This window comes from Ursus arctos, unplaced genomic scaffold (assembly GCF_023065955.2).
Source record: "Ursus arctos isolate Adak ecotype North America unplaced genomic scaffold, UrsArc2.0 scaffold_6, whole genome shotgun sequence".
Lineage (NCBI taxonomy): Eukaryota > Metazoa > Chordata > Mammalia > Carnivora > Ursidae > Ursus > Ursus arctos.
Genome location: NW_026623078.1, coordinates 82332779 through 82909494, shown reverse-complemented (window position 1 = coordinate 82909494; position 576716 = coordinate 82332779). Strand labels below are relative to the sequence as shown.

General features: G+C 49.7%; 2 protein-coding genes across 6 annotated transcripts; both read left to right on the top strand.

Annotated features, from left to right (window-relative positions):
* Nucleotides 1–281638: 281638 nt before the first annotated feature.
* Nucleotides 281639–530083, top strand: COL22A1 (collagen type XXII alpha 1 chain). 5 transcript variants are annotated; one of them, XM_048212495.2, is made up of 66 exons: nucleotides 281645–282118; nucleotides 297831–298051; nucleotides 299012–299129; nucleotides 301163–301325; nucleotides 305136–305702; nucleotides 329329–329403; nucleotides 337775–337886; nucleotides 341431–341554; nucleotides 346944–347219; nucleotides 352760–352840; nucleotides 353930–354046; nucleotides 357408–357452; nucleotides 359662–359724; nucleotides 362300–362338; nucleotides 378381–378434; nucleotides 379470–379523; nucleotides 380558–380611; nucleotides 381204–381248; nucleotides 389853–389906; nucleotides 391927–391971; nucleotides 396425–396469; nucleotides 396714–396743; nucleotides 397012–397065; nucleotides 401100–401153; nucleotides 412146–412199; nucleotides 420743–420796; nucleotides 421456–421509; nucleotides 423974–424027; nucleotides 424975–425028; nucleotides 428625–428669; nucleotides 429242–429304; nucleotides 429743–429796; nucleotides 433025–433066; nucleotides 435717–435749; nucleotides 439606–439659; nucleotides 439919–439972; nucleotides 440696–440749; nucleotides 442030–442083; nucleotides 443606–443659; nucleotides 446090–446194; nucleotides 447342–447386; nucleotides 454186–454263; nucleotides 463961–463996; nucleotides 465300–465353; nucleotides 466628–466672; nucleotides 470819–470866; nucleotides 476152–476265; nucleotides 476613–476666; nucleotides 485598–485651; nucleotides 487308–487361; nucleotides 490928–490981; nucleotides 494217–494270; nucleotides 498662–498715; nucleotides 501704–501757; nucleotides 505908–505952; nucleotides 506646–506699; nucleotides 508456–508509; nucleotides 514150–514203; nucleotides 515675–515746; nucleotides 517145–517180; nucleotides 519929–519973; nucleotides 522285–522464; nucleotides 523989–524055; nucleotides 526099–526281; nucleotides 526820–526897; nucleotides 528941–530083. In XM_048212495.2, the coding sequence occupies exons 4-66, from the start codon at nucleotides 301208–301210 to the stop codon at nucleotides 529126–529128; spliced, it is 4842 nt and encodes a 1613-aa protein (XP_048068452.2). In that variant the 5' UTR covers nucleotides 281645–282118; nucleotides 297831–298051; nucleotides 299012–299129; nucleotides 301163–301207; the 3' UTR covers nucleotides 529129–530083. The 5 variants fall into 5 exon arrangements, with proteins under 5 accessions (XP_026351155.3, XP_048068452.2, XP_048068451.2 ...); XM_048212494.2 differs by lacking the exon at nucleotides 297831–298051; XM_026495370.4 differs by lacking the exons at nucleotides 297831–298051; nucleotides 299012–299129 and having other exon boundaries at nucleotides 281639–282118.
* On the top strand, nucleotides 482323–485574 carry LOC130542891 (cation channel sperm-associated protein 2-like). The gene is made up of 2 exons (XM_057307856.1): nucleotides 482323–483962; nucleotides 484199–485574. The coding sequence occupies exons 1-2, from the start codon at nucleotides 483345–483347 to the stop codon at nucleotides 484409–484411; spliced, it is 831 nt and encodes a 276-aa protein (XP_057163839.1). The 5' UTR covers nucleotides 482323–483344; the 3' UTR covers nucleotides 484412–485574.
* Nucleotides 530084–576716: the final 46633 nt, after the last annotated feature.

Here is a 576716-nt window from a genome sequence, read left to right as displayed (position 1 = left end):
AGAGCCCACTGGAGCTTGAACAAGCCACCCCAGGTCCCCACAACGCGGCACAGGCTCCCTCGCGGGTCCCGGCTGTCACCTGAGGCCCTGCCCACAACCTCCCCCTGCTCTCTCCTGTAGCGGGCAGGTGGCCTGGCCCATTGCTGGCTGCAAGTCAACAGAGAACAATTCCTTCTCCTTGGACGGGAGAGAGGTGGCCAGGCAGCTCTGCTAAAGCTCCAAGAATACCTGGGCCACCTGGCATGAGGACTTCCGCATCGCAGACGAGAGCTGGCATTCAGAGCCCTCCCAATACTATTTCTAGAAGGACTGGGCTTGGAATTTTCCAAGAGCATCAGAATTCCTTGGAAGCTTGGAATGGTGTTCTCGGAACACTGCTGGGCAGAGAGCAGGCGTTGAGTGGAATTCAGGGCTATCTGCCTCCAAAGACTTTGCTTTCATAACAAGCTGGTCATTCATTGCTTTCTACTTCTAGATGGCGAGCACTCTCAGGGTAGGGGCCGCCATCTTAGCCTCTCTATATCCTCTGGGCCCAGTCCAGTGCCAGGCACCCAGGGATGTTCAGGAAATGCTTCTCCGCCTTTCTGGCCCTCTTCCCTTCCCCTCATGGTGTCACTGGCCACACAGGCCTGGTGAGCAGCCTCCACACCATGAGGGCGAGGCATGAACTTGAATTTTAACAGTCCGCAAGCACAGACCCAATCTACGTTGCTTGGGTGGGGTCATGGAAACCGGGAGTGTAGACTTTGAAGCCAAATGGATGTGGGTTCCGTTTCTAGGGTTATTCCTCAGCCTCATACTTCGCATCTATGATACGGTAGCCACCTCGTTGAATACTTTCATAGTTACAGGTTGTGTTGACTCGGACTGTTAGGCAAATATCCCACAAGTGAGTTCCATCTTCCAAGAAGTGTGGATTTCAGTTACTTTTTTATAAACTGCAGGACTTGTCAGAGCTTCTTAGAGTCCACTGGATATTGTAAGGCTCCAAGAGGAGTCTATGTGAGCCACATACGCCAAATGCACCGGGTCGTTTTGTCAAGGAGCGTCTTAAAGGACTAGTGCTTTTGGAACCCACTTTGGGGAACACTGACAGCACCTTTGGAAGGCAACAAAATTAGTATCTACTCTCAGAATTGTTCTTGTAGTTCTTACTTTTGCTTATTACTTATTTATCAGTTGAAACAATGCAGGGGACCTGGATCTGAGCAAACCCAAGATGAGGCTTCGAAATTCACAGTTTTCTGAACAGGATTTCATGCTGGGTTCCGGCAGGCCCATCTCCTGTGAATTCCACTAGCTTTACAACCTACAGATTGAAGTAGACAAATCCCTCCTCTCCTCACTAATGGGGATGACTGATCATAGAGAAGGGACCGTCCCTTGTCACAGTACAGATGATGCCATTGCTTTTAATCAACCATACAGGGACCCGACTGAGTCATCGAAACGCGCCCGTGCTTGCTCACACGCCAAACACACCAAGTCTTCAAGAACTGACCGGTGACAAGGGGATGTCAGATGCAGACACCACTTGGCATTTTCAATTGTCTCTCTTTCCATGAGACGAGGTAAAGGAGTGCAGACAGAGAAGAGGGGGCTGATTCACACAGCTGGCCTTTCCCTGAGACTTCTTCGGGGCACGTTCTCATTTCTTAGACATTTTCAATCCCAAATCGTCACTTAAATGATGAATGATTTTCCATTACTTCCACGCATGTTCCCATAGTCGGTGAATGCTGCTGGTCTTTAAGCCTGTCCAACACCCCCAGACTGCGAGTCCACTTCTGGGTTCTTATCCAGGGTCTGCTGCTGACCTGCCGGGGGCGTCTGTGAAGCCTCTTCTGCTGTGACCCCGCCCCCACTTCTAAGATGCCAGATCCATTTGGCCATGAGAGCCTTTGGGCTTGGCTAGTCCTGACTGCTTTACCCCAATTCAACAAAAATTTGATGATCTCCTGCTAGTTTCTGGGCCCTGGTTATATGGAGGAGCCCAAACTCACTTGTGATCTCAAGGACCACGCAGTCTGGTTGGGTAGGGAAACAGAGACACACAAATACATTGCATGTGCTCTGTAAGGGACTCAGGAGGGGCTGGAGTCCTGGTGTCAACCACGGGGCTTGCTGCCAGCTACAAGAGCCACCCATGGCTGCCCACTGCCCTCCCTCCTCTCCCTCCTCCCCCCTCCTCCCTCCTCTCCTTCCCTCCCATTCCCCTTCTGTCCCTGGCCTTCCCAAGGGTCAGCCCCCTGCCCCCGTGACCCTACATTTCTGACTGTGGATGACAGGGCGTGACTATGGAGGAGAGAAGGTACCAGTCTACATTGTTGCAGGGGCTCAACTTTACTGGGACTGAAGGCCACTCCCAGACAGCCACATGGACGCTCAGAGACGTTGAAGTTTTGCCTGTTGTCAGTCAGTAATAAGCGGCAGAGATTGGATTTGCACCCTGTCGGCTCGTCTCCTCCGAGAGATGGCATTGCTGCCTCACCTGGCAGAGGCACCCAGCCTCCACAGCTGCTCCCCCGTGTCCTCTTCTCCTGACATTTGTTCTCCACAGAGAGAGCATGCCCCCTCCCTGGGGACAGCCTGCAGCCAATGACTGGCTGATAGGGGAGCACAGATGGCCAGCCCCCTGCCTGCCCGAAGAGGGGAGAGCAGCTTTGCGGAGACCCTCCCCAACTGAGATCAGGCTCTGCTGAGGCCCGTCCTCTGCTCTGCCCCCCCTTGCTCCCTTGTGGGTCACCCCTTGACAAACCAGGTGAAGCCCACTCCTGTCTCAGGTTCTGCTCTTGGGAGCCTGACATAAGATGTTCTCCAAAACCCAGACCCCTCCCCGTGCCGTGTTCAGATTACTACTCAGTCTTCCTCTGTCCTGTCCTGTGCTCTGAGATGCTGGCGGGTAACAGAGAAGTGGGTCATGAGGCGTCACTGCCTCCTGGCTTCCAGACCCTTTGGCCAGTGTCTGGCTGGAGGTGAGATGCAGAGGGGGCAGAGAGGCTGGGGATGTGCTCCTTGGCTGCTGCCCCGTCAGGGCTTGCACCCTTTTCTGCCAGGCTCTGGCTTTGGACCCAGCTCCTGACACCGAGTCCTCCCCTCCCCTCTTCTCCAGGGGTGGCCGTGTCTCCCCCACCCACTGCCACTTCCCGGGGCTTGGCATCCTTTGTTAGGGTCCCTTCTGTTAAGAGTCCCTTTGTTTCAAATCTCTGCAACATTTCCGGCCCAGGGGGACATCTGTTTCCCGCCAGGCACCCCGACTGCTTCAGCTTTCATTTGATGGGTCGACTCAGATTGATCGCCAGCGGCTGCCTGCACTGGTGTGTTTTGAAGGATTTGGGTGTTGCCCCAGAAGGGTGAGTGCTGTGATCTATTAGTGATGCCTGTCTGTGTGCAGCACGGGAGGGTGACATCAGTGCCACACGGTGGCAGCTCGGTCCCTGAACTACATGATCAGTTCCTGAGCTCCCTTCCTGCTCAGACTTCTAGACCCATTGATGGACAAAGAGATGAGCTTCCTTGAGCAGAGAAGCCTAAAGAAGACCGGGCCAACAGGCTGACAGCCCACTGTCACATAAACCATGGCGCTGTGCAAAACACCTGTTAGCGCGGCTGCGTAATCCTGATCTGGTGGTTGGTTTACGGACTCAGGTGCTGCTGTCAGTGACGGACCACCAGGGGGCGGCCTTTCACAGGCTGTTGGTGGGCAGGTGAGAAAAGACCAGGTGGTCCATGGAATGCGATCCCTTCCCTTGGCAAGTGAAGCTAGCGCGATGTCATCGCAAGGGCACCATTGGAGTCAGCAACTTTTTTTTTTTTAATTCTTTCCTCTACTCCAATTCTCTTCCATTAATTAAATATTTTCATCTAAAACACTTTTTTTTAAAGATTTTATTTATTTATTCGACAGAGATAGAGACAGCCAGCGAGAGAGGGAACACAAGCAGGGGGAGTGGGAGAGGAAGAAGCAGGCTCATAGCAGAAGAGCCTGATGTGGGGCTCGATCCCAGATCTCCAGGATCACGCCCTGAGCCGAAGGCAGACGCTTAACCGCTATGCCACCCAGGCGCCCCCATCTAAAACACTTTTTGATCAACTATTCTGGGCCAAATTTTGTGGTATGTTCTGGGGGGAAGTAAAAGTAACCCTACAGCCCTAAGCCTATGAGGGCAGGTGGGAAGCCCTCATCACATAGATCCATTACTAAATTCGGTTTAAATTATGAAGGTGGAGAGTGGGGTGGTTACTTTAGATAGAGGGACGTTTCCTCTACGGGAGACCTGAGCTACGTGGAGGAGGCAGTCAGGTTAGGAGCTGGTGGGTTGCTGGTTCAGACAGTGCGAACCAGAGCCACCAAGATCCCAGGGCAGAAAGATCAAGGGATTGGAAACCAGGCTGGAGCATTTGGACTCCACGGGCACCGAGCAGATCCATGAGGAGGAAGCGGAGAGGGAGGCTGGCGCATTGGGCCGGCTGAGGGCTGAGCCAGTGCGTCCAGCCATGCTCCCGGCAGCTGGGGGATGGCGAGCGGGAGCTGGGAGCAGATGGGATGGGGAGGCACAGCCATCAGGTCCTCCTGTGCGTGATGCAGAAACTGTGTGTGTCCCGGGCTGTGTGAGGCTCACGGGGTTCTGCGTGGGAGCGTGTTTTGTAAATTACAGCACAGAGGACGTCCTCACTGTTACTCCCACAGTTGGCAAGCCAGCGCCAGGGCTGTAAAGCTCCTGCGTGGCAACAAGTGTGCTCCCCCTGATACCCACCCAAATTCTCTCAGCCCTGAGGGGCAGAGCCCCCGCAAGCCCTACAGAAGTGTGTTTCCCCTCCCTCCCCTCCCCGCATGCATCTAGCCTTTGACATCCTATCTCGGTCTCCTTCAAGGTGTCTGCATCTTCCCTTCCTCCTCAACTCGCCCCTAGCATTGTCTTCAAAACTCCCCTTTGGGGTCCTAGAAGGACTTCTAGGTTCCTTCTGCCCTGAATGCCCAACACTTAACAACTCTGTGTGCAACTGTAGGTCATTTAGGAAGGAGAGCAGGTGCTAGAACCCATCCAGGCTCCTGGGCTCTCCCCTGGGGTGTCTTCGTCTTCTTCTTTACCCACCAAACTTCTATTTGGCCTTCAGAACTCAGTGGACTGATCTTCTCTGAATCCCCAGGATGCCCTTCCGTGCTCCCGCAGCTCCCGTCCTCGCATCCGAGGGAACATACATTTGACTGTGGGGCTGCTTCTCACCAGCGTGGTCAGCTCCCTGAGGCCTGGAGGCATCCGGCGCCCACAGGGCCTAGCACAGGGCTCACGCTTAGTGGTCCAGCAGCAAAAGCTCATCCGGATATGAAATGTGAGCCGAGGAATAAATAACGGAACACAAGTCTATGGGGACATTTTCCCCCGAAAAAGCACATTGGAAGAAGCCCCCTGACCCCTGCCAAAGTGTGGCATGCTGAGGGACAAGCCCGCCACATTCTAGGAAACTCCTATCAGGCTGCAGGGAATAATAAATAGATAAAAATATCATTTTGTCTTCAGCTCTCTGTTCCTTTATGAGACGCCCATAGAAAATAACCCCAGATTCCAATTAGCAGCCCAGGGCCCAGGAGCTGAAGGGCAGCTCTGTTCCCTCCCATTGGGAGCAAGTGAACCAGTAATAAATCCCCAATTAGCAAGAAGGAACATTGATTGAGCTTTCTCTTCTTGTTCTCCACTTTTGTTTAGTGCTCCCTGTAAACAGGCTGTGTGGCTGGTGTTCAAGAGGAAAAAAAATTGAATTTAAAGTTATTTTAAGCTCACCATGATTAATGTCATGCCAGGTAAGCCATGGAAGGGGATATTAAAAGACTATAAAATCGTTCTACTCTTAAAGCAGCAGAAGTGATCTTCCTGTATGCATTTGTACGTGTCACACGGACCCCTCTCTTAGCTCGGGCTGCCGTAACAAGGGTCCCATGGCCTGGCCACTTACCCAGCACACAGCTGTTTCTCATAGCTCTGGAGCGTGGGGAACCTGACTGAGGTCAAGGTGGCTACAGATTCAGTGTGCGGTGAGGGCCGTCTTCCTGGCTCACAGACAGCTGCCTCCCGGCTGTGCGCTCACATGGCCTTTCCTCCGTGTGTGCTCCTCGAGAGAAAGCCCTCTCTCTTCTTCATTTTCTTACAAGGGCACTAATCCCAACAGGGGGACCCCACACTCATGGCCTCATCTAAAATTAATAATCTCCCAAAGGCCCCACCTCCGAAAACCATTCAGCATATGAATTTTGGAGGGACACACACATTTAGCCAAAACAATCCTGTCACAGGAAACAGATACAGAAACGTACACGTTCCACGCGGACGGTAGCACGCCGTCCCCACACACCCCTGTGATGGGCTCATAGATAATGTTCCCATGAAGAGCCTAAGATACATATGGGTGTGTCCTCTCCTCGTGGAACGCAGACAGAGCAACAAGGATCATGGTCAAGAGTCAGGCCAACTCTGTGACCCTAGAAGCCAGGTCAGGACGTTTACCTTCCCTGAACCCACCACCCTTGTTTTTAAAATGGTGATGCCAATCCTAGAGTTGTTGGGGCTCCACGAGATGTTTCTACATGAAACATGAGCTCAGAAGTTGACCCCTACTGCATACACACACAGTGAGACATGAGTACGGTAAGGACAGATGTGTCCACCGTGCCTGAAAGGAATAAAGATAGAGTTCTCGTGTGTGTGTGTGTGTGTGTGTGTGTGTTCAGTTTAGAATACTATTTTCAACAGTTTTCCGCAAAATGTCTTTATGTTCATTACCATCTTGCTATGATTCAAAACCGAGTCTGGGATTCGGAGCTGGATCCGGATCCGCACCATGTCTTGCTGATCTGCGAGATACTTGGCGCCCCCGAACTTCAGCCTCTTCCTCCGTAAGGTGGGAAAAGTCGGGGATGAAACCAGATCGCTTATGAGTTTGTTCATTCAGTCTAAAAGCATTGCCTTAGTCCCCTTGTCCCCTGGGGGGAAGAGGATGGAAGGAAAAACGCAATGGCATTCTAGCCCCTGGGATCCCCCCCGGGCTGAGCAGAGCAGGCTCGGGACAACGCCGTTCGCTGCAGTCCCTGGTAGGTGCAGGGGTTATCATAAGAGCGGCCACTAGCTCCTGCTGAGTCAACGGACAGACGAGGGCTCCACGGGAGGAAGGCCAGCCCAGCAGATTCGATCCTACAGCCGCTCTTGCCCACCGGTTCTTAAAGCTGCCCGACTCCCTGTGTCCCTTCTCTGTAACATTAGGGAAGATGTTACGAGTGACCCCATATGTGGCAGGAGAGTCTCATCTTTTGACTACCATCTCCCCCGCACCCCTGCAATAGCACCTACTGGTCCCTGCCATGCTTGCCCCACAGCCTCCTTCAACCCAGCAGCCGGAGCAATTCTCGTAAAATTAAGTGATAACATGTAGCCCCTCTGTTCGCCCCCTCCGGTGCTTCTAACCCCTCTCACAGAGGAAGCTAGTCCTCCTTCCCTCGGGCTACCCCATTTCCCCTTCTCTCCTGCTGTCTCCTACCTTCTATCCTTGCTCAGCGCCAGCCCCGCCAGCCTCCTTCTTGTTCCCAGAACAAGCTGGACTCACTGCCTCCCCGGGGCGGCTCTGTCCCCTCTCCTGCTGTGTCCTCCATCCAAAGCACCTTTCTCCCAAGCCCACAGAGCTGGTTCCTCTCTTCCTTCAAGTCTTGCCGAGCTGGAGAATGCCTGACCTGCATCGTGTTCCCCGGGGGAAGACACAGAGAGGGAGGTGACCCTCAGGACGGTGGCCAGAGACTGCTCTCAGGAGTGGCACCTCTAAGGCGTGAGGGATGGTGTGTTGGCAGAATGTGCTCGTAGCAGAGGCCTCGTCGGCCCCGAGCTGCAGCTGGGATGGTCCTTCCAATGAGGGGCATGGGGCCAGGTCTTTGTACCCAGCATCGGCCGGTCGCTGGGTGTGGGCTGCCACTGTGGACAGTGTGTGTCTGGGGGGAGGCAGCTCTCTCTGGCTGAGGAGGAGCCAATGCTCCATGAGCCTTGTGACAGCAGTTCTGGCCGAGGGCACCACAATCCCAACCTGTGTCACTTTTAGTCGTGATGATTTATACCCCTTCTGAGAAGGAAGCGGTCCAGCGCACTTTTACTTGAGGCTCAGGGGGTGGTTGATCTCTTTGAGAAATGGTGCAATGTTCAAGGCTCAGTCTCGATCTCAGTTGTTGACAGCGTGGGCATTTGTGGCTGCAGAAGCCAGGGCACCCTTGGTGAGCAGAACCCATGCTCTAACTTCCATCCCTGCCACCCTGGTGACCATGGTGCCATCGATGGGAAATTCTGGCTACGTGGTCAGTTGATGCCCTGTGATCAGAGGTTCCTTTTCTGCCAGGAGCAAGTTTCACCCGGGCACTGTTCCCTGGCGTGGCCCTGCTGCAGACACTCGGGTCCACGTCGTGAGTCTCCTTATTAGGGCTTGCCCCAAACCTCACATGGGAACACCACCGATCTGTCTACTACCCTGGGGTCTGTCACTTCACAGGGCCCAAGTGACAGTGCATTGGCACTGCAGCCTGACCTTTGCTCTGATCCCGCTCAAAGCTGACAGCCTCTGTGTCACATGGTGAATAAGCTGGAACAGAATTCCAAAGTGCAGAATACGCACTTCCTCCAGAGCCTGGTGAGGGCGCCCGGACCTAGTGCTCCCTTCTGACCGGGTGGAGGGAGGTGCGAAGGCTGTAATTTGGCGTTTTCTTTGGTGGGAAAGCCCCAGAATACCCCAGATCACAGTATCCTTAAAATCTTTATATGTTTTTCCCCCCACCTTTTGGAGCACATGTTTCTTACAGAAACCTTATTCAGCATTCTCGCTGTGTCTTGGGCATCTTGTCCAATGAGCGAGATGTCACTGACATGTTAAAGCAACGTGATGTTCTGTCATGCAGGCAATGTAGGTCCCTTCAGATGCTAATATTTTGGGGAGGACAAAGTTAATATAGCCCTGGGCAAGACTGCAATCGGATCCAGGGGTCCTTCTGAAAGGAGAAAGAACTGCCTCGAGGTGTCCTTCCCATGAGGACTGGAAGACAATGGCATGAAACCAATGGCTGAGCCACGCACCTGGAGCCCCAACCGGAAAGGAAAAGGCCACATAGACTAGGAGAAGGTATTTGTAAAGCATTCACCTAACACAGGACTTCTATCTGGCATATTAAAGAAAAACTAAAAATCAATAGAAACAGATATGGAATCTAGTAGAAACCTGGACAAAAGCCTTGAGCAGAGACTTCCCAAATGGCCAATAAATACAAGAAAAGACGGTCAACTTTCCAGAAATAAAAATCAGAGACACGGGGCCCCTGGGTGGCTCAGTCGGTTAAGCCTCTGCCTTGGGTTCAGGTCACGATCCCAGGGGCCGGGGATCGAGTCCACGTCAGGCTCTCTGCTCAGCGGGAGCCTGCTTCTCCCTCTGCCTGCTGCTCCCCTGCTTGTGTGCTCTCCCTCTCTGTCAAATAAATAAATTTTTTCTTAAAAAAAATCAGAGACACTACGAGGCAATGCCACGCCCTCACCACGAAGGGCTACACTGCTGAACACCGGCAATGCCAGCTGCGCGTGGAGACGCAGAGCCGCGGACCTCTCCCACGCCACCGTGGGGACGAAGCGGCTCAACCAGCAAGCTCTGGGACCCGGTAAGTCCATCGTCCTGAATCTTCCTGAAGGAAACACACACGTATTCGTCAACTCACACAAACATGCGTGTTCAGAGCAGCAGTTTCACAACAGCCCCAAACTGGAAACAACCCAAATGTCCGTCTGGAGTAGAGGGTGGTACCCAGGGAGTAAATACGCCGACAATGAGAAGGAGGAACTGCAACGATAGACAACATCGTGGGTGAATTTCACAAACTATTTCAAGGGGGGAAAAAAGCCAAATATGCAAGAGGACATGCTCTATAATTCCATTTGAATGAAGTTTAAAAAAATATGCAAAACTCACAGATGGTGTTTGAAATCAGCCGTGTGATCGCTCTCAGGGAGTAGGTAGTGCCTGGAAGGGGGCGTGAGGCGTATTTGGAGTCTGCTAATGATCTATTTATTTGGTTGTTAGTAACACAAGTGTGTCTGGTTTGAAAAAGATTTTCGTGGAGCTGGACAGTGTTCACTTTTTTGTATGTATATTGTAATCTGATGAAGTTACCGTGCAAGAGTGACCTCCATCAAATTTCAGGTGCTTCCCCCACTCAGAACTTTCCAGTGACTTTGTCTTGCACGCAGGAGAATATCTGAACCCATTGGCCAATTCTCTGCAGCTCTTGGTCCATCCTGTTTCTACAGAAAGCGTTGTAATGAGGGGGGTCACGCCTGGAACACACTACCCGAGGTGGACCTTGGGGCATTCTGTGCTCTGTTCCCTCTGCTTGGAATTCTCCTGCCCCATCTCAAAATGCAAGCCTTGTGGAAAAGTAGTTCCATTTGACAAAGAGTTCCTAGAGGTTAAGTGACTCCTCTAAGATCACACGGTTCATCAGTGGGAGAGTTCAACCTTGAACGCTCATCATTGATGTTCTAGTCCAGGGCTCTTTCCACAGTCACATGTCAGTTCCTTGAAGGAAAACACAAGTCTAACTTGTTCTGTAAATTATCTTGTGGCTTAAAAGGCTTAGGAAGAATTTTGATGAATTGAATGGCTTTCTTGAACTGACATGGCTCCTGGATGAGCTTTCAGTTCGGTTTCGGGGACAATAGAGAAACATTCAAAATGAAATAACAAATGTGTGTGTTTCAATGTCAGGTGAAGAGTTTTCGCAAAGCGTGATTAATTGCCCAGTGGCCAATGTAGACAATGTTGGCGTTTGACGTTGAGAGATCTTTACGGGCTGGGCTACTCGGGGATGGTTCTGAGAAGGGCTGAGGCACTCAGCTGCATGGCTGGGGAGGAGCTAGAAAGCCACGCACGGGGAACCATTCCCACGTGGTGCAGGTGGACAGCATGATCCAAACACTCCCAGGAGCGCGTCGTCGGAACAGGGAAGAAACGAGTTTGCTGGAGGCAAGTATTTGCCAGGAATGGAGGGGAAATGTGATGGGGCAGCAGGGGGAAGGTATAGCTTTTGGAGACACTCGGATGCTGGAGAAAGAAGTTTAACTTCATTGCTGATTTATAATTTTGTTTTGTTTTGTTTTTCTTAAATGAAACTTGAGGGGCGCCTGGGTGGCATAGTGCTTAAGTGTCTGCCTTCGGCTCAGGGCGTGATCCCAGCGTTCTGGGATCGAGCCCCACATCAGGCTCCTCTGCTATGAGCCTGCTTCTTCCTCTCCCACTCCCCCTGCTTGTGTTCCCTCTCTCGCTGGCTGTCTCTATCTCTGTCAAATAAATAAATAAAATCTTTAAAAAAAAAAACAAACAAAACTTGAAATAAGCTGGCCAGACTAGATATCTCGGTTTGAGTGATGGTGGCAGAGTAGAAATTGACTGTGTCGAGTACTTTTACTTGGTATCACATCTAGACCTGCTTCTGAGCAGCGCAAAGGAAAGGCAGGAAACAGCATCAGCTGATGGTTGATAGGTCATACTATGTGCCACGGACACAGCGCTTCCTAGCTTCCTATTTTTTTCAACCCTTGTTACAGCTCTATGAGATTAGGTAGTGCAGCTATAAAGAGAATTGAATTGACTTTAGGGCCTGGTGGCTGGGGTCAAATCCTGCCTCTGGCACTTCTGCCATTGCCAGGGTCTGCATCCTGGGTCTACCTCTTTGTGCTGAGGCCACATTTCCCTTGAGCCATTCCCAGCCAACTAGTGAGTGAGTGTTGCAGGGATTCTGTTGCAGGCAGGCACTCCTGCAGGGGGCGCCATTCCTCCCCTTGGACAGTGTTGGCTGGAGAGCTCCTGCTGCCTGGACTGACCTTTCTCCTTACTGTACTGGCTTCTGGGACTCCTCCCATCCCAGAAGCAGTGGGGGGGGGAAGGGCAAGTGGACCCTTGCACTTTTAACAACAAAACACAAGAGAGAGAATACAAGAAGATCTAAATATGAAAGATACGCCGTATTCATGATCGGAAGACGCAGTGTTGTCAAGCCTCGGATGATCTAGAGATTCAGTGCAATATTAGGCAAAATCACAATTTATGTGAAAATGCAAAGGACCTACAATAACCACGACAAACTTAAAGAACACAATAGTGGAAGAACTTACTCTACGTTAATGAAAGGTTTCTTTTAAGTCCATAGCAGGGTATCAGTGGCACAAGGAAAATCAAATATACAAACAGAAAAGAAGGGAGTGTCTACAAATAGACCCACATATACATTGTCACCTGGACTTGCTATAAATTCACTCCAATAATTCAATGGGCGAAAGATTAATTCTTTCAAGAAATAGGTGCTGGAAAAACTGGATATCCATATGGAGAACAGTAACACTTGACTCTTACCTCACACCATACATGAAGATAATTTGAAATATATCAGAATAAGACAGAAGAGAATATCTTCATTACTTTGTGTTTCTTGAACAGGATGCAATAAGGCATTAACCAAAAATAAAATTATAAATAGGAATTTATAAAGCACACACACACACACACATATACAATATACATACTATATACATATATATGATGTAATTAAAAGTAAGAACTTCTGGGGCGCCTGGGTGGTTCAGTAGGTTAAGCATCTGACTCTTGGTTTCAGCTCAGGTCATGATCTTGTGGTCGTGGGATCAAGCCCTGCATTGGGCTCTGCCCTCAGTGTGGAGTTTGCTTCAGATTCTTTCTCCTTCCCCCACGCCCCTCCTTGTGCTATCTCTCTCTCTCTCTCTCAAATAAATAAATAAATTCTAAAAAAAAAAAAAAGATAAGAAGTTCTGCTCAACAAAAGACAACACTAAAGACAAGTCACAGATCAAGAGAAGACTTTCATAGTACATATATCTGGCAGGGACCTCATATTTCAAATAAATAAAGAATGAGTACAAATTAATAAGAAAGACAACAAAAAAAACTTGGCAAAGACTTGAATCAGTACTTCACAAAACAGGGTATCCAAATGACTGGGAAGATTATAAAATGTCAAACACCATTATTTTTCAGGGAAGTGTGAATTAAAATGATAGTGCCAATTAGATCAGCTCACATGTATTAGAAGAACTTCTGTTAACCCCAGTCGTTGGTGAGGATTTGGAGCAACTGGAACGTTCAGTCGTTGCTGAAGGCAGCATCAGTTGGTAAAATCACTTCAGACAATACTTTGGCATTATCTACTAAATTTAAGCACCTGCCAACCCTAGGATTTAAAAATATTACTTCCAGGCATACATCTAAGAAAAATAAGTGTATGTGCCCATATGAGAAGAAATGTGTAAGAATGTTCACAGCAGCTTTACTCATAGCAGCACAAAATTGAAACTACGGAAATGTCCATCCATAATAGAATGGAAAAATAGACTGCAGTGTGTTCATGCATTGGAAAACCACATAGGGGGCACTGAGAGCTGAAGGCTGCCTGCTGGCCCCAGGCCTGGTGCTAGGTGCTGGGGGGAAGGTCCTCCCCTAAGGCTCTGCTGGTGCGGTTCCATGCGACCACAAGACACAGTTCATTCCAGTCCCTGGAGACTAGAATATAAGGTTTGTGGAAAGGAAGGGAATACGTGTCACAAGCACTCTGGGCTTCTGGTCCTACTGCACCCCTGTCCGTGCACTGTGGAGGGAAGTAGGGAAGAGGTGAGGGCGTCAGGAGCAAGCAAAAATCTGGAGGCATGCAAGAAATCCCTTTCTTCTCTCCTTCCTCTCTTCCTCCCTTCCTCCCTTTCGCCCCCTTCCCATTCCCTTCTCCTTCTTTCCACTTTTGCTCTTTCCTCCCTCCTGTTGTCCCTTCCTTGAAAGGAACCAACACAAGGGTAGAGACCCTGGGAAGAAGGTTAGGTTTGAGCAGGGGTCACCATGAGATGGAAACATCACAGACAACAAGCCCCACTGATGGCAGGTGTTCCTGACAGCCCACTCCCAGGCCATCCAGGGTGGTGACTCTGTGGCTGCATGTCCTGGGGCCCAGGAAGATGACAAAGCTCTTTGGAGAGATGATGGATTTGAATAATGCCTCATCTAAATGCAGGTGGCAGCATGTGGGATAATCACCACCTGAGTGCTCTTCCACCCGCAGGCCTTGGAGCATGGAAGTGCCAGGCTGAGGTGAGAAGGCTTCCAGGCGTGACAGCCTGCATGTGGCCCTGGATTCCTGAGCGGCCAGTCCAGAGCTGCTATCTGGAATTCAACTTGAAAACTTTTTTGGACACATGTCAGAGTGAGGGATGGCTGGGATAGCTGCCGACTCTGCCCATCAGACTGGACACATGCCATGACCTCTGGGTGGCTCAGATGTGGTGGCAGAAGGGCTGGAGCCTTGGAGCAAAATCCTAGTAGAGATGATATAGGCAGGCATAGTCCCTGAGCACTTGGTCCATGCCAGGCTCTGGACCACACTTGTAAAGCTCTCTCCATGAGAGCCGTGATGTGAGAGTTGCAAAGATGGAAAATACCCAGTTTATTGAGTGTTTGCTACTAAGCCGCGCTGTGCTTGCACTTGAGATGGGTGTCTCAGTACTCATAGCTCAATAATGCAGGTGCCGCTATGACCCCATTTTAATAAGATGAGAAAACTGAGGCCTAAAGATAGGAAATATCTGTAATTTAAGGATTGTCTGGACCCAGGTCTCCTGAGTCTGAGCAACTGGCTGGAATAGCAGGGGTGGCAAAGATGTCACCCTAGAACCTGCCGTCCTATGGCTGAGAATGACAGGTGGAGCTTTGCTTTAAAGGGAACCTTGAGGTGACCGGTTAATTCCTTGGCCTCCCACTTCCTTGCATCTTCAGTGGGAGCAATCACGCCTGCCCTGATGTCACCGCTGTTACTACGCAGAGAAAGAATAAAAATACAGTGAGTTCCAAGAGTAACTCTAGGTATTCATGGCAGTGCCCTAAACTCCTCGAAGGAAGAGAAAACCCAAGAAATAATACCCTCCAGGAGAGCATGGATCAACAAGGAGACTGACGCTCTATGGCCTCTACTGTGGGTTAGCCCAGGTGCAAGGGGGTCTGACACATTTGTTCCCCACTTAAAGATGGGGGAACCAAGGGTCAGCTGAGTGACTGGTCTTAGGAGGAATTTCACTGTGAGGCAACCAGGACAATAAAAGCTTCATGTGCTAAATCATATGAGAAAATGTAGAGGGATCCAGGTTGTTAACATCTGTAAGAAAATGGTGATGTTGAGGATGAGGATGGTGATGAGGATGATGATGATGGTGATGATGACGATGGTGATGATGATGATGATGATGGTGATGATGGTGATAATGGTGATGATGATGGTGATGGTAATGATAATGGTGATGATGATGGTGATGATGATGGTGATAATGGTGATGATGATGGTGATGGTAATGATAATGGTGATGATGATGGTGATGATGATGTCAATGATGGTGAAGATGATGATGAAGAAGATGATGATGGTGATAATGGTGATGATGATGATGATGGTAATGATGGTGATAATGGTGATAATGGTGATGATGATGATGATGGTAATGATGGTGATAATGGTGATGATGATGATGATGGTGATGATGGTGATGATGATGATGATGATGATGATGGTGATGATGGTGATAATGGTGATGATGATGGTGATGGTGATGATGATGTTGATGGTAATGATAATGGTGATGATGATGGTGATGATGATGATGGTGATGATGGTGATAATGGTGATGATGATGGTGATGATGATGTCAATGATGGTGAAGATGATGATGAAGAAGATGATGGTGGTGGTGACATCATGAGCTACCACTCACGGAGAAGTCATTATATGCAAGGAGCTCTTATACACATTCTACTGTACATGTGTCACCTAATTAAATCATCACAAAACTGCACAGATGGGTATTATTATCATTCCAATTTTCCTGATGGAGAATTGGAGCTCAGTGAGGTTTAATGCCTTGCTTAAGGTCACGAGCTATGTTGCTCCTCAGAGAGGGGAATGGGAGTGGGCACGTCTCTTGCTATGCACAGAGGAAGGGCCATCCTGAAGAGTGTGGAGCAGACATGCCCTTCAGAGAGAAGGACTGGGTTGGAATGGGCAGAAGCAACAAGCAACAGCCTCTCTGCCATGGCCAGTGTGCAGCAAGAGAATGGTCTTCCAGGGAGAGGAGTGGGCACCCCATCCCGGGGCAGACATGCATGCAGAGGTAGGTCAACAGGCTAGGATGCTGGAAATGGGCTCCACAGGGTGGAGACCAAAGTCTCCGTGCTTCTGGCTCTGCAGTTCTGTGGTAGTATTTCAGTGTCTTCAATCCAACTTTTGTGGGTTTTGCAAGAAGCAAGATTGGGGTTAATCTGCAACCAAAGAAAGGCAACCCTTTGCAAGTTCTCTTAGGGGGAAAATGCAAGATTTGCAAAGTCAAATCTAATTAAGATACATAGACTTCCTACAGGAACAGTGATTATGCACCACAATGAAAGGATAAACAGAGCCCAGAGTGGTGAATTCAACAATAGGCCTTCACAGCTGGGAGCACCAGTCGCCTTTGATAGGGAGCTTATTGTCTGTGCATAAATTCCCCCAATTCTCCCCCAGTGGCCTGGCAGAGGAGTAAAAAAGAACCATTTTTCTAACCTTCTGAAATGAAAAGGAGTCCCAGTCTTCCTATGAATGTTGGCTTAGCAAACACTCTGTGTAACCACCACATTTGTTGCCCAGGATCTCCCTGGGGAGCCAGGTTCAGTCTAGAGGAGCTCACTGTCCTGAAAAGAGGAGGAACAGGGCTACCAGCTTGGGTGGGGAATAGCTGTCATCTCAGTTATGCCCCAAATTAGATCAACAGCATCCGAGTTCACACAGGGAGCACGTTCATCCCGGATCCCTCCCTAGGACAGCATTTCAAAACCCATTCCACAAGGAGAAGGGGCAAGGGAACAAGAAGCGACAAAAGCATCCCCTATCTTTGCTCCATTACTCATCACCATGGTGGCTTAAAGTTCAGAGGAGGAGGGGAGGGGATCTTATATGCCAGAACATTGCTGAAGAAGTCTTGTGGGCATGGAGCTGGGCCTTGAAGGAAAGGAAGAATTTGTGGAAATGGTGCTTTCCATGCTTGTGCCACACACTAGTCCTAGCTTCTAACTCCTGGCTCTTGGTTTCCTCATCTACTCAAAGCAAGGATTGTCTTTAAGTGCAGGTTACAAATTCAAATGATGAAGAGGTTGGTTGGGTTACAAACACGAGAGAAGCAGCCCTGACTACAGACGCTAAGTATCAAATACAGGCACTTGGGGTTGGGAGGGCAAAGGGTTGTGTCCAATGGGGCTCATACGCCCCTCCTCCAGGGGGCAGCGGCTCCAGCCCATGGTGGCCAAGTGGAAAAATACAGAGTGTTCCCAGATGGTCTTGCTTCTAAAGATGTGCTTGAAATCTGGATTCTTATGAAAAATATTTTCACTATTAAATTTGGCCAGTAAATTAATTTATCTTTGAACACCCAGAACAAATGGAACATAATCTGAGAGGCCAGTTTGAGCTTCAGGCTGCCGGTTTTCAACTTCTATCCTGGAGGGTAAAAATGAGGTTCTATTAAGACGGCGTTAGGATTGCATGCTTTGTCCTCCACCCACATGCGTATACTGAACCCCTAGCCCTCAATGTGATGGTATTTGGAGGTGAGGGCCCTTGGGAGGGCACGGGGGTGAAGCTCCCATGATGGGATCAGTGCTCTTACAAGAAGAGGAAGGAAACTAACCTCTCTCTCCACCATGTGAGGACACAGCAAGAAAGTGGCCATCTATAAACTGGGAAGGGGTCCACACGAAGAGCCCAAACTTGCTGGCATTCTGGTCTGCAAAACCTCCAGAACTCTGAGAAATAAATGCTTGTTGTTGAAGCCACTGTAGTGTATTTTTTATAACAGCCCCTCCTAAGACAGATGAGTCAACTTTGGGACTAGCAGATCTGTCCATGACCACCACACACCCCCTCTGCCCGGGGGCAAGGGCCCATGCGTTTCCTGCTTTTGCCCTTCCAGAATACTGTGAGCAGGTGTGTGCATGTGTACGTGTGCATGGATGCATGGCCTCCCTGGAGGTGGGGGCACAGACTCAAGTTGGAGAGACTTTGGCTCTTCCTTATGTTTGCCGAGGCTCTATGAGAAGTGTCCAAATGGCTGCTGAATTACTCTTTCGGTCAGCCCCAGAGGGTGCCTGGGGCAGGTGGCCCTCGGGGGTCGAGCGCTGATGTGTTCAATCACCTGGCCCCCTCAGGGTTCCCTGGGCCTGGGCTGCACAACTGGAGGACTGGCGTGGGGAGGGAGTGGGCTGGTAACAGAGCAGAGACCAGGGGAGGAGGGTGGAAAGTGAGTGCAGGTGGCCTGAGCGACTTGCCCCCTGCTTCCCTTTGTTGTGCCCATGATGCTAATAACACCAAAGGGAGGATCACCGTCTTACGCTTGCTGGGCACCTCTACGTGGCCGCACTTGACAAGTTATCATGACAAAACTTCACGACCACCCCAAGAACTAGGTGGGATCCATTGTTGGCTTCCAGCCACATAGGAAGCCATTGGAGCCGAGCTTGGGCACTTCCCTCCTCCAGCAGCTGGTTGGAAGGAACGGCCTGTTGTGGCTCCTGTGAGCTGAGGGAGAGTCACCGGGGACATCGTCATGGGCACCGGCAGCTGCTCCAGCTCCTGGCTCCTGCCTTAGTCCCCATCATTTTGTTTGTCATTTGGTTCAGAACAGGGGATGGCAACCTGCTCTTCTAGAGGCCAGGAGAGCTGAGTAACGTGCCACCTCATGGTGGGTACCATGACGGATACGCTTAGAGCACCCCCCCCAGCGTCGACTGAAACATACGAGGGGGACCACACAGGCCTTTCCTAGGCCCAGCAATATGCCTGGAATCGATCACCTATTGACTCCAGCGCCAGGCAAATGGGAGCCTGGACCTGGAAACAGACCTGCCCTCTGGATGGACCAGCTGGGGGGAGATACAAGCCTCCACTTGGGGCACAGAACAGGGGTCTCCTGGCTAGCAGACCACACACCTTTATTAGCTTTTGTTTGTTTGTTTCTGGCTACCTAATAGACAACCTCAAAACCTCAGGGGCTTTGAGCAATCAGGATTTCTATTTCTCAAGGCCCGACTGAGGGCTGGGTTTGGCTTCGCTTCAATGTCTCTGCTCCCAGGCCAGCAGCTTCCCAAGGCTGTGTCTGCTTCTTGAGGAGGGGGCATGAAAGGAGCAAAGCAGACAAGGAGACAGGGCACCTCCTAACACTTCATGTTGAAATGGGTGGACCTTCACGGCCCCGTAGTCCCCTGGCTAAAGTCCATATCTGGGCCAGGCTCTTCCCAGGCCATGGGTCACATGGCAGAATTGGGCGGTCATCCTGATACAGGGAAGGTGTGGAAAATCAGGTGCAATGGCCACTTGCCTGATATCCTAACATGCAAAAATACTGTGCCCACTTCTGAAAGACCTCGCGCCTGGTGTTGGCTCCCTAAACCACACCACTCACACCAATCTCTGGCCCGCTAGTCATCTGGCGGCTCTTCACGGCACAGACTGGATGGGGAATGTTTGTTCCTGTCGCCCCAGAGCCCAGCGCTGTCCCAGGAGAGGCCAGTGTTATGAGCATGGCAATCATGCCCTCAGACCAGCTGGTTGCATTTGTCTCTTTCTCTTTCTCTTTCTCTATTTCTCCCTCCAGACTGTGATTATTCCTCTTCACACGTATTCTGAATCACCTACTCGAAATGAGATTTTCATGCCCGGATCCGTGCATCCTTGGATGCTACCCAATCCCAAACAAACAAAAGAGCAAAACCCTGCAAAGTTAGAGTTGCAACGGCTTGCAACTCCTTAAAAGAAAGCCCTGAGGATGTCACTGCTGTGCTCCCCGTGCCGGCCCTGCTGCCTAGCACCCAGAGGACGTCATGAAGTCTTGATGAATGTGACCGTGTACTGAGGCAGTGACTCCCGGAGATGTCACGGCCACTTACTTACCAGCTGCTCTGAGCCTCGATCTCCCCTTCTGTAAAAAAGGGGGCAGTGCCGAAGAGAAAGCAGGGAGGGAGCAGAGTGCTGAGGGACTGGTGTTGGAATCAGACAGAGAGTATGAACCTTGGGCGGGGGTGCATTTATACCTGTTCTCTGTGCCTTGACTTCCTCATCTAAAAAATGGGCACAAGAGCTCCTAACTCATAAAGTTATCCTGAGGACACGAGCGCAAGACAGATTTGGAAGGAATTTCGTAAAGCATTAACTGTAAGGCACTCACACTTAATATGATATTGGAATAATTATCCCTATCGAAAGTGCAGAAATCGCACAAGTAAAACTAAGTAGTAATCAGTAAAAGTTTTTGTGCACACACCGAAAGACGGTTTGCCCACTGGGAGCACTCAAACCAAAACAGGGAACAAGGCTCAGGTATATAATGTCATAAAGCAGCTTCGACAGCGAGAAAGCATTGACTGTGTATTCTTCGCAGTGACTGGTTACGACATTAGAACTTTCTTACATGGTAGGGAATTGGTCAGTGGTTACTTCACACCAGCCCTGGGAAACAGTGCAAGTGTTGCTTGTGATGTCCGGAGGCATAAGTAAAAAATGACCCAGTTCAAGTTCGTCTTGCAAAATAAGCTAAATTAAGCTTTGCTTGTAGGACTAAACTGGGTTTTGTCTGCTCAGGGAATTCTCCAGGCTGGTCTCTGTTTGTTTTTGATTTTAACATCCCTATTGATTTCTTCAGACCAAACAATAAACTGTGGTTTGCTGATCTGTGGTGACTGGTGGGGTATTTGTTTTGTCTTTTGTATTGACCCAGCTGCTGGAGCCCAGGCAGGGACTGGTGGGAGGAAGTCTGCAGGCTCTCGGTTACCCAGCCCAAAGCCTGCTCTGTCATTTACTGTCTCATGATGCCAGGCTTCTGGAAGTTCACTGCCTTCCTAGTGAGCTAGCTTATAAAAATGGCTGCAAGCCCTCCCCTTCCTGCGTCCGCACCCTGGCAACGTGATGGTGCGGAGTCTATTTCCCTGGCCCTTGGATCTGGGTTGGCAGTGTGACTGGCTTGGTCGGTGGATAGTAGCGATCAGGACGTCAGCAGAACCTTCACAGTGCTTGCACACTGGGGTTTGCTCTCTTGTAGCTCCTGGAATCCCACTGCCCGGGGACAAGCCATCCCTGCTGGATGGAGGGAGACAAATGGCCCAGCGTCCCTTGTTGCCCTATCGGGCACCCAGCTAAATCTCGAGGCAGAGTCACTAGCTGACTGGTAGTCAGTCGACCACATGCGTGAGTCCAGTCGAGAGCAGAATAGCCCAGCTGAGTCCAGCCCACATTGAAACCTGTAGAATCATGACTACATAAATGTTGGGGGGTTTTTGGTGGTTGTTTTTTGTAAAAAGATTTATTTATTTCAGAGAGAGAGAGAGACAGAGACAGTGCACCAGCAGGGGGAGGGGCAGAAGGAGAGGGAGACAAGCAGACTCCCCTCTGAGCTGCGAGCCTGATGATGCAGGGCTCAATCCCAGGACCCTGAAATCATGACCTGTGCTGAAATCAAGAGGGGACACTCAACCGACTGAGCCACCTAGAAGCCCCCATAAGTAGTTGTTTGAGGCCGCTAAGTTTGGGTTTATTATATAGTTAAAGCTAACGGACACTGCCAGGACCCCCGACCCACACCATGCATTCTGTCCTGATGGGGCACCCTAACAAGCATGGCACACGTTGGTGAATGGAGTGGGGGCTGTGTCTGCATCTCCAAGACTACCACCACGCTCGGCGATTCGCTAGAAGGACTCAACACTGAGAAAAGCTGTCATGGTCGTGGTTATAGTTTATTACAGGAGAAGGATGCAGATTAAAATCAGCAAACGAAAAAGGCACAGAGAGAGGAGTCCAGGTGAAGCCAGACACACACACCCCCAGCTGTCCGTGCCCGGTGGAGCCGCGTGGACGGCGATCGGCTCCCTCACGACCACGTGTGACAACACATGCACAAATAGTCGTGCCCCATGAAGGGTAAGAGCCGCTCAGTGGTAGGAGGGTAACTCCACTTAGAAGTCTTGCGGCTCAGAAGACGTCAGCCGTGGGCTGTGGGAAGGAGCTTCACATGCTTGGAGCTCAGTTACTGTGAACATCACAGAATCCTGTCATCTAGGTGAGAGCTAGGAAACCAGCCTCTAGCCACAGATCTTTCTAAAACTTTTTTGGCTGAGTCTCTTCTCCCCTTGGCCTCAAGTGACCGAGGATGGAATGAAAGGGTTAGATGAAATCACCTGCAAGTCTTCATTTAATTCCGTGACGCTATGACCCTCCAAACTTGATAATGTCACCTGCAGGAGTCATTGACTCTCGGGGTCTGGATCCTGCCAGTGCCCTTTAAATGTCATAGATTGTATTTTCTTGTCATTATTCTAATGGTCCACTTGCCTTCTTGTTCATTCAAAATGGAGATGTAATCTATTTCCAATCCCCAAGATAATCAAGTTTTTAATGTAATTATGGAAGAATGACCCAGGTAGCATAAATGACTCCACAGCGTGGCCATCCCGTGAGAGAGGTGCGGATTGCGTTCGTTCACTTAACAACCACATGCTTAGCCCCTGCTGTGTGCCAAGTACAGAGTCGTGTGCAAGGGGCGTGTAGGCAAAGAGACCTCACTCCGTGGGGCTGACTGTCAAACACAGATGATGATAACAAGGGGCAGCCACAAGGCAGGGAGAGCAGTGCTTCGTTGCAGGAAGCATCAAGTGCAATAAAAGCCCGGATGGGCCACCCACCCAGGCTGGGCACACAGGGAAGGCCCCCTCGAGCGACAGCCTGAGTATTTAAGATGCACAAGGGCTGCTGGCGGTGTAGGTTGAGGGTGGAGGTGCTTGGCCAGGTGCACCAGGCCCAGAAGGCAGCTGTGGCAGGGATGAAGACACCAACACCCACTGAGTTGAGTGTGAATTGGGTGCTTACAGGGAGCCATGTACCGCACTGTGTTCCTTACTAATTTAATCCTCAAAAGACCCCTAGGAGACGGGTGCCCTTCTTGTCTCCTCTTCAAAGAGGCGTGAGCTGCAGTTGGGGATATGAAACAGCCCAAAGAGACCAAGTTATGTTAGCTCTGGGCAGAACCTGATGCTGAGACTGCAAACGAGAGCAAGGGGCATCTTTGGGGAAGTGCTTCCTGAGGCTGGAAAGGAAGAAGAAAAGTGGGACCCCATGGGTCTGGGAGACCAGGAGGGGCTTGTGGAAGAGGCTGAGTTTGGTTTGTAATTTCATGGAACCAATGAGCCATGGGAATGGGCCTTGAGCCTGCGGGTGGGGCACCTGCTGCAGGGACCCTAAGGTGGAGTCAGGGGTGTAGGACCACAGGGCAGGGGACGAGTGTGCCTCAGCAGGATAGCCGGGCTGTGCGAACTTGGAGTCACTCAGGCTGGGGCTTGAATACGGACTCCGCGGGTGATGGTCTAGAAGGAGTCCCGGACTGTAGTCCCAGCTCACAACGTACTGGCTGTCTGACCTTCACAAAGTTACTTGGACTTTCGGGCCTCAATTTCCTCACTGATAAACGAAGCTAAGAGGATCTGCATAGAGGTTTGGAAGTTTAAGTTCTCCAATGTAGATGAAGCAGGAAGTCTGTCGGATAGCACAGCGACAGAGGACGATGGAATGAGTTAGTAGGTTAACCAGTGAGTGAGTGAATTCGTGAATGAAAAATCTTGAAGGGAAGAGGCCTGAGGATAGAGCCTGACCCACACTGGGGGACACCTCTCTCCGGGTTGCTGGTGGTGCGTTATTCAACATTCTCCTTTTGATTCCAGCTGCCACAGTAAGAGGCTGCCAGCCTTCACTCCTGGACTCTAATACTCTGTGGCTGTGTGACCTTGGGCAAGAGACTGCCATTGCTCTAAGACTCAGAGAACAGGAAGTCCGTGGCAACCATCTCCTAGAATCGTGGGGCTGCTTCGATGACGTAATATACGTAAAGCACCCAGCACAGTGGAACTTAAAAATTCACAGCCCTTTGAAGACCTAAAAATACTTTTCCCAAATATGAGCTCATGTGATTCTTGCAGCTTCTCTTTGGTGTATGTAGGTCAGAAGTTTCCATAGGTGAGAAAACAGGGACAAATATAATGTTATTTTTTTCTGAGGTCAGGAATACCAGGATTAGATCCGTGGCTCCTTGACCTCTCCTCGTGTGCCTTCCTGGTAGGACCAGTCCACGCATCCACATGTCATCTCTGATGAACTCTCACCCATTCTCCAAGATTAAGGTCTCAGGCCGTTTTCCTTCCGTGACATTCGGAAAAGAATCATACCCTTTGTTCCAAGTACACACAGATGCAACGGGGCATCCAGGTCTGGAATTCCTATCTTCTCCCTCAATTACTGGCACTCTTTTAATTACGTGGCCAGGAAGAATCCTGAAAGACGGAAATGCACAACAAGCATGGGGGTATCCTTCGGATGGAACACCGGGCATCACCTAGCAAAACTCTTGGGGTAATCTGAGCGCTTTGGGGTCTGAGCCCTTCAGGGTTTCCACCTGGGCGAGTTTTCAACTCTGTAAGTTATAACAAACAACGATTTTTTTCCCATAAAGATGGAAATGAATTTGGAATTTTGTCTGGTGGTGATGTGATGGATTTTCCCACCCCGTCCAATCGTCCAATGGAAGAGCTTATTTCCAACATTACGTCTGGTTGGACAGTGACTGGTCTTGCCTCCATTAGCAAAATCCTTTCCGCATTCCTGAATTGTGATTATGTGTTTCTTCTTCAGGTTTTTCTCCTGAGAAATTTTAATATTTTACCAAATCCCTCATCATCTAATGAACTTAATAAAATCTTTTGACATCTGTACCTTTTACAGCTGTGTACAAGTCACGATTATTATTATTTTTTGAATTGCCTTTTAACAAGTCATGATTATTATTATTATTTTTTAAATTGCCTTTTAACATCATCATAGTGGGTTCAGGAGAGAGGAAGGAAATAGTGTATATTTGAAACAGAGAGGTATCGGTGTTTATCAAAGAGACATATACAAATATGTTTGCAGAATGAATACATACGTTTGTGCATGTCTTCAAGCATTTCTTTAGATAAATGCATACATATATTTCTAAGCCTCAACACCAGCTTTGTAAAATGTACTTAATATTTGATATTTTCTACCAAAAACAAAAACCTCTCCCATTTTACATTTAGATACCAATGGAAGAAATGTTTCCTTATGCCTTTCAACATTGATTTTTGTAACTAAATGATGTATTTGTGTGTGTGTGTGTATGTGTGTGTGTGTGTGTGTGTAGAGAGAGATACCTTTATTTCAGGAAATCTTAGCTTTATTTAATAAATGAGCCGCAAAGTCAATACCTGGTGGCTATCTACCTATTCCCCTATTGATTGTGTAGAAACAAGTGCAGATAGCCACGTCCCACCTGCCAAATTCACTTTCACTCCTTGAAGACCTTGGTGATAACTAGCCCCACATTTCAGGTCAAAAGCTGTTCTTCAGAATTTTTTTTTTTTATTCTTTGAACTTATTGAGACGTAATTGACATCTAATACTGTGTAAATTTAAGGTGTACAGCGTGCTGATTTGATATACTTTTGTATTGCAAAATGCAGGCTCCGTTCTTGATCTGGGGCTGAAGTTAACTGGATCTGACCTTCGGTCCTAGCTGCCCCTGATGAAAGCGATTAAGTGTAATTGAAACTGTGGTCCAGTTAAAACTGTGAGGAACATCATTAGGTAGGGGAAGTGGAGGGAGGGCAGGGAAATGGTTGGGTCTCCAGCACCATCTGCATAATTCACCTGCCACCGTTCCATCTCGCCCAGTAGGTTAGTATTCCATCCTCAGGTACTGAAATGGTAAGAAGGCCGTATAAACACTTGGACATGACTTTCTCAGGCAAACAATCTGACTGTGGGGCAGGTGCTATGCTGTGCAATCCTTCTCCCCGAGTAAAGACAAATGCTAATCTAAGAGTGAAGGTCATAGTCGGAAAGGAGAAAAGCAAATTAACAAGTGTAAAGGAGTATCTTTACTACATACACGTACTTAGCTTTTCTTTAGTTCAATGGATATTATCCTGGCACCTGATCTGATCCAGGCATTAAGCTTGCAACTGACAGCGTAAGAGCAAAACTCACACAGCCACCGCCTGTTGTGAGTCTCCTAATCCAGCGGCTGCATAAAGCAATAGTAAGAAAATCACAGGACACGCAGTCGTTGCTGTGACCGTAGGTGCCCGTGCTCTGGGAGCAGAGACAACACCTTAACTCACCTGCGAGTTTACACAAAAACCCCCACAGAAGCTGGCATCTAAGCCGAAACCTGGAGAGTGACAGTTCGCAGGTCAAATACGGGTGGGGAGAGAGGCTTACAGAACACCGCGGTAAGTAGCCAGACATGAGGAAGCGGGCTCTGTTTCTTAAAATAGAAACAAATCCCCATGGTCGTTAGCATCGATTGTTGTGCGGGGCGGACAGCGGGGACGAGGCTGGACATTAAGTAACTACCCAATGGGTGTTTCTGGATGTGCAGTTGAGTGTGGCTGAGAGTGAAAGCATTCAGTTCTGCAAAAGGAGATGGTGACAAAGGGGAGTAATGAGAGAAAATGCTGTAAGCCCATGAAGACAAGTGAACTGGACAGGCAGTAGGACTGAGGATCTTTTGGGAGAGGAAAATCAGACAGGTAAGTGGACACTGGAGCAGCAGGTAGGGAAGCGGGAGCTTAGAGCCCTCACGGACGGCTTGCGGTTAGGAAGGGACACAGCCCTCCTTTCGGAAAACCACGGGGGATTGTGTATTCAGGTGACAGACGCGGTGAAGGTCAAGGATGGAAGCAGATCTGAAGTCAAATATATTCATCGAAAGTGGAAATCCAGAACAGTTTATGTTCTCTTTTCATAGGAAGTAAAGGATGTCATCCAGTGAAACCGGAGGAAAAACGAGGAAAGACGTTGCCGAGGAGTCTAGGAAACCATGGGCTTGACCCAAGGAAGCAAGGGCAGTGAGTAAACAGATGGATAAACGTGGAGATAACTTGACCAGCATTCCTGGTGCTTGATAACAATAATTAAAATTCACGTGGTTTAAAAGACGTAATCAGATGCCAACGTAATTGCATATAAGTTAGCAGGGGTTTATCAGAATCAAGGTGATAATTTATTTGTATTATTTGGGAAATAAAGATACATTTTTAATTACTCTTAGAATGCAGAAAGTAACCTTAATCATAAAAGGTCAGGGACTACCTCCAAAAGATTAGAAATAAACAGGAAAAGTATGAACAAGCTCCGAATTGGGAAGTAAAACAAACAACTAAAATTCGAGAAGGAAAAAATCTCAAAAGGTTTAGCAGCCCTTTCCAGAGCCCACCCCCACCGTCTCAGCGGACCCTGGAGTGAAGCTGCAGAGCTCTCCCCAAAGGACAATGTCTTCATACTTCTCTCTGCCTCCGTCTGGCAGAGTGAACCTCCCAGAATTCATGTAGGGGTTATATGCACAGGCTGGTGATGGGTATTAAGGAGGGCACGTATTACATGGTGCACTGGGTGTTATACGCAAGTAATGAATCATGGAACGTTGCATCAAAAACTAGGGATGTACTGTATGGTGACTAACATAGTAAAAAAAATAATATTTAAAAAAAATATTCACAGTCGCATTGAAAACAGTATCGGCAAGGTGCCAGCTCTTGTGCAGGTGCTGGGTCCTCAGTGTTCCTTTACTATAATATTCTCTGAGTTGAATGTATGTGTGTATAATCCTCCTGTGTTTCATGTTGTGTATATTTAAATTGCGGCAAATAGATATATAATGTAAAATCTACCATTTTAATCACTACGTGTACAGCTCAGCGGCATTAAGCTCATTCACATCGTTGTGCTGCCATCACCACCACCCACCTCCAGAACTCTCTTCATCTTCCCCACCTGACACCCTGTCCCCAGGAAACACCAGCTCCCATTCCCCACCCCACCCCAGGCCCTGGCAGCCACAACCCTCTTTCTGTTTCTACGAATTTGGCTACTCTAGGCAGGTGCCTCATACAAGTGGCTTGATAGTCATTGTCTTGTTGTGACGGGCTACTTTGACCCAGCATCATGTCCTCCAGTGTCCTCCAAGCTGAAGCACTGTCAGCATTTTCTTCCTTCTTGAGGCTGAATGATGGTCCCCTGCACGTCTACACCACATTTTGTTTACCGTCCATCTGTCAGCGGACATTGGGGTTGCTTCCACCTCTTGGCTATTTTGCATAGTGTCGGATGTGCAGATATCTCATTGAGGCTCTACTTCTATTTATTTTAGAGAGAGCGTGCACAAGCAGGGCGAGGGGCAGAGGGAGAGGGAGACTCCTCAAGCAGACTTCCCACTGAGTGGGGAGTCAGAGGTGGGATTTGATTCCACGACCCTGGGATCATGACCTGAGCCGAAATCAAGAGTCAGACGCTGAACTGACTGAGCCACTCAGGTGCCCTGAGGCTCTGCTTTTAATTCTTTTGGATAAATACCCAGGAGTGGGATTGCTAGAGTCGATGGTAGCTCTATTTGAAATTTTTTGAGAAGGCTCCATACTATTTTCCACAAGTGCAGCTCACCATTTTCCATTCCCACCAGCAGTGCACAAGGTTCCAATTTCTCCTGCATAAAATTCTGAAAGAAGAGGAAGCCACGGTTGAATGGAGCCACTGCCCCAGACAGAGCGGAAGGAACAGTGGCGCCCACGGGGGCGTTAAGCCGACTTGCAGGCGTGGCTTGCATCTGCGGCAGGGAGGCCCCCGCCGGCTGCCCATTCACCCGCAAAAGGCAACTACCTTCTCAATCTCACTCAGAGCCAGGAAATGAGAATGTAATTAACTATGAGATATGACTTCTGACCATCCAATTGACAGAAATTAATAGGATTTGTAAAATTCATGGCTGGCAAGGGATTAAAGGAAAAAGACTTCTCATATATTGCTGATGGGATTATAAATTACTCTGGTCATTTCAGAAAGTAATCTGTTCTATTAAAATTAAAAATGCATCTAACTTTTGACCCAATAATCCACTTTGGGGAATATATGCTACAGAAATAAAATTACCAGCATGGAAGAATAGAGATACAAGGATATCTTTGTAGTATTCTTTGCGGCAGGGGAAACAACCTGGAAAAAATGCAATTATGGTATGCTTATTATACTGCAACAGACTTATTTCTCTTGATAGAAAGGAGCTACAACTTTGTAAAAGAAAAAAATGTGCTTCACAATATATTGACTATAGACAACTGTATGATTCTGTGAGTGCAGAGAAAAGTCTGGAAGATACATGAACTACTGTTGAAACTGAGCACCTAGGTAGTGACTAAATCTGGTATGCACTGTTAAGAAACAGATACTGATTCCAGGATTCTCCAGCATATGGGAGATGGGTGGGGTATATCTCATGGAAGAAGGACTTGAATCAAATCCTAAGTCAGTGACTCACGAAGATATGCTACCTTCTCTAATGGGAATGTTCATCACTGGCTTGCCAATTTGGAAATTCCTATTCATCCTTGGAATTCCAGCCTGAGCATTTCCTGCCTCATGAACACCTCCTGATTCTTGTTCCAGGTGGGAATTACTTCCTGTTCAGGTGCACCTGCTGCCTAATGCTCAGTTCATCACAGCACTTGCTGCACGGAGCTGGAAGTCTCTGAAGGGCTCTGAAATGCTTGATTGGACCATAGACTCCTCAATAGCAGAAGATGCGATATCATCATTCATTCATTCATTCATTCATTCATTCATTCATTCTACTTTGACTTTCAAGCCCTCTCCTCCTTCCCAGCCAGAACACAGGACCTGTAATTAGAGATGAGGGATTGGGAAGAGCATCCTTGATAGTTATGTAAATTGAAAAGGGGTTCATATCATGTGAGGCTGGAGAAGAGCAAATACTCTTCTCGTTATAAAGTCAAAACCATACTTGCAAAAACTATGAATCTCTTACGTCTTCGGAGTTATTTTCGCAAGAAACTCTGCCTTCCCCAGGAGCCCCAACGAGCTTCCAAGCCCTGATTACTGATTACGGGCAGGTAAGCTGCAGATTCCGGAAGCTGTCTTGACCGCCTTTCCCCAGGGCTCAGAGAGGTATGGGCTGTAGCACACAGGAGAGCACCAGCATACAGACATCGTTGCAATGTTTACTACCGCCGAACTGGATACAAGCAGTAGGTTAAGAAGCTGCAAACCGGGGGCACCTGGGTGGCACAGTGGTTAAGCGTCTGCCTTCGGCTCAGGGCGTGATCCTGGTGTTATGGGATCGAGCCCCACATCAGGCTCCTCTGCTGTGAGCCTGCTTCTTCCTCTCCCACTCCCCTGCTTGTGTTCCCTCTCTCGCTGGCTGTCTCTATCTCTGTCGAATAAATAAATAAAATCTAAAAAAAAAAAAAAAAAAAAAAAAAAAAAGAAGCTGCAAACCGGGGCGCCTGGGTGGCGCAGTCGTTAAGTGTCTGCCTTCGGATCAGGGCGTGATCCCGGCGTTCCGGGATCGAGCCCCACATCAGGCTCCTCCGCTAGGAGCCTGCTTCTTCCTCTCCCACTCCCCCTGCTTGTGTTCCCTCTCTCGCTGGCTGTCTCTGTCAAATAAATAAATAAAATCTTAAAAAAAAAAAAAAAAAAAAAAAGAAGCTGCAAACCAAACATTGATTTCACCTCCTCCCTGTTTGCAATCCCGGGTATTAACAGGTGTCACCTCACCCCTACTTTCCCAGGTGCCTAAAGAGAGGCTGACCCCCTCCCAGCTCCGGGGCAGACCCTGGTTCATCAGGATACAACCATACATTTCACTAGGGATCCACTTAAGATGAAAGGACTCAGGTGGTTGTGATTCCTCTGTTCATAGGATTTGTCATCTCTTAGGAATAATTACCTGTGAGAGGGTGTTTTCCTGGGTGCTTTTGAGAAAGAAGCATCCTGGCCTTGAAGGAGCTACCACAGGGCCCGATGGTTGCTGTTTCTTTGGATTCAAGCCCCAGGACTGCTGCAGCCACCTTCTACCCGCAAGGGGAAAGAGTCACCTGCAGGAGGACAGAGTTGGGGGGAATCTGAGGCCCCGAGCCAGAGCCCTGCCTGACCCAAGCCTGAGCACTACATGGTCTCTGGATGTGTTCTCATCTGCGGGTCAGTAATTCTCTCATGGAGTCAGAAAGGGCGAGAAGCAGGCGGCGGTGGGAACAGAGGAGAGAGGCCAGCAAAACCAGAGGTGTGTGTGCCTGAAGTGGAAGAAGGGAGGGGGCGGAAAGGCGGAAACCCAGACAGGCATTTACAGGGCAGGCACTCTGTGTTTCTTAAGGAACCGGACCTTTGGCTGGTGACTTTCTGCCTGGACATCGATCTCCTTTCCTCTACAGCTGCTTCTGCGTTGGCCAGGCATGGGGTAGATGCTCACAGAATGAGCGCTGGGTGGGGGCCGCCCACACTGGTGCAAATGGGGCCTGGCACCTTCCAACTCTGTCTTCTGGTCTTGGGCAGAAGGGCTGCCAGGCAGTTGCAAGCTAAGGCCCCTCTAGGGTCTGCACCAGTGGTCCATGTTTAATGACTGTTTAGAAAAAAAGCCCTGATTTGTAGCATTTGCCAATTTTCATGAAGTAAATACTCCCAGCGTGGCCAAACCCAAGCTTCTGATGTTGTCAGTGCCTGTGCAGTTAGGAAGAGATGCTCACCCTTGGGTCTTCCGAGCCAGCGCAGAGGCCCCCTTCACCCCTGGCTTCCACAGTCCCATCCCTATTACTCTGCATGCTCTAAAACATTTGTCAAGATCCTTTCCCTCTCCTGGCAAAGGTGGGTGAATGAGAAGCCAGGCAAGAGATACGAGCTCATGCAATTTGTCCAAATGATTGATACTCCCCAGCCAGAGGGCCAGGCCAAAGGATGCTCGCACAGCAGACCGGGAAAGAAGAGTGATACCTATAATACAGAAAGGGACATGCAATTTCGGAAGGTGGATTTATTTTTTTCTTAAACAAGAGGGATAGGTAATGCCACTCCATAGCCAAGGCTCTCTCTAGAAACCTCAGACATTATTATTCTGTGCCTGCTTTTCTAACTCTCTCTCTCTAGCCGCTCATTGTAAGAGGGCAGCACTACAAACTGTCCTTATCTAACTCCTAGCCCCGAGCTTCTCTGACCTTCCCTGCAGGTGGACGTGTTGACCTCTGGGCGGCAATCCTACCACAGTGGGCTGGGAGAGCTAAGCAATGTCTTCATTTCCTTGGCTTCGGGTTTCTCACCTACAGGATGGGGCTAGTAACACCTACCTCACATTCACTCACTTAGAAGTATTTTTTGAGTGGCCCCTGGGTGGCTCAATCGGTTAAGGATCCAGTTCTTGGTTTCAGCTCAGGGTCCTGATCTCAGGGTTGTAAGATCAAACCCTGCGTTGGGCTCCGTGCTTAGAGGGAGTCTGCTTGAGATTCTCTCTCCTTCTCCTTCTGCCCCCCCCCCCCACTGGTGCTCCCTTGTTCTTGAATAAATAAATAAATCTTCAAAAAAAAAAGGAAATATTTTTGATACCTATCTTGTTGCTTCCTGCGAATCCCAGCTGTCGAGAGGAAAACACCTGGCAATCCATGGAACATGTGAAATACAGTTTGTGCTCTCTACACAGCTGTTTCCTTCATGTCCCTCCTTGCTAAGCCCCGCTTCACCAGCCACGTCTCCGTTCCAAAGTCCCCATGAGCTTCTTTCTTTGCCCAGGAAAAAGTCCACATTCCGTTAGTGCCTGGACTCTTAACAGTTAAAGTGTTCGGGGGGAAAAGTTTATCAAGACTGAGGCTGTGCTTAGTCTCTGACCAAGTAATGTCATTTCTAGGAATTTATCTTACAGAGCAGTACACACAGGCAGGGTGTCTGTTGTGGTATTGATTGTAGCAGGAAAAACAAGACAAAAATACCCATCCATGGAGGAAGAGTAAAATCAAGAACAGAATATCAAACTGCCAAGAGAGGCTTCCTGGCGCTCAGCGCTGTACCTGGCATGTTCCAGGCGCTCAGCACTGCACCTGGCATGGAACAGGCGCTCAGCACTGCACCTGGCATGGAACAGGCACTCAGCACTGCACCTGGCATGTACCAGGCGCTCAGCGCTGCACCTGGCATGGAACAGGCGCTCTGCACTGCAGCTGGCATGGAACAGGCGCTCAGCGCTGCAGCTGGCATGGAACAGGCTCTCGGTGAATAGAGGATACAGAAACTGCAGTGTGGCCACTTCAAAGAATAAGGATCTAAAGCAACTGAGACGGGTAAGTGAAAAGGCAAGGAAGAATGGTAGGTATGGTTTGTTTCTATTTTGTATAAAAGATCCCCTCTCTCTCTCTCTTTAAATGCTTTCAGATATCCAGAAAAGATCTGTAAAGATACAGAAGAAAGACTTTGGCATTAAATTTTATTTATTTATTTTTAACTATTTTACTTATTTATTTATTTATTTGAGAGAGAGAGAGCACAAGCGGAGGAAGGACAGAGCAAGAGAGAAAAGCAGACTCCCTGCTAAGTGAGGACCCTGACATAGAGCTCGATCCCAAGACCCCAAGATCATGACCTGAGCCAAAGGCAGACGCTTAACCAACTGAGCCACCCAGGCGCTCTGGCATTAACTTTTAGAGGATGAGACTGGAAGACCTTTTCCAGAATCTGCTTTTCTCATTAACAGTATGCACTAGAGGCATTTACATGAAAATAAGCACACTGGGGTCACCCTTTCAGCTCTGCCCCATACCTCACCGCAGGGGTTCTCGTCATTTGTTTGGGCTGCCACTTATGCTATTGCCAATTCTTCCCAGGCATAAGCAGTACCAGGCTGAGCATTCTCATGCATATGTCTCTGTCCATACAGACTTTGTGCCCAGGTGCTAGAGAAAGGAGATGTTTTTCGTGTTTACATGGGACACTCTGTGCTTCTTGATTTTTTCTGAAATCACTAAATGACTCCGTCCTTACCAGCTGCAAGACTGTGGACCAGAAAATCTCCCAATCCCAGTTTCCTCATCATGAAAGTATCCGTCCTGAGGGGTTGTTTCCAGAAGAAGCTATGATTGAGGAATGCCGAGCGTTCAGCTCTCAGAACACCCACCGTAAGCACACTGGATGACCAGTAAGTGGCAGCTGGGATTATGACTTGAATCACCAGGGACAAGAAGAACAGGGTGATGAGAGCAAGCCATGCTCGAGGGAGTTGTGAACTCGGAGAAAGTAGGAGAAGGGTCAAACATGCAGCATGAAACACGTGGCGTGTGGGACTGGAGAAGGGGACTCACTCCTGGAGAAGGTGGCTCCCTTGTTCCTCGTCTTTTCTGGAGACACGCCTCTTTCTGGATTCTAAGGAGATGGCCCCCATCATTGGCGGTGAGGTTGAGTCTCCCTCTCCGTGAGCAGCTAAGCCAGGACAGCTTGGTCAGTGGAAGCCACGATATGGCCAGGCTGGTCCCTATGTGGAGTCACAGAGGTCTTATTGTCATGTCCATGTGTGTTGGGACCGGGGATGGTGGAGGCCTGGGCTGCCAGCTATGGATGTGGGTGGGGGGGTCACCTGCTGGGTGCCCAGAAATCCAAGAGGGATCCAAGGGCAAGAGCAGGCCGGGGGCTCAGAGGATTTGAGATCCTGTCACTATCTTGATGGAACTGTATCTATCCTAAGCATGAGAAGGCTGGGTGAAGAAACTGACCCTGAGTTTGCCCGGGCATCTTAGACAAGGCGTTGGCTGAGTTAGTGCCCATGTCTTTGGCTCAGCTGAATGAATGGGGAACGGGAAGACAGTGTCTTTCAGAAGGAGATTCTGAACTGCTAGGAAACTATTTATCAGCGTTCTGTCTCAACCAGCTTTTCAGAATCAATGAGTTTTCAAATAGGAAGAGGATTTTTAGGACTTTTGTCTGGTTGGTGCTAGAGGGAAGTTTCCACCGTGGATGAGGGGCTGGAATCTGCTTCTGTCCCTTTCTAGCTGAGCAACTCCAGTCAAGTTGCTGAGGAACTCAGCCTCAGTGTCTCCTTTTGTAAAATGGAGCGACGCTCTCCACCCACCGTGTTGGGAACACTGGACATGGTGCAAGTGAGGGCCCAGACTGAACCCCAGCCTGTGGGATGCGGCTGGGATTCTACCACTTTCCTCCCCCAGTGCACCTTGACGTTCTCTAGTAGACAGACAAGTGCTAGATGAACTTCATTCATTCCGCAAGTACTTGCCGAGTGCCCTGGACGTGCCGGGTACTGCTCTGGGCACTGGGGGCATGGCACCTGCTCTCAGGGGTTTCATATTCCAGTGTGAGACTTCAGATGATAAAGACATGCTATATGGAGTGGAGATGACCCTGAAGAGGGACAGCCAGGACAGGAGACAGGGTGTGATGAAGGTACTGGTGTGAAGAGGGTGGTCTGGGAAGGCTGGTGTGAGCTGGTAAGCTTGGGGCAGCAGCCTGAATGAGGCGAGGACACAGGACGTCTGAAGAGCCACCCGTGACAGCCCACAGCAGGGGAGTGGGTCGTGTTTGGGAAGGACGGGGTGGCTGGAGCACATGGAGTGTCATGCAGCTGGGAGGGGCCAGCGGACAAATCACCAGAAACTCAAAAGACATGGGAAGAACTTGAGGTTGGATTTTCTGTGTGAAGGAGAGGCTTGGAAGGGTTTCCAGTAAGAGTGGTGCAATTTGATTAACTGTTTTAAATGATCCTTTTGGAGGGAACGTGGGAAGTGTTGCCTGGGACGGGGGAGGGGAGGATGCCCACCAGAAGCTCCTCGACAGCCATTCCGAAGACTCTCCACCCCCACCTGCAGAGGACATTGAGACCCATGGGCCCTTTATTCCATTAAAGTGAAGGCAGAGAAGAATAGTTAGCTCCCTGGGGAGAAGCACTTACTCAATTTGCAGTCATGGCTGCTTTTGTGCGGACATCATGTGAAGACTGACGCATCCAGCCTCCTGGGGGCCCTTGCTGGAGACACTGGTGAGGCTCCCCCAGAGCCAGTCTGGGACAGTGTCACCACGGCCAGTCCCCATACGGTGCTGCCCAGGGCCCAGATACAAGCATGGGCCCGGGAGGGTGAGGGCTGGCATCGCAGGAGACCAATGACCCCGGACACCTGATCATTTGCTCCAAACTGGAAGAGTCCGGGTTCCAAGAGTAAAGAGGCATTGCAAACCCTACGTTATGTTTTGCTAGGCACATGGGCAGTTTCTTAAAAGAGAAGTGTGCAATTTTATGGAAAGAAAGAAATGGATTCTAGCCAAAAGAATCTCATCTTTATGTGCAATTTTCTCCACTCTCCTTGAAAGGAAAGGAAAAGTTAGCAAAGAGGAAGCTGGTATTATCCAGTCAAGGACTGAAATAGTGGGTCTTTGAAGGATTAAAAAACCCTCCGTATACCATCCATTGTTTAAAAATGTAATTACCCCTGTGGAAGTCCCCATACAAAGATCCCCAGGGAAACTGGGGGCCAAAGTGAGGCGTATGATGAGTGCCCCTCAGCATGGTCTCTGGGTGGGTGACATAGACGGCGTTGAGGCAAGGCTGAGTCTCACAGCGGTCTTGGCACAGATTGTCTAGAATTTGCAAATTGCATAAGTAGCTGATGTATGGGTTTGTCTTCGGAAGCACAACAACTATGGTTGTGGTCTTACCGTGGACGATATAAGGCTGAAGGAGGAACTGGTTTTACGGCAGTTAAGGAACTATTTTACGGCAGTTAAGGAACTATTTTACGGCAGTTAATACTTAGATGCTTTTTGTCGTAATTGATCATTGGATCCAGTTCCTCCATCTTGCTGGTTAAGGTACAGTTTTTTTGCAAATCGTGGTTTCCATTATGAAATGGGAACCCCTCATCGTATTAGGGGGGCTCGTTCTAGTCATTTCTTTGTTTTTCTCTCTGTAGAATGGGTGTGAAGGATGATTTTATCTGATATTTAAGAAACTTATGCATCCTAATATTCTATAAGTTAGCAAAACGCAATAAGCCCCAAGCTTTTGTGAAGTACCTGTTGTATATGTGAGAATTTTGTTAAGTGTTCCCAGGACTGTGTGTATTCCTTCTTCTGTATAGTTTATAAAATTACTAATGACACATGTTATCTATGTCATTTAAATATTTCATGTATGGAACTGGTCTAGGAGAGTATACTGTAAACCAAGATAATTGTTTACTTTTGGTGTTAGGGTAAAAGGTGTTTATTTCCTTTTTGCTTCTTTACCTACTACTTCTACTGTATTTATCTCTTACTCTTTTTCTGTCTTTTAAACAAAACTTATTTGCTTAGTTATTAATTTTCTAAGCTATATCTTCTGTATCCCAGTCTGGAGAGTACTTATTGGAAATCCTCTTGAAAGGTGGAGCTTGCAAATTTGGGGCAAGGGAGATACTAGCAGGTGACCCCCTGGAGGAGGCCTGCCTAGGGCTGGCAGCTTCTATAGGATACCTCCTGCCAGGTAAGATCTCTGATTCTCTTCTCCGAAGAGATGGGCCAGGCATTCAGAAGTCGCTCTGTGTCATCTGGTTGTCCCTGTCATCCCAGGCTGATCACACCCCTGAGCTGACCAGTATGGACCTCACATAAAGTTCATATGGAGTCAGTAGAAATGCACCTGTCACCTGCTGAGTACCCTAAGAAGTGCCAGAGACCCTGGCAAGGGTTGAGTGGATCATTTGACATATTGAAGTGTATTTGTACAGTTGCTACTTTAAAAACTGTGACTGAGACCAGTGATTCCTTACACAAGCATCTTGCAAAAATACATATAGAAGTGGCAGTCAGTTATACCAGCCTCTTCCAAATATTCAGTAAGTAATTTGTAGTGGCAGGCAAAAAAGATGGCCCCTTCTGGGTTTCAGAAGTATTTTCAATGTACTTTGCAAACTTTGTCTAAATTGGGAGCTCTTACCTAAGAGACCCTCCCAGCTGCATCTAAGCCAGAGAGGGTTCTTGAACTATTTCGGTATTGTCTCCACTGTGATCAGAGTCAGTGTGATCCTACGTCAAAGGCACAGAATGCTTGTCCTGCCTGCCTTCTTCCCGCTCCTGCTGACACTTGAGTGACCTGCAGGCTTTGGGTACAGCAGGTCCCCTGGGATGGTGCTGCCTTGCCTGCCTCTCCAGGGCAGAACTGAATTTGGCCGCTGGAAAAGCACTTGTGTGCACATTAACTGTATCAGCCCCAGTTATCAGACTGGTATAATCTGACCACAGTTTGTCTTTCACTGAAAATTTCTATCTCAGCAGAATTATAGAAAGCCAGTCTTCTACCTGTTAGAATCACCTGGCTTCCTGTTCTGCTGATCTATCCTACTACAGATGGAAGAGTTATTTCAGAGGAGTTTTAAATTTTAGGGCTTCTAAATGATGCTCGCAGCCCCAGTGCAGGAGGGGCAGTCAAACGGGCATGAGTTTGACTTCCAGCTGGAACATTGCCATTTGCTAGCTTGGGAACTCACCTTTGCCTCCGTGAACCTCACTTTTTTCATCTGTGAAATGGAGGTAATGATCCAGTGAGTAGGGAATTGAACATTCTAACAGAGGGCACACAGGTGTGGGGTACAATAAATGTTATTTCCTGTATGATTTAAAAACCCAGGAGTTGCCTCACTGACTATATAAAGATGGCAAATAATCATGGGACAAGATGCGCCACATCATACGTCATCTGAGAATCTCAAATTAAAACAATGAAATCCCATGACACACCTATGAGAATGGCTAGAACCCAGAGCACTGACACCATCAAATGCTGGCAAGGATGTGAAGCTACAGGAAAGCTCATTCGTGGCTCGTGAGAACGCAGAATGCTGCAGCCTCTTTGGAAGATAGTCTGGTGGTTTCTTACACAACTAAACATTCTCTTACCATGTGATCCAGCAATTGTGCTCCATGGCATTCACCCAAATGAGTTGAAAATTTATGTCCACACAAAAACTTGGATCTTTGGGGCCCCTGCCTGGCTCAGTCAGTGGAGCATGTGACTCTTGATTTTAGGGTCATGAGTTTGAGCCCCCCCATCTCAGGTATAGAGATTACTTAAAAATAAAATCTTAAAAAAACACATAGATCTTTATAGCAGCTTTATCCTTAATTGTTAAACTTGGGAGCAACCAAGATGTCCTGCAGTAAGTGACTGAACACAAGAACTGGGGTCCATCCACGCAGTGGGATCTTATTCAGCGCTAAAGAGAAATGAGCTACCATGCCATGAGAAGACACGGAGGAAACTTCGTGGCTTATTACTAAGTAAGAGAAGCCAGTCTGAAAAGGTTACATATTCTGATTCCAAGTGTATGACATTTTGGAAAAATTGAAACTATGGAGGCAGTAAAAAGACCAGTGGTTGTTAAGAGTTTGGAGAGTGAGGGGACTGAACAGATGGAACATTTTTAGGGCAGCGAGACCACTCCGCACAATACCATAATGGTGGAGACGTGTCATTATACATTCGTCCCAACCAACAGAATACACAACACTAACATGAGCCCAAGTGTGAACCGTAGATGTGGGTGATAGAGATGGGTCCATGTAGGTTCACTGATTTTGACAAAGGTTCCACTTTGGGGAGGGGGGGATATTGATGGTAGTATTGTGGTGGGGGGAAAGTATGTGAGAACTCTTTCTACTTTCCTCTCAGTTGTACTCAGAACCTAAAACTGCTCAAAAAATGTCTATTAATTTAAGAAAAAAAAATCTAACCTTCCTTGTTCAAGCCAGTGTTCAACACTAGAAAGTTTATTTTTAAAAAAGAAGGAAAGAAAAGGGGGGAAAGGCAAATGTTTTAAAAGTACCAACTTAATAAATTAAAACTTTCTACTTAAATTATAAGTGGCATTCATTTCCAGAAAGTCTACCAGTAAGGAGGCAGGTCCTACAAAGCCTAATGTCAAGAAGAAAGTTATGAGAAACAAACTGAGGGCTTCAGAAGTGAGGGGGGTGGGGGAATGGGATAGACTGGTGATGGGTAGTAAGGAGGGCACGTATTGCATGGTGCACTGGGTGTTATACGCAACTAATGAATCATCGAACTTTACATCAGAAACCAGGGATGTACTGTATGGTGACTAACATAATATAATAAAAAAAACATTAAAATAAAAAAGAAGAAAGTTATGAAGTATTTAGAATTTAGACTACAGGGGCGCCTGGGTGGCACAGCGGTTAAGCATCTGCCTTTGGCTCAGGGCGTGATCCCGGTGTTATGGGATCGAGCCCCACATCAGGCTCCTCTGCTATGAGGCTGCTTCTTCCTCTCCCACTCCCCCTGCTTGTGTTCCCTATCTGGCTGGCTGTCTCTCTGTCAAATAAATAAATAAAATCTTTAAAAAAAAAAGAATTTAGACTACAGACAAGCAATCTGAACTTTTAAACTATATCATGTTCAAATATCAAATGAAAAATTCATTCATGTAGCTGAGTAAATGGCTTTTTATGTGGGTAATTAGTGTTCCTTAAATCTTGGAACTGAATCTAAGATTCAAATGTCAGTGTTTAATGTTGGTATCATAAGCTCAGAATCAAACCAAAAGCCATCCGTGTCCTAGTGAATGTGTCCTCTTTACCACTACGGCTTTTCATAAAACCTGAGGCTGCACACGCAGCAACCTATTTACGAAAGGATGGTTATGACCGGAATTTGTGGCTAAATATAATTACCTGATGAACAGACAAACAAATTGTGGCAGTTCATACCACAGAATACAACCTGCCAATAAAAAGGAATGGAACCATTGGCATACAAGCTCCCTGCGTGAATTTCAAAACCGTTATGTTGAACAAAAGAAGACAGATATAAAAGAAGACAGACTATATGATTCCATTTACGTGACGCTCTAGGAAAAACAAATGTAACCTACAGCGACAGAAAGCGATCTTGCCATCGCTGTTGCCTGCCCTGGAAGAGGGGGAGGGGGAGGATCTTGTAACTGTATCTTGATTGAGGTGATGGTTACATGCGTGTATCCATTTGTCAAGACTCATCAGAGGACACCTGGGTGGCTCAGCGGGTTAAGGGTCTACCTTTAGCTCAGGTCATGATCTCAGGGTCCTGGGATCGAGTCCTGCATCGGGCTCCCTACTCAGCAGGGAGCCGGCTTCTCCCTCTGCCTGCCGCTCCCCCTCCTTGTGCTCTCTCTCTTTCTTTCTCTCTCTGACAAATAAATAAAGAAAATCTTTAAAAAACCTCATCAAACTGTTCACTAAAACATATCTCAATAAAGTTGATTTTAAAATAATAATTTAAAAAACCCTGATAGTGAGAAATATCACTAGTGACCTCCTCCCCCCGGCTATCCTATTGATTCAATGGTTACCATCTATCAAGGCTTTGCTCTTATTCCGAGTTTCTTATCACCTTCTCGATTGTATTCAAAGTTTGGCATAATTTTGAGAGGGATTGTTCAGAGCTTTTGTGGGAGAGTAGATGCCCTCCCCTGCACCAAAATAAATGTTGGACTAAACTCAGAAGTGGTTGATAGCTTTACATAATGTTTGTTCTTCTTTTTTATGAGGAATGTTCTGAATTTTAAATGTTGGCAACTTACTGAAAATTTTTCAATTTCTGACTTCTCTGGAAACTTCAGTTTTGTGTTGCTGTAGTTTCACAGAGGCTGCAGCCTTGTTGGAGCTGTGGAGAGCTGCCTGTGTTAGTGGAGACCGAGTGCCCTCCAATAATCCACAGCCCCCACTCTTCCCTATTGCATTGTGCCAAGACACTTTGTTTATATTATCAGCTTTGCACCTTTAGACAATTGAGTTTACCACCTCTGGGCTAGATGCCTGAGCTATCCTTTCTTTCTGGTGAAGTCGTTCCATCTCATGATAGAAGATTCTGGAAGAGAGGAGCCAGGATATCATGGGGGGTATGAAGCCATGACTTTTGAGGTGGGTGGGTGAGGCACAGGAAAGAGAAGACTCAGGGCTCCCTGGACTAGGCTATCATGGAATAAGGGCTGTCGTGTGGATATTTATCCTGAGTTCCTGTCGGAGGCAGGTTTTCCCAAATCTGGGTCTGGGGCGGAGACTCTGTGAAATCGATGATCAGTGGAGAGCCAGAGGAGGGATCTACAGGTACGTAAGAACACCAAATGGGACAGAGACAAAGCTAACCCGTTTCAGCTGAAGTGTATCTTCAGTCTGACCCCCGGGGAGGGCGTGAACCATGAGTGGCATCACGGAGCTGTCCAGTTGTGGCAAGTAGGTGTTTGAACTGCTGTATCAATGAGCCATTGGCTGTGGGCCTCCGGCTCCCCTCGGGTGGGGGCGTGACCTCCCAGCAATTTCTAAGACAGATAGCTCATATCCACCAAAGTGTCCCTTAAGGAGGGTACGGTGCTCTCAGTAGCCAGAGGGATGAGGGCACTGGCCCTGTGAAAGGGATCTGGGCAGAAAGCATCTGTCTCTACTTCGATCCCCAAGTGGAACCAGGGCCAGTGGTTGGAATTTATTGGCAACTGACTTCAGCTCAGTAAATAAGGAATTGAAAAGGAGAGGTGTGAGCGATGGAAAGGCCACCCTCACAGGTGGTGAGCCCCAATAGCTGTGTGTTCAAACACAGGCTGCATAACAACTCATCTGTCTGAGAGACAGCTCCATCTCGGTGTCCTTCCAAAGTTCCTTTGCAAGCAGAGCACTTTGATTCTGGAAAGAGCTCCCTTTCCACCCCAGTCTCTTCCTCTGCCTTTAATCCAAGTGAGGACAGTGCAAACAGCCAAACTGGCCCCGCACAACTACCGTGTGCAGGCCCACAGCTCCCTCCCACTTAAGTCCAGCGACAGTCCTGTGAGAAAGAAGTTGGAACCCACACTTTTTTCAGATGTTCTGACCAAAGTCCAGAGAGTTTGAGTGTCTTGCCCAGGATCACACTGTGAGCCAGAGGGGCCAGAGGCAGAAGCAGGTTTGAATGATGCCTGGCTTTTTGCCCAGAAAAAGCTGTTGTAAGCAAACAAACAAAAACAGCAAACAAACCAGGAAAAAGTTCATCAAAGAGAATCATGCACGACATGATAGAGAGGGCCATGGGGCTCCCAGAGGTAAAAGAAGAAAGTGAAGACCAGAAAAACCCAAGCCCCAAAACCAATGACAGCTGAGACGAACATCTTACTGGGGAAGGACATCGTGGAGGGGAGGCATGAGGGCATCGGTCAGGGCCTTCTAAGTGCTACAGGAGCAGGGGTGGTCATGGTGGTTATGCTAATTCAGCAGTGAGTCCGAGTTCTGCACAGAGCAGAGCGAGTCCATAGATCTGAGCAGGATGGCTGGAAACAAGCGCCTGTGCGCGGGTCAGGGAGGGGTTTTCTGAAAACAGTGTTCGTTTTGATGCCTCTTAGCTAAGTGCAGCGGAGGTAGATAAGTTTTCTGTTTTGGATTCCATTCCGTGTCTGAGAATCGATGGCATGGGCAAGTGTGTGGGTCACTGACTGCAACAATAAGGAACGCCATTGTTTGATGTGATGGGAAAGTCCAGTCCTGCCATCTTAGAGGAGGAAACTGAAGCCCAGAGGGGCCAGTTTTCCTGGATCGTGTCACAAACAGAGCCACCATCATCGGGCAGGTCTCCTGAGCCCCAGGCATTCCAGCTTTGCAGTGCAGGTCCCCGGAATCAGAGGTCCAACGAACAACCCTCCCATCCTGTTTGCCCAGGGCTCAGCAGTTTGTTGAATGGAGCAGAGAATGAATGAATGAATGAATGAATGAATGAATGACATGGCAGAACTATGCTCCAACCAGTAGCTGGTCCTCAGCCTGTCACAGGGCAGCAGGCTTTTCAAGTGGCTTAAGTGGAAACGTTTGAATGCCTTGATGTTGAGATTTCAAAATGTTTCCTCTCCCAGAAATCACATGGTCTTTTCAACATAGTCCCTTCTGACCAAGCTGGAATGATGTTAACTCAGAAGAAATATTTGATCTTCTATTGCATTTCCCCAACCTCAGAGCCATCTGCTTAACGGTTTTTGTTAGAATGTCTGTGTTGACGGCCTTTTGTTCATTCCTGGACTGAGGGCAGAAGGTGAGAAGTCTCCTTCAGTGATGGCCATGAGGGCTGATGCCTTCCACCCTGTCCTGCTGATGGTGCAGGAAACTTACATGCATATAGATTCGCACAGTGGTTCTGGCCGAGGTGACTGTGCCCCTCGGGGGACATTTGGCAATGCCTGGGGACATTTTTGGTTGTCACTGGTGTCTGGCGGATAGAGGCCAGGGACGCTGCTCAACCTTCTGCAAGGCATAGAATGACCGCCACTGCAAAGAACGGTCCAGCCTCTTAAGTCAGGAGTGCTGTGGTTGAGATCCCTGGGTTAGCTGGAGAGCCAGCCTAAAGGACTGAGTTTGAATTAGAGGTGGGAAAATAGCTTCTTTGTGAATATTATTCCTGTCTGTCTATATCTATTGCTGTCTTTCTTTTTTCTTTTTTTTTTAAAGATTTTTTTTAATTTATTTATTCATTCGACAGAGATAGAGACAGCCAGCGAGAGAGGGAACACAAGCAGGGGGAGTGGGAGAGGAAGAAGCAGGCCCACAGCGGAAGAGCCTGATGTGGGGCTCGATCCCAGGACTCCGGGATCACTCTCTGAGCCGAAGGCAGACGCTCAACCGCTGTGCCACCCAGGCGCCCTTCTATTGCTGTCTTTCAGTCAACAAATGCAGAAGACATTTAGTAACGTTTTTTAAAAAATCACCTCCATTCCCACCTCCTTAAGATATCTCTCCGTATGGCTTAGGTAGCACTGAGAGAGGTAAAATAGGGCTTTGGAGTCAGATAGTCCTGTGTTTAAATCCTGTGGCAACCACATGTGAACGGAGAAGCCTTGGAAAACCCACCTCGCACCTCTAGTCCCAGATTTCCCCATCTACGAACCCAGTAACTCCCACCTCTGAAGGCCATTATGTGGTTCGAACCAACTGTCTTTTTAAAGCGCCGTGCACATAATAGGTGCTCAAATATTATCTTCCAATCCCCGGCCATGGGTGTACTACGTCTTTAATAGAATTGTCTTCACCTTGTTGCAGTTTTTCAGTACTACTTTATTTGCCAATATTAATCAGGCTTTTAGGGTGAATAAGTACCATTTGCAATTGCTTTGTAATTTCCTAACAACTGGAAAATCTATACCTTACTTGATGAATGCCCTCTTTACCGTAATGAACACCTTTGTGCAGACGGATTTCTCCCCAAGCAGGGATTCTCTCCTCAGGTAGTTTCTGTATGAGGGGTGCTGATTATTGGCTTAAGGGGCATAGACATTGTCATGCATTTCGGAGTTTTAGGACACAGCATCCATAAGGAGCCAGAAGCCAGGGTAAGAAGTGCCCACAGGAGGAGGGACCAGCTGTCTGAGGACCTTGAGGAAGACAGACCAGCCTGCGCCATGTCTGTGGTGTGCTTCATCAAGTTCAGTCAGGTTAACATGGACACAATATTTTAATCTATCACGTCACCTTCATTCGGATTCTGTAAGTTGACCCAATGACGTCCTTTATAGTAATTCTCCTCCCCAAGGTCCAGTCTAGGATAAGGCATCTGCATCTGGCTGCCAGTTCTTGATTTCTCGTGACTTAATCAACTGAGCAGTAGCTTTGTTGGCTGTCCATCTGTCCTTACCCACGTTCTGGTAACTGTCTGCATAGCTCTCTGTGGGTCAAAGAGCCAGCTGCCACTCTGCTCTGCTGCTTATTGTGATAATTGCCCCCACCTTACCGATGACAGTTAAGCATTGCCACCTGGCCTCTGTCATTTAGAAGTCCTGTTATTTCTTTTGCAATGTAACAACATTCCAGCCATCATCTTGCCCTTAGGGGACAGTCACAAACTCCTCCGTGACACACACACTGCTGCTTCCCTTACAAGCCCATGTCTCACTGTTGGGTGAACTGGACTGTGCTCCAGCCCCTTCTGTAAATGTAGAGAGCTGGGGAATCTCCCATATGGACATCATATGTCAACTCTAGCCTACCCACTTCTCTGAGCCTTGGCTCCTATTTCCAATGCCACTTGTTGAATGTCATGACTTTTCCATTTCACTGTGGGCATTAATTTCTTCAAGGTTCCTGGAGCCATCCTTGCAGTGTGTGGGATCCTTGCTAGTGAGTTAAATCCCGAATCAGGAGACTATGTTCTATGTCCATCACTTCTTCTCCAGGCTTCTGTTTCACTAGCTTCGTATCCTCAGCATCCAGTTCCATAATGCTTTGCTCGTTCCCGCCAGTGCATGTGCCAGGACTGTAGCTCCGTCGGGGTATGGACCTTGTCCTCTAACTGGCCGTTTTCTGGTCATGTGATGCTGTGACCTAGCCCTAGTTACTGGTCTGGCAGCCATAGGGGAAGCAAGTGTAAATATATATTTTGCGATGCTGAGATTCCTGCATCATCTTCACAAAACAGGTGGTCTTAAGTAAGAAGGAATGGGACAAACCCAGAAGTTTTGAGCAAGTTTGAGATTGAAGATTTTCAAGGGTATCGACCAAGAGTTCCACCCCCCATGTCTCATCGCAGGCTCACACTTCTTCCCAGCCACAGTCAGGCACTGGTGTGAGGCACTGGTGACTTTCCAAGGCCGATAATGAAAGCTCCTCTGGAACTCTGCTGCTCTTGTAATTGAGATGCTCAGCTTTTACCCCCACGGCTGCAGAAGAGTCTCTGTGCTTACTATTGAAAGAGTTCTTGACCTTAGATTCTGTATGGAGAATAAAAAGGGTAATGATTGTATGGCTTCGTGTTGTGAGGGTTTAAGGCGACTGTTTGTAAACAGCTTGTGTGAGTTTATGACGTGGTAGATTCTCAACAAATGTAAAATGAATCTGTTATGATTATGAGAACCCGACTGGGGACAGGCTGGGAGTGGGGAAAGCTTCCTTTCTTCTCAGCTGTGTCACTGTGCCTCATAGTCCTGTAACTCCTGCGCCGAAGGCCTCAGCTCCGCAGCGGACAAGCAAGGCTGAGCCCCGCTCCCCAGCCTCTGTCTTCCATCACGCCCGTCAAGTTGCGCTTTTCATTCCTCCTACAAACCTTGCGCAGAGTCCGTGGCTCCCAGGCCACTTTGGGTCATTAAAAAGTCCAGTCTAATCCAGTTGAAAGCACAAACTTCTAGCCCATTCAAATCTCCTTTCTCTTCCTGTAGTGTCTAGACCTGACCCGCACCCTGGGATCCGGGGGGAGGAGCACAGGACTCCCCTATTTCTGGCCCCTCTGCTGGTTCCAGCTCCTCAGAGGGAGGACAGGGGGGATGTGGGGAGACTTCAGAGACTGAGGTGCGGCCGCTCCTGGTTGTCTCGTTTTGACCACTCAGATGCTGCCTCTTTAACAGGGCATTTGTGGGGTTCCCCAGCTCTCTCAGGAACCCCCCTCACTGAATATTCCCCTGGCCATGGCTTCCGTTCTGTCTGGGTCTCCCAAAACCCTCTCAGATCCTGTCTCCAGTGGCATGCCTCATCCTCTTATCCATGCAGAAGTGTCCTTGCTCTGCAAATAGCCATCTTAGGTGGGGACCAGCCAGATACTCGGGCCCATCTTCCCTCCATGGCCTCCACTGGTGCACTGGGCTATGGTGCGCAGACAGTCCCCCAGCAGCCCCCTCTCCACCCCGGCATCCCTTTCTGGGTCTCTGCTGCCTTGGGTCCTTGTGGACAAGGAGAAGAGGGTGGTTAGAGGAGAGGGTTGGCCAAACCCTGTTGTACGAGATTCCTGGGGCTACCATAAGAAAGTACCACCAACTGGGAGCTAGCCATCAGAAAGCTGTTCCCCCACGGTCTGGAGACTGGAAGTCCTAAACCGACGTGTCAGCCGGGTCGGTGTCTTCTGTGCTGTGAGGCCATTCTACCTTCTGGTGGTGGGCTGGCAACCTTGGGTGTTCCTGTGCTTAGAGATACATCCCTTCAGTCCTCTGTCTTCATGCAACATTTTCCCTTCTTCCCAATGTCTTCCCTCTCTGTGTGTCTGCCTGTGTGTCCACATCTCCCCTCTTTTATAAGGACGCCAGTCATACTGGATTGGGGCCTACCCTAATGACCTCATTTTCACCTGGTTACCTCCGTAAAAATCGTATCTCCAAATAAGGTCACATTCTGAGCCACTGGGGGTTATATTATTTTGGGAGGAATACAATTAAACCCGTAACTCTGGATTTTTCTGACCCCAAAGCCCGTGCTCTCCTGAGGTAGAAGCTAGGGAGTGATGACCTCTATGAAGGGAAGAAAGGCATGAGGTCAGGGAGGCCCTAATGAAGGAGGTGATCTGAACAGGTGCTTTGTGAGAGATGGATGCAGGAATCCCCTGGCAGAGAAAGGGGAAGGGCCCCACTCCTCTCTTCCAAGCAGCCAAACTTGCAAGTTCTCGTCTTTCCCTTCCTCCCCATGAGCCTCTGTATTCTAAGTGAACTGGGGACCCTACAGTTCCTTCTAAACACCCATCCCAAAGGGCAACTCTGAAAGGAGGCTGATGAACAATCAGCACAAGATTATCTGGTTACACTCCATCCCAAAGCATAATTTTTCTTAAGTGAAATGAAGTGAAAAACGCATGCTCACTGGCTTCCCTCTTGAATGTTTCCAAGTATAAATTCATTTCTGCACTTGTTAGAACGACTGAGGGGCTGTCGGGTTGTTTCTATTTCGGGGTGAGACAGAGACCTACCAGGGAACCCATGGAAACAGACGATGCTATCTTTACCCTGCTCCGATGCTGTTCATTACACACCCTCAGTGAGCGATGGCCAGGCCACAAAGATGGCTAGCCTACTCAGTTCCTGTTGCTAATTTGGTTGTATTTTTCAGAATGGTGACAGATTTTATGGCTCAAAAATTCCGTTTTTGTGTTGTGGCTGTTCATTTAAGGCCATTCATTCATTCATTCATTCATTCATTCATTCATTCATCCAACACAGCTGTAGACGGTGTGTGCTCAGCAGTGGGTGTACTGTCCTATGGACACCTGAAAGTCAAGGTGTCCAACACAGTGGGAGCTGGGTGAGCACAAAGCTTGCCCCCTGGAAACTTTCTCAGTGCTCGTTCCTCCTGGAGGCACTCCAGTCCTTCACTGAGGTGACATGTGGGAGTGCGTGGCTCACAGTGGACACCAATTTTGTTTCCCTTCCCTCTTTCCCTGTTCCTCCTTGGGGCATTCCAATCTCAGCTCTGTCACTAGATAGCTCTGTGACCTTGAGTGTTTGTTTTCTAAGCTATAAAGAAGAGGATGATGCTGGCTCTCTTTCCAGAAGCCTCCCAAAGTTATTAAATGAAGTTACCTAGGTAAATGACCTTCGGTGATGAGGACCGGGACCAGGATTTATGGAAATAAATCTCTGCCTGCTCCCACTCTGTTCTCCTCACTGTTTTATATGGGTCCCTACCTTGTGCAAACTACCACAGCAGTCAGTGGAAAATCAGGGAAAGGAAAGAAATGATGGAGAAGAAATATGACCTTTCCCTGGCTTGGTGTGAAAGTGTTGGGGAGAGAATGCAGAGATGCCACCTGGCTTCTGTGCCTCCTTTCCCCCCGTTCCTGGACTGTCAGGCACCTGTCCCTATCCTTATGGGAATCACTCCCCAGTCCATCTCCAGCCAAGATTGTTTTCCCTGAGCACCACATGCAGGAAGAACCTAAAAGTCAAGACCCCAAACCTGAGCTCATTGCTGCCCTCACCTCCAAGACCACGTTGCACACCCCAGCATCCGGCACATGATTGTTGAAGCCAGACACTTCCTAGCCATCCTCCTCAGCCTACTTCCACCACCAGATCAGCCGCCACATCTGGAGTCTTCTGCTTGAACTGGTGCCTCACCCTGCCTTTCAAGGCACTGTCTTGGGATAGACTTTCTGGACCTTTTCTGAAGCCATTGTATAAGCCCTGCCTGGTCCCACCTCTGCTCCAGCCCATCCTATGTAATGTTGAGGTGGTTCTCTTCCTGGAAGCAAATCAAAGCAAACCTCTTTGTGCTGTTTGCATGCATGCAGCCTCCCACTGCTCCCCAGGGGTCCGCCTGGTAAAGTGGGAGCTCCTTCTCTGTGTCACAAAAGAAAGTTCAGGCTGCCTTTGCAGATGTCCTCTCCTTAGATGGGAATGCCTTCTCTCTCCATGCATCTCAGCTTATTCCCCAGCCCGGCCTCTTGCCTGTCCATCACCCTCCAACTCTGAAATGGCTCCCCCAGAACACGCTTGTGCTCTTGCGTGCCCCGGGAGGCACTTAGGCAGGCGGGTTACTCCTGGTGGCAATACTTGCCCACCTGCTCACTCCCCAGCCATCTTTCTGAGCTCAGCTCAAGCTTTCCCTCTTCCAGGAAGCCTGTCCTCATCTCCCTGGCCTGGGTTAGATAACCCTCCGCTTGGGTCCCACGCACTGACTCCGCCATATTTAATGATCTCTTTGCTCATCTGCCCCTGGCCCTAGACTTCAAGGTCAATGCAGGAAGTGCCTTAGACGGTGTGCTTGGCACACGGCGAGTACCCATTTCTCACATGAATGAATGAGTGGAAAGAAAGAAAACCTGAAATCCCCAGTACTACCATCCATACCCGCAGTAGTTCAGACTGACATTCTTCCCCATGCTGTTCTAAGGAGAACGAGAGCAAACCGTCACATAATGAATTTTACTTTGTAAAATATCCCTACCTCCGTCTCCATCATGTGACCCTCACAAACCTGTGAGACAGGGGTTACTGACTGCACTGGAGAGGTGAAGAGAGAGGACTGAAGAAGAATACAAACAGAGGGCCTGGAAACTGAGGTGTGCTGGACACGGTCGGGCCTCTTGTCGTGAGATGACTCCTTTCCTCCTTCCATCAATCCTAGGAGGGATCTGTTATGATCCCCATTTTATAGGTGAAAGAGCAGAGAGTCTCAGTGACTTGCCAGGTAGAGCCGGGATTTGGTTTCATACTCAGCTTCCTAGCTTCCAAATCAGCAGGTCAAACAGCTTAGAAAGAAATCAATATGGCTAGAATATGGTTTGTAGGTGTTTAACAAATACTTATTCAATTAAGGTGACTTGCTCAAAGTCACATTGAGCCACCTGTTGAATCCAGCCTTCTTGCCCCATTCCCCAGCCCCTCCTGAGGGGAGCTGAGCCTGCCTGGGAGTGGAGCCCCCCAGCGAGGACACAGACACAGCAAGGACAGCTGTATCACGTGGCTCAGCGGGGCTGGGGCCGAGCTCACAGCTAGGGTCTGGGAGAGAAAGACCGCGCAGTGGTCTGGACCAGACACATCATGCTTTTGTCACACCAGATGCTTCCCCTGAGCGTCACCCATCACCCCAGCGGCACATCAGTGGCGCCTCATTCCATCCAGCTGCCCTGCAGCGGGAGCAGTGAGACCCTCTAAGCAGACAGCGCACGTGTGCTTCCCAGGCAGCTCTAGCGATTTCCGAATCTCGTTGTCTCTCTGAATTGCTCTCTGCTCATCACCCCTCCTGCCCTGGCTTCCGAACAGTGAATGCCGGCTACTATGGTAATGGGCTAACGTCTGAAGGAACTCTGGACATGATTTCTGGGCCTTGAGAGCTCCGCCTCCCAGGAGTCTAACATGTGGCTTACCGCCACCCCATTGCCCCTGGGGAACGGCTTGGGCCTGGCTGGAAGGGAACGGAACGTGGTGCAGCCTGAGGATGGGAAGGAGAAAGTGGGGGAGAGGGATTGCTGGTAAAGTCACATTTACTGGCTAAATGTGTGAAGCTAAACTCAGTTAGTTTGTGCTGCATGCGTCACATCCGTTATCTCCTTAACCCTCAGCTGTTCCTGAGATGGAGTTGTCTCTTGATACCCATTTCTGGAAGGAACTGAGGCGCAAAACCACATCATTCTGAGGCTAAGTAGTAGAGCCATTATTCACTCCCAGGCTCCTCTGACTCTGGTTGTGGTCAATATGAATACACTATGCACTCCTGAGTGTCATGAGTTAATGTCCCACTTCCCTCCTCCCAGTCCCTGGCAGCCACCATTCTACTGTCTGCTTCTAAGACTGACCATTTTAGTTTCCTCATATACGTGAAATCCTACTGTCTTTGTCCTTCTAGGACTCGTTATCTAACTTTCCATAATGTTCTCAAGGTCCTTCTATGTTGTTGCAAATGGCAAGATTTCCTTGTTCTTGTGGTTGAATAATATTCTGTTTCAGGTATGTGCCACATCCTTTATCCATCCATCTGTTGATGGACACTTAGATTATTTCCGCTTCTTGGTTATTGGAAATAGTGCTGCAATGAACGCGAGGGTACAGGTAGCTCTTTGAATTGTTCATCTTAATTCTTTTGGATAAATACCCAGAAGAGATTCCTGGATCATATGGAAATTCTATTTTTTTTTAATTTGTTGAGGCAACTCCACCCCACCAAAGGCATACCAAAGTTCCAATTTCTCCATATCCTCGCTAATACTTGGTATGTTTTGTTTGTTTTCTATCCTCAAAGGAATGAGATTATGGCTCGCTGTAATTTGGATTTGTATTTCCTACTAATGCTGGACATCTTCTCATATACCTGCTGGTGAGTGAATGTCTTCTTTGGAGAAATACCCACTCAAGACCTTTGCCCATTTTTAATTGGGTCGTTATTATTATTGCTATTGAGTTGAAGGAGTTCCTTATATTTTGGATATTAACCCTTATCAGATATGGTTTGCAGATATTTTCTTCCATTCTGTAGGTTGACTTTTCATTTTGCTGATTTTTTTCCTTTGCAGGGCGGAAGCGTTTTCGTTTGAGGTCATCCCGCTTGTCTACTTTTGCTCCTGTTGCCTGTGCTTTTAGTGTCATATTCAGGAAATCATTGCCAAGACCAATGTCATGAAGCTTTCCCCCTTCATTTTTTCTAAGCGTTTTATAGTTTCAGTTCTTATCTTTCTATCTTTTATCCATTTTGAGTTGATTTTTGTGCATTTGGTAACATAAGCAAGATTCTGTGTGCGTGTATCTTCGGTTTTCCCAGCACTGAAGAGATTGTCCTTCCCCCGTTGTGTATTCTTGGCATTCTTGTCCGAGATCAGTTGGCCGTATGGGGATGGTTTTATTTCTGGGCTTTCTATTATGCTCTCTGGGTCTACATATCTGTCTTTATGCCCCTATCATATTGTTCTGATTAGTATACCTTTGTAATGTATTTTGAAATCAATACATGTGATGACTTCAGCTTTGTTCTCCTTTATCAAGATTGTTTTGGTTATTTTGAGTCCTTTGGGGTTCCCTGTGAAATTTAGGATTCTTTTCCCTATTTCTGTGAAAAGTAGAATGCCACTGGGATTTTGGTATGGATTCCATTGAATCAGTAGACTGCTTTGGGTAGTATGGCTATTTTAACAATACTTAGTTTTCTAATCCACAAATGTGGGATGTATTTCTATTTACCTATGTCTTTAATGTCTTCCTTCTTATTTGGATATTATCCCCTGCAAATCTTTCCCCATACGACTCTTTTTTTAATAATAATATTTTTTATTATATTATGTTAGTCACCATACAGTACATCCCTAGTTTTTGATGTAAAGTTCCATGATTCATTACTTGCGTGTAACACCCAGTGCACCGTGCAACTCCCATACAACTCTTTTGATCTCTCCCTCCGGCTATCCAAAGTTGTCTTTCCAGTGAACCTCCCTCTGGAAACTCAGATGTGCATAATCTGACCATATTCTCCCTGATGGCTGGTGATGCTGAGCATCTTTTCATGTGCTTATTTGCCATCTGTAGATCCTGTTTGGTGAAATGTTTCTTCATGTCTTTTGCCCATTTTCTAGTTGAATTGCATGTCTATTTGTTTCTCCTGTTGAGTTTTGAGAGTTCTTTATTCTGAGTCTGTTGTCAGATATGTGCTTGGCAAATATTTTCTCCCAGTGTGTCGTTTGTCTTTTTATTCTCTCAACAGGGTCCTTTGCAGAGCAAATGTTTCTAATTTTGATAAAGTCCGATGTATCAATTTTTTCTTTTATGGATTCTGCCTTGGCTGTCCTGTCTCAACACCTTCAGTAAGGCCCTTCCCCAAAGAGGAAAGGCACCGCCTCCAAGTGTGATGGAAGAGTCCAGGTAGTAGACCTGCGATCTCCACTGACACTGTGAGTTGGGCTCCTTACTGCCAAAGTCCTGGCTTCCTGTTTGACCTTGACTACCCTGGTGGAGAGGGGGGGGAGGAGGGGAGAGGATTGGGATTCTTCCTTACAGCCTGGTAAGAGTGGCAGCCTAAGCTTTCCATTTGGCCTTTGCTGGTGGGGTGGGGATAAGGGCCACAGGTTTTTGGATTTTTTTTCTATGTTTTTTGGCCAGAAAAGAGCAGTTATTGTCTAAAAGTTTTCTGCTTTGCTAGGATGCCCTGGCCTGGTCCTTTGGCTAGAGACAGCAGGCTATGGTGGGCTTTTGGTGGCTTCTAACTGTCCTCCTTTCTGGTTAGCCAGTCTCTCCAGTGTCTAGTCTAGAATTTTTGTTGTAAGAAGAAAACCCATGGAACGCACCACCACATCACTCCCTGGGTCCTGGTGTCCCCAGCCTGTCCTCCTCCATGGTCTTATATAGAACGTTCAGGGATTTCAGCTGCCCCAGAGGGAGGAAAAGGAAAGAGCATGTCCATTCCATCTTCCCTGGAGTGGAAGTCTGTCACACAGTCTGGACATGCAAATTACTCAAGACACAATGGCTTGGAAAGAAAATATTATTGTATACAATTTTTTAATTTAAGCCTATTCACTAGGGAAAGAGACCTGTGGCGTAGCCATCTGACAAAGGGTGTGGGTTTGGATCGTGTGACACCTCCCCTACTTTCTGGGTTGCTTTGGCCTAATTATTTGACCTCACTACACCTTATTTTCCTCAGCTATCAGCTAGGGGTCAGGGTGGCATATTCCTCATGGCGTGGAATTGCAGATGAACCAAAGCAAAATACATAGTCCAGCTTCTCACAAGGCAATTAATAAATATTAACTATTTTTACTACAAGAAACCATTTAGTCGTGTAGTACGGGGCACCTGGTGGCTAGAAGCCCCAAATCCCAGGATTTGCCCAGTTCTCCCTTTCTGTGAATCATCTGATTTCCCATCCATTCCTTTCTCTCTCCTTCCCCCCCGTCCTCACATTCCCCCCTCCCTCCCTTGCCTTCTCTCCCCCAACCCCACCTCCATTACCACGCGTTAGCTGAGCACCTGCTCTGTTGGTCTCCGGAGAAAACAAGTAGAGTACTCTTTATGCCCTCAAGAACATCAGAGGCTAATAGGGGCGACAGAAGCATGAGTGGATCGTTGCAACGTGATGGTCTGAGAGCTCCAACAGACGCCTCCACCAGCGACCACATCGGTTCTTCAAGACACAAATAAATGCCATGGGGAATCAGGTCTCAAATGACTATTTGCGTTGGATTTAGTTATCCATTTGTAGGAGGACATTAAGAATAAACCCTCCCTAATGTAGCTGCAATGTTTACAGTCAAGCTCAGAAGCATATGGCACCAACCTCCCAGAAGCTACTGCGGATGTAGGGGAAGAGGGTTTTTTCATAGGCTGAATTCAGCCCTCTGACTTACAGGGCTGCCAGCCAGATGGGGTGTGGGATAATAGAGGCCATGAGCTTGGATCCGTTAGATATTTGATGTACCACCCAGACAATTGTGTCAATGTGGATTTGGGAAAGTGCTTTCAACCAAACAAAACCCACATCAAATGTGCTGTGTTAAGAGCTGTGTCACACATCAGAAGCTGGCAAACACAGCGGTGGATTCAGGCAGCAAGGCACTCACCTTGCGCCGGCAGGCTGACGCTAGGGTGGGAGGCACCTCCTGTTGGGAGGAAGGGGCGTCTCCCCACACATGGCAGCCCAGGCAGAAAGGGCTCGAAGGGCAGTAGACACGTCTGAGGCTAGACGCAGGACTGCGGGCTGATTTGGAATAATGTATCTGCTGGTACAGGGCATCTGTGGGATTTGGTAGGAGACTTAATGGGTGAGTCAAACCCCAACTTTGCCACTTCGCAGTGTGGCTTTCGGCACATCACTTTATCTGGGTGAGTTTCATTTCCTCCTCTGTGAAACTGGGGCAAAATATTGACCTCATAGGGCTACCGAACTTAGCCGCTGCAGATAGAGAAGCTGATGTGCCCTTTGTATGTGGCTCAGTCATCCCAGGAATAAAGGACAAAGCAAAGGCCCAGTGGCGATGGGAGTGTACTGGTTCGGGGAAGGCCAACTGGTTCATTGTGGCTTGGGGCTGGACTCAACAGGAGGAGGGGCTGGAGCACGGGCAGAAAAGGTCAAGAAGTCAAAGTGGCTTACTATTCTTGTGTGTGTGTGTGTGTGTGTGTGTGTGGTTTATTATTCTAAATGCATTTGGTTTTCCCATTCGACACAACCCAAAATGTCCTGGGTGAGAAGGAGAATGGGCTGGTTCTGGGTCATCTGCAACACTCATGAGCCCAGCTCTGTTGAGAGCTTCCCCAGAGCTCATCCAGGTTCCAGGAGTGTATTGTCTCTAACTCAGGAACACTTTAAAATGATTTTAAATTGTGTAAATGAAAGGTATTTATAGTGGATTGAAAAAAGTGGCCACAATTCTCCTCCCTCCTCTGTGTATCTCTTGAACCTGGGCTGGTTCCACCTTGCTTTTCCAGCAGGGTAGAAGTGATGCTGTGCCAGTCCTGAGCTCAGCTTGGACAGAACTTGCACAAGTCCTCTTATTCTTTAGAAGCCCGCCCAGCTGCAGTGTGCACAAGGCCAGGCTGGTCTCCTGGAGAATGAGATTCCATAGGACAGACACCGGCTATTCCCGCTGAGGCCATCCTAGGCCAGGTGAGCTGCGGCCAGCTGTAGAAACAGGGCTCAGCAGAGCTGAAAGCAGAACCATCCAGTGGAACCAGCCCAATTTGGGGGATAAAAGATTGGCTGTCTATATGGTGGCCATCTAAATCCAGGATGTTTTGAGGTAGTTTGCTGTGTAGCAAAAGCCTACAGACTCATGAAAAGATACTCAACAGGATTATTTATTGAGGGAATGCAAATTAAAACCTCAGGGGGATACCACTTCACACCTGCCAGAGTGGCTGTCATCAAAAAGGCACACAATCAGAAGTATTGGAAAAGATGTGGAGAAATTGGAATTCCCTCTGTCTGCGGGTGGAATGTGAAACAGAGTACCACTTTGGAAAACATTTTAACGGATCCTTAAAAAGGAAGGATAGACATACCATAGGACTCAGAGATTCTATTCCTAGGCGTCTATTCAAGAGAAATTGAGACCTATGTCGACACAGAGGTAGATGTGAATGTTTGTAGCATCATTATTCATGGAAGCCAAAAAGTAAAATCAACCCAAATGTCCACCAAGTGATGCCTGCACAAGGAAAATGTGGGACGTTCCTGCAGTGGCTGCAACTTAGCAGGAAGAAGGAGCAATGCTCTGATACACACTGCAGCACAGACAGACCTTGGAGCGTGGTGCCGGGTGAGAGGACCAAGACCGTAGGCCTGTGTGTATGAACGCCCAGAACCGGCAACTCTGCAGAGACGGAGAAGAGATTAATGTTGGCCTGACTCTGGGGATGCAGATGGGGAATGGCTACAAATGGTCATAGAGGGTCCCGATGCAGTGGTAAGAAATGATTAAAACTGGAGGATGGAGATAGTTGCACAACTCTGCAAACTGAATCAACATCATTTAATTAGGTATGTAGAACAGGTGAATTTTATGTCCTATTAATTCTACCTTAATAAAACTGTTAAATAAAAGAATACCTGCTGGTTTAGTGACATAACAATAGGATTCCAGAAGATATTACAGAAAACGCACGCACGCACACACCCCGCCCCCCCCGCCCTGCCAAAATCTCCCTGCTTTGGTTTCCATCATCATGTGGTCCCTGCAGGCCACCCCTAGGATCACGCACGCGCAGTCCTGGGTGCAATGAGCTCACTGATTGTCAGTCTGCAGTTTTCATGGAACACTGCCTACTTCTCAAGCCCCTGATCATTTTTCATGTCTGCATAATATTCTGTACTTCATAAAAACCACACCAGATACATGGAGTTTGCTCTTGGCCTCTTGCCACCCCCTTAATACTTTTTTTAGGAAAATCCTCCAAATTGATTGTATGCATATGGTAAGATATATTTTAAAGTAAAATAGTATTTAGAGATCATTTTTTATTTTCTTTCCACTGAATTACATCTCCACCCTTGGCACAATGTGGGGCTTGGGGTGCCCAAGTAATCTCACACTCCACCTTTCACGTCACTCAGGCCGATCCCTGACTGCTGAAGAGCCCTGGCTGGAGAGGCAGGTACGGAGAGAAGCAGGCTGGGACCCTGCCCTCGGGGGCCCACGTAGGCGGGCAGGATGACAAAGCCTGCCTCGTGCTAATATGAAGAAAGACCCTGGAAACTCCAGGAAAGACCCGGCTCAGGGGTCTCGTCATCTGGAAAGCCACTCCCGTGGCTGCCTCCAAGGGAGGGTCAGCTGGGCTGGCAGGTCCAAGGTGTGTCCGTCACCCGTCTAGCGGCGGGGGCTGCTGGCTCACCGTCTGGGAGGCCGGGCTGGCTTCATTACAAGGTGTGCCAGGGCCGAGTCCCAAGACAGCAGAACAAACGTGGCAACGCCTCTCCTGGCCTAGACGCCAAAAGTTGCGCAGAGTCCTGTCTGCCATGTTCCACTGGTCCAGGAAGGCAGCCCCGATTCACCGTGGGCGACCTTGCACAGGTGTGGGGACTCGGGGGCATGTTGCTGGGCCATTTTTCTAAGACTGCGTCACAACACAAATACTCTGCGACCCCCCCCCCCCATTTATCCTGGAGTATCAAGTTACATAGTAATTTACACAAAGCTACACAGCAAACTAGGTAAAGAGTCCAGGGCAATCCTTCCCCAAGTTCCAGTTTGTTCATGGGACCTCAAAATAGAATACAAAGTCCTCACATTTAAGTACCATTTATACCATTTTTCCGGCGGTGATGATGAGGCTGTAACAGTGAATCTTCCCCGAGGCTTGCAGGAGCCCAGCTGGCTAAATCCACATCTCATCACGGCTCGCTCCCTGCATTAACGGGCTTGGGCTGTCATAACGAAGTGCCATGAACTGGGTGGCTTTAAAAAGAGAAATGCAATGTCTCACAGTTCAGGAAGCTGGACGGCTGCAATCAAGGTGTCAGCCAGGCTGGTTCCTTTGGGTTGTGAGCCAGAAGCAGTTCCAGGCCTCTCCCTCAGCTTCTCCTAGTTTGCTGTTATCTGTTCCTTGGCTTATAGAAAAATCGTCCCCGTCTCTGCCTTCACCTTACGTGGTGTTGTCCCTGTGTGTCTGTCGGTGCCCAAACTGCCCCCTTTATATCAAGACACAAGTCGTACTGGATTAAGGGCCAGCCGTATTCCAGCATGACCGCATCTTGCCTTTACTAATTACATCTGCAATGACCCCATTTCTGAGTAAGATCATATTCTGAGGTACTGGGAGTTAGGGCTTCATATATAAATTGGGGGGGCAGGGTCTGTAACACCCCTTTTAACATGTGTGCAAAGTGAGTTTCCATAACTAGTTTTGCAAGCAAATTGAGAGACCCTACCTTTCTACTTTGATGCACGGGGACAGTATTACATAGTTTTAAGGACTGTAGAGACTGTCTTCTCCGAGTTGTTTCACATAGAGGAGAAAATGGTGTCCCACAGGGACGTGGTGAGTTGTCCAAAGCTACTCATCCCTGAAACTCAGCACAGGGGCCAGAGGCCAGGGCGCCCGATGGCTTCTTTCAGCAATGTCCCTGCCATATCACACTTTATTCTCACTTGCTCACAATTTAGTCCATTCCCGGGACTTAAGGAGACAATTTTCAAAAGCTCTGAAGGGCTCTTTGGCAAGGCCTCCTGACCTCATAGACCCTCTGCTGCCTTAAAACAAACGTGCTATGGGACGAAAGCCCTCACGCCTGAGCCCCGCCTGGCCCACAGCCACAATTATCCTGAAAGCACCGGAGATGCTGCTGTCCCCAAGACAAAATGACAGGCTTTTGTGTCAAGAAGAAAAGTCCTCAGGAATGACGTCTCAGTTAAAAACTGGGAAAAGACATTCAAAACGCTTCCATTTTATTAATGATCAACTCTTCCAAAACAGAGACTTGGCTCAGCTCAGCGGCCCGCAGATTTTCACCTGGATGTGCAGAAAGATGAGACTTCCACCATGACCGGGATAAAGTGGAAGGGACCAAATCTGCATCCCGCCACAAGCAACTAGAAAAGTAAACCCACATTTCACTTGGGTATATACAAGTAATATATTGCTAACAGACATACGCGTGTTGTGGATACACAGAGTAAATTTCAGACATTGGAAACACACAGCAGGGACTGAGTTTCCAAAGAACTGGAAACAAAGTGCATCCTGCAATTGTCTAATACCAGCTCATGGCACTTTCCTGGGGGCAGCCAAGGGGCAGGTGATGCAGGAAGAGCTCCGCAGTCACACCGAGCTGAGAGGACAGAAGAGCTTGGGGAGGTCACGGGGATGGAATTTGTGGAGCAAGATACCAAAGAAAAGAGCACTTGTGAGAGAGAACCCTTGAGATCTGCAGGGCGGCAGGCACTGATCTTTGACTGGGTACCGGTCTGATTTTGTGACGCTGCCGCGTTTGGTGGAGTGCTCAGAGGGTGTTGCTTTAGCAGGGGGGCTGAGTTAGCTCTGGTGGAAGGCTGCTTTGGACATGCCCTTACAAAGCTGGTAAGCAAGCCTCAGGGGCTCAAACTGATCTGAGCAACCTGACTGACCGAAGCGAACACTGCTTAAAGGAGCACCATAAACGCTCGCTCCAGGGCAGTGTCAATCGTATCAAGTAAGCCACAGAGTAGGAAAATACCATCAAGAACCTGGAGAAAAACCCATAAATAGAAACCGATGCAGGAATGACAGAGATGATGGAATGATGAGGAATGAAAGTACTGTTATGAATGTGTGCCACATATTGAAGAAGAGGATACCATCAATACCGTGAGAAAGATAGGAGCTATAGAAATATTTTATTAACATAGTGTGTATTACTGGTTTCAGAGGTAGAGCTTAGCGATTCGTCAGTTGCGTATAACACCCAGTGCTCATTCCATCACGTGTCCTCCTTCATGCCCATCACCAGTTACCGCATCCCCCCGACCTCTCTCCCCTCCAGCAACCCTCAGTTTGTTTCCTGTGATTAAGAGTCTCTTATGGTCTGCCTCCCTCTCTGTTTTTATCTTATTTTTCCTTTCCTCTCCCTATGTTCATCTGTTTTGTTTCTTAAATTCCACATATGAGTGAGATCATATAATTGTCTTTCTCTGATTTAACTTCACTTAGCATAATACCCATAATAGTTCCATCCACGTCAATGCAAATAGCAAGATTTCATCCTTTCTGATGGCTGTGTAATATTCCATTGTGCGTATGGGTATATGTATAGATACCACATCTTCTTTATCCATTCATCTGTCATGGACATCTGGGCTCTTTCCATAGTTTGGGTATTGTGGACATTGCTGCTATAAATATTGGGGTGCAGGTGCCCCTTCCAGCCACTGTGTTTGTATCACTTTGGGCAAATACCTAGTAGTGCAATTGCTGGGTGGTAGGGTAGCTCTATTTTCAATTTTCTGAGGAAACTCCATACAGTTTGGGTGGCTGGAGCCAAACTGGCTGCACCAGTTTGCATTCCCACCCGAGTGTAAGAGGGTTCCCCTTCCCCACATCCTCACCAACATCTGTTAATTGGCTTGTTAATTTTAGGCATTCTGACTGGTATGAGGTGGTATCTCATTGTGGTTGATGCCAAGTGATGTGGAGCGTTTTTTCACATGTCTGTTGGCCGTTTGTATGTCTTCTTTGGAGAAATGTCTATTCGTGTTTTTTGTCCATTTCTTTTTTTTGATAAAAATTATTTTTTATTAATCTAATCTCACTACATAAATATATTTGAGAAAATACGTATTTTGCAAAGGTTCATTTTTTAATAAATTCTTTTTTAAATTTTTTATTATGTTATGTTAGTCACCATCCTCTGTCCATTTCTTGATTGGATTGTTTTTTGAGTGTCGAGTTTGGTAAGTTCTTCATAGATCTTGGATACTAGCCCTTTATGTGAAAAAACATTTGCGAATATCTTCTCCCATTCTGTTGGTTGTCTTTTAGTTTTGTCAACTGTTTCCTTTGCTGTGCAAAAGCTTTTTATCTTGATGAAGTCCCATCTTTTAAAATGCACTTCCAGAGGTAAAAATTACAATATTGAATTGAAATATATGGGTTGTAATTAACAACAGAATAGATCCCGAGAGAAAAACAATCAGGACGCTTGAACACGGAGGAGCAGGAAACAGCAAGCAATTATTCAAAGTAAGCACAGGGAAGAAGGAAGAAGGAAAAGCCTGCATAGAGAATCAGGGGCTTTCTCATAGGATCAGTTTATTAAAATACATGCAATTGGAGTCCTTAGAAGTGAGGAGCCAGAAAAGAGTAGTGGAAGAAATAATGGCTGGAAAATTTCCAAATTGATGAAAATTGTAAATAGAAAGAAGAGAGTTCACACACCCCAAACAAGAAAAAATTAGCACCAAGTATATCATATTCAAACTGTTGGAAAAAAAACAATGATAAAGTGAAAATCTTAAAGCACCCAAAGAAAAGAGATATCCTTACCCCTCAGCATTTAGCATGTAATATAATAATAGCTTAAAAAAAAACCCTAAAATAAATAAGTAAAATATAAAAACCCAGAAACTAGGCAAACCCAAAGATAACAGAATGACATCTCGAAGCGCTGGGGTGGGGGGTGGGGGGGGGAGAAAGAAACAAAACCAGAAAATCTTGTTAACCTGGAATCCTGTAACTGGCAAAATAGATTTCAAAAATGAAAGCAAAACAAAGACTTTTTCAGACACTTATCAGCAGAAGTGCACTAACATAAATGCTGAAAGGAAACAATACTGAATGAAGTCTGGATCTACACAAAGATCCGGGTATTATCCAGATTTTTATGGCTTTTATGAAAGGACCATAAATGGTAAATAGGTCAGTGGAGATAGATTTCCTCATTTTTAATACCTCTGAACGATAATTGAATTTTTAAAGCAATAACAATTTCAGGGGTGGGATTTAAACCAAATGTAGACGTTAAATGTATAACATAGTAACAGCTTTGTTTGGCGACAGATGGTGACGGCACTTACAGTGGCGGGCACTGGGTAACGTACAGAATCGCTGGATCGCTATGTTGCACACCTGCAACTTATATAATAGTGTATGTCAATCGTTCTTCAATTAAAAATAGAAAAAAAAAAGAGCTATAGCATCAAGGCTGGGAAAAGAAGACGGAATAAGCTGCCATAAGGTTTCCAAATCATACATGATGTGCAATATATTTGAAACCCAGAGTGCCCACCTTAAAAGAAACAAAACAAAGTCATAGAGCTAAAAGATACTGGTTGAAATAAAATAAATACATAAATTGATCACAAAGCAGGCAGGACGAAGAAAAAAGAAGTAGAAACAGATGGCCCAAGCAGGGACTAGATGGTAAGCTGGGAGCTGCCCAGCACACCGTAGTGATGTGTTGTCAGTGCACAGCAGCAGCTCAGACGGAACTTTCAAGGCGATGGAAATGTTCTAGATTACAGTGTGGTGGTGGTGACATGACTGTATACGTTTGTCAAAGCCCATCATACTGTACAGTTATGATTCATGAACCTTATTTGATGCAAATCATACCACAATTGAGCTGTTAAGAAACAAGAGGTTGCAGGGAGAACGTAGAGTGGAAGGGGTCCCAGGTCGCATTGGAAAGCTCATTCAAACACAGACATGCGCTGTAGGTGAAAAGCTTTGCTGTTTTTCTTTTTTAAGGTTGTTAAATTATTTGCACTATGTATTTAGCAAATGACAGAGTGTAAAGAAATTTTTTATATAGATTCAATTAACCAACTTCTGGTACATCGTTAGTTTCAGATGTAGAGTTCAATAATTCATCAGTTGTGTATAACACCCAGTGCTCATTCCATCACGTACTCTCCTTCATGCCCATCCCCCAGTTACCCCATCCCCCCACCACCTCCCTTTCTGCAACCCTCAGTTTGTTCCCTAGAGTTAAGAGTCTCTCATGATTTGTCTCCCTCTCTGATTTCTTCCCATTCTGTTTTCTCTCCCTTCCCCTATGATCCTCTGTGCTCTTTCTCATATTCCACATATGAGTGAAATGATATGACAATCATCTTTCTCTGATCGACTTGTTTTGCTTAGCATAATACCCTCCAGTTCCATCCATGTCGATGAATACTTACTCATCCTTTCTGATGGCTAATATTCCATTGTGTATATATACCACATCTTCTTTATCCATTCATCTGTCGATAAACATCTCAGCTCTTTCCACAGTTTGGCTACTGTGGACATTGCTGCTATGAACACTGGGGTGCAGGTGCCTCTTCAGATCACTACATTTGTATCTTTGGGGTAATACCTAGTAGTGCACTTGCTGGGTCATAAGGTAGCTCTATTTTAACTTCAGGAAACTCTATGCCATTTTCCAGAGTGGCTGTAAGAATTTGCATTCCCACCAACAGTGTAAGAGGGATCCCCTTTCTCTGCACCCTTGCCAACATTTGTTGTTTTCCGTCTTGTTAATTTCAGCCATTCTGACTGGTGTGAGGTGGTATCTCATTGTGGTTTTGATTTGTATTTCCCTGATGCCGAGTGATGTGGAACATTTTTCCACGTGCCTGTTGGCTATTTGTGTGTCTTCTTTGGAGAAACATCTGTTCATGTCTTCTGCTTATTTCTTGACTGGATTATTTGTTTTTTGGGTGTTGAGCTTGATAAGTTCTTTATAGATTTCGGATACTTGTCCTTTATCTGGTATGTCATTTGCAAACATCTTCTCCCCTTCCGTAGGTGTAGGTTTCCTTTTAGTTTTGTTGACTTGTAGGTTTCCTTTGCTGTGCAAAAGCTTTTTATCTTGATGAAGGCCCAATAGTTCATTTTTGCTTTTGTTTACCTTGCCTTTGTAGACGTGTCTAGCAAGAAGTTGCTGTGGCCGAGGTCAAAGAAGTTGCTGCCTGTGCTCTCCGCTAGCATTTTTATGGATTCCTCTCTCACATTGAGGTCTTTCACCCATTTTGAGTTTATCTTTGTATATGGTGTAAGAAAGTGGTCCAGTTCCATTCTTCTGCATGGGACTGTCCAATTTTCCCAGCACCATTTATTGAAGAGACAGTCTTTGTCCATTGGAAATTCTTTCCTGCTTTGTCAAAGATCTTTACAATCTTATCTGTCTAGACATTAGCACTATCCTTTCTCCTGCATATTCTTCCAAGCATAAACACACACATGCTCAGATACACGGTACATTTTCTTAAGGTTATATTATCCACAAGGTTTCCCATCAATATTTTGGAAGCAGCTGATGTTGATAAATATAAATACATTTTTGTAGCCACCGTGTTAAGAGCTGCCTGGAATTGCACTGTGTGACATGTGTGTTTATCTACCCATTCACATCCCCGTAGGACGGCCAGCTAGGCTGTTGCATAGTTGGGTTTTTGTCCTTGGAAGTATTGCAGTGAACAGATTTATGCTTGCATTTTTTCCACTTGCTTTATTGTCTTCTTAGGCTAAATCATAGGACTTGGAACCATTCCATCAAAGGGAATACACTCCTTTCATAAAGACGTCTACAATCCCCCCAAAGATTATGCCAGCTCACACGCCTTCCTGGAAGAAGACTTGGATTCCATGGTCTCACACCCTCGTGCACCACAAATATCATCAGGCTTTTGATCTTTGCCAATTGGATACATCACCTTTGTTGTTTCAGTGTGTGCTGTGTTTGCGTGCATGTAAGAGCTTTTGCGAGGTGATTCTAGAGGCTTCTCGGCTGCTGTCACGGGGCTCATCAAGCTCAGGACCCAGGAAAACGTAAGACCGAGGCTTCGTCATAATAACCCTCTGATGCATATCTCTTTGGTGCCTTATAATGCACTTTCCAACAGGATAGAAAGTGTGAAATGAATGTGAGAAGGTCCACCTCCCGGGGTTGCCGTGTGAATGCTGACAGTGAGGACATAATGCTGTATAATGTCACACTCTTTCTAACAGAAAAATTGGAAGCCACTTTTAAATGTTCAACAGCTAGGAGTCAGCTCAATAACTTACCCACCTCTGTAACGAAACACACAGCAGTCACCATGACAGCATTGTGAAAATGAGTTCACTGAGCCAGAAAAATGATCACGATGGATTGTGAAGCGGGGAAAGAAGCAGGTGACGCATAGGTATATAGGCTATGACTTCATTTTTTATAAATAACTGTATAGCCTCAGATAGATTTCTAGGCACATGCATGTTTATATTCACACTGATTATTTCCGGATAGGTCGTTTCTTCAGATTCTTCTGTGATGGATAATGTGTTGCTTATAGCAAGAAAAAAAGGCAATTTTATAAGAACTACCAACACCAAGATTAATTAAAGTACCTAATAGGCACACAGTAAGTGCTTGTTGTCTTTGGACATTTTCGGCACCTTGGAGTGCAAGCGGCGCTTTGTCCCTGTGCCACGGGAAGGGGGGAGGCTGAAGCTCCAGCGTGGGGGTACGGAGCCTAGTTACCCAGACGACGGGGCAGGGCAGCCTTGTAACCCCCGCTCTGACCCCAAGCACATGCCTTCTGGGTCCGTTTGTCCCGCGTGTTCCTTTTCCTTTGCCTTCTGGTAGGAAAATCCACTGCAGCCCGGTACTCCACCCACCTGTGTCTTCCAGCGAGAGTGAAGAGGACTTTACGAAGCTCCCACTGGCTGGACCTCGCCAAGGGGGTCTTGACTGGGCCTGCACGGATGGGGCATTGCACCTGCGAGCTGGGCTGCTCTAGCCTCTGGGAGAAGCCAGGGTGCTGAGGCTCCAAAGAGTGCCCAGGTGTTGGAGCTGACCGTGGGCTGCCCTGACCTCCTCCCAGTGCCATCGGAAAGGTGGGTGTGGGGGGAGCACCAAAGGAGGGGCCAACGGGATCACTCAGAGCCCAAGTCCACCCCTGTCTCCCACATCTCACGCTTCAACACCATCCACGAAGGTGGGCAGGCTGAGACAATGCCTGGGTGAAAGTGAGAGTAATTTGGGGCTGACAAATCTCTCTGTAGGTCTGGATGACAAATCTCAGTGGATGCTTGAAAAGCAAGCCTCTCTGTGTAGGACAGTCATTCACCAGCCAATTCGGGTGAGGAGGAAACTAGATGAATGCTGTCACGGTACCCACTTCACACACAGGTTAAATATTCCAAAGACACCCAGCCAGCAGGCAGTCCCGGCAGGCTGGAGCCCACACTTCCCAGGGTCAAGTCACACGTGCGCCCATGAAGGAACACTTGGCACGGTCCTTACCGTCAAGAATAGTGTCTCCCCCCTCACCCCAACTTTGTCCTTTCCTTCCCTGGGAGGCACGGTCAGGGGACCCAACTAGAGGGCTTTGTCTGGAAATCCTAATCCCACCTCCATAGCAAATGCCTTAACCTCTCTGCGTATCCCTGTCAGCATTCAAGAGCACGTCCGGGAACCTTCCAGTACCACAATCCCTGCTTCCAGCTCTGCTACGAGGAAACCCAACCTGAAACCACTGGTACCAGGAGGGGTGCTGAGAAGCAGCCTTGAAGGCTGGGGCTTGGGAGCTGGAGCCCACACCGGCCCCGGGGAGCCGTGGTAAGAACTGTGGACCTAAGTAGCTGAGTGCCACCAAGCTTCTGGAGAGAGCAGACTGCAAACCGTGCATTCAGTCCCCGATTCTGAGTGATGTGTGAAAGCAGACAGCCTGCCTTGCTGCTCCTGGTGATAAATTTTTGGAAAAACCTGGAGCGTTTGGATGACGTGTCCACTATTTGGTGACTGTGAACATTCTTGAGCACCGAGAAGTGACAAGTCCTCAGGTGCTGCGTTTGGATTCAGGGTGTGTCCTGTCAAGGGAGTTTTGAATGGTTCAGAGATCTGGCAAATGCCCGCACTGCCCCTGGAGAGCAACGCGCATTCCCCTGATGGGAGTGGCCACAAGCGTGACAACCTTTGTGTCCCATGCTGTCAGGCCCCACAGAAAATCCACCATGAAAGTACTAAGCAAGCAGGTGGTCAAGACAGCTTCACCAGTCAGTGACCAGGCTGTGGTCCTTCCTGCTGGACCCATCTCACCTCCCTTGTCTCCACCTCCTGGTCCCAGGATGGAATGCCACCCCCCTCAACCCCAGGATGTCCATGGGGGTGACAGACGAGAGCACCGAAGTGGGGGTCAGCAGCACTAGGTGGGGTGGGGCTGGGGATAAGGGTGGGTAGTGAACAACTCAGGAATGGGTCAGAAAATGTGGCTGTGAGGAAAGGGTACCAAGGATGCTTTGTTTGCCGGGTCGGGGGCAGGACACGACATCTCAGAAGGGCCTGCTCAGGGACACGGGATGATCTAACGCCACAAAGGCCCAATGGACAGAACTGGGGACAGTTCAGGAAACATCACAGGAGAAAAGCCACCAAGATGGAAACACAGCCGGGCTCCCTCGGGCCTGGTGAGCTCCCCAGTGCCGGGATGTCCCAAGGGGAGGGTGAGCAGGCACTCAGAGGAGCAGTGAGTGGGTGACAACACGACTGGGGCAGAGTCCGCACCCCGACCCTGCTGTCTCAAAGAAGGTCAGGAGGGCAGGACTGGGTGGATCCGGAGGCCACAGCTGGCATAAGGGCAGGATAAGGACCAGCTGTGTGTGAGCACGTGGACCAGCTCCCAGGCTTCCCAGGCTCATCTGGGCTCCCTGCCCTGCCCACTGAGGGTTGACACCAGCGCCCGACCTGTGTCTGAGTCCCCTGAGTCTCTGCCACTCCCAGTTGTGCACCTTGGGTGGGCTGCTTAACCTCTCAGCCTCAGTTTGCCCATCCGTAAAATGAGGGTAATTATACCCATCTGGGAAGGCATTGAAAAATTAAACTAATTCCAGCAGCTGGAAAATGAACTTCAGGAGGGTGTGGGGTGGCTGTGTTTTCTGTTCCCTGCTCTCTTCCTGGCAGCTAGGAGAACAGCTGATTATGATGGATGTTCAGTGCCTGTTTTGTCAACCGAAGGAGCCAGTGAGGCCTGAACAGGGCGGAGTGGGTTCTCAGCCTCACGAAAGAATGGGCAGAAAGCAACGGAGGACCTGTACTCTAAGCTTAATGATCGTCACCTCCCAACATGAACAAACATGAACGTGGTGTCCGACAGTCCTGCTGCGGCGTTTCCCCGAAATCCTCTGGTCACTGGCCTGTGATTGCACGTGTTTACCTGCTTGGCCAAGAAATAAGAGCCCCCCTCTGACTGTAACCTCTCAGAAGGGCTGTCCCCTCCCATCCCCTCTGGCGTGGAGGGTCACGTTCAGCCTTCCTCTCACAAGGGCTCCGTGTGCAGAGAGATGGATGCTTTGGCCTCAGCTGGGGGCCAGCATGAGTTGCGGGTCCACCGGTTGTGAGCTTGGTGGCCGCTGGGTGATGCACAAAACCTCCCCGAGCCTCATTCTCACGGGGAAAGCGGCGCTCCCTCACTTTCTCAGCACATGTGTCGGAACCAACAACATCTAGAAACCCTTGGGCTAGACGAGGAATTCGGCAAGACCCTCTCCACTGGCGGCCCCCCGGTGAAACTTTGCTCAGTCTCTGGTGACTCCCTACCGGGGCCCGGTCCGTGCGGAGGAGGAACCCCTGAGACGTTTGGAGTCACAGGGTGTTGGGAGCTGGAGCTTTTCACACCCCCCGTTACAGCTAATGATCAGACTGCCCCACGGCGGCAGCAGTGCTCACCCTCCCTGGCATCGCCAGCTGCCAGGCTGCTGTCCACCCCCTCGTGCGCCCCATGAACCCCTCCTCAAAGAGCCCCCCAGCTGCTGAATCACATGAACAAAGGGGATGAGCAAGGCTGCCTGGTGAAAGCCTGCCCTCCACTTCCCTTTCTGCTTAGGGTGAATCCAAACTCAGGGCCTGGACGCCGAGGCCCCACATGGCCTGCCCCGGGCAGTGCCCCTGCTTCACACGCTCTTTCTGTTCCGAGACCAGCTGAGGCCCCTGAGGGTCCTTCTGGCTTGGCCCTTCTCCTGCCAGCTCATGGTCATCCTTCGCGTTCAGCTCACATGCAGCCCCCCCCCCCCCAGGGCTTCCATGGTGGGATGGATCCAGTGGGTGGCCTCTGCTCCAAGCCCACGTGCTGCGTCGTTGGCTTGGGCCCCAACAATACCAACACGTTCCAGAAACAGAGACTCAGGCTAGTGGCAGTTCCCGGCTCTGTCTGTCTCTCCTGCTGGAATGGGAGCCCCAGGAGGGCAGGTGGCCACGTATGTTGCTTCTGCACTGGTGCACAGGGAACTCAGACTTGCAAACCCAGGCACCACTTGGCCTCAGGGAGGGCGGGTAGACAGCAATGCAGCACGTCCGCCGGGTGCCAGGCCCAGCAGCCGCCCAAGGACGCGGTTTGGCCCCTCTCCCGTTTGTACACGCCTGGGGAGAGCACTGGGATGGGGTCACCCTGGCAGAGAGAAGCTCCTGCCTCAATTTCTCACCAATCTCTAGACATGACCGGAATGGTTTGGTCGAGGCAAGGCCTACAAGCTGACTTGCCACCTCCCAGCGGGGGTCTGTCCCCTAGGTCAGGGCACACAGCACACACCACCACGCTCACCAGAACTGCTGGGCTGGGCTGGACACTACCTCTGAGGTCATTCTCCCGAGAGGTCACGGTCAGCCTGGGCCCAAGACTTAGAATCTTGTTTCCCCGTTTGAACCTATTTCCAGAGTGAGCAACATAGCTCGTGCTCAGCGAAAACTGGGGCTGAATTCGTGAATGAAGCTTGTGGGCCCTGCAGGGCACCATTGCAGCTGATAATTTTCACAGGGACCCTGTGCAGGAAGAGACTTTTCCAGTACTCTAGGTAAGTCACTCGACAAAGAAGAGGTAAGAGGGGAGCCATGAGCCTACGACCACCTGACTCCCGGGCTCCCTCCTGACCCTCGTGGGGGGAGCTGCTCTGCTCGGTCGGCTTGTCCTAGGCGCCCACATGGTATGCACACCTGGTCCCCGGGGTGGAGGCCGACTCCCCCAGGAGCCCCTGTTCACTCAGACGCTGTAGGGATCTGTGGGAAAGATGTCCTGCTGATGTGCCCTCGCTGATGCCAGGCAGACCCAGAGCTTAGTCTCTCCCCTCGGACTCGCCACCCACGCACATCGTGCTAGACATCTGCTTGCTCATTGAAGGATGTCGTCGAGACAGGGGGATGAGCATGGCCCTTCCCTGTGGGCCGCGCGTGGATGGCAGTCAACAGACCCAGCGTCAGGGTGACTTCCTGGCTGGCAGTCCTTTCCCTCTTCCATCAGGCTGCTTCTGAAACATTTCTACAATCCCTGGTCACCTCCAAATTATACTAGGAGGACTATGGACCACATGCTCCTTTCAGCCTAAAAGACGTGAATTGATGTGGCTCAAATAGCAAGAGGGTCTGAGGTCACTGGGTGGAGGCCCAGAAGTCAAGATGTCCCACCTTCACGGTCAAGATCAAGGTACCAAGGGCTTCCCTAAATTCCAGGGGCGGCCACAGAGCAGCAGACACCAGCAGCACCCTCGACACATAATTACTGAGCACCCGCTGTGCAGAGAGGTGGGTCCTTGCCCTGCAGAGCGGTTCCTGCCACAGCAAAGGCAGTACCGCACCCCCTCGCCCCTGCCCATTGCCCCAGTGACACTCGACTTCGTCCACATGCCACCCACTTGGTGAAGCAGATGGTGGCAACCCTTTGCCCTGAAGGGAAAACTAAGCTTCTAAAAGATGGACTAAAATACATGACTTGCAGAATTGTTGCGAGGTTTAAATACCATCGTATGGCTAACATGTGTGGCCAGGGTAGCCGAGTGACAGCTGGAAGCTGAGGGTCAGCTGGAAGCTGAGGGTCAGCTGCTGTTCGCTGGCTCTCAAGTCTGCCACGGTGTGCGAAGGGACCGGAACGTGCTCCTGGAAGCCCCTTAGAGACTCTGGGGCAAGGACATGCCCCTGCCCCTTTCCTCTTCTAGATTTTAGACCTTGGAGAAAGGTTTTGTTTGAGGAAAGCCTTTCTTTCTCCTGCCATGCCCCCCCCCCACCATCAAAAAAGAAAAGAACGTTTGATTGCGCACCATCACGTGTCTAGAAAGATCCCCACGCCATGAATCAGGGCTCCTGGCTCTGATCTCAGTTCTGCCCCACACAGAGGTTGTGATCGTGGGCAAGTCTCTCTGTTTCCTGGAAATCATTCTCCCTATCCAAAAACTCAGTGGTTTCACCTCCGTGTCCGGTGGGTGAGGATTCAACTCAATGTCAACCCCACTAGACAACCATTCACTGGGCGCTCATAAGAAAGAAGCCTGCTGTTAAGCCGGGCTTGCAAGAGCCAGCTCTACAGCCAGGAGCCTGCTTCAAAAATTACCTCTGCCCCTTCTGCTGTGTGACATTGCATAAATTATTAAACCTCTCTGGGACTCAAATTGCACATGTGCAAAAATGCTAAAGTCTGAATCGCTGTGGAAATCAACGAGATGAGGGGACCTAAAACACCCGAGCCCATGGCTGGGGCATGACTCCTTGTTGCTTAGATGTGGAAGGAAAAGAGCATTGGGGAACACTTCCCTCCATGACAAGAGCTCCCTGCAACCATTCCCGTGGGGAGCCCTCAAAGAGCTCCGGGCAGTCTGGGTAGGAGCCGGGAGGAAGGCAAACGGGAAGAGAAGGCACATTTCTGACTCACACACTGGCGATGGGGAAGGGAGGTCTGCAAAAGGTTTCCCCAAAGAGTTCTGGTATCTGCTGCTGAGAAAATCCTGAGCGAGGACATGGTCTCCCCTTCTTTCTTAGGAATGAAATGCAAGGGAGTCAGAGAGCCTCTAGGACAAACCGGCCCTGTCCCGGACCACCATGCACTTACTGATCACCCCTCCCCGTGCCGTCCAGCGGATTGTTACCATTATGCCTCTTCCTGGGCACTTACCCGCTCCTGGTCAGACACCGTGCAAGTATTGTACTCGCCTAAGAGATCGCGTAGGTAATTAAGCCCATGACCAAGGATTTTTGAGCAAACTTGAGAATGCAGATAAGCAAAGAGAAAATAAAATCACCCCAAATACCAGCACCGTGAGCGTCCCCCAGTACATTCTTCCAGACTTATTTAGGGGTTCTCTGTGTGCAGAGTGGTGTGGTGACTGTGAACGAGACTTCTGGAATTACACCGAGTTTGAATTCCGTTCCAACCCCTTGCTGGCTGTCGACCCTGAGCAAACCACCAAATGTCCCAGAGCCTCATTTCCTTAGTGCGAGTTTGCCTGTCACACAGGGACGCTGTCGGGAGCAGAGCGGGTGGGTGATGCAGGTCAGGCTGGTTCTGAGAGCACAGGTGTGGGGAAAGGCATTCGTTCAGGATATTGTGGAGTAGAGTGTGCCAGACATGGTGCTGAGGACCAGCACAGGGCAAGCTGCGTGGGGACGGGGGCCTCACTTCGCAGCTCACCGTTCCCACTTTGTCCTTCTGGGAGAGAAAACTGCTGAGGGAAGGTCAGCCTGAAGAAGAGGAGACCTTAACCCCAGAGGGGGTAGAGCAGTCTTCCCATTTCCCTCTGCGGGGCTGGCTGCTCCGAGGGGGCCCGGCCCTCACCAACCACCGGGTGCTTGGCGGGCATGCAGAGAGGAGCGATTGAATGCATGCAAGATTCTGAGAGAGGTGGGAGATAGGGGGTCTGAGGGAACGGACGGCTGGCCCCAGTGCTCCTGGGTCCTGGGCCCCGGCAGAGCTGCTCGAGGGCAGAGGGGCAGGTGGGGGACAGCGGGCAGCATGTGAACACCTCGGAGCCTGTGCCTTCCCGTGCCATGCAGCCGCTGCGGGGGCATCCCTGAGCCTCGGTCCTGGTGGGCATCATGTGGCCACCGTGCTTATGATCACTGCTGACCCTCTTGCCCACCCCGGCGTTGGCTGGCTGGCCTCGGAGCTGTGCTCTGTGTGTCCGCTGGAGCCTGATTCCTCTCCTCCCACACCCCCTCCCCTGCCCCCTCGGACGCCTCCATCTCATCTGTGGCTGGCTGCCCTCCGCGGAGGCCTTGTGACGTGCTGGCTGAGCAGTGATGGCTTCCTGTCCGGTACCCAGTGGGGCCATTGTGCCTCCTTCCCTTGCTTCTACTGGGCCTGTGGATCCCCTGCCAAGTCTCCATCCAAGGTTTTGAATACAGCTGGATTTTAACATGTAACTCTCCACATGGGAGGATTTACTTAAAACACAGATCCTTCGCTATTTGACCTCCAAACGTGTTTTCCCCCATTTGTACAATGGGAAAGGATCTCACCCCCCGTTATCTGGAAAGTAGCCATCCCAGTGCTCAGAGGGCATTCTCCCAAAGCTGACACCTTCTCTCACTGCCTCCTGACTCGGAGGAATATCCAGGAAGCTGAAAAACGGGGACAGAGGAAGAGCCAGAGGCTGGACGTTGCTGTCGGCTCTGCAGAAAGACTGGCTAAGGGTGACTGAGTGTAGGAAGTCGTCAGAGACCTTCTGTGCAACTCTGTGCCTCCCCCTCCTCCCACCTACACAACACGCACCCTCCCGTTTTGCCACTGAGAATGAGTCCTGGTTAGTTAAAACGGCTAGCCACAGGTCACGCAGTCGCTGCTGGATACAGGAGCATAACCGAGTCTCATAGCTACAGAATTGTCCTCAGAGCAGCCGCTGTGAACAACCTGCATCCAACGTCTGCTTGCTTGCCTTTACGAACGGGGAGCTCACTCTTATGTGAAGGTATCTTTTTCACCTCCCAGATTCTAGGACGAAGAGCTTCCGTCACACAAGATCGGAGAGAAATCAAAGTAAACAGGTATAGAAAAATAGGGACCTAGCAAAAGCTGCTTCCCAGGGGCCAGCCTCATCGTGAGCAGACCCCTCCCTTTCAGCCCTCACATTCAGAGGAGAGACCCAGCCAACAAGTGCCATTAGATACAGTCCCGAATCCTGGTAACTCCCCCTTCTCCAGGCAAAAGAGTCATTTCCCTGATTGAGCCTAAATGACTTGCCAGGTCAACCTATGACTATTGAATAACAACAATGTTCTGGTCCATCAGTGCTCTTTTGCTAGAAAACAAGGCATCTCTATTTAGCAGACTCATTAATTGGATTCAGAAATATGGGAGGAACCCCAGTGCCCAGAGGCATTCAATTGCCTTGGAAGTAAAGGGACACAAGACTACAAATGGAGAAAGGGAGAGGGAGTTTTATTATTATAAGGTCTTCACATGATTATGGAGGCTGAGAAGCCCCACGGTCTGCCATCTGCTAGCTGAGCCCCAGGCGAGCCCGGTGGTATAGTGTCAGTCTGAGCCCGAAGGCCCGAGAGCCAAGAGCCCCGATGGTGTAAGTCCCAGGCTGAGAGTAGCAGGAGACAGATGTCCTCCTCTAGCCATCAGTCAGAGAACATTCTCCCTTCCTCTGCACTTCTATTCCATTCTGGCCCTCAGTGCATTAAGTGATGCCCACCCACGCTGGGGAGGGCAATCTGTTTTACTCCCTCTGCCAATGCAAACACTAATCTCTTCCGGAAACCCCCTCATGGACACAACCAGAAATCACGTTTAACCAGCTCTCTGGGCATCCCATGGCCCAGTCAAGTTGACATGTAAAATTAGCCACTACAGACACTATCCTTTCTTTCTGCCAAAAATCGTTCACTCAACTAGACCCCAAAAGGACACCCAGAAAACCTGGTGGAGGGTACATTTCAGGAGCCATTTGTTCTAACCTATCCTGATAACCCGAACTGTCTTTCCAGCTACACAATGCTAGAAAGTTTATCCCAGAAAAGAATGTGTAGGTTACTTCAGGATTGAGACACTACAGTTTGGGCAAAAGGTCTAGAAGCATTGGGAAGATCCCCCAACTTCTTTGCGCACATCTGAGAAGACAGCTCACTTTCAAACCCAGGTGGGGAGTGTCAGTGCACATGGCGGGGGGGCAGACCATGCCTCAGTGGGTCACCTTGGAATGGTGCCTCTCGCAAAGTCTGAGGGCTCCCCTGTGGTCAAGTTAAACTGCTTGCAATAAAGCGGTTTCGAAATGATGCCTGACCCCAAGTCATTTTCTCTGTCAGGCGGTCAGAGTTAAAGTGAAGAATTGTCACAACCAGCGTAAAAGCAAAGCTGTTGGTTTGCTAGATTCGGGTTTAGTGCTCCGTCTGTCTGACTCCTCAGGTTTGGACGAGCAGCTGTCTGCCATTCCCGGGAGGTGTTAGTTTGCTCGGGCTGCCGTAGCAGATGCCACCGGGACACGGTGCCACCGACCGCGGCTCGAAGAACACAGGCTTATAGGCGTTCTCCTCGTTTGCGTCTCTGTGACCGGATCTCCCCTTTACATCATGCCACCCTGCTCAATAGGACCGACTCTGAACTTGACTATGACATCTGCAGTGACTCTGTGTCCAAGTAAGGTCACATTTTGAGGTACTGGGAACTAGGAGTTCAATACAGGCGTTCTGGAAGGACACAGTTCAGCCCAGAACACAAATCAACCCCCGTTTCTTGGGTTTATTACACTTTGGAGTCCCTTTTAGGCTAAAGGCTGAAGACACCATTCCCCAAAACGGAACTGTCTGATTCTGGTCCCCTGTTGCCTATTTATAATCAGGTCCCAAACAGGTCTCCGACGAAACAGTAAAACCCAAAGACGCTGATTAGAAAACGAGGCCACCCCCCACCCCCAGGGACTCCACAGCCACAAAAAAACCACCGTCATGATTGAAGGAGCCCAAATTACTTCAGGTGTATTATCTTGCTTAATTCCCAAAATAATCCTGGGAAATGAGTATTTATCTTTTTAATTCTCTAAAACTGTCAATTTGGATATTAAACCAAGGGATTAAGAGACTCGTCCTGGCAGCTTCCCACGAGAAGGGCTAGTTCCCGAACCCGGCACTCCGAGTCTCGCCGCGGGCGCTCTTGGAATTCCACAGGCCTCATGAAAGGGGACTCAAGGACTTCTGCTTATTTTCCTTCCCAGGGAAGGAGTCCCAGGAAGAAGGCTTCTGTCCTTGGTAGAGTCTGTGTGCTCGGCTGTCACCGCTCGGCTGTCACGCTCTGCTGGCCTCTGTCGTTTGGAAACGTATGCCGCATTGGACACGAGGAAACGAGTTTGGGTGGATTAAAATGTCAGTTGTGGCCTCCTTGCCTACAGTGCTGGCTGTCCCTTCTCTAATGGCAGCGTGATTCACTAATAAAACATTTTATCTAATGAAAAAATCTCCATCAATTTGGGTCAATTTAGCTTACAGCACTTTTTCCCCAGGAAGACAGTTGCCATAAATAGGAGTCCATCTATGTTGAGAATAACAGCGGGCACGCAAAGCACCCAACGTATAAAGTCGCCTCAGCTCTTTCCAAGACGCTAATAGCAATCCTAATTACGCGCACGATTTAAATGACTCTTTCCTTCATCCACTCTTTCAGAGCTGTGAGCAGAGCTCCTCCTATGGCATACAAGACAGGTGTAGGGCTTGACTTTCGCTGGTCACCCCAATCTCATTAACAAACTCCAGATTAGTGGAAATGTTCTGTCTGTACCTGTTCTTGAACCATGGTCTTCCCCTTCTTTATCTTATTCTTCCTTAAACTGCAAATGCTACCTCCTCCAGGAAGACCTCCCTGTGTTCCCCAGACTGAGTCAGGGCTTCCTCTGTGTCTCTGCATGCATTCTTCTTGAAGTTTAATCAGTATATGGAACACGGGGCATTATCCTTGATTTACTTTGTTGGACTGCCACCGCTATGGGTTGAACTATGACTCCCCCCTGTAAAAAAAAAAAAAAGGTCACATTAGGATTTCAACCTATTTGGAAGGAGGGCGTTTACAGAGAGAAGTTAAAATTTGTTCACTAGGGCGGGCTCCAATTCAATAGGACAGGCGTCCTTATAGGAAGGGAAAATCTGACACAGACATGCACAGAGGGAGGACAAGGTGTAGAGGCACAGGAAGATGCCATCTACAACCCCAGGCATGCCTGAGGCCACCAGAGCTGGTAGGGAGAACCAATCCTTCCCTAGCATCTTCAGAGGGTGCACGTCTCTGCCGACGCTTTGGCTCTAGAATTCTAGTCTCCAGGACCGTGAGACAGTCTCTGTCATTCTAAGCCCCCCAGTTGGTGATGCTCCATGAGAGAGGTACCTTAGTTTCCGGGGGCTGCCATAACAGACCAGGTGCAATAGGAATGTGCAGGATGCAGACCACCTGCCAAGGTAAAGAGTGGTTTGACCTTGCCTGGCTCCTGGGAGGTAACCGCTAAGCCCCTGGGAAACTCCTGCCTGGTGAGAAGGTCTTTGTCAGCCCAGACTATCTGTGGTGTGGACCCAGGCCCCCCAGGGAAACGATGTGGCTTCTGGTGGATACCTTGGGCCACATGGTATCAGCTTGACCTCTGGAGGGGCTGGGGTCTAAGGTCAGCCACATGGGTGGTCTCTGGACCAACCCCCACTAAAAACCTGGGCACCAAGCCTTGGGTGAGCTTCCCTAGTCAGCAATGCTCTGTGTGTTGTCACATGTGGCTGCTGAGAAAATTAAGGGCTGTCCACACAACTCCACTGGGAGAGGACAAATGGAAGCTCGAGCATCGTGCGTCCTGGACTCTGCCTGTGCACCTTGGCCACTCCTGACTAAGTTTCTCTGTGCTCTAACTGTGAGAACAATGGCTTTGCTGAAGTCTGGATCCTTCTGGTGATGCATTGTGCTGAGCACGGTCTTGGGGGCCCTGAAGCACCACTAGTCTTGGAACGGGACATAGGCTGCCCAGCGGGAGCTCCCACTTTGCCCAAATTCTCCATGCTTTCATTAAACATCTGCTGTGGCACTTCCGGGGGTAGAGAACTCTTTAAGCACCCAGGTGGGGAAACCAAGGAAAGCACAGATAAGAGAAAATCGACAACTCATGTACCATTTACCTTTGCACAATGTATACGTGTTTCCTGACATTGGCTTTGTCTGGATCTCACCTCAATGACCTTTTTCTAATCCTCATCTTTGTCAGATTTATCGTAAGATTACTTTTTTTTGTGCAGGGTTTAACTTGTACTGCTTTACAGTAATTTCATGTTTTGTATCCAGAATTCTATAAAAGGCTTTGGTCTTGCTCGGATTCCCCAGGTTCTCCTACTCTACAGGGAACATTGGTAGTGCTTCAGGATGCTGGGATAGGGGTCCACTTGGAGTCTGTATCCAGGCGTGCTTGAAAGGTCTGTGTTTCTCTTCCCCAGTGTGTGGTTGCTGAGCCCATAGCCCTTGGTCCCTTTGGGAAAGGATGAACACATCATTCCCGTGATCACGTGGCAGGCCTTGCACGGTAGCACATTTCCTCGTGAAGACCCGGCCTCTCCTTCAGTGGATGGGTTTGGGATCGTGTACATGGCTCAGGTGTGGACACCAGGCAGAAGATTTTGACTTTCCTTTCAGATGGTCAGCCCCAGCCTTGTGTGCATCCGTTCTTGGTCTGCTATGATGGAACATAGTCAGCCAGAGTTATGCTGGAGGTGCAGGTCTCCTGCACCAAGATCAAATGTCCTCAAGGCCATGGATTCCTGCCAATGGGGCCATGTGGTGCCATGCCCCACCCCTTTCACTGCACTCTAAGGCAATGGTGTCCAGCTGACATCTGAAGCCCAGTCTCTCCCTGGCCTCTGCTGCCCCGGAGTCTCTCCTGTCTGTTGCCACAGAAACCTGGTTCTGTGGCAGGTCCTGCTGACCCCCCAGCCTGCAGTGGACGGTATCACCAAGGCTTTGAGCATTGCTGGTATCCCTTCACCAGCATATTCTCCTTGCCTCGGTGATGATGGGGCCCTGACCCCTCCTTGGGAAAGTGGTCAGCTTTTGGATTTCTTTATTTTTTTTTAATTTTTAAAAAGATGTATTTATTAAAAAGAGAGAGAGAGAGCACACACAAGCAGGGAGAGGGCCAAAGAAAGAGGGAGAAGCAGATTCCCCACTGAGCAGGGAGCCCGACATGGGGCTCCATCCCAGGACCCTGGGATCATGACCTGAGCCGAAGGCAGGTGCTTCACCGACTGAGCCACCCAGGCCTCCCGGCTTTTGGATTTCTGAGTCCCACGTCATCACTCCCTCCGAGTGTGCCTTTTCGGTCCTTTCCTCCTAGTCCGCAGCGGTTTTGGGTCTTCACATACTTTATCATGGGATGTCCTTTTCCCAAGCTTTCAAGCGGCATTCTGAGGCTCCGAGTTACCCACAGGGGTGTTAGATCCTGTGTAGGCAGTTCGACTATCTTCGTGATCTGTGCCTCTCTCTCCAGCACCCCAGACACATCCTTACAGGTCCTGCTGCTCTGTGCAGCCACACCCTGCAGCCCTTACAGAGTAGAATCCCCCACAGCGTAGCCCAACAGCTAGTGGAAGAGGTCTCACCCTCAATGTGGGTCCGGGGGCCAGAAGAGATGGCAGGGCCCACCTTGAGGGGAAGCACCATCCTACGGGCCGTCTCCCTTCTTCACGCCTAAAGAAATGGCTGGGACACGCAAGAGACGGAGTGTTCAGGGGACTCAAGTTTCCTAAGTGCATTTGTTCTGGTGTCCCCACTGCAGTCCCAGACCCCTCTCCTTCCCCATCAGGGCCCCAACGTCATCAGAGAAGACTTGCCAAGGCTGGTAATTATAAGCATGATGGCGAGAAGCCATAATTAATTCTTGTGCCTGATTGTTGGTTTGGCCTGCCCTCCAGCTGCGAGGGAAGGCATGTCATTGAGTGCTGCTGAGACTGCCCCCAGACTCACATGCTTCCCTTTAAGCTGGAGGTTCCACGACCCTTTACCGTTACTTCCTTTTTCTGTCCTTCTCACGACAATTTCTCCCAGCCAGTGTGCCACCTGCCCTTGGCACCCCGTCCTAGCTCGCCCCAGGCGAGAGTCGTACCGTAGTCTTCCTTACTGGAGTGAGAGGTCCTCGGTTTCACCTCAGTGGGGTGCGACCCAACTCCAGAACCCTCTCCTGGCACAACCATCTTAGTTTGGGTTCTCTAGAAGCAGTGCCTCGGGTAGGGATTTGAGGAAGCGCGCTTTAGGGAAAAACATGTGAGCAGAATATGGACAAGGACAGGGCGGAGCAAGAGTATAAGAGTGGGTGATGTATTGATCGCAAAGAAGAGCCTGGGCTTCTGGCTGAGAAAGCGAAGCCCGTCACAGTGCCCCCCACCCATGGAGACGTGCACAGGGGAGGTGAGGGGCTGTCATCTCCCCACCTCCGCGGCTGCCATGGTCTGTCCCCATGGCAGTGCTGTTCAACAGGTGCCAGGGTCTCTACTTCTGGCGTAATCCTCATCCCAACCTTCCTGCCTGCACACACGCCAACATAAACCCCACATTTTCCTAAAACCCTGACTCATCATAAAGCTCTCTTCACTTACTAGGACTCTTGGCGTCACGCTCACCGTGCTCCTGAGCTGGCAGCACGGTCCTCCCTCTGCCCGCCGATGCGGTGCCTAGAGCACTGCACGCTTCCTGCGTGACCGTTTATCTTGCTTATTACTCTCTGCTCTGTGTGCTCTCCTCCCGTTGTCTACCTAGTGACCTCGTGCCCATCCCTCAAAGTGAAGCTCAAGTGCTACCCTCTCGATAACCCTGATCTTCCCAGGTCGTGGTTAGTTGCTTTCCTGTGTCTGTATCCAGCTTGTAAGAGGTGCGAGAGCAGCAGCTCCTCGGGCACATGCATCCGTGTCTGCAGCCCGAGGGCCTCGCTTCCGCAGCGTTTGCTGAATGCATGCGTGATGCATGAATATGTGAAAACCCAGATGTAGGATAAAAATGGAGCAGACAAATCCATGCATTCTTGAATTCACTCCCACTGGTATTTATGCCTATAGCCTCCTTTCAAAGTTTCTGGCGGATCACAGATTCCCTACCGCATTTTCCTAGAATTGGAACATAGTACTAGGCATGTGAAGGGGCCATAAAGAAGTGTATTTGGTGATTGGCTGGCTGGTTGACTCAGTGGATTCTGAATAAGACACTCCCATTTCTAGCCAGATGAGCCCTGAAGCTCCCTCCCTATCTGTGAGCTCTGAGACTCCCAGGAGATCAATCACCATGCCCGTGGGCAGCCAACATGTGGAGAACAGTCCTGTCCCTGTGGCTCTGGGCACACAAAGGGCCTGTCTGAGCCACCATCTACCCTAATGATAATCCACTAGAGAAAGCTCCATCCAGGTCGGGGCTGGAGCAAAGGCTGAAAGCCTCCTCCGTCAGTTTGCATATGGTTGAATAAGAAGTACAGCCTTTATATGCTGGATGGAATTCATTCAGCCACTGGATATTTTCCACATTTAGTCATTTCCAGTAAAAATCAGAGGATATTAGAATTTAAATGCCCTGGATCATGAAGATGGGAGCCTAATGCAGGAGCAAAGAGTGGACCCAGGGACTTGGAGAAGCAGACTGTGGACGGGCCCTGCAACTTACCAGCTTCATTCAATCGCATGAGGTCAATGAGCCTCTGTTTCCCTATTACCCACTGCTGACTTCATGGACATTCAAGCTTTCCTGTGCCTGGTTTAATTCAGTTATAAAAACATAGGTTCGAGGAAAGGAATTTCCAGAAGATAACAGAGCGTTAGTCAGACAGGAGGTTTGTAAGTATGCCCATCTACGCTTCCTCACTGCCCCACTGAGACGCAGTGCTCGCACTGCCCAGGGGCACAGAATTCCGGGGACCCTCTATGGGTGAGTCCTCAGTGAGACTCAAAGCCAGGACAAGGAGAGCACGTCGCATCACGGCTGAGTAACTGGACTCCTGACCGCCCCGCGAAGTCACACTCTTCACGGGGACCAGACTTGCTTGTATGACGGAAGCTTCCTAAGAAACCATGAACAGCCAGGGGACCCCGTCATAGCCTTTCTTATGCAGGTCTCTTTCTTGTTTTAGTCCACCCCTTACACAACAGGGACGCCAGGACATGGAAGGCCCAGGGGAGACAATCCCTAGTCCGTTTCCTTCTAGCCTTCCATCCTCGTCAGTAAACCCAGACTGAAGAGTGTGTTCACTGTGTGGACATCAGGAAGTGAAATGAAAACATCCGGGTCAGTTTTCGGCAGTGTCGCCATTGTTCTGGTGAGAACACGATATGGATTCACAGAAGCTACAAAATACAAGTTGTATCCCTCCAGTGCTTCTGGATGAGTGTTGAATGCTCGGATACTTGCATTTATTTTTTTTTTTAAGATTTTATTTATTAATTTGACAGAGAGACAGCCGGCGAGAGAGGGAACACAAGCAGGGGGAGTGGGAGAGGAAGAAGCAGGCTCCCCGGAGGAGCCTGATGTGGGGCTCGATCCCAGAACGCCGGGATCACGCCCTGAGCCAAAGGCAGACGCTAACGACTGCGCCACCCAGGCGCCCCCTGATACTTGCATTTAAAACTAGCTTTGCACATTGCAAAGATGAACAGTAAGATTCATGCAAACAACTTAATTTTTCTTTACCTGGAACATTAAAAAGCCAGTAAAAAAAATACCATAACATGTGCAGGGACCCAGGAGAAAAAAGTTTCATGTTTTAGAATATTTCCTGGTAGCTCCCGGCTAGCTCAGTTGGTAGAACATGAAACTCTTAGATATTTATTGGCACTTTTTCTCCCAATATATTTTTTTAACAAGGGGCCCCATATTTTCTTCTTGTAACAGGCCTTAAAATTACATAGATCAGGTTAGAATAGTCCATTTGAATTATTCCTAATTCTATAACTTTTAGTTACTAAACATCTCTTGCAACTTGCACAGAATGCTAATCATTTTAAGTTTAAATACAAACATGACATGGGGCAAGTCTGAAATTTTGCCCCACACATCCCGGATTCCTCTACCGTCAACCCGCACCCCACACCATGGGCCCCCGCTTCTAATTTCTCTACGTTTACTATCTTCAGTCCACCTACTGGTTTGCAGCCCCTGCCCAGGATGAAGCCACCGTCATTCCATCAGGAAATATTTCAACAGTATCCAGTCGTCTCTCTGCTTCATCGTGCCCTGTTCACTCCAAACCTGGCTTGTAGAAGGACGTCTTAAAATGTTACTCTGATCATGCCTCCCGCCCCTCCCCATGCTTAAAATCTTTCCATGGCTCCCCAGTGCCTGTGGGGAGTGGGAATCAATCATGGCCAACAGCCTGAACCGATCTGGCCTGGACACCTCTTCCTCTATTTCAACCCAGGCAGTTCTGCCAGCTCCTTTTCACACCTCACTCATCAGGAGCCCCTGCCTTCCTTGAAATTCCCAGAAGGAACCAGATTCAGTCAGGCCCTCGGGACTTTGCACGCATGCTGGCAGCTCCCTGGTGTCCCACACCCCCTTAACTGATCAGCTTTTATCTATTTTTCCAAATTCAAATCAGATCAGACCTTGCCTCTTCCAGGAAGCCCCCCACCTTCGACTTCTCAGCTGGGCAAGGAAAATAACCCCTGTGCTCCTAATAGCATCTAGGACATCCTCCAGCTAAGCATTTAACCCATGATGCTGAAATCCCAGCTTTGTGCATCTGTTTCTCTCTCTAGATATTGAGCTCATGGAGAGAAGAGATTTCTGGCTTACGGATTGCTAGAATCTGAGCTAATAGGTCTTAGATGGTGGCCACTTGGATTCCTTTGTTCTGTCTCCCCTGCTTCTCTTCTCCCTTCCCTTTTAACAAGGATGTCTCAAACAAGAACAAAAATGTACGCTTTTAGAAATGAGTAAATACCCTGGACCTGCTCCCACCTCCAGAGCTCGCCAACCAGCAAGAGGGAGAGAAATAAACAGTTACGCTCCCGGGCACCTTATCCCGAGCCGCTGAACATCCAGAGCAACCGATCCTTCCAGGGAGTCAGGGAAGAGCTTTCCAGCACAGACTGTCCCAGGGAGGAGTGGAGAAGCACATAGTAGGCACCAGGCCCAGCGGAGATGGACCCAACACCAAACAGTGAAAAATCACCTGTAATGTGTCTGACTTTGTGCCCTGGGAGAGTCGCCACCTCATTGTTTTTTTGCATCAAACAATTGCTTCTTTATCTCGCGGTGGCTTGCTTCAGAGTCCCTTTACGTTGGGACCAATTTCATCTTCCTTCCCAGCCCTGATTTATTCTGAGCAATTCATCTTTCCTGCCCTTTGCTGCCACCCAGTTAACTGCTTATTCAAAGGTTTTCACGTCCATGCTTCCTCACTTACGCAGAGTGCCAGGAACGCAGGTTTCCCCCCCTTTTAATTGTGGTAACATCTATAGAGACGCAGCTCCTCTCTTCTTACCTCCTCTTCCCCTCCCCATGGAAAGGCAGTGCAGCTGTCCAGGGACCCCTGCTCTGTCATGCCCCTCCCACTGCCCACACCCAGAGCTGGATGGAAAAGAACCCAGCCTTCCTTGTTGGGGTCTCTGATAGTCCCAGAGTTACTTATCATAATGTAATGAGTTCCACTGGAAAATGGAACAATCTAGAAAAAGACTATTTGAAAGGATGCTTATAGTCATTTGCAGAGAATCTGACACTCTGCGATGGGGAGAGGCCCTAGAGCCTCCATCTACCAGCAGCTTTGGACCTCCCTCTGCTGGGAACCCCCGTCCACGGATCATGATGGCTTGACCTGCTCCTAAGGGGTTTGGGCCTCTATGCACAGGTGTCCCCCAGCAAGTTCACCCTGACCGTCCTCACCTGATCAATCTCAAAACCCTGTTTCCACTGAATGACGCCAGCACTTATCCCTGCGTGAAATTATCCACGTGTTTGTTACTGTGCTAATTTCTGGTTTCCTCTCAAAACAAGTTCTATAAATTCCAGGAAAGCAGGGAATTTGTCTTGCTGCCCACTTGCACTCCATGCTAAGGCACTCAGAAATATCTGGTGAAAGAATGAGACCTTGGGCCGAATTTCATATTAGCAAATACTTCCTTCTGCGAAAAGGACCATGATATTGATAAACATAAAGTCATCATCATTTTATAAAACTGATTTATTGGCTGTGAACTAAGGTGCAGGCACTACATTCTGGAATGTGTGCCATCTGACTTCAAATCTGGAAACTCATCGAGTTACTGCCCACAGGGGGTGATGGACGTGGGATGTACCCCGCACCTGACTCCAGGGCTGTAGCCCTTCCCAAGCTGCTGCCTGCCCGAAATTTCTCACACAAAGCATCCCCCGAGCTCTGTGCCCAGACCAGCCCCAACGAGCCCAAGATCATAGCTTCCAGAACCGTCCCTGTGTACTTCACTATGAAATAATGGGTCTCAAAGGTCTCGATCAAGGATCCTCTTGATACCAGATAATGGCAAACACAAACTACGTAAGAAGGGCGTTTTGCACAGAGGAAGCGCTCGGAGGACAAAGCCCAGGAACTTCAGCTCCTTCAAGACAGGCGGCCCCCTACTTGCCCTGGGGAGGTAAGGCCTGGTTTGGCTGGTTCTGTAGCACCTGCCCATCTGGGGAGTGGGGGGCGGGGGCAATGATTAGGGGAAAGTAAGTTACAAGAATAACAGTAATGATGGGGACAGCATTGTAGTTTTGACTTGTATAAGTTTAAGTGCTTTGTGTATCTCATCTCAGTTCATTCTCAGGCAGCCCTGGGGGGGGGGGCGGGGGGAGGCGTTCTCAGCGCCACATCAGGATGGTCCAGTGAGCTCAGAGGTGTTACATAACCAGGCTGTGCCTCCCCGCAAGCAGGAGACAGTGTTTGCATTCCGGCTCCCTGCCAGCCTCCCTAAAGCCCGTGATGCTCCAATCACTCCGTTCTCCCACTGCACGGTATGTCCTCTATGAAGAAATTTTATCTTTCATTTTATGCAGAACTGTGAGTACAGTTCTTTCTCCCATTCTTCTGTTTCATATAAAATAATGATACTTAAACTCTGCCAAACAATAAGAAAAATTCAAGAGAATTTTAAAAAATGTATATATAAAAAGCAAAGGAAAGCAGGGATAGGAAAGAAAACCACAGACGGTCATTTTGCTTGCATGGCCAACGCATGTGCAAACATCAGCACGGGACCCCCTTGCCAAGTAGCATGGTCTTGACCCTGACCCACCACCTCCACCGTTACCCAAAATTGGTTGGAAATCTCAGCTTCTGTGTTTCCTCCTCATGGCTGGAGAGAAGTGAAAGTTACAGGTCATTTATTTTTCCCATTGACTGTGCTTTTGAACACATCTATTTTCTTTATTCTTGGACAGCATTACTGAGGTCTAATGATCTACACAGACCCTCAGTTAATGTGTGCAATTTGAGGAGTTTAGACAGATGCAAACATCAGTGATACTATTACGGCAGTCAGGGTAACAGATAAAAACAAAGGGACATAAGGGAAATTCGGGGCGTGTTGGATATTTTGGTCCGGCTTGGTTTTGGTGGTAAGTGCACCTAACGGAAACCTACCCTCTTAATGTTGAGGTGCACAAAACGGTACTGTGGAGAGCAGGTGCCATGCTCTACAGCGGGCTTCCGGAGCTCGTTCCCTTAACACCACTGAAACTTTATACCCACTGAGCAGGGACCCCAGTCCCATCCCTCCAGCCCCTAAGTGGGGGTCAGCCGTGCCGTCCTGTGACTGGCTTATCTCACAGAGCGGAATGTGCTCCATGTTCATCCATCCAGCTTGTCATGGATGGCAGGATGTCCTTTTTTTAAGGAAGACTTGTTGTAATGGCCAAATTTCAGGTTTATTCTTTTTTTATCAGTCCTGCTGTCCAGTGAAATTCCCCAGCTTGTATCCTCTGAAACATCATCGTTACAGCTGCTTTAAAGACCTTGACTGAGGATTCTGATAAGGAACAAAGTCCTCTGAGCCTGCTCCTGCGGTCTCGCTGTTCCCCTTTGATGCTGTTTCTTGACATACCTGGTGAGGTTTTGAAAGAGCTGTCTGACATTGCACGTGGAACACAGACACTCAGGCGGTCACCCTCTACCAGGTAGACAGAGTGGGGTCAACACCCAGGCCACGAGGGGCTGGCCGCGATTTCTCTGTAGGCTTGGAAGGCTGTTTCAGCCTGAGATTCATCCCGACCCATGGGTTTCAGCTGATAACTTGGTGACTTTACCAGGACCCATCCTTCTTCGTGGATGGGGAGCCCCAAGTGTTGTCTTCTCAGCACCTGGAGATTATGCCCAATGTCATCCCATTTTTCAGTGGCTTTTGATGAACTTGTTAGACCCTTGCCTCGGTCCCTTTAAGAACACCTATGCTCTGAGAGAAAACTGAGTGTTGATATCCAAATCCCATGAGAAGCTGGGAACAGAGAAGTGGGCTCCACTCCTGGCTGCCTCCACAGCCTGAAACTCTGCTGGTCTCTTCTGCCCTGTGGGTGAGATTTCTCATTCTGCCGATTTCTCTGCCAGTTCCTCTATGTGGGATTCTCCTATGCTTACCCTGAGATGAGTCAGCAAATACACTGAAGGAAAAGCAGGTACTGAACGTGGGCTTTTCTCCATTCCCCTTCACTCCACAGCCTTGCTCCCCACATCCTGGGTGCCACTGTAGCTACCTGGCACCTTCAAACAGATCTTAGCATCTCATTCGGCAGTGGTCCTCATGAAGATCGAACCAGGGGGCGGCATTTCTGATAAACTCCAGAAATGGGGCCGATATGGGCAGGTCATTTGGCAGCCCCAGCAAAGGAACTACAGCTGACATGTTGTCGGCAGAATGAAAATAGAAAACAAGTGAAAGAAAATGGATAGAATGGAGTCAGGAGCAGAATCATCTGGAATGGCTGGAGAATCCCGAGAGGAGTGGGAAAGGAAGCTGGAGGAGTGGTTGGTCACCAGGATTAAAGGATCTTGAGTAACAAAGCAGGGATTGGACTCCCCCCACCCACACCCCCCTTCAGAAAATACTGAAGGAGTTCAACTGGAACTTCTGAGACGAGTCCTTTCAGCGGACAGCGCAGACCGTGAAGCCCCCAGGGGTCAGGGGTGGGGGTGGGGGTGGGGGGAGAGTCGGCAGGAGGTTAGCATGAGAGTTTAGAGAGTATGTGATGACATGTTTTCACCTCCTTCCATCTGAACCTGCTGTGACCCCACCCCACCCCCCAAGAGGCCCCAGGGTCCTTGTAGGGTTTTCCTGAGCTAAATGCCACACCTTCTCTTCTGCTCAGCACACCGTTCATGAGTCCTGGGGATCGTGGGACACACGGAGCTCCTCCTGGAGGGAAAGACCTGCCCCGATCGTCCGTGAGTTTATAAAGGGCAGAGGCACGCAAAGAATGCCCTTTCTAATTCTTGCCACGGCAAGGATCCGTCAGTGTTTGCTTTCCTTGGGGACAACGGCTCCAGCCCGACGGCCGCTGCCTGGTGAAGGAGCCTCCCCTCCAGAGAGCCGGCTCATGGGGGGCTGGCCGGCGGGAAGGCGCACCCGAGACTTGCAGGTTCACGACAGGATTTTGACAGCCCGCAGGGCCATGTGTCTGCTCAGAGGGGCGCTCACGTTAGCTAACCACCGAGGAGTGGGTCGGCGAACCAAATGCCCCTGGATGAAGCCGTAGTGAGAAGCAGCCCTGTCACTGCTGGGAGATGCAGGCTGGTGGGCCAAGCCCGTTCCTTTCCTGTGGGCAGATCCACCCACTGTTGTAAGAATTCCCAAAACCTTTGAATACACCCACAGAAGGGAAGCTACAAGTCCAGGAAGGTAGCCGGAGATCAGCACACTATTTATATGCCCAAGTGTTTCTTAGTTTAATTTGTGGGTGAAACTGGAAACATTTAAAATGCCCTGCATGGGGGGTGGGGAGGGAGAAACAAGCCTCTGTGTGACCACATAATAGAGGAGCATGCAAGGTTCAAACTTACATTCGGTAAAATAAGCAATGATACGTGGCATACAGACAACATATTCATTTTACAATGCAGGTTGAGAAAGTACGCATCGAGTGCGTGTGTGTGTGCACGTGGAAACGGGCTAGAGAAACACACATGAGTTTTTAACATTTATCCCAGGGTGATGGTGCCATTATTTGAATTTTCTGCTTACTTCACAATGAACAGGGGTTTGTACTTATAGAAAATACATTCATCTGTCTATACTTGATACTATGTATGTTTGCACATTACATATTAAAATAGGAGGTAAGGATGTAAGTTTGAGATGTCTGGGTATCTTAGAAAAACATTTATTTTTTAAAGATTTTATTTATTGATTGATTTATTGATTTATTTGACAGAGAGAGTACACGGGGGAGGAGGGCGGGGAGGGGCAGAAGGAGAGAGAATCTGAAGCAAACTCCACGCTGAGCCTGGAACCTGATGCAGGGCTTGATCTCATGACGGGGAGATCACGACCAAAGATGAAACTAAGAGTCAGACACTCAACCAACTGAGCTACCCAGGTGCCCCCTAGAAAAACTCTTTTAAAGTCAGGCAGACCTTTTTTACGTCAAGACTCCGCCAATTTCTAGCTCTTGGATCTTAGATTTAAAAAAGCAGTTTACGCTTTAGGTCACAAAAACCGTGTAAGGGAGTTCTCATTAATCCCCATTTCCAGTCCACAGAACTGAGAAGGGTCAAGCACCCAGCGCATCACCAGAGCTCAACACCCGGGAGCGTTGTGGTTGTGAAGGAATCATGGTCACATTCCAAGTCTCTTTAATGCAGGTGTGGCCATGTGGCCCGGAGCAAAGGATGCTGACGGGATGACCGGGCTGCGGGGCACGAGCTGCGCCGTCCTTGGGGTGAGAGCGCCTAGGCTCTGGGCAGCACCTGCCGGCACAAGCATTCGTCCGTGACTCTCCTCTTCACGTTCTACAAGGACCAGCCGCTCCTGCCCTGCAAGAGCTTTCCTGTGCACGCCAGTGACTAGCCAGGGCACAGACAGCCATCCCGCCTCCTTCAGGGGAGCAGAGAGCCCCTGCTCCCGCCCATGCTTCTCTTTCATTCTTGGGGACAACTCCACGAGGACCTCAGACATTGCATTACCGCCACCTCCAAAACACAGGCACTCAAGCATGGCGCTACCCTGACCCCTGCACCTGAGCCTCCATTCTGCTGCAAATCCTGCAGGAGACACTGCAGCCCAGCCCGCTCTGACCTCCAGCCCGGGCCCCACGGACACTCACTTGCAGTCCGGCATTGGTTTAAGCAATGTTTAAATTCAAGCTCTGCCTAGTCTTAGCTGTGTGATGTGGGGTGAGTCACTTCCTCCGGCTGGGCCTCTGCCAAGTCTCAGATCTCCCCACCGGGGAGGGCCTTGATGCATCATCTTGTCCAAACTCCTCATTGTGTCAGATGCACAGTCACTCCGCCCCCAGCCCAATCACCCTGTGGTCCCGGGGATCAGTCTCGGCCCACCCTCACCCCTCCTCCAGAGAAGCGGAGGCGGGGCCATTACAGGCCAGCAGAGGCGGCTGGTGACTCATGTGCGTGGATGGGGCTCCTCTGCTCAACAGTTTCTATCAGAGTCGCTGTATGCCGAGCAAATTCATCAGCATCGAGCCTGAGGCCCCAAGGAATTGTATTTCCGATTTTAGTTTTCCGTTATCGACACGTCTCTTGCTGATTTCATCTAGGACTGGTGTGTAATAGAACCCTACTCTACTAAGCAAGTGCAAGCTACGCGAATGCATTAAAGTCTCTAAATTATGAGAACCTCACCCTCGAGAGGAGGATAACATTAATGTTTGTGAAGTTAGACATCCAGAACTAGGTACAGGGATGGCTGGCTGTCAGCTCGTAAGGGGGCTGTGAAATGCAATGGAGGATGATTATTGAAATAAGAAGCAGGAAAGTTGATGAAATCCCATTTTTCCCCTTTATAAGTGAGGAGACTAAAGTTTGGGAATGGCGAGCAACAGGCCCAAGGTTTGAACTGCTGAATCTCAGGTCTTGGATTCAGACCTTCCGTCTCCCCTAGATCCAGGGGGTTGGCCCTCCCTGACATCCTCCCTCCTTTGCTTCCAGGCTACTGCTTGATGCCTGTGTCTTGGGGCCTTGGTCCCTCATTTTGGAAACTTATCCCCTCCCAAGTTCTGCGGTGTCTATAGATGAGGCTTCATCCCCTGTGTTTGGGAGTTACTCTCTGTCCCCTGGGGTCCCGAATAAAGTACTTGAAACAACCCTGGTGTGAGATTTGCCATAGTCCGGGTGAGCCTCCGTGTCAGATTATACTGTATGTCTATTTAGAGTGAACTGCATGCAGTAGGTGTTAACAAAAGCAGCACTAGGAAGAAAGTTATAGCGATAAAGGCCTATGTTAAGAAAGATCTCACACAGCCCAAGGAGCTAGAAAAAAGAATAAAGTGAGCCCAAAGCTAGCAGACGGAATAAGACTAGAGCATAAATAAATGAAATAAAGACTAGAAGAGATGGAGATAAGAGCTGTTTAAGATAAATAAAATCGACCAACTTGAAGCTCAACCAAGAAGAAATGAGATTCGAGTAAATGTAATCAGAAATGAAAGAGGAGACATCACAGCTGATGCCACAGAGATGAGAAGGATCGTCAGAGGACCCTGGGAACGGAACGGTGAGGGAGGAGAATGGGGGATGGTTTTTTGATGCGTAAGAAGTTTGTCACGCAGAATAATTTTAGAGCTCTGCTGTGCCACACAGTACCTGTCCTCAGCAATACAGTATTGTGCACTTAAAAATGCATTAGGAAGATAGATCCTACGTTAAGTGTTCTTGCCAAAACAAACATAAAAACCCACAAGAGGACTCGAGGAAATTTTTGGAGGTAACGGGTAGGTTTACTACCTTTGCTGTGATGGTGGCATCAGGGGTGTTCGCATGAGCCCAAATGCAACAAGATGTATGCTCTCTAGAGATATGCAGGCTTTTGTAGATCAGGTTACCTCAATAAAGCAAATAATTTGCTAAATAAGTGAGGGAGTGAATGTACGTCTTGACTCCCATGCAACAGACTGTAAACTCAGGCTTGTCAGAGGACCAGAAGGCAGTTTAATGACTCAGTAGGAAGACCAGACTCTGGCACCAAACAGACTTAACTTCAAATATTGGCTTTGACTCAGATTAACTATTTTGAGTCTGTTTCCTCTTCTCTAAAGGAGGGTAATAAGGGGCGCCTGGGAGGCTCTGTCGGTTAAGCATCCAACTCTTGATGTCTGCTCAGGTCATGAGCTCAGGGTTGTGGGACCAGGCCCTGCGTGGGGCTCCAAGCTCAGTGTGGACTCTGCTTGAAGATGCTCTCTCCCTGTGCCCCCCCTGCTTGTGCACATGCTCGCACACGTGTGCTCTCTAAAAATAAATCTTAAAAATGAAAGGGTAATAATAGTTCTTACTCGCATGGCTGTTGGGAGGATAAATGCTGCTCTTGTTTGTATGGTTATTCTGTTAGAATAAATGACGAGATCCGATCTGGTCAGCAGTCCTGGCTGGAGTTGCCTGGTCCGCTGGAGGGGCAGGGAAAGGGGCCACGGGCTGCGATGGCCTTCAGTAGGCCCTTTCCAGATGTTCAGTCTTTGGTCCTCAGAAATATAATCAAACAAGCACAGGAGGATGTTGGGGCGAGGCTGCCTTGTGGGGGCAGCTGAGTCATTCTGGTTTAGATGTGGAGGCTGGATTCCACTGGGATAGGCAATCTGGGAGTAGAAAAAGATGTGGGCTGGTTTTGTTGCATTTTCTAAACTGTGCTATTTCCACGGAGTTCTATTTCAGTGAGTCCTGAGAGACCCTCTGCTCTGGGGACCACAGCCACACTTGGTAGAGGAACCTGGAGAGGACCGCCAAGGCTGCCTCTTCCTGGGCATGCAGCGCCCTCTAGTGGCGCTGGGCCCAAGCGTCCACTCCAGGGTCCTTCATGTAGGTGTTTCTGATGAAGACATACTCTGGAGATTTCTGCCATCCTCTAGGCTGTCCTGCTTCCCTGGGGAACCTGGAGTTCTAGCAGCAAAGCAGGACAAGGCGAGCCTCCTGTCATGTTCAAACGTGGGTTCATGTAATAGATCTGGGCTGTACCACAAACTTGCTCGATAATCTGCACTTAATTGCCTAAGCAATTTGAGTCTGTTTCTTCAGAATTATGTCCAGAGATTCAAGAGGGCAGATAATGCAGCGTGGAAGCACCCTGAGAAAACCTAGTAGATTCTGGCACCCAGATTCACATTAAAGATTCACATTAAAAAAACGTAGCTACATTGATTTCAATGTTTCCCTTTCTCTACTAGATGAAATTGCTAAAGTCCCCCCCCCAAAAAAAAGCAAGGTAACTAACATCTCTTGAGAGAATAGATGAGTGCTAAGGAGTGGTGGGTTCACAGGTCTCTAAAACTTATGTCCTACCCTCCAGGAGCTCATAAACCCAACCAAGAGAAGGAACGATGCAAGAAAATCAGTTTTTTCAAGATGGTTGCATGGACGTTAACATCCCATACTTGCTTCACAGATAGGAAAGGAGTGATGGTTCTAATAACCAGACCCAGTCCATAGGGCACCTCAGGGAGAGCGGTGGCAGCAATAGTCATGTGAGCAAAGTAGTTTAGGGGTTAACTGGAATGCTTGTAAGCCTACTGCACCTTGAGAAGAATAGTTAGGAGGTAGAAATAAGTATGCCATACCCTCCGACCCAGTACCACACTCCCAAGAAATCATTCTAGGCAAATATTTTAGATTTGATTTTCTGAATAGGATTTTAATTAAAAAAAAAAACAACTTTAACAGGTCTTTGTGAAGAACACCAGAAGCTGGAAGTAATCTAATGGTAAGTAAAATTATATTCACCAAACAGACAATTATGCAGCCGCATAAAAGTAGAATTAGGAGGATACTAAAGGTGGAGGAATGTATGCAATTAAGTACAAATATAAGAGAATAAAAAACTGCACCTGTTACATCTAAAAAGGATAGGTATACCAGCCAAAGCTGATGTATCAGGACAACGGGATCTGGGATGTTAGTGTCAAGCTAACAAAAAAAAAAAATGAAGATCATACGTTTATATGAAGACGCATACATATTTTTATGTGAAGATCTGAATCCCAATACATGTTGAATAATTTAAAGATACAGTTTATTCTCCGCTGTGCAAGAGTGAGGACAAAATGTGATGTGACTTCAGAATGGCGAGCTCTCTTCTAGGTGGGGCGCCCTGGCTGACATCTGAGTTGGTGATACACCTGTGGGATAATCAGCTTAGGAAAGTGTGAGTGGTCACTAGGGACAGACAACCCAGGGGTTAGGAACCTGACTTGCTGTTCGACCTTGGGCGAGTTACTTAAACTTGTTGTGACTTAGTATCCTCATTGGTAGCGTTAGGTAATGATAGGACCCGTCTTTACCGTAGCCCTAGAGAGAACCATTAGTATTTGTTGATAGGCAAGATACTCCGTAGGGCACGGAGTTAGCATATTTTGATGTCTTATCATCGCTCTCACCATCATCATTGTAGCTCGAGTTGGGTGAGGGCCAGGAGGAGAGATTTTATAGACCAGAAATGGTTTGGGGATAGGACAATTTGTTTCTGAGCCTCCCAATTTTTTTTTTTTTTGAGAAGGTGACAGACAATGCCATGGGGGAAGTCCATGGAGTGGTGTAAGTGCCTGAGTAGACTCTGAAATTCATCCAGAGAGACTTATAGGGAAGATGTGGGGACAAGCAGATAACATGTGCCGCAAAGACGTGCTTAGGTCAATGATCGAGAACTCGGGTCTGGTTGGGAACAGCATTACCCAGAAGCCACCCCTGCAGCTTCTTCGCTGGAATGCATATGGCAATGAATAAAACCTCCTATGGATTTTATGCTCCAATTTCATGCTTGTGACACTGGAAAAAGTTCAGTAAGCCAATAAAAGAAATTCAGCTGAATTTTATTGAGTGAGCTGACTCAGCAGCAGACCAAATTTTGGATTGCACGCCCATAAGTTGTCTTTTATGACTTTTTTTTTTCAATTTTCACCAGGGCCATAAACCTGACGGGATGAGAAGGGTAAAACAATAGCCAGGGCTGCTCTGTGTCCCAGAGGGTGCTACTTCCCCAAATGCTCCAGTATAGAATGCTGGGTGCCCATGGTGGAAGGGGTGCTGCTTGAGTGTTCTACCATGGAACCAAAGCTCAGCACAGTGGCTCAGTACGTAGGGAAGGGGCAGCTACTTATATGATAAGGAAAGAAAACCCAAGGTTCAAATTAGGATGGCTGTGCAAGACAGTGGTTCATATCGTCCACTGAGGATGTGTGGTGCCGCTACCAGGACCTCAGACAAGCCTGGATCTAGGTCTGTTTGTTCTAAATCCAGGTCTCCTGAAGTCCCTAAAACTTCTTTGTCCAATTCTCAAGTGTTGCTTCAATGTCTTCAAGTCATCAGAGGCAAAGAAGGATCCTTCCCACTCTGAAAGATTGCCTGCCTCAAAGTCCATAGCAAAGGTCAAGTGGCCCCAGTTCAGCCATTGGCATGATAGTGACTGAAAGGTACCCACACCCTCTGGGCTTAGCCCTGACAGAAGTCCACTCCTCACAGTGGGTGAAAATCCTGCTTTGTCCGCGGCACCGGAAGACCTTTTTAGATTTTATTTTTTTAACATTAGAGATTGGTTAGCAGGAGGACGAAGGTGAGTTATACTCTCCAGATGTACCATAGATTGGGCAAAAATTGATTATCTCCTGTGTTAAACCTCTGTTGGATGCTGGGTAGACCAAAGAAGGTTATTGCTATTAGTGGATATGACGAACACTCTGCATCGAAGGTAAAAAAAAACAAAACAAAACAACCCCCCCAGGACCCAATCCTAGTTCTTTCCTGGAAGCACTTCTTGCTCTAGCAGAGAAAACAGACAGTGACCAGGTACTGTAATTTAAGGAATTTAAGGTGGTGGGTGCTCTGATAGCGCTCTGGGTTACTCTATAGGGGCCCAAAGCAAGGGCACCCGAGTCTGCTTGGAGAAGACGACGCAGGCCCAGATGCTTCTTGGAAGAGAGGACATTTGAGCTCAGAATTTAGCTCAGGATTGCTCAATTTTAGCACTGACAGTTTTGGCTGGATAAACCTTTGTTGTCGAGAGACTGTCCTGTGTATCAGGGGCTATTGACCAGCATCCCTGACCTCTACCCAATTGTGGCAACCAAAGGTACCTCCAGACATGGCCCAGTGTCCCCTACAGAAAGGGGAAAAACTTCTCCTATTGAGAGCCACTGAATGAGCTACATGAAGGTGCGACGGGGGGGGGGGGGGGATGTCTGGACACCATAAGAACTTCAGCTTTAATTGTAGGTAGTCCTCATGAGGTTTTTAAACAAAAGAATTGGGTTTTAGAAAGGTCACCATGCTGCTCTGTGGCTCATGGGGCAGAGGCAGGGGCTGGTAGTGATGTCCCACCCAACTCAGCTTCTGATTAGACAGGAGATCATGCCCCCCCACCCCGGTCTGATCCTCCTCCGGACAGCATAACCACAATGCAACCACAGGGAGGCCGTGGGTCTTTCTGCAGGTCCTGCTGAGCTAGGTGCGTACCATGATGTTAGTGTGTCTGCTCTCAAGGTGACATGGGATTCCTCTTACAGTGTGAGCAGTACAGGAGCAAAGGGACTTTGAAAAGCATCAGAGAAAGATCCAGATGCTGGTTCAAGTGAGCCTCCATTGAAGTTCTGAGAATCAAGAAAGATTTGGAGCCAGAAGTAGAAGCTGTCATCTGACCCACTGTATGTGAATGGGCTGTGAGGAGAAGAGAGGGGCTCGGGTAAGTATTATCCTCAAAAACTGTCCCCCAGCAGTGCATAGGTGTGGGTGGGTTCCATATGCTGGAAGAGGATTTCTATTTCCCTGGAGTAGCAATACAAGTAAAATAAATGGAATGGACAACCAGCACACATTCCCTTTCACTTGTTCTGAATGCATACAATGGGGGCATTAACAATAACAGGACAAAGATTTGTGAGCCAGGAGGAACTGTTTAGCTAATGCTTTGATTTTATGTTGTATAGAATAGTGACTTCTTGCTTAAAAGAAGGCAGCAGTTGGAGAGAACAACTGTTTCATTGAGCTCTTACTATGTGACATGCTAGTCTCTGAGCATTAGCAGACCGTCTCCCAAGCTCTCAGCTCTTTAGAGAAGGTGCAACTTGCCCAAGGCCACAACTAGCAGGTGGCGTGAGTGGGGACTGTCTGACTCTAGATCCCCCAACTCAACCGCCATGCTCGCCAGCGCTGTTTCCTTCCATTCTTCAGAGATGTTTTTTTCAAGGTCTGGTGAAATTACTGATATTTAAAGTCCTTTTTGAAATAAAACCACGATGCTTAGATAAAACATTAGAGTCAACTGGAGGATTTGTTCAGATTGCTGGGCTCCTCCTTCAGAATTTCATTCCAGGTGATGCTGCTGCTGCTGGTCCAGGGATTTTAAACAACCTATTTGATGTATTATATGGTATCTACATCTCAAGAGTGGGTGATGTGTGTATTTGGATAAACAGCTCTTTGAAGCCCCCCCCCCCCCCACACAACTTAACCCCTGATCCTGGTTGCTCACAACTGGTTTAATCAGCAGCCCCATCTCCTATTCTTAGCCTGTGCATTAATGTGCATTATTCATGGTTATCAAGTTGGATAACTGTGGTTGAAGGCCTTCTATTTTTACAATAATTAAAGGGTTTAGGGAAAATACCATTTAGTTGCTTATGATGCCCTCAAGTAGCCTTGTGGGGTTGGGGGCAAAACGCTGACATCAGGATAAGATGCTATGAGCCCTGTCCCTGGTGCTGAGGGGCGTGTCAGAGTTTTCAGTTCCTGGGATCTCACAGCCCCCGGCAGGGATGGAATAGGGTAATCTGCATTTTCCCTCCAGCCTCTTCCGATGCTCAGGTGCCAGCCAAGTCCAACAGGAGAGGAAGGGAAGAGGAAAAGGGATTGGGCCTATGACAGCAGGAGCAGTGGGGCTCAGCTCTTCGGCTTCAAGTGCAGGACACAGAGAGAGGGCCCAGAGACGCCCATCGCTGATGTTAGCACAAGGTCATTGGTCATCACGCTGCACGATGCAGGTCCACTGCTTCTCTCATGGTTGTCAAAGTGCCGAACCGGGGGTGGGGGTTCAGGACAACCTAAATCTGTGAACTTTGAACACGATAAGTTTAAACCTAGCTGTAGAATCTGGGAGACCATAACCTCATAAGCCTCATTTATAAGTTGGCAACTATAATAGTTCCTGCCTCAGAGAGTTAATGTGAGAACTGAGATAGTAAATATAGCTAATCTTGTGTATTTCCACATATTATAGTCCTTTGTCTACTACCCCAGAGGACTATTTATGTTTGTATGCACGTATTGGCATCACCTGCACCCTGAGAAAATGCCTCTTATTCCCAGGAGCTAGCCCACAGCTTACCATGCCATAGCTCTCAGAGTCATCCTAAAAGTACCTTCTTTAATGCCCACAGCTTAAGATACACCATACAGCTTCTCAGACTTTGATGTGCATGCAAATCATGTGGGTATCTGGTTAAAATGCTCTCACTATTCAAATACGGTCCACGGACCAGGAGCACTGGCATCACCCAGGAGCTTGTTAGAAACGTAGATTCTCAGGATCCACCTTGACCTGTTGAATCAGAACCTGTCTTTTAACTAGCTCCGCAGGTGATCTGTATGCACGTTAAAGCCCGAAAAGCCCTGGCTCGGAGTGCTGCTAGGAGGCACGCTCTGGCCGGGGCGTTTCAGAGGCACGCTATCCTGGGCTCATTGGGAACGTGATCCTCTCTTCTGTGATCATCTATTTCATATCTCATTATTTCTTAGCACTCTCAGATTATTATCTTTCCATGATTTTAATTTGTGTAGGAACTCCATGAGGTAAACACTGCATTCTACAGGTGAGCAGATGGGAGTCGGTAACTGTGAACTTAGACAGGTGGTGTTAACCTTCCAAATAGCCGGGCTGGGATCAGACCCCAGATCTTTCTTCCTAATGTGTGTTAATGCTTCTCTGCCTGGCAGTCATCACATGAAGGACCTTCACATCTGCCCAAGTCACCTCACAGACAACCTACTTTGTATCTTCTTCCAAATAGATGAAACAAATTCTAACACAGTATCATCGCGTACTAATAACAAAGTGATTTCCCTGTGAGAAAGTGGACACAAAACTGAAGGAGACCAGGGAGACTCTACATGGCTTTGTTTTTTCCTCCCCCCCCCTCAAGTCTCACCCCAGAGGTAGTTGTGGGTGCAGACAGTCCCTGGATCCCGAGGAGCTGAAAAGTGGTGCGAATGGTGAATTTCTTTCTTGATGTGAGCCTTTCACAGGGAGGATGGGGAACATTTAGATGGGCTCTCAGAACCAGAGGGTGCCTGGAAGGATCAGGGGTATGGACAGAGGAAAGAAGCGAAATTCTAAACATGCATCCTAGCTGGCCAGGCAATCCTGGTGAAGAGAATCCATGAGCTCCCCTTTCCTCTGGGATTAAGGAGAGTATTTTCCCTTATACTTTCATAGGTCTGTTTAGCTTTCAGAGAGTTTCCACATTCATGTCTGGTTCCATCCTCTTACTGACCTCATGAGTAAATCACGTTAGAAATTCGATTTTGTTTTACAGAAGAGAAAATGGGGGTTCAGACATCCTCCCCTTACTACATTGCCTGATGTCATTTACAACATCAGTATCCAGATGTTTTTTACAAGCAGAGTCTGAAAGCATTACCAATCCCTTTGTTACAAGTGTGAACCTGAGATGTGGAAGGTCAAGAGACTCTTCTACCCAGTTAATTTCTTTAAATTCAGAGCAGTTATATAGTTATATATTTTTAAAATTAACCCCTCAGTCAGCTGGACACACTGTAAGAGTGAGGTCTGTGTTCAAGGTATGTCTCGAGGTACAATCTTTGCCATTAGTTAAGGACTAACCTGGCCAGGTAGCACCCACGAGGACCTGCCCTACGCTCCCAGCTGAAGGGGTCTGTCCAGACCAGTTTTGAACAGGCAGACAGAGCCAGGACTCATTCTCTATGGAAAATAGCTCACGTGGTTTTTGCAAATGCTTTACCAGCCCCCAATAATGTCCCTATCCATGACCATGTGACAGCCATGGTAAGCTCTGAGTTTCAGACTCATTGGTAATAAGACGCAGATTGAAGTGACTTACTCAAGTCACAAAGTAGGTTAGAGCTCCCAACTGAGCAAAGCGGTTCTGAACCCATGTGTCTCTACCAGAGTTTCTCAAAGGATATCTAAGCTGATCACCTGCAGAGAATGATTTCAAGTGCTTCTAGAATTACTGATCCTTGGATTCATACAAAATGACAATCAAAATCTCAGGTGTGGCCCAGGATCTGCATTTTATTAGTTTTAGCTATTTTTAAAATTTCAATATAAATAATATAGTGTTATATTAGCTTCAGGTGTACAAAATAGCGATTCAACAATTCTCTACTTCACTCAGTGCTTATCATAAGTGTACTCCTGATCCCCTACAGCTATTTCCCCCCTCCCCCCACCCCCCTTAACCATCAGTTTGTGATCTGCAGTTAAGAGTCTGTTTTTCTTTCTTTGTTCACTTGTTTAAGTTCCACATGAGTGAAATCACTTGGTATTGGTCTTTCTCTGACTGACCGATCTCACTTAGCATTATACCCTCTAGGTCCATCCATGCTGTTGCAAATGGCAAGATTTCATTCTTCTTTATGGCTGAGTAATACTCCACTGTGTATGTATACCACATCTTCTTTATCCAGTCATCTACCAGGGGACACTCGGGCTGCTTCCACAATTTGGCTATTGTAGATAATGCTGCAATTAACGTAGGGCTGCACGTATTTTTTCAAATTAGTCTTTTTGTGCTCTTTGGGTAAACACCCAGTAGTGGAATTACTGGATCGTATGCTAGCTCTGTTTTTAACTTTTTGAGGAACCTCATACTGTTTTCCACAGCGGCTGCACCAGTTTGCATTCCCACCCACAGTGCGTGAGGGTTCCTTTTCCCCCACAACCTCACCAACGCTTGTTTCTTCTGGTTTTAATTTTAGTCATTCCGACAGGTGTGCAGTGATACTTCTGTGGTTTTGATTTGCATTTCCCTGATGATGAGTGGTGATAATCATCTTTCCATATGTCTGTTGGCATCTGTATGTCTTCTTAGGAGAGATGTCCATGTCTTCTACCCACTTTTAAATTGATTGTGTGTGTGTGTGTGTGTGTGTGTGTGTGTGTGTGTGTGTTGAGTTGTAGAAGTTCTTTATATATATTGGATATTAACCTCTTAGTGGATGTATCATTTGCCAATATCTTCTCCCATATGATGGGTTATCTCTTTGTTTGTTGATGGTTTCCCCTGCTGTGCCAAAGCAATAGTTCCAGTGCTTTAATTTTGCTTTTATTTTCCTTGCCAAAGGACATGTATCTAGAAAAATACTTTTATGACTGATGTCAAAGAGATTACTGCTTATGTTTTCTGGGAATTTAAGGTTTAAGGTCTCACATTTAGATCTGTAATCCATTTTAAGCTTATTTGTGTATGTGGCATAAGACAGTGGTCCAATTTCCCAGTACCATTTGTTGAAAAGCCCGTTTCCCATTGCATAGTCCTGTGTCCTCCTTTCTTGTAGATTAGCTGACCATATAATGGGGGGTTTCTTGGCTCCCTGTTCTAGTCTGTTGATCTGTGCCTATTTTGTGTGTCAGTACCATCTGCTTTGATTATTACAACTTGAAATCTGGGATTGTGATACCTCCACACTTTTGTTCTTTTTCAAGATCGCTTTGGTTATTCGGGGCCATTTGTGGTTCCATAAAGATTTTAGGATTATTTGTTCTAGTTCTGGGGAAAATGTTGGTATTTTGATGGGGCTCACACTAAATCTGTGGACTGCTTAAATAGTATGGACATTTCAGCAATATTTGTTCTTCCAATCCATTAAGTATGGAAGATACTTCCATTTTTTGTATCATCTTCAATTTCTTTTATCAATGTTTTATAATTTTCAGAGCACAGACCTTTCATCTCTTTGGTTAAGTTTATTCCTAGGTATTTTATTATTTCTGACACATACGTAAACGGGACTGTTTTCTTAATTTCTCTTTCTGCTACTTCATTATTGGTATATAGAAATGCAACCGATTTCTGTATATTGATTTTGTATCCAGTAACTTTACTCGATTCATTTATCAGTTCTAACTAGTTTATCAGTTTTTGGTGAAGTCTTTAGGGTTTTCTATATATACGATCATGTTATCTGCAAACAGTGAAAGCTTTACTTGTTATATATCTGAATGCCTTTTTTGACTGATTGCCGTGGCTAAGGCTTCCAGTACTATGTCGAATAAGAGCAGTGAGAGTAGACATCCTTGTCTTATTCCTGATCTTAGGAGAAAAGCTGGGATCTGTATTTTAAAAGCTCACCGGTCAGAAGGGGGAATGGAACATGAGAGACTATGGACTATGAGAAACAAACTGAGGGCCTCAGAGGGGAGTGGGTGGGGGAATGGGATAGACCGGTGATGGGTAGTAAGGAGGGCACGTATTGCATGGTGCACTGGGTGTTACACACAACTAATGAATCATCGAGCCTTATATTGGAAACCGGGGATGTACTGTATGGTGACTAACAATATAATAAAAAATCATTTAAAAAAATAATAAAAAAATAAAAGCTCACCGGTGATCTTCAGGCACAATTTTGAGAAACACCATCAGTACCATTTAACTTCCACATAAATATACCACATCATGTTGTATATTTTTTCTTGAATGTTTTTTCCTCTCAACTCCCACTACGTGCAATAACATTAAGAAAGTCTAGTGGCCTTCATTCTACTTGGTTACTTTCTAGTACTTACTATGCTATTCGTATGTGCCTGGCAAGACATCACCATACTCTCCTTTGAATACCACAGTAATTGTCAAGGAGAGGCACTGGTTTCCCAAATGAACGGATGTAATGCTAAGGCATTACATAAGGAGCTTCCACACAGGCATCACAGCTAATAAGAGATGGGCGGAGCCTGAATTTGAGTGCAGAACAATCGGATTCCAAAGTCCAAAGTTTTTGAGCAAAAATGCCCCCAAATGACCATGCATAACACAGCACTTAACCCATGGTGTTTGCTCGATAGGTATTTATTGACTGATTCAGTCACGTTGTGTTTGGGTAATTCACTTTTTCTCCACATGAGAACATGGGGAGCATAATCCTGCACAGGGGACGGTGCACAGGTGCCAAGAACTGTAGAGAATGTGTAATACAGAGTAGCTGCCCATTAAGTGCGAATGCCTCTTGACCTCCTGATCCTGCACCACATCTGGTTGTTCAAGAAGGTGTTTGAACCAAGCAGAATTGCACTCGAGAAGGATAGCAGAACTTGACACCCCAAGAGATACAGACATCCTCTCCTGGAACGATCAAGCAGGCCTGGGCAGGCCCTGCCTCCTTTAAGACCCCTCCCCAAACAGGAAGCAGAACAGTGAGGACCCCAGGGAGCTCTCGGGAGCAGGTGCTGTGCCCAGCTCCCCTGCAGTGTTGCACATGATGGAGGCCTGGCCTGCGGCACCTGCTTGGGACAAGCTGTGACTCTGAGCCACTAGCTGCTGCAGCCTTAGCTGCTTGTCAGAGCATCTCCCAGGTGTCTTCTGCATCACAGGCAAGGAGCGATGAGTGCTCATCATCTCCTGTTTTTAGGTCCAGCTCCACGTGGAGCTGCTCAAGGCTCTATTTTGGAGAATATCGGCGTACCTGAGCAGAGACAAGCAAGAAGGAGTGAAGAAGCACTGTGAGGGCCCTGAGAGTTGAGGGTCTACAGTGACTTCTGAAAACTTCAAGGATGCAGAGGATAGCATTCCCAGAGGGAGGTCTTGTATGCCCAGGATTGGGGCACAGGGGTTTTTGACATGGATTTCCCATTGGACGTGGACAAAGCTCTTACTTTGCTTTTCATCTCTCAACACCAAACAAGCAAACAGGTACAGCAGACAAGGCACAGACCAGAAGCTTCCTAAAGCTCTGGGCTTTCCTGGTTCCTGTTCATAGAACTCGTCAGGTAGCCACTGTCACTGCTACCCCATCACCGAAGCCATCACTAGGCTCTCCAGTGGGGGCAAGCAGCTCTGAGCACATGTGGGGGGGGATGTACCTAGTTCTTTATGTTAGCTGATCCAACCGTGTCTTGCATTCAAGGTTAACTGGAGACCAAATAACACTATGCCAGAAATAGAACTACAGTACCCTCCTGGTTAGCAGACAGCAAGAGTTCTACCCAGTGCTGGATACAGGGCTATTGTGTTAATTCTTAAAGCTGTCATAACAACTTACCACAAACTGGGTAAAACAAATTTGTCTTCTAATTCTGGATCCTAGAAGTTTGAAATCAAGTGAACGGTATACTTTGTTCCTTCTGGAGGCTCTAAAGACAACTCCATCTTTGACTCTCTCCCTGCGTCTGGTGGTTGCCAGCAATCCTTGGCGTCCCTTGGTTTATAGATAATCCCCTCCAATCTCTGCCTTTATCTTTTATGGCTTTCTTCCCTATGTATGCAGACCCTATGCATCTGTGTTCGAGATTCCCCTCTTCTATACAGATGCCAGTTATTGAATCAGGACCTTGAATCCTAGCTCGCTGAATGCAATAGGACCTCATCTTAGCTTAATCGCCTTTATGAAGACAGTTTGCAAATATGGTTATAGTCACAAGTACCTGAGATTAGGACTTGAACATCTTTTGAGGGACACAATTCAACCCACTGGTCCCTAGGGATCAGTTGTTCTCAAGCCTGAATCCGAGGGCAGGCAAGTAGAGCTCTGGATTCCTTTTGTTGTTGTTTGTTCACCTAGCTTATGGAAACATTTAGAGAACTTTAGTTCCACTCTATACCATGCATCCCACCCATTTCATAAGAGGGCCCATATCCCATATGAAATATGGGAATTAGAAAGACATTGAGTATGGATCAAAGATAAAGGTGACCAAGCACCCACACGTGGGGGTACGTATTCTGACTGATTTCCTTAAGGTGGTAATTGTGTCTTAGGTCATGGTTTAGTTCACTCATAATACATCTTCAAATTGACGTGACTGTGTTGGCAAGGGTAAGGATGTTACAAGGTTAACTGACAGAATGTATTTATTCTTATCCTAGCAACCAAGCGAAGTAGATGTTATCTCTGCGTAATACACAGCTTGAGGAAGAGATTAAGCGACTAGTTATGGACACACAGCTAATCAACTGTAAAGGGGGATTTAAAATACAGGCTATTCACCCAAATTACTCGCTGAACTCTGAGCCCATTCAAAGGGATGGGGAGCGCATCTCGCTGTATGGCTGAGAGCCGTGGTTGGGTCTTGGTTGGGTCACTTACGCATCCCCAACAGTGGGAAGGCTGCCATTGCTTGCTCTGAGAGGATTTTCAAGGATCATTACAGGGAGCAGTGCCCCGTGAGCTCCAAGCTGACAGACGCATACCCTGAGGGTCGAGAGGAGGAATTTCTGTCTTCCAGAGCGGTCTGTTGTAGCTATAGCTATTCGGCCAAGAACTAGAACAGCTGTGGAAGATCACTTATAAAGAAAAAAATAGCCTCTGTAGTTCAAGGAAATGAAGTGAAGTTTCTCTTTGAAGCATCTTCCAGCTGAGTCCGATCAGGAGAAGGGGAGGCAGGACTGTTTCATAGAGCCAAATTTTAGTCAGGCTGTGGGTCTTCCTATGTACTCAACCCTAAGGAGGGTGGCCATTAGAATTTCCAGAAGTTTCTTCCAAGAAGTAAAAATTTCCTCTTACCCCCTCAATCAGCCTTTCCTCAATATTTCTGAATTTGTTTTGTTATAAAATACAGCTATAGTACTTTGAAATGGTAAAAAAATACATGTTAGACCCTTGGAAACCAGAGAATAAGGTCTAAAAGCTTCCCCCAAGTACACCACAAGGCTTACGTGGATTGGTTTCAGGACATGCTCTTGGGCATTTCACTTTTTACGTAAGGTCATGGCACACATTTACTTTTGTGCCCTGTTTTTTCCTGCTTTCTCCATAAGTCTTTTTCTACACTGCTTTAGACTCATGTAGAAGTGTCAGCCCATTGCATGTGTACTATAATTAATATACCCATTTCTCTATTATTTAAGGCTCTTCCTAGTTTTTTTCCCATTAAAGATAATGCCTCAGGAAATTTATATAGATATTGCTTTTCTTTCTCAGACATAGAATTATATCCCTAGGCTCAGATCCCAGAAGTGAATTATTGGGTGAACGACTACGAATATTTCTGTGGCTCTGGAAGTACTTTGTCAAATTGCTTTCCAAAAGAGTCATTACACTAAAGAGGGGTAGGCAGGGGGTTTTACCCCTCCCTCCACCAGCAATAGTGTTGTTTTCTCCTTTAACCATTGATATTTTGACACTCAAAGAACTCTCATTGTTTAGATTGGAGTTCTTTGTTCCTTGGTGAGATTTGCTGTTGTTATCTATAGATTGCTTCATAGTTAGGATTCCCTTAAGTCCTACGTTCTTTATACGTGACACCTCTATGTGGTATTTGGCATCACGGGGGACTCAGACACAAGACAGCCGGGTGATCGCACAGGTGTGGGGTCCACATAGTGGGGCAGGGACGTGAGCCTCATTCTCTGTGGGGAGGTGGGATCTGGGGAATTGAACCGTTACAGAGAGGTAGGAGGCGAGCCAACACACAGCGTCCATGGAGTGTGCTGTGCTCAGTTGTCACTCATATCCCAAAAGGGAGATGAAAGCCTGGGAGTAAGGAGTTAGAGTGGCCACTGTCCAAAGGTGCGGGCGCGTCCCCTAACCTGCAGAGCGCGGCAGGGGCCTAGTCATTTGCTCTGTCTGGAATGTGTCTGCTGAGCATCCAGTGGCCAGTACCGGCCACGAATGCAGCCCAATAATGCTGCGGAGATGCGGGCCCTGCCATCAAGACCCAGTGGGAATGACGGACGTCCTCAGAAGAGAAGCCGCAAATGATTGTAGGGCCACATCTGAAGCTCCCAGAGCTTAGCACAGCCCTTGTCCCACGGCACACTCTTGCTAAGGCTGTGTCAGACTAGTCAGCTACCTGCTCACAGATAGTAGGAAGGTCAACACGTGGGCAGTGGGAAGTATCCTGGAATCCAGGCCATGTGCCAAGGATAAGGAGCAGGGGTGCTGGGATCGGGTGAGAGGCAAGGCAGGTGCCAGCTCAAGAAAGCCCTAAAGAGCAGAAGGCTGCTGCTGGCTGGGCTTCCAGTAGCTGAAGCCACAAGTTCATTACTGAAGGAAGAGTCAGGCGGACCTCCTGGTGTGTAGTGCACAGAAGGCATGCTTACTGGACTGTCGTTATGTCCCCTCTGGTCTCTCAGCAGGAATCCAGTTTATGCATATAGACTCGGAAAAGCCAAAATTTGATCTTGAAGTCACAAATCTGAACATGATAAGACTGATAGGGATATTAAGGGCAACCCAGTTAAAATCCCATATTTTAGATATGAAGGAACCAAGGCCCAGGATATTTTGCTGCTCGATGCCACATTGAGTTAGAAGGAAAGGCAAGCTTGTACACTTGACATCTCCCATCTCCAGCTCTGGACATGACCTTGGGGGCCAGTCCAGCATTCCATCCTCTGATGGGCCACAGAAGACACCTGTCTCCTTGTCAGACTCATTTATCTGCATTCTTCTCCCACTTGCAGTATGCACTTGGCCAGTCCAGGATACTCATTTTCTATATTTAGCCTCCGAATCCACAGTGGCCCTAAGGAGTCACAGACTCTTTCCAGAAGTAGAGAAATGTGTGCAGAAGAGCCGTATCCATTTGTGGTTTGCTCCAACTGCACCTGGGCATTCCCAGGTTAGGGGACTCCCAGCCTGCACCCTGGGACACAGGGATGCAACACAGTGAGGCAGGAGCCCTGGCTGTCCCAGACCTGGACACACCCTTAGCTCTGCAGTCAATGTGCCTTGTGATAGGAGGGGATCCATCTGTCTGCATACCTCAGTTTTCCCATCTGTCAAATGGGGAGCCTATGCAGATGCTCTCCAGGTCCCCCCGCCCCCAGGCATGATGGACTATAAACAGGTATTTTCTTGGGAAGAGTTTTGGTTGCTTAACTTCAACAAGAATGAAGATTTCATCTCCCCCTGCAAGAGACATGGCATCGGGCAAGTGTCCCCGCACCACCCTGACAGAGAGCTGGCTGCCGTCCATCCCTGGGTCTGCTTCCCAGCAGCCAAGTTGGGAAGGCACTTCTACCTCCCCCTGTCTTCGGGTTTTTTGCCTGCCCTGAGAATTAGATCCACATAAGAGATTAGCTGGAGAAAAGTGTGCATATTTAATACAAGGCTTACTTGATGTGGAAACTTCCTAAGGAAAGACCCAAAGAAATGGCAAAACTTAAAGGATTTCTATTAGGTTGAACAAAGAGGCAATTGTGGGAAAATAACCAGACTCTGAAGGGAGGCTAAAGGGAGATCAGAACTGTTTTGACAAGCTCTGTTTGTATAGAATTCTCTGGGTCTCAACTTTGCATCCTTGATCAGAATGGGATTTTCCTTTTCAGATAGGTCAGATGGCTTTTCACATGGGAATTTGGGAATTTCATCTCCTGCTTTTAAAGAGGGATTGCTGGGTATAACTCAAAATGGTCAACATACCAGAGAGAAAGATTTTGGGGTAGCGGGTTCTGAACTCCTTCAGCAGCATTCTAGGACGTTTGCTGCCAGGAAAGCAGAGACCAGCGCACATTTCAGGCTCTTTAAAAAGATGCAGGTCTGGACACAGCAAGATGGGCAGGGCTTCTCTTTCAGTCAGGGAATCCCGCTTTTGAGGGACTGTGCAGCGTGACAGCCGAGGGGACACCAGGCTTTGCTGACACACTGAACCCTCAGAAAGCTAACTTGATGAATCCCGGAGTGTAGCAGATACCACAGCAAAGAATCTACCTGCCCGTTTGGCTAAACTTTGTAGGCAATGAATCTCTACCTTTTCTAGGAAAATCTATTTTGCCTTAAACAGTTTTGCTGGTTGGTGACTAGTCCGTGTTACAAGGAGCAAGATTTTCCAAGGTGTTCAGCATCTAATTTGGTGGTAGGAAGCTCATATAATAGGAATCATGTGATAGGAAGTTCTCCTAAAATGCTGAACGCATTGGCTCTAGAGTCAAAAAACCTAGATTTGTCCTGAACTTGCTGCTTACAAGAGCATGGCTTGGACAATCTACTTAAGGTCTCTAGCTGCCCACCTCAAAATTACAGAGTACTGCTCAGCCCTGGGAGATGTGCCAAAGATTGAATCAGTACAGGAATGTGACAGATAGCACAGCTGGTACCTGGTAGATACTCCTCAACCATTCCACGACCAGCGGTCTGGGGTTTGGAAGGACCGCAATCATAATCCTACGACTGTGGACATCCTCATCTTCTGATTCCAACTCTGCCTTATTTGGAAATGACTGCCCTTCTGACCACCTACTAGAAACCTCAACCTCTACGTTTTGGCAGGGATTTCAAATAAGCACTTATTATATACTTTTTGCTGGTTTGCTGGGTGAAGGACTAAGTGGTGAGGAGACAGATTCACTTGTTCATTTGCTAACTATTTACTGACCCCCAACCCTACAATCCTAAACACTGGGTCTCTGAGAGCCCCATCTCTTCAGCTCAGGGATTCATATCTTGAGATTTCAGCCTCTGGGTTCTCAAGTTGGTAACAAATGTGGAGTTATGAAATTCTGGCTATGTTTTCAGGAAAGATTACTTTGATAACTGGCTTGTTGTAGGATTTCAACTGAAAATATCAAAGCTTTTCTTAGGACACTGCATCATTATTTGGTGCTTTGTTGGTCACAGACATGGTTTGCCTGGTGATGTTTGGAGAGCCAGGTCAACCAAGGCAACCTCAGAAAACTACTTCTTTAACAAACCCTTTAGATTAAGCCTCAGACTCCCTGGTAAGACTACAAATTTCTTGTTTTCTGTGTGTGGGATTGCAATCAGGTTTGTGTGGCCTCTGCTGATAGAGTGTTCTGGAAGTCATTATTGTAACCCCAGCATTCTATGGAACTTGAGTCATGGCTCCATGCATTTGTGGGGTGGCTATTCAGTGATTGCATTGGAATCAGCCAAAGCAATCCATTAATTTGTTCATTTCTTAAGTGTTCATGGGGCCTTTCTTGTCTGCCAAGCCCTCTGGAGGATACAAAATTCAATCAGATGAGGCTCTCAGTCTAGAAGAAAGAGCAAGACAGGCCACCTGCAGGGTACAGAGAACCGGGAAACCCAAGAGAACAGATAGAATTGGTATCCAGTATTGGGTTGGAGAGATCCTTTATGGACGAGGAGGCGTGGGAGAAGACGGCTGAACCATGATCACGGTAGCGGTTGGATTGGGTGGTGACGGCATTTACGCCATGCATCGCAGCCTGCACGTCCAGCAATTTTCTTATGGTAGCTTACAAATTCTCACATACACAGACTGTCCTGCCATTTTGCAAGCAAGTAAAAGTAGCTCAGAGATGTTAGCAATTTGTCCAGTGTCACCATGGAGCTCATACACAACAGGGCAGAATTTGAAGCAAGGTTAACCTGTCCCCAGACTCCTCCCGATTTTGGTTGGCAGATGTTAAAATGGAGCAGAGGCAGGGAGGCAGGGAGGCAGGGAGGGTGTTTGAGGCATAGTGACTGAGAAGCAGAAGGTAGCATGCCAGGCCCAAGAGGACCCTCCATGCCAGCTGGAGTTTGGGCTTTGTCCTCTCTGCACTGGGAGCCACTTGTGTTCATTCTGACCATTCTCCCACAGAGGATGTTAAGACCACTGGAGACAGGGAGGCGGGTTCAGAGGCTACAGCTGTGATTTAAGTTGGGTGGGGACAGAGGACCATAAGGCCTGGGTTAGGCCTGGGGTGAGTGTGGCCGATTCTTGGTGAAGGGGCTCTGCACCTATGCTGTGTTGACCTGTGGATTATTTTGAGCTGAAGGTAGAGAAACAGATTCAAGAAAGCCTCCCCGCTTCTGCCCCAAAGCAGGTCTTAAAAATTGTTCGGCTCTTCCTAAGGAAGAGTGGGAACCTCTCTCAAGGGAACCTTATCACCAGAGACTGGGAGACAACAGCAATCTGGACCTGTACGAACCAGCCTACTCATGTAGCCTGTCCCCTCGCCCCTTTGTTTGCCCACGTGTTTCCTGGTTGCTGTCCCACAACTTACTGCCCCCAGGCCAAGCCGCACTGGCTGGTCACATCCCCATGGTTTATCACACTGCTTGTAGAAAGGTATAAAAGCTCTGGGGACTAACAGCCTTTTCTTTCTTTTCTTTTAAAGATTCATTTTAGAGAGAGAACATGAGTGGGAGGGACAGGGAGATAATCCCAAGCAGACTCCTTGCTGTGCGTAGAGCCCGACAAGGGGCTCCATCCCAAGGCCCTGAGATCGTGACCTGAGCTGAAACCAGGAATTGGTCACTCAACCAACTAAGCCACCCAGGTGCCTTGGGATTAACAGCTTCTTTGGGTCTTCTTTTTCCTTCTGAAAACTCCAGTGTACATGTAAAAATACTGAATTCGTATGTTGTCTCCTGTTAATCTGTCTTATAACAGCTTAATTCTTAGAACCCACGAGGGTAGAAGATTCTCTCCACCCCCCACCATACTGGGGAAGAGACATCAGGCAGGTCTTCATTTCAGTATGCTAATGGTTGCTGATCTCCCAGTTTTGTTTAGAGGAAGTTGAAGAAACAAGCACACAGACCCTCCTGGGCATGACGTTTGCTCACACGCGCCATTCACACTTGTGAATGACACTCACACAGGCACAAGACATTCACTTAATGTTCATCCCGAATTCAGGAACATGGGAAAATGCAAGAATGGAGACAAAGTTGATGGGCTGTCAGTAGAGGGAAGTCACCACTCTGAGCAAAGATCCAGGCAGTAGACTCAATTGGACTTACTCTGGTAGAAGGCACTAGAACATTCATTCCCCAGTCTTGGAGTTTGAGGCTCAGAGGGGTCAAGTACTGTGTTCCAGTCCACACAACTAATCAGAGGTAGAATCTGGATTCTGTTCTAGTTCTATCACTGTTGTTCTATAAGTTAGGAACTATTTCTAAGATTGCTGTGAGCACTAAATATTGAATAGAATTTCTAGTGTAGGAGCCAGCACCTAGCAGGTGCTCAAAGCACAGGAGCATACCTTACTCTACTGTGTTAAGTACACACAACTTCCCAAACACAGAATATTAGGGTCGACGATACCATAGCCATCTTGTAGCCTGACTTCCTTGCTGTACAAGAAACAGAGGCTCAGCGATGGGGGTTGGGGGGCTGTTCTGGGGGGGGTGGTTAGGTATTGACCCAACGTGGGCTAACGCTTAGGTCTCCACACTCAGGGTCCTTTGCTATTTCTACTACATCATGCTCTCCCTCCCCCGCCCCCACCCCATGTTTTTCCCCCACTTCCTGCCACACAGGGCAGCTCTCCAGCTTTTCTGTTTCCCCCGCTATTCCCCTTCCTCTCTCCTATCTCCTACATTGACTCAGCCACAAAACATTGACTGGATAAATGTTTGCAGTGGGCAAGGCCTTATGTTGGCACCAGCAATGCAACTCCATGACAGTTTAGGTTTTTGCCGAGTTCTGGGCTTTGTGCAACATTGTAGGATTTCATACATCCGGGAACTGGAATGATTTTAGGTGTGGTGTGTTCTCGGTGTTGGCCTCAGACTTCAGCGTTCCCTCCTGGTCCCCGCTACGGATCCAAGCCCCGGAAGGCATCTCAGCTGATGACCATGGTCTTCTTCCCTCTCCCCGTCCCCCCTAGATGGTAGTCTGTCAGCATCACTTCCCACGCAGGGAATCAGGGCTCCTTGGAGAAATAGAGGATTGCTAGTCTGGACAAGGAAAAATTCAGGAGGAGCCCGGGGCAGTTTGTACCAGAATTCAAGGAAGCTATCAAAGAATAATGGGCCTTATCAAAGGGACATTAAGAACCAACACAAAGGAACTCCTGGGGCCAAAGATGGAAACTCTTTGTAAAGTGAGATTTTAAACTGCAAAGAACATCCAATAATTATGAATTCATAACGATACACTCATACATACACAGTTAAGGAGCATTTGATTCTAGAGCATAACAATTATAAGAAAAATTTGTGCATAATTCCTATCATCTCTGAACAAATTGTATTTCAGGGTAAGCCAATAGTCCTAGTTGAGGAAACTAAGATTTTGAGTCATAATTTTGGAAGGAATGGTAGAATCGGATTAAATCAGACAATCATCCATGGATGAAACCATTAGATGTACTGATAGGACATCTTATAATGGAGAAATCAGGCACACCCACCTGCATCACTGATCAGCATACTCAATGATCCTCGATATTGTTTGCCTTCTGATATGTAACCATGTGAAGCACACAGAAGCACTCAGAAAGTGTTTATGCTGAAAAGTTGGGCTTCGTTATATTGGAGTTTAGTAGAAATAAGGTTCAACAAATGATAGCCCATTGGGCAAATTCTGCCCGTGCCCTGAGTGTGTGTATATGGCCGGCACACCCAGAATGTTTTTATTTACAGCCTTTAAGTGGAAGAAACTAAGAATGTGGCAAGAGACCATATGTGGCCTCCAAAGCCTGAAACACCATCTGGCCCTTTAGAGTAAAGGGTGGTCCCCGGGGTTTCTGGGAAAATTCAGGGGTTGCTGGTCATCGGAGGATAGCACATGGATTCAAGGGGGCAAACCCAGAATGTGGAGCAAGGAGACTTCACCTATTTTCTGCCGGTAAGTAGAAAGACAGATTGGGATGGTTAGCTGCATGACTGGAGGGAACAACATTCAAAGGCTATAGCATTGTCGTAAGTGGGCGTCTGTCCTGAGTTTTAAAAATATATACATTTGACAATAGGAAAATGTAAGCATTCTTCATTTTATAGCCCATTATATGGCATATTGAAAATTTTAAAAACTAGACATTTTTCTTCGAGTTATGTAATGAAAGAGTGACCTATTTGGAATTTGCTTAAAAATACTTCAGTGAAGCAAGAAATAAAAGGGAAAGCGAAAACAAGAGAAGATGAAGCAAATGTGCAAAAATACTGATTGTTGAACCTGGGAGATTTTTTATTACAAAAGCTCTACAACTTTAAATATAGTAGGATTGTGTTTCCTTCATTTAACAAATTAGTGCTGTGATGCTTAGTTTTCTGCATCCCCTTGATTGGGCCATGGGATGCCCCACCTTTGAGTAAGTATTTCTGGGTCTGTTGAGGGTGTTTCTGGAAGAGATTAGCATTCGAATTGGGGGATTGTGTAAAGACGGTCCAGTGACATAAGCCATCCTCTGTCATTGGTCCCTGTGCTCATGTCAGCAGAGGGGTGGCCAAGTAGCCGGTGACAGGGACGGAAGTTACGCATGGGCCAAACAGCACAGGCTCCTATTTACCGAGGTTGATTGAACTCTTTTGGGCCTCCGACAGCCCAGCCTGCTGGCAACAGGGAGCAAAGCCAAGCCCTGGAGAGGCACCATTCCTCTAGGAAACCCACTTGGACATAAACAGAGTATGTGGAGCTTGGCGCACTCTAGAAGGGGCAGTGGCTTATGTCATCCTCTGTATGTTCTGGGGATGGGTTTGCCTTTCATGGGTCTTGGCCGGTGTGCCTCTCCAAGGCCTTGCTGAGTGTTTGATCCACTGGCCTGGACCTTATACCTCATTAGACCAGGGTACCCACTTTACGTGACAAACAGGAGGACAGTGATTGCAGGTGTGCCAGTTGTAGGACCTGCTGTGAGACCCAAGCCCTGCCCACCTGAGGAAGCATGAACAGCCACAAGCAGAGACAGCTTTAGGGTCATGCAGCGCCAGCCTCCAGGATGCAGTAGAGGTGCTGAAATGGACAGGACAACTATTCCCAGACCTACGTGGTTTTCCTACCGGGGACACGAAAACCAGTGGGGCCACACTTAGTATCACTCCAACTGTCTCACTTGGTACATTTGTGTTTACTGCCCCAGTAAGTCTGGGTTTTGCAGGATTAGAGGTCCTGATCCCCCACCCAATGGGGGATAATTTCACTGTGAGGGGGCACGGCAGGTAAGCTATAGCTTTTGGGGACCTCAGGCTGCTTGTGTCAAGAGACCAGCGGACAAGCCATGGTCTTGCTCAGAGTGGTTAGTCCCAATCATCAGGAGATGGGACGGCTGCTCTGTGAAAGGAGCAGGAAGGAATATGGTGGCACCCGAGTAACCCACTTGGCTACTCCTTAGAGCTCCTTTGCTTAGCTAGGATGGTTGATGGGAAGTGCAAATGGATTCAAAGCCTCAGGGATGAGAGTCAGGACCCAGCAGAGGTGCCAGGTAAGAACGACGGGGTCCGAAATGGGGAGTGGGGAAGAGTTGTAGCAGTGGTGGGTTCAAATCTGTTCTGTGGTGAGGACGCGTTTCATCCCACTAACCTTCCTTCACTGTTTCTTCCAGGAAGACAGGCCCTTGGGATCCTGGAATAGCTGCCCCCTGCCCTGATCGGTGTGAAGACCACCAGGAGCCTCCCATCCCTGTCACATGGCCCCCACCTGCTCATGCACACGGCAGGGGCAGGCGGTGTGCAAGGGCTTCCCCGGTTACCCAGCAAGCCCCGCTTGCTTCCCCCTCAGGCCAGTGGTGATCCTTGGGGCCCTTTCTTGTGAAGATTCCACATACCACACTGAGTTTGCCTCATGCGGGACGCACCCAGAAAGCACCTGCCTGTAACAATCCTGGAGTGCAGAACGCGATCGTGTGCCCACCATTAGGGTTCGTGGCCACACTTCAGGGAACAAGTGGCTTAACAGAGTTAGGTTAGAATCCTATTCCCATCTCAGAAGTTACTCGTAAGAACATCATTTCCCTCTAATCTATGAAGAAATGGTGCTCAGAGCAGAGGTAAATGAATGTTTTACGAGGAAGAGCCGCAGGAGAAAAGCAGTGCCATCTGAGTGTCAGGAGAAAGGTTTTGTTTTGTTTGTATATTGAGTGACTGGCTATTAGCGAATACATCTTTGTGTGGGATTTTACAAGTCATAAATCTTGATTCATGAGTTCCTTCCTCCGATCCATACAAGCCAGCAAGTTTTTCTTCCAATCTCAGGTCATAATGAGGAAATTGAAGCTCATTCTTCTCCCTGCTCTACTTGTTTCCTCCTCCACCTCCTGCCAGCCCACACCGTTCCTGCAAAATAACCATGACGTGAGCTCTAAAACCGGACTTGATCCTTCCTGAACCAAGGAGAGGTATGTATCACCACACCATTTGTAAATTTGGGCACTTTAAGGGGTACATTAATGAATTAGCTGAAGCCTTTCAACCTCGACTAAAATAATTGCATGTAAAATTTGCACACTACAGAGCAACAAGCAGATGAATGGACAATAGTGAATCCTAAAAATCCTAGCATTCTGAAATTCCTAAGTCTTCCTAAGTTTTCAAGGTAACAGGGAAATAAGAAGGTACCACTCCCCCCCCCCCCATGGGTGGCAAGCTGCAGCCAGGCCTCTGCCTACAAGAGAAGGATTTCCATCCAGATTCACAGATGGGCACATCAGGAAAGATTCAGCACCGTAGGCTGTAGGGTAGTTTAGAAGCTGAAAGGGAGCCAAGAACAATAGGAATCCAGCTAACCTAAGATGGGTGGGACCAGAGGACCATCACTCAAGCAGCGACCTTCACCTGAACTCCAGTGGGACCCTGACTCAGACTAGTTCCCAGCACAGGCTGAAAATAAAGGCTGCTCCCGACACTTTCTGGAAGCATACAGGGTAGATGTTATAAATAGTCTATCTGCTGAGAAGCCTCAGTTTAGGCAGGAGGACTGGAGGATGTGAGCATCCTCCGTCTCTCCCTCCCCCCCCCCAACCCAGCTCACCTCTGGGGTGTCATGATTTGCTCTCCTTCTAGGTTTTTCGGTACTGGGTTTTATATTACTATTTTAAAAATAGCCCTTAAACCTGGAGATTCATGATACACCTGCAGACTTGTCAGGATTTCAATGTACCCCACCCGCGAATGGACCAGGGAAGGTGGTGGTAAACCCAAAAGAGAGGTTTCACTTGAAACCACGTGGCAGGGACTAGGTTTCTTGTTACTGCTGCTGTGCGTGTGCGTGTGCGTGTGTGTGTGAGCACATGCACGTGAGGGGGTTAGTGATTGTATTTTGTGTTTAACACACACTTTCTCGCATTTATTGACTTTAACCTCAGTCCGGGTTAGGAAACGAATAAATGTACCATCAAGAAGGGCAGAGATGGGAATATGGGGTAGGGGACACTTTTTCTGGGATAGTCATTAAAGTAAGTATTAGAAATTACCTTGGGGCACCTGGATCGCTCAGGTCATGATCCCCGGGTCCTGAGATCAAGCCCTGTGTCCCACTCTCTGCTCAGCGGGAAGCCTGCTTCTCCCTCTCTTTCTGTCCCTCCCCCCACTCATGTACTCGTTCACATGTGCTCGTAAAATGAACAAAATCTAAAAAAATGTAAAATGACCTTGTTAACTCTGAGAGGAAAAGAAAGGCTTGAAGGTCACAATATATAAAACATAGGTTCCTTACAGCTAATCTATTCAAGTATTCTTCACTTGTACAGGTGGGAAGACTGAGGCATAGGTCATGGTGACTTACCCACGGCTACGTGGCAGGAGACTTTACAGACAAGGGCACAGGGCTTAGGTTATCTTCACATGAGTGAAATGGAGAAGCACAGATCCGAATACTGGGCTGCCCACAATTCTGTGCAGTGTTAAGACAACATCCCCAGCTAGCTGATCACTATGAAGTTTAGCCCTTGGATAATGGGAATGCAACTAGGAGGGAAAAGTTCTGACCTCAAAACTTACTCCTCATGTGTCTTTGAAGTACAGAAAAGCTAAGTGGCTGGCTCAGTTTCCTCATCTCTGAAATGGAACAATAAGGATCACACTCGCGCTCTCTTACTCTCTCGTGGGAAAGAGAAGAGGCCAATATCCAGTGATGAACTCACTCAACGTCGAGGGCAGGAAAGCTGCCATGACGGAAGGGGAGATTGCTGTGTGCAGCTGGCATGATGTGCTTTGGGGTCCTACGTGCATGGAGCTGAAAACCACACAATGGCTGAAGCAGAATTGGCCAAGAGGACGGGACAACCTCCTGAACGTAAGGAGACTTTCCACCTCCAGCCGCAGTCGGTCATTGGCTATGGTCACCTAGGGAGATGCGAACTTCCAGGCACTTCCAGCTACCCAGGATGGAGTCAGAGGAGGCCCAGCAGCAGCCCGAGGAGTTTGCTCTGAGAAAGTCCACCATCATACATAGTGATTCACCTGGCTTTTGAAGGGGTCATTCTGGGCTCCAATGGCCCCACAACTCCTCACATCTCTGAGAGGCACTCACGTCTTCCATTCTATAGGAGGCTTTATGAGGACCATCCTGGCTGAGATGGGTCCATTTTATGCATTCCATTGGGCCTTTCCTGCTATAATATCTCCTACCTCATGGGGCAAAGAGCTAGTGAGCATTTGATCAGTAGCTGTGTCCACCTTGATTATACATTCGGGAACTTGGGGCACTGGACCATGCTATTGTTGGTCGGAGCTGGGTCAGAACTCCATTTATCACCTGACCTCCGTACGTTCATACCCTTCAGGGGTCCCAACACCCTCCAGTGAATCAAGTCAGCTCACATCTATATCCCAAATCCCTACAAACAAGCAGGTGCTCTTTCCCCATCCAGTCCTTTGAGAAGGATGGAGGGGAAAAGTCACTACTAAAGGTGTTTCAGATTTCGTTTAGATCCCTAACTACAGGTGTTGTGACACTGCTAAATCCATTCCCAAGGTGAATTTTCTCTTTGGATAAATAGGTCCTCAGACTGAACTGGCTCAGATTTGAAAATTGAGCAAGTGGCCTGAGACTTCCCTTTAGCCTCCTGTTCATTCATTCTTTCTCAGTGTATGCATGTACACACATATTTCCAAACATACGTATACACACAATTCCTTTGTTAACTGCCCATCCACCTGGTCCTTACGAACCCCATGGTGTATCAGATTTCTGTGAGTAAAGGCCCTCAGTTATCACTGCGGTCTCGCCATCTACTATGACTCGGTAAGGCTGGACTTCAGTAGTTGTTGTCCTTCCACGACCTCTGCTACTCTGTCTCCCACCAACCCACTGACACCAACTCTAGAACAGCACCTCCTAACATCACCCGCCCGTCGCAAGAGGACAGCTCCCACTGAGCTCCAACAATGTCAGTGCCCTCTGTTAGTGGGTTTGATTGAGAACAGCACCTGCTGGGCCCCTCTATTTATTTATTATTATTATTATTATTATTATTATTATTTTTAATAATAATATTTTTTTATTATGTTAGTCACCATACAGTACATACCTGGTTTTTGATGTAAAGTTCCATGATTCATTAGTTGCGTATAACACCCAGTGCACCATGCAATACGTGCCCTCCTTACTACCCATCACCAGCCTATCCCATTCCCCCACCCCCTCCCCTCTGAAGCCCTCAGTTTGTTTCCCAGAGTCCATGGGACTCTCATGCTTCATTCCCCCTTCTGATTACCCCCCCTTTCTTTATCCCTTTCTTCTCCTACCGATCTTCCTAGTTCTTACGTTCCATAGATGAGAGAAACCATATGATAATTGTCTTTCTCTGCTTGACTTATTTCACTTAGAAACCAATCAGTTGATGGACATTTTAGGCTCACGCAGATCAGTTCTAGTGTGCCTTCTCGCCCGAGCCTCTGACCACTTCCTTAAGACAGAGACAGTTCCAGCACCTCCACCTCATTCTACTTAACTTCCCCCAACCCCATCGCTTTCAGAACCCCTCCCAACATGTAGTAAAGGTGTCCAGAAGGACCTTTGCCAAGGCATTAGAGCCCAAGCCATGGGAGAATGCTCTATGTCAACATTCATTCTTCCTTCATCACCTTTTTCTGGTCCAGCACCCAGATCTACTCCCAGGTGTACTTTCCCAGTTCCTAGTGATACCTTTGGGTCAGATCCTGCAGCTGTTTTGATAAATCTGTTATTCTTTGAACATTGTCAGCATTACCCCAATTGGGCCATGAGACTTGACCTTCGTTATTGGTCTTGAATCCAGGGGCAGAGATAGGGCAGATATCATGCAGGGCAGATACTGTTCTTCCAAGTTACCTGCCTCAGCTAAACTTCTGCATAGACCGTCAATAAATGGAGGGGGGCTGAAGTCCTCCAGAGCAAGGGTGAGTGGCCCAGTTTTGCACGCCCAGAGTTTAGGAGATCTAGGTTTTGAACGGTGCACATGCATCCACACAAAGATCCCCATCCTAAGAGTCATGTGGCCATTCTTCTCCTACAGAGGCCTTGGCTTGGGCGTAGCTAACTTTCCCAGGCTGAAAATCCAGCTTTCCTGAAATTGTTATTCCTACAGCTATATCCTGGGGCTCATCTGTGGTCTGGCCATAAGAAATTAAGGTCTCTTTAGATGGGGTCATGAAGCCTTTTTTAGTTTTCACATTACATCTTACATTTGTTGTTGGCTGACTTGAGTCCTTCATTTTCTCTTCTGTCTCCATTTTGCCCTACAGTCCTCATTGTTACGACTTCCCCTTGATCTTCCAAGTGCAGGAGTGATGAGTAAGCAGAGAAACCCTTCCACTTCTAGCTCACCCCAATTCCCCACGGGCGGGAGCTTTATTCAACCTGTCCCCATGGCAGGAGCTTCCAACGCTCCATTTACCACCGCTGATGAGTCTGTTGACCACCTGCTCAATGAGTGACCTGGCTTCTGAATTCCATCCTTCCAGTGTGCTTCCAGTACCTTAGATCAGGTTCCCTGTGATGAAGTTGTATGTACAAGTGGTTCATTAAGCATGCAAGGTAAACTGATAACGGAGTAGAGGACATAGAACAAGAAAGGGGAAGAATCCAAACAAGGATGAAATTCCAGATAAGGTCCTGCAGTTGGACCCAAGTTTGTCTGCCTGACATGCAGCAAAATCAATAATGGAGACATCAAGTATGCCGTGAGGAAAAGGTTTATTGGAGAGGCAGCCAAATGAGGAGACCAAGAGGGAAGGGCAAGCCTCATTTCTGCCTCCCAAAGGAGGAGAGTCAGGGAAATTTAAAGGCTACAGATAAAAGATCTGGGTAAAAAGTTACAGCTGCATTTTTAGTCCTGTTAACCCTTTGGTTACCAGTTTTAGTTCCACGGAATGTTGCTTCTGTTGGTCACGCAGAGGAACTCTAGACTATCCTCACAGCTCAGACTTGCACCTAACCTTCTGTATTCCTGTACCCATTAGTCAACCAAGTTGACTAGGGCAACTGGAGTTGGGGGCAGATATAAACTCACACTTTCAGTCCCGGGCAAAGGGGCTCCATCAGCCCAAACAAGGAAAGCTGTAATTGCACATTGGAGAACTCCAAAGCTTGGGATGGGGCAAACAGAAAGGCAACTATGTAGCAGAACCTACCAGGGGTCTGATACATTTTCTCAGTTTTATAAAGCTCAAGGAAAGAAAATGACAGACTCAGGGCAGCTATGCTCAAGCTTTAAAAGACCATTAAAAAAATAAAAAGATGCACTTTAAATATAAAACTGTTCTCAAAGAATTATTGCAAAGAGGGTACAGGGAGTTCCTATATACCCCGCATCCAGCTTCCCCTATGAACATCCTACATCAGCAGAGTATTAACCACAATTAGTAGATAGACATGTTATTAACTAAAGTTCATCCTTTAGGGAAAATGGGATATCTGAATAATGACCTTCTTCTATTCCAGAATGCCACATTACATCACACAGTCATGACTCCTTAGGCTCCTCTTGGCTATCACAATTTCTCAGAACTTCCCTGGTTTTTTATGGGAGGGGGACCTTGCCAGTTTTGAGGACTGCTGGTCAGCCACTTAGTAGAACATTCCTCAGGATTATTTATCTCTTCCTCATGATTATACTGGGGTTTTAGATTCAGGGAAGAAGAGCTTAGGAGTGAGGTACTATTCTCCTATTTTATCAAGGGTACATATTATCAATAGGACTTGTTACTAGTGAAGTAGGGGATAACAGTTCGCCTCCTTAAAAGTGGATATCTATAGCCACGCAGGATTCTCCTGCATGAGGAAGTTCGTCTATCCCTGCCAACCGCTTAATTTCATTTACTTGTATCACAGTATGGATTCAGATTATAGCACAAAGTATAAAATATCTAATGCTACTTTTTTTCCCATTAAAGTCTTCTAGTTTTGGCCATTGGCTGGGGGAGGGAGACTTAAGTTGGCTCATGTATCCCTCTAACATGCTCCTATCATTGCGATTTTTTAAAAAATATTGAGCGTTTCCCTATTTTTTAACTTATAAAATGCTCCAGGCTTATCTTGTAGATTGTCCTAGAATCAACCATTTCTCCAAGGAGCCCTGATTTCTTTTCCTAGAGAATGGTATCAGTAGCAAGCAGCACACCTAGCATCCAGATCCTTCCTTCTAAGTGTCATTGCCTCTAAGCAATTGCTTCTAGACATTTTAAGCATCTTTTAATTGGTATAGTTAGGCCATTTACATTTAAAGACATTATTTTACATATCAATTAACATGCCAGTCTTCTCACACTGTCCTAATAAGATACCATAGACTGGGTGGCTTTGACAAATTATTTTCTCACAGTTCTGGAGGCTGGGGAGTCCAAAATCAAGGAGCCCACTGATTTTGTCCTTAGTGCAAAGGTGGCTGTCTGCAGACCAGGTAGAGATCCTTCATTGTGTCCTTAGATGGTAAAGAGAGCAAGTGAGCTCTCTGGTGTCTAAGAACCCTTATCTTTTGGATCGGGGCCCCACCTTTATGAGGTCATGGACCCTTAATTACTTTCTTAGAAGCCCTATCTCTCAACACAGCCACTTTGTATCTCCAAGATTCATACGTTTAAGCCCTAATCCCAAATATTCTGCCTATAAAAAGAGCCCTTCGTATGTTCATCTTAGTTATAAATTCTTTCACAATCCTAAAAACCGGTGTCCTATCTGAGTCTAAATCTGGTTTTGTCTTTTCAGACCATTTCCTGCTTTTTGGCCTCACTTGTATTTTTGTTGTTAAAAGCCAGATGTGTTGTACCAGGTAATAGGACCGGAGATAGAATGGTTTCTAGTGTGAGAACTTATGTTAACCCAGCCAGGATTTGGGCTGTTTAATGGCTGACTTTAGCACTCCCTCTTCTTCCTAGAAAGTCATCAGGAGACAAAAATAAGGACACGAAAGGAATTTTAAGCCTCTGGCGCCTACAGCGACTTCGGTGTTGTGCAGTTCTTCTGGCTTTAATCACTCTACTGGAGCCCGGCTCACGGTGCGAAGAGATGTTCTACAATCTTCCAGTTAAATTTCAGTCAACTTGATGAGCCCGTGACCTCCACACACGTTTCTTCTTATCCTGTCTCAGGAGGGACAGGGTACTTCAGAGGAGGTACCTTTCTAGAATTCCTATGAAGATAACCATGGTCCTATATTTAACAGGGGGAAGACCTTTTGGGTTCCCAATTTTTAAGCCTGAACCTGGTTTCCAGCCTGAGATCTGAACTATGGCTATATTGTTTAGAACAGGTTTCTGGAATCTAGCATTGGTCTGGTTCTCGGACATTGACTCATTCATACAAACGTTAGTTGGAAAGGTCAGGCAGGGGTAAAGGCTAGATTAGAGATGACTACGCACATGTGAGTATGGTCGGATCTCAATTTGGAACAGCTTATAATTGAGAAAACCCATCGTGTCAAGATGATCAATAGAGACCAAGACACAACCTTCATGTCATCTCTATAGGTTGTGGTGAGGGATCCTGAATGCTTTACCCACTAGCAGCTAAAACTTTGCTTCCCATGAAAACTGCCTGTGGTTCTGAAGGAACTCTACAGGCTAGCATTTCACTAAGGACATATTCATATGCTGGATTTGAACTTCACACACAGTTAAAAGAATTCCGTTTTTCCAAGGGAAATTTATTGCCAAATGCCATTTGCCAAAATATCCTCCAGGAAACCTGATATAAAAGGTGGATCGTCTATCAGAAACTACGTAAGTATATATTGCTCTTGTCCTCAAGAACTGTAGTTCTGTTCAAACCCGTGGCACCTGTCACTGGAGAATTCAACATAGGCCTATGGTTATATAGGCTTAGATAGGAGGAGTGGGCCCACCCTGTGGAAACCAACTCTAGACAGCGTTACAGGGAAGGGAAGCCCAACTGCAGTGAGCTCAGGAAGAACAGGAGCAGTGGAAGGTACTTAGGGTTGAAGATGAGAGGCCCCATGTGCAAGGTCCAGGTGTGCCCATTAGCGATACGTCCTTGAGCACAGTACTTGACCTTCAATTTTTATCCTCCTTCTCAACTTTGCACACTGTTACAATTACAGGTCTTTGCTCCACGGCATTGTTGTGGCAATCGCCCAAGACACAAGACCACTGCCACATATGTGCTCTGAGTGCCCTGGAGCACGTCACTCAGAGTCCGTCTTTGACAAGGTAGGGAGCTCCTTAAGAATCTATATCGGATTGAATTGTGAAGCCGGCATCAGTGACTTCCAGTGAGAGCGGAGGGAAGAAAAAAGAGAGAGAGAGAGAGAGAGAGAGACACTCTGATCTTGTGTTTGGCAAACCCAGGGAAAAGAAAAATGGGAATCATCCCCTTAATGGAAAGCTCTGTGTGCATTAGGATTTTGGAGGCACGGAGGAAGGCTGCCTCTCTCGTTCTGTACCCATCCCGAAACACTCCATCATGGGCACAGGGGCTCTGGTGGCTTCATCAGGTGGTTAAGCATAATCGAGTCAGGCTGGCTGTGTGATCCGGCACCAGGTGTCTCCTGAGGCTTACAGGAAGCTTGCTCATGCAAATTCTTCCCACACTGTGTCTGGAGCTCAACAGAACTCATCCCTCCCGGGGAGGAGGAAACACAGCTTCATTTATTACTGCACAGCATTAATTCAGTTATTCTGGGTTATCTAGAAAAACCGCATCTGGTTCTAATTCCAGTCCTACTACCGGCTCGCTCTGTGAGCTCTGAAACCGTATTTAACCTTTAAAGTCATGCTGTCCTTTTTTTTTTTTTTTTTTAAGATTTTATTTATTTATTTATTTGACAGAGAGACAGCCAGTGAGAGGGGGAACACAAGCAGGGGGAGTGGGAGAGGAAGAAGCAGGCTCCCAGAGGATGAGCCTGATGTGGGTCTCGATCCCATAACGCCGGGATCACGCCCTGAGCCGAAGGCAGACGCTTAACGACTGAGCCACCCAGGCGCCCCTCCTGCTGTCCTTCTTATCAGGAGCAGGACAGGGCTGTGGGAGCGGCCAGCACACCCGAAAGGGTATTTGAACTGGAACTGACCTACTTGAACCTCGACTTTCTCACTGTAAAAATCGAAATCTCTTGGATTTAATGGCCAAGAATCAGGAGTTTGGCTTATCAAACTCCTACTTTCATGTCTTGTTTAGGGATTATAATTTGGAATATTAAGTCAGGTTATAACAGGACTGTTTTTTTTAATGATTTTTATTACATTATGTTAGTCACCATACAGTACATCCCCGGTTTCCGATACAAAGTTCGATGATTCATTACTTGCGTATAACACCCAGTGCACCATGCAATACGTGCCCTCCTCACTACCCATCACCGGTCTATCCCATTCCCCCACCTCCCTCCCCTCTGAAGCCCTCAGTTTGTTTCTCAGAGTCCATAGTCTCTCATGCTTCATTCCCCTTTCTGATTACCCCCCCTTCTTTATCCCTTTCTTCCCCACCAATCATCCTAGTTCTTACATTACATAGATGAGAGAAATCATATGATAATTGTCTTTCTCTGCTTGACTTATTTCACTTAGCGTTATCTCCTCCAGTGCCGTCCATGTTGCAGCAAATGTTGAGAACTCGTTCTTTCTGATAGCTGAGTAATATTCCATTGTATATATGGACCACAACTTCTTAATCCAGTCATCTGTTGAAGGGCATCTCGGCTCCTTCCACGATTTAGCTATTGTGGACATTGCTGCTATAAACACTGGGGTGCATATAGCCCTTCTCTTTACTACGTCTGTATCTTTGGGGTATTGAGGTACGAAGCGGGGAGCCGTGAAACCGCGCACAGGACTGTTTTTTATAGTATCCTTGAGACCATTTAGGGTGGTATTGTCCCACCCCCCACCTGAGATCTGATGCCTCAGAGAAAGTAACCTCACGGGTCCCACGGCTGTGACGTAACGGGGGTGGGTTCAGCCAGGTGTGATTCTGTTCCCCGACTTAGAGCTGGGCTTCCTTACCCTGCCCCGGGCAAACATGGCTTTCATTTAAAAATTGGTCAAAGGCAAGGAAATTCTCAAAGATCAAACTGTCAGGCAAAGACACTGGGGCTCTTCCTTGCTGTGCTGGTACACAGAGGAAGGGTATTGGGCTGAGCGTTAGAAGTATCGGCTTGATTCCAGACGCCTGTATGTGAGTGTGCGAGATACAGGATCCAAGCAGCCAGCTTCTCTGTGCCCCTTATGTAGGATGGAAATAAGGACACCTGGGTCTTGGGTCGGGAGAGTTGTGTTAGATGTGGCAGATACGGGGGTTTTAAAGTGTCCGAAGGGTCTTAGAAGTGGGGAGGAATTAAATGCCCTTCCTTCCCTCCTGCCTTCATCTTCTCCATTGAGAGAACGGGAGTGGTTTTGGTGATCCACCGTTAGTTTACTCACATAGACTATCAGGTCCGTGCTAAGACGCATTTTCTCCTCCACCTCCTCCCTTCCTTCCCTCTGACTGCCGCGATTCTATGCACCAGGCACTCTGTCCCCCCCATTCATATGTTTGGTCAATCCTCTGAACAATTCATGTAAGAGATCCCATTATCCCCCATTGCCCAGGAGGGTGAGAGAGCTGGGGGCAAGGAAGGTCCATGGGAGAGGACAGGGACTGGCCCAGCCAGAGGGTGCAGATCCAGCAGGATCTACTGAGAAGCAGAGAGGCTGGGGTGGAGAGCTCCCCCACCTGGAGGCCCCCTGCATCCTTCGCTTATGCTGGTCCAGCCTTTGGAGACTCAGCTTGAAAAGCAGCTCACAAATGAAAGGGAGTTGGAGGGATATCAGGACACCCAAGTTCTGGGTCATTCCACCATTCTTTGGGGGACACCAAGTGAGTCCATTTCCCCTCCCTTCCTTAGGCTTTGCTTCCTTCCTAGCATCACCACAACTTGTGCTTTCTTCCCTCCCTTTCCCCCTCCCAAGGTTTTCTTCAAAAGGTTGTATCCCATGTATTGAACACCAGCTGCATGCCAGGAACTCCTCTAGGTATTGGGATTCTTCAGTGAACAAGATGGGCAAAGATGGGCTCATGGAGATTGTGTGGTATGAAGGAAGATAGAAAAGTAATAAAGAAAAAGTAAAATTAAATAGAACAAGGTAAGGAGCACTAGAAGTCTTGTTGCTTCGATGTGGCTTCTCAAAGAGTAATTGGAAAGTCTTGGAGAGAGAGCTGGTCGTGCAAATAGCCAGGGAAGGGTTCAGGTGAAGGACCAACCAGCGCAAAGGCCTACAGCCAGGAGCATGCGTGGCTGGCCACAGAATGGTGAGAGGCCAGGGCAGCTGGACAGGGAGCAAAGCAGGAGAGGCCCAACATCGTGCAGGGCCCAGAGGCCGCTGCAAACACTGGCTTCTACCCTGAGTGTAACTGGGAGCCAGTGAATTGTTTGACTAGAGCAAAGACACAGCAGCCACAGAGGTCTGTTAAAAACAAGCCAGCTGGTGGCAGGAGGGCCGGTTAGGAGGTTAGCATGGCAATCCAGGGGTGGGTCAGGCCTGGCAGGTATGGCAAATTGCCAAGCACTGTGAGACTGTTCTGGGCCTGGGCCAGGCACTGGGGAAGTCCACCAGAGGTGGAAGGGTCCCTTGTCTGAAAGGCCCGGAGTGGAGCAAAGCCAGCAGGAAAGCAAGGCCAGAATAAAGAGACAGGGAGGGAGGGGCTCACAGGTAGTGCCTGGGAGCTGCTTCTCCTTGGTCCCATTTCCTCTTCCAGGAAACTGAGGAAGGTGAGTGCTTCTTTATGCTTGGGGTTCATCATAGACTGATGGGGGCTCTTTCCTGTGGGAAGGACCAGTTCAGGGGCTGTTCCCATGGGCAGGTGCAAGCCAAAGTGTCCATAGGGTTCAGAAGCCGTGTCCTCCAGGCTGAGTCAGGGAAACCTGAGCCAGAAGAGCCTTAAAAAGCAAAATTTGCCTCCTTCCTCCCAGCCGGTCACTTCCTCCCCCTCAGCTTTGGCTGAACTCGCTTGCTCATTCATTCATTCATATGGTCCCTGCATACACATGACATTTACTGGGTGGTGACAATGACCACGTGCAGGAACCTGGAGGGAGGGGCAATGATGGACACAGTGGGGCAGAGGCGGGGGCCCTGTTGATTCACAGCAGACAGACCGTATAGTTGCTCCCGAGGAAGAACGGGTCGTTTCAGTTGAAGCTGGTGTTTTGTTTTAAACTTTCTCTTAATAATCCAGGAGATTAAAACCCCCAAGAGCTGTGGGGTCGCATCCTTCTTGGCACCCCCTGCTAGGCACAGAGCACGCACAGCACCCAAGACCCACAGTTGCCTTAAAGGGCCCATGAAGGTATTCACGAAGACTTCCATTGCTTTGAAAAATCTGAAGGATGCACATAGTGAACTCAGCCTGCATCGTGTTGGTCTTTGTACCAGCGTGGCGAGAGTTACGCTCCACAGCGTTCTAGAGGAAGCGGTCCACGAAGGTCCCTGGGGCATGATTCCCAGCCTGGTGTTCCTGCTGGAGACCACGTGGTAGGAACGCCGTGGGGGTGGTCTTCCATGAAGTAACTTTCCACCTGGAGTCTGAAAAGAGGGTTTTTCCAGAGGAGAGCCAGCACTTGAAGTGGGCCAGAGTCAAGGTCACACAGGGTCTTGCAATGGGTGCGCCCGGACCTTCTGATTCTGGCCTGGAGCCCTCGGTTGATAACGGCTATGAGTTTATCAGCTATCTGAAATAGGGGCTGCGTGTTGGCTTTTCTACCTTTTTGCCGATGACGCACTCCTTCCAAAGTGTGGAGGTGGCTCTTCAACATTTGAAGGTACTTTTGAAAGCTTTGGAATTTCCCCGAAGGTGCCCTTTTTTAGGAGAACCCGCCTCTGCAGTATAGACACAGCCAATGTCAGGAACAGAGGCAGTAACGTGGATGGAGCCCGTCATACCCTGCAAGTTGGTTTTTGCAAGGTCACCTTTACACCTTCTGAGCCTGCTCTGCACTGGACAGCACCGGCCCCACCCTGCTACTGGGGAAGCACTCCCCGAGGTGGAGCAATCGCCCCGTTTCATCGGAGGGTGTAGGCGGAAGTACTGAGGTCAGAACCCGGTTCTGCTGGGACTAACACCTCTTCCAGCTAGAGGGTCCCACCTCTGTAGGGACACATTTCTTACACATCCAGCCTCTGGCTGGAAGGGATCTGTGCTTGCTTGGGAAACCCTGGAGGGATCTGGACTGCACAGCCCCTGGCAAGGCCGGTTTCCGGTGACACATTCTGTCCGGGCCGGTTTGGCCTCTAACTCACTCCCCTCTGCGACATTAACAGGGAGGGCCGATGGGCTGCTAGCTTTCAATGATGGGACCCACAACACCAGACTGGGGGCTGGGGGGAGGTGTCAAGGGAGTTGTGCCAGTGGCCGCCAATGCTGGATTTGTTTTACTTCTCAAATTTTCAAGCTCTTCTGCTCTTACCCTGTTCCACCAGATGGTAACAGCATCACCTGGGATGAACGATGCTCTGGTCACTTCATGACAGGGTACTGGGCTTTGTGTCCGGATGTTCCAGGCATCCCAGAGCATGTGGCTTCAGCTCTGACCAGTAGAACATCATGCTATTTGAGTTGGAGGCTATGAAGAACGGGGACCGAGCAAAAGGTAGGAAGCATCTTAGATACTCTTGTGCAAGCAACATTTCAGAATGCCCCTGTACTGGACCGTGTGAAAGCCCCCTGGCTTGGAAAGAATTGCCGTTTTGGATTTCTATATGATTGCATTTTCTTTGTCTGCAGACAGGCTGCCTTTGCTAGCATGCTAAGTGGAGTTGATAGTTCAATTGGTCTGGCCTGAGAAATAGAACATACCTTTGTAATAAATCAGACTTTTAACTGTTAACTTATGTTTGGTTTAACAAGAAGGGAAAAAATGGCAAGGAACATATGTCTCATCCTCAAAATAGTTTTTCTACAAAGCTTGCATGACGAACACTTGCCAGATACTACAGCCAACCACAGGACTCCAAGGAGACCAGAATAGCAGGCAGCCCACCATGACTATTATGATTTCTACACGTAGCATTACTAGTATTACCGGTAAGTGTGTACTATGTGTCCCCAGGATGCAGAGCTAAGTCCTTTGTATGCTTCCAGTCAGTTTGGGCTGCCATAAAAATACCACAGCCCTGGGGGCCTCAAGAGTTTGTTTTCCATGGCTCTGGAGGCTGGGAGTCCAAGAGCAAGATGTCGGCCTGGTTGGGTTCTGGGAGCGCGCTCTTCCTGGCTTGAAGATGGCCACCTCCGTGCCGTGTCCTCACCAAGTGGAAAGTGAGAATGCTGATGTCCTCTTCCTATAAGGATACCTCCCCAAGGCCCCACTTCCAACACCATCCCATGGTGGGGTTAGGGTTTCACCATGAATTTTAGGGGACATTCAGTTCAAATCACACACATGAACTTGAGTCTTCACCATAACTGATAAAACTCCTATCATTGTTACTTTCCTGATGGAGAAACTCCAATTTAGAGAAGCATGAGAACTGATCAAGGTTCACACCAGTAAGAGGCCGACCAGAGTTTCAAATCCAGGCGACGACATCAGATCTGTGCCATTGCACACTGTAGGACCCCAGAGGGGCCACAGTGTAGACATCGCAAAACCTTGTCCATCACTGGTATCTTTTCTTTGTTGTCCATGTGTAGGGTAATCCATTTTTCCTCACAGGATGCTTCCAAAGCGTTTTCCCTTTCACTTATGCTCTTAGGTAATTTGAATTCCTCCATCTGGAAAAGCCTAAGACTCAGCAACATTAAGTGACTTGCTCTTTTCCACCTTTCTAAAATACCTATCTTGAACTTGGAACCCTTTTGCTATGTTGCTTGTTTACCCAGGAAAAGAACAGGATATGCTGATAATTGCCTCGCTTGTAAGGAAGTTCTGTAACCATGTGAATATTCACTCAGAACTTTGAGAAAAGTTACTGCACCAAATTGAGAATGTCCTTTCACTTTCTTTTTCTGAAAAAAAAAATCTCTGAAGTACAACCATAGGAGGTCTTGGGAAAGCAGACTGGTTAAATAATTCAATTCAACATTTACTGAGCTTCCGATGTACCCAGCTGTGGGTGAAATGCTCGGGGGAAGATGGAGGTGAGGCAGGGGAAGTGCTCACTTGTCAGGAGCGAGGGCACCAGAAGAACACAGGTGCACACACACACACACACACACACACACACACACTCATAGGGCAAAGCAGAATGGGGCAGGTACTGCGAGCCTTCTGAGAGCAGCAGGCAATCTCTTGTCGCATCAGCAGTGTGAGGTTTTAGAATGAACAGATCTTGCGGTCAGGCAGCCCTGGGTTCAAGTCTCAGCCTTAACAACAGTGGGGCAGCCCTAGGCAGGTCACCTGGTCTGCGGGAGGAGGATCCCATGTACCCAGCGGCACCAGAAGCACAATGCATCCAGTACTCAGCATGGGCCAGGTTTGACAACCCTCAGATAACAAAGGAGCCCGATAATCACTATTTCCATAATCATGCCGGTTATCGGTCACCCGAAGACATAAAACTTATAGATTCATATAGTTTTGCATGCCTCATCCGTAGCAGCTCTGACTCCATGGCATCTGGGAATCAGCAGTTGGAGTTTGCTTTATCGGTGATGTATCATGGGAGAAGGGCACTCAGCTTGAGTGGGCATCACCCAGAATAGAATTCCCAGAAGCTGGAAACTCAAGGTCACCGGGGAAAAGCTAAGCAGTTAAGCAACCCATTTTTGCTGGCACAGAGGATGGAATAATGAAAAGTGAGCAGGAATGGGGATGCCTGAGGATTTCTCGGTAGGAAATTTAGACATAGGTTTGTGGACAACAGGGAGCCATTGATTAGAGATGGGGAGTGACTTGCGTGAAGCTGGCTTCTACACTTTAGGAGAAACAGCAGGCCAGCCCTCCTGTGTCTGCAGGGTCTGGAGGTAAACAGACAAGCACGAGGGCATGCGGGCGCCTGTGGCTACCCTCCCCCAACATGAGGACCCTGAGAAGCTGTGTTCACAGGCTGAGGATACATGTGGGGACGGAGGCTGTACAGGCAGCCCCTCCCACCATCCGGACAGAACACATTCCTCCACAGGAGGTTTCTTTGTGGACAGGTCGGAAGAGAATCTCTTCCCTCCTATTTGTGCTGCAAATCATCCCAGACTTCCGTCTTGCTGCCATTTTTGTTTTGTTCTTATTTTTGTCCTGGATGAAAACCCAGAGTTTGTAAGGTGTGCTCCCTGGATCTTTTTTGTACTTGTCCTATGTACATACTTCTTTCTTGTCCGCGCACGTTTCTTTTCCTACTGCATTTGTCTGGTTTGGGTAGCCCTTCCAACTCCATGCCTTTTGCACATTTAATCATCTTAGATGCTCTCTCACCAAGAACATTGATAAAAATGTTAAATCAAGGTGCCACACCAGACTCGGAAGCGGAGAGTCTGAGTCTCCACAGTATCTTCCAGAAAGCAGTCAGATCCCCTAGGAGATGAGAAGGAAGGACGCTTCTCATAACCAATCCGGTGTTTACTTCCACTCTTCCACAACACTGAGTCTTTTGATTTCTCACTTCCCAATGGATTCATCGAGTTCTAAATCCCAATTGGTCTTAATTCACAGGAAAGTTATTGGTTGGCTTCCAAATTCTGATGATCTACTAGGACTTCCTAAATACCTCAAGACCTCAAGGGAAAGCAGTTCATTTTGTTAGACACGGGATCTTCTGTGGGATGTCCCGGGAATAAGTGGAGGGGAATCTTGTGTAAGTTGAAGGAAAGGGACATGGGCTTTCCGTTTTCCTGAGCTGGTGAGCACATGGATCTTACCTCCTTTATGAGAAACTGAGTTTTTAAGCAACCAAAGCTGGTAACTACATGGATCTTCTTTCTTGCAAAGTCCTAATGCTTCTGCTGGAAGTATATCCTACCCCCCAACTGAAAAGAAGTCTACACTTTCATTTGATGTGGACCTTGCTAAGCCTTCCTCTTTCTGATGGGTCTGCAGCTCAGGGAGAACAAGGACAATAGTATTAAAGCTCACAGTGTGGGTCTGTTAGATTCCAAAATTCACACACTCCCCTGTCCAGTTCCGTTTGTTTCCAAGTCTCTATTCTCCCATCTTAATGATTCTGAGCTGGCCCCTGGGTCACCATTCCTACTACAAGGGCATAATTTCTAACCATGCCTACTTCGTGTGCAGGGACTATTCTTGGCAATAGGAGTTGTACACAAAAATAGACAAACTCCTTTCATGGAGTGCTCCACTGGAATTCATTCAGCTGTTTTCAGTCAGCATGATGGGGTAGGGTGATCTCTTGTTTCAATTCCAGTGTAGACATCTTAGCAGGTGAGCCAAAACCAGATTGCAGAAATAGATCAGTATGGGTATAGGAACAGAGTTTTCAAACAGGAACTAATGATGCCAAACAAAACACACTTTACCTTAGAATAGGAAGGAAACTAGTATGGCTGCAGCTTATTATCATCCCTCCCTTTCTCCAAGATGTCGTGGTGCTTGGGGTGAGCATTACATAGCACCTTATGGGCTGAGGTTAGAATTACTCCAGTGGAGACGTAAGTGTGGTATAGGGTTGGGATTTATTTTCAGAAATCACCGTGGATCTGTGGAAGAAGAGGTCTGCTAGTGGCCAAGATGAAGCAGGGAGACGAAGTGATCACTAAACCCAGGCAAGACATAGAAACTTGGACCAGAACAGTAAGCAAGGAAATGGCAGAGGGTGGCTTGATGGACAGCAGAAGAATGCTTGGCGGGGGGTGGCGGGGGTTAGAATAAAATCAGCCTATTAAAAACAAATCAGAACATGTTTGTTGCCTACTAAATGTCTTTTATTGGCTCAGTGGCTCCTCATGTTAGAGACACACCCAAGGTTCTCTGTGCCCATTCCCCATCATCCAGACTTTCCTGCCTTATTTCCAGGGGCTCTGGAATATATGGTATATTATGCCATATATAATATGGTATATTATATAGAATATGGTATATATGGTATATAATTCCCTATAGATGTTGTGATCTTAACATTCTGAACACTTGCACACGCTGTTCCCACTAAGTTCGATACTGATTTGAGGAGCTCTGCAAAGTCTTCAGCGATCTAAACCCTCAGAATTCAAATTCATGATTGTAATAACACGTGTTAAGGACTAGAAGTTTGTGTCCCACCCAAATTTGTAAGTTGAAACCCTGGACTTCTGGTGTGGTTGTGATTGGAGATGGGGCGTCTAAGGAAGTCCTAGGGCTATAGGGGGTCATGCTGGTAGAGCCCTGATCAGATGGGGTTAGTGTCCCTATAAGACAGCAGAGGGTTCACTCTCTCATGAGGGCAGAGGGATAAGGTGGCCATCTGCAAGCCAGCAAGTCTCACCAGAAGCCAGATTGGTCAGAACTGAACTTGGGATTTCTTGACCGTGCAGAACAGAGACATTTCTGTTATATAAACCACCCAGCGTGTTTTGTCATGGCAGCCTCAGCAAGCTAACCGCATGTAAGTCGGGGTGGGGTAGGGGGCTAATAAGTGGAATTCATGTTCTAGGACCCTTACATTATCTCATGAGTGGTTTAAAAAATGCTGATTTAGGAGCACCTGAGTGGCTTAGTCGGTTAAGCATCTGACTCTTGATTTTGGCTCAGGTCATGATCTCAGAGTCATGAAATGGAGCCCTGTGTCAGGCTCCATGTTCAGTGCAGAATCTGCTTAAGACTCCTTCTCCCGCTCTCTCCCCTTCTCCCCCCACCTCCACTCTGTAAAATAAATCTTTAAACAAAAATAGTGTGATTGGCTTATGCATATCTACTCCAGGGATCCTGCCTCCCCAGAAGGTACGGCTTACCGTATTGCTGCCCCTCGCCTAGCCCTGGGTTGTTTCGGAGACTGGAACTATGGATTGGGATGGGGTTCAGGCTGTACTCTGTCCCCTCGGGCCCACCTTTTTGACAGCCACAATGTAGGACCCTTTTGATCACCATGTACCTGGAGAGCCCCAACCTCTAAATTTAGGTCTCCCCTTGTCAAGGGTTCTTTCAGTAGCTTTCCCTAATGGTAGGCAGATAGCATGCTGTAGTGACAAAGTGTTCACCATTCATTGAGAGCCTTCCTTAGTTTTAAGCTCCTGAGCAAATTCCAATGCCCTACTCTCCAGCCTGATACCTGCAGGCTCCCAATTCTTACAGTGACAAGGCTCCTGGCTTCTGAGGGTAGGTATGGAGGGCACAGGGTCTCCGTATAAGCAGTCAAATATAAGCCAGTGAAGTGTCTGCTAACGTTCTTACTTAGAAAGCCAGACTCTAGTCATGGTTGAGGGGTTTTCTGCCTAAGAAGTATCCTGAACCCTAGGAACATTTTTCCCTCTAAGTCCTGACCATGCTAAAGTGTTCATCACTCCTGGATGTCCCTCAAATAGTGACTTGTCCTCTAACCATTCTTAAGATTTATCAAGACCCCAATCTAGCACCGCAATCTTATAACCACTTTGAACAAAGGAGGAGAGTCCTGTGTTTCCTAAGCTGCTCTTTCTCAGGATTCTTTCTTTCAGGGAAACACCTGGCCATTCTGCCACAACCTAGAAGATGTCACAGGAAGTCATCAAGTTCAGCCAGGGCAGAATGGAGCAGGGAAGAAGTGAACTTCTGGATGAAGTCCTGTGTAGAACATGGGATGTGAGAGTTCTAAGATGAAGATACTGTGCAAACTCAAACCTGAGAGATCTTTGGTACATACTAGAGCTCCATCTTCTAGAATAGGATACAGGGTTGGTTTTTTTTTTTTTTTTTTTTTGGAACAGGATTTCTGGAAGTAAGCCTAGGAGAATGACTCTGCACTTTTGGAAGAAATAAATCTTGAGTGATCAACAGTTTTTGAAAATAATTCTGCAGAGGAGAGGAGAGGCAGAAGTTGACTTGTCTAAGATTGATTCCCTGCAGTCTGGCCACCCACAAGAGGAATTGGCCCCTTGCAAAGCTTCATAGAAATCATCAACAACTCAGCTCAAGGTAATCAATCCTCAAATACAAGTGTTAGATTCTAGCGCCCACAGAATCACAAGGAAGGGGGTGTTTGTTCTCAACCATAAGCTCAGAGATGGCAGTCCCTGCTGTGAGGGTAACATGACAGCAGCAGCTAGGTTTGGATCTATCCCCTGGCCCTATATGGGGAAATCTAATATTCCCCCCAGCTCATAAATACGTCCCAGGCAGGGTAGTTCTAGAGCCAAGGTCAGTGACACAGCCCTGATCACACCAGCGGAGGGGCTAGTTTTCCCTAGTTGTACAGCTTCAGATTCCCAAATTGTAAGCAGTAGGGGATCCTCTTCCAGAGTCCTGTTGTCCTGCCACATGACTCTGTCCTACCCCCAGAATACAAGGAGTACGGTATATATTCATGATACTCTCTTAAGTCCCCCCCCCCCCCGCCCCAGCAATGAGCAGTGTTCAAATAGGTATTATTAGTTCTGCTTAGCCATGGGTCTTCGTTGGAATGGAAACTGGTGTTCTAGCCAGGGCATCTGCTCTGGCATTCATAGTGGTTTTCTTAAAGTGAATTGGAGTGTTAGGGACTGACTCTTCCAATGCCTGGCCACACCACCTGCAGACCTTTCTAATCCCAAGATGGGTTTCTGATAGTAGTCTTGGGAACTAGTCTGGCAATGCTCTGAGGAGAGAAATGGTGGGGGAAGTATGCTTGCACAGGATAAAACCTCTCGTTCAGTGATCTGGGAGATCCAGAGATCAGGGGCGAGGATGTAGCTTGAAGAATACAGAAGCAGGACAGGAACCCAAGCCTGGAGGTTTTATCTTTGCATGATAGAAGACATAATTGAAAACCAGTTTCATCAGGAAGAGAACCTGATTTTGTGGAAGCAGAACAGCATCTCTAAACATGTAGCAGGCTCACATTTAGACTGCTCAAAACAGACAAACGGAGGCAGAGGACAGTGGTTACATTGAGAGAACATCCGTGATGCAAACTCCCACTGTTTTAGAAGAGATCTACCTGGCATGGTTAGGAAGAACATAGGAGAACATGAAACCCAGACATTACAACCCGGCTAATCCCAGGCTTTAGGCAGAAGAGCGATTGCTCAGACATTCTCACTCCGGCATAAGGAGACAGGTCCCAAGGCTGACCCTGATGGAGCAGTTTCAAGACTGCTGCTATTCCTGCGAAATCAGTATGGGAGCAGAGCAAGGTGTCGGGGGGGGGGGGCAAGAACTGCTGAGTAATCAAGTCAGGCCAGGTCTTTGTGGAGGTGGGTGGAGCAAGAAAAGTAGCCAAGGAAGAGGCCATGAACATCCCCCAGAGGGCCTCTGGGAGCTCAGGTCATGAAGGAAAGGGCTTTGTAGGACCTGGACTGAGGGTCTCAATTTTTATGAACACAGCAGCCCTCTGGTCATAACCTAGGACAGGCTTATCTCAATAGAAAAGCCTTAGATCTTCCAAGGAAGCCCTCAGTGCGAAGCCGGAAGTCTCAAGGCAACTGATGGCTGATGAGTGTGGTGGAGGAAGAGGTCAAGTTCAGCAGGCTCACCCTGTAAACCTGCCCAGGTGAATGAGTAAGTTGGTCCCCCTAAGGAACAGAAGTCTCAGGACATTACACATCCACATAGGAGAGATGAATGAATACAGAGCACAAATCAAGTCAAACTGAGGGCTTCAGAGGGGAGGGGGTGGGGGATCGGGATAGGCTGGTGATGGGTAGTGAGGAGGGCACGTATTGCATGGTGCACTGGGTGTTATACGCAACTAATGAATCATGGAACTTTACATCGGAAACCGGGGATGTACTGTATGGTGACTAACATAATATAATAAAAAATATTATAAAAAAACAGATTAAGTCTTAAAAAAATAAAATGTTTTGAATGAATATTACTTGATTTAAAAAAAGTCACATTGTAACCACAATGCAGTGGGAGATCCACAGAAGCTACAGAGCCATTTGCCTGTGGGAGTAAGTGGGTGTGAAGTAGACTCTTCCTAACATGATCTCAGAGAGACTGCAACACCCTCGTCACTTCTAAGGATGTTGCTCGCTGTACGTGGTAATTATTACCCCCAGGTCGGTACCTTAGATGTCTTACACTCCTGGATGGATTCTGGCAATGAAGTTAGTCAACGTCTGGCAGATAGGAGATGGGTTTCTCCTTAATAGCCAATGAGTTACCCCTGGTATATTTCACACACCTAATAAAGCAGAGTTACTTAGAGTAAACAAGTCGAATGTAAACTTCTAACCATCTCCAGTGATTCTGGCCCCCCTACACACCTTTGTTCTTGCCAAAATTCAGAAAGTTGGTACACCTCCACACACCGTCCAGCTTTTTCTGTCCTCATTTCGAAATAGCCAGCTCTAGACTAGTAGACCTCAGATCTTATACGGAGGAAATACCTAAAGGCTCAAATCTGCACAGAGCAGTCCTGGACAATAGGAGGTCATAACTTTCCTTTGTATCTTTCATGCATTAAGACTTAGTCTAATACTGTTCATCGCAGCAAAGGTTGCCAAGTGCTTCTCTGTCCCACCCAGGGCCAATGGCAGAGCAGCTGGTGAATACTTGGGCTTCAAAAAATGTGACTCATCCCATCCCTTCCTAAAGGTTCTCTCTTCCCCAGCTGGTCTGCAGTTCTTACTTCCTGACTTCTGCGTAGTCAAGAAAGGGCCTCTTTGCCCTGACTTCCATTTTCCCATCAGGAAGAAGCAGAATGGAGGATAGAGCTGGCCCCAGAGAAGCCCTGAGCCTTTAAAGCAATCCTTGTAACCTGAACAGAGTTCTGAGAAGAGCCAGAGTCAATGATCCACTAAAGGCTGCCAGAGTAGAGAGACCTATCTGATTTGTCTGGGAAGAGGTTTTTGTGGGTGTTCTTCCTCTGCAGCTGAAGTTTCAGAGGAGGATATCATCCCTCTCAGGGGGACTTGTTCCTTGCTCCTTGCACTTGTTCCTTGTTCCAGAAAGAAACCAGGTTCAATGGACCTGCATTGGGGGCCTACCATTACATGAATCCTGATGTGTATAAACAGAAAGCACTGTGGTCATGTTGGGATTTGGCTTCCAGACTTCAATCCTGCTCCTTTTTAACCATAGTTCTGTCCTGTTTGTGTTGTCCCTGGTCTGTCTGCATAGCACGGAGATCCCAGGAAACAATGCAGCATGGAGGTCAGGCCTGGCTGCCCTCTCTGGACCACTCGGTCGCTGTGGCTAGTTGTAGCCCCCTGCCAGGGAAGGAGGAGTGCCTGCCATTAGCCAGGACTTTCATATTTATAGGGGATACCCGAGCTTCATCTTCAGCCATCCTGATGGTCACAGTCTTGAGAGATTCGAAGTGAACAAAATTCATCTGTCAGAGAAGACATCACCCAAATCCCTTTCATTTCTGGCAAAGGGAGACCCTGTTAAACCTGCCTTGATTCTGGTCTTTCCATCCCATCGCTTTTATGTGGCTTAATAGCACTTCAGGAAGAACAAGTACTTCCCTCAGTCCTGGAAAGAAACCAGGGCTCATGGGAATAACATTTCTGGTAGGTATAATAGCTTTTGAAAATGAAGCCAGGGACAGAAACTCACTGGCTTCTGCACAGGGAAAGTTCTAGAACCCTTCTCATTTCCTGTCTCTTACTTGGATGTCCTCAGTTGAGAGGAGGGCAGAGTGTCCCAGGGGCAGAGGGACCTCATCAGAGGAGGGGGACAAGATCTAAAAGCATGAAGCTTCTAGAACCCAATTCTCACATGAGTATTCCACAAGACCCAACAAAGCCTTCCCACAACTTAAGATGGGAGAATCACCTGCTGTTTCTAGGTGACCAGGAGGGATTGGACAGAAAAGGGTTTTTTTCTCCTAGAAAGGAGCAAAGCTTCTAGGACCAGAGACCACACTGCTCGACTTGAATCTTATCTGCCTTTAGTGTCCCCACCTGCATGGCTAGGGGTGTACAACTGCAGGATGGGCCCTATTCTCAGAGCCTTATGACTAGTACTGGTGTCTTTAGGAACAGAATCTGTCTCCTGTGCCTAAGCGGAGCAGGAGGAGGGGCCATCAGCCTCCCAATCTGGCTTTTGCTTCAGTAGTTTGTCAAGATGCCTCCCTTAGACCTCGCAGGAATGGTTACATATCCCAGTTCAAAAAGGAATACACAAGAGAGCAGATGTATCTGGGCATCCTCATTTGGGGTTTTTTGTTTGTTTTTTATTTTGTTTTTTCAAGGGCCAGGGAAGAAAAATTAGCTTTGGATCATGGAGTTTCTCCCCAGGAAGCCCCATCTAGTCCAGAGAACACCTCTCCAACAGCCACCTTTGCCTTATGGACGCCACTGGGCACTGGTGGAATGGTCCTCTTGGTTCCAGGTAATTACATTTCCTAGGGGCCCATGTTCTGTGGACACAGATGCTCTGGAAGTCCGTGATTGTGGGAGGGATGGCTGGGCATCCATTGTCACTTGCTGCCTTGAGCAAGACTGCTTCGTGTCACATCTGAGAAGCTGGCAACAGTTTGCAGCCCAACAGCACCCCCAAACAGGAAAGGGAGTAAAGATCAGCATCCAGGCCGAGCAGGCAACACGGAGAAGAAATGTGACCAAGCCCCGGGTATGGGTGATGGTTTCCTGGAGCAACACCCAGCTCTGAAGCTGCTCCAAGCCATGGTCCCGAGTCCCAGGCTTCAGGTGCTGCCAGCCCGAAATTCTAGTAACATGTCTCTTTACGAAGATCCTCGTTCTTGAACGTCATCACCTTCAATTTCCCTACTCTCTGGCTACACCTTCGTAAGAGTTTAAAGATTGAGTGCTGGCTCTGCATCAAGCATGGGGATTTTATCTTAGGGACATCTGTCATCGGCTGGACGCAGACCGGACAATAAACAGGTCCTTCATGGTCAGGCAGTACCATCTTTTGATCGGTGATGTAACATCTCCCCCATCCTTCATTGTGTGTGGAGAGTTAGGTTTTCTACATCTCTTTACCGCCACTGAGCAATAACAGGCCAGTGTTAGAAGGGAATTTTGCCTCTTCAGCCACAGAAAGCCACAGTGCTCCGGATTGTCACACCTGGCTTTATTATGTCTATGTCATCCCCTTAAGCTGATTGCCAATAGCCCCCTTGTGTCTGTCATCTCTGCCTTTCCAGTGAACAAGGGTATAGCAGGTGGTGTAGGAAAGCATCCTTCATTCTTCTGAGGCCTCTCAGCAAGGAGTTTTCTCCCATAGAGCCCCCAGACCTTTCCCTTGGGCAGCCCATTTTTATAGAGCATTTCCCTTCATCAAACCCATTTCCTGACTTCCGAAGGCCCCAAAACTCCTTCTATGGGTGAGAAAATGAGAAGGAACGGTCTCTTGTGCTTGACTCAGGAAGGCCAGCTCCTACTGTGCAGAACTCCCCACATCCACACTGCCCCCAGGAGGCAATGTGATAGTTAATTTTGAGTGTGTATAGGTTTCCATTAATTCTGAATTAAAGCAGATAGGCAATCCATTTTAGTCTCTGCACATACACCTATTTTCATGACTATTAATAGCACTTGCCAACCCTATGTCTACAAGAATGGCAAACCAGTTTCTAAAGTTTGCCAGGACCGTCACTGGAGAGAGATCACTACCAGAACTTAGAGTCCTGAACCCATACTCCACATACCATGGTGCTCTGGTGGGTTATTTACTGTAAAGTCCAAACTAACAAGGCTGAGAGATGGGCCAGAACCATAGACCAAGGCATTTCACTAAACACAGCACTCCAAGTGGTCAGACAAGGTCTGTGCTGGTATTTTTTTTATTAGTCTTCTGAACCAGGCTTATTCGGTTAAAAATGAGTGTCCTTTATTCATCTTAAAGCCTCTCCAACCTCTGTTCTCCTTGTTGCCCACCTTAGTTAGGCCTACTGAAGTTACAGTCAAGAACAACAAGTGGACGAACGCCCTTTCCTTATTGACAAGGGAAACTAGATACAAGTTTAAGGAGTGGCATTCCCTGTCCTTCAGGGCCTCCTACATGAACAGCAACCCAGGCTCAGGCTCCTGGGAGACCCAGTGGAGCCTGGATTCATAGGACAGGGAGGTCGTTCCATAGACTGCAGGATGTGCATGGCCCTAGACATAACCTAGAGTCTCCCATTGTTCGGAAACTGGCTAGGGTCTCTAGGAAGAAGCCCAAACCTAGAGCCCAATTCTCTAAGGATAGAGAACCCAACAGCAGAGGTCTCTTCTTACTAGTGACACTGAAATAAGACTTCACTTCAATGTTCAATAGAATCCATAGGATCACCAAGAATTTTACTTTCTTAAACTTGAAGCTGTCTTGATTCTTCATTTAACCTCACTCTTTTTTTTTAAAGATTTTATTTATTTATTCGACAGAGATAGAGAGGGCCAGCAAGAGAGGGAACACAAGCAGGGGGAGTGGGAGAGAAGGAAGCAGGCTCATAGCGGAAGAGCCTGATGTGGGGCTCGATCCCGTAACGCCGGGATCACGCCCTGAGCCGAAGGCAGACGCTTAACCGCTGTGCCACCCAGGCGCCCCCATAATGCACATTCTTAAGCAATGTGATTCCAAGATTATCCCTAAGGTTGTTTAGTCTTTTTCTCTCATTACCCTTGAGACCATCTTGGAGTGGTTACAATCTGAAGGATAAGGACAACTGCTCTTTCGTACTGACGGTGTCTGCATGAAACACACCTGCTGAGAACATCCGGAATACTGGAATGGAAGTCAGCTAGCCATCTGTTTTTCACTTACTCATCTGGATTACTAAGCTGAAGTCTTTCTTTCGCTTTTAAGACTTCTTACAGGAGGTTGGAATCCCCTTTGTCGATCATGAGTAATCCAGTCTCTTCTGAAGCAGCTTTATCAGAACTTTCCTCCTGACACTAACTCTGGGGTCCCTGACAAGTCAGGCTCTGTAGGAGCCCCTAGTTCCAAGTATCCACAAGAGATTTCTAAAGCCAAACCCCCAAATTCAGTATTTTTTTTACAGGCCCCCTCCTAAGAACTGTGACCACCAACAAGATATTGTGGGTGTACCTGTCCTCTGAACTAGGCCCTCCTAAATAGTTTCTGCCCACAACAAGCTCAGGGCCCCATTCCTCATCTGAGGAACTGTGACCATACTTCTATCATGGGCAGAGTCCAATTCCTCTCTCCCTATCTGGTGTGTGGGAAACTTCTTGACCACCAAGTAGACCTGCAGTTTCTTTCAGTGTAACTGTTTTCCTGCCTTGCCCTGAACTATCGTGTCCAGGCAAGTACCCCCTCTGAACTCCACTTCCCCTGCAGATGTGCTGCCCCATAGGGCTGTCAGTCTTGAAACTTCATGGCTTGAAATGTTTAGGCACACTTGGACTTATACCTGCTCCCGTGGCAATTACAAATTGTTGAGGCATTGTTCCTCCTGCTGTGTGTGTGTGTGTGTGTGTGTGTGTGTGTGTAGGTCTAGGTCTAGTCTAATTTCTTGGCCTCTGCAGGTGTTCAGCAGCTCTCATGCCTTATGACCTGGCACTGCCGTTGTCCTAAAGGCAGGTTACAGAATATTGTTAACTAAGATCCAAGATCTCCTTGTCATCTTACAGATTCAATGGATCGAAGAATAGGTACCCTTAGGAGATAGAATAGAGGAGGTAAGAGTAGTCAAGAGAAAATGGAAGATACAGAAGCAGCGTAGGAAAATACATGATGCAGCAGAAGAGGTCCAACATGCATGCATTGGTTAGGAAACTAGGATAGACAATACTTAATAGCAGCACGTTTTCCAAAGAGCTAATGCTTATTAACTTCTGCCTTCTGCAAGAACTATTTCGCTTTAAATGAATGCTACAAATAAGCTTCTCAGGATGGTCCAGATTCACAGCTTAGTCAATGCCAATCAGGTGCTAAAAGTACACCTGGATAGATACCAGAATCCAGGATTTGATTCACTTCATGGGAGATTGACTCCCTCTAAGCTGTTGTGATATGGCCAGGGAAGTTCTGGGTCTTCACCTTGCTTGTTCTGGCACCATCTCAGCACAAGCTACATGGCTGGAGAATGCCATCGTGGTCTATGTCCAGCATCTACCCCTTTGGACAGAATTCCTGGGCAGCCAAACATCTTGGCATTAAGTTTGCGCAAGGTTACCTAAGGAGATTTGAATTGTTCCCATCTCAGGAGTACAGGAAGTAGACATTACTTTTTAATACATAGGTAACAGACAAAGGACACAGATATTCATCACTCCAGATCTATTCCCTCATCAGAGAACGTTGAGACTCGTGAAATGGAAGATTGTCAGGTTCAGTTCTAGTTACACTACGCTCAAGAATGTTCCCAAAGGAATCTTATGATACCCCTGGGGAAAACCTAGTGGGAATTTCAGGAAGAATTCTTAGAATTTGTGAGTTCAAGAAAGTAGGAGAGGGGCTTCCAGGAAAGCTTATCCCTCTCAAAATGACACACCCTACTGTTGCCCAGGATGTGTTGTTCCCTTCTCCACCTCCCTCATCAGAAACTTGAAGCTTCTCCTAACCCAACAGAGTATGCCACCTAAGTTTTTCCAGGACCTTGAAGTCATAGCTATCTGGTAACCCCCCTCACAACCTTGTCCATCTGTCTCATCCCCATCCATGCCTGCCTCTAATACATCCTGCAATGTTAAGAAAGGGGTGTGAAAAAGGTCAAACCCCAACTTTAATTCCCATCGTTACTGGTGTTCAACGAAGATGTGAACCTTCTCTAACTTTTTATGCGACCAAAAGATTCTGAGAATGAAGATCGTTTCCAGAATTGAGATATTTCTGGGTTTTTTAAATTATTATTCTTGTGTTATGTTAGTTACCATACAGTACATCACTAGTTTTTGATGCAGTGTTCCATGATTCATTGCGTAGAACACCCAGTGGGGGGATGGGCTAGACCAGTGGTGGGTATTAAGGAGGGCACGTACTGCATGGAACACTGGGTGTTATTTCAGGTCTTTTAAGTAGATTGAAAGGCAAATCAACCTGAGGATATATGAAGTCGGCAGGTCTGCCTATTAATCTGTAATTTGATGGTCTGGCTCATGTTTTTAAGTCTGGGAAATGAGACACCACATTTCTTCCAACTGCCATTAACACAAAGATTAGAAACAGTAGGAGATGTAGAGATACTCTGAACAACTACAAGACAGTCCCACTAGCTAGCTCACTGGGACTTTGAATTCAGGCAGCTCAGACTTAAGATATGTGACCCAGATATCAGAGGGGCTCCACTAGGATGGAGGAGTCAGAGGGAAATAGGAGCATGCAAGGGACAACTGATGCCATGGCAACGGGTACCACTGAAGAAAAGCATCCTCCATGGAAGTGCCCAGGAGATGAAGGGAAGCAGAGCATGTAAAAGATTACATTGATGCAGCCACAGGTGTTCCCTGAATTTTGCTGATTTTGTTGCACAAGTCACCCCCCGAGGACAGAGGTCAGGTATTAGGCAGTCACTGGAAAATCTGGAATATTATAGTCCACTTTTATACATAATGAAGAGTAGCTGCATTAAAAAAAGATACACAGAGAGTCTGAATATCTAAACCCTCCACCTGTAGTGGTAGAAAAAGCCATATATGACCATAGATCAAAGCATAGGACAGAATGGGATAATTTGTAGGTAAGAGCATCTGATGAGTGGACATAGAGGACCATCCCCAAATTCATTCCCCAGGATTGCAGAGAATGTCAAGTGCTCGCTGACCAAAGACATACCCTAAGAATCATGGGGTAAAGGAGAGCGAGATCTTGCAGGTACATAAGTGAGAAGGACCTGGAAGGATTTTAGCACTTCAGGGAGTGCACCAGAGACTTGCTTAAAAGGTCAACCCTCAGGAAGCATATTTTCCAGTTATTTTGTAACCTGAAGGATTATAAATCCTTTCAGGAAATTCCAGGGAGAAGTTTAGCACATATTAAGGAAGAAAATCCTAAGGATAGTGGTGACTAAGAAGGGGTATCTTGGGCATAGACCTCCTAGAAAGAGTAGGAGTTCAGGAAAGCCCAAAGTATTTAGGCCACTCAGATCCAAAAGGCATAGGGTTTAATCCAGTATCAAGGGGCGCCTGGGTGGCTCAGTCGTTAAGCGTCTGCCTTCAGCTCAGGGCATGATCCCGGCGTTCTGGGATCGAGCCCCACATCAGGCTCCTCCGCTGGGAGCCTGCTTCTTCCTCTCCCACTCCCCCTACTTGTGTTCCCCTCTCTCGCTGCCTGTCTCTCTCTCTCTCTGTCAAATAAATAAAATCTTTAAAAAAAAAAATCCAGTATCAAGAAAAGCTGGACTATAGCCTCCAAGAACTATAGGACTTCACACCAGCCACTGTGGTACAATAGAGAAGGTTAGCAGGGGAAGCCCCCAAGATTGTCAAAGGTCTTTAGGTCTTTGGAAAAAAGTTTTAGTGGATTTAGCTGTTGTGACCACATACCTTGATGTTTTTGATATTAAGATAGTGAAAGTCAGCACCCAGGGGGCCACTAGGAAGAAGCCCTACCATTGGAAACACCCGGGATCCCCACTACTCATCCCTCACCAGCAAGCTATCATCGTGGTTCATTCCCTCTATTCATCACTGTACTGTCACCTCCAGTAATGTTGAAGATAGAAGCTCAGCTTTGGGCCTGTGGGTCCCACTCAGTCCTTCTCCTACCGCATGTCTCAGTAAAAGAAATCCAACTGCATTCTTGCAGACCTATTGAACTCAGACTCAGGAAGTAGGAAATGGAGACTTAGAATACATGAATTCATGGACTGACCAGCCTTTGTGGAGAGGTTGTTCTGAGGGCCCCATTCTCCCTGCAAGCAGAAAGCTGGTCTGCAAAGATAACTGGGGAAAGCAGCTGCATCAGCTCCCTGGCTGAACTCAAGCCCAGTGCATTCTGAAAATACAGGCATACCTTGATTTTCGCTTTGCAGATATTTTCCTTTGGGAAAAGGAAATTGAAGGTTTGTGGCAACCCTGCATCAAATAAGTCTATTGGCATCATTTCCCCCCTGAAGAGCATTTGCTTACTCCTGGTTGGTCTCGTTTTGGGAATGCTCACGTTTCACACTTTTTCATTATTTATTGTGGGATCTGTGACGTTATTATTGTAATGGTTTTGGGGTACCATGAATCACATTCATGTTAGAGAGCCAACTTAGTGTGTGTTCTAACTGCCCCACTGACTGGCCATTCCCCTCTATTTGCCATCTAAGCCTTCCATAGCTAGAGAGAAGTCAATCCGGAAGTTGTGAAGCCAGGCAAACAAGCCAACTCTCTTGTGAGGGGCTCGTGAAACTGGTGAGTTTAAGTTGAAGTCAATGCTCATTTACCATTCCAAAAGTCCTAAGGCCCTTAGGAATTATGCTAAGTCTACTTTCCCTGTGCTCTATCAGAACAACAAAGCGTGGGAGACAGCATATCTGTTTACGACATGGTTTACTGAAGATTTTAAACCTACTGTTAAGACCTACTGCTTGGGAGAAAAGATTCCTTTCAAAACATTACTCCTCACTGACAAGGCACCCAGTCACCCAAGAGCTCTGATGGAAACCTATAACATTTTTTTCATGCCTGCTAATATCCATCCCGTAGCTCATGAGTCAAGGGGTAATTGACTTAAGCCTTATTGAAGAGATGAAACCGAGCTGCCATGGATGGGGATTCCTCTGATGGATGTCGGCAAATTGAAAACCTCAGGCAAAGGATTTGTCCTTCTCTATTCTAAAGGCCATTAGGAACATCTGATTCACAGGAAGAGGTCAAAATAGCAAAAACAGGAGTTTGGAAGAAGTTGATTCCAGACCTTATGGAGGACTTCGAGGTGTTCAGGACGTCAGTGGAGGATGTCCCTGCAAATGGGGAACTAACTAGAGAACTAGAATCAGAAGAGGAGCCTGAAGACGGGACTGAACTGCTACATCTCATGCTAGAACCAACGGATGAGCAATTATTTCTTATGGAGGAGGAAAGAAAATGGTTTTTGAGATGTAATCTCCTGGCGACGAGGTTGTGAAAGCTGTTGAGATGACAAAGGATTGAGAATACTCCATAAACTTAATTGATAAAGCAGCAACAGGGTTTGAGAGGATTGGTCCAGTCCTGAAGGAACTTCTGGGGGTAGAATGCTATCAAACAGCATCGTGTATTAGAGAAACTGTTCGTGAAAGGAAGAATATAGCAAGCTTCACAGTCATCTTAAGAACTTCTCAGACACCCAGGCTTCAGCAACCACCATCACCACCACCAAGGCAAGACCTCTCCACCTGCAAAAAGATGGCCTCACTGAAAGCTCAATGGTTAGCAATTTTTAGCAGTTTGAGGTGTGCATTTAGACCCACTATTGCACACTTGGACTACAGCATAGACGTTACTTCTAGGCACAGGGAAGCCAAGGATCATGGGGAGGCTCGCTTTATTGCGGTGGTCTGGAGCGGCACCTGCAGTATCAGAGATATGCCGACACCTCCTGGCCTGGCCTCGTCTCAGGGACCCAGGCACTGCAAGTTTGCAGTGGAGATCACTGAGGGAACTCGAGAGACCTCCAACTATGGTACAGGCGAGTCCTTCCAGAGGAACTGAGAAGACTTGCATGCTAAGGCTTAAAAATGAAATAGTCACCATTAGCTTTCCCATCTCACTAGCTTGTCCTCTGCATCAAGGACAATGCCGGAGGGGAAAACAGAAGGACAGTCACATGTTCCGTTAGGAACAGGAGAGTTATGGCCCCATCAAAATGTAACTATAGATTCCTCACTGCTTTGTGCTCAGTTTTTCTGGTGCTGCTCATTTTTCTGAGGACATATGCTGTGGGGTGATAATGTGCATGGAGACAAACGTCTTCCCAAGGCAGTGCTCATTGGACTCCAAGAGAAGGACCCGGACTGGTGCGTCAGCCACCAGCTTGTTGCGGGAGACTCGGAAAGGGCTGGCAAGATTTGACGAGACTGTGGATTGCATACAAAGATGACCAAGAGGACCTGGATTTGAGAGAAGCACGCAGAGGACAAGCGGACGTAAAAGGAAGGCAAATAAGAGCAAAACTCTCCTCTTCCCCCACACATCCTGTCCCGGTTTAGTGTTACAATAAAATCTCTCCTCACGGGAGGGTCTAGGACAGAGGGGCCTTACACTTTTTATGGCTCTATGCTAAGGGCCTAGGGTAGGGCCTGTGACACCGAGAGTCCGCAGCTGGGAGGAAGCTCTACCATGCGATGTGTGGAAGTGGACAAGGAGAGTAGACGGGCCTGGGGGTGGCCCACAGAGGAGCTCCACATTCCCACCTCGGGCTCAACTTCTTTCAGCAAGAACAAGGTTTCCACGCACAGAACCACCTTCCCCTGTGAAACACAGGCTTTCGGGAAAGCCCAGGTTATAGGGAGGAAATACAGGACGGAAGATGCACAGGTCCGCAGTGGTGGAGGTTCGAGGGGGATCACCCTGAGCTCCTAGCTGGCAGGAATCCGTCCTCACAATCTAGTTTTTATTTCCTAAAAAGTCAACTTTATTTTTTTAAGATTTTATTTATTTGACAGAGAGACAGCCAGCGAGAGAGGAAACACAAGCAGGGGGAGTGGGAGAGGGAGAAGCAGGCTCCCAGTGGAGGAGCCTGATGTGGGGCTCGATTCCAGGACTCTGGGATCACGCCCTGAGCCTAAGGCAGACGCTTAACGACTGAGCCACCCAGGTGCCCCTAAAAGGTCAGCTTTAGCAAGGGACCTTATTTGATGCTGGCCAGAGTGGAATCAGCCACCTGGGGGGGGGGGCAAGCTCCAAACTCCCCAAGTCAGCACTTCCCTGTGACGTGCTGAGCCACATGTGAACGGCAGGGTCAGCTGGCTGTAAGCCACGGCAAGACCACACATGAATTGGAAAGGGAGCCCAATGTCCTCATGGCATGAGCCCAAGACCAGAGAAGCTCCCAGGATTTCAGAGCTGTAATTCATTCGAGTGTCCAGAACAGTGCAAGGATCATCCGAAGGGGCACCTGCACCCCCGCTGTGTATAGCAGCAATGTCCACAATAGCCAAACTGTGGATAAGGATGTGGTGTACACACACACATACACACACACTGGAATATTTATGGTTCAAACTAACACATTTTAATTTTTTTACGTTCAGTTAGCCAACATAGTACATCATTAGTTTTTGATGTAGTGTTCAACGATTCATTAATTGTGTATAACGCCCAGTGCTCATCACAAGTGACCGCCTTAATACCCATCACCCAGTTACCCCATCCTGCCCACCCCCTCCCTCTGTAACCCTCAGTTTGTTTCCCGGAGTCCAGGATCTCTCATGGTTTTTCTCCCTCTGATTTCTTCCCAGTTTTCCCTCCCTTCCCCTATGGTATACAATGGAATAATACTCAGCCATCAAAAAAAATGAAATCTTACCATTTGCAATGGTATGGATGGAACTAGAGGATATTATGCTAAACAAAGTAAGTCCGAGAAACAATTATGATTTCACTCATGTGTGGAGTTTAAGAAATAAAACAGAGGAGCATAGGGGAAGGGAGGGAAAGACAACCAGAGAGGGAGACAAACCATAAAAGACTCTTGACTCTAGGAAAGAAACAATGTTGCTGGCGGGGAGGGGGGTGGAGGGAGGGGTAACTGGGTCATGGGAATGATGGAGGGCACGTGATGGAATGAGCACTGGGGTTATATGTAACTGATGAATCTCTGAACTCTACCTCTGAAATACACTAGATGTTAGTTGATTTTAAGTAACTTTTATGAAAAAGGAAATGGATACTGGAATTTTCTAGAATTCCACATTGGCCCACATTGACCACACCTCTGGTCCTTCCTGCCCTCAGGCCAGATGGCAGAATAAAGGCATTAGAGTCAATCAAACTGACCAAGTAAGGCAGGGACACAGCAACAGCCACTAGACGGGGGACTCGTTCATTGGTGGAAGCAGAAGCTTATGTTCGGGTACCGTCCACAAGGTGCACTCTGCACCTCCTAGGGCCTGGAGGGGGCACAGGCTGCATTTTTGGCATCTCGCCCGCTCCCTCCCTTCCTCCCTTGGCTTTTCTTCCCTAGGGCCCCTGTGATTCTGGGAGCTTGCCCAGACCATCCTGGGTCACCTGTGTCCCAAGGCCATGGCTCCCCAGGACACCCAACCGTCACGGTAGCTGGTACAGGGACTGCAGCAGGACTAACCATCTGGACTTCATTCTGCCTTGAGCAGGCCTCTTACCCCTCGATCACAGGAATGCTATGGAGTTGGAGACGCTTTGCAATATTCCCCAGGACGGGACTGTGTGGCTGTCAGATTAACAAAAGTCAAGAGGAGGTGAGACATTGCTCGTCATTGCAAAGAGCTTCCCACAGAATGAACGGAATATGCATGCCTGTTTAGGAAATTAGGGTGAATCCAGGGAGACATAGGTTCACAGGAGGAGTCACAATGGTCACTAACTGGAAATGAGAGCATTAAGAATTAGTCATTTGGCTTAAATAAATTCATCTGTCATTATTAGATTCTGTCTAGGCTTAATCAAAAATAATCGCCTGAGTGAATGCCTCGGAGTTATCTGGTCCTTCTGCGGCTCTGAGCCTGACTCTCGTTGCTGTGTGAAAAAGGCTAGGTGAGCCGAACCACTGTTTGCTGTCCATTCTCCTTACGATTTAGATCGGTCCCACTCTCACAGTATCGGAGCCATGAAGAATGGGGTGTTAGATTCTCACGGATAAAACCTGACACGTGATCAGGAGGGAAAAAATGAAGCGTCAGTGTCCTCCTCCTCCCCAAAGAACCCTTCCTCTCAGAGGTTATGAAGAGAACAGGCTGTGTCAGTTTCTAAAAACTCTGCTCCAAGCCAGTGATGGGGCTAAATACCTCTGCTCCTCTGGCTCAGTGGTTTCCAGACTATTCTATCCACCCTCAGCAAAGAACTTGGGAGCACACACTTCCACTAGATCTACAGCTGTAACGAGTCAGGTAATGAAGCATTAGCCACACAAAGTTTAAAGAGGATAATTGGAGTCCATGCTGTCTTCCTGAAGCCGGTCTTCCACGAACCCTCTGACCAGCACCTTCCATTCCCAGCGGTGGAGAGGATGCACTCGGCAGGGCCCCGGGTGTCCCCAAGTGGTCTGGGCTTCCTCCCTTGCTAGTCCAGGTTAGATCTGTTAGCTCATGGCAAGCCAGCTGGGGAACTAGGGGGCTTTTAGGTTTTAACAGAGGCACTGAACAAAGACAGAACATGCTCTATGAAGGAAGCGAACCAACACTTTCCTTGGCATCAGCTCAAGATCTCTGTCTGACCGCTCAAGCCTGAGGGCCATTGTAGCCTGCTCCTTTCCCTGGGCTTTTCTTCCCCTTCAAAACACCCCCGCCTGCAGAGATGGGGGGAGGGTTTTCAGGAATGGGGTCTGCCAGCTTCTTGGTTCTCAGAGTCACTTTCCTTGGCCAACACCTGGCCTCTCAGCTTAGTGGCCTGTCATGCGGCGAGCTGGTCAGACTCGGGTTCCGCAGGATGAGGGACACTATACTGACTGACCCAGCTGGCCCCAGAAGGTCCTGGGTCAATCCAGATGGGAGGTGGACTCTCCCCATTCTCGAATCCCCAAGTTGTTGCCCCAGGACAGCATTGGGTCAAGCCCCAAATAGTCATGTCTCCTGCCACCCCAGCCTGAATACTCCTGGACCCAAACCTCCCCTCTGCTCATCTGTCTGGCCTCAGAGACTACTGACCCCCAGCTAGGGGAAGTGACGTACCCAGGAGAGGGGGCACCACCCTGCACACCGAGAAGCTGCTGTCCTCACCCAAGAGGGGCCACCCAGACATAGATCATCCCTACGGCCTTGGAGGGCTAACGAGCGTTGCTGGATCACATGAGGAAGAGCTGACCGGATCCAAGACTGAAGTAGAATTAGACAATGGGGCTGTCCCACTTGGGGCCCCAGGCTGACCTTAAGTGGCACAATGCATTTGTCGTTCTACTTAGGGATTGGTGGAGGATTTGGGTTGTGTAAGTTTGAGAGAATAGCAAAGTCCTCTAGTGGCTGCCCACATGCCACAGGTGTTCCTTATTCTTTTTGTTCCATAGCCCATGTTCTCTCATCTGTAAGGAGATGCTTAACCACCGTCTTGAATTAGGAACCCAAGTTCTAGAAGAAGCCTGCAGCTGCCACGTTAGAGGCCGCTCCGTTTCCACAGCTGATCAGCTGCCACTCTGGTGGCCGAAGCTGAGCTCCTGGACCTCATTAAGACTTTGTGAGGGTTAGAGAAGATTCCCGTACCAGCCATTTAATCAACTACAACAGGTGTCCCTTGAAGACTTAGAAGACAGCACCTGACACTTATTAGGCATTGGGCAGACAGCCACCACCCACACCGCAGAAGAGAGAGCAGAAAGAGAGCCCAGTCCTCCTGTTCAGGAGTCAGTTACTGTTTTCCTTCTAGGTCGACAGTTTGTGGAGAGCCCAGCCCTGCTTGCTTCTTCATGGGGGACAGGGGAGGAACACTAGGGACCAGCTTCCCTGCTTGAAACCTTCCCCTTCTGCCGAGACTTCCCTGCCTGGAACTCCCCACACCATTTCCTAGGACAGCCTGTGTCCCCCACCCCATGCCTTGGCTTCCATGGACAAACCCCCCAGGCCTCCGTCTGCTACGCTCTAGAGGGTTAGGAGAGAGGAGGTCTTTTCTGCCTCATTCTTCCCAGTAAGGGGCCTTGAACTTCACCTGGGATCACTGAGCTGAGAATGTGCTATTCTCAAAGTCCTTTTGCTGGGGATAAGGTGGAGGCTTCAGAAGAAGGAGGGGGCTTCCTCTGGGGGAGGGAGGTCAGCAGCAGACCCTGCAGAGCCACCGCCCTTCTGAGGGAGACCACCAAGAAGCCCCCGTGTGTGCCCTGCCATCGGTCAGAGTGAACTAGGAGAGTGAGAGAGACCTCTAATTAGAGCAGGCTCAGGGAGGAGACAGCCAGAGAAAGAGCATAAGGAAGAAAAAGCAGGATCTTTGCCCTGTTGAAAAGCAAAATCATACAGGCCCGCCAGTTCTCTATCTCCCCGGAGCCCTTCCCAAGCCAACCCAGTTCCCGCAGCAGGCCAAGCACCCCACAGCACCCACCCTTGCTGAACAACAGAGCCACCGAGACAGGCAACTTCACAGCCTCAACCCACCAAAATAAGAAGGGCGGGCTTAGTCTTCTCCTTATATACCCTTTGCTCCTCCCCCACAACCAAGAGTAACAGTACCCACCTGGGCCTGGGGCACTCGCCCTGCCCTCCCTTTGCTAGGGGGCAGCTGGGGCCATTCAGATGCTCAGAGCACGCTGTTTCAAGCACCTTGGTCCACGTGGAGACAACAGTCGGGGAACAGGTCTTCATAATTGAGTGTCTTATTATTCATTTGGGAAATCTGTGGCTCTTTCACAGGGCCTGTCAAGAGTGTTGGTCAGAGGTTAAAGGGACAGAGTATCACCCCAATTCCAAGGGAAAAAACTGAATTTGTGAAGTCGTATATGAACTCGGCCTCACTAAGTTGGTAACATTGGATGGTGTTACAGGGCCACAATCTACATTAACTAAACTCTCATGAGGTTCCTAAAACATCCATTGCCATTAGAGAATCACCTTTATAATACGCTACAACTCTTCAAAAATATTAACGGAGTCTGACACCTTGTAATTCATATCATGTTTACCTTGTTAGTAAAATATATGTATACTCATGAAATTTAAACTTAAGAATGTCCTTTAGGGGGCGGGGGAATGGGATAGACTGCTGATGGGTAGTGAGGAGGGCACGTATTGCATGGTGCACTGGGTGTTATATGCAAGTAATGAATCATCGAACTTTACATCAAAAACCAGGGATGTACTGTATGGTGACTAACATAATAAAAAAATATTATTATTTAAAAAAAAAAAAAGAATGTCATAGGAAAGAAAAAAGTAATAATAAATGTCATGGACAATTTTTTAATTATGCCTTCAGATCTTAGCAGGAAAGTATAAATTATACAGGAAGAACGTTTTTGAATTTTTGTAAAATTGGTATTGATAAATTATCCACTATGTCTCATAATTGCATATAATAAATCTATTTTAAAATTTAGTGCTAGGGGAAAAAAAAAGAATGTCCTTTAGGAAGACAAACAAAGAGCAGACTCTTAACTACAGAGAAAAAACTGGTCATTGCCAGAGAGGAGGTGGGCCGGGGGTTGGGTGCAATAGAAGGGGGTGAAGAGCACACGCGCCGTGATGAGCACTGAGTCACGCGTAGAAGTGTTGAATCACTACATTGTACACCTGATGCTACTATGACACTGTATGTTAAATATACTGGAGTTTAAAAAATAAAATGTAGGGGAAAAAAGAATTTTCCTCAAGAAACGAGATAGTTTGTGGCAGTTTGCATAAAATCGTTTAACATGAACTTTATTTTTAATTTGCTTTTACTAAGATGCTGATATCCATCTACTTTTCTGTCTTTTGCCATCCCGTATTATTATGAGGCAGTTCACACTGAAAACTGTCTCCTACGCTCAGATGATTTCCTCTATCCAGAGGGTTCACTGAAGAAGGGCGCATGACCACTAGCTCCACCCAAACCCTGCTTAACTGCCCCAGAGCCTGTCCCTCCACCTCGCTAGCAAGGACACGCTCCCACAGGTAACCCAGAGCTTCCCACCCACTGATGCAGTCCATACGCTTTGGACGGGAGGGGAGTGGTCACACCTGTCTGGCCACCCCAATTCTGGAATTTTTTTTTCCTAAAACGTGGCAGCCTACTTCACGCAGAGAGCACATCTCACATGTTACGTCCTCAGAGTGGCTGTCTAGGCACAAGGAGGGTTTTCTCAGCTCGGAGGCTTGGAGGATGACTCAGGGCCAGGTTATACGGCTGCTGAGAGAGGGATCTGCATTACCTTCCTGGCAACTGCACGGTGGCCCTGGCATCATCCTAAGACAGGCCAAGCCCGTGTTTAAGAGCATCAGAGCATAGGGAAGAAGACCCTCAAAACTGCAGATCGGATCTGCTCCCTGCTCTTGAAAGCCGTCGCCGAGCAGAGCGGATGATACGCGGGCCTCTGTCCACACCCAGTAAGGAAATCCTGAAGTCACAAGGGCCTGTCCTCACAATTTATCCTGAATCTGGGTCAGAACAGGAGGCGGGCGTAAAGACGAATCCATGGCTGCGTCCGGAGATTTCGGAGTGGGCTAAGTGCATCTATGCGGCGCGGCTGACATCAGAATGACTCTACAGTCTTACATCTCCATGGATAGAGTTGCCTGCGTGCAGTTAATGTTTTCATTGGGGAAGACATCCATGAAGTATTAGCCTAAACATAGCACAAGAACACAGCGCCAAGTCCATGGGTCCAAACTCCCGGGGAGTTACAACTCGCCTTGGAAATCACGAGCCTGAAGCAAGGTGTCCCTGGGTGCCTTCATTCCCGGCAGCTCTAGGGAGAATTCCACATTGGACCTTTCATCGGAGCCACACTTCCGGTTACTGCCCCGCGGACGCCTCGGGCCTTCCGTGCACTGAGGTGAGACTGTGCCTACAGGCCCCGACGAGGCCCGGGAGCTCCACCGTGGGAGCCCGAACCGCTGAGGGAGTGAGAGCAGGAAGTGAGATACGGTTTTGCAAGATGACTTGAATGGTTCAAAGTTACTCCTTTGTGAGTTACCCTCTTCCATTCTCCTGGTCCTTCTGGATGTACTGTATTTGTCCCAACTCAACAAGGTACTCTTAAAGAGATGAGCCAATCCTGAGAACTACTGCGAGGGCTGTGCCTGCTTGGGGATGGAGGGTGGCATTGAACCCAGCAGAGACGCCAACAACATCACGGATCTTACTACTGCTTGCTCGTTTAAGCTCATCTGCCCAGTGTCCCCAGAATGTAAAAATGACTCATTCAGGGGCCTCCTGGGTGGCTCCGTCTTTTAAGCGTCCGAGTCTTGATTTGGCTCAGATCATGATCTCAGGGTCATGAGATCGAACCCAGTGTCAGGCTGTCCACTTTCACTGCAGAGTCTGCTTGAGATTCTCTCTCTCCCTCTGCACCCCCTCCCCCACTGGCTTACACTCTTTCTCTGTCTCATAAATACATACATACATACATACATACATACATAAAATCTTTTTTATCTTATAGACCATATATTTAAAATAAATATACTAACTGAATACAAAAATCTCTAAAAGTGATGTTGTCTGAAAAATAAAGTCTAACAAAGCATGTTATTTTTTTAAGTAATTTTTTAAATATTTTATTTATTTACTGGCCAGAGAGAGCACGAGAGAGAGAGCACATGCAGAGGGAGCGGGAGGCAGAGGAGAAGTAGGCTCCCTGCTGAGTAAGTAGCCAGATGCAAGATTCAATCCCAGGACCCTGGGATCATGACCTGAGCTGAAGGCAGACGCTTCACTGACTGAGCCACCCAGGAATCCCAAATCGTATTATTTTAAAGACAAACAGATTTTACCAAACTTCCCCTTTTCCAAAATAATGTATTCCTCTTATGCCAAATAACACTGGGGTTCTTCTAAAAGATTTATTTATTGGGTCCTGCTGCATTAAGACTTTAAATATAAGAATGTACATCTGAGAACCCACTGTGAGATCGGATAATTAGGGCTGCTGGGGCTGAGGCTGAAGCACTTGAACTCTCTCAGATGTCATCTAATACAGTCCAAGTTCATCCTCGGGCTAGTCTCACTGTGAGAAGCCCAACGTGCACTCATAATCATGAATGATGCCAGGGAAAAGAATGGACAAGGACCAAAGAACTGATCATATATCTGGGATCAGATCAGGTGACTGAATTAAAGATAAGGAGTGCAATGACATAAATAAATAAATCTTTTTAAAAACAGATTAATTCAGAATGTTAAGGGTCACCCTATGTTTGGCAAAAGTGATCATGTAGAGAAACCTTAGGGATAATTTAGGGGAGATGTGATGTCATGCATTTTGACCAAAATGGCTCATTTAGGAAATGCGTCAATCTCATCACCGCTTCCCTCTGCCCTCCACGCCAGTCACACTAACGCGGCTGATTTAGGAAAACAAACTGTTTTCCTTCTGGGGATTTGATTCAAGCTGTTGATTGTGGATGGGATATCCTTTCTTTCTTGCCCCATACTGATAAACACATATTTCAGAACTTAGCTGATCTTGATTTCCTTTAAGAACTTTGCCATGCTTACCAAATCCAGGCTGGGATCTCGGGATCAGCCCACAATGGTGCTGTATAAAGGAGTGATTAGGGGTGTCAGTCTAGAAGCTCAAATGTTACAGGTCCCTCTGGCTGACAGTGTGAATCCCATGCAGTTGAGGTGGACAGAGTTCCAGATGGAGAAACAGGAATCTCTGATTCTAGCTTTGGTTCCTCAAGTTAGTACCATTGCATTTTTAATAAGTTATTTAAACTCACTGCCTTTAGATTTCTCACACATAAAATGAGAACCAGGCTACATGATTTCTAAGGGTCCCTAATTCCTGCCGTCATATTCTATGAGTATTTGAAATTTCATAATCATGAATGATAAAGATTAATTTCACTCTCCTTCATAAACATCAATGAAAAATAGAGTAATGAGGAATCTTTCTTGGTCATTGTTTGGAAAATGAAGACTTAGGATAGAGAGATTGTCCAGATGAACAATGAACTTGGATTCTGGGGTTTTAGACCATATGCTTTATAAAACCATACATTTATTTTTGGATGGAGAAGGTTAGAAACACTAGGGATGGGCAACTGGCTTGAGGCCCGGATGTTATTTATAGCCATGCCGATGCGAGAGTCCCAAGTGTGATTCAGTGGCATGACCTTGGATATGGCCCATTCTAGCCCACCCCTGCCCCAGCTCTCACTGGGACAGCCACCTTGTCTTTTTCCTTGCCATCTGGGTCACTGTGCACTCTGCTCTCCGGGCTCTTCACCCCCACAGTTGCACCCTTTGTTCTGTTGGCTTGCAACTTCTTCATGTGGAGAGGGAAATGTTCTCTTTTGCCAAGAACTCCAGAAGCAATGGCACAAGGAGTAGGTAAGGTTCCAAATGAGCCAAAAAGGACCTAGAAACAAATTTAGAATCCACCACTGTTTGTCTAGTGCCAGCCCTTACATGGAGCTTTAAATATATTGTCTCACACAACCCTGGGGTATGCATAGTCATGCACTAGACTAATTGGGGATCTCTGAGATAGTTAAAGCCAGTAATTTCTCAACTTATTTTTATTAGAATGCTTTTTTTTTAATGAAACCTTAAGTGTAAACACTTACACACAAAATTTGATTTGTAGGTAAACTACAAGGCAATTACTCACTCAGTACGAACAGCAATGTGCCTCCATGGAAGCTAAACGTATGCCGTCTGCAGGTGCATGTAAAGTATACCCAGTTCACGTACTGAAGGTTGATGGAGGCTTCTGGGGGAAGTTTCTTTATTTCTAGGAGAGAAACCAAACATGAAGCACTCTTCCTTCTCACCCTGAATCTAGTGTTTGTATGTGACCCATGGTATCGTTTCAGCAAACTTTCTCTAAGGCTAAGAATGAAGCCACATAGTTCATGGCAATGTGAAGAGGAAAAAAAAATAATGCATTGGTCCCTGAGGATATCACTGAGTCACTGAATCGAGCAAATTATAACAATAGTACTCTCCTTTATGTTTCAATCATTTTGAGTTAGAAGTCTATTTACATGGAGTCCGGATCATCCTTACATTGGGAAGGGTCCTCCTGGTGACCAGCCAGTGCTGCTGCTCTTTATGTCGCCCCCTGGGGCAACTTTGAAGAACCTAAGGAATAAATACTTCCAAGAAATGAAGTTGGAAACTTCTAAGATACCCCAAACCTTCTTCTTATAAGCATAACATGATGAAAAACCGTGATTTACAGTAATTCATAACTTAGGCGAATGGACCAAACACAATCTTCAGTAAGGTTATTATTTTTTTAATGTTGATTAACTGTCAGTTTCTCTATCCTATAATTAACATATGCAAAAATTCTCAAGACCTTCTAAGTCATTTGTTTGTGAGTACTTTTGCTTTTTTCTTCTAATCTATAATGGCTATAGGTGATTTTGTTCCTTTATATTTTTACTATGGTATATGATTTTATTGTGCCCAGAGAATATGAACCATATCTCAGTTATTTCAAACTTGTTGAGATTTATTTGTGATCTAGTACCTGGTCAAAATGCTAAATGTTTCACGTGTGTAGACAAAGCAACTTTTTAGATTAGGCATATTAATGTGCTCTCTTTTTTGGTATATTTTATTAATTTGTGTCAGTTTGAGAGGAGAATTTAAATCCCTGGATGAGTCTTAAAAGTGGTCTTCAGTAGCAGAACACTAAGTCTTCTATAAATATATCAAGGACTGTATACACACACACACACACACACACACACACACACACACACACACACAGGACTAGTTCAATATATTCATTATTTTAAACAAATTCATGTATTCAACAATATTGGTCAAACCTCTTTACCGTGTGTTCACCCCATATCAGGTGGTGATGGTCAAAATTGTGGTAGCCTCTGGGAACAGACAGCACTGATTCAAATTTTAAAGCAGGAGTAGGAAGAACTTCCTAGTAACAGCCTTTGGGGAATGAGGGAAAGGATGAGGTCTCAGGGAAGAGGATAGCACTTCTGCTTCACTTCTTGTAGAAAAATATTTTAATTTCATAAATGAAAATTGTTAAAAATAAGACTCATTAAGAGAATATTAAAAATGCTTCTCCTTACTAGAAAATATTTGCAAAGCACATATTTGATAAAGGACTTGTATCCAAAATATCCAGAGAACTCTTAAAACTCAAAAATAAGAAAACAAACACCCAAGTCAAAACATTGGCAAAAGATTTGAGCAGATACCTCACCAAAGACGATACACAGATGGCAAGTAAGCCTGTGAAAAAGATGTTAAATATCATATATCTTTGGGGAAATGTAAAGTAAAACAACAATCAGATACTGTACATACATATTTGAATGACTAAAATTAAAAAATATATATGACAACACCAAATGTTGACAAGGGTGCAGAGGAGAAGGAGCTCTCGTTGTGGTGGAAATGCAAAATGGTGCAGCCATTTTGAGGACAGTTGGACAATTTTTTTTTAAATAAAGCTAAACGTAGTCTTAGCATATGATTCAACAATTGTGTTCCTAGGTATTTTGTCCAAATGATTTGAATACTTATGTCCATGCAAAAACCTACACACATGTTTTTATCAGCTTCATTTATAAATCACTCCAAACTGGAGACAAACAAGATGTCCTTCAGTAGTTGAGTGGATAAGCCAATTGGGCTACATCCATACATGAAAAGGCAAAACTATAAAGACAGCAAAAAGATCAGGGGTCTCCAGGAGTTCTAGGGAAGAGTCAGAGGACACATGAATGAAGCAGAGATTTTGGGGGTACAATGTTGTCCTGGTAGACTCATGACATGATGCATTTGTCAAAACCCATAGAACTGCGCCACCTGGGTGGCTTAGTTGGTTAAGCATTTGACTCTTGATTTCAGCTCAGGTCATGTTCTCGGGGTCATGAGATCAAGCCCCACATTGTGAGCCTGCTTAAGAGTCTCTCTCTTCCTCTGCCCCTACTCCTTCTGCTCACAATCTCTCTCTCTCTCTCTCTCAAAAACAAAGCAAAACAAAACAAAACAAAAAACACCATAGAACTGCATAGCATAAAGAGAGCTATATGGTCTTTGGTTAATGAAACTACAGCAATATTGGCTTTTTTAAGTGTCACAAGGGTGCCACACCAGTGTGAGATATGCACCCCAATGTTCATAGCAGCTTTGTCCACAACAGCTAAATCGTGGAAGGAGCCGAAGATGCCCTTCAACAGATGACTGGATTAAGAAGCTGTGGTCCATATATACAATGGAATATTACTCAGCCATCAGAAAGAACAAGTTCTCAACATTTGCTGCAACACGGACGGCACTGGAGGAGTAATGCTAAGTGAAATAAGTCAAGCAGAGAAAGACAATTATCATATTATTTCTCTCATCTATGGAACATAAGAACTAGGAAGACTGGTAGGGGAAGAAAGGGATAAAGAAAGGGGGGGTAATCAGAAGGGGGAATGAAGCATGAGAGACTATGGACTCTGAGAAACAAATTGAGGGCTTCAGAGGGGAGGGGGGTGGGGGAATGGGATAGACCGGTGATGGGTAGTAAGGAGGGCACTTATTGCATGGTGCACTGGGTGTTATACACAACTAATGAATCATCGAACTTTACATCAAAAAGTGGGGATACTGTATGATGACTAACATAATATAATAAAAAAAATTAAAAAAATAGATGGGAATAATAAGGGCAACCATGAAGAGGAGAGGGAAAGGGAAATTCCATAGTATCTGCTCCATTTTTCTATAAATCTTAAACTGTTGTTTTTTTGTTTTTAAATAAGGTCGATTAATTATAATACATATATATATAAATATATATATATATATATATATATATATATATTACCTAAAAAGGGGGTCAGAGTTACTTGGTGCAAAGGCAAACAAAAGGACATCACAAAGAGCGGGCACGAGAGTAGGGCAGGAGCTGAGCACTAGTCGTGAGTGTGTGTATGTTGAGCGGGGGTTGTGAGGGCGAACAGGGTCAGGTAGATGGGCAGAGGGGCCCTACCAGCAATTCTGAGTGACAGGCCCATAGATATGGGGCAGAGTGTCATGAGAGATGAGCTGGGCAGGCAGGCCGAGGCCGATCCACAGAGCCAGTTTGGAAAATGAACTTTATCCCGTTGGAAATTGATTTTGAATAGGGAGACAGACAATGCATCTTCTGAGATGGGATTGAAATGCCTATATGTCTTGCCTCCCAAGGCTGTTCTGTAAGCCACCCAGATCACGTATGGGGAAGTGCCTCCAAATCTACAGAATGCTGACCCAGAGCAAGTTGCTGACAAGTGGCCTGCTTTCTACAGAAGTCTCAGTGTCTCAGTCTTTCAGGGGAGGATCGTAAAGTCCTTGCTCTTCTAACTTCCCATGTAGTTTCTGTGTGTGAGAATGTCCACACGGTTTAGAGGCCCGTTAAACTGCTCCCACAGTGTAGCCAGCAACAATCAGAGGGCACTAACCTGGGAGGTGACTGGGCCATGCGGCTGCTGAGGACACAGGAGAAACACCCACATCCAATGACGTGACATGGACTGGATCCAGATTCCAGAAAATGAAATTCACAGCATGGAATTGTGTCGTAGTTCAACTTTCTGAAGCAAAGTTATAGAAGAAAAATGACAGAGTATGTGTAAAACCTTGAGAAAAACATGCATTGCACAGACAAAATAAGTAGAAAAGAAGCCAGCATGTGTCATGATTATCTTAAGGAAGAATTATTTTATTAACATGGCCAACATTGGTTCTCATAAATATCCCTTCAGAAACAATAGACAACTAGTCTGGGTATAAAAGCAAACAATAAATAATATTTATTTATGCCAGGCACTTGGCTGTAATTTCTCCCATTTTTGTAGTAAAAGCACTTCTGCTCTAAGAGTTGAACTAATTTGTCAATATCAGCCATGCAGGAAGCAGGACCAGGCTCAGAACCACACTCTGACTTTGGACTCCATGTTCTCAGTCATGCTGCATTTCTGTCCCCAACACCGAAAGAATGAAAAAGACCCTTCAATAAAATTCAGCATTTTAATCAAGTAATTCCAAGAAGGTTTCAAATGTTCAGAATGGATCATTGTGAGAACAGTTTTGGGGACAGACAGAAGTGGTTTCAAGTTCTAACTCGGCTACATACCCACTCTGGAAATGGTAGAGAAACTCCACCAGCTCAGGTGCTTCACCTCACAGGGTCCTTGTGGAATGAAATGTGATGACATAAATTAAATGTCGAACACCTGATACATCAGAGAGGCTCTGCCCATGTTGGATCACCTCTCATCATTTCATGTCTCGTGATTTGGTCTCCCGAATGGATGTCCCCAGCATCAGGGAATGAGCGGATTACCTTGGAAGCTATTTCTCCCCAAGAAAATGAAGATGTTGATACGAGTTCCATGTCATTAGCTTGGTAAGGAGTCATCTTGCAGAGTGAGAGGAGCCCCAGAGAGCCTCTACATTCTGTTCTCTAGGTGCGTGCACCTGTGCACCAGCATTTGAGCTCTATGATCTCACCAAAGTCCCGTCTGGACCAGCAGTCAGCCTCCCCTCTCTGATGTCAAGGCAACCATGTCAATTCTTCTTTGATGACTTGGATTTTATGGCTTCTATTGATGACAGTATAATCATACGGTCATTAGTATCCTAAACTGCTTACCTAGATGACATATCAGTAATAGTTGTTTGAGAGAAGAAAAACAAGCTCTCTTGGTTGGCAAGCTCAGAAGTGCACACCCCGTTGAGGCGGCCATCTAGTCCCCCAGCATTGGTGTGGAACCTACAGGGGCCAGCCTCAATGGGACCCCCCTTACTGCTCCCCACGCCATGAGGGGGGAGTTTGTGTCTACCAAAGGGAACAGTGAATGGGGAGCTGTTATTCTAGGCATGGTTCAGGTTAGGAGCTCAACAGTTATAGAAAGCAAGGCTCATAATTTTATAGGACAATGTCCAAAGTTCCTTTTCCTGATATTATAGGTTATTTGTTTTTCTATACAGCCCTTAGGGTACTTCGTACAAGTTCTCAGGAAGGAAGACGACAGATACTGTTATCTACTTGAAGAAGGCAGGGTTTTTCTGTTTATTTATTTCCTGATATATCCCGAGCATCTAGAAGAGTGTTTGGCAACATCAGGGCTATAGGACATATTCCCAATGCCTGATATGTCACTGATAATCTGCCATCACCTATCCCAATACCATCCCCCATCACCATCACTGGAACCATCACTAAAAACCAACCACAGAACAATGATGCTTCCTGCTGAATCTCTAATCACACATACTCCTAATCAGTTTCCAACCCTGGAATGTTCATTTAAGCATCATTACACTATCCTTATTAACTTCAATCATCAACATACCTTCAACTATTTTGTATGCCCTTCGGTTCTACTGCCTAGTCTGGAAGAGACAGATAAAAAGAGGCTCATATTACCCAATTGTTGAAAATAGATTTTTCTAATTCATTCCCCAAATGTCTACCTTCCCTTCTCTTTTTCCCACTTCTGCAGTGCTGGTTCAGTTTCTTTTTCTCACTTACATGGACCAGTTCCAAAACTTCCTCGTTGCTTGCACTTTTTCTAATGCATTCCCCACACCCAATGAAACAGAACTTCCGGTTTGCCTTCTAAATGTTGTGCTGATTGCCCTACTTCTCCTAGGCTCAGCATTACCTTCCAAATACCACCTGAACTCCCTGGGGCCTTTGAAGGTTCTTGATCATTTGTCCACATCTCTACTTCCTCCCCACCTCCCTCCACTCTCTCCCATGCTGTGATTGCACCACAACCAATGAGTCATCGTTCTCGGAACATCCACCTGCCTCCTTTCACCTTCTTCCCTCGGCTGGAATATCAAATATCTTTATCCTCAATACAATCATCCTTCAAGACAAAGTTCAGATATGACCACATACATCAAGTCTTTCTCTATATGTCCCCTTGGTTATTGAAATGTACCCTACTCTCATACCTTCTTTCACTTTTTAAAGATGCAGTGTGTTTCTACGTGGTGGTAGAGGAATTTATATTCATGGGTGTCTCAGCCTACTTCCTATAATATTTTGGAAGGTGGAGCACTGCAGAACAGCCACAATACTTTTTAGCTTTTCCAGTCAAGAGCTGAAGCCCAGATCTGTCACCAATAACCAGTGAAAGATGGGACAGTGAGCATGGAGATATTTAAATACTCGTTTTTAGCCATGGAGAAAACCAGCTGGTTAACATAATTAACCCAAACTCACCTATTAAGAAATGTAATGGCAACTGATATTTAAGTGGATGTCCTGTAAGCAACAGTTACCTAAGCTACAGGTTCCTGGGGCTGTGGTCTCAACTCCTTGTGACACCCATCAGCCCTACGGTGCTGGCCAGAAACCAGGATTGTCAGTTCTCAATTGCACAAACTACATGCCAGGGAATAAATAGTGGACACACACCACTGTTCCGTAAGTTCAGATCACCCGATTTCTGAAACAGAAGACTCAGCGCCTTCATGTCTTTCCATCTCCCTGGATTGGAGAAGTATGTGCCCCTCTCTACAGACAGTCAAATTCCTGTGCACGTGCTACAGTGTGCTTTCCAGTCTCAGACTCACCAGGCGAGGGAGGCACGCATCCCATCATTCAGAGGGTAGCGTGGTGGAAGCCTCGTGGATGTCAGGCAGCAGAGAAAGTCAGAGCAAACAGACTGAGTCCATCAACAAAGCCAAAGAGATTGTTATTCCACGTGTGTCCCACGGGCGATCTGCATGAAGTTGCAAACAGAGCTCAACAGTCCCCGGGGGGTCCAAGGTGAGGCCTGGGATCCGGGGTGCTCGCCAGCATTTTCAAGTGTGTGCCTGTGGAACTGGGACTCTGAAGCTGCTGTGGCACAAAGGGACCAGAGGCAGGCCATTCGGACCCAGCCCGTAACAGGCTGTCCCTTATCATGCTGGGAACCCTTCTCCGTCCTTGGCCCAGCGCAGGGAGGGCTTTGTTTCTTTTCTGTTTTTTCAGAGGGGGGTTGTGTGGAGAACATGAGTATACACTAAATAGCTCAAGAGCTTGAGGAAGCAGGTCTATGCCTCGTGTAACATTGGAGAGAGTGGGATTATCTTCACCAGAAAAGCAAAACAAAACAGAACAAAAACAGAAAGCACCTCCAAGTCACTGTGAGCTGGATCGGCATAGTAGGGCGTCACCTTAGTGTTCTGGGGCTCCCGTATGAAGTGGCACAACTGGGTGGCTTCGAGCCACAGAAATCAGTTCTTCTGCAGGCCTGAAGGCTGCAACTCTGATGAGATTAAGGCATTGAGGAGCTATGCTTAATCTGAGGCTCTTGGGGAGAATCTGTTCCATGCATTTCTCTTGGCCTCTGGTGTTCCCAGCAATCCTTAGTGTCCCCTATGTGCAGATGCCCTTCTTTGGCCTTCCGTGGTCACTACACGGTGCTCTCCCCTGTGTCTCTAGTCTTTTCTGCTCTTCTTACAAGAACACCCATCGATTTGGATTAGGGATCACTCTAACTCAGTGAGACCTCCTCTTAACCAGATTATATCAGCAAAGACCTCATTCCCAAATAAGGTCACATTCACAGGTACCAGGGGTTAGGACTTCACCATATCTTCTGGGGAGACATCATGCAGCCTGTAACAGCATCTGGCAAGAGCACATTGTGCAGGGCATCTCCTCAGTCTTCCACGAAAGCCATAGAGACCGAACAGGAAATGTCCTGTGGTGTGTGGAGGCTACTCCTAGTTCTCTTTATCTAGTATTGGGAAGTAGGCTGATACCTTGTGACTTGTCGTGCCCTTGAGGTGTTTGAATAAGAATGGAATACGGGATTTTCTGGGGTCTGGGTATGCAAAGAATAGAGACGGAGTGACTTTATGCCTCAAGCTGTTGGAAGGGATCTCCTGCCTTCCACCACTTACTTGATTTCATTTCGTAACAGTCATACAAGACTTTCTGTGTTTCAGATACATTTCTAGATCCTGGACTCTTCCCCCAGCCCCATACATGTATGTATCTTATCCTGACACATGAAGCACATGGTGGGAGGGCAGCTGTTAAACAACAGGCATTTGTTTGTCTGTGTGTAAGCCTGGCTATCCCCAGAACATAAATGAACCAATGGGCACCCGAAAAAACTCTGCCATTTGGTCAGTTCTGCAAAACTTTGGAAAAGGTCTTCTAGCTCATTTTCAAAGATGATTTCCTGGCTTCCAGGGCAGAATTTATCCAGCGCATTAGCCAACCGCAGATGCACCAGGAGGGCTGCAATTGGCTGGGGTGCTGCTAAGGAGATGCTGGCATTGGCCCCCAACTTTGCCTCTGGCAGCAAGAGCTGGCTTTGAATGTTAATGACACTTTTGCCAAGCTCTTAGTGCTTTTCAGATAATTTATCCATCAACAAGCCTACCTGTTATAAGCACTTTCTGTATTTATTTTTTTTCCTCTAAGTGCATAATGTTATCCTTATCTCTTTATGGGACAAACGAGACATTTCAATCATGGTCTCTGTATAAGATTTCCTAGGATAAAATCTATATCTCTATTTACAAGCTATATGACCTTGGGTACGTTCATTAATCTCTCTTTGAATCAGGTTCCTCTGGTATAAAAGGGGGCTGATAAATCTGATAAGAGAATTAAACAAGATAATTCATGAAAAGCACTGATACAGGTCTGCCCCTTAGCAGGTGCTTAATAAATGAAAGCTTTTGTTAATATAGTGGAACCTCGTGATTACACAGATCAGGATATAATGAAATTAGCAGTAGGGTTCCATCTTCCATGGCAGGCTCACTTTTGGCATTTGACTAACCTTGAAATAAAGGTACTTCACTTTTTTAGACAACTGCATTGCTTTGTTTCGCCTGCAGGGGCTTAACTATAATGTCGTCCTGGTGCCATATTTGAATGGAGTAGTAGGATTGAAAATAGATGTGAACATTGATGTGGTATATACACGAAATTGAACCTTATGATTTGCTATGTTTTCTTCATATTCTCTCTCTCTCCCTCTGTCTCTCCCCACCCCCTACCCCCCACCCCATGTGAGGACACAGGAGGAAGGTGACCATCTGCCGGCCAGGAAGCCACAGGAACCCAACCATGCCTTCACCCAATCTCAGACTTCCAACCCCCAGAACTGTGAGGAAACAAATACCATCTCTGGCACATTGTGAGGCCAGCCCCAGCTGACTAATGAATGCTGCTCTGCTATTCCTCCATTAGCTCACACCTACGGACTCGTGCGCAGCTCTCTCACGGCAGTTCGCAGAGCGTATGACGGGCCGCGGTGACAGGAAGCCCATGGCCGCTGCAAGCCAGCCCCACGTGGGAGTGCCCTGCAGGACAGTTGTGCAGCAAGGTGATCTCAGTGAGAAGAATGCGGGTAGTGTTTCTATGTGTTCATCGTGCACGGGAATAGGCATGCCCACAGTGATTGCAAATGGAATGTTTGGCTGCTCAGGGATTTTGGAAGAAAAACAAGCTATTGGAAATTAGGTGTCGTATAGAGGAGCAACATATGGATGGACCATATTAGGAAGGACACAGTAAATGAAGCTTTTATGATAAAACTAGATGAGCACCAGGAGACACAGCCTATGGGGAAAACCCTTAGTAGCCAGAAGGATGAAGTCAACATCCCATGGATGTCAGCCAGCCTCTTTCCCCAGGGACCCTGGCGCCTTTTCCATGGGCCTATGCAAAATGCATCTGTGGCAAAGGAATGAAGACTATGTGTGGGTTGGAAAAGCTGGACATCCTTCACTGAGCTGGACTGGCCATTGCTACTGCCAAGCACTCTTGAGAGTGTCTTCAGTGGAGACTGGGGTTAGGTACTCAGTTCATAGGTGATCATGCATTCAAATTTGCCCCAGGGCCTTGGTTCATCCCTCTTGTCCCGGCGTCCCATTAACTCCTCTTTTCATTCTCAGAAGTGTCCTACTTTGGAAAATAAAGTGCATGGTCACCATCAAATGCAGTCCCCCTGCTACCAGGTGGTGGGTGGAGCACTTTTCCCTTCCACAGTAGGGTGGGCAGCGATTTATTCTAATGGAAACACATACATATTCTGGATACACATTTGTCTACCCTGCAGGAAATAGACTGATGGAATCATCCTTCAGTGACGTGTGGAAGTCATTACCGTTCTGTCCCACTTTGCACTGACACTAACCAAGGAAATCACTTTACTGTGAAGGAGAATTTATAATAAGCTGAAACGTACAAATTAATTTTTTCACCACGTGCCTTATAAAACAAAACCACTAGCTTGATAAACAGATGGACCGAGATTCTGAGACTCAGCACCCAGAGATGAGGGAATCCTGCGAGGTTAGGATGCTATGCCACAAAACGAGAGGTGTCCCTTAAACCAACGGCTATTTGTATTAGTCGGTGTCCAAACAGGAGACAGAAACCACACAGTATTGTGAAAGTGGAAATTTTAATATAAGAGATTATTAGCTAGAAGAGGAGAGATGACCCGTCGAGGGACAAAGAGCCATCTAGAGAATACAATGGCGACAGATCTGGAGAGCAGAGACACTGCCATGAAAGCTGACGCAGGCCACCCACGGAAGGACAGACTTCCAAGAGCCCCACCCCTGGCCAGGACTGAGACCCAGACCTCTATGTCCTTCACTTCCCATACGTGCAGCCCTGTGCTTGGTGGGTTTGGATGTCTAGGGCCTGAAGGATGACTATGTGGACCAGGATTTACAGTAAAATGTATATTAAATCAGAATGTGAAACTCACTCTTAAGCGTTATGGTCTCCTTATGATGTCATACCACCCAAGAAATGGAGAGGGTCCCTGCAAGTGCTGGGGTGACCAATTCTGATCACTGGCAGAAGTTCTATTTCTAAAAACCTTTGTCAGGAAACTATAGTGTCAAGAAAGACAGTATGTGAAATGCGAGAAGCGCACTTGACTAATTCTTAGATACCTCATGCCCCAAAATAACAGCCAATAGGAACTTTTGGCAATCCAATAAAGAAAGATCCTATGTGAATAATGGCATCAGTGACACCATCGGGAAGAAAATCCCAATTAACTGAGACTGTCAGAGGGGTCGGGGAGGATGAGTTAGGTGGTGGTAGCAGAAGGCTCCAATTTATTAAATTATTCCATCAAGGGGTACCTGGGTGGTGTCTGCTTTGGGCTCAGGTCATGGTCCTGAAGTCCCAGGATCGAGCCCAGAGTCGCAGGGAGCCTGCTTCTCTCTCTGCCCTTCACCCCGCTTGTGCGCTCTCTCTTGCTCTCTCTCTCTTTCTCAAATAAATATATAAAGCCTTTTATAAAATAAAAAATAAATTTAAAAAAATTCCTGCAATTAACTATAGGCACCACACATGTTTTATTGATTAATGTAACTTCCCCCCTCCTTCTTTCCACTACTCACCACTACTGGTGCTGCTGACATATAAGTTTCAGGGGGAATTTAACTATATTGACATTTTCTGGATCCCTCACCTTCAAAAACCTCGTAACAATCTCTAGACTAAGCAGAGTTGAAAAGATGTAATATGCTAGTTCAGGTTCTCATGATGCTCTTCCTGCCATTTCTGGAAGGTTCTCCAGTATATGTCTCGTTTACTGCCATAGCAACTGCCCCAAGGACAGAGACCCAGCCTCTTACTCCCTTTGCGCCCAGGACAGATCAGCTCCGCTGAACCTTGGTTGGCCCATCTGTGAAGTAAGGTAAGGTGCTACCCCGCTGCCTGGGGTTTTCATGAGACGCGTGACGCGATGTCTACGAAGCAACTGGAAAACATTACAGCAGCATCAAATTGGGTTACTTTTTACTGACTCTACAAAACTTTTATATCTTGTTCAAGGTAGTTAATAGAAAGGCTCATTAAAAAACTCTCATCTTGGTGTCTGTATAAAACAAAATCCTAATGAAAAACAAGACAAAATTGGTGCATTGGGTGTTATACGCAACTAATGAATCATGTAACTTTACATCAAAAACCAGGGATGTACTGTATGGTGACTAACATAATATAATAAAAAAATATTATTATAAAAAAAAGAGAAAAAAATATGTACAACCAAAAACCTAGAGGAACAATCAGAGTCAAAGGAAGAGACCATGGTCTTTCTTCAAATACCTAGAAACATGCTCTGATCTCTTCCTCTCCAGGCCTACCAGAGGCTCTTTGCTGCATTGCCACAGACTTAACCATTAGCTGGTTCAGAGTCTGAAGTACAGAGTAGAGGGGCGTCTGGGTGGCTCAGTTGCTTAAGCAGCCGGCTCTGGATTTCGGCTCAGGTCATGATCTCAGGGCCCTGGGATCGAGCCCCACGTTGGGCTCCCCACTCAATGAGGAGTCTGCTTCAGGATTCCCTCTCTCTCTCTCTGCACCCCCCACTCTGCTCTCTCTCTCTCTTTCAAATAATAAATAGAGAAATCTTAAATAAAATAAAATAAAGTACAGAGTAGACCTAAAGCAGAGCCTTCTTCTGTGCAGGGCCCACTTAAAAACTTGCAGCCTATGGGTTACCCAGTAAATGGACTTGAAAAGTATTCCCAAATGTGATGTTAGGGTTAGCTCCAAAATCCAGACAGAGAGAGAGATTATAAGGTATATATACACACACCCTATTATATTTTTTTTATTGTAAGGAATATATATATATATATTTCTTGGTTCTATTTCTCTGGAGAACCCTGATTAATACAGTAAATACGATCTGGAATTTGAAACTCTTTTTCTTCTTCTTTTTTAAATAGATTTTATTTATTTATTTATTTGACAGAGAGAAAGCACAAGCAGGTGGAGCAGCAGAGGGAGAGGGAGAAGCCGGTTCCCCACTGAGCAGGGAGCCCGGCAAGGGGCTCGATCCCAGGACCCCAGGATCATGACCTGAACAGAAGGCAGATGCTTCACTGACTGAGCCACCCAGGCACCCCAAAACTCTACTTCTTTCTCTGACTCAATTCAGTGTATACTTCTCTATGCCATATTTATTTTTTGTTGATTTTAAAATGCAATGAAGCACAACATGAATAGTCCATTCACGTAAACACTTGCAGGGCAATCTCTGTGTCCTTCTCTGCAAGTCCTTTCTGACCACTACTTACCATATCCGTTGTGCCCCTTCCCTGATGCCTTATTATCACGATCTGTGACCTGATCCCTCCCTTTCCTACCCTGAGCTCCTCAGCGGAGCCTCTGCATTATTCTGTAGAACTGGGACCCTCCATGGGAGTCTGCTCTGGCTGCACACTGGGTGGCCTCAACAAGGGAACCCCATCTTCTCCCAGTTCTGGAGGCTATAAGCTCCGGATGGAGGCGCCAGCAGGCTTGTTTCCTCCCGAGGCCTCTCCGGCTTGCAGACAGCAGCCTTCTCCCTGTGTCCTCACGTTCCCTTGCTCTGCTTATGCACATCTCTGTGTCTCTCTCTCTCACAAAGACTCCACTCCTATTGGATCAGTGCCCCACCTTTACGACCTCACTTGACTTTCATTACCACCTTAAAGGCTCTCTCTCCATATATAATTGCATTGGGGATTTGGGCTTTAACTCAGAACTTTAGGGGGACACGATCAATGTATAAGATCCACTTTCCCAAATCCATCATTCTCCTTATGTTATTTTTTGTGTTTTATCTACACACACACACACACACACAACATAAACCCTTTCATTACGTTCCTTTTTTTTTTTTTTTTTTGAAAATAAAATCCTTGCCTTAGCCTGCAAGACTCTGAATGTGGGGTTGTGGCCTATCCCTCCAGCCCCCTGCAACGCCCCATACCTCACCTCAAGGACCAGGCTCACTGGACTTCTGTTCTGCACCCTTTACAGGCTCTCCTCACCAGAGCCTTGGCACACACACCTCTGTGGTCTGGGGTAGGTTCTTCTCCTACCCCGTTGCTCATTCTCATAGCATCCTATACGTCTGCTCCCTGGACGTCGGCATAGTGGGAATCTACACTGACCGTGATTCTCTGATATCGCCACCCCCAATCACGCTGCACGCCCAGTGCGCACGGATGGCATGCCTACTTCCCTCACCTTATCTTTGAAGTCCATCACTGTGCCTGTCACAGCGTAGGCTGAGTTAACCCTTGTTGAATGAATTAATAATGTTCCTGCTGATTGCAGGTGCAGAAATACCTTCTCCCATTTCTGCCCTCCTGCTGAAGTTAGAGCATACATGCTATCAGTAAGCAGAATAATCACCTTCCAGAGACATGCGTGTCCTAACCCACAGAAGCTATGAAAATGTTACCTTACATGCAAAAACGGCCTTGAGGATAAGATTAGATTTTTTAAAAAGATTTTATTTATTCATTTGACAGAGAGAGCATGTGCACGTGAGTGAGAGAGGGAACACAAGCAGGGAGAGCAGGAGAGGGAGAAGCAGGCTCCCTGCTGAGCAGGGAGCCTGATGCAGGGCTGGAGCCCAGGACTCTGGGATCATGACCTGAGCCGAAGGCAGACGCCTCACTGACTGAGCCACCCAGGTGCCCCTAACCTTGAGGATAAGATTAGTAAACAGAATGGGGAATGAACCATGAGAGACTATGGACTCTGAGAAACAAACTGAGGGCTTCGGCGGGGGGGGGGGGGGCGGCACGGGGAATGGGATAGGCTGGTGATGAGTATTAAGGAGGGCACGTATCGCATGGTGCACTAGGTGTTATATGCAAGTAATGAATCATGGAACTTTACATCAAAAACTAGGGATGTACTGTATGGTGACTAACATAATATAATAAAAATATTATTATAAAAAAGAGATGTGCAATGTATCTTGGCATATTCATGACCCTGTGAAGTCCTATAATAAAGAACCCTATTTAAAAAAAAAAGTTTAGATTAAGGATCTTAGATGGGGAGGTCATTCTGGGTTACGGTTGGTTCCTTACAGGTGAGGCTGGGAGGCAGGAATGGCAGGGTTGGAGGCAGGGACACCACGCTGCTGGTTCTGAAGATGGAGGAAGGACCAGGCGCCCAAGAGCACAGGCGGTCTCCAGCAGCAAGGAAAGGCAAGGGCATGTGCCTACCCCAGGGCCCCCAGAGGGAGCACAACCTGCTGACACCTTGACCTTAGCCCAGGGAGACCCCTTCTGACTTCTGGCCCTAGGAAATGATGCATCTCTCTTGGATGGCATTCACGTGAGTACTCTTCTTATGATCCTCAGTAGGGCTCAGATTCTACAAGGACGGGAACCACAGCTTGGGTACCTCTCTTTATAGCCAGCATGGTGGTATACCCCTAAAACTGACCTCTCCAATGGTTTGACTTTTGAGAGTTTACTATGATTTACTTTAGTGGAAACCTTTAGGCCTTGGTGTAAATTATGGACAAGGGGAAGTGAGACTGAAGGATTCTCTGAGTTTTACTTCATATTGTATTAATTTGTGGGAAAAAATCAATATACCATGGAAAGAGAATTCAGCCAAGGCATTTTCTTCTAAACATACCATGTGCATTTCTTCCTCCAGACCCTTCCCCATGCTAATTCCTCTGCCTTACAATACCTATCACTTCTTGCTTTCCACTCTTGCCATTGCCACCCAGAACAAATACGAGGAGTGCATTACTCACTCGCCTCATTCATGGGGACTCATCAGAGAACATTTCCAGGAAATCCCAAGGCAATCGTCAAGGTTGCATTTAAAGTATTTATCAATGACTTCAGGAAGTGAGCTCATCAAAGACACTGGGGACTATGAGGTATTGGTGGACCTGCAGAGATTCCAAAATAGTCACTCAAATTCTCCATCATGAATGATTGTCTCCTAATAGGGTAGTAAAAATTGTAACGGAAACATAAATGCTTGTAAGTCTGAGCTAAGAAAAAATATCTAGACTCATTTAGGGTAAAGAGGGACACATTTTTCACCTCTGCTTGCCTATTCTTTACGTTATGTCTTACAAATTCAACACTCTTAAAATCAGCTTTTTCCATCATACTAAGGACCCATTGATGAATTAGGGCTTTGCATTATTCAAGGACTTACTTAATCAGGATTCGCTTTTAAAAAAATAAGAAATGATAAAGCAGTTTTGACCTTTTAACTCTTTACATCAGGTTTCAAATTCGGGTTTGCACTCTTATAAAATGAAGAACTGGGGCATTGAAATCGCCTGAAATATTGTTTCTCTTGCTTAACATTTGATACATTTTCTTGCTCTTCAATGGCTCCATATCTTCTTCTGCAGTTCTAAATTGTCCTCTACGGAGGCCTGGACAAAGTGTCACATCCTAAAAGGGAGCCAACTGGAGATATAAAAGAAGCAAAAATGTTTATTACATAGACTTCTGCTGTGCTCTGCAGGGTGGAAGCTACTCGGGGACAATATTGCTCTTTATGCTTTCATCAATGTTATAAATAACACTTCACTTATTTTCATAAGTGTGATTTATCCAACAATCCTGCAAAGAAATCACTGTTTTTCCATCATTTTCAAACACGAGAGCTTGAAGCCTGTAAAGATGAGGGGACTCACCCAATCTGAGAACCTGAATTTTTAAAGTTCCAATGAGAAGAATTTTTCCAACTTGGAGAGGCAGAGAAGGCTTTTATAAAAAAGGAACACTTTGCTTGTCTCCTAGTCATATTTTTTGGGGAAAGCATAAATATGGAAAGTGTAAGCATTCAGGGTAGAGGAAATACTGCTTACAGAGGCACCAAAGAACCAGTGTTCATGAATTTTTAAGGAAATGACTGTAGACTGATGAGTGATTTACCCAGAGAACAAGAGGGTAGATTTGAGCCAGATCATAAAAGGGCATATAGAATACTGTGGACTATTTTGGGGGGCAATAGGGAATTACAGAAACTCTGCCACAGAGGAATGATGTGATCAGAACTGTAAAAACTAACCCGAAAGGAGAACATTGGCTAAAGCAGCAGGGAGATACCAGTGAGGATAATCCCCCAGCAATGCGGGTGAGCGGTAATGCCCAATGGGAATGAGAAAGAGGCAACTAGAAATTATGTACAATAAAAAAGGAGCAGTCACTGTTGACACTAGGAATTTGAATCTTGGTTATGCACGAGGTAACTGAGATGCTATTGCAATGTTCCTAGAAACAGACACTCGTCCACTAAACCAGTCCCAACTAAAGATGTGCCAGTGGGTTGTAGAGAAGTAGGTGGTTAGACTCAATGCCTGGCGTTCCCCTCTCCCTCTTACTCTGCAAATGGAAACCATTATGACAATCTTTTAAATGTTTTCCTCCTGCTACTATGCTTAGAGATACACTCAGAGGGCATTCAGGTGCTGCTGTGGAGACACTGTGCCTATAGGATCTGAAGTTCAGCTGCAGTCCCTGGCGGGAACACTGTCAGGCTACAAGGGCCAAGCCCAGTGAGGCGGGTCAACATGGTGGAGGTCTTGAAAGTGACTTCTTGATGAAGTCCATAAAAGACTGGTATCCAAGATCTACAAAGAACTTCTCAAACTCAATATGCAAGAAACAAATAAACAAATCATAAAATGGGCAGAAGATACGAACAGACACTTTTCTAATGAAGACATACAAATGGCTAACAGACACATGAAAAAATGTTCAAAATCAATAGCCATCAGGGAAATTCAAATCAAAACCACACTGAGATACCACCTTACGCCAGTTAGAATGGCAAAAATGGACAAGGCAAGAAACAACAATTGCTGGAGAGGATGTGGAGAAAGGGGATCCCTCCTACATTGTTGGTGGGAATGCAAGTTGGTACAGCCACTCTGGAAAACAGTGTGGAGGTCCCTTAAAATGTTAAAAATTGAGCTACCCTATGACCCAGCCATTGCACTACTGGGTATCTACCCCAAAGATACAGACATAGTGAAGAGAAGGGCCATATGCACCCCAATGTTCATAGCAGCATTGTCCACAAAAGTTAAATCGTGGAAGGAACCAAGATGACTGTATTAAGAAGTTGTGGTCCATATATACAATGGAATATTACTCAGCTATCAAAAAGAACGATTTCTCAACATTTGCTGCAACATGGACGACACTGGAGGAGATAATCCTAAGTGAAATAAGTCAAGCAGAGAAAGACAATTATCATATGGTTTCTCTCATCTATGGAACATAAGAACTAGGAAGATCGATAGGGGAAGAAAGGGATAAAGAAAGGGGGGTAATGAGAAGGGGGAATGAAGCATGAGAGACTATGGACTCTGAGAAACAAACTGAGGGCTTCAGAGGGGAGGGGGGTGGGGGAATGGGATAGACCGGTGATGGGTAGTAAGGAGGGCACGTATTGCGTGGTGCACTGGGTGTTATACGCAAGTAATGAATCATGGGACTTTACATCAACAACTAGGGATGTACTGTACCGTAACTAACATAACATAATAAAAAATATTATTATAATAAAAAAAGTGAAAGTGACTTCTGACATTTCGAGTTCTAACTTTTCAGTCCATCCTTTTAGAAAACCCTTCATTGTACTTGGTGTGGACAGCTTTCATCCATAAAATATTATCTAAGAAAACATGACTGGATCTGTACCTAGCAGTTGTCATTTAGAACACGTTTGTAATGGGAAACAGACATGTCATTCAATAAAGAATCCATAACCTCGCTCAAGTCAAGATGTACTACACCCATCACGATCTTCATCTCTGAGCACCATCCTCCTGTCAGGGAAGATTAGATTCACCAGGAAGGAAATGCTCCTTTCGAAAACCTTCTACTTAGAAGTACTACCACCTGCACATCCATGCTCTTCTTTGGCGCCACAGTCCTTTCAGTAAGCGTCTTGCGGCCAGGCGAGAGGACAGGTAGCCGGCTTACTAATCATATAGTTTCTAATGAGAGTCGGGCACATATAATTTGTCTCCTTACATTTTCCACTGAACCTGCTTCACTTCTTAGCTTGGGAAGGATGGTACGCATCTCATTTACTCCTTACACACATCCTGTCTAGTACACATCAGTGTCCTCGACACTACAGGCAAAGAAACTGCCACACGAAATGTAAGTAGCCCTTGTTCACAGAGCTGGTAACTGAGGATCCAGGATTTGGACCAGTCACGACTATCAAATGCTCCATCACATGGCAGCATAACACAGCCTTGGCCAAAGACGTTCTGTGCTGTAGCTTCCTTGTTGCACAGACATTAGTTCAACAAATAGATACCAGACAAGGCTACACAATGTACAGACAATAGGATGATCACACAATCTCTGTCCTCAAGGAACTTGTACTCCAGTGGGATAAACAATTACCAGTGAAGCGCCATAAATTGGATAACAGTTCTGGGAAAGGAGATCAGGGGTCTAGGGGACAATGGGAGGACAGAGCAGGAAGAAAACCTTACTTTGGGATCCCTGGGAAGGCGTCCTGGAAGAAATGGGGAGTCCTGCAAAATGAGTAGGACTAAACCAGGTGTACATAGACACAGGCGAATATTTAAAATCTAGGTCATCAAAGAAAGAAAAGGAGGAGGAGAAAGAGGTGGAGGAACAGAAGGAGGAAGACAGTCACTGACTGAAATCCCAGCAGACAGAGATAAGCACCGAACATGTTTATTATGGTCTCCCAACCATTTTATGTGCAAATATGGGACAATGCATATGGAGCTCTTGTGGAGACACAGATGTATTCATTGTCCCCCAAACAGCTGTGTTCTATGACACACCCTGAAGCCCAGGCAGGTGTGTCTGCAGCTCCCTGGCAAGCCTGGAGGAGCTTAGGAGATCCTATCTGACAGCTGACAGGTCCATGAGCAGGATCTCCTCTACAAGACTAAGACGCACTGGTTAGAATTTAGTGTGAAGATTGATCAGGTAACATTTCTAGTATGGTCGAAATGGACACACACACAACACACACACACATATACATACACCAACTCCCACGCCCACACACAGACACGCGGGCGATCCAGGGAGGAGTCAGGGCAGCCTCTGCTCACTTGCTGTGTGAGTAGGAGAGACCTTTCCTGTGAGTGTCTAATTGAGAATTTCCCAGAATCCTGCAGTCTGACTCCCCTATGGCCTTCCCCCGATTTTCCGAGATCTACCTGCTGGTGAAGGGTTTCTTTCTTTTTTTTTTTTTTTAAAGATTTTATTTATTTATTTGACAGGGAGAGAGACAGCCAGCGAGAGAGGGAACACAGCAGGGGAGTGGGAGAGGAAGAAGCAGGCTCCCAGCGGAGGAGCCTGATGTGGGGCTCGATCCCAGAACGCTGGGAGCACGCCCTGAGCCAAAGGCAGACGCTTAACGACTGCGCCACCCAGGCGCCCCTGGTGAATGGTTTTCTAAACCACACATCTTGGGGTCTTTGTAGCCGTGTGGCAGATCCGTGGAAGTGCGCCAAACATGACGACACTCACGGTTCTGGCCCAGGGGTATGTCTCACAAGTGAACGGAATGCAGGTTCTTCCCTGGAACTAACCCAAATCTATGGAGATCAAGCACGGAAGCAGGATGATACGTCCATTAAAATGACTATGAATTTATAAAAATGCAAACTATCTTTAGCCAATTGGATGATCTTGTTTTAAGTTTGGTTTGTTTTGTGTTTTGTTCTTCCCATCCCAGAGGCATTAGAGGAAACATACTTTACCCTCTAGGAATATGCACCAGGTGAGACAGGAAGAGTGAGGGAACCTCCCACCTACCTTCTGATTGGCAGTAGTATGTGCTTGGTGGGCTTTGGGTCCAACCGACGTGGGTTCAAATCCTGGCTCTGCTTCTTGCTATCTGTAAGACCTGGAATAAATCATGTTACTTCTGAGGAAATGTTCCCCTCATCTCTTGCAGATGGTAAGAAAAGTATACTAACTCAGGATTCACTGAGTTGACCTAATGGTAAAGGACTCAGTTTCCCCTCCACCCTTGCCTCTCCTTCCCACCGTTGCCATTGTCCCCCATCCTTCTGTCACATGGGTTCTGGTACCAACACCACCCACCTGTCTTTTCTGCCTTATGTTTTGACCCAGAGCGACCCACCTGTTTAAGTAATGGGTTCAAACTGTAAAGGGTCTAACACATCTATGGAGAGCAGTGGTTTTCCATCCTGACTGCCCCAACTCACCGAGGGAGCTTTTTAAACAAAATCTGTACCCTAGCAAGTCTGCACTGGTCTAGGTTAAGGCTTAGACTTCACTTTCGAAGTTCCCCAGAATCCCCGGTGATTCTGATGTGCACCCAGCATAAGACCCATGGCCTGAGGATGGTGTTTCTCAGTTTGGGACCAGAACACACCTACATCTGAGGGCCTGAAGGGTGGTTCAAAAGCAGTGCCTCTGAGACCATCCAGCTGCTCCCTCAGAGCCTCCGAAGCTGGAGAGCACGGACGTGCATGCGCAGCACGCTCCCCGCATGATACTTAAGCTCCATCAAATTTGAGAACCACAGGGCATTTGCAAACCAATCACTTTTTTATATGTAGATGCCAAGGCTTCCAAAGTACAAGAACTGACCTGAGATAGCAGCCACGCCACGGGGTCGCAGCCCAGGTATCCTGAGATACGATCCAGCATTCATTCCAACGGGTTATGTTCCAAAAAGGCAGCAAATCTGAAATACTATTATACTTCATGCAGAAAATTAAGCAGAAACTTTCTGAGTCAACTAGAAAGTCAAATAAAATTTATAATGGAAACATTAATAAAGCCATAAAGCAAATAAAATTTAAATAATTAACATTAATGAGATACAGAAAAAAATTATATTTGCTAAAATAAAAGAAAAGCCTGCTTGAAACATGACATGAACATAGCAATGACCTCTGGCCAGGAGGGTTATTTAGATTTTCACATGGCTTACTTCTGTGCCAGGTGATCTCCTTACCACCTTTCTCATTCCTAGTATAGAAACCACATACACACACACATACACACACATACACACACACACTGATGGTACCAGTTCCTCTTTACTTGACCAGACACAAACACATCACTTATATATCGAACACTCTGGTTTTATTTTCTCATTCACCTGAAAGAATTCAATCCTTATCTGGACATTTCATGATGGTAGGGTCATAAACACAAACCTGTATCTGGAGCTAACAACCTAGGACTGTTCATGAACGCAAAGGGATCCAGGATGCCTACATTCTTTTACAGAATCCTGGCAATCAGTTTGCACCCGCACACACAGGCACACACCTTCTCATACAGAATGTCAAGACCTTGGACAAGTTGGGCAGACCACAGTTGGAGAAACACCAATTTTGCAACATAAAACTAACATACTTCAGGACATAGATTGCCCAGGAGATAAGAACAATTTAAAAAATCAACTGTGCCTTTGTTTTTTAGCTCGGCATTTGTGAAGTAGATGTTTCTTTGTGCTAAGTAGGTCATTGTCTTTTGATCTCTGGTTAGATCAAACAGAGGTTTTTAAGAACAGCTTCTCATAATGAAGCAAAGTGGAAAACTCAAACATGCAGTTGGAAATGCGCACTCACTCTGCCAAGCGTCCGTTTGCTGGTATATCATTTAACAGAGCAGAGGTCCATTTTCCAATCAGTTTCACAATATCATTCAATATCTTCAACATCTTTTTTTTATTATATTATGTTAGTCACCATACAGTACATCCCTAGTTTTTGATGTAAAGTTCGATGATTCATTACTTGCATATAACACCCAGTGCACCATGCAATACATGCCCTCCTTACTACCCATCACCAGTCTATCCCATTCCCCCACCTCCCTCCCCTCTGAAGCCCTCAGTTTGTTTCCCAGAGTCCTTAGTCTCTCATGGTTCATTCCCCCTTCTGATTATCCCCCCTTTCTTCTTTCCTTTCTTCTCCTACTGATCTTCCTACTCCTTATGTTTCATAAATGAGTAAAACCATACGATAATTGTCTTTCTCTGCTTGACTTATAAAAATAAATAGATAAATAAAATATATAAAGACTAGGGGTACCTGGGTGGCTCATTGGGTTGGGCGTCTGCCTTTGGCTCAGGCCATGGTCCCAGAGTCACGGGATCAAGCCCCACATTGGGCTCCCTGCTCGGCAGACAGCCCGCTTCTCCCCCTGCCCCTCACTCTCTTGCTCTCTTTCTCTCTCTTAAATAAATAAATAAAATCTAAAAATAAAATAGAATATATAAAGACTCATAAAAAATATCTTCAATATCTAATATCAGTATCTTGATATTAGATTTTCTTGCTCATAATCTTTACAATTAAATATTCTACCTCTGTGATTTTTCATGACCGCTGAGGGGATTTTCTTCCTGCAAGTATTTGGGTAACATGTATACAGACATATGAATAATATTTCATTTACTAAATCTATCCAGCTTTTTATTTGTGATTTTTTAACATCTGTTTTATTCTTTTTTTAAATATTTAATTACTTTATTTATTTGAGAGAGAGTGAGAATGAACGTGAGCAGGGGGAGGAACAGAGGGAGAGGGACAAGGAGACTGCGCTGAGCACAGAGCCCGACTCAGGACTCGATCTCACAACCCTGAGATCACGACCTGAGCTGAAATCAAAGTTGGATGCTTAACCGACTGAGCCACCCAAGTGCCCCAACATCTATTTTATTCTTATAAATATTACTCCAATGCAGTTTTCATATAGGTCTCTACTTTCTTGTTATTACTATACTGTTCATATTCAAAACTTTCCTCTCCCTGCGATTAATTTGACATGTTAGAAGAGTATCTCCCTAATTTGCCCAAATTTTAAAATACTATCTAAGAAATAATCAAAGAATCATTTTAACTTCACATTTGAACCACTACCCTTCCATATATTAAGGTTTAAATAATACATGACGTCTTTCCGTTGCATTTGCCCTTTCCTATACTAGTCCCACAGGACGTCAATTATCTTAGGTTTACAGTCAATGTGCTATCTGGCAGGTTAGAACCCCCTCCAGTGGTCTCCTTTTATAAAATTGTCTTGGATATTATCCTATGTTGATTTTCGCAGATTTCCCCCCTTCACTTTGCCAGTGAAGGCTATTAATCGCCAACAACGTGCCTTACTGTGATGTTATGTAACATCACAGTAAGATTTAGGTAACATCACAGTAAGATTTAGGTAACACCACGTTCAAGCTATAAATTAACTCTGGACAAGTCATAACTTTCGCAAAATTAAGTGAGCCTTGCCAGGAACACAGGACAGCTCTCTATCCACTTTTAAACTTTTGTTTTCAAATAGTGTGTTTGTAAGTTTATCACTAGGTACTGCATGCGGTTGTCATTGCTCATGTGACAGATAATGTTCTAATGGGGCCGAAGAGAAAAATCAGAGGCACCTTCCTGAGTGCAGTTTGTCTCCTTTGCACACATCTGAAAGTAATAAACACCAACATTTCCAAAGATATTGGAGAACCTAGAACTTTCACTTGACTCCATAATCAAATTGCCAAACTAGCTCCATTGCCCTTAATGCCAACATTTCAATGACCCTTGCTCTTCTTCCCCTTTGGAACCTTGAACCCCTCACAGCCTGTCCTATAGTCCATGTTGTGCCATCTGGCTCTTCTGCTGAATCCTCTCGAAATTTGTCACTGGTTCTTTTTCTGTCTCCCCCTTGGTCCTTGGCCATAGCCTTTCCTTATGCTCCTTGGCAGGGGACCTGAGCGTACTTTGACAATGATTCAGTATGACTTGGGACCTCGGCAAGGAAGGGACCAGGGCCAGGAAATAAAAAAGATGGTGATGTTGCCTCTAGTCATTCCTCCCTGGCCAGACATGCCAACCAATGTCCCCAGCCCCGGAATCCCAACATTGCACTGGGCACTGCCATCTCCCTCCCACAGGCTGCCGGCTTCCTTCCTAGGGACAGACTTCCTACTTGATTTGTCTTCTCTCTTAATTGTGTGGGAACCAGACCCGTGTTCCTCTGTGCAGGTGAACGCTTTCTCCAGGCCCCTCTCAGGTGCTCTCTCTCCCACTCACCAGATGGTGGTTTTCACCTCACTGCTCCATTAGCTGGCATATCAGGTTCTCCCCCAGACCCCTCCCAGCATGCCTCTGGCTCAGCAGAAGGCACGTTGTTGGCGATTAATAGCCTGTACCTACATACTGCTTTTTAACGATGTGCTCATTTCAAAAAATGCTTATCCATTCTCTAAAGGCTGATCACTAACTGGGGTAGGCAACCTTTGGAGAAGGAACTTGGAGTTGCTGTCCTACAAGTATTCCTTCACAATATTGTGGTTGCTTAGCCCTGAGGACAAAAGGGTCATTGTAGCTGTGACTTCCCCTCTAAGAGTTGGAAAGACTTTCTGAGAGTTTGGAGAAAGTACTTTTCTGATGCTACCACAAGATTTTGAATTTGGGATAAGAGATTCAGGGTCAAATATTGAAAATGATAGTTCTTTTTATTTTATAGTATAAATTTTACCCCAAGGAATTTAAAAAGTTGAGCAGGCTCCATGGGAGGGGACGTGAACTTTGCGTCACCTTTGGTGTTTAAGCAGGAATGGGATGGTCACCATATAACTTTTCAAGGAAAGCATTTTTTGCATGATTCACCTATTTTACTACCTTATAGCAATTATCACTTCTCAAGTACTTTAAAACCATTACAGAAGAGTGTAAAGAATTCAATCATTGAAGTCAGACAAATCTAAATTCAGCCTTAAGCTCTATCACTTACAGGTAATGTAACTTCAGACAATGACTTATCAAATCTCAGGGTGCTCTTCCAGAAAACGGAGGCTACATGGGTGTCTTTTTTTTCTCTTGATCACGTGTACTGGGCCAGTCTTTACTCTCTGCTAAACTGGAGCACAGCTCATCCTCTTAGACTTCCTTGAAATAATCCACCTGCCCTGAAGCCTGTGAGCACAGTAGACTTTCCGGAAGTTTCCAAGTCAAATAGGGTTTATATTGCATCCCACACACATAACACACAACTCACAAAATGGACTAACTTCCCCAAACTCCCCTCCTGCTCATGTCTCTGCACAGTCTGGTTTGCTTCTTTGTTCTCCCTTCTGCCTGCTCCCCACCCCTGTGGACATCGCCCTTGTGGGCATCCCTTCTTTCCAGATTCAACTCCGACCCATCTTCCAATCCTCCATGACGCTGAAAGATACAACTCCCCAGTTAGCATCTCCAGCCAGCAGATGCTCTTCAAAGACGGGGCTCACAGATTTACAGAACGAGTCCTTGGGAGAACTTATACCAGAACAGTTGTGTGGTTTCACTTCTATCTCAAAAAGCTCATAAAAATATGTCTCTTTAATAAATATAATACTGTCTTCATAAGAACAATTTTCTCAGTCTTGATTCAACGAGTTAGTGCAATGGCTTGGTTGCCTCATTCATAAGATGATTCATTGCTATGATTCAGGGATGTAACACGTGTGGGCCCAGTGTGAGTGCTGCTTCGGAGAAGGAAATAAAGAAAAAGAAGACGGAAACAATTACAAATTCCCAAAAACAAAACGTTTCTAAATAAAAGGCTGAATTGATGAATGCCTTAAGGGAGTTTCAAGTTCCATGGAGGTGCTGTGGACTGAACTGTGTCCCTGCCCCCCACCCATTCCTATGATGAAGCCCCACTCCCCACTGTGATGGCATTTGGAGGCAGGGTCTCCTGGAGGTCATTGCGTTAAAAAGTAGTCATGAGGGGGGAGCTCCCCTGATGAGATTAGTGTCACTACAAGAAGAGGAGACACCCAAGCTTGCTCTGCCGTCTGAAGGCATCAGAAGGCCACCACCGCAAGCCAAGAGGAGAGCTGTCACCCAGCCTGCTGTGTTTAGTGACAGCAGCCTAAGCGGACTGGTACAAAGCCTTCTGTCCAGATCTCACACACCTAACCACCACGCAGCACCAGCCTGTAGCTCGTGAGGGACCTTGACCTCACACGAGTTATACTCCATGCAAAGATCCGCTGTCCACTCTCCGCAGCCGTTCTCTGTGCGGCCAGACCCTAGGACACGCATCTGCTGGCTTCCTTGCCCCCTGACTTTCCTTGGATTTGGCCGTAGAGCAGCACTGGCAGGTCAGAGGGTGAGACGAAACACAGATGGGGCCACAGTCCGGTGGTGGCGACCTCGCTCCAGCCTCCAGCCCCTTTTGGGGTCTCATCAGTCTACATCCCCTCCTTGTCCCCACATGGCTGGAGGGGGGTTAGCTGCACAGGGTTGCTTGTCTGGCGGTGACTCAGCATCCTGTCCCCATTCTCTTACTGCTTCCCTCACTTCCTAAATATTCCCTTCTTTGTAGGGATTTCAGTTCAGACTTCTAATTGTAATTCAGTTTCCTAAAGGCAGTGCTGGCCCTCACAGACACCTTACCCAAAGCCTATTAGAAAATCTTAATGCTTACTTGTTCCTGGATTCCGAAAGGAGCCATACATTTGTGGAGAAAACGCTGGGATGAGGCACCGCGGCGCTGGAGGAAGACGTGGTGAGGAAGAGCGGCTCTAGCCTGAGGTCCACGGAGCTGCGTCAGAAAGTGCACAACCTTTCCGAAACCTTTGGGCCCGGCAATGTTTCACAATTCAGAATGTTTTCAAGTTTTAGAAGCCTAATATAATACAATGCATGTTTCTAATATTATGAAATGCCCAAAAAGGGTCAAGGGCGGGACTCTAATAAAACTCATTACTATTTTTGCAGGGAGACATGAATATTCATAAGAATTAAGTAAATGAAAACCATAAAAATGTCATGCCGTTTCTCCCTAGGTTTGTCTACCAGATGATTTACAAAATAATCCTTGGGTTTTCACCTACCTTCCAGGGTTATTTTGAGATCATATTAATTACTGCATTTCAAGCCAGTAGCACAGTGTCTGGAATAGAGTAAGTATGTGCCCAACAAATGTCCGCTTCTGTCACCCCATCGGCATCATTAGCACAGCCAGCCCTGCACAACGGCACAGAGCTTTCCTATAAACCAGTCTTACCTGGGGGGAGCAGCACTCTGGTATATTGCCCAATCCCACCAGGTTATCCGCAGGGTATCGGATCTCAAAGGGTAATTTTTCCAACTTTTTTTTCTTTACGTTATGTTAGTCACCATACAGTACTTCGTTAGTTTTTGATGTAATGTTCCATGATTCATTAGTTGCGTATAACACCCAGTGCACCATGCAATACGTGCCCTCCTTAATAATCACCACCAGCCTATCCCAATCCCCCACCCCCCCTTCCCTCTGAAGCCCTCAGTTTGTTTCCCAGAGTCCACAGTCTCTCGTGGTTCATTCCCCCTTCTGTTTACCCCCCCTTCATTCTTCCCTTCCTTCTCCTACCGATCTCCTTGCTGTTCCTTATGTTCCACAAATAAGTGAAACCATATGATAATTGTCTTTCTCTGCTTGACTTATTTCACTTAGCATAATCTCCTCCAGTCCCGTCCATGTTGATGCAAATGTTGGGTAATCGTCCTTTCCGATGGCTGAGTGATATTCCATTGTATATATGGACCACATCTTCTTCACCCATTCGTCTGCTGAAGGGCATCTCGGCTCCTTCCACAGTTTGGCTAGTGTGGGCAATGCTGCTATGAACATGGGGGTGCATGTGGTTCCAACTTTAGGTTGCTGAGCAGAGCTGAAACAGGAGTTCAGTTCTTCTACCTCAAATTCTGGGCCCTTTTCCTACATGTATCTGTTTATTCAAAGGAGGAGGAACAAACATCTATAGTATAATCCCATGTGCTTAGAAAGAAGAGCACACTACAAGGAAAGGTCCAGAAGGCAACACAGTAAGCTGGGCATGGTGAGTAACCACGGCTGGACGGGCTCATGTCAGCCACCAGACGAGGCACCGTGGCACAGGAGCCACCTGGGGATGGAGGTGGCCCACGGGCACTGGAAATGGGTAAATTAGTTTGCTGTGTGAATTTAATTTCCTGGAGAAAGACACCTTTGTAGTCATCACATTTTCAAAAGTACAACGAGAGGTAGTAGGCACACAGAAGTGTGTGGAAACAGGGCCATGGAGGAAGAGGGCCATACCATTCTGGGGGGCTGACCCCCGGGAGGGGCTGTCTCAATGTGGGTTTGATTGTGACAGTCCACAGAAGCTCTGGGGCCCAGTAATCAGATTATTCTGGCAGAAGGACATTTCATTGCTAATTAGCATAAGGAGACCTTCCAGGCTTCCAGGGTCAGGGCCTGGCAAATGATAAAAGGCCTGGGTCCTGAATGCTGCCCTTGGAGATGCTTAAGTGGGTCTGAGCGGGAGCCTGTCACATCTGGTTGCCGTGATAACTGGATTAGGAGGCAAGGGGAGGCAGGGAAGCCGTCCCATGTAATCTGCAGAGGCTCTGCCAGAGCCCAGGTGGAAAACCGGCAGCAGAGGGGACTTCAGACGTCACAGTCCCTGCAGGCTACAGAGCCAGTTTCAGGTCCTGATTCATGGAACCTTTGGTGTCTGAGGGCCCTTTGAAGAGCGTCTTGTCAAGTGCCTTCCAAACGTCAGTCACTCGGTGTGCTTGTTTGAATACAGCTCCCAGGCGCAATCCTGCAAATTCAAGGTCAGTAGACTTGGGTTTGAACCAGGATGGGGTCTGTATTATAAACAAGCTCCTGGACGACTCCGAGGCCCATCGGCTCGGCCGTCACTGACCTAGCTCAATGTCGACGTTTTGCAGACAGGGCACTGGAGTGAGGAGTCGTGCTTGAGGTGGTGTCCATGGCAGTGCTCACGTGGCACCCAGCACCGCACTCCTGTCACACCTCGTTTCATCCCCCCGGGTGGCTCTGCCATGGTGGCCATGCTTGCCCCGTTCCATAGAGGAGGATACTGAGGTCCTGAGAGGACCGGGCACTTGTCTACCATCACAGGGCTAGTGAGTGATGACCGTGAGACGGGATCGGTGCCCACCCCACCCTCCAGTGCTTACCAGAAGGGCTTCTTCCCGTGGCCCCCAGGCTCAGCATGGTCTGGCCCCTGCCCAGTCCCTAACCTCATCCAGAAACTCCCTTTACCCCATTCATAATGCTCCGACACATTGGTCTTCTTGCAATTCCTCAAAGAAATGTGCAAAGCTCTTCTGATCTCAGGGCCTTTGCACGCGTTGTTCTGGCTGCCTAGCCAGCTTCCCTCTCCCCCCAATTCCTCTTACGTGTCCTCTTTCACACGTGCTCTAGGCAGTTTAATTCTGTGTCTGGGTGCACATGCACACACATAGCTAAGGCTCTTTAGTACTTCCCAGTGCTCTAAGGGCAACAGCAAAAATTCTCACCAGGACCTGGAAAGCCCGGTGTCACTGCCACCCACTTCCTTCTCTTGCTCCAGCCTCTTCCTTACACTTGGGGCTTGCAGCCCCTTGAGTTTTCCAACCTTGAAGCCCTCTATGTGTCACCTGCATGGTCTTGGCACACCTGTGGGGTTTTGCCGTGTTTTTGTTTGGGGTCCCAGAATGCTATTTCTCCCCTATTCTTTCCATCGATTGCTGCCGTGCTGTGAGCACCGCTTTCGCAGGGGAGCCTCCCCTGCCCTCTCCCACTGCACAGCTGCCCAATCATATTCTCAGTGCATCGTGTTAGCTGTCCACATAACCCACATCATTTCCTAACTCCAGTTTTTATTTACTTTTTTAAAGATTTTATGTATTTATTTGAGAGACAGAGAGCAGAGCAAGGAGCAGAGGGAGAGGGAGAAGCAGACTCCTTGCTGAGCAGGGAGCCTGATATGGGACTTGATCCCAGGACCCTGAGATCATGACCTGAGCCGAAGGCAGATGCTTAACCAGCTGAGCCACCCAGGTGCGCCCTTAACTTCAGTTTTTAGAATTGATCATCTCTTTTTTCTACTAAGATACCATCGCAGGTTTTACTTCTGAAGTCCCAGCACACAGCACAGCACTTGATACACAGTAGGCGCTCAGTAAGAACATTTGGGTAGTGCCATCAATGGGCCATTGGGATATGCACTTAAGTATCACCTCTGCCGAAAGATGTTCCCTGACCGCTTCCCAAAGTAGGGTTCCCTGCTGGTACTTACTTTTCTCATTTAGAGCAGTAATGACAAATCACAATTACTTTTAATTTTCTGAGCTCCCCCTAAGGATGGAGGCCACACAAGGGCAGGAACAACACCTGCCTCGTCCACTCCTAGAACAGGGCTTGCATATATTTGGTGTACGGTGTTTGCTTCTCAGTGCATGATTCTCTCCTTGTACATGCAGCCCTCAGCCTCCTGCCCGTAGCACAGAGACCCACTCACACCGTGATCTGGGAAAGCGATGCCCACCGTCTGGACCTTAGCCTTCCCACACAAAGAAAGGACGTGTGGGGTCACACAAGCTTTTCCCAGTGTGGACACTCAGGAGTTCTAGGATCTGCTATTTCTTTTAATGGACAGATGACATTATTATAATTTATTACCTCTAAAAGGCTGTGTTGGACTCAATTCCGAGGCTGAACTTTATGCCTTAGATGGGTGTTTGGCGCCTGACAGATTAGGTCAAGTTCAGACCCTAATCCCACAAGTTTACCCAGATTTTACAGTAAAATATGCTAAAAGGTAAATCATCTCAACTTCCTTAACTTCCTGGCAGGAAAGAGATGAGGCGCACATATGCAAGGAAAATTTACATAAAGACAATTTGCAAAGGGAATTATTTCATTCTGTGGACAGGATTTAGAGGGGTCCAGGAGGAAAAGGCCACATCTGAAACTAGTAACAGCGGTGAGCCATGGCCCCTAGCACGCAGGGTTGGTGTGGGGACAGTTACGGGACGCAGAGAGAGGGCGGGCTGTTTGGAGAGCATCATCTAGGATGAGCTGTGACTGTGAGCCAGGCCACGCAGTAAACCTGCAGAGATCTCACAGGGGGAGAGTCAAAAGAATAAAAAGTGATTTTTATCACTTTCCCCCTCCGATCTCTTGCTGATGCACCCCTAGCCAAATGCATGCCAGCAGCAGAGGGCAGGGGAGCCTGCTGATGCGTTCTGTTTAGGTCAGCATCTGCGAGCCACAGCCAGGTGAGAAAGGGGGCGTGTGCAGGACGGGAGCGGTGGTAGGCGGAAAGCGTACAGCTCACGATTTGAAGGGGACATCAAAACGCCATCAAGTGGAATTTTACTAAGATAAACTTGAATTGCTCTAAGTTATTTATAAAGTATACAATCTGCAAACATCAGCATTTTAATGGTTATTAGTCTCCAATTGCTGTTGGCACATCTGAACCATTTGAGGTACATCCAAGGATCCTCACCGTGTGGTAGGAAGAGTATCAGAGAAGGTGCCGGAAAAGATCGTTTAGTTGGAACATGTATGACCTGTTATGTTGCTGACAAATATTTCTAAAAGGCAAATACGTCGGTTCAAAGAGTATAATTATCTTAAAAAAATGTACTTTATTTGAAATATCATCTGCATGTATTCCCTTATGTTCTCCTTCCATTACGGAAATAAGAAACATGGTGTATAACATACATCAACACAATTTTCAATTCAGCGACTCCAAAGGCTTGTCACCCACCAGCCATATAAGTACCTGAGAACAAACACAGTCCCTGTATTAGCAGCAAAACTACCATTACAGTACTGCTTTTGGTACGATCTAGCCTGTCCTGTCTTTATTGAGTGGTTTGGATTACTGATGCTTAGTGTCCGATTATTCACAATGCTTCCACCATGTCATTCTCCCATGCCATCCGCTACGGAAAATTGTTCTTCAATTACATTTTCACCTCTCTTACTGAACTGAAAAAGTGTTAGACCAACACTCCTTCCAAAATCACTAGAAGAGTTACATAGATATATAGACATACACATCTATACATCCAGATACAGAATTCATTTCACAATTCGGTGGATGTGTAAGAAATCCTCCCAAATGTATACATGTAGACACATACCCACATTATATATAGACATACATCGCATGAATGGATAGAAAACTAACCCAAATTTAGAGGTCGGATCTAACCAAATAATTTATTATCTCAAGATCGTCTAATTGGGCACATGGTTCACCTGGGAAAGCTCAAAGAGGGCTGGGGTTTCCATTTCCCAGAAGGCTGGGCGGCCAGTTAATGCTGGTTGTTGGCTGGGACCTCAAACAGGTCTTTAATTCTCTACCCAGCCTCTCCAGGTGGCCAGATCGGGTTTCTCACCCATGGCATCTAGGCTCTGAAAAGATGCACCTCAAAAGTGAGTGTTCCTGCAGACCAAGCCTCAGCACCCATGATGTCTGCTAATGTCTCATGACCCTAAAGTTAGTCACATGGCCAAGCCAGGCCAAGAGTCAATATGAAAAGAGACCCACAAAAGGACACGTGTACCAGAAAGTGCAGTGCACTGGATGTGTGTTGGGGGGGAAGAGGGGTGATGCATAGATAATCTATCAAGGAGGTTAGAATTGGGGGACAAAAATTGTAGAGAAAACAAAACCAAACTGAGGTGAATTCAAAACTGGATTGGATATTGCTTCATTTATCTGAGTCATTTTTATGTAAATATAAATGCCCCAAAATAGCCAAGACACCGTTAAAGAAGTAGAGTAAATGTGGAGAATTTCCATGACCAGATATTAACACTTATATGAAGTTAAATAATTAAGACAGTGCAATAGTGGGTGCAAACAGGCAAACACAGGCATGGAATAGAATCAAATCGCTAACACTAACATGCATGTAACACAATCAATAAAAGAATGATTCTGTATCTACTGGATATCCATATTTTTAAACTATGAATATAGATTCCTTCTTCCTTGTATACATAAAATTCATTCCAGATAGATTATAGATCTAACTGTAAATGGAAACTTGTTATAAATTCTAAAAAGTAACGTTGAAGAATGGCTTAACGCCGTGGTGTAGGCAAAGGTATTTTAAGTAGGGAAAATATACACTCACCATTAAGTATTTTTGACAAGACAATTTGTCTGGGATATAATTAAGAATTTCTATTTATCACGGGGCGCCTGGGTGGCACAGTCGTTAAGCGTCTGCCTTCGGCCCAGAGCGTGATCCTGGCGTTCTGGGATCGAGCCCCACAGCGGGCTCCTCGGCTGGGAGCCTGCTTCTTCCTCTCCCTCTCCCCTGCTGTGCTCCCTCTCTCCCTGGCTGTCTCTCTGTCATATAAATAAGTAAAATCTTAAAAAAAAAATTTCTATTTATCAAAACACACCAGTGAGACAAGTGTGCAGGCCGTAGGTGAGAGAAGATGATTCTACCTGACGAAGGACTCCTACCCAGAAGAAAGAAAGAGATCTTTTAAGCCAGGAAGAAAAAGAAAAATGGGCAAATGGCTGAAAAATCAGTCGGCAAATAATTTTATCCAAAAGGCCAACATATGTACGTGAAAATGTGTTTAGCGTCTTTACTCACGCAGAGTCAAACTACGATGAGGTCCCAGGAAAGGCCCTCCGATGTCCAGAAAGCTAGAATGCACATGACGGGCGATACTCAGGGCTGGTGAGACTGTGTCGTCTGCAAAAGCTCATGCCAAGCTGGCAGGAATATCAATGATCACAGCCATTGTGTAAAACGGGTTGGCAATATCTATAGAATGGAACAAATGAATACGTCATTGCTCAGAATTTCTATCCTTAGGTAACGAGAGCGTTCGTCCACCGAAGCCCTGTGCAGGCGATACCATGGCGGCACTGTTCGCAATAGAACCGGAAAGAACCCAGTGTTCGTACTGCGGGGACGTGAAAAAGTCAACGGAGAACATTCACATAGTAGAAGAGGAAACAATGAGAGAGAACCAGATACTGTCATACACAAGAGCAGATAAGCCTCAGCAAGACAGTGCTGAGTGAGCCCACCCAGACACAATGAGGTACACACTGTATTACGTGTGAGTGTGTGTCTGGGTATCATGTGAGCCTGTGTGCCTGGGTTTTGTATGTGTACAGGTGCATTACGTGTGTGTGTGTGTGTGTGTGTGCGTGCAAGTGGGCTTGTGCATTGTGCCTGTGTGTGAGTGTGCGTGTGCGTGTGTATTTCAAATACAGGAAAACTCACCTGTGGTGGTAGAAGTTAAGGTCATGGTTACCATTGGGATGGGTGTTGTGACTGAGGGGACCCCCAGGGGGCCTTGGGAGGGGTGTTGTTATTTTTTATTTTTCTCCTTGACCTCGATGGCAGTTAGACAGGTAATTTTTACTTTGTGAAAACTCATACAGCTGTATGGTTGTTTGTTGTTGTTTTTTTTTTTTTAATTTGGGCACTTTGGGATTCAATTTTATGCTCAAATAAAATACAGCTTATTTCTAGAATGTTCTTTAGTTATGAGATGTGTGATCATAATATGTTTTATGGCATTCTGATTCGGAGTTGTTTCTGATGGTTGGGCTCCTATGTCATTTCTTCCCTCCATTATCAAACAATCCCTGAGCTCCTGCTGTGTGCAAGGGCACTGCTCATACCCCAGGAAGACTCAGCAAACAGAACCAGCAGAAAGTCCTTTTCTCAAGGAGCTTACATTTGACTGTCACGTGAGAGGGCCTTGCTAAGCTTGAGGTTGTCTTCTGTTGGAAACACTCTGAGAATAATTTATAATACCTTTATGCACCTTGTGGGTGTGCCAACACCCTGAACAATCCAGTTACTGCGACCAGAAGTGGCCCCACTCTGGAATCGCCCTGAGAGATTGCGTCGATGACATATTTAACACGGGGACATGTAATCTTTGCAGTGGTGGGACATGTGCAGCAGACTTCCTCTGCAGCGGCTGTGATGTGAGCAGGCGAAGGGCAAGACCTGGACAAGATGTGGGTTCAGTGAGTGACCAGACCACTCACTGGCTGAGTTGACGGCGATGTTTGCCAAGACCAAAACATGGGCTGGCAGATTCGGACTGGCCTAGGGAGCCTATCTAGAGAGGACGACAAACTTGAGGCCTTGAGGTCTCAACTCAGACTACGGTAGAAACCCAGAAAGTCTCCATGGCAATTGCAAAGTAACCCCTTATCTCCCATAACGGCAGGACAGGGGTAGGTGCGGGTCAAGGCCAGAGTCTATAAGGGCCACTGATTCCTAGTGACGACTGGATGGTAATTCTGTTAGTTAAGGACCCAGGACTGACGGCGAGAGGGGGCCCCGGGGAATGGAACATTTCACACAGACACATGTGAAGCTGGGAACACTGAGCTCTCATTCCTCTGAACATTGCTTGCAGTAAAAGCAATCTTCTGTCACGTGTGAAGGAGCAGCCTCTCCCTGCATCTACAAACGCATTTACAAAAAAACAACAACAAAAAAACAAAAAACAAAAAAACAAACTCTGGATGACTTCACAAAGTGGTTGATTCACAGAGAATGCCAACTCTCCTCCAGACAGCCCCCAGCACCCTTTGCCTCTGGGCTGATAACAAGAACTTTCCTGGGGTCAAGCCAAAGTGGGGGAAGGGGGGTCTGCTGCAGGAAGAGGTGTGCCTCTGGACACCAGCCGAGCCGCAGAGTGAGACTGTGCGGTGTTGACGCAGTCTGAGACGCATGGGCAGGAGAGCATTTTCGGGGCATTAGACCACAGGAGACAAATATAAGACTGGATTATAATATAACATTGAGGTGGGGCTACTGTGCTCCGAACATCTGGGTCATCCAGCGTTCACATGATGAAGCCTAACCCCCATGGTGAGGGTATCTGGAGGTGATCTGGAGGCCTTTGGCAGGTGATCAGGCCATGGGTTCAGCGCCCTCATGAATGCCATCAGTACCCTCACAAGAGAGCCCAGAGAGCTCCCTTACCCTTTGAGCACGTGAGGACGCAGTGAGAGGTCTGCAACCTGGAAGAGCCACTCACCCGACCATGCTGCCCTCAACCCCCGACTTCCAGCCAACCGAGCTGGGGTTTATAAGCCACTGGGACTGGGGTGTTTTGCTACAGCAGCTTGGACAGACAGACAGAGGCAGGATGGGGATTTGATATGTTGGGTGTGGGGGTAACACTGGTTAGCTAATTAAGCGCTGTGCTCAACGCTGGCAGAGACCCAAAAGGCCGGCAGGATGGAACCCAGAGGCCCTGGGGCCAGTAAGATGGGATTTCAGTGAGTCTATTAGATGGGATTTCAGTGAGTCTATCTTGCTTGGATACATTGTAACCGACCCCTCCAAAGGTCTTGGAGGACACCTCCACATGAAGAAACTAAGAAATGGCTCCGGTGAGGGGCCCCAGCATCTCTGAACAGCTCTATGATGGTAAGGATGACGGTAAGAGGCACTGCCTTGAAGTCAGGCTCCCGATTTCAAAGGAATGAGGGAGGGGGGTGAGGTACTGGGTGCCAGGGCCTTGGTTCCCAGGCGTAAGGTAGGCACCAGCGCTGCGGTAAACATGGGGAGGAGAGATGGGCCTGTTTTCACAGGTGGTGATGGCTATTTGATCACAGGATACCTGCATTTAAATACTCATGCAGCACTCTTAAAAATATATACACAGGAGAATTCCAGATATAGGACACATGCACGACTTGAGTCACCATAGCGGGGATACCTGGCCTTTTCCCCAGTTCAGTCCCCACATAGAAATCAGCTCACAGGCCCAGAATCCCCTCACAGAGTGGGAGGGGCTCCCTTAGAGAATGGATTTCAAAATTCAGCCACAGGTGTGCACACAGACGTGTGCTGCAGGTCGTCCCCTGTCTGCTCAGGGCAGAGTGTCCAGCAGACAGGAACATGGTCATGTGATATTAAAGAGTTTGGCCTTTATCTTATGGGGAAGGGGATCCATCTCAAGATTTTGAACAATTCTGTGACAGAGCCCTGTGTATGCCTTCCCACAGTTATTCTCGACCCCCAGCCTACAAGGTTCAGAGGCCTGAGCTAAAGAAAGGTTTCTCGATACAGGACATAGGGATTGGAATCAAGACTCACTTGAAGATGACACCTGTCAAGCTCTGGCGATGGGCTGGATAGGAGAGGCCTGGGAGAGAAGCCAGGCACAAGGAGATGAATCTGAAGAGGGCATCATGAAGTGTGAAGGCCACGAATGCACTCAGAGGAGCTTGAAGCTCGTGAACTAAATAGAGCCGCTGAAGGATTATAAATGGGAATTAGATAATTAGAAATGCTGTCTTATCCTAAAGACACGTGGCAGGTCCTACAAACTACGGCTGGTGGTCAACTCTAGCAGAAAGCTCCGTCAGAGTGTGTTAAGGTCATTGGCCTTTAAAAATGACTATTTGAAATGGAAACATATTTCTGTTTAAAAAAGAAAAGAAAAAGATGGCTCAGTTTCAGAAAATCTAGCAATGAGATTCAACACATTTACATGTTAAAGGAGAGGAAAGGAGTGAGCAACTTCACATGGGAAACGAAAAGGATTAACAAACACATATTCATGCAAGACAGCTTTCTCTAAAATAGGAGCGTGCGGGGAGGAAAAATAATTTTACCTCCACCCTTCTAGATTCTTGGCCAAAACAACATCCCTCCCCCATAATAAAAGACAGAATAACAGGAGAAAAGCAAACAGAGGTTCAATAACATGTATACCTCCTGTCTACAAGGGAGAGACCCAGGGAAACTAAGTAATTCCCCAGATGGCTGAAGTCACCACCTTAAATACCATCGTCCATCAAAAACAAAAGAAGATGTCGGCCGGGGGGCTGGGGATCTTCAGTTATGGGAGGTTTTCAGGCAAAACAGTGGGGGGGGGGGGGTATGGCTGTCATGCAGCCTATGTCTGTGCCTTCTCCTTTGATAAGAATTTCCAGAGATTTGGTCACCTTCCTCCTCCTGGTACTCGGAGGGAGACACATTCATGAATGGAGACCTCTCTGGGAAGTGTAACAGTCTCTTATAAAAAGGTAACTTCCACTCAGCTTTCAGAGTTTCTCCTATAACTTAAAAACCAGAGAAACTGTTCCTTAAAAATAATCAGCCTAAAATAATCCTTATGCCAAAATGGCATATTTTGGGGTGACGGATTCGGCTCTCCTTCAAATAAGATGAACTTCCTTATCTTGAGAGAGAAAATAGGAGTTACGGAACAAAAATTTAATAGGCCACATTTACAGATTTTAAACACACGCCAATTACTTAAAAATCAGTATCAGAACACCCACATGAATGGTAGGCAATTGGTGATAGTGGTTCTTTCAAGGTAGGGAGGCCTGGGGACTCTGAAGCTGCCACTTGAAGGTGTGGTCTGTCTGCAAACTTCTGTGTGTGTGTTTTAAATAGAAGAAATCTAGGGGCACCTGGGTGGCTCAGTTGGTTAAGTGTCTGCCCTCAGCTCAGGTCATGATCTCAAGGTCCTGGGATCGACTCCCACATCGGGCTCCCCGCTCAGCAAGGAGTCTGCTTCTGCGTCTCCCTCTGCCCCTCCCCCTACTCATGCTCTCTCTCTCTCAAATAAATAAATAAAATCTTTTTTAAAATTCAAAAAATAAAGAGAAGAAATATGAAGCAGAATGGCTAAATATTGGGGTGCCTAGGTAGCACAGTTGGTTAAGCGTCTAACTCTTGGTTTCGGCTCAGGTCATGATTTCAAGGTTGTGACTGAGCCCTGAGTCAGGCTCTGCACTCAGCATGGAGTCTGCTTGAGATTCTCTCTCCCTCTCCTTCTGCCTCTCCCTCCACTTGCTCTTTCTCTCTCTCAAATAAAATAAATAAAATCTTAAAAAAAAAAGAACAGTCAGATATCAATAACAAAACTTGTTACTGAATACATGATACTGTTTTCTGTAATATTCTATACATTTAAAATACCTGATAAACATTCAGGAACACATACACTGCTTTAAAGAAACTGTCTGAACAGCTCGCAGGTGTATACAGCCAAACTCGAGTTCCCGCCTCCTCCAACCTTCCCCACCCCCCCTCCCCGGCTCTGATACCCTCTGTGTAAGCGAGCCTTTGACATCCAGAGGCTGACAGTATGCACTCTTCTCCATCTTGAGGTCCCCCCCCGACCCCCGCTCGAACCTCATACATCCTATCACTGAACATCGCTTAGCAAGGCTGCCTGGTTTCCTCCCCAGGGTGACATCATCCCTGTCTCCAGACCTCCCGAGGCCTTTACCTTCCCAGCAGTAGGCTCTCATCAGCACCCCTCCTGTCTTCTGGTCTTTCCCCTTCCCCACACCCATGATAGGCTGAAGTGTCCCTCCTGCCCGATGAATAGGTTCTAGAGATTGGGGGTACAACACCGCACCCGTTGTCAGAGTGTATTGTGCACGCGAACAAAATTGTCAAGTGTGTGGATCTCATCGTAAGTGTACTTAGGCCAAAAACAAACAAAAAAGGAAAACAAAGGGACAGGAAGAAACTTTGGGAGGTGATAGGTACGCTTATCACCTTGATGGTAATGACGGCTTCACAGGTGTAAGCAGGTGTCCAAACTTATCAAATTGTAACAATATGTGCAGTGTGCTGTGTATCAATGATACCTCAGTAAAGCTGTTTTCGAAAATCTATTCCCAGGGCGCGCCTGGCTGGCTCAGTCGGTTAAGCGCCCGACTCTTGATTTCGGCTCAGGTCATGGTCTCAGGTCTCAGGCTTGTCTCCCCGCCTCCCACCACGCGTTGTCAGTGAGACCACAAACGTCCCCGCAGTTACAATGAGGAGACCACTAATCGTTCACGTTGGGCCAGTCGTGAAGCATTTGGCAGACACGCTACAGAGCTCTTTGGGAGAATTAACTCATTTAGTAAGACCGTCTGAAGCGGATGCTATCATGCCCCCACTTCACACATTAAACCTGGAGGTTCAGTGGCTTGCCTGGCGCTTCACGTGCAGGAGGAGGTGAAGACCCACACTCCAAGCCTCCCCTCCTTCCCCTGCCAGAACCTTCCTCGAAGCCCCCAGAAGGAGCTTCCTGAAACAAAGGAGAGTTATTGCTTCCCTAGCTGGATGGTTCAGAAACGCCCCACTTTCTGTAGCTGCAAGGCATAAGTTATCCTTCCTTCCACATCTGCACCCTGCCTACCAACCTGCCCCATTGTGCCCCCAGAAATCCCCTAATGGTCACTTGCAGGATCCTACAGCAGCCATGGCTGAGCGCGAACCGCGGAAGCTCTTTGCTGCCCCCTGCTGACCGTCAGAAGCCGCGCGGCGCCGGTGGTGGGAGCCTACGTGCCAGCTCTGGTCATCCTGGGATACCAGCCTCGGATTCCAGGACGTTGTTTTGCACAGCGTTCTCTGGATGCAGTTTTTATTTTTTTTATAATAATTTTTTATTATGTTATGTTAGTCGCCATACAGTACATCCCTAGTTTTTGATGTAAAGTTCCATGATTCATTACTTGCGTATAACACCCAGTGCACCGTGCAATACGTGCCCTCCTTAATACCCATCACCGGCCTATCCTGAAGCCCCACCCCCTCCCCTCTGAAGCCCTCAGTTTGTTTCCCAGAGTCCACAGTCTCCGGTTGCAGTTTAGTTCAGTGTAGCGCTTTCTGAACTTGAATCAGAATCTCCAGAGGAGGGACCCTGGAATCTGGAACCTTAGTAAGTGTTTCAGTGGATTTTTATTATCAGGCATGTTTGGAGAAATTATGATACAACAGAGAGCCTGTGTGTGGGACCCATTGAGAAGGGCTTCGGGGCTCAGCTCTGCCCTCCACTACTGCCCTCCCACCACATCATCCATCCATCCACCTGCCATCTGTCATCCATCCATTTCTGAGCGTCTCTCCCCTTTCAGATATGTGGTCATTACTACTGCATCTGGGAGGGTTTTGTGGAGTTTGACTAAGGTGATGTCGGTCAGATAATGCTGGTCCCTTTCATTAAGGGTGGGGGAAAAAGGGAAAAAATAGTACCAAAAAAAGGAAGAAGAAGAGGAAGAAGAAGGTGGAGGAAGAGGAGGAGGAGGAGGAAGGAGGGAGGGAGGGGGAGGTTAATGTTGTAAGAGCTCTTGGCAATTTCTGAGTTTTGCCCAGTCCTTAAGACTTCTTTCTTGGACCTCAGACATTTTCTTCCTCCCCTATTAACATGCATGTGCCCCAGACATGGCTCCACTGTGACTCAGACACATTGCATATCTTAAGGAAACAGCCATGCTGTGTTTGTGGGGATCTTTCTAGGACTGGGGTGGTGGAGGGCTGGCATCGAGAGGACTGGGTGCCTGGGGGAGAAAGGGTGGAAATCCTGAAGGAAGAAGAGAAGCCTAGGACCCTCCACCAGGACCCTATGCCTATTCTTTCCAGCTCTACGGAGATGTGATTGACAACTACAAATTGCCTTTATTCAGGCGCACAAAGCGAGGCTCTGATATACATGTACGTTGTGGAATGATCACCTCCATCGGGCTGATTAGATCACCATCTCCTCACACGGCTGCCTCTGCGTGTTTGCGTGAGGACGCCTGAGATCTGCTCTCTCCACACGCCCCAAGGACACAGCCTGTTATTACTCTGTGACCGCTGTCCCTCAGGGTCTGCTTTAAGGGTCCTCTGACCTAGGAGCAGGTATGGCCTCTTAGAGTTCCTCCTTCCACCCCCCTTCTCTCCCCTACCACCCTGGCCTCCCCATGGCCCAGAGCACAAAGGAGAGTTACTGCTTTGAGAAAGTGCCTTCACCTCCAGGGGTGCCATTGTCACCCTGAAATGAGAGTGGAATGGGAAAGGGGGGATGAAAGCAGCAGTGCCTTTCATTTCTGAGACTCCCTCTCCCCACCCCTTGATGCCAATATCCGGGTTCACTCACCCTGGTCACAGGCTCTGAACCAGCCCCTGACACCTCCCCTCCCCTCCCTTCCCCTCTTCTCCCCTTCCTTCCCCTCCTCTCCCCTTTCCCTTTGTTCCCACCTCCCCTCTTCTCCCCCTTCCCCTACACTCTCCCTCCCCCCTCCTCTTCCCCCTCCTCTCCCCTTCCTTTCCTCCCTCCCTTCCCCCATATCTTCCTCTCTCTTTCCTCCTTCTCCCCCTACTTTCTCCCTTCCCCCTCCCCTTCCCCCTCCTCTTCCTTTCCTTTCTCCCCTCCCCTTCTCTTCCCCCTCCTCCCTTCCCTCCTCTCCCTTCCCCCTTTCCCCACCTCTCCCTTCCCTCCCTCTCCCCTCTTCCTCTACTCTCTTCCTCCCCCCTTCCTCTACTCTCTTCCTCACCCTCCTCTTCCCCCTTCCCCCCATCCCCTCCCCTTCCCTTCCTCCCTTCTGTCCCCTTCCTCTTACAGCACGATAAAGGGGCACAGTGTGACTTGTTTCTTCCTCAGAAAGGCTGGTTTGCAAACTTGTCAGGCCCAGGTCACTAGATAGTCACCTCCCAGGAAATGATGGGGATATTTCTGAGATGGGCTCCAACCCCAAAGCCCTGCCCCTGTCCCTCTCCCTCCCCTGACCTGGGGCTCTGGGCGGGACAATGGCAAAGAACCCTCATGCCCTCCCCTCACATCTTACCCTTGGTCCCCTAAGCCTCCCCCACAGGGTACCCAGTCTCTCTCCTCACAGACCCAACTTCCAAGCAGTGTGGCCCCCACTGCTGCCTGTCACAGTGACCTTAGGCGCCTAGAACCTTCTCCACGGTCCACCTTCAGAGCAGGCTCCACCAGACAGAAGTACGTGGGCATCAGGTTCCTAGTCTGTTTTCATTATGATTTATTGCGGTGGCCCTAACTGAGTTCTCATCCAGGGCCATCAGCTAATCCTGTTGTTGTTTTACTATTATTATTTTCTAAAAGGGTTGCATAGCTTTTTATCTGCAAAATGAAAGTAGCTATAACTTCCTGAAAAGGTTTTAGATCAGGATTTAGTAAGTAAATTTTATACATATGTATACATACATGCATGACGGCCCCCGGCAGCTAAGTTCCTGTTATCTTAGCGGTCTACGAAACATCTCTGCGTCCTAGAAGTCATTGACCCTGTCTTATAGGTGGTCACGGGATAACTGCTCACTAAACACACACGCGCAAAGCAGAAACTCCCCTGGCTTTTGATTTGTGACAGTCTCAGGAAGTATCTGCTTTAGGGTGTTGTCCTCCCACACCCAGGCGTGGAGATCTGCAAACAGGAGGACAGAGGAGACCTTCCTGGTCGGCAGTCCTCAGAGGCCCCACTGCAAACAGGCACAGCCCAGAGATGGAGGAGGAGGTCACTTACAATTATTGATTAGATTTTTAGTGAACGTTCCAGACAGACCTACAAATACATTTGAGACTCGTCACCTTGTACCATCAGCTCCTGGCTGTGGTCACGGCTCTGACAGTAGCCACTGAATGACCACAGCAGGCTCTTTCATTTCTCTGGGCCTCAGTTTCCCCATCTATAGAATGGGAGGGTGGAGAGAGGCTCAAGAGTTATGGTCCAGAGACAGAGCCACTGTCCCTATTTGGCTATTTGTCCCCTGAGACAAGGTGTCGGGTCCAGGAAATACCAGTAAGGCCATCCCATTGAGCATGCTTTCAATAGGCACGAATGTGTGACTACAGTTTGGTTAAATAATGCCGGTCTCCAACACCATGGTCCCCATTCCAGTTCATGGTGCATGGACTGTGAGTGGGGACCAGGACGCTTGAAAGACAGGGCGAACGGACCTGGCGTGGGGGGTATGAAGATGGGCCTCCTGCACCCCTCCCCATGTTGAATGTCAGGATCTTCAATGAGAGGAATATGCTGGAAAGGTCCCAGGTCTGCCACTTGCCAGCTCTGTGACTCTGAGCAAATCACAGAACCTCTCTGAGCTTCAGTTTGCTCACCTAAAAATTTCTCGGAGGGAATAGGAATACTTCCATTTGGAGGTTGCTCTGAACATGGACATTTGGAAAGAACTTAGAGAGTAGAGCCCGTGGCTTAACGGGAGAAAGAGGGGACCATTCTTTGAGAAGTACAGTGTTGCACATACAGTGGTTCATGAGCATAGACCGGATGTTAATTATTATTACTCTCTGATACTCGTGGGTCCATAGGAAAGTGGGTCTTACAAGACAGTGGGAGTTTTGACTCTACAAGTTATAGAAAAGAATTCAAATTGGCTTTGAATTGGAACAGTGAGAGATTCTAAGACACCTGTTAGTGGTCCCAGGTCACACACACCCCACCCCCCACTCTCATTTCTCTTCTCCCACTTATTTCCAATCTGGTTCTCTCTCCTCTTTTGTTCTTCTCTCATCTTTGTCCCCTTTCCTCCCTTTCTTTTCTGTCTCCCTTTACAGTGTAGCACCCTAGGGCCAGACATAGGACGAGGAAATGAGAATGCTTCCTTTCTCTCAAGATCCTTCCTGTCCCCTCAGGTCAAAGAGGGAATGACCCAGAGAGGAGGTGGCATGTGGTTACCCCCGGTGCTCGCCCACGCAGAATACCTTCTACCGCAGCCACAGCGAAGAACAAACTGTTACTGGGGTGACAGTATACACCCCCACACTCCCAATCAGACCCAGACATCCAGAATACAACACCCATGCATATTATACAAAACTTTATTTTTTTTCCTTAAACCATTTTTAAGGTTATGACTATAACAGGATGCCCTGGCTTAGACTAGATTCTAAAATTTTGAAGATAGGAAACTGTCCTTTAAAAGATGTAAGTCGTTTCTAGACCCAAAGAGTAGACCAAATTGAACATTTTTAGGGCAGACTAAAAACTTTGTTCTAGAAAATCTACGACATGGTAGTGCACATGTAGAGAATTTCTTCTTCTCATGTCTTGGGGGGAAAAATTTTAATTCATCAAAGCAACCCAAATGAGTCCTGTGGGACAGAGTGAGAAAGGACGTGTTCGGCTTAGTTATGGGAATTAATTGGATTAGTAATTGGATGTCGAAGAAGAATTTCTACAGATTTCGTTGCTTCAATTGGAGAAATGCCACTTTCCCTGCATGGGATTGGACTGTCATAGTCCTTACCCCGTGTGCTTATAGAGTCAGATAGCTTCTCACAAAAGCAATTGTGAGGTGAGATCTTGAGAGCCCCAGAGAAAAATCAGGACAATTAAGATTCACCTCACGCTGGAGAAAGAAATAGGAAAACAACAGAGCAGAACTGCCTGGAGCCTCTTCCCGCTGAGCACCAGAGCAGCTGGTCAGTTGGTGTCTAAAGCCATAAATCAAGGCATTTTTAATTTTTAATTATGCACCAGACCTAACCTTAAACCTAACCCAACAAATGAGAGACACAATAGACTCCAAATCTCGTAACATAGAACTCGGTGCTCATAACTGCCTGACCCCAAGCAATCTTCCCCTCTTGGTTTCCCATCTCAGCCATAATAGGTTTGAAATTGCCCCAGTTAGCACCATGACCCCTCAACAGTAGTACATTTCCTATTAGATCTGCGGGAAATGACCATCTCTTCTGTTCCAGTTTCTCCTGGTCATTCAAAGTTTATGTTAAGCGGATATCTCTGGGAAGTCTCATCGGACTCACCTGCTCTATAGAATGCACTCTTCCTCCTGTTTCTGCGTTGCACATACTTTTGTCAAAGCACATCACAGTTTGGAAAACAGTACCGCATGGAATGAGGTAGATGAGCGAAACTGTTATTAGAACCCACTCTAGAGCAAAAGTGCTCACATTAAAGTCTAGCTTTCACAACTGGCTAGCAAAGTGATTTTGAGCAATTTACTTAATCTCTTTAAACCTCAATTACCTCTTCATAAACATGCAGATAATCATAATAGTTGCTCCAAGAGTTGGGAAGACTAAATACAGCAAAGCGTGTAAATATCTAAGCACAGTACCTAGCACAGGAGCTATGCCCAGTACCTATCCACTGTCACCATCAACATCACCATGATCATTATCAAGAGATCGTCATCCCCACAGCAGCAGGAACAGCAGCACCATCACCACCATGAACAATATCATATCACATTACTCATCATCCCCATCGCCATCAACATCGTCATCACCATACCATCACCATCAATACTATCGTCATCATCGTCAACACCATTATCATCCCCGCTGACACCACCACCACCATCATCATCAACAATATCATCCCCATCCTCACCAACACCATTATCACCACCATTAACATCATCATCACCATCCCCATCATCATCCCCATCCCCATCATCATCATCACCATTATCACCACCATTTACACCATTATCATCATCACCATTATCACCATCATCAACACCATCATCATCAGTATCATCCCCATCCTCACCAACACCATTATCACCAACATTAACATCATCATCACCATTCCCATCCTCACCATCTCCATCATCAACACCATTATCACCACCATTAACACCATTATCATCATCACCATCATCACCATCATCAACACCATCATCATCAGTATCATCCCCATCCTCACCATCCCCATCATCTACACCATTATCACCACCATTAACACCATCCACACCATCATCCTTCCCATGATGGCCATCATCCCCATTGGCATCATCGTTATCATCATCATCATCATCAAGATCAACATCTCTGTTGTTATCATCTGTGCTCCCAGGTCTAGTCCAGTTCTTAGATTTAGGAACTCCTTGAAACACATTTATGTTTCATTCATCTTTATGTCTAGCAATAACAGAAAAAGTCCAGCCCTATAGACAAAAAAGTTATCTCATTTTGGGGAATGCAGAAGCTACTATAATGTTATTCCATTTTACAGATGAACAAATTGGGGCCAGAGGGCGAAGTGACTTCCCTGAGGTCCACAACTTACTTACAGCAGAGCTGGGACCAGTAGGCAGGCCCTTCTCAGTACGCCACATTCCCCCTTCAGGCAGTGGCTTAAGAAAACAACAGGAAGTGAGAAAGCCTAGAACCCTAAAGATTCCAGGAAGAAAAAATTTTTGACAACTGGGTTTCAACATTTCAGTGGTAATTGGCTACAATAGAATCAAGGTTTTATTTCCAGCAGAGAAATGAAATATACCAACAGTCAGTGGCCAGATCACACATCACAACAGAACTCTGTCCCACAGCCTCGCAGCACCCAGCTAGGAAGCCAAACCCCCACCTCCATGGCAATCCTTCCACAATAGTCAGGACATGAGCAACAATTGCCAGCTCCTCTACTTTTTTGCCCTTACTTCTATCTCAAGACCAACCAAACATGCATCTAACCCAGACACACAAAAGGCCCATTTCTAGTTAACCTGCCAGCTTCCCCATGGCCAACGAGGACACATAAATCTTTCCCACTCCTCTGCCTGCCTGTGAGTCTGCTAAACAGAAGTGATAGTGGCCGAACCTTTTGCTATAGCAAGTTCTGGATTGATAGCCTCTGTTGGTTCTCATTGGGGTAGTCTTTGTTATTTTTTTGCATATTCGAGATGAGTAGTAACACTATAAGAGGGCCAAACTAACAAGAAGACTAATGTGAGAGGTACTGTAACATAAATGGCAGGAATTCACCTAATTATCTCCTGCCCACCCAGGCTGTCAGTCCCAGGGCTCAGCCCCTCCAGCCAAAGCCACCACAAAGGTTACTACTGGCCTCCCTGCCTCTGGTCCTTGGGGCAGTAGTGACGGGGTGGGGTGGGGGGGACCTTAACTAGGTGGTGAGGGAAAACCTACGTAAATTCATAGGTTGAATACATCTTGTTTTATATGGTAGCAAGTAGCCACACGTAACTGTAGACACTTGGAATGTTGCTTGTAGGAAGTGAAATGTGCTGTGACATACCAGATTTTAAAGACTTAATTTAAAAAATGTAAAATATCTCATTAATAATTTTATAATTACATGCTTAAAAAGTTTTCATAAAATAGATCATCAAAATTTATTTCAATTTTCCCCTACTCTTTTAATGCGGCTACAAGAAAATGAAAAATTACTCTATGGCTCACAATAAAGTGTTTCTATCGGACAAGATGGTCTAGACCACAGTGAGTGGAAATTCTGAACTTCTCGGCTGGCCATCCAGACTCACCTTTCCGTGGGGTGAAGGAACCCAGGAGCAATTCCACCTGTTCAACTTCTAATCACTCCATGTTCTCCAGACTTGAATCAGATCTCAGGCCCCCGACCTTGGCCTGTACCAGTGGTTCTCACAGATTTGTTCCGGAATCAGCAGCTCCTGGAACATTTCAGGATTGCAAAGGCTGGGACCCCGTCTCGGAGCTACTGAGTCTGCAACCCTGTGGGCGGGCCTTCCAGGTGACTGTGATTCCCGCACAAGGGCTCTGTCTGAAACATGCTGGGGCAGACGTTGATGTCACCTGGCCATTAGTAACCACCCTTCACCCTCTTTATGCTTGCTAACAGAAACCCAGAGGTCTCTCAGGTGGTAAGGACCTCAGTTTGGGGGAGGCACCGCTCCCATCTCAGGGGATAGGTCAGCTGAGTTTAGGCCAATCTTGGCAATCTTATTCTCCTTGATCCAATGCTGACTTTTCTCACCTGCTTTGAAGCTAAAACTAATGGTGGCCTGTTGTCAGGATTCTGGTCGGGGGCACAAGGCAGCCTATGATGTCTCTTCTGTGATAGCTTTTTCTCTTCGGTGAATGCAAAGCCCCCCTTTTTTTGTCTGACCTTTTCTTTCCTTCTTGAGAAGCTTTCACATGAAGGCAGGTGCTCTAAGCGGCACTGGCCTCCTTACAATGTGAAGGAAAAGGCCAAGTGGACCACAGAGGCTGACCCAGAGCCCTGGGACAGCCCAGCTTCTGCACCAAGCCTGGTACTGCCCATCACCTGTGCCCTTCTGCTGGCTAAGGGGATGGCACGCCCTCTTCCTCAAGCCCTTGTTCCTGGGATGTTCTGTTACTAGCAGCTGAGCACATCCAAAGTTATATAAACCTCAGGCCTTCTCCATCTATTGAAATTCTAACCACCTGTCAGGGCCCACGCCAATTTCACACTTTAGCTTTCTGTGAGACCACACTATGGCTCTGTCACTGACGATGTTGAACTTCACCGGAGCCTGTGATCCCAGAGAACAGAGACAGTTAAAGAACAGATGCCCTCCATCACTCTGTACCCACTTTCGCACCATTTGTGTTCCAGGAACCAGCTCACCACAAGAAACCGCTTCCCCGTGACTTAGATAAGACTCACGATGCCCAGTTTACCTGTGACAAAACCAGACACAGACCCTCCAAGTTCCCATTACTTGCCCCATAAGTGATGCTTGACATACGTGTTCCCCGATCATAAAAACTGAACTTTCTGTCCTTCCCAGACCCTGAATTTGACCCACCCTCAGCCTGAGCCTCCCTTAAGGGCCCTCTTGGGAAGGCTGGCCTCAGAGGAAAACTTCCCCACACTGGTGCTTTCTAGACTTCTTTGCTTCTCCCTAAAAAAAAAAAAAAAAAAAAAAAAAAAAAAATTTTTTTTTTTTTTTTGGTCTAATCCTTGAGAGGCTCCCAGGTTTTATGGCTCTCCACATTGCAACACTTCCCTCCCCACCCCTTGCAATAATCCTTTGGAATAGCCTCTCCTTACGTAAGTTGGGATTGTTATGTGTGGTTTTTGTTTTTGTTTTGTTTTTTAGATTTTATTTATTTATTTGACACAGAGAGACAGCCAGCGAGAGAGGGAACACAACAGGGGAGTGGGAGAGGAAGAAGCAGGCTCCCAGCAGAGGAGCCTGATGCGGGGCTTGATCCCAGAACGCAGGGATCACGCCCTGAGCCAAAGGCAGACGCTTAACGACTGAGCCACCCAGGCGCCCCGCTATGTGTTGTTTTAATCTGATACGACCCTCACCCCCCCCACACATGTACGCACTGCCATAGTGAGCCTCTGAGATGGCCTCACGGCCCCCACTTCCTGGTACGCGCACCCTTGTGTCATCCCCCATCTCGAGTATGGGTCGAACTAGTGATGTACTTCCAGTGAGAGGGATACAGTAGAAACGCTGGCGTGTCTGAGACTAGCTTATGCAAAGACTGCAGCTTCCACGTGGGGTGCTCGCACTTGGTCTCTCAGAGTACTCACTTCGGGGGAGCCCGCTGCCACGCCCTGAGAACACTGTGAAGTGTCCTGCCTACAGCCCTGTGATGAACTTGGAAGGGACCCCCACCCATCACCTCATGATACGGCAGCCAGGGTCTTGAGGACTCCTTCCTGGGACACACTGAGCCAGAGCCCCCCAACCAAGCCGCACGGAGGCTCCCAGCCCTCAGAGATAGGAGGGATTGCTTCTTTTTCTCTTTTCCTCGGAGACAAAGCAGGCTGTAATTCCCTTATTCTCTGCTGTTTGGAACCTTCTATGCAACTATTCTTTGCTCTTATTTAAAAATAAATATCTAAATATATTTTCATTAAACTTCAGTTATTATTTCCATATGTTAATTTCTATCCTCCTAAAAACATTCGTACACGTTAACTTCTCACCAAATACCCTTCCCCCACCTCTGAATTCATTGTTTTTCGTTTACTTTTATTTTTAAACCTAAATTATAGTGTACAGCCTCCTAAATGCTCTCCTGTACCTTGTACTGTTCCGTAGAAATAGCTCAATTGGAATGGGCAGTTTTTATATATATTCCTGATTTTGCTGGCCCTCCGTCTTAGCTTTGGTGATCTTCATTTCTTTACCGTTTGTTTGTTTCTTAATGAGAAGTTTGCTTTCCTAAAGAGGAGACCATTTTGATCTAGTCTAGCTCGTTCTATGGAACTTTACAGTACCTGTGGTCTTTTCTAAAAAGTCAGCAAACGTATTTATCCTCTTGTTAGCAGGCATCTGTTCATATGAGTTGTTTTCTGTTGCTGAGGCGTCTTTAAGCCCTTGATACAGTGTGCCATTTTCAGTTTGCTGCTTGTCTCCATAATGGCCATACTTTTTAGATTAGATACGTTTCCTCTCATTTGATACTTGTACTAACCCCAGGAGGAAAATAAGAAGACAGTTTCATTCTTCCCAGCTTTCAGAGGAGGGAATGGGGGCTCAAGCAATGAAATAACAGATGTAAAGTGCCAGGGCCACTAAGAGGTCAGGGTCCAGGCACTTCTACAAACCCTCTCTTCTGTCCCTTTAGCACTCAGGGATTTTCATGCCCGTACCCCTGGGAAACTGAGTCATGCACATTTTCACTCCTTGCCGGTTTTTAGATTTGTTTTTCTGGCTCATTTGTGTGGGGGGGTGGATTTCTCTTATTTCCTCTCTGCTTCTGCTTCTCGCTTCTCCTCCCTTGCCCCCTCCCCATCCCCTTGAACTTGAGGTTCAAGTCCCCTTAGGGGCATCCAGGCTTTCTCTTGGGTGGAGTGGCTAGCACAGATCCCCAGGCCCTGGCCCAGCTCCTGCCCCTTCTGCTGGTCTTTTCTCCTCTCTCTGCCTTATTAGGCCCCCACATGCCTAAGGAAGATGCAAGGTCAGAGAATATGCGGGTAGCACTTTTATTCAGCTTAATTCCCTGGGCACTGGGGCGGTGTGTACAGGAGTTGAACTTGCCTTTCAAAGATGCTTTTGGTGGCCCAGGTGGCATTTCCTCTGACCCTCTGATGTCACCCACGCCTGTAGAGATTTGTGAAGAGCCACAGGTCTATAGCACCTGCTTTGAGTCTTTTCCTTGTTTGCCTTAGGGCCTCCTCTGAAGCCCTGGGAATTCGCTCAGTGTCTCTACAAAAGTGCTGTCAGGAAGTGTCTGGTGCTTGTCTTTTTATCATTGATTTTTAAGTGTCCTTTTGTATTGTGGGTTTAAGACATTTATCAGGTATGCGTTGCAAGAATTTTTTCCCAGTCTGTAGCTTACCTATGAATTTAAAGATGTCATTTGATGGTCACACTGAAACAATTTGTTGGGGTCCAGTTTTTCTCTTTCTTTTCTTTTAGGAGTAGTACTTTTGTGTCCTAAGAATTCTTTGCCCACATGGTCTCATATACTATATATATATATATATGTATATATATACATACATATATGACTTTTATGCCGCTAGGTTTTAAAATTTAGTGTGTGATTCACTTAAAATTTATGTGAAATAAACTAGTGTGCCTACATGATTGAGGTAGAGATTGAGAGTTTTTGAATGTGGATATCATTTTTTAAGTTGACCTCGCTAAATCCATTTCTCAGTTCTACTTTTCTTTATTAGATTTCTTAATATTTTTCTATTTCTAAAGTCATGTCAGCGAGAATGCAGAAAATTTGAATTCCTCCTTTGTAAGGTGTATGTCTTCTCCCCGCCCCGTGCCTATTGCTGCAAGCCTTCCAGCTCAGAGTTGCATATAAGTGGTGAGAGAAGACTTCTTTGCCTGGAACCCAGTGCTAGGAGGGAATCATTCAATATTTTAAAGTTAAGTATGATGATGGCTGTAGCTTTTCGTAGATGCCCATTATCAGATTGACTGTGTTACCTTCTATTTCTGTTTAATGTCAATTATGATCATAAATACTTATTAAATTATATAAAATAATTTTTAACCTTCCATTAAGATGGTCATATGATTTTTCTTATTTTTTATTGAGGTATAGTTGATTGACACTCTGAATTTGGTGAATTACATTGGACGATTCTCAAATGCTGACCCCACCTTACCATCCTGAGATAGAGCTCACTTGGTCACATCGAGAGATCACTCAGTGATTACAGCTTGGCCACCAGCCTGTCCAGTCCCTTTGTTTTACCAGCCTGGTTTGGGGGAGATGCATCTCCATCCTGCTTTTTCCTCCAAGTTTCAACCACCTGCTACCCATGCCCAGCGAAGCCCCGCGTGTGCCCGGGGGTAATCTCTCTCACTCTCCTGCCCTGCCTCCATCCAAGCACAAGCATTTGCACTTGGGAAAGGCTCCATCCAGCTTGGAAGACCTCTCTTATCTCTCCCCCCAGCTTTCCACCATAGGCACTTGGTGAGGGTCCTGTGGCAACACGGCGGCAGGTGGCTACAGCTAGCTTTGTGATGGCGCACCAAGAAATTCCAGTCCATCATATGAGCTCACAGGTGGCCATTAAATGTCTATCAAAACAGGTGCCTTCTTGTCACCTACAGCACACTCAATCTTCCTTCTGCCATGCCCCCAGGGATGAAACCAGGAAAAGTTCATCATTTCTAGCATTTTATTTTTCTTCCTGTATAGATGTGTGACTTTTTACAAAGTTACGATCATTTATTTTATTCAGCTTGTTCTTGTTTTGGGGGTGGTGGAGACAGTCCCTTGAGACTTTCTACATCCTAAATGAAAGGAAGGATCACAGCCTTATCTTCCTTTTTTACTTCCCTTAAATCCAGAAATAGTGTGTCCCTGTATTTAACCAATACCTCAGAAAGTTATCTTGGTCATACTTGCAGATATTTAGAAAATGAATAGTCTGGATTTGTCATGTGACACTTATTGTATTGAGTCATCAAGAGGATCATGGATTAGTAGAAATGAATAGAACCTTAGAAGCCAGCAAGACATACAACCCCCCTCATATTTTAAAGTATAGAAAACTGGCCCAAAAGGAACAGAGGACCAGCCCAAGGTTAGTTACAGAGTCAGGATTCTGACTTACCATACATTTATCTTTCCACTTTTGAAGTGCCTGCCTCTTGGAGCTTCAGTTCCCTCCCCAGTAAAATAAGGGGGTTGGATTAGATTAAAGGCTGGTCCCTCTCAGCACCATGATTCTATTTTTTCCTTTCATCCTGCCTGCTGGAGCTTTCAAGAATGTCAAGGACATGATCCGTGTTACATCATCGGAGGACCTTTTCTATTTATGCGTAAAGGTTTGTCAGACCGTGTCTGGATCACAATTCCGGGAGAAAGAATAGCTTAGTGTTAAAAAAGAAATAAGAACCACAATGAAACAATTTTTAAATTTATTCTCACAGAGTCCAAATGTACTCATGTAAAATATTTATTAGGCATTGTCCAGGATAATAAAAACATCACAATTTCCTTATTCTTCCATTCCCAGAGATGACCACCATAAAGGGTTTAATAGACAGTTCTCACAATATATAGGGGCTCACATTAGATCTATGCTTTTATCCCTCACACAGGTATTTGTTGATTTCCTACTGGCTGCTAGAATATTCTGCCAGATACCAGGGTACAGCAATAACAAGGCAGACACGTCTCTCTACTCTCACGGACTTTACACGTCAGGGATGGAAGGAGACAAGAAGTAAACAGAGGAATGAAAGTGGCCCACAAGCAGAGAGGGTGGAGTGACTGGGAAGAGGGCTGCCCTGGAGAGGATGGGTGATCAGAGCCTGTCTCTTTCACAAACAGAGATCCGAAACGGAGACACAAAAGAATCTGACATTGTAATGCATGAGGTTGGAGTGAGCTGGGGCCAAAACGCAAAGGCCCAGAAGAGGATCCAGCTTAGTGCATCGGGCCTCTGGGAGCGCGGCTGGGGCGTGAAGAGAGGGGAGAGTGGAGTGAGATGCAGTGGAGAACCGGCTTCCAAGCCGCGCAGAGCCTCAGCAAATGGGAACGTGGGGCACAGGCTGAGGGCGGTGCACAGTGGCCAGGAGGCTTGAAGCAAAGACTTCAGAGCCTAATTCATAATTTAAAATTGGATAAACAGAGACACACATGTATTATGCATGCTTTTACTAAAACAGATATATGTTTGTACATATATGCACATTTTTATTGAGGAGATAGTCCCTCGTTGTTCAAGAAAGATGGGACTTTTCTGTGTATACTCTCTGACATGTCTTTCAGGTAAGGTGTCCCAAACATCTTCACTTGTCAGCTTCTAGAGATCACACACAGTTCTTTCCGACAGCATTGCTCACATTTGAATCATCTCCTCTTCCAGGGGACTTCACGTTGAAGAGACAGACACGTCACCCCAGGAGCCAGGATGCCTGGGCTCCCGACTGGCTTCTTCCATGAACTCTCTGTCTCATCATAGGTAAGTCCTTTCCCTTCTCTGTGCCTCTGTCTCCACATCTCAGAGTCCTTTGGCTTTCACGGCCTGTAGCTTTAAGTAAAAATCTGACATAACCAAGACGACTGTGGGGCGGAAAAATTCAGCTTTGACCGCTCCTGAGACCTGAAATGCTGCCAAGTCTTTTTCCCAGCAGACAAAATTGAAACAATTAATGTAATGAGAATACTGATTTCAGAGAGGGCATCTTCAACAAAATAAGGAGAATAACCAAATAATACTCTAGTTATAGATTCAAAGAAGCAAGGAGGTAATTTGGGCCAATTCCCATTTGAAGATTTGATGGTCCTCAACATCGCCACCTAGTGGTCATCTGGCTTTGGCTCGCCGATGTCCCTTGGAGGAAGCCCACCCTCTGAAAAAAATAGGCCTTCTCGCCTGGCAGGCTCGAGATCAGCCCCCACCACGTTCAAGAAGATTTGTTTGTTCTAGGTGCTGACACACCCATAACTTCTGATGGGAACTGCTGAGGCTGGAATCCCTGCACTGGGGTGTTCATGGTCTTTACAGTGTGTCCCCTGCCACTGAGTCCCAGCAAGAGACAAAGAGAGGGCACTTCCTGGGAACTGTCGGGCTCAGGCTGGTCATAGGCCAGCGGTGCTCACCCGTAGAAGGGCACTGCACACAGGGTGATGGCGACTAGTTGAAACAGGTTCCTTCTTTGGGAATTCAGCATGGCCATATAAAGAGACCATGAGTGTAGGGGCCCCAGATCCCCTGCCAGGATGGAGGGTTTGCCCTTCTCCAGTCACCTTGTCACTGAGACCTGGGGTGAGTTTGCAATCCCTCCCTAAGCTAACTCAGGTCTTGAGCATTCTGGGCCCTGGAAGTCTACACATCTTCCACCCTCCTGGGTGGGTTTCTTCCACAGCTTCTTGGGGTCACCTTATTTCACAATGTACATCTGATAATATCTCCCACCCTGACTCCTGCTTAAAACCTTTCATTTGGGTTTTCAGTGATTCTAAAACACAAAACAAAGCTTCTCCTCTGGTCTATAAAGACCTAGGAGAGGCTCACTCTCAGGTCTTCTTGACCTATGTTGCTTCCTTCTAGAAGCTAAATGCCTGGTCCACCCCTCAGTTCCTAATACCACCCTCACCTGTCACCAGCTCCTCGTGTGTCCTATTCTGCCAGTGGGCATGTTTGGTGAGCCCACGAGTACAAACACCAGATCTGCTTTTGCTCACTGTTGCCTTCAGTTCCGGGCACAGAAGAGTGGACAAGGAATGAATGAATGAATGAATGAATGAATGAATGAATGAAGAGATAAATGTTTTTCTACCATTAGCTGAAGGTTAGTTCTTGCCAGCTCTAAAATTAACCCATCCCAGAAGCCAGCCAATGATATGAAACCCCTAGAACCATGAAATCAGATTCGGACAGTTTTCTAGATGTTGCATGCTATCAGAAAGCATGGGAGGGAATATCTCTTCAGTGCATAAGAGCAGGCTCTCCTGCTCAGTGATGCCTTGGGAACGGGCAAATCATGGAGTTAGTATTATCTGCTGTGCTGGGTTGAAGGAGAGACTGTAGCTGACCCATTTCTCTAGAGTTTAAGAAATGATTTCAGGGGCAGGGAGTGGGTTTTATAAGATGCATTGCTGGAGTACCTGGGTGGCTCAGTCGGTTAAGCATCCGACTCTTGGTTTTGGCTCAGATCATGATCTCGGAGTCCTGGGATCAAGCCCCGTCTCGGGCTCCCAGCTCAGAAGAAAGTCTGCTTGGGACTCTCCCTCTGCCCCTCTCCCCCTGTAATCTTTAAAAAATGCATCACCAAGCCCTTGAAGTCCATATATGTATAATTTTACATATTGCTTTATTTTGAAGTGCCAGCCTCTGCTCCTCCCAGAGCGGCTCTCACCACCTGCCCGGAGAGATGGAGGTCAGACTGAGAGGCAGGTGCCATTACAGGCACCGTCACTGAACTCTGCACTTGAAATCCTGAGCGGGAGCTCCACCACATGGGAGACCCTCAAAACCTAGACACGCGGTAGCAGTGCGTGTGTCCTCTTCCACACCGAGTGAGGGTGCACAGTTGGAACTGGATGACCACCAGCTCAGCATTTGATCGGCAGCTTTTCCAGATCCCAGTGGGCAGCACGGTGGCAGAGCACGCAGACCCCGGCGTCATGGGACCTTGGGACCCTGATCCCGCCCCATGCTAAGGTGTGGCCTGAGGCTTTGTGCTTCAACTCCAAACCTGCTTCCTGATGTGTGAAACAGGGACCATCGAGCACTGTGGACATGCCTGGGGCAGGGGGGCGGGGGGAGTCTGCCTTCGGCTCAGGTCATGATCCCGGGGTCCTGGGATCGAGTCCTGCATCGGTCTCCCTGCTCAGTGGGGAGTCAGCTTCCCCTCCCCCCCAACTCACGGGCTCTCGCTCTGTCTCTCTCAAAAATAAATAAATAAAATCTCTAAAAGAAATACAATGAGGAAGCAGCAGTGGGAACACTACTCAGTATGCAGCAAGTGTCCAATGAATCTGCACAGTTATTTCTCTCCATGAGGTCAAAATCCACCTCAAAGTCTTGTTACCCAACTCAGGAGTTCCAGAGCCGCCTCCGTGGAGAAGGGGCACCGCTGAAGTCCCACAGGAGGCAACAGCCAAAGGCAGAAGGAGCCGGGCACAGGGGCCTCACAGGGCAGGAGCGAAGGTCTTGCCAGCACAGGAGAGGGCTCTGCAATTTGCTGCCGCTGCTTCTCTGTAGATGGAAGGGAGCGTCAGGAAGAGCCAGGCCTGATTCCATGTTGCCCAGGCAGAAAGTTCAAGACCCCTTGCCCCTCCCTTAGGCTCAGTGGGCACCCCACTCTCAGCAGAAGCAAGAATGGGCGGTTGCAGAGCTTGCTCCCATGAATTGAAGTCAGATAAAGAAGGAATATTTTGTGAGCCTGGAAAAGCAGGTCCTCCGTGTCCTCTGAATTGCCGAATATTAGAGATGGAGGTGGTCTTTAAGAGATTCTTGCACTTTCCTGAGGCCAGAGAGGGAGAGTACCTCCCCCACTGGAAGCTGGAGGATTGGCGGGAGTGCAATGCGCTTGTCTTGGCCCCGAGTTCAGTAATTTCCACTTTGCCTCTGCTCAGATCATGCGTATGGCAGCTCTTTCTGAGAACGGAATCCTAGGGGAAGACTGCAGAAGGCCTGCAGCCAGAAGTCTCCTCGGTGCTGCCCATATGGCCCCTGGGGGCGGCAGGTGTCGGGTGGAATGGCTGTACGCTGGCCTCTCCCCTCCCTCACTCTCAGACTTCGGGGACTCGCTTTACCTCTCCTGCCCTCCGCATCCTCATCTGTAAATCAAGAGAGATGGACAGGACATTCTGAAGGACCCCATTGAATCTGAAGTCCCTGTGGTCCACTTTTCCTAGTCAGAGACCAAGCCCACCTGCCGTGCACGAAACGATCATTATCTCTGATTCATCTCCGCAAAACTGAGATCCAGGGGGGAGAAATGATTTGAAAGATGACTTGGAGTGCCTTTTGGGTGGCAAGGAGGGAGAGGGACCCCACCTGCCCCTCTGGGCCTGGTCTCTGCACTACAGGCCCTACCCCACCCACCCAGGTCCAGGGACACTACTGAGAAGAGCAGGAAGTCACGACCGAATGCAAAAGATGGTCTAGCAGTAGCTCGCGGGACCTTTGAGCTGCCTTTCTAACACTGCTCGCTCAGCCCTCCCAGAGGCTCTGCCCTCGGCACCGGAGAGCCACACTTCGCTCTCTCTGACCCCCTTGCCCCCAGACCTCTGGGTTTCCTGGCCAGCCCTCACCCCCATCTGCTTTCAGCCCCACTGACTCAAGACCCTGCCCTGTGACATCTCGTTCTTTTCCATGGTTCCCTCTTCTGAGTGGCGGGCTGTGTCTCCAGATTCTTTCCCCGGATGGTCTCTGTTCGCACCTATCCCTGCACGTCCTCAGGTTCCACAGCCCGTGTCCGGGCCACACAAACTCAAATCCATCAGTATCTTCTCTGCTCCACCTTCTCTCAGCTCCCCTGTTTACTGGAGGGTGTAGAACCCTCAGGGCCAGAAAGCTGAGTCGCTAGTATTCCTCAGTTCATGACAGCCCAGCATCGTCACTGTGAATCTATGCCAGCTCATTCTCCCTCTCTCTGTCTCCCTCTCTGCCTCCCTCTCTGCCTCCCTCCATTTCTCTCTCTGTCTCCCTCTCTGTCTTTCCCTCTCTCTGTTTCTGTTTCTCTTTCTCTTCCTCATTCTGTTTTCGTTCCTTTCCCTCTCTGCCTCAGCGACGTCCCTTGCCTCCCAGACGGGTAACTGCTACAATGTGGGTACCCTTGTGAAACGTGTAACACTGTTTTCTGTGCCTGTATCTTAAGTGTATGCTGGTAATACTGTGCTGATATTTCATTCTGAGATAAAGCCATGTGGCCAAGTGTTCCTCTGGTTCGTTCCTTCTGACTGCTTCCTGTCCCAGAGTGCACTCCCACGTTTTACCTGTGACCCCACTGGCAGGCACCTGGGCTTTCTTTCTAACACCTGCTGTACAAACAGAGCGGAAATGAGCCACCTTGTATTTGCTCCCTGTGCAGCGGCTTCTCTGCGGGGTCATCGGCTGTGCACCTGTCATCTTGCCTGTTCTCCCTGTCCGCCCCTGGTACAGGAAAAGTACCACCCGCGTCCCCGCCTCCCCGTTGCCCACATCCCCTCCAGCATTCTGAACGGAACTTCCTGTCATGTGGGTCAGGGTAAATGTTGTACCTCTAATTTTTTATATTAGCATTTTTTAATTATTAAGTTTGGACATTTTTAATAAACACGTTAGTGAGTTAGGCTTCCGCATCTCTCAAGACGCTCCTTACAGCCTCGGCTTGTATTTCTACTCCGTTGAGGCCTTTTATTTTTTTACATTCAGGAATCCTCTTTTTTATTACCGATCTAAATCACGTATCTGTTTCAGAAGCTGGAAGACTCTTTTTCTGGCCTGTCATTAATTTAATTTCTATTTCTTTGAATATGGATCATTATTTCTCATGTAGTGAGAACAGCTCTGGTCCCCCCGCAGTTGGGGCTTTCTGCCTGCCTAGTCTGTCACTCTTCATCCCAACTGACAGCCCCAATGTGCAGCATCTCAGAGCCCAAACCACTCATTGTCCCTAAGTGCTCTCCCTGGCTCTCCCGAAGGCCAATCACAGCCCCGCCTGCGCTTGAACTCAGCTCCTGCCAGCCCCGTCGCTGCCCTGGCTATGTCACTCTGTCGCTCTGGCTTTCATCTGGACTGCCCCTGGCCTGCTGACTGGTCTACCTGCCTCCAGCCCCAGCCTCCTCCCTCTCCCTGCTCCAGACTGCTCCGTGAAAGACCATTCTGGGCACACAGCCCAACTCTGTCCCCCACCTGCCTGAAACCCCGCAGCGGGCCCCATCAGCCCAGCAGTCTCCCTTAACATGCCGTAGATCAGAATCATCGGGTGAAGCGTTTTTTCCTTTTTAATCCGAATTCCTAGATCCCAGCCCAGGATTACAGGATGAGAATATCAGAGCACAGGCTCAAGGAGCTGTTTTTTAGTGGCTGATTCACGTGCCAAACTGTCTTCCCAGTATACTCCACATGGGGTGCTGTTTCAGACCCCTGTCCCAAAGACGCCTCAGTCTACAAGAGGTAGTGCCAGACCGCCATGCAAACATCTTCCACCACAGCTGGCCACCAGTGCCACTGGAGGAATGCTGGGGTATTTGTTCTTTCATGCACTGAACGATTGTTTGCTTCTCTGCCTTTGCAAGATTCATGCCACCTTTTGGGGGATTCTTTCCCTAGCCTTTGACTCAGTTTCTTCAAATGTCCATCAGCCCCCCTCTTCTTCAGGAAGTTCGTGTCCTGCCAGCTGCCTTCACAGATGCCGCCTTTCCTCAGTGTCCCTATGGCGTGTCCCACTGTCGCCTGCCTTGACCCTCACGCTTTCCAGCAATTAGTGTATGTGTCTTCCTGTTTCACCAGACTCTGAGCTCCTCGAGATTGAGCAGTGTTCACCATTGTTGTACCTGGGACAGTGGGTCTAGAATTTCCACAATGAAAAGAAGGAAGATGAAACCCTATTAACAAAAATCTCAGGGCCATCTACAGAACTGTAGGAGTTGCAAGCAAGAACACAGCCACTTGCTAGAGACACAATGGCATCTAATAGGAATGAGTGTGAGCTTCTGAGCCCAGAGCTTAATGCCCACAGGTTTACTGCAAGACTCAGCTATCTATGAGTATTTAAGAAGCCACTCCAAACTCAGCGCAACAGCAAAACCCAATAATGTGCCTCCTTCATCATCATCTGTTAGTGTTGCTGCTCCTCGTGGTCTGGGGGCCAACTGGACTCCGTCAAAGGCTCTCACTCATGTCTCTCATTCAAGTGCAATCAGGTGTGGCCGACATGGGCTCTCTGAAGGGTGTCCACACGTGTGTCTATCAGTTGGGGCTGGTTGTTGGCTAGGACCTTCGCTGGGATTGTCAGCAGGAACTCCCACACATGGACTCTCCACGTAGCCTGGGTTTTCTCACAGCATGGTGGCTGCGTTCCAACAGCAAGAATCTTGAAAAAGAGCAAGGAGCAAACTTCATATCATTTCATGACCCTAAGTCACATGGGGTCACTGCCCCTACAGTGCATTGGTCAAGGCAGCCACAAATATCCACCAAGTTTCAAGAGGAAGGACACACACCCCTCCGAGTATGGGGGAGTGGTGGGTCACACTGTCAGAAGAGCATGTGGACTATTGTTATGACTGCATTTGGAAACCCCAACCTGCCCCATCAGTAAGATACTGAACATCTCTGACACTCCATCTTCCCATCTGTGAAATATGGACAATAGTACCAACTTCATGGGAATGTTGGTTGTGTGGTTTAAAGATGATGTCGGGCTTCTGTTCAGTACGTATTAAGCATCTGCTACGTGAAAGCAGAGATGGGTTGAAAATGCCTGAGGTGCACAGCCATAATGCATCTACAATAACTGTTTGCTTCCAACTCCCTGTGGAAAACAGCAACACGCAGTGCTCTAAGTTGGAGTCTCCATTTGGGAATGCGCCTTTCCAAAAAACAGCAGAGCCGCAAATTATCACAAATGCTCCCCTCAGCCACCACTGCTCCCCTCCTGCCTGTTCTCACCCTCTTTCTGGGCTGCTTTCATCCAGATCTGGGCATAGTTCCAGCATCCAACACCCTTAAGTGTTTTGTCCTCAAATATTCCATTTTGGAAAAAATCCAGGTGTAATTAAATGAACAGCCCAGTTTGTGTTGAGGAAAAGACAGACTATGCCCATTTATACTAAAAGAAGGTTTGTGAGTCTCTCTTCCTTTTCATCTTATTATGCCTCTCATAGTCACAGATTTCCTCCCACAAATCATACTACGCAACCTTCACAAATTGTATGAAAGAAATACGAGGATTATTGTTTTAAAGATATTTGTTTATTTATTTAGAGCACGAGCAGGAGGAGGGGCAGAGGGAGAGAGAGAATCTCAAGCAGACTCCCCACTGAGCCCAGACCCCGACATCACGACCCAAGCCAATATCAAGAGTTGGATGCTTAATCGACCAAGCCACCCAGGTGTTCCTGGGGCTTAATTTTTTATCATGCAATAATTTATACTTATATACCTAAACCATTTTCTGATACAATGACCAAATTAATAAATGCATACACATGTTCAAACATGCACATGAAGGATTTGTGTAATATATGTAAACACTGAGGCAGAAAGAAAAATTTAACCGTGAATGTACCCCCCAAACAATAACCACAGGATTACAACACCAATGACTCAACACAGGTGCTATCACCCAACCCATCCTCTGCCTCCCACCGAAGGTAAGTTTCATTCTGCATTTGAATTTATTATCCTCTTGCTCTTTAAAACATACATTTATACTCTGTACGTACATGTATACCCCCAACAATACAGTATTTAATTTTGTTTATTTGGGGACTTTAAATGCTTTCAGTAGCAAAGTGGCTAATCCTGAGATGGAACCTGGTAAATTCTAGAGTAGTAACTATGTTGGAGCACTGTAGAGTGAGCTATTGCCCAAACTAAGCAATTCAAAGTCAGTTAGAAGTCACCGCAGCAACACCAGCACCACCACAATTGTTGCGTGTAAAGTGTATCTACAGGCTTGGCCTCTAGACTCCAGCTTAAAACCCTTGGCTTTGAAGGAAAAGTCTAAACCCCAAGGGCATAGATGCAGGGCTCCTTAAAATCTGTCCCCAACTCGCTTACCAGTTTCTTATTTCACTTGTAATAATAAGGATGTGGAGGGGTGCCTGGGTGGCTCAGTCGTTAGGCGTCTGCCTTCGGCTCAGGGTGTGATCCCAGAGTCCTGGGATCAAGCCCCACATCAGGCTCCTCTGCTGGAAGCCTGCTTCTTCCTGTCCCACTCCCCCTGCTTGTGTTTCCTCTCTCGCTGGCTGTCTCTCTCTGTCAAATAAATAAATAAAATCTTAAAAAAAATAAGGATGTGGAATAATTACATTAGTTATATACTGCCAATGGAAGTATAGATTTGTCCGAATGCTATGGAAAATTTTTAGTACTCATTATTAAAGATGGTATAATGCATACTCTGTGGCTGAGCATACCATTTCAATGTAACATATACTCAATGGAAATAAATGCCTATAGATATCAAAAATATATACAAGAATATTTTATCTAGATTTATAGTACCTAAACTAAAAGCAAATGTACATCAGGAATTACCAATATATATTCCAATATACATTCCACTTATTGCTTACAATAAGACATTGATAACTTCTCCATTGAAAGGTGAGGGTTTCAGGGGAGCCTGGGTGGCTCAGTCAGTTCAATGTCCAACTATTGATTTTGGCTCAGGTCATGATCTCAGGGTGGTGAGATCAAGCCCACGTCAGGCTCCGCACTCAGCGCAGAGTCTGATTGGGATTCTCTCTCTCCCTCTCCCTCTGCCGCTCCCCGCACTCACTCTAAATAAATAAATAAATAAAATCTTTTTTAAAAAAGAAAGGTGAGGGTTTTATTTTTCTCTTTCCTTGCATCTGGACAAAGCTTTGTATTGCCTTGACCAATATAACGTCATGGAAGTTATTCTGTGTTTCTTCCCACTTGGAACCTAGGTAGTAAAAGGAAATTTGACCTCTGCTTTGCTCTCTTACTCCCTCATACCACTCAATTTTGAAACTCAGGCATCACATTATGAGGCATCCCTGTTCACATGGACACCCCCTCATGTGGGAGCTCATCTTCCAGCTCCAACCAATACCAGCCACCATGCACCTGACTATAAAAGACAGAGCCTTTCAGCAGAGCCTGATAGTGCAGAGGGCAGACAAGCCTGCCAGACTGTGCTCTGTCCAAAGTTCTGAATGTGTAAGTACAGTAAGTGGTTGTGTTATGCTACTAAGTTTGGAGGTTTGGGGATCAGTTGTTATGCATCGTAACTGGGACAATTGCACACAAAAATTAATAAACATCACAAACATAAAAGCTAAAGATGTCAACAGAAGTGAATACATACTAATGAGTCCCCTGACACCAAGCTCAAAATCATGAAAAATTAGTTTATGGTCATAGAAGTTGGAAGAGTGGTTAGTTTTCAGGGTGTAATTTCCTAGGAGAAGACATGAAAGAGGATGCTGAATGTGTAAGTCATTTCCCACATCTCAGACGAACGTTCATTTCATAGCTGTATTCACCTATGTAAATTCATCAAGCCTTACACAGCAAATCTCAAACTACTTATCCAAAAACAAAGTTTACAAAAGCAAAGCAGAGCTGTTTTTTTTTTTTAAGATTTTATTTATTTATTTGAGAGAGAGAAAGTGAGTGAACGAGAGAAAAGGAGCAGGGGGAGGGGCAGAGAGAAGCATATTCCCCACTGAGCAGGGAACCCCATTCAGGGCTCCATCCCAGGACCCTGGGATCATGACCTGGCCAAAGGTAGACACTTGACTAAGTCACCCAGCCACCCCTAGAGCTCTTCTGATTGAGGTGGGTATGGAGCCCCTGGGGCCCACTGGTTCCACTCCCCCTTATACCAGATTCCTGGGGCTTCGTAGGAATGGGGCTTGAAAATCTTGTGACCGAAGCCTTTCTCAGTTTCTATCCCAGTACCTTTAAATCTCCAGTACCTACGGGAGTGTCTGCTATGCAATAGCTCGTTAATAAATGCTGAGTTCATGAGTGCATGAGCACATGCAAGACAGCTTTTATTTGCCCACGGCCCCACCAGAGGTCTTTCTGGTGGACTGAGAAGAAAAAAATCATTTGGAAAACTTCTGGAACTGCACTAATTCTTTCAGACATTTAAGAAGTTCTTTCAAATCATTTGACAAATTACTGTCCATTTTTTAAATTACTGTCTATTTTGTAATTTTTGTTCTTCCAAGTAGCCTCCCTCCTTGTCAGGTACGAGCTTAGACTGGTCGTCTCATGCCATTAATCCTAACTGGTATTTACACAGTGAGACTTGGGGCACCCTCCTCAGAGGAATGCTCAAAAGAGACACCGGTTGCATTTGGGGTGTTAATAGCTATGTTTTGTATACTTTCTTCTGCTTGTTGAAATTCTGTTCATTCTTTAGAATTTTAATTAAACATTTTATCCTTCTTACTGCCTTTTCTAAACTTTTTAGAGAGAATTGGTGGTTCCCATCAGAGATTATTACATACTATCTATGTATCCTATATATTATATATAATATTGTGTATATATATATTCTATCTCTAGTATGCTATATAATGGGATAAATGTGCATATCCTTGACTCTATCAAGAGGGAAATGAGAGATATTAAAGGGAATATCTATTGAATGCCTCTTATGTCCCAGGAATATCTAAAAAGAGCAATATAGTTTGACCAAGTGGGATTTATTCTAAGAATGAAAGTTTGGTTTGTTAAAATGTTAAAATTCTAATCATTTTAATTTACACATTAACAAGACACAGGCAAAAAGTGGATTGGAGCACAAAAAAGATATCTACGGTCATCACCTTTAATCAGCTTTGTACCAGAGACACTAGCCAGTGCAGTCATGCACAAAAAATATATAAAAGCTATAAAGATTTAGAATGGAATTTAAAAAGCCATTCCTCCTCATAACTGACATAATTATGGATGTAGAAATTGCCTAAGTCTATAATTAGAATCATAAGTCAATTTAGCAAAGATGGTTGAAACAAGGAAGTATAAGTTCTATATAAAAACAATTATGCTTAAATATTCTCGTAGCAAAGAATATAAAAATAAATTTTAAAACACTACTATTTATATTTGCATAAGAAAATTATCAAGTATATAGGAATAAATCCATAGAAATACATATAATATTAAAAATTATCAGATAATTGACAATGAATCTAAGGAAAAGTGTATAAAAATCATACACTGAGCAATACAAAATATTGCTGAGAAAAATTAAGGAGTGTCTAAGTAAATGGACAGATAATCCATGTTCATGAACTGAGATACTTAATATTATTAAGATTTCAATTCTCCCCAAATTCACTTAAGAGCCAGTATAATTCCAGTCAAAATCTCAGAAGTTTTTCTTAGTGTTGTAGATATTAATAAACAAATTCAAGCACTTTATGGTAACGCTATGGACATGGAATAGCCAAGACAATATTAAAGAAGAAAAAGTTGGGGATTTATGGGTTTCAAAACTTAATATGAAGCTAAAATAATTAAGTTAATGTGGGTACTGTTACAAAGAGTGATCAGTCAAAATAGACCCTAGAGGGACAGTCATTCGATTTACAGTGACACAGATTTTCACCAGGAAACAGTCTTTTCAATACATTTTGCTAAAAAATTCTACTATGTATACAGGGAAAAATGAACTTTCCTCCCTACTTCACAATCTAATTTGAGGACAATCATAAGCATAATTCTGAAAGGTAAAATAATCTTTAGAATAAAACAGTAAAATACCTTCATAATCTTGTTTTTGGGAAGGATTTCTTAAATAGGCTACAAACCACTAATCAAACAAGAAAATAAGATGAGAAACAAACTGAGGGCTTCAGAGGGGAGGGAGGTGGGGGAATGGGATGGTCTGGTGATGGGTAGTAAGGAGGGCACGTATTGCATGGTGCACTGGGTGTTATACGCAACTAATGAATCATCGAACTTTGCATCAGAAACCAGGGATGTACTGTATGGTGACTAACATAATATAATTTAAAAAAAACATTTAAAAAAAAGAAAAGAAAAGAAGATAAATTAGAACTTCTCGGAACTAGGAAATTCTGATCATCCACGAAGAAATTGTTAATAAGTGATGAGTTGGGCCATACCTGGTGACAGCATCTGGGATACATGCCATATCCTGGGCACCTCTGTAACCCAGGTCCACCCCAGAACCTGGCATTCATTAGTGCCCACAAGGGTTGCCTTCCCCCTGCCCCTCTTCATGCCCCCATCTGGTGGCCTCTTGCTGTGCATACTGGCATGAGCCTCTGGCACTATTCCTCCTATGAAGACTTGAATCAAGGTCTGCTATCTAGTTGTGCTGTTTATTTTGCAAATGTTCAAAAGGAATCATTGCAAATAACAAGGATGGAAGATTTAATTTGAATGATCCAGTACATGCACAGACCAAGACTCATGTTGCCAAAAAATGCACACATCTAAGAGACATAGACTTTGGAATCAGAGAGATACAGGTTCAAATTCCAGGGATAGAATTTACTTGTTGGTTGTGCTCGAGTTGCCTTGCCCCTCTGGATCTCATTTTTCTTATATGTATTGGGACACTTATTTAGTAGTTGGTTTTAAATGATTAAAATATTAAAATCTATTCCATGAAATACCAATGCTCATGATGCAAACAAATATTCTACCTATCAACTGTTCCATTATCAAGTATGGCTCAACAGGGGCACCTGGGTGGCACAGCGATTAAGCATCTGCCTTCAGCTCAGGGCGTGATCCCGGCGTTCTGGGATCGAGCCCCACATTGGGCTCCTCCGCTATGAGCCTGCTTCTTCCTCTCCCACTCCCCCTGCTTGTGTTCCCTCTCTGGCTGGCTGTCTCTATCTCTGTCAAATAAATAAATAAAATCTTTAAAAAAAAAAAAGTATGGCTCAACAACTCTGAATATAAAGAAATTTTTTTTAGGGACTCAGTCAGTTGAGCATCTGACTTGGTTTTGGCTCAGGTCATGATCTCGGGGTTGTGAGACAGAGCCTCATGTCGGGCTCCACACTCGGCAGGGAGACTGCTTGAGATTCTCTCTCCCTCTGCCCCTCCCCCACTTACACCCACCCATGTGCTCACTGTCCCTCTCTTTCAAATAAATAAATAAATCTTTAAAAAAAAAGAAATAATTTTTTTAACTTTGTGATTCCTAAAGAGATTTTTCTGGTGAGCATTCTAAATATCCATGGGGGACTAGAGTATTCCATTTTTCCAACACATCTCAGACCCACGGAAACATTTTCCATGACGAAGGACTAGTGTTCTCTGAACACACATGGGGAAATGATGTAGAACAGAACAGACATTCCAAGACACTGTCTCTTATTGTTATTGTTGTTATCTTGCTGTTGCTCTTCCTATACATATCATTAGGTTATTAATTATTACCTTGCAGCAACAAGAATAATGCAAGAGGCAGAAATCTGAACAAATCTAAGTTACGGCTCAAAATTCATAAAACATCATTTTCCAGACAAAATTTTGCGTGTCGGATTTGGCTTGGCACTTTGGCTCTGAACTCCACTAGTTTAAAATAGACAATTTGAAAATAGACAAATCCCTTCTCTCCTTGCTAATTTGCATGATGGCTCGTTGAGATGGGATTGTTCCACCGCAGTCAAGATGATGCCATTGTTTTTAACTAACCATACAGGGACTTGAATCCATTCAAAAAGAAAATTCCTAAACATGCCCACTTACCTGGGTTAATGACTAAAGAAGACAAAGAAATAACATAACTGTGGGCGTCTATTTTCTACTGAGTTTTTTACATGACAACGGATTGATACAAACCACTTTGCATATTTGTAATTGTCTGATTTGTTATAACATGGAGCTCATGAGAACATGGACAGAGAAAGTCGTAGACTCACATCACTCTATAATGCCTGTCTTTCTTCCACTGCCTTCCTGGCTTATGCTATTAATTCCATGGAAAGTTTGAATCATAGTACTTGCTAGGTAATGAGTGATTTTCCATTATTCATAAATTCATTCTTGTATGCAAACAACAGCCTCTAAGGGCCAGCATTTGTCTTACTTACTGAGACAGAGGCCCCAGACACTGCACTTCTGGCTCTTGGCCCCTCCATCATCCCAAGGTCTCCGGGATGCCTGGAATACAGGAAAAAGCCCAGGCCTGGGGCTCCTATCTGGACTCTTCCCCTGTGGGAATTTGGGCAACGTCCTCTATCATTCTCATTTTCTTTCCTGGCAGGGCTCGACGCTCTCCAGTCCCAAGACTGCATGACTCCATGGCTTCAGTTCACATCAAAATGAAATCATTGGGTTGGATAAAGAATATGGGAATATTTGGTTTGTCGTTGGCCCCAACTATTTTACAACTATCCAGCAGGCATTTACCAAGCTACCAGGCTGTGGGTAACTGGAGAAACAGACATGCTCACAATCGAATTGGGGACATAAACTTATGCCAATAAAATAATACGGTTGGAACATTTTATACTGATTGGAACATTACTACCCAAGAGACTAAAGAAGGTGATCGCAGGGCCTCCCGGAGGAAGTTATGCTAATGCCAAGATCTGAAGGCTGAATTTGAGTTTGGCACCTGGTTAAGGTGTAGGGACGGGCCCTCTGGGTAGAGAGAACATCCCCTGAGCAAGTGCAGTGAGACTGAAATACACAACTGGACAGTGGCCAGGCCATAAACAGCTATAGAATTCTGACCCACAACCTGCATCAACCAGCCCAGAATCAACCCAGTGTCCTCAGGAGCAGGCATTCAAACTACCATCTCTAGCAACCGACCCAGCCAGCCAAGCAATAACCCATAACCCTCAGCCCTAAAGGGCCATTTCCTGGTTAGTAACCGACAGCTTCCCTAAGTTTTGCCCCCATTTCCAGCTCAGGACCAACAGGGAAAAGAATAAATATTCACCCCTAAACCACCGCACTGGATGCCCCACTTATAATTAGCCCACCTCCAGCTCCCCCAGGCCAATAGCCTCGAATCAGGACACACCTGAACCTGCCCTTTCTTCCACTATAAAGCTTTCCCTCTCCTCTGCCTGCCTTTGGGTCTCTGCCAGATGAAAGTGATGGTGGCCGGAGCCCTTGCCGTAGCCAGTTTGGAATAAAGAGCCTTGTTGGCTTGTTCTCTTTCAGGTGATCTTCGTTAATTTGTACCGCACAGAGGCATGAAACTGAGTGTTTTGGGTAAAGAACTAAAAGGGCACACTTGGAGGTAGTTGTGGTTGTGGTTTTGTGTGTGTGTGTGTGTGTGTGTGTTTCTGTGAATGTACATATGTGTGTGTTGAGGGGAGGGCAATGACAGGTGAGTTTGGATAAATAGGTAAGAACAAAGCCAAATAGGCTTTTATATAATGTAATAGTTAACTATGGTTGTGTAATAATATTAACACAATATTAGCTGCTTAAAACAACACACGTTTATTATCTCAGTTTCTGTGCAGGAGTACTTAGCTTCAGTCAAGCTGGGGCTGGTCTCATCCAAGGCTTGACTAGGAAAGCATCTGTTCCTGGCTTCTGTGGCTGTTGGCAGCTTTTGGTTCCTTGTGGACTGTTAGTCTGAGGGCCTCAATTTCTTCTGGATGTTGGCTGTAAGCAGAATAATGCCCTCTAAAGATGTCCATGGACATCTCCAGATGTCCATCTCCAGGACTTGTGAATATGTTCCCTCTGTGGCAAGACACTCTGCAGGATGACATGATTCTCTATGTCGAAAACCCAAAAGACTCCATCAAAAAATTACTAGAACTCATACAGGAACTCAGCAAAGTGGCAGAATATACAATCAATGCACAGAAGTCAGTTGCATTTCTATACACTAGCAATGGGGCAGAAAAGAGAAATCAAAGAATCCATCCCATTTACAATTGCACCAAAAACCATAAGATACCTAGGAATAAACCTAATCAAAGAGGTAAAGGATCTGTACTCTGAAAACTACAGAATACTTATCAAAGAAATTGAGGAAGACACAAAGAAATGGGAAAACAGTCCATGCTCATGGATTGGAAGAACAAATATTGTTAAAACGTCTATGCTACCCAAGGCAATCTACACATTCAATGCAATCCCTATCAAAATGCCACCAGCATTTTTTTTTTAAAGATTTTATTTATTTATGTGACAGAGAGACAGCCAGCGAGAGAGGGAACACAGCAGGGGGAGTGGGAGAGGAAGAAGCAGGCTCATAGCGGAGGAGCCTGATGTGGGACTCGATCCCGGAACACCCGGATCACGCCCTGAGCCGAAGGCAGATGCTTTAACGACTGCGCTACCCAGGCGTCCCGCCACCAGCATTTTTCACAGAGCTGGAACAAACAACCCTAAACTTTGTATGGAATCAGAAAAGAACCCAGATGGCCAAAGGAATGTTGAAACAGAAAACCAAAGCTGGAGGCATCACAATTCTAGACTTCAAGTTGTATTACAAAGCTGTAATCATCAAGACGGTATGGTACTGGCACAAAAACAGACACACAGATCAGTGGAACAGAAGAGAGAACCCAGAAATGGACCCTCAACTCTATGGTCAACTAATCTTTAACAAAGCAAGAAAGACTATATGATGGAAAAAAGACAGTCTCTTCAACAAACGGTGTTGGGAAAATTGGACAGCCACATGCAGAAGAATGAAACTGGACCACTTTCTTACACCATCCACAAAAATAAACTCAAAATAGATGAACGACCTAAATGTGAGATAGGAATCCAACAATATCCTAGAGGAAAACACAAACAGCAACCTCTTTGACCTCGGCCACAGCAACTTCTTGCTAGACACATCTTCAAAAGCAAGGGAAACAAGAGTGAAAATGAACTGTTGGAACCTCATCAAGAGAAAAAGTTTTTGCACAGCAAAAGAAACAGTCAACAAAACTAAAAGGCAACCTACAGAATGGGAGAAGATATTAGCAAATGTCTTATCATATGAAGGACTAGTATCCAAAATCTGTAAAGAACTTATCAAACTCAACACCCAAAAAAACAAAAAATTCAGTCAGGAAATGGGCAGAAGACATGAAAAGACATTTCTTCAAAGAGTCATACAAACGGCAAACAGACACATGAAAAATGCTCCACGTCACTCGGCATCAGGGAAACACAAATCAAAACCACAATGAGATACCACCTTACACCAGTTAGAATGGCTAAAATTAACCGGTCAGGAAACAACAAATGTTGGTGGGGATGGGGAGAAAGGGGAACCCTCTTACACTGTTGGCGCTAATGAAACGGTACAGCCACTCTGAAAAACAGTATGGAGGTTCCTCAGAAAGTTAAAAATAGAGCCACCCTATGACTCAGCAATTACACTATTAGGTACTTATACAAAGGATAAAAACATACGATTCAAAGGGACACATAGACCCTGATATTTATAGCAGCAATGTCCACAATAGCCAAACCATGGAAAGAGCCCAGATCATGTCCATCAACAGATGAATGGATAAAGATGACATGGGGTGTGTGTGTGTGTGTGTGTGTGTGTGTGTGTATAATGGATATTCTTCAGCCATCAAAAAGAATGAAATCTTGCCATTTGAAATGACATGGATGGAACTAAAGTGTATTATGCAAGCAAAATAAGTCAGTCAGCAAAAGACAAATGCCATATGATTTCACTCATATGTGGACTATAAGAAACAAAAAAGATGAACATAGGGGAAGGTAAGGAAAAAGAAGACAAAAACAGAGAGAAAGACAAATCATAAGAACCTCTTAACTCTAGGGAACAAACAGGGTTGCTGGAGGGGAGGTGGGTGGGGGGATGGGGTCACTGGGTGATGGGCATTAAGGAGGGCACGTGATGGAATGAGCACTGGTATTATATGCAACTGATGAATCACTAAATTCTACCCTGAAACTAATAATATACTGTATGTTAATTAAGTTGAATTTAAATAAAAATTTTTTAATTAAAAAAAAAGATACTCTGCAGATGTGATTACATGAGGACCTTGGGATGGGGAGTATCCTGGATTATCCGGGTGGGACAATCTAATCATGTGAGTCTTTAAAAGTAGGAGCATCTCCCAGTGACAGCCGGTCAGAGAGAACATTGGCAACAGAATCATGGTCGGACCATTGCTGGCTTTGAAGATGGAGGAAGAGGGTCATGGGCAAAAGGAACGTGGGGGCGGGGGGCGGCCTGTAGAAACTGGGAAAAGCAGAGAAGAGGTGCGCCCCTAGAGTCCCTGGAAGGAACCTGAGTTTTAGCCCCTCGAGACCCTTGTCAGACTTCTGAGCTCTGGAGCTGCAAGAGAGGAGATCTGTGTTGTTTTAAGTCACCAAGTTTGTGGTGAGTGGTTACAGCAGCAAGAGGAAACCAGCAGTCACGTACATCCGGATCATCACCTTTACCGAATTCTACTGGTTAGAAGCAAGTTGCTTGTCCTGCCCACACTCAGAAGAGGTGGCTACACAAGGGGTACCAACACGGGTCACAAGACCCCGTTTTTGTCCCTTCCTGCAGGTCAGTGGTTCCGTCTCTTCTTGCCTCTGCACATTGGAGGGATGTCCATGAACACATCTTTGGAAACCACGCCCTCTGATCCTGGGGGGCTTCCCAGTGGAGGAGGTCAGAGCCACTGGGGTCCTGAGCAGTGGGAACTGCAGATGCGGATGATGGGGGGCAGCACTGGGATGCTTGCAGGGGAAGGGTGCGACCTGGTCTGTGCTTCTGAATGGAGCCTCTGGCTGCAGCAGGGGCGAGGCTGGGCGCAGCGACGGTGCACAGGGAGAGGAGCTGTTGGATTCCAGAGCGATTCACACGGTGAAATCCATTTGAATTGAGGACTGACCAGATGCAACCGACTCTGCGTGGGGAGGCTTCTTTCTGCATGTCTGTGCAGGCAGGGCCATGCTGGACAGGTACGTGGCTTGCACGCGGCACAGAGCTCCCCAGCAGACCGAGTGAGTGGCCTACTGAAATTCCTCCTGGGCGCTGCTCACGGAGCAGCATCCTACCCAGGCAGGGTCTCCTGCCACGGACTCCTCTGTTTAACTTGTCCACCTGAAGATGGTGCTATTTTCTACATCTCTCTAGAAGGAATGTCCTTTTATCATTTGCACAAAGTCCTGATGGCAAGTCCTGTCTTCATTTTTACAAACTTCTCCACAAAGTTACCTACTCCCCGGACACAATGTTCAGAAATAAGTGGCATTTTGCTATTAACGCAAAGGGATCTGGCCTCTAATTTTTATGTCTTCCCAACCCCCCCCCCCACGCCCCCGACAAGCAAGCTCCTTCATTCCTGTAATTCCCAGAGCCTGTATCAGTGAGAGCTGCGGCTGGTGCTTGGCCAAAGTCTGTTGCTTTGAAGTGACTGATTGGTTTGCAAAGGCATGTGGGTAATGAAACTCCCACATTGGGGCTGCAGTGCGGAAGGGCCCGTCCCCACAGCACCATTATGGTGCCACCTGGGATGTGGGGTCTATACCAGGAGATTTGAATTCATGACCCTTGCCCTCACAACAACCATATCTCTTAGGTGTCCTTGTTTTCAATTTCCAAATAAGAAAAAAAAAAAAAAAGCAAGGCCGAGTAGGTTAACTAACTAGCCTCGGGTTATGGAGTTAGTAAGGACAAACCTGAGATCCAGCTGCGCCTCCAGGCACCGCTCTGATGTGGTTTCCGCTGTGAAGTGCCTCTCGTCTTAAATTGCCCAAAGGAAAAGAGAGTCAGGATCACGGGAGCCAGCTTCTGTCAATCTGCTTTTTGAGATTATTTTTCTTCTGGGTTGGGGTAAGGGATAGTGTCTAATGCTGTATTCTATTTCTGCAACTAGGCTAAGTTATTCACAGCCCCGCAATGCAAATGTTTATTCCCACAATTTATCATTATTCACATACGTGACACCCATAATTCAAGTACGAAAACTTCTACAGGAATGTAAATTATGAACAGTCAATCCAACTTCACACCCCAGATGCCTGTGATGTGTCAAATCCATTCCGTACGCATGGATTTCAAGACGATGCATTCCCAAGCTAGCCACTACTTCAAACAAAGCATACTGGATGAGGGCCACATGGAAATATGGTTTTGAACAGCCTGTTCAAGAGGAGGAAGGATGGGAAATTCATCTGCCAGCTCATTCCACTCTCCTTTCTTCATTCTTCAACTTGGCAGCCTGTGAATTCCTTTAGGATTCAGAGATTATCTAGACCCTGCAGGAAGCCTCTGGGGCAGCCAGTGCCTCTGGTGGTCCAGACCTGCCCAAACACAGGTGTGGCTTCCTCTCTCTCACCAGGTGACGGTGCACATCAGGGCTCCTGTACTGTGGCAGCTGTGTCCAGACCTTTACAACAGCACAAGGTCCGGTAGCCTTTACCAGGACACCAGTTGCAAGAAAACAAGATGTGGAACCAAGAGCTGGAAAGAGGGGCACAGCCAGGCTGATGTAGGCTGAGGTATAATTCAGGCCCAGTTCAGTCTGAGCAATAAACTGACCAAATACTTAGAGAAACAATACATCATTTGAAATGCATCAATATAATACAATGTAACAGTACATACAACTATTGTGCAAACAGGACACTAGGATCAACAGGCACAACAATCACCAGCAATAGATCTTGCAGAACTTCAGATAAGTGATGCTTAGAGTTTATGAATAAGTACACTTACGATGAATTTTAAAAAGGAAAAGTGGAATGGAAACCATAAGAAAACAGTGATATGCTAGGAATAGCACATCCAGGAATGAAAATAGTCATTGGAGTTTTAAATAAACTTAGCGAATGGGCAAAAGCACACATTTGAAGAAGGTGGCCAGACAGTATGTGATGTAGACGTTAGATGTGGTGTCATTGCCATATCACCCCAAACAGAATCCAGACAGATGGAGCTAGAACAAGATGAAAGACGAGAATTGACAAGGATCTCGGGAAAAGGCACCACATACACGTCACAGAAACGAGACAATGACAGGGTCAATATGTAATGGGGTAATGACCGGAAAAATTGAGAGCTGCCCAGAATTTCTTAGGGACATAAATTCTCAGACTCAGGAGGGCACACAAGTCCCAATACAGATGAACAAACAGAAAGTCACACCAACCCATCGCAGTGATACTGAATAATGCCAAAGGCAAAGAGAAGATCTAAACCACTCAAGAAAAGAGAGACATCGCCTACCCTGGCGTGGTGTTTAGGCTAAATTGCTAGGTTCTAGGAAAGATATTTTCGTCATTAAGATGCCTCAAGCCGCAGGGTTTTTCCACCCTCCAGCCTCCAGTGAGAGGACAGCTCCCATGGAGTGGAGGGCCCACTAGGACCAGCCTGCCCAATAACCCTCCTGGTCTTGGTCCCAGTTAAGTGTTACTCCAATGATGCTGTATCAGGAAAACCCGTGCAAATGAAGGGCAACCACAGGTGGTCCAGGTGACCCATAGTCGAGCTCTATTTGACTGGGTTTGTTTGAGCGGAAGTTGGGATAATTTGCAAAGGAGAAAGTCAGCTACAATGGGGACGCCCTAGCCATGCAGAGGGGTGCACTGAGCCTGACACATGATGCTTGCCTGTCCTTTCTTTCCTATCACATAAATAAGCTAAGTATTTTCAAAATTCAGATGGCCTCCTTTGCACAGTCTTTCACCATTGGCTCCTACCTGGTGAAGGTAGGAGAACCATCAGCTCCAACATGGAGCCCCAAGTGTCTGCTCTGCATGGGTGCTGAGTTAGGGACTGTGACCTCTCAGGGCAAGCACTAAGGCAATGACAGCTTCGGCTTCACCCTGCGATTCCTGGATTCTTCTCTTTACTCCAAGACCATTTGTCCAGGTTCAAACATCCAGTTCTCCCTTGTTCCTACACCCATACCCTTTCTGTTTGTTTTAGGTTGGAGGACATGGGGACATTGGATGAAAACCACAACAAGGTCATCTAAACAATGGACTCCAAAGAGAGAAAGGAAATGCCAGCCTCACTTTAAGGCAAGAACACGTTTTCACGGGTTTTTAAGCTGTTTTGAGAGTGTGCATCCCAATGTACTTGGGGAACCCAGACACCAAAACAAAAAGCAAAAAAGAAATGAATATCAAGATATAAAGGCAGGAAGCCTGGGTGGCACAGTCGGTTAAGCATCCAGCTCTTGGTTTTGGTTCAGGCTGTGATCTCGGGGTCATGAAATCGAGCCCCTGTTGGGCTCGTGCTGATCTAGAGTTTCTTTCTCCCTTGGCCCCTCTCCACCGCTCTCTCTTTCTCTCTCTCTCAAATAAATAAATAAATCTTTAAAAAGAGAGAGAGAAAAGAAAAGAAAGAAAGAAGGAAGGAAAGGAAGGGAAGGGAAGCAAGGGAAGGGGGAGGGGGAAGGGAAGGGGAAGGGGAAGAGGAAGGGAAGGGAAGGGGAAGGGAAAGAGAAAGGAAAAGAGGAAGAAAGAAAGTCTCTAACACCTGCAGGCTGACTGCCGTTTCTCCCAGAGAGGTCCTGTCTCAAGGCAGTTCTTATAAAGACCACCAGATGAACTGAAGCAGGTCAGGTCACACCGGGCCTGCATCACCAGCTTCAATTCTTCCTTCTCCAGAGTCTCTTTGGCTGCTTATCTTAAAGAAGACAAATATCTGGTTTTTTTGGGGGGAGGGGGAGGTTGCTTGTTCGTTTGTTTTTTGAAGAAGCAGTCAGGGGGAGACAGTCTACCTGGGCAGAAGGGACTCCAAGTACTCTCCAGTATGAAATGGTCCAGTGGAGCATATCAAGGTATCTGACCTTGAGACTAGGAGGGACCAGGAGACATTGTCCCTGGACTTGCACTTCCATCTCCAGTACGGCAAGTGACTTCAGACAATCAGAGCATGTGACTCTCCTTATGCTCCCCCTTTCGTATGCAAATGCTCAGCAAGACCTGCCCTTCATGACCCACTCTTGCCTGTGTCCCCAGCACCTAGCACTCTGTCACCACCTGCTTGGAGCCACTGAGCCCCCAGGCCGTTCCCCGGATGGACCGCTGCTCTCCACTGGCCTAATCTAGGCATTTGCTTCCTCCTCTCCTTTGACATTGTCTCTCTACTGAAGCCACCAAACTAACAACCGCTGTGATCCAGATGTGAACTCAGAGCTAAGGACAAGAAGGTAGGCCCTCACATCTGGCAGCTGGCTGGTGTTCTCCTGCTGACATGAATACTTCTTAGCACATAGACAGCAGACAAGGTCACTCTGCCCGTAATGGATCATGAATAAAGACTTTATCCAAACCACAGAAAAGACCAAACATGTTCCGCTCCGGGCTAAGGGAGTGACTGCAGATTTTTCACAAACACAGCATGACCTCCCTCTGATTTCCCCTCCGTGGGGGAGATATTCCTCTAGGTAAGACTTAGGTCAGATGCCCACTATGGAATTACCTGCTTCTTCATTGCATCTAAGGCAGAGCACAACCCCGCTTCCTTAAACCTTCCCGAACACCACCTAGTACAGACCCACACCCCACATAAATCTATTCCAGGAGCATTTTACTGAGACGTCCCACAGTTCCCCATGAGGTGCTTCTCCCTCACAGCCCCCTAGTAAACCAACTTATTCATCACAAGTGTGCTCCTGGCAGTGACTGGCCAGAGGCCATGGACCATGGTTTCATCAGCACCTTGCCCTTCCGCGCTCTCCCATGTGAGTCACAAGTGGCAGGTTAGGGAAGAGTTGGGGGGCTTTTCTCTTTATTTTCATGCCCCTCAAAGCAGAGCATTCTCCTGTGTCTTTTGGCCTGTGTTCCATTTCTTCCATGATCCACCGTTCTCTCTCCAACTTAAACCTGAGCACTTACTGGGGCATATGAGTTGCTGGAGGAGAGTTATCCCCGCACAACCCGCCTCCAAGTAGAGGTCCATCCATATTTAAAAGAGTGACAAAGCAGTGCTATAGGCCGTGACGAAAAGGACTTAAGGGAAGTAAGAGTGAAGGCAAGACCACAAGACAAGGGAAAGGTGATTTGCTTTGTTGCCTACGTGATCACTCTCCAATAAGCCAACTTGGCAGTCTGATGGTCTGGTGGTCTGGAGGTCCTACACCTTGGTGCCCGCTCTCCCACTGACCTCTCCCAGGATCCCGCCTCTGAAGGCAGAAGCTGCTCCTGGTTCTCTTCCACTAATTATACGGTGTCTACACCACTTCCTGCGTGGAGTGCCCGCAGCATACTAGGTACCCACAAATATGTTTTGAATGATTGGTGAGCAACTGGCCCCTGGGGCTTTCCCTGATTAACTGGAAGGTGTTCTCTTCTCCTTTGTTGCCTTTGTGTCTTCAACTCAATGCATCAGGATTCTACTCACCCTTCAGGGCCCAATTCAAGGAACACCTCCTCCATGGAGCCTGCTCTGGAACTCACCACGAGAAAGAGTCACTAATCCCTCTGTATTTCCTGAAGAAGTCAGAAAATGGGTATGGAGAAATGAGTTTATAGGAATGAACGAAGATCAAATCCAAGGAATGGAGACACTTCTAAAATTCACCTTGATTTTGCCCATCCATTCCACCCCATGCTGTAGAGAAAATAGTAAACACATGAAAATCCTATTTTGTCTTTGGGTTTTGCTCCTTTATGAAGCAGCCATAAATAGTAGCCTCATTACACAACGCAAACTCCAATTAGAAGCTCACAGCCCAGGAGCAGAAGGATGGGTTTGCTCCCTGCCATTGTGAGCAACCGAACCAGTAATAAATCACCAGTTAGCAAAGAGGAACAGGGCTTGAATAGCTCTCCTTATTGTTTTTAGCCCTGTAAACAGGGCTGTGAGGCTGGCATTCAAGAAGAATGTAGAATTTAAAGTCATTTTAAATTTGCCATGATTTCTATCTTGCCAGGTAAATTATTTAAAATTGCTCAAATAAGACCAAGGAAAGTAATTATAAAATCAGAAGAGACACAGTCATAAATGTATTTGTATATATGTATGTATACCATATATATATATGTATGTCATACGCATGTATATATGTATATATGCATATATATGTATGTCATATATGTATGACATCATCTCCGTATAGATAACAAGTATCTAATATATTGGTATGGCTGTTTATGGGTCAGTTTATAGTTTATATAATGGATGTACTATTTACAAGTAGTTCTATTTATATACTATTTATAAACACTTCTATTTATATATATATACACGAACATAAAGCATATGAAACATGGATTTGCAAGTAACATAACAATTTATGACATAAAGTTGATTTGAATACATGTTATGCCCATAGATATACTCTGTGCAGATCATGATACAATTCATGGCAAATGCATACTGGTGAGGCCTCAGATGGATTTGAATTTGAACTCAGACCCCTCCCAACTGTGTGGTGTTGGGAAGATGCTGAACTTCCTATATGAGAGTCAGAGTCACACAAGTTGTTAGAATTGTATGGGATAATGTGCACAGAACCTTACGGAGGCACAGAGCAAGGGCTCAAGAACCAGCTGTCCCTGTCGCACTTACCTAGTTCTTGGCACCTGGGACCACGTAGACCCCACCCCATGCATCTTACCTGCAAACCTGCCTCACCTGGCTCGGTAAGCCACAAAGGAGGTGCAGGATGGGCACGTGACCCTCGAGCCGAAGGGCTGTTGGCACCTCATCATTGCTGGGCACAGACACCTTCCCCTGACAGTAGGAGGAGGGACTCAGAAGCACACTGTGCCCCCCTTCTCCCAGTTCTGTGAGACACAGGAGGGAAAGTGCCATCAGAGGGGGTGAGGAGCAGCTTCTGTAGGATGGGGGGCCATTCATCCCAGGCAGGGCTGGCTCAGATCAGCTTCTCGGTGTTTGTCCCCCATTGTTCCTCCTTCAGCAGTCTACCAACCAGTCTGTGCAGGAACTCACACATTCATTCACTTAATGCCTCCCTGTTCGTTCATCTGACATGTGCTAACATCCATTTCTCTATTAACACGCTGAAATAGCCCTTTATTTACCCAACTGTTGACTCTCACATGATTTATACACTTAGTTGTATTATTTCTCTTACAGAGCCATTCATTTACCCTTCCACAGTTTTGTTTACTTATTGATTTATTTACATGTCTTTTAATTTATTATGCATTCTAATATTTACCCAACCATCCATATGCACAGATTCATCCATACACTTACCTACACATTGATTCATTCCATGACACCTAAGTCATGTACGTATCACTTATTGTTTCTCCAGTCACACGCCAACCCACCCATCCATTCAGCTATGAATTCCTACATTTACTCAGAGATCCTTTCATTCACTCATCAATCACATGGCCTGTAATCCACCCACACGTCCCATCATCCATACATCTGCGCATGCACGCATCCTCCATCATCCCATTTGGTCAAAAGTACGCAGGAGACTCTGTGATCAGCCAGCTCTGGTGGTCCAGATGTCTAAGACCCCGGGTCTAAATTTCTTGAAATGCTGCTTTAGAGACAACGTGTTACTGCAGAATGTTAGGAGCTTTTGCCATTTATAATTAAGTTAGTCATAATTAATTCTGCCACTACTTCTTAGTTGGGCGATAACAATTGTATCAATTATACTTTTTGAACTTAATATTCTCATTCTGAAGAGTTATGAGTTGTACATACAATTACGTGTAAATACTTTTTAGGACAATTTCAGAACACAGCTCTATGCAAGCGATGAAAATCTCCTTGCTTCTGTCTCCCTGCAGCCGACGGGACCTTGTCCCACCTGTGCACCTCACATCCTGGGTGTGTATTGGTCTGCCTCCAAGTTCCTCTCTTAACTCTCCAACCTTAGAAAGAGTTGAAGTCTATGAAGTCCTCCCCAAAAGCTCCTTCATGCATTTGCCATGTTACTGCTCCCTCCTGGAATACCTTCTGGTCACCAGCTGTACTAATTGTCCCCATCCTCAGGGCCCGGGTCAGAGCTCATTCCTACCTTGGAGCTCTCCCTGATCTCTGCAGCCCCTAGCTCTCCCTACCCTGGGCCCAAGAGTTGCGTTAGCCATGATGGAGTTCACATCAGGTCACCTTCAGCCCCGCAGGGTAGGGGAGGGCAGAAATGTAAACAAATGATCACAGTGAACTGTGAAAACGTTCTAAAGGGAGATATGGAAGAGCCACCTGTCTGTGGCCAATAAGGGAACCACTGACCCCGGGAGGGGCTTGGGGGTGCTGCTCACAAGGAACACGAAATCTACATGCATTGATGTTGGATGGTGCCGACAGCGAAGAGAGATTCCCTGGAGCCACGGGAACAAGCAGAACCTCGGGTTGGGGCGGAAACCACGGACAGCACGTCACCAAGGCAGCAGTGAGCCTTGCGGGGCACCCAAGGCAGGCCCGGCATCTCTGCACTTTGCACTGGAAAGATGAAAGGAGTTTGGTCAGGGGCGCCCCGGGTGGCTCAGTCATCAAGGGTCTGCCTTCGGCTCAGGGAGTGATCCCGGGGTCCTGGGATCGAGCCACCCATCGGGCTCCCTGCTCAGCGGAAAGCCTGCTGCTCCCTCTCCCACTCCCCCTGCTGGTGTTCCCTCTCTCGCTGGCTGTCTCTCTCTCTCTGTCAAATAAATAAATAAAATCAGAAAGAAAGAAAGAAAGAAAGAAAAGAAGAAAGAAAGAAAGAAAGAAAGAAAGAAAGAAAGAAAGAAAGAAAGGAGTTTGGTCTGATCATCATGTCCCTTAAACGCAGGCTTCAGGGAGGGTCCGGTCATGCGGCCGTGCTCTCGGCCCCTTGCCTTCTTGCCCAGGGTGGTCTGAGCCATCCAGGAGGCTGAGCAGAGCCAGAAGGACAGGCAGCCAAAGTGGCTGCAAGGAGTGAGCAGATGTGACCGGCTTTGTGCTCCCACTGGGCCGGACCTTGTCCACTGTCTGGAATTCACTTCAAAACTGCTGGAAGAGCGTCAACGCTGTCACCCACACTGCAGTTACGCAATGTCCTACAGATGGCTCGGCCGTGGTGGGGCGGGGGTGTGGGGAGCATCATAGCTAGAGCTTTGAGAAAAATAATCATAATGAGGATTATAATGAGGACAGTAATAGGAGCGGCCAGCTCACAGCCAGCTCCGGGCCAGCGCTTCGGGGCACTTGTGCCTCCAGGCCTCTCTCCAGCCACAACTGCCAGCAGAATATTGCTCGTCCCATGTGACAGATGACAGCATCACCAGCATCTGTGGGCTGCTAACCATCCCTGGGGTCGTACGAAGCATAAGCATGCGCTGTCTCATTTACCACTCACAGTAGCCCCACAAGGGAAGGGCTGCTATGATCCCATTTCACAGGTGAACAAACCGAGGCTGGGGGCTTTCAGTATTTGCACACAATCCTACAAATTGTGGGCTGGGTTGGAACCCACATCTAAGTTCCTGCAAATGACCAGCAGGAGTCTGCAGGGGAAGAGCGAGGTCGGGGACCGTGGAGGGCAAGGGGACTGGAAGGAAGGACAGCTTTCCCTAGAGCCCCTTCCGCCTGGGGCGGCATACAGACTGAGTCCGAGGAGCGGCTGCACTTTTCAAGGTGGCCTTGGGGAACTAGCTCATCACTTAGGCTGCCCATTTCCAGGGAGGGAAGAGCAGCGCTGCTTATCGTGGTGGGTTCTGTTCCCAAACCAAATGCAACACGGCTGTGTGCTGCGACATGGATAAAGCCTGCACACAGCCCGTGAAGTGAGAGACACCAGACTCATTCCATGAAGTGCCCTCCTTCATGCCCATCACCCAGTGACCCCCTCTCCCCACCCCCCTCCGCTCCAGCAATGCTGTTCGTTCCCTAGAGTTAAGAGTGTCTTATGGTTGAGGCGAACCATACGAGGCAGGTGCTGTTCTTATCGCTACATTCCACACCAGGTTCAGAGAAGTTCAGACACTCACCTGAGGTCACACAGCCACTTGAAACCTGGATGGACTTGCGGCGGCCGTGTGCCCTGGAGGGCCCCAGCGTCGCACATCGCCGAGCATGATGGAAAGCACATAGGGCATGGAAGGGGAAGGCCCAGCAGGTAAAATCAGATGAGCTACCCTCTCACAAGAGGCATCATCTTCTGGAAGCACAAGTTGTCCAGCAAGCGAAAGGCTATGAAGGAAAGTACTGAGTGTCCTGTTCCTGGAGGCAACCAAACAGAGGCCGCCCGGGAAAGGATGCTGAGGGGCGGGCTCCTGAGGAAGGGGTGGCAGGTTGAAGCAGAGGACCCCCAGAGCCCCTGAGCACTCTCACAGTCGGGGTTCCTAAGACAGTGTTCAGAAGTCTCCAGTGTGTTTGTCTCCCGCGACTTACGTAAGACAGCAGGACCTGTCTTCTGGGGAAGTTAATGAATCATGGAACTTTACATCAAAAACTAAGGATGAACTGTATGGTGACTAACATAACATAATAAAAATTATTAAAAAATAGAAATAAAAAAAATTAAAAAAAAGAAGATTAGGGTCGGTCAGCTGACAGGTGAAGCCAGCCATTCCTCAGTTTTCTTTCAGGGAGCACAAGAATTGCAAAGCCCCAGGCAGGAGTTAAGATGGCGGAGGAGTAGGGGACCCCTTTTTCAGCCGGTCCCCTGAGTCGAGCTGGATAGGTACCAGACCAGCCTAAATAACCACGGAATCAGCCTGAGACGCAGGATGATGCATCTGGATCTCTACAAATGAACATCTCCAGCGCTGAGTATTGAGGTACCAAGAGGGGAGCTGTAAACCGTGCACGGATATCGGAAGATAAACGGAAGGGGGAGGGAGCCGCCGTGTTTGGGCGCCGGGAAGCGGCAGCCACCTGCACGGGGGAGCGGGAAGACACACAGAGGGTACCCACGAGAGAGCGGACTGAGACCGGTGAGCCGTGAACGCGCGCGCCACCAGGCATCTCCCGGAACACCGGAATCCCGGTGTGCTCACGGGATCCAGACTGAGACCGGGAACTCCCGGAGCGCGCGCGGGGCGGCTGGCGGCTGGCGGGCCACCTGCACGGGGGAGCGGGCGGACTCGCGGTCGGCACCCGCGAAACAGCAGACTGAGACCCTGAACCGGGTGCGCGCGCCACCAGGCTTCTCACGAAACTCCGGTGTGCTCACCGGGCATAGACTGAGACCGGGAGACCCGGGAGCGCGCGGGGCGGCCGGTGGCTGGCGGCATTAGAAACACAAAGGACAGAGACGGGGCGGCCGATGGCTGGCGGCATTAGAAACACAAAGGACAGAGACGCGCCGGCCCTGGAAGTGAGGGCAGGGTCGCCGAGTTGGTGCGCACATCCCGGGACGCCGCAGGGTTGAGCAGCACCAACAGTAACAGAGTTAAAGTGGCCAGAACATCAGTGGAGAACGGGCCGCAATCCCTCTGTTCTGCGACAATGCAGCCTCTGCTGCTCTGACCCTCAGAAGAGGCATAGCCGGCCGCCAGGGAAAGCCGCCAGAGAACAAAAGCCTGGAAATACCGGCTCAGAGAGTGCCCATCCCCATCCTCCCTCGCAGGGGCACGGAGACTCTACCCAAACAGGGTTGCCTGAGTATCGGCGCGGCAGGCCCCTCCCCCAGAACACAGAAGGCAGGCTGAAAAATCAAGAAGCCCACAACCCAGGCGCCTGGGTGGCACAGTCATTGAGCGCCTGCCTTCAGCTTAGGGCGTGATCCCAGCGTTCCGGAAAGGAGTCCCTCATCGGGCTCCTCCGCTGGGAGCCTGCTTCTTCCTCTCTCACTCCCCTGCTTCTGTTTCGTTCTTGCTGTCTGTCTCCCTCTCTCAGATAAGTAAATAAATAAAATCTTTAAAGAAGAAGCCCACATCTCTAAGATCCCTATAAAACAAGGGGCACGGCCTGGGACCCAGTCAATAATTTTGGGCTCTGGAAACCCCGCAACCTCTCTTCATCAGAATGACAAGAAGGAGAAGCCCCCCCCAGCAAAGAAAGGACAGTGAGTCAGGGGCCTCTGCCACAGAAGTAACGGATATGGATGTAACCAAATTATCAGAAATGGAATTCAGAGTAACAATGGTCAAGATAATGAGTAGACTTGAAAAAAGTATTCAGGAAAATATTACTGAGAATATACAATCCCTAAGGGAGGAAATGAGAGCGAATTTGACAGAAATTAAAAATTCTATGAGCCAAATGCAGGCAAAACTAGAGACTCTGACGGCCAGGGTCACGGAAGCGGAGGAAAGGGTTAGTGAATTGGAGGATGGGTTAATAGAGGAAAAATTAAAAATAGAAGATGGTCTTAAAAAAATCCACGCCCACGAATGTTGGCTACGGGAGATTACTGACTCAACGAAACGATCCAATGTTAGAATCATCGGCATCCCCGAGGGGGTGGAGAAAAACAGAGGTCTAGAAGAGATATTTGAACAAATTGTAGCTGAAAACTTCCCTAATCTAGCAAGGGAAACAAAAATTCGTGTCCAAGAGGCAGAGAGGACCCCTCCCAAGCTCAACCATGACAGACCTACACCACGTCACGTCATAGTGCAACTCGCAAATATGAGATCCAAGGATACAGTATTGAAAGCGGCCAGGGCAAAGAAATTTCTCACGTACCAAGGCAAAGGCATCAGAATTACATCAGACCTGTCTACACAGACCTGGAATGAGAGAAAGGGTTGGGGGAGCATTTTTAAAGCTCTTTCAGAGAAAAACATGCAGCCAAGGATCCTTTATCCAGCAAGGCTGTCATTCAGAATTGATGGAGAAATAAAGACATTTCAGAATCGACAGTCACTAGCCAATTTCGTAACCACGAAACCAGCCCTACAGGAGGTATTACGGGGGGTTCTATAAAAGTAAAAAGGCCCCAAGAGTGATACAAAACAGAAAGTCACAGCCAATACAAACAAAGACTTTACTGACAACATGGCAGAATTAAAAGCATATCTCTCAGTACTCAGCCTGAACATTAATGGTTTAAATTCTGGTTTCAAACGCCACAGGGTTGCAGATTGGATAAAAAGAAATGACCCATCCATTTGCTGTCTACAAGAGACTCATTTCGAACCCAAAGATGCATTCAGACTGAGAGTAAGGGGATGGAGTACCATCTTTCACGCAAATGGACCTCAAAAGAAAGCTGGGGTAGCAATTCTCATATCAGATAAATTGGATTTTAAACTACAGACTATAGTTAGAGATGCAGAAGGGCACTATATTATTCTTAAAGGAAGTATTCAACAAGTGGATATGACAATTATAAATATATATGCCCCCAACAGGGGAGCAGCAAGATACACAAGGCAACTCTTAACCAGAATAAAGAGACATATAGATAAAAATACATTAATAGTAGGGGACCTCAACACTCCACTCTCAGAAATAGACAGAACACCCTGGCAAAAACTAAGCAAAGAATCAAAGGCTTTGAATGCCATACTCGACGAGTTGGACCTCTTAGATATATATAGAACACTACACCCCAGAACCAAAGAATACTCATTCTATTCTAATGCCCATGGAACATTTTCAAGAATAGACCATGTTCTGGGACACAAAACAGGTCTCAGCCGATACCAAAAGATTGAAATTATCCCCTGCATATTCTCAGACCACAACGCTCTGAAATTGGAACTCAACCACAAGGAAAAATTTGGAAGAAACTCAAACACTTGGAGACTAAGAACCATCCTGCTCAGGAATGACTCGATAAACCAGGAAATCAAAAATCAAATTAAACAATTTATGGAGACCAATGAGAATGAAAATACAACAGTCCAAAACCTATGGGATACTGCAAAGGCAGTCCTAAGGGGGAAATACATAGCCATCCAAGCCTCACTCAAAAGAATAGAAAAATCTAAAATGCAGTTTTTATATTCTCACCTCAAGAAGCTGGAACAGCAACAGAAGGACAGGCCTAATCCACGCACAAGGAAGCAGTTGACCAAAATTAAAGCTGAAATCAATCAAGCAGAAACCAGAAGTACAGTAGAGCAGATCAACAGGACTAGAAGCTGGTTCTTGGAGAGAATCAATAAAATTGACAGACCACTGGCAAGACTTATCCAAAAGAAAAGAGAAAGGACCCAGATTATTAAAATTATGAATGAAAAAGGAGAGGTCACGACGAACACCATTGAAATTGGAAGGATTATTAGAAATTTTTATCAACAGCTATATGCCAATAAACTAAGCAATCTGGAAGAGATGGAATCCTTCCTGGAAACCTATAAACTACCAAGATTGAAACCGGAAGAAATTGATTTCTTAAACAGGCCAATTAATTATGAAGAAATTGAGTCAGTGATAAACAACCTTCCAAATAACAAAACTCCAGGCCCGGACGGTTTTCCTGGGGAATTCTACCAAACATTCAAAGAAGAAATAATACCTATTCTCCTAAAGCTTTTTCAAAAAATAGAAACAGAAGGAAAGCTACCAAACTCATTCTATGAGGCCAATATTACATTGATCCCCAAACCAGGCAAAGACCCCCTCAAAAAGGAGAATTACAGACCGATTTCCCTAATGAATATGGACGCCAAAATCCTCAACAAGATACTTGCTAATAGAATCCAACAGTTCATTAAAAGGATTATCCACCACGATCAAGTGGGATTCATACCTGGGATGCAAGCGTGGTTCAATATTCGCAAATCAATCAGCGTGATACATCATATCAACAAGAAAAGACTCAAGAACCATATGATCCTCTCAATCGATGCCGAAAAAGCATTTGACAAAATACAGCATCCTTTCCTGATTAAAACCCTTCAGAGTGTAGGAATAGAAGGTACATTTCTCAATCTCATAAAAGCCATCTATGAAAAGCCTACTGCAAATATTATTCTCAATGGGGAAAAGCTGGAAGCCTTTCCCTTAAGATCAGGAACACGACAAGGATGCCCACTCTCGCCACTATTATTCAACATAGTACTAGAAGTCCTTGCAACAGCAATCAGACAACAAAAAGGGATCAAAGGTATTCAAATCGGCAAAGAAGAAGTCAAAATGTCTCTCTTCGCAGACGACATGATACTCTATATGGAAAACCCAAAAGAAGCCACTCCCAAACTATTAGAAGTTATAGAGCAATTCAGTAACGTGGCGGGATACAAAATCAATGCTCAGAAATCAGTTGCATTTCTGTACACGAATAACGAGAACGAAGAAAGAGAAATCAGGGAATCCATCCCATTTACAATAGCACCAAAAACCATACGTTACCTTGGAATTAACTTAACCAGAGATGTAAAGGACCTTTATTCTAGAAACTATAAATCACTCTTAAAAGACATTGAGGAAGACATAAAAAGATGGAAAGATATTCCATGCTCATGGATCGGAAGAATTAACATAGTTAAAATGTCCATGCTACCCAGAGCAATCTACACTTTCAATGCTATCCCGATCAAAATACCGAGAACGTTTTTCAAAGAACTGGAACAAATAGTCCTTAAATTTGTATGGAACCAGAAAAGACCCCGAATCTCCAAGGAACTGTTGAAAAGGAAAAACAAAGCTGGGGGCATCACAATGCCGGATTTCGAGCTGTACTACAAAGCTGTGATCACAAAGACAGCATGGTACTGGCACAAAAACAGACACATAGACCAATGGAACAGAATAGAGAGCCCAGAAATGGACCCTCAGCTCTTTGGGCAACTAATATTTGATAAAGCAGGAAAAAACATCCGGTGGGAAAAAGACAGTCTCTTCAATAAATGGTGCTGGGAAAATTGGACAGCTACGTGCAAAAGAATGAAACTTGACCACTATCTCACACCATACACAAAAATAAACTCCAAATGGATGAAAGACCTCGATGTGAGACAGGAATCCATCAAAATTCTAGAGGAGAACATAGGCAGCAACCTCTACGACATCAGCCTAAGCAACCTTTTTCATGACACATCCCCAAAGGCAAAAGAAACAAAAGATAAAATGAATTTATGGGACTTCATCAAGATTAAAAGTTTCTGCACATCCAAGGAAACAGTCAGAAAAACTAAGAGGCAGCCCACGGAATGGGAGAATATATTTGCAAATGACACTACAGATAAAGGACTGGTATCCAAGATCTACAAAGAACTTCTCAAACTCAATACACGAGAAACAAATAAACAAATCAAAAAATGGGCAGAAGATATGAACAGACACTTTTCCAATGAAGACATACAAATGGCTAACAGACACATGAAAAAATGTTCAAAATCATTAGCCATCAAGGAAATTCAAATCAAAACCACACTGAGATACCACCTTACGCCAGTTAGAATGGCAAAAATAGACAAGGCAAGAAACAACAATTGTTGGAGAGGATGTGGAGAAAGGGGATCCCTCCTACATTGTTGGTGGGAATGCAAGTTGGTACAGCCACTCTGGAAAACCGTGTGGAGGTCCCTTAAAAAGTTAAAAATTGAGCTACCCTATGATCCAGCCATTGCACTACTGGGTGTTTACCCCAAAGATACAGACGTAGTGAAGAGAAGGGCCATATGCACCCCAATGTTCATAGCAGCAATGTCCACAATAGCTAAATCGTGGAAGGAGCCGAGATGCCCTTCAACAGATGACTGGATTAAGAAGTTGTGGTCCATATATACAATGGAATATTACTCAGCAATCAGAAAGAATGAGTTCTCAACATTTGCTACAACATGGACGGCACTGGAGGAGATAATGCTTAGTGAAATAAGTCAAGCAGAGAAAGACAACTATCATATGATTTCTCTCATCTATGGAACATAAGAACTAGAATGATCAGTAGGGGAAGAAAGGGATAAAGAAAGGGGGGGTAATCAGAAGGGGGAATGAAACATGAGAGACTATGGACTATGAGAAACAAACTGAGGGCTACAGAGGGGAGGGGGGTGGGGGAATGGGATAGACCGGTGATGGGTAGTAAGGAGGGCACATATTGCATGGTGCACTGGGTGTTATACACAACTAATGAATCATCGAGCCTTACATCGAAAACCGGGGATGTACTGTATGGTGACTAACATAATATAATAAAAAATCATTATTAATAAAAAAAAAAAAAAAAAAAAAAAGTGCAAAAAAAAAAAAAAAAAAAAAAAAAAAAAAAAAGAATTGCAAAGCCCCAGATGACAAGGAGACACGCTCTTTTTAAAGGAAACCATTGGTTGTGCTTCACCATGAAATGATAAACAGGTGGGACGTGGCTTTGCCGGTGGATATTTGCGGCTGTGAGCACAGACACCCCCCCCAAGGGAAGCTGGCTGTGTGTACATATATTCTCCAGTTTCCCCCAGGGTCTGGATAGAAGAGGAAACTGTAATGGCTTTTCTACAACCCAAAGGCAAGCGGGTCCCATCCTCCCCACAGCTCAGCTGAGACACCCTCCCATCTAACATCGGCTTCTTCCAGATCTTCCTGGAAAAGGGGTTTGCAGGGCAGCAGTCCGCTGCTGTCTTTCAGACAGAGAAGGAGCAAGGAGTCCAGCTCGTTGAAAAATGGCTGTCAAATCCATTCCACTTTGATAGATCAGCCACTTTGGAATCGTCGCCGATACCGCGTTCATCCTGCGTCCCTCACCTGGACGGCAGTTCAAAGCGGACGTCCCCGTGAGAGGAGCAAACCACAGGGCGGCCCCGGCATCGCCTCTCTGCAAATTTCTCTTGTGTTTACAAGGTGATCATGTCACCCGCACTGGGTCCTTCAGTACCTGCATTCTCCGTCGTCATGGCCAGTAGTCACACGTGCATATTTGCATTTAGACGAATTAAAATGAAATAAAATGACAGATTCAGTTCCTCCGTGTTGGGAAAGGCAGTCTCGTGCGGCAGACGCTGAGCCCCACTGGGCCACGTTCGGAGAAATCTGGTTCCCGCATCACTTCCTTCCCAGGAGAGGCACACACAGCCCGAACCGGGCTCATCACCCCGTTTGGGACCCCCTTCCCTCACGTGAGTCTCAGGGAGGGCTCCTCCGTTCTGCCTCCGCGTGTGGTGTGTGCAAGGGGCTCTCTGGCACAGCCCCAGCTCGCTGTGCTTCAGACGCCGGGGGAGAGGGGTCCTCCTACTGTGACGCAGAAGGGGGCTTGTAGCCCTTGCTGACCAGCCATCCCCGAGGGACCAAGGGACACTGTAGTGGCTCACCTTGCCCTGTCTCTGTCTCTCTGTGAGTAAAGCTTCACTCCCTGCATTTTCCTTGGTGGCTCCGGTGCCCAGATGCAGTGGGCAGAAGGGTTTGGAGCCCCCGGGATTGCCAGCCGCTGCACGGCGTTCTGCTCGACAGTCTGGCCCACCAGCCACATTGTGGGTGCTCAGTAACCACAGGTGTTTCTGGGAGAGCGGGGAGGCCACGTAGACGGGCCACGTCCTGCTCTCCCACTCAACACGTGTCCTGTAGAGAAGGGCACGCACCTCTTTGGAACCCCTGCTGCTGCTTCTAAAACCTGGAGGTGATGGCGTGTGTGCCGTGGTTTGTCCTGAGAGTTAACTGAGATCACACAGACAGACAGACACCTACATACACACACAGACACCTACACACTTACACACACACAGACACCTATACACTTACACACACAGACACACACACCTATACACACATAGACACCTACACACGTACACGTACACACACATATACACAACAACACAGAGACATAGACACATATACCCATATACATATGCACAGACACAAACACATATACCTATGCACACACAGACAGCTACACACTCACACACATAGGTGTCCACATATACATACCTAGAAAATATACACGCATACACACATGAACAGACCCACACACGTCACATGTACACAGAGACACATACATGTATACATTTACACATAAACTACACACGTGTCCACACATGCACACACATATGCACACACAGGCACCTATACACATATATACACGTACACATACCTGGACACAAGCACACATATACACAGATATACATGTACACACACACACACACACACACACACATCAAATTCCTTGAGCTCGTGACTTGAACTCAGTGAATGGCAAACACATTTTGGTTGGACGTCTTAGGCTCTGGCTTTCGCTCGGCTTGACCAGGGCTTACCCCCCGCCCCCCACTCCCCACCCAACGGCACCTGAGACGCAGGGCACACACTGTTCCTCTGATTCCAGTAGGCTCTGTCAGGAAACAGAGCAGAGTCCTCTGTGTCTCAAAAGGTCTCGCAGCAGGTGCACGGGTTTGCCAGACGCCATGACTGAGCACCACAGACGGGCTCCAACCACACTCCTGTCCCCCCCGCAGTTCTGGGGCCCAGAAGTCAGAGTTCAAGGTGTCATCAAGCCCGGTTCCTTTTGAGGCACATGAAGGAAAGTTCGTTCCAGGCCTCTGTCCTGGCTTCTGGTGGTTTGCTGGCAAAAGTTCGTGTTCCTTGGCTGGTGGACGGACATATCACGCCAGCCTCTGCCGCCATGTTCACACGGCGTTCTCCATGTGTGTCCGTGTCCACATTTCCCCTTTCTGGGGACACCAGTCACTTTGGAGTAGGAGTCCCCCCATTAGAGTATGAGCACTTCTTTGATGACACCCACAATGACCCTACGTCCAAATAAGGTCACATTCTGAGCTGCAGGGGTTAGGACGGCAGCACTGGAGTTTGGGGGACACAATTCCGTAGGGAGCTGTCACACAGGTGTTGGAATGGCTGAGATGCCCAACAAAGGAGAAATCCTCCCCAGCTAGAAGGTCGGAAGATGCGTTGACAGATCCTAGAAACCAGGGTTTTCTTTTCTTCTTCTTTTTTAAAGATTTTATTTATTTGACAGAGAGAGACAGCCAGAGAGAGAGGGAACACAAGCAGGGGGGTTGGGAGAGAGAGAAGCAGGCTCCCAGAAAAGGATCCCAATGTGGGGCTCGATCCCAGGACTCTGGGATCACACCACAAGCCGAAGGCAGACGTTTAACGACTGAGCCACACAGCCGCCCCAAACCAGGTTTTTCAAGAGGCAGCTAAAGCCGCGATGACACTGTGGAGCTGGGACTATAGGGGAGACACAGCATGGCCAGAGGATGCTCCCAAAACACGAGAAAGGGAGGTCCCCTGGCTTCTGTCTTCGGGCTGCCTCATCTTCCTCTTGGGTTCAGGCTGGCCACTCCCACGGGGAAGGCAGGTCCCTGCGGTGCGCTGGGGAAGCAGGCCGACGGAGTCATTACCGCACGAGCAGGAAGAGGGCAGGCAGCCCGGAATCTAGAGAAGAGAAGACCATGGCAGCCCCAGCAGGTCCTGCAGTAGAACGTGGGCTGGGAGCTGGGTCGTCAGGAGTTGGAGGGGCACAGGTTCAAGGTCAGAGCTCCGGCTGGGTGGCCGCACCGCGCCCTGCTCAGACGCCGCCTGACCTCTTCCTCACTTTCCCCTCATCTAATGCATCGGGAATGTATCTAAGCAGAGCTTGTCAGCCCAAATATACAAATAGGCCAGGAAGGGATTTAAAGAGAGGGGCAGCGTGTCAGAAAGGCCAGCCCGAAGACGAGGACATGACGGTGGGGAGGAGGGGCGCTAACTGTGGCAAAGGGACACCCACCCTTCTGGGGGCTCCCCTCACCCGCAGACCGCCAGCGCTCCATGTGGCCTCATACACGGCTTCTCCCAGAGAAGCTGAGTTCCTGAGTTTGAATGCGAAATTGCCAGGTGTTTAAATGACGGAATTAATTCAGATTGTTTCTTACTACCCCGTGGACAGTAATAACAGCAATAATGACGATCCTAAAGGCCCAGTCTGACAGCCAGCCTCCAGTTCTGTCCTTTGGCCCTAGAGACACCAGCCTGTCTCCTGCGGGCAGCCTCTCCTTGATCCTTGTCCAGCCGCCGTGCTTTGGGAGACACGTGGGCTTGGACATTTTCTTCCTTTCTGCCCACCTGGGCCCCTTCCAAGCACAGTTAACAGCAAGCCTGGGTCTCAAGTTGCTGGGACGCACGTGTGACACGCCAGGCACGGGTCCGGTGTAAGTCTCTGTCCAGCCCTGGGGAGCAGAAGAAGGTGGAGAGCCAGTCTCCGTGTGGCCGCTGGGCAGACGCCTGGCTGGCTGTAGGGACGTGCAGGCAAGGCAAGCAGACCCTGTGTGCAGCCCAGCCCCCCGTGCCCACTGGTGTGGCGAAGCCCAGAGTTGGGGGTGGTAAAATCAGAGATCCTGAGAGAGAAGCCATTAGGGCAATGAAATGTGGGGATCGGGGCCAGGGAAGGAGCCCAGGGGAGATTCCAGAGGGGGCAGTGAGGGGGGGGAAATGTACACAGCCCAGGGTCAGGGATGCAATGTGTGAGCCTTTGATGAGTTTGTTTGGTGAGTGCTATGCCTCCCTCCCTTTGGGGGGTCTGCATGCCTGAGCCCTGGCCCCGCAGCTGAGGGAACAGACCTGGGAGTGGCAGGTGCAGGATGGGGGGAGGTTGGGGAGGAAATTCAGCTGGAAGTGGTTTAGCTGATGTTCTGTCACTTGGCCTGCCACCCCAGAGGGGGGACAGAGAGAGAGAGACAGAGATAGACCCAGAGAGAGACAGAGACAGAGAGACAGAGCCAGAGACCCAGAGAGATGGAGAGCATGCCCCCCAGCAGGCCCGGAGGGTGCTGCCTGGAGCCAAGAGGCTTCTGGAAGTCAGTGTTCCGTCAGTCCCTTCCAATGGCAGCTTACTCGTTCTTCCGATTGGCTGCAGAAAGCCCTGGCTCTTTGCTAGCTATCGGTTTACAGATCTTGGACCCATCCTAACCTGTGGCTCCTAGAGGTGGCCTCGGCTCAGCGAGCTGGCTTCACTGGCATCCAGGAGGGACCGGGTCAGGCAGAGAAGGTGAGAGAGCTGGGAGAGGCAGGAGAGAAGGACAGTGCATCAGGGGGCACGGCCTCAACCATCAGCTTCTGCTCTGGACGAGGACGGACGCAGAACATCGCAGGTGTGGCATGCTTGCTACAAGTCAGCAGAAAGCTATGCCGTCCTAATCTGTCCTCGCGATGACCACGCAGGTTAGGCATGGCTGTGCTCCCTCTTCTGCAGAGGATGAAAGCCAAGTGCAGAGAGGCTGACGTTTTGCCTGGGGAGACAGTTTTTAACTGTCAGAGCTGCAAGACTGAGTCACTTTCTGGACCACCCACACGGCTGAGCGTCTCAGACCATCTACGGGCGTGATGCTCCCGCAGTTCTGTATAATCCTGCCTTTGGGCACCCCCACCCCTGGAGGCCTGTGTCCCTCAACATCTCCCCCAGGATGCAGAGAAGGTTCTGGAAGAAGGAGCCAGCCCGCACCCTCGCCTCCAGCCTCGGAAGGTCTGGGGTGCGGTGCCGGCTCTGCCCCCACTCACGGAGACTCTGGGCTGCCGCCCCACCTCAATCCATCCTTTCACCAGCTCATTGATTTTTTTGCTCTTATTTTTATTTCACTTCTACAATTTATTTAGTATTGATTTTTCTCTGAGTTTTTGGGCTTCTTAACACAGAAGCTTAGGTTACTGATTGTACAATTTTCCCCTAATGTTGGCAACAGAGGCTGATGTTTGCCCCCCAGCTCTGCCTCGTCTCTGTCCCGTGACGCGTCTCATGTTGTGTGTTCCTGTGTGAACAGTGTGAACTGTTTTCTGATTTCCACTGTGATTTCTTTTCTTTTTTACCATGGACTACTTAGGAAAACATTGTCTAGTTTGCAAATATTTGGGGATTTTCCAGTTATCTTGATCTTACTGGAATTTTCTAAATGAGTTCCATTTTTGTTCGGGGAACATCCTGTGTGTGTGTGTTCGACGCCTTAGAAAATGATTTAGACTTGTCTCACGCCCAATCATATGCTTCCATCAGTGGATCTCAACCGGGGGCGTTAGTGCCCCCTTCAGGGGATACTGGGCAATGCCTGTAAACATTTTCGGTTATCACAGCTTGGGGTGAGGTTGGTCCTGACATCTCACAGGTAGAAGGTCACCGAAGGTGCGAACATCCTACAATCCACAGAAACTCTCTTGCCCCCAAGAATTATCCAACGGAAAATGTTAATATTGCTGATTGGAGAAACCTTGGGATCGATTGTTCTGATATTCTAGCTTTGCTGATTTTTATCTACTTGTTTTATCGATTACTCAGAGAGTGGCACCCAAATTCCCAACCGTAATAGTGAATCGGTCGCTTTTCCCGTTTGGTTCTATGTGTTTCTCAAAGCTCTAATCTTTTAAAAAAAAATTTTTTATAAGATTTTATTTGAGAGAGAGAGGGAGAGAGTGAGAGTAAGAAGTAGGCTCCCTGATGAGTGGGGAGCCCGACGCAGGGCTCGATCCCAGGACCCTGAGATCATGACCTGAGCCCAAGGCAGACGTTTCACTGTCTGAGCCACCCGGGGGTCCGCCCCTCACAAAGCGTTATTCTTAAATGCATACTGAATGTGCATTCTTGAGAAATGGACACTTCTATCATTAAAAAACGTCTGTCTTCATCTCTCTGTCCCCAACCAACCACATTTCCCAACATTTACGTGACAATAACCACTTTCTAAGGCTTACAGTTTGCGAGGTGTATCTCTCCCCACCCTTTAATTTTCAAAGAATCATGGGGGCAGAGAGCACATCAGTGGCTACGGAGACTAGGAGTGAGCAGGGAGACAGTGACAGCAAAGCATCAGCAGGAGGTAATTCCAGACAATGGTAGGAATGTTCTGGATCTGAACTGCAGTGATGGTTACATGACTGTGTGTGTTTCAGTGAACTGAACACCCAAAGAGTGAATCTCACTGTGAGTAAATAATGCATAGTTTAAATAAAGGCAATATGGATAAAAAGTTAAAAAGCATTTTGTCAAATGCCCATTAAAAAAACAAAAACAAAAACAAAAACAAAACTGTTGGACCAGGAGGTCAAGACATAGTAAGAATCTTAGATAAATGCATTAAAATATCTCGGGAGGAAGGGGCTCCCGGGTGGCTCAGTGGATTTGGTGTTTGACTCTTGATTTGAGCTCAGGTCATGATTTCAGGGTCATGAGAAGGAGTCCCATGTGGGGCTCACATTCAGCGTGGAGTCTGCTTGAGATTCTCCCTCTCCCTCTCCTCCTGCCCCTCCCTCTGCCTGTGCTCACTGTCTCTCTCTCTAAAAAAAAAAAAAAAATTCAGGAGGAAGTTTTGCTCTTCTTTTTGTCTTAAACACTAAACTCTTAAAATCTCTTTCTTTGTGTTATTTCATAGCTGTGGCTCTAGGGATTAAGAGACACAAATAGACATCTGTGACACGTGACGGTTGACCTTCAGATAACATTGCACAACTTTTAGTTTAATGGAAGAACTTTCCAAGAGTCTGATCCCACTCAGAACACCTGCCACCTTTGCGTTCTTGCTGTCACATTGGTTTTTAAATATCTAACCCATGATATTTAAAACTTGTGTTACATTGTTATTACTTTTGCTTTTAACAGCCAATTGCTTTTTTGTGTGCATAGATATGTGCTTGGGTGTGTAAGCACGTACACACACACGTACACAGACAATTAAAAAAAAAAGACCCGGGGCGCCTAGGTGGCGCAGTCGTTAAGCGTCTGCCTTCGGCTCAGGGCGTGATCCCGGCGTTCCGGGATCGAGCCCCACATCAGGCTCCTCCGCTGGGAGCCTGCTTCTTCCTCTCCCACTCCCCCTGCTGTGTTCCCTCTCTGGCTGGCTGTCTCTCTGTCACATAAATAAATAAAATCTAAAAAAAAAAAAAAAGACCCTCTGTATTTATCCACAGTTTTGCTTTTCTTCACGTTCCTTATTCCTACTGGTAGATGTGAGCTTCCTTCTGGCATCTTTGACCTTCAAGCTGAAAAATTTCTTTCAATATTACAGTGAAAATCTAGTGGATACAGATTATCTCAGGTTTTTCTGCTTGGAAATACCTTTGCTTTGGCTCTGTTTGTAAAGACTATTTTTGATGGATATGGTAACGTGAATCGGCAGGGTTTTTTCCTTTCTCACTCTACAAACATTAGTCCACTAATAAAAATAAATAAAATTAGTACTCCACTTATTTTTGAAGTGCACAACGCTGCATTGTTAAGCATTGTACTATGTTGTACAGTGTGTCCTTCTCACCAATCAAACAAACGAACAAAAGGACAAACCAAACCACCACCAAAAACATGCACAGAAGGGCATTCTGGGAATGACGGACGTGTTTATGCCTTGTTTGTGCTGGTGGTATCATGGGTGTGTTCACAGGTCCAAACTCAACATGTATACATTAGAAGTGTGCAATTTGTTCTGTATCACTTATATCTCAATAAAGCTACAAAGAAAAAAAATGCTCTGGAGGACAGATCGGGAAAATAATTCACTATCCCATTGTCTTCTGGTTTCTATGTTTTAATCAGAAATCTGCATTGTTTTGTGTCCCTGTTCCCTTATATGAAATGCCCCCCCCACCCCAGAGTGGAAAATTTTAGTATTTTCGATTTCATTTTCAGCATTTTGACTCTGATGTGCACAGGTGGGTTTTTCTGTGTACTTGACCCTGTTTGGAGTCACCTTGCTTTTGTGGGTTGATAGCTTTCAGCGGTTCTACAAATCCTCGGCCACAATCTCTCTGAGCACCTGTCAGCTCTGTTGCCTCTCCCCTCCTGCCACGCAGTGACACCCACGGCTGACGGCCTGACATCGCGCTGTCAGGGGCTCCGTGCTTTTCTGCCCTACCCTTTTCTTCCTCTGCGTGTTTAGGCTTGATACTCGCCGTTCCGCCCTGTGTGTTCCCCTGACCAGCTCCTGTCCTCTGCCGTGTTGCTGTGAAGCCCTTCAAGTGGATTTTCCACTTCTGATATCATATTTTTCCTTTCTGGTATTTCGATGAAGTCTTTCATGTAGTGTCTGTCTCTCCATTAAAATTTCCCAACTGTCCACATCTCATACCATGTTTACTATTTTCAGCCCTTTGGCGTATCTTTCATACTTATTTTACCATCTCTGTCTCATCATTTTGAAAACTCAGCATCTGGGCTGACTCTGTTTCTAGTGATTGTTTCCTCTCTTGACCATGGGTCACAGTTTCTTGCTTCTTGGTGTGTTTTATAATTTTTTATTCTGTGCCAAACATTGTGTATAAAAGAACGGTAGAGATTTAACTAAATAACATATACCTACAGGTAACGGCAGACTCCTCCTGACAGGGTCCAGTGTAGGGGGGAAGGAGTGCCTAGTCAACTTAATCCATATTTAAACCGGGATTGTTGCCCTTTCCACTATTGGCTTCCATGATTTTTAAAGAGGCAAGAAGATATTTCCTTTGGATCTGAACACTGAAAACACTCCGGAGATCCCTCTCTTTCTCTTTTTTTTTTAATTTCAAATCAATTAGCCAACATATTAGCTACATCATTAGCTTCAGATGTAGCGTTCGATAATTTATCAGTGGCATATAACAAGTGCTCTCTCATCGCGTCGTGTGCACTCTGTAATGTCCATCACCCAGTTACCCCATCCTCCCACCCACCTACCCTCCAGCAACCCTTAGTTTGTTTCCTAGAGTCAAGAGTCTCTCGTGGTTTGTCTCCCTCTCTGATGAATTCCCATTCAGTTTTCCCTCCCTTCCCCTCTGATCCTCTGTGCTGTTTCTTATATCTGGAGATCTCTTTACGCTGCCAGATTTTTGACTGCTAAGCCTCTCTCTCTCCCTCTCTCTTTCTCTCTCTCTTCTCAGATACCAGCTTTTGGGATCTCTGGGAGTAATTTTCTGCCTTCAGTCCTGTCCCTGGATTTCTAGACCTCAGGAGATCTCCGTCCGCCATGCTACCCTGACCTCAGCCCCCATAATGCGCTGCAGTTAGGGCGCTCAGTGAAGGTTTGGGGGACCTCCGAGGGGTTTCTCTCAGCTCTCTCTTCTTGCATCCTGTCCTTAGAAGTCTGGTGTCCCACCCCCAGACTTCAGAGGGTCTCTGCAGTGCACTCTATGAAGGATTAGTAGGACTCCAGAGGATTTCTCTCTGCCCTCCTGAATTCGCAGGAGTCGTTACCGCCGTTACGGACTGCTGCACACCCTGGCAATCCTGTTCCCTCTGTCTGATGCATCCTTGTACCTCCTCCCCACCCCAACCTATCACTGAAAGACATCACTTAGTCTCTGCTAAGATTTCTACGTCCTCCCAGCCTGGAAACAGTACGTCTTCATATCCTCTGATGCTTCTTTAAATGAACATCTTGACGTTGCCTGTCTTAATGATCAGTTTTACTCTCTGCCTCTTCTGTGCGGTGAGCTCTTTGATGACAGGGACCACCTCTCTTCCTGGAAGAGCCTGGAATGGTGCCCAGAGCACAGTAGGTGCACGGTATATGCCACAGCCACATGGCCGGGCTTGGTGCAAGATGCGGTTATTGAGGGACGTCAGAGCCACAGATGGCTGTACGCTGCCAAATCATCCTCCCAGATTGGCTAACAAATTGGTTTTCTTGAGGGTTTGAAGTCGGATTTAATGCCATTTTTAATGGAGCAGCAAGAAAGAGAACTATTATCATAACGACGAAAGAAAGCTTGATGAAGTAACATTTAAAGGGCATTGTCAGGAGCCCAGTTCCCCCGGCCACAGCCTCCTCAAGTGACATTATCAAATTTGTAGTTGTGCGGCCTCCTTGACTAAAAAGGGCCTTGAAGCTGGTTTTATCCAATGTCTTCATTTTCAGGAAGAAGAAGACCGAAGCCTTGAGAGGGTTTTTATCCCCCAAAGAAACATAGCAAGTAAGTTTGTAGAAAACCTAGGCAGCACCTGGAATTTTATCCCTAGTCTATAAGGCAATGATTCAAATATTTAGGGTGACAAGTGTCCCCACTGTACCCACATCGCTGGTCATTCCCACAGCGTGCACACCCCATGGGGGTCACTTTCCTGCTGTGCTCACTCTTGGCACCAATTCCTGCCCACTCTCCATGATGAACACCATGTTCTCCCTCTTCTGCGCAGCCCTCCCTGATATCGCGCTGTCTGCCCCCCTCCTGGGAGATCCCACGGCCCTGTCCCTGCCCTGGTCCCTGCACACGTCGTGCTGGACTATAGTGTCTATTTTCACATCTGTTTCCTCACTAGAATGTGAGCTCCTTGAGGGCTGAGACATGTCCCATCCCTGTGCCTGGGGCCCGGGCTCAGTGTCTATGAACCCTCGATGGTGTGGTCACCTGGAGCCCGGTCTGTATCAGGCACTGGACCAGTCACTTCCCTTCCGTAATACTCACCAATAGTCCCCGACCAGGAAAGCGCCATTAACCCACTGCTACAGAGGACGATGAAGCTAAGACAGTTTAATCAACTTGTCTGAAGGTCAAGCAGATAGAAGTGGAAGACCAAGACTGCAAGCCTGGTCTTTGATTCTGTATCCATTCCTCTTTCTGCTCTCTCAGGAGTCAGAGAGGGAGAGGAGGTACCAACGTGATGCATCGGATTTATGTGTCTAGATGCCGACATACAGCCTGGCCGTCACAGGTCAAAACCGCTTGCTGAATATCTGTGTAGATACAGATACATAGAAAATATTATGCGCATCTTTGAATGTGAATATGAATGCGTATCTGTGTGTCATAAACACTGGTAGGTTTATGATACTATTTCAACAATCATTGATTGGTGCATCTAACATACTACATTACATAATCCAGATACACATGGAAAGTATACACACACATATCTACAAATTAAATATCAGCCCTATTTAGATGCTATAAAGCCCCGCATCTTCCTGCTCAGTAGAGACGGTGCTTACTTATCCATGTCTACACTACAAATTAAATATCAGCCCTATTTAGATGCTATAAAGCCCCGCATCTTCCTGCTCAGTAGAGACGGTGCTTACTTATCCATGTCTACACTACAAATTAAATATCAGCCCTATTTAGATGCTATAAAGCCCCGCATCTTCCTGCTCAGTAGAGACGGTGCTTACTTATCCATGTCTACACTACAAATTAAATATCAGCCCTATTTAGATGCTATAAAGCCCCGCATCTTCCTGCTCAGTAGAGACGGTGCTTACTTATCCATGTCTACACGAGGCATAAAGCAGGAGCCCAGCACCTGCCGTGACCCACCTGTCTAATCCACTCTGCACTGTCCTCACTGTCCATGTAGGCCTAAGCAACAACCATCCCTTACTTCCTGGTCAAGAGCTGTTTCTGGACTGGGTGGAAGTCATTCGGTCTGACCTTCTCTCCCAGCTGTGGAAAGCCATTAACTATAATTGGAATTAAATGACTGGCCGAATTAACAGTGAGGGAAAGACAATAATCAGGGAAGGGAGGAGGTTGGTGGGACACGCTAGATGTTCCCATCCTGTGTCACCGCACTGGGCAGACGAGATGTGGAGCCCTTTTTCTCACAGGAGGTAACCCTCCACCCACGGACAGACATCGGCAGCGCTGGGGGTCGCCCACAGAGCCTCGGGAATCTAGGAGCCCACACAAAGGAAAAGGGGAGCTCAGGGAGGTTAGCGATCTTACCCCAATCTGACCAGTGTGAAGGGGAAACATGGAGTTTGGGTTCAAGGCTATGGGACCATCTGTCTCCAAGACATATCCCCTTCCTGTTCCTTCCTGTCACCTCCAGGGACACTGGAGATTTATTTTAAGGAATTGGCTTATGCAGTTATGGAGGCTGGTGAGCCCAGAATCCGCAGGGCAGTCTGGCAGCCTGGAGACCCAGGAGAGCCGGTGCTGCCGTCCAAGTCCAACGGCCACCTGATGCAAGAGGGAGAAGGTCAGTCTCTGGATCTATTCAAGCCTTCGGTTGATTGGATGAGCCCCCTCCCCCCATGTTATGAAGGGCAACCTGCTTCATTCAGCTTCTACCAACTTAAATGTAAGTCTCATCCAAAAACACCCTGACAGAAACATCCAGAATAATGGTTGACCATGTATCTGGGAGCCATGGCCCAGCCAAGCCGACACATAAAGTTAACCATCACAAGCCAAAAATATAACCCAGCCCATCTGCTCACCCTTTGGCCCCGTGCGCAGCCCCCTCTTTCTACATGGCCCATTAGTATTGGTACTAGCAGCCCATTGCAGATCCTGGATGGGCTCCCGAGAGAGAGAAAGAAGCGAACTAGGTAGCCACCTACCATGTCAGCCACGTGGACCATAGGTGGCCGGCATCCCAGGAGGGGCCACACCTAGTCCAAGCTGGCCAGTCAGCCGTGATCAGGGTGGTGGATGTGCTGGGTTCGCCCTCCCCCAGCATGGCCCAGTGCAGAAAGTGTCCCTGAAGGGGGCAGGTGCAAGCAGACCCTCAGTCCTGGGTACCGCAGAAACCAGGTCATGGTGGGAACACTCAGAAAGAAAGTAACTGCCAGCTCCTAAGGATATCGGTTCACCCTTCACCTAGTCTCATTGAAACAGTGTGTCCTTGGGGCGCCTGGGCGTCTCAGTCGGTTAAGCGTCTGCCTTCAGCTCAGATCATGGTCCCGGGATCCTGGGATCCTGGGATCCTGGGATCCAGCGCTGCATCGGCTCCCAGCTCAGTGGAGAGTCTGCTTCTCCCTCTCCCTCTGCCACTCCCTCTGCTTTTGCGAGCACTCTCTCTCTCTCTCTCTCCCTCTCTCTGTCAAATAAATAAATAAAATCTTTAAAAATAATAAATAAATAAACAAAACAGTGCGTCCATCCTCAGGAATCCTGTGCTGTACGCTTGTGCACGGGCTGTTCACCAGCTCTGCTGCCCTGGGACCCGTGAGCTCGGCGTGACTCCGCACCAGAACGCGGGCCCAGGGTGCGAGAGAGCAGGACTCAGGCACGAACAGTGGAGGGGTGGGGAGGAGTGGTTCTGGGAAGAGTCCAGTCCTAAGGGCTTGGGGTAGGTGCATGTTTGGGCCTTCGAAATATAGCAAGTTAACCTCCCTTCCTCCCTCCACAGCCCATTCCCCCTGAATGTACCTTCCCTGCATCCTAATGACGCACGGGCTTTGGTGCCCAAGACCACACATGGCTGTCCTCCCCAGCAGGGACCTAGGCTGGCTCAGAAAGGGGCCATAGCCCTGGGCAAGGGTCATTTCCCCACAGCCCAGCAGAGGGCCCATTCTTGAGGGTATCAGCCCTGGCAGGAAGGGCTGGACAGGCCCCTCTTCCTGTGAGCTCACCCTGCAGGCCATCCCTCTCCGCCCCCCTGCCCTGGCTCGTCCAGTGAGTCTGCAGGGAGAGCTCCACTCCGGGGGGCCAGGCCCGGTCACAGCCCTGTGAGACCAGGAGACGCAGGGGGCCTGTTCCCTGCCTGATGCTGGAGCCGCCTCCTTTGCCTCCCTCCCAGGGCTCCTCCGATGTTCCTTGGGCAGCTCACACAGCCAGAGGAGCTTCTCGCTCGAGAAGTGGTAGGAACAGAAGTCCCTTCATCGGGCACTGGACTTTCAGCACCTCCACCCGTCTCGGGTGGTGCCACTCTTACCTGGAGCCCAGGCTGCGGCCAAGCAGGTGCCCTGGGTTACTGGTGCCGGATGAGCGGGCAGGTGCATTTTGTGAACAAGGACCTGAGGCTTGGGGTTGAGTAAGTTGCCCTGGCCCATATAGATAAGGAGGGGGCGCTGGAGTCCGGGTGAGGCTTGTCGGACTCCCGGTCAGGACCCCGAGATCACGACCTGAGCTGGAACCGAGTCACCCGCTCAACCGACTGAGCCACCCAGGCACCGCGGAGCTCCATATCGAGGTGAAGGAAGTGCCGACCTCCGCCCCGTTCCTGCACCGAGCTGGGAGCACCGAGCTGGGAGCACCGAGCGCTCATCCCCACAGCAGGGCCCTGGGTCCCAGGGAAGGAGAGGAGGCGGAATTTCTTCCCTAGACAAAGGGCAAGTAACAAAATGACCTAAATCACTTTTCTGAAACGCAACTCTTGGGTTCCTTTGTCGATAATAGTCCGCTCTAAAAGAAGTGTGGGGTGAGCCCGGTCAGTAAAGCCCCCACCTCAAGGAACAGGACCGACTTGGCGAGAATGGCCACGGTGTGGGGTGGGACATAGTGCGTTTGCCTGGGGGATGAGGTGGCAGGCTTCTGGAGAAGCAGAGCCGGGTCTCAGGAGAGGGGTCCGGAGGTCTGAGGGCAGCAGGGCTCGGGCTTGGGGGTGAGCTGTCTGGACCCCGTCAGGCTGGCGTGGGAGCTGCACGTAGGCAGGAATGCCCCACTGGCCCTTCGTGCTTTATGTCCCCACCCTGCTGGCTTCCACGGAAGGTTAATGACCACCTGCCACACGGCAGCCCTCAGACGTGGCACCCACACCGGCGTCCTTCCCCAGAACAGCTGCATGCACAGCTTCTAACCCCTGCCTCCATTTCTCCTGGCTCCAAAGCCCTGGGGCTCCCAGCGAGCATCAAGAGGAAACCCCCAGCCCATCCCTACTCCCCTGCCTGGCCGGCCCAGACTCCTGCCCTAGCACCAGCGTCCCCAGGCCTCCGTGGTCCTGTCACAGTCACCAAGCTCTGCTATGCAAAGTGTTTTTTTGGAAAACGGTTCCTGTGCGTATCAGTCCTGCAGGCAGGGCCACAGTGTCCTGGGCTGTTCTGGAATGTATTCATGGTGCTGTGAGTTCCCACCCAAAGAAGCTGTTGAAATGTGTTTAACCTAGTAATTCCCAAATCACTATGTTGTTGTTTTCCTTGTCCTTCCTCCTCCTCCCCTGCCCCTCCTTCCTCCTCCTCTTCCCTTTCTTCCTCCTTCTCCTCCCCTGCCCTTCCCCCTCCTCCTCTTCTTCCTCTTCCTCTTCCTTGTTCTCTCCTTCTTTCGCCTTACCCCTCTCTCTCCCCCTCCTCTTCCTTCTCTCCTTCTGCTCGCTCTCCTCTTTCTCTCCACCCCCCGCCCACTTTTTCATGAAGCATCTACTTATAGCTCATAGAAGATAATTTTAAAAGTATTCCTCGGAGCCAGTCCTCACAGAGACCAGACTGCTCTACTGGTGACACTCTCATTGGGAGAAGGATCTGGAAACCAGCTGCCCCCTCCTGCTTGGTATCTGGATCCTATCTGGATAGGGGAGTTTGGGCATCTGCATCTAAAATCCATGGTCTACAACCTCCATCGTTTTGAGAAATTGCATTTCTGCCTCAGTTTCCTGCTCAGTACCTGGCTCCTGTCTAGGACTGGAGGTCAGTCCAGGGACCCAGAGCGCTCGCCTGGGATCCTGCGAGCAGGGTGGTCCCTTTGAACCCCAACACCTCTCTGATCCTGCTCCAGACCACATATATGGAACCATGCCCCTGCCCTGCCTGACTCCAGTCCCTGCAGCCCATGGGCCCACCTGGGAAGATGCTCTTGCTTGTGATAATTATTAAAACAGGGGTTGCAGTATGTGCCAGATAGTTTACATGTATCATTTAATTTAATTCAATTAAAGTGAGTGCTTTCCAGAGGACGACACTGAGGTTCAGAGAGGTTTCACCCCTGTGCCCTACCTCCAGGAGAGTCCCTTACAGTGGCTTGAGGGGCCCATCGCACACGAGAAAGAAGATGAGGCTCCTAGCGCGCAAGCCCCTCACCCAAGTTCTCCCAGCAGAAGGTAGATACGTGCGTCCCTGCTCTATCTGCCTGCGTGGAAGTTTCTGATCCAGGCAGAGCTGGACAACGCGGCCTCCAGGGGAGGGGAGGTGACGGTGGCAGCAGGTGGGGCCCCCTCCCTGGGTAGGAAACTGCACTCACAAGTCCCGGCTCAGCGGGGCTTCTGGGATGAGTAATTTCATGTATCTACCTGACTGCGCCACGAGATCCCAGATTCCTGGTTAAACATCATTCTGGCTATGTTTTCAAGGGTGTTTTAGAAAGAGTAACATTTGACTCCGTGGACTAAGATGTCTACTGTGAATGAGCATCGTCAGTCCACTGAGGGCCTCATTAGAGGAAGAAGGCAGAGGAAGGAATAATTCTCCCTCTGCCCGACTCCTTGAGCTGGAGCGTTGGTCTGCTCCTGTCCTCGGAACGGAGCTACAGCGGGGTTCCCGTGTCGGTCTCCAACTTGAGACCACAGATCATGAGACTCCTCAGTCCCCATAATTAATGATTGCTTCGGATAGATCGACAGAGAGCTAGGGAGATCAATGAGAGATAGTGAAGGAGAGATAGATGATAGATAGATAGATAGATAGATAGATAGATAGATAGATAGATAATATATAAACAGAGAGAGAGAGAGAGCGCGATAATTTTATTGGTTCTCTTTCTCCGGAGGACCCTGCTTAAATACAGCCTCATACTTGGTTTGGCTCTGCTGTCACGATCTTGAAATTTTTCACAACTTTATCGTGGAACTTGTGTTTTGTAAGTGAAGTGTCATGGACAACAGAGTAAGTGTGTTCACATAGACCATCTGCACGCCACTCCCCACCCCACCCACCCCTGCTCTTCACTGCCCCACAAGCACAGAGCTTTAGGGGACCCCAGAGCTCTTGGGGCTCAATGAGACTCACAGGGAGCCGAAGGTATACGTGTGTTACACCTGTGACTGGGGAAAGGGTGGGGGGTCAGCACAGAACTTGCTTCAAACACAAAAGGAAGGCACTGGAGATGTGCTAAGAAGTGTGACCACAGAACTCTGTCCCATCCTTTCCTGCTCCTGTGACGTCCCTGCTGGGATCAAGCAGGTGTGCTGGCCACGAGGAAAGGTGAGTGGAAGAACAGGTGGGTGAACAGGTGGGTGAACATAGAACACTGTTCTCTGCCCGTCAGTGAGCAGGAGGTAGAGGGTGCTGTGAATGTGCCCGCATCGAAGCGTGAAGTGAAAACAGTCGAGTTACTTTTATGTAGCATTTGCATTGTCTGGTAGGCTCAAAATGCATCTGCCTGTGAGACGCTACAAAGTACGAATCGTAGAACTTCCGTAGTTCTGCCCTGGCGTTAAAGGCACTTACATTTGCCTGGAAAACTGGACGGCACCGTGTGAAGGTGGCTGGGAACACTCATGCCAGCAGTGCAAAATTGTATTCTTCTTTACTTTGAATGACATTAAATGCCAAATAAAGAGCCACCATGATAATTGGAGAGAGCGATCTTGGGGGGAGAAAAAAAACAAAACACAAAACACAAACTTCATATTTCGGTACCTTTGACGGACCTTTTTTGAACACGGCACCTGCATTTCCATGTTGTTCTAGATCCTGCATATTATGTGGCTAATTCTGAACAGAACATTTTAAAGGTGAAAGGGAACTGGGAGGACTTTACTCTAATTCTCGTTCTACAGATGGGGGAAGGAGGCCAGAGAAGGGAGGGGTGGGAAATCGGGAAAGTTGCTCCTCCCGTCCCGGCAGCTGCCCCACGTGGCCCTGCCTCAGGCTCCAGGGAGCTCCCAAGCTGCCAGGGCAAGGGCTTTTCTCCAAAGCTGCCCTGGGTCCAGGCCCCGGCCAGCCTGGCGTTCTTGAATGGCCTGTTCTGAGGGCAGAGGCTGTCTGTTTAACCGTTTTCTGAGAAAGTCCCAGGAGCCCTGCCCCTCTCCCCAACAAAGTGTCTTTAGCCATGTGAACGCCCATGCTGTGAGGCCCGTGGCCCACCGAAAACCCCCATTATAGACAACACAATGCATGAATGTCCCAATCAGCCTGGAATCCTGGCCAGGAATCCCAGCCTTATTCACTGTATTGTATGCGGATACAGAAGGGTGCCTTTAGGTATGGAGAAAAGAGGGGGGGCGCGTCTTGCCTTGGGCATGGAAGGCAGTGTCCACCCCGTGGTTGGGGGCCTCCACTTTCTCACGGCTCCTCCCCTCTGACTCTGGCCTCATCCTACTGGCTTTGAATCTGAAAGTCATTTCCAAGGTTGACCTGTTCTGAACATCTTGGATCAGTGGAAAAGAAAGGTGCTGTGCTGGGGAGGGGATGGGACAGCAAGCACAGAAGGCAGGGCTGGGCTTTGGGGTTGGGGCCGCCGGGGTTGGGAGGGCAGCAGGCCCAGGAAATGCTCCACACGGCCTGGGTGTGGGAGCAGTGCAACCGACCCAGCTTTAGAAAAGGCACTCCTGACAGCACTTTTTCTCCCAGATTGGAAGCATTTAATTGCTCAGTCCCTAACCAGATCTGCTCCTTGCTCTCTAAACTTCCCCTCTCCCTGTTCCTTCCATCTCCTGGCTGACCAGCCTCCTGCTCCTGGCTGGCTCATGTCCAGCTGGCCTGGCCTTTGTCCCTGCAGCTCTCCTCTCCCTGCCCTGGGCCCTGACCTCCACGTGCAGCCCCAGCCTAGCCCAGGCCCTCAGTCTGCTCCTAACTTGAGAGAGGAGGGATTTTGATGCCTGCTAACCCTAATGTCAGCCCCCCTGCGGTGGCTCCGATGCTGACATGGGACCCCAAGTGCCAGCCTGTGTCTCCTAGGCACCTTTTCCCCCCCTGAAGTGAAACTCCTTCCTCTCTGTGTGTGCCGGCCTCCAATGTATAAACGAACTCGATATCCAAAGATCAAGGCTCAACTTCTGACCTGCTGCTCTCCGGAGGTGGAAGCTTGGGGGAGTGGCCCAACCTCTCTGAGCTCCCAATTTCTCCTAACTGTTCAGGTGGTTGTGAGGTTTAAGCGAGTCAGACCTTCTAAATTGGAATTGTGGGGGCTGGAGGTTTTGAAACGCTTTTGAAATGTCCCAGGTGACTCTGCAAACCAGACAGCTTCTGGAACCCTGATAAAGAAAACAGAGCACAGACACACAGCAAAGAAGCTCAAAGGAGGGTCAGGGTCGGGGGATTATTCTTATAGTTAGATTTGGGGTCTCATGAGGCTTCTGTTGCAAAAACATTAGTTTTCCAGGAAGAGCAGCCATTTGATCCTCTGTGAGCCACCCCTGGTAGAAGCGGAGAAGAAACTCTGGAGGGCACATGGCAGCGAGGACAGACAGGGAGGCAGCCTGATGGATGTTCCAGGTCCACAGAGCTCAGAGAAGGAAGGAGCGCTGGCCCTTCTCTCTGTAAACCCAGAGTCTGAGCCCTGGTTTTCAGTGTCAGCTGCTCCTTCCTAGCCCTTGACCTCTGGCGGGCACTTCCCTTTCCAGCATCAGCTTCAGTATCTATAAAGGTGAGGATAAGCCAGTGCATGTTTCCTCCAAGTGTGGCTGGTGCAAGGAATCATGCATGAGAATCATGCTGAGACTGTCAAAGAGCAGATGCTAGGGCTTTACCCCAAGCCTCTGAGCCAGAATCTCTGGGGTTTCTCAGCCAAGTCTGCAGCCCAGTAACATTAGAAAACAAGTTGCCTACAATCGCTAAGGCTTTTTCTAGCTCTGATGTTCCAGAACAGTGTTCTCCAAAACCCACCCCATTAGTGAAGAAAAACATGGAGCCTTTATCTCACGAATGTATTGATTTTATAAAGTACGTGTGTGTCTCTGATTCTTAAGGTGTTTTGAATATCATAGGACATAACCGCAAATAACATTTTTAAAGTCGTTATAAAAATAAACGTATCTAAAATTTATTTAAAGAGGTGAAAGACTCCGAACAGCCAACACGACATTGAAGAACAAAGTTGGAGAACTGATACTACCCACCTTTAAGACTTTTTATAGAGCTAAAGTAATCAAAACAGTGTGGTCTCGGGTGGGGGGGGGAGGACAAATACATCAGTGGAACAGAATAGAGGGTGCAGAAAAAGACCCTCATAAATAGAGTCAACAGATCCCTGACACAGGAGCAAAGGCAATACAGTGGATACATCGTGCTGGAACAACTGGACAGCTACATGCAAAAAAAATAAATAAATAAATCTTGACACAGACCTTACACCCTTCACAGAAAGTAACTCCAAATGGATCATCACCTAAATGTATACCTCAAACTATAAAATTCCTAGAAGGGAACACAGGAGAAAACCTAGAGGACCCTGGGTATGGTGATGCCATTTTAAATACAACCCCAAAGGCGTGATCCATAAAAGGATTCACTGATAAGCTGGGCTTGACTAAAATTAAAAGCTTCTATTCTGCAAAAGACACTCAAGAGAATGAGAAGACATGCCACAGAGTGGGAGGAAATATTTGCAAAAGACACATCTGATAGAGGACAGTGATCCAAAATATACAGAGAACTCTTATAAGTCAACAAGAAGAAAATGAACAATTGATTAAAACGTTGGCTAAACGACCTGGGGCACCTGGGTGGCTCAGTGGGTTTAGCCTCCGATTCTTGACCTTGGCTCAGGTCGTGATCTCAGGATCCTGAGATCAAGCCCCACATCAGGCTCTGCACTCAGCGTGGGGTAGGCTTGAGACCTTGAGACACTTTCTCCTCTGTTCCCCTCCCCTCACCGCCACAGTGCACTCTGTCTCTCTCTGTCTCTTAAAAAAATAAATAAATCTTTAAAAAAAATACTGCCCAAAGACGTTCTCAGGCACCTCACTAGGAAAGAGGCACAGGCACAAGTAAGCACATAAAAAGAGGCACCATATTGTATGTCATTAGGGAAATTTCGATTAAAACAACAGTACGATACCACTACACGCCTATTAGAGCAGACAAAATCCAGAGCACGGACGACACCAAATGCTGGTGAGGACGTGGAGCAATGGGAACTCTCCTTTGTTGCTGCTGGTGATGCAGAATGGTACAGCCGCTTTCGAAGACGGTTTGCCAGTTTCTCACAAAATGAAACATACACTTACCCTGTGATCCAGTTGCACGCCTTGGTGTTTACCCAAAGGAGTTGACTGTTTATATCTACACGAAAACCGAAAACCGTGTTTATGTTTATAGCACCTTTATTCATAATTGCTAATATTTGGAAGCATTCAAGATGTCCCCAGCAGGTGAGTAGATAAATTAACCTGTGTGCATCTGGACAATGGGATGTTGTTTTGTGCTAAAAAGAAATGCACTATCAAGCCACGAAAAGACACGGAGAACACTTAAGTGCATAGTACGAGGTGAAAGAAGCCAGTCTGAAAAGCCTACGTAATGCACGATTCCAACTACGTGACTTTCTGGAGACAGAAGAAAGACCCGTGGTGGCCAGGGGTGTAGGGAGAGATGAGTAGGTGGAGCCGAGCAGATTTTCCGGGCACTGGGAATACTCTGTGAGATTATAATGATGGATACATTCCATTGTGCATCCGGACCCGTTGGATACATTACAGCAAGAGTGAGCCCTAATGTACATTACAGACTTTGGGCCATAGCGCTGCATCCATGGTGGTCCATTAATTGTAACAAATGCCCCAGTCTGGTGGGGGATGCTGTTCAACAGGGAGGCTACAGGCAGGTGTGGGGCAGGGGTATAGGGGCAATCTCCGGACTTTCCTCCTAAGTTTTCTGTGAACCTACAAGTCCTCTGAAACAAGTATTTTAAAAATGCACAGAAAGTCAAACATGATTAAAAATCTACCCTAAGAAAGTAAGTAGCCTCCCCCCTCCCCAATTTGACCGTGTAAAATATGGGGTCTCATAAAAGCAAAGTTAAAGAAAAGCAGTGTTTTATGTGGTCTGAGTGTCACCATAAAGCAAGAACAGATTATGCGCAACTGAATGAGCACAGACAGAGAAAGTGTGAACAGCTGGGAGGCAGGCAGCTTCCTAGTGCACTTCTTTTTTTTTTTTTTAAGATTTTATTTATTTATTTGACAGAGATAGAGACAGCCAACGAGAGAGGGAACACAAGCAGGGGGAGTGGGAGAGGAAGAAGCAGGCTCCCAGCGGAGGAGCCTGATGTGGGGCTCCATCCCAGGACTTTGGGATCACGCCCTGAGCTGAAGGCAGACTCCTAGCGACTGAGCCCTCCCGGCGCCCCTCCTAGTGCACTCCTGACCCTCCCCTCAGAGGGCAAGAACGTAGGTGCCTTGTGGAGAGCAGGGGATGCTCAAGGAGCGCACCCCCGCCGGTCACAGGGTTGCCTCCTCGTGTGTTAGCAAGGGCTGCTGGCATGTTCTCTCTGTGTCCGCACACCTCTTCTCGCTCATTCTCCATGCTGCAGGCACCCTGTGTGCAGACTGCAATTCTAAGACTGCAGGGCTCTCGAAGAGGACCGCGGCTAACTTTTCTGAGCACCTACTAAGTGCCGGCACATGTGGCCAATTTCACCATGTACATTGTAGTTACACTTGAACTACATCCATCCTTGAACCCATGTTACAGGTGCCCAGATGAAGGCCTAGGATGAGGATGGGCATGTTGTCCCGGGCAAGGCGGTCAAGTAAGTGGCAGGACAGGGATTCAAGGTACAGGCTCTAAACTCTCTGCCCTGTTCCTTCAAGGGGGTGACAGTCTGAGGGGAAGGCCTCTCTCTGAGACTCCAGATGGGGCCCCCTCCCTACCCTGGGAAACAAAACTAGGCCCCTCCCAACCCTTCCCTTGTCTGGGTAGCCTGAGGTCTGGGCAGGCCCAGGGTGTGCAACCCCCCACCCCAGCTTAGTCTCGCCCTGTAAATATTTGTCGGAGGCTTTCCCACTCTCAGCAAAGGTGGGGGAGTGCAAAGCCGGGCTGGGCAAGTGCTCACAGGCAGTTTGTCAACATAATTGATACTGCTGAGCAGAGGACCAGTACAATGGATGCTTGCCGAGCAGATGGGGGAGGATGTGTAATCCCTATAATATAGACAGAGGCATGTAATTTAGGAAAGTGGATTTGTTTTTCTTGAACAACAGGGACAGATAATGCTGCTCCATGTAGCCGGGACTGTCTTTGGAAAGCACGGACACTCATTATTTCTCTGTCCTGCGTTTCTAGCTCTTGTTCCAGAGGCATCCATCGCAGGATGGCAACCCCGTGAGCCGTCCGTCCTCGCTGGCTTCCTGGCTCTGGTTTCTGCACCCTCCCGGCTGCCCACATGCCCACATGTGGACACAGATTATCTGCTGGGCAGCAGTGGGCATGGGCACTCCCTGGCAGTGGGGCATTGAGCAAGACTTAGACCTCTCCATGCTCCTATTTTCTCCTCTTTACAGTGGGGAGAACATTATCTTCCGTATGTTCACTCATTCATTCACATGAAGCATATTTATGGAGCACTGATCACATGTCCTCTGAGCAAAGACAGAGATGGCTTGTGGGCTGGGTCCAACCGTCCATGAAAGTACAGAGCAGATAGCAAATGTTCCAGGCGTGCCACTCCCCTCCTTTTCCCTCTTTCTTAAGACACCAGTTTACAAATCAGCCTCATCTCCGCAAAGCCCCTGTGGCTTTTGCCCTGCACAAAAGAAAGTCCGCATTTCCTTTTTCAGGCTCTAAACGTTTAAGCTATCCAAGAAAAATGTATCTATCAAGATTCAAATCATCCTTTGACCCCCTGGGCCACTTCTAGGACCACTCCCATTAATACACACAGGTGAGAACAGAGTGAGATATGCATAGAAAGATGTTTATTGCAGCATGTTGTACCTGGAAAAAGAAGTGGACGTCACCGTCCATCAGCTGAGGAACTGGGAAGGAAGTTGTGGTCCTTGCATACTCGCATGCTGTCTGCCTTGGGCTGGGCACCTAATAATGCGGGAGCAGGAGTACAAACAGAGGGAATGCAACGAGGCCATCCACAGAATGACGTGGAGCTACGGGGGGTGACAGTGGCGGGTGCCCCAGAGACAGTGGTAGGCAACAAAGATCGAAGCAACAGACTAGGTTGTGTAAAGAGCATGCTCTCATTGTACAGAGTAGGCTGTGTCTGTGTCTGTACCAGACAAAACTTCTTTGAACGGACAGGAAATATTAGGAAAGCTACCCGACAATCTCTTCAATAAAGATTTTTGGGGAGAGAAATGGGGAGCCCTGCTTTACTCCTCTGTTTTATTTTTCCCACTTAACCACACAGCACGAGCGTCCCCATAGTAAGGAACAAAACCCTGTATCACCAGGTGGGCAACTTCCCGTCCTTGGTTTAGCCAATCCCCCACTGCGGGACATTATGACCATGGCCAGTTTTTCACTTTTATAAACAATGCTCATTTGAACACTCTCGAGAACGTATCTTCGCTGGTGAATAATGTATCCTTGGAAGTGTAATTGTTGTCACTTTTTATTGCTGTTACTTCTGGTTGTCTTTGATCACTGCATGCCATTTAATTGATTTCAAAATCAGGGAATGGCTCAGCCTTTTACTAGTTCTCAGACAGAACAAATTGACCTCTGAGGCTCACTTTCCTCACCTGAGAAATGAAAGTATATCACCCGAGGTGCTTGGCAACTAAGGAGATGACGGCCAGCAGGGAAGCTCTGAGGTCGTGGGCAGCCACTCACCCCGCCCCACCCTGCCTACGCCCAGCAGTCTCAGGAGGGAAGTTGCTGACGTTGATGTAACCAGTTCTGAAGCAGGGATGCCCAGGGCTTGGGGTCGGCACATAGGGCAGGACACCGGCCCAGGAATTGGTTAAGTGGACTTGGCAGGGTCATACCATCAGCTAGCGATGCAGTCTCTGGTTGAATTATTCTGAGTGGAACGGGGCCCGCAAGATCCAGTAGGAGGAGATTCCGAGTAGCCAGGAAATCAAGATTTGATTTCTCAGCAGACGATTGCAACTCATTTTCAGAAATCAGAAAATCTCAGTGCTAATGGGAAACTTCTCAAGTTGTTTTCAGGGTGGGCTATAGAAGAAAAGTGTCAGTTTTTGGAAGAAGACAGACTCGATGTGAAGTCAGGTGAACCATTGGGGCAAGTTCCTTAACACCTCCAAGCTTCTGTTTGTGGACTGGTGAAACGAGGACGTTACTGTCTCTGCCGTGTGCCGCTCATCAGAAACAGGGTGCACAGTGGCTGCAAGTGTGTCTAGCACACAGGTACTCCCCCAATGGCCATTGCTGCTATTGTTGTTGTTGTTATTATTATTATTGTTGTTGTTGTTGTTATTATTATCTCTCCTGGAGAAGCTAAGGAGTTTCTGCAGGAGACACAAGTCAAAGAGTGTGTTGGCCATGTACCAGCTGTCCCCCGCCCTGGGCCAGGCACTGTCCCCACCCCAGGGATGCAGCAATGACAGAATTTCCTGCCCTCTTGGATCTCATTTCTGACTGGGAAGACAAAGAATAAACACATAAATATAAAATATGCTGTCCGACAGGGGCTTTGAAGAACCACAAAACCCAGAAGGGAGCAGAGAGAGAGATGTGGGGCTGGTTTAGATTTTTTAAAATGTTATCTTATTGTGGTAACAGTTAACATGAGATCTGCCTTCTTAATACATTTTTAAGTGTATGCTGAGGTTTGGTTAAATATAAGCACATTGATCTGTGCTAGGATCTCCCCAGTTCACCAGTGCAGGCGTTGCAACGATGGGTGACACATTACCCCCCAGTTTTCACAGCCCATTCTGCTCTCCAGATGTTTATTTCCTGTAGAGCGCTAACCTTAAAAATAAGTTATTACATCAGCAAAAGTAGATTTATTCAGGAATAACAGAGAATTGCAACTCAGGACATGCAAGCTAGGGCAAAGCCACAGGCAAGCCCAACACACAAAGGAGAGGAAGGTTATTTTGCAGAGAAGGAGAAGTTGGCAGGGGCTGTTTTGAGGGAAAGTCCACTGGAGAAGAGCAAGAGTTCAGGGTGATGAGGTTTATTGCTGGCTGAGTTGCAGGGGTGGTAGATTTCTTCTAGAAGCAATGTACATCTTTCCCTGTGGGGGGCCTGTAATTGATGATTCTTTCCCCTTGTCTCTTTTTCTCTTGGAGCTTATAATTGACACTTCTTCTTGTAATTGACATTCGAGGGCTAGGATTCCCTGCCCCCATGCTTCCCCTTCTGGCGCCAGACTCCATCTGAGTGAGCTTTCCTTTTATTAATTTTCTTACAAGGGCCCAGATCTTACTCCACCTGGCTTTGCATCACCAATGTTTGATTCTAGTATGCTCTCAACAAATGTTGAACTAAATTAAAAAATTCAACCTTGAAGTCATCTATGGCTGGAACCTTGAGTTCCCCTCTATTCTCCCTCTCCATTGGAGATTTCTTTTACCCATGGTTACAAGTCTGGGCAGAAAGCGCTCCAACTGCCACCTCCAGACTAGCCTAGGGCGCCCTCTCCCTGCGACAGTGTGGTCTGCCAGCTCACCTCCCTGACCGCTGCCCAGGGCTCTACAAAGCCCCCCAGTGGCCATGCCCCTACCCCTCTAAAGCATGTCAGGGACTCCTGGTCGCCAAGCTCAAGTCCACACTCCTCCGCAGGCCTCTCCACCCCCATCAACTACGTGGCCCTTGGCCATAACCCACCCTCCCGCCACCACCCCCAGCCCTAACTCCAAGGTCTTTCCTTTGCACAGGGTGGGGTTGGGGGCTTCTCCCGTTCTTTAGTCTCTGCGTCCTCAGCAGTGTACCTAGAGTTTGCTACCTTCCTCATTCTCTGACTCATCCACCTGTGTCCTTCGCAGCTCTCAGGATCACTCGGTAATGCAATATGGTAGTCCACTTTCCTATGTGCTGGCTTTCTGCCCTTTCCCCCTCCAGGCTGCGCAGAGGCATCCCCGCCTGGGCTTGTCACTCTGAGACAGACACCATGGGAACAAGCCCTAAGAGAAAACCTTCGTGCACCTGGAACGCCTCCTGTTGCCAGTTATCCAATTATCCTTAAATCACTCACCCTAGCAGAATCAGGATGGGGCCAAAACCTGAGGCCCCATACAAGCCCCACTTAAAACAGAAGCCCTGGGTTCCAAAAAGCACCAATGAGCTGCCTGAGTTGTCTGCCAATATCGACCAATCAGGACAAGGCCGTTCCAACCAATCAAGAGGAGGCACCCCCCCTTTGCCTCATTAGCATGTTTGACCCTGGGAACCTGAGCATGAACTTTGTAAGGGCAGGTCCCTGGTCTGTATGGAGAGGCCTCCCTGAGCGCTGTCCCGTGGTTCGGTGTCTCTCCTCTTCTGCTCGACCTGTAGCCCCAGTAAAACCTTGCTTGTGTCTTTGACTTCTGGGTCTGGCCTGGTTTCTACCATTGTTGGGCCCCAGAACCCGACTCCGGTTACAAATCCCCCTCAGCACCTGGACGTCCTGGCACACACAGGCCCTGTAACAGCTGAGAAGGGAGGGTGCCATGCAGGCTTCTCCCACTGGGACCATCACTCTCTTCTCTCCCTACCCTACCTTGACTCTGAGAAGCAGGGCACCTGTCTCAGCACATCAGCGTCCCACAGCGGGATCTTTTTTCACCAGCACACCTCCTCTGCTTGTTTAGAAGGCACCTGACACCGCGGGGCACCAAGCGGGGGCTCGGGAACCATGTGTGGAGTGAATTGTCACGGGGCAGCTGGGAAATAACGCAGGAGAAGAAGGAAGAGGCTGGATTGCCAAGAATACCCTGGGTGTTTGCAAATTTGCCCCATACTATTAAACACGACTAAGCAGGCAGCTGGATATGCCCCGAGTTTAGAAGCCTGTTTGGGAGAGGGGGTGGGGGGATGGAGGAGGTCATCCAGATTAAGCCATGCTCTCATCTAGTTCAAAATACCCCTGCCTGGGCCATTTTTAGGAACGGAGGTCGGAAAGAAAAAGTAGAGGAGCCCCCTGGGCCCGCACCTGTTAGTTCTCTGCTGCTGGGGCTTGGGAAGCCCTATAAAAGGAAGCGAAAAGTGTTCCGTGGCTCAAGAAGAGTCTGTAAAACAACCAAAATTGTTTATTTGCAATCCTGGAGACACGAAGTCTACTCCAATTCAAAGTGTGCTCCCATGAGGAGTGCAGGCTTATAAAGGCAAACCCCGCAAGGAGAGAGTCCAACTATCCGATACGGGATCGGCTCTTTAGCTAACAGGTGTTGTATTATCTCTATTCCAGTCCAAGGTAGGATGTCTCCTAGAAGGTGGTGGAGGTGCAACTGACAAAAGTCCAGAGGTCATGGTGTTCCAAAAATTGATACAGGAGAGGGGCGTAGGTCCTGCTTCAATATCCTTCTGACCCGTTGGCATGACTCTTAGCAATGCCGACTCTATTTTGAAATCTTTGCTCACTGCTCAGGAGACCTACCTGGCTTCTGTCCCCCTCTTCTGAGAGACTCTGGAAGGTGATGAAGCCCTCTGGGCCTTCCAGATCCTCATCTAATAATAAGGACAAGGATCCACCCCTCCCCCAGGATGTAGAGAGAGCCAGCAAACAGGGCCACCTGTAGGAAGAGGCAGGTAGGTGCTGGGACAGGTGGGGGGGGCCCTCCTTGCAGGACAAATGGCAAAGTCACCCCCACCCCCCTGTCCCTCTAAACTTTCCAAGCTGGCCTGCAGCTGCTGCCGAGTGGGGAGGGGGGGTTGAAATACAGCCTATTCCAGACCAGGCTGTAAAAGGGACCAAAATATCCGGTGGAGTCTATAAGCGGACAGGGAGTTGTCAGCCCCTGTCCCGGGCTTCCTAGGGCAGCCTCTACTGCCTGGAAGCCAAGCTGCCCCGGCCCCTTCCCGCAGGGGCGCACCCTCCCGCCGGCTTGGCTCCCGCCCCCCAGGGCACAGACCTCGGTCCTCCCGGCCGCCACCGCCCCTCCCGCCGGCCCTCCTCCCAAGCCCGCCCACCGCCGGCTCCTCCCTCCGCGCTGTGAGCTGGGGGCTCCCACCGCCCGGCCACTTTGCCCCTGGGGGGACCGAGCAGCTTTGTTCTTGGGCAGCAGCTGGGCCGGCCGCCGCTGCTGCAGGTCTCCCGGAGGACCTGTCTCCCCTTTCCTCATTTTTGTGTTTCTCCAGCACTTTCTGTTTTATTTTCTAAGTTCAAAGCCTTACCTTTTTACTGTGTTTCTTTACTTACGGGTTTTAAAACTAGCTCTTTCTCGGGACCCCTGGTTTGGAGGAAGCCCCCAGATTATTACAAGTCTTGTCTGGAGATTGAGATTGCTACATTGGGGAGGGGGGAGGGGGAGCGTGTTTGCTCGCCGGTGGACCCCCCACCCCCACCCCAGCAGGGGGCTGCCTGGGGCTGGCTGCTTCTCCGGACACTGCTTCCAGTGGATCTCGCCCAGGACAGGAACCCCAGCTGGCATCCTTTTGAGCTTCTTCTGCCTTGCCAGGTAAGGCCGGTTCTCTTCTCTGGAGGCTGCTGGAGGTCATGGGGTTTCAGGCTTACACCCATCTGTCCTTGGGGAGGAAGGAGGAGCAGTGGCGCCCGGAGCTGGGGAGAGTGCCCTCTCCAGACTGAGCTGTTTCCTTCTGGGGCTTCTGGGGAGGGACCTCAGTCCTGAGCTGACAGGTCTGTGCTTTGCCAACTTCAGAGTAAAATGAAGCCAAGTCAGTGAGAACCTACCTGTCTGATTTTAGGGGAGCAGCTGGGGAGAGCAGGAGCCCAGCCATGACTGGGGTGTGTCGGCTACAGGGACTTCTTTCCGAGTTGCTACTTTTAAAAGTTGTTGAGATCTCCCAGCCCCTTTCAACTTTCCAGTAAGAAATTTGGAGTAAAATCCAGAAAGGTGTTGGAAAACGAAAGAAAAAGAAAAACAGTGGAGGAGAGAGCACAGCTTACCTTTAGTTTTGCATTATTTTTAGCGAACTTTGCCTTCTTGGTCTAAATTTAGATCTCTTTCCTTCTGAACAGTTTATTATCCCCCTCTCAGTGGTCTCAAACCCGGGTGGGGGGTTTGCCCTTTTTTCTGCCTGTCCTCCAGTGTAGCAGGCCAGAGTTTCCGGGCCCAAGTGATGAAGTTGTAACTTGCGTTAGTGGTGTTACCGGACCATGTGCCCCCACTTCTCCCCACTCCCATGGAGCCTCGGAGATGCCAGGGGCCAGGCTTACCAGGCATCCCCTGAGGGAGGTGCGGTGCCATCAGCCGGTCCTGGAGCGCTGGGCTGCGTCCCTCTCCCCAGAACTTCATCTGACTAATGGGTCATCTTCCAGAGCCTGCGACAGCACCTTTGTCCCCGCACAGGCCTTTCCAGCCCCCCCGTCTGTCTCATTGATGATATATGCCCAGCAAAATCCCAGACAGCCTGTGAGAACACCCTGGCTTTGGGAGGAATCCTGGGACCCCTTCTAGTTTATTTAGTTAATTGCACTGTTTCAGGAAAGTTCTAAATTCCAGGGCTTCTGAGTTCTCAGAGGCCGCAGAGAGGGGCGGGCTACCCAGCTGTACAGTGGGTGCAGGCGAAGGACTGGAGCTCCTAACCCTGTTGCTTCATGGGGCTGCCTGAGCTCCGGGACGGTCCGTGAGCCTCAGTGTCCTCATCTGCCAGGCGGAGGTGATGGAAGGGACGTGGAGGGACAGTTCTGGGAGAGCGGGGCTTGTGGAAGGCACGTAGTCCATCTCAGCCGCCTGTGCTTGTCGCCCCGGGGAGGCAGCACCCCCACTCCAGCCTAGATTTCTTTGTCCCGCTGCTGTTGAGCGGCCGACTGTGACTTTGGGAAATTGTCACCCTGTGGTTGTTGGGCCTCTCATGCCAGGCAAGAGACTGGAAGAGACAGCCCGAGGGGATCCATGGGCCCTTTAAAGCCCCCAGAACAGGTGTTTACACCTGGTTTTCCTGGTGCTTCCAAATGTCATCAGGTGTTTAAGAAAGCTTTCCCGCAGCTACAGAATGGTTAAAAAAAGTAGCAATAAGTAGCTCTGAGGCTGATCCACAGTTTTAATATTTCACGGGTTGTTTTAACTTTGATTTCATTACTTGCCAATAAGTTGTTCAGCAGACTTTATGTACAAATCTTAAACTTTTGTTTTTCTTGAAGAATGAGAAGACAGGACAACTTTTTCCTTGCATGAGGTCCGAGCGGCCACCCACTTTGGCGAGGGGTGTGCCCTCCTCCCCTGGTCCACGGTTGTCTGTGTGGCCAGTGGGGGTCTCCTTGGACCCCAGAGCTTGGCAGCTCCACACGGGATGAGCCCAGTTATCGCTCCCTCTCTGATTCCTTTCTAAGAGGGGGGCAGATAAGCGGAAATGCTTTCGGAGGAGGGAAAGCAGGATTCCTGGGAATGGAAGCCATGGCTCACGTGGAAGGATCGTTGCCACCCCCGAAGGGTCGTCTGGCATGCAGGAAGGAAGCTGTATGGCCGCGGCGGCCTGCAGGGATGTCATGTAGGAGTCGCAGCTGAACTGCGCTCTTCGTGCCCAAGGGGTGAAAGTAGGAGGGCCTGATGAGGGAAGCTTTGTTGGATGCTGGATTCCAGTCCAGGAGGGACAGCTGGGCAGGGACCGAAGGGATCCACTCATTGGTGGGGACAGAAGGTCCCCCAATACTGGAGGTAGTTAAGCCAAGCTTGGATGGCTTAAATTTCAGACAGCAGGCAGAGGGCTGAGCTGAACTTTGAATGCTTGGGCCTGGTGGACATCTAAAGTCCTTTTCCCAGCTTGAGATTCTGCACTTCCTGAGGGCTTCCTCTCCAGCCTCCAAATTCAGCCAGTGGCCTCCTGCCTCCTCTCTTCCTTCAGTGCTGCTGGTTCTGATTGATGTGGTCACTGGGGGTCAGGACGGTGAGCTCTAGGTGGCATTCCTATCTTGGTTTTACCAACAAAGAAATGGAAGACCAGTGTTTGAACCACTTACCTGAGGACAGGGAGAGAGGATACATGGAGTCAGGATTCAGAGCCACTTCTGGGGGATCAAAGTCCATTGTCCTTTCCACAAAGGCCTTTTCCTCCAGCTGGGAAGACTTCCCCTTGGAAGGGAGCATTGGTAGGGATGCAGGCCTACAAGGAGAACCAGAAAATGAGAAGAGCCTGCAGTCATTTTTTTTAGGGTGGGAAAGGTCCCGAGGATTTCTTTAGCCAATCCTCTGCTCCAGAGTTGGACCAGGCTAGGACGCCTCATAAAAGTAACTGCAAAATCAAGGAAGACCGAGATTGGTAAGAGAGGAGAAGCGCAATTTCCCCATCCTACAGGTGAGGAAACAGAGTCCAGGCAAACATGAGGGACTTACCTGCTTCGTAATAGAGACAGAGGTGGGTGTCAAACACAGGTGTTGTGAGGCGCTGGGACACAGAGGGGTTGACCCTCTGGTCTTCCTGCCCAGGACTTGGCATCGTGCACGTGTGGAAATGCACACATGTGTATGTGTGTGTACGTGTGTGTTGGGCAGGGTTGGTACCATTGGTATTGCTTCTTAAATTCCTTCAAGCGGTGAGCTAACCGCTCCCGCGTGCTACGGCAGTGAGCATCTCTGCACACGACTTCCCGCCTGTTGCCATGACGTGCTCTGATATTATTCCGAGGAATGGGTTTCTGGGGCAGAGGAGGTGGGCACGTTCATGTTTTGGGAGGTATCAGGACAGAGTGTTCACGAGAGGCTGAATGCCAGGTAGCGCCATGCACAAGATTAGGGAAGTCTTGGTAAATAACCCGGGAGTGTGTGGAGGTGGGACCTGCCAACGCTGTGCTCGCCAAGATGCTAGAATCCTTCTGTGACACAGCTGTCTGATGGCTGAGCTCCCTCCTACTGCCCACGACCAAGGCCTGGGGCCTCAGACAGTGTACTCCCAGTTCCTGGAAGCTGGCTCCTTCTAGTTAATTCTGGCTATGTGCTGGTAGAGATGAGAGTATCATTTTCATTTTTTTTTAAAGTTTGGTTCATTATAAAATATTGGGGAAAAAAGGAATCGACACCGTCTTTTGGTTGGAACTGACTCGAGGGAGAAGCCTCTGCTCTGTGTACTGGCAGATCCCGGACACTGGAGCTGGCCCCGACTGCTGGGTAGCCACGTTGTTAGGGGACAGTATGCTCCTGAGTCCATAAAGACAAGAAAAAGCCAACTGACCTAAGCCATAAAAGAAAGTGTCACTTAAAAATAAAACAACTGCGGACTTGTTTGTGATTGTGGCTTCGGGGTGTCTGCATATGGCTTTGCCAGATACCCCCTCCTTCTAAGGGCTCTTACCTGAAGACAGTTCTATGAGCATCCCAGCCACCTTGCCCAGTCTCCTTATCTGATGACTGTATCCCACGTCTCTCGGGTGCCTGCCCACCTGCTCGTGGCCCACCTCCAGGGGCAGAGGGGTCCTCACTTCCCAAGGAGGCCTCTAATGCATTGCTGAATATCTGGTTAAAAAGTCTTTCTTTGATTGAATGCAGAGTTGTTTTACCACTTCCATCTGCCAGTCCTGATTTCATGTTTTTGGAGCTACTTAGCATAATTTAAATCCCATTTCCAATGACATTTTTTGAGCTCTGTAAACACAAAAATAATGTAGCTCTGAGCCTATCTGAGATTGAGGGCTCCTGGTGCCAGACTGGGTGCTTGGCCTTCTTACATCGTTTCCTGCTGTGAATTAGCTCCGCTCTTCCCCGCTGTGCAGATGGACAGACCGAGGCTTGTGACGGTCCTGCAATGTGTAAGCTGCAACAGAACTGGGAGCCGAACCCATGGGTTAGCGCAAAGCTCATACCCTTACCCCAAATTCCAGACCGAGTATATTAGGTAAATGTATGGAACTATACAAAGACGCAAATACACCGTTTGGAAGCGCTTTTTACTTTTTAAAAAATATTTCTCGTTAGAATAGTTTAAATTATAAAAGTAATAAAAGTGTATTGTTACAAGTGAGGCTGGATTAGCAAATCCCTGCATCCCCCCCTCTGCACCCCCTTAACAATAGTAACATTGTGGCAAGTAACCTTTTACAACATTATATCCAAACATACACATCGATCAGAATCCAGTGTTTGCACGGTTTGGGAACAACAACAATGAATTCTAAAACATGGTTATGTAGCACAATGTCTGGCTCCTAGGACTGGACTCCATTAATAATTGAAAGGAATTGCGTTCTGTTCTGCTGGGTCTAATGCTTGCCGCGAGTCCATTGGGCGGTGGTACAGTGGTCCTCATTTGCTTTCGGCAAAACTGAGGGACAGAATGAGGCCCTTGGTGGATTGTTTCCAGGCCAATGGAGAAACACCTAATAGCATCCTCACATCTTTTCCTTGCACCCAAGCTGCTGTGGGCAAGTCGGCTTGGGTTTTCTGTGCACCTTGGGTTCTTCGACCCCAGGACCCCATGCTGCTGACAGCTCCACGTCATCAGCTCTTCTAACCCACTATGGGCTCGTTTGTTTCTGCCAGGAGGCAGTGAATTCCTTGAGATCATGTGTTTCACATTATTTATCTACGTACTGCCAGCGTCTACACAATGCTGGGCACAGTGGGAACCCAACTGATCTCTGTGGAATAAAGTAATTTCAAAATGGTATTAATCAAGTGCCTGGTACAAAGTAGGTATTGAATAAATGAAATTGCAATTTGATTTAAATCACGGTGAAATCAGTGAGTGAAGTATCAATACTGGAGAAGTCATAGGGATGTTTACACCATCTGCCGTTCAGGGAGGGCCTTGTTTGATGACCGACAGCTCTGGCACTTGGCGCATCGTTGAGGCCTGCATTGAGCCTGGGGATCGGGCCATGTTGGCGAGGGTAGGTCTGGCTCAGGTCTGAATTTGGCCCTCTTGTTTGCTTGCTGTGTGGTTTCCAGCACCATTTACACATCTCTGTGCAGGAGCCCAGGGAGGGAGCTCTGATAGCATATCGAATGTCAGCCTAGGGCCCTGGGATCTCTGGTGACTGAGCAGGTCTGACACCCTTAGCTCCTGGTAGGTCAATTTTCTTTTCTTTTCTTTTTTTTATAATATTTTTTATTATATAATGTTAGTCACCATACAGTACATCCCTAGTTTTTGATGTAAAGTTCTGTGATTCATTACTAGTGCACAACACCTTTAGAAGGTGATGGGGCCCCAGGGCTTCCCTTCAGTCACACTAGCTTGTTCTTAGATGAGGAAAGAAAGTACCCGAACCCACTTGATCACCCCCTCCCTGAAGTGACTTAGTAGCTGTGTCCATATACATAAATGTAAATATCCATAATCCCACGCATCTTTGGTTGCTCCTTTAACAGTAGCTCTTCCTGGGGCACCTGGGTGGCTCAGTTGGTTAAGCATCTGACTCTGGCTCAGGTCATGATCTTGGGGTCCTGGGACCGAGCCCTGTGTCAGGCTCCATGCTCAGAGGGGAGTCTGCTTGTCCCTCTGCCCCCCCTCCCCCGCTCTTGTTCTCTCTCAAATAAATAAATAAAATCTTAACAAAAAATAGCCCTGCCCACAGGGGTCCATCCAGTTACCATTGATCATGCCGTGAATGCTAGGTGTGCTTAGGGAGTGAAGGACCGGTACAACAGCGCCCCCATACCAGGCTGCTCGGTGTGCTGGGTGAGGGTTCAGGCGCTCTGTGCTGGGGACGGCAGAGGGACACTTCACCCCTCAGTCAACCACTTACCAGGGACAAGTACTCCTACAGTGCAGACCCTGGCACTGAGTGTTTGTATGCACCCCCCGCCCCCCGTAACTTCTGCAACAATCCTAGAGCTATTTAGTAATCACCTTATGTATAAGGAGAGACCTGGAGAGGTTAAGAGACCAGCCCAAGGACAAGATAAGAGCAGAGGCCTCTGTTCCCCGCTGCTCCCCGCTGCTCCCCTCCCTTCTTCTCATCCCTTCTGTGTCAGAGTGTGACTCGTCAGGGCTGGGGTTTCACAGAAGGCTTCTAGGAGCTGGAACACCTAAGTTGAGTCTTGGGGAAAGAGAATTCGCCGCACTGTTTCTTTAATGATTTGTCCCCTACGGCGTGTGGCCCCAGACGCAGGCACTCTGCCTTGGTTATCTCCATCTTGGGGACTCTGGCGTGGCCTTGGGGTGGGCGGGGGATACAGTGGGTGGCCCGGGTGAGCATTTGTGCGGGTGGGTGGGGGAGGGAGTAGGGAAACTCCTGACGCTGGCGGCGAACGAGGAGGCAAATACACGAGTGGAAAAATGAATGAGTGAGTGAGCGAGTGAGTCCACATTGCCATGTTTCCATCGGCCACGGCTGGATGGGTTTTCAGGTGAAAAGGAAAGAGGACAGGTTTATGACGGTCCTTTGCTCAAACAAAACTTCTTTTTTTTTTTAAGATTTTATTTATTTATTTGACAGACAGAGAGACAGCCAGCGAGAGAGGGAACACAGGCAGGGGGAGTGGGAGAGGAAGAAGCAGGCTCATAGCAGAGGAGCCTGATGCGGGGCTCAATGCCAGGACTCTGGGATCACGCCCTGAGCCGAAGGCAGGCGCTTAACGACTGAGCCACCCAGGTGCCTCTCAAACAAAACTTTTCAAGAGGCTTTTCTCCCGTCCCTCTTGCTGCGAACTCCCACCAGTGAATGCCCAGGCTGTGTTCACAAACTCGGCTTTGCCAGCTACAGCAAAGCACAGTGGAAATGAAGGGAGATCCTCCCACAGATCCCCTTGACGGGGAGACATTCTGGGGTTTCCCCTCGGCTTGGTCCTGGGGTCTCGGCACCATGATGCCAAAGCCACGGGTTCCTTTAGGAACGGAGCTGGAGAACCCCGTGCTGTGACAGCTCGGAGCCCTCCGGTGGGGAGAAAGCTGATCTTGCAGGACCTCCGTGCCTGGTGCGTCCCCGTACGCCCGACCTTCTTCACGTGCTTGTGCCTGCGGGACGGCAGGGACGTGGTGGGGTCTGAGGCTGTATTTTGGAAGAAAAGAAACACTCTTAGTGGACAGGCAAAGACCGTAATTCCTGTGCGAATCTATAGACTTGCTCTGTCGCAGGGAGTAGAAGATTCAAGGTTATTTAAAAAAATTTTTTTTTCTAGAAAATATAAAAGAGATCTTCCCATTACTATCTAAGTGAAATACAGAGTTAAATATAGTTCAGACACCTGGCCCATTGATTGGTTTGTTTCTGTGACATTGATACACGGGGGGCCTGCTGTGTGCCTGTCCCCATTCCAGGCACAGAGGGAGAGAGACCAGAGACACGATCCCTAAGTCTCAGGAGCTCAGTGGAAAAGACAGGCCAATAAGAAGGTCAGTTTTATTTTTTTTAAGGTTTTTATTTTTAAGAATTCTCTACACCCAACGTGGGGCTCAAACTCACAACCCCGAGATCAAGAGTCCCATGCTCTGCTGACTGAGCCAGCCAGGCACCCCTAAGTAGGTCAGTTTTAATACCACTTGTGGGGTGCTAAAATTCAGGGGTTGTGTGGAAGCCTAAAGAAGATAGTAATATACTTCTTGCCTGGGAAATCAGGGAAAGCTTCCTGGAGGAGAAAGAACATAGGCTGGGTTTTGGAGCATAAGTAGGAGTCTGCCTGGCAAGGAAAAGAAAGCATCTCAGAGGCAATGTCAGAGAGGCAGAAAAAGACAACACTGGGATGTTGGAAGAAGAGGGAAATCTTTGAGTTTGCGAATAAGATTCATGAGGTAAGGTGTAGGGGCCATGAACCTGGAAAAGGAGATTGGGGTCAAATCGAGAAGGGCCACAATGAAAAGACTTTAAGGTGGGAAGCGACAGGAACAGACCTGTCTTGTCCGATGATCTCTGTGCTGAGGGGGAGCAGTGTGCAAACTCTGAGTAGAGCACGGGAGTTTATAATCTGGTCCAGATGTAGGCGTCTCCTTCTCAGAAGGGAAACTGTCCTCAGAGCTTGTGAGGAGCGTATGCCCTCCAGCAGAGTGGGGATCAGAGACTATAGGGTCTCTCAAGGTGGGGCTCCAAAAACCAGCTTGCTGGAGCCCGCCTGGGGGGAACCGCGCTCCCCTGGGAAAGGGGAGTCAAGTGCCTGTTCCCTCTTGGCAACAGCCCTGTCCCTCAGCTTCCCCATCAGAAGACGGCTAAGTCCTCTCTAACTCCCTCCTGTTCCACTTTAAAATTAGAGGTGTGCGTGGTGCCTTGTGGAGTTGTGAGCACCTGGTTACCAGGATGTCTAGACCAGAGTGTGTGCGTAAGAGGGGCGGAGCGGGGATTGGAGCCTGGGGCTGTGGCAAGTGTTGGGGTGGACTGCTCTCAGAGGTCTCCAGCCCGGTGATGCGGGTTGGCGGAGACCCTGTTGGCGTGAATTAAATACTGAAAAGGATTCTCTGATGATGATAACTTCCTTTAATTGAGTGCGTGCAGCTTTTTTTATTTTTATTTTTATTTTTATGGCCACCCTTTTAGGATGCTGAGCTAGGGACTAATGCCTCCGCTCATAACGCCCCCTTGTTACAGATGCGGCCCCTGAGGCTGGGAGACGGGAGCTGAGATCAGGCAGCTGGGAGTGGAAGCAGGTGGGAGAACTAGAGTCTGCAGCTCTCCCAAGCACCCAGTGGCTCCGTGTGGCCCAGGACCTCACCGTTCTCCCCTAGGAAAGGGGGAGCCCGGTGGGACGGCACCTCCCTAATCTGTGTGGGTCCTGGAGCTCTATTTATACCCATTGCTTCATCAGACCAGACGCTGCTCAAAATAAGTTAAACAGAAATATCTTTCTGTGTCCTCAGGACCCTGTAATCTGAGACAGTCTCTTGTGAAATGCCCCGAGACAGTGTATTCGGAGGGGGAGAGGAAACAAAAGAAGAAAATATTGGGAAGAATTCAGCAGTGCCAAAGATGTGCAAGGAATAAGAACGGGGTTGTGGCAGCCCTGAGACGTCGGAATTAGCTAATGGCTCAAAAAAGAGCATTTGCATAGGCTGAAGGGAGGCTGGCCTCCTGTCCGGGCTGCCCTTTTGGCCCAGGAGGGATGCAGGGTGGGGGATCTGGATGGAGATTGGAAGTCTGCCCTGGAGGGGAGGTTGAGCGGGGTCATTCCGGGAAAGCCTGTCTAAACTGGGTTGAGAATCAGAGCTGAAAGGAGGGAAAGTGGAGGCAAGATGTAGAGTGAGCATAGCGTTTAAGGAGCCAGGATTGTGCTTAAGGAGCCAGGGACGTGCATGCGGGGTCTGGGTGAGCTCTGGAGAGCAGGGGCTGTACCTGCTGGGCTTGGCTAAGCACACACGGGCTCTGTAGTTTGCAGAGAAGGAACCACGGTGCAAATTGGCTTGAGTTTAAGAAGCGAAGGTGGAGAGGCATTTGCTTTACGCAGCACATCTCTGATGCCTCTGGACTTCGGGCAACATTGGGTTCGGTGATGAAGTGATGAACCTTATCTTGTTCCCACCAGTATGCGACTTCATTCTCCACCAGGGTCCTCTGTGTCCTGACGGCCTTCAGCATCTCTAAACTTGGCACCTAGAGTAGAAATGCACCTCTCTCCGGAAACTCCAGCAGAGTTCCCGGAGATGGCCCAGCTTGCTCACATGCTTGACCCTTGTCATAGTCTAGCAACCAGGAAGAAGTGGAATCTATGCTGGTCTAGTCTGGTCTTGTGCCACCCCACTGGCCAGGCGGATGGCGCCCCCTCCCAGGAACCACACCAACAGAGTGGGAGAAGAATTTTTGGCAAGAGCAAGAGGTGAATTCTGCTTCTGGAGGAAGGGAGTCTAGAAGCGTTAAAACAGAGGTGGGACCAGGCAGGAGACATTCCCTGGGGTGCAGGAGTGCAGAGGAGGACAGATAGGAGTGGTCTCAGGGTGCCCAGTTCTATGGCCCTTCTCTTCCAACTCCCCTAAAGCCCTTTAGACTGAGCACCTTTCTGGAACATTTCCCTGCATGTTAACTACAGCACAAAACTCCGAACACTGACATTCCAGGGCCTACAGTCAGCCCTTGATGGTCCTTCCCACTTAATCTCTTGATTTCCTTCAGGAGGCAGCCGGTAACCCCAGAGAGGGTGGCCCCGAACGTGAACCAGTGTCTGCCATTTATAACCACGTGGTTCTGAGCACATCAGGCTGTTGTGGGGCTTTCAGGTGTGGCTGTGCACCTGCTGTGTGGCTGGTGCTCGGTGACTTACTCGAGTCCACGTACAAATCAGTTGACTTGGAGTGCCACCAATCTTGAGGGGACCGGTGGTAGGCGACGGTTTTCCTATTCACCTGTCAGCCTGTCAGTCCGATGCAGGAGGTGGTTAATAGTAATAATGCTCGAGAAACCGTCTTCGAACAGCCGGAGCTCAGTGGCATATGGGAACAAAACCCCCATATGTTCCCCATATTTGCTCTCAGCCGTGTCTGATCAGAGCCCCCTTTCTTGTCCGGTAACAAACCATGGCCACAACCCAAGCCTTTCTGTTCACTTTCAAGGGCTAAAGGCTAGTCCAGTTAGTTCCAGCCCCGAAGTGTAATCGCTCATTCACTGTGTGCTCTGCACACACCCTGGCCCCCATTACCACGAATGGTAACCACTGTCCTGAGGGACCTGGTGGTGGCACTGGGGGGTGGTTGGCCTTTTCCCTCCTCCCCTTGTTCTCCAGAGGGTTGGGCGAGGATGAGGGGAAAGGAAGGAGCAGCAGGCCCAAAGTTCAGTGGCGGCAGGGGCCGTCCTGCTGGCTGTCTTCTGGTCAGGCTCTCCCTTGCCGCTTGCATTTCTGCCCAGCGGGGGCTTTGGGGCCGCTTATAACTGGAGTATCCTTGTAGTGCAGACAGCTCCCTTGGTTGGACACCAACCCAGCAACCCAAGCCTGCCTCCCTTTTATAGTGTTTATTTGACGCTGGGACCTCACTCATTCATGCCACATGGAATCATGGGCATGCGGGCTGTCCCCTCCCTGCTCCTGCACTGCCCGCTCGCCCATTCCCTTCTCCCTTGGTCACATAAGGCCGAGCTGACATGCAGTCAGGTGACAGAGGGGAGGCCAGAGAGGTGCATCCAAGCCAGCCCGTGAAGGTCCGTGATGGGGGAGCTCTGAGCTTTGTCCAGAGGCAGAGAGGGGTTATTGCAGGATTCACCCGCAAGGCTACAGATCATGTGTGTGCACTAGGGGCCCCGTTGGGTTCTCGTGAGCATGTGCAGACCACGAGGTCTGGGGGAGGCTGAGGGCTGGGGTCACTTCCCAAGCTGCTGGCTTCTGGAATCCAGGAACTGAGTCCTCTTACTCCTCACCGCACCCCTCTTTCTGGATGGCTGGCTTTTTCCTATTATTCAGATCTCTGTTCAATGTCCCCACCTTGGAGACTGGCCTTTTACAAAGTGTAAAAACTGTCTTACCCAAATCAACATCAATCACTTCACCCCATAGTGCTCAAATCATCTCTGCTCTGAAACCGCATTGTTGCTTACTTGTTTCCTTGTTTCACATTCTCCTCTTTTCCTAGAAAGTAGGCTCCGTGGAGGCAGGGATATTGCTCTACCCAATGATTGGAAAATGCCTGGCACGTAGCCTGGGATGCGGTGAATACTTGCTCAGTTAGTAATTTGACGACCCGTGGACCGTGCAGAACAGTGAAGCAGCGTGGGGTGCCGGCTGCAGGGCAAGGGTCGCCTTGCAGGTCCTCCGGGGGCCAGTTTAAGGAATACGTGTTGTTTGAAGAATAGACAGAGCTTGAATTTCATTCACAAATTTTAGCAACTGAGAGAGAAACGACTGGCATCCTGCCTCTTCTTAGGGGGGAAAAAAAAACAACAGAGAGGAAATATTTTTGAATTCCGCAGCCTAGAGAAGGAGGCCACATCCCTCACTCCAGTTCCATGTTTAGTCCCATGAGTCCTGCACTTTGGCTGGTGGGGCTTAAGCGGATTCCATTTAAATCTTGCGATGAGCTAATGAGGACACAGGAGAGGACAGACAGTCTTGCTCATCAGTAGGACCAAAGACGGCGGAAAGCCTGGGCTCCTTCTTACCTCCCCTCCCACCAGGCACCCAGGCATGTGCCACTGTTCTCTGGAGGGTGGAGACCAGTCCTTTCTGCTCCAGTGAGACAGACCCCGAATCTAGGCTCACGGTGGCCTGGGGTTGAACCCTACTTCTGTCACCCCCTGGCTGTGTGATCCGGGGCACATTCCATAGCTCTCCTGAACTTGACACCCCTTTGCCAGCTTGTTATGAAGAGAGAACATGTTGCAGGGAAACCAGCACGGTCCTGTCTGCGTGTGTCTCACCGTGTCCTCATCTGGCGGTTTCGTTACCGCCCAGACAGTTGGATCAGCTGCCATTCTGTAGGTCTTGACATATGTTTTCACCGCTCTGAGAGTCCTCTGTGCTCTGCCTCTCCGTCTCCTCCCCACCCCAGCCCCCTGGCAGCCACGGGCCCCTTTATGGTCTCCACGATTTTGCCCTTTGCAGAATGTCACAAAGCTGGAGTCCTACAGCGTACAGCCTTTTCAGATTGACTTCTTTCACTGACTGATAAGCATTTAGGGTCCCTCCATGTCTTTTCACGGCCCGACAGCTCATTTCTTTAGAGTGCTGAATAATATTCCCTTGTCTGGGTGGACCACAGATCACGGATCTGTTCACCTGCAGGAGGACATCTTGAGTGCTTCCGGGTTTTGGTGATGGGGAATGGAGCTGCCGAACACATCCCCGGGCAGATTCTTGTGCGGACGTAAGATTCCAGCTGCTTTGGGTGAATACCAAGGAGCGTGGCTGCTGGACCACATGGGAAGAGCATGTTTAGTTTGTGGAAACGACCGAACTGTCTTCCCGTGTGGCTGCACCATTCTGCATTCCCACGAGCCGTGAGCGGGCAGTGCTGTTGCTCGGCGTCCTCGCCAGCGTCCGGTGTTGTCCGCGCGCAGACCGTGGCCATTCTCATAGGTGTGTCGTGGGATGTAGTTTTAGTTTATGGTTTTCTGATGCCACGTGATTGCTTGCCATCTGTGCCTCTTGTCTGGTGATGTGCCTGTTAAAAACATGGGCCCATTTTTAAAATCAGGATGTTTGTTTTCTTTCTTTCTTTTTTTTTTTTTTTTAAAGATTTTATTTATTTATTTGACAGAGATAGCCAGCGAGAGAGGGAACACAAGCAGGGGGAGTGGGAGAGGAAGAAGCAGGCTCCCAGCGGAGGAGCCTGATGTGGGGCTCGATCCCACAACGCCGGGATCACACCCTGAGCCGAAGGCAGGCACTTAACCGCTGTGCCACCCAGGCGCCCCAGGATGTTTGTTTTCGTATCGTTGAGCTTCAAGAGTTCTTTGTATATCTTGGATCACAGTTCTGGACAGAGTGTCCTATCCTACGTGCCTGGTGCTTAGTCAGTGTTGACATGCATTTAGGGCAGGTTTGAATTAGACAGTAAAACAGTGCAATTCCTGGTGCCCCTGCAGTCACCCGCAGCTGAGTTCTCAGTAGCTCAGATCGAGAGTCTCCCCTCAACGTTGTTTGTGGCTGTGGTGGCCGACATCTGACTTTATACAAGATTATCACCCCATTGATTGCCTCATGTCCTCTATAGATCCAGGAAGGAAGGGCTCTCATTCCCACTTTATAGGTGAGAAAACAAAGGATTAGAAAATCACAAAAATAGTGTGCCTTTAGCACTCACTGTGGTCAGGCATCGTTCTAAGTTTTGTACATGTAACAAGTCAGATAATTCTTCCAGTGAGATGCATTGTTATCCCCACTCTTATATGAAAGGGCTGAGGGCCAGAGAGGTGAAGTGACTCCCCTGGTTTGCATAGCTAGTAAGAATTTGAACCCAGGAATTCTGGTCAAGAAGCTTCATCCCGATGCTCGGTGCCCCAGGAGAAGCCAGTGCCCCCCACAGGTCTTGGCACACAGGAAATACTCAGTACGTATTTACGGACCCAGGAGGACTCGATCCAGGCCATACAAAGCCAAGTTCGAATCCAGGACCCAGGCTTTCCAGTGCTTCCCTGGCTCCCCCAGTTGGGTTTTTGAGCAGCTCTGCAGAGAGGATGCCACTCAGCTCCCTCTTCCCCATCTGACCAGCAGGTGCAGTCCCGTAGGTGAGCCCTGGAGGCTCAAAGCTCAGTGGTCTGGACACCCCGCGCCATGCTTTTATGTCTCCACCAGATTCCTGCCCAGAGCATCGCCCGTCACCCTGGCAACATGTCAGCAGCGCCTCAGTCCACCCAGCCCCTCCCCGCAGTGGGCAGCAGCCAGACCTTCTGTGCAGACCCAGTGCGCTCTCTGCCCGGGCTGCCCTCCAATGCGCCAGATCTCATTTTCTCCCTTTAAATTGCGTTCTGCTCAGAGTTCCCCCCCCATCCTCCCCGGGGCCCTGGATAGGGAACACTGGTTACTATGGCAATGGGCTGGCTTGTGGCAGGAACTCAGCTCAGCAAATTAATTGCTGGACTTTTGGAGACTAATGGCCAAGCTCTGCCTCCCAGGGACAGGGTGTGTCCTACATCATGCCAGCTGGGCAGCTGAGCCCGGGAAAGAGCTCAGAGCCTGGGGAGAGAGAGAACTGCAATCGTGGCACCCATGCTTGCTGGGACTGCCACCAGAGGTGGGATGAGGAAGGCAGGGAAATGGGCTCTCCTAAATCTCACCTTCCCTGCACACTTGGTCTATGCTGGTATCTGTGCTGTGTGCTTCGGAGAAAGCATGTTGTATAACCCTCAGAGCCCCTGCGATGTAGAGGTCACCCCCTTTTTAATGGGGATGCAGTGCTCATTCATATGACTAAGGAAGAAAGCTGGGATTCCATACCAGGCCTGCCTGCCTCAGTGGGCATCTTGTGAACACTCGTGTACATTCCTGGGCAGGAGGCCGTTCTGTCCTCTACAATCTCTTCCAGAGGGTAGAAGCACAAGGAACATTTCCTAACTTACCCCATGAAGCCAGCATTACTCTACTTCCCCAAACCAGGCAAAGACCTTCCAAGAAAAGAAAAAGACTCTCATGAATATAAATGCGAAAGTCCTCAACAAGATATTAGCAAATTGAATACAAACATATATACAAAAAGAGTTCTATGCCATAACCACATAGGATTTTTCCCAAGTCTGTAAGGCCGGTTCAGAGTTTGAAAATCAATGAACGGATTGATTAAGCCAGCTTCTCTTCCCTCTGGTTATTTTCAGGTTTCTTCCGCACCTTTCCCCCTGGTGTCCTTGTTCTCTTCTTTCTTGTGAACTGAGTGATCAGAATTTGGGTTTTGACTATATGCTTTGCCTGTTTACCACATTGTTTCTGTGCTCAGGTAGTTAAGTGTCCCGCCAGCCAGGTTCCAACAGCCGGAGAGAAGCCACGTTGCCCAGCGGTGAGGAGCCTGGCCTGTGGTCAGACTGCCTGGGACTGCATCCCGGCTCTGAGGCGTGGAGTCCCAGGCAGGTTGCTACGCCCTTTGTGCTCAGTTTCTTACTCTGCACCTCCTGATACCTGCCGTTCAGATTAAACGAGTTCTTCCCTGTGAAGCCCAAGGTGGGTCCCGGTGCTTCATAAGCGCGTGGTGCTTCTTAACAGTGACTGTGGGAGAGAGTGTGGGCTCCGGTGTCCTCCGGGCCTGATGCCAGTCCAGCTCTGCCATTACTAGCCGCGTGCCCCAAGCGACATTGTCTGTGCTGCGGGCACACGCCGGCTTCATCACTGGCGAGGTGGGGGAACAGGGCAGCCTCCAGGTTTGCTGTGACCTCAGGGAGGAGGGTGGTAGAGGCACCGTGCTCACCGTGAGCACAGTCGGCCTGCTCTCCCCGGCCCGTTCTCTAGAGGGACAGCCCGGACTGTGGATTTTCAACTCCACAGATCCTCCTGGGGCCCCAGATGGGGTAACTGGCCGGCTGGTGAGAGGGATGGTGGTGGGCACTGATGCCCCCCAGGGAGCTTACAGTCAAGGGGTGATTGTCTCTGAGTGCCTTGGGTGGGCTTTCACACATCAGCAGGGTGTGCCGGGGGGTCTCCCCCACTCCTAGCCTCAGCTTGCTTGTCTGTAAAGGGGGATGCCGATGGCCCCCCCTTGGGGTTGTTGTAAGGATGGAAAGGTGCAGTGTGTATGGCATAGAGGCTCTCTACCAATGTCGGGCTTTACCCCAGCGGCGGGATCCTGTGGACGCCCAGTGGCTCAAGAAACAGGCCTGGGAGGGCATCCTGGCTCTGGCGCATGCAGCTGTGTGGCCTTGAGAGTGGTTGGGGCATCAGGCTAAGAGCTCTACGTTCAGTTTGAGTATTCAATCCCTACAACAATCCCCTGCCACAACCCACTATGAGGTGGGATCTGTTATCATCTGTTTTTTTTTTTTGTTTGTGGCCTTTGTCATGTTGAAAAGTTTCCTTATCATCTTAGTGTAACGAGTGCTTTTATCATGAAAGGGAGTTAGATTTTGTCAAACGCTTCTGTATCATTTGGGATGACTGTGTGTGTTTTCCTTTGCTCCATTGGTGCAGTGCAACACGTGGGTGGATTTTTGTACATTGAACCAGCCTTGCATTCCTGAGGTGAATCCCAGTGGTCACAGCGTCTGACCCTTTCAGTGTGCTGCTGAATTCAGGTTTCTAGACTCCTGTAAGTACTTTTGCATCTCATTCATAAGGGATGTTGGTCTGCAGTTTTCTCTTTATTTGTGTGTGTATTTGGGAAGATGCATGACCAAGATTTCTCTAGAAACCTGGAGAGCACAACGTGGTTTTGCCCTGCTTCCACCCAGTTTCAACAGTGAGGAAAATGACCACATTTCTTGAGCCCTGGAAAATACCTGACACTATGGCTATTACCCCTTTATCTCCTCGATCCACATTTTACTTATTAGTTCATTTAAAAAACGACAGCTCAGTGTTGTTGCTAATATTTGGATTTGCTGTATCCACGAAGGTCCTGGAAAGGGAGGGGGCTCAAAGCCCAGAGGGGGCTGGGTTCAAGTCCTGGTCCCTCCTTGGTGACCTGGGGACAGACACATATCTTCTCCATCTTAGTCTCCTCTTTTGCCGAGGGGAAGCGATGATGCCTGTCTTGAAGGTCATGTGAGTTCATGCGACAATCAGAAAGTGCCTGGCACACGGCAGATAATACATGGTAGCTATTCAGTAACTTTCATGGCTCTTTGAAAATGTCTGTATTCTTCTACTAACGAAGGGCTCCTAGCCACCTCAGATAATAACATGACCGCATCATTCACTACTAAATCTAATATTTACTTGTCAAATGCCCACCGTGTGCCAGGAACTGTTCTAGGTTCTGGGCAGCAGAATGAACAAGACAGACAATCTGTGCTTTCCTATAGCTTTGAAGGATGAGAGGGGTGGGCAGCCCACTGGACTTGCTGAGATTCTGTGTCTCTCCTCCCTCTGGGCCCTCGGGTCCTGACCTTGGCCTCTGCCCCTCCATGTACCGTTTTGGAAGTGTGCCTCTCTTCCTGCTTCTGTGGCTGCCTCCCGAATATGATACTTTCGAGGTGTTTTCAGGTGGGCTCTGTGCACTTATGAGGGGGCCGTTAGTGATGAGGGCATTTTGCCCTGAGGGTGGTGGGGACTGGAGTGAAAATTCAGGTGCCTGCCCGGAGAAGAGCCCTCATACCTGTCCTGCCTGGGGGAAGTCTCCCAGTGCCATGCCTTGGCTCTCCTTTGGGGCTTTGCAGATGCTGTTCCCTCTGCTTGAAAGGATCACCTGCTTTTTTTTCTGGTTGAGTCCCACTCAGTTTTCCAAAATTGGCTTGGCTGTCACTTGTCCAGGAGTCCTGGCATACCCCTGAAATGGTCACGTGACAACACCGCCCCAGTGCTCCTGTCACCCCCTGAGCATCCTTGTGCCAGTGCCCAGGGCCCACCTCTTACCTGTCTCCCAGGTGTCACTGAGCACCCTTGAGGGTGGGGGTTCGGTGTCCTTCATCTGCCTGCCCTCAACACCTGGCACATGAGGGCAACTGATAAACATCTCAGAATTCTATAACCTGTTTTTCCTTTCCTGGATCTTGGCTTTAACAGTGACAACTACTTTTTGAAATGAATATCCCCGTGAAAACAAAATACGTAGAAGGAGAAGTACAGTTAGCTAATAAGCGTCAGAGATCAAAGAAATGCATAGAAAGCAAAAAGCAATGTCTCCCCCATAGAGCGGCTGATGGAGGGGGCGGTGGTGTCCCTGCTGCCGGGCTGCGGTGAGGGGGACGCCCCACACACTCCTGCACAGCTGGGGGCAGCGGGAGCCCGTACAACCTCTTCTGGAAAGAAGTTTGAGAATTTGTACTGGGTCCTCTTAAAAGATTTGATATGATGCCCTAAGTCTGTTCCTACAGACCTGCCCTAAGACAATAATTAAATATGGGCCAAGATTTAGCTAGCAAGATGTCCTCTTAGAACATGTGAAACAAAGAAACTGCCTGTGAAATGCCCAGAAGCAGAGATTACGATCGACATGTGGTGCTGGCTCCGAGGCGTGGGCTGCACGGCCGGGAGTGACGGGCCGGCCGGTCCTCAGTGCGCGTTTGCTGGGGCTGGAGGCAGTGGGGAGGCTGGGGTGTGGCTCCCACTCAGGCCTGCGGCTGCTTCTCTGGCTTCATGGCCCCGAGACCCTTCTCTAAAGGTGTGTCCTTCTCCACCCAGGGCATGTTCCAGTAGATTCTAACGCCGTCTCTTCCCGGCTGAGAAATGCGTGTTCCCAGGCGTGGGAGAGCCGTGGCTGGCCTGCGAGGGAACCCCGCCATCTGCCTTCTCTGGATGCTGCTGCTGTGGCCTGGGGACGGCGGCTGCCAGGCCCAGAGGGCAGGTGGGGCCACCGTGGAAAGAGCCGGGGCTGGGCCCCGAGCCGCCAGCATGTGTGTGCATGTGTGAGAGGGTGAGCGGAAGTGAGTGTGAGGGTGAGAGTCTGAGGTGAGTGTGTGTGTGTGAGTGTGGGGTGCAGACGTGTGCCTGTGAGTGGGCGAGGGACTGAGGGCGTGAGAGCGAGCGAGGTGGACCACCCAGCAAGTGAGCGTGTCAGCTGTCCTCGCCAGTGCATGTGGTAGCCAGTCGTCCAGCGAGCGCATGTGCTTGTGCAAGCAAGAGTGTGTGAATGTGTGACAGAGCTGGAGAGAGGATATAACATTGCACATATGAGTGAGTCTGAGGCTGTGACTCTGAGTTATGAAATTGTCAGAGTGTGTATGTAAAAGTGAGAGTGCATGCGTGTGAGAGTGCACACGTGTGAGAGTGAGGTGAGTGTGTGGGGTGTGTGTGTGACTGTGTGAGCATGTGTGAGTGTGATAGAGCTGGAGAGTGTATAAAAGTGAGTGTATGAGTGTGAAAATCTGAGGGTGAGTGTGGGACTGTGTGTGTAAAAGTGAGTATAAGAGTGTGAGAGCGTCCGAGGGGTGTGGGTGTGTGTGACTGAGTGTGTGAAAGTGAGAGTGCAGGACTATGTCAGCATGTGTGTGAATGTGAGCGTATGTGAAAGTGTGAGTGTGAGAGTCTGGGGGTGAGTGTGTGTGAGTGCGGGAGAGTGTGTGTGCAGGACAGTGCAGGAGAACAACGGGCTGTCTTAACCCACATCCCGAGTAGACCGCACCGTGTGCCGTGAGCCTGTCTCTGTCAAGTGCGTGCAGGTTTTTGGGGACAGAGGGCAGGGGCAGGACCGTGTTGCATTGTCCTGTGAAGGATTTGGAGGCACACTCCAGTGGAAAGGGACACCCTGGAGGCCTGCCAGAGAGGCGGCCAGGACCACAAGGAGAACACGCTTCTGTAGTAGAGGGGGGAGTGGGAAGTTCGCTGCAGAAGAAGGGGCGGGGGCAGGAGGGTTAGGTGTGATGGGACAGTGGCCCAGCCCACCTGTCTGAGGGCCTCCTGGGGAAGGTGCCATCAGCACTGAGACGTGACGGAGGCTCAGGAGCATGAGCGGGTCCGGGTCACGGCACCCCCACAAAGGCTGCATGCGCGGCTCCTTGGGGCACAGGGGGACGCCTCTCTGGGAAGGGCCCCAGGGCGTCAGGGCGCGCACCTGGCTGCAAAGCCACCCCATTTTGTAGATGAGGAACCGAGGTGAAGACAGCCCAAAGCCCCCAGCAGGTGAGGAGGGTGCCCACACTGTGTTCCCCGAGCCTGCAGAAGAAGCAAACATGGACAGAAACCCCAGGCCTTGTGTTTCTGCGTTGTTTTTCCTGAGTCCCCTCTTATATTTCACTTTGTCTGAACCTCTCAAAGCCCAGCTAGCTGGAGAGACAGTGATGACGCTGCACGGCCTGGTCTTCATGGGAGGAATGTTGGGTTCTGTGTCCACGGAGATGAGCCCAAGAGCACACACAGCCGGCACACCCAAGGGCCCAAGCACCATCTCTTCCCATCCCTCACTTCACAGCATGGAGAATGGCAGCCCAGAGGAGAGTGGTGTCTGGCAGGGCTCACACACGTGGCTCTTGCCCATGGCAGAGCTGAGGGCACCCCCCCAAGGTCAGAGCCCTTCCCGAGATAGCACACCTAATTCTCACGTGCTCACCATGCAGTCTGCTCCCTAGCCCCCAGGAGAGAATGTATGAGAGTGCCACAGGGCCCCTAGGTGAGGCCTCTGGAACAAAATGGACCTTCTGCAGCCTTAACACAAATTTGCTCAGGGATTACAGCCCAGAGGCTGGGCCCTGCTTGGCCCACAGCAGCAATTACCCTACACAGGCTGGGACATTATTGTCCCAAAGACAAAAGGATGACCTTTTGTGTCAAGGAGAAAAACTCCCCAGGAATTATCTCTTCAGTTCACACATCTGGGCAAACACACTCCAAAAGCTCTAATCCTGTTAGGGAGCAATCCTGGGAAGACAGGGGTTTACCTCCGCTCCCGAGAGCAGATTACAGCTTGGATTTTAGAAACTCGGGGTAAAGGTAGATAGGGAAAACTTACGAGAGGCCCTGGTGTAGGGTGGGATGGGGAAGTGTGTGTGTGTGTGTGTGTGTGTGTGTGTGTGTGTGTAAGTACATACAAGGTTATTTTTCTGTTTTCTGAATTCATTGCTTATAAATATAAAATCAGAAATACAGAATAATAAATTTTACTCACAGTTCTGCTTTTCAGAGGTAAGCAATGTTTCTTTTTGTAGGTCCTCTGATGCATACAGACCCAATCCCACACACAGACAGTCCATCACATTGACACACAGCTTTTCAGACCCAACAAGACATTGGGAGAATGTATCTTGTTGGTAAATAAAGATCGCTTCAAGCCAGCGCTCTGTGGCTGCCGCTCTCTGTGCCGTGTGAGCCCACGCGGGTGAGCCTGTGAGCGGTTCCGTAGGGGAGCGTGGAGCTGGGCTCCAGGATTTTGCTTGCCAGTGCTGCATGAACTTCTTAGATCTCTTTTACAATTTTTCTTCCCCTGCGTCTGATTGTTTGATGAGGGTACATCCCTAAATTTGAAAGTGATGGATCAAAAACGCTCTCCTTCATAAGGCTTCTAGAACCCTGAAGATGGGTGTGACGGATCCCATGGCCAGTGGCAGGGCAGGTGGCTGCATTCTCTTGTGCACTGGCTACCTTGGCATTTTTTATACTTTTACCAACATGATAGTTTAACAAACTGGGTTTTTATTGTAGTTGTTCTTATTTCGTTTTTACGAGACAAATGTTTTTGCAGTGTCCAGAGACCTGGTCAGCTGCTGCTGGTGGTACGAACAAGCCTCAGATTCTGGAATAGTCAAGACCAAGGCTTCTTGATGCTTCCCTTATATGTTTGTACAGCTCTCTGGAGTTTAGAAACCCTTTTCCTCATCTTACCAATGGTGAAATGGGGATGAGCAAGCTCTCAGTACAGGGTTGCCCTGAGGATCAGAAATAAATTAGTGTCCTGTTTTGTTTCATCAAAAGCATTGTATACATTCATATAAAACTTGCAAAGTTTATAAAAATAGAAGCATATTACACATCAAAATATGCTTCTATTTTTATAAAGCATTATAGAATGTCTACAAATTTATATTGTAACTATATGAGTGCAAAATATTTTATGTGATTTATAATACTGGAATACTATAAACTATTTAAACATCTAACAAGAGGGTATTGGCTAAATAAATTATGTGCTCTGTGCAATGGCATCTTGCAGCCATGGAAACCAACATCCTCACACTGGAAATGGGTTTTCAGCATATTGCCGGATGTGGGGAAAACAGCTATGTATCAGCGTGTCTGATACAGTCCCACGTGCATTAGTAACTACATGGAAACAGAAAATAATTAGGTGTGTACGCTGTGGGTTAACAGCGTGATCTCTCTGTAGATGGAAACATAAGCGTTTGAAACATTTCTCGATTGCCTTTTATGAAATGAGCATGCATTATTTGCAGTAGGTTTACAAAACAATGAAGTCACTTGGTAACCAACACAAAAACTATTGGAGAAATTGATAGAGTGGTGTTCCATGATCACTAACCACTTTTATGCAAGGACACATATTGGCAGCTGGACCTCACAGCAACCTTGGGGACACTCATCATAAGCCAGTTCAGAGAACGAGGTTTGGAGCTTTAAGGCAGCCGGGGGAGACCCCCAGCCAGTGTGACCTTTCCCAATCCGTTTGCCCCAGCTCACCCTTCCTCTCCCCCCTCCCCTCCTGCAGGTTGCAAGACTGTCCACTACGACCTGGTCTTCCTCTTGGACACCTCCTCCAGCGTGGGCAAGGAGGACTTTGAGAAGGTCCGGCAGTGGGTGGCCAACCTGGTAGACACCTTCGAGGTGGGCCCCGAGCGCACCCGCGTGGGGGTCGTGCGCTACAGCGACCAGCCGACCACGGCCTTCGAGCTGGGGCTGTTCGGCTCGCGGGAGGCGGTCAAGGCGGCGGCGCGGCACCTGGCCTACCACGGCGGGAACACCAACACCGGCGACGCGCTGCGCTTCATCACGCGCCACAGCTTCTCCCCGCAGGCCGGCGGCCGCCCCGGGAACCGCGCCTTCAAGCAGGTGGCCATCCTCCTGACCGACGGCCGCAGCCAGGACCTGGTGCTGGACGCCGCGGCCGCCGCCCACCGCGCGGGCATCCGCATCTTCGCCGTGGGTGTCGGGGCCGCGCTCAAGGAGGAGCTGGAGGAGATCGCCTCGGAGCCCAAGTCCGCCCACGTCTTCCACGTGTCCGACTTCAACGCCATAGACAAGATCCGTGGCAAGCTGAGGCGCCGCCTGTGTGAAAGTGAGTGTGCGCGGGGCGCTGAGCGGAGCAGTGGGGAGCCCAGAGATGTGCCGCTGGCAGGTGGCGGGGCTGCGCCAGAGGGCAAGGGCCGGGGGTTCCTGAACGGCGGAGAGGGGAAAACCAGTCGGGCCTGCACCCCTGCACCCGGCAGGGCGCACACCTGCGTCCTTCCCAGGCTCCGCCTCCAGGGCGCAGGCAGGAAGGAAATTCTTTAAAGAGGGCTGGGTTCTCAGCCCCATGCACCTGGAGAGACCTGGGGTGGGTTCAATGCCTGGGAGTCTGGGCTGCATGTCTGTAGTGGTAACACATGTGCTCACCTGCAGGGCTGTTCAAGTCGGAGCCCAAGCTCTCAAAGCCCTTCTTTTTTTTTTTTTTTTTTAAAGATTTTATTAATTTATTCGACAGAGATAGAGACAGCCAGAGAGAGAGGAAACACAAACAGGGGAAGTGGGAGAGGAAGAAGCAGGCTCATAGCGGAAGAGCCTGATGTGGGGCTCGATCCCATAACGCCAGGATCACGCCCTGAGCCGAAGGCAGACGCTTAACCGCTGTGCCACCCAGGCGCCCCTCTCAAAGCCCTTCTTAAAGCACATGGCAGATGAACTATATCCGGCCCCCTTTCTTCTTCCAAGGGACTGCAGGGACTAGGGGTCTAAGGAAGTGGGCACAGACAGCCTTCTGGTCTGTAGCTGTGATCCCCAGTCAGCCATTTGGAGATGGTCAGGCCGTGCTTATCCCAGAGGCCAAGTGCTGTTGACCTGGTGCCCTCTGAGATAACCCGAGGTCGTCTGGAATCTGTTGACTGTGGCTGGGGATGGGCGATGGGGGAGGTTGGGCAGCAAGGGGGGAGCTGACAGCCCCTGGGCTTCTGACCCTGAAGGCTGACCTCCAAGACCCTTGTTGGGTCATTCTCAGGACAGCCTCCTGCACAGGACAGGAAGGGTGAAATGGGTTTTTGTGCACCCATCCGTGTCCAGCTTCTGTTCTGCCTGCTTCACTGGGGTGACATTTGTCCTTCCTGGGTCATGAGCAGTGTTCGGTAACGCCCCTCTCCAGGGCCAGTAGGTGGGGGCTGGGAGCAGGGTCTCAGCCTCTGTCTTGCGGACTCCTTCTGGGGACCGAGATTTCTCCGGTGGGAGAAGCTCAGAGGGTCACAGCTTACTGGGGACAGGGAAGCCTTGGGGTTGTGGCTGGCAGTGGGAGCAGCTGGGCATGACTTGGCAGAGCAGCGGGGGCGGGCCTGGCTTGCAGCTGGGAGAAAACAGCTAAACTGTCTGGTACCCGACGCCCTCGGGCTCTGTACCTCTCTGTGACTCTTCTCCTTTGGCTCACTTAATCTCCACTTCCACTTACTTATTCGTAGATACTTATTGGGGGTCTAGTTTTTATGTGGCCTTGTGTCGATTTCTGGACCTGTTGAAAAAGATAAGACAAAAGTCCTGCTCTTGGAGTGTTCATAGTCTAGATGGCAAAAAAGACACGTAAAAAGGGATAAAATGCTGTGGGGGTGATCTTAATGAAGGCGCCACAGTGTCCCATGGGGTTCTACTGTGGTTGTGTTCAGTGATGACCCTGAGAATGATGGAGGGCTTCCTGGAGGAGGTGGTGCTTAGACCATTTAGGACGTGCCTGAGCTGTAGGATGCAGGATTGAGGGATGGCATGACACAGTCAGGGAAGTGAAATGGAGCCTTCTGGCTGTGGTCAAGGAGGGAACTGGGGTTGGTGGCTTTGTACGATTGTCAAGCTCTCAATAAAGGAGGGCATGTGTGCTAAGATGAGGTGTGGAAGGCTTTTGTGCAAGGGTATGACACTGAGATCTGTGAGAATGGGAGGCTGGCAGGACAGCAGGACACAAGGAGACCCTTTACAGGACTGCTGGAGAAATTCAGAGATCAAACAGGGCTGGGAACAGAAGGAGCACTGAGGACCAGCCCCATTCCACAGATGAGGAAACAGAGGCCCCGAGTGCTCAGTGAAGGAAAGCTATCCGGTAGTGTGCGAGGCCTCGGCCGTGAATTTCACTTCATCCTCATCACAACCACATAGGTTATGGTGATGTCCTTCTCACGGTTACGAGCACACGCATGCTGAGCTCCTGGCAGGGACAGCTGCTAGGCCCTCAGCAGTAGGCCAAAGGGTTGCCATAGCCAAGACGGGAGAGGGCAGGAAGGCAGGAGAGACAGCCTGGGAGGGCCAGGGCTCAGGATTGACCTCTGGGCTGATGAGAGCCAGACACCGGGCTCCAGGCCCAGCCAGGAGGCCGAAGTCCAACGTGGTGGCTTTGGAGTGTGTGCAGCTGCTGTGATCCCAGAATGCCGGGAAGCAGGACTCCTCTCGACCCTGCCCGCTGGCATTTTGTCATCCCGCCAGCCTGGGTTCAAACAGGTTCTAGATGTTGGCCAGGCAGAATCTAGATTTTGAAGAACTTGCATGCCCAGGGCGTGGTTCTGGGAATGGTGGGAACAGCCCCAGAGAGGTGAAGTCACTGGGATGTGCTGCCCAGTTAATAGAAGGGCCGGGCTGGGGACAGAATCCGGACCTTCGGCCTCCATGTGCTGGCCTCATCCTTCCGCGCCCCGGACTGAGGCGGGGCCCTCACTGACCTTGGTTCTGAGTCAGGGACCGTGCTTTCCATCACAGGCAGTAGAGGACCCACTGTAACTAGCTTGGGGAATATAGCAAATTCATATCACACATGACAAAAAGGTCAGACGTCAGGCGGGCTTGAATGATGAGACCAGGGTCGTTCCACTCCTTCCATGTCTAGGTTTCTCCTTGGCATTTTCTCTGTTCTTGGCGGGCTTGGATGTCCGGGTCCTGGCATGGACGGTCCTCTGCAGAGATGTTGATGAAGGCTTTGTCGAGAGAAGGGTGAGGTCGCTAAGGGTTACTGAGCCCCCGGGAATGGTCAGCAGGAGAAGCAGGCTGATGGCAAGGGTGGAAGTGTGCTCAGAGACCCATGAGATGCAGAGGGGGCTGGAGTTACCCCAGGGAGCACAGCTGCTGTCTCAGTGGTGGCCTAGAGGGAGGAGGGAGGAAGTGCCTGCCCTCTCTGCCCTCTTCTCACCTCCCCTCCTCCACTGGCCTAAGCCAGTCTGACAGCAGCCCACAAGGGGCCCAGGTGATGGCGTCCCAGGGGCTAGCCTCCCAGGCTTGCAGCGGGCAGGGGAGGTGAGAACAGGTGTGGGAGGTCACACAGGGGCTACCTGTGGTGAATCTTAGGGCCACATGAGACTTCAGACCCAGAAGGGATGAGACCATGGCCCAGCAGGCCTGGATTCAGTCTGATGGACGAGCGTGGGTCTGCGGCTCTCCACAGACCAACGCTGTGGCTTCGGAGTGGAAAGAGGCTGACTGTTTGGGGCCGAAACCACATGACCGTGTCCTAGTCACCAACCCCACTCCATTCCCAGGGGAAGGGGTTTGATCCATGCAGGGACACTGGGGGCTGCAACCAAGAGAAGGGGAACCAGATGCCAGCCAGCTGGGGACACCGCACGTCCCCCATGATAACATTAAGAAAACTCACAGTAGCCAGGCTCTTCCAAAAGCCGAAATAGATGTAAGATGCTCAGTTGTCTAAAGGGAATCCGTTTTTGTAAATACAGCTGTAAGCTGACTAGGGGCCTGCTCGATTCTGGTGACAAATGAAACAAAATCCCCTTACAATTGCTTCAATTAGAAAGAAAGCAAAACAGAATAAAATAGCTAACAGTAACATACTGAAATACATCCAGTACGATTAAATCAAGGAGCATCACAAAATCCACATGGCCAGAAATCCCTGCTCACACAGGAGATATCTTTGGGTGTCTTCGGAACCCACACGGGGGCTCTTCTGAATCGGGGCCTCATACCGATGATCTGGGAAATCACAGACTAATGGTGTGGGCTTTTTGGTGTAGTAGTCAGTCAGTTCGATCCGACCTATTCATTCATTCATCCATTTAACAGGTGGGCGTCATAGTAGTCATCGGGTTTTATCATATCATTCATTCATGCAGTCTTCAGCAGCCCAGCAGAGCATTGTAGTAATTGTTCATTCATTCATTCATTCGTTCGTTCATTCATTCATTCAGCAGCCACACACCGAACGATTCGTCTGTTGGGGCCCACGCTGAGTTCCCAGGATGCAGTAACGGCTCTGACGTTCTTTTCGTTCTAGAGAAGCTCGCCTACTTGGGGCAGCAGGAACGTGGCAGCTAATCACACGAGGGAATGTGGACCCTGGTTACCACCTGCCGTGTCACGTGTCTCCTTAGTTTATGTGCCTGGGGTCTGCCTTCACACACGACCATAAGCTTCATGAGGGCAAAGTCTGTTCCTCGCGGTTTCCGAGGGCCCAGAACAGAGCCTGGAGTGCAAAGCAGCCGCCTAAATGTTGTTTACGGGAAATCGAGGGTGGGAACCTGTGTGAGTTCTGTGCCTGCTGTGTGACGTGCGTGTTAGAGGTGCCTGTGCCACGACCTGGCCCCTCCCAAGTGCAAAGGTTGAGAGTATTCTGCAAACCTGTAATCATACCCAACGTGAACTGAAATATTGACCTTATCTATATGTTGACGAGCAGAGCCAAACGGTTAGATTCTGAAGGTTGATGAGGGTCTGGAAAAGGCAGGCTGGCTGGGATGGGCTGAATACAAGCCCAAGATGTCCCCGTGCCTCGTCAGGTGGGAGAGACGCAGAGGAGCAGGACCCTGCCCAGGCTCCGCTGGAGGGAACAGAACCGGGGAGTCTGCTGTTCTCTGAGCCCTGACCGCTGACAGCACTTTGTAGTCCGCTCTTGCCCCGTTCCGCACCCAGCCCCAGGAGGTGGTGTCGACACCGAGTTCTGCGCACAGGGAGCCAATGCTCCAGGCCTGCGCGGGCCAGCACAGGTGGGCCTTGACCAATCAGGTGCTGGTCCTAACCGGGAAGTGCCACAAGGACTATACGCACGGCTTTTGTAGACAGAATGACAAAAGCGTTTCACGAATATCTTTTCTATTGATTACGTATTGAGATATGAATATTCTGGGAATTTAGGGACACGTACAATATATTAGTAAAATTAATCTCAGCTCTTATCTCAGCTCAGGTTCTTCTATTTGCTCAAATGTGGGTGCTGGAAACTTTACTCTTACATACAAAGTCCACACACAAGGCTCTTCCTCCTTCCCCCACCCTGTCCTTTGATGCTGCTGCTGCCGAGTGCAAGTCCAGCTTCCAGAGCCCATGCTTTTCCATCTCACGCTTGACTGCAGGAGGGTGGAGGGGCGGCTCTGACGGACAGCAGGCTTCCCGGGGCTGCCCTTCCGAGGGGAAGCAGAACCCAGGTCAGTGCACAGGAAGTGAGGGCCCGTGTCCGGGGTGGGGTGCAGCAGTCCCCGGCCCTGAGGCAGCGTAGAGGGGGGGTCCATGAGCAGTGGTTGGCTCTCAGCCCAGCTGAGAGTGACCAGGTGAGCTGAGGAGGGGTGCTGTGGAAACAGGAACGGGCCTGAGATCGGACAGAGCTTCCTTGGGGTGGCCATTGTGGAAGTTTCTGTGTCCACGTGCCCCTGGGCCACCTGTGGACCTGGACGGGTTTGCTCAGGATCTCTAGGTGCCTCTGTTGAACGTTCTGCTAAGAGCTCCATTAGAATTCCAGCTGCATATCGTACCACTTGGGACATGGCTGCAAATAGGGTACTTAGTTCTAATTTTTTTGTTCTCGCCCGTTTATGACTTGGTCTGGGCTTACCTCCTTTGTCAGAGCTCGTGTGTGCGACACCCAGGGTTGTCTAGCACTGTGATGACCCGAGCATCAGTGATGATGGGGTTCGACTCACACCCCAGGGCGGCCTGGCGGGTGAGGAGCAGCCCTGGGAGCTTAACCCTGTTCTGTTTGACCCAGGTCCTGAGTTCTTTCCAGTAAGTTGGGATATTTAGGGAATATCTTTCAACCCACTGATGTTATTGATGTCTCCCCACATTCCCAACGCGGGTTACCTTGTTCCTTCTGGTCTGTGGACAGCACCGAGGCACAGAGGGCCTACACGGCTTGCCCGGGATCACAGGGAGCCAGGTGTTCCAGCATCCGTTTCCTTCAGCGCCCACCGCCTGGGAGTTGGCCCGTCAGGCTGCTCCTCTGCGATCCTTTGGAGTCTAATACTGAACCGTGCTGATGCCTCGCGCCGGCCTGGCTCACGTGGTGACCAGTGGCTGTGTGCTGAGTCCATGAATGAAGCTAACAGTATGTGGCTCACTGTCCCCAGCCTCGGGCTCATGCAGGGAGGGGCCTCTGTGTCATGGCATCAACTCCGGCCTCTGCGGCCTCACCAGGTCCCCAGGGGACTCCATCTCAGCCTGGCTTCCTGTGGTGCGTGGGGCGGAGGCTGCAGACGGGGCCCAACCCCAGAGCACTGGCTGTAATTAAGAGCTTTCTCCACCCCGGGCTCGGTCGTGGCCACAAAACAACCTTTATATAGCTTATCGGTTGGCCGTGAGTGAGCCTGTGGAATGCCAGCTGGCCACAGCTGAGCGACCTCCGCCTCCTTCTATTTTGGGGACACTCAGTGGTGGTCTTCTCGCCCCTCTCCCCACGCGCAGGAGGCACCGTCCTGGGTTCTGTCTTCTAGCTTTCGGATAGCTGGGCTGAGATGCTGGCGTGGGTTAGGGCAGAGCGGCCTCTCCCATGCTCTGTGGTGCTGTGTCGTAGGACACGTGGGCACCCTCTCTCCGTCTCTCTCTCTCTGTCGCTGGTGTGTCTGTGCTTGGCTGTGTTGCTGTTCCAGAGAGAGTCTGGACGGCTGGATGTTCTATTTACCAATACGGCAAAGGTGGGGGGGTTTGCAGAGGGAGACCGACTTATTTCGTGTGGCAGGGAGATTAATTTTATGTTCACCTGTGGCTCTCCCTGGAAAAAGGTCAGCATCTACACCCCAGCTCTGCATTTAATTAGTGGGTGCCCTGTGTTCATTCAGCCCCCCGAGCCTCCGCTGCCTGTGTGGGGGCGAGCGCGTCCTCACGCCCTCGTCTGCCGTGACAGCATGCGGGTCAGCCCGGGCCTGGGCGCTGTGGCCATCGAGGGCTCACTGTGCTCTTGACTGTGGTTATCAGCCGGAAATTTCACCTTGTAAATGAGTGAATTATTAGGTTCACTTGAAAATGTGTCCTTTTTTTCTTTTTGTAGCCTGTCGTCAGTAAATAACAGAACTTACTGATGTAATAGGGAATGGACTGGATGGACGTTTAAGGGTACCGTGTCACAACCGTGGGTGTTCCCAGGCCTCTCTAGAGCACTGGGTTATTTTTTCCAACACATTTTAATCAATCCCCTGTTCTCTCGCAGACATTGTTCTGAGGCACAGGGTTCCTCCTTGAATAAGACATCTGTGATCCTGCTTTTAGAGTGACATTTCCAGAGGCCCCTGGAGAAGAATTGAGTTGAGCTTGGGATGCCAAGCAGCAGCAGTCCGCATCCCGAGTTCCAGGCAGAGGCAGTGGTGAAAGCCAAGGGCCTGGGGTAGTCATGCACTCTGGGTGCTGGAGGGGGGTGTGCGAGAAGGAGAGTGTTGTTATCCCCTGCTTCAGGAGGTGAAAATTGAGGCTTAGTTTGTTGGCTTAACGTTCCCAAGCTTGTCCAGTAGAAGGAGTCCAGCCACGAGTCTTTGGCCAGAAGCAGAGTCCATCTCGAAGCCCTGGGATAATCTGTCCCCTTGAAGACCCAGCAGTAACGCCCAGGGAAGGGCTTTGCGGCTGGCTATTGGCATGCCTGGGTGGCACGGCCAGCCTCAGAATTGCTCTGGGCCCCGTCTCCCTCGGAACCTGAGTCTCACAGCCATCCACGAGGGCACAGCCTGCTGCTGGCATTGTCCCCAGTGACCAGCTCTTCCTGACTACACAACTGCCTCCATCCCCACGTCCCTCTGCCTGCCCAGAGACTGGTGGTAAGGTCAAGACACACACACACACACACACACACGCACACAGAGACACAGGTGTGTGTGTGTGTGTGGCCACCAGACCCAGCTAGCCCTCTGGGTGGACTGAAGGCCCGGGAGGAGTCTGTGGCAGCATCAGCTGTGGGTTTGGAGCTGCCACGTGGATGTCTGTGGCTTGGCCCTCGGGGCCGCATCAGCCTCAAGAAGCAATTCCGGCTGGGCCCGCCCTTTGCCTAAAGGTCACTGGGAGTTCCTCCTGGGAAAACTTGTTATGATCGAGCTCACCCCCTAGAAATAGCAACTGGGTTACTTAATTCTGATTATGTGCTAGGAAATTTTATTAGAAAGTAACTGAAAATGATGGAAAGCTGAAAACCACCCATCAGTTATATGTAATTGGCATACCTCTGGGGAAGAGACACGGTCTTCCAGCTATGTCCAGCCAGGCTCATGCGTGGGAGCTGTTCAGAGCATGTCCCTGCCTGACTCCTGTCTCTTCCTAAAACCGAGGAACCCCTGTGTCAAAACCAGACATTCTGTCCCTAGCCTCCGTGGGGCGGGGGGTGTGTCCCGTGGCACTGGGAGGGGCGTATGCCTGCATACCCTCCACTTCCTCTGAATGGACCACCACTCACGTTGCTTCTGAGTCCTGGTTTCCTGTGATGGTGCAATAGTGTCTTCCTTGTGCTGAATTCTGCGTGTGCCCGCATGTGTGTGTTCCTGCACGCCGTACCCACAAGAGGTGTGCATCGACAGCGAGGTGCCGTCAGTGGTTCTGCCTCGCCCGCGCTGGTGCCCGGCATGCCTAGCTCTGCTTCCCTACCCTCAGTCTCCTCGCCTCTTACTGGTCTTGTGCGCAGCCATACAAAGAGGGTGCTGGCACCATTCCTACCTTGTAGGGGGTTGTGAGGATATAATGGGGCGTGGGAAGCGCTTGGCTCAGGGGTGGCCCTGAGCACCTGCAATGCAGTGTTTGCTTTTGCTGTATACATGTATATAGACACATGTGAATGCACATAAGGGCATATATACACATGTGCACACACTCGCATACATACATATACAGATGTGCGCACATGCACGCATGTGTATACACATACACGCGTGTACACACATATCTACATATATATGCACATATACATGTGTCTTGTGATTTGCATATGTAAATAACACAGAATAGACATATGTATACATTTTATGTATGTATGTGGGCAGGTATACATATACTGTTTTCCAGAAAGGTGATTGAGTTAAATACCTTTCACGTAAGGCAGTGTTTCTCAACCATTTCTTTTTTTGTCATGTCCCTCTGAAGGACCCTACATGAATGTTGCTTTCCCCCCAACGGCCTCCTTCTCTGAAATTGAATGCAAATGTATTTCAGCTGTCTGTTTACACACGTCAAAGGCGCCCTCTGTGGCTCGTCCGGAGTGGAGTCACAGCCTGTGCATTGCTGGGACCCTGATCTGAGGCAGAGGGGCTGGAGTGGAACCCCAGCTCTCCGCCTGCCCGCTGGCGGCCCTCGGCCGGGATTTCACGTCTCAGAGACTTGACTTCTTTGTCTGTAAAACTGAGACGATACTTACCGATCTGCTAGCTTTGATTGTGGTTCTTCTTACTGTGTTATCATACTTAGGATTCATGTCAAGTCTGTATGAAACAGAGCATGCCAACCATCAGAGTGCCCAAACCTGACATGGCGGGATCTGAGCCCCTGTCCAGGAAGGGAATCCAGCAGAGTTTAGAAGTTCATGGATCGCGAGCCATGGGCAGGACCCTGGCCTGTCCAGGGACTCGAGATCTTTCTGGATCAAATGCAGGGGACAGCAGACAACAGCCCGCAGGCCACGTCTGCCCAGACACCACTTTTTCGATTCAAGTTTTGCTGGAATATGGCATCCCAGCTTGTTCACATGTTGTGTGTGGCTGTGTTCCCACCACGACCTCAAGCCGAGTAGTTGTGACAGAGGCTGTGTGGCCCACAAAGGCTGTTTGCACCCTGTCCCTTTACAGGAAAAGCTTGCTGACCCCGACAGTGTGTTCTGACATGATGCCTGGCGATCCGAAGTCACTGCCACTAACTCCTCTGTGATCCTGGGAAGGTGGCCTCGGTTCCCTCCTCGGGTGCTGATTGGGGTGGGTGGGATTCCCCTTCGAGCGCCCCTCTCCCCACTCCTCTGTGTCTTGGTCACCATCATGCTGCCTCCACTGTGTGCCACCGTTGTGGATGCCTCCTCTGTTTGTCATTTTGAGGGGTCACCCGAGATCTGTAAGAAAGCCTCCTACCTTCCCTGGCCTCAGGCAAGGATTCATGTCCCAACTGGACTAGACGGGGCCCTGGGGCCAGATATGAATCGGCATCCTCCCTGGCCGCTGCCTGGCTGGAGGGCCTCGTGCCAGCCCCCGCACCCTTTCCTGGAGCCACCCCACGTAAGCATCCACACGGCGTGGCCGTCCCATTTACGGGGACCGTGTCATGCCAAGCATTCCATCTCATGGAGGTGGGGCTGCCTGTTTCACACAGTGGTTTTCCTTTAGGGTTGATGAAAGGGTAAAGAACAGTGGCCACAACTAAATTGGTACTATTTGCAAAAGGTGTGTATACATACACATGGTCTCTCTCTGTCTCTATATAAATATGCATCCGTATAATTAAAGACCTGGAGAAAGCCTGCATTTCTGCGTGCCTCTCACGTCCTGCGGCTGACCTGGTTCTAGCTGAACTTATTTCACACTTGCCAGAGGGGGCAGGACACGGGCCTTACACAATGTCTAGGGGCTTTCCAAGAAATGCGGCTGATGACTTACAATGCTTCTGACACATTTCACACTTACTGGAAGACGGAAGGAAATCCATTGTCAGTGCAGTATGTTCTAGGTGACTTGTTCTGCTGTAAAACCTGCCTGTCTTTGTCCTTTTAATTATAGACTCTGGCTTCTTTGAGTTTTATCCACCTGCCCCTCCCCCCCCAAACGTATACACTAAAACACAAGGCACACACACGCACACATGCTCGCACAGATGCACCCTGTGCGTGCACACACACACACACACACACACACACACACACACATTCCTCTGCTGTTTACCATCTGTGTGCGTTTGGGCAGAAGACTTACCCTTAGTTCCCTCATCTGGAAAATAGTATGCAACAATCTCCCATGTACACACATTGCAAGGATTCTGCGCATGTCTGTAGATTGTATGGCCTGAGTGATTGTAGACCTTGTCCCCACTGTCCCCACGTTCCCTGCTTCAGAGAGGCCTCAGCCAGAGCCCCGAGAAGGCACAGGACTAGAAAGGAAGGATGCTGGAGACAGAACCCCCAGCCAGCTCCTGGTGCCGTTCCCGTGTGCCTCGTGTCCTCGATGCAGAGATGTAGTCCTTGCAAGTGAAAATCAGCCGTTTAGCACTATTTCTCTGCACACTTAGAGGTAGCATGGACCACGGAAGTCTCCACCCTGTCACACCAGGCCCAGGAACCTGAGCTGAGGAGGTGATGGGAATGGGAGGGAAGGGGGCCCTGGCCGGCAGGGGATGGGGATGGATGCAGCCCAGCTTCTCGCCGTCTTTGCTTTGTATGAGAGAGACCGCATCCTCCAGATTCAGGGAGGAGTGACTAGAAATGCCTAAGTGGGCTCGGCAGCAGAGCATTCTCACGTCAAACAGGGAATCCGCCTGTTCAGTACATTCCGTTGTCTCGAGGTGGGCAATAGGGCCTGGCCCAGGGGAGTCTGAGGCACCGTGGTCCACAAGACATTTGTTGACTGAAAGCCACAGAGGGCCTTACGCCTCTAAAAAAGGATTTTTTTTAATAAAAAAATTTATTATCATCAGAGGTGTTATGTACAACAGAAAAATAGGTGAGCAGGGGGATGGGAATGAGTGGAACCCCATGGGCTGCTTTGGCCTCTCATCTAGGAGCTGGAACAGGTGAGGGGGAGAGAACAGACAGGTGGTTGCCAGAGGGGTGTGGGGGGCTGGGTGAAATAGGTGGAGGGGATTAGGGGTGCCAGCTCCAGTTATAAAGTCAGTCAGTCTTGGGGATGCAGAGTCCAGCACAGGGAATATGGTCAATAGTGTAATAACCGTGTGCGGTGGCAGATGGTGACTACACTTATCCTGGGGATCATTTCATAATGTATAAAGATGTCAAATCACTAGGTCGTACACCTGAAACTAATACTGTATGTCAACCGTACTTCAATTTTTAAACATTGGAAAAAACAGATAAGAAAGAGGGAGCCAGGACACTGCAGTGAGGACCTGTTAAACTCTGGGCTCTCGAGGATTTTCTCTCTTTCTCTCCCCCCTTCCCTCCCTGCGTCCCTCCCGGGAGCCCCGAGTTGAAGTCCTGGGTTTGCCGTTTATCATCTCCTTACTGATTATGTAACCCTGCGCTTGGTTTCTCCATCTGTACAATGGCTACAGCTATCCCTCCTCCTCCCGTGCGATTTACATGCACTAAACATAGACAGTGCTCCGGGCAGCGCCTGGCCCACAGCACGTGTTGGACCCGTGTCCGTGCTCGCTCTTCTCGGCTGCCCATAGGTCCTTGGGGAAGTCGCATGAGCTCTTACCTGAAACACGGGGATGAGAAACCTGTTTGATAGCTTTGCTACAGTGTCTTCATCATCAGTTCAGGAAATCCTCATTAAATGCTTCCCAGGAGCCGGAAACTCTGGCTGCAGGTTATGCGAGTGTGGGACTTAATGTGACCAACACAGCTCTGTTGATACGGAGCTTCTATCTCAGGAGAAAAAAAAACACATTAAAACGTTAGCATGTAAAAGTGATGAATGAAAACCACAATGAGACACCTCGCACCTGTCAGAATGACTCTGGAAAAGACTAGAAATAACAAGTGTTAGTGAGGCTATGGAGCAAGGGAACCTTTGTGGGCTGTTGGTGGGAACGTGAATTGGTGCAGACACTGGGAATATAGGGTACAGGTCCTTCAAAACATCGAAGAGAGAACCTCCGCGTGATCCAGCAGCTCCGCCTCTGAAAATACACCCAAAGGAAAGGAAATCACTAATGGAAAACATACCTGCCTTGTTCGTTATTTACAAAAGCCAGGGTGTAGAAACAATGTAAGCGTCCACGTAGGGGTGAATGGGTACAAGAGGCTGAGGTGTTCACTATAAGGGAAAATCATTTGGCCATAAAAAATGAGGGGATCTTACCCTCTGTAACAACACGGGTGGACCTTGAAGGCATTGTGTTGAGGGTAAAGGCAGAGCTGGGCAGATGGGTAGGCATTCCCCAAGAAGAGGGTTTGGGGCAGGGGCGGGGGGTGGAGGGGTTGGCTGGAAAGTGGGAAATGTGGGCAGAGGGTTGAACAGTGAGTCCAGCACATAGTAATGTTCTCCTGAGGAACCAGAAGCTGGAGGGACCGGGCAGCTGGTTCATGGTCAGCTAGGAGGAGGAGGAGTGGCTGCTGCGTGAGGCCCCCCCACAGCTTCATTCTCCAGGTGTGGGCGTGGCAGGTGCTCAGAGCCCGGGGCTGCAGGCAGGGAGAACCATAGGTGTGGAAGGGCACAGAGCCAGGTGACCCCTCTGTTCCCCAGCCCTGGCTGACACTTCCGGCTGCAGACCCACAGAGATGCTTACAGTCTGTGATGGGAGGTGCAGCCCCAGTGGGTGCCCTGGACGGGAGGAGGGCATGTGGGCAGGGTCCCCAACCTGTCCCCAGGCCTCAGCTCATCTCCAGTTACAGCTGTGCCTTCACCAGCTGGATTCGTCCAGGGGGGTTGGAAAGGCTGCCCGGCTGCTCCCCCTTGACATCTGGCTGTGATTTCCCACCAGCCTCACCGAACTCTCCCCACAGGAATGCAGCCGGTGGCCATTCCGGGAACCCACCTCCACCAATCCTCTGGGGAGAGGGTGGGAACACATGGGGAGCTGGGCTGGCCAGGTCCACTTCTGCCCCATGACCTGGGACGCAGTGAATGGGTTCCCGGCCTTGCCGTGTGCTCCCACAGGCATTTGGGGCCTGGCAAAGCGGGGGGCTGAGTCAGGGCGCCCTGCTCGTCCCTGGAGACTGCCTTGGTCACTGGTGCTCTATTTCTGGGGACATGACCCTGAGTCTGGACACAGATAGGTCTGATCCCAGACCACATGCTAATGGAGAGAATGTGGCCGTGACTAGAGGAAAGTAAATCACACCTATCTTGCTGGTTCATCTCTGCTGAGAACCACAGAATGTCCCTGTGGGGAGGCATTTTGGGCTCATTCTGTTTTCCTGGGACTGCATGGGGAGGTGGTGTGTCCCGGCCACGGGGTGACTTAGGGTCAGCATTGCCCCCAGAACCCGGGCCTTCTTTGCACCCTCTTACCTCCTGCCCTTTTCCTCCAGGAAGTCTTATCTCCTCTCCATGTGGCGGAGTGAAATATTCCCTGGACTCACACGGTCAATTTGCATTTGGCCACTCCTTTGTTTTTCTATCTGCTCGGAATCCATGGAGGAGGCTTTGTTTCCTTACCCGTGGGTCTGCTCAGCAGCCCTGTCACCTAGGACCCTCACCTTGTCGTGCAGCCCTGGGGGTGCCCCTCATCCTCGGGTCCTGCAGAAGCTCAGGGTTGTGGGTAACTGACCCCAGACTGGGTGCAGGTGACCCTCAGCACCGGGTCCTGCGGTGGGAATGGGCAGGAGGGGAAGGAAGATCGCCATTGCGTGAGACCGGGGTGGCCTGAGCACTGAACTTGGCACTTCCTGCACTTTCTCCCCTGTAACCCCTGTTAGGACCCAGAAGAGCAGGTGTCAAGAGTGTGGACTCAGTTCTAGAACTGAGCAAACTGGCCTCGGAGTCTGAAAAGACAGAGGGTGCCGTACACATGAGGTCACTCTTCACTCCCTGCAGGGGAGCAAACAGAACAGAGACAGCGAAGAGGGAGCTTGAGGAGATGTTTGTTCGTGTGGACCTGATGAAATCGCCCCCAGCAGTGAATCTGGATCAGAGGCTTTGCATCCAAGTCAGAGGGCAAAGCTTTGGGGAGAAAAGTTCGGCGCTAGAAGCCGTACCCCGTCCTCCCCAGGACCCTCTGTCCTGTAAAACACACTGCAGTTCCAGAAGCTCCTGCTTCCCCCCAGCTGCTGGTGTTTCCTGGGTTTTGTTTCAGAGGACCTTTGAGGAGTGGGACGGAGGCTGTGGCCGTGCACCCGGCGCGGTGGAGGCTCTGGAGGGCGTTGGACCGTGAGCATTTCCCTTTGGTGGTATCAGATCCCTTACCTGTCAAACGAGAGGTCTGGACCGTAGGGTCATCCTTCAGGGTCCTTCCTGAGCCTCAGCTGTGTGCTGTAAGAATATCGTTTCTAGAAGCACCTCTCTCCGACGCGCCTGGTGGTCCAACTCAACCGTTAACCTTTCCTGCCATGTGCATCTTCCCCTGCCAGACTTTAGGGTGCGCTGGACGGGCCATGTGGGTTGTGCATTTCAACCAGGCCTGGGTTTGGATCCTACCTCGCCACTCCCTGCAAGGTGACGTGGATGGGCTGTGCAACCACTCTGAGCCCCAGCGCAGCTGCACGCTGGGAGTGGCCAGGCCCCCAGGAAAGCCTTGGAGACACTTGAGTGAAATCCCCTGGACCGCGGGCTTCCAGAATGCAAGACTTTTGCCCTTTCTGTTCCCGGTGACCTCCTAGCATCCAGGCAGACATGCCTGGTCCCTGCCATGCTAGACACTCCGGAAACATTGGTTCATGTCCTGCTCCACTCCCTAGTGGTTAACTTCCCAGCAGAACACAGGGGTCTTATGATCCTGACAGTGCCCCGCCTCAGCCCCTGCCCGCTGCTGGCCCCAGACCCCACCCTGCTGATCCCACCCCCATCTGGTGACCGTCTCACCAATTCTGCTCATTTGAGGTCTCCAGAGCCCTTTTTCTATAGATGGACCGTTTAACCTACGATGGTCTTGTGGTGGGCTGTAGCCCAAAGATGGGAGATGGTGGGGTCGGACAAACCTGGGTTTGGATTTTGCATCCCGAATGATGAGCTCTGTTACTTAGGGACAAGTCGCTGAGTCTTGTGAGCTTGCTGTGGGTCACTCTCCTGTTGCTTCTACCTACTTCCTTCCAGCTCACCCTTCAGGTCTCGATGGAGTCATCCCCAACACTCCAACCTGCTTGGATCCCCCTGTGTTCTTCCCATCCGTGCCTCAGAGCTTCCCACTGGTTATAATCGCCTGCTGGAGAGGTCAGCGCCTAATTTGGCCAATTTCTACCTTGTCCACTGGACAGCAGCTCCCTGAGGACAGAGCGCTGGTCATTGTGCCCATGATATCCCAGAGCAGTTCAGTGCCAGGTACACAGTGGGTATTCGTTAAATGTGGGATGAAGGAAAGGAAGTTTGCAGTTAGGTTTGGTGCCTCTCAGATGCCAACAGCTGAAGGTCACTGCTTGGCTGAGCCCAGTGGGCCGAAGTGGCCAGGACCCACGTGGCACCTGGGTGCTGGCCGAGGGCTCTGTTGCCCTCCCGAGTTCCCACTTCACCTCTTCTCCTGTCCCGTCCTAGAGGAGGTCCTCTTGGCCTCTGGTGACACCTGCTGGCGCTCAGCCCATGGGACATCCCTGGGAGGGAAAGGAGGTCCGAGGAACCCAGAGACCTCTGAAGTCCCACCCTCCTTGGATGGCCACACTCAGTAACTACCATTGCCTTCTGCCCCTCCCCACCCCAGGGCAAGCCAAGCCCCTTCCTCCGCAGGGCTCTGTGTTACTTGCTGCTCCCCCCTCCTGCCTGCTCTTTCTGTGGCTGGCTCGTGTCCATCTCCATGCTCAGCCCCAACGTCGCTCAGTCAAGAGGTCTTTCCAGACCCATGTATCCGACCTGCATCCTGGCCCCACAGCCAGTGCCTGGACATCCACCTACACACGTCATGCACAGCACTGACCACACCAAACGACCAGCTTGCTTCTGTGTCTGTCTGTCTGCTCTCTGCTTCCTGTACTAGCACGTGACCACCGAGAGCCCAGGGCACCTGTTTGCACTTGCTCTCTATTCTGGAAGGTTGGTGCCGGGCATGTGGCAAAAATGCGCTGGCTGAATGAGTGAATGAATGAATGAGCACTAATTAGGTGTCAGGCGTCATGCCACCAACTTCCCACTCACTACCCCATTTAAGCTGCAGGATGACCGTGGATGGGGAAAACCCCACAAACTTACATCCCTATTTCCAGGTCTGGAAGCACGCACAAGGGGCAGCTGACATTTGGAAGGGTGAGGTCTGCAGAATCCAGACCACCTTCCCCATCAGCCTTGCAGAGCACAGTCTCCCTCTGGCCCTGTTTCAGCCTCACCTTACCCCAGCGAGCAGACCCAGGCTCGGGCTGGGAGAGGAGAGACGGCCCCCGTGTGAGACCGTCTGCCACTGTCCAGGCCGCACCGGGCCCATCAACTGGTGCAGGCCCCACCGGCCTCCCTGACTCCCGAGCTCACCCCTGCAAACAGCGCTTGCTTACGGCCACCAGCCACCCCCTCCTTCCGCCCCTGCTGGCCTTGCCTCCTCCCCCTGAGCCTCCTGCTGCCTCAGCAACAAGGACCCCAGGGCAGGGCTCAGACCTGCTTTTAAAAAATGATAATCACAGTAAATAACTTGTAAATCATATTCAAATCTTTAAAGCAAATTTGAAAATACACAAAATCAAAAAAAGACAAAGAATCAGTCCAAGTTCTGCCTCCCAGAGGTAACCACGTTTTCAATATTCCATGTTCTTCCGGACCCCCCAGCATGTGAGAGAATGCTAGAATCACACCGAGTTGAATCCTGTCTCCACCACTAACTAGCTGTGTGATTGAAATGGGTCCCCTCGGCTCTCCTAGCCTCAGTTCTCTTGTCTGCACCGTGGGCCCAATGAGTAGCACCGATGGGCTGGACAAGAGGCCAAACAGTGCCTCAGTCAGCGGCAGACATGCAGCTGTGCCCGCGGGGGCTGTGATCCCAGCCTCTGTGCTCACGGCTCAGGGGAGACCTGTCCCTCCACGCCCCTGGCCTGTCTGGATGCGGGAACCACCAGGGTCGGGGGGCTCCGCTGGAGAAGACCAGCTAATGGGAGGAGCACCCCAGCTGCCTTGGAACGTCTGAGTAGCTTCTGTGAGAGAGAATGGGGACCTGTTTGGGCTTGGTACCGTCCTGCTGTCTGTCTATCCCGGGGTCGCAGTGCCCAGCTCTGAGGCGTGTCAGCGGGCACAAACGAGCAGACCTGGCGGGCAGAACTTGGGGAGCACTTGGGTCCCATAGGTGCAGAGTGAGGACTTTACAAGTTCGGGCTCTTCCTCGGCTGGAGGGGCTGCCTCAGGAAGGAGCAGCTGGCCGTCTGTCTGTGCAGGCTGTGGAGACAGACAGACTCGGCTCCCTGTTGGCTGGGTGACTTTGGGAGAGGCCGTGTGCTGCGGGGGTCAGGAGGCAGATGCCGCCGGAGCCATCGTGCTGATTTCTCCATTTGCTAGCTCTGTGGCCTTGGGCGGTCCATTTACTAATTCCTGAGGCCTTTCTTTCCCCATCTGTAAATAATAGCACCTGTCCCTTGAAGCTGTAGGGAAGACTCGATCCAATGTGTTAATGTGTTCACCAGGCTTAGGACGGAGTCTGGGGCAGAGCGGGCGTACCCGTGTCTGCTGATAGAGATACTGCCAGCCCCCAGCAGAGCAGAAACCATCTACACTGCACACCCAGCGCAGAGCTGGCCGTGGGGACCCTCAGTCCCCGGCAGCCCCTGGCATTGCTATCGTGATCGTTCGTATCATCCCGGGCCTGGCTCAGTGACTGCTGGCTCTCTAGGGTGGGAATGCGAGGATGCCTTCCTGGCTGGCCTTGGAGCAGCAGAGGAGCTGTGCTGTGTCTGCTGGTGCCTGATTCACGTCCTCCCTCCTCCCACCTCCACTTCTTCCCCTCCCCTCTTGGAACGCCATCCTCTCCTCCGTGGCCAGCGGCACTGCGTGGCGGCCGCCGTGACATTCTGGGTGAGCGGTGATCGCTTCCTGTCCATGGCCCGCTGAGTCCTCTGGCCCTGCTCCTTGCTTCCATGGTCCTGCTGATTCCCTAGACCAGGGCTTCCCTCTCTTCGACCAGATTCTAGATGTAGGCAGACCTTGATCCAAATCCAGGTACTCCTCCCATCCTGGTGAGTTTCTTACCCTTTTAGCCTCTGTTTCTGCATCTGTGTAATGGGAAGAAATCTGCCTATTTGAATGGTTGTTGCAGGTAAAATCCTCAGCTGGGAGATTGGCACACAGTAGGTGCTTAATTATCAGCACTCTCTTTTCCCAAATGAAGACACCAGGGGATGGCATGGCTTAGTGTTTTCTAGACAGAAGTGTGGGTGTGTCAGCAGAAAGCCGAAGGGCATCCTGGGCAAGCCCACTTTCCCCTTCTGCCATTTGGTACTGAAGATGATTGAGGTGTTTTTCCACAGAAACCTCAGTGAGTTCCTGATTTTTTCCCCTTGGAGCAGCAGCTCTGATCTGTCAGTAGCTGGCCTCTCTTGAAAGCTTCTGGTGAAACAGAACCGGTCCTGTGGGCGGAGAGATCACTTTCCTCTCCCGAAGTCTCGGAGGCTCCACCTGCCCAAAGAACGGGGGAGAACGAATGTCCGTGAGTGACAGTAAGTCAGCTCCCAGGGCCCAGGTCTTTGTGATCAGCCACGTCCAGATTTTTGTGTTCCTGCCCTTTCCAAAAGGAACACTGACCAACTCACGCAAGAACTAAGGACTCATTTCCATTCCTGAGAACTTAGCCCGTCCCTAACCCCACAGCTGCTTGTCAGGTCGATCCTGAGCGATTACTGGGTAAATCCCTCTTTACTGGAAGAGTGAAGACACCCAGTCCACCGGTGGGTCCTTTACCAGGAAAATAACGTGCTGGTCCTCACCTCTGTCTTGAGTTGTCCTCAGGCACCTGGAAAGAGAAGCAGGGTCCCAGTCCTGGAGCCTGGCTTATCGGTACTGCTCCCAGAAAGGGAATGCGTGCAAGTTTGGAAATTAAAAACAAAAGCAAACCAAACGAAAACAAGTTCAGTGGCTTAGGCAAATCGAAGTGTGTTTTTCTTACCCTTTTCACCCAGGCTCGGGCTGCTGAAGTTGGAGTTCCTGTCTTCTCAGTTGTCCTTGGCAGTCCCGTGGACGTTACGTCCCCGCAGTCTAAGGAGAAGGAAGGGAACGTGAACTCGGCAGTCCCATCCGCCTGTCTGTCCCATTCCCTCAGGAAAAGCAAACACTTTTTGAGAAACCCCCCCTCTGCCAACCACAGCAAACTGTTACTTAGTTACTTATTTTCTTGTCCAGATATGGGTCACACGTATGTCCCTGGCAGCGAGAGAGGCTAGAGAGGTGGGGGATAGAATAACCTCCGTTAGTCAAGACCAGCCCGCCACAGCTCTTCTCCTTGGGCTGAAAACTCTGCCATTCTGAGGACAGGGGCATTCTTCTAGCAGGGAGGAAGTAGGACTGACGGCCGATGGGGTCTGTCACACCTCCACGGCGGGAGCCCCGCTCTGAGACATCTCACTGCTCATCCATGTCACGATGGAGCCCGTGCCTGGAAGGCCATCCAGTGCTGACTTCTCGGCTCAGGTGTCGCTGGTCAGTTCTGGTCAGCTTGAACTCAGGGCCTGTCCGTGCCCGGAGCTGTGAACACAGTGAGCTCGACGTGGATCCACTCGGGGCTGCAGGCTCCCGCTCCCAGGCAGAGTGACTTCCAGGCGGAGCCATCAGCTTTGGGACATGGGGTGGGGTGATGGGGCCCCGTGATCGAGAATAAGCCCTGGGGCGAGGTGGGCAGTCTCAAAGGCTGAGGGGGAGCCTACAAAGCAAAGAGACACAGTGATGTCAGGGCAGCTCTGACACTGTCTTGTGCTTTCCAGTCTCAAGTCTGTCCCCACTGTCAGCCCACCCGTGCCCTGAAGGCAGGGACAGTGACTTGTCTTTTTTTATTATTATTATTTTATTTATTTGTGCGAGAGAGAGGGAGAGAGAATACAAGCAGGGGGAGCCACAGGCAGAGGGAGAAGCACAGTCCCTGCTGAGCAGGGAGCCCAATGCAGGACTTGATCCCAGGACCCTGGGATCATGACCTGAGCCGAAGGCAGAGGCCCAACTGACTGAGCCCCCCAGGCGCCTGGTGACTTGTCTTTTATCCCACTCTAGTGTCCCTAGAACTAACTCTGTGCCTGCAACATATCTGGAGCTCAGATATTTTCTTTTAAATAAATGAGTTAATGCAGAAATAAATAGATCATTATCCAAGATGTGGAAATGCCTTGGCCAAACAGATATAGTTTTAGGCTAAGCGGGCCTTTGGATGCTAACCCTACCTCCCTGCCAAGGAGGTAAACCCAGGGAGCCCTGACATCCCTCCCCTGCGAAGCCTGGCTGGAGGGGGTATTTTGGGAACCACGTGTCCTGACTTGATACTAAGTCAGCTATAAATTGCCCCTTGAGCCTCTTGGACATGTAAGGGTTCACGGTGGCCCCACCAGGCGATTGGCAGGTGATTTGGGGAATGATTCCTTAATGCAGTTTGGACAAGTCCTGATGTCTTTGAAAAGAAGCTCCATCTTACCTGTATTCACGGTCTTTGGACTGTCCTTGCCCATCTGGGTTTGGGAATCAGGTCACAACCTCAGGGTATTTTCGGAGACAAGGCTCAGTGGCCCTGCCTGTGCCCTGAGCTCCGGCCATCAGTCTCCAGAGATCTGCTCATCGTCAGGGATAGAACCTTCTGAGTCAACGCACCTGCCATTCCGCATGATCCACAGCCAGTGTCCCTGGCAGCCTTCCAAGGCTGGAGCAACTGATGGTCACCCCACAGCTGCTGCTGTCCCGGGTGGGGCTGTCTAAATATTGTGAGGTGCCTGTGTCTTCTTGCGTATTTGGTTCTAGACAGCTTGGGGCTGTGTCCAAAATAACGCCTTCCATGGGGCTTGGCAGACCTTGTGGTGCCTTTTAGGATAAACATGAGAAATACCTCCACCCCAGGGAGGATCTCATTCTTTCCCCTCACTGCTGATGGGTAAAGGGGCCCCGAACCGGCCCCTCACAGGGACACTTGTGTCCCGAATGTGAAAACAGGTCATTGCACATGGGACAAGTGGCAGAACTATTTAATGAGGGAGGATTGTGATAGTGACATGCACAGCATGGGGTCTACACTAAGGTAAGCCAGTTGCTTCAGGTGCTGAATTGGAGGGCCACCCTGCCTCGTTCCAGTCCCATTAGGAGCTTGAACTTGCTCAGCGAGCCCCGGGGCCCGTGTGTGCTCTGTAAGATCTCCCCGCCAGAGATGCTCACGCCAAGACGGAGGTTAACGGACTTCGCCAAGACAGCGAGCTTGTCGGTCAGGGAGCCGACATTTGGACCGAGGACTTTAGAATTCCAAGTTGGTGCTCTTTCTGGGATTTTTAGGGCAACTGCAAGAGTCTCTCTCCTTTCTAACTTTTTTCTTAAGTGAGGAATTGTGAAGATGTTAGGACGCTAACGTAATATCCTATAAAAAAGTATTTTTCTTGCTGTATGACTTACTCTGTTGCCTTTGTATGACTGAGCAGTTCAGCTTTTGGAATTGAAGCTCCTTAGGGTGAGCATAAGAGACCCCTTTGGGGTCCCTGGCACACGTTTCCCATGCCACTGATGCCTGCCGACTTGGAATCTTGATAAGTACGTTCACGCCTTTATAAATGAGGTTCCCTCTGCCTGTTGCACTCTTGTTCTTTTCTCCGTCTGGCTAAGTCTTCACTGTTCTGTTAAGAAAGCCGCAAGCATCGCCTTTCCAGGAAAGCTTCCCCGACCTTCCAAGCCCAGCGAGGTGTCAGACCTGTGTCCCAAATCCCCTGGCAACCACGCCTGCTCTGTCACTTACTACACGGTGCTGACCCTGTCAGTTTGGGTGTCTGACTCCCTCTGAAGGGTGAGACTGTGTGGTCGTTGGTGCGTGTCACCCCCAGGACAGAGCACAGTATTTGCAGAGTAGGTGCTTGGCAAGTACCCGTGTAAATGAACCGGTCCGCAGGGTGTGCCGCCTCCTGTGTGCCGGGAGCTGGGGGTGCTCTGGGTGCCATGTGCGAGGAGCTGGGGCTCTGGGTGCCACATGCAAGGGAGCTGAGGGCGCTCTGGGTGCCGTGTGCCCAGGGCTGGGGGTGCTCTGGGTGCCATGTGCCGGGAGCTGAGGGCTCTGGGAGCCATGTGCCGGGATCTGGGGGCTCTGGGTGCCACATGCCAGGGGCTGGGGGTGCTCTAGGAGCTGCGTGCCAGGAGCCAGGGGCTCTGGATGCCATGCCGGAGGCTGGGGGATCTGGGAGCTGCATGCAGGGAGCTGAGGGCACTCTAGGAGCTGTGTGCAGGGAGCTGGAGGCTCTGGGTGCCGTGTGCCAGGAGCTGGGGGCTCTGGGTGCGGCATGCTGGGGGCTGGGGGCACTCTAGGAGCTGCGTGCCGGGAGCTAGGGGCTCTGGATGCTGTGCCAGGGGCTAGGGGCTCTGGGAGCCACATGCTGGGAGCTGAGGGTGCTCTGGGTGCCGTATGCCGAGAGCTGGGGGATCTGGGTGCCGTGTGCCGGGGGCTGGGGGCTCTGGGAGCTGCATGCTGGGAGCTGGGGGCTCTGGATGCCACGTGGCAGCACTGGGGAGCTCTGCATGCTGCTTGCTGGAAGCTGGGGGCTCTGGGTGCTGTCATATCCCATGGAGGGACCATGGGTCACATTTGCTCATCCATCTGTCTGTTTTCTCTTGCCTTCTCAGACGTGCTGTGCCCCAGTGTCCGTGTGGAAGGAGACCGCTTTAAGCACACCAACGGTGAAACCAAGGAAATCACAGGTAAGAGAGAGGGCGGCCGCTGGCTTGCTCTGCTGTGCAGTTTGCCGGGTCTGAGCACGACCCTCCTTGACTCAGGGCTGGCCTCGCCGATCTGTTCACCGAAGTCTAATGCAACGGCCTGAGCTGTGCGGGTGGCAGCCTCCATCCACAGCCGACCAACCGTGAACAGCAGTCACATTCCCATCTGGGAGTTGGTGGTGACCCTATGGGAGTCTCTAAATAACGCATCAGAACAAAGGAGTTGGGGGATGAGTAAGCGAATGATCAGCGGAGTGAGCAAATGAGTGGAGAAATCAATGCATTCGGGGTGAGAGCATGAATCAGAGTTATAAATACAGGAGGGAATGATGGGAGAGAGAGCGAGCAGAGACGCCTGGCTGCAGAGCCAGCAGTAGAAATAAACCCTACAGGGCCCCTTCCCAGGCTGTTCCCGCACGACGGAGTAGATGGGATATGTGGCAGTGGCTGAGGGGGCTTCCCACCCTCCTGAGGGTTCGCTTCTCCCCATGGCCTACATCCTGCCCCTGCAAATCTCAGGGGCATTTCCTTCACCTCCAGGACACCAGCCCTGCTCCTGCCCACTGCCCAAGGGACCAGGGGCCCCCTGCATGTGTAGCGCTGGGGGGAGGGGTGTCTGCATCCTCAGCATGGAGCGCCGGGGGGTCAGGAGGAGGCACATTGCAGGCGCTGTCAGGGGGGTGCCGACCCGGGACACTGCTGTGTTAGGGTGCCCCTGCCCACAAAAAGATGCCAGCATCTGCCGGTTTGTGCTTGGGGATGTTTCTAGAATGGTAGAAGACTGCCCTGTCTGCTTGCACAGCAGGTGGAATGTGTCCTCGGGAATGACTCAGCCCTCAGGTAGTTTCTAGGGTGCAGAAACACCCTGGTTCTACTGCCCTTTGGGGAGATTATTCCGAGGTCCACGTTTGACCCATTTTCTGGCATTTCCCAGTGAGATTTAGCTGCAGTCACCCGCTGGGGCGGCTGGCTGAGTGCCACACGCTTCATAGCTGCTTTTCCTCCTTGTCCCCCACGCTCACTCCCCCATCCAGCGCCTCCCAGTTCAGCACATCTGGAGGGACCCGAAGGAAGGCGGAGTTCGTTGCCTCTTCCTCCCGGTGGAGCACCTGGTGTGTGGTCATGCTCAGCGAGGACCCCTCACTCCCAGGGGTTCTCTGTCAAGCAGGAGATAAAGATGACCCTCAACTTCTTCCCTTTCTTAACTCGCTTACCTTGGAGGGGATGTATTTATAGCTGAGTTGCTCTGCCCAGGGTGGGGCGAAGCTTCCGGACAGTGTGACGTCATTGCTCCCACTCTCTGCCTCGGCAGATCCCCCGCCAAGCACAGCTTCTGCTGGAGTCACTCCTCCAAGCAAATCCCCACCTGCTGTATGGTCCGTGTTGGACTCTGTGAGCAGCGAAACCCTCAAAGCAGCCTCTCCCCTAAATAATTCATGATCTGGTGGTGCGTGTGTCCACAGAACGCAACAGAGATGACGAGAGTGACATTAATACCAATAATGGTGGGAATTGACTCTGAGCACCTACGGCGTGCCACGTGTGTGCCCGGGTGCTCTCGTTCAACCCGGATGAGGTAGGAGATAGGCACCAGTTTGTACTTTATAGTTGGGGAGACTGAGGCACGGGCACCTGCAGTAACCTGCCTGAGTTTCTGGCGCAGTCAGGGCTCACGGGCAGCCCGTCAGAAAAGGGGAAGGAAGAAAGGAAGGAAGAACTCACAAGTGAGCAAATGAAGCAGCCGGTGTCACTGTAGGTCAGATGAGCCTGTCACTCTCTGTCATTCTGTGACCTAAAGAGCCCAGCCATGTTTTCTACTTAAGAATAACTAATTCCTGCTGGGAAGAGTCACTGCGTGTGTCTGTGTGTGTGTGTGTGTGTCTCTGTGTGTGTGTGTGTGTGTGTTGTGGGCACACGTGGGCACGTGCAGAGCTGAGAATGAATTCTTTAGTCTCTGGCAAATGAGGAGGGTCCTGCTGGCAGTCTGTTTGGTGATGGATAAAGGTGACTGGAGTCCTCTGTTAGGAATCTGCTGTGTCATGGGGCGCCTGGGTGGCTCAGTCGTTAAGCGCCTGCCTTCGGCTCAGGGCGTGATCCCGGCATTCTGGGATCGAGCCCCACGTCAGGCTCCTCCACTAGGAGCCTGCTTCTTCCTCTCCCACTCCCCCTGCTTGTGTTCCCTCTCTCGCTGGCTGTCTCTATCTCTGTCAAATGAATAAATAAAATCTTAAAAAAAAAAAAAAAAGGAATCTGCTGTGTCTGTCTGCAGCCAGTGGAGCCCTGGAACCTCCCCTCCCTTTGTGGGCTCCTAGGCACCCAGGGAATAATCACAGCTCCAGGCAGGCATCTATCACACGCGGCACGGATGCCCCGTTTGTGCGGCACCGAGCTCACGGAGAACCCGCTGGACCTATCCTCTCCTTCAATTACCACCAGCCCAGAGAAAAGTCCCGGCCGTGTGGAAGCTGGAGGGGGATTATGGAGAGAGAGTTTCAGACTTGCCAGTGTAAATGCAATTGGGTAGTTGGAATGGCTTTTAGACTCTGGAAAAAATGGGGTTCCCAAAAGCCTCAGTTCTAGGCATTCCCTCCAATGACTTTGGGAGTTTTTAGGGCTTCCCAGGCCAAAACAGCCAGGAAGGGAAGAGAGCAGGGGCTTTGGCGGCAAAGGCCTTAGCCTGGCGCTGCTGCTCCCAGCCTCCTGAGACCTCCGAAGCTCGGGATCCCCCCTTGCATAACTGTGCATCCCACTCGTGTTTCTGCGGGTCCCTGTCAGTGCTCGTGACTGAACATCCTCCTGGAGTCTTAGTGACTGCCGGTGTTACACAACGTTCTGGGAGGTTAGCGGTTTGGCACTTAAGAACGCACTAGGCTCAGAGCAGCTCTGAAACATGGCCACAGACGTTCTGTATTTCTCTCTCCTCCTACCTGGGCTCCTGCGTCCAGATACTCACTGAGGCATGCCCATTGCACCTCTCCCGTGGACTCCGGCCCGAGGCCTCCTCTCCCCTCTCCCCGTCCCATCCTGCCTTAGCAAGGCCAGCCTCCCCGGTCTTCCTGTCCTGTCTTCCTGCTGCCAGAATGACCTTCAAAATACAAACAGGATTGTGTTCCTTTCTTGCTCTGAAGCCCTTCCATCGTTCCCTGTTGCCTGCAGAAGGACACTCAGACTGTGCTGTGTGGCCGACAGAACCCAGCCCAATCTGCCCCCGCCCACCTCAATCCCAGCCAGTGTTCCCCTGACCGTGGCTCCTGACACCCCAGAATAGCCAAGATTCTCAGAAGGAACCTGGCTGACCCGAGCCCAGTGACCTGTGCACATCCAACTACCTTGGATGCCCTTTCTTCCTTGTCTGTTTGCCCACCTTTTATTCTTCAAATCCAGGCCAGGCCTCACCTCCTCTGAGAGGCCTCACCTCCTCTGAGAGGCCTCCCTGATTGCTCCTCAGCTGGACGAGGGGGATACTCCCTGTGCTCCTATACCAGCCCTGCCATCCCCGCTCCTAATCATTCACGCACAGTGCTAACACTGCTTTTATATGCGTCTGCTTCTCTCTAGACACTAATGTTGTGGGGGGGCTGGGATTTTGTCCTGTCCGTTATTGGGATCCGAGCAGCCAACAGGGCATCCTACCTTCTCTCCTTCCCTCTTTCTACAAACGGTGCCACAAACAAGAACAATCACGCCTCCTGCATTCTTCTTTAGGGTTGGAAACATGAATTAGATCAAATTGCTCACCCTCCGATGAGGGAAGCAGACCCCGGATAAGCTGTGTGCGCCTCGGCCAGACCCACTAAAGACCCGGGAGAAGCATCGTGTCTGGAGAGCCTCGCAAAGCTCTGTCCGGGGGAGAGGGCAGGGGAGAGCGCTCAGTGGAGAGGGGCGTGGAGCGGGTGCGGCCGTGGACTCAAGGTCACGGCTAACGGTGCCCCTGATGCCACCTGTTTGGGCTGACTCCGTGATTTTGGGAGGCGCATCCTTGCAATTCCTGTGCTAACCAGTTGTTTCTTTATCTCGCGGCACCTGGCATCAGAGCCCGCTTACCTCGGGGACGTTTTTCATCTTCCTCCCCAGCCTTTTACTTATTGCAGGCAATTCATCTTTTCTCTCTATGCCCTTTGCTGCCACCTAGTTAATTGCTCCTTGTTCAAAGTTTTGTCGTGTTTAAGTCTTTGTTTTCAGTCATTGTTTTTATTCATTGAAACCAGTAAAAGTGGAACGAGAAAGTGGAGCATGTGTTTGCTTTTTTAAAACTTAAAAAAGGAATTCTCCCACGTATAACCGTGTGAGGGAAACCGAGCTCAAGGTGGCAAAGTCTCGTGACAGCGGACAGAGCTGAGAAGTAGAGGGGCGGGCCCCTTTGCTGTTCTCACTGCTCACCTGTCAGGGGGAAGGCCTAGGGCACGTGTCCCCCAGATTGTGAACTCGCTTTCTTGGTAAGAGCTGCCGCTCCGTGGGAGCCTCTAGGGCTGGATGTCTGGGCAAGGCCTCGGACAGGCCGGTCCCGTGGTGGCCACGCTCCGCTGTGTACAGAGGAGCCAGGGAGCTGTGAGGGGTGTGGTAGCTGCACCTGTGTTGTGGAACTGCAGTCTAAGGACAGGGATGGGGCCCAGGGTGCTGACGGAGACGCTCCTCCGTCCCTTAACTGGGGGAGGCTTCTCTTGAGCAACAACCTGCCCCCTCCAGCCTCACCCCCTCCCCCCTGGAACTGCCCCCGGCAGGCAGCAGGGTCAGAGAGTGTCACAAATGCGAGAGCCCACAGGGACCCCCCAGCACCTGGCTGCTGGAGGTGTCGGGTACCAGCGCACCTGCTAAGTGCAGCCCTGCCTGCACGAGTGTGCCCAGTCCTGCAAATTGGGCTGTTATCCCCGGCTCCTTGGTGGAGAAGGCACGAGGATGCCAACCGCGTGCTCGTGTGTGGCCAGTGCTCGGCCAGCTTTTGGACCCGGGACGGACCGCCTTCAAAACCTGCTTTGCCTGAAACAGAATCCGAGCCCACACAGGCTCTACACGCTTTACTGCTTGGTGTCCCTTCCTTGGAACCCCTAGGACCGTCTCAGCCAATCTCCCCATTCCCAGGCACCCAGCCACCCCCCACTGTTGGGAGCTTCCTAGCGCTGCCAGGCCACATCCAGGGACTGGGCCCCAGTGTGTGTGGCCGCCCTGTGAATCTTGAGAAGGTCTCACACGGGGCCCAGTCGGTTCCACCAGCTGCTCCTAGCTGGGCCTGTCGGGCTCTGTGAGGTGTGGAGCCCAGAGCTTGTGGGGGCACCTGATGCTTTCTGTCCCCAGGTGATGCTCAAACTGCAGGGCCCAGTCTCTGCTCAAGGGGGCTGTGGCCGGGCCAACAGAAGTGCAGAGGGGGAGCTGAAAGGAGAGGGCTTCTGTCCTTGTTCTATAGCAGATGTCTCCCAATATCTGGTGCCCCTGGCCTGCCACACCTGGGGGTGGGGGGGGGGGCTCCCAGGACCCCTCCCTGAATGGGGAGTTGGCAGCTCCTTGCCACACACCTTGTCCTCTCTAACGAGGTGATAGTGGTGGGGCTCTAGGGGGACTGGCGGAGCTATGGCCAGGGTATGAGCCTCCCGTGATGGGGTTTCACAGAGGACGTGGCTCAAGGAAGTCCCTTCGTTGTCCCCAGCAAGGGCTAGTGGTAGAGACAAAGCGACTGCCTGGGGCTGGCTTCCCCGCATGTGCTCTCTTGGCTCACCTCACTGAACTGTCTCAACAGCCTTGGGATTATTCTCTTACCTTTCCAGTTAAGGAAACAGATTCAAGAAATCAGACAGTTTCTTCAAAGTCACTCAGGGTCTTTGTCCCTTGGGCCACTATAACAAAATACCATGGACTGAGTAACTAAGCAACAGAAATTTATCGCTTACGGTTCTGGGGGCTGGGAAGCCCAAGACCAAGGCACCTGCAGATTTCATGCCTAGTGAGGGCCTGCTTTCTGGTTTGTCAGTGACCTTCTCCTCATTGTCCTCAGATGGTGGAAGTGTGAGAGAGGTCTTGGGGTCTCCTTTATAAGAGCAGTGATACCATCCATGGGGCCCTACCCTCATGACCTAAGTGGGACTCGACCTAGGAGTATTTGGCCTTCTAGGAGCTGGGTGCTGTCTCTTTTATACAGTCTTTCTAGGGTAAAGGGCATGTGCCAGCCTGGATTTGGCTAGAAGTCTAGTTGCCTGAGTTTGTGCTATGGGCCAGGCCTGGTTTTGCAGACGGGATGGAGTAGTGTACTCAGCAAACAGCATGTCAACCAAGGGGCATGGCCCTGCTCAGCCTGCTGAACCCCCCATGGCCCATACAACATGGTCGATACCAGGTGGGGATGTGGGGCACCCACCCCTTGGGGGACCCCACCATCTCTGGAGAGGCTGGGTCATTCGCCCCAATGCATGTGAAAAAGCTTGAAGGTGTGCTTTTCTCATCTACAAGGAAGCTTCCAGATTCATGTTTTCTTCTTAAGGACTAAATATCATTTAACATTATATTATGAATTTCATTAATTAGCCAGGGTGTGAATTGCTATTTAAAATGACATAATGACAACTCTTAGTCATTTTCCAGAAAGAAATGATCTCAGCATGGTGAGGGGCTTGGAACTCCAAAAAGTCACCCAGAGCTCCAGCCCAGCAGAGCCTCGCTATGCGTGCAACCCTCCTAGACCGTGGCAGGCTCTGCTCCGGGCTGGGCACAGCCTCTGTTCGCATCCAGTCCAGGCCTGCCTCACTGTGCCTCGCTGCCTGCAATGGCCCCTTATCTTCCTGAGGTACGTTTGCTTATTTTTGGTCCCCCACGAGGGCACCAGTTCCCCAGAACCAGGATTTCATCCCTCCTCCTGCTTTAAGTGCTGTGCTCACACATGCTTGCCTTGGAGCAGGCTCTCAAAAACATGCATCAGATGAATAAAGGACATCTGTGGCCAGACTTTAGTGGTAGAAGAGGCTGTAATCATTAGGAAAATAATTGATATGAAAACTAATCTGTGGGTTCCTGTATGTTAGATGCTGTATGAAGAGCTTTGTATCTTATCGTTCAAGCTTTACCACAACCCTATGGAGATATAGACTCAACCCCCTTTTTACTGATGAAGAGACTGGTGCTCAGAGATGTTAGGCAACCTGCCTAAGGTCACACAGCAAGGACCTTGTGGTCAGGAGCACAGCCTAGACCTGTCCAGTTCTATCACTCAAACTCTCAGTCAGTGCTACACCTTTTCTGTCCCTGCTATTTCTAACACCGGGCTTGGAGCAGCAGACAGGCGCTCAAAAATGTGTTGAATGAATAAATGATAGTTTAAAACAAGTTTAGTGGGACGTCTTTGTCATCATAATATGAGACCTGCCCGCTCAACTCTTGTCTACAGGGCAGCACCTTAGAAGGTTAGAGACCCTAAGAATCTTCCCGAAGTCTCCTGGGTTAGGCGTCGCCGGGGCCAAGAGTCATGTCAGCCCCAGGGATGCAGAAATGGGTGAGCCCCCCATGCTTGCCCACTGGTGGCTTCCCTCGAACCCACATGGGCTTTGTCATTGCCCAAGGGACATGGTTTGGGCCAGTATGTCATACTGTCAGCCTCGGGTTGAGTGCTGTGTTTGGGCTTTTCTAGAACCGGGTGTCCTGGCCTGCGGGACTCAAGTCCAGGCAGTTTTGCAGGGATGTGGGTCAGGATGTGCTGCTGGGGGTGGTGGAGCGGGTGTGATAACTGATTGGCGGGATCACTGCCCTTCCCCTACTATCAGGTGGTCAGTGCTGAGGCTCCTACGGGTTATGTAGCCAGCCCAGCATCACACGTGCACGTGCTGAGCTGATGTGCCCCGAGCGCCAAGGTCATGACTTTCCCATCACACACGTTGCCAGTGCACACGAGGTCCTCTCTTAGAGCCAAAACAAACCAGGACCGAGGACCTGCCAACGAATGCAATATCATTCAGGTGTTTTCTCTCTGACCTTTCACTCTTTGAAAACATGAAACTTAAATGCTGCCAAACTATAATCCAAGCAAAATTCATGTGAATTGCAGGACTGTGGCCACAGGAGGGCAAGCCCTCAATGGCCAGTCCATCTGCAGAGCCAGCTAAGTGTGCCCATGGAGGTTTCTGGAACATGGGTGGGTCCCTGCCCCGGCCGCACCGTCAGGACAGCCTTCTCTATTTCTTTGGAAAACCCAGGTCTGCGTTTCTCCTGCATTTTCCCTGGAACTGGAAATGGAAGCTGTACGTGTCCTTACCTTGTTTGTTTCCTGCCCAGATTGGCTCTGAACAGTTCCCTCCGCTTACCTCCACGCCCGCTCTCCCCACCTCTGCCGAGGCGTGCCCTTCCCGCCACTCACCCCAACTCTTCTCTTTGACAGGTTTCGACCTGATGGATTTGTTCAGTGTGAAGGAGATCCTGGGGAGGAGAGAGAACGGGATGCAGAGCTCCTATATCCGGATGGGATCCTTCCCTGTGGTGCAGAGGACAGAGTGAGTGCTCCCTTCTCCTCCCAGACCTGCCCTGGACGCCTGGCAAAGGGCGGGAGGGAGGCCGGGCAGCCACTGTTGGACACGGAGCCCTAAGTGGGGCTCTAACCTACTCAGTGCCTGGGGAGGTCACCCCAAGACGAAGCAGCTGATCCGTGGCCCTGGGAAGCCGCCCTGTGTCTTAGCAGATCTGTCGCCATGTCTGTATCAGTTCCCTGGCCCTTCTACACTCCCTCTCCGTAGGGATCTGGCATTAATCATTCATGCGTGTGGTTTTCTATCTGTTCAATAAACAGCACACGTTTATGGTTGTAGAGAGAGAGCGCCTAACTCTGGCCGAACCACTGCATTAAACGGGGCAAAGCTCCACCCAGACTCTCGGAGTTGGTTTGGCCAGGGGCGTCCTGGCGTCGGGGTTGACTGGGTGCCTGGCCTTACACAACTTACTGGATGCCCTGTGCCTCAGTCACACCGTGTTTTCCACCAGAGGTGAATGTTCCTGCCTTGCGCCATTGTTGAGAGGATTAAAATAGAGATTTGCCCAGGGTCTCACCCCTGCTGGCTCTCCAGCCAAGGCTGATGACGGTACCCAAATCAGTGTTCCATTCTGCTCCCCCCGGGCAGGCAGGTCTTCTGGAAACAGAAGTGCTGCTTCTTCATGGCTCCTTCTCCATCTCAAAGTTCCTGAATTGTTTCCAAGTGTTCTTACACTAACAGGCTGGTGAGGCCCTGTGTGTGATCTGGCCCCGTCCTACCTTTTTGGCCTCAAACTCATTCCCTGGCTCCTTGTCTCCCTCCTTTGTCTCTCTTCTGGGAACTTCTGGGCACATACTTCCTACCACAGGGCCTTTGTTCATGCTGTTCCCTCTACCTGAGACACAGGCTTGTCCTTTATAGTACAGCTCAACCATTATGTTTTCAAGGACGCCTCTCCTGACCTCCAAAACCAAGTCAGCCCTCTCCCATCTTGTCCCCTTACAACCTGTATTCCTGCACCAAACCAAGTGGCGAAGTTGAAGCTCGTCACTCTGATTGTGTAACTAGTCATTTAGGCGTCTTCCCTGCTCCGCGAGCAGCTCTAGGAGCGCGCTTAGTCTGGTCTCTGCATTAAGATGAGCTCTGCCCCGAGGAGGGGTTAGTCAGTGTCTGTGGAATGGATGGATGAATGCATCAATCGTCCCTAGTCAGTGAAGATTCTCCGTCAGGTATGAGCCCGGCAAAGGTGGGCTGGGAGCACCGGGCCACAGAACATGGTTCTGCACACACGCATTTTCTAATGCAGCGAGCATTCTCTGAGGGCCCGCCCCACCCCAGGCCTGTGTTGCACCCTCATGTCATCCCCGGCTCACAGCGCCTACATCCCTTGACAGTGACTGCAAGGAAGAGGGGTTTGGAGAAGTCACCTTCTCTCTGAGCCTGGCTTTCTCACCTAAGCAGTGGAGACCAGAATCCCCAGCTGCTGACCCTTAAGCGAGGCATCTTTCCAGACATCTGTCAAGTGTTGCTGTCTCTCCACAGTAGAGGATCTGGGCTCGGGGTACATGGAGTCCTTCCGAGAAGGGATTTCTATACGGTTCCAAATTGGTTTTAATGGCAAAACACTGGAAGCAAAATCAATCCCAACAGAGCTCTGACATTTCAAGGAAGAGTTGTATCCTTGTAGTTTTTCATGCTTTGAAATGTACGCACAGGTACACAGACAGGTGTAATTTTAATGTACAGGTTAATTTTGTTCATAATGGGAACGGGTGTCACTTTCAATATTAACTTTTTTTCCTCACGTGTAACGTCTGTCTTGTGGGCATTTTACACACCTGGTCTAATTTATTTCTCATGACAGTAAAGTGAGGTGAACAAGGTGTTCCTCTCATCATTTATCCAGTGTGACATTTGAGACTCAGAAGGGGACAATAACGTGTCCGCCCTCTCGCACGCACTCCATAGGAGGCCGAAGTTGGCCCCAAACTCAGGTCTTCCAGCCCCACGCCCTTGGTGTTTCCCACTGTGATCTTGTTATCTGATGCATTATTTGTGGAAAGGACTAGATCAGGCCACTTTGGTTTCCTTTAGATATTCTCTGTTAATGACCATTCCTCCTCCTGATTAGAATACCTTTTTCTTGAACTATATGGGCATATGCTTATACTTACACATGTGCCCTTAGAAAAAGTCTTAGTCTCTCTCTTTATCTAAATAGAGAGAAGTATAGATGCAGATTTATAGATCTCCGCCACACAGACCTAACTATCTGTATGGCTCCATCTGTCTATCCAGGTATATATACGTCAAACGTGCACACGTATGTGTGTGTTATTTCAAAGATAAAAGAAAAAAGTGCGTTTGGACAAAAACGGTCCACTGGTTTGACTCATTAATGAAATAAGAGAAATGAAAGGAAGTGCAGTATCCACTGTGTGCAGACAGGTGGGGAGGGCACGTCTCCGTCCCATGGGGGCAATGACCGAGGGCGTCCCTCAGTCCCATGGGGGCCCAGCACTGAGGGACGGACTCTGCTTCTGGTGCCTGCCTGGGAGCTGGGTGCTATCCCAGTTCCGAGAATGACTTTGAACAAAGGGACCCACTCCCAGCTTGGATCTGTGAACCGAGAATCACAAACGGAGGGCCAGTCTTAGCTCACAGGTTCGACAGCCAAACCAAGGGTCCCAGAGGGTCTGCGAGTCAGGAACCAGGAACCCAGACGCCTCCTCACTTCCCCTCCCGGCTTTCTGGCCAGACGGCTTCCACCCCCTCCCATGGAGAGCTCAGTGCCATGCGTTCCTCAGGCAGGTCCCTGCCCCCACAGCAGGACGTGGCCCCACTGTGGCCAGGTGCCTCGGGGTGAGGGTGCCGCCAGCCGATGGCTAAGCGCTCTGGAGACAGGGTCCCTCTCTGTGCAGGTCTCTGCCCAGCCACTTAGCAGCCAGATTGCATCATGTTAACCCTCAGATTCTGGCTGCCCTCGGCTACACTGTGAGGATCCGAACACCTTCTTTCTAACTCCTGGGAGGAATGGCTTCCACTTTGAGTGTGGAGGGGAAAGGCAGGCACACGACAGTCTGGGCGGAGCTGCAGGGGACTGAACTCCCCCAGATGAGGGGCTGGCCCCCCACTCTGGGCAGGGACACAGGGCTCTGTGTGAAGATGGGAGGATGTCCTGGGGTGCAGGGCAGGGGATCAGGCAGGATGAGACTGAGCGTGTGGGCCCCACTGAGAAGTAGACAGCAGGGAGAGGTGAAGACAGGAAGGGCAGGGGGTGGGGGATGGGTCATCAATTTTGTCGGATGGGTCGGTTGAGACACAGAAGCGTACATGCCCCGTGGGGTTGGACTTGAAGCCCAATGGACGGGCCACAGCAAGGGTCTGCAGAGGGTCACGTCAAGGCCCTGATTGAAGGAGAGGGCGGTAAAGGCAGGAGAGAAGGTGGATTTGAGAGAGGCCCGGGAGGTAACATTTGCAGGACTTAGTGACCCATGGGACACCTAGGCCTCCCTTGCAGCCCCTGCTCTCCTTGCTAAGCCTGTTATCCTCTGCCTCTGTCCCCCTCCAGGGATGTGTTCCCGCAAGGTTTGCCTGATGAGTATGCCTTTGTCACCACCTTCCGGTTCCGGAAAACCTCTCGGAAAGAAGACTGGTATATTTGGCAGGTCATCGACCAGTACGGGATCCCGCAGGTAGGAGCAGCGCGCCGTGTCTCAGGGGCCGGCGGCTTTCTGTGTGCTTCCCGTGGGGCCAGCGACACCTGCCTTGTTTTCTCCACGGCCCTCCATCCCAGGCCCAGGAGATCAAGAGTCTGGCATGTGAAGCCCCAGGGACACTGTGGGGAAGCTTCACACCACCAGAGAGATGCGGCTTCTTCCCCCGCCAATAGTCCAGTGCCTGGCACTGTGATGGGGCCGGAGACCTACTTCCTTCCTGCCCCAGGGGTGCTCAGGCCAACCAGGAGGTGGCGGCCAGCTCTATCATCCAGCGGCCTGTGCTCTGCTGGTGGCATGAGGGGCACAGGTTCATGATGTCGTGAAAGAAGCTCACACAGGGTCAGCCAGACCTGGGTTCCAGTCGTGTGCCTACTCCTTTCTTGGCGTGGCTCCCGGACATGTGGGGTTAGCGCTCTGAGTCTCGACGTTGTTAGCTGTCACCTGGAAATGAAGAGCCGCCATGAATGGTTGGGGACAGTGAACCATGTCTCCAGAGCACCTAGAACAAAGCCTCACACATGATACGCTCTTGTTACACGTGATGTCCTCTGTTCTTACCCTAGGGAAGCTCTGAGGCCCTGTCTGTGGCCCCTCGGGTGTGTTTTGGCTTTGTGATCCCGCAAGAGTAGAGCAGCCGCCCAGCGGCATGCAGCCCCGTGAGGAAAGGGTCTCGGGTCAGAGCCATCAGGACCACACGTTGGTTTGAGTTGCAAGCGACACTACTTTTGTGCCCTGTGAAATCCCTGTCCCCTGGTTCTCAGGGCTTGGGGACTCTTCCTGTCTTTGTCATTACCTTTGTCCCCTTTGGAAGACATGACTCGCCTTCAGCTGGGGGACACGGACTCTGTTTTCATTGGAGGCTGAAATGAAAATGTGCTCGAGCAATTGGGCTGCGGTGACCACACGCATGGGCTGTGGCCAGGGAACGTGCCCCTCCACGCGGTGAGCCATGTGCCTGTTGAGAGCTGCACGGGCCCGTGCACACTGCCCCACTCTCTGTAGGGTAGGGGCGAGGGATGGTTCTGAGCACCTCACAAACCAGAGTGCATCCCGTCCCCTTCCAGCCTGTTGCCGTCTTGCAAGGAGGGGGCTGAGTACACGAGGTGAGGCCTCTGCTCGCACTTTCACGAGTGCGAAGAAGGAGAGGAGGGATTTGAACACGGGGAGTCAGTCTCCGCGCGTTTGTCTGTTACCCATGGCGCTCGGTTGGCTCCTGTCCCCCTCTGTTAGTCCTATTGAATGCTTTTTCCATGGCGCCCCTGGTCTGATGGAGATGCAAAATGTTTTCAGCCCTGACTGCTGAGTGCCCTGATTTCCTGAGTGTGGGAGGCTGGATGGGACAGACGATGTCCTTCTCCAAGGGCCGTTTCTCTGGAGGGTATGCAAGCCAGCCTCCTCCATCCACAGGCACGTGGGTCTTGCTTCTCCAGTTTCTCCGGGGCTGGTGCAGTGGGACTGGGCGCCTGCCATGCATTCTTGCAGACGAGCCCCCACCCCCTCGTCTGGGTTCTGTCCCCTCATGGCATTTGCAGAGCTGTGTGGGCTAGCCGTCTGCCATGTCTGCGCCCCCCCCCCCTCCTGCCGGAACGAGCCGTGGGCTGGGACACGGCAGAGCCAGGCAGAGACAGCCCACCTAGGGGGACGTGAGGCTCATTTTCAAAGAGGCACCTGGTAGTTCGATTTCACTGAGCAAAATCCTTGGTGGGGCGCTCTTCCCTGGCCCTCTGATGGTGGTCACTTCCGTGCCCTGGGGGAAATCCTGGCTAGACACAGGGAAAATGGAGAAACGCGCGCCAGAAGTGGTGTGAGTTCACAGCGTCCCCGCACATTCCATCAGGCCTGTCGATCAAGAGTTTTATTTATTTATTTATTTTAAAAGATTTTATTTATTTATTTATCTATTTATTATTATTATTTTTTAAGATTTCATTTATTTATTTGACAGAGAGGGGCAGCGGGAGAGGGAACACAAGCAGGGGGAGTGGGAGAGGGAGAAGCGGGCTTCTCGCTGAGCAGGGAGCCCGATGTGGGGCTCGATCCCAGGACCCTGGGATCATGACCTGAGCCGAAGGCAGACGCCCAACGACTGAGCCACCCAGGCGCCCCTTATTTATTTATTCGACAGAGATAGAGACAGCCAGCGAAGAGAGGGAACACAGCAGGGGGAGTGGGAGAGGAAGAAGCAGGCTCATAGCGGAGGAGCCTGATGTGGGGCTCGATCCCATAACGCCGGGATCACGCCCTGAGCCGAAGGCAGACGCTTAACGACTGAGCCACCCAGGCGCCCCCGATCGAGAGTTTTATATTCATCACTGCATTTAGTATTTACAGCCGCACTCGTAAGTCGGCCTTGTCCCTATTTGTCCCTCACTCATTCCAGATACGACGAAGGGACAGGAAGGAGGCAGGTTCGGCGAGAGCAGAGGGTCCGGGGGGTGCTCATCAGAGATGAGGCTCGAGAGGTGGTGGGGCCTGTGTCGGGACTTCTGCTGGAGACCAGGCTCTGGGAGGCGGGGAGGCCCAGAAACAGGAGTACTAATTCAGAGGCTATTATAGTAATCAAAGCACGCGGTGATACTGACCCAGACGGGCAATAATAAACTGGGTAGAAATGATGGGATTCTGGATGTCTTTTGAAACTGAAACCAGCAGGATTTGCTAATGGATCTGAGACATGAGGCACCGTCCTGAGGTCCCCAGCCAGCACCGTAGACACAGGACTCAGGCTTGCCGGGCGCTGTCCCTTGCTCTGTGTCCTGCTAGAAGAAATGTACATCTGTAGGGAAAGCCAGGTCCTCACGAAGCTCCCTCAGTGGCTCCGGGACACCAGGCTCAAACAGGGGAAAGTGTTTTCTGGAAACAGAAGACCATGTTTAATATTAGAAGTATTAGGGAGTGTGTATTAGAAGTGTACTAGGTTACTGGCCAGGGGTCCATAGTTTTCTGTATTCACCCACACCACAGCATACCAGCAGGCAACGCAAGCAAAAACAAATCCTAGCCCCCCCCCCCCCAGTTGTACTGAGGTCACGGGGGGCCCAGAAAGAGGAATCAGAACGCCTGGGTTGTGTTAAATACACTGTGGCTGATTCCCAGCAGTGCATGGGGGCCTTTCTTGAACAGAGGGCTCTCATTCATTCACTCATTCATTCATTCAGTGCCCTTTTGGGAGTTGACACCATGTGCTGGGTGTGGTCCTCGCCCCTGAAAAGAGGAAGGAGTGAGATGAAGTGCCGGCTTGTGAGGAATGGGGCCGGGCAGGCAAGAAACGGTGAACAAAGGAATGAACCCCGACCAAGCTCTATGAGAAAGAGTAATGAAGCGAACCCAGGAGTGTGAGACAAGAGCAGGCTGGGATCCAGGCACGTGTGCGTGCCAGAGAAGGCTTGCCTGCAGAGATGCCTTTGAATTTCTTTGCTTACTTTGTTACAGCTAATATTTGGAGCGGCACCCAGCGTCTAATAAATACCATGTCAGTGTTTTACATATATGCTAATTCATTTAACCCTCACAATGACTGTGATGTAGGTGCTGTCATTGGTGCCCTTTCATAAATTGGGAAATAGTATGAAGAGGTTAAATAACTTGTCCAAGGGCACACAGCTCAAAAGTGACTTGCCGGTTTGGGTGTAGACAGGCAGTAGACAGCCCCAGTTTCTTAAGAAAGTGACTAGGGTGAAGGTTGCTGATGAGGTTAAGGGTCAGGTTTAAGGAACCCAGCAAAGGATATCAAGGTATCTTGGGATAAGCGACAGCAAGAAGCTACCACCTGGGGCCTGGGTGGCTGGGGCAGGGGGTGGTTGGTGGTTACTGGAGACCATGAGTTCTGAAGCCATGGGGGACAGACAGTCCCCAAAGGGCTGGGGTGTGTGGAAGGGCACAGCCACCTGGAACTGCAGGGAGGCAGGGAGGGGCAGGGAGAATCAGCCCCCAGACCCTGTCCTCCTGCCTACGGTCCCCCTTCCGTGGGCTTCCCATGGGCCATGCTGATGAGACGCCAAAGGGCACAGGAACCCAGGTAGAGCTCTTAAAGGTCAGACTCTGGAGGCCGGGAGCTGGGCAAAGAACAGAAGATGTTCAGTGACTACTGTGTAAGGGAGGTAGAAATGAGCACCTGGATGAGAGAAGTGTCCGATCGTTCTTTCATTTGAAGAAAAACAAAAGTAAAACTTTCTTCCAGAGCCGCCCAGGCATTTTGCCAAGGGCAGGGGGTCCTCCAGCGTACAAGACCCACGCGTCCTTGTCACCAAGGAGCTTTATCCTCCTGGAGCTTCAAGGTCATCCTCATGGTGGGAGACAGTGTAGGCTGCAACAGGGTCTCAGCCCGGTCCCTGGCGTCTGGCCAGACGTGTCCTGTTTTTTGTTTTTTGTTTTTTTTATGTCAGTTTTGAGATTTTATTTTATTTTATTTTTTAATGTTTTTTTAATTATATTATGTTAGTCACCATACAGTACATCCCTGGTTTTTGATGTAAAGTTCGATGATTCATTAGTTGCGTATAACACCCAGTGCACCATGCAATATGTGCCCTCCTTACTACCCATCACCGGTCTATCCCATTCCCCCACCCCCCTCCCCTCTGAAGCCCTCAGTTTGTTTCTCATAGTCCATAGTCTCTCATGCTTCATTCCCCCTTCTGATTACCCCCCCTTTCTTTATCCCTTTCTTCCGCTACCAATCATCCTAGTTCTTATGTTCCATAGATGAGAGAAATCATATGATAGTTGTCTTTCTCTGGTTGACTTATTTCACTTAGCATTATCTCCTCCAGTGCCGTCCATGTTGCAGCAAATGTTGAGAACTCGTTCTTTCTGATAGCTGAGTAATATTCCATTGTATATATGGACCACAACTTCTTAATCCAGTCATCTGTTGAAGGGCATCTCGGCTCCTTCCATGATTTAGCTATTGTGGACAATGCTGCTATGAACATTGGGGTGCATATGGCCCTTCTCTTCACTACAGACGTGTCCTGTTTTGTCAGCCCAGGGTTTTCAACGACATGGAGACCACTGAGGTTTCTCATTGGGTTCAAGGCACAAGCCCTTCAGCCCCATTTGTCTGGCAGACTCACAAAAGTGCCCCCGCTGAATAGCTCTCCAGGCATGGGGTTGTGTGTGACCCCGGGATTAATGTCTGAGTCCAGTAATTCCATCTTGTGCAGGGGCTCAGACGGCCTGCGGGGTAGGTGTTGTTAGCACCAAGGCTCAGCGCGGAACCAAGGCTTTATCCCAGGTTGACCGGCGGTGCAGCTCATGGCCAGGATGTGACTCCTGATTCTGCGGCCCCCGCCCCTGTCGTGCTCTCCCGCCTGGGTCCCATGCAGCTCAAGGATTCCGTGGTCCTCTGTCCTCTGCTCTCCAGGTCTCCATCCGGCTGGACGGCGAGAACAAGGCAGTCGAGTATGACGCCGTGGGTGCCGTGAAGGATGCCGTCAGGGTGGTCTTCCGAGGCCCCCGGGTCAGTGACCTCTTTGACCGGGATTGGCACAAGATTGCCCTGAGCATCCAGGCCCAGAACGTCTCCCTGTACGTCGACTGCACGCTGGTGCAGACGCTGCCCATCGAGGAGAGGGAGAACATCGACATCCAGGGGAAGACGGTGATCGGCAAGCGCCTGTACGACAGCGTGCCCATCGACGTGAGTACCGGGGCCCTGCTGCAGCCAAGGTCCTGGGGTCACTGGGGGAAGCCTCGGGAGTCAGGTGTCCCCGGGTCCCCCTCATGGGTCTGTACCACTTATCAAGACATCGCCTTGAACTGCCTTAGGAGGGAGGACCCTGACTCAGAAACCTTACTGGAAGCCGGAGTCACCATCCCTCATCCATGCAGCGGTCACTTATCACAATATATGGAGCCCCTGCTGTGTGCGAAGCACGGCTCAGCAATGGGGACATAGATCTCCATATGTATTTGTAGGTAGAGAGGTAGAATTATCGAGTGTTCTGTACATTTAAATAGAGGCTTTTCTTCCTTCTCTGTAGAAAATTTGGCAAATATAGGAAGTGTATGCAAAATAAATTTAAAAATCATCCCAAGTGCCCTGCCCAGAGATAACCACCTGTGATAACTCAGCGTGGTAACGCGGCCCTCCTGCTGTCATCCCATCAACGCTCTTCCTTCCTGCTCTTCCCTCCTCCTTTTTCCTTCTTGTGTCTACCTCACGCCCGCGCATGGGGCAGACTTGCCTGCCGTTATGGGAGCTTCCTGCTTCCTGAGAAATAACTAGAGCGTGATTTGGGATAGCTCTTCCCCAAACCCTTTGTCGTTTCTTATGCTCATGCGTGTCTGCCACCAAATACAGTGTTGCTGGATGCGTGCTCCGTTGTTTGGAGTTTATGTAAACGATATGCGGTATCCTAAATCTTGCTTTTTGCTTTTTTCTCCAAGATTCTGTATCAAAGCTTTTTTATACCTTCCCCTAGCTGCTTCATCATACTCTATTACGCATTTTGTTTCTTCATCCTCCTGTTAGTGGGTATTTAGACTGGTTCCGATGTTTCCCCGTCGTCATCAGCAAGCCTTGGCTCTTAAGCGTGTCGGCACGTCTGCAAGGACACCCTCCTCACGAGGAGCACGGGGTAACACCTGCCCGGTAGGCTGAGACAGCTCACTGGGGCACGCGCCCTCGTGTTCAATGATTAGACTGAGGATAAACAATTGTTGACTTTCCCACATATTTTTTTTTTCTAGAGAAATGGAAGGATTTTATTTAAGTTCAAGAAAAAGTTACAGTAGAGCCAAGACAAAAAACCCCCAGTTTTAAAAGTCATAAAGTTGTTTTTTTTTTCATTCTGTCAGAGTTTTTTTTCCACTTACGGTAATATTTTCCCCCAAGGTCATTTTTTAAAAAATTATTTGAATCAATAGTATAACTCTCATACTCTGTTCAGTATCGTTAATTATCAATATTTGAAATATGCTCAGATCTGTATTTTTTTAAATGGTTTTTTATTATGTTAGTCACCATACAGTACATCCCCGGTTTCCGATGTAAAGCTCGATGATTCATTAGTTGCGTATAACACCCAGTGCACCATGCAATACGTGCCCTCCTTACTACCCATCACCAGTCTATCCCATTCCCCCGCCCCCCTCCCCTCTGAGGCCCTCAGTCTGTTTCTCATAGTCCACAGTCTCTCATGTTTCATTTCCCCCTCCGACCCCCCCCTTCATCCCCTTCCTCCCCCACCGATCATCCTAGTTCTTATGTTCCATAGATGATTTCTCTCATCAGATCTGTATTCTTAAATACTTGTCACTGGCCTGGTATTTACCGCACTAACGCCTTCCAACAACTACCAAGCTCCTTCAGAGCAATCCAAAACCCTTGTTTCCATTTCTTCACTTACTTCATAATCCTTTACAAGTAGAATTCTACCTCCACACTCTGTTAGGTGAATTAGGTTATCATTGATCCCACGTATTTTAAAGTTCTCAACAAAGCGACAGAACGTGTGTATGCCTAACAGCAATGTATGAAAGCTCTATTTTCTTAAATCCTCACCAAAGTATTGATATATTTTTTTTAACTGTTTTTTGTTTTTGTTTTACCAATCTGACGGCAGATGGTCAATGGTATTTTATTGCGGTTTCCACCTGCATCTCCCGGCTTCTACTACAAATAGCAGTCCTGCGTGTTTGTTGATCGACTATTTGACTTCCCCTTTGGTGATGGCCACCCCATAGCATTTGCCTATTTTTAGGGTTATTTTGTGGTGGTTTTTTTCCCTAATGACTTCTAGATAACATATAAATATGTTCTCAACATGTGTGTGTGTATTCTGAATACTAATTGCTTATTTATTATATGTTATAAATATTGTTTCCTGTGTGCAAGAGAAATGGCCAGGCAAGCCGATGGGCACGTAGGCCAGGGGACAGAGGGAGGGTGCCACTGAGCTGGGGGAACCGGGGTAGGGGTGGGAAGGGGTGACTCTGGGCTCTGAGGATGGAGCTTGTCCGGGACACCCATGATGCCGAGGCCCCTCCCCTGGCCTTCCCTTCCCGTTTCTGCTCCTGTGTCCCAGCCCCTGCCAACCTCCATGATGGGGAGTGGCTTTGGTCACTGAGGAGCAGTCACCCTCTCAGATACTGGAAGGATTCATTTCTCGTGCCCTCCATCTGACCAGGGCCATGTCGTGGCTGGTGCTAGCCCTGGGGACCAGCACCTGTCACCCGCAGTCTGAGCAGTGCAGCCCCAGAGCGACCATCTTCTCTGCAGGGTCTGCCCCTGGGTCTCGGGTTGCATGCTCTCTGCTCTGGATCAGCCCCAAAGCAATGGTTGGTGTTTAGATAGGGGAGAACCACAGACACCTGCACACTCGTGTTCCGACCAGGAGGAAGGAGGCTGCCGGCACGCTCGTCCTCCTTCCATTGCACTAGTTTGGGGGGCAGGCGGGCACCCCACCTAGCATCTGAGCACTGAGTGCTGGCACAGAGCAGAGACCCCTTACGAGCACTTGCCCGGTGTTATCACTGTAGCTTCCACATGCCCCTCGGTTCATCCACATTGCAGCCCCGAGAGCTCCTTCACCACATTGTCCCCATTTAGCAGGAGACGCAGGCACAGAGAGATTCAGTAACTTGCCCAGAATGGCCAAGTTAGTAAGTGACAGTACAGGCTTCACAGTCTGCTTGTAAGGTCTGTATTTACCGTGTGCCTGGAATCCTGGGTTTGTGTCCTGCCTGATGCTGAAATTCAATGGTCACATTGGGCCCTTAATTGGGTTCTTTTAACCCACAGCATGGAGTCTGGGGGCTTGAGTGGGTTCCTTTTTCTCCTCCTTTTGCCCATGGCATTTGCTGAGTGTCCACTTTGTATGTAATACTGGGAATCCCAGATCCCCTGACATCTGTCAGCGGAATTCTGCACCCACTTGCTGTTTCCTGCTGGGTTTCTAGATTTAAAACCAAATCCTAATGAAGTATGTGGCGGGAGAATCAGTGAATGCCTCAGCCTGTCATAAACCTTGCAAAATTGTGGGCTGGGGTACTTTTAACCACATGGTCCGGGGCCTGGGGCGTGGCACGAGAGACCTCGGCTCAGCTGCGATCCTCCCTGGGACCCCCCACAGCTCTCTGCCTCACCTGGTCCTCCACCAGCTATGCGAGCGCGGCACCACGCCCACCTTACAGCACAGGAGAGCACACTCAGGGTTGGTGTGCCTTGACCAGCTCTCATGAGAGAGGAGCGGGGCCAGGACCCAAACCAGATTCCAGGCTTCCTGCACCCCCTCTCTGGTTACCTGCTGTCACCAGAGAAGTGTCACCAAGCTGCAGATGGTGGACCCTGGAGGGAAGCGGGGCCAGGGAAGACCACCCAGGCTGTAGCTCAAACCACAGTTACTGGAGGCGTAGACCTGAGCAGAGGTCTCCCGGTGGAGTGGGGGCCAGAGGGACATCAGCAGGTGGACTCCCTGACTCAGTGGAGGGAGGAGGGGAGAGGCAGGGGCAGGGCGGCCAGGGACCAGCAGGATTTCAGGCAGTTGGAAAGGGGCCCCTCTGGCTCCCAGACCCTCTCACCTCACCTGGGGACACCTGTGCCAGGCCCAGGCCATCCGTGCTCTGTCCCTGATCCTGCATCTCTGCCTCTTTCTTCCCCATCCCTGTCCCTGCATCCTTGCCAACAGGCCAGCTGCTGCGTGTGAGCTCACTAATGCAGAAAACAGGACCCTCTCTTTAACATGGGCCTTGTTCAAAAGCACAGTTGTGCATTTTGTCATTTTCTCTTGTCTGTGGGCTGGTGTCTTACAGGAAATAGACCAGACAGATGAACGGAATGGTTAAGTGTTTGTAGCGAGCCAAGTCAGTGAGGCAGGGAGTCATGCCCCCTGGGGCACGTTTACAGCCAGGATGAGGCCAAGCGGCTGACCACCTGCCCGGCCAGCTTGCTGGGGCCACTCCAGGTGCAGCCCAGGCCAGCCCGAGAAGGGTAGAGGGAGGCACAAGGCCACGGGCACTTAGCATTAGTGTTTAGTAAAATAAGCATCCCTTCATCCACTGGGTCAGCTCGAGTTCCCGTCAAAAAATGTGCATGCACGCGTGCACCCATCCAGCCATTCGTTCTGTGCTCTGGGCCTTCGCCATGTGCCAGAAATGGTCCTGGTGTTGGGGCTCCCGTGGAAGACGAGAGGGAAGAGACCCCTGCCTGCAGAGTTCATGTGCCAGTAGGGGAAGCAGATTTTAAAAGTAAACTAAGAAACCCGTTCACAAGAACGTCTCGTGGTCTGCGTGCTGCAGACGTGCAGGATGGCGTGCAGAGGACCAGCGATGGGGCCTGCACTTGCGCGATGGTTATGGAGCTGGGACGGGAGAGCTGCCAGCACGGTTTGGGGGGGCGACTAAGAGCTGGCTGGTTTTCCCGGGACTTTCCTAGAAGAGGAAGCACATGTAGGCATGGCTGTGGGACCCTGTGAGGTCAGATGTTGGAGAAGGGGAGTGAAGAGAAGCGCACCTGGAAAGGCAGGCAGAGCTAGGTCCTGGGGGGCTCGAGCGTCCCAGAGAAGGCCCGGGCTTTATCTGCAGACTGCGCGCGCGTGTGTGTGTGTGTGTGTGTGTGTGTACGTGCAGATGCATGTATGTGTGTGCATGTGTGTATTGTGGGGGTGCATGTGTGCAGGTGTGCATACATGTGCGTGTGTGTGTGTGTGTGTGTGTGTTGTGTGGGCATGTGCATATGCATGAGTGTGTGTGTTGTGCGTGCAGGTGTGTGTGCGTGTGTGCATACGTGTGTGAGTGTTGGGCACAAAGCCCTTGTGAGTTATACTAAGGCACTGTGGTATCCAAGGGGGTGATAGCGGCACGTTTCTACTTTACAAAGGTGACATAAGCCACCGTGTGGAGATGTCTGGAGGGGTTGAAAATGGGGTACTTTCCGGAGACTTTTGGGTCTGTCGTGAGAGCGCCCAGGAAGGGGCTCTTAGTGCGTGCCGTGGCAGTGCTCAGGGGAGGAGGATTCGGGGGGGACCCAAGCACTGGCTCCATCTGCACTGGCCAGCCTATATCCTCCAACCTCCTTGCTCTTGGGTTGTCCCTTCTAGAAGGGGGTATGCTGGTAGGGGGCCCAGGGAGGGACCCTGAGGAGAAAGTGGGGCCCGATCCCTGCGCAGGTCTGCTGGAAGCATGGAGGCTTTGAGCTGCCAAGACCCCAGACTCACTCTGTCCTCACGTCCCTTCCAGTTCGACCTGCAGCGGATTGTGATTTACTGTGACTCCCGACACGCAGAGTTGGAGACTTGCTGTGATATCCCCTTGGGCCCGGTGAGCAAACTCCTGCATGCGGAGGAAACGGGTCCTTGGCCCCCAGAGGGACAGCGGTGTCCAGGGCCTAGGAATGAGCATTCAGGGGTCAGGGGGAGCCCACCCTCAGAATGTGGCCTGAGTGGAGCCCAGGGACCATCTAGGGCTAGGGCTCCGTTTCCTGTGCACCCAGGGTGTGGGTTGGGGGTCACGCACGTCCCCCTGGGGGGTGCTGTGGTCCCGGCCTTAGTCGACACCACCAAGCCGCAGGCTGAGTGGTGGGGCCTGGCTCTGGGGAGGAGAGGCCGAGGCTGGCAGCATGGCCTGGGAGGGATGGACCATGCTCAGTGGAGGGGAGGCCCTGGCACACTGGGCTGGTCGGCAGAGGGGAGGAGGCGGCTTGCAGGCAGGATCGGAAGTGTGAGAAAAACCAGAGTTTTTCCCCTGACCCTGTAAGTGGGTCAGCCTCTCCTGGGACCTCTCTGCATCTGCCCCCTTTCAAGGCTCTCCCTCCCCAACTTCTCTAACAAACCCCAGTCCCGAGGCTGCTCGGAAGGGGGGCTTCGTGACAGAGCCTGCTTCCTAGGGCAGAGGGGTGAAGTCCACACACGGTGTTCAGAGGCCCAGTGGTGGAAGCCCACAACGCGGGAGGTTTGGAGTCAGATGGGCCTGGCTGTGGACTGAGGGAAGGAGAGGAGGTCAGGTGAGGGCCTGGAGAACAGAGGGAAGGGAGACGGGGAAGTAGTGATATTAGGGAGATACATTGTTACCAGGCACCTGCTGGGTGTGAGACACTGAGTTGTCCCATCGAATCCTCTTCACTGCATCACGATGGACACACTCTGGTCCCCATACTGTGGAGGGTAACACTGAGGCTCAGAGGGGTTCATGGTTCCCGCAGCTGCTGAGACGCCAGCAACGTGGCTGAGAGCAGGCTGGCCCAGGCCCTTCTGGTCCAAGGCCTCAGGAGCCAGGAATCTGCCATATGACCCAAGCTCCCCTCCACTGAGGCTCAGGCTTCTTGGGTTCCTGGTCCCCTCGCCTGCTGGGGCGCTGTGCTGGGTGAAGAGCCGGGTTCTGACCTCCTGACTCACTGTGATTTCCCTCCAGTGCCAGGTGACCGTGCTGACGGAGCCTTCACCCCTGCCCCAGCAGCCTCCCACCTCCGGCAGTGAACAAATTGGGTTTTTGAAGACCATCAACTGCTCCTGCCCAGCCGGAGAAAAGGTACGCTCTGCAGTCGACCCTCAGCCCCCAGCCCGGAGCCCCCAAGCTGAGCGGTGGAGGAGGCAATTTCCCATCATGCAGGATGGCCAGGGCAGGATGGCCTCAGGCTCTGGAGGACTTGCAGGTCAGGGAGCCCTTTTTGTTCCTTGGACCTCTTGTTTCTTGATGCTCCAGCTCTGAGGAGGGGAGCCCTCAGATCCCTTCATGTTTTCCTTGAGTTTATGTATTCCTGAGGCTTTCCTGACTCCTGCTGCCACCCTCTCCACTCACGTGCGAGTCATCAAAACAGACCTGGCTTGCGAATAAGACTCCGAGTAGGTGTCCTGCAAGTAGAGCTGTGTGTACCTAGTTCTTATGTGCAAACTGGTGTTTCTGCAAACACCACCAGCACCATCCACTATCCTAGATTTAATGTCTCACTGAGTGCCCAAGGCCTTCATCTGTTCTGTTTTCCTGCAGACCATGGCCTTTTTGATAGGAAAAAAAAAAAAAAAAAGAAATCTTCTACCGTTTGAGCAGAACAACTTAACCAAACACACAAGGATAATGAAAAGCAGAGCTGTGCGAGGCAAGGTCCTGGGGGTTTGCTGGACCTCGTGGCCCGGGGCCTTGCCCTGCAGCCTGCGGTCATATCGCCTGCTCTGTCTGGCCTCCTGCTCAGGGCCAGCATACAGGAGGTGCTCAGTGACTCTGCAGGGGGCTGGGCAGACAGGAAGAAATGTGAAATCACAGTGAAGTTCGCTGGAATGGACATACCTTCAATGCACATGTCCTAGCAGGCAGGCTCCCTCCTTCCCCCCTGCCCTCCTTATTCTCCTTCACCTTCTCCCCTTCCTCTCTATCCAGAGAGGCAGCCCTGGGGAGACAGGCTCCCTGTCTCTCCCTAGGAGCTCTCAGTCAGGTGAGGTAGTCAGACACTGGCACAACTTGCTGAAAGGATCCAGCTCAGCCTTGCTGTGAGCTGAGGATTTTTCTGGGCAGGAGGTGAAGACAAGGCACCTTAGCTTGGTGCCCACTGGGTTAGAAAGGGAGATGTGAGGCAGGGAGCCAGGGTGAGCACCCAGGACTGGACCTCTGCCCCTCCCCTGCCCCTGGGTTTCGATTAAGAACCCCAAAGGAGAAGGCTAATGTGTTGCAAGGTTTGGGGGACTAGCAGCTTCGTGGGCAGACTGTGCTGGGGGAGGTGACCAAAGCCAGTTCTGCCCCGTCCAGGCTTTTCCCTGAGCCAGGCTGTGCCGGGGGTGTGTCCCACCGAGGTGCCTGTGGTCCCTGGCACAGGGGAAAGGACCCCTGGGAGGAGAGTCTGGGCTCAAGGAGGTCTCTACTTCTTGCTCCCACCCATCTTCCCACTCAAACACCCCCTGGCACTCCCCTACCACCCCCATCCCCACCAAACCATCCTGTGTGGTCATGGAGGGTCCCCAGTGGTCTTTCTAGCACCATCTCTCTCCATGTTGCTCCGCCAGCTTCCAGGACACCAAGAACTGCTGGTTTCTTGGAGGGGTCACGACCTTTCTTGTTTTCGGGCATTTGCACGTGCAGCATTTGCCTGGACCCCTTCCTTTGTCTGGCTCATGCCTGCTCTTCTCTCAAGATGTCCCCAAGGAATGCTTTCCTGAGCACCTTGTCTATGTGATTTCCCTCCTCCCTCCCTCCAGTCCTCCCTCCCTCCCTCATTCCCCATGTAGCCATGCACCTGCTATTTCCAAGACCCCATGACCCATTCCTCTCCCTGGGCTGCCATCCACGATAACAATGATCACATTGGACTAAAAATGTCTACCTGTTTTTACTTCCATAAGGTAAGTTCCAGATGCAGAGACTGGATCTTGTCACGTCTGTATTTTCAGCCACTGATTGTGTGTAGCCTGACATTATTACGTAGTGGTTGAACTGATGGATGCGTGGATCAGGGTATGAAGGCTGATGGGCGGATGGTGGCGGGACAGCTGGGAGGGAGGGATAAAGGCACATGCCCTCTCTTGCTGGCAGGACAAGGGCTCACTCTTCAAGATGCTCAATCACCTTACAGATTCTCAGCCTCAAACTCTAGGCGGCATCACCCAATAACCCATTCCTTTATTCCTCAACCATCCCTTCTATCTGACAGTAACCAGTAAGCACCCACTGTGTGCTGAGCACTGAGGTTTTAAGACACATAGCACGTGGTCTTCAGAAATGCTTCAATGTGCGGTCTGCCTACTGTGCCCAGGAGCGCCGAGGCACACCCAGCCTGGGGAGCTCACCCCCGGGGCCTGCTTCCCATGCACAGGTGCGTGAGGGGAAGGGAGGCTCTCCTCCCTCCCCCCAGAAGAGACCACATGGAAGAGCTTCTACAACCACCTCATTAAATAGGGCTGGCCTCTGTCTCGCCCTCTTCAATTCCATAGATGATACGGCCCACGGGACCCCAGGAGATCTGAGCATTCTCTTCGGGGAGGCAGAGCCTGGCCACGGGCAGACTTGGCTTCCAGCAGTTTGAATCTTGGGTTCAGTTTACAGAACACTTCCATTATTCTCCTGGGTCAATGTGCCTCTTGGGTCCATGTTTCCATCTCTAGACCCAAGCATGGTGCGCGTGAACTGCGTACCAGGCATTCGATGGGCACATTGTGAGGTCAGACACACAAAACATTATTTATTTACCCCCATTTGCGTGTGCACATGACATCTATGAATACATTTAAAAACCAACCAAACAAGCACGTTCCTGGAGTAGCTAAGTACGCAGCCGCAGCTGGAGTGTTTTTAGCGATGGGCGGTGCGCACACGTAAATGGATGTGGTGTTGCTTCCTTCTCACTCGCGTGGGGAGGTTTGCACGCATACGAGTGTGTGAACCATGGTACATTGGTTTGCAGTGTGGCAGTATTTACGCGCACCCACGGCTTGACAGATGAGAATTTTTGACCTGGTAATCAGATCTTTTACACAAACAGCATGCATGTTGGGAAGTGAACGATGTTTAGAGGTAGGTTACAGACACATGTTGCTTTGGTATTTTGGTGACTAATAACTACGGAAACGATTAGCAGGCCCCGTGATATTTTTACCTCCAGGGGTGGCATCATCAGGGAAACAGTACCCGTTGGGTACCATCTTGTTTGTTCCTGTCTTTATTCTCCCGACGGTCGCATAGAGGCGACGCCAAAGTATCCCATGCGGTCGGAGTGCAAGAAGAGGGGCTCTCGGCTCCAGGAAACCGTGTCCCGCCTGTGGGCTGCCCGTGGCTCACTCAGAGACTGGCTTGGGAGCCTGTGGAGGGATAACGGACTGCGGAAGGCAGAGGGGGAGTTAAACAGAATCTTACTTCTTGTTTTTTTTTTTTTTTTTTTTTTTTTTTTTTGTCCTTCTTTCTTTAGGGTGAAAAGGGCTCTGATGGCCCCGTGGGACTCCCCGGCCCAAAGGTCAGTACAGGCACAGCTCAGGGGCGCTTTGGGGCCCAGGTTAGGCTTTGCTGTGCTATTTACATAGAGACGAAGCATCGTGCTAGATGACCGTCCTGTGGTGTTTGCTTCCGAACTTGTTCAAGTAGAAGGATCGAGCAAGTGTTGTGAAGTCCTGAACCTGTTTCTCAGTCTGGAAATACGAGCTACAAGGGGTTGGGTGAGAAGGTCCTGGCTCCCATCCATTTGCTCCAACGGGTGAACCCCTCTGTGGTCCACTAATTCTGTGTCAATCCCTTTAGGCCTCTATATTCCAGCAGCTTTGGGGCTTGGGCTTGTAAGAATCTATCTGTTTAGATTGCATGTAACGTTTCTTTAAGTTGCATGAAATTCTTTTTGCACAAATTTTCCGAACTCGTTGCTCAAAGCCAGGTGCCTCCTCAAGGGGCCTCCTCCTTAGTCATTCAGCCACCTCTCTGTCTCCATCCCTCCCCAGGTTATTAGCACTTACAGAGCTGGACAGGGCTATCTTCTCGCATCCTTACTTTGGTCTCAGAAAGCTGAGACCCAGAGAGATGAGAATTGCCCATAGTCACGCAGGCCGTTACCTGGTCTGGTGTTTGAAAGAGGGGCTGAGTGTGGTGGTAGAAACACCTGAGATGATACCCTCCCCTTCTAGCTCTCTCTTTCCCTCCTTTCTCCCCTTCTCTGCTCTGCACCCACTCTGCTGGGCTGGGGAGCTTGGACACACACACACACACACACACACACACACACCCCTGATGGCCTCCCCTCCCCTGGTGCCAAAGAAGAGCAGCTCAGGGCAGTCCCGGGTGCCACATGGTCCTTGCAAGAACCCTTGCATAGCACAGGGGTTTCTGCCTCCCCGGGCACCCCGTGGGTTGTAACCTCAGCTTCTCGGCTGTCAGAAGAGAGCAAAGGTGTCCAGGGGTTTGTGGAAGTGTAAGTGGAGAATGTTAGAGGCAGTGGCTGGTTACGGAATGACCGTGTTGTGCTGTGGTCGAACAGATCCAGGGTTGAGCGGTGGCCTTAGCAGGGAGGACGAGGCAGGGGAGGGAATGCTAGGGAGGGACTCATGCTCAGCCACCTGGAGATGAGCCTGGCTCCCTCAGAGATGGTTTGCCATCCTGACCCTTCAGTCTCACAGGTCAGATTGTCCCAGTCCAAGGTTAATACTCCAGAGAAACAGCTGTGGCTCCCAGTGGCCCCATTTACCCAGATATAGCTCAGGTCAGGTCAGGTGTCATGGTCTGGTGACTCCAGGTGCCGGGTCCCATTCTGGCGCAGGGACACTATAGTGAATGAGAGAGCCCTGTCCCCAGTGCTCACAGGCTGGTGGCCAGAGAAGAGTGGCAGAGAAGAGTGGGATCCCCTGTGGAAAGAGCCAGGGTGGAGGGGCCCAGGGGTCCAGCAGGATGCACGGGAGCTGTTCGGCATAAAGAAGGCAGGGGAAGGGCATGACAGGCCAGGGGAGCAGCACGAGCCAACTGGCAGTTTGTTCCGAGGATGAATGAGGTGGGAGTAGACCCAGGTGAAATTGCTACCAAGAGAAGAGAAAAACAGACAAAATTGAGGCTCGCGTGTCGGGCACCCCAGCCTGTGTTGGATTGGCTCGTGGCACACACGGTAGCAGACTGCTCCAGTCCCACGCTCGGCCCTTGGTGAACTTTCTTCCCTTGCAAACACTGTTTTCTCCTCTGCCTGCCCTCCCTGTCTTCATGGACAGTTGGGAGGGCCCAGGGCATACAGGTGGCATAATCTGGGGACTCTGGCTGACCCCTGGCAGCTTTCAAAGCACCTTCATGCTTTCAGTCTTATGTGTGCTCATAACAGCATGTCCGTTTTGCAGAGGAAGAGCCTGAGGCCCAAAGAGTAATGATGCTCTTACAGGAAGCAGGAGAGTGGGGGTTTGAACCCCAGGGCTTCTCACTCCCCTTCTGGGGCTGGACCAGTCCCGGGGACAAATGCATGATGCTTTCCCACTCACTTTCTCAGGATGTCCTTAGTTGTGAAATTGAGAGGTTGGAGAAATTACCTAGATGCTTCCCCCTTCTCCAGGGGTGGGAAGCATGGCCTCATTGTGAAGTTGGCAGGGACAAACTCAGCCACTGCCAGGGCGTCGAGGGCCAAGTGGGCAGTGGGCAGCCTGAGCGGGGGAGCCCCGTCGAGGGACCTGACCCAGTGCTCCTCTCTGGTTTGCACCCTGCAGGGAGACATGGGAGCCACTGGGCTGGTTGGAGCTCCTGGACCCAAGGGAGAAAAAGGTGACATGGTAAGTATAGGGCCAGTGTGGGAGACCTGGGCTTCCACCACGCATGCATGTCAGCGAGAATGCACTGAACACTTCATGGGAGCTGGAGGCCAAGCCACACATTGCCCTCGGAGTGGAGTCCAAGCTCCTCCCCATGGGCATGGCAGGCCCGCCAGAGGTGGCCCCAGCTGTCACTCTTGCCCTGTCCTGCACCCCCCACGCTCCACCCCTGGAATCTGGGAGCCCCGATTGGCAGCTCAGAGTCTCCAAATTGGTCACTTCTCACTGACCACTGCACATGCTCCTTCCTCCACCAGGAAGAATTTTGCTGTCTTTCCACACCTTATTTTCCCCTCCCCTCCCCTCTCTGGCTGGCTCCTATCTGCCCACATCCAGACTGAACTGTGTGTGGTTCTCCGGATGTCCCTGTGACCCCCAGGAAAAGCAGCAGGGAACGGGGTCTGCCTGTGATGGGGCACAGGGATCGGAGGAGCAAACGCAACCTGCCAAGTCACCGTCACAGTGATAGTCAAAGGATGAAGGGAAATCACTCCTAAAGGAGGAAGGCGGGTATTATGACAGCATGTCAGCGAATACAGAATATCAGTAAAGAGATAGGAGTTTCTAAAAAAAAAAAAAAAAAAGTCCCAAATGGAAATTCTAGAGCTTAAAATTATAACTGAAAGGAAAAGGGGAATCAGTGGAGAGGCTCAGTGGTAGGTAGGAATGAGCCTACTGAAAAAAGGCCAGCATTCTCGCCAACAGATCAATAGTGATTCTGTAATCTGAAGACTAGAGAGAAAGAGAAGGCAGGAAAATGAACAGAGCATGGGAGGGCACCAGAATGCACCTAATGGGGCTGCCGGAACGGGAGAGGAAAGGAGCAGAAAGTGTATTCAAAGAAATAATGGGGAAAACAAAAATCTCAAATTTGGTGAAAAGCAGTAATCTACACATTCAGGAAGCTCAGTGAACTCTAATCAAGGTCGCACAAACAGAGCCATTCTCAGAAAGATTGTAGCCCAAACGCCAACAGACGAAGAAACTTGTGAAAGCAGCAAGAGAGAAAAACGAGTCAGTGTGGGTGGAGAAGAGCCAGTAAGATCCTTTCCTGCCTGACCGGTGGGGGTGATAGAGGCCTTAGTGCAGCAGGAGGACAGTGTGATGGGGCGTTGAACAAGCAGGTGTAGGCACAGCGTGAGACTGGGGGAAGAGGGACCAGAACCAGGTAGGGAGGGGGGTGTCTATAAATCTCCCCGGACGTAGTATGAATTCAGGTAGTATAACCTGGATTTGAAACCAGCTCTATCGGTAATCATGCTGTATATTCAGACTGGACATAAAAACAAGACCCAACTCTAGCCTGTCTACAGGAGACACACTTTAGATTCAAAGATGCAAATAGGTGGGCTGTAAAAGGATGGAAAATATATATTTTGAAAATGGAAAACTGAAAAATTGGGAGTGACTGTGCCAATATCAGACAAAATAGACTCTAAAACCCGACGTTAGTGGAAATAAAGAGGGGTATCTTAGAATGCTCAAAGTGTCAATCTTTCAGAAATTGGAAACAGTTATAAACATCTGTGCATCTCGCAGGAGTCCAAAATACATGAAGCAAAAAGGGACAGAATTGGAAAGAGAAATAGGTAAGTCAGTGATGATGGTTAGAGACCCAAGTGCCTCACTAGTGATGGATAGACCAGCCAGGACGGTGGAGAAACTGGGACTCTCAGACATCGCAGGTACAAAACGGTGCCACTGCTTTGGAGAACAGTCTGGACGTCCTTAAAAGCCTAAACAGCATGATCAAGTGACTTAGCAATCCACTTCTTAGATATATACCCAAAAGAAATGAAGACGTATGCCCTCACAAAATCTGTCGGCAAATGTTCAGAGCAACATTATTCATGATAACCAAAAAGTGGCAACAACCTAAGTGCTCGTCATGTGGTGAATGGATAAACGGGCTGTGTGTTACATTCATGCGGTGGCATGGGATTCTGCAGGATGGAACACTGATACATGTTACCACATGGATGAAGCTTGAAAGCACTTTGCTGAGAAATCACGGGATGCGAAGCCAGCTGTAAGAGCCACTTATTGTGGGATTCTGTGTATCTGAACCGTCTAGAGGAGGCAGATCTACAGAGACCAAGTCGATTTGTGTTTGCCTAGGTCAGGACGTGGCGGGCATGGGGAGTGACCACTAAGAGGTACAGAGTTCTGGCTCAGCTGATGAAAACATCCTACATTTGATTTTGATGGTGGTTCCACAATTCTGTAAATACACTAAAAACCGTTGCTTTGTATACGTTAAGTCAGTGAATTATACAGCAGGTGGATTCTATCTTAGTAAGGCTCACAAGGGAAAAAATACGAGTACCGTAATATTGAGCTGTTGGAAAAATTAAATGGGGTGATACCCACGAGAATGAATGCTCAACAAGTAAGGGTCATCATCTGTTTTGGACGCTCCTTCGCAGAGCTGATGAGAAAGCACCCGACCCTTTCAGACCCTGGGGCGCTGCTGCTATGTGTGAGGTTGTGTGTGGAAATTCTCCGTCCTAAATCTGTGCCTCCTTTCCTTTTCTAGGGCAGAGGGCCTTTTGTCCAAGGAGAGAAGGGTGAAAAGGTAAGCATTTCCCTATTCTCACTCCTCTGGGGCCGTGCTGCTGGCCACGGAGCAGGATAGGGGGTGCTGGGTTTGGGAGACGTGGTGCCTGGAAGAATCGGAATGGAGAGAAGAGGTCTCCTGGGTGGAGTGAGGAGCCTCAGTGCAGGGGCTCCCCTGACTTGGGCGGTGGAAGCAGATGCAGTGGGCAGCGCTGCTCGGCGGAGATGAGCATGTGCGAGCACAACTGGAAGGGGATGTTTGTTTGGGCCGTGGGTGACTGACGGTGCTTGGAGCAGAGGGTGCTCGCTGGGGCTCCTAGGGAGCGGGACGCAGAGCTGCAGAAGGTCTGAGCACCAGCATGCATGGCGTTAGATATCAGAGCGTGTTCAGGCCTTGTCTGCAGTTTGGGAAGACGCTGAAGTGTCTGTGCGTGGTCAGACATGCTGGGCATGTTTGAGTGCGACGTGCCAGGTGGGTGTGAGGGAAGAGAGCAGAGGAATTTGGGGAATCGCCAGGAGACTTGGCGAAGTTTCAGGGGGAGATGACAGGGAACAGCAGCAGGACGAGGCAGGCAGAGCGGTGGAGGAAATAGGAGGCAGGCCTGTACGCATTCTCCCCAAATAGGAATGTTGTACCTTCTTTTACCTTCATCATAAGGAGGACAAGCCCGACAGGTCCCAGGACATAGGGGTTTCTTCTGGGAAGGAAAGCTTTCTTAAGTTGTTAGTCTATAAGGAGAAATAAAAATCAGAGTGTCACTAAAATGCTATTTTTCACTCCCACCAACTATTAAAAATGTACTTTCCGTGTCCCAGGAGAGACAGCCACAGGACTCTGGGGCATGTGTCTGTGCTAACATCTCGCCAGAGCGCAGGCTCAGAACGCAGTGCCCATGGAGCCTGGAGGGTTTTTCTCCACCCCTCGCGTAGGGCTGGCTGTGGGAGCAGGTGCCACTCTGTTCCATTACCGTAGAAATGGCTTTCACGTGGCCAGCCCGTTCTCTCCCTGTAGGTCCCCTCTCACTGCGTACTTTCACTCCAGAGGTTTACTCTACGGAGCCAAACAAGGATGCCCAGACGTGCCTACCCCCATGTTTCACTCAGTGTCATTCATAAGTGAGACTGGAATCAACCACGTGCCGCGTAGTGGGCAGAGGGCGAACCGCGTTATCGCACGGCTAAATCATGCAGCGGCACTCAGGGACACAAAACCACATGTGGATGAGCAATTGATGACCTAGGAAATGAAAATAATAGTTGGTTAACTTTTAAAGCACACGGGAAATATCTGTACGGGATGACCCCAGTTGTGTGTGTGTGTGTGTGTGTGTGAGCGAGCGAGAGACAAGAGATGGAGTCCGGAGCCGGAGCCCCGTTGTTAGACAGGGTGGCCATGTTATTTGTTTTCTCCCCTGCTTCTCTGTGTCTTCATTTAGTCCGCAGAGGACTTCTCTTTCATCCCTGTCCGAAGCACAGCTGTGCACACACCTGCACACCCAGTAACCCCTACGCGAGGTTACTGAGCAGTCTGAGAGGCCGCGGGACGGACACACAGCGCAGTGTGACTTTGTCGTCAGTTTTCCAGTCTGGGTCTCCTGACCCTGAAGACGGGGCTGGCGGCGGCCACCGTCCACGGTTCCTGTGTGGCTTCAAAGCACGGCACCTGGGGGCTCGGTGCTCGAGGTCAGCAACTGCCTCTGTCTATCGTTGCTAGCTTGCTAGGGTCCTGTGGGCCTGGAGCACAGGTGTGAACAGGACACCCAGATGTTGCTGTCAGGACTGGGGCTGCCAGAGCCCTCGAAGTCAGGGTGCTGGGTCTGGGTGATGCTTGCTGGGTGAACCAGCGTGTGTCTCCTGGACCAGCATGGCCTCTGGCTGATGAGCTGTCCTCCTGTGTTGGTGTCACCAGGCGGGAAGTGATGGGCCTCTTTCTCCTGTGAGCAGCAGGGGCATCTCGGCCTTGTCTGTTCTGGTTTAGCTCAGAACAGGAAGCCTTATTCTCCTGATGGCTGCAGGCCCCTCCCTGGTGGCCCAGATCCCTGCCTGCGGTCCCACAGTCAGGACCTGCCAGGTCACGGTGGTAGCCAGGGAGGCCTCCTCACATCCTCGGTGCCGGCAGGACAGATGGGCAGCCAGATAGACTCCGGCATTTCCGGCTCTGTCCTTGGTTGACATTCTCCTGCAGTTGAACATTTTTAGCAAAGTCTGAGTCTGGATTCTGCCATATATTAGCTGTGTGATTCGGGGTGAGTCACCTCCCTCTCTGGGCCTCTGCTTCCTCATCTGTAAAAACGAGGGGGTGGGACGAGATGATGCATAAAGGCCCTGGTGGGCGGCAGCTCTGAGACTTGGTGATCAGCCCACCGCAGCCCGAGCCCCTGGGGCTCTCTTCTGTAACTTAGAGTCTCCTGCTCCCTTTTACCCCTCGAGGATGAGGCGAGACCAGGCTGGGTCAAAGGGACCGATAGAGTCCACAGGGCAGAGAAGGCCATGGTGACTAACGCACTTGGACAGGGCCCAGCAAACTGGCTTCTCTAATGAATATTCTCTCCAGAGCAGTGGCGCTGTGCGAGGGGGTCAGATGGACTGGAGCCCAGTGGGCCCAGGAATCGTATTTCTCTGATCGCGATGGTGTGGCTTGTATTTCTGGTGTCTAATTAACCACTATCAGGATGTATGTTGCCTCTCATGAGGGCCAGTGTGCCCCATACCTTATGTCTCATGATGAAGCCAGTGCTTTAGAGAGGGTGCTACTTATGCCCATTTCACAGATGGGGAGAACAAAGCTTAGAGGTCAAGTGACCAGCCCAAGGTCACAAGTGCGTCGGATGGTGGGAAATACAAAGTCTGGGTATTACCAAAGGGAAGGGAGGCTGTGGGGCTGATTGAAGCTCCCCTTCCCCAGCAGCTGAGGAAACTGGCTCTCAGAGAAGGTAGGTGACTGGTCCCAGGTCACACAGCAGAACAGTTGCTGGAGCTCTTGGCCTTCTGACTCTCCTCGGCTCCCGCATCAGATGCCCAAGACCATGCCGTGGCTCTGTGTTCCCGGGCTGCTTCTGCTCCTTGTCTTGGAAGCTGACTTCCTCTCTGGTTCCCATATTCACCGTGGGGTTCTTGGGGCCAATCTCCCCCAGTGTTTTAATAGATATGAAATCAGGCTAAGGGAAGGGGCACAGCCTTTTAGGGGGTGCCCCCAAACTGCCCCCACAGCCCAGGCATTGGGACCATTAAAGGAGAGGAGGGGAGGATGAACTTCCCACGCGTCTGGGAGCACCTGGCATTAAGTACGTGCTGGCCAAACGAGCACATGGATGAGTGGATCTTGGACACCCGCCATCCAAGACTGAGGGCCAGCTCGACCCAGCAGGGGGCCACCAACTGCAGTGGGATAGACCCAGCTTCAGAATCTCGCTCCACCTCGTGCTAACCGCATGTCTGTCCTAGGGTGACTCTGAGCCTCAGTTTCTTTTTCTGTAAAAGGGGGAAGGGGAAGGGTAATGGTTCTACCACATAAGGCAGGGTGGGACTAAAGGAGAGAACGTACGTGAAGGGTCTGACGCAGTGCCTGGCACAGGGAGCGCTCAAACTGGTGATGCTCTGTTTCTGTTACGCTCGTAATTTTCAGTGAATTTGCAGCTGGCGTGGTGGTGGTGATGAGGGGGTATAGCCACTGCCCTGGGCCGGTCGGGACCATTTCCGATGTAGTCAGAGGGAGCAGGGAAGGGTGATGACCTCTGTGCCCTCTGCCCTCGGTTCTTCCCTGCGGAGAAGATCGACCAGCGCGGTGAGACGTTGGCGTGAGGGTTCCTTTGGGCGGGCACTGAGTCGGTCTGGATGCCATGGAGGTGACGTCTGTTGCATTAGCTGGATCGTGAGCCCCACCCGTAGAAAAAGATTTAGAAACAACAGAAACAAGTCCAAAATGTGAGTTTCCGCTGAGCTTCCTCTTGGTGCATCCTGAGGGTCATTCTGCTCTGGGGACCAAAGCCGCCAGAGAGGACATGGCAAGGCACTGGGTTGTGTCCCTTTCCTAGGCCCACAGTGCCCTCTGGTGTCTGCAAGCCAGGTCCGCTCCAGTTTCTCTCTGCAGGGCTCCTGCCCAATGTGACGCTGGGGACATCTCTGCCATTCTGGGGTTGTCCTCTTTTCCTTGCAAATCTGGCATCTGGGAGGAAGGAGGGAAGAGGAAGCCTTGGATTTGTGCTCAAACGTGGGCTCAGGTGATGGAAAGAAAGCAGGTTTGGGGAGCTAGGCAGACATGGTTTGGATCCCAGCTCTGCAGGGGCCAGGTGATCTTTGGCTGTCTCTCTGAGAGCCTCAGTGTCCCATCTGTAAAATGGGAACATGGATGCCTACCCTATAGGGCTGTTGTGGGGATTATAGGAGGTTGATAATGAGAGCACCTGGCTTCGTCTTTGGCATGTGATAAGCACGTGTAAAAATCTGTCCCTTGCCTTTCTTTTTTCTGCTAGAAGCAATTGCTAAAATCCATACAAGAGAGACATGTATTTCTTTAATAGGTGGCATTTAAGTAGCCAGTACGTGAGAGAGGGTGGTGGGTCCACAGAGCTCTAAAACCCAGGTTGGGCCCCCATCCCGGGGCTCATTCACAGTTCTGTGGAGGAGACCTGCATGAACGCACTCACGCCATCCAGAGTGTGGGTCTTCCTACTGGTCTCTAAACGAGCCATCTTGTGGCCTCCATCCCCCACGCTGTTGTGCACGCCGAGGACCCTGCCTGGGCCTCAGGGGACAGAGGAGCGGAGGATGGTCACATCAGCAGAGCACACTGAGGGTTTCCTAGGACACTTGGTGTTCTACTGTAGGGGGTACTAAGAAATGAAACAAAAAGAAATGTCTAGGAAATTATCATGAGCATAATTCATATAAAGGGAGAAACAGAAGCAGAAACAAAATTACCACAAGCTGACTGTATTTTTTATAAGAACTCTTGACAACCACAACAGCAACGAAAAATGGGAACCACCTAATGGAACATCGCATTACAGCAACCAGATGGGCACGAGTGAAAATTAGGAACACCTTGTGATTGGGAGCTAGGCATGCAACGTCATGCAAATGAGATACAGTGTAGGAAGCCCTATGTGCTCACTCATGAAAGGGCGCGTGTGCAGGGCAAACCGCCAGCACGTAGGGTAGTGGGATTTGGGGTGTTTCATATGTCTTGTTAATTACTCTTCCTGGTGTTACAATGTCTGTAAATATTTAACCAAAGACTAAGTCTTAATCTTAATATAATGAAAATCCTTTTAAGTATAGGACCTTCACAATTGTCCATGCGTGAAATCCCAAAACGGTGTGATTTTGGAGGAAAGCGTCCTGTCTCCCCGCACAGGGGGGTCTGCTGAGCACTGGATGGTAGGACAACTGATGGGTCCAAAAGGCAGAACATGGCAGTGGCTGAGGGTCGGGCTTTGGGACCCTGGCACTGCCCCTTCCTGCTGCATAACCGTGATCGGTGGTGGGGAACAGGGGGAATTCTCCACAGTGCTTGGTGCCTCAGTTTCCTCTCCTGTGCATGGAAGATAGTAGAACCAACCATGGGCTCTGCTCAGGTGGACGTGAGGGTTCAGTGAGGGTATCCAGGAAAGAACTTCGTCGGCACCTGCTAAACGACTCGGGCAAGCATTAGCAAGAATCGGGTGCCAGCCATCCAGGCTCGGATTCCCTGAGCACGGCCATCAGTTCAAGCACATTATCCGAGTTAGCTCAAACCAGACAAACTCAGTACTTTTGCTTCGAAGCCCAGAGACAGATGTTCTTTCCCCTGGGCCCACGGCTGTGAGGAGGGAGCCCTGACATCCCTGCAGCCATTTTGCTGTGGTGAAATGAGCCAGTTGGAGCGGGGTGAGGTGACGCTCAGAGGTCAGGCCGACTGAAATGGATCCTTGTAAGTGACGCTGCTGAGTGATCATGCCGGCAGCGTCTCCAGCTGCTCTGCTACATGAGCGGCGCATTTCCCGCCAGCCTTGTCCTCTGTACGAACAGCAGCTGGTGTTACTATTACCATTAGAGTGGGGCTGGGGTGCGGGAGGGGAGGGCTGGCCAGGACCAGGGCCAGGGCGGGGAGGTGGGGCAGGGCTGCATTTCCCTGGAGTGGAGCACAGTAGGGGACAGCGTGGGAGAGGGCTCCACAGCCCCCATCAGCCCGGATCACGCCCTAGAGCTAGCAAGGGCACCTGAGACCTACAGGGGACAAAATTGGGGCAGAGTGTCCTGTAAAGCCATGCTTGGGTCAGCGCCTCAGTACTCAGCATTTGGTAGAAGCAAAGAAGCTCAAAAACAACAGCCCCTAGAAAGTCCTTTCTTAAGCATTTCCACAGAAATCCATATGGCAATAAATAAAAGTTCATATGGATTTTGTGCTCAGATTTCACGGTATGGTGCACCAGAAAAAATATACGAGCGAATATCAGGAACTCAGCTGAATTTTCCTGGGCTGGCTGGCCCAGTAGCAGACAGAGTTTTAGGTCACACAAACATCAGTCCCTTGTCTTCTATGGTTTTCTGCAATTCTTGCCGGGATCATAAACCTGACAGGACAGACGTGGTAAAAGAGGAATCTGAGTTGAACAAGTAGACCGGGTGCTCCTTTCTAGAAACTTCTGCTGAATGTCCTGAAAGGGATCCCAGAGCAGTGAGCCTGAGTGTCCTCGAGTCCTCACGTAGAAGAGTCTTCGTATGCTGGGTCATCACAAAGCTAAAGATGCTGCCACGTGGAAAACTGAGGAGAGAGTCCAAGGCCAACATGATGAAACGAAGGGCTGTTGGCAAGCCAGGTTCCTAGCGGTCAGCAGAGGCAGCCTGGTCCCCAGGTCTGAGGAGACCAACAGGTTCTGCACATGCGGCCTCGAGGACAAAACAGGCTCCTCCACCTCACTGTGGACCGTGAAGCACCCAGCCTGTCAGGAAAGGCAGCTGACTTGAGGGACACTGGGGGCCCACCTGCCCAAAAGTCCCTTCCAGCAGTGGGGCAGGGCGCCGGGAATTCCTCGGTTCCAAGGAACTGTCCTCCTCCCGCTTACCCTCGCCATCCTGTTAGAAATGTGCAAGCGTGGGTGAATTTGCGTTTGATTGTAAAATGCTGTTGTGACAGATTCCCTGTTGACCACCGCTCAGCACCACGCGTATGTGGCAGATAGAGTCCACGTGTTTGGAGTGCACATCACACCTGCTGTGACAGGGCCCCAAGAGACCCTTCCTCTGCATGTCTCCTTCCAATTCTGGCCTTCTCTCAGTATTTCTCCCCCTGGAGACCGGGTTCCTCCTTTTGCACCCACTTTGCCCTCTGCCTCTTGAAATACTAGGGATGCTTCTGACCCAGGAACTTTTTTTCTTTTTTTCTTTTTTTAAAGATTTTATTTATTTATTTGACAGAGATAGAGACAGCCAGAGAGAGAGGGAACACAAGCAGGGGGAGTGGGAGAGGAAGAAGCAGGCTCATAGCGGAGGAGCCTGATGTGGGGCTCAATCCCATAACGCCAGGATCACGCCCTGAGCCGAAGGCAGACGCTTAACCGCTGTGCCACCCAGGCGCCCCTGACCCAGGAACTTTTGAGCCTTCCTGCACAGAGCCAGGAGGTCCCAAGAGCACCTTCTCATTCATTCCTCCCAGTGAGCACTGGCATTCCCCCCATTTCGTGGAAAAGCCACTGAGACTTGGAAAACACATACATTGATGTTTTCACTGTAAGAAGCTATAGGAAGAGGACAACACAGTTTATAATAGCTCTGGCTTGTTCAAAATCCTAACAGCTACCCATTTAGGGGCAGGCAGGGCTCCTAGGGACTGAGGAGGGACAGCAAAATGAGGCACATAAGCCTTGAGGTATGATTAATGCAACATATTTGCACCTGAGAGCAAAAGTGGGGTGCCCAGAGGATGATAAAGTGTGTCCAGGAAAATATCACTCTGGCCACTGCACAGCTGATAGGGCAGAGCTGGTGACAGCTGGACTTGGCCTTCCCATTCAAGTCCAGTCTGAGCTCACTGAAGGCCCTTTCTGTGAGGCAGTCACAGCAGTGCCTAGGACCCCACAGCAGGGGTCAGTCAGACCAGCTCTCACAATGACACCACACTGATGTCAACATGACAAACACACTGTGGGTTGTCTCCAGGGTAAAAGGATAGGTCCTTCCCCCTGAGCTAGTTCTTTCTTGGGTGGCTTTCCAGGGCAGGCTTTACTTGAAACTGTGAGATGAGATTTCATGGAGTCTTTATGGAATGGATTGCAGAATTGGTGGGGAAAGAAGAGAGGGCCCTGCCAAATAGAGATTTTCTGCCTGGTGTCTCTGTTCCAGACCAAGGCCCAAGAAGGGTCTCCAGAAACCACAAGATGCTTCTACACATCAGGGGTTTCTGGTGTAAGTGAAAAGTGAGGCACAGCAGGGGGTAGTGGGTACACTTTTATTTCACTGATTCTTTCTGAGAGAATGGGATAGAGACGTTAGCAATAGGAGCCGTGCAGAATTCAGTGGCTGACCCGTGATGATTTTTTTAAAAGATTTTATTTATTTATTCGACAAAGATAGAGAGCCAGTGAGAGAGGGAACACAAGCAGGGGGAGTGGGAGAGGAAGAAGCAGGCTCATAGCGGAAGAGCCCGATGTGGGGCTCGATCCCATAACGCCGGGATCACGCCCTGAGCCGAAGGCAGACGCTTAACCGCTGTGCCACCCAGGCGCCCCTGACCCGTGGTGATTTTATGTGGAACAGTGTGGTGACTTGGTCTCAAAGAAGGTGCCACATGGTGGAAAGAATCATAACAGCTCTTACTGAGCTCTTGCTATATACCAGGCTGTTTAGTTTGATATCAGCCTTCTGCAGCCCCTTAGGGAGTCTGGGGCATGCCCAAGGTCACAGAGTGACCCACTTCTATCCACTGCATGGCCAACGTCAGCTCTCTGCCCTTCCGTGAAAGTAGTGCTGGTATCTGGGAAGCCTTGACCCTCAAAAACCATGTCCCTGATGGGAATCAACTTATTTTATGTAATGACTGCTTTGTAGAGCTCCTGAGCCATAAAGTATAAATTATACGTGTGTGTTTGTATGTGTGAAACTTCTAAGATATATTTATGCCATTGCCTCTAGCTCTGGGTCCCTTTCTCTTTGCTCACGGCTGTCTTAATCAGCAGCCCCATCTCCTATTCTTAGCCTGTGCATTAATGTGCATTATTCATGGTTATCGAGTTGGATAACTGTGGTTGAAGGCCTTCTATTTTTATAATAATTAAAGGGTTTCGGGAAAAATAAGTTTAGCTGCTTATGTGCCCTCAAGTAGCCTTGTGGGGTTGGGGGCAAAACGCTGAGAGAATCATGGCGCCGCAGACCCTGTCCGTGGTGCTGAAGGACACGTTGGGGAAGTTTTGAGTTCCCGGATCTCACAGCCCCAGGCAGAGCTGGAATAGGAAAGTCTGTACCTTTCCCCACCTCTGTCTGACACTCAGGCACTTGCCAAGCCTAACGGACCAGTCACAAGACCTAGGGCTTTGTAGAGGAGGCAGGGAGTATTTGTGGGAAGAGCAAATGTTGGGCTGCTGGATGGTGGGATGGCGCGGGGGCAGGGGAGGCTGAGGGTGTGGACCCTGGACACAGACTGGAGGCTGTGTAACACTTTATTCGTCTATAAACTGGCACCTGTACCACTACTCATCTCAGAGGGTTGCTGTAAGGATGAAATGAACTAATGAAAATAAATGACTTATATTTTTATATAAAAAGTGCTCATAAATGTTAAGTATAATTACTATTATACCAGCGTAGGGTTACATTTTTTATACACCAGATGATGTCTTCTGCATCCTGGGCATCGATGAGTCTTATCCCCAGGGACGGCCGACAGCTGCAAAATGTCGGGGCTCCCACCTCCCCCCAAGGGGGAGCCTCTGTAGCTCTGCAAGCCTCCCAAAGCCTGGAGAGTTATTGGAAAATGTGCTCCAGAGGGGCTGATCACAGTACGGGGTGTCCTTTCCTTTCCTTGGTTCACGTAGAATAATTTGTAGAGCATCTGAGAATATAGCAGTGCCTGGTATTTATGAAGACTGTAGTCTGCCAGGACTCTCACACATGCTATTTAGTTTGGAGGTAAATACTGCTGCCCTCATTTTACAAGCGTATTAACTATGTGACCAAGAGCCAAGTGAGTTTCTCTCTCCGTGTGGCTGAGCCAGGAGCTGTGCTCATTTTTTCTGACCCCATGGCCGGCATTTATCAGGGCTGAGCAGTGGTTCTCAGACTTGACAACAGCCGAATCACCGGGAGCGCTTATTAACCCAGCTTGCTGGGCCCCACACCCCAAGTGTCTGGTTCAGGGGGCTGGGAGGGGAGCAGAGCGTCTGCCTTTCTAACAAGGCCCAGGGGATGCCGATGCTGCTGGTCCAGGAGCCACACTTTGAGGACTGCTGCCCAGAGGACTCCTCAGACCCCACCTGCAGGACCTCCTCTGCCTCTTACAGGTGTACTTCTAGAGATGAAGCAATATCTTTGTCAACATTTAGAAAAAGCCCTGATAGTTAATTAACCAGAACAGGGGAAATGCCTGCTCTCTCTTTTGTCTGTATTTTACCCAATGAGGTAACCAACCCCATAATTCCTGGAGGTCCGGTTCTGAAAGTGGGCGTGAGCAGATAGCTCCTGCCACATGTAACCCTCCTGGGGGCTCCCAGTGAGACCATGGAGGCAGTGTGTGTGTGGGGAGGGGGAGTGGACAGAGAGGTCCGCCTTGACGTGGCATCAACACCCCTCTTCCCCAAGCCCTGGTCATCTTCTGTAGCGGGTTTCATATGCATTATCTATTGTCATCCTCTTGATCTGAGTGACTGCCTTTTCACAGGTGAAGAGTGGAGGTTTGGATAGTTTACCCAAAATAATAGTTCCTGATGCTTGTTTGGATTTCCCTGTATATGCAGCATTTCCCCAGGCATTGTCTCCGGGCATCTCACCGACCACCTTGGGCCAGAGGTACAACTCTTCTCACGTTACTTTTGCACAGGTGAAGGAGCTGAGACCCAGGAGGGGAGGTGACTTGTTCTGTGTGGCTAACAGGTGGCTGAGGCTCCATGGCCACCCAGACCCTTCTTGCCCAGTCTACTTCCCTTGCCTTTGCGTCCCTCTTCCTTCCTTCCTTCCCTCCCTTTCTCTCCTTTTGTTAAACTTTAAGTGGATCTTAGCTACACATATTCCCTTTAAAAATCACTCTGTGCCTGACTTGACCAATTCCCAGAGCAACTCCATTCTTCTCCTTTAGTTAATCCACCCCACGGGCTGGAGAACGTGTTCCTTGTTTTCAGAACTATACCAACAACTGGCATTTTAATGATGTCCACACCCTTTTTCCCATCTGAATGCAGCGTGGGTCTCTATGAACCGAGGCTCAGAGAGGGAGGGTGAGTTTCCTAAGGGGATAGAGCGTGCAGCCCTGGGCTGTACCTTGCCCTTTGCAAAGTTGCTGCAGACAGCGAATGGGGAGCCCCCCTGGGGGATTTTGGAAGGTATATCACAGGGCATGGTGGTGTTCTGGGAGGCCGAGCTGAGATGACGTGAAAACATGAAATATTTGGGTCAGGTTGACAATCTTCATAAGAGCTGGAACCTGTCTAATAAATGCCTGGATCTCATGAGGATTTGTAAGTGGAAATTTTCAGGATCTATTTTGCAGTGCTGGCTTGGTTATCCTAACCATGTAAAATAAGATTGAAAAGAGATGCTATCCTTCTAGACAGAGAAAATATTCACCTCTAAGGAGGCCTGTACTCAGTGTCTTAGGCTACAAAACATGGGTAGCTCACCCATCACAAAGCAGAAGTGGCTGCTGGTTCCAAACCAGTTTGCCAGGCCGCCCCTGTCCTCGGGAAGCACTGATCCTGAGCCAGCTTTGTGATCCCTATTTACAGATGAAGACTGGGTATCAGAGCATTTGGCTAACTAGGCCATGACCATCAGTACTAAGTGATGGAGGGTTTGAAGCCGCAGTTGGCTGGCTCTCAAGACCACTGTTTCTGTACAATGCCCTGCTGTTCACTGTGTCCCTGAGGCTTTCATACCTGCAAGCCTAATTTTAAAGTAGGAGGGCCTCCCTGCTGTCTCGCTTAGGAGCCCACAGGGCCCAGGAAGGGATCGAAGCAGACGGCACTTGGATCCTGTCCCCAGCAGGCCGTGGTGACAGGGAGGTAGGGGCTGAGCCCTGACGCCCCACCTCTTGGAGCTCCTGTCCGGCGAATGAGACAGATTCGTCCGGATATGTGTTGGGCATCTATTGGGAAGTGCCAACAAGGCTGGAATGTGACAACTGGGCAAAGAGGAGGTTCCGGAACTCTCTGGAGTTCCCTCTGGCATTGTCTCTGGTCTCCTCCCCAGCTCCCTTTATTAGACGGTCCTGGGAGATCCAATGCCCTGCTGCCCACACCCCCGTTTATTCCTGAGGCAGGAGCCCACCAAGACACCCCTTCCCCTGGCTTCAGCTGCAGCGGCCAGAAGACAGACTGGCCTTTCAAGGACCCACCATCTTAACTGGGTAACCAACACCTGGGGGGAGCTCTGCACCTCGTCCTGCGATAGGCCTGGTTGTAGAGGGAAGTACATATAGAGGGAAGGGCATGTCCTCAGAGGAGGTCCTTATTCTTCTCCAATATCCCTCCTTTTGGGAAATCTTGAATTTAGCCCTAGAGTTGTAGAGAAGCAAGATCTAAGTAGTCTGGGGTCCCTGCCATCCGCTCAGATCGGTGCAGGATGGGGCAGGGGATACAGCATGGGCCTTGGAGACAGACATTGCAGCTGGGGAGCCGAGCCCGCCCTATTCCTGACCACCAGCATCCTGGCCTGATGGGGCATCTGCCTCCGGGCAGGCAGCTGAAGGAGCTCTGCTGCTTTCCCGGGATGCGAGGCTGGCTGAGGCCACAGGAGAGGAACAGGGTCCCTGGAGAAGGGGAGTGGGGCTTGGCTGGGCGTTCAGGACCTGCTGCTTCAGCCTGGCTACTCCTGGCTATGGCAGCAGCTGTGTGGGCTTGAGACCGTCACGCCCTCTGTGCCCGAGTGCTCTGTATAGAGTGAGGATAAAGACACTTGGCCCGCAGGGCTGCGAGCATCCCGTGAACCAGTGCGTGCAAACGCCGCAGAGAGGCCGGTGCTGGGGCCCCGAGGGCATATTCCAGGTATAGACGCTGCAGCTGTGGACCCACAATGGCATCTCTGTGCTTGCATTTGATAAACTATGAAGCGTAGAACACAGCTGTGTCGTTCTTGTCAAAGTGTCCTGGGACAAGTTAGAGGCACTGCTGGAAGGAGCGTACTCCATGCTGGGCGCGTCGTGCGTGCTCAGTGAGGACTGAGTGCTCCGAGCAGCCTCTTCAGTGTCACTTGGTTTGTGCGGTTATTAACGTCCCTGTAATATTGCTGCTAGTTCTGCATTCTTGGTGCCAATGAAACAAGGCGAAGGGGTGTTTCGTCAGCACTCAGGAACTCAGAGATCACTTCTGCCTGTGCTGGGTGCCTGCTTCATCTCTGGACCCTTGAATTCCAAAACAGCCCGCTGGGGAGGCGGACAGGGATTCATCCCCATTGTGTGGATGTGTAAATGGTGGCCGAGACATCGCCTGTAAGGGCAGCCGTTCCCTCGAGGACGCTGCTGGTGGTTCGACCCCAGGAAGCACCCGACTCCCATTGGTGCCGACGAAACCCCGGGTCCCTAACATTGAGCAGCCCTTCCTCTTGCGGAACATCCACACCCTGCTCTCCTGCCCCTTGTAGCCAACCGAGGACAGCCACAGGTACCTGAAGGCCCACGAGCAAGTGTCCTCCCTCCCCAGACTGGACCTGACTGCAGCGCTTGCCCGCTGGAGACGGTCCGTCTTTCCTCCTCTTACTCTGTAAATAACTCTCCTTTCCAGCACTTTCAAATCCCTGCCAATGGCAGCCTGATCTCCTTGACACAGGTGTAAAAAGGACTCGGTTTTGCCCATGATGAGGTGCAGAAATGTCTAGGCGCCTCTCCTTGTGTGGGCACTGAGCCCGTGCAGCCCCTCACACAGCCCGTGGCCAGATCGGCTAGGCGAGGACACCGGACAGCCACCAGCACCAAGCACATTCAAGGCTTCAAGGAAACCCGCTGTAAAGGAACCTGTTTAACTGGGTTTAACTCCGTATTTCTGTATTTCACAAACCTATTTGACTGAAGAACCCCCTCCCTTCCCCCAACCCCTCACAATTTAATTACAAATCAAACTGGTATCATCCAGACCAACTTTGGAAATGTTACTTGGAGCACCGTGGAGACATTTAATACTTAAAAAATTTCGCAGTAGCTGTGATTGTTCCCATTTCACAGAAAGTGAAACTGAGCCCCCCAGATATTAAGTCCTTTGCCCCAAGGGGCCCTCCTTCCACTAAGTGAGGGGGGCAGGAGCTGACGTTCAGCCTACGGGTCTTTGATTCCCCTCCCCAGGCTGCCTTGTGGGGAGACATCCCTTCTGGAAGCCTCCTCACATTCACCAATCCCTTCAGTCTCCAGGACTAGAGCCTCCTGGCCTGAGCCTAAGAACCAAACGCCACTAACCAGCAGATGGGTGTGTTATGTGAGCAAAGGTGCCCTGTCTTCACTGTGAACTTGCTCTGCGAGGGAGGGAGGGCGCATCTCCTGTGACCTTCCCAGCCAGCATATTACGTGCATGGCGCACAGGGGACGGCATCATTTCCTTGCCAAGAGTGGGCCTGGGCAGTGTGGTTCCATCTACTCCTTCAGTGATCGTGGGCAGGGCAGCTGTGCTGACTGCGTGCTGCCTGGAAGCCCGTGACGGCCCCACAGCTGAGCACGTGCTGCATTTCCAAGCCCTCGCTCACCTGGCAGCAGTCCTGCTGGCCTCTTCTTCCATGCAGGTGACAGGCCAGTGACACACATGGCCGTCCAGCATGGCTGTGTATGAGGTCCCACAGCTAGAAAGGGGCTGAGCTGGGACGCAGATCACGTCTGTCTGACACCAGGGCTGCAGTTCTCTGTCTTTTCAATATCACACTGACTTAGAAGGAGCATTGAGTCTGTGGAAGGCACTTCATGGAAACTAGAAGCGTGTATGTGTGTGCAGGCGTACAGACACACATGCATCTGCATTTATAGGTGAACAATGTACAAGGTCTGACACGCCTTCGAGAGAACGACGAGACCTCTCTCGTGGGGTTATTTGAGGACTGTAAGGAGTAGAAGCAGAGGACGTGCTGTACCACAGTGTTTGCTTGATATTACTTACGGACTCATCAGTTCGCACATGTGTCTGAATGTCCAATAACCTCATTTCACAGATGGGAGAGCCTGGAAAGAGACATTGACTTGCTCAGTGTCCCACAGAAAATTGACGGGGGTTGAGGGGCAGGGGACCCTGGACTGAAGGTCTTGGCAGAATCCTCTGATTTGAATTGAATGGTGTCGGAGTCGGACGGGAGCTCAGAGATCCTGGAGTCCCTGTGTTTCAGTGCCCCCCCATGAGCTCTCCAAGGTGTGTGTAGGAGACGACCAGCCTGGCCTGTGTCCCCCTTCCTCCCCACAGCTGCCCCATGAGTATGCCTATCACGGGCTTCTACCCATTAGAATGGAGTGTGCACCAGCTTCAGAAATCCTTCTAGACACCTGTTCTGGCCCAGTGGTGCTCAGCTAGGGGCGAGTTTGCATCAGGGGACCTGTGGCAGTATCTGGAGACGTGTTTGGTTGTCACCACTAGGGAGTGCTACTGGTGTGTAGGGACGGATGCACCTGGACATCCTGCAGTGCCCAGGACAGCACCCCCCCCTGCAACAAAGGGGTGTCGGGGCCAGTGTCCATCTGGCCCAGACTTAGAACGCTGTGCTTTGGGTGTGTGACACTGAGCCCGGAGCAAGGAAGGGCCACACTGTGAGTTAGGGGAGGGGCGTGGGACTGGCAGGTGCATATGGACCCCTGGGGGTCTTGTTAAAATGTGGACCCCAACCTATGTGGTAGGTCACCAGTGAAGCCTGAGACTCTGCATTCCCTGTGCTCTTTATCCTGCACTGACCAGTGCTCTCTCTCTCTGCCATAGGGTTCCCTGGGCCTGCCCGGTCTCCCTGGAAGAGACGGCAGCAAAGGCATGCGGGTACGTCTGCTCCCACCGTCCTCCCCACTGGCAGCCCCCTGATCAGAGCCCGTGTCCTTGAGCGGGGCGGCCTCTGGCAGGGGCCAGGCGTGAGCTGGGGCTCATGTGTACCGCGACCTTCCCAGGTCCCCAGAGGTCAGCCTAATCATATTAGCGACAGCAGCTGCAGCTGTTGCCACGGGCACTGCCTGCGAGCCCTTGCAGGCGAGTTTCTCACTCAGCTGACAAGCAGTTCTGCACTGGAGGTCTTTGTTGTCCCGGAGCCCGGCCTGGAGTGAAGTCCAGGCCCAAAGTGGGGGATTCGCCCAGGTCTCTAGTTCGTAGCTTGAGGAGTCGGGGAGGGACCTAAGCAGCACCCCGTCCCCTGCATGTGGCCCCCAGCCTCCATCTTATCAGCTTCCCGACTCCACCTGTCTATTCCTGCCTCTGAGTTAGAACACGCTCCAGAAACCCAGACCGAAAGGGATCAACTTGGGCAGGCCAGGCTACTCGAGCGTGAAGGGATCATTCTCACCAGGAACCCAAGGGAGGTTGGTTCTGGGTGTTCCCTTGGTGGTGTTCACCACGGGTGGGCAGGCCTCGGAGCGGGAGCCTTGACCACGAGCACCTCCTACGTCCTCAGCCTTTAGCACCCAGGACAGGAGGCCTGCGTGGAGACCAGGAGAGAAAGGGGGGCTCCATACTCCGCAGACGCTCTCTCGCTCCCCCCCCAGATGGCCAGGCCCCTCCATGAAGAAGGCCCTCCTTGTCACTCCAGTCACTCTGCTTTCTCCACTGTTGTGTCTGAATCTAGTTCTGCTGACCTCTAGCAGCAGGAGTGAGGGGGGTTGAGCTGTCCCCCTTGCAATGAAGACCAGCACCTTTGCTCACGGGACGTCTCCAAGGGCAGCCTGGGTCTCCTTTCACGGGTGGTTACCTTGTGTCTGTGATGGGTTTTGAGTTCCAGACGCGGATGTCCCTGAGGCTTTGGGCTGCGCTGGCGTGCCTGGGCCTGTGTCCCACTGGGTTCTGATCAGCACCGTGTTGTGTGTGCAGGGGGAGCCAGGAGAGCCGGGAGAGCCGGGGCTGCCTGGTGAGGTGGGCATGCGGGTAAGTGTCGCTTTCCTCCGATGTTTCCAGGGGATAAATCTTGGTGCAAAACCGGTTGCTTGAGGTGCAGAGTAGTTGGCGTGACATCCCCACCCCTGCTTCCCATATAACCGCATGCACGCTTGGGTGTCTATAGCCTCACATACGCGGTTTGTCCTGAATTCTTGCAAAAAGTGAGTCATACCATACTCTGCTGTTTATCTTTTTCATTTATGACAGATTAGACATCTTTCCACACCTGTTCTCTTCATCTATGCGTTTCGTTCCATGATACGGGTGCCTCATAACCTACATAACCTTCTCCTTATTATGGCCCTAAATGATGTTTCTAATTTCATTTTTCACTAAAATCAAGACAGCAGTAAATGCATGCGGGGGGTGTGTATGTGTGTGTGTGTATGTGTGTGTGTGTGTGTGTGTGTATGTGTGTGTATGTGTATGCGTGTATATGTGTGTGTGTGTGCACTTCTTGTGTACTGAGGCTTATTTCAATAGAATAGAGCACCAAAATTGGGATACCTTTAACTGAAGAAATGCACATTCTAATTTTAATAGATCTTAAGAGACATTTCCACATTAGCTGCTTCGAATCCACAGCACCTGAGGGTCCAGGCAGCAGACGAGCCTCAGGGCTCTGCAGCCCGCTTTGGGCCTTGTCAGGACTTGTCCAGGCCCCGCTGGCCCTTGGGCAGAGTGTGAATGAGGAGCTGCAGGAATCCCGCAGCTTGCTCAGAAGCTGGGCACAGATCCTGGCCGGGTCGTGGAAAGGCCACGGGGCGCAGGGCAAGTGGAAATGGAAATTGTTGCACTGGCCTCATTATAGCTCGGAGGCAACACATTCTAGCTGCTCCTCGAACTTGAGCAGGTAGGGGTGAGAATCATGGTGACACTTGGTCTCCCCGCAGGGGGTGGCATGAACTCTAAGTAGAGCAGGGACAGCACGTGGCAGGGGAGAAGCAGGGATCTCTGGGTGTTGCCTCTGCCCTGCCTCTCCTTCCCCTGCCCACACCTTTCTTGTGAACACTCTTGCACAGGGATTCCAAGGACCACCTGGACTCTCCGGGCCTCCTGGACACATTGGAGCTCCTGTAAGTAAAGGCAAGCCTCGGGAAGGGGTCCTGTTCCTTCTGCAGGGATTGCGACCGGGCCCCCTGACACATGGCCCTCCCGTGTCTGTACACGGAGGACCCACTGCCTTGCGCGTATCGGTGGCAATGAAGTGTTGGTGTCTCTTCCTAGGCCAGAAATGCTGAAATGTTATGGCACTTGGGAACCTCCTGGAGATCGAGTTTAAATGCACATTCCCAGGACCCCATTCCTAGACAGTAATGCAGCAGCTTTGGTTGAAGTCCGGGAATCGCATTTTGACCCGGCAGCCCAGGTGTTTCTGACACTTGACCGGAAGAAGCCGTTTTTACTAGCCCGTCCAGGCCGCCAGTCCAGGAGGGTGTGGAGTCTGTTAATCCCCAGCCCTAGAACAGTGCCAGACCCGTGATGCGTGGTCAGTAACCGCGTGCCCCTCAAAGTAAGCGACGAGCAGATAGACGTGTGTGTAAGGAGCCAAGTGGCTTCTTGGGTTATAACTCGGAGGTAACACATTCCGGCTGTCCGAGGGCCCTCGACCTTCAGAACAGAGAAGCTGGACTGACATGTGTTCCTGCTCTTCCCCTCTCCCTGCAGGGTCTCCAAGGAGAACGGGGTGAAAAGGGAAACCGAGGAGAAAAGGTATTTACGTCTGCCTCAACTTGTCACCGCAGTGTTCCATGGGAAGGAGGAGGAGGGTGCCTGGGACTGTCTGTGCTGTGCCTGCTGTGGGTTCTCGTGTGTGTGCGTGCACACGGGTGCCCATGTGTGTGTGTGCAGGAAGTCTGTGTGTGCTGCTTTGCGTGCATACGTGGTGGGCGCGGTCCGGTGCAGATGGGGCATTAATTTCCCAGCCTAAATGTAAGCTCTGGGCCAGAAGGGCACGGACTTAGCTCCAGCAGGCATGGCAGCCCCTCACACAGGGAGAGTTTAGGGTTTCCAGGCTAGCGGGGCGGGGAGGGGGTGGTAGAGGGGTGGGTATTGTCAGAGTCCGAACTGGGACTCAGAAAGTCCTGGTTGATGCTCTTGGGCTCACATCTCACTTGGCAATTAAATAACTTTTGTGCTCCTTGATTAACCAAAGCGAGGGTGCGTGGTGACAGCTGTGTTGGGGACCCACATTTGGCCTCACTCACCGGGCATTAGGAACTGACCCACACTGAGGCTCTGGGGTGCAGACTGCCATAGTGGCTGGCATGTTTGAGGAGGGCTGGGGGGGTCACCATTCCTTCATAATATACACCAGCGTACAACAGGGTGACCCTCAGACCAGACCCTTCCACGTGAGCTCCTGCCGTTGGTGGCTCAGGGTTCAGCATGGGGGGAACAGGGACCGCAGACCCCTCCTCCTGTCCACACAGCAGCGGCCACTGCGTTCTCGGAAGCCTCTCCCCCAGCCCATCCTTCAGGTCTAGAGCTGGAACGCGGCCCTCCCAAGCCGAGTCACGTTCCAGATGGTTTTTCAGAGTCTTCCTGCTCTGTCCTCAGTGGTGCGTGTTCTGCTCATCTTACAAGAAGTTTTGAAGTTATTATTTTATGTTTATATCAATATATTTAGAAAATAGTAAAAACTAGCCTGTAATTCCTCCATCCTGATGTAACTATGGGAGCGCTTTGGCCCGTTTTCTGTAGGACTTGTTCTTCGACATCTGATTTCCTTTTACATAGACACACAGAATCTATTCGGCTTTGCAGCCTGTTCTGCCTATTGTCCCCACACGCGGTAGAGTTTTTATGACGAATTTTAAGTGGCTGCACACCGTTCTGGTGCAGGAACAGCCCGAGATTTATGGGTTCATCCCCCTGTTCTTGATCACTTCGGGTTGTTCCCAGTTTTTCATGATTCAGAATAATGCTTGGGTAAATATTTTAAAACTGACCACTATACATATTTATTTAGTTTTCAAATTAAGGTTTATTTCCTTAGGCTGCTTTCTGGGCAGTGAGGTTACCAGGGCAAGAGCATGAACTTGTGTGTGGCTCTGGGAGCACTCTGCCACGTTGTTTTCCAAAGGTTCTTCAGAATCAAGGGAGGCCGGGGCTAGTGTGGTATCCCACCTCAGTCTCCAAAGCATGATTTCTGTTTGCAGGTTAAATTTTAATCGTTGTAACTTAAAAAGTGAAATCGCTTATCCCATGGTCATTGGGATTTGCATCTCCTGGTTCTTTTGAGAGTTTTAACATGGTCCCACAAATTGGTTTACCAGATCTCCTTTCTGCAGCTCTTTGCCCCTTTCTTTACATTGGGGGCCTTCAAGGCGGCATTTGGAATAACTGGGGATTTAGACACAGGGTAACATGGCTTGATGGGCAGCTGGTACTTGAGAGAACAAGAGCAGGTTGGGCTGAAAACAGCAAGAGGGGAGCTCAGGCTTGGCGTCCAGAGTGCATGGGGAGCTCAGCATCGATTCTGGATGAAAGCCCAGGGCTATGGAGTTCTGCCTTGGCTGTCACCCGAGGGCACAGTCAGAGACCCAGGTCTGTGCCCTGGCCTGGGGTTCAAAACAGGCCTCCACCTGCAGTCTCCGTCGAGCTCCTGCTGAGGACTGTCCACTTCAGTGCCCCGAGGACCCCTGCAGTTTTCACCTGGCCTGGCCATTTAAATCAGAGTCACCTGCCTTTCCCACACGCACGTGTCCCCTCGCACCTTGGGCACAGCGCTCGCACCATATTCTTCTCTGCGTCCTTACTCCCTGGGGGAGCATCTGCCACCAAGCATGCGGCCGGTCCTCCTCCGTGGACACGTTGGTGTGGCACCGGGCATCAGTGCAGAGCAGTGCAGGAACCAGGATTGGTCTGAGGTTACAGAAGACCTTCACGAGCACGTGGATGAACTTGAGCTTTCTTGGAGAATGTGCAGGATAGATCTGGAAGGTGCATTTTAGCTCTCAGGCTTAGGTGATGTCGCAGGAGTGGATGGTGAACGGGCTGCTGCACGTACGTCGTGTCAGCTAGGAAATGCCACAGACGGAAGGCGCTGGGGCCCCGGAGCAGGAACGTAGCACTGTCCGAAAGATGCTCTCCTAAGCTTCCTGGTTGCCGCAGCTCCAGCCGCACTTCTGGGGACCAGTGAGTTTGGTTTTCCCAGGGTCTCAGTGAAGGCTGCAGTACACGCAGAGGACTGAGGACTCTTCACAGAGCCAGCTCTGCTGCTTATGGGCTGGGACAACCGCTGGATTGACGAGAGCTTTGTTTGCTCGTCTGCAGAGTGGAAATACTCATGTCTTCCCCAAAGCTCGTTGCAAGTTTGGACAAGATAACAGAAGCAATGTGTCCAGTGTGTAACCAACATTTCCATACGTCCTTCCTTTCCCCGCCTGCGTTTCAGGGGCACATTGGTCTGTGCACACTCAGTGCTTTGTTCTTGCCGAACCTTGGCTGGGAAGCCACCGCTTTTCCCTGGGGCAGCATCAGCGTGCTTCTGCAGCAAGCTTTTAGAGCCTTGTGTTAAGACTTGTGTCCAGCCAAGAAATGGTGCATTTCCATCAAAATCCTAAGTTATCTGATCTGGAAATGACCACAGGGAAGCCCGGAGAGCTCTACTATTTTCAGATGGGGAAACTGAGCCCAGAGGCTGTTTCCTGATGCCACGTGGCCCATTATAAAGACAGCAGGGGCTGGAAAGGTCTCATTCCCGGCTTGGGCCTTCCCCTCCATGGCGCAGTAGGTCTGAAGTGTTACCAGAAACGTGGGGCAAGGGACATTCTTCTGAACTCGCTCTGCAGGTTGGCTACAGCCCCGCCATCTGCAGGTGTCCCCTTACAGGGAAGCTCAGGAAGGGGAGGGCCACCTCCAGGTGAGGCCAGGAGGGGGCGTCCAGCCACTGTCCCCATTGGCTCTTGTCTCCAGGCTGCTCCGGAGGACTCATGGGGCATAGAGGAAGCCCTGCGGGTGGTTCTGCAGCCTGCCTGCCTGGGCTTGACTCCAGCTCTGGGCTCTGCAAACAGTGTTACCTTTGGAGAGTTATTTACCATCAGTGCTAAGAGTAACTGTATTACATAAGGCTGCGTAGGGTCAACTGAGTTAGTATTTATAAAATGGATAGAAGAGTGCTGGGGGACATTTGCCGTATGCAGAGGGTGAGGAGACAGAGAGAGTCCGAGACAGAGAGACAGAGAGGTAAAAATACAGAGAGGGAGGGGGAAGGGTGAGCCTGGGCTCTGCTGGCTCAGCTTTGGGTATGTTTCTGACTTCCTTGCTAACTTTCTGGGTAGCTCTGAGGAGAGCTGGTCCCTTCTCTGCACCTTTACTTTCCCATCTGTCAGGACGCCTGGACTACATCCTCTCTCAGGCTCCCTTCCAGTTCTTATATCTGATGGGTACTTAAAACCGTTTATTTTCTCGCAGGCCTCTCTGATTTCTTACCTCAGCAAGAAGGAAGTTTCCATCTCCCTCTGAGACAGGCCCATCGGTCCCCTGGCCTTGCCCAGCTTGGAGCCAGGCCACAGAGAGCCAGTGTCCATCCATTACCGAGCCCGCCTCCAGACAGTGGCATGGCGGGGCGCACGGTGTAAGGCAGGGGACACTCCTTGCTTGAAGCATCTTGCGGAATATGTCTCTGCAGGCATAGAAGGGGTGGGGGCTCTGCAGGCATGAGGCCATCCTGGCGACTGAGGGGCAGTAGAGCCCGAGTGGCCTGTGCAGGGCTTCTGAGCTGGGGACATCAGGCAGAGTGCCTGTCAGTCAGTCAGAAAGACAGGAGCCCACTCGCTCATGGAGGAGCCAGAAAGAAGGGGGACTCGGTGGGCCCCCACTGTGTCTGGAAAACCGAGCTCCCAGGTCAACTTCAGGGGGATGCAATGCTCACACTCAGCCCCTAGGGTTCCTGCCCTGGCTTGGGGATGGGGGAGCCAGGGCACAGTGGCCCCAGGAAACTGGTAAGGACACTGGCTTTGGAAGCAGAAGAAACAGATTCTCACACTGGCTCTGTGTCTACGAACTCCGGGCGCTCCGACACGCTCACGTCCCGTCTAGCAGCACCCGTCTCAGACGGGGCCTCCACCCGTCCCATGGAGTACCTGGCCCCTGGGAGGGCCTCCCAAAATATTCACGAGACAGAGTGGGAGTTTGGACGTGCCCGAAGCCGTGATCCGTCCTGGGGGATGCTGGCCCCCGCTCCGCCATAGGAAAGCCGTCAGGGAGACATCCCCCAATGAGCCTCCTCCTGGGACGGCAGGAAGAGTTGCCCACCAGGTCTTACTGTGACAAGTGTTTGGGGAACACCCCCGGGGTGCTGGGGACATGGAGACATGTTCCCTCCTCACGTGGCTTACTTGTCAAGTGCCCAGCAGACCCCCCCCCACACACACACACACTAAGGTGCACACCAGCACCCACACCGCAGGGATGTCAGGGCCACAGGGCAGCCTCCGTGCCAGGCCAGGGTGGCTCTCTGCTTTAATGGGGCGCGCGCTCCCCCTGGTGTCAGAGATCTGGAACCGCAGCTGGAGGCTGCCGGACAGGGCCCTGGCAGGGAGGGGCCTCCAGAGCTTCCCAGGCGGGAGTGATTCCAGGAATGGGAACCTTCCTCTTTTGAGTCCCAGGATGACCCACTGAATGTCATAGGATTGACAGGACTGTCGAATGAGACAGAGCCTGCTTCCACACCCGGGACCTGCGGGTGCTCAGGACAAGGGCAGGTTCCCCTTCCCTTTGCATGTGGGCACACCTGCCTGTCAATTAAGGACTGCGAGTGTCTGAAGAGGTCTTAGGGTTCTTGGAATTCAGCCGTCTTTCTGCTGTTCCCGCTTTTCACTATTTCAACCCAGGGAGGAAGTTGAATCTCAGAGCGAGGTAGACTCGGCAGGCGGCAGCCCGTGTTGGCAGGAAACAGGATTAGTCTCCGGTCCCTGATCTCTGGCTTGTCTCTGATCTCCCTCCCTTCCCTCCCCTGTTCACATTACACCCCTTCCTGGCCTGAGAACTTCCTCGCTGTTGGCCCTCGCAGCTGGTTTATTTTTCTCTCCCTCCGGTCTTGTAGTCCCTCTGTTTTACTTCACCAGCTTGTAACGTGACACCTTCCACTTGCCACACATTGTTGTAAGCATTTGGCATACATTACCTCACCTAACCCTCACAGCAGCCGTAAGAAGGAGCTGCCGTATTTGTAGATTAGAAACAGTCACAGAGATGTCGAGTGACTGATCCAAGGTCACACAGCGTAGGAGTGGGAGAACCAGGCTTTGAGTCCGACTTTTGGGGTTGGCTGTGGCTGCCTGTACTTCTGCACCCCCCAGGGCCCCAGCTGCCAGTGTCTGCCAGGAACAAAGCAGGTGGTCAGCTGTCCACACCCTGTCCCCTGTGGTGCTCATGTGGTCAGTGCAGGGTAGTGAGACCAACAAAGTCAAACAGCAGCAAAACAAAACAGTGTCAAGTCTTCCGGTGGGACCCACCCTTTCTAAGAAAGTTCTGCCTCCGGCTCCCTTCTTCGCATTTGCTTCCGCCCACCTCTTGCCCCAGCTGGGCCTCTGTAGACATTTCAGTTAGAGACCCTGCTCTGTAGACGTCTGTCTCCCGTGTGTCTGTCTCTGTCTCTGCTCTCTCTCAGCTTCTCTGTCCCCTCACCCACCCTGTGCTGGCCACTCTGCCTCCCGCATCCCCCACCCCGGGGAGCCCCCACATTTGTCAGCACTCTAGCTGTGTCCCACCCGGCCCCACTCTCCACCTGCTGGCCAGGGACATGGGTGGCTGACACTGACCGTGCACCTGCAGCAGTCCTGAATTGCCATTGGGAGATACCTTGCTTCCGGGCCTCACGGATCTTGATTGGCAGGTGCAAGAGTGTAAGAAATGGGGCTTGAGCAACAGGCCGAGCCCTCTCCTTTGAGGCAGACCTTGTGAAATTGTACATGGTCAACACGGTTTTTCTGCTGAATCCTGGGGAAGTGCCCTATTCAGGAGTGACATTTAGTGGGCTGACCTTCTCTAAGGAAGAGAGTTCTGACCTAGATACATCTCTGTATCTGCATACACCTGCTATGTGAGGGCATGGGATTCCATGGGTTCCGAGACCTTGCCAGCTCGATGGAAGAGACCCACAGACCCTGTGGGTAATAGAAATAGAGGAAGAAGGGTCCAGAGACCCAGGTTTTGGTGCCTGTGCAAGCATGTCCCACTGGGGTTGAGTTGCTTTCCATCTCAGCCTCAGTTTCCCCATCTGCTGTTAGCCCTCCATCCTGCCAACCTCATGGTGTGTGGAGAAAGAATATTGCTAACAGATGTGGAATCGCTTGGCAGAGAGAAAAAAATGCAGAGAAATATCCTCTCTGTTCATCTAAAACTCACATAATGAAAAGACGTTTTTAAGAATTAATATGCAACAGTGTTTGAAAATGGAAATGTGTACATCATTGTTCTAGCATTTTTGAAATAAATTCTGAAGGGCAGAAAGCAGATATTCCTAAGTTTACATAGACGCAGGAGGGAAAGGACCAACTATGGAGCTAGGGAGGTGCTGGAAGGAGCCCCAGTCTCCGATCCATGGCTGTGGGTGGCAGGGGGCCTGGGGCAGCTGTCTGTGGTTAACTGGGGCCTTGTGCTTGGAGCAGCTGAGTTGGGGGCTCCTCCCCTGACCTCTGCTTGAACTGGTCAGTGGGAAGCGTCGGTGTTTACCCCCAGACTAACAGAGAGAACAGGTAGCCAGCACCTCCCAGAGGGAATGGGAGCCTCCAGACCACGGAGAAAAACTGATGCCCCCACCCATCAGAAGTCCGCCTGACCCCGTGGTCCCCGGCAGTGGTCTCCAGTGAAGTGGGTCAGCACCCACAGGCAGGCACGTGAGACTAGCACGGGAAAAATGAGCAGAAGACCAGGAGTCCTCAGTCATGCAAAGAAAAGCATCCTGAAAGACACACCAACCTTTAAAAAAAAAAAAAAAGCCAAGACAAAACAACCTGAGAGATGAGGTTATAGAGAAATAGTGTCAAACTAACTTTCATGTGTAGTCTTCCTGTCATCGAGTCAACGTCAGCGGGGCCACACTGCATCTCTGGGCTGGGCACCGGGGCGCTCTCATGAGAAGAGTGAACACACGTCATGTCCTCACACGAGCGAGAAGGATGGTGACACGGATCATAGGTGCAAATCGAATTAACAGGAGTGAGGGATACAAAATGAGACATGCTAGAGAAAGACGGGCCTCTCATTTGGATTAAAAAGCCAAAGAGGGGACATGGACGTGAGCCCGGAAGGCTGCTGAGGAGCCAGCAGAGAGAACCGTGGGCACAGCACGTGGAAACAAGAGAAGCGGCTGTGTTGGGGGGACACAGAGATGGAAGCCAGGGCTGCTGGAGTGGCCTGTAATAGACTGTTCATAGTAGCATGGACCCCCCATGGGAGTCGCCTTTCTCCACCAACCAAGTTCTCAGGGCCCAGCAGGGAGAAGAACACAGCTAGGGACACAAGATAAGGACACTAGCCATGAGAGGAGCCCACCGATATCTATAGGCTTTGGCTCAAGGAAACGGTGCTGGGCTGCGAGAAAGATGGTGGCACCTACTCCCCGCCTACTATAAGCAGGTGTTTCAGATTGGGTCTCTCATGCCTAGTCTTAGGTGTCTTCCCAGGAAAGGATTATCATCATCCCCATGACATTTGGTCAACAGAAACTGCCTCAGAGGTGAAGTGGCTTATCCAAGATTTCAGAGCTAAGAAAGACAAGCCCGGCTCTGAACGCAAGCAGATGGACGGGTGGGCATTGGCGGGACGTGGACGATCGCTTACCGTTAGCCAGCAATTAGCTTGTAATTCCAAGCACTGGGAGTGTAGCGGGTGTTCATACATATCCACTGGATGAGTGTAGCGGGTGTTCATACATATCCACTGGATGAGTGTAGCGGGTGTTCATACATATCCACTGGATGAGTAAATATGCTCACGGGTTTGTGGACCGCATTACAAAACCCACAAGTCCATTACTCTGTTTGACTCCGTGAGATGACGCAATGGCGTGGTTCAGAGGGGCTGTATGGGCTGGCCTTGGTCACAGATTTGGGGAAAACAGAGCAGATTTAGGAATCTGGTTTCTCTGACCTTTGATGAACATGTGTTGAGCCACAGTACACACAAATTCTAGGCTGACGTGTGTGTGTGTGTGTGTGTGTGTGTGTTTGGCTCACGCGGTATCTAAAGATGCCAGGTAGACAGGAAAGGTTAGCGCAGTCGGACACTAAGGGCCTTTGCATCTCCTGGCACTGGCCACAAGGATGCCCATTTGTCCTCATCTCTTCCTTTTCCTTCTCTTGCCAGGGGGAGAGAGGCCTGGATGGATTCCCCGGGAAGCACGGGGAGACGGGAGAGCAGGTAACGGGGCATTGGGTCTGGTGGGCTCGGCTTTCCTGGAGGACGGGAGCCTGACACAAAGCTCTGTAGGGCCTGATTGCCTTGGTCTCCGGCTCAGCTGGAGGCTCGGGGAGGCCTAGGGACCTGACCCCCACTTCCACCAGGGTGTGGGAGTCGCAGAGAACACACCCCTTTCGGTCCATTCCATGGGTGACGTGCATGTGTCCGAAGTGATGTGTTCATGGCAGACTCTTCCGTAAAAGTAAAAAATTACAGACACCCTAGAAGCTCATCAGTGAGGAACTAGTCAAACGGGGTGTGGAGTTACAGGGGAATAACCTGAAGCCGTGGAAACTGATGGAACTCCTGTGCTGATGGGATGTTCTGTGAGCAATGCGGTTGTATGGGAAGTACAGGGAGGCATAGGATGCTGTGGAAAATGGCATCTAGGGCTTATCAGGGACATGCACTCTCTATGGGAGGACACTCAGGAGGCTGATAACCTGCTTTCTTCTTTCGTTGCCTCTGGAAGAGGCCCCGGGGTGTCTGGCCGATGGGATGGGAAAGGGATTTTTATGCACATACATTTTGAACCATGGGAATGTGTTATCCATGAAAGTAACTACATTTAAATATTTAGATGGCTAAAACTAAATAAAACCTAAAATTCTCCATCTGCTCGCAGACAGTTGGGAAAATACTTGGGTCATATAACTTAATACATTAATATATTAGTCAATTCATACATTCATATTACTAGCTTATAGATTAAGTAAGTATATTAGTTAATTATATTTGATATATAAGTGCATTATAATGTGTTAATTTCAATATATTATGTTAATATGAATTAAATTTATGGATAATCCCATCGCTCCAAAATAACAGCTTGATTTATATTTATTGGCCCTTAACAAATTGGACTAATACCTTTTTATGTCTTAGCCCCTTCCCTTAACATGATGTCATAAGCATATAACCGTTTTCTTAAATACTCACCAGGGACGGGACTCAGATGACCACTTAGCATTCCGAGGTGTGAATGTGCCGTCTTGAATTCATATTCAGTGCACACTACCCCTGCCCCAGGGCTGAGTCCTAACACTGGAAGTACGCACATGGTGAGGGCCCAGAACGCAGTGGGTGGGCAGCAGGACAGCGCGTAGTAAGATGCAGATGGTGTGGCCCCAGCAGGGCAGGGGTGTGGAGAAGCAGAGGAACGGCGAGCGTCACGGAGGGTCATGGAGCATCTCCTCCTACGAGGGGTCGTTGGGTCTGTTCTGGTCGTGGATGTTTACAGGAAGAAAGGAAGTGGGAGAGCTTGTCCGAATATCTCTGAGCACACCTGTGCCTTTAGGATGAATTCCTCAGGAAGTCACTTGTCAAGGGGATGAACATTGGTTGTCCAACTGTCTTGCAGATCTTCTTCCTCTTACGAGGAGACTGACAGGAGGGCCCCTGGAGTGGGGTGGCTCGGGGCACCTCCTCATTTCCACTCCGGTGGGAGCGTTTCCTGCCTGGCTCTCCCAGTGGGAAGGCTTCCCAGTGGGAACCTGGAGGAGGAGGCGCGCTCGTCTTCGGGATCTCCTACGCCCACCCTCCAGGTCCTCGGCTTTCCTGCTGCACTAACTGATCCTGGTCCAGAGTCCAGGCAGCCCTGTCCCTCCTGCCTCGGCTCTGGGGACCTCGCTGGTCCTTAGCACCCTCTGAAGAGTCCACATGACACCCAGGGGGTCACGGGTGCCTGCTTCCTGCCTCTCGCCTGGAATCCCTCCTGATGCATCCCTCGTATCCCTCGGGGAGCAGTCCTCGTCCCTCAGAATATGTGCCCCACGCCGCAGTACCCGCTGAGTCCAGAAGGGACCACATGAGACGTGGCATTTGGGAGTCACTGAGAAGAAGTTTTCCAGCAATAAGCACTGTCTGGAAGTATGGTCTGTCCTTCTGGGGCAAAGGCAGATTATAGCTTTGGAGCTGCATGGCCCCGACCTCTTCCTTCTCCACTCACTGCCACTGACAGTCCTCCCTTTCCTCCCTCCAGGGGAGACCTGGCCCTCCTGGCGTGGCAGGACCCCAGGGAGAGAAGGTAAGCCAGGCCTGGGGTGAGAAGGGCTCTGGGCTCTGGGCAGGTGGGTACCTGGGGCCCGGGGGAAGTGTGGGGCCCAAGCTGGAGCTCTGGGAGCAAAGAGCAGAAAGAGGTGATGAGCTGGGTCTCAGGAACTCAGCTCCCAAGAAATTTCTGGTTATTTTATTTAAATTTTGTTTTTCTACTTTGAGGAATAAAAACCCATTTAAAACAAAACAAAACAAAAATCCCTGTTATATAATATCCGGACATATTAAAATATTATGCTACTTTAAATTGCCTTTCGGACTAAGGCAAGGCTGTGAATAAATACCAAACAAAATCTGACAGACTCCTCCTCCTCTTCCTCCATTTCTCTTTCTCTGTTCTCCGCAGCATTTTAAAAAATGTGTTTTATTTTTTAACCAGAATCAAGATTCTGAAAATGTACTAGATCTTTCATAAACAGAATAAACATTGCATCTCATCATACCGGCCATCTCCTTTAGAACATTCTCTCAAGAAGGCTTAACTCAATAAATTTGCGCTTAGAATTTCTGTATCTCAGTGGAAAAAAACGCATGTGAAGAGTCTTGGCAGATTGTGAGGTGCTCTGAAAATGTATGTGAAGATAATAGCCTTCCAGAGCATTCTGGGTGGCAGGGAAGACTAAGAAGGTACAGTGTGCCCTGGGTTCCAAGAGGAGGACCAGAGCACAAGTTCCAGATTCCTCGACAGGCCCCTAGGAAGGACATCGGGCACTGGGTTTGAGAATAGCTGGGGAGAGGAGGGGGGGAGGAATGCAGGTAAACTGAGGCAGGTGCAGCCCGGGGAACATCACTTGGACTCAGGGTCACTCTGCAGAGCTCAGGTGAAGGTCAGTGCCTGACGCGCTCTAGTCCCAGCAATGCTGGAGAATAAAGGAGGAGAGAAGACTGCTCTACTCTTTATAGAAGCAGACGGAGTGTGTGTTATAAATAAATAAATAGACCCACAGGCTAAAGAACCTCACCTGAGGAGCAGCGGCTGGAGGACATTGACGTCTTCCAGACTTGCTCACTCGGGCTTCGGTTCTGACTTAAATTATTCTCTCTCCCAAGTATTTTTAGAGTTGAGATTTATATTGTTATATTATCTTGGCATCAGGATTTTAATATATTCTCACAGCTCCTTGACAGGGGATGCTAAATTCTAAAATAAGTAGTTTATTTCAAGTCACTGAGAGGGAATGATCCTTGAAGTTTGGATGTAGGTAACTCCTGCCATTGCCCGTGTGCGTGTGTGTGTGTGTGTGTGTGTGTGTGAGAGAGAGAGAGAGAGAGAGAGAGAGATCCCAACCTTCCACCTCATTTATAGATGTTTTTGGCCCCTGCAGTTTGGGCAACAGCTGAGCTAATGCCTATTATGATGAACACAGCAGAAGTGCTAAGACAAGGTCATGGGGTCGTGGTGGTATTTCAGTCATTCAGTGGAATGAGCAGGAACCTAGGGATGCTCAGGGGTCGGATGTCTCTCAGCGCATATTCTCAGTGAACATCATGGAGACAAATCTCAGATGTTTTACCATCTGAGAAAGTCTTCGGAACCGCAGAGCTGGTCTGTTACACCCCTTCACTTTACAGATGAGAGAAGGGAGCCTAGAAGAGTAGGGTGTCTTGTTGGAGACCCTGGAGTGGCCTTGCAGTAAGGCCTGCGAGCTGCCTGCCCATGCAGCCGTTCACTGCAGATCTCAGGGTCGGGGTGGCACTGTTCAGGCCAGGTTAAGGTGCCATGCTGGTGGCCGGTATCTGTTGGCACACGACAATCTTCCTGAACCTTACAAGGGGAAAGCAACGATCACGTGGTCTCACGCAGTCTCTGAAGGCCAGGATCTAGGTACGCGCTGTACGCACAGTTGGGTCGTCCTGGTCCAGGGTCTTCCGTGTGAGGCTGCCAGCCAGGTTGTGGTGAGCTGAAGAACCCGCTTCTGAGCTCACGCGCGTGATTGTCAGGCCTAGACTCCTTGATGGCTGCAGGCAGAGACTTTACTTACTCATGACATGGCCTCTCCATAGGGCTGTGCACAAGAGGGACATTGCCTCCCCTGGAGTGAGTGGCGAGTGACCTGAGGTTGGGCGGTGAGGGGGTCCACATGGAAGCCACTGTCAGGTTCATAACCTCATCTTGGAGGCCACACCACGTCCCTCCTGCTGTGTGCTGTTGGTCCCGTAGCCTAGCACTGGTACCGGGTGGGAGGTCCCCACAAGGAGGCGTGGGCCACTGGGGGCCATCGGGGAGGCTGACCACCACAACAGCTAAAATGACCATTGCAAAAATGCGTCACTTACATCGTGCAATGAAATGACTCGAGGACAGACTGTTGGTTCTATTACTTACTAGCTTTTTGTCCTTGAACAAGTTGCTACACGTGCCTGTGCTTTAGTCTCCTTGTCTCTAAGATGGGAAAGAGTGTCAGAGGGGGAGAGCTTGACTCTAAGTCCTTCGAACGAGGCCCGGCGGATGGAAAGGCTCCGATCTCTGTTGGCTACCTGCTCACAGTAATTTTGGATGAACTACAGGATCTTAGCCTTCCTTAAGAGTGACGTCATGTGTCGGGACGTTGGCGCTCCTCTTCTGTAAAATGACCTGAGCAAATGAGAAAGCCTGTATGGATAAATTTCATAACTATCATCGAACATTCGCTTTTGTGGTATAATGGAGATGATGATGCGTACAACAATAAAAAGCACAAAATAACTGTGGTAGGGAGCCATAGCGGAGATAAAAGAAAGGGGATGCAGTCATGAACCCCAAAGGATTGATGATGCCCCCACATACGACTGATTCTCTCTCCTTCATATCTGTTGATATAATATACAATAAGATCGCCACACAGAAATACGGAAGAGTTCAGAATGGCTTCTAACACTCATATTACCAAACTATTAATAAGGTTTGTGGGAGCAGAGGGAAAATGTAATCCTGCTTGGGGGGACCGAGAGGTGCTTATGGAGAAATGGAGAGGAGATGTGCCACTGGGGTCTGAGGGCCTGGCGATGGTCATGTGTACACGTCACGGAAGCATCTGGAGATGATACACAATGGTAAAATATGGCGTGCGTGTGTGAGTGCGTGAGCGTGTGTGGGTGCATGTGAGCATGTGTGTGTGTGAGCGTGTGAGTGTGTGTGAGTGCATGTGAGCGTGAGTGTGAATGCATGTGAGCGTGTGTGAGTGCATGTGAGTTCATGTGAGCGTGTGTGTGTGTGAGTGTGTGAGCGTGTGTGAGTTCATGTGAGCGTGTGTGTGTGAGCATGTGTGAGCGTGTGTGTGTGTGTGTGTGTGTGTGGTTGGTGGTGCCATGGAGAGAAAAGAACTAGAACAGAGAGATGTTTCTGAGGCAGGACGTGTTACTGTATGAGAGACAAAGGAAGGGAGAACAAGGAGGGTTGACATTCATTAACTTGTCCCTTCCCCTGCATTTTGCTGTGTGGCCAAAACCACTCTAAAATAAAGTCTATTAAAAGAACATTTAATTGGGTGCCTGGTGCTGGGTAAACAGAGATGTTTTTCCAAGTCTTGGGCAGCCAGCGGGGACTGTGGGCTTGTTCGGTGTCAGGGAAAACCTGGCCTGTCCATAGAATAGGACCTCGAATGTAGCGCGGGACAGCACGCCTGCCTGGAGCCACTCATTCTGATGCCTCCGCGCTGGAATTTAAGAGATGCTTTCGTGTTTATCCAGTGACTCAGTCGTTCTTTGCCAGCTTATTCAACACTAGTCTTTCCGTGCTTCCCCATGCTCCCTGAGCTAGCCTCAAGGGAAAATGAAAAGTGGTGTCCCCAAGCCACGTGACGGGACGTCGGCTGCAAGTCGTGAGCTGGTTTAGCTATGGGGCGTGAGAGTAAGCGCGATGAAGGGTTTCCTATTGCACAGTCGACAAATACACCCCATGTAAACCAAGAGTAGCTTACACCGGGGCGATCTGACGCACCCACGGCCGTCACGGGCCGCGTGACCCCGGCACAAAACAAGTCTCTTGGACATCATGATTTGGTGAAGATGGATGGGTGTGATCACAGCGTCTGTGTGACTTATTTGATAAACAGTAAGTGCTGACCACATGCTGAACCAGGGGCTTGGTGCAAGGGATGCGCCGTAAGGTGTAATGACCGCTCTGGCCGTGTCCGATGTGGCTCCTGGTGCAAGCAGGTGCTCACCGAATAGTGGACCAAGAGCTGCTCTTGAGCTGGGAGAGCACCAGCCAGATCTAGGCCCTGACCAGGCGCCAAAGAGAAAATAAGGCCCCTCTGATCTTGACACAGAAAATCTGAGCAAATCTGCCACGAGGAGGGAGGGAGATCCAGCATGAGGCGGAGCGCAGAGGAGGAAGTGGTCCCGTGGGCTTGTGTGGATAAGCAGGGGCCTCCGAGGGGCAGGGACAGGCAGAGGAAGGTGGCAGGAGGTACGCCGTTGAAATGTTTGTCATTTCTCTGCAGGGTGACGTGGGGCCAGCAGGACCTCCTGGTGTACCGGGCTCCATGGTAAGTGTGCAGCCCTACCCAGGGGCTGGAACCACAGACCCCTACGCTGATGGGATTGTGTATTTGGAAGAGTCCTTGCCTCTCCAAATGATACAAGGCTTTCCACACTCTAAGTGCGGTAAAATCAGAGAAAGTCAGGAATTGCTGCATTACAGCATGCTGTGTGAATACCCTTGATGGAACTGAGGGAGATGACTATTGAGAAAACACCACCACCTCTGCTGACTCGTGGTTTGTCCCACAGGTGCAGAGAGAGGGCCTGAAGGGCGAGCAGGTAAGGGGAATATGGTCCTCCCCAGGCGGGGCTCCAGGTGGGAGCAGGGATAGAAAGGCCACAGCCATGGGGTCAGAGCGGCTTGTGGAGGCCAGACGGAGCCTCCCAGAGATGGGTAAAGTTGATTTTCCACCAGGAAGGTGAATTCCCACTCTATATCTCTGGGTCCCTTTTGGGAACTCTGGATGTAGATTCTGGGTCAGCAAAGGGTCATGAGTCATGGGGAAGGGGGAGCCATGGTTAATGCGTGTTTGGCTTCTGTTACCAGGGAGCCCCAGGACCACAGGGTCACCAGGGCCCACCTGGGCCACCAGGAGCTCCGGTAAGTCAGCCTCCTAGCCCGGGGTCTGCTCTGAACACTTCTAGGTCTGGAAAACAGTGGTTTCCCCTTCTGAATTCTGTGACATTGCAGAAGCTGGTCCTGTCCCCCCAGGTGACGGGTGCTGGTGTCACCATCGTGCACAGGAGCAAGCTGAGCCCCAACAAGTGAAATTTCCATTAGGCGGTTCCCAAATGTGGAGCTGAAGTTGAGACCCAGCAAGCCTGCCTTCACAGTTCCAGTCCTAAGCAGACCACGAGTGGGGTTTCTCGTGGGCAGTCTAGTGTTTTAGGTTCTTTTTTTTTTTTTTTTTTAAGTAGGCTCCAGTCCCACTGTGGGGCTTGAACTCACAACCCGAGATCAAGAGCCGCAGGCTCTACTGACTGAGCAACCTGGTGCCCCTTCGTTTCCTTGTAGATAAAACGGAGTCATTGGACATTACAGTGCTAGGCGAATCTTTTCCAGTGCATACTTGCTTCTCCCATGGATCTGATTCAAACCGACTTCTCAGTGTCCAGGAAAGCTTTAGCCTTTGGGTTCTCGACTGTAACGGATTTAGTGAGATGTAAATAACCATTTGGGAAAAGGTCATTCCAAGGGACTCTGATCCTTCTGTGATGGGAGTTCAGATACTAAGGATAATTAATGAGCCTGCAGTAAATTCCACAGGTCAGTGATTTCACCGTGCTCCTCCTGGCAACATGCTGCAGCCCCTTTCAAATGACCGTATTTTATCGAAGGAAACAAGACAACTCTTATTTTGAAAGGTCCATAAATCAAATTTATATGAAGCCATCGGGGCCCATCCCTCATTAGGCTAAGTGTGTATGGTTTTGTTGGGGTAAAACCAGAAGAAATCTAGCAGATGTTAAAGTCCAGTATAACTAGAGCAATTCCATACCAAAAATTTCAGGTCAGAAGAGCTACCTTCTGTCTTTGTAACCTTGGATGTCTTGTTTCATCTGCCAAGGCTTGCTTTCCAGAGCTCCTCACCATTATGATAACTGTTGGGAGATTCACAGTAGAAAAGGCAGGTAGCACAGTATGCTCTCATGCTTGGATCTCAGGGCATGTGGGCATATATATTTCAGATCTAAAATTGGCAAGTGCTGGAAGTCTATACTATAGTGTATATACATATGCATATATATATATTTTTTAAAGATCTGTTTATTTACTTTAGAGAGAGAGAGAGAGCATGTGCAGAAGGGGAGGGGCAGAGGGAGAGAGAGAATCTCAAGCAGACTCAGCACCGAGCACAGAATCCCACATGGGGCTTGACCCAGAGACCCATGACCCAGACTTCACGACCGGAGCCAAAACCAAGAGTCGGACACTCAACCGACTGAGCCACCCAGGCGCCTCTATACTATAGTGTATTTTTATGTGCAAACATGCTTGTTAAATCTCAAGGGTGAAGTCATTCTTTTTGTTTTGCTAATGAAGATCTTGGTGCAGAGATATTGAGTGGACTGTGCACAGTCACCCAGCTATTCAGAAGTGAAATTGACCTTTGAACCCAGATGTGTCTGACTGTCAAGCCCATGAGTGCACAAGGCAGCCATACTTCCCCTGAAATGTATAAAGAATTATTTCCTTCATGGCCCCCACTAAGGAAGAAGAAGCTAACAGTGCCCAGCCCTGCTTGACCCTGAGGCAGCCTTCTTGACCTCTCACTCTGGATCCTCCCCTTTGTGCAGGTTTTCTTATGATGAATGTAGGAGTGTGGGCGGGGGACAGAAGGAAGAAACCTTAAACATTTGTGGCTAAATATTAATGCTGGAGGTAGAGGGGTGAAAACACATGGGCTGATCTCCTAGTTGAATGAAGGAGATGTAAAAAAAATAACCGTGAGTAAGCACTTGCAGTCTCTAGAAGATTAATGAGATTCTTGAGCGTCCCGTTCCTGCAGTCCATTGTATAGGACAAGGACATGGTCCCGAATCTTCAAACGCCAGAATGCTTCAGCCCTGCTGATCAGGAAGGAGCTGTCCGACGTTCTGAAGCTGTCCTCCATATAGATGCTCTCTCTAGAATAACGCTTAGAGCAGTACCTGGTGATGGAATTAATTCCCTTGCAGGGAGCTCAGAAACACAATAGCCTGCCCCAAGCCTTTTGGAAAGGGGGCCCCATGAGGAGAACCCAGGACTGGAAGATTCTGAAGGCCAGGACCAATGTCTCTCCTCCCTAAATCCTCCGTTTATCTCATGGTGGGGACTTAGTGCGTGCTTACGAGCAATGGCCCCCCCACAGCCGTTCAAGAGGGGCATGAAAGGGGGGCTGACCGCAGTGTGAGCTCACAAGGAGCAGCACGGGCACCGAACCACGGCACTTGCAATGAAGCTGCAACATCAGGTCTCATGTCCCATTTCTTTCACCAAGTAGCTTTGTGTCTTTGCCGACATTGCTCATCCTCTCTGATACTCCTGTGCTTTACTCCTGCCCAGAAATCGTCATCACTATCATCATCATCATCATCATCATGCCCGTGACTGTGCTATATGGGCCACGTGAGCTAGTGTGCAAGGCAGGGCTCGGTGCAGCCCTTGTAAGCCCCGTATCCGTATCGGTTGCCACGTCTGTCTGTTTTGAATCCCCAGCAGCACCTGGCCCAGGGCCTTCCGCAGAGCCGTTGCTGCCTAAATATTCATTGGATTGATTCAAACAGAGAAGCTGGCTTCAGTGACTTCTGGGGAGGATGGAAAATTTTTGGAGTTTGTGTTTAGCAATCCCAGAGAGAAGAAAATGTTTCCCCTTCTCTAAATGGAAAACTGTGTGTGGCATTCTGCATCCAAATGCTGGAGCGGTCCGGGAGGCTGGCAGCTTTCACCTTCCCCCCGAGATGTGACAGGCTCCGGCCGTCTCATCAACGTCTGGTTGGGCGTAATAAAGAAGGGCAAGCTGCACAGATCACATGTGTCTGCTGATGCTCAAGGAACTTTCGCTCACTTATGCAGGGTCTTCCCGCCCCTTGTGCCCCGAGCTCGACGGGATAACCCTTGTGAGGAAAGGAGATTTAGTCTGTGGTTCCTGTGGGTTTCCATTCATGTGTTTGCATCCACGGTGTTGTTAAGAGAAAAGAATATGGATCTAAATCCAGTGTGGTTACGTCATAGTCATGCAAAACTCAGCAATAGTAGCTCTTTGTATGATTGCAGGGCAGGAGGGGGGGCGTCTGACCAGCATTCACCGGGGAGGTTGACGATCGCGGCACGGAGCTGAGGGCCCCATTCTCCCACTCCCATTGTGTGCCTTCCTCCTGAAGCTGCCGTCATGTGGGTGTGAATCAGGGTGTGGTCAGGAGGTCTGGGGGGGTGCTCTGTCCAGGCTCTTGTACCCATTCTCCACGTGGTCCCTACAGCCACTTGGTAAGTAAGTATATTGTCCTCACCTCCGAGATGAGCCAGCTGAGGTTCACGGATGCCAAGGAACTGGTCTGAGGTCATGCAGCAGATGTGTGTATGGGGGGGGGGGGCTTGGGGGGTATGACTTGAATTATCAGGTCTGTAGGACCCTTCCTGCACCAGTGTTCCTTGCTTAATTGAAACTGATCTGTCTTAGGCAATTTCATTCATTTGTCCAGACGGCCCTATGTTGCATATCACTGTTGACCGCATCCCATAACCCAAGCTAGTTCTTGCTGAGACAGCAACATGCAGGGACAATGGCCCTGGCCGTAATTACAGCGAAAGACCCTTAGGTTCCAGAGACTTCCGTGCATGCTTTATGCAAAGCACTAATGCAAGGCATTTGAGCCCCAGTGTGTTCATCTGAAAAGTGTGAATGATGTTGCCTCCCTCTTGATTGCTAAACATACTTGATTAGGCCAGATACATGCACATGTTCTAAAGTGTTACAGATTTGCAGGGACAGGACTTTTTCCCCTCCTGACCTCCCAGTCTCTCCATCGAAATGGAATGGTATTTCCTACCCAATGAGCATGGGAAGGCAAAGTGCAGCCTGTGGTGTTGAACTCTGCATTGACCATTGTTTCTTTCTTTTTTTTTTTTGTTTTTCCTTTCTGATCCTCCTAAAGGGTCTGATGGGTCCTGGAGGCAATGACGGACCTCCTGGTTTACAAGGTCTCCGGGTGAGTAACATGTCTTTCCCTTCCGATCCCCAGCTCACCCTCACTGGGCCCCCACGTCAGCGTCTCAGACAGAGGGCGTGGTGCCAGCCTACTGAGCTTGAGATGAATACTGGAAGCCGATTGAAGGGTTAGATTTAGATCATCAAACACAGTGGAGGGTTCACTCTGAGCTCAGCCTGGAGCAGGGTCCTGGGGATGTGGAGAGGAGCCTGTTGGCTGCCGTGAATCACGTATATGGAACTCCACAGCTCTGTGTGCTCAGAGCCCCGGCAGAAGGAAGCCCAGTGCTGAGAGAACAGAGAGAAGGGGCAGCTGACCCGGCCTGCGAGGCAACCAGGACTTCTTGAAGAGGTGGTATTTGAGCTAAGTCTCCAGGAAAGAATTAACAATAAGGATGAGGGAAAGGATAGAGACCTGCCAATAGGCTCTTAGCTATTTTAAACATCCGTATCATTATTGAATATCATAATATCTCATGGTATTCCATTTAATTTAACTTAATCTGATTTCATTAAGCACCTGTCATTTTTCTAGCCAGATTATACCTACCTTACGGGTTTTATTCACCAGTAAGCACAGCTCCTGACAGTGTCCTGTGGTTTAAGACAGGGGGATGGAGAGTACACCTGGCTTAGGTGCCCTCTTCGGGGTCCCCACAGTGACTGAGACTGACCCCTGACTCTGTGGCCCTCCAGTTCCTAGCACAGTGCCTGGCATGGAGTAGGGACTCAGATCAATGCTGACCTCTAGTGCTTAAGCCTGGAGCGTCTCTTATTGGTTCACATAGAGACTGACTGAGGGGGCACCATTGCCAAAGATGGGGTGGGCAGCCCCTGGAGGTAGTGTGTCCACCGCCCCTGGATATGTTCAGTCAGAGGCCGGGTGACTGCTGACACATGGGTGGAAATGGGGGTCTTGCATCTGACAGAGGCTGTCCAGCCCCATCTGTGCCCTCTCTAGCCTGGAGAGTCTCTAGCTCAGCGAAGTGGACAGTATTACAGATGTGTCCTGGCTTCACTCTGTGTCTGGGTTGGACCCACCCTCTGATCACACTTTACGTCCTCAATTCTGAAACTGGGTGACCTGCTTTATGACCCAACAGACTCCTACCTGGCCCAACCCCCTCCCCCCCCCCCCACCGTGAACTTCCTTCTTTGGTCTACAACTGTCTTAAACCCTAAAGATTCTAAGAGGAACTTATTTGGAAGGCTAGCTGAGATATGGAAAGGTGTTGTGGCGGAGGGGTTAGGTGGGAAGGTGGGAAGTCACTTACCCCATTAGAAGGATGTGCCATGCCCCATTCAGCATCACCAGCCCTGGCCTCAGTTTCCTGCTCAAAGCCAGGTTGCCTCCTCCTGTAATGCAATGATCCTGGGCTTTGCAGTAGAATGCACCTGGGTTTGAAGCTTGGCTCCACTTCCGAGCAGCCGTGTGACCCTTCAAGTCACCTAGCCTCTCTGAGCGTGTTTACTCTGTTACAATGGGAAGGCATCACCACCGGCCTGGTTTTGGGGAGAAAAGGTGCTCAGGACGGGCTGAGGCCTTGGTGGGCAGCCAGACGTGGCAGCTGTCATGCCTCCCACTCTGCAACATGCTCACGCACGGTCTTTTAAGAGAAAACAGCAATCTTTGTATGTTATGTAATTGATGTTTAGGGGAACCTGAATTCACCTTGTATTGAGCTGCTGCAAACATTACTTTTCCTAACATAGAATTAGATGCTGAGTGGAACTCTTGATACAAAGATGACTGCAAAGGGTTTTTTTTTCCTTTTTAAACTACATTTCTACCTGATTGACTCTGATTAGAAAGGGGAGAGGACACCTCTTGCTAGGAGCTTGCTTGTCAAGGCTCATGCTGCCTTGGCTGTGACTTCTTGGCACCCAGGGAGTGTTGGTGGGCTCCCCAGGATGGCTGTTGTCATCCCCAGAAGTACCTTTTACCCCTCAGAGGAACACCAGCCACCCATATTCCAGCCTCCACACTGGCCAGGACTCCAACGCTGGAAGTTGGATGCATGCACCAGGAATGGAGATTTGAGGGCAAAAGCAAGGAGACCCAGAGAAGGAACCGAGGGGAGGGGGGTGGTACCTTATTGAGGTGCTGAGCTCCACGTGCCAGTGTCGTCCCCCATTGCAGAGAGGAAGGGCAGCCTTCGATATAACACTGCCCCGACCACCTCTCAAGGATGTGTACCCAGGACTGTGTCTCTCTAAAGCCTGACGTCTTCAGTCCTCCCGTGTGTCTGTCCACAAAGCCCTTGTCGTGCTCTTATGATGCAGGAGCACTCAGTTAAATGCTTTGGGAATGTCTGAAGAGATTACCGTCACAACCGCCAGGAGCTCACAGCTAGAGGGACTAGAGAAATACGGACGGATAACCCAAATACCTGGGTGGGGACACTGCGGTGTGGAGCTGGGACGGAGCGGGCTCTGGGGAAAGGGAAGGGGTGTTGAGATGGCCTTTTGGGAGCCAGCGCTTTTCAGCAGGAATAGATGGGCTCCCGGGAGAGGGTGACGCAGGCTCAGGACGTGCCCCTGGAGAGGACGTCCTGCCCTGGACACTAGCTCCTGCTTTCAGCTTTTATCTGCACTCCCTGTTCTCCAGCTTGGGGATGCCTCAGCGTAAGGGACAGGGCTGTGGTGCTCTTCTCTGGTTCAGGCTCTGCCAGCATCTGTCATACTGGAGATCCTGCACCAGTCCCTCTTCCTTTTCCAGCCCCCAGCCCCCCTCCCATCCCTGCCCCCTCTTCTCCCCTTTCCACCCCTCCACACGGTCATCCATTCAGCAGGTGTTTCCAGGGCATCCAGGTGCTGGACAGTGCTGGATGCGAGTGGCATCCCTAGGTGAGGAGATCCCTGCCCCCTGCTGATTACCTCCAGGGCGTGCAAGGGAAGAGAAACGTCACCTTAGTACCTACCCGGTGCAGGAAGGGCACGTGAGAAGGACAGTTTGGGCAGGCTCTCAGCAGGTAGGGAGCTGGCCAGGCCAGTAGCCAAGGGGGTGCGTGCTAGGTGAGGGAGGCAGCTAAGGCCCGAGGCCGAGGCCATGCAGGCCGGGGGTTTGAGCGGAGAGATCTGCAGCTGGAACCAGCCAGGGGCCGGCAGGAGGCAGTCCGTCAGAGGACCGGGGCAGCAGGTGATGTCGCTTGCCGGGGGCCATTATGGGGATTTGGGCTTTTCCTGTCAGAGGAATGTGGGGCTGCTGAATGTTTTCAAAACGGTTCCTATGAAAAACAATATGCAAAAGTAGAAAGAATAGTAAAATGGACCCTCATATGCCCCGCACCCATCTCAACACTTCCCAAGTCATTGGCCAACTTAATTTATGTCCGAGACCAACTCCAGCGGCCCCAGGGTCCATTTGAAGCGACCCCAAATGTCATTACATCATTCTCTCTCAAAGATAAGGGAATGTAAAAGAAATAAAACTATAACACCATCATCCCAACCAAAACTGATGAAAAAGTTTCATCACGTATGCAATTTGTGGTCAGAATGTCCCTGACGGTCTCCCGGGTTTCTGGCTGCAGTTTAGTCGCCGCAGGATTTGGGACAGGTGTGGAGGAATGGGGTCGTGGTAACACGGGAACGGACTGCAGAAGAGGAAGACCAGTTAGGAGATGGCCGCAAAAAGCAGGAAGGGAGGGCGGTGGCCCAGAGCAGGGGCAGGGGCCGCACGAGCCCCCATCCTGATGGTGTGCCGGGCAGTGGGGACACGCAGGGTCTGGCACAGGGGACAGAGCCGATGGCCACGGGCAGGGTGAGGTGTTAACAGAGCGTGCTCCAGGAGCACAGAGGAGGGCTCCTCCCTTGTCCTGCTCCCTCTAGTGAATGGAGGCTGGTGACCGTGTGTGTGTGTGTGTGTGTGTGTGTGTGTGTGTGTGTGTGTGTGTGTGTGTGTCTGGGGACCCCCAGCCTCCAGTGGTCCTCCGTGAGTTTCTGACTCATCCCGTGCGTGTCGCTAGTCCGGCTGTGGGCAGACACACGGCAGGGACCCATCCTGAGGTTGGGCTCGGCAGCAGCTTCCTGTCCAGTCAGCCTCTGGCTGAGTCAGGAAAAGCCGAGACAGAATGACTTACTCAGAAAATTAGCTCTCTCTCCTTCCCTCGCGGAGACCTGTCATTTCCTCCTCATCAGCCTTAGCCAGAGCATCACTCCCTCGTATGCTGCACACACGCAGGCGGGAAGAGGGAAGGCACAAGACAATGACAAGCCGCAGGACCCAGGAACGAGACACTGAGACGAATAGACGGGCTGGGGAAGGCGATCCGGCCCTTTATTTTCGAGATTAGCAACAGGCAGACAGTGTAATCCCCGGCAAGGTAAACACATTCATTTTGGACAAAGCTGATATTTTTCCACAATGACATGGTGAAATGGGAGGATCAGAGCTGGGCACCCCCATGCCATCCCCATCCTGCAGGGTTGTGGCACACGAGGCACCCCAGCGTGGGCGGTACGGCCATCATCTCCTGGCTGGGTTCCCGCCTTCCGGGGGGGTCTGGGTGCTACCCTGTTGCTCTCTCTGAGGCTCTGCTTTCCTCCTGCATGTCAGAGCCAGGCATTCAGGAGAGATCTATGGGGAGCCCGGCTACTTAGCTGAAGCGGGCAGTGCTACCATTGCATCTGAACCCAGAATGTTCTGGAAGTAGAACCCGCCTGGCTTGAGGCCACTGATGCACTTGGACACCAAAAAGCATTCACAGGGTTGATTTAAAAAACCAAAATCTTCCATGCCCTAATCATTCACCCCAAAATAGACAGCTTGCCACACTCACCCCAGGCGTATTTTAATTTTTGTAGAGAACTTACATTTTTTCTTATCTTGGTATTTGTTTATTTTGTTTTCATTAGAATGTAGGTCTGCGAGAGCCTTCTGTATTTTTGTGTCTGTAGCACCTAGAAGAGCATGTCACACTTGTAAAATGTATATATTTTTATGCACACATGAGAAGTACACAAACAACACATGCAAGCGTGTAAGCTGAGCGTGCAGACGTGATGTCACAGTGAGCCTCTGATACAGTCGGGGTGCATGGATGAGTGGGTTGTATTCATATGCTGCTCTCTGGGCGGCTGACCAGTGGATGCTGGAAGGACTGGGACCTGGAATGGGGCATCTGGTCACCCAGGGCCTGACTTTCCACAGGGCATGCTCTGTTTTAAAGAAATCGGTCCTGCCTGTACCTTTCCTCTCACTTCACGTGTTGTGTGTTCTGTGCTGCTGAGTCCCATGTAAAATGCCTACATGTTTTCTTTCCTCTTTTCTGGACAAACCAAGGGGAGATTTTTTGCTTAAGAGAATTCCATGTCATCAGGCGTATTAAATTTAATGCAGAATTTGGAATGTCTAAATTACAAAATCATCATGTCGGTAAGGGATCCCTGAGATGGACAGTGAGAAACTCCATGTCCAGAAAGATCAGATGACCTGCTCCAGGTCCCTCAGGCCTTCATCACTGCCTTTCCTGTAAGCTGGGGACAGTCCCTTTGGTCCTTTGATCAGGTTTTCTCAAGACCTTCTGGATTCTCTTCTCTCGTCAATAGGCTAGAGCCGAAGAAGTGACCTGCCAAATATGATGCCCCCCTTCTTGCTTATGGTGGAGTGATCCCCAGTTGTGTCATGATGCGCCTCGTTGAGTCTGTTACCTTCGGAACATAACTTTCAAGACAGGGTCTGTGGCAGGTGTAAAGCAGTGGCTGAATGATGGACACGCACAACAGGTGCTTAGGGAGATAACTGTTTGCACTCCTGTTTCTCACTAATTCCTGCAAGGATCCTGTGAGGTAGGGCAGTTTTACTCCCATTCTGCAAATAGGGAAACCAAGACTTAGGGGTGTAAATCACATGAACTATAAATAGTGGTGCAGGAATTAGAACTCAGCTCCTTCTGGTCCGCTTCGCTCCAGACCTTCCCCGTTTTGGCCTCAGGAGGCAGTGTGTGGGCGTGTGCGTCCATGTGCACACCAGAATTTTCATCTGGATGTTAGCAGTCCTTGTGATGGATGCCTTGGAGAGATCTAGGACCTGCCGGTGCCCACTGAAGTGGGTGCATTGTTACGCACTGCTTTAATCTCGGGCCACTGCCCTTGGAGCCAAGAGTCTCCCAGAACTGACCGTGATCAGATCCATCCGCTCCTGTTTCTCGTAATTCCAGGAGAGGAACGTGGGTGGTCTTCTGTCATTAGCAACTTGGGTCGACTTTGTTTTACTTTTCAATTGTTAAAGCCTTTTTCTTGCTTTTCCCTCCTCTACCAGATGGTACTAGCACCGTTTGGATCACAGGCTACTGTTTGATTCATCTCGTGGCACAGAGCCAGGGTTTATGTCAGGATGCCCTAGGTTTTCCCTAAGCACCTGGTTTCAGCTCTAACCGGTAGAAAATAATCATCTTTGACATTTGGAGGCATGGAGAACAGGAACTGAGCAAAAGACCATACGGCACATATTAGAATCGCTCGCACTTGCCATGCGTTCAGCTGGTAACGGGCCCGCACACGGCTGTGCTAACTCGTCCTGGCTGGGGAGGAATTGCTGCGCTTCTGGATTTATGGGCTTCCTCTTCTCCGTGGGCAGATAGGCAGCCTTGGATATATCCGTCCTGCTCAGCATCCTGGCATTCAGAATGGCTCGAATAATCTGCCCTCATGATAAATTACAAACGCTTACCCAGATATTGTGTTGGGTAGCAATTTAGAAGAGAAGAGAAGAAAAATGACAAGACATAGGCTTATTGTTAGTAAAACAGTTCTTTATTTCTGCAAAATTTGCTCTGGCCTGCACTTCTCAAATCCCCACAGCTGATTATAGGTCCAAAAGGCAGAGGTTACGTAGCTCCTGCTGCTGTGTCCACCACTGCTAGAGCTCGCACCTTCACCCCTGCCCGTCACAGCCACCACCAACACTGTTACGACCATCACCTTCACCCCATCACAACCACCACCACCATGACCGCTACCACCATCACTGCCTTTACCACCATCACCCTCATCACAACCACCACCACCACCGCTATCACCACCATCATCACCATCATAAAATTACCACCACCCCTGCCATCACCACCATCATCATCACTGCCACCATTACCACCACCACCACTGTCACCACTGCCATCACAGTATGACCACCATGACCACCACCATCATCACCACCATCACCACTACACCATCACCACCATCACTGTCACCAGTTATCACCACCGTGACCACCACCATCACCACTATTACCATCACCACCATCAACACCACCATCATAATTACCACCACCGCCACCATCACCGCCATCATCACCATCACTACCATTACCATCACCACCACTGTCACTACTGTCATCACCACTATGCCACAACCACCACCACAAACACCACCACCATCACCACCATCACCACCATCACTATCACTACCACCACCATCAACATCACCATCATAATTACCACCACCGCCACCATCATCACCATCACTACCACCATTACCACCACCACCATTGTCACCACTGTCATCACTGTCACCACCATGACCACTACACCATCACCACCATCACTTTCACTAGTTACCACCACGACCACCACCATCACCATCACCACCACCACCACCACCACCACTATCATCACCACCATCACCACCATCACCACCATCACCACCACCATCACCACCATCACCATCACCACCATCACTATCCCTGCCACCAGCACCACCATCACTTCTACACATTTCCTAATGTTAGACCCTGTGCTAAGCACTTTGTGGGCATTTTCTCATGTACTTTCTTTAGCACCACTGGGAAGTAGCAGTTTTGAAATCGGATCTCTTGGACACAGAGTCTCTTACCTACTTCAGGGGCTCCAAGGAGCCAGAATCCTGCTACTACCATTTCTTCTTCATCAGCCGCCATCGCATTCCTCCTCATTCCTGTGGTGATCTGTTGTGTTTGTGTAAGGCTTTGTTATTCCTTATAAAGCACTTCCTCAAATATTGAATTATTTCTTCCATGGCTATCTTTTCAAATAATTACAATAATTATAATTTTCTACATGAGGAAACTGAGACTTAGGAAGTTAAGTGGCTTGCCCTTCCCCACCTGCCTTAGATTCTGAGCTCATTTTCTTACAGTATTGTAGAGGAAGGAACACGGAAAGAAACACAGAAAGTTCCTTTGCTTGCAGTGAGTGGCCAAGTCCTCCTAAGTGCTGACTTCGAGCTTTGTGACAATTCCAGCTCATTAGCTCTCGGGAAGCACCAAGGACTCTGGGTATTCAATAAGTTTTTGTCACATTTCTCGGTATTACTGGGGCTTTGTGGAAAAGGTGGCTCTGGCCTGGGGAGGATTTTGACAGGTTGAGATGGAGGGTGGGTGTTACAGACAGAGGTGGCAGCGTGCACGGAGTCTCCGAGGCCTGAAGTCTTGAGGGGGGTGTTTGGGGGCCAAGCTAAGCAGCTCACTTGAGCTGTTGCTTAGGGATGGGAGCATGGACACTGGACACTAGATCGAAAGGCGTGTTGGAGTCACAGGGTTATCAATTTCCAAATAAAACAGCTCAAATGTTACATCTTTTAGGTAAGGAGGAACCGTTCACCGTTTTAGAGGCAGGAAGTAACTCAGACAGAACTTTGTCCCTTAAGGAAGATCGCCCGCCAGCGTAGGGTTTATGTATAGACAAGTTATGCAAATCGTAGAAGGCACAGGCTGGCCCAGAAAAGTCTGGAGGGAAGGGACCGGGCATGTGAGCAGGGTTGGGCTCCTGTGGTTGCAGGCAGGCAGGACGGTTGGACAGATAGAAGGGAAGGAGGGAAGGAGGGAAGGAGGGAAGGAGGGTGGGAGGGAAGAGGGAAGGCTTTGAAGGGCACTGGGGGCAGCTCCAGATGCTGTGGGTGGAGAAGGTGGGAACGTGGGTGCTGGAGCTGGCCAGAGACGTCACCCTAATGTTTCTGTGGGTGATGCCTTGGTAGACGATGCCACTTGTGACCACAGCTATGATCACAAATTGCTTCTTTTCCTCTGGCCTCTTGCCACTTCCTTGCTTTTTCGTTCTTGCTGAAACCCTAATGCTGGGATGTTCACTTCTTGGGGTGCACTTGCTTCTCTCTCTCCCCCTCACTGGACCCTCCTATCTGCCCATATTTCTCCTTTTCCAGATCACGTCTTTTTACTTCCCTGGTGTAGGAGCAACTCCGGCCTCCACATCTGCCTCCTGCAGATGTCATCACCATCTCTGGGGCTTATCCCCCTGAGTGTTAGCAGTGTCGTGACACGAGGTCCCCAAACTTGAGGGAAGCGGGGAGCTGCTGAGAGCTTGTACTCCCCCCCGCCGAAGGTGGTGGGTCATCTGAGGAGGGACACTGGCATGCACCCCAATCAAATTGTCCTTTTAGGTAGTAATTCTGCTCAACCCCAACCCAGACCTTCACATCCTTCCTGCTTCCCTCTGATCCTTTCGTACCAACCAGTCAATGATCCGTTTCTCCATTTCTTCCACTAAACAGAGTTACTTTGCTGGCCTGGGTTCTGAATTCCACCGACCTTGAGGGAAAATGGTTTATTCATCTTGTAAATAACTCGTGACTCTCAGTGGAATAACCTGGCAGCAAGTGGAGGGGGTGCCTGTCTAGATACAAAATTGAAGATGTCTGGTTTCCATTCCCTGAGGAAGGGGAGCTGGTAGCTCTTAGCTCTCTTGCGATCAGCTCCCTGATGTTTGCATTCATCAGAGCAGGATCAGATGGAGGCAGAGACAAATGCCTCCAGGCTGGGCTCGTTTCTGAAGGCGTCTGGGACCACATTTTGAATTCCACCTGACAAGTGTTAAGAAAACATTCTGACCTAGGCCTCACTGCCCCTCCAGGCCGCTGTGTCCGTGGCTCATAGGGTGCTGGTCTGGGGCTTGTGAATCAGGTCAACCTGCTCTTTCTGCAAGCCCACAGATCTCCAGGTTGTGCCTTCCTGTCCTGGCGCCTCCTTACCCCGCATGGCTGTTTCCCCTGCCATTGTCTATACTCAAGACCACATCAGTCCCAAAGCAACGATTTATTTATCCAGCCCTCAAATGTTTATTGAGCTGCCACCATGTGACAGGCACTGTTCTGGACCCCGGGTAGGGCACTGAACAAAAACAGAGCCAGGCCCTGTTTCCAGAAGGCTCGCAGCCAGGACGGGCAGGCAGGCAATGACCAAATACATAAGTACATCAACGGTGTATCTGGTAGTGACGCAAACAAAGGGGAAGACGGCAGGGCAGGGGCAGGGGTTGGCAGTGGAGAGCTGTCCTAGTTGGGTTGGTCAGAGAAGACATGCAGACAGAGGGCCTTTGAGCAGAGACTGGGGGGGCCTGGGGAGAGCGCATGCCGGGCAGAAGCAAGAGCCAGTGGAAAGACCTCGCCCCGCTGTGGGAGCATGTTTGGTGTGTTCATTCTGGAGGAGGGACACCGGCGTGGCAGGAGTAAGGGACAGAGTACGAGGAAACGAGATGGGCAGGTAGCGGGAATGCCATCGTGGAAAGAAGGAGAGACCATTACACTTTGCTCTGAGTGGAGAAGTAATGCAGTGATTTGAGCAGAGAAGATAGACCAGGTTTCTGTATTAAGAATATGAGTCCGACTATTTGGGGGGAAAGGGGAGGCGTCCGGGCTGATTAGGAAGGAGGGCGGTGGGTCAGGAAGCCCCTGCAGGGGTGCAGGAGTGGTGGTGGTGGCAGGTCCGGCGGTGGCGTGGGCACGGTGAGCTCTGGGAACTGGTGTGATTGGCCTCTCACCCCGTCCTTCCTGCCGCTTCCAGAGCCAGCACAAACCGGACTGTGTTGTGTGGCTCCTCAACATCTTTGGTCCCTTGGGTGGCTCCCCTTGTCCTGGGTACTCACACCCTTCCCGGCCTCCTGCTGACCTTGTTTGCCACCAGCGAGCTTGAGAAATCAAGATGGGCGTTTCCACTGACACGTTACTACACGGGTTCTGGGTGCTACCTGTCTGCTGTTAATTTTGCTTCTTTTGTATGCAGGGGAAGAAAGGTGAAGTGGGCCCACCGGGAACCCCTGGATTGCTGGGGCCACAGGTAACTACCATTTCTGCACGCCCTTCCCTAGCGACTCTGCTTCCTCTGAGGGAAGAAGTGATCGGGTCCCTGTTCTCAGGTTGGTAACCCGTCTTGTATGGTCAGCTCATCAGAAAGAACTCTCAGGGGGTCCTTTGTCCTCCCGTCTGCCCTCGTTCCCTCGGCCTCCCACTCCTGTGCTAGGAGAATGGCCACCTAGAGGAATTTCAGTCTGCTGGAGGGCAGGCGGTGGTGACACTGTGGTGACCAGTGTGCTGAGAAAGGGAAGCGGTGAGGCACAGGGAGCGGCGCCCCGGACAAGGTGTCCGTTGATGGACAGGGTGTGACTGGCCGGGCAGAGGCTGGAGGAGAGGCCTTCCCAGCAGGGGCTCAGCTCTGCAAGGACAGCTGGTTTGGGACACAGCCTGTGTGCCGGTGTGGACAGGCCCCTGTGTGGCTGGAGCCCACCATACTAAGCCCAGGGTAGCCAGACTGTGCAGCCAGGTTTGGAAGGGGTTCGACTGAGGGACCAGAACAACCCAAGGGCTCCCTATTCTAAGAGACAACACCCCCGAGTTCTGGTGTCTGACTTCCTACCCACTGTGACATTGGCCATCTCCCTCCCCCTCTCTGGGCCTCAGTTTACCCACCTGTAAAATGCCCGGGTCAGGGCCCCCTTCACACTCTGCTCTGTGCTGTCTCGCTCCCTAGATACCCTCCTCCTCCTCTTCCTTCCTCCCCTTGCCGCCTCGGTCTTTCAGACTCCGCTCTGGCAGGACTTCCTCTGACCCCGTGCTCTGTCCAGCTCCCTGCTCCCACACAAGTGCCGTCCCTCGTGGTCCCCCGTGACCCCACAGCCACCTGCCAGATGGGCCGACTCAGGGTCACCATCATTTCACAGATCACGGGGCAAGACTCCCAGGTCCAGAGAGACTTGTGCAGGGCTACTAGCTGCTGAGCCGACACCTCCCTCACTCCCCAGGTGACCCCGGCCCCAAACCCTCTCGGTCCCCCTATGTGTAGATGTTGCATCACGATGAGCCCCACCTTAGTGTGTACAAAGTGGGAGAGTGCCGGGAGCCTGGGTCTGATGGGGGCAGGCGCTCAGATTGTCCTTCACTTTCTCTCTGCCTCCTGCATCAAAGCTTCCTCCCCATCCTCCTGCCCCAGCCCTCCTTGGATCAATAAATTCATGAGAAGAGCAGCGTGAGGGGAAGGAGCACGGTTCTGGAGTCAGAGGCCAGTTTCCAATCCCAGCCTCACCACTTTGCAGCTAGGACATTTGGGGCAAGTTTTTTAACCTTCTGAACTTGAGTTATGCCACTTGCAAGAAATAGCAATAAAAATCAAAGGGAGGGCAATACTATGGTTGAAGAGAAGAGCAGGGATGTAGCCCAGGTGATGAGGTCCCCGAAGCCTGGGGAGCACCAGGTGGGGACGCTGTCCTGTTCTGGTGGCAGTGGTGGCCAGTAGGGGCACGGGGGCATTAACGGGCTGGTCCCTCTGGCTCCTTCCTGAGCTGCACAAAGCAGTGGGCTTCAGTATCCCCGTGTTCCTCGACACCTCCCTGTCCATGTGTCAGGCACCGGCAGGAAGGCACCCACCCCAGAGACGGGGGGCTCTCTGCGCTTCTGAAACCAGCTTTCACGGGTCGCTGACATGTGAAGTGTCCTGGTGAGTGATGGGCGCCTTGCACGCGATCTCAGACTTCATTTTGGCACCCCCCATTCAGTCCGGATAGGGCATGCAATAAGGGAATATAAAATCAATCATAATTCATGGTCTTCTAAAGATTCCACATTCACTGTGGCATTTTGATGTTAATAGTGCAAAACAGAGTGCTTTCGCATTTGTTTTATTACCTTGCTTTCCAGCGAGCGAAGCTTGTGTGTTTCAAGAATTCGGCATACATGCAGCTCCATCAAATTACTTTAAGCTACAATTCTTTCCCCTGCCTACGACTTTTTTTTTCTGCTACCTTGGAAAATGTATTTCTTTCCTTCACTTTCACTTTGAAATCCCTTTCCTTCCTTGAATGTTTACCGAATGCCAGGCACTGAGCTGGATGCCGCACTTATAAACATGACCGGGCTTTCCACAGCGGGACTTCTGCCAGAGATAGGGCGCTCTCATATCTTTGGGGATCTCAGCGGTTCCGAGCCGGACAACGCAGAGCTTGTAGTGTGGACTGCCCGGCGTCTTGATCGGATCCCTACCCAGTGGACCCTGAGCTTCGCGCCAGCCGACCACGCCCACGCTGAGAGGCTGCTGTGGCAGGCTTGTGGCTGTCTGCTCTGACTCACTCCTCTCAGCCGGCTGCATGCTCATCTTCCCTGGCCTTTGCCACCATTCCTCTTGTTCCATGATTCTTTGGGTCATCCATTCAGCAGGGGTTTATAAAGGACCCACTGTGTGCCCGACTTGGCTCGTGAATCAGAGCAGGGTGTGAAGTCTGGGTGCCACCGCGCGTGCTCAGAGGAGCCATGTGTTAGCGGGGCAGAGAGACTTGCAGGTCGAGAAGACAGGCCAGGGAGCGGGATTCTGGACGAGAGGGGAGCTAGGCAGCCTCTCTCGGGGCCCAGAGGTGGCTCCTACCTACGCCGATCGGGAAAATCAGGTTGCTTCTGCTGCAGGGTTTTCTGCTCTGATGAGAAGGAAGGGAGATTAAGTGTGTTTCGTTTCTGCCATTGTCAGACACTTTATTTAGTGCTCCTACGTCATTGCAACTGTTGTTTATAACCACCTGTGAGAGAAGAATGCGGATCCCAGTTAAAACCTAAGGAAACTGAGCTCAGAGTTTAATTAGCTCTGTGCGTCCTGGAATGAGCCAGCACGGCAGCCGCAGAGAGCCTAGACCCCACGGCAGCCGGCGTCCTGGAAGATGTTTTTGGTGCCTCTTTTCCAAGATGAAAAAAAATTTCACCTGCTGGCATGTTTTAGAAAAAATAGACACATGCGTGATGCTGTAGACGGTGGCTCTTGTATTCTGGGCACCTTTTAGGAAAATGGAAATCTGTGTCTCATAGGGGCAAGGGTTTGCAAAGGCGGTGCTGCTGGGTGTGGCCATCAGGACAGACAGACAGCCCTTGGATTGGTAGCCAGGGGAGGGGCTGGCCCCAGCGATGGCTGGCTGGGTGGGCTTGTGGGCCCTGGGCCTCTGCACAGAAATCGGCCGAGGTAGGTTGTCATTATGGCTTTGCCCCTGGGAGCCACATCCTGAGGGGGAAGGACGCACAAATTATGAACAACCCCGCCCCCCAAGCAAACATTTCTGAGCCACATAAGCCCTGTGAGTGCCGTGCTAATTTGTGCCAGTAATTTTCATGCATCTTCAAATCCCATCCAGCTCCGTGAATCTATGCCAGTTGGAACTAGGTGGATATCGGGAATAACTATTTGCCGTTCCTTTATTAACGATAATGAGGTTAATCGGTTGTTCATGTGCCATCATTGTGATTAGGGAACTCGTGGAAGAGCTGCGTTGTCACCATCGGATTAGAAGGATCAAATGGTATTTTATTAATACCCATTAGACGGAGTGGTGCATTTTTATCAGTCGTTACTACTTCGTTGTTTTCGTTGGTAACAATTAGAGCCGTCATTATTGTGTTGTTAACATTCCAATCTGTTGGCTGACTTGTCACTCGCAGTAATAATTAGAATAAAGGGTTTTTTGTGTATTTTTATTAATGGGAAGAGGAGAAGAGAGTGGAGCAACCGTGCGCGCCTCCAGTGTGCCGGGCTCGCACACATGCCCTCGTGAACCCACGCTGCGCTCAGTTGTGCAGACTGAGGCACGAGGGGAAGTACGTTGCCCAAGTCCGTGGAAGGAGTGTGAGGCGACCTAGCTTTGGGCCCAGGCCCCCCGAAACCAAAGGCCTTTTTTAATCCCTTTATACCATCATTACTACCCCTCAAAAAGGTATTAATAGTTAAATAGTTTTAGTTTAAAGTAACCTAATTTATGATCTTTAATTGAAATGCAAGAAGAGGAGACAGGAAATTTCGCCCTTGGCCAGAGACGCTGTGAGGGTCAAGGACACATGGACTCCTGCCTGGGTTTCCTGAGGAAGGGAGGTGGGGAGTGGGCTTCGAGGTGGCCCTCCGTGATTCCCCTCCAGGTCGGTATCCTCCGTGACCCCGTGTCTCCCCCAAGGTCATTCACCTTAGCTCGCTTCTCCACACGCCCCCGCGCAGCTCCTTCCCGGGCCGGCGGTGCCTGAGCGCTGACTGAAGACGGAGTCCGCTCTCCAGGCTCGTCCTGCTCCACCTTCCGAATGATCGTGTCCCTTCCTTCTTGAAGCACATCCTTCTCTAGGTTCCTGGCAGCACAGACCCTTGTCTCTCCTCCGACAGTCCGGCTGCGGGGTTTGGGTCTGCATCGCTATCTCCCCCTCTTCCCACGTCCTAAAAGAACCGCACGAGCCTCCAACACTTCCTGTCCCACAGAAGAGCCACAGATGCCACTTCATCCTCCAACCGTGCCTCTCCCGTGGTCTCCATCTTGGCAGATGGCACCACCAGCTCCCGGCTTGTTCTGGGCACACACAGTCGGGGGGGGGGGGTCGCTGACGCTTCTCTTCCCATCACACACCCTAACTGCTCTTACATCTCGTCAACTTTGCCTTCAAAACATATCCCAAGTCAGACCAGTTCTTGCTGTCTCCCCGTCTAAAGCCCAGTTAGGAACCATCACCACCCCTCACCCCTGTTCTCCCAGGGGGCCCTGCCCTGCTCTGACTCACCCCTTCACACTGACTCAGACTTCCTGCCGGGGCTGGCGCCATGCAGGAGGCCAAAACAGTCATAAAACTCCCCCCCCAGGGGGTGGCAGTGGGCGCGTTGTCCCGTCTGCCTTACCGTGTTCAATCTCGAGGAATGTAGGCTTCATGACTCCACCTTAGAGACCAGGAAACTGGACCTTGCCATCTGGCTGGGAACTAGCAGATAGGGGGTCCCATGTGCTTCCTTAACTGGACCCCAAGTGCAGGTATTTGCAATAAATGGGGACCTTTAAGGGGTCATGAGGCCATATGCGTAAAGGCCTCACAAAAGGCCAGGCGTGTAGTAGTCACTTTAAAAAATGTTCTCTCTTCCTGTCGGGGGAGCGCCAGGTATGAACAGCCAGCCCTGGCTTCCATGCAGATGGGCCCATATGTCCGGGCCGTCCCCAGGCCCTGCTCCTGCCCCACTGCCCCTCCCCCACGGCTCACCAGAGGCTGTATCAGAAACCTTCTGAGTCTCCGCTGGGTGGAGGTCTGCTCTGCGCAAAGGGTCTGGTCATCTGAGGAGGCTGGTCGCAGCCTTCCAGAATGTGGACATCAGAACCTCCCGGGGCCAGGCGGCTGCACTGAGAAGAGCCTCTGGCATGGCCCTGTGTCCCTGCATGGCTGTCAGAGGCACGGGGCGTCCCTCTGAGCGGGGTCCCCAGGGCACCAGTGGCAGGCAGGCTGACATTGGGTCCTGATGGCTGTTTCTTCCCTCACCATTCATTTCTCACCTGGACTTCCAAGATGCTCCTTGTCCATCAGAGGAGGCCGGGGGTGAACAGCCTGGGCCCTTCATGTGGTCCCCTGCTGGAACCCGTTCCCCAGAGCCTCCAGCAGCTGTTCACACTGCTTCTAGTTCTCTCTGCAAACGGCCACTACAGTTCCTGAGTTTAATTACCATGTGGGATTTTGCTCTTTTTCCTGAGTTTACAGCATTAGACAAGCAGGTCATTATTAAGGCCCTACTGTGTGCATAGCAATGAACCTGGTGCTACGGGTCCTTACTAAGGAGGTGGATCAGACATGGTTGAGCCCATACTGAAAGTTCCGGTCCCACTTAACACACGCAGTTTTTAAGGAGAGCACACTGTCCGACGGGGTGCTGGGGCGGAGGCTCAGACCCGTGTTCCCAAGCTATGTAGGGGTGGGTACAGGGGACGATGGATGAAGGGGCCAGTGTCCTTGCACCTGAATGCCAGCTTTGTCGCATATCAGTTTCCCTCCCAAGTTCCAGTTCTTCCTGTATAAAACGGGATGGAATCGACCCGCCTTGCCGGATTGGGGGTGGACAGAAATGAGACACAGTGTATGAAGTGCAGGGCAGAGGAAGCACCGAGTGGGGGGTGCCCCCCCCCCCCCCGGCCCTTCTACGTCTGTGTTTTCTGCTTCCTCCTTGCATGGGTCCCTGCTTCTGTCATTGTGCCTCTAGTATTCTCACAGTTAGGGCGTATCTGTAGTTTAGGTGAGTGATTCCCAGACTTCAGAATTCCTGGGGGAGTGTTTCCAAAGTCCCTGACCCCTTGGGCTTGTCCCCTACCTGTCTCAGAGTCCAAACAAGGGGCCCAGGTACTGTACTGAGGACAAGTTTTCCGGGTGACTCTGCAGCAGCCTGCCTATCAGGGATCCTCGAGATGATGGCTGTGTGGCCTCAGGTGGTGCGCTTACCCTCTCTGGGTCTCAGTTTTCATTATCCTTAGATAAGGAGTTTTACTTTCCAGGAGATGATCACTAGGGATCAGCTTACTTTAGCATGCTGTGAAGTCACATTATCCTGCAGGAGGGTTTACAAGAAGCAAAGGAGGAAGGGGAAACCAAGTCAGAGGAGCGAGCTGGCCAGAAGGCCAACTTCCCGGAGCAATCTGTTTGAAAGCACATGAAACACTCTAGGGGCCATCACTGGCCTTGGAAGTGTGTGGAGGGAGGAAAGCTGATGTGTCCAGATTGCTGGCAGACGAGGGGCTCAGAGAAGCCATGTGGTGTGGAGGGGGCATGAGACCCCAGGGGTCATCCTGAAGTATGAGCAGGTCACCTGGAACCTTCCGGAGGGGGTCCTGGGAGTGTCACCTGCAGGCCCTTGCGTGGCTAAGACACCAGCAGAGCTGAGCAGGTGAAGCTAGGTGGTAGGTCTGCATGGCCGTAAGGGTAAGGGCACGAGCCTTCTCCGTGCTCTTCCCGGACCCGCACGGGGCAGGGTGGACTCTGCCCAGGCCACCACCCCGTTCTGTTGGGCCCCTCAATTATGTCTGCTTCAAGCACACATCTCCCGACAAAAGTAGATGCTCCCTCCAAAGGTGCACCAGGACTGAGCAGCTGCAGGGACCCCGAGGTGCAGATGCCACCAGAACTCCCAGGTCTGTGCCATTGCTGACTCACGTGTGCCCCCAGCGGGAGACGAGGCAACAGTCCAGGGGAGCCCCAGCCTTCACCACTTGTTAGTATTTATCGCCCTCCAGTGGCGACATGGCATCGTTCTCCCTGGACGCACAGCACTCTCAGGGGCCCTTAAATCCAGTGGAAGGCTTCAAACATTTATGGAGCACCTGCTGTATACCAAGCCCTGGGTTTGTGTCTGTGACAGATGCAGAGGGAACAAGAGGGTCCTGTAGCTCAGAGAGCATGTGAGTCAGATGAACACGGTGACACCAGCCTTGAGCGTGGAGGAGGGAGCGATGAATTCCGCCTGGGGAACTGGAGACCGTGTCAGAGGTGGAGACGTGGAGAAGGGGGGCAAGGAGGGGGCGCCTACCTGGAGAGAGACCCGAGCAGACAAAGCCAGAGCTTGTGTCTGAGAACGTGTGCTGGGCCCCACTTGGCGGGGACGGGAGTGAGGGTGCAGGGGGAGGTGGGGGAAGGGCCTGGAAGGGTGTGCAGTGCCGTTGGCAAGGCAGGAAGGTCATCTGCCGCACGATGGTGCCCCCAGGAGTCCTCATCCGTGGGGTAGTAGCTGCACCTGGTGATACGAGTGGGTCCGGGCGGGGTGCTCTCAGGGACCCGTGAGCACTTGGGGTTCTTGGCTCCTCTCCGTCTCCGTGTTCATGTGCGCCACTGCCCAGGGCCCAGAACTTCCTGTTTGTGACAGGCTGACCTGCCCCAGTGCTTCTGTCCTCCGCACCCACACCCTTGGTCAGGCCGGGGTGCATGTCGGCAGGAGCTCTGGCTTGCGGTTCTGCTCTGCTTGTGGGACCCGACCTGCGTCTGTTCTGGCCACAGACGGTGCCCCGAGTATCAATGTAGGGAACAAACGATTGACGCTGCAGTGTGGGTGTCAAGACGGGTCTCCATAGAATCATCCGGAAAACTTTCACGAGTACCAGCTCATGGCCCCAGCCCGGACCTATGGAATCAGGGTTCTGGAGCAGGAGACCCATGTCATTCTCCCCCCACGATTCCATGCTGATTAATGCTCAGAAACCACTGTCCTGCAAGATCTTCGTTATTGGCTTAATCCACTGTGCGTGTGTGTGTGTGTGTGTGTGTGTGTGTGTGCGCGCGCGTGTGTAAACATGCCAGCACATACGTATTTATTTTAAATGCTCAGTATTTTGAATGGAAAGAATAGAAATATAAGAGTTATGTATGCATCACCCAAGTATGACAGGTGTCAACGTGTCACAAATTTAACTTTAGATTTTTTTCTTTTTTCTTTTGTTCTTTTTTTGTTTGAAAATAAAGCATTACGTAGACGAGGCCTCACCTGGTCACCGTGTCCCCTCCCTCCTCCCCTCTCTCAGGATGTTGTCGCCAGGAGGCCGCTCCACACACGATAGTAACGCATGCCCTGCTCTTTCTTCATAGGGCCCTCCAGGACCGCCTGGCGTCCCAGGCCCCCCTGGACCCGGAGGCCCCCCGGTAAGAGGCTTTGATTGTCTTCTGCAGGGGCACTTAGGGGAGGGGTTCATGGCCCGTGGGAACCAGGAACATGTCTGTGTATGGCCCTCTGTTTGTCCTTCTTCCGAGAGGAGAGCCAAGGCATAAACGAGGAGGACTCCTATAGCTACCCTCTAGCCTCTAGCCTCTGGGCTTTCAGGCCCTGAGACGGGACTAGAACTACCTCTTGAGCTCACGTAGCGTGTTGGTTGGCTGCTTCTAGAGACAGACACGTGGAAGGAGGTGTGTTAGTTTGGGGGTGCCCATTACTAGTTTGTGGTTTGGCACTGAGGGTAGACACTGGTCAGCATCCTCCCCACATGCGGTTCCTGTGCACCTGGGAAAGGTCCCCTGTTGGTGGAGGTGGGGGGCAGACCCAGCACCCCGCAGAGGGAGGCCATTCCGCCCATCCTACCAGGTGGGAGCCGACATGTGGCTCCAACTGCAGACCAGACACGGTGTGACAGCTCCGTGCTTCACAGGCCCGCACTAAGGACGGTCAGATGCCCTGAGACATAGCCACCCCTGCGTGTCCTCGTCAGAGCCAGAGGCCTGGGACGGTGCCAGGGAAGGTGTTGGGAGAAAGGCCCTGACACTTCAAGGAGGCCAGACTAATCATTGCCATGTGGTTCCCTTCTCAGGGTTTACCTGGAGAGATCGGCTTCCCGGGAAAACCGGGGCACCCCGGGCCGACGGTAAGTGTCCCAGAGTGTCCCTTCCCCCCACTCTTCCCTGTCCTCCATTGGTCCATGTTAGGGGTGGCTGGGCCCTTCCAGCCGGCCACCAGGGCAGCTGGCCACTCGCCGTGTCCTTTCTCCTCTGGCAGTGGGGACCGAGACCCTGGCGCCCAGCCTGACCCTTTCTTCCTCTGGTGTCTTCCTAGAACTCCATCTCCTGGGATTGTTCCCCACAGAGCCCCAGCCCGAATGCAGATTGGGGCGCCCTCTCTCCAGGCCACCACCTCTGGTCTCCTTACCCAGATGCAAATTCAGAAGCCCTTGCTGTTTAAAGTGTGGCTTCTTGTCCCTACGGGACACGTGCAGAGGGCAACAGAAGTAACAGAGGGGGCAGAACTCTTCCTGTTCTTGTCCTCATTGTGCTTTCTCACTCCTGAGCTCAGAAGATCCTGGGGGTCTGGAGCCTTCTCCTGCCTTTTAAGTCCTGAGGCTGGGGCTCAACCACCTTCCTGTCTCCACGTGCTTAATGGGTGTGCCATTAAAGCCGGTGTGTCTCCTAGTTCTGGCCCTGCACTCTGCAGGGCCCAGTGGTGGGGATGGCCTGTGCTCAGGGGACCACAGTCATCCTTGCAGGCCTGCAGATGACACTGAGGGAGGCCTCTCTCCACTGGAGGGTATTACCTTGCAGCTAGCTTTCTCTCCCGAGGGCCAGTGGGTGGGGAAGCCAGGGGATCCCATAGCCCTAAAGGGGATCCAGACAGCAGAGAAAAGGTAAAAGAGGTCACTCAGATTGTGGAGGCCCAGCAGCGGTGCCCCCTTGTCATTGGACCTTTGGCAGATCCACTGGTGACTATGGGTCCAGGCCCCTGGGTGACAGGGGCTGATTGCTAGAACGGCGGCCTTCTCAGCTCTGCTGAAATCCGACAGAAATGGACGTCCATGCAGGGGTGCGATGCGTGCTCTCAGGTGAACTGATCCACACCTGGAACACCCGCTCAATTACAGCGTCCCTGGCAAGCACTCACGAGCACACGGTCACCCCCAGCGTCCCCGGCGAGCACTCACGAGCACGCGGTCACCCCCAGCGTCCCCGGCGAGCACTCACGAGCACGCGGTCACCCCCAGCGTCCCCGGCAAACAGTCACGGACACACAGTCACCCCCAGCGTCCCCAGTAAACACGAACACACGGTCACCCCCAGCATCCCCAGCAAACAGTCGTGGACACATGGTCACCCCCAGCGAACACTCACGAGCACACGGTCACCCCCAGCATCCCCAGCAAACAGTCATGACACACAGTCACCTGCAGCGTCACCGATAAATGCTGTATTCAGGTGACAGTGTCATAGGAAAGCTCAAACATGTTAACAATCACATCTGATCTAAGGATTTCATCAACAAGTTCGCGCGCTGCTGTGAACACTCAGGAGAGGGGACAGCTGTTGTAAGAAGGCATTGGGCGTGCAGAGCGTGAGGTCACAGCCACCGACAGCTCAAAGCAATGCTTCTGCCTTTAGTGTTTGCTCTTCAACGAGGTCATACTTCCCTGGACCCGAGTGCTCTCACACCCCAGAGGAGCACCTCCTCCTGCCCTTCCAGAGGCCTTGACCCCGGGGCCCCTGCTCTGGGAGGACTGTCCTCCCAATAGGCCACCAGCCCAGGCTGGAGACGCAAGGCAACAGAAGTCTTTAGCTGGGTGTCCAGGGACCGCTTGGCAGAAAAATTACCAGGTTTACTAAAATAATAATTAACTTTTGAATAGCACTTCTAGCTGCCAAACTAATGGCATGGACAATATTTTTCGGGGACAGGATTTCCCTCAGAGCTGCCGTGGGGGTGTGCACGTGCACTGATAGGTCACTTAAGTCAGAGAAGAAGCAGCAGAGCAAACAAGTCTGGAGCAGCGGAAGGTGGAGTCAGGCAGCCGCGGGGACTTTTGAGCCCTTTTCCCCTTGCCTGGGACACCACCTGTTGTGGCCTGGTCGGAAGGGGCTGGGGGAGGAGGAGGCTGTTTGTAGGGAAATAGGACGTGGAGCCTCTCACTGTCATCCTTAGAAATACAGGCAGACTTGATGAATTCCAAGCCAGGATGCTGGGAAGGGAGGAAATGTTGGCGGAGATTTGGCAGAGAGAGCGGGAAGAAGGTGGGCGGCGTTCTTCCCTGGGGAAGCGGGCAGCAAGCGCAGAGAAGGACCACGAGCCAGTTCAGCAGACGGTCTGGGTCCTGCCTCCTCTTGCAGACCACACGGGTCCAGAGCCACTGGACTCTGGCCGGAGGGTGAGGGCCATCTCCCTCATAAGGCAGTGTGTGGGACAGCCTGGTCCCAGAGACCACAGCACGCTGGCGAAAGAGCGCCCCTCACAAGGCTGGGGATGGTCCCCACTGCTGGCGACCAAGCCAACCCCTGGCTAGAGGCCACTGAGTGCAATGCGCCCTGAACATGCCTCTCATTCTGCTCTGTTTTCTCCTTCTTGACCAGGGCCCACCTGGAAAGGACGGGCAGAGTGGAGCACCAGGCCTGCCGGGCCCCAAGGTTGGTGTTCACAGGGGTGGCAGGAGTTTGGGACCCGAAGTGCAGGAGGAAAGAGATGTTGGGTTGTTGGTGAATCCTAAAATCTACTGATTGCCCGGGCCCCCAATCAGGACTTGGGAATGTTGGCACTCACCAGATCAGACCGTGAGCAAGTCCTTTATTTCTGCTAAGGTAACTGGGGGAGGATTTGGAAGCCTCAGGTTTTAAAATGAACCTGTTAGAAATATGTACGTATTTGCAAGGACACGCATAACGTAAGAGAAATTAATTTTTAAAATATCCTGGTGGGGCTCCTTATAGTAGGTTCATTAAGAAAGGAGTCTGGGGTTAAGTATCCTAAAATTGGGAAGCAAACTCCCAGTTCACACACAGCAAACGAACAGCTGCAAGAGCGAGCAGTAACTGTTTCCCCCAGTGAACTTGATTCTTTCCTACCAAACACACGTACGCTCAGTGTGTGAGGCAACAGTCCGTGAAAGCCTAATGAGGACATCCATCATCCTCTGCAGTAAGTGACTTAGAAACTCAACCTTTTCATGACCAAATACTGAATAAGTATGGATTTAACTTCATTTTGTAAGTATTTATGTGAACAGTCTCCATCTTTCTCCCTTGTCTTTCACGACAAAGGAAAGGGTGAACCTAGTATTTTTATTCTCAAATTCGCTCAGACGACATCTCCCGTACCCCAAGTCTCTCGGTGAGAGAAGAGCACCTTTTCTACTCAGTGATGTTTTTGTAAAATAAAACAAAAGCGGAGGCGTGGAACACGGAATCCAGGAGGTGGTACGAGCCGCCATTTTTGATCACCATGGTCATGTGGCGTGAAGGGGCTCCACACCACCGAAGAATGAGTGATTGCCCCACCTTGACCGGCCTGTGACGAGTGCTGAGTGTGATTCCTGGAGCCCAGCGCTCTCCTGCCAACCTCTCTGTGTTCCTTACAGGGCCAGCCAGGAGAGAGAGGAGAAGACGGTCTGCCTGGAAAGCCCGGTGCTAGGGTATGGACCCCGCCTCCTCCCCGCCAGTGGGTTTTGCCGCATGGTGTGTTTGGGGTTGTGTGAACCACAGTGGATGGTATGAGCACCAGGGGGTGTCAGTGGGGGTCTGGGAGCACCATGAATGAGGGGCTGTTGGAAGGGGTGAGGGCAGGGTGGGGGCTCCAACAGGGACAGCCACACCTGGTGGGAAGGGTCACACCACACCTAGGACAGAGGGAGCAGGGGCGAGCGGGTTCCTAGGGAGACCTGTAGCTGTGGCCTTGGGAAGAACGCGTCACTGTCCAGCTTGTCCTGGCAGCAATGAGCGAGAGGGACTTCTCTCCGTCTGTCTGTCTGTATCCCTCCTCCCCTCCCCACCGGCGCTCCCTAATGCCTGGGCCCGACTTCTGGCTGATGCCACCTGTGGCCTCCAGCCCCCCTGTGCCTACAGCTGGTGCCGAGCTCTGTGGGAGAGACAAAGACCACTCCCCACTGAGTTTGGACAGGGCACCTCCTATGGGGGTTTGGATGGCTGTCCCTCAGAGCCCCACGTCGTGGGCTGCAGGGTCTCCTTTTGTCTTGAGGCCCTGGGGTGAGGTCTCAGCTTTGGCCCAGGCTCAGGATGCAGTGAGAACCGAGGAGAGAGCGCTGGACTGTGTGTGTGTCTGGGGGGCGTGTGTGGTGTGTGTTGGCACGTGTATGTGGGGGGGGGTGTGGTGCACGTGTGTGCAGGTGCTGTGGCTCTAGGGGAGTGTGTGGGACAGGAGGTTGCCGGGGCACTGCTGCCCCCCACGGTGCCCTGCACGTGGCTGGGTTATGTATGGGTCAAGGGCAGCGCCCGTGACTGGGTCTTTGTCACCTCTGCTCCCCCATTCCCAGCCGCGGTCAGGCGCCGGGCAGGTGCTCAGGAAGGGTTTTCCACGCAGAGGATAGATAGCAAATTCAGCCCAGCAAGAGCTCAGCAGTGGCCTGGACTCAACACCTGCCACCTGGAAGGCAGGGCTCGGATCACCTTGCTGGCCGGGGCAGGTGCTCCTGGGGAGATGCAGGGCCCTGGCTTTGCCTCGTCCTTTCATAGAGCGATTGTTCTTTAGAAGACCGACAGAAAACGGAGCAGGAAAAGCACAGGTTAAAATGCACCTGGCTATGTCAAGCACACCCAGGTCGATTCAGAAATGGAAAGAACCTCCCAAGGTCCACGAGGAAACCTCCTGCTGTCAGGATCCCAGATTCCAGAAGCTCAGCCTCATGCCCTCCTTAGTGCCCAGCGAGTTGTCCCATCGCCACTTACGACACCATGTTCCTTCATATTTTAAGAATTAACACATGCATTTTAAAAAATATCTATCATGATCCCCAAATCATTGAAATATAATAAGTAATTTACCAAGCCGTGTCCGTGCACACGAGGTGTTTGTGTGGGGTGAATTTCATGGTCTTAAAAGCACCCAGGCCACATTTTGGCGTTTGGTTGAAATTCTGTCATTTTCCAGAAAGGACGTAACATGTTTGCACAGGTTGACTAACTTGACCTGGTAGATTTTATGGTGCAAACCATACCTTATATAGAGTTGTGTTTTCTCAGCTTTGTCAATTGGCAAGTCCCGGGCTTGTGCACGTGAATTCCGGCGTTGTGTCTGGTGGTCTTCGGAAGCAGGCTCAGCCCTGTGCACGGGTCTGCAGACAGCGGCCACTGATCGCAAGAAGTGTTGGGCTGAACTCAGAGGTGCCCTTGAGATATCTGTGGTCTTTCCATCTGCCTGTTTTATATTTCTGGTGATCACTAACGGCTGGAAGATTCAAACAGGGAAGCCTATTACTCCAGCTCACATGTGGTGTTTTTGCCCGATTTCTAGTGCAAGATGTTTAAAACATTGCTCTAGGAAGTTCAAAACTATGAATTTCTGCAGTGATGGTAGTTTTATAACATCCTTTGTAGCCTCAAAAAGGATCTGACCTGGGGTCTTTTTACTTTTTTTGACAAAATGCCAGCCGAAGATAAAAATCTCCCAAGATTACGAGTAAGTCATGGACAGTGGGTTTCTGAGCCCATCAGGGAATGGAGCTGGCTTGCAGGGTGCACAGATCAGGAATTCAAGACTCCGTCTAGTCCTCCGTCTACCCTGCTTTTGACTTAGGGTTCATGGCATGAATTCAGGAGGCACTTCCCAAGATCTTCAAAATGCCTTCTAACCAAGCCCAGACTCACAGCGCCTTTTTCAGCACGGAAGAAGCGATTCCCAGGGCTAAGGTGTTATCATCCTCGCAGATTTAAAGTGACAGTTTGAGTGGCACGTATTTGCATAATTCCGGTTAGAGCAGTTCTTCCTAATTGCGCCTGTAAACACTGGGAATTCATGGGGGATCAGAGCACGTGGAGAATGTCTACGTGCCCACCGCCGGGTTCCCTGGTGGCACGAGAACTATAGCATCAAATGTGTGCTGAATTGCCTAATGCTAACCAATGCTGTGTGTTACTTTTTCTTTCCTTCTTCCCTTCCTCTCTGAGAAATGGTGGTAGTGCTAGCCTTCCCCACCAGCTGAGTCTGCCATGGCTGCCGGGAAAACCATTAAGTGTATGCACACATGCTCATTCATTCATTCATTCATTCATTCATGTGTCCATTCACTTACGAGAAAACCACATTTCCTTATGGAAATCTACACTAAGGTTTTGCTAAATAGCATAATGGATGTTAGAAATTGTCATTCAAGAAGTTAGTGGTTCTCAAGACATGTCATTGGTTAGAAAGTACAGTCCCTCCCCACTACCACACACATACACACACACACACGCACACACACATTTGCATCAGTGATTTGTAGGGACCTGCTTAACACAGCAGCCTGAGGTCCTGGGACCACGGACCAAGCCCCTCTGGTCCTGTGCCTCCCACTTCAACACGACCACAACATGCTAGTCAGGAACCGAATGGGTGAGGACAAAACTTCATCCAATCTGCTAGAACCCGTGTATATTTGGGGGTTTACTTTCTGATAAGTTTGGATGTTTATCAGAATTTCACCCAAGACTTGCCTTTACTGTAGCACACCATGGGAGAGGGAACATTAAGTTCTCCCCCACCTCTAACCACGGGGCTGCCTGTGTTTTCCAAAAAGTCCGGACAGCAACCCTGGGACAGCAGCCGGTGTGGACGCATGCATCAATGGCTTCTCCTTCATCGCTGGACCCCAGCACAGGGACCTGGGCTCCCTATGATGTGTGCTAACAGCCCAGAGTGGGACGGACCTTCAAGGCAGAGTTTGGGCTCCTCGTTGTTCCGAATCATATGCTTTGAGGTTCAGGATGAACGGGTTCACCTGTGTAAACGCTGTAGGGATGATTCTAGCAGAGGTTCCCTTTGGAGGAAGTGAGAGAGGATATGAGGGTGTGGAGCCCCTCCCTCTGGAAATGCCAAACGCTCGGGTCTTGGCAGCCCCACTGCTGCGGGAAGTCTGCTGTGTAGAGCCAGGTCTATGACCCTGCTACGCATGGGCTCGAGAAGCCCGAGTTGTGGCCGGCAGGTGTCGTGAATGCGTGGGGCCAGCTGGGGAATTACAGCCGCCTCTGCAAAGGTGAGCGGAAAATAATGGGGTGTCTGTTATTCTGTTTCCAGGGCGAAGTTGGGGAGCAGGGCCTGGCGGGCCGACCTGGAGAGAAGGTCTGTTTGTTCAAACCTTCATTCATTCATTCATTCTTCATTCAGTGCATTCACTCATTATTATGCCCTAGGCCTGTATCTGTTCTCCTCTGGGGGGTCACTGCGTTCCTCTCGTGCAATCATTTACCTGCGCAGTGATTATCAGCATGTCCTATGCCTCCGTCGCTGGGCTGGGGTCACCACCATCGACCGAGGGCGAGGGACAGGTGCAGTGAGTGGTGGCATGCAGGTGTGGGTGGGAAGGCAGGAGAGAGGCTCCTCACTCAGACGTGGGGAATGTCAGGAAAGGTGGCGAGGAGGTGATGTTGTCCTAAAGAACGAGGAGGAGGAGGAAACCCCCAGACAGGCAGAGTGGGTTCCTGGTAAAGGAACAGCTGAAGTGAGAAGGAGCTTGGAGACGCCCCAGTGAGCAGAATCTCGAAGCACTTTGCTTTCGGCCTCACCCCCGCTGAGCCGGAGATCTCTGGGGGCTGGAGAGAAGGGGAGAGCACACGGCTGGGGCGTGGCCTGGCCCACAGCAGACCTTCCTCACCGGGAGCTGAGTGGACAGAAGCGCCATGTTGTTTCCACAGGGAGAGGCCGGTCTCCCGGGCGCGCCAGGATTCCCGGGCCTGAGGGGAGAGAAAGGAGAGCAGGTAAGTGGAGGCACCACACCTGTGCCCTCGCATAGCAGCCCCCTCTGGGGTTCAGTCCCTGGGCCAGTGGGTGCTCTTGGCTGGGGTTTGGGACTATATCCCCAGGTTTATGGAAGAGGAAAGGAAGGGCTCAGGCTGCTGGGGTCTGTCAGCTGCAGCAAAGGGACAGGGACTGAGCGATCAGTGCACGAAGGTGAAGCGTCTTCAGATGGAGTGGATGGGAGCGGGGTGGGGCATCATGTCAGGTGCCCGATGGAGAGGGGGTGCCCCACCCCTAACTGACCGCAAGCCCTCGGAGCTGCACTTCACCCTGGCATTTCCCAGTAAGGCCAGAGCCGGTCAAGAGGAAAAAGGGTTTTTGACCAAGGTCCACTGGGTCTTACATGGAAAAGGCAGGTGTTGAGTTCTGCTGTATTCTAATTTCATCTCTCACTGCAGGGAGAGAAAGGTGGGCTGGGCCTCCCAGGACTGAAAGGTGACCCAGGTGAAAAGGTAGGAGTTGCTGTTGGCCCCCTGGTCATCAGTGCCTGGACTGGCCAAGCCTCCCTCCTGTGCTGTGTGTGTGTGTGTGTGTGTGTGTGTGTGTGTGGTGCCTGCAGGGCCGTGGAGAGGGTCTTGGTCTCTGAGTCAAAGCTGCGGCCTGGATTACAATTGGCTTCTTCCCGCCAGGCAGCTCTGAGCACCTTGGCTGGCCTGCCTGTGCCTTGGCTTGCTGGCTTGGAAATGGTTCCACTACTCCTTTCTCCAAGGGCTGCTGGGAAGCGTGACTCGGGTCCTGTGTGTGGAGCGAGCCACTGCAGACCCACTGTGTGCCAGGATGGTCCGAAGCACCGCTCGTGTAGTCACTTCAGTGATCCTCAGGACGGCCCTGAGAGGGGTCAGGTTACCGACAGCATCCCCCAGCTTCTTAGATGAAACAGTGAGGCACAGACAAGCCCCATTGCTTTCCCGGGGTGCATGGGTGGAGTGCATTGCAGTCAAGATCTGAACCCAGCAGTGGGTCAGATCAGTGTCCTGGCTCCCAGCAGAGCAGTGCCTTGGGCTGGTCTGGCCCGTGGACACCCGAGCAATGACAGCATACACCCCAAGGGACTTGCCTCTCCCCTTCTCCCGCACGATGCTCCCCCTGCCTCCATTCCTGCATGTTTGCACCATCTTCCTCTCCAATTTCCCATTCTCAGTTCCCCCCACCCCTCCCCATTACTTCTGGGCTCCAGGAGGGGCCTCCCACCTGCTTCTCTCTTGGGCTGCAGGCTGAGGGCTTTACTCTGGAGAGACTTACTATCTTAGAAATGGAGAGCCAGAAATGGAAAGGGCTTTGTGTGGTAAGCCGCCCAGGCCTGCTGCCCTGGTAGATTTTTTTGGAATTGCAATTTTCATTTGAGAAACTCATTTCCAGGATGCAAAGGGCTCCACGACTCCATAAAGCTGCTTTTATTGCTTTGGCAAAACTGCCAGGCCCATGGCAGAATCCCATTCAAGCTTCCAGAAAATCTGGCCTGCCTTTCTTTTCTCCAGAGAAATATGTAATAATAGACGATTCTGGTCAAAAATCCAAAATAGGACATTAAAGCAACATTGTCCCCTTCTGACTGAGTCTTGCACTTCCCTGGCTCCGTTTTCCAGTCCGTTCCTCCCCACCACCAGCTATGAGTGTTTTACCCCCGTGGCATCTTGGGACACGGGTACAATCCTCTCCTTCCTTAGCAAGGGCTGCTGAGGGTTCCAGTTTTTATGGAAGAGCTGGGATCTGAACCCATCCTCCAGCCAACTCCAGGACTCATAGGTCATCTGCAGCCATGCAGAGGGCCATCAGGGGTCTTCCCCGCCCCACCTGCTGGTTCCTGCCTCGCCCCGCAATGCTAAAGGCAGTCTTTAGGCCCTCTGAATTGGAGACCTGTCTCTTCGCTAGTCCTTTCCTCTTTAATACACAGCCATACATTCACTGGTGTTGATACCAAAGGAACAAACCTTTCTTTCAAATTTGTTAAAAAGAAAGGAAAAGAGTTTTATTTGAGCCCAAGTTAGGACAGCTGCCCAGACATACAATCTTCACAAAGAAGAGACTGCTCCAGGGAAGAAACATTGGGGGCAGGGTTATATATGATCGTCATGATGAAGGACATTCCAGAAAGTTACAGGCTTTATCTTATGTTTTCAGTACATGGAAGGCCGTCTGAATTTCATCTTGTGGGAACCAGCGAGGTTTTATATTTTTCTTATCTTTAAGTTTGGAATAGTCCCTTTTGGTTATTCTATTTTATTTTATTTTTTTTACCGAGGCAGATGTACAATGTGTGCTGGGGCAGAAAGAGAGCCCGTGCTTTGAAGTTTGGCTGAGTCATTTTTATGTTGGCAAATGCTGAAGTATAGCTTCCCTGGGGGCCCAGGGGCAGGGCCCAGACACCTGAAACGTTGAAAATTTCCTTTATCACCAGAAAACGCTCAACTTTGATTATTCGGACTTCTTAATGTGGGATGAACTGGTTTAACTGACATTGGTTCTGAACAGGAGGATGCCAGTGTCAGGAGGATAATTAGGTAAAATCAGGTAATGCAAATAACACTGAGAAAAGTGTTCTTCTTTCTGCAAAAACATCTCTACATCTCTGGAACTTTAGTGAAGGCAGCGCTGCTTGGATTCGGAGTTTGAAGCCAGGCTCGGCCGTGTGCTGGCGGTGACTTTGAGCAGATGAAGGAACATTAGGCATCACTGTCCTCATCTGCAAAATGGGAATACCAGAGTATCTGCGTTGTAGGCATTTCTGTGGAGACTAGATGAATTAATACATATAAAAATGTAACTCATTAACTGAAATTAAATACTGTATAACAATGGAATAAGATAGAAACAATATAACTATTTTATCATACTATTGTTGCTTACTAAGAGTGGCCTTGTCCCTTTCTAAGCCAGTTTTATTCATTCATTTGTTTACTAACCGTGCACGAAAGGCCTGCAACAGACCTAACCCCGGGCCACTTGGAACACACATGGGCACAGACGTGCGTGTCCTGGCATCCTGTGGCACATGTGGAGTGACAGGCTATGGGGGCCATGTCTGCCTCCTGTGGTTCCTCCTGCGTGGAGCAGCCCAGCGGCTCCCTTCCGGCAGGTCAGGTGTATAACAATTTCCTCCTTCCTGGGCCCCTGCTGAAGACCATCTCAGTCAGTGCCCCTGTGATGCTGTGAGCTGTGTATACTTTTATCGTCGTTTTGCAAAGAGGTAAACAAGCCCATTGAAGTGAAATAATGTATAAAATGGTAGATTGAGGCTGAAAGCTGTTCACAGGTATGTAGATTTGTCCCCTTGGTCCCCTGAGAAGAGCCCATCCCCAGTCCACACGGGCTGGGGCAGGGCCCATGGAGTCTGCCCAAGGGCGCAGAGCAAGGGTGTTTGCTGCATCACTAGTATAAGGAACTAGGTGTCCTCAATGAGAAGCTGGACAGTGGGTCACTTTATTTCCACATTCACAGTGGACTGGTGTAGAGTGGTATAAGTGAACTACGGCTACCCATGTTAGCCTAGGTTATTCTCAAAGCATAAGGTTCCTTATGTCTGAAAGATTTTATAATTCGGAATCCATCTGTCTGTCTACCTATCTGTCTGTCAAGGTAGATACTGGATGGGTGATTCTGTCCTCTGGGGAAAGGTGTCCCAGGATAAGCAGCACTGGCAGGAAGATTAATGGTCATTTATTTTCCGTGTTTTCATCCAGGGTGAAGCTGGTCCCGCAGGTCCCCCTGGATTACCCGGAACTGTAAGTTAGCTCTGCTTCTCATCCGCATTTCTTCTGTGAATCCCTCAGGCATTGGGCTGCCCCCTTCCTCCCATACCACTTAGTTATAAGCATCTTTTTAATGGAGATTGCCAGTAGCTAGGCCTCTTCCTAGGTCTTGTGATCCAGAAATATGTAAGGTTCTCGAAGAACCACCTTGTGCTTATTGACTTATTTTATGCAGCAAACATAGTTACTAGACACAGTATATCCCCACCCATTACCTATGGGGAAACTGGGGTCCAGAGACAAGAAACAAGGGGAGACTTTGTCCAGAGTAAGACTGCAAAATGGGTATATAACCATGACTTGTGCTTCCACCCAGGCATTATGCTTGGTATTGAGTAGTGAATAAGACCATGGGCTTCAGAGCCAGAAAAAAAAGTGGGTTTGAGTTCCTTAGTCCCTGCTCTGCCATCCACCAGACTGTGGTCTTAGATACACTGTTTAATTTCAAAGACCTCATCTTCTCATCCGTTAAGAAAAACTATTATACCCAGCTGTCTTGTACATTTCTAGTGAAAATTAAGAGATGATACAAGGTATGTAGTCTAGTTTCTAGTACATAATAAACATTAAATTAAAAACAACTGCTATATAAATAGGGGAGCGTATTTTGGGTTTTTTTTTTTTTCATTTTAATGTTTCTTCCCAGCCTTAATATTCCGTGCTTTGATCAGTTGACTTCAGGGAAGTTGAACATGTCTTCAGTGATGGCCATGGTTGGGCAAGTATGGAGGCCAGGAGCTGAGAGCCTTAACATCCAGAAATCCCATTTACAGTGTGGTGAGGAATCTTAGACTCTGGTTTTTATGTGCGTTAAATCATTATTCCCAGGCCAGTCTCTTCCCCACATGCATGCCTGTCAAGATGAGACTCAGCCATCTATCAGGATGTCAGAAGACGCTCAGAATCAAATTTAGAGTCAAAACCATTCATATAAAACTTTGTGTAATACCGGAAACATCTAATGTTGGCAACATGCAGGGAAATCATTGCTGTTATTTAGTGTGAGGGCAAGTTGGTGACGCTGAATTGAGAAGTTCCTCAGTATTCACATATCATAGAGTATGTGCTTGTTAGATTAGAGATTTCATTTCCAGGCATCTATCCCAGAGAAATAGTTATACTGTGTATTTGAAGCAGGTACAAGGATGTACATTGTAGTTTTGTTTATAATGAAATATTACAGGGCAACCTACATGACATAAGCATAGAATTAAGTGAACCACCGAATATCTGTATCGTGGAATCCTAGTTTATAAAAATACACACACGTGCATATGCACATACTCGTATATACATGCAATGTGTGTGGCCTTGGAAAGATTCCCAGGCTCAAGAAGCTTGCGTAGAGAAACCAGCACGGTCTCCAGAGCCCCCCAGGTGGGGCCGGTTCCCACTGCACATTCAAGAGTGGTGGGAGCTTTGTTAAACCGTTTACCTGCCTCCAATTTTCTTATCCATGATGCAGGGAATAGAGTTATTGTGAAGAATATGTGGGTTTATCCGTATCAACAAGGACAAACAACCATGTGTTTACTGATGATATTTGTATAATTCTTGTGCAAAGCTGTGGCCTAATGTGTTCCTATACATTCATAATTGTGTGGAAATATGTAGAAAAATTTACTAAACTGAAAAACAGTGGTTTCTTCAGGAGAAGAGACTAGTATTGGGGGACATGGAAGGCAAGGTGTATTTGAAAAAGCTTGTTTCTGTTCTTCTATTTTGACTTCATTGTGTTTTTGGACTAGAATCCATGATGTCCTTCTGCCCATTCACTTATTTTTTTGAGCACCTGCCGTGAGTCGGGCACTGGCAGGTTTGGGGAGACAGACTCCAGTCACTGGTGGCCCTGATGCACATACATGACAAATTCTAGCGAATGCCGGCAGAGAGAAGAGCAGGGTACAATCAGGGAGAATAACAAGGGGACCTAATTTATATTTGAGTGGTGGAGGGGAAGGGGGATCTTTGCAGATCCAAGGCCTGAAGGATGGGCCACAGTCAGCTGTGGGAGGAGGAGAGTGCGTTGCCGGCTGGAGGAGCAGCAGGTGCAAATGTCCTGTGGTCCAAGAAGCCTTGAAGCCCGCAACACGCTAACCGCGGCGTGGACGTGGGGTGGGGCTGGAGGGCCATGCGGGGGCCTGCCCAAGGTGCTCTATGTGCCGGGATAAAGAGTTTTGCATAAGTTGGTTCTCCCTGCCCAGACGCCTCCCCTGGTTTCCTCCTCGCCTGCATCATCGCCAGCGGATGCTGGGGGTGGCGGATGCTGGGGGAGGGCCTGGGTCTCAGGCTCTGATTACTTGCACGGCTTCTTCATTTCAGCTCACAGCACTCTGGGTGGAGGAGGGTTCTGCCCCACTTTACCGATGAGGGAATAGAAGCTGACAGGTGGTCACACAGTTTTAGGCAGGGGTGTGACTCCAGGGTCCCCTATCTACTCACAGTGCTTTTCGGCCCTGCCATGACCACCACTTGGACTGGAGAGCAGTCGGTGATGGTGCCTGTCCATGCTAACAGTCACTCCAGGGAGACTGGGGCCCCCTTCTCCCACTCGGTCCATCTCTTAGAGGCAGGTTGTGACAGTCAAATCATGTTTTGCTCATTTCTCTGGTTTCTTTTTCAGACATCCCTGTTCACACCGCACCCAAGGATACCAGTAAGTAGCTGCGGCCCCTCGGGGCTGCAGGTGCTCCCCCCAGCTGGGCCCGCGATGCCCACATGCTCCAGGTCCTGACTCGGTCCCAGCACACGGAGCTGCCCCGTGGCTTCCAGATTTGTCCTGACAGCGGGGCCGGGGGAGTGGGGACTGGCCCTGCAAGGACCTGGCTCCAGTGTCAGGCAGGCAGTCCAGCGGCCTGGAGGTCCCCTCCTGCTGGCTAAGGGCAAGGGCCGGCCATGTCTTTGGGTGACGTTGGTTCTCTGCTGCACCAAAGCTGGGGTCTCGAGGAGAACGGGGCTGTGTACCGTGGCGGCCGACTGAAGAATCCCACGAAGCATTACTGAGGATGTGGGCCGTGAAGGGGACCTGGAGACTGAAGTGCATTGGGGAGGCCCCAGACCTAGGAGAGGCTGTTCTTAGAGAGGCCAGTGGAGAGCTGGCCAGCTTCGGGGATGGCCAGTGGAGGGAGCGCTTGGGGCTTCTCGTAAAGCCTGAGCCTTGGCAGACAAGGGGGCTCACCATCACTGCAGCCGCTAGGAAGTTTTCCTCCCCTGTTGGCAAAAGGTGCTTGGGGAGGTAAGTGTTTCCAGGCTCTCCTCTGAGGCCAGAAGCACGTGCTTGCTTGTCCCCTGTGCTCTCAGGATGGGGTTCTCCTGTTCCTGGGACTTGGCCTGCTGCTCTGGGCCACACAGCTGTCGAGAGCCCGCTGACATCTTTGTGTCCATCATTGCTTTCTCCTTGTGCTTAGTGTTAACTAGACGCACATAAGAAGTTGCAGCAAATCCTGTATTTGATGGGAAAGGTGGGAGCAGGGGGATTGAGCCAGGGGCTGAGACCTTGGCAGAAGGAGAAGCACTTTGAGCTTCTCTGGAGGTGAGTTGGGGAGGAGGAGTGGTGGACAGGGCGTCACTGGGCGGCGTGGACTTCAGAAGTTGTTGGGAGTTGCCTGTGGGAGAGAATAGATTTGGGGGTGGGAGCACAGCTTCTCTCCCTCCCTCGGGCCCACCCCGAGCCCCTCGAGCTGGAGACAAGGCTATAGGGCCAGCCTCTCCTTAAAGCAATTTCTCCATTAAAGATGATTTCCGAGACATTCCAGCTGGAAGACTCATGACAGGGGGCCGGGGCCTGCCAGGCCTCCCCTTTTCCCCCAGTGCGGACACTCTCTGCAGGGTCTGAGATTTCTGGAAACCAGGAGTCCACTTCAGGTTGCAAAGTGAGGAAATTGTGTCTATGGGAAAAAAAAGATTCATTGTGGATTATTGCATGTATCACTCTGGACTGGTCCCGTCGCCATGGTAACTGTATTTTTATTGATGGTTTCAAGAAGTGTTGACATCTCCCAGCTCTCCTGAGGCCCACTCCTTTGAGTCCCTACACAGGGGGCGGGTGGCAAAGTTCGGGGCATCATGAAGCAAGGAAATAGAAGCAGGGAGGAGGGCTGGAAGGAAAAGCCCACCCCCCTCTGCCTGGAGACGGAGAAGTCTGCTGGGGCTGGCTGGGGACCATACCTGGGGAGGCCTCGAGGCGGTGTGCAGGTCTAGAGGGGGGAGCCAGTCCTTCGCTGGAGGAAGGAGGGACAGGCAGCCTGGGAAAATTACAGCTAAGAACTCAAGAGGGTCTTTGCAACGGGGGGGGGGGGGGGGGGGAGCAGGTGGTGCAGAAGCAGCCATCTAGGGAAGAGTCTGGGGTAGCCTTACTCTGCCCCCTCAGCCTGCAAAGGAGTCTTCAGGATGCTGACCCGTGCTGAGTTTGCTGAGATGACACTGAGCCCAGAGAGGGTGTTGGTGTGACTGATCTCACCAGTCGGGGGAGTCAGGAAGGGAAGCCAGTCACAGCCATGCATTCAATGATTATTGAGAGCTACTAAGTGCTCCTGGAGTGAAGGCCCTGCCTCCCGACTGACTCCCAGGCCCGGGCTGGAAATGGCTAGAGCACCTTGCCTGTGAGCCCCCATGGGGTCCCTCCTTGGGCTTGGCCTGACCACTCCTGGGTCCTGAGGCTGTCTTCCTGCCACCTACAGTCCCTTCCCCCAGTGCATCACCCGAGATAATCCTGTTAGCTCTTTGTCTTTATGAGTTGTATGGCCAGTGACTGGAGGACCAAAGAGTTTGGAAAATCCCCACCATGGGAAGTTTTCTAGGAGGAACACATGCTGGGAGAAAGGTGTTGCTGTCCCTGGTGAATGGAGCCAGAGTGTGTTCTGAGCTGGTTTGTGATGGAGACTCTAGAGGAAGGAGTGGGGTTACACCTGTGTTGGTGGCACAGGGCACTTTGCAAGAGCAATCTCAGGGAATCTTGGCCACAGCTCCCCGAGGTGGACCAGGCACGTTCCATGCCACACACAATGCAGAGAGAGAAAAGCAGCCAGGGCCATGCAGAGACTAACCGGGGCATCCACCTGTCACTCAGGAGAGGAGGGCAGGAGGGAACCTCTGGGGCAAGGTCTCCAGAGTCTGCCTGTGCGAGGGGAGGGAAAGCAGCCTGTCTGCCAATTTCTCCTGCCACTAGTCTGCCCCAGGCTTCCTAACTCACATGTTAAGAGTTTGCCTTCTAGATGCTTCCAGGGTCCTTTCCAGACCTCGTGGTCTCAGAAGCCGTTGCTTTCAAGCTCCCTGCCTATACAGGCCTCCCTTCTCCACTCCAGGCAGCGCTCATCCCATCTCTCCCGGGACCTTGCTGTAGACAGGGAGCCCAGTGTCTCCCTAAGCCGCCCAGGGCACTCTCGGACAGCTCTAGGTCCTGCTTCTGTAGAAGGAGCCATGCGCGGTCCTTCTGACACAGAAGCTTCGATTGTTACTCTGCTCTCCCCAGAGAGCTCCACAGATGCCCCCCCCCCCCACTGTCCCCTTTGGGGCTCATCTCTGCCGCCGCTTCTCTATGTCACTGAATCCTCATGCTGCGTGCAAGAGAGAACACCTGTTCACTTGCAGATATGGTCACAGAGGACACTGTGGCTACACACTTCCCCCAAGTTATAGAGCCAGCACACTGGAGAAGCAGAGTTCTCTAGATCCAGTCCCTGTGATTCTAGAGCTGAGGCTGTTTTCACCATGGTCCACTGTCTCCACCCCTCTCCCACAATGGCCCTTCAGCTCTTGAAAGATAGACACCTGAGCCCTTCCAGGTCTGCCCCTGGTGGAGCCTCCTATCTGCCACTTTCTCCCTTCACGTGTGAAGAGCAAGGTGAGGCTATCTTGTCCCGCCACCCTTCCTGGGAGGTGTGTTGGGAGCCCTGGATGTGACGCCAGCAGATGAAGAGAATGGCCTGTCTCCTCCCCCGTTAGGTGATTCTATTCTGGGCAGTCCCATCGTGGAGCCCCTTTCCCCTGTTTCTGGCCCTTCTCTTCTTTAGCAAAAGTTAGACACCCCACTCTGGCCAGTAAAAGTATAACATTCAGTCCCGTCTGTCAGGTCCCTCGAGCAAAGCCTCCTCCCCAGCTTCTCCATCAAGATAATGAAGGGGAGAGGCTTGGGGTCTGAGAGAAGGCTCTCCCCTCAACATTCCTTCCATCATTATTCATTGATGGTCCGTGCTTGCAGGGCTCGGGGCTGGAGGGGGTGGGAGTCAAACCCGAACCGTACAAAGAAGGGTAAAACTGCTGTGGGTCAGTCTGCGGAGGACAAGGGCGCTGCCATGCGAGTCCCCAAGTTCGGGGTCAGCTTCCCTGAAGAAGCGATTCTTGGTCTTGGACTTGGAGGATGAGTAAGAATCATCAGAGTCCAAGTGGGGTCACAGGGGAGAGGACCCCAGGCAGAGGGAGCAGCCTTTGCTGATGGGTTGGGGGGGGTGGCAGTGTGGCTGATCTATGTGCAGGGCAGGGCACGTCTGCTGTACTCTCTGCTTCTCCAACAGGGAGAACAAGGGCCGAAAGGAGAGAAGGGTGATCCCGGAGTGCCTGGGGAGCCGGTGAGTGCCCTGCACCCCGCACCCATGCCTCTCAGCCTGTGTTACAGGGCATCCAAGGGCCACGTGGGGCCAGGTCTGAACTGTACGGTCTACACACAGGATCCCCGCTAACTGAATGCAGCCCCTCCCACCTTCTCAGGACGCCGAGGATGCCCTTACCGTGGATCCCAGATCAGACCTGTTGCATGTGTCCTTGCCCCACCCCCTCTGCTAAGCGCTAGGGTGATGACCTGGTTCCTTGATGGTGGTTCCTTTGCAGGGATCCCAGGGCCGTCCTGGAGAACTGGGGCCTCGGGGACCCACTGGAGCGCCGGTAAGAAACCCTCTCTCCACCTGTGGGCTTTGAGGTGCAGGAATCCCCACCAGCCCCCGTCCCTCCCTGTCCCCCCTGGTCAGCTTGCCTGGCATTTGGGGAGCTGCCCACCAGGGGCGCTGCCACAGGTGCGGTGAGCCCAGTGCCCCGGGGCTGAAGGCCCTCATAGGGCACCCCAAAAACGCAGCCCTGGGGGTGAGTGCTGTCTCTGGGCCCCTAGATGGGGAAGCGATGCTGGGGCACGGGGCGGTTCAGAAGCAAGAAACCCCTCCCTCCCGGCTCGGATTGGCAGCTCGGCTGCGAGTGATGCTGGTGCGGCTTCACATTTCGATCCTGCTGTCATTTTGCTCTGCTTGGGCTTCTTAACTGTCTCTCTCAGGCCCCTTCTCTGGAGAGGTCCCTTTGGAGTGACCTGTGGGGGCTCAGATCCCAGGGGGCCACAGGCTGGCTCTGAGCACCTGGGCCGTCTTGTCCCTGGGAGCCCCATTTACATGAAGTGTCAGCTCTGACACGTAACCCCCCGGGGTGGCAAGGATGGGACAAGATAACAAGCCGAGCTCCATGGCCAGGGGGTTGTGATTTCCTTGTGCTTCGGCCTCTGCTCCCTGTCCTGCAGTTTGCATCCGCTGACTCTGATGAGCGGGCTGTCCCTGAGATGGCCCTGCATGGGGACGAGGACAGCTTCCCCAGGATGTCTCACCTCCCTCTTTGTGTCCCGGGCAGGGTGCCAAGGGACAAGAAGGCCCACGTGGGGTACCTGGAACAACCGGAAACCCTGTGAGTCCTCACGCCCCATGCGTCTCCTCAGGGGCCTGCAGAGGGAGGCTGGGCTGGCCCTGTGCCCCTGGGCTCGCAGCTCGGGGCTGACGGGAGGGAAGGGCGGAGTGGTTGGCCAGGGCTGGGCGCCCCAGGAGCAGTGAGAACCAGGAGAGACATACGGGTCTCTGCAACATTCCCACATGCTGGGAATGGACAGAGTCTCTTCCACACACACAGGGTGAGGCACACAGGGGCACATGAACACCCACTCACACATACACATACTCTAAAACCAGCATGCACACGTACTGTGATGCACACACCCCTATAGAAACTTCTAGCACACAGGTGCAGCTGGGGACATGGGCACACAGGTGCCTTCATGCACATGCCTTCTGAGCTCTCCGCTGCTGGGCCTTCCCTCCTGCGGGGCCGGAATCTCTGTGGAGTGGGCACTGGACCCCTGGGGCTGACGGAGTGATGTGTCATGATGTGGGGCCACAGAGCTCAGGCTCGTGTGTGGTGCTGGTGGAATGAGGCCACCTCCACACTGGCTGCTTCTGGGATGGTGGGTTAGAGGTCCCCCGCTGTAGGGCGCTTGCACGCCCAGGCCAGCTGTGCGTACGGCTAAATGGGAATGGGGTCAGCCAACGGCGGTGGCCGATGTGGATGTCACAGGGCAGGGGCAGATGACAGGTTCCTCCCTGCTAATAGAGAGCGAGCCTTGGACAGAGGGCAGCCTGCAGGGCAATGAAGCCGAGTGCAGACATGGAGGCCTGGGAGAAACACGAGTAGCCTCCAGTCCGTGGGGAGTTCCCTGCTTCCCATCTCCATAGTGTCGACCCCCATGCCTCTTCCCATGGAATCTTTGTGAACCATCAGTGTTGCGTTCAAGCCCACTTCTTCCAGGAAGCATTCCCTGATTCATCTGTCAAAGTCAACACACACGCAGGCATGCACACACACTCACACATGCACGTAAGTGTGCACGCGTGCACACACACACACACACACACGCACCACCTCTGCGACCTCCATGCCTTGGTCTTAAGGAACCTCTGAGAGCCCTTCTGTCCTCCTGTCTCCCACGTGTGTGCCAGAATCCCACTCACTGGAGGTTTGGCCGGCTAGGCGCCCCCACATACACACGGGAGGAGGCCCACCTTGCCCGTGGAGGGAACGGCAGGTCAGAAGTGGCAAGTTACTGTGAATTGAGGAAAAGGCAGGTTTGGAGAGACACTGGGGTAACTACTGGTCATCGATACATTGGGCCTTCCTAAACTTCGGCTTCTGAATAGGGCAGTCCTGGAACTGTGGGTCCACCTGGTGCCAGCGGCCCCCCAGGAAGTACGGTGAGTAACGGGGGGGCAGGGGGCGGGGCACCAGTGCCGTGTGCAGATCTGCAGCCCCCCCCAGGTTAACATGTTTGTTCTCCCTGCGGGGGGTGGGTGTAGGCACAGGCATCCTTGTTCCCATTTGACAGATGGGGAAATGGGCGTCCCAGACAAGGTCATCTAGAAAGTTCACCAGCTTAGGCACGAGGTCAGTCATCAGACCTCCGAGTGGGAAACAAAACTGTGAGAACTGCAGAAAACAGCAGAAAGCCTGTAAACGTGGGGCATGTTGGAGTCAGCCTCAGTTTACCTGTTGAAGAGACAGGACAAACCCAAAAGATTCATAGGGTCCCGACCCTTAGGGTCCCTGGATGCTGATCATGGCCCAGCTGCAGGTTCGCAGTGAGACCCCTGCAGGCCACTCCCTGGGACCTCAGCTTTTCCCTTCAAAAGGGAGAGAGCGGCGGCGTGCCTGACAGCCGCTAACATCCCCTGCCGACCCCGTCTCCCCTCCCCAGGCTGGCTGGCTACCTTTGAGAACCACGGTTGGTCGACACTGATTTCAGCTGAACATTCCGCCATAAACACCCAATGCCATTTAGTCCAGGGCAGCAGAGAAAGGGTCGCCCTGAAGTAGACCGAGGTCAGTCCTGTTGGGTTGTCAGCCCATGAGAGTCACACAGCAGTTTGGAGGACAAGCAGAGGGCACTCACACAGGCCAGCATCTGTTCCAAGCACTTTGCACGTGTTAATTCGTGGAATCCCCGCGACCCTGGGAGGCGATTATTCTCATTGCTTCCGTTTTACCCAAGTGGAAACACAGACGCAGGGTGACAGAGTCACGTCCTTAGTGGTCGCCAGAGATGGTGCCAGAACATGGTCTGTGTCATGTCACAGTGCCTGCCAACCCTGCGTTCCTGTGCCTGGGGGTTTTCTCTGGCTTTCGGAGACCACACTGTCCAGCTGTAGGACACCTGGTGATTAGTGCGAGCCTGGGCTGTCAGCTCCGTCGCCCGGGCAGCCCCAGCGGGCGTGTCTTGCACCGGCTCCGAGAGCACATGCAGGACTGGGCTCCAGCGGCACCCCTGTGTACTGCCTGCCACCCTCCCCCTTCTCACTGCTTTGCTTTCCTCCTGCGGTGTCCCTGGGCCACTCGTACCTCAGCCTGGTGTCCGAATCAAGCCCCAGGTGACGCCGAGGTCACGGGCAGAGCAGTTCTCTGATGTGGAGCCTATGTTCCTAGGTCACCCTCGTCGTCCCTGGTGTCCAGCGGAGGCCAGGCCCTGCCCTCTGAGAGCCACAACCCAGGGTGGGGTGGACCACCAGACAGGGCAGGCTAGGCACAGGGGTGTGTGCACAGACTGGGAGGGGCCGCTCGGGCAGGTGGGGAGGAGAGGGCCACCCCCTGGGGAATTAAGCCAGGGATGGGGAGCTTTTGGGGATGGATGGTAGCCTTGGTTATGAGAGCATATGATCGCCCTTCTCTGGGGGCCCTGGGCCATCTTGAACTTTACCATGTGCATAACCTGTCTTTTTTCAGGGTCCCCCTGGCATCAGAGGGCCCCCTGGGAAAGACGGGGAGCGCGGAGAGAAGGTAAGACGTGGCTGCTGTTCTCAGCTTCTTGAGAAGGCCTGACTCCAAACCCTGCTCTCTCAGCTAGGTACACCAGCGTACCCACCCCACGTCTCTGTGCACACCGAAGACTTCCCCAGTTTGAGAAAGAGTTTCATTTATTAGAGGGATGAGAGACGTGGTGTCCCCACAGAACACCAACCCCAGAGGCAGAAGAGGCGGGGCCCCAGCCTTTCAAAATCCTGTTTCACCTACATTTTAGAAGGTGTCTCTGGGGTTTATTGCTGAGGGCCTGCTCCTGGCTTCCAGTGGGTAGAACCTGGGGTTCTGCCAACAATCTCACACTCGCAGGACAGCGACCCCCCCACCGCAATCCCCCAAATGTGCCAGTGTGGAGACGCATGATCTCGGGCTCCGTCTATGCACTGGGACTTTCTCGTCTGTAATGCGAAGACAATGACACGTTGGTGGCAGGTTGTAAAGATGAAGTGCAGAACCGACCCAGCAGAGGGCTCAGCACAGGGCCAGGGAGGAGATCCACTGCCCCATCTCCCCTCTCAAGCAGTGTCCCATCACAGGACATCCTCCACCTGGCGGACGGCCCCTTTAAGCGCAAGGGCCTCAATGCCCTGATAGGAATCCCTTCAAGTCCACTTTAGCCGGAACCTTTTAAAGGAGAGATCATTTTGTCCTTTCTATTTTGGCAGAATTTAACAAGAATAGATGGTACATTTGCATTTTGGCAGGGACACTGGATTTTAAAATACATGTCTCGGAGAAAAATTGTTTAGCGTGGAGGAAACTGCTCAGCCAACCTGCAGGACATAGCTTGGGGTTTTTTGCAGTGTTGGTTGATGATAAGCCCAATAATAACCTTTATGTGGGGCCGGTGCTAATTTTTGTTTTGAAAGAAGATAATGCCATCATAGATTACGGTAATAAAAGTGGAGCACCCAGATGAAGCCAGGGGAAAAAATAACCCCGGCCCATCTGCTTTGCCTTGATTATACCACGTCTGAAGAGTGCACTCTATTCTGGACACACAGTAAGTAGGGCACTGACGACCTTAGAAGGGGGTGACCAAGAAGCTGGAGGTTTTGAGGTCCAGTTGAAAGCCAAGATGAGGAAATCAGTGAGCTGTTGGCACATCCACCGCTAGAGGGAGCCAGACACCTCTCCTTGGCTGTGCAGGCGCCAGGGCTGCGTTGGGAGGGGAACCCCAAGGTGCTCTGCAAAGTGGTCAGAAGCCCAGCTGCCAGGGCATGCACTTTCTCTCTTGCACGGTGTCCAGTGGCTGGCCTGAGGCTCTGGGAAGCTGATCCCGTCCTAGGCTTGCAGAGAGAGGCCCTTGCCTTGCCAGCCCTTGCCCCTTACCACACCCTCTCCAGCAAGGAGTGTCTGCAGGCATTCACGCTGCCACTTAGCCCCCTGGGAGCCCTACCCAGGAACAGGAGCCCCTGTGGCTCATGTGGCTCTACCCAGGCTCTGCAGCCAGGGCTGCCACAGGGGGCTCTAGACTTTGTGGTCCAAATGGTGAGCATTTGCCGAGAGCAGGCTCCAAGCCCAGCTCCCTCCCTCCTCAGGTCCTGGAAGCTTTCTGTCTCTGGTGTCTGTCTCCTCCTCCCACTTCAGAGCCCTGAGCTGTGTTCCTATTGCTGAGGGCCTACACTGTGAAGAGGCGTTAGATTCTGTCCAGGGATCTCCAAGGTTGAGTGTCACATGTCTGGAAGATTTCAGAAAGGACACTCTTGGCTGAATGTAAAGAAACAGTGCTTAACGGGGCTGCCTGATAAAGGAATAAGGCTTGGGAAGGTGGTGAGCTCTCTGCTCTTGGAGGAATTCAAGCAGAAATGGGCGGACCTCCCACAAGAGATGTACCTGATGCTTCCTGAACTGGGTAGACGACTGGACTATAAAAGTGCTAATGTCCTGCCCATTCCCAATTCCGCCTTCTCTCAGCTCGCCAGGTCTGCAGTGACAAAGATACTCACTGGGTGACTTAACAGAAGTCCGGAAGTCCTAAATCCAAGTGCCAGCAGGGCTGTTTTCTCCCGAGGACCATGAGGGAAGCATCTTGTCCAGAACCCTCTCGTTGGCTTATTGATGGGTGCCTTCCCCGTGTCTTCACACTGGCTTCCCTCTGTGCTCACCTGTGTCCAGATTTCCCCTTCTTACAAGGACATTGGTCATATTGGATTAGGGGCCACCCTCCTCCGTATGACCTCAGCCTAACAACAAATTGCATCTGCAAAGGTCCTGTTTCTCAGCTGAGGTCTGGGGAATTAGGACTTCAGCATGCACATTTGTGGGAACCCAGTCCAGCTTATTATATACGTTGTGTAGAACAAAGCATCACTAGGAAGCCTAGGGACCCCCTTTAGACTAGCTCACCATTGAGAAGCTTACCTTCTGTGTATCACCGATCCTGGAAACTGTCCCTTTTCTTTCCAGGGAACGGCAGGTGAAGAAGGGAGTCCAGGACCAGCTGGTCCTAGGGGTGATCCCGGGGCTCCCGGGCTCCCTGGAACACCTGGACAGGGAAAGGACGGAGAGCCGGTGAGTATTAGGTCTAGAGGTTTCTGTGTCCATTCGACCAGGCTACAAATAGAAAAAAAAAAAAGAGGAAAGGAAAAAAGAGAGAGACTGACCTCCCAAGGATTAAGTGAGAGAATATGCATAAATCCATACAACGTGGCCCTCAGGGAGCATTTATTATGTTAACTACAGTATCAGGCACTAAGCACCATACATTTAATCTCACAACTACCTTGAGAAGCGAGTCCTTTTTTTTGGTCCACTCAGCTGACTATAACAAAATATCGTATATGAATGGCTTTAAACAACGGAAACTTAGTTCTCACAGTTGTGGAGGCTGGAAGTCCCAAGTTCAGGGTGAACAATGGTCAGGTTCAGGTGAAGGCCCCATTTTGGGTTACAGAATGCCCACTTCTTGCATGGCCTCACATGATAGAAGGGATGAGAGGTCTCTCTGGAGCCTCTCTTACAAGGACAGGAATCCCGTTCACGAAGGCCCCACCTCCTAATACCTTCGCTTGGGCCTTAGGATTTAACACATGGATCTGGGAGGGAAACAAGCTTTCAGACTAAGGCAGTATTATCAACCCCATATGACTGATGGGGAATATGAGGTTCAGGGAGGTGAATCACTTGCCAAAGTCACAGAGCTTGAACCCACAAGGGACCGGCCCTTCCCTTCTTCCTTCACTTTCAGCCAATACATCCAAATATAGAATTGTGATTTTTTAAAAAATCTGGCCATGTGTCTGCATCAAGCAAAGCCCTTCAGCCTGGAATTGAAGACTTTTCTCATTGGTTCCTCCAGGTCTTGATATCATGGGAAATGAGAAAGAGACCAGGCTTTGGAATCCATGAGCTCTCCTTTGAAGGCTGGCCCTCCCGTGCTTGTGGGTGCCTATAGCAAAAGATCTTAAGTGGGAAAGCAAGCTAAGAGAGACAGGAATTTGCTCAGGGTCACACAGAGGTGGTAGGTGGCCAAGGCAGAATTCACACACAAGGAACTTGTAGCTCAAACACTGTACTTTCTTTCGTAAACAACAGGCCACAGTGAGACCCTTGTCTTTCTCGGGCCCACAGCATAGGGCGCACACAGCTTGGCTTGTGGTGGATGGGTAAAGGCTCACTCGTGGTCTCATCGTTGTCCTTGTATCCTTCATTTCCCCAGGGGCTTCGTGGGCCACCTGGATTACCTGGACCTCTAGGAATCAAGGTGAGTGTGTATCCAAGCAAATCGTGATGTCATGCGTTGCCTGACAAGGGGACCGGGCCCAGTTCTACTGTAGCATCTCTGGCCACCTCAGTCCACTTCCCCGTCCCTCAGTTTATCACATTCCACTTAACTAAAGACTCTAGGGCTCTTGAACCATGATACTGGTGATACTGATGTCCTTGCCATTCAGTTGGTGCCTAATAAATGCTTGCTGGTGGATGAAATTGCAGAAGACACTGTTCTTCAACTGGCAGAGCAATAGATCTAAGCAGTTTTGCATTTTAAGTCTAATCATGGTTACAGATGATCCCCAATCTTTAAATGCTTAATTCACAAACTTTACGTGTCATTCCCAGTAAGCCTACTGGGAGTCGTGGTGGGTGGGGAGCTTGGGCCCACACAGCCATTCAGGGACCCACGCTCCTTGGTCCAGTGACTGTCCCACTATCTGGGACCCGAGTCTGGTACCAATCCTTGGTATGCAATGAGGGAAAGACAGTGGACAGACTCAGTGGGCCAGACGTGGAGGTGGTAATTCATTTTCCCCAACCTCTCAACACTGACAGCAGGGGAAACTGGGTTTGTGGGCTAGCTGTGTGCTCAGGGGGAAAGGGGAAATCTCTTGTAAATACCAGTCATCTCGCCCTCAATTCACTTGCAGCCATAACTCAGAAAACCTGACTTGGCCCAGGAGGGACTGTTCTTTTTTTTTTTTTTTAAGATTTAAAAGAGTTATTCATTTGCGAGAGAGAGAGAGAGCGCGCACAAGCAGGGAGGAAGGTCAGAGGGAGAGAAGCAGACTCCCCGCTGAGCAGGGAGCATGACCCAGGGCTTGATCCCAGGTCCCTGAGATCATGACCTAAGCCGAAGGCAGACCCTTAACTGACTGAGCCACCCAGGTGCCCCCAGGAGGGACTGTTCTTAGGAGAGCTTTCCTGAGTGAACAAGGACACTTCCCTGAAGTTATCTTTACATTGAGTCAGTCACTCATTGACTCGTTTATTCTCCGATCACCAGCAAGGGCATTTATGACAGCATCTGCTGCCCGTCCACTAGGCGGTCAAGTGTCAGATCTTGAGGTGGGCCTTGGGACAACACTGATGTATGTGACATGTTCCCAGCCCTCCAACAGCTCAGGAACCAGAGGGGAAAGCAGATAAACGAGTAGGCAGAAGCAGACAAGTGCTAGGGTAGAGGGAAGCTTGAGGCAGAAGAAAGCTCGGAGGAGGCTCCCCAGCCCAGCCTGGTTTGACTGTGGAAGGCTTCTTGGAGGAGGTGATGTTTGTCCTGATTTTACAGTGCATGTAGCAGTTGGCAAGGGAAGAAGTGAGGATGGAGTTCTCCACAGGGGTCCTAACATGCGAGGAGACACGGAGGCAGGACGTAGAGTGTGTTCACAGATGAGCACATGCTGTGAGCGCGCCCACATCCAGTGAAACGTGATTTGACCAACTCAGAGTCTTGAGCTGGAGAATGTGGGTCAGTCTGTCCATGATGGACATTGGAATGTTTATATATTTTTTTGCTTTAATTTAACATGCATATTCACAATCGCATTAAAATGTTGTATCACTATATTGCTTTTTGCCCACTTGCATGTATTTATGAAAACAAATTTTAAAAATTCTTCTTGGGGGCCTTCAGTGCCATTGCCTGCCACCCCCAGGGCCACTTTCTGGGTCAGCCAGGACTTTCTGCGGCGCATGCCCAACCCTCCCAGCTGTGAGAGTTAGGAGACAGTGCTTCTGGAAGCCATAGATGCTGCAATTACCAGAAGCTTTATCCCAAACCCCAGATCCCCATCCACTTAATAGAAGGAGACTTGTTCCTTTTTATGCTAGAGCTGTATCTTTGGGATCTCAACAACATAACCACAGAGTGTGTTGCTTTTCAAAATTGTACGTAAGAGGCTCGTTGACAATAAGATCCAGGGTAAGAAGTTTGAGGCCTCAGGAATGCTCGCTGCTTCTACATCAACCTTCTCTGCTTCCTGGTTTTCCCCCATTCAGGCAGCTCGGCTCTGTAAGCCTCCTAAGCTTGCACCGATTGAGGTCTTGGTCGCTCATGTGAATGCCTGGTAGTGATTTTGTTGTTCACAGTCCAAGTCAAAAGAAACAGGAGGGTTCTCAGAGTGATCTGAGCAAATATATGGCCACTTTCTATTTTCTGAAGAAATAAAAAAAACCCTTAGAAACAACTTTTCCTGCATTTGGGGGCATATAAAATAGTCCCACATGCTTGGAGCAGTGGGCATGCATGGAGAGGAGCAGGAGGCAGGATACAGACTGTGGAGGACTTCATGGCCTTCACTGCCGGGCCCGAGGCCGGTCTCTGAGGCCCCCTGTGATGCGGTGAGCCCTGTGTGTCATCAGCGGCACTCCTGTGCTCTTGCTTTCCTCCCCAATGGGGAGCCTCCAGCCTCTTAGAAGAAAGGAAGGCAAGGGCACCAGAAATGCCTTAAGATGCCCTTTCCCTGTGATAACTATTTATGAGTTCAATAAATTCAACTCCCAGGCAGAGTTTGGGGGAAAATCAGTGATATAATACAAATAAGAATAGTTGCCTAACTCATGGTGTCCTGGGTCCATGCTTAATAAATGTTAGTGGTCCTTATGAGATCACCCTGCGGAGTCAGTTTTAGGGTTGCAGCTAGGAGATGGGTATAGAGAGAGCCCTTATCCACCCCCCTCCAGGCATGTTAGAGACAGGAGGGAAGAGAGCCTTGACCTGGGGCCCAGCTGACCCACTGCAGGGGACCCGGGGATGGTTAGTCATGCTGTCCTTTTTGGCCAAATGTTTCCTCTTATTTAAAATGCGAAGCATGGCAACAGATGACCCATTCCAGCGTTGATACTGTATACATTTATAAGTTAGAATGTGGTTTAGAAATAAAGATTTCCATAGGTAACTGGCATTGGAAAGGTAAGTTTGAGTTCAAGAGGGTCTTTAGTTGAAGGGAGGGACAGACAGAAACCAGAGAAGGGCTGAGTGCCCTACCACTGTGCTGTCCATGGTGCTGAAGGGAATCCCCTGGAATAGAAAACCACATGAAGGTTTTCATTGGCACCCCCCACTTCCTAATTACTTAAAACTGCAGGAAGGTTCTTAAAGACACCGTTCCTTTCTTTGTGTGGCATTTGTTTCCAGCAAAATGAACAGACTTGGCCTTCGTACAGAACTGGGTTAGGATCCCAGCTCAGCGACCTACAGGATAGATGACTTGAAGCAAGTGGTTTAGTCTGTCTGAGACCCTCTGTCCTTTTCTGTTTAAATGAGTAAAGCATATTTAACTCCCGAAGGGCTCCCATGGAAAGAAATGATGTCATTCTCCTTCCACGACCCACACTTACTCACATTACTTCCCTGGACGCTGTTGGACTGGCCCAGAATGTCTTACAGCCAAAATATTTTCTCGAGTCAGTATCACAGATTCTAGCTCACTTGCCCTTTTTTTTTCTTAATCTTGAGCCTTTCTCCTTTTGCTGACGGAGCATTAAAATCTTTTTCTCTTTTCTTGGGGCTATTTGCTAAAATTCTTAGCCCATTAAACTGTGAAGTGTTGTTGCTTTGGGAAAATGTTAGCATCACAATGGGCCATAAACACAGGAAAGGAGTCAGGCCTGGCTACCTTGCTGAAAAGAACGATTAGAGACTCAAATTCCAGGCTGGGCTGAATGCTCCCTCCTGGTTATCCTGCTTCCTCCTCCATACAATGTTGATTTCCCTTCAAAGGCAGAATTTAGTAACTGACAAAATGTGGACAATGATGGATTCAGTCATTCTGGCACTCAGGAAATGGCAATTAAAACCCGCCACTGAGGCTGGGTCCTAAGCTGGGCACTATGGATGCAAAAGTGTATCGATATTGGGGCACCTGTGTGGCTCAGTAGGGTAGGCAGCTGACTCTTGATTTCCACTCAAGTAATGATCTCAGGGTTGTGAGATCGAGCCCCACATGGGGCTCCCTGCTCAGCCAGGAGTCTGCTTGAGATTCTCTCTCCCTGACCCTCTGCCTGGCCCCCTTCCTTGTTCGGTCTCTCTCAAACAAATAAATAAATAAGTCTTTTTAAAAAGTGTATCAATATTGTATCCAACATAGGATCTGACTCATTCTAGGTACTTGACAAACACTTGTTCAATTAACGGGTAAATGAACGAATGGATAGTTTTTACTTTTAAGATACTTACATAGAAGTCAGAGGGTGAGACAGGCACAATGGGAGAGCAAGGTGTTAAGATTAAAGAAGGTCTATACAAGGATGTGGAAGAGGACAGAGAGGAGCACAGGCAGAAGTGGATTTATGGAAGTGGAACGATTGGGCTGGTCTTATTTGATGGGTCAGTGTTTGGAAGGATGAAACATGGAGGGTTGGTGTGGTCCAGCTGGCAGTGGTTAGGGTTTGCTGGTGTGTGTGAGACAGCCTTGGGAGGAAGAGGGGAGCCAAGCTAAAACAGAAAGTGATAAGAAAATCTGCATTAACTATTTGAAAGATGCAAAAGGCTATGGATTCATTTGGCATTTATGTGTGTTTGGTTTATTTTCTGTCTTCTAATTCCACTGATGAAGTGGTAATAATATACTTGTAATGCTCCATGTTAAATAGTGTCTTCCCTTTGAAATAAGTCTTCACAAGATACCTGGGAGTTAGGTAGAATGTTTGCTTTCATTCTCATTGATGAGGGTCTTAAGGTACAGAGAGGTTACAGGACTTACCCAGGGTTACAGGACCAAGTGGACATTATCCTAAAACTGGACCTAAAGTCCCCTAACTGCCTGTTTGAAATCTTCCCACCTGTCCCTCTCACTGGTGCAGAGTGCTTGCAACCGGCACAACAAGGAACATGTTCGTCCTCTGTTCATTACACATTTTCCCTGTATTTGCCTTATTTCTGGACTTCCTGCCTTCCACCCCCCCTTCCCCCTGAATACAAATTAGATTTCCTAGCAGCCCCAAGCACCTTGTACTTCGCAGAATGAACCACCGCACATTTACCTGAAGAAACACAATGTACCATCTGGGGCTTCAAAGAGAATTTCAGGGGGGGGCCTAGTTACAGAGGCAGGGGTGAGGCAGAGGGGTGCCTGGCTCTTGGGAAGCATGGGCCACGGTGGGCCTGGAAGGATAAGGGCCAGCAACGGTGTTACTAGAGAGAGGTTTGGGGTCGGGTTGATCTCTTTTGTGAGACCGTCATGAGCCCCATCCCTCCCACCTCCCATGAATCCGATTCTCTTCAGAACTCAGCACAAGTGTTGGAAATGGGCATCTTTTGGTCTGGGAGCCCATATCGCTGCTAGAAACAAATGAACAGAAGCGTTGGTTGAACGAATATGTGACTGAGGTACTCATCCAGGCCAGAGTCCTACTGCACGAAAACGAATCGTTTTAGAAACATTACTTTTCTTAGAAGCCCAAATGTAAAGTTTTCTGATTGAAATGATGGTTAGAGGGTAAGCTGATTATTAATGAGATTTTTTTTCATGCTTAGAAACACAAACCATAATAAGCAACGTGTTGCCTAGCAATGTCAAGTTCCACCTGAGATCACATTGCTGTGCATTGTCTCATTGGCTCTTCACACCAGCCTTCTAAAGCTCCTTTCATTTGTCATAGGAGTTAACTCATCCCAGGGATATTAAATACCTTGGACAAGATCAGCCACCGGTTTGTGTGAGACTTGGCTGAGTTCAGCTGACCTCATACAGGTGTGCGGTCTCTCACAGTGTGTTCTGGGCCGGGTTTATTTCAGAATTAGAACGGTAGCAATTTGCACATTATAGGTGTAACATTGAGTGTGGTGTGTGGGCCAGCATCCTAGTCAAACTCTAATATCGATGCGACAGAAATGTGTAAGCGTCCACGCACAATGCGGTCACTGAAGGTTGAACACCGCCCGCATCAGATCCGGTCAAGCTAGGATAAGCCCTTGTTTTCGGAGGCTGAGGATTTTGAAATTGTGGATAAAAGGGTGTGATTCAGTCTCAGCTCCCTTCTACAGGAAATGGCAAGCATTCTTCCCTTTTACGCTGTCCATTAAAGTCCAGGATGACAGGTGCAGGAGAACGGCCACGGCCACAACGGCTAACTGGCACAGAGCTGGGCCGGGCTCTGTGTCAGAATGGTGCCCAGTGCTCGTAACCTTTTTCAGGAGCACACTGCCTGCTGACGTGGCCGGCGCTGTGGTTACCTGCCCTTTATAAATGAAGAAACTAAAGCTCAAGGAACTTGTCCCTTTCGTGGGTCAACCGTGAATAGGTGTTGAAGACAGAACTGAGACCCACACTCTCTGAACCCCTGTGCTCGAAGGCAGTGGTTATAGCTCAGTCATTCTTGCCCTTCCCAACCCCTGGAGAAGTGGCCAGGGAAACATAGGTACTTGGCAAATTATTGGTAAATTGTTGGTGATTTGGGACCTGATTTGAAAAACAGGTGTGTAGTCAAATCTGGGATGCAGTCAGAATGGGGGCATGATGAGGTCTGGAGAAAGCTCAGTAACATTTGGAACTGTGGTCACATGGGAGGTACCATCTTGTTATAACCACATTTGGAGCCATGGTCAAGGCTGGGGCACAGTAAGCTTTGAAAGGTGCATGATGACCATTGGTGGCTGTGCACATGCAGGGTGGCCTGGGTGGGTGATGGGCCATCTCGGGGACCGTGGAGGGACATGCAGAATTCTGTGATAAGAGAGGCGTTGATGGATTGTGCAGTCAGGTTGGTGGGAGGGGCATAATTCCTTTTGTATACTGGCTCTCTCCTGCCCAGAACTGAACTCTTAATCTTATTTTTCCTCTCTCTAGGGGGACCGAGGTTCACCTGGGATCCCTGGCTCTCCTGGCAACCGTGGTGACCCAGGCATTGGAGTGGCTGGCCCTCCTGTGAGTCTTTATTCTTCCAAAACTTCCTCCCCCATCCCCTGGCCACACAGCCACTCCCTGCTGGCTCCCTGGGCCTGCCTGCAAGGACTCTCCCTTTCCAGCTAACCTAGGAGTGGGTCACTGGTCCTCAAGTCCGTCAGGGGTTGTAGACCTGTCCACTGGCTTTGTTCTAAAACTTGGTGTATTTCCTGTGGGAATAAGGCTTCTGGGGAAGCCAAGGCTTGTCTGATTGAAAGAGGAGAGAACAAAACTCATTAAAATTAAAAAAGAAAAAAATGACTCACCGGCCAAACTTTTGCAAATCTGAGGTATAGCCAGTGAAACCGAATTGTCCGAGAAAGGGGTGTGATGTGGGAGAAATAGCATGCTTTCATGTATTTGAGGCCAAATGAGTTCATTACCCCTCTGTCTCCCGTTAAGGATAGAGGTGAGGACATAAAGAGAATCAAGGAAGGTTTTAATACAGTCTCCAAAATGAAATCCATGACGTGGTCCTCCCATTGGATGTATGCTGAACAAGTCACATCAGTCTGATTGACGTGAGACCGCAGAGTCCCTAGAGGGTGGTGACTTCAGGGCTTATAAGTTTGCAAGGACCGGGGATGCCCGGGCCCTGTCCAAGTTGAGGATAGCTGTTATTTTCAACCAGACTCCACATGAATATCTCTAGAAATAGAAGGCACACTTCTTTCAAAGCCAGTGCATCTGGCTTTGAAATTTAGACAGTTCCTTCCATAGAGAATAGACATTTATTGGAAATTTTTCTCATCAAGAATAGGAATATCGTCTTCTATGTCTTCCACCCATTGCTTCTGATTCTTCCCAAAGAGCACACCTCCTGCTGCCTTTTACTGAATTACAGCCTTCAGAATTCAAGGCTAGTTTTCACTCCTGGTGACTTGTCTTTGGATTTGGTCCCTCCTTTGCTAAAGACACATAGTACGTTAACTATGCACCTTAAAATTGTATTGGCTTTTTTCTTTTTTTTTCTTCCTTTTCTTCTTTTTTTTTAAGAGAGAGAGAGAGCAGGGGGAGGGGCAGAGGGAGAGAAAGAGAGAGAATCCTAAGCAGGCTCCACATCCAGCACGGAGCCCAACGCAGGGCTCAGTCCCACAACCCTGAGATCATGACCTGAGGCTGAATCAAGAGTCGGTCGATTAATCAACTGAGCTTTCCTAGGCACCCCTCTGGGGTCTCTTTTGTAAAGACACTAATTCCAGTCAGGAGGGTTCTGCTCTTATTACCTGGTTACCTCTGGAAGCCGCCATTTCCAAATACATCACCAGGGGGTTTGGGTTCAATGTAAGAATCCGGGGAGAGACACATTCAGTCTGTAGCACTATCTTACTATTATCTGGAAGAATCTCAAATACTCGGTCCTTTTCAAGTGCTATTACTAAGCCTCACAATATCCACACTACCCACATTAGCATTGCTTAACCCAGAAGTACGTCTAACTCTGCCCCTATTCGGTGTGACCCCAATATAAACCAGAGCAGCACGTGACCCCAGTCTCTCCTTGGTTTTGTGTTCAAGAAATGCAGACCACCGTCAAAAATAATTAAAGGAGCACCACTCTTTGTCTCTCAAATGCTTTGTAAGGAAATGGCAGTTTCTTCCCCACAATATCACTTGTCAAACAGAAACCCCCTTTCCTTCCCTCTGTGGTCCTCTGACATCCCAGCGCTGGTCTTGGGCACCTCACTCCATCCCTGAAATTCTCCAGGTTACCCCCACCCTGTCTCCCCACCCCTATCTTGTCTCATTTGCTTCCCGCCAGAAATGACCACCTCCCTTCTATCACGCCCCTGGCATTGGGACGCCTGTCTTCCCAAATGTCCCCAGAAACCATGGATGGAGCAGGTGTATGGAATCCCCTTGGGACTGTCTACTGTTAATTTGTTTTTCTCAAAAGAAATTCTCAGGTAGCACAAACGCCACTACGTCATTACATCAGCTTTGTCTTTGGCTCTTTTCTTCAGTCTTTTGGTGGCTGGAAGGAACACTCTGGCCAAAGATGCAGTGAAGAAACATAGTAGTTCAGATGCTGTTATTGTTGAAATCCTCCTTCTCGTGGGGCCTAATCTGCTGGAGTGAGGACCCTGCAACCTGCAGGAATGACCCGCTAGAATAACTGCGGGCTTCAGAGGGGAGGGGGGTGGGAGAATGGGATAGGCTGGTGATGGGTAGTAAGGAGGGCACGTATTACATGGAACACTGGGTGTTATACGCAACTGATGAATCATCGAACTTTACATCAAAAACCAGGGATGTACTGTATGGTGACTAACGTAATATAATAAAAAAAAATTTTTTTTTAAAGAAAAAAAAAAGAAAAATTCCTGCAAGTGAAGCTGTGAGCTGCATGTAGGCCCCTCTCTCACTCAGCAGGTCTCTGTAGGTCCCCCTCTGTAAGTCTGTTCCCTAAGGACTCACCGTGTCAAGCCCTTAATCAGAAAGCTGTGGGCAGAGGCGGACACTGTCGGCCCCCCTTCCCACTTCAGAGCTGCCTAAAACCAGCCATGAAATATGTTCGTGCCTAAGTGAGTCCACCTGAAAAGTAATTGGCTGGCTGCAACTGAGGGGCTGTAAATCAACTGTTTATTGTCTTTCCTCCACTTCAACTCATTACAAGCTTCCGTGGTGGATAAAACCTTACTGAATTTTCATAAGTCTTGTCTTTGGCCCCTTGCCTAGGCTCCTAATAGCCTGGGATTCTGCACAAAGGATGCAGGGGTGCCCTGAGAGTCAGAGGAGGTGAAGAAGGGGATGTGGGTTCCCCGGGGATGCCCCTGCCCCTTCATGGGAATGGGACTACGAGTGGTGCATGTCTGGCCAGGTGCCGGGAATAGAAGCATGCACCCCACCACCTGCTGGAGTCCTGTGAGAGCTACCCTACCACCAAGTAAAGGCTGGATTCTGCAGAAGCCTCTCCTGAGAACAGGATCCAAGGGCCAGGAGTTTATTTGGGAAATGCTCCAGAAACATGACTTAGGGGGTTGTGTTGTGGGGAAAGGAAGGGAAGCAAGGGAGGGTGTGTTCATGAGCAGGCTTCCACTGTGGACAATGAGGGCTCCCCTCCACTGACAGCCCGGGAGATGTGGGGCGCATGGCAGAGCTGTTCTCTGACGGGGGCGAGGCGGGGGTATATATGCCCACTCCTGTTGGCCAGGGGGTGAAGGCTGCTCCCTGCATGGGGATGCTGACTCCCAAGAGCTCCCAGCGTGTCCCACCCTTGGGCCAAGGGTCCCCCTGTGGCTACAGAAAACCCAGGACCCTGCCAGGTTGCTGTGTGTTCGGGGTATTTGGAGAGGGGTGCTGACGGTGTCTGCTACATCACTGTTTTCCCAGGAAACAGTCTGAGCGTCACAAGGCAGAGTGACTTGGCCAGACATAGCTAGTCCAGGGCCAGGGCCCGGACGCACATCACTTCCCACATCCTCCCAAGCCAGTTCTCTTTGCCTGTGCCACCATTCCCTGTGGCTTTGGCAGGATGAACAGGATTATTCATTTCCATTAAGGATGGATCAGCTTAGAAGTTACTCTTCACATCCTTCCTCTCATGGCATGGTGCTCCGAGGCCTTTGGCATCCAGGCGCAGTGCCGACCCCTGGAAGGGAGCCCTGGCTTTCCCTGCCAGCCTGTGTGCCTTCACTGGACGGGGCATGGATGGGGAAGCAGCGGCTGCGAGTGTTGGCCTCTGGCTTCAAGACATTAACACAAAATCCCTTTAAACTCCAGGTTGTCTCTGATCTTCCTTTAGCAAGGTGTTAAACGCTTAAAAAATGATCCAGCTTAGGCCTGAGGGCAGACCAAGTTGGCACTGAACCTCACTGAAGCCAGGAGCTCGAGGCCAGCAAGGGCAGGGTTCCCACTGACAGCCGGGCTCCCTGAGACTCGGGTCTTCCGGTTCTGTGAGCTTCTTCGTGGGCCAAGTACCAGCCTTTTCTGCAGCAGCAACAGGGGTGATGGGAGGTTACAACACAATAATATTGGTAATAACACCAGGTCCCCTGTCTTTGACCTTCTGATGTGTCAAAATCCTCCCCTGCCTTTCCATCCCCTGTCTGGAGTCTCTTGTCCTGATGCCTCCCTTGGCAGAGGCAGAGAGCACGTAAGACAGGACTGTCTCGCTGTCAGACTGGGAGCCTGATGGAAGAAGCAGTGTGGAGCTGATTATGTGCGATAAAATGTGTCAGGGTCCTAGCAGAGGTGTGTTTTGAACTCCCCATCCTCAAGGAAATAATTAGACTAGAAATAAAAGCCGCTTTGAAAGGTAAAGAATCCCAGTCTACACACCGGTTGGCCTGCAGGGGGCAGCAGAGAGCAGAGCATCTGCACCAGGAGGGTCCCTTTCTCCTTTTCATGTTACAAATGAGACAGAGAGGGGACACCACTTGCCTGAAGTGACACTTGGGACGTGGCAGAGCTAGGGTTGGGTCCCCCACATTCTGACGCGCTCCAGACAGGGCAGCGATAGTGATGAGGTCACACTCGGGAGTCTTCCTGAGCGAGCATCTTCTCCGTGCATCTGGGCTCCTGAGCTATGCGTGAACCAGGAGTCTAGCAACAATGTTCTCGGTTTCTTTATGGAAGTATAGTTGACACACAATGGCACATGTGTTTCAGGTTGTACAGTAGCAACTGGTTTTTGTGCATATGCTTTATCTGCCTGTTTGGTTCAGTTCCTTTGGTTATAAGAACCAGAGAGCCACTCAGGTCAGGACTTCCCAAGAAGTAGACTGGCCAGTTTCCCTTGAAAGGAGTATATGTGGCCCTGGGGCCACTTCCCTGGCCCTGCTTGGGGACACGAGGCATTTCTCAGTAGTTAGCATGAAGCTGATGCTCGGGGAACATGCAGGGCTTTGCTCACAGACATGCACTCCCATCCTGTTCTGTGCATAGAGTGAGGCCCCACGGGCAGCAGACGAAGGAGGTGGGGAGGGTATGGATACCATGTCACCCCATAGACCCCGGGCTCGGCATATGACCAGGAGCTGAGTACTCCACTCATGGTGTTTAGATTAAAGTCTTGGGATTTTTCTGTTGATGAAAAAGTTTTAAAATAAGTTTCTACTCTCACTTCTGGTTTGGAGCTCCCCTTTTAATCTCTGTTGCTAATATGAATTCCTGTGGCCTACTGAGCACTTCCAGTGGGCCAGGCTCTGGTTCTGGCCTCGCTCGGCCTCCCTCCTACCTCCCCCCTGGATTTTCACCCTGGTCTCCCTGCCTGGCCTTCTCCAGTAGCTTTCCCACACCAACCCAGAGCCAGGATCTGAGCTCATCTGTAACTTGGAGGCTTCCCCGAGGGGCCCTGCAGGCCCTTCTCACCCAGACAGACCTCAGCTGCCCTTGGAAACCCTGGCTACAGACAGCAGGCACTCCCCATGTCAGAGAAGGGAGCCTGTTCTTCCCTTCTCTGCCTGTGAAGACTCCCAGCCTCTTCCTCCAAGTTCTCTCACCCGGCATCCTCTGGGTAAAACCTCCCCAAACTCAGGCGGATGCCAGCAGCTCTGGCATCTCTCAACCCAGACCCATTGGGTCCCCATTATCAAAAGGGTGGTTGTCCTTACGGGAGCATTGAGTGTAGGCAGGCTCCGTGACCACCTGCATCTTCCCCCAAGCCTAGCACAGAACCTGGCACATGGTAGCATTCAGATAAAAGACTATGGAGCAGAAAGTGCACCTTGGTGTCAGGTAGGTCAGCGGGGGGAGGAGTGAGAGATGACCAACCTTCGAAGGAGGGACACAGTGAAGTTAGCAGAGCAGCATGGCAGAGACGCGGGAGTGTCTAGCATATCCAGAACCCCTTGGGGCTTTCCGTTTTGTGAGTTTCCACTATCTGCAATTTTCAGCAAATGACACAAGTGTTGTGGTGCATGTGTGTGCGTGCATGTGTACCTGTATGTGTGTGTATAGCATGTTCACATGCACACACACACACACAATATATATGTACTTATATTTATCAAGGAAAATTTCAGATATACCAAAAGAATATTTTGGAAGCAGAGCCCAATGAACCCCATGCAGCCACACTTAGCTCCAGCGACCAGAATCCCTGCCCAAGCCCACTGCTCCCTGTTCATCCTCTATGGCCTTCCATCATTTTGAAGCAAAGCCCAGACATATATCATTTTACCTGTAAATAATTCCAGTATATTTCTAAAAGATAAGGACTTTTTAAATGTGGCCACAATTTCATTATTAAACTCCCCTAAGTAATTCCATAACATCATCAAGTATCCAGTCAATGGTCAGGTTTCTACTTATTCCATAAATGCTGTGCCTATGTAGTTCTCTTGTTTGACTCAAGACCTGAATACAGATAGTAATTGGCTGGTTTTCTTTCTTTTAGAGAGAGGGAGGAGGGAGAGTCAGAGGGAGAGAGAGAGAGAATTGTAAGCGGGCTCAACACCCAGCGCAGAGCATGACATGGGGCTCAATCTCACAGCCCTGACATCGCAACCTGAGCCGAAATCAAGAGTCAGATGCTTAACCGATTGAGCCACCCAGGTGCCCCTGTAATCTGGATTTTCCTTCCATTATTTTTTCTTTCCTTTTGCCATTTATTTATTGATGGAACTAGATTTAATTTTGGTCTCCTAGAGCTTCCCACAGTCTGGAATTTGCTAATTTAATAATTTAACACATTGCTTTGTCTCTGTGTTTCCTATACATCTGTAATTGGACCTAGAGCCTTGATCAGATTCAGGCTTGATGCTTTTGGCAAGACATCACAGGGAGTGTGTTCTTCCATTAGGAAGCACGTGGTGTCTGGTGGTCTGTCTTGTTGTGATGTTCACACTCTTTGATGTCCAATGCTTAGATCAATTAGCACATCAAGGGTTGCAAATTGATGCCTTTCTTGTTCTACCGGTTCTTTTTTATGTATCTGCTGGAATACTTCTAGATGGAGGAAAGGTCCCTCAATTACAGTCGACATACCCAGTGGTACAATTCATATGGAAGGCAGGATACGAATGAATGTTCCGGTCTTTCCCTTCAGTTATTTTCAAATAATGACTTGATTCCTTTGAATCTCACAAAGATGATTAATTAGGTGTTCTGTTTTTCATCAATAATTTTGAACTCTTGGATTCAAAGACATCTCATGTGTTTCAGTGTAGTGTGGTTATGCTTCCCTTTGACGTGCAGAGTGTCAGCTGATGCCAGTAGGACCTCACCCCAGTTGACCCTGAGTACCTTTGACACAAGCCTAGCCATCTTTGGCAGAGCCCTTGCTCTTTGGAATGACGAGGTGCCCTAGATTTGTGTACCTTTCTTGTCCAGAGCTGAAAGCAGTCATTTCTCCAAGGAGCTGTGTTTCCTTCTAGTGGGAAATGGTATCAAAGGCCAAGATCTGTGTGTTGGGGTAAAGTGGCTCTTTAGCAAACATATCAGAGAGCATAATCTTGAAAAAGAGTGTTGTGGTTGTTGCAAACTTGTTTAGGCTTCAGATTTAAGAATGCCATCATACAATCCCTCCTCCTCAACACTCTGATATTTTTTTTAAAAGATCATTAATTTATTTGAGAGAGAGAGCACTGGAGAGAACAAGAGCACAAGTGGGGAGGGGGTGGACAGGGGTGGAGGGAGAGGGAGAAGCAGACTCCCCGCCGAGCAGGGAGCCCAACACGGGGCTTGATCCCAGGACCCCGAGATCATGCCCTGAGCCGAAGGCAGATGCTTCACTGACTGAGTCACCCTGGCGCCCCAACACTTCGATATTTCTTAAAAGTGTACTGACAAAATAATTGTGGGGATGGGCCAGGCACCGAGGAGCCTGACTCTCTCCTTAGAGCGTCTTTCTTGACTTCTGATCACTCAAGACAAGGTGGCCGTCTAGCTTTTATTCCATTTGTGGAGACCAAAGCTCAGAGAGACGAAGTGACTCACTCAATGTCCAACAGCTGATAACTGATGAAGCTAAGATTTGAAATGAGTGCCTTTTTTGACAACAGAATCCATCTTTCATACGTGGATTTTATATTAAAAGACGTACGGGAGGACTTTGGAGCTCGAGCGAATGACCAAGTTGAGTGCTGGAGGTAGATCATGGTGTTTCATCTGGAATCAAGCATGCCTCTGAAGTGACCTCACAGCGTCCCCCTTGCCAGTCATCAGTTGCCCCCAGGTCCTTTGCTTGAGGCATGAGTGTGGTCTCAATGGGGAACGACTTTGAAAGGAGCAAACTTCAGCTGTGTGTGCATTGGTCCATGTGTACCTTTGACTTACACCTGGACGGAGCCCATGAGAAGTCATTCAGGGAAAGCGGCTCCTGAGTCAAATAGAGCCCAGGTGGAAGCAGGCCTCTAGTCTTACCTATCTGACTTACCTGCTTGCCCTTTGGCCTCTGGAGACTTCCCCTCCTTTCTTCAAGTGCTCAGCTGTGCACTTCCCCTGTTTCATCAGGCCATTCTGAGACATAGTTAGTAGACGGGCGTTGCGGTTTCCTGGCTTGTCATACTGCAGAAACCTATGCATTGTGTGAGCTCTTTCTTTCTCTTGGGAATGTCTGGGGAAGTTCTCCTGGGCTCTGCTACAGGGAGACGCAGGGTATGCTTGACTGAACAGGAGGTGGGCTAACCCCACGGTCGAGTGACTCCCGGTATGGTTTGGGTAGGTCCTGGTCTCCTCTGGCCTTACTCTGATCATCAGTGAGAAGGGAGGGTGATTACACCCAATTCCAGAGTTCTCATGCTCTAAAATGTTAATTTTGACGGATTGCTCTATGCTGTCCTGACTGCCACAGGACACTGGGCTGGGCGCTGGAGAGACGGTGCGGAGCAAAGAGCTTCGTGCCCACCCAACCATGCACACGCAGTCATCCGGTGGGGAGGACACACGGCCGGGAAGTGATGACAGTCTTAGGCATTATGTCCTGGGTGGGGTGCATGGAGGTGTTAGGGGGCCACCTCTAATGAGCATCCTGGGAGGAGCCAGGGAAGGCTCTCGAAGGTGGGGGCATCTCAGCTGAGAACCAGAGTGTGACAAGAATGTGTCTGGGTGGAAGCAGAGCAGAATGGTCCGTGCAGAAGTGCAGCATAGGGAAGACTCAGGGCCAGGGAGCATTCCACTCATGGCAGGACCTGAAGCTATGCACGAATGCCTCATCGTCCATGGCCACATCTTAGATGCGATATCTACAAGTCAGATTCTAAGCTGAGGGCTTAGAGAGCAGACCTGTGTGTGTGTGTGTGTGTGTGTGTGTGTGTGTGTGTGTGTGCGTGCGCGTGTGTGTGTGAGAGAGAGAGAGAGAAACACCCCCTTTTAGGAGTTGGGGGACACAATTGCGATATCAGCTGAAGCAGGCCATGCTGGGGAGTCTGGCCCCGAGTGTGCCCCCAGCCTGTCCCAAGCAGGAGGGAGGCACCTCCGGAAGATGCTGGGCTGCTGGGTCCCCCCCAGCAACAGAGCTACAAAATAGAGACAAGCTCAGGTGTCAGGAACCAAGTGGGTGCCAGGACAGGGTGGTACCTGTCCAGGGGCGGATGGAGAAAGTTCCAGGAAGACCTCCATGTGCGGAGTTCCTGGGTGGGGTGAGCAGGTGTGACTGTGGCTGGAAGGTCGGGAGCGTTAGCTACTCCTTCAAGGACAGTCAAAGACCTGGCTTAGAAATAAACGCGACAGCATGTTTAAAGAAATGTTTCATTCTAACTTGACTTATTTAATGTTTTGTTTGTTTGTTTCTCAGGGCCCTTCTGGACCACCAGGAGACAAAGGGCCCCCGGTACAGTATGAATAAATGAAGGCTGGGCTTCACTTTTGAAGTGGAGGGGCCAAACTCAAGTGCTTTCTGCAAATCCCGAACATTAAACAGTGCAGACTCTCAAGGATAGAACCATCGGCCTCTGGAATGAGAGAGTAGGAAGGGCAGGTCATGTGACCCAGCCTGCCTGTGCTATAGCTGTGCAGACTGAGATGGGCTTTGCTTTTTGGCATCTCCGCATCACGGGAGGGCAGTGTGGTTTGATGACCTTAATTACCAGCTGAACAAATTTTGAACCCTGGCTTCACTACACCCAGCCTCATAGTCCTGATCAAGGGAGGGATCTCTCTTAATCTGTAAAGGGGGCTGGTAAGACCCCTTGTGGAGGTCGGAGGGGCTACATGCTGGGAAGAGCAGGAGAGGTCTCGGGAAACCTTTGATCTTAGGAGTAGCCACTGTTGACAATAAGCATATTGTGTGAGTTCACCTGGAAAATGTGAATTTCTGTAACTCACCCCAGTGCAGGAGGAGCTGCAGATCAGCACCTATGAGGACATGTTTTATATGTAAAATTCTGTGCACTCGAGTGTTTTCCTGAACCGAGAAAATGGGTTTGTATAGATGAGGAACCGGAGGCCGAGAACAATTCATGGAGAGGCATCCGATTTCAGAGGGAGTTACTGTAGCCTGTAGTGTAGACGGGGGATGGGGCTCCTCCGGAGGGGTCATTGTGGAGGGGACATCCGGGCAGTCTCAGGCCGGGTTAGCTCCTGAGCGCCCATGCGGCACCGTTCCAGCCCCTGCCATCACAAGGTGCTGATACCCACCTGCACATCTACTTTAGGAAGATTCCTACAGGATGTGAGGTCCACAGCAAAAGATATGTGTGAGAGTTCCTGATACTGTCCAGAAGGTTTCAACAGAATGGGAATGATTTTCTAATCAAAAGTAACAAATGTCCTCTAAGTACCGGGCACTGTGCTGAGCCAGCCAGCCACCAACCAGAGTGGAGGGGTGAACCACGGCATGCTCACTGTAGGAGCTGACCCTTCCACCAGGGAAGGAGTCTGCACATGGAACCTGGGCAGGAGGGCTCACAGTGAAGGTGTTCCAGAACATTCTTTGTGCGTGTGTAACACGCCCACCTCCATAAGCATGGGAAAATGAGTAAGCACTGAGCAGAGAATCTTGGCACACACATTATTATATCAGATTCCTCATAGTAACAGGCCATTTGTACAATGAGAACCAACTATTGCCAAGGAAAGGGGAGGTCTAATTTTGCTTAAACTGTTGGCAAGCATCTTGCCTTCTTTTTTCTCAGGGATCGCGAGGCTTACCTGGATTCCCCGGCCCCCAGGGACCCGCTGGCCAGGATGTAAGTACAGAGCAATGGTACCCGCTCAGCTGAGGCTCTTCTAGACTACCCTGGAAGCCCACCTCCACTGTCTCCCAGCCTCCCTTGACCAGGAAACCCCCAGAGGAGCAGTCTTCACTCATCCGCACCCCCTCCCCAGGAACATTTTTAGATTTTTGCTCTGCTCTTGCTTGTGACCTATAATGTTGTATTGTCCAGTTTCCCTCCTTATGCTTTTGTATTACACTTTCAGAACCTTGTTAGCTCCCAGGTGTCCCAGACAACACCTCCCACTTTTTTGGTCAATTTCCTTACATTGCTAGTGGGTCATTTCTGCACCAGCGCCCTGGGAGAAGCTCCATGGCGTTGTTCCTGGCCCATCCCTGCAGTGGCTTGCTCCCTTCATGGGAAGCCCACAGACTTATCTGATGCTCGTTGAGAATTGCATCCCTCCTCACATGGTGACAAGGATAATCTCTTATCTCCATGCCTGGCTTCTGCCTCCATAGAGCTGAGCTCTGAGAAGATAGGGACCACGTGTCTTATGCATCTCGTGGTCCCTGGTGCCTGGCAGTGTGCAAGGTGCACGGATGCTGCTCACTGCACACTCGGACCCAGTGGATGGATGGCAGCGATGAGTTCCTATGAGGCGCAGCTGTCTAGTGCCATTAAGCAGTAGAACTTATTCTTAGGCACGCAGGTCTCCATCTGTAGTTTCAGTTCACTAGAGGCAGGGACAATAAATCATCCTCCCTTTCCCTTCCTTGCTTCTCCTGCAGAGGGGAAAGTTACCCTCTAGAGCCTGTCTATTCTCATTTCCCCGTCCACTCTAAATGCAACATTCTCATAATCAGCCCTCCTTTCAAAGCTGGTCCTTCCACCTGTGTTTGGAGAAGAATGGTGGAAATTTAAAATAAGGGTGTGTATATGTGTGTGTGTGTGTATATGTGTGTGTATGTGTTTGTGTATGTGTGTGTGTATATGGGTGTGTGTGTGTGTATGTGTGTGTGTGTATACACACAGGCACCTGCTCTGTGTGCATGCGTTGTTTTCAGTTTTGCATTTTGGGTTGGAGTTAAGGGAGGGGTGGCTTATTCTAAATATTTGCCACAGTGTAATATTTTCTGGGAAGACGAGTGTTCAGCTGAGTCTGGAAACCATGTGTTTTTATTGGTACCCGTCTTCACTGTTGGGTGATTTTTTTTCTACCCAGTTACACTTGGCGGACATAGAGGTTGGGGGGCGTGGGATGATCTGCTTAGCACAGTTAACGTTTCCTGTTTCTCTTCTCCTAGGGTGTACCAGGGAATCCAGGAGAAAGAGGGCCTCCTGGCAAGCCAGTATGTCATCTCACTGTTCTGGATGAATATTAACTCTCAGTCAGGGCTCCGGCGAGAATAAAACACAGCTCAGATGGTCCGAGAGGCTGGAAGAGGGACTTCGTACAGAGCCGTGGGCAGGGGCTGATCTGAGATGCAGGGGGGCCCAGAGATAAGCCACCGTGGGAGGCCGACAGGACCATAACCTGTTTCCAGTGCAGAGTGAGAGCAAGAGGGTGGGGAGGGGCTGCCAGGTAGGAGCTGTGTTTGTGAGTGCAAGGCCATTGCCAGAGAGCTGGGCCCGAGCAATGGAGCAGGGTCTCCCCAACTCCGGTTTCCTGATGGGGGGGGTCTCCTCGTCCACCTCAGCCAGAGCCCGCAGGCAGCGAGCCCCATGGCACGCTCCTGGGGTGCAGCCTCCCCACCATGGAACAGGACAGGGAAGGGTAGAGAGTGGGTCTGGGGGTGAGCAAATGGACCCCAGTGTATATCGCAAATTCCTAACTGGCCCATTTCCTGCCCCTGTCAAGGGATGTCCAGGGATGTCAGCATGGCCCGGTTGCCCCCTTCACAAGGTGGCAGAAACTCTTTGCTCTCCCGGTGGGAACGGTGGAAGCTGTGGGGTTGCAGGGAAATGGCTGGTCTTGAGCACTCACTCCTTGGTCGTCTAGCCTGAGGCTCCTGCCGGCTCCCCCAGGAGCAGGTTTAAGGCCCCCTGATGAAGTTGCTGTTGCCAGAGAAGCCCCGAGGCTTGACTAAGTGACCAGGCCACATGGGGGGGGGGGGGGCTCTAGGGAAGGAACGGTGAGGATGAGCAGTCTGGGGGGCGGCAGCGCGGAGACGGGAGAAGCTGGTCCCCACTGAAGGACGTTGCCCAGGAGAGAAGGGACAGTGGCGTCAGGACTGGGGACTCGGAAGCCTCAGTGGGACCGACTATAAGTTTGGCTCTGTAACCAGGACACTCACCTGGCAGAAGCTTCACCTCCAGCTGGACCTGAGAGTAAGAGTCTCCTCTGCAAGCCTGGCCCGCTGCCCGACCCAGACAAGCACCCAAGGCAGACGCCCTGTGGCGCCAACCATCGCACCCTCATCCGGGTTGCTGGGCCCGGCGGAGCCCTGGGTGGGGACTCTGGTCTGTTGGGAAGGGTCCTGGAGGACCTACCTGTGGGCCGAGTGGAAGGTGACGTGAGAGGTTAGGGACAGCTCACTTACCCTCTTCCTTTCTGGAAGCCAGCTTGGCAGCAGACAGCAAGCCCTGTGCAAGGCCGCAGGGGGAGAGCGAGGTTCAGGCCAGAGGCTAAAGGGGGTTCAGATGACCTCTGCCAAATCTAGACCTTGACACCTCTCTGCAAAGAGAAGTCAGCACAGTCCACTGACAATGTGGACAACTGTGACTGTCCCACAGTGGGTCACCCACAGAATCCGGAAGAGGAGAGGGAGAGAGGGAGGAAGAAGAGTGGGAGAAGGGAGGAGAGGAAGCAAGAGGGAGAGAGGGAGAAGGACGGAGGGAGAATAGGTCTGTTTCTTATCACCTCTAAATTCACTGAACGCACTGCCCGCAAACGGTCCCAAGTACAGCCCAGTAGCTATCAGGGTCTCTCTGCTCTTGCTGGTCAGATAAGTCATTTTTCAGGGGCCCCCAAGACACCCTCAGGTTCGTGATTCATGGGAAGGACTCACTGGAAGGACCCTCAGAACTCAGGAACACTGTTCTGCTCACAGTTATGTTTGGTTCTGGAGGGAGGATGCAGGTGGTGGCTGGCCCAGAAGATGCACGGGTGGAGCCCCTGGGAGACCAGACCCAGAGCTGCTAGTGTCCCCCACCCCGCCCCAGGGGAACTTGTGTAGACAGCACTTCACTCCCCAGCCGTTCCCCATGATCGAATGCTTGAGAGAGGAGGAGTAGGTGCTCGGGAAAAGCATGACGTGTTGCCAACGAGGGACGCTCACCCAAGCCTCATCAGACGGGGCGTCCGAGGGCTCAGAGGTGACCCTCCAGGAGCTGGCAGGGCCAGACATTCTCCAGAGTGAGCGGGTTTGGACACCCCTGGCTGGCTGACTTCAGCCTGTCCCACACAGTCCCTGCTCCTTGGGGTAGAGAGTGGGACCTGGAGGATTTCTCCGGTGCTGTGCCCGCAGAATTCCTATGCTGGGGATCCCTGTCTAGAGTTGGGGCCCGAGACGCACAGCCTCTGGTGGGGACTCCTGTGCAGTGGATGGGCTGAGGGCAAAGCCCACAAGGATCAAGGAATCAGGGCATGGCAGGGGGAAGGCAGGCTGGGCCTGACCCCGAAGGGGCTGCTGGATCTGTGAACGGCGCCACCAGACTGTCCCACCTCAAGAGTCTGTCTCTCAAGAGACCCACCATATGGGTCAGTCCCTGCCTTTCCAGCGAGGGTCCCCAGCAGGCAGCTGGTGGGGAGGTACCCGGGGGGGGGGGCAGGAGGGACCAAGGAAGGGCCTGAACTGACCACCCCCTTTGAGCTGCTCCTCAGAGCCTAGCATGGCAGGCGGCTAAGCAGCCTGTGTCCCCCCCAACCCGACCCCATCCCAGGCGCCGCCTGCCACAGGCCCCTTCCTGTGTATCCTGTGCCTTCTCCTGCCACCTACCCCGTGACGTTTAGGGAAACGGGTCACAACAAGACATTCATGAAACTCTTCCCCAAGGCTGCACTGTACCTAGGCTGAACATTCCCTCCGGTTCTCTCTGCCTCTGTGAGTGCTGCCGGCCCTGTGGTCTCTCTGATTAGACAGGAGGCTCACACGATGGCAGAGAAACCTCCCAGCTCACACAGCGCCAGCAGCATGACATGGCCGATTTGAGCAATAGGGATCCTCCAAGGTTATTAACTTCCCAGGGAAACACATAAGGCTTCAGGATAAAACTTCTTTCTGCTTTTAAATTAAAGTTTCAATAAACAATATTGCAGAGGTTGGGCTTCCTCCAGAGGGTCTCGCACAGAACCGGGGGGGGGGGGGTCAGGGCCTCAGTGGTAGCAGGTGCACACAGAGTGAGCTCTGCCTGTGGGACTGGGGCTGCCTCGGCACCTCCAGATCTGAGTCTGTCAGCCCCAATCTCGGGGTCCACCTGTGTGTCCTAGCCCAAAGGGTCGACAGAGGCCCCGTGCACAGAAGTCGCAGAAAACGGCACACACCTGCAGCACTACCAAGGTTATCCTGACATGGTGCCAAGGTCACATGGCTTTGGTTAGCTGTAAGGTGCAGCAGAAGCCCCAGGGGGTCAGGTTTGGTAGCCAGGAAAATTGTGTTGTTTTAAGCATCCCCAAGATGCTAGAGTCAATCCATAATTTATAAGCTGAAATGCAAACTTAATTGGAAGAAATCAGCCCCTGCACATTCATTTGTGGCCACAGGCTTCCCATATTCTAGAGGAAAATCTAACACCTTACTCTGGAGAATGGATTCTCTGGCACTCTCTCCCTGCTGCGAAATTTAGAAGTTTGCAAGATACGGTGTCAATCTACTCTAGTTTTACCTAAGAATTCCCCCTTCCCTCCAGTGTCTGCCTGTTAATTATGGCTCTTCTTCCAGCTATGTGTTCTTATACCCCAGCGTGAACCTGGCCTGCATTCCACCTTGGGCTCTGGGCTGGGCATAATCCTAACACAGCACACTCCAACTTTGGGTTTGAATTTGACTTTGGTGACCTGCAGACTTCTACATACCTTCAGAGGCTTTGTAATTACTCCTGGCTTCTGAAATTTCTTTCCCAGAGTTAGACACCTTCAACCCATATGATGAGTAAGGTTTAGAATGCAATTTCACCCGGGAAAGCTGAACGAGTGGCTTCAAATTCATACTAAGTTGTGAATGACTGACAGCAACAGTTGTTACCCATCTGGGGAATCCAGGACAATCTGTCCCTTGGCCTTCCACAGTACCAAGACCTATCAGGTTTTGATGGGGGATGGCGAGAAGAGCCCCCAGGAGAAAGGTCTAGCAGAAGGAGACTGGGGACCAGGAAGGCTGATGTCCATCAGACATGGGTAGGACTGGCAGCCTGTAGGGTTGCTGCCTCCAAAGCAACTTTTTCCCACGCCTCCCTGGCGTGGGATGTAGACGGGGCTGCTTGCATCTGGTGTACAAGGACAGGGTGTACTGTGCATGTGTGTGTGTGTCTGTATTCACTTGTTTTTACTTCGACAGGGACCCTCTTCACTACTGTCTCCAGGGGACATAAATCTCTTGGTTAAGGTAAAAGCATGAAGTCGATGTGCATGCATTGGGAAATGGGGGGGGGGTTGGACATTTCAGTAAATTGTGGGTGTTTTGCTTGAACAACTGTGTGTTAGGATCCTGGTGACAGCAGGAGTGTTTGTTGAGCACTCCCTGTGCGCCCGGCGATGTGTTGAATCTTCTGTCTCATCTAGCGGCCCCTGGCCATGTGTGTCAATTAAATACAAATAGCACAATGAAAAATTCAGGTCATTGGTCACACTATCCGCAGTCTCAGTATGTAATGGCCAGACGTGGCTGGAGCCTATCTTAGTAGACAAGGCAGATACAGAGCATTTCCATCCTTCTAGAAAGTTCTTTGCAGGGATGTGCTAAATGCTTGGTGTGCATCTCTTATCTGATTCCACGATTACTCTCTGAGGTTGGTATTTGTGTTGTTGCTTTGTGCATAAGGAACATGAGATACTGAGGGTCAGTGGCTTTCTGGGAATGCAGTCTGGTGCTCACCGATTTCAGAGACTGACCTTGAACCCCACACAAGGGTGTCTTGTGTTCTTAAAAGGGGGCCATAGGCAGAGTCAAACAGCTTGGGTGTGGCATCCTGCTGGTGCCAGGGCCAGAGCACAGGGCAGGGAGATGAAGGCTACCCCCGGGCCCTTTGTGCAGGAAGGAGACCAGATCTGGGTGCAGGCTTCCCTGGTTTTCAGAGCCTGTTCACCTTCTCCATGGGTGCTAAAGACCCTGAGAAGTTGGGCATCCCTCTGCCGAGCCTGGGTGAAGACTGAGGTGCCCAGGTGCCCGCCCATGGGCCTCAGGTCTGAAATTGCGGAGGGCAAGGACAGGCAGTGAGCAAGACAGACGGGGAAGGTCTGTGTTTCAGAAAAAACAGTCTCGCTGCAGTGAGTAGGGAGGACCCTTTTGCTGGCTCTGCGTCAAGCCTGTGTCTTAATTTAGGGTGAAGGTTGGCATTTGTGTGATCGGCTCCTTCCTCACTTCCTGCATTCTGAACAAGCACTTGGGGGATGTCGAAAGCACAGAGTTCATGCCTGAGACTGAGGGAGCAAAACAAAAGAGAAAAGAAAACCTTTTTAGAGAAGCCCAAGACTTTTCATCTCTGTACACCATGAGATGCCTGGGTGGAAAGCTATACATTTTATTTAAAAAAAAAAAAAAAAGGTAGTAGTAGAAAGTCTTTCCTGATTTTAATTGACAAGAGAAAGCCTTTTTCATAGTCGAGGACATGACAAGAAATCGTTCCTTATTGATTAAATTCCTTGTTTATTGGAGGCTTTTATTAGCCTCCATCATTTCTCATAATTCCGTTGCTCTAGAAAGAGCTGGGAAGCTGTCCTTCCCTGCAAAGAATTCAACCTCGAGATGTCCTAGTCTTTCTGCCAATGATAACAGGGGTGTGGAACCTCATGCGGCACAGCCACCACGTGGAGACCGACACTTGGTCCCATCAGTGCTCCTTACCTGCTGCGGGAGGGAGCTGTGTTCAGCAGAGCAGCTGGGAAGCCCTGAGGGGACGGGGCACCTACATTCAGGGCAGCTCCCCAGCCTCGCTGGTCCCGCGGAGCCGTGCTGTGCCTGGGGCCAAGTGGGTTTCCCAGGTCAGCAAAGCCTCCTGGGACTGCCCCAAGCTTTCTAGTTAGCTGCTGCATTCTGGGTTAGGGTAACGCCTGCTGGTCTGGCCCACGTGGCTGGTGGCAGGTCCCTCCCTTGCTGGGAAGACATCTTTTACAGAATATTTATCTCTGCCCCAAGGAATTTTACAGCATCACATACTTCATTCTGATAGCTGGAAAACTGCCTGGGCAGAAAGTTCATCTCCTGAGTCCCTGGTAAATGAACTTCCACAGCTGGATCTGTGCCCAGCGAGGTCATCCTCAGGATGTCTCTATCAGACGCCTCCCTTGGATAAATATTATCTCATCTGATCTCCACAGACAGCCCAGGAGGTGGGCACTGGGAAGTCTGCATTTTGCAGGGAGGAGGTGGGGCACAGCTGGGCAAGGAACATGTTCAAGGTAACGGAGCTGGACAGTGGCAGAGCCAAGACCCAAACCCACTGTGTCCACCTGCAGACCCTTGTGCTTGACCCCTCGCCTGACTTCATCTTGCATGGGTCAGAACTGTCTGCCAGCTCCCTGATGAAGTACGGGTGGGTGGTGAGTTCCCTGCCTGTCACCTAGAGGTTTGAGACGGAGGCTGGTGGCCCTTTGGAGGAATACTGCAGTGAGGATTCAGGTACCCGGCGAGGGGTGGGGTAAGATGACCTGGGGGTTATCTCTACTGCTGGAAAGCAAGAGCTGCTTTCTTCAGGTAGCAGACGGTGGGGTTCCTCCCTTTGGTGGGCGTTTGGTGGTGTGCTTGCTTGGTATGCCGCACCATGCTGACGACCAACCCGGTGAGCTGGGTTTGATGAAAACATCCCAGACAGAAGGAAGCGGGCAGAGACCAGAGGGAATCAACATTTATAGATCCCTCCTGAGGAACCCTGCCACGCCCCAGATCTCTGCATGCGTTATTTCATTTAGGTTTTGCAACAATCCCCTAAGGAAGGAGAAGGACCTTATGATAAGGAAGTAGACTCAAAGGGATCGAGTGACTTGCCTGAGCGGGTCCGTTAAGTAGAGGAGTTGGCAGCCAGTATCGGTGATCAAGGGCATCTGGTCGGCAGATGAGGCCAGACATCAGATTCAGGGAGGGAAGTCGTACAGAAATCACAACGGCAGGTTAGCAGCTAAATTCGTCGTGCTGTCCCCATGTGCCAGGCATGGTGTCAGGCATTTTTCATGCATTATCTCATTTCTTTCTCACCGGACCTTGAGGTTGTCTCTTCACAGATTAGGAGGCTGAGGCTCAGAGGGGTGAAGCCATGATCCCAGGGGGGGGCAGAGGCTTTGGTGGTCTGGTTGCAAACAGAACCCTGACTAGTCTCAAGGCATTCGGGGTAGTCTAGGGTCAGGAGGAACAGAGTGAGCGTGGGTGGGCCTGCAGGTTGGGGGCTGGTCTCCCTGTGCTCCCTGGACTCTGGGGCTGGGTCAGAGCTATAATCCAGCATCCACACTGTAAGTCTAGGCACTGCTATGGCTTATCTTTAAGGAACAGTCCTTTTAAAATTAGTTAATTAAGTAACTAATTATTTAGAGATAGAGCAAGAGCAAGTGAGAGAGGGCATGAGTGGGGAGGGGGGTTAGGGGCAGAGGGAGAGGGAGAAGCAGTCTCCCCACTGAGCAGGGAGCCTGATTCAGGGTTCCCAGGACTTTGGGATCATGACCTGAGCTGAAGGCAGATGCTTAATTGACTGAGCCACCCAGGTGCCCTATTCAAGGAACAGTCCTACACAGAATCTGTGACTAAGACAGACCCGGACTGAGAGTTAGCCCTCCAGAAATTGGAAAGAAATAGGTGGTGAGATTTTGTATTATGCAGATATAACCACTTTATGGTGTGGATTCCCCCATAAGGAATGGTGTCCGGATCACCGCGGTGTCCTCCAACACTAGCAAAACCTCAGTGGCCGGAATTGCTGCTGCCCCCAGGCCAGCCCCATTCCACACATCAGATACCACCCACTGTTGCAGGGTTTCACGGACGCACCTCATTTTAAAGAACGAGAGAAGGTCTAGGAATAGGGGATTTCCTCCCAGCTCTGTTGCTCTTCCAAACCAAACCAGCAACCAAAGCCAGTATCCTTTGGTTTCTTTCACCCTCGCTTCATATCCCCTGACATTTGGCACTCCCCAGCCTCTAAAAAACACTCGCCCAGTTTCTCAAACCACCCACTGAAAGAAGATGGTGCAGGACACCCAAAGGTCAGGTGGTTGGGAGGGCATTTGGTTGGCCGGTTGGGTCAGCTGGTTCATTCGTGTATTGAACCCCTGCTCCGTGGAAGCCCTTTGCTCTGAATTAGACGTGGAAAGATAAAGCAACTCTACCGCTGTCTTCTGAGAGCTCACACCTTCTTTGTGCTTGGTGGGGGGGGAATGGAGCTATACAGGAACCATTCAGCAGTGAGGCAAGTGCAGGAGTTCCTGGGGTGGTGCAAGCAGGAGTCCGAAGCAGTCCCCAGTCTGAAGCAATCCGGAAGGCTTCTTGGTGTCGGAGACTTCTAAAGACTCTTCAGAGGTTGAATAGGAGTGAAGGAGGTGAAAGGAAGGTGAGGCATTCCAAGACACTGTTGGGACTGAAAAACCCATCCGTCCTGAGTTAGAGACCAAGGTGATTGCTAAGTCCCCTGCAACGTCACCTCACCTCCCGTAGGAAGGTGTGCAGCGGCCGCGGGCCACGCAGGTGCTTCCAGCTGTGGTTAATGCGTTTGTCCTGTGCCAGTTAACGCCGCCTAAGTATGAACTCTTCAGTATACGTGCTCATTGTGGTCTCAAAGCAGAAAGGCACGGAGCCTAACAGCAGATGCTTCGCAAGTAGTTTTTCACCGAGGGAGTCCCTAAGTGCAGGCGTGAATTGAGGATCCTAGCTAAGTGCACTGGGGGTGATCTGATATCATTCCGAGGGCCTTCTCTGCATTAGCTCCTCTGACCTTTATCCCAAGGAGAAGAGAGGGAGGATTGCAGAGAAGCAGCACCGCGGGACAGCAGCGTGGTCAAGCCAGTGAGTTCTGTTAGGTCTACACTGTGCTCCAGACTGTAAGGGCTGAGGATGACACAGACAAATTAGGAAACATGTCCCCTGGGCTGAGAGGACCTTAAAATCACACCAGGGACAGCGCTCCCCTGCCTCAAAGAAGTAGAGCAAAGCTCACTTCCCGGCAACATTTATTAAACACCTACTTCGGACAGAGAAGAATGTCAGGCGAGTGTGGTCAGATCGGGTGTGTGTCGCAGCCAGAAAATCCTGAGGCTGTGTGCCTGTTGCTTCTTCTGTTCTGCTTCTTTGTTCACAAACCACTTAGGCAAACCCAGGAGGCAGAGGACGCAGCTTCTGGCTTTGTTCTGGCTCCAGCTTTAGGAACAGGGTGTGTTATTTGTAACAATCCTGAACGTTTGCCTTAAGTCTGTACTGTTAATGCTTTTAAATGCCACAGATAGGGGTGCACTTTTGACATCACTGTTGTGGGCAATACTGCAAGCAGTCTGGCTGGCTAGAAATGGCTAGAAGTGAGGTAATGATCCAGATGTATCAGCACTAAAATCTGATTTCAGATGAAGAGAGAAAGATGCGAAGTTCAACACCAGTGCTCTGGATAATGACCCGATGCACCTGTTTGCTTTTGCATCACTGTCATGGGCCACCTTTCTCTTTACAAGTGACCATTATTTATTCTCTCTCTTTCTCAGGACGTGTGCAATGACTGCCCTCCTGGGCCCCCGGGCCTCCCTGGTCTGCCAGGTTTTAAAGGGGACAGAGGTCTCCCAGGAAAGCCAGGGAGAGAAGGCACAGAAGGGAAAAAGGTGTGGAGAAAAGGGGACTGTTTGTCTTTGTCACCGCGATGAGATACATCATCTTAGAGGTCCCAGTGCTGCCTCTCGGTACAAGTGGGGGGAGGCAGAGGTCCCGGAGTCGTCTGGGGCCTGGCCATCACATTAGTCGTGAGCTGTGCCCATGAATGCACAGTCACACTCAGCAGCACCACCTGCCCACACGCTTTGCTCAGACACGCTGGAGGGAGGGGGAGGGGACAGGGACATTTCAGCGGGCCATCAGTGAATAGGTGTGCGAGGGCAGTGGCTTGCTGATGACTCTGGGTATGAGCTCCAGACACTCATTCCTGTGTATTTTTCTTCTGTTCCTGCTACAGGGAGATGCTGGGCCCAGGGGCCTCCCAGGGCCTCCAGGAATAGCCGGACCACAGGTCAGTGAGCCCTCATTAATGTCGTTGCATCCATTCTGCTCATCTCACTGGTCAATCTACGTCTGAGGAAGAGTGATGTCCGGGGTGGAGGAAGGATGCTTTAAAAATCACGATATCCACATTCAAGGGCTAACCGTGACCTCGACTATCTCAGTGACCTTGGGAAGGGTCACGTGAGCCTCAGATTGCTCATCTACGAATGCCTCAGTGGTTGAATAACGAAGTGAGCTTGGGGATTGGAATAGGTAGCAGTCACCGGTTACCACATGAGCTTTGGGGTCAGAAGACTCTGGATTTGAATCCCAGCCCTGAGTGGAGTCAGAGCTGTGCGGCCTTAGATAAAATCTTTGACCCCTCTAGGCCTCAATCTTACCACCCATGAATGATAAGAATAAAAGCAAGATTCAGAGATTTTTTAGGAGTTGAACAACATAATACATAAAAGGAGCTAGCTGTTCAATAAACAACGCTACTAGGAAAGTGGTATGCCAGCTTGGGTGAGCCTTACTGCCGCTCATAGGAGTGACGAGGCGCCCATCTACCATGGGCAGGGCAGCCCTGTGCTTTCATAACACCAGGGAGACCGGCCTGGGCCGAAGGAGCTGTGATCTCAGCCATAGATCAGGAGGGGAGGCTCTGGCTGCCAAAACAGGTGTCCGGGCTGTGGTGGTTGGGTTCCTGGTGGTGATGGTAGGTAGCTCTAAGCAAAAGAGACTGTGTGAGTGTTGACGTGGGGCAGGAGGGGAGGAGAGCTAACCGCCCCCCCACTCCCCTTCCCCCAACATCAGTGCCCCCGGGGGCTGTTCCTGATCACCTTTGGGGCCTCTGTGTTGCGGTAAGCTATGCAGGCTGCCCTGCCCCAACATTCAGGGGTAGATGTGTCACTGTGTCTCTCCCTGTGGCCTGGCTGGGACACAGCAGCATGGCTTGTCTGATGCGAGATGCAGCAGAAAATTGTCAGTAGGAGAGAGAGCTCAGGAGCCAGACGTGCGGGGTTGGAATTCCCAAGGTGTAGCCTCTTCCTTCTGTCCTCCCCTTTCTTGCTGACAAACTAAGGGTGTCAGAGCAGTGCCCTTCCAGGCCTGTGCCCTGGTAACTGCTCAGGAGATGCCCCCACCAGGCCTGGCACATGGCAGGCCCTCTGCCAACCGTAGCTTCTACTGCTCTTTCAGCCCGTGGGGTCCCAGCCAGAGGCAGGGCCGGGCCTGGGGTGAGGACCAGGACATAAGATGTAAGGGGAGCCCAAGACCTCAGTAACCAAGACAAATAAGACTTTAGTGCAATATTTTAAGAAGTTTAAAATTAGTGCAGTTGACTCACAAGGAACAAAATGTCACAGTTTTAAAAAAAGTCGGGACCTAGCCCTCCACTTGAACCACTCACCTTCCTCACTCCCCCTAATCCCAGCCCCATCAGAGCCCCATTTATTTACATTTTTAAAATATATTCTGTTCATCTTGGATTATTTGGCATTAATTTTTATTTTTTAAAATACGGCATTGGACTGCTGTTAATTTTGGATACTGATGTTTCCAGAGTCCTTGATATGTTTACACCCAGGTAAGTGCTCCCTTGCCTCACCCTAGGGTCAGCCCTGGAAAACGGGGTTGGAGCTCCTCCTAGTATATTAGGAGGCAAACAGAAATACTGTGGTGTAAGAGCAGAGCACTCACTGGAGCTGTTGGGTGTCAGGATGGAAAACATCCCGACGTCCCAGGCCTGCCTGGCAGGCTAAGACATCCAGTGTTTGTGGCCCATAGACTCTGTGAAGTCTTGCAGGGTTTTGACACACCCAGGGCCCCTGCTTCAGGAACTATAGATGTCAGGTCTCAGTATAGATGGAACAAGAGATTTTTTCCCCCTGTCAGGTCAATGTTAGGTTAAGAGACACCCATAAAGCGTAGTATCACCTGTGCTCTCTACCCTGCTTTACCCTCCCTTTCTGGGGTTATCAGCTGGGGCTAAGCTCCTTACCTGGAGAATTCTGCAGGTGGCTAGTTTCAGCTGATCCTTAAGTAACCTTTGCTGTCAACTCATGGGCTGCTGGGTTTCACCTCTGCTGAGGAATGGCTTTTATTCAGAGAAACAAAAGCAAATCGATTAAACAGATAAGGAGTTCCCTCCACTAAGTAGGGATTGTTTTCTTTATCAGCCCAATCCCACTTGAAGTGCTGGTATCTTGGGACAATGGCTCTGCCTTTGTTCCTTTATAATTCCCTTCCTGGGAGGGTTTGTTTCTTTACATATTCAGAGAGAGCCAAAGAAAGCTTCCATCCAGAAAAAGAACACAGACTAGTGTTGCAGCTGAAAAGACAGGGTTCTAGCTGTCTCCACTTGGGAGTCCATGGTGACCTCGAGAAGTTGGCAGGACTTGGGGTCCACCTTACATAATGAGCCCCCAGGCAGTTACAGTGGACAGTATAGCCAGTGTTCTAAGGGCCAAGGGCCAGGTGACCTGCTTTACAGTATCATCTCTTGCAGTGATCAGCATCATCCTAGGAGGTACGGTTATTATTCCGCTTTACAGATAAGGAAGCTAAGGCTTAGCAAGGTTAAAAGCCAATGCTACCAAACTACTAGGTGATACAGCAGAGGGGTATCCCTGCTGGCCCAACTGTAGGACCACCCCCCCGCCCTTAGTTTGCTATCAAACCTTTATTAATAGTAGGACCAGCACCAGCACCAAGGACAGCTCCCAGTGGGCAGAGGCTTCCCTGACCACCACCTACTGTTGGGGAACTGACTCACAGAGGAGTTCATTGTCTCCTCTGAGGACTCACAGGCTTGCCTTCAAATCCATGTCTGTCCCTATGCTCTTTATTCATCCCACACCACTCTCCAGAAAATAGACAGGAGGACTGTTTCATTTTCTCTCTGTTGAACCTCTCTTATCGAACAAGATCTCCGCTAGACCTTCAGACATGGGGATGAATTTGTACACTGAAAATGCTACCATTGGCCAAGCACTTAGGATTATTGTCCTTGTGCTTTCATAGCCAGAGGTCCCGGGGGTTCACTGGTCACGTGCATCTCCAAGGGCGTTTGTTTGCTTGTTTGTTTGCAATTGTGATCCTGCATCTGGGAGATCAGCTTTCCCAAAATTTATCTTGCAGATTTGCAGCTGCTCTGACTGGTGGCTGGATCTGGGGAGGTTAATGCCATGATCAATTACAGCTTCATTCTAGAGCTTTCCATCTGAGTGAAACACTGACTTTCAGGGATGGGGTCTGGAGATAGTGGCTGCTGTTATGATGATGATCCATGTGGAGGAGGAAGAAGGAACAAGATGATAATCAGAGGGAAGACCCTGGGAACTTGCTTTTCTGCAAAGTCCAATGTAAAACCCTCTCCCAGTAGGAAATGCTGATTATTCTATCTCCATGAAAAGCATTTGGGTTGCTTCTCATTTATGTGCCCCTCTGCCAGGTAATGGGAACTGTGGGGACTAGAGACACTAAATGAGCAGAAGCCCCCACTTGGAGCTTCTGGACAATTCTGGGGGCCAGAGATAAGACCGTCTTTGCTACTACTATTAGAACTGCCAGAAGCAGCCCTGGTACTGCTCCTGCCCAGAAGGTACCCCATGCCATTTGGTCTATGCTTTCTTCAGGAGCATAGGTCTCCTTCACCCAGAGCTGCCTCAGTCCTGGAAGATTCTCACCAAGCATCCCCTTTGAAGCTCCCTTCTGGGTCAGGAGGTGTAGAGATAGGTCAGATATAGGCCATGCCTTCTAGGGCCCAACATTGTGTTGGAGAAGAAAGATCTACAAGCTGGTGATTCATGCAAAAGTCAGACTGGGGCTGGGGACGATTGAGATGGGTGGGCACAGGCTGGGCTCTGGAGGGCACTGACTGGTTCCCCATCTGGCTCCGCCACTTAGTAGCCAGTGCATTTCACTTACTAATTATAGGACTTGGGCAGTTTATTTGATTTCTCTGAATCTCAGGTCCCTCATCTGTAAAAGAAAAGCCATATGGTTTGTCTCACAAAGAGGTTGTGAGGATTGAACAAGGAAACATTTACAGAGCACCAGGCGTGGAACCAGCTGGGTACATCTAACCACAGTGGTCCTCGTAATTGTTTCTCTGAATGAATAGCAAATGGTCAGGAGAAAAGTAAATGGCTTCAAGGAAAATAATGCCATGGGGCAAGGCGTCACCTGTGAAGGTTACCTGGGAGAGGTAGGCTTTTAGTTGCATCAGAAGGTGAGGCAAGGATTTGTCAGATGTCCTTGGGGAATGGCTTTCTGGGTAGTGAAACAGCCTGCAAAAATTCAGGCACTAGTCAGAGAGACTTGTTAATTTGAGAAGGTTTAGGCCCTGCCCCCCACAGTTTGTAAACCCCTCGAGAGAATGGCCTTTTGGTGGATTCACAGAAACCAGCGTCCTTCCATCAGCCCCTGGTATGAACACAACCTCTATGTAATTGTTACACTGTGTGCTTAGCCCATGACAGTATTGAGGAAATATAATTAAAAACGAGACAAAATCTTTTCCCACCCCAGGAAAACCTCTCCGGGAAGGTGGAAGAGGAGGAAAACAGCCATGTTATTGAGTTAGCGTTTAGCCGGAGTGCGATACACATCACAGGCCATCCGCTGAGAGGACACAGGCAGAAACCCCACTCTGTTCTGCAGCCAGGCAGCTACACCTGCTGCACGCAAGTCCTCAGGATAAACAGTAACTGGACCTCAAGTCAGAGGACTTGAAAGCGCCATTCGCAGACGTGCTTATCCTAAGTTGACCTGGGAATTAGGGGATCACCTGTGTTAGATCATTAGCTTTATAGAAAGGAGAAATGAGCTCACATCTTTATGACAGGAAGTAGTGCTGCAGCTTGGAGAAGGAGCCCTGCTTTTCCCTCAGGCTCCCTTTCCCCACAGAGACTGGGAGATTGGGGGCGCTCTCCGCCTCCTCGATGATTGATTACATTTCAAAGGGACAGATGCCAGGTCCTTGAGAAAGACTTTTCTGAGTCCTGGATCTGGCAGGACTTACGTAGCTTTTAAAAGGATTTACATACATTTCAAAGAGACAGAGAACAGACAGTGACAAGTTTTCTAAAGTAAATGCTCTAAGAAAAAAAAGTTTGGGGGCAGAATCTCTTCCCTTCTTTTCATGGGGGAGATTTAAGCCTTAACAATGGCTCTTGAATAGACATCATCTAAGAGAACTGAGCTAGTCAAGTAATGAGCTAGTCACCTCCCTAGAATATCAACTCCAGCTGGGCAGGGATGCTGTGGTTTCGTTGATCGTTGTATCACCAGTGCTCAGAAGGTTTTCGGGACGCTCAGTCAGACTTCTAGGCTGTAAATCCTCTGCTCTTGACATTATAAAACCAGTGGGACAAAGCATCATGCCTAGGAAAATAGCCAGAAAAGTAACTTGGGCAGGAAGAGACAGTATGAATACAGATAGATCTGGATTAGAATCCAAATCTTGCTTTTTATTAGCTGTGTGACCTTGGGTGAATGACTTAGCCTCTCTGGTCTTCAGATTTTTTATCTATACACACTGGTCAGAACCCCCACCTCATAGAGTAATCTTACTGGCTAAATTAAATAACACAGACATGTTAAATATATATATATATATATATATATATATATATTTTGTGTGTGTGTGTGTGTGTGTGTGTGTGTGTGTGTGTGTGTGTGTCAGCTCGGGGTATAAACAAAGAAATACACGGAATGGGATCTCAGGTGGAAAGGCCCGGCAGTGTGCCCAGAGGAGTAGAGGCTTGGTAAATGTCAGTCCTCTCTTCTGGAAGGAAGTGAGTCAGGGTTGGGGGTGGCTGTGTTTGCTTTGATTCTTAGCTGCAGCAGAGAAGGAGACAGGACAACTGTGGAGATCCTTGAGCTCCTGACATTTTCACGGCTGGGAGTTGAAGGTTGAAACCACCCTAAGCCCAGACTGAGAACTGGGATTTGAAAAGAAACCATTTACTTTTAAGGCAATTGTCCTAAATGTCAGAGAAACAGTGTGCTATTCTGTGTCACTTCTTTTCATTGAGATTATAATACGGCCTGCAGACAGTGTGCTGGCTTTATAGATTGAAAGGCAGTAGAACTAATTACATGTAAAAATGTCGGAACAAATGCTCTTCCCTCTGACCCTTTTTTCCTCCCCTGCACACTGGCCTTTGGCATTTTGCAGGCATTAGTTCACCTAAGGCCCCCAGCACAGCTCAGGGAGGCGGCCAGGGAATGTTATAGGTAGTCCCGGTCTTCGGTGAACGGCTGACGTGGCGTGGCAGTGTGGATGGGAAGAGGGCTGCACCCTGTGTTTCACGGGGTGAATTGTGGGGCTCTGCGCCTGGACAGGCTCTCCTAGATTGACCTGCCCCCTGTGTCCTTCATTTACTGGATGAATAAACCCAGAGCAAAGAGGGGACATGGTCTGCTCAAGGATGCAGAAACAAGAGGTGACAGGCCTGGAGCCAGAGCCAAGACTGACTTACTGTGAAAGACTTGTTTTACTGCATAATGCATTCTTTTAAAGGAACTGACATGTTTTTGTTAATAGCGTTTTACTGAAACACATTTGTTGCCACAGTAAATGCAGAGCCAAAATAAGTGACAGTTAAGAGAGATTGGAACCTTTGAATGTTACTTTCAAGGTTAGTCTGTAAAAACTATTTTTGATAGGCTTCATATTGTGAGTGTCTTAACCACAATAATGACCACAATGGTGATGGTGATGATGATGATGTTGATGGACAGGATGGTGATGATGATGATGATGGTGAGGATGATGATGGTGAGGATGATGATGGTGTTGATGATGATGGTGAGGATGATGATGGTGTTGATGATGATGGTTATCATGATGATGGTGAGGATGATGATGGTGTTGATGATGATGGTTATCATGATGATGGTGAGGATGATGATGATGGTGAGGATGATGATGGTGAGGATGATGATGGTGTTGATGATGATGGTGAGGATGATGATGGTGAGGATGATGATGGTGTTGATGATGATGGTGAGGATGATGATGGTGAGAATGATGATGGTTATCATGATGATGGTGATGATGATGATGATGGTGAGGATGATGATGGTGTTGATGATGATGGTGATGATGATGATGGTGTTGATGATGATGGTGAGGATGATGATGGTGTTGATGATGATGGTGAGGATGATGATGGTGTTGATGATGATGGTGATGATGATGATGATGGTGAGGATGATGGTGGTGTTGATGATGGTGATGATGATGATGGTGAGGATGATGATGGTGAGGATGAGGATGGTGAGGATGAGGATGATGATGGTGAGGATGATGATGGTGAGGATGATGATGGTGTTGATGATGATGGTGATGAGGATGATGATGGTGAGGATGATGATGGTGAGGATGATGATGGTGGGGATGATGATGGTGAGGATGATGATGGTGAGGATGATGATGGTGAGGATGATGATGATGGTGAGAATGATGATGGTTATGGTGATGGTGAGGATGATGATGGTGTTGATGATGATGGTTATCATGATGATGGTGAGGATGATGATGATGGTGAGGATGATGATGGTGAGGATGATGATGGTGTTGATGATGATGGTGAGGATGATGATGATGGTGAGGATGATGATGGTGAGGATGATGATGGTGGGGATGATGATGGTGAGGATGAGGATGATGATGGTGAGGATGATGATGATGGTGAGAATGATGATGGTTATGATGATGGTGAGGATGATGATGGTGTTGATGATGATGGTGATGACTGGTGATTATGATGGCGAGAATGATGGTGGTGATGATGATGATGATGATGATGGTGAGGATGATGATGGTGTTGATGATGATGGTGAGGATGATGATGGTGAGGATGATGATGGTGAGGATGATGATGGTGAGGATGATGACGGTGAGGATGATGATGATGGTGAGGATGATGATGATGAGGATGATGGTGATGCTTACGACGATGAGAAGGATGATAGCTAACAATGAACTTATTACTAGCTTATGCCTTTGTAGATTTTAGGTCATTTAAGGCTCACAACAATCCCATGACAAAGGTTCTGTTTTTGTTATTCTCATTTTAGAAGAAGGAGACAGAGTTGAAGCAGGTTGCCCAATGACAGGGTTAGTAATGGCAAAGCCAGGGTCCAAATGCAAATAGTTCACAAAAATAAGTATAGCTAATGTTTATTGAGCTCTTGCTATGTTCTGTGCTCTGTGCTGTGTTTGATTTTATTCTCCCAACCCTTCATGGGGTAGGCAATCATTATTTTCTCTATTTTATAGATAAACAAGAAATCCTACAACTCACAGTTTAAGTGACCTGCTCAAAGTCGCACAGCTAGTAAGGGAGGAAGCAAGGAAAATACATATGGGTGCAGTCTTCTTCCTCAGCCTGCTGGAAAGTGCTGTCCCATCCACCATCTCAGCTTTTCCCTCTTCCCGCCCCACGCCAGACACTGTGCTGATTCAGTTCCTGCCCCTCCCACACCCTCACATCCCAGTTTCCTCCTAACTGCCCCTCCTCTTTTTGTCCTGGGCCTTCCAGCCCACCCTGCATCGCAGTTAGGGAGCCCTTCTGAGACTGGGGCAGTCATACATCCTTCTCATGGTTCCCAGTGCCTGAAGCTCAATCCAGGTTCAAGGCATAAACATCCAGGGCTGTCAGCGAGGTAGGTATTTCCTGCCTCCTCAATTCCATTTTCCACTGACCCCATCAGCACCCCACAACCCAGTTAAGCCATTCCATCAGCAGTTCCTCAAGCAGACTCCCTTGCTTCTCTCGGCAGACACCATGCCTGGGCTGCAGCTCAGCCTTGATGAGAGTTGGATGAAGGAAGAGTAAATGGATGAATAAATGAATACATAGGTGGACGAATGCATACAAACTTTTTGGTTTGCAATGTAGTTCTAGCAAAATTTCCAGTAAGTTTCTTTCTTTTTTCTCCCAAGGGAAGTAAAGGGGAGCGTGGTGCAGATGGTGAAATTGGACAGAAAGGTGACCAGGTAAGAACTTACTTTGTAATGAACCTGAAGAGACAGGTTCTCCTAAATGTTTCTCCTAAATGAATTTCATTCTGCCATTTCTGACATCACCGCTTGGATCTTCTTTGCCTATAGTAGGACTTTTTTTTTTTAATCACAGTTCCATGTTTTCCCTCTTGATTCCTGTAGTTCATTGTCACATCACCTTCCCCAGTTATCTGAGCAGCCTGCCTTTTCTGATTTCCTTTTGTTTTGTTTTGTTTTGCTGGACTCTCTTACCCTTAGAGCTCTGGTTCACTAAAAGGGTTGTGATCCACTATACAGTATCCCTTTTTTTCCTCCCACCCTCCCCTTACTCCTCAAGTACCTATCACATAACTCATGGTGCCAGTTGAAATGTCACACAGATGCCCCTTCTGTGCTCAGTGCCCAGCCAGCCCTGTTGGACCACTTCTCCAAATGCATTATAACATAGCACCCACGACAACACACTCCTCTTTCTGTGGGTTCGAATGCAGCATCCCCATCATCTTTGATACAACGTTGCCAGCTGAGTCTGCAGTCCAGCTCCCCAACCTCCAGCCTTTCTGCCATTTAAAATACTGGCTGCTGTCACTCTTCCCTTTCCTTTCCCTCCCTCACACCTGCCCTCTGTCCATCACTCCTCTGTGCATCTCCCCATCTGTCCTTGTAACCAGCTGCATGCCAGGCATGGTACCAGGTTCTGAGATGCAGAGGAAGAAATGGGCAAGTCCCTGACCTTATGGGGCTTTCTACTCCATGAGGGTGAAGCAGGTGAGCACTCCAGAGGCAGTGAGTTCAGAGCTATGCTCAAGGGTTGAACAACACGCTCAGCTAAAATTCCATCTGTATTTGGAAAAACAAAATGTGTTTGGATTATTCTTGCAACAGTGAATTTTCAAATCTAGTACGCTCTATCCTGACAGTTACAGCTTGCATTTCCCTGTAGCAGGAGATAGAGGTGGAGCGCAGGGAGATCTTCCACGGTGGTGTGTCTGCTTTTATAAAACATTGTCCTACGAAGACTAAATGTTAAATGCAATATGCTGTAGCTTGTTGGGCTCCTGCTGTAACACACATAGACTCTGCTCTGCATGGAGACATGAATCTCTTTCTTAAAGTAACTGCAACACTGTTACAATAGAGATGCCATAATTTGGTAACCCCAACAGTTTCCATTGTGAGCAGATGTGGTGTGTGCATATGCATTTATTTGCTTTCAGATTTTTATTATGGGATGTTTTCAGCATACACAAAAATTAGAAAGCATAATCAAAACACACACACCCCCATACTTAATCACCCAGCCACAGGATCTTGCAGCCATTGTGGCCACCTCCATTTTCATCAGCATCCTTAGCTCCTTCCCCACACTGTCTTCCTTCGCTTTACGTTGAAGAAAATCCACTTTCAGGAGAGATTTGTTTTTGTAAATATTGTTAGATACTCTCTCAACCTCTGGACACACCAGTGATACATTTTAAAAAGTCTTTTTGTTGCCAGTGTCTTTTTTTTTTTTTCTTTTGCCAATGTCTTTATCCAAAATTGTTACTGGATTAGAAGTCAGATTCTGGATTGTTGTCTGAAATTTGGGAGTCGCCAAAGTGAAAAGCTCCTTATGAGTCACTTTAAAGAATTCCCTTTTGTGTTTTCTAGGGCCATCCTGGAGTTCCCGGTTTCATGGGGCCCCTGGGGAACCCTGGGCCACGGGTAAGTGGTGATTTTGAATCCCCTCCTCTTTTGGCTTTGACATTTGAACACATTTCCATACTCATCAGACCTGTCTCTTACTTTAAGGACTGGGCTGACACCTTAAAGGTGTCCAGGGCTGAACAGAAGGTGCAGGTCCCAGAGGGACAAGGGGTCAGGGATGGGGACTTGACCCCAACGGACCCAATGGAGTGAAGGATGGAGTGACTTGACTAGGTGGCGCTGCTGGGCAGTGCAGTCAGAATGCTGTTGGGACCAGGCGGCTCTGGCAGGGATGGGCAGGCTTGATATGTTATTAATTTCTATGTATCTTTGGTGGTGGGAAACCTGAGGTAATTGCAAGGTTAGGATCTTAAGTGAGAAATGGAGAAGCAACTTCCCCTCTTCCATAGGATCCCGTCCCATGGAAGAGGCTCTGGGACTCACAGAGTGTCTCTAGAAGCACAGACTTTCCTGGATTTAGTACAATTAATAACAATAATAATAACTGAAAATTATCATGATTCATTATTACCATCGTCAACTATTCATTCAAGGTCTGACCCCCCGGACTTTGCAGAAAGAGGGTCACTGGTCATGGCTGAAGGACAACGGAAAGGAACCCACTTCAAATAGGGACTAATCTGATATAATAAATAGAGAAGCAGAGGCTGGGTGAGGATCATGAAGTTGAAATGTGTGCCGTTAATCTTGCTTTGTCTTCTTTTTAACAACTCTAACTGACTTCCGATTGTAAGTATGTTAATTCTTAGAATAAATTAGATCGTTTCAAACGTATTTTTTCAATAAAATCGAATGGGAGCAGGAAGCTGTATGTCTCACCTCGAAACTGACTTTTACAGCAAACTCATAAAAAGTAAATTAACTACGAAAGTATGAAAGCTTTCCCAGCGTACCAGAGAGCTCACCTCAAATCTCAGATCTTCAGCTCACGTCCCACCTCCGCCCAGCCCAGTGCCTGTGCTGTTAGCAGCCTTTTCAGTTTCTCAGGCTTCACGCCTCACTGTTGCGTCTCTGCCGTGAGCAGGATTGTGAACCGCCTTGCCAAGGGGATGGGTCAGCTGTTGCCATTTAGGTTCACGAAATTCTGCATTTTCTTTAAAGAAATAATTTCACATAGGAAATTCCTTTGCATCGTATTTGCATATGTTACTGGATTTTGAGGCATCGGACAGTCAGGCACAAGAGAAATTAATCAAGAAGACAATGTTACAGATAATGGGGAGAGACATTAGCATGAATTGAGGAGGGACATTTGAAAAGGAAATAATTTTATATTACGGTTTTCATATCACAACGACTTTAGCCTCCCTGTGCAGACTAATAGTGAGGGGCTTCCGAAGTGAACGTGGAGTTAAAGCCCCATCCCCACCGCACCCTGGTCATTCCAAAGCCTATAACATGTCTCCAGTGCAAATGAAACCATGTTCTCCTCTCATTGGAAATTGCTCTTTGGACTCCATGACCGCTGCAGGAGATGGCTCCTGGCTTATCGTGCTCATGCTAGATGGTGAATCCGGGATTCAGAAACAGTCGTAATTGGAGGGCAGCTTCTCCATCTCCAGCTGATCAATGTGTTCCGTTCATTCAGTTGATGTTTACTGAGCTTCTGCTTTGTGCCATGTATGCCCTGTCCTGTTCAGTGTCTTGGGAGCGGATGCCGGTCACCTGCCCATTTGGGTTCGGTGGCCAGTCGTGCAGAAGCACCTGGAGCACAGCAAACCCTCCTGGTCATTTATGCGTCGTCTCTCTGCGTGCTTCTGTGTCGGTGCTGCAACCGGGGATATAGATACCAAACAGATAAGGCTCCTTTATTATTTTTACTTTAAAGTTTATTTCCTGATGATCAGTTGGCATCCTTCTTTCGGAGAAAACCCTTACCCTGTTCCCAACCTGCTGTATGGAATTTAATTCCAGTATAGCTAGGTTCCAGGGTATAGGGTGCTGGGGGGTTTTGGCAAAATTATATGGAAGAATCCAGTAGAAACCCCATTGTTCTGCTAGGTTTGACCTAGATATGGAGGTTCCCAGCAGCAGCCCAGCCAGGGAAGCATGAGCCTTGGGCTCTGTTTTCAAGAATTATCAACATCCTTTTATTTCATGAATGTTTACTGGCTCATCACCCAGTGGAAAAGGTGAGGGCACACCTGACTGCATCTTATCCCCGGGAATTTATCTTACATGGCAAACAAGACCTGTCTTCCATAGCTGTATCAAATTTCCTTGAGGTCCATGGTGGAGCCATTTCTGTAGCCCTAAAACTTGGCCAGCGCTTGGTATGATATAGGCTCTTGATAAGTGTGTGTAAAACTACTGAAAACTGTTGGAAAGGTATCAGTAAGGTACTGTGAGAGCTTGCTTATTTATCTTCCCATACTTAGTTCCCACACATCTGTAGTGTTCCTGGTCTTGGGCTGGCCAGTCGATACACTGCTATTATCAGTGCTTATGATAACAGAGAACCCTTTAGGGAAAGCCCTTAGTGAGTGTCAGCGCTGGCCAACTCTTCCTATGTAGGAAGTTGCTCAGTTCTCTCAACAACTCAAGTGAAATAGGTCCTCTCTTTCTCTCCAGTGCACAAGGGAACTGAGAGACGCAGAGGAGTAAAATAAGGTAGAGAACCAGGACGTGGACCCAGGAACTCTGGCTCTGGGAGGGTGCACACCAACTGATACCCTCTGTTCTGTGCTAAGCACGCGGCAGCCTGGGCAATCGTATCCCTTCTAGCCTTTTACCATCAGGGAAACTGAAGTTAAACATCTTATACCACTTGACCCACGCTAGAGAGAAGCAATATATTCAGTAGTCTAAAGAATCTCTGCCCCATCTCCAGCCAGCCCAGCTTTTGATTTATTCCTTTATTCTAGAAATAGTGAACACCCACTATCTCCAAGGCACTGTTTGAGTTCCCAGTAAAGCACGAGGGTGTCCGATGGTGCAAAGGCTAGGGAGGAGTGCACAGGCGTTAGGAGGGGCAGGGACTTGGGTTTTGGATTTGGGAGGCAGGTAATTTCTCACTGAGCTGGGATGGGGACGAGGACAGGCTGTGCGCTATGAGCCCCGGGGAGTGGATTGCAGGCAGAGGGAGCAGCACAGGAGAGAGCCTACGGCAGACACACACATGGGCTCGCTCTGCTGCACTTCCTCCCCTGTGTAGAGCTCCCCATTCCTAGATCTCTCTTTGCATTTCTCATCCCTAGGTTGACACAACCAAGTGCCTTCCTTGTTGATCTGGAAGATAAATCCAGTTGTTCATTTTTGCCTCTGTCCCAAAATGTTCCCTGATCTTAGCTGAAAACCTCCACTCTAGTGAGACCATTTACCGTTGACTTAGGGATGACTGCGAATGCTCTGGTCCTTTGGGCAATGTGGCCGCTGTGCTCCCAACATCTTTGTGTTCCCAGAGACCAGCCCGGCCTGCCGGGGAAGGCAGAAGGACCTCTGGAGTCCTGGTCCCAGCTGCCAGGAGGGGCTCGGGATGCTCCCTCTGTGCACCCCGTGCTTCGGGCACAAAGAGGAGCTAATGATCATGCCGACAATCTGACTGCCTGCTCTGTCCCCCTCAGGGAGCCGACGGAATTGCTGGAGCTGCTGGCCCTCCAGGAATCCAAGGGCCACCGGTAAGTCCTCGGTGGACCGGATCTGCCTTGAGTCTGTGTTTGGGGGTCCCAGAACCCAGGTGTTTGCCAGCCCTGCCCTGGTCCCTACCTCTGTGGCTCACTCATCCTGAGTATTCACGAATGGGCTTGCAAGGAAACCGCAGGAGGGGGGTGCTTTCTGTTGGCGCCCTGGTTTTTTGCCTCAAAAATAAAGGTTTGGATAAATTACATGGCAATCTGTGATTCCAGAATTCGGTTTACAACCAGCTCCCACAGGCCCCGTGTCAGTGCGCATCTCTCCTCACAGGCACAGGGGAGTGGAGAGGCTAGAGCCGACCCACGCTGAGGCTACATGTGCGTCAGGAGTAGCCCCTGTTACCCACCTGTTCCAGAGAGGGGAGAGAAGTAGCAAAGGGGAGTCACACTCCAAGATGGCTAGCAAACAGGTCCACCCTGCCCCAGGATGTCTGTTCTCTAGCGCCAAGAGCACTTGAGGGATGAGTTAGGACAGCTTCCTCCTCCTGGGATGAGGAGGACAAAGCCCAGCAGGACTGGGTCACTAGTCCAAAGCCACACAGGAAATTAGTATCGAAGTTGGGAGCGAAGTCAATTTGGAAACTCCCAACTCCTGTTCTTCCCGCCATTCCACACTGACCCACTGTGTGGGGTGGTCGGGGTGGGGCTGCAGGGGTGTTGGGGTTGAAAACTACCAGCTACATGGACTGTCTTACCTTCCTTATCCGGCCAGTCCTGGCGAAGCAGCCCACCTGCTTTCTGTCGATTCTCAGAAAGCAAAAGATCTCCCCAATAAAAACAAACGGCCTAGTTGCCCGAGGAGAATAAGATGCGGGACCCAGATAGGAATCATCACGGACTGTGGAATTAAACCATATTGAATGAGACATTGATTCTGTCTTGGGGACCCTGAGGCTAAGCGACGACTGTGCTTGGAGCTGTCTGGGGTCCTGTTATTCCACTGTATACATCAAACCAGAATATACTCCAGATTTTCTTAACATAATGAGTGTTAGTAGTTAAAAAAAGAAAGAAGGAACGCTAAGTGGGACACAGTAAAAAAAAAAAAAAAAAAAAAGATACATACAAACTGAAAACATTTCCATTATATTTTGAATGGAAACATACAAATCATTTGCCAATCTTCTTGATATAGAATGAAGACCTTACTTGATTTTGGGTCCTCAGCATGGAGTCTCTTGTCATTATCTTGTAAAAGGAACATCTACCCATTTACTGTTCGTTGCTCTTCTTAAGGGTGGTTTGAGAATGTAACAACACCTGTGGAGGAATGTGAATGTAGAATTCTGGATCCTGGATCGTTAGGATGTTTTTTTCTAATCTTTCATAGCTATCCTGTTACAGCAATCTGGATAGTGAGTCATTCCTTATAAAATATTTTTGAATATTTTTAAAGATCGTTCTTTTTCTTTTTCCACCTAAATTTAATTGGATTACCTAATGAATAATTAAAATGTGAAATTTCCGTAGCAAACCACAACTCCTACAGGACGAACAGGTTTAGCAATGAGCATGTTGACTCCTTGTGCCTCTTAAGCTCATCGGATGGAAGCAAAAAACCCCTGAATAGTAAATATTGTGGTCTCGCCGGCCATGTAGTCTCTGTTGGAAAAATTCAGCCCTGCTGTGGTGAGGTGAAGTCAGCCACAGACAATAGGTCAACAAAAGGCTTCTGATAAAACTTGATTTGCAAAAACAACAGAGGGCGGCATTTTGCTGACCAGGAGTGGCTCAATCCTAGGATCTTTGGAACAATAGACATTCAGGAAAGAATCCAGGGAGCTCTATTATCAATATTTAAAAATCCCTAATGATAGGACTGAGCATTTGTTCCAAGTTGACCCAAAAATATGCACTTGGTTACGTGTTTGTAGTTTCCGTGATATGGGGGGCAGTGAACGTTTTTGCTTTACTGTTGTTATTTTGTGTTGGTCTAAGTAGCAGTATGTCTGGGCGACCTCAGGTATCACGGGTCATCATATTGCAGAGATGCTGGTTATGCCAAATTGTTGTCAGTGCAAATGCATCCCCTGAGCCTTCCAGTTTCTAAAATTAAGAGTCACCGTGACTGTAAAAAGTGCTAATCCTTTTGAGAAAAGGTTTTTAACAAAGTAGTAAACCTCAAACATGTTCTGCTCTTCCTCCGTTCCCCGGGGTCATGAAAAAGGTTCTCATCTCTTAATGACGTGTTACTAATATCTTTCACTTTCTTCAGGAGGGGAACTAAAACTCAACTGTGGAGTTTCTATTGAGTTTAAGTAGCACTTCCTAGAGGAAGCATGCTTTGGATCCCCTGATTGGACACTTTCTGCATGACAGTATATAAAATCCGCATCAGTCTGAATTAAATATCAAAGTGGTTTTGCCTTTCGCTTTTCTTGCCAGAAGCTAACATCACAACCCTTAGGAATACCTCACTTTGTGTGGCCCGTAGATGAGAATGTAAAACGTGACATCAGCATTTTATCACAGAAGAAACAGTGTCCAGAGGTTATAAAGTCATCGGGGCCTCTAAATATAGTAGAGACACAGATGACGTCAGAATGCTCATCCAGCTAGACGGGACGGCACTGATGACGTCATCTGATTTAGAAGCCTTGGTTGGCAGTGATGTGTGTCTTCGGTGAACAAAATGGAAAATGAAGATGAATTAATGTGGTTTGGCAAACACAGCCTTTCAACATACTAGTTCTGTTTCATGGGGGAAAGAGATACTAAAAGCGACTTACCGGTGGTGAAAAGTTTGGGACTCTCTGGACAGAGGGATGGTAATAATAGACCATCTATTCAGGCCCTGGTCAGCTTTTCACTTGCCTTGGGCCCTCTGTGTACAATAGCCCCAGATGCTCTGGTCTTGGTGAGGACCCGAATTTCAGGCAGTGTAGGGACAGGGTGCAGAGCTGGACCCAGGTCTTGTGGACCCCAGAACCCGAATATCTTCTTCCCCTCAGACTTTTCCATCTTTAATTCCCCCCGAGTCTATGTCATACACCCAAGATGAGTCCCTGTCTGCACACCCACCTGCGTGATTGTGCTCTGCCCAGGGCACCTCCCTGCGGGGTGGGGGGCGGGAGTGCTTGGGAGGCAAAGAGGCAGAAGCACCCATTGCTTCTCACCCAAGACCCCTTCCAGCCTGCGAAGGCAATTCTAAGTGAGATCATGTACTTCCAGAAGAGCCAATCTGAGATTTAATGGTGTTTTTGTGTCTTGGATCTTTTAGGGGAAAGAAGGTCCTCCTGGCCCCCAAGGTCCATCTGGATTACCCGGAATCCCAGTAAGTGGCATTAAAGAAAAAAAAAAACTGATTTCTCCACTACAAAAACGAACAAACAAAAATAGATTCCACCACTGTTAAAGCAAGGCATGGTCCCTAGGGGAGTTTCCAGAGCTCCAGAAAATGAGAAGGATAATCACTGACAAAGCCAGGTACGTTTTTGCTGGCGGTCAGTCTTAACCTCATTCTTTCATGTAACAGGTGCTGTTGTTGACTTGTGTAGATAGTGTTTCCCTCTGCCCACACACACATACATGTAGGTACACAGTTGAGACAGCACACGCACACATATGCGTGCACAACTGTGACACTTTCCTATCTGATAATAGAAACAGTTCCTGTTTCCCACACTGGTGTTAAATGTTCATGTGCTCATTAAATTTTACATACGTGCTACCCAATAAATATACCATAATATATACAATCATGCCTCTGTTGCCTCACAAATCGTGCAGGTATTGGAGAAGATTATAATAAGCTAGTTTGCATGCACGGCAATTTCCTGTTTTCTATATGATGGTCCACAAAGGTGGGGTTTACTTGTCAGGTACGATAATGTCTGAGGTTCTTGATACATGTCGCCAAATTACTTTCTACAAATACTGTTCTGGACTTTCACATTCAATACACTTCTCAATGGGGTGGAGCTCTCCAGAGTGTTAGTAATAAGGCTGGTCCAGACAGCCATGTGTTCCTTTCTCTGTGGAGAATGAATCCCTGTGGGCTCATGGTCTGGTCTGGGCTGACTGCTGGGGCCTCTGCTCCCCACAGCCCCCCACCCCTGCTCTGCATGATGATGAGTTTTATTGCAGCCACACTGGCTTCCTTTTGGTTCCTAGAAGGCTCTGCATCCTCTTCTCTACAAACCACAGGGCCTTTGCACATGCATTTCTGTCTACCCAGAATGCCCCTTCATCACCTCTTACCCCAGTTAATGCCTTTGATCCTTCCCATCTCATCTCGGGCATCACCCCCTGGAAGTTTTCTCTGCCCCCACCCCCAGTCTGGGGCAGGCTCTCCTAGTTTCTTTTCCTTTCTTCCTGAGTGCCTATCTCAGCTGTAGTCACATCTTTATTTGTGTAATAGTTTGATTGGTGACCACATCCTCCATTATGCATTAACTGATTTGCTCATTCAACAAACTCTGTTTAGGGACCTACTGTTTGCTAGACCTGGGGACATTACAGAGGAGTGCCCGATAATCACGTGGCTATGCTCTAAGCCGTGGGTTCTAGAAGACCAGGCTTTTGCTTCCCACACATAGTGAACACTCAGCCAATAGTAATTAAAGAGACCTGTGGATGAATGAACTGCTCTGCGAGAGGCCTCCCTCCTGGAGTATCTGCTAAGTGCCCCTATCAACCAAGGAGGCATTTCCCAGGCACCATTGATAGGGCTCCCTACAGCCACGTGACCCCAAGGTTAATTAACTGCAGGGTGCACAGACCTGAAAACACGGGCTGGGATGTGAAACACCTTTGGTCTATACTGTAGCCCCGTTGCGTAGCCTGTCCTGGCAGCTGGGGAGAATTGACTGTTTTAATTCTAGCAATGGTGAAGCCAGGGAGAGAAAATCCCGGTTGACTCTCATGCCAACCCCTTGTCACTGGAGTCCTAGTGTGCAGAAGAGAGACCCGACCTTAGGTGTGACTTTGCGTAGTATATGGACCCCGTCCTGCGGCTCAGACGTGAGCCAGGCATGGGCGTGTGCCTCGTGAATGGACCCTGCTTCCCTGTCTCTCATCCCACCCCTGCTGCCAGCCTCCCTGAACTCCTTTGCTTCTTCCATATCATTCCTGTCTCGGAAGCGCTTCCTCTCCCTCTGCCTGGATAGTAAGAGTCATCCGAGCTTTCGTGTGCACGGTGCTCACCATCTAGCTGGCTCCGTGCAGAGAGCTTTCCGCACGTTAATGCATGTACCCCACGCCTCGGGCCCCCTCAGCAGTTCATCCCGAGGTCCCAGCTGGACGTATTGTTGTCCGGGAGGCACCGTGAGCCTCCCCAGTGGCTTAGCTAGAACTCGGAGCTGTGTTTCAGGAGCACGCGGCCCCTCCACCATCACAGCACTGAGGGCGTGCAACCCCGCATGGGTACCCGTTCATTTCTGTCCACCTGCACTGCGCCCTCGCCAGCACAGTGCCCAGTACTGCGCCAGGCCAGCATTCGAGGCCCCAGACCAACCCAGCCCTCATCTCTGCTGGCATGCAGCCCGGTGTGTCACGGAGAAGCCAAAGAGAAAAGGAAGAAATCATGGACGCAAAGCGTGATGTGCTATACGATAGAGGGGGACACAGGGGCCACGGAGCCCAGGCGCGGGTAGCCAAGCCAGACCTGGAGGGATGTCTGGGGAGGTGACACTCAAGGTGAGCGTTCAAGGTCAAGTAGTCTAGGCAAAGAAAGATGAGAGGGGGCAGGAAGAAGGTATTTCAGGTATAAGGAGCAACATAGAAAAGACTCAGACGTATTTACGTCCAGGAACTGGCCATAAGAAATGTTGAATGTTAAGAAGTGGCTTCCATGTGTGGTTGGGGCTGTGAGGGACGCAGTGCAACCCTTTGCCGACACTCACCGAGCACCCACATGAGCTCTTGCGAAGTAGAACAACACACCTCACCACCTATTAAGCACCAGCTGTGTGCTACGCTCTGTACCAGAAAGACCCTTTATAGTCCCCCACCTGTAGGAGGTGAGAACATCCCTATAACTTATTGAAGGCGCAGAAACAGGCCCTGAGATGTTAAAGGTGTCAGCAGCCCCGTCAGCTAGGGGCAGCCCTTCTCTCTTGCAAAGCCGTGTTTCCTTCTCACACGATTCACTAGGCATACTCAGCCCACCTTTGCATTTCCCCCAGTGCTGCTCGTGCCGCTCCCGGGAGCCACGTGTCTGGCCGGGAGTCCTGGGGTCTCCTGAGCAGTCTGCCGCTCTGCCCGTGTCTCCTCCTGTGGCATCAGCTTTGTCTTCCGTGTGCGGGTCTCTTGACCCCTTCCCACTGGTGCACGCATGGGGAGAAGTGGTTTCTGGAGTTAAACCCTTCGTTGGAAAGAGGGTCAGTACAGGGGCATCTGGGTGGCTCAGTTGGTTGAGAGCCTCCTTAGTGGTTTCGGCTCAGGTCGTGATCTCAGGGTTGTGGGATTGAGCCCTGTGTCAGGCTCTGCTGGGTGTGGAGCCTGCTTGGAATTGTCTCTCCCTCTGCCCCCACCCCACCCCCCATTCTCTCTCCCTCTTTGGAAGAAAAAAAAGAATGCAAAAGAGGATCAGCATAGCCTGGCCTCCGTAGCAGCCCTGCAGGTGTGTCTGGTTAAAGCGGCTGTGTCCCGCGCAGCATCTGGGAAGAGTTACGGGTGCCATTGCATCGGCCAGCAGCCCGGGTGGCCAGTAAACTTAGATTCCTGTCCCCAGTGGCTTCCCAGCAGTGCCGAGCCGCTGCTGCTGAAGGCACTGATGAGGAATCACACACGGTTTCACGAACGCCTGCGGCGGCAGGAGCATTGCGGGTGCCATTTACCGATGCCTGGTTTGTGAGCCGTCTGGTGACCCTTGGGGCAGGACTGCCATCTCTTTTCAGGAGAAGGGCACTGAGGCTCTGGGACTACCAGGAACTCGCCCAAGATCATATGCCTAGTAGTGCAGGCAGGGTTCAGACCTTGCCTGGTGTGACTCAGTTTCCCCTCTGCCCTGCTGCCTGGTGGATTTCTTTCCCCAGACCCCACCCGGTGCAGGTGGCCCAGGATTGGAACCCGAGTCTGTGGGATGTTATAGTCCTTGCACAGAATCATTTTCCCATTTGCAGAGACTCCTGAAGAATACTGGTCTCTTGGATTAACGTGAGGCTTCTGGTGCCCTCCCTTAGAGCACGAGGTTGGCTGCCAGGAGGGGGATCACAGCTAGATTTCACAGAAAGAAAGGCCAGGTGCTCACAGCTGTCCTGTAACCCATGCAGAATCCTTGCTGTCCTTCTCTGAGCCCCTGTGTGTTCCCGGGGCTGTGCCCCATGCTCTCATGCATCCGGTGTCCTCACCATCTCTGTCGGAGCTGCTTTCAATCCAGGAGGCCCAGCTATGGGGCGCTGTGGTCCTAAGTTTGACTTCAGGAAATGTCCAGCACGGGGCTTCTTTAGATCAATAGCACTAATAATGATGCTGTTGCAATTCATTGCTTTTCCACTCTGTGCCAGGCAGTGCGGATCAGAGATCCGAGCCAGAATTGCAGTGTTGGGAAGGAACCAGGAAATCAAACCAGTTCTGTCTGGACACGGTCCCAGAGCCGTTCAGTGTGGCTGTGGCTGTGGCTGTGGCTGTGGCCGTGCACTAGGCGTGTGCCCCCAGCAGAGCCCCGTCTTTCCTCCCAGCACCTCTGGCCAGAGATAACCATTAATTTGATTTCTCTTGCAGGGAGAAGAAGGCAAAGAGGGCAGAGATGGAAAACCAGGTCCCCCCGGAGAACCGGTAAGGGACTCTAAATTTCTTACCATTGTAGAGGCCAAATAAGTAATTTCTCAACTGCTCTGTGTCGAAGAGCTACTATGAATTGGTCACAGTAAGAGTTACTTCACTTATTTCCCCTGAGAACCCTGCAGGGTGAACACGGCTGTCCCCATTATACAGCTGAGAAAACTGAGGCTCAGTAATGAATCATCGAGCTTTACATTGGAAACCGGAGATGTACTGTATGGTGACTAATATAATATAATAAAAAATCATTTAAAAAAAAAAAAAGAAAGAAAACTGAGGCTCAGGGAGGTGAAGCGATGGGCCCAAAGTCACACGATGGGCTGGTGACAGAATCGGAACCTGATCCCTGGGCTTCTCTCCGTCCTCTGCATTTTTTTCTTACTGCCCCAGGCAGCCTCCCTCCCGTTGACTTGGGAGAGGAGCTGGGGCAGGTGAGCCCCTGCTGGCGCGGAAACCTGATGCCTGAGAGCCCGTTGTCCCCACAGAAACCCTGAGCTTGTCCCATTAGCTCCAGGTGGAGGGAGTTTGCCCTTCAATTCTGGCATAGAGCTGTAGGGTTTGTTTTGTTTTGTTTCTCTTTTCTTTTTCTTTAATGTCACCTGTCTGGGACACACGGTGAGGCAGATGGAGTGCGCCGAGCAAGTCTCTGCATCAGTAATTGTCGGAAGTGTGCAGGGCCCTCTGCACACCCGCGTCTGTGACCTCGCTCTCGTCCTGCCACAGCCGGCCACGGCTCTCTCCTGTGGGTCAGGGCCCGTGGTGACGGCACGTTTGTCTCCCCAGATCCCTTCCACAGCCTCAGTCTCGAGGGGAAGCTGGAAGGTGGTGCCTGGGCTTCGAGACCTGGCTCCCCACCTGCCTACCACTAGGAGAGTAGTCAGTGTCGGGGTGCAGCCTGTCGCATGCTAAGCAGCCCCGAGGAAGGAGGAGGACGCCCTCCAGACACTGACAGGAAACTCCTCCAGGATGGGTTAAGTAGGAAAGCAGAGGTCCAGAGCGGTGTGCTTACCTGCCCTGTTTTGTATAAAAGCAGGCCTCTGTGTGTTTTCCTAGTGTTGACATAATGGCAGTCTGGGGGGGCGGGGGGCAAACACCTCTAAACGTTGTCGCCATGCATGGTAGGGTGATTCTGGGCAGCCGGGCCACGGTCACTGGAGCCCCTCTGAGAATCGGTGAGGAGCTCACTTGCGGCCTGCCCCTCCCCCGGCCAGGCCATTCATCCATCCATAGACTCGAAGCCCTTTCGAAATTGAGCATTGCTCCAGGAGGCAGTAGCTTGCACGTTAACATGCACACCTCGGTGTCAAGCTCCCCGAAGGCCAATCTGTGCCCAGCCCCCAGCCTGGGTAGGAACGGTTCGGCGCTGACAGGTGGCCTCCTCGGTGAGCCAAGGGGACCTGCTTGGGAAGCAGCATCCGCTACAGGTAGTACATAGTTCATCTTCCCGTTGGCGTAGTCCTTCAGGTTCCCATATGTTAGGGACATGGACGGACAGACAGACAGCAGGTAGATAGGGGATAGACGATGATGGATGCTGGACGTGGATAGATAGCTGTGTAGATATACAGGCAGCCTTTTGAATTGCCTGTTGTGTAATCTTTATTAGGAGACACTGGAGCCATAATCATGGTGTAGGATGATGTCCGGAGACTCTGGAGTCAAAGTACCTGGACTAGAACCCCAGCAGTGTGACCTCGAGTGGATCACTGAACCCCTCTGTGCCTCAGTGTTTTGCCTGGTGGATAACAGTGGCGCCTCCCTCATTGGGCGGTAGTAAGGACTCACCGACTTACCGTGTGAGGCTCTCATTTTGTATCTGGAATGTGCAAATCACTCCAGAGTTGCTGCTCGTACCATTTTCCTGCAGGTGGCTTGGACCAATGATGGCCATGGCCCTTGACTGTGGAAGGTCGGGAGCCAGGCCAGTCCGTGTGCCCTCAGTCACGGGCTCGATGAGGGGGGCTGTGCTGAGTCTGCAACTGAGAACGGATCCAGGGAAGGGAAGTGACACCCAGGACCACACAGCAGGGCTTGGACAAAACACACAAACCTAGAAGTTAGAGCTTTGTGCCCCACCTTCCTCCTTTCTGGGATTTCCCTTCCAAATCCAAGGACACCCCTTTCCCTCTCCTACCCCGCTCATGGGCCCTGTCTGGTCCTCAGGGTTTATAAGCTGGGAAAAGGGGTGGAAATTGGGGGAGAAATTTGCCTCCTGTCACAGTGAATGTGGGGCCAGGTACTGCCCCTGCTTCCATCAGTCAGACAGGCCCTGTCACCCCCTCCCTGCCCCTCCATACCCCCACCCTGACCACATCGCCTGGTTTTCAGCCCCCAGTCTCTCCTTGGCTGTGATTTGTGACTGGTTCTGTCCAGGGCAGCACCAGGACACTCGTGGTGAGGACTTTGAATAGCCCAAGTGTGCCCATCACTTCATGGAGTTAAGAGAGGCTGGACTGGGGAAAGGAGGGGTGGATGGCAGGCCTCCATGTCCACGGCAGGTGCTGGTGAGAAAGGCATCCTTTGGGTGCATGCAGCTGAGATTCAGTCTGGCCATGCCGTTCATTACCTCGGGGATGCGCCAGCTTCTTCGAGCCTCAGTATCCCCTGGCATCCCATGTGGTGGTTGATGGCTGCCGTGAGGTGCCTTGTGAATGAGCACAGAGTCATTCATGACTAGGATGTCTGCAGAATTCTGCATCTAGACCAGAACTCCTCTGAAGATGACCAGGGGCCACTAGGAACACTGGGTTCAGAGACCACAGCTGGGTAACCAGCACAGTCGGAGGAAACCAGGGGCAGAGTCGCTGGGTACAGGGGGGTGATGTGTATGCACTACGATGCAGCATGGAGCCAGCGAAGGGGGTGGGGGGATCGGAGGCCGGCTGGTGGAAACGTTAACGCGGTGACGAAGCCCAGGCGCCCAGCGGGAAGATCCTTGTAACGACGTCCCCAAACTCGCCTTCTTTTCTTCTTTACTCTCAGGGCAAAATGGGAGAGCCAGGTCTGCCAGGACTGGAGGGAGCCCGAGGCCCACCTGTAAGTGCCTCCAGTGTGTGTGTGTGTGTATATGAGTGTGTGTGTGTGTGTATGCACACGTGTGTACACGTGGTCCAGAGTAGACCGCAGCTGTTAATCACATGGCTCGTGCCCTGAGCCCGCCCCTCCCTGGATTTCCGGAAGTACCTCTCTTCCAAGGTGCGTCTACAAAGTAATAACTTCAGTTCTTCCACGAGCATGGCCATGAACTGCATTTTCAAAATCATGACCATTGTTGCCATGTCGTTATTCTAAGTTTTCTTTGTTCTTAACCTACTTAGTATGATTTTAATGGGCTTTCTCTGGATGATCGAGCCTAAAAATGAATCTTAATTTTGAACATTTTCCACGGCTAAAGGTTTTTTCTCCCCAATTATTAAAGCAACCCATTCTCGTGTATACCAATGACAATGATGGTAATCATACAGAAAGAATAAGAAAAATAATATTATAGAGAATAAAATAGAGTTACTTGTAATTCTGCAACACAGAGGTAAAACTCTGTTAACATTTTCGTATATTCTTTCTAGATCTTAGGAATGTATGTATGAAGTCTGTATGAATTCTCTTTTCTATGTATGAGTTCTGACGTTTATATTTATATATCAGTCTGTTTCCAGCTGCCAGGCTAGTGTACATGTAAACATACATAGATAATTTTCCTATAAAAATGATCTCTATATCTTGGGGTTGGTTTTTTGTTTGTTTGGTTGGTTGGTTTTTGCTAAATGCTTTACTTCTTCATAATTTAAAAATTGTTTACATAATTCCATAAGTTTGTTTATAGAAAAAATATATTATTTTTTACGACAACACTAAAACCCACTTATCTGGCAAGAAGTAGGAGATCAAAATGTCACTTCTATTTCTTTAATATATTTTTCTGTTAAAATCAATAACTCACCTAGCTAGCATTCAGTAAGAAGGAACTGAAACAAAAATCAATGTCCTTTTTCCTAAATCTCCTTGCCTTTCACCTGATTGTACTAGGAGAGCAAATCTAAGAATGGAGAATACTACCTCCTATGGGCAGAATTAAAACACAGAATTAGTGATTGGTTTTATTAAAGGTGGTTCCTGGCTTATTGGAGGAGAGGGTCTTCCTTTTAGTGAAAGGGATCCATTTCTCTGGGACTCATGTTGAAGCAAGACCCATTTCTCAGTTGAGACTTGCATCCTACCTCAGTGTAGGGGCAGAGCTTAGAGAACCCAAGCAGGTGAAAGAAGACCCACGTCCTCTGGCTGGCAGGGCATAAGTCAGAGAGCAAAGCTTTGAAGAACCACACAGGCTTTGAGATAGATAAATGTGAATTCAGCTTTCACTTGGTCACTTACTAACTTGCATCAGAGGACCATTCTGAACCTCTGTTTCTTCTTCTATGAAGTGGGGATCGGAATATCTCCCCCTTCTGTAGGGCGGTTGTATGCATTAAAGGAGAAGATGGAACACGTACAATTCTCAGCCGAGTGCCTGGCATACTATGTGAGGCTCCTTCAGTTGGTGTTTTTGTCCATGATTATATGGGAGGAGAGCACACCAGGGCCCCGGCTCTGAGCTGGCTGGATTTGGGATTCTAGTGTCTTTGAGGAAGGTGCTGGGACCCAGGCAGGGCCTGTCCCTCTCCAGGGAAAGAAAAGTGGCCCATTTTGAACAGCGGAGAGCACTGTTTATGTCTTATTCGATGCTGACAACAACTCTGCAGAAGTAGGTCCTATCCTCATTTACAGATGGGGAAACTGAGTCCCAGGGAAGAGAGGTAAAGCGCCCAAGATCCACAGCTACAAAGTGGGGAACCCTGGTTCTATTCCAGACCTGACTCCAGAGTCAGCCTTCACGGTACATGAGGCCCCTTTCCGTAGATTAATTCTGCAAAGCGACACCTGGCAGGTGCTTTATTCTTCTCAGCTTAGAGACGATGTTAGGACTCCAAGGAGTAAGCTGCCTTCTCCGAGATACAGTGGTTGAACCTGGCATCAAATCTGAGCTGACTCCCTTTTCCTCCTCCTCCTCCACCTGCCACGGACACTTCACGGCTGCTCACCTGAGTGACAGGCCTGCATCTGCTGACAGTATCATCTCAACCTCAGGGTAGCCCAACAGCCAGGGGGCACCCTCCTTGCAGCTGAGGCCTCCCGGCGCTCAGGGGGAAGGTGAAATGCAGCCACTTAGCTGGGGTCTTAGCAGGGGTGTGAAACCTGCCTGACCAGGCTCCTGACCTCCTTCCTCCCCTGCATCTCCTGACGTCTAAGAGCATACACCTGTCACCACGCCATCTGTTGTTTGGGATGCATCCCCAGAGGCCCCCCTCCCAGAGGCATGCGAGGTCACACTTTCTTATTCCCCAAGTCCGGAGAGGCAGGCTAGAGAACACGTCTCCTGGGTAATAACCCCCACATAAGAGAGGCCGCTAGGTTTGCTCTCTTTCCGGATGGCCAGGCCCTGGTGTGGTCTTCTCCCCAGCAGTGTCTCCATTTGCTTTTTGGAACCAGGACATACAATCAGGAGATAAAGTCAGAGAAGAGCCTGGTAGGATTGGCCGGGATATATTTGGCCTTGGCCCTGGGGGGCCCGATTGGCCACAGACTGCTGTGTCCTTGAGTTGAGGGTGACTGTGGCGAGGCCGTGCTTTGCAGTGAGACAGACCTGGCCCTGAATCATGGCTCTCCTGCTTCTAAATGTGATAGAGAGGACTGAGCCTCCTGTTTCCTACAGAAAATGGGAGAAATAAGATGCGTCTCCCAGGACCCTATTTCAGGGCAATGAGAGCACCAGGGCTAGAGCAGACGATGTGGTAGGGGCTCCGCGGGAGGGTTTTCCTCCTTCTCTTCCTCCCCTGCTACTGCCCCGCTCCTTCCTTCCCCTGCCCCCTGCAATGAGGAGCCAGGACAGGCCATCAGCCCAGTCTCTCTGACCACTTCCCCGTGCCGCATTGGCCCCAGTCCCTGCATGTGTGTAAGGGTGCCGGACAAGGGAGATTTGCTCCAGGCTCTGCCCCAGGGGCCCCCTGTGCGCACAGGCATCTGCCCATCAGGTCCCTGCTCTGTGCCAGCCCCTGGCTGGAGACCCTTGCTCAGAGCAAGGGTGCCTAATGACAAAAGTATAGGAGGGCCTTTGAGAGTGACCATGTGAGCAGTGAGGGAGATGGAGTTGGGGACAGGAGGCTGGTAGGGAGGAGGCCTCCAGCCAGGAGGAATGTCCCAACGAGTGAGGGGTCTGCCAGGAAGAGAGGACGCACGTGGAGCGAGAAGGGGAGTGCTGAGTGTGCAGCCCACCGAGGATACCGAGTCTGGGACGTGGCACAGTGAGGTGGCCAGGTGGGCAGGCACCCCTCAGGTGGGGACCGCGCTGCGCACGAATGCTCTGGGTCTCAGCAGGTGGGGAAAGCATTGTGAGACCAGGGCTGGAGAGACGCGCTTCCCACCGGCCCGGAGCAGAACCCCAGACCAAGCAAGCAGAACAGTGAAGAAAGAGAGGGTCTTGGGTCTGGGCAGACCCGCTGGGTCGGAATCAGACTACTTTCTGGCTCTGGGACTCGGAGCAGGTATTTTCTCTCTCAGAGCCTCAGCTTTCTCAGGTGTGAAATGGGGATTATTATAGTCAGCTTGGTCTGGCTGTTAGAGATGATCGTGTCGGCTCTGCCAGCAGCTTCCGCTCAGCTCCCAGTGCTTGGCACTCGGGTAATAGATCTCCAGGCTGCTGTTCTGTGCAGGGAGGCCCGGCACGGTGGCCCAGGACGACGGTGTTGGGTGGGACCAGCCACAGCCCCAGGAACAAGGAAGGCACCCTGAGACCCACCTCTGGAGTGAAGGCAGTGTTGTTATCTAAAGGGAAGCACCTGCCCCAGGGGCCAGGCGGAGGGGGTGCAAGCCAGGTGGGGTGAGTCAGGAAGATGAAACTCGGGAGACATGTTGGGTGATACCTCGACTCTCTGGAGCATTTGCGGGACCAGCCCTGCAGCTCTGTCCATGGTGCAACCGGTCATTCCGTCACCCAGCATCTAGGGCCTGGCCTCGCCTGGGGTCTGGAATGGGAGGCGTCCCGTGAGCCGTGGTGAGAGGAGGCAGGATTCGGCCGGACGTCACACCACGTGCCTGCCCCTTCTCGCCTTACTGGCCTGGTCTTTGGCGGAATAACTTCTCTTTCTTCTAGGGCTTCAAAGGACACACCGGCGACTCTGGCGCACCTGGTCCCCGGGTAAGTGGATGTCTAGCCGTGGCAGTCAGCCCAGGGGGACCTGAGCTGGTGCTTCTAGATGGAGGGATCCTAGCCGGGGAGGCCGGGGCAGCACCTGGTCCCCTGAGAGAGGACAGTGGGCAGCGTGGGAAGCAGCCTCCCCAGTCGTGGTCTGGTTTTTCTAAACGTTCCTTCTGGACCAGACATTGAGGTGCGACCTGTCTGACCAATCAGCGTGGAGTCAGTGCGCCCCTAGGCGGTGCTGTGCCCGAAACTGTTCAACAGGCCCAGAGCAATGCGAGGAGAGCCTCGGTGCGTCCCAGGTGGGGAGACCCCGGAGCCCACGCTCTTACCCTTGAACTTCTTCCCTGACCATCAGATGTCCCAAATAGAAGGAACCTCGGAGGGCCACTGGTTAGACCCCCAGCAGTGCTCTGTTTAGTGATGGGAAAGCTGAGATGTCTAAGGGGTCAGTGGGTGTGGAGGCAGAATTCCAAGCCCGTTTGTCTGACCCTCGGGCTGGTGTTTAGCCTGCAGCTCAGAGAGGCACAGGAGGGCCCTGCAGACCCCTGCTTCGACCAGGACTCTGTGGGGCTCTTTCTGGTGGGCCTCGCCCCTGGGTCTTTCCCCTGCCATGTGTGCAGAGAGCCGGCAGGGGGCATTCTGCATTCTCTCCCCTCACAGTGGTGTCTTGTTTCTGCTTCCCCCTTTTAGGGAGAGCCTGGTGCCATGGGGCCCCCTGGCCGGGAAGGGTCACCAGGAAAAGACGTAAGTGTGGGTGTCCTGTGGGGCCTGCGGAGGGGGTAGAGAGAAAGTGGAAAGTGTGCGTCGCTTGGGGGTCACAAGAAACTACGGGGGGGGTGGCGGCGGTTGGTGCTTGCAGAGGCGCACGGGGTGGATTCTCAGCACTGGTCAGTGGTGTCTCAGCGGCCAGCTCCTTGGGTCCTCCCTGGAGTCCTGAGGGCACCCTGGGATCTGGGTGTCCGGCCCCACAGTCTGCTGCCCGAGGCACACAGTAGCTAAGGAGGCTTTGCTGACTTCATCGTGAAGTCATGATGTCGGTATCCGTGGTGGCCTGTTGGGTCCGGCCTCCCGTGGGCCTGAATTGCAGAGTCCCTCCCGGATTATTTCTCCAGCTCCACTGTTCTGCAGCTCATGAACCCATCACGGCCACCACCACATGAGCCGTGTGGCACTTAATACTGCTCCCCTGCTCTCCCTGACTTTTGATGGAGGGATCAGGCAAGATGGCTTCCACCCTAGTTGTACAGACAGAAACACTGAGACCCAGAGAGCTCCAGGCACTTACTGGTGGTCTCACGGGCTGTCAGAGGTGGGAGGAGGCGGTCTGGGGCTGGATCTATCAGCTCTGTACCCCTGGAAGCAGACATCATATGTGACATCCTACAGGGCCAGCCCGACATGTGTGGGCAGCACACGGCCTCCTGGGAGTGGATGTTTGGTCAGGAGCATGGGCCACTGTCCTGAGGCCCCTTTACGTCCTTTAGGACCTGCCTTTATACCTGGTGACGTGCACGCCGCCCATGGCTCTTGATGCGCATGGGTTCTCGGCTGATCTGCTCCCATGAGATGGCAGAGCTGGGAGGGTCTTAGAAGAGATGCCGCCCAGCTCCCATGTCTCCCCTCAGCAGCCGAGTCGGCTTGACAAAGCCAGTCACACCCTGTGTGTAGCTAAAAACAGCAGCTGCATTGACCTGTGCGGGGCGTCTCCCCAGCCTCGACCCCAAAGACACCCTGACCTCTCAAGGCCAAAGAACAGCTTGAAAATCCATCCCCTCTCAATTCAACTCACAGCAGAGTGTGTGCAAGGAGCTCCCAGGAGGGAGTGTGGCTGAGTTCATCTCCCCCCTCCTCAGGTCAGGGAGCCCCTGGGACAGGAGCCCAGGATGCCAGGTCGGGGGGCAAACGCTTTCTCCCCTCCTTCTCAGCTATAGCTATGACTCTCTTCATTGTAAAGCTCCATTTCCTAGAGTCTTTGAGTCTAGTCCATGAGGAGCATGGCCACGCTTCGGTGTTTTCATTCGTAGCATGAGGGAGACTTACACCTGTGCTGTGAGGCTGCTGGGAAGACCAGGTGGTTGCGGGTCACTACCACTCTATACCCTGCCAGCGGCCGGGGGCATGGGCAGCGTTTTTCTCACTGCGGTGACTGTGGCAAGCGTGGGTCAGGTCACTGTCCAGTGAGTCAGGAACAGAACTGCAAGACGACGTCTCTTCTCTGGCCACTTCCCTTAGTTCAAGATGGCGCTACCGGAAATCACTGTGGGATCAGGAGGAACGTGTCGAAGCCAATAAATAAGTAAACCGTGGGCGTGCGATTCCTCATCTCTGGGAGAGGAGTCTGTCCGTACTTGGAACCACTGGGGATTAGCGATGAAGCCTTTGGACAGCCAGCCGGTTCTCTTGGGGAGCTAGATGAAGTTTGGTCCATGTTTGAAACTCTGTCTCTGTCTGTCCTCTCTGAGCAGCCACTCTGTGATGACGTGATGTCTCTCTGTTCCAGGGTGACGCTGGACCCCCAGGGCCACAGGGTCCCCAAGGACTGAGGGGCCCACCGGTGAGTGTTTCGGCCTGTTACCACCTGACGTTTGGTTGGTTCCTCAACCCTATGTGTTTACACATGGCTGTATGTCATGGCAGTTGGAAAAGGGCTGTGACCCCAAACCTCACTAGTGCCTCCTACCTACCCCAGGCTGTTTTCTGGGACCACCGACCCACAATGCAGACATGTGAAAGGAGCCACCGGGCATGGCAGGGCTCCTGGAGGACTTCCCTTTAGGTCATTCTCGTGTCTGGTGCGTGATCTGTGTATTAGTTTGAGGGGCTGTCGTAGCAAAGAACCACACATTAAGTTACTTGCATGACACATGTATTGTCTCACAATTCTGGAGGCTAGATGTCCGAGCAATTTACTGTCTCGCTCTTCTGGAAGCCAGAAGTCCGAGGTCAAGATGTGGACAGGGTTGGCTGCTTCTGAGGGCCGTGAGAAAGAATCTCACTTCCACGCCTCTCACTTCATTTCTGGGGGTTTCCTGGCAATCTCTGATGTTCCTTGGCTTGTGAAAACACAACCCTGATCTCTGCCTCCCTCTCGACCTGGCATTTTCCCTGTGGGCCTGTCTCTGTGGACAAATGTCCCCGTTGTATAAGAAAAGAGTAGTGTTGGATTGGGGCCCACCCTGCTGCAGAATGACCTCATTAAACTAATTATATCTGCAGTGACTTCATTTCTAAATAGGGGCCTCTGCTGAGATAGCACAATTGTGATCCAGGCTAATGGTAAAAGGAATCGTGCAGAATTAAAATGAGAGGAAGATTCCCTTTCCACCCCAGCCCCTAGACTCCAGAGGGAGCCACTGTTAATAGCATCTTGTGTATATTTTCAATGATTTTCAGCACACCTATAAGCATATCAATAGAATACGGTTTGTTACACAGCACTTTGTCGTGGTGGCTGGCTTGTTTTGTATGGTGTGTGTGTGTGTGTGTGTGTGTGTGTGTGTGTATTTGGAACGAGTATGGAGTAAACCAATGAGTCGATAACATGTAACCTAGATATCTAGGGGCTTCCTGGGTCCAAGGTGCGCAGCTAGTAATAGCTGTAGGCGGGATTTAAACCCAAGGCTTTCTGACCTCAAATTCGGTGCTCTGCACTTGCCGTGGCCGTGTTCTTTGGAACAGGAGGCACCCGGGGTGGGTCTTAGGCATTGGAATGCCTGATCTTTTTGGGGCTCACCAGAGGGAGTTACTTTCTCCTCTGATGGGACCACAGTGACTTCCATCCCGCTCCCCATCCTAACTCAGCAGCCTGTGGGGGTGCAGGGTGTCCAGACGCCTTCCACACCCATGGGCCTGGGTCCTAGTGGGCTGAGGAAGGGCACGAAGGACAGACTTCAGACCAGGATGCGGGCAGCCTTTCAGCTGTGGGAGGTGTCCCCTGTGTGTAGTGATGGGTACAGTCATTGTGTGCCGGACGTTTGGCTCCAGGGTAACATCCATGCTCGGGAACAGGGCATTCGTGCTTTTGGGGTTTCCATCTCAGCCCCGGCTTCATATTTCCCACTCTATAGCCGCAGCTCACTGACCGTGTCCATGTCCTCTTTCTAGAATGTGCCATTTGTTCATCTACAGCACACACTGGGTTACTGAGCTGAGTGGTGTGCTCTGCGTTCACTCTCCCGTTGGTGGGGTCCACCTGCAGATCCTGGGGGCATCAGCACCATCCTGGTAGTCCAGGACCAGGAGGCTATGCCCAGCTGGGCTCTTCACCAATGACACTCCCTGGGGACTGGCCCCCAAACCCAAGCCCTCTGGGGTATACGTTCCCAGTGGGGGTGCTGTCACCCCCAGGGGACAAACGTTGGCTCTTGGCAGGTCTTAAAACCCCTTCCTCTTTATGGATCACACATAGATATGCATACAGACCAGAAACAGATATCCAGTAAAGCTGTGGTCTTAAACTTCCATACGGGATGAGGAGACTAGGCAGGAGTGTAAGGACAGAAAGACAGAGAAACCCAGCTCTTGAGCCCGCAGGCATGGAGTGGTGGCCACGGGGTCCCCTTCTGGCCCATCATCAGGCTTCCTCCTCCAAGCTCTATAGTTAAGCTGCATCTTACTTGTTCTTTGGATGGGGTGAGTTCCTTCACGTCCCCTGGGCCTATTCCTTATCTGGAAAGTGAGGGGAAGTTGTAAGATCCAGCAGTTCAGTTGGTGAAGTGATGGAACAGTGTCCAGCCCTCAGAAGGGGCCTGGTAAGTGGTCGGTGGTCACCCTGGGGCTCCATGACGGGCTCTGCTCCTGGAGGAAGGAGGGGGCTTTGCTCTGCTCCCCTCTAGGGACTCCTGGAACAAAGCAGTGTTCCGTAAATCCGTGACGAATGCTGGTGTGTTCAGGGGCATGGAAGAGGGAAGGGAAAGCCACGTGTGGGGAGGAGCGAGGGCTCTGGGACGGTGTGTGAGGGGAGGAGGCCCAGGGCCTCACATGCCACATGCAGGAGGCGGGCCTTGGCCCGGAAGACCCGAGGTCCCCAGAGGCAGTTTTGTGTTTTTCTAACTCGCCCCCATCAGTCCTGAGGGGCCACGATACGGACTTTGTAACCAACAGTAAATGTCTAGAGTTTGCCAAATACTTACTCCCCTGAATGCATCAGAGGAGGGTCCGGGTTACCACCAACGACCTCTCTCGCGCTCAGCTGGAATTGATTGGCCTTCCCCAGTGAAGAGACGTTTCCTAGCGACCTTCTCCGCCACCTTGAACCAGACACGGAGTACAGGAGATGCCAGCAGTCCCAGTGCTAGGGACCCACGAGCATTTACCTGATTCACTCAGAGTTCTCCCCCAGCACTACAAGGCAGGTACTACAACTGTCCCTGCTCCCACGTGAGAAATGGAGGTACAGAGAGGTCAAGTAACTTGCCCTAGATCACACAGCAGCTAAGAGGCAGAGCCAGGGTTTGGACTCATATCCAGGCAGTCTGATTCGAGTCTGTGGCTGGAGACCTACCTGGGCCTGTGGGTGCCACGTTCCCTTCTCGGAAAAGTGGGACCTGGTAGGAGGGGGCCCGGGACAGGAGTTTGGAGCACAGAGCCATTGAGGAGGGGGCTGTGGCTTCCATTCAGGACAAATGGGGGATGAGGAGTGGCCCACAGCCCAGGAGAGAGCCAGGTCCCAGCCCCAGCTGGCCTCCAGTGCCCTGACAGGTGACAGGTGGCCTCTCTGCACTGTCCCTCCCGTGTCCTCTCCCCGTGTTGGCACCACATGCTAATGTGTCTTGGCCCTTATCCTCCCTGCAAACGGGAGGGAGCAGGAGGAGAGAGAGAATTACCATAGGGATGAGCCAAAGCACATATTTTTAGAAGGACACAGATGGGTTGGTGGGTGGGCGGAGAGAGGTTCCGGGAGGAGCCACCACACCACATTCCCGGGATGGGGGAGTGGGGGGAGTCACAGAGCCCCTGGCTGCTCCGACTGCAACGCTCCCATGGGGATGCTGTGCTTTCTCCGTGCCTCGGCCTCCTCATCTGTGATACAGGGCTAAAGACAGCCCCACTTCACACTTCCTGGCAGGATTATGGGGGATGCACCACGTGACTCATCCACGATCACACGGACGCTGGTTAGGCATCAGATGTGAGCCCTGTTTAATCATGACCACCAGCAAGTCATGTCTTCAACGAGGCACAGGGTAGCAGCGGCTGGGCTCCATGCTTTCTGGGTTCCAGTCTCAGCACCTTCGCTTCTGTCTGAGGCAGGTGGTGTGGACATTCCGTGACTCAGTTTCCCCATTGATAAAATGGCAGCGTTTGTACCTGTCATGTGCAGGGAGTTAATGCATGTGAAGCCTGGCATGGAGGGAGACATCAGGCAGTGTGAGCTTCTTTTTACTGTCCCGCGTCTCCATGAAGCTGACTCACTGGTGACCGCGTGCTTCACAGATTGTAGGACTTTAGCACCTTTTGGCTACAGGATCAATGGGGAGTGGTTTCCCGTGATGCTCTCAGTTCCTTCATCCAGCAGAGTGCCGCTTGTGTGTCTGGCACTGTGTTAGATGCTGGCCCTAAAGAGAGGGGAGGTGCACGGTTCTTTGGGCTACTCCCAGCAGGGAGGAGCCAGGTAAGGACACAGCCGTCTGCTGGGGGGAACTCCCAAGTGGGAGGAGAGTGGTGGGCAGAGGCAGGGACCAACCCAGCCTGCTGAAGCCAAGCCTTAAACTTCAGGCTTAATAGGAATTTGTACCTCAGAGGTATAGCTAGAAGAATTCTTAAACTTTCTGAGTTTTACACTACCAAGGATCTTATTGGGGAAATGCATTTATCAAAATTACGGGTGTGGGGGCGCCTGGGTAGCGCAGTCGTTAAAGCGTCTGCCTTCGGCTCAGGGCGTGATCCTGGCGATCCGGGATCGAGTCCCACATCAGGCTCTTCCGCTATGAGCCTGCTTCTTCCTCTCCCACTCCCCCTGCTGTGTTCCCTCTCTCGCTGGCTGTCTCTCTGTCACATAAATAAATAAAATCTTTAAAAAAAAAAAAAAAAAACAAAATTACGGGTGTGCACAAACTACCGGAGTTAGAGAATATGCGAACTCGTCCGGGTCAGTCCTAGAGTCTGGAGTGAATGGGCCTTCACTTTAGTAGCTGCGGGATTCTGCATGGCCGCTTTTCTTGTCTGTGTCATCATCCTCATCTCTTCAGGATAAGGGTGCCCCTAGTGAAGGAGTAAAATGAAATCTATGCAGGGACAAGCATCCTAAGCTGAAAACAGCGTTGTCGTGATGTGAGCACTTTTGTGTTGCTCCTTAAGACAGCATCTGAGTTGAAGGATAAAGGATGGGTGGATGGATGGATGGATGGATGGATGATGGATGGATGGATGATGGATGGATGGATGAGTGGCTAGGTAGATGGGTGGATGGATTGATGGATGGATGGATGATGGATGGATGATGGATGGATGGATGTTGGATGGATGGATGGATGGATGGATGGATGGATGGATGGATGGAGGAGTGGCTAGGTAGATGGGTGGATGGATGGATGGATGGATGATGGATGGATGGATGATGGATGGATGGATGGATGGATGATGGATGGATGATGGATGGATGGATGAGTGGCTAGGTAGATGGGTGGATGGATTGATGGATGGATGGATGGACAGATGAGTGGGTGGATGAATGGATGGATGGATGAGGTCATGATTATTTACTATGCCTGTGCCCTGGGCAGCACTCACCAGGCTAGGCTTTTTTTTTTAAGATTTTATTTATTTATTTGACAATGAGAGACAGCCAGTGAGAGAGGGAACACAAGCAGGGGGAGTGGGAGAGGAAGAAGCAGGCTCCTAGCAGAGAATCCTGATGTGGGGCTCAATCCTAGAATGCTGGGATCACGCCCTGAGCCGAAGGCAGACGCTTAAGGACTGCACCACCCAGATGTCCCCAGGCTAGGCTTTATCATGCACACAAACTCATTTAATTCCACCATATTATGAGTTAAGTGTTACGAGCTCCTTTTAGAAGCTGAGAAACAGCCTCTGAGTAATGACAAGGCTTACTGAGAGCCATCCTGGCCTGAATGATAGCTGCGGGTATGAAATCGGGTCCTCCACATCCGGCAGTCACTCTGTTCCACACTTCTGCTCCTCGATGCCCTGGTGGAGGGTCCTGGCAGATGACTACTTGTGTTTCTTCTACCAGGGTAAGAATGGATCACCGGGATCTCCAGGAGACCCTGGCCCCGCAGGAAATCCTGTGAGTACTCCCCCTGCTGTATAGTAGAATCAAGGCCAGCTTTGAAATGGGCATGCCTTTCACATCACACAGATCTTGTGTTCTCTAAGCTAGAAGCACAAGGGGAAAATAAGGCGTCTGAATGGTAGAAATAGGCCGGAGGCAAGAGGATCCAACAAGGGCCTCTTTCAAAGTCTAAAATGCGTGCCGTTATGCACTGGGTCTCTGTTGGCTACTACCATAAGCAGCCAAAGGTACAAACCTACCAAGGGCTAAGAAAAATGTATGGTCAGGTTGCACAGTAGACACTGCATGTTTTTAGAGGATGGGCCGACAGGGTGAGGTCCCCAGCCATTCCCATCTCAGATGACAGTGTAAGTTTGTAACGTGAGGATGGGTATAGGACAGACTTGGCTGAAGAGGGTCTTCCTAGTGGTCAGGAGGTAGGGGATGGGGAGAGCAGGAAGGAATGATGGGTGGGATCCATGGGTGGTAGAGAGAGGGGGGCATGAGTAATCAGAATCCAGGTCCCTGGATCTGGGATTAGGTCTGGTAGATGGGGGACAGGCTGGGGGAAATGGTCCTCTGATAGGTTCTGGGGTTGGGTGAGTCAGATCCTGTCCACAAGTCTCCCAGCCCGGCCTTCTTGTATGCTTCTTTGCTAAAATTGGCAACTCTGTTCAGAAGACCACCCTCCCTCAGGCGTGGTGAGTCGAGCAACAATTGCATGAGGCATCGGACAGACCACTTGGCTGGTCAACTGTCGTCATTGTGGAAATGAGGGTGACAGGCCCAACCTGGTTGGCCAAGAACCTTCCTGGTTTTAGCACAGAAAATCCTGCATCCTGGGAAAGCCATCACTCCCAGGCAAAGCGGCCATCTGGTCACCCTAGTAGAATCGCCTCTCCATTAGACCAGGGACGACTGCACTAAAGGAGATTAATCCTTAGCACATGCAGTGATGTTCCTCAGAAGCTGTGGCATGGGGCTTGTCACTGCTGGTGAGACCGAGCCGACGGAATGGGACAGGGCCATGAGCCTGGCTTCACTCCCAGCGCAGAGCTGGCCCCAGAAACGCTGACTCGCACATGCCCGGAAAGCCTGGAACTGAAAGAGTCCCCAGAGCTGTTGCCAAAAAGCGATCCTACCAAAGCATGAGTCTCGCCATGCTACTGGGACTACACACCTCGCTGGAGGGCTCCTTGGAGAGGCCACGCACAGCAGAGGATTTCCGCTCCCATTTGTCCCACGTTGCCTCTGTTGCTTTGGCTGGAAAGAGATGCTTCTAGTCTTGCTGCCCCGCCCCCACCTTGCTATCAGGACTCACAGTAGCCATGCCTCCCCCCACCCCCTGCCCTTCCATACAGGAAAGGGGTGTTGTTCTCTGTGATGATGCCTCAGGCCTTCAGAGGACAGCGGGGTTACGAGATTTCCAAGTCTCCTTGGGCCAGCACTTGACCTTGCAGAACCAATGCCTGTTCTCCCTCCACAGGGCCAGAAGGGGAACAAAGGAGACCATGGCAGCCCAGGACTCCCTGGCTTTCTGGGTCCCCGGGGGCCTCAGGTAAGCCAAGAACTGCCTGGGGGCCAAGATGCCTTGCTCTTGGGAGAGGTTCAAGCACCATTTCCCATCACCCACTGCGTCCTCGGGTCCACCTGCTCGGGTGGTGTCCCGGGGTGTGGTCACACTCACGTGGTTGGCAGGCAGTGGTGTGCCTTGGCGGACATGGGAACTCAGAGGTCAGCTGCGTGGGATTCTCAGCTCCAGCGCTCCCTAAGTATGGGACCTTGGACCAGTCTCGTCGCCTCCGTGCCCGAGCTTTGTCATTCAAATGCGGATATAAGAGCACACACCTCTGATCCTAGAACTTCAAGGGCCCTAACGAAACCATTTGAATAATGACCGAGTTTGGCTGCAGGGTCAGAACATGGGGATGGGGCTTTTTGAGGCCATGTGGTCAGTCTGCACTCCAGCTGCTGCTTGAGCCCAGGCCTCCTGCCTAGAAAGTGGGATCCAGAAATGCCTCCGGGTGATATTTGCTCTGTTTCTGAGTAGAGGGATGCTGAGGGACTCAAACATGTCTAGCCAAGCTCCCGATGCATATTGCATGCTACGGTCCACACTGTGGGCTGCTGACCACAGCATCAGGGAGGTATGTCCCATGCAAGAGTAAGAAGTGTATCCATGTCCCCTTCTGCCCCCTGCAGTTTAATTCTGATCCCCGAGGGTGCCCCTGACACCCAGCCACCCAGCCACTCCAGGTGGCAACCTCTCTTTTGCCCATTTCTGCCACATAGTCCGAGCCCTAACATGGCTCTGTCCACTGATTTTTACTTGAGCCCATTCCCTCCTCAGCCAGCTGTGAAAGGCCCAAGCCTCTTCCTCTGTCCCTTTACGAACAGTCTGCCACCACGCACCAGCCAGCTACCCGCACTTCTAGACTTACCCCACTTGTTCTTTTGGTCATATAATAGCAGATGAAATTTGGGCAAGGTACAGCTGCTGCTCCCATTGTACGGATGAAGAAACTGAGGCACAGAGAACTTGAGGAAATTATAAGGGCATTGTCCACGGTCACAAAGCCAGTAGGTGGAGCAGTCAGGATTTGAACCCGGGCAGGCTAGCTCCGGAGGCCAGTGTCACCGGCGTCTCATTTCACACTCTGAGCCTGCTTCTGGGGACGACCCCTCCCACCTCTAGCCGCTCTGTACAGTGTCCCGGAGGCCCTCTCCGTGGAGTCCCAGCTACCCCGTTGACGAGGAGCCAGAGCCAGTGGCTCCCCTTCCCACTCTGGGGTATTGTTTGCCGCCCTCTGCCCGGGCTGACTGGAGAAGTCTGAGATGTCCTTGGCTGGCGGGACCATCGATGGTTGTCTTTGCTGGAACGTGACTGGAGTGGAAATGTTTTGGCGACAATGTGCTGATGCCGCAGAGCTTCCTGACACTTTGTTCTGTTTCGTAGGGAGAGCCAGGAGAGAAGGGAGTCCCAGGCAAGGAGGCAAGTATTGCCCGGTCTCCTCCCCTTGGCCACTCTATCCTGTGGGGGACGCGGGGCGGGGACGTGGGAGCAGCTTCATGGGCGGTGACACTCGTAGGCTCGGCTGGATCTGACCCTCGCTTCGGTGCGCTCTTGTCACCATGTAGATCCTTTCTAGTTTTGCACAAGGAGCCACCAATGAGGCAGCCGGGCCCGGGTGCCATCTTGACAGCCTCTGTCACTTAGCTGTCTCTGGGTCCAGTCCGTCAACAAGTCCTGTCGGTGGCCAGTCCCAAATGCCTCCACTCTGTCCGGCTCTCTCCGTACTTACTGTGAGCACGCCAGTCTAGGCCGCCATCATCTGACACCTGCACGATGGCAGTGACCACCCACTGGCCCCCGTGTCCAGCCTCCCCTGCTCTCCCCACAGTCCTGTCCTGCCCACAGCGGCTTGCAGAGCACGCACAGAGTCGTGCTGCTTCCCAGGCCAGCCTCGGCTCGGCCATCCCCTGCATTGGCGGGAGTCTAGGTGCCTTGGCCCCGCCAGCTCCCCTCATCCTCTGAGCTCCAGGGGCTCTGGCCTTCAGTTCCTCAAACATGCCCAGAGCTCTCACACACACTGGGGCTCTTTCCCAAAAGCCCTTCCCCCTCCACCCCTTTGCTCTCCTGGCCTTGCTCATACCGAGGTCTGTGCCAAAATGTTGCTTCTGCCGACTTTCCTTCACACCCTGAAACAAAAGGATGCCCCACTGTGCGGTGTTCACGTACCCGCTCTGTCTGCCGGAGCCGAAGAGTCCAGCACAGAGTGGGTAGCAGAAATGTTTGATGAGAAACAAAATACCGAGCGAACACAGAGGAAGAATGCTATGGTTACCACCTAATCCATTTCCAAGCCTGCGCACCCCCTGCATGAGGAAGACCCCTTTTCACTCTGTGCCTTAAGGTTACTTTCTCAGCTCAGGGAGGGAGGCAGGTGACTCCCTTAGAGCCTGACCCAATGTCCCAGCCATGCTGTCCACTCACGGGCAGATTGCTCGCTCATTTACCAACACCTCCTTCCTCCTGCTGCCTGGACTGACTGGAAGGGAAATACCACCAGCTTCCCGTTGTCTGTGAGCAGGTCCCGTGTTCTGCCCGAGCTGACCCCATGCACTCTTTCCCGTGTGAGCCTTGCCTCCTCCTGCCTTGTGCACACTACGCCCCCCCGGTCCTGTCTCCATGGCTGGGTCTTCACTCCTCCATCCACCCACCACCTCTGCCTGTTATATTTTATCTGTCCTTCAAGGCTCTGTGGGCCCAACACAGTTATGCACTTTCTCCCAGGGCTCCCAAAACACCTTGTACTTCCATTAGGGAATCAAACGGGTCTGGCCTGTCTGTAAGAATCAGCTGGGCCCCCCTCTAGCTCTCAGCTGGGCTGTGAGCCCCATGAGAATAGGCTGTGTCCTGCTCCCCCCTCTGCACAAGTCAGGGGCTGCAGGTGGCCCCTGCGTGAAGGGGTGCAGTGAATGGGGCCGGGGCCAAAATGACAGAAGAGGCCTCGGCTTGGAAGAACTGCGGAGTGTTTGCTCTCTTTACTTCTTTCTCCGGAGACGCCTTCTATCTGTCCCTGGAGCAGGACTGCTCCCTGTGTCAAGCCTTGCACGGCGGGGTTTGGGTGGACACAGTGGAGCCCAGGGGTGGGTAAGCTCAGGACCTGCCTTCCAGGTGCTTGTTGTCCAAGGGGAACACCCCTGTCACCTTGTCTGGGGACAGCAGGAGATACAGGGCACCTGGTGGCCCAGGAACCCATGCATGAGGGCAGACACTGGCCAGTAATGTCCCTTTGCAAGGGAGGTGGCAGGGGGGCTGGGGGCAATGTGGGTAGAGAGAGGTTCAGCTGGGGAGGGTCACAGGAGCAAAGAGGGAGTATCCTGGCAGCGGGGACTATAGCACTCTGTCCCCCAGCTCCAAAGTGACTGCCCTCTGGGAGGGGTGTGAAATCCCTAGGTGCTGGGTGGTCAGGGAAAGCTTCCTGGAGGGGAGGCCTGAAGGGATTTATCACAGATGGAGGGATAGAGACTGGTCAGCTTGGCTGCCTTACAATTACCCCGGACTGGGTGGCTGAGAAACAGACATGGTTCTGGGGGCTGCGAAGTCTAAGATCGAGGTGTCAGCGGATGGGATGCTGTCCTGCCCTAATTACACGAGCTGGCCCCTTGGTCTCAATGCCCATCTCTCTATTTCCATCGTGGGGCCACCCCATAACCTTGTCTACACCTGAGTACCTCCCGAACACCCCACCTGCTAACAGTCACGCTGGGGATTCTGCTTCAAACATCTACATTTGGGGGACAGACATTCCGTGCGGGACAGCAGGAGTAGGCAGCAGGTGGCAGGAAGGGGAGCCGCTGAGGCCAGGAAGCAGGAGAACCACCTGCTCCCTGCGGCGCGCAGTCACGGAGGTCCTTCGGGGCAGTGGGAGGCGAGGTAGCCCAGGCCACAGGGGCAGGGAGCGCAGATCAAAGTCCACGTCCTGCGGGGTCTCCTGAGCCCTGCGGGGTCTCCTGAGCGTGTTCGGTGAGAGGGATCTATCCTGGAAAAGGCAGAGGAGGGACCCTAAAGGGGCTGGTGCCGTCAGTCCAGGGTGGGCAGAGAAGGAAGGATGTGACGCCTGCAGTGTCTGGACAGAGAGGAGCTCCTGGGGGGCCTGGTTTCCCGGGCACCTCTTGTGTCCAGCACACGGGGTCGCAGGTGGGTGCCTTGGGTCAGTAACCATCCTCTTTGCAGGGTGCCCCTGGGAAGCCCGGAGAGCCAGGACACAAAGGAGACAGGGTAAGTGTGTGGGGGGGGGATAGTTACCAAATGTGACCTTTGCAAGATGGCACAGGGACTCTGTCACTGTCGGTCAGCGAGCAACAGCCAAGCCCGGGGAGCCTGCAGGTTTGCCGTTCCCTGGAAAATCATTAGCCCGCAGAGGGATTGTTGTAGCGAATGTTGTTATTTTTCCTTTTTTGGATGTTATTTTAAGGAGTAAAATCACTGCAATTACAAATTCAAAGGCGAGCATTCTGAGACTTTGACAGATTTCCCTCTCTCCCTGTAAGAGCGCCTGGGCGTGACGTGCTCAGCTCCCAAAATGCCAATTTGCCAGGAGCCAGATTTGTCGCTGGAGGTGACAAGGGAACAGATTTTTCCCATAATGAATTGCCTTAGCGCCACAGTCAGGAAGCCTTTCTTTACATTTCATTCCTCCAAAAAACAACAGGGGGAGTTTTTTTAGTTTGGTGTTTTTTCTCCCCCCCCCCCAAATGCCAGTGGGGGCGGGGCTGTTCTCACACTCAAGACAACTGCCGCTCCCTTTAGAGGAATCACAGCCCTCCATTCGGTCAGCCGTCCCCGTCACGCTGTTGCACCGTGTGACTGTCACCGCCACCCCACACGCCACCCCCGGCTTGTTTTCCGTGGTCCCGCGGAGAATTTATCTCTGCTTTCTTTGCACGTTGATGGGTGAGGAGCTGGGTTTCTCCTGCAGGCCAGAGGAGACAGAGTAGTGGAATCAGAGAGTGTCAGAGATTGTCACCTCCTCCGGGTGTCTCTCCCTCGCTCCTTCCTTCCCAGTGACTTGATTCTTCTGTGCTCTGGCCGTTGGTTTCTAAGGATGGAGCCAAGGAAGGGGGATGTGGCTGAGAAGGGCCCCCCCACACCAGTGCCATACAGGTGCCCCTGGGAGCTCTGGCTGGCAGCCAGGGAGTTCAGACCACAAAAAGGAATCTCTTCTCTAAGACCTAATCAATAAGCGGAGAATTGCCTTTTCCCTCTTAAGTGGTTGCGTGGAGCATTGCCAGGGAGCTGTCGGGCTCCTCATTCCTTTGCACTCCTGGGAACATTTGAAGTCTGGGACAAGTCCTGCCCCTGCAAAGTGATATGGAGACGTTCAATGAATAGGAAGTGCTGTACCCCAGCTGTGATAGGGCCTCGGCCCTCGGGAGCTCGGAGCACCAGGACCGTCACTGACCCCTGATCACCGACAGATGACTCGGGCCCCGTGAAGTGCCTCACATCTGAGAAATTTAAGTCAGGACTGTCCCTCAGATGGGACTAAACTCATTTGAAATTCACTGTCCTTTATCTATAGTTGAAAAAGCAATACAGACATACAGTTAACCATTGCAAATTGCAAAAAAGCGGATGCAATAAAATGTAGGCGCTCCGCTACCTTGGTGCCCGTTATAGCGCCTGGCCCCTTCCCAGGGTCCATCGCGGGACAATCTCCCTTCGTCCTCCAGAGTCTGTGCATGCAGAACCATGTGGGTGCATGTGTTATAAACCGGCATGTGCCTTTTGTTAAAGCCCTGGGACATAGCGGACTTTGTCCGTTATTTGTTTCTCCTCAAGCACAGAGGCTGGACATAGTTTCATACCTGCAGTCTTCCCTGTCCTCATGTCCATGGCCATGCCCCGTTTCCGGCCACCATCTTGTTTCCCCTCTCATTCCCCCTACTGCGACCTGCTTACACCCTGAGCTCGCCAACGTGGCCACCTATTTTCAGACCCACCAACAACCAGGACTTGCTGGTCACAGCCACAGGAGCACGTCGGGCAGAGGACTGGATGGTCCAGTGGTCCCCGTGGTTCCCAATCCATTGATCCAGGTCTTCGGGGGCTGGGTCAGAGATGGGGAGAAGAGAGTCCCTGTTAATGTCATCCCACGTGGACCCATGAAAGCCAAGAGTAGGGAGTGGGAGGTCACCTGCAAGTGGGGGCGGCTCTGTTGAAAGAGTGACTGTGTCTGTCTAGCTGACAGAGCAACCTGGAGGAGTGGCCACTTGGTGGTCGGGCTCAGTGGCCGGCCTTCCCGAGCCACCCAGACGAAGCCATATAGACCAGGATTGGAAATCAGAGTTCTCATCTTGTCCTCTGCTGACTACCTGTGCGACGGCAGCAGGTGGCTTTGTGTCTAGAGCCCGTGTCCTCACCGGTCTTGGCTCTGAGATGCAGGTCTGCGAGGACTGAGGTCTCCTGTGCAGGGCTCCAGGAGAGATGACCTGGGGACCGGAGGGCTGTGCACAGTTGCAACGGGCCTGTCTACACTGGGTGCACCTGCCAGCCCTCTGCTCACTGACCTTCTTCTTCCCTCCTCCAGGGAGATCCTGGGAACAGAGGTGACAAAGGACCTCCTGGTGGGAAGGGACAGCCTGGGGACCCTGGAATCCCTGGTCACAAAGGCCACACCGGCCTGATGGGCCCTCAAGGACCACCTGGGGAGAATGGACTGGCTGGGCCCCCGGGGCCTCCGGGCCAGCCAGGATTTCCAGGACTGAGGGTAAGGATGCTGGAGTTGCCTCGGACTTGGGGGATGCTGGTGAGGTGTGTGGCCCCAGACCCTCACCTGAGCCTGCCCTTCCATATCTGCCAGAAGGGGGGGAGGAGACGGTCTCCTGACAGGTTTTCCATGCTGACTAGGTGAGAGAGCCAAGCGTAGTTCAGGGAGTGCTGGAGAGCAGAGGCCCTGTCCTGCCCTGCCCTCTGTGGCAGGGAGTCCTCAGCACTGACTTCTTCAGGCTCGGGCTCTCGTGCTCGTCTGCTCCAGGACCATGCGTTAAAGATGATGAGCCCGCAGCGGGCTTTCCAGCGCGAGCTTCCCTGCGGGATGGCCGGCTGATCCAGTGGATGCCTGGCTCTGCCGTTCCGCTCTCTGCCTGTCTGGGGCACTCATGTTCCCTCTGGCCCTTGCTTTTCCCGAACGTGAAATGACAGGCTTGTTTAGTGTTCTTGTTTTTTTTCTCAAAACACAGTTTATTCTAGTGACAAAACTCTTGTTTTACACAAACCTGTAACGGGAGCCCACACTGGAGAAAAAAGCAGAGCCGCCTGGGGAAGAAGTGGTTGGGGCAGGGTGTGGGTTCTGGGTCCGCGTGAGCTCGCCTTCCCCTCTCAGCCTCCCTGTGGTCCCCTGGGGACCCTCCTGTCCTCAGAGTGCAGGTCTAGGTGACCTCCAGTATCCCCGGCAGCTCTGAAGCTCTGCGGTTCTGTGACTTCCCAGAGCCTGGCTCCCAGCCACGTCCAGGAGGGGGACCGTGGGACACGGGGTGCTTCCCCAGCCCCCTGGGCCCTCGCTGGGTTCTCCTAGTCCTGCTGCTGTGAGCAGCGATGCAAGTTCTGGGACGAGCATGAAAGATTGACCAGAAAAGAAAAAACAGAATAAGGACACGGAATCCATCGTGCTCATGCTGGGCACCATGCCAGGTGCTGGGGCTGCAGATGGGAGTGCCGGGAGACCTTTGAGGGTGGGTCCCTGCCCTGCAGGAGTCGGGCAAGAGGCCGCTGTGGTGTGAGAGCTGCTCTCACAGGTTCCTCTAAGAATCACATGTCACCGTGTGGGCCCAGACTCCCCAACTCTAGACTCCCCAGCGTCTATGAATCAGGCACAGGACGGGCAGAATCAGCAAGGGAAGCCAGACCCTGGGAGCCTCAGCAGCCCAGCGGCTGGTCAGGGAAATCAAAGACCATTCCGTGGAGGAGGCAGCCTGTGAGTGGCGCTGGAAGTAGACAGGACTTTGGCAGGGAGAGATGCGGAGCCAGACCTCTGAGGTCAGCACTGGGGAAATGGCTTTTGCAGGGAGAAGGTCCAGCTGAGGAGCGGAAGGGCAGCAGAGGTCACTGTATCAAACAGGAGGATACTGGGGTTGACCAAGGAAAAGGGAGGCGATACTGGGTGTGATGAGGATTGGACCAGGACAAAGGGCTACACATTGCCTGTGCCCCTCCTGCTTTCCAGAGCCATCAGGGATCTTGGGGAGCAGGAGTTATGGGGGAGATAAGTAATTCCACCTTCCCTCCCTTGTAGGGGGAGTCGCCCTCCATGGACACCCTGCGACGGCTCATCCAAGAAGAGCTCGAGAAACAGCTGGAAAGTGAGTAGCTGGACTTGACGCCAGCCAGGCATACAAGGGCCTCTTGAGAGCCCGGGAAGCAGTCCCTTCTGCCCCCTTCAGTATTTCCCGAGCCCAGTTTGGAAAAGGCTCTGGGGAGCAGCTCACGAGTAGAAATGGTGCAGAACCGTGAGGAACACCGTGTAGACCCTGGACACAGAGACCCCTCTCCAGACCATGTCTTTTGCTCTGCTTCGATACCTCCAGTTAGGGGGGCTCCCCAGGAGCAGAAGCAGCTCTGCCACCATCAGTCATCTATTCTGTGCATCAGTCCCGAGGGGAGCAGGGACATACAGTGCTTTCACGGAACTAGATCGCTTTCGGTCCTACTGTGTTGGATTTATTGTTAAATCCGCAGTCTTGCATGAGCCTGGTACCTTGCAGACGCTCCGAGAGGGAGCAAGGTCGGAAGGCAGTAGTAACACCAGCGTGCGGGGCTCGCCGTAGGTCAGGTGGTTTCCTGAGCGCTCACGAGGTGACTCACGGAAGGCTCCAAAGAGCAGGGGGCATGCCTGAGTGTTCGGAGCAGAGATGCCGGGGAGCTTACTGCGAGCGGCAGACCTGACAGGCCTCCGAGCAGGAGTTGGTGCAGGCGGCAGTCCCTCCTCTTACCACCACCTGCTCCTGACTGGGGGCTGTCCCCCCTCCCTCGGTGCTGGAAGCTGTTAGGGGAGGAAAGTCCTGGCCAGCCTGCGACAGGGAAGGTCAGACAACCATAACTCCGCCGGGACTCAGACGGACGAAACGGAAGGGCGCGTTCATTCACACGCTCACGTCTCAGAGAGTTCTTCGTACCAGCCGTATGTCAGACTGTGTGTCGGGCCTGGGACACAGCGTTGGACAAGATGCCCCCCATCCCAGCCCTCCTAGAGTGGCCAGGCCAGCATGGTCCCCTCCACTCACAGGAGAGCCCAAGACCATTACCTGGGAAAGATGGCAGGGGGTGGGGGTTGAAGACAGGAAAGAAACCAGGCCTGGGACGGCAGGGGCCGCTGGGCACGTGGTATCCAGAGGTCTCCCTGTGGGCATCGCTGAGCTCTGCTTTCTGAGTCTCCGATTTACCAGCGACAGAAATGGCTCCTGCGCTTGGGGAATGTCCAGCCCAAGAGCAGAGATAAGACCTGTTTGGATGGAAGTTCCGGTGGAGCACCTGCTGGCTGGAGTCTTTTCTTCCAAACAGCCCTTTGAAGAGGAAGCATCAGCTCTACTTTAAGGATGAGGAAATCAGGGCTCAGAGAAGTTCAGCCGTTCGCACGGGTCTCCGTACCCCGCCTGCTGCCTCGTGCAGAAGATGGGAGGTCGGTGCTCGTGGGAAGCCAATCCCCAGGGCACTCAGAAGACCCTGACTCTGCCTTGATTTTACCACCGAAACACCAGGGCCTTGGGCGACGCCGCAGCCTCTCTGGGCTCAGTCACCCACCTGTAGGAAGAAGAGCTGGGCCTGACTACGTGGGACGGTCTCTCGGTGGCCATCAGATGGCCACTGTGTCCCCAGGGCGGTGGAAAGCCATTGGATCTCTGGGTTTTTAACCAGTCCTGTAGTCTTCACGTTTTAGACACGTGAGGATCCTTGATGACGTCATATCCAGCCCTTCGGTGTATAGATGAGAAATGTGACATTGCATCGCTCTGTAAGCCCCTAAGTCTCAGCCCCAGCCTCAACTTCCCCAGCTGACAATTACTACAACTCCTGTCCCCGCCGCCAGTCGTGCCCTGAGCACAGTCTTAACACCTCATCTCGAGTGCCTGTCCTCACACCCGCCTGGTGGGCTGGCCGTGATGGCATTGCCTCCATTCTCCAGACAAGGACGTGAAGACTCAGAGAGGTCGAGCAGCTTGCCCGAGGTGCACAGCCGGCAGAGGCTGCCCGGGGACAGGCGCGCTGGCTGTGCTCTGCGGGGGTTGCCCTTGTTGGTGTTCTGGGCTCCTTACAGTCTCCTGAGCTCTGAGCTGCGCGGTGAGCTCCAGCCCGTCTCCTGTCCGTCACCCTCCTTCACGAGCATCTCTGTGTTCCCTCCTCTGCAGCCAGACTCGCCTACCTCCTGGCCCAGAGGCCGCCAGCGCACATGAAGTCATCTCAAGGCAGACCCGGGCCCCCCGGGCCCCCCGGAAAGGATGGGCTTCCAGGCCGGGCGGGCCCCATTGGGGAGCCAGGACAGCCCGGGCAGGGGGGTCTGGAAGGACCCTCTGGACCAACGGGTCCCAAAGGTGAGTGAGGACCCAGAGGAGCCGCGCTTGGCACGGAGGGGCCTGGGAAGGAGCCATGCTCCAATCGTGTGCGTGATGGATCCTGCTCTCCTCCCCCCCAGCTTGGTAACTCTCTGGGTTTGGCATCATGTAGTGTTTTCATAGGCACAGGAGGATTTCATACTTGACATTTTTGTAAAAATACGCTTTTGCCAGGAAGAGCGAACCAGCTCCCTCCCACTTCCTGGTGTTCCACTGGAGCAGGGGCGACACGAAATGCCCTCTTTCCGCATCTGAGATTAGCGCTAGCTGAGGATGCGACGGGCCGTCTCTGGGCACATGGGGCATTCCAGCTAGAATGGAACAGAGTGGCTCGGAGCTGCAGCTAAAAGGGCCACTCGCAGGGAGATGTCTCACCGGGATGTGGGTGCTCTGGGCGACAGCAGGTCTCTCCTGCAAGGGCCAGCGCCGTGTGAACCTGCCCCTGCTCCCGGGGCCCCTCCCTGCCTCTGCCCTCACCCTGGGTCTCTCCCACCGAAGGTGTGTGTCCCTCTTACAGGTGAGCGAGGAGCCAAAGGAGACCCAGGTGCCCCTGGAGTTGGCCTCCGAGGCGAGATGGGCCCACCCGGCATCCCAGGTAGGGAGAGTGTCCGGAGTCTCGGGGCGGGTGGCCCTCTGCCGTGGAGTGACGCAGCGCAGGGCCTCAGGGATGGCTGGGAAGAAAGGCTGGGTTTATCTGAGAGGAGGGACCATCACTCATGTGTTTTTATCGAATCTTTCTAAAGCGCCAGCTTCTTGACTTCCTAAAATAAACTAGTATATCCCATGAGTTGTTGAGGTTTATCCTGTGAAATGGTCCTGAGGAAAACAGGCTTGGGGTTAAATACGACTGGGCAGCGCGGGGAAGCCTGTGCCCCTTGACTGCTTCCCGGCGCTCGTGAATTCTCCGACACGCTGCCTCGCAGGAACAAATGATGCTATTTTGTTCACGGCAGCATTTCTCACTCACTTGAACGTGCAGTCCTTTTTTCTACTACACACGTGTTGACACCCCATCACTATTTCTCAGAATGTACGCTGGGGTGTGCTGGCCAGGTGGCAGGGGGAGGGGTGAGGGCTCCCTGGGACGCGGGGCTCGCCGTTAGACAGCCTGGACGAGCTGGCCGCGTGGAAGGATCTCTGGAGCACAGCAGGGTGGTGGCCCGAGATGAGGGGGTACGAGTAGGAGGTGGAAGACATTAGCCTGAGTCCTTACCAAATTCTACCACAGTGAAGTTCCTGTTTTTATTTGATTCTAGCTTATGTGATCACCCGAGGTCATTTCTGAGTATGAGACCTATATAGATCATTCTAATTCTAATATTTCTATCTTCTTGATTTTCCAAATTTCCTGCACTAGATGCGTGTTGCTACTCTCATTAATGACTAGAAATACATTTTCAGTGTTTATTTTTGACAACTTGCCTACTTTCCAGTAGCTTCTAATATTAAGAATCCTTTTCATTTTTTTATTTTTATTTTTCAAAGATTTTATTTTTAAGTAATCTCTACACCCAACATAGGGCTCGAGCCCATAACCCCAAGATCAAGACTCATGTGCTTCACTGACTGCGCCAGCCAGGTGCCCCAAGAATATTTCTTAAATAAGGCAATTCCCAATAAAGCTTAAAATGCGGGACAGAAACCATTCTGAAAGAGGAAATAATTTTATGAGCATGAGGTTGAGGTAATGACTATACTTCAGTGATTTCTCCGCAGAAGGAGTCAGTGACATTGCTGGTCTCAGGCTTGGTCGAGGCAGGACCATAGATTAAATAATGACTACCAAAGCATTCATGAATTTTAGAGTTCACGAAATGTCTAAAGATCTTTCTGAAGGGAAAATGTACTTTTGGTTTCTTTTATAGGGAGACTCAGATTTTCTAACATGGAGACTTAAGAGGTGATAAGGTTAGCCATACACTTAGCAATGAGCTTCCCAGTGGCCAAAGCAAAAAGGGACACTAGATTGATTATATAAGACATGATGATGTTTAATAAATGGAGAAATAGAAGTCTGTCTCTAGGTAATATTTCTGAGTCTAAATTTTGGGTTTTCTCCCTGTCAGTTACTTACACCCTATTTATATTGTCTTTGACCATAGTTTACAGAATAGGTGACTGTGGTCCAACTATGTAGTTCACATTTAACATACAGACACAGCCTAGAAACAACGGAATATTTGGGACAAGTTGGATATTGAGTAATAGAACATCATCAGGTCTTGCAAAGGACAAGTGGATCGGGGCTGATGGTTAATGATGAGGACTTGGTGCCCCACTCACAATGCAGCTCCATCTCCTAGAACCACATGAGAACATAGGAGGCCATGTTTCTCGTCCGCCCCATACCCCTGCCCTCCATCTGCCCTTGTTATTTTCTCTCCAAGGGCACCCTGATTGATGCCCCAGTCCGAACAGTGATGGCATCCCCGGTCCTCAGATTAAGGTGCCCCTGCTTCCTGGTGCCCACGTGGACCATTGTGATTGCCCCAGGCGGAGTTCCCAGCCCATGGGGCATTTTCTCTGAGGACATTTCTAGTCCTCAGTTCATACCGAATGGAAGCAGTGAGAGCAGGGCTGCTTTGCCCCAGAAGGATCCTGAACACCTTCTGTTTTGTTTTTCTTCTCCTTGGGCCAGGTCAACCCGGGGAACCTGGCTATGCAAAAGACGGGCTCCCCGGGGCTCCCGGCCCTCAAGGGGAGACAGGACCAGCGGGACACCCCGGCCCCCCAGGCCCGCCCGGGCCCCCTGGCCAGTGTGACCCCTCCCAGTGTGCCTACTTCGCCAGCCTCGCTGCCCGGCCCGCTAACGTGAAGGGCCCCTAGAAGATTCCAGAATGCCAGGAGGCGACAGTGGATTTCTGAAACTTGAACTCAGAGCCTGATAAGAAGCCAGAGGTCTTGAAACATTACAGCCACGTGTTTTTTTTTCTTGCTTTTATCATTTGTTTTTGTCTTATTTTCTTGAGAGACCTCAACATTATTAAAACCAACAGATGCTGCCGGTCGGTCAGATTATTATTAATATTATTATTATTGTTTTATTATTATTATTATTATTTCATATAATAATGCTCCGCAGGTTTTCTGCTCTCCTCCAAAGCAGAAGAACTTGATCGTGGGGCAGCAGGTTTTTTCTCGGTTCTTCTGACAGCCCCCATGGGACGCGGAGCTGCCCATTTTAAGGAAACTCTTGGTGCTATGAAACCCTGACCAGACACTTGCCAGATTTACCTCTTTCCTCAGAAGGAAACTAAGAAAGTGAGACAATGGGTTTCTATTCTCGGTCATGCCCAGAGGTCGCCACTTCCCAGGAGAGACACGTGAATCAGGAAGAGAAGGGATGTGCAGACGTGAAGAATGTCCTCACTGTCTGACGGCAAGTGCACACGGGGTGCCCGGAATCAGTCCCCGGGGAGCAGACTCAGCCTCCTCACTGCTTCAGGCTCTCGGATGCACAATCGTGGTGCTCGAGTTGGCAAGGCTTCGTGGCATCCTGGGTCTGGCCAAAGAGAACCTGGCGTGGAGGAAGCACGCTAATCCGACTTCTGAGCCGTGGATGGGACTCCTGCAAGCTCTTCACTGTTGGTCTCCCCTTCAGTGTGAAATAGGGGTCCAGTGACCACTGCCGTGTGTTCCTGATGCTGGGCAGTTGGCTGGGGCACTGGCCGGAGCTGGAGATCTGTGCCTCCAGGGCTCTGCCTTGGAAATAACGTGCGTGGAGTGCATGTGTGTACCTGACATGCCCGCACAAACAGGTGCTCAATAAATCCAAGCTTCCTCCTCAGTTCGCATGACGATTCCTTTCTTTTTATCTCTTTTTAATTTTTTTAAAGGCTTTATTATTTGAGAGAGAGAGAGTGCGCGAGCAGGGGAGGGGCAGTGGGAGAAGCCGGCTGCCCCCAGTGAGCAGGGAGCCCGATGCGGGATGCGATCCCAGGACCCTGGGATCATGAGGTGAGCCGAAGGCAGACGCTTCACCGACTGAGCCACCTGGGCGCCCCTGGCAATTCCTTTCTTATTTCCAGCATCCATATGCTTGCGAACCCCGTAAGGGTGGGATGAGTCCTTTTCCTCTGGGGAGCCTAGAGCCCCAGGGTCAGGCCCCGTGCTGATGCACACAGGCGTGAGCGAGCATTATCATACTTTCCACTGGGCAGCTCTGTCTTCTACATTTTGGCAGAAGCCGTCAGAAATGTGCACATCCATGCAGGTCGTAGTGGGGAGAGGCTTGGGGAAGGGGAAGGTTGGCCTCAGCCAGACTTGAGGCCTTATCCCGCTGAAGTGTGTCCAGAGACCGGCTGACTCAGCATGGGCCCTAGAGAATCCCTGGTGAAGCGTCGGTTCGTGTCTGAACGAATTGATTGCCTAATTGGTGGAGCCATCCATTTGTCTGTCACTCTTCCAGGCACGGACTCACAGAGCACATGCTCACCAAGCCCTTCCTCTGTATCCCCTCTGTGCCGCATGCTTCCGATTTGGGGACAAAAGTGCTGGAAAGTTCCATGTACGCAGAAGTATATTGTAATGATTTTAAAATAGGTTCTGAAGCTGCTCTCGTTCAGTTGTTTGGTGCTGATTCTGGGGTTCGGGGTTCAAGGACAGTTGTTCTGCAGACAGACAACCTCTTCCCTGAGCCGTTTTCATGCTCACCTGCTCACAACCATGTCCGACATGAGGACTCGAGGAAACAGTGTCGGCAGCCTTAGAAACCCTCTAATCCAGGGATGTAAACATTTTTGACTGTGATCCGCAGCAAGATGTCCAATGTCTCCGTGGCTCAGGGTATGCTTATGTAAATACAGAAGCAGAAATGCTTGGTGATGGCGTATTTATCCTGACCATACTTCACGGCCAGCATTCGCTGTTCTCTTTCATTTTTTACAATCCACTAACTAGAGGTCATGACCCACCAGTGGTTTTGAAAGATAGTACTCTTGTCTAGAGGGAGACTGAGGCATAGAGAAAACCCGTCTCAAGCCACAGAGCCTTGGGTGGAATCCAGTTCTCTGACGCCTTGAACACCTTCTCTCTTCACTTTGCATTTTGCTCCCGAATTTTAAGCCGTTCATCACGTGCACTAAGAATGGAATGAGAAGAAGGGCTTACAGCACAGGAAGAATGACCTGGTAAGACCGAATGCTGTTTTGATCATTGAAGTTCTCAGACACTGGAGCAGGACAGTGAGAAGGGTCTGGGCATTCCTCTTCCAGGGACCCTGGAGATGCTCAGCTCCCTGGTGCGGCTTGGGAGTGGCTGTGTCTTCGGACTGCAGGAGGAATGCGCTGTCTGTTCTGATCCTTTCCCAGGCATAGGGCTTGATGCATTTCTGGAATCACATGAAAGCATCAGTACAATTGAGTATTTCCATAGTTTCCAATTTAGAATACATGAATATGGTAGATGATGGAAGTGTGTGTGTGTGTTGGGAGGTGGGCTTGGAGGGTGGGCTTAGGAGACAGGACACTTTATTTATTTATTTATTTATTCTTTAGATTTTATTTATTCGACAGAGATAGAGACAGCCAGCAAGAGAGGGAACACAAGCAGGGGGAGTGGGAGAGGAAGAAGCAGGCTCCCAGCGGAGGAGCCTGATGTGGGGCTCGATCCCATAACACCGGGATCACGCCCTGAGCCGAAGGCAGACGCTTAACCGCTGTGCCACCCAGGCACCCCAGGAGACAGGACTCTTTAGTTTCCTTAGGGAATCTCCGTCAGCCTTGGCGGGACCACTCCTCCAGAGACGCGCATGCGGGAGCACGGCCACCTCTGAACGGAGGGGATGTTGATGGATGATGCTTGTACCCATGATGCTCCTGGTGCCTGGACCAAGAGCTGCAGAAAGTTGGAGTTACGAGTAAAGAAATGCAAGAAAGTAACTAACTATTAACTAACTAATATATATACACACATACAGATATATATAAAAAGGGGCACCTGGGTGGCTCAGTCGGTGATCTCTGACTCTTGATCTCAGCTCAGTTCTTGATCCCAGGGTTGTGAGTTTAAGCCCAGTGTTGTGCTCCATGTTGGGCGTGGAGCCTACTTAAAAAATAAAATAACAACGACAAAAATATATATAAATATATTTAATATATGTAAAGAATATATTTTAAAAAATATATATATAAAGAAATGCAGCAGTGGTGTCTCTAAACCAGGCTTCTCTGCGGCCCCAGGGGCCCTGGAGGGGCCTCGTGAGCAGCTGGGAAGACAGAGGGACGGATGGGGGCTTCAGTGCCCCCAACCAGGAACGTTCTCATTGCCTCTCTTGCTGCTTTGAAAAGCAGGTCTGGTTTCCACTTTGGCACTCCCCTGCCCTCAGTGTCCCTGACGTGGGTGGGCCTCGTGGCGGGGCCAGGGTCCCACTCGGCTGTCCATCACCATGCTGTCCACGCTTTGGCCTCGTGGCTGTCCCAGTGTCCTGAAGTGTCCCCAGAAGTGCAGGGCAGCTGGTTCCCACTCAGGGCGACCCTCTGTTGTGGGTGTGGGAGCATAGGAGGAAGGCCTCCACCTCTCTCACTCTGGAAGGATCGTTTGAGGGACTGTGTCTTGGTTCTCAGACCGTCCCTGGGGCAACAGGACCCGAGTAGTCCCCAGGGGCAATCTGCCCAGTAACCCATTGTTGCGGCTGTCCCCGCCTCCCTGCCTGTCTCTCAAATAAACTACCCCTCCGTCCTTGGATCAGGCTCTGCTTTCAGGGAGGTGTCCACGGATGGTCTCTCGGGAACAGCTCTTCTACAGACCAGGACACTGGAGCACCCAAACGGGACCGGGTGGCCCATGTCCTCACAGCAATTGTGTGGCAGGTGGGCAAGGATACACAGAGCCCACGCGCTCTGTTCTGGGGCGGCTTGGTTGGCCATTTCCTGTCACCTGACGTGCCAGGTAGTCCAATGTTACAAGGAAACTTTGCTCTTGACGCTATAAATTCTCAGACCTGCTCCAGAATCACTGAATCAGGATCTCGGGGGGGACGGTATCAGTAATGTGTTCTGAGAGTTCTCCCCAGGAGATGCTTAGCCCTGTGGGGTCTCCTTACCCGCAAGCCTTCCTCCCAGGACGAGCACCCTGGGTGCCTTATGCTGCCCACTTCTTAGACTGACCTTTGTTTCGACCCAAGCTCAAGGCCTCCGGCTTTAGGAAAACACAGAGCTTGGCCAGACTCCAACACCCCAAAGATTTCCAGAGCTGCCAAGGCGAGGGCTTCATCCTTACCGAGAACACTGCCGTGTTTTGGGAAGGGACATGCAACCCACACGGATGGCCCAGAGCATTAGATCCCAACCTGCCGCGTATTTTCCAGCAAGCCCTCACTCTCCAGCTGCCAAATGCTGCAGCAGAGAACAGAGAACCTGTCCCTGCAGCTTTCTGTCCTTTCCTTGGTGCACCCTGGGGAAGGAGCAGAGAGAGTTGGCTCTGTGCCCTGGGAGGAGAAGGCCTGCTGTCTGACACAGACGCTCAGCGGACACACAGTGGAGGCTCAGTGAATGGTGACAGCCCGGGGGCTTTCCAAAGACCACGGCATGTGTTTGGGATCCTGGGGCTTCCCCTGTGTGGAACTGGTAAGAAAAGCTCACTGCTCTTCCGGGGGTAGAAGCCTGGAATGTCGGTCTTGGCTCAGGGATCACTTTGTCCTCCAGTCTGCGTCTTGTTGAGGCTGGGCGCTCGCTGACTTGCTGCCCTCTGGCTCTGGCCGCTGCCAGCCGGGATTTGCAAGAACTCCCCTTCCAAGTTCAGCAGCTGTTACTTTGCCCCGCTCCGGCCCTTCAGGAGCTGATGGCCATGGTATGGTTGGCTGACCCATAAAATGGGGCAAACTGGTCTACCTGCAACATCACCCCATTGTCGCTCTTTAAGGACAACCGAGTCAACGTTGCTCATTTGTTTACTTAAATCCCATTAGAGAAATCCTTGTTTTCAAACCAAATAGTTGCTTTACATGGTTTTCAAAACATGTTCCCTTAGGTTTTATCCTGTGGTCCTCAAAACACAGCTGGGAGGGGCCGGAAGTGGCTCTTTGCCCCAAAGTGGTTAGGAACCTGTCTCTCTCTCTCTCTCTCTCTCTCTCTCTCTCTCACACACACACACACACACACACACGGCTCACCTCTCCAGCTCCCAGGAGGGTCAGACTGGGGCATGCAGGGAGCCCCCAGATGGCAGCCTGGACCTGGTGGTCTTTGTCTGCTTCCGACCAGTTCTTTCCCGGAATGAGTGCGTTCTCCAGGCTGTCTGCTGGGAGCCAGCTCCGCACGGGCATTTTCACACACATTCCCCTTGGGAAAGGAGGTGCCAATTGTTAATTTACTAAGAGGAAGGGGGTTGCGCTTCTGGCTCGGTTTGACATGGTCAGGGAGGCACTATTTCAGGGCCATCATTTTCTTCTCCTTTCCTTTGCTTTCTATCTTCAGGTTCTCTTCGTGGTGCTGTTTCGTGCGGTCGGGATGGCGAGCGTAGCGTGTGGCTGTAGATGGTAAGTTATTAAAACCATTTAAAACCATGGAACTGGCTGGGAGGCTCACTTCAGACGGGAGGGAACAAGGGGACAAGGGACGATTCTGTCCTCGAGGTATGCGAGGCCCGAGGAGATGCATTAAACAAAGCGCTGCGAGACACAGCCCGTTTCCAGACCAACTTCCCGTTTCTGCTGAAGAGTGGCGGCCAGTTGTCTCCACCTCTTCCCACCCCTGGGTTCAGGGAACGGGGAGTGCAGACCAGGAGGCCGGCCCTGCTCTGAGACCTGCCCTTTCAAGGAGGCCTCACGCCCACAACTTGACCTCTGACTGCGTAATTAACCACCATCCTCTGTGTATGACAGGACAAGCTGTTGCTATGGAGACGTTTGTGAGGTTGTCTGGCCCAGTCTCACCTTGGTTCCCTTCCGGAAGGTTCCCCATAGTCCGACAAGAATAGAAAACTTGGCAGGAATTACAGAGCTGACTGCACTCAGAGCAGGGCTTACTCTCCAGGGGTCGGAGTGGGTGGGGGTCCCACGGACAAAGGACACCGCGGAGATGGGGCTGGAAGTGTCCGTCCCCAGATGAATACTCGCTCGGGTAAGCTCCACAGACGGGGCGCCCGGTGTGGGGCAGCCAGGTGAACAGCACGCAGCCCATCCTCAAGGAGGCCACCGTCGGGAGAGACCTGGATACAGTTCATTCCGGAACACAATTTTGGGCAACACGCAAGGAGAGCAGAGCCTGACAATTCAGCTTCCTGAGTGCCATGAAAGACAAAATCTAGAGATGTTAAGGGAGACTCTACAGGAAACATTTTTAAAGATCATTTGTCAGTGTTTGTGCCACCGCGTGCCTGAGGCCTCCTCGCCCGCTCATCGCCCTGGGGCAGGTAGCGCTGGCCTCACCTCTAGAGCTGAAGTGACGCTCTCCAGGTCACGGGGCAGCGGGCAGGCGAGGCCTGAGGCCGACGGCGGCTCTGCGGTGGCCAGCGTCTCCTTCTCCGCCAGCGACCAGACTCGGGAGGGACTGGGGTGGGCTCCAGACCTGGCTGCACGTTCACACTCACCCAGCGACTCTAACGTGTCTTTCCCGCGAGAGGCCACACTGCAGAGCCCGCGGGTCTATTGTTCCGTCATGTTCTCCAGAAACAAGGGTTGTCTCGTTCTGAGGGGCGCGTGCGGAGATGAACTGTCAGGATGCGCAGGGACACCCCCTCCTCGGCGGGGATTCCTCTGGGCCGCAGGGGTCACAGCTCAGGAGGCTTGTGGGCCCACTGTGGCCACCCCAGGACACTGATCTGGACCTATACCGTGACTCGTGAAGAACCGATGGTATGTCCCCTGGGGAAGAGGGGCTGGGGCTGTCACCAGGGCAGCCACGGGAGCCCTTCAGCAGAGCCGCAGACTGTGGGCCCCTCACGGAAGGGCTCGCTCCCCCTCTACCTGGACCCCACCTGCCTGTGGCATCAGCCCTGAGCTGGGGGCCAGAAGACCCTGTACCTGTGGGGTCAGCCCTTGACCAACAACTGCTTCCCTGGCCTGCCCCGCTCCCTGTGCTGGCCGTGGGCACTCCTGCTCCCACGACCACTAGATTGCAGGCTCCTGGGACCCTCGGGAATCTGCGGGAGTGGGGACCCTCCCACTGTTGCCATCAGCTAGGGACCCGGCTGGGAGCTCTGCCCTGAGGAACCGGTCCAAGGCCTGCAGGGCCCTGGAGATTCTAGATTGGGGTTTGGGCGCTGCTCAGGAAAATGGAAGTGCTTCCCCGAGGTGTGTCTGTGGCCCAGGCCCTCATCCCTGGGCTCTGCCACGTCCTCTCTTCAGGGGTCAGCTGGCCAGGAGGCCTGGGGTTGCTGGTGGCCTGCTCTCTGAGGGAAGGAGGCTAAGCTGTGGAAACAGGGCGACCACCCCTCCTCTGTCTTCCCCTCTGTTACGAGAGAAAAGGTGAAACCAGCTCTGAGGCTCTGTGTGTGGGAGCCTCCCTTTCCTTCACTCTCTCCAGACCTGAACCAAGAGAGGTGTCCTTTCATGGGGGACCTGGGAGGTGTGGGGAGAGACGGCACATGCATTTCTCAGGAGATGCTCCCCCCCATCACTCAGCAAGGCCAGCCTGGCCCCTCCTCTCCTGCACGCTGCTCCTCTTCCTCCTGCCCCCTTCCCTGTCCCTTTCCCCCTTCCTTGTCCTCTCCCTCCTGGCCTCTGCCCCCTGCTGGCTCTCTTCCTCCCTCCCTTCCCATCCCCCACCTCTCGACTCTGCCTCCTCATTTCTCTCCAGGACAGAGCCCCTGGCCTTTGCCTCTCCCCTTCTCCCCAAACTGGACTGTTCTCCACCTGCCCCCGACACCCTCCCTCCTGCTTCCACTCTGGTTTACTCTCCCCCATCTCTCCCTGTGTCTCTCTCCCTCTGTGTCTCTCTCCCTCTTTCTGCCCTCAGCGCCCTGTCTCTCTGCTCTCTTCTTTCTCTCCGTCCAGTCCCCATCTCTGACAGATCCACCTCTCCCCCTCACTCTGCTGTCTCTCTCTCTCCTTTTCTCTTTTCCTCTATACGTGGTCATCCTTGCATTGTCCAAGGGCTACTTGGCCTTCCCCTTGGCTTTCTCCCTCACCTCCTCCTGGCTCTCCTGCCTCTGCCTCTCTCCCCTCCGCCTCCTGCACCTGCCCCTCCCTCACCCCTGCTCTCGCTCCAAGCCAACTTCAGGACAGCCCCTCTCCGAAGAGCCCCTCCAGGTTGCCCAGCCCTGCTGTTCGGCCTGCAGGTTTGCAGGCCAAGGAGAGCCGGGCTGCCGTCTCCATTCTCCGGGCCAAGGTGGCAGAGGCCCAGGGACTAATTCAGCAGGTGGAAGGAATCTCCCTGCTGAGAACAGAGGTCCTCTCCGGAGACAAACTGAGTGTCCCCGCCCCGGTGTGGCCTGCCCTGACAGGATGTTCATTCGCTGAACGCGGGGGAGGTCTGCAGCCCATCCCTCGCTGGCCCAGGGCTGCACAATGGGCTCTCTCTCAGACTAAGCCTGTTCTGTTGCAGACTTAAGGGTTTCTCTGCCCTCCAGTAAAAAGCAGGGCTCTTCGCTTTGTTTGATTGAATACATTCTCGTCAAGGGCTTTTCTCTGTTTAGAATCCATTTGTTGGAGCCTCGGCTCAGGAAGCCTCATAAAGCACGGCCCTTAACAGCCACATTCTCTGTATCTGGAATTTTAATGGAGGTGACCATGTTCTAATACATGCACATTTTGGGGGCTGCGGGATGGAGATGGGTTTCCTCCCCACCTCTGGTCGGTCCCAGCCTCCATTATCTCTGATGCCCTGTGGGGTCGGGGGGAGGGGAGGCAAGTCCCTCTGAGCTCTGTCTGGCAGCAACTCCCAGGCTCCATGTCCCCAGTTTTCAGAGCATGCCCTCTCCCAGATTTGGCAGCCGTAGAACGGTGACCAGCCCTCCCCACTCCTCCTCCCAGACACTTCCACAGGTGTGGCCATCTGGTCTCCTCTGTGTGGCGTGGCAGCTGCCTCTCCAGCCCCGACTCCAAGCATTACAGCCTTCAGGTCCTTTCCCACTTAGACACCCCAGAACCTCAATCCTGCTGCTATCCATCAGCCGGTGCCCAGATGCCAACCCTCCATCCCCCTCAGCCCCATGGACGTCTTCCTCACCACGTGGCTTCGGCATCTGAGCCCGCTGTCCTCTCCCTCAGCCCCTACATGGAACTCCTCCTGTCTCACTGGGCTCTGGCACCCAGACTGGACATGTCCCTTTACTCTGCTTGGCATCTGTGCTTACCTATTTCAAGACCCGCGGAATGCTTACTCGAGAATCAGACCTAACACCAAACACCACCCAGGAGTGGAGCCAGATAGTGGACTCGTTCTGCAAACCAGGCTACCTGACCACCCAGATGGGAGCAGAGACCAACTCTGCGGGGGAGGGGGGTGAAGATCCACTTCTGCTGTGTGTCCCCAGAGCCATGCGTTCCCCTCAGGGGCCCTTCCTTGAATTCCACTCCCCTCCCTGAGGATTACACTGGGCACGACATCCTTGGGCTACAGCACCATGTACTCGTGATATGCTCTGTAACTTACCAGAGAGCAATCGTTAACGAGACACCATTTAAGGCATAAGAGATTCAACAGGTAAAGGATAATTATTCCTGTTTAAAGAAAGTTTTATTCTAGTGGAGATATAGAGAGACAGTGTAACTCTTAAAGACACAGGCATCCATACACAAAATACAAAGATATTGAAAAGGGCTATAAACAAGATAGAATGGGGTAATATGGTAGAGCACCTGTCTCAGGGAGAATACAGGGACAATCTCAGAGACCACATTTGAACTGAAACTCAGGATTGGGAAAGAAACAGCCGAGCAAAGTTCTGGAGGGAAGAGGAGGAATCTCCAGTTGCAGTGCAAGTGTCCTGTGGCAGGAAGCAGCATGTCATACTTGAGGGACTCTGAATGCAGGGTCTTTGGGGAAAGGAAGAGAGAGCCTCATCAGGCCTTCAGAGACTGAGGAGGGGGCTTGGGTTCTATTCTAAGAGTGCTAAAGACATAAGAAAGGTCTTCAGGAATGACCCTCTGGCAGATCTGAGGGAGCGGGATGGGAAGCGAGGGGACCAGGCAGAAGGTATTGCAATAGTGCAGATAAGGAGGATGGGCTGGGACTCCACCGGCAGCTGGGGGAGGGAGGTAGAATGGGCCGTTTGGGATGTTTCGGAGGTCCTGCCGAAGGACGGTGCTGCTATGAGGTGTGCAGGAGGGAGAGGGGGACGCTTACATTTTGGCCTGAGTGTGGGGGAAGTTGGCAAGTGATTGAGTGGGGCAATCAATAGTTCTGCTTTGGAAAGGTTAACTGGGATGCCTAAGACTCCTCGAAGAGACGCCCAGTGGGGCTGGACGTGTGTCCCTGGGATGCAGAGAGGAGACCCGGGTAAGGGAGAACATTTGAGAGCTTTCAGCAGAGATGTATCTGCAACACAGCAGTGGGGCCACCTCTGTTCCACTCGCGCTCCGGGAGGGAAGTGCCCGGCCCTGCACAGGGCAGCTCCTGAGTTCCTAGAGCAGCAGGTGTCCAGGGAAAGCTCGGGAAAGAGGCAGCAAAGTAGGCAGAAACCAGCCTGATTGGTGTCAAGGTCCTCATGCAGAAGTGGGGTCACCATGGGGCTGCTGCTGAAGGCCAGGCGTGGTGGAGGCTGAGCACGTGGGCTGAGCAGGTGGAAGCGACTCCCGAGGTGGCTGGGGCCCGTCGTCGGGTCGTGAGGGGGGTGAGTGCCCCGCGGGCTGGTTAGGGACACAGCGGAAGTGAGAGTTTGGAGAGCTCAGTGTGGAGAAGTTTGTAAGGGATTTTGCTGGAAGAAGATTGGGGAGGGATGTGGGGGTGGACGTGACTATGTCTGTAGGTCAGGGTCCGCGTCCACATCCACATCCACGCAATGTACACCTGTCTATATCTGTGCCTCTACGTCCACACCTGCGTCCACATCCACAGTCCATCTACACCGACGCCTGCATAAATACATCCAGATACATATAATATGCAAATGTATGCATGGAAATCTAGGACTGGGAGCTCAAGCTCACTTCCTTCAACATCCCCAACCTTACTTTTGGCCTCTTCCCCAAGGTGTGGCCCCTGTCCCTCCATGTGGCTCTCACGGATGAGGACTTCCTGTCTTTGTGGCACCTGTCACTCAGGCGGGCCTCGGTCCACACACCAGGGCAAAGCGAAAGAGGCATGAGTGGACGGTGCAGCGATTGGGTCTCTTGTAAAGTGAGGCTGCAAGAGGCTTTTCAAAAGCAATTGGAGGCCAATCAGGCAGCATCTGGATATGAGACTAATCTGAGGATTTTATTCTGTAGGTAATAAGAAGCCAGTAAAAGCTCTGAAGCAAGCAAGTAATGTCCTCTGGCTCGTGCTTCAGAAAAGCGGTCACTCGCTATTAGGTGGTGTGCGTGAACTACCGAGAAAACAAGAGGGAGAGTTGGAGAGAGATTGTTGAAGGACATACTTAGGAGGAATGGAAGGCGAGCATGTGCACGGGGGCGGGCCATTCTGAGGGCACCCCGCAGCCAGGAATGGGGGGCGGGGAGGCTGGGGAACCAACTAGAGGCTCTGTGGGCACGATGAAGGAGCCCCAGGTACAGGGCCCAGAACCAGGCTGTGTGAACGACGGCACCTGAGTGACAAGAACCCCAGAGACACGAGCCGCCTTTCCTGCTGGACGAGCGCATCTCCCTGGCTTCGCACCAGCCCACCATCACGGACTCATGTTCTCCTCTCCTGCCGGAGTGACTTCTGTCCCCGGCCTTCTCCAGCCCCGAATAATTGGTTCCCAGTTGAGAGAGTTTTGTACGAAGATAAATAGCGTAATTACCTGCGTGTCAATCTGGATGATGCCACCGCAGGGGGTAAACGGTACCTTGACCTGCGGCTGCTAACACAAGATGAAAATCGAATCAGGATGGTCAAGAACTACTCGTCCTCCAGTCGCCGGAATGAATCATGGTTAATATTTCTTCCCCCCTCAAGCGTTCATTACCACCTGTGCCGTTGGCTTCAGAAACATAATCGACTGCTACCCCTGCCCCCGGTTGGAAGGACTGAGCCATATTTCACATCCGTGTGGGTGGAGGGGTTAAGTGTTTTTATAGTCCCTGTCGGGAAACCTGACCCAGAGTCGTCCTTGTCCAGCCTGGGGGACATTCTCTAGTGCTGGTGAGCAAGGAGTGCCTAGCCAGGCAAAATTCCAGAGCATCCCATCCATCCAGAGCCTTGGGTTCAGAAACAAAAGGAGGACATCTGACCCAGGGCCAGGGTGGGGGAGAAATCTGAAGGGGGAGACAGGTAGGATTCCAGAGCCCTGCAGGGCGGCCATCAGAGATGCCCCAGCCTGAGACACGACCCATAAATCAGTCTGGAGGTCAGAGCCTTGCAGTCTGGACTCAGAACAAACCCCAAACCCTAAAGAGATCCTTTGAAAATATGTGAATCATGTCATAACTCCATTCCAGCCATTCCACCAGGTCCCTACTCATTCTAGTGAAAGGCAGGATTCCTGACGAGTTGCAGAGCCTGATGTTCGTTTCGCTGGCCTCCCGCTCCACCCTCACTCCGTGCTCCCGGCCCCCACCCTGACTCCCTGGGCCACTCCTCCAAGCCTCCCACTCTGTCTCCACGCTGGGTCCTTGATGGGCCTCAAACATCCAGGGCCTTTGCCCCTTTGCTGCACTCCCCCCTCCCGCCTGCAGCTGTGCCCAGGGATAGCCAGATGGCTGTATCACTTCCTCTGCTCTCCACAGACGTGTCAACTGTGTGATTTTCCTTGAGAATCGTATGCAAATTACTCCTTTTCCTGATCTCAGATTCCTGTTCGCCTGGATTTTCGCCTCCATGCCAGTTCTCCGCATCTGGTGCAAGGGTTCCTCATCTTCTGTCTCCCTCCTCTAGAATGGAAACTCCGTGAGGGCAGAACGGTGTCTGTTCGGCACTGAGCCTGTAACAGTTCCAGGAGCACACATGCGCTCAGCAAATATTTATAGGCCTAATATCTCGCTTGGCGATTCTCTGGATGCCGACTGACAAGCTCTCGATGAGTCGGGAGTATTGCAACAGAGCCGGGAATTCTTCATTATTGAACACAGCTCATGAGTCACGGGCACAGCCACTGTTCCTAAAATTAACTGCTTGACGCGTTCTCATTAACCTAACCCTCACGCCCAAACTCCAAGTTAGGTTATACTATTAACGTGTCTTTTTAACCAACAGATGAAAATAATAAAGGCACCAAAAAACGAAGCAGCTCACCCCAAATTCCACAGCTTGTGAATGGAGAAGTCTGATTCCCGCGTCTGTATTCTTAGCCACGTGATGGTCATAGGTGCTGCCCTTGAAGACTTCCAATTTTTCTTCTTTTTAACACAAGGTGTAATTTTTCCCCCAAATTCGTTGAAGTGACTCAGTACCATCTCATGGTCTTTGGTCAAAGACATACGAAGAGGATTAACCTGTGTCACTCCCGGGGTCACACTGTCCGTGGGTGATGGCCAGGTGCTCAGCCCATGGTGAGGACAGTGTGCACCATGAGGGGTCATATGGGGCTGCACCCGGGACAGAGTGGACAACCAGGGGCTGCGAGAGGCAGAAATACCCTCATGGTGCTGTGCCAAGCTGCGTTCTAGCAGGCCCCCTGAAGTCCTGCTCCCTGGGATACACGCCTTCTCTCGGTGATTCAGTCAAGCAGTAGTAGAAGTGCAGCTGTAAGGAATTTTGAAGATGTGATTAAGGTCCCTAATCAGTTTGAGTTAATAAAAAGGGAAATTATGGGTGGGCCTGACCTAATCAGGTGAGGCCTTCAAGAGAAGACTTGAAGCATGAGCGGGTGTGTGGTGGAGGCCACGTGGCAATGACTCTCAAGCATCCTCTAGATGCTCCGAGTGGTCCTGGCTGACAGCTGGTAAGGAAATGTGGACTTTAGTCTTAAAACCACAAGGGGATCAATTCTGCCAACACCCCGAGGGACCTTCCTTAGTCAGGACTCCAGACGAGGGCACAGTCCCCGCTGACACGTCGATTCAGCCTGTGGCAGCCTGGGCAGAGGACTCAGCCAAGACCTGCTGGACTCCTGACCCACAGAAACACGGGGTGACAAATGCGTGTGGCTGTAAGCTGCTAGCTCGTGCTTAGTTGTTACACAGCAATGGAGAACTGAGGCGGTTGCGTTAGTCGTGCTAGGCTGCGGTGTGTTAGCCGTGGTGATCCCACGGCATCATCTACACACTTGACTGGTAACAGTGGTGAACATCTGCCTCCTTGGGGTACTTCACACATTCGTCATTTCCCGATAATGAGTCGTTCATTTCCCCAGCCAGATTATGGGCTCCGTGACTTGAAGGAGATCTTTCGAGCCCTCGGCATGGATCTGTGACTCTGCCACACGATGGGCATTCAGGGAATGCTTGTGGAATGAACACAGGAAGGAGAGGAGAACATCACGCCCAACGGCGGCCCCGTGGGAGGAGAAACCCACTTGGCCTGGACGAGGGAAACACTCAGGGGGGTTATTCGTGAGGGCGAGGGCATGAGAGCAGGTGCACAAGGCGGGGAGGGATTCTAGGCACGGAGAAGCCATGCAGACGCCCCCAGGAGCCTTTGCCAGGGCTGCGGGGAGGCTGCGGGGAGGCTGCAGGAGGTGGGATTGGCGAGGTGGAAAATGGAAGCATGGGGCTGAGCAGATCTGTCTGCGCTCACTGACAACATCAGCAACTTTAAAATGTCTCACCTCATCTGTCCACGACAAACTCAGAATTCCAATCCAAGTAGAGAAAGCTGTCAGAAGGGAGCAAACAGTAACAGGAAAGTGTGAAATCATAGGGTTTCTTTTCTTTTTTTTTTTCCTCAATAAAAATATACAACTAGAATTTGGCGAATCGTTTTGGGCCAAGATTAAAAACAAAACAAAAAAAGAATCTTAGAGCTGAAATCCTGATAAGGATTATTTTGGTCTGACAATTGTCTATGACGTGAAGCTCAAATCATTTGGGCTGCCAGGACACAAATATATATTCTTTAGCGGTAGGGTTGCTGTTTCTCTGTATCCACTCAGGGCTCCACACTCAGAAATTGGACCCAGTCAAGTGTTTCGAGGCTGTGCTGGGGACTGGAGATTTAAAGAAACATAGTTTGTATCTCTCCAGCTCCCACCATGTGCCAGGGGCCGTGCGCGCATTGTCTCAGGGCACTGGACTGGATCCTGGTTTACACGTAGGGAGATGAAGGAGTGGGAAGCAAGCAGATCCGAAGGCTGAAGTGGTACATGTGGCCCAGCGAGGTCTGACCACAGGCTGAGAGATTTCTAAGTCCATGTCCTTCCCACGATGGCAAACTCTTCCAGAATCACATCTATTTAAATACTAACTTTGGATGGGGGCACCTGGGTGGCTCAGTCAGTTGAGCGTCCAACTCTTGATTTCGGCTCAGGGTCATGAGCTCGAGCCCCACATCGGGCTCCATGTTCAGTGCAGAGTCTGCTTGAGAACCATTCCTTCTCCCTCTGCCTCTCCCCCTGCTCGCACATGCACTGTCTTTCTCTCTCTCTAAAATAAATAAATAAATAAAATACTTTTTAAAAATAGTGACTTTGGATCATAAAGCATAGCTATTACCTTACTCATTTCCCCTAAGTATTTTGTGAAAGGTGGAGCATTTTAAAGATGGAGAAATGAGTGATTGGAGAAGTTAACTCTATTCTCTCTGTCTCTCCCTCCCAAGGAGGCAGCGAGGACAAGACTTGGTGACCTAGTTACTGTCTTATTTCCCAAGAGCCACGGTCTTTTCCTGAATTTCCAAATTTTTACTCTGGACAAACCCTCACCACGTGACTAATGCCCAGGGGGACAGGCTAGATGTCCCATCTGTCTACCCCAAGTTAGAAATCCAATAGATGTTACCCAAGTGTGATCTTGCTGGGGGACAAAGTCTCAGACACTGCTCCCTCAAAACTGGACATGCAGTTTTAAAGCCTAAAACCCCACTCCCATACTTGTAAGAGGCGCGGACCTCAGTAAAACATGGCTGGGATAGGGACTGAGCCCTCCCAACAAGAGCTGCCTTTCTGTCTATGGGCTCACTGTGTCCTGAGCCGAGGCTTCAGCATTTCCATTGACAGAGACACGAAGAACACACAGCAGGTGGTTTGGCCTCCGTGACCTCAATGATTTGTTTTACAATCACCTCTCAGATTGTAGCTTTTGACACACATTGGCTCTGCCTACAGACTGGTAGGAATAGACTTCTCTTTCATAAAGAAATACACTCTAGCTCATTTTTGCTGAAATCCAAGGATCTGGAGGCCCATCTTTCATCCCCCCACCCCCCGCCTTGGTTTGGCTTGAATCAGATGCAGAAAAGCATATCTCTATTATAAGAAAAACATCCTTTCAAGGACAATGATAAATGCCAAGGGACAGTCTCCTAGTCAGGGATACAGTAGAGGGGAGGGAATGGTGGTGACATGCGGAGCTCATCGTTTTCCAGAAGCAGATGGGTGGCAGGTCGAAATGCCAGATTGCACACATTATTTATTTTTTTAGGACAAGACTTTCATGTACACGTTTCTGATTTCTGATCAAAAGCTTTTTGACATGCGTTGTAGGTCAAAGAAAAGATATGGTTTATGAGTGCCAATGTCTGACCACAGATTCTAACCCCTGTTCTGTCTTTCTTCCTCCAGGTGGAGGCCAAGAAGAGAGGGGCTTAGCTCAGGTCTCACGGCGGTGAGTGGCTAAGCACACAAGGGACTGAGAGTCCCCAGCACTCTGCCCAGAGCTCCCCTATTCTATCACACTGTTTCTCTACACAAGCCAGCAGTTCCCCAGGAGATGGAAACTGTGCTCACCGCCCTGTCCAGACCAGAAGCTTTGCTCCTAGAACTGGTCCTGGTTCCCTTTATTCTGAACCTCAGGGGCATCAAGCTCGGATTCGTCTTCAACTTCTCAGCAGCTGTCACATATTTGGATCTTGCTGCTTATCCCAGTCAGAGGGAACCAGCTAAAGAATGGAAATAATCACTTAACGATGGCGGTGATAATGACACTGGTTGTGGGAGCCACGAAACAAGAGCTCACATTCTCCTGGTGCTATCGAGGTACCGAGGTACCGCGCACCCCCCTACACCCCTCCCAACGTCTCGCTGAATCCTCACAATGCAATGATGTAATTACTGCTGTTTGCCCCCACTTCATATAGAATGAAACCGAGTCTCAGAGAACTGGAAGGGACTTGCCGGAAGTCAAAGAGCTACTTGGTAGAAGTAACTCTGCTTCTTAGCCAATTTTTAACCAGTACACATGGCGTTACTCAAACGGAGATTGTAAGTTCAGGGTTCCATAGATTCTCTATAGGATGTCTAAAATGTTTTATTTCTAATTTAATCTAAAATTAACATGAACATATTCTGGGCCACCTGGAAAACTACCTTACAGGAAACTTCCCAGGGCTGCATTTCTGTTTGTGTTCGTGTTTACACTGGAGCCTAAATCATAGCATTTAGCTTTTATTTTTGTTTTTTGTTTTTTAAAAGATTTTATTTATTTGAGAGAGAGCATGAGAGAGCATGAGGTAGGGGAGGGCAGAGGCAGAGGGAGAGGCAGCCTCCCCTCAGAGCAGGGAGCCCGACTTGGAACTCGATCCCAGGACCCTGAGATCATGACCTGAGCCGAAGGCAGACGCTTCACCAACTGAGCCAGCCAGGCGCCCCAGCATTTAGCTCTTAAGGCAGTATTTTCCCATTGAGGTCTGGGGATCTCTGGACGTTAGCAGGGGTGTTTTGGACACTCTGAGAGATCCAGTTTGGGAAATACTGTGCTAATTTCTACTGTTTTGAAAGCTGAACCTCTTCCTCTTAGAAGGAAGAACTGGAATGGCAGCCATGTTGACGCTCTGAAGGTTGATGTGGAGCACGGGCCTTACGGCAGCTTGCTCACATCCTTACAGATCTTCTAGCAGCACAATCCAGGCCCACAGGTCTGTCAGACCCCAGCAGACCATGTCCTTCAGCTTCTCTGAGCCTTGGGGCAGGCATGAGTGCCCTTCCTTGGCAAGGCGCTCCTGCTGGTCACTGAACCATCAAACATGGACCGGCTGTCCCTGTGGACTCAGTCTGTCCTCAAGATTCAGCCTGTCCTTATTCTGTTCTACTGCGGGTTTAGCTTCACCTCGAGCTACTGGCCTGAAGGACCCTGAGTGACAGTTGTTGAGACAACGCCTTGCATAAGCTTCCCCACCAGCTCCTGCAATGTACAAGGTCTAATCTCCATAAAAAATCCTTATTATCTGTTACCTATTGGGTTCTGTCCTTCGGTCAAATCTTGAATGATACAAGGTCCCGGACTCAGAAAGGTTGAGAAACAAAACAGAACAAATTACCACTTTATAGATTGAAGGACTATAATTGACACCATGCCTAAATCCATGAGCTTATAGAGAGGTGACGTTGATGGATAATTAACATGCTGTATACATATGTGCAGTTAGTCCCGTATAATGCAATATACACGTTCCTAGAAATCACTGTGCAGCACACCCCACAGGGCTGACGGGAAAACGGGGCTGAGGACACAGCACACAAAAACCTCAGCAGTGACACAATTTCAAAAGAGAATCTTAAAATGGTGGCATTGTTTTGTACCTGAGAAATGGTTAAGAAATACATAACCTTGAGGGTAAATGAGGGGGAGTGGGAGGTCCAGGCTGCCAGGGACAGAATGAATGAGCCACAGGGAAAAGAGTGCAGCATAGGGAAGAGAGGCCGTGGTACCGGACCGGTGTTTTACGTGACAGATGGCAGCTACACTCCTCGTGAGGACAGCATGACCTAGAGACTCGTTGAGGCACTGTATTGTATGCCTGGAACTAATGTAACACTGTCTGTCACTATACTTTGATTTAAAAAAATGCGTCTTTGAAAAGACAAAAAAATTAAAAAGAAATAAATATGGTGGTTTACCTTGAAAAAGACCTGACATTTGATTGTGACTCTGGGCTGGGAAGGCTTACAGCTTTGTGAGATGTTGGAAGTGGTACAAGGAGGGTGACCTGAGGTGAGGCGGAGAGTTGTCACACCGCCTGGGGTGGGCGTGGCCCCTGACCCGTCGTGACAAGAGGCAGCCCACGGAGGTTCGGGGGTATGTGTTTTGGTATTTGCACGTGGCCTGATTTAGTTGTTTACTGTGTTCACCGAGTGCTTCTCACAGAAAAAATCATACATGAGGAAATACAAAATTCATATTATGTACAAATTGTTCCTTATTCAGTCATCTCAAGTGCACATGGAAGCTGTTGTGGTTAATACATATAGTTGGGTTATGGGTGATTACAGAGTTGATTCGTTCAAGAAATACTGATTCATTAGGTAACTCAACATACAGATGTTTACCATCTATTGACTGACTGCCAGGCACAGGTTAAACCCATAGGAGATGGTGACTTTCACGTACTTTCACAGTCAGTGGATCCCTGACCTATCACAATAGTGCTTGGCTTTGGAAAGCGGGTCCTCATACTTGAAAAGTTAGGGAGGGGCGCCTGGGTAGCGCAGTCGTTAAGCGTCTGCCTTCGGCTCAGGGCGTGATCCCGGCGTTCCGGGATCAAGTCCCACATCGGGTTCCTCGGCTGGGAGCCTGCTTCTTCCTCTCTCTCTCCCCTGTTGTGTTCCCTCTCTCGCTGGCTGTCTCTCTGTCACATAAATAAATAAAATCTTAAAAAAAAAAAAGAAAAGTTAGGGAGCATTTGGTAAGAATCAGAGGGATTGGAGAGCTGGGAGCGCTAACAAACCATGCGAGCGATGCTTCAGAGGACATCGGGCAGAAAGGGGGAGACTTCTTGTTCATCATAAGGATGGAAGATACTAGTTTATTTCTGCTTGCTCCAGAAGCCCCACTCGTAAAATATAAACAAATAAAAAAGAAAGAGCCCCACAAAGGCACAAAAGGAAATAAGTCTTTTACTGTGAGCCATTTCTTTTGGAAGTATTTTGATTCCTTAGTTTTCAAGTGTTTGGTTGAATGGTTTCTTGTGCTCCTAGAGGCATAGTGCCGTAGTTTTGTTGCTTTGGGTAGATGGCTACTATCCATACGAATTATTTAGGTGAGTACTGCTCGTGTTCCACTTATTTCAATAAATTTTCTCTGATACTTGTAGGATCTGGGGACACGAAGATTAAGATTCTTGCTCTTAAAAGCTTATGATCCAGAAAAGAGAGGAAAGATTCTCTAGAGTAACGCTGAGTAAAAGGGAAGGAATCTAAGGACTTCACATCCGTTCCAAAAATTTAAATGCAAATTGGTGCAGCCTCTGTGAAGAACAGCATAGAGGTTCCTCGAAACATTAAAAAATAGAATTATTGTGTGATGCAGTAATTCACTACTGGGTATTACCCAAAGAATATGGAAACACTACTTTGAAAAGATAAATGCTCCCTACGTTTATAGCAGCATTATTTACAATAGCCAAATTATGGGAGCAGCCCAAGTGTCCATCAATAGATGAATGGATAAAGAAGTGAGGTTATATATATGAATGATAGAATATAACTCAGCCATAAAAAATAATGAGAACTGCTATTTGCAACAGCACGGATGGATCTAGAGAGTATTATGCTAAGTGAGATAAGTCAATCAGAGAAAGATAAATACCATATGATTTTGCCCCTTGTGGAACTTAAGAAACAAATGAACAAAGAAAAAAGAGACAGACAAAAAAACCCCACAGAATCTTAACCATGGAGGACAAACTGGTGGTTGCCTGATGGCAGGTGTGTGACGGAGGATGGGTAAAATAGGTGACGGGGATTAAGAGCACACTTATCCTGATGAGCGCTGAGTAATTACAGAATTGTTGAATCACACCTGAAATTAATATACACCTGAAATTAATAAACACCTGAAATTAAGATAACGCTATGTTAATTATACTGGAATTTTTAAAAAATCAAAAGGGGGATAATATTTCATGACATGTGAAAATATAAGAAATTCAAATTTCAGTATCTATAAATAAAGTTTCATTGGGGTATGCACACAATGAAAGCACTGTCTTTCATTTCTTTAAGAGTCTTATTTTTAGGGGCACCTGGATGGCTCAGTTATTAAGCATCCGACTCTTGATTTTGGCTCAGGTCATGATCTCGTTGTGAGATAGAGCCCCGCGTTGGGCTCTGTGGTCAGGGGAAACCCTGCTTGAGATTCTCCCCCTCTCCCTCTGCCCTTCCCCCTACTGTCTCTCTCTCTCTCATATAAATAAATCTTAAAAAAAGAATCTTAAGTTGCAATCCCAAATAAAATGTAATGCTACTCATGCATATTAATAAAATGTGATCATATATTAGCATAAAGGAAATATAATTTCCGGCTTATAGAATTACACAGGAAATGCCTCAGTTAGAAGGGAAAGCATTTTCTAGCTCATAACATTCCTTTTTAGACTTTGACCATTCATTAGTCTTTAAGAGGAAGTGAGATGAGAGAGGACTGGAGTGTCACTGGTGTGTGGACAAGAGCCACACTGTGCTTGGTTCACTAACATATTCTCCTGCACATCCCTTTAATTATTTTCTTTAAATACCCCCCCGGAGGTTACACGGGAGGAACAGACATCTGCATCAACTGTGATGGCTATGATAAAAATCATAAAGAAATGTTATTACAAATAAACTTTCATGGGGAAAAAAAACTCAAAAAATTTATTGAGCACCTACTATGTGCCAAAGTACTGTTCCAGGCATTGGGGAAGGAAGTATGTTGGTGAGAAAAAAAAAAAAAGATTAGGATCCCTGCATGATGCCCCACATATAATAAAAACCAAAACAAAGAAATCATTACGATGATTAAAACTAAAAAAAAAAAAATCTACATTTTGTTTGCATTATATCTTGAGAAATAAAACTCGACTGTCAAAAATAGGGAGAGACATATATCTAAAAATATGCAGCATTGGACAGTCAGGAAAATTGGATCCCAGCCCCGGGTCTGCCCTTAAACAAGCCAATTTGTTTCTCTGGGCCTCAGTTGCATTGTTGTAAATCGTCAGCTACTTCCTATCTCGAAGGACTTGGGTGGGCATGAAAGAAACACAAGTCAAGTTAAAGAGTCCGGCCCTGTGCTTGGCGTATAGCACTCAATATATGTTAATTGACTCTCGAATGAATACATTAGGTGCTAGTCAGAGAGCTTTTATGTGGCTTAATGAGCGGAACATCTCGAAACAGGATTTAAAAATCTGTTCACTGTCGACCTTTTCCAAACAGCCACCGTTCATAATTGCTAATAACTCTGTCCCAGCAACCCTCAGAGCCACAGCCTTGCTAGGGTGAAAAAAATAATATTAAGAAAGATTGAACACCAGACCTTAATGTATTTATTTTGCAAAGTCTTCAGGCTGCCTAGCAACCATTGAAATGTCTAGCCTTTTCTGTCTCGCTCAAATGTTACCCAGTCACAAGACCACACACTCCGTCCTGCTTGAGGAAAGAGGCGTGTTTGGTGGTTCATGACCCTGATCTCGGCATCCCTTCTTCCACCTTCCTGGGGAAGTGAATCCTGCCCCCAGCGACTGGTATTGATCAGCAAGTCTCTCTGAATGAGTCTGCTTCATGTCTGCTGCATGTGCTCTTCCTGCATTGATTTTTATTCTGTTCTCTAGGGTCATTGTTGAATGGCCCTGTGGGAAGAATGAGTAATACATCGGGTGGGAAAGTAGAGGAAACCCCCACTCCATAATGTCTCCACTTCACTGAAGTCATCTCTTAGACTATGATATTCCTAGTATATCTGTTTAACAAACCCAAACTGAGCCCCAGATAGAGGAGGGCACACCCCATGATCCAGTGCCAGAACGGAGGTCAACATTCAGGACCTTTCTTCCAAGTCGGTGATGTCCCTGTGACCTGTGCTGCCCTTGCAATGTGTACAGCATTTGGAGGAGCTCAATCTTGGAGACAGTTGAGCATGAAAACCCAGTGTGCACAGAAGGGCCAGATAGGACCACAGTACCAATTCTTCAAGATCAGGAATCATGCTTCGTTCATCTTTATGTAACCCAGATATTGGGTGAAGCATTTTCACAGCCTTCTAGGTGAAATTGACTCAGCGTTCTGAATTCCACAGCCGATGGTAGTCCAAAAATCTCCGAATTCATATAAATTTGTGAAAGGTATTCATTTCTTTTATCTCATATTCCCCTTGGGTCTCCTGCCTTGAAGTTCTGGATCTCCACCATATCAATTCTGATATGACTCCAATCCCTTCACCTGTCTCTTCAGGGAAACAAAAATGCACAAAGTTCCAACAGATAATAAACTTCATTAGAGGAATTGACTCCTACTGGAGATCTGGGAGGTGAATAGCGAAGATAGGATGGGTTCACGTTGTTCAGTTTATCATTAAAACACTCACAGTAGATATTTCCAGCCCAAAATCTTACCCTTGAGCAACACCCCTCAAAGTGGAGTTGCTGAAGGAGAATTCCAAGAGCGAGCAAGAGTGTACACAATCTCTTAAAGCCTATGCTCAGAAGTAACACACCATTCCCACCTCCTTCTGTTGGCCAAAGCAAGTTGCAAGGGTAGCCCCCATTCAAGAGGTGGAAAAATAGACACCACCACTCAATGGGAGGTGCTGGCTGCCATGTTTTATTTCAAATGGTATTACCATCGGACGGAGGCCCAAGGTAGTTTCTTCATCACCTAAACAGAGGGGAGAGGCCCCCAGAGTGACTCATAAAACTGAACAAATTGGGAGGTTCTGTAAGAGGGGGAGACTATACTCTCCCCCAGTTGGATGCCTCTTATCCACTGGGCTTGCTGACCTGGCCGATCGTCTTGGAGCAGGCAACAGAGCTTTGCGGAAGATTGGCCTGGTAACAAGTTCAGGCAGGAAATAGAGAGTTGACCACTTTCTTCATATTTCCATTCCCAAGAGTTCTAGAAATGGATACAACCCATGCAGGTCACAGAGCTTGGGTCCATGGTGGTGTGAGATGGGGCTGGCTGAGGACCCTCATACATGGAGCTAAGTAATTCTGGCCACAGAAGAATGGAATGCACCATGAGGGTCAGCCTTAGCCGGTCAGCAAGAAGACATGATCTGGATGGGAGGGAGCCCCTTGCAAAGGGGGCACGATGAAGCAAACACCCACCATCATCAAACTTACCACAGCTGGTCACCTGTGGAGCTCCCTTCTCTCTGCTCTTTTCCCCCAAATCAAAGGCTAAGACCAGGACAAAGGTGGTGAGCAGAGAATACCACATCTCTGCTCTTCCCATCGGGTTTCTGGGTCCTAATTAAGCACCAATTAGTTTGTACAGGCAACAGGGTGGTAGAGTCAGGATGTAGGGAGCCTTGAGTCAGAGATAGAATCAAAATATGAAAATGAGGGGCGCCTGGGTGGCTCAGTCATTAGGCATCTGTCTTCAGCTCACGTTATGATCCCAGGGTGCTGGGATCGAGCCCCGCATCGGGCTCCCTGCTCAGAGGGAAGCCTGCTTCTCCCTCTCCCACTCTCCCTGCTGGTGTTCCCTCTCTCGCTGTGTTTCTCTCTGTCCAATAAATAAATAAAATCTTAAAAAAAAAAATGAAAATGAGCAGGTGAACCTTAAGGAGTTTAACCAAGATGGCTTCAGTAGCTGAAAATGACTGAAAATATCACTGAATCTGACTTACATGCTAAAGAAGACCACGCCCGGCGGGAAGGGAAATTTTAATCTACCATTTTAAAGTAAATTTTGAATTTTAATTTTACCTTTTTTTTTTCCTAATTTAATTACCCAGCTGGTAATCATTACTGGAAAAGTAAAACAATTTCATGTTCCTGCCTCCAGCATAGTTATGCTTCTCCTTAAAACGAGGGTTATAATATTGATTATTATAATAATGGTGTATTGGAAGGCTATGTTGGGTGATATCTCTTATTTTGCTTTCTTTTGAAAGTATCTCTAAGTTTATTCTCTCTAAATGTCTGTAGTTGTAGACTGCGGGGAATGGGTGAGGGCTTTTGAGGTGGACCTTTATTCTTTTTCTTATATCTTTGCTGCTGGTTTTAAGTGATTACAAAGTATTAGCCTTAAAACATCTTTTCTTCTGACTATCTACTCTGTCATTAAGCAGAAGAGCCATGATTTTCTTTCTGGAGAGAAGAGAAGGAGCAATATTAATTTTCCAGTAGAAGAAGACATGGATGGGAAAAGTAGATGAATGTCCAGGAGAAGATTAGTTCTCCTGGAAACAAAAAACCCATTTGGAACAGAGACAGATAAAAGGCAATGCAGGCTCTCGGAAGCTTCCATCTGGCTCTCAAAAAGGAATAAAACCAAAGGGGAGTGAACAGTGAGGGCATTCTTCACGAATTCATCCCTTTTTGTTCATTAAAAATGTAAAATTGATAAATACCAGATAAAGTAATAAATGCAATTCATTATATATAATAAACTGATGGTTGCATACTTGGTCCAGAGTGAATCTGGCTGCTGCTGATTTTCTATAAATACCAAAATTTCGTGATTGTCCCTGAGCTATTCATTAAACTTCAAAAGTCAATGAATAATGAATAGGAAATCCATTTGTTCATTAACTTGAGAAATGAAAAATACCTCCCTCCCCTGTTATGTCTCTGATTAATTTGGCTCTGAAACAAGTTAGCAGGTCTATAAACATTCCCCAGGGCTCTAACCAGCTCAAAAGCTACAACTTTTCTCTGAAGTGATGCAAGTCTGTCTGCGCTCAATATGTTAGAACCCAGCCTGGACAAGGTGGGCTGCCTGGGTTCACTCCAGTGGGTTTTGCTCCAGGAAGGAGCTGGGGTCTGTGTATAACAATATAGCAGAATATGTCCCTGGACACCTTTGCGATCAATAATCATTGCATGCAAGGCAGACACTGATCTTGGAACGTGGATTTTATTTAGCTATATTTGACAGGCCATGGAAAAGGCATTTAATTTCCTTTTTTTTCATAATAATATTTTTATTATATTATGTTAGTCACCATACAGCACATCCCTGGTTTCTGATGTAAAGTTCGATGATTCATTAGTTGCGTATAACACCCAGTGCACCATGCAATATGTGCCCTCCTCACTACCCATCAGCAGCCTATCCCATTCCCCCACCACCCTCCCCTCTGAAGCCCTCGGTTTGTTTCTCAGAGTCCATAGTCTCTCATGCTTCATTCCCCCTTCTGATTACCCCCCCTTTCTTTATCCCTTTCTTCTCCTACCGATCTTCCTAGTTCTTATGTTCCATAGATGAGAGAAACCATATGATAATTGTCTTTCTCTGCTTGACTTACTTCACTTCGCATTGTTTTCTTGATTCTCAGTTTGCTCATGTTATAATTAGAAGAGGATACATTAGAGTGCAGTGTTTTCTGCGGCTTCTACGGCAAATTACCTCAAATTTAAAAGAACACACACTTATTATCATATACTTCTGCGGGTTTGAGGTCATACACAGGTCTCAAGTGGCCAAAGTCAAGGTGTGAGAAGGCTGTGTTGTTTCTGGAAGCTCTAGAGGAAAATCTACTTCCTAGTCTTTTCCAGATTCTAGAGACTGCCCACTTTCCTTGGCTCCTGACCCCTTCCAACCTCTTCAAAGCCGGCAGCTGCTGATGGAGCCCGATTTACATCATATCACCCCGATCTTGCTTCCATGGTGCCATCTTTCTCTGACTCTTCCATTTTTCAGAGCTCTTGGAATGACTTTGGGCCCTTTTGGGTAATCTCCGTCCTTTACAGAAGAATAAATTGAAGTTCAGAGAAAGTGAGGAATCTTGCCCAAAGTCACTAGCTAGCCAGCAAATGGAGAGGTGGGCTCTTTGTTAGATCCACTTCAATAAATCTTACCTTAGATTCTTGGGTGGGATCAAAGGAAAATTTGGAATGACAAAGCAGTTTCTGGCTTTTAAGAAAGGATGGCAAAGCCCCCGATGGTGCCTCTCTGCTGGACTGTGCCAGAACTCTAATGGAAGGCATTAGTCAAATTGGAAACAGGCTGTTCTCATTAACCACAGAGAAAACCCCATTTCACGCCCAGATGGAAAGCATCCCGCTGTTCTCATCAAACGCTGCTCCCCTTGCTTGGATTCATTCCCCCAACCCCTACCTCTTGGGGCGTTCATGACTCAGTCCAGCGAGGGCATCGCCATTTGAATTCGGGAGGCCCCCTGGGCTCACAGTGGGGCAGAGTATCCATCCCCCAGCGCACCACCCAGCGGCAACAGCAGATTCCTGGGGATGTTTGCAGAGATGGTGAGGCATTTCCCAGCTGGGCTGTAGGAACTGGGTTCTACAGACAAGAGGATAAATGGGGCACCTTTGCACAAATAGACACTGGGGAGGAGAAAAGAAGACAAGTCATTAAGTTTTCCAGTAAATATTTCTTGAATGCCATTTTGGGAGCTGAGCACTGGGCACGTGGAGATGAGAGGACCACATCTTGGCCCTTAATGAGCTCCCAGCCCAGCGGGGCCGACAGATACACATGTGGACAGTGCTGCTGGCCCTGCAGTGAAGGCGGGGGACCAGCCATCAGTTCTCTTGCATACTTCAGGGGTTCGAGAGGCAGGGAGCCAGGAAAGCACACGGGACCTATCTATACCCAGGACAACCCTTGTTAGTATCATTCTGCCCCAGACAAGTGACGCCATCTGAGCCTCCAAGCTCCTCATACTTACGACGGTAATAGTAGCAAGTGCCTGCAAACACCAAGCAAGTACATCGCCGATGCGACGTTGTCTCCAATCTCTAGGGTCTGCTACCATCCAGAAGAGCAGGGTCTCCTGAGCTGATCCCTAGTAGGAGAGCCAGGCCTGGCACGTGGCAGACCCTCCATCTTTCTCAGACGACGGGGTAAAATGAACCAGAGTTGCAAACAACAAAATGCTGATCAAATGCGAAAGATTTTCTAAAGTTTGAAAGAAAAGTTCACCTGCAAAAATGTTCACTTCTTCGTTACTGAGAGCGATAAAAAGTGGAGGCAAGCTCACGGTGATGAGTACACCAGGCACATACACTCGGGATAATTGGCAGGCAATAACGATTGTGTTCACAGACCGAAGCGAAGATGGAGAAAATGTTTATCTTGTAAAGAAAAGGGAACAACATATAAAATGCTAACTCTTCTATATTATATTTTCACTGCTGGGTCCAAAAATAAATTCTACAAAGCTACTTGTTAAAATCCATAAAGACGAAAATCGAGGCATAAAGGGAAAAACATATTATATTGTTAACAGAGTATGTCTCTGGCTGGTAGGTGAATAATTTTATTTTCTTCTTCCTGCTTCCATATAATTTCCACACCTTTTTAAATGAGTATATACGACTCTTGGAATGGAACAAATAATAAACCCATTAAAATCCCCGCAACGTTTCCTGTTAGGAGGTACACGGTATGTTCTCACGGTCACTCATTTGGTGTGCCTGAGCTGACTCACTGACGGCTGTACCTCCCTTACCAGGAAAACAAATCCGCCCTGTGTCACAGACTCCTTGCTGCTCAGAACTAGACTTCTAATCACTGCCTTTTGTCACCGTGCAATAAATGCTCTGCAGACCATCTCATTCGAGTCACAGTGTCCCTGGGGGTTAGCCTGGTTTTAATCCCACAGTAACTATCCTATTTTGAGTCCCAGTCTCATGTCCCAGACCCGGTGCCACGCAGTGTTCATAAAGGCGTCGGTAGATGCCTGGAAGAACCATGTGTGTAGAGAATCGCACCAGGGCTCACACAAGTCAAGGGACAAAGTCACCAAGCTAACTGGAAGTTGCAGAACCATAGTTTGAATTCAAACTTTTGTCTCGTTGCATTCATTTAGTCATCCTTCATTCATTTATTCATCAGTCATCCTCTCCTACATAACTAATGCATTTTCCTGTTTTAAAGGGTCGGATGCTTAGCGTGTTGACAGCTGTGTGCATTGTATGACGTGCTCAAGGGCACGTGCTCGGGGAAGTGTAGACTGCTAGGGATGTGCACCTCTCTTGCTGGGGACACAGGCCTCTAGTGACATGGGCTGTGAGTGTCTGCCTTCCATGAGTGGTAGGTCAGGGCTCTGCTGAATAGCACAGGGGCCCCTCCCTCCATTTCCTCCCTCCTTTCCACCTTTCCAACTGCCCTCTGTCCCTCCTTCCCTTCCTCCCTCCTCCCTTCAGTACTCCCTTCCTTCCTTCCTTCCTTCCTTCCTTCCTTCCTTCCTTCCTTCCTTCCTCTCTTGGACAAGTATTTATAGAACACCATAAGCTGAGTGCTGCTGTAGGCATTAGGGAATAATTATGAACACGATAGAAAAGATCTATATTCTCATGGAGCTGGCTCCCAGAAGTCTCCAGAGCTGACTCATTTCATTTCTCTGCCCCTCGTGGACTTGTCTTTATATCATTCATCCATTCATTCACTCATTTAATTTTATTTTCTCTTCCTTCCTTTTTTTCTTTTAAAAAAATTTTTTTTTCTGTTTCCTTTGTTGAAATGGCATCGCCCTCTGACCTGGGTTTGGCTCTAAGTCACTGTGCTTTTCAAGGTCCATCTCTTTGTCCTTCTTGGCCATACTTTGCATACCTGTGATCTTTCTAAAAACTAAACCAATGTCACTCACCTACTTAAAATCTTCTGAGGATCTCCCATCACACCAGGAATAAAATTCCCAAATCTCACAGCATGGGCTGTAAATGCCAGGCAGTATTGGCCTAGCACAGTGTCTGGTACATAATAGATGTGCAAGTGCCCTAGGGCAGGGGCTGTTTGCTGCCCATCTTGGCATCCCTACGGTCTAGCAGTGTTGATGTGGATGCCAAGATTCCCATGCAAGGTCATGGGAGCTGAACACTACCCGGCTCCAAGAGTTGAGACTCCAAGAGTTGAGACAGACCATGAGACTTGTTACAGACCATGAGAAAGGTGCCCCTCGGAGCTGTGCGGGTCACAATGTCTGTGGCTGCGTGCAGCATTTCTGAGTAGACGGTAGCTCTCCTTACTGTCCTATTGTTGTTACCGACTGCTGACACTGCCTCGGGCCTTGGGGGTGGTGGAGTTGAGCTAGACCGTGGGTTTGGCTGGGCTGTCCATGCTGCCTGACAAGGCCCACTGTGACCTTGGCCAGTTTTGCCCTCATTTGATTGGATCCGGGTTGAGGGGACCTTTTCCTGGCACCATCTTACCAAACATCTCCTGCCCACCTTAACGGCCTGCTGCTGTGCCAAGAGGAAAGTGTGAGTATATGTATTCGTTTGCTATTGCTGCTGTGACAAATGACCACAAACCCCGTGGCTTAAGACAACCCAAACTCATTCTCTTACAGTTCCAGAAGTCAGCGTCTACACTGGGTCAGCAGAGCTGTGCTCCTTTTCGAGGCTCCGGGGAGAATCTACTTTCCTGTCTTTGCAGCCACTAAAGATCATCTGAGTTTCTAGCTCATGATCCCACATCGGTCTGACCTCTGTTTCCCACCCTAACCCCCTCTCTGACTCTGGCCATCCTGCAGTCTTCCTCGAGTAACCCTTGTAATTACACAGGGCCGATGCAGATTACCCAGAATGCTCTCCCCATCCTTTCTTTAATCTCACTTGCAATGCACTCTTGCCATATACGGCAACCTATTCCTGGGTTCTGGGAACGAAGGTGTGGCCATCTTAGGGCAGGGGAGCACTGTTTTGTCTATCACAGTACCTGCACCCCAAAGAAAACTCCCACTGGCTCTCTGACTCTAACCAGAGGTCTCCACAGCATGGTTCCCCTTTCCCACCACAATCAGATCCGCTCGAGGAAACAGTTCTGCAAACGGAACAAAGAAGCTTGTCTGAAATGCCAGTGGTCCAGGTTACCTACAGGTTTGAGATGATGAAAGTCTCTTCTATTGCAGATTCAAGGTGCTCTCTTCCATGAAATCTTCTGTGGACTGAGTGTAACCTTCCACCCCGGGTCACTCCCCTGGAGAATCTGACTCGGGGGTCTGGGCTGGCACGTGCTCATTCACACACTTCTGACTCGTACTCAAAGGGTTTCTTAGCAGCAGAAGAATTTGGAGGACCCTCTGGCCATACTCTGAATCCATACCCTGCCTCTCCGAACCCCTCCCTCCAGCTCGAGAGCCCCTGGAGGAAAAAGGGCAAGGATGAGGGGATGCATTTACGGGAGCCTACTGGATGTTGGACACCGGGCGACGTGTACACAATTTCATCTAATCCCCATGATAATCCAGAGGGTTGGCATCATAATCTCCATCTGACAGAGCGGGGGGAGGAGGTGCAGAGACTGGTGCCAGGGCCAAAGCTAGGAAAGCCTGGGTGCGTCCCAGCTAAGCCTCCTTCTCTTTCACTGCACAGAAAATGTGGCCAAGATTTCACTGGAATCTCGCCCTGGGGCCAACAGACATTGAACAGACTCACATGTCATGTACAATAAGATCTCTGACCACAGAGCCCACTGGAGAGAATCCATGGAACAAGCTGTTAGGAGGATGAGTGTGGCTAATGAAGACTGCCCATTTGTGGGGTGTCTGCTGAAACATGTCTTACTTTCCACTCAATTATTGTTTCCCTCTTATCCCAAATTATTGGATAATTGTGTCAATTTTCCACTTTAGTCATTGTGTTTAAACACAGCCACGGCTTCTGTTGCTCTCAAAGGAAAAATTGGACAACAAGCAACCAAGCAGAGATGGGACCAGTCATTATTCAGAGAAATAGAGGGGCTGGTAAATGATGTAATTTCAGCCAAACCCTGGGCCTCAATTTCCATTAATTGAAAAGCACTATTTGCAAATGGATAAAGAGGGAGTAATAGGTAGGAGCCTGATTAGAAATAATGGCAGGGAGTTGAGTTTCCCAGCCATGTACTCTAAATTTACTTGTGTTTTCTTAGAAAATGAAGGGAACAAATTGCAGAATAATATACCTTTGAAGCTAGCAGTTGCAGCCTCCTGGATGGATTTCAGAAGTCCTGGCATAATACAACCCTATCAATGCAAGTTCATCCAAACCAGGAGTATATGAAGAAAATAACTTTTGGGGCACCTGGGTGGCTCAGATCCCCGGTGGCACTTGGTTGAGTGTCCGACTCTTGATTCGGCTCAGGTCATGATCTCAGGGTCATGGGATCGAGCCCCCTTTTGGCAGGCTCCATGCTCAGCAGGGGGTCTGCTTGTCCCTCTCCCTCTGTTCCTCCCCCCCCCCACTCACACACACTTTGTCTCTCTCTCTCAAATAAATAAAAAAGATTTTTAAAAAGAAAATAATTGTGTACTACTTAGAAATAAACAAAGAAGGACTGCATACCCTTTTGCTATTATATTGGAACATTGTCTAACAGGCACACCCAAGGAGTACTTATTCCCTGACTTACTACTCACTATTGATTAGGGTCCAGATTCTGAAGATGCCTGTAATTTCTGAAGTTGACTGTTGCCTAGGAGAAATGTAAATGATTTCTTCCTCATGAAGAAGGCAACTACAAAGCTCAAGATTTTTTGACCTATAGGATGTTAACCAATTTTGTCTCCACTCTAGCTAATTTACTTTATACGAAATATATTCATTAATACGCACAAACACACACATGTGAAATAAGACTGTCAGATTGTGCATACATACATATGAGCTTGTTTTCTGTTTCTTGAGTTCTCCTTTGAACTCACCCTGCTATCTTGCTGGTTTCCACATTAGTGGGCTAAATTTGTCTTGGACACATGTTCACTTTACATTTTCTAAGAGTCATCTTTCAACTTTTTGAAATATTCCGACAGATAGAAGAGACCTGTTCAAGCATAGGGCCAGGCAAGCGAACGACTGCAGGAAACAGGGTAACGCAATAAAGACGGGGGTGGTGTTGGAATGATCATGCAGAGAATATTTCCAGCCCAAAACTCAACGACTTATCAATTTTAGCAGAGAGTTGCCAAGGAGGATTGCCATCAAAGTATTATCATCTGATTTTCCAAGAGAAGACAAGAATCTGAATTCTTATGTGAAATTTCTTTTGCAATCCCAAATGACAGAGTAGAATGGGCTAAATTCTTCCCATGACTCATCAGTTTGTAACGTCACCTCTAGTCCTACCACATCTACTCAGTACTTTTCCCTGCCTCCTTGCCTCCTTGTGTATCCTCAGAGTTTCACACTCTCAAGCTGGACCACTTACCTCCATTTCCACTACCACCATGTTGATCCATCCCACATTCTCACCTGGAACACTGCACTGCTTCCTAACAAGTGTAGCCACGGCCAATCTTGGCCTCTTCCAGTCCTTTTTCTATAATGGCCAAACTGTTGTCTTCAAAAAGCAAATCTAACTATGTCCCTCTCTCCTACTCAATGTTAAAACTATCCATGCCATCCCATTCCTTGTAGGATGAAGAACCAAACTCTTAACTTGGCCTTACACTAAGGACCAACCCTTCCCCAGCCTTGTTTCACAAAACCATCCTGGCTCATTTTGTCCTAGAAGTGCACTGACTAGGTTTGAATTCCAGAAACATGGCATGACCCATCCCACCACAAGACATTTGTACCTGCTTGTCCTATTGTCTGGAATTCCCTTCCCTGGTCCTCATTAACTTAGCTCCTACTATTCTTTTAGACCTAAATTAAGCAATCACTTCCTTTATTGAGACTTCTTTACTTGCTAAGAGTAGCAACAAATATGTAAGACTCCAACACCTTGCTTCACAGTTCATTCTAGACCAGAAGCCACAGTTTACATCAGAAGTTCATGAAGACATCTGAAAAGATGGAAATGCAAAGCACTGCTGAGACATTCTTTGTTTAGAAAGATAAGAGAGATGGTCATAGTATTTTGATCCATGTCTTACCATCTTGAAATTGCATTTCTGTTTGTTTTTTGATAGCACAAAGAACTTTCTACAATATTTCAAGATTCAGTTTTAAAATTGTCTTCAGTCCTATTGACTTGCAACTTTTAGACTATATGAATTTATTTACAGGAACGTAATTATTAGAATTTTTATTGGGGAAAATTATTTTGTTGATTTCATATGAGCTAATTTTGTCAAAAGAGGTTAAATTTGCCGTCCCTGTAATGGTGATCCTGCACCCTACACTCACTGATGTTATAATAAATTACTCCATATATATCGGATCACTCACTTTACATTAACTTACGTGCATTGTTTAAAAGCATTCATTGTAATATTAGAACGAGCTAGTAAAAAGTAAATGAAGGCCACTAACAGGTTAGTACAATGTCTTATCCCACACCGCACAATGTCCTCTATGGTCACCTTTATTGTTCTTTTTTTTTTTTTTTAAGATTTTATTTATTTATTTGACAGAGAGAGAGACAGCCAGCGAGGGAGGGAACACAAGCAGGGGGAGTGGGAGAGGAAGAAGCAGGCGCATAGCGGAGGAGCCTGATGTGGGGCTCAATCCCAGAACGCCGGGATCACGCCCTGAGCCGAAGGCAGACGCTTAACCACTGTGCCACCCAGGTGCCCCTACCTTTATTGTTCTTAGACTTACCTGCTGTAACATTATATTTGATTAGAACACTATGCCCCAAACGTGAAAATAAGGTCAAGAGAGTACAGCAAATAGTCACGGTGTCATCACGGGGTATTGTTAACAAGTGTGTCTAAGGATTATTTAATTATCTAGCAGAATTTACCCCCATTTTGTTGTGAAACTTGACAGTTCTGTGTGGCATTTCCTGTTCACTTGCCAACTTCCTCTAGTAATGATGCAAGTAATTTCTGTCCAGTAGTAAGAGAGAACCTTTAGAGGTCATGGTTTTAGTATCCGTAGAATCCTGGTTTTGTTGCTCTTCCGACGATGTATTTCAGGCTGGACTTCCTGGGGACCATTTTGCCCACCACAGGTGGAAAGCTTTGACAAATGTGGTCAAGTAGCAACAAACAGAACCAGACCAGAGTTTAGTTTTATCTGGGGTGGGCTTGATCCTGGGGCTGCCCTATTATTTGGGCCAATACGTTCCAGTTTATTTATTTGCAGTATTATTTTTAAATTTTTGTTCAATTATATTAAGCTGGCCACCTACTTGCAATAACGACTTTTGACTATTACAGACGGAGCTAAGGATGGTAGAAAATTTTATTTTATTTTTACTATTATTATTATTTTTAGATTGAAATATTGTTTATTGGCAGGTCTGGAATCTTCCTGGATGCCCTGAGGGGTGAGATTTATGGGGAGCCTATTGTTTTGCTTTTTAAGCGAGATAAGTCATCAGCTGCTTCTCAACAATAGTCAGAAAAATTACCTTGACTCAGATCTTCATTGTTCTGTGAGGAATTATTGGATGTTCTCTGTTAGTCACAGAAATGCAAATGAGTAAGTGTCCTTTGTTGCAGGGGCAAGAATATGCAAAGCTGATCACTAGAGAGGGAACAGAGGGGTGTTATTACCTGCGGAAGGGGTACAGGCAAATCAAGGCCGTGTCGAGGGCAATGCAGGGAAGTAAAGTGTAAGTCAAAGGACGGACCCGTCCGGTTACCTGCTCTTAGCATTTTACTGAGGAGGCAGGAAAGAGTTAAGTGCTTTTCTCCTACAAATGGATTATTTGGTTTTCCAGAGAATGTAGCACTCGGCTGTCAGACTGTCATGAGGTTGTTTAATGCACAGGTGTACTGTGAAACCGGCAGAAGGAGGCGTCACTCCAGGCTGCTGCCTCAGGACCTCATGCTTACAGCCCCCTCGAGAGCCACATTCACCCCACACGCTCACACATATGCACACTTTTTGGTGCCATGAAAGCAGTTACTGTGGGGACTACATTAAGCCACTCACACAATCCACACTCAGGACGGACGTCACAAATGAGTCAAGTTACTGTTTGCCAACGTACCTTTCCAGTCCACATTAAGGTTAAAACAATTCATCGAACCTATACTGGCCTGTTCATTGTCAGTAAGTTAAATGAAATGGTTGACATATGGTTACACTATGTTTGTATGAGACCCGCCATTTTACTTTTCTAAAATAACATCCTGAAGGGGCACCTGGGTGGCTCAGTCAGTTAAGCTTCTGACCCTTGATCTCAGCTCAGGTCGTGATCTCAGGGTCGTGAGTTTAAGCCCTAGTGTAAGAGTTTAAGCCCTACTGGGCATGGAGCCTACTTAACAAAAATAATATCCTGTAAAAATATCCTTTCACAGTTTGGGAAATCATACACTGAGATGCCCTGAGAAGCCCTGTGGATTCACCTGACAAGGTTGGTAAAGAGCCAGTTGCCAGAAAAGAGCATGGTAAGCCCAGATGCATGTTTTCTTGGCTTCCAGAGGTGATTCCAAGTGGCAACAGAACTCTGCTGACCCTTGCTTCAGTTTATTTTCCTCTCTTCTACTTGTGTCTTGTTTTGGGTTCACTGATCGCCCGTGAGGTCATTTCCCATCAGGTGCAGCAATGACTGGGAATTTGGCTTTGGGTCTGGCCATTTGGTGCTCTCCGCAGAGGAACTGATGGAGTGCCGAGATGTGTTCTCCGTTGGGTGAGAAATGACAGAGAATCCGGGTTTTCGTCTTCAGTTTGCATGCTTCTATTTGTCTACGTGGACTCAGACCGACTTCAGTATTTTTTGCCCACTGGGAAGGAGGACTGCTCTTGAAATCTGGATGGGTGAGTGCTGTGTTTCTGTGTGTCTTATTCTGTGGCTGAAACTGAGGCTCAGAGGTCTCTGCGTCTATTTGTCTAGAATCCAGAAAGCCCTTGAATTGTCATGATGTGAATGGTTTATGCTTTCTCATGTCCAAATGGTATTAATAAACCAGATTATGAGGTCTCTCATTAAAATTAAAGGTATTCTGTTCCGAACGGTTTATCGAGCTCAGAAAGTGCTTATATAAATTAAAATAGTGAATATTCCTAAAATTCCCAGAAAGTAAGACAGGTGAACTTCTAATACTTGGAAGTGTCCTAGAACTTAGAGAAAAAACCTTACCAAAGCTAACTCAGAAATGTTTCAAGAATGTAAGGAAAAGATAGTTTATCATGAACTGCAATCCACATTATGAGCTCAGTTTGAATCTCCTTCCGATTTTGTCATAATCTAGAGCCCTTTGATTATCTGCAGGAAGATCAACACTTTCTTAGAGTAAATAAATGGAAATTGATTTGTATCTTGAATAACAAGGGTATTTGCTGTTTTATTATTGTTCAATATCTGAAGAAGCTTCCACTTTCAAAAAGCAAACTCAAATGGAAATGTCTCGCCTTCAAACCATTTAAGGTGGGGGCGCCTGGGTGGCTCAGTTGGTTAAGTGTCTGCCTTCAGCTCAGGTCATGATCTTGGGGTCCTGGGATAGAGCCCCATGTTGGCTCTCTGCTCAGCAGGAAGCCTGCTTGTCCCTCTTCCTCTGCCCCTCCCTCTAGCTCATGCTCTCTCTCTCTCTCAAATAAATGAATAAATAAAATATTTAAAAAACTGTAGGAGACTCTTAACTCTAGGGAACAAACTGAGGGTTGCTGGAGGGGCATTTGGTGGAGGGGGTGGAGATGGGGTCACTGGGTGATGGGCATGAAGGAGGGCACTTGACGGAATGAGCAGTGGGTCTTATATGCAACTGGTGAATCACTAAATTCTACCTCTGAAACTAATAATACACTATAGGTTAATTAATTAAATTTAAATTTTACTAATCTTTAAAAAAAACAAAACAAAACAAACCCAAACCCATTTGAGATGCAGATCCCAGTAGTCCGCTAACAACTTTTTGATGCAAATACCACTTAAGTTTTAATAGAGATGGAATACTACTTCTCTCTAAAATATATCATTTCTTTTATTTATCGGGTAGAATAGGCAACCCTGAGTATTTGAGAAGTTAATATAAGGTGTCACCTCTCACAGGAGCTGTCTAATTACTAGTGACAAAGCCCTGAACCCGTGTTTTCAGCAAAAAGCCGCCTCTGTGGGGGGCAGTGCTCAGAGTCATTCCACAGGGAAATCCACTGGGGCACGTAGAGTTGACGTCCTTGTGGGTGGAATTAACAGACGAAAACAGGATGCCAGTTCAATGAGAATTTTCAGACACCTTTTTAGGACAAGGGTTTCCTAGTGCACTGAGTCATAGTCGAACCAAAAATTATTTCTTGTTTGCCTGAAATGCAAATCGAACTGGTATCCTCCCTTTTATTTGCCGTATCTGGCAACCTTACTCTACAAGAAGGCCGGTCCTGGGTTTCTTCAGGGTGCCTTTGACTCCTTCCTTTTCTTCTTTTATTGTATTTTAGTTTTTTATTTTAGAGAGAGAGAGAGCATGAGTGTGATGGGGAGGGGCAGAGGGAGAGAGAGAGACTAAGCAGACTCTTCACTGAGCACAGAGCCTGATGTGGGGCTCGATCGCATGACCCTGAGATCAGGACCTGAGCTGAAATCAAGAGTCTGTGCTTAACCGACAAAGCCACTCAGATGCCCCAACTCCTCTCTTTTCTTTAACTGCCACCCCCCACATCCGGCCTGTTATTTCTCCTGAGATAACCAAAACCGGCCCCTCTGCCCCTACTCTCGGTTGGGCCCTTATCAGCTTTTGTGTCCTAGGGTGACACCACGTGCCAAGGGGCCTTCTGCCCCCAGTGTCTGCTGAGCTCCCTCTCCCACAGAGTCAGCACGGGTGTGAGCGCAGAGCACCTTGCAGCATAATGGGGGAGTTTCTCTCCCTGAAGATCGCAAACTCTGCACCTGTCTCTCCTCGTATACAGCAGGTGCTAAATAAGTAACAGAAGATCTGATTTTGATATTTCCTTATACCCTCAGCTGAATAGCAGGTCTCTTGCTTTCTAAAAGCAGCGCTGGAACAATTGGTCACGTGATTTCAAATCTGTTCCACACACTCCAGGGGAGATGCAATGATGTGTCAATTAAACGGTTGATTATGCAACGAATATATAATTTTCATATTCATAAAGCAATCATCTATTATTAAGATTTCTTCTCCATTTAAATAAAAAGGATCCTTTAGGTAGGATGTTAGTAAATTACTTTTACATCAGAAGAGATGGTATGTGTTTCCTTTTAAACATCAAAATCCTAACTGGAGCGTTCACAGGTCCCAAAGACGCATTTGTGTGAAAACTGCTGTTTGTGGAAGGGTTTGGGTTTCGTGGGCAAGCATGAAACCTGCCTGGGCAATGAACATCACAGGTCACACACGCAGGGAGTGGAAGCTTTGGAAGGGCTTCTGCATCTCTGAGTCCTTTTGTTGCTTGGAAGAACCTGAAGGCAGGCGATAGTGAGGTCACTGTCCTCACTCACAGATGCTGTGACAGAGGAGGGGGTCGAGCAAGTCCCTCTAGGTCACAAAGCCAGTGAGTGGCACCCCAGGGTCAGAGAGGCCTGGGGAGGGAGGTTGGGGTGAGGGTCCTTAGCAGGGCTCAGCCTCCCAGTGCCTTGGGGTGCCTGGTCACCCAAAGCGTCATGTCTCCCCTCGGTATAAATGAGAGGATTGCACAGGACTGGTGAAGCACGAGGTCTGTTACTTATAAAAGGGCTTGACACGTGTTCTTGATCACTACTGCAATCAACCCTGACTTCTGAGAACCTCATCTAGCAAAGTTCCCTTTGACGCCCACTGTTTTCTGAATCTCAGCACAGTCTGACCTAGAGGTGAGCTTTGCCCTGGTCCCATGCGTCTCTGGCCTGCTGATTGCCCACCCTGCTTCTCCTGGTCTGTGCTTGGCTGCCTCTGCCCAACCTGCTTGGACCTGAAGGTGTGCACTCAGATCTCAATGTAAAGGGGAGCAAGCTGGTGGGGGGGGCAACTCCACGGTCCCATCACCTCTCCCTCCACATCAGCAGATTTCCATCCCTCCCTCCGCCATCGGTTATACCCCAAAGACCCCAGAGAGTGAGGCCAAAGTAGTCAGATAAATTATTCTTTCCGGGATGGACATATGGACGGACAGATGGATGTGTCAGGAGGAAAGATGGATGGATGACTGACTGCTAAAATACACAAAAGTCTAAAATACAAAATTTAAGGTTGTTTGAAGTGCCGGGGAGCAAGAATCCCCTGTCCCCTCGAGGTCCTTCCAGCAGGACTAGGAATACATGAGACAGAGTGACAGAAGAAAATACAATTCAGTTCATACATTGGAGGAATCCACACAGACAGGGAAATTGTGAAGACAGGCAGGCAGAAGGAGGTGCATACATCATTCTGAACTCAGGAGAAGGGAGCAGGGATCTGGGACTTCAAAGAGAAGGAACGCAGCTTACAGGAAGATGAAAAACAGTCAACATTTGGTAAACAAATATGTGCGGGGCCCCTCGGGAAGCGTGGGACAAGAGGACTCGGTCCACAGGCCTTGCTAGTCCTCCCTGCCTGCAGTACTTAGCTCCCATCCCAGTGGAGTTATCTGGGTGACCGCTCTCTTCCTGGAGCAGGCCCCTCCCCCCCCAAATCCTTTTTAGGCAGCAGACGGGAGGTATAGCGCTTTCCCTGAATCTGCTGGGTTTCAATGGCCTAACTCAAAATCATCTTCATGGCAAAGTGGACCGTCTTGGGGCTGCCTGCCCTTGGCCCCTACAGAATCAAGGAGATTTTAAAAAAACATTGAACCACACTTATTTTTACCTGATGACATAAAGAACCATGTCCTGTAGGATATTTAGAAAGCGTGGCAACAATAGAGAGAATCACCTCCACTTCCAACCCGCAATGCCCATCTTGGTTCTGTATATTTTCAGGGTGTTATTTATTTATTTTTTTCTATGAGTTTTGTCCAGAAAAGGAATCATGCCATAAAATTCTTATAAAATCTATTTTCCATTCTACAGAATGTGTTCCTTTATTTTTAAACACATTTAAAGCACGTAGTGATGGCTGATGAATGGCTTGTCACCTTCCCTGTATTCAACCAGTCCCCTCTATCTGCACCTTAAAGTGTTCTCCCCCAGTTGGTGTCATGCAGTCAGGGCACTGGGTGGGGCGGGGGCGCTCCCGTTGCCGGACAAAGGTTAGTTAGCTCTGAGTTTACTGCACAGTGCACCTCACCCTGAGAATTTGCAGGTTGGCTTGGGAACAGACCCCTCACTCTTTCACGCTCCCTGCCTTATCAGAATCAGGGGACATCTTGAGAAGCAGTTTGAAAGTTGCTTCATAAATTTGGTCTTTTCTGATTTATCTTGAGATCAAATGATGTGCCCGGGATAGAACAGCTTGTGGTGCCTCGTTAGGTGTGTGCACACGCAGGTGTGTGTGGGATGATACGGCAGTCTAGTTCCAATAAATAAGCAGCTATCTGCCAAACAGCAAGCAGGAAGGGAGCAGAGGCACGGAGGCATGACGAGATAGAGGGGGTTTGATCAATGGCGAGCTGCCCGGTGTGTCTGGAGCACAGGCAGCCTCGCGGAGGTGGTGTCACGGGAGCCACGTTTTCAGCTGCCTGGGCTGCCATGCTAAGCACTTTGAACTTTACCGTGCCCCAGAGCACTCACCCTCCTAATAATAATTAGCATGTGTAATGCGATTCCCAGTTCCTGGAGTGCATCCTTCACTCCCTCGGTTGTCCTCCCAGCCGTGCTGCACTGCGGGATGGGCTCGTCAGCGGACTACGCAGCCAAGAAATGACCAGAGCCCTTCTTCTGAATCCTCTTCAGTTGTCCCCGGGGCTGAGTGAGCTGCCCTCTGGTGGGCCTCCGGCAGTCTTCCATAATTTGCTCACGGACTGGTGGCCCCTGCAAGATGCCGAGGGCTCCTGTGTTCCCAGAGGCAACCACGGCGCAGGGACCAGAGCACCCTCTCCGTTTGATACAGGAAAAAACACGCATGGACGTGATATTTCCTCCTGCATTCTTCAGGTGGAAACAGGCTCCCACCCACACACTCGCTGAAATCAACATGTCAAATCCGTCTCCATCCATCACTCCATGCCTCCCTTCCTGCGGTGGCAGGGATGTGGCTTTGGCTCTGCAGCGGTGTGAGGGGAGAGGGCATGGCCAGGGGTTCGTGCACCCAGATGTAGGTCCTGTGTACATTGCCTTACAGACCTCTGTCGCTGGGGAGGACCTACATGCCCAGTCAGTGTATTCCTCACGTTCACAGGATGCCCAGTGCGACAAAGTCACTGGTCCTGGAAGGGGACCAGAGATGCCCTGGTCCTGGACAGAACTGCAGTTCTACACGCTCAGCCCATTACCTCAAGAGCAACCGGGAGGCATGGAATCCTATCTTCGCCCCGAACCTGATAGATAAGGAGGGCACTTCATGGAAGGCAGTACGGTGGGCCTTGGGAAGAAGGGGGCGGGAAATATCCTGGGAGCTGGCGGAGGGATTAAAAAGACCCTGTGTCTAAGGATTGTGCATTATAAACTCAAGACAAGACACACAAGGAAGGTGTTTCAGAGTCTTTTCTTCTTCTTCTTCTTCACGTGGAGAGGGTATAGAAATCAAACCCAAGGCTGGTTTGCTTGTCCCTCTCAAAGAAAGGATTCCTAGCCACCAAACTCTATTGTGTGTACCATTGACTGGAGGCCCACCCACCTCACACAGAGAGAGGGTCAGTGCCCACGGGCCCATCCTGGTTGCATTCGCCCCTACACCCATGTCTGAACAAAGTCCTGTGGGCAGGTGGGAGGGCCTGATTCACTCAGTGCTCATGGCTTGAGCCAAAGCGACTCTCTGCAGAGAAAGGCACATGGGTTCTCTTCAACCAGAAGGTTCCTGTGGGCACAGCCTGCTCCTGGAACAGTGTGATCTCCTCTCTGGGGCATGTGCAAAGGGCCAAGTGTGAGGGGCTTCTGCTATGGACATTACACATGTTCAATACAGGAAATTGATCCAACTCCAGACATAAGGCACAGTTGCAACCATGCTGTGACCATAATAGTTAATATTTTCTGAGCATCTTCTCTGTGCTTCTTTGCATCAGAATCTGCTAAGTACCTAGTATGGGCTGAACCGTGTCCCTCCAAAATCCATATGCTAGAGTCCTAACCCCAAATGCTTCGCAACTTGACTGCGTCTGGTGATAATGTCTTTAAAGAGGGAATTAAGTTCAAATGAGGTCACTAGGACAGACCCCACCCCAACACGACTGGTGTTCTTACGGGAGGAGGAGCTTGGGACACACACACGGGAAGGGGGGCGGCCATGTGAAGGCACGGGGGCGGCGGGGGGGGAGGGAGACGCCATCTACAAGCCAAGGAGAGCCGCCGTCAGAAGAACCAACCCTGCCGACGCCTTGATCTAGGACTTCAGCTTCCGGGACTGAGAGAAAAGACATTCCCGTTGTTTCCGCCCCAGTCTGTGGTGCTTTGTTACGGTGCCGGAGCTGACCCACGCGGCCCTTTACCAGTATCGCCCCAGTTCATCCCCATGAAGTGAGAAGGAGGCCGAGGTGAAATAAACACAACAGAAGGGTGGCTTCTGGCTCAGTGGGGACATGGAAGTTCTCTTGACTTCTCCGGGCCTTGCTTTTTACATCTATTACAAGTAAGAACTGTAGAATGCTTACGTTTGAGGAACACATACCACAGTAGCCCCGCATAGCAGGAATATAGCGATGAGCATTGAAAAATGAAGGCATTGGGGGCACCTGGGTGGCTCAGTTGGTTGGGCGTCTGCCTTCGGCTCAGGTCACGATCCTGGGGTCCTGGGATCGAGCCCTGCATAAACATCAGAAGGGAGCCTGCTTCTCTCTCCGCCCTCCCCCTGCTTATGTGTTCTCTCTCTCTCTCTCTAGCTTGCTCTCTCCCAAATAAATAAATAAAATCTTTAAGAAAAAATGAAGACCCTGGGGTAGAGAGGAGTTCGGAGCCTACTTAGGAGCGCACAGCTGGGGCATGGCTGTACTAGAATTCACGAGCAGCCCATCGCAGGGGCTGGGCTAGCTCAACAGCATCTGGCGAGGGGCCCTGACGCTCAGGCCCCTGCCCTTGGGCTCTCTTCTGCGGGACCCTGTGGTGTTCCCTCCATTGCTCCTTACAGACAAGGTGGTTCAGGACATGGGCAGCCCCAGGGGATGCTGAGCTAAGCAAGGTCTTCAGGGAGCCCTGAGCCAAATGGAAGCAATTCAGCAAGGTTAACCTGACGTTCCAGCCTGGAGACGGGCCCTTTGTCACTGGTTCTGGGGGAAGCACCGTGGTCCTCATGCAAAGATTACAGGAGAGCAAATCGGGGGTCAGGGCTTAGTCCCAGCTCCAGTGTTCACTGGTTATGAGGTTTGAATCAAGGAACACTACTTCTTTGCCCACAGGGTGACTGGACTTGTCTCTTCCAGGAGGCTTTGGGGAGAACAAAATCAAGAGAAGATTATGGATACAAAATCATGAGGTAAATGCCTTTTCTTTTTCAAAAAGCTCTGCCATGGCAAGTGATGTTTGTGCCTGGCCAGACCTCTTAAGCTCCGTGCTCAAGTTTTGTTTGGTGTAAAATGGGGATGATGATATCTAACTCATAAGTGGCAATGGGGACCAGAAAAGATGTTAACTGTGAAATGCTTTACTTAGGTTTTGCAAGTACAGGAACTAGATGCATCAAGAATCAGGAGCCTGCTTGTTGGAGGGAGGGAGCATAGGGACGAGGAAGGGAGACTCACACTGTGAACAAGCAGCTGTGCCAGACGAGACGACCTCCATGACCACAAGTGTCTCTGTGTCTGCACAGTGACCATACATACTGTAAACCCGCAGAATCACCATTTTCAATGAATCCACCTTACGTGAACCCCCGAGAAGACACAACCCCACTTATTCTGGCTTGTGCTGGCTCCAAGGCTCTCTCTCCACCCAAAGTCCTGCTGTTACTCTGGGAGGATCCCATGTCCTAGGAATGACTTATCCACTTCTTGGCTTCTCTAGCAGGGTTGGGTAGTGGTGACATGTCCAGACTTTGGGATCAGAAAGAACTGGGTTCAAATCCCATCTGAGACAGGTCCTCGCTGAGCACCGTGCTCCACCTGTCCAAGCATCAACTTTTCATCTGTAAAGTGGAGATACATGGGGATTCAGGTCTTTGCCCTGAGGTGAGGACTAAATTGCACAATGTATGCAAATTCTCAAATACCCTGCAGGGCAGGAGGTCAGAGCAAATAGAGGAACACCTCCAGGGCAGTTGGTTCTGTGCAGCACTGCCCCTCACCCCCGGCTCACGTCATGTCCCTGCCCATGATGTTACAAGGACTGAGCCTCAACCTGACTCCACCCCAGGCACCTCCAGACCCAGGCATCTAATCACACCTGTTCTTTCTGATCGCCAATCTGTCTGGCTCCCTCTCTCCCTCCTTCCCTTTACTATAAGTATTTTTACTTCAGTTTCACAGACCTCTCCAGCTCCGAGCTCTCGCGCTCCTTTCCAGCCTGTCATGACCCTTTTCTTCAACCGCTGTCATGTAATCACCCTTACTTCATAGACCCCAGAGCCCCCTCCCCCCACTACAGCCCCCTGGAAACCAAGCCCAGCACAGTGACCTGCCTTCATCCCATCACATCAAGCCAACCCTATTCTCCTTCTCCTCCACCTTTCCACCTTTCCTGTTTTCCTCAAGCCCTAATTCCAAACCTTCCTTTCCAGGTGGGCAAGCCTACTTTCTGTTTCCCAAAGAAGAGAAAAACCATCAGGCAAGAGTCCCTTCTGCTTCCACTCTCTATCGTCTTTCAATATACCCCATTGTCTTGTATTTCCATCCTGTCTCTGAACAGCAGAAGTGTTCCCACTTGTCCATCTAGCTGCCCACCAAGCGCTAGAATCACCTCCTTTTGCCCCGGCAGGGACCTCCTCTCCTTCCTTTCCTTTCTCTCCTTTATCTGCAGTCTCCCCTTTATGGTGGTTTCCTTTCAGTCTACACACAGGCTCAATCCTGAAACCAATCCCTCCTCCATCCCCGGGGCTCCACTAGTGATTCTACTCTTCTCTCTACCAACTGAATCAATAATTAAGACTCTTCCCACAAAGAAAACTTTAGACTCCTCCCACCAATGATTTTAGTCAAGTTAAATGTTCAAGAAACAGATTACTGTTAATATTATATAAAATATTTCAAAGAAGAAAGGGGCGATGACACAACTTAATTTTTTTATGAAGTTCTTTCCTTCTTTCTTTCTTTTTCATTTTATTTTATTTCATCGTGCTAAGTGTAGTCTTTAATCCCCAACACCTATTTCCCCCATCCCCCCCCCACCTCTCCTCTGGTGACCACCAGTGTGTTCTCTATAATTAAGAGTCCGTTTCCTGGTTTGCCTTTCTCATTTTTTCCTTTTCTTTTTCCCTTGCTCATTTGCTTTGTTTCTCAAAGTCCACATCTGAGTGAGATCATGTGGTATTTGTCCTTCTCTGATTGGTTTATTCACTTAGCATTATATTCTCCAGCTCCATCCATGTCATTGCCAGTGGCAAGATTTCATTCTTTTTTTACCGTGGGATAAATATTCCAGGGCACACCTTACTTTAAAAGGGTGGTATAACCTTGATTCTACAACCAAACAAGGTTGGTAGAATCAAGGAAAATTTTATTCAAATCTTATTAATGAGCATAATGAAATAATCTAAGTAAGACATTGGCAGTCTGGAGAGGACAGTATATACAAAAAGATGGTACATTGTGACCTACTGGGGTTTATTCCAGGAATGCAAATTTCCATCAATATTATGGAACACAGTAAGGTAACCTACTCTGTTAACAGAAGTGAAGAGAAAAATCACTTCTTTATCACAACAGACATAGAAAAGAATATTTCATAATATTTCAATAACCATTTATTCCTTTAAAAGTTTGATAATAAATACAAGAGTAGAAGAAAACTCCAGTAAGTGGGTAATTAATGAGTATCTACAGATAAAATAATGGAATGATGTATACAGTACTAACTGTTCAAAAGCATTCTCTCTAAAACGAAGGTTAAGGCAGGACCACCCACTACCATGCCTCTATTCTAGGTTCTGCGGGAGAACTCAGCCAGGGAACGATGACATCAAAGAGGAGTAATTTGTATAAAACAGGAAAAGGAAGAATTATAACTATTATTCACAGATTGTACAACTTTCTACGTAAGAAATCCAAAGAATCTATAGACAAATTATTAGAATTAGGAAGAGATTATAGATATCTGGCCAGTAAACAACATTGCTATAGCCAATTGAATTTCTATAGGCTGATAGTTAGAACGTGGGAATTTCAAAGGGATACATTTAAATTAGTAACAGGTATATAAATTTACATAGGTCTAAATCTAACAAAATATTTGCAAGTGACTTAATAAATAATTGTAAGGTTTTATTGCAATGGAAGACTGAAAGAAATGCAGTCATTTTCATAAACATGTCAGTGACTCCAAACTGCTCTATGGATTTGATGTAATTCCAGTAAAGAACCTAAATGGCCTTGTCACAAAGCTTAACAAAACCTGGGATTTAAACGAAGAGAGAAATTTTGGTCCCATTCCTTTCAGATGCCTACAGTCTGTGTTGTCAAGAATAGCTGATATACTCCGGAAGAAGAATCAGGTGCGTGGCATTA

What these genes read in the sequence shown, in the direction of transcription:
- COL22A1 (XM_026495370.4), top strand. Translation starts at nt 301,208, where the DNA reads ATGCGTGTTCCCAGGCGTGGGAGAGCCGTGGCTGGCCTGCGAGGGAAC. An exon ending in CTGGAACAACCGGAAACCCT is followed by an intron (nt 440,750 to 442,029) that starts GTGAGTCCTCAC and finishes GCTTCTGAATAG; the next exon opens with GGCAGTCCTGGAACTGTGGG. An exon ending in CTGGCCCCGCAGGAAATCCT is followed by an intron (nt 514,204 to 515,674) that starts GTGAGTACTCCC and finishes CTCCCTCCACAG; the next exon opens with GGCCAGAAGGGGAACAAAGG.
- LOC130542891 (XM_057307856.1), top strand. Translation starts at nt 483,345, where the DNA reads ATGACCACAATGGTGATGGTGATGATGATGATGTTGATGGACAGGATG. An exon ending in TGATGGTGAGGATGATGATG is followed by an intron (nt 483,963 to 484,198) that starts GTGAGGATGATG and finishes GATGATGGTGAG; the next exon opens with GATGATGATGGTGAGGATGA.